At 39.8% G+C, this 576,716-nt stretch overlaps 5 protein-coding genes across 6 annotated transcripts; 2 read left to right on the top strand and 3 right to left on the bottom strand.

The window, feature by feature from the left end:
- Nucleotides 1-33,417: 33,417 nt before the first annotated feature.
- MSC (musculin) lies at nucleotides 33,418-40,490 on the bottom strand. Its single transcript, XM_080380759.1, has 2 exons — nucleotides 35,250-40,490; nucleotides 33,418-34,501 (listed from the first exon to the last, which is right to left on the bottom strand). The coding sequence occupies exons 1-2, from the start codon at nucleotides 35,970-35,972 to the stop codon at nucleotides 34,415-34,417; spliced, it is 810 nt and encodes a 269-aa protein (XP_080236885.1). The 5' UTR covers nucleotides 35,973-40,490; the 3' UTR covers nucleotides 33,418-34,414.
- Nucleotides 40,491-129,988: 89,498 nt separating this feature from the next.
- TRPA1 (transient receptor potential cation channel subfamily A member 1) lies at nucleotides 129,989-202,627 on the bottom strand. The gene is made up of 27 exons (XM_080378503.1): nucleotides 166,971-202,627; nucleotides 164,134-164,296; nucleotides 162,683-162,858; nucleotides 160,773-160,880; nucleotides 159,887-159,995; nucleotides 159,386-159,531; nucleotides 157,743-157,879; nucleotides 155,520-155,568; nucleotides 151,604-151,703; nucleotides 150,598-150,698; nucleotides 149,150-149,319; nucleotides 148,888-149,052; nucleotides 147,457-147,571; nucleotides 145,969-146,135; nucleotides 144,983-145,076; nucleotides 144,300-144,359; nucleotides 142,802-142,900; nucleotides 141,890-141,960; nucleotides 141,273-141,420; nucleotides 138,416-138,505; nucleotides 138,039-138,208; nucleotides 135,803-135,932; nucleotides 135,491-135,673; nucleotides 134,512-134,580; nucleotides 132,922-133,032; nucleotides 132,295-132,392; nucleotides 129,989-130,362 (listed from the first exon to the last, which is right to left on the bottom strand). The coding sequence occupies exons 1-27, from the start codon at nucleotides 167,088-167,090 to the stop codon at nucleotides 130,131-130,133; spliced, it is 3,381 nt and encodes a 1,126-aa protein (XP_080234629.1). The 5' UTR covers nucleotides 167,091-202,627; the 3' UTR covers nucleotides 129,989-130,130.
- Nucleotides 202,628-265,548: 62,921 nt separating this feature from the next.
- Nucleotides 265,549-470,711, top strand: KCNB2 (potassium voltage-gated channel subfamily B member 2). 2 transcript variants are annotated; one of them, XM_080381416.1, is made up of 3 exons: nucleotides 265,549-266,481; nucleotides 281,628-282,304; nucleotides 459,805-470,711. In XM_080381416.1, exons 2-3 carry the CDS (start codon nucleotides 281,726-281,728, stop codon nucleotides 461,965-461,967), a joined length of 2,742 nt encoding a protein of 913 aa, XP_080237542.1. In that variant the 5' UTR covers nucleotides 265,549-266,481; nucleotides 281,628-281,725; the 3' UTR covers nucleotides 461,968-470,711. The 2 variants fall into 2 exon arrangements, with proteins under 2 accessions (XP_080237542.1, XP_080237543.1); XM_080381417.1 differs by having other exon boundaries at nucleotides 265,549-268,502.
- A 743-nt stretch (nucleotides 470,712-471,454) lies between these two features.
- On the top strand, nucleotides 471,455-507,740 carry TERF1 (telomeric repeat binding factor 1). The gene is made up of 10 exons (XM_080381448.1): nucleotides 471,455-482,265; nucleotides 485,639-485,734; nucleotides 487,827-487,957; nucleotides 488,565-488,651; nucleotides 489,945-490,094; nucleotides 494,095-494,201; nucleotides 495,259-495,324; nucleotides 495,407-495,450; nucleotides 496,535-496,599; nucleotides 506,332-507,740. Exons 1-10 carry the CDS (start codon nucleotides 482,085-482,087, stop codon nucleotides 506,488-506,490), a joined length of 1,086 nt encoding a protein of 361 aa, XP_080237574.1. The 5' UTR covers nucleotides 471,455-482,084; the 3' UTR covers nucleotides 506,491-507,740.
- A 989-nt stretch (nucleotides 507,741-508,729) lies between these two features.
- SBSPON (somatomedin B and thrombospondin type 1 domain containing) lies at nucleotides 508,730-519,827 on the bottom strand. The gene is made up of 5 exons (XM_080381447.1): nucleotides 519,032-519,827; nucleotides 511,440-511,634; nucleotides 510,803-510,893; nucleotides 509,787-509,963; nucleotides 508,730-509,091 (listed from the first exon to the last, which is right to left on the bottom strand). Exons 1-5 carry the CDS (start codon nucleotides 519,615-519,617, stop codon nucleotides 508,974-508,976), a joined length of 1,167 nt encoding a protein of 388 aa, XP_080237573.1. The 5' UTR covers nucleotides 519,618-519,827; the 3' UTR covers nucleotides 508,730-508,973.
- Nucleotides 519,828-576,716: the final 56,889 nt, after the last annotated feature.

Here is a 576,716-nt window from a genome sequence, read left to right as displayed (position 1 = left end):
ACGACTTTTTAGTGGCTTATGTTCCTTCCAACTTGTGCTGAAAAGCATGCAGTAAGCTGCTGAAAAATACTTCACCGTTTCCCAAGTAGCTGCAGGGATTTAGATAATCTAATGTTAATCAGGTGAGAAGGAAAAAAAATTCTGAGTACAAACTTAAGTAATAGAGGAAAAAATATTGAAGTGGTGGTTCTAAATATTGTAAGGGAGAAATAAGCACCCAATGCAGTTGTGACGGAAAAATCCTGATAATCAATAATTACATAAAATCACATTACTTGTGACTGGTTAGGTGCATAGAAGGAGATCCAAAAATAATACATTTCTAACCAGGCTAGTTCTCTATTTTTCATTTATGTAAGTACATTTGTGTATCTGTAACTTGGGGACATTAGCTATCTATTAATGAGTTCAGAGCTCTCTCCCAGCAGTTCCGTGAACAGGCTGAGGCTGCTCAGTGACAGTTTTGGCTTTCACCAAATGACTCCCGCTTGTGTCACAATTTCAACTGGAGATTCTTTCATCACATCAGACCAGAATACACCCCTGATGAGTATAACATAAAAATCAGCAGTTCACAGAATGGCCTGCCTTTCGTGCAGCAAGTATAAATATTACTGCTGGCAACTGGTGTAAACACAAGTGAAAATGCCTTCAGGTGTGCTCTACAGAAACCCTCAGAATATTTATTTAAATGTTGCTGTTTCCCTGTCAACTGACTTTTTCATTTGTATGTTTTAGCAAAGCCCATAAAATCTTACCACAGCGATCTGAAGACTTTGAATGAATGTTTAAATGTCCTTTTAGCAGTATTCACTCAGCTCTTATTTCAATATACCTGAAAACCTGACAGGATATACAAAAATGAGGTTCCATGTTGTTTATTACTTTCGCTTTTAAATACATCAGTTAAACTAACTCTTACACCCACCAGAACCTCACCTTTTAGATACCCTGCCAGGGTTTGATATTTTCAGTTTTTATAAGGTGAAAAGATTTTCTTAAAGCTTTCTGCAGCTGCAACATTTCTAAGCAAGTGTAAGAGCAAATGCACAAACACAGAAACTTTATGAGCCCCACAGTCCCTGGCTATGTAATTAAATGGAAATACTTCTGAGCTTCAGGAACACCTGTTGCACCCTCCTCAGATATTGCTGTTTCCACTAGTTTTCAAAATAGAAAGAGATGGTCAGTGGTCTCTGTGCCAAGTTTAACAAGGTCTCTGCATGCCAGGGCTAGATTTCGCACTCGTCTGGCAGTGCCATGTGCAGCCAGACCCCCCAGCAGCAAAGCCCCCAGCCCCTGCCACAGTGGAGGAGGACCAGGCTTCCCTGTGGCATGGGAGGAAGGAGCATGGTGGGGACAGGTCCTGCATACCCCCAAGATCTGTGACAGGGGGAAGAAGTCCCACACTGTGAGTTGTGCCAGGCGAGGCTGAATGACAGGGTAGTAAAGGAAGGAGAGATGAAAGTGCAGTCCAGTCCTACTGAAGGGTGAGGGCCTGGAAGGTGTGTAGCTCTGTTAGCATTGTTTGTGCTGTTATTTTTGACACTTCCTTTTGTAAGTAATTTTGCCAAATGAAACATTTGTGAGGGAAAAAGATGAAAGAGGTGTTAAAGGCAGTACCGATTGATGCCCGAGATAACACCATCACTCCTCCAAGTAGCCTAGTGGAATCTTCAACAGCCAGCCTGACACCGTTTAACATTTGTTGCCAGCCTTTCAAGCAGCATAGCACCCTTAATATTGCGTTGAGAACTCACTAATACTGAGAGAAGATTTGGACATGGGGATCACCAAGCTAAATTAACAGAAGGGAGAATCTTACTTCTTTATTTTTTCAGTAAACTTCTTCCTATCTCTTCCTCAGAAAGAATAAATGTAGTTGTTTTAAGGTGTACCACACATCCAGTCCAGTGGCTTATAAATACATGTTCAGGGTAGGCACAATACTGAAGATTTTCAGCAACAGTGTCCAAATTTCAAATGGCTTTTTTTGAGCATTCATAGCAATGTAGATGTAAAGGACATTATCTACCAGGCACTCCTTACCCACACACTGCTTTAGGCCATTATAGCTACAACAGTACAACTAATAGAATATTTTAATACAGAGAACACAATTTATTCTCCCCATGCCAAGTCATCTTTGCTCAGGCTTTCCTAGGAAATTTAGTTTGATATAGGCATCCAGTATTTCAGGCCAAACAATTAAAGATTTAGCAAAGAGAAGAAAACTGTGTCTTTTAGCAGAAAGTTTTACCTAATTTTAAATCAAGACAATATCATCAACCATAGCTTTACAAGCATTTGAAACAGGGACGCAGTATCACAATTCCTTGCCAAAAAAAAAAAAACCAAAAAACAACCAAAAAAAACCCAAAAATTTGGAAAGGTGGAAGAATTTATGTAGCAACACTATTTTTAAAGGAGATGTCCAAATAAGCAAGTATTACTTCAAACATACCAAGACCTGCATCATTCCGTAGATCATGAGATATTATTTCTGTTATGAATAATATTTGACATCTAGCAAAAGGACTGAAATTTCATTTCACATGAAAATAGAGCACAAATACAAGAAGGAACTATTATTAGCAAGCCCCCACAGCAATATTAAGAACAGCTTGGAAAGATCATCTAATTAATCTACATAGATATCACCTTCTGAAGAGCATACCTACCAAGAAAGTCGCTAGGGCATGGAGTAAGTCAGCTGATGAAGATTTACAGGAAACTCTTGTAATGATCCCAGGTGATTAATAAGCTAAGGAGATATTGCAGCTGCTTGATGTTTTCAGCTAACGCATTTGAGCCATGCAGTCACAGGTATCTGTTAAAGAGGACATGCCCAGCTCTGTATCACAGCAAATCCATATGTGTAGACCACTGCTTCATTCCTGTATTCAGCTATGTTGAAATTAATATCTACCATGGACATACAAGAAACTCTTCAGATCATGCTGCCTTGTCTTTTATATAAGCACTCAGCTGGTAGGATTAATTCAATGTGTTTACAATTAGCTGCATGTATAGAAACTCAGAACCAAGTATTTCTGTTAGAGCATGTCTAGAAAAAATGAAATGTGTTATTAAAAGATGATTATTTTTTCAATTTTCTGGTAATTTTTCAGGATTCTGGAATTCTGTGGCAAAGAAAAACTCCAAGGTTTCTATAAGATAGAACATTTTGTGCAACTTTTTCTATTGTTTTTTAGACTTTCTGTTCAGTTCCATTTTGTTTTACAAAATGAAAAATCAACATGGAAAAGGAATGTTTCTAGTTTCCATAATTCTGTGCAATTATGCAACAAACATCTTTTTTTTGATGCAACAACTGAATCTTCTTTCTTGACAACGTACTGCTTTGAGTTAGAATTAAAATTTTGAAGTCTTGAAATCCTTCCAAAAAATGACTTTTTTTTGTACACATACATTCAGATTATGTATCTATGTTATATATATGCATCTAAGATATATATATATATCTCGATTTAACAAATTGAAATTTAGGTTCTCCATCTTTGAGAGTTATGAGAAGAATGGTGCTTGCTTTCTGTCTCCTAGCCGGGGACCGACAAGTTCACCATTAAGCCTGTGTGTTAGCTATTCAGCTGTGAATCAATTCACCCTTGGTTCCTCAGGGAGGAACAAAAAGTCCTGTGCCCATTCAGACCTACACAGTACCTACTCAAAGTCTGTCCTGGAACTGTCACTGAGTGGGGAAGCTCCCCTTGCTACTCTTGTAGAGGTGAGGAGGCTGTGAGGAGGGAGCAGAAAAAGCAAGAGCAGCTGTATGATCAACAGAATTTGTGAGATGGGCGCAGAGATGATGTGAGCAATACTTCAGCCACCAGCACAGCATATGCCTCGCAATTTGATGTGGCTTTCACACTGCCCAGTCAGTCTACCCACACAGAATCTGAATATTTGGGCCAAACATTTTCAATGAGTGAGTGCTCAAATTCTGTGCACCTGCCTGAGGCTTCACTCAGCATACATAGGAGCCAGCACTGGGCAAATACAGCCCAGACCAACCTTCATGTGGTCAGTAGATGCTGCAGACCTCTGTTTGGCCCATGCAGAAGTCCCTATCCTTACAGAGAAAATATCTTTAAAAAATGTGAACTTGCTTGCTTTGTCACAGTTTTGATATAAATTGAAATTGCTACAAGCCAAGCACATTCTGAGCTGGAATTTCAGCACCTCACTTATCTCAAGCAAAATGTAATACTGGCAGTTAAAAAACAAACATCTGCCAATTCAAATAGACTGTAGAAATAATGTTCTGAAACACAAACACCTTCTGACAGTTTAGGGAGTCTGGGCAGAGCTGGTAGCTACAACTACAGCTGAGCTGCCCAGTGCCTACCATTATAAGATGCTGTTTTAAGTTGTTTATAAAACATTGCCAAGCTTTAAGTGTTTGGGCTGAATTTTCCCAGACAAGGTATCTATCTCAGGCTGACTTATTTTGGAAAGTTTCATTAAAATGGTTCAATCATTTCCAAATCATTTAAAGAAAAGTGCAATGTTAGGCTCCTGCTAAAATATAAATAAACTGTACAATAGCTTTTCTGAGAAGTTCTAAGATACTCGTGCTTTGGAAAGGGAACTCCGGAACAGCCTCAGCATCCAGGACATGCCTTTTGCTGGTCATATAAAAATCTAGGTACATTTTGCCAGGACATAAATTTCTTAAAAATGTTAGTTTGTTTTGTATTCTGTAGATGCTTGCTCAAGACTAGTAGCTGAACTCCCGTGAGATCGTACTTTCACAGAGCACAATCCCACATGCATCTCCTCCTCCAGCACCGCTGTGGCAAACTGCATGGGGAGGCAGTTTCACCTATAACTTAGAGCTCTGGTTAAGTCAGGGTGTAGAGCTCAAAGCCAACATTTTATAATCAGTCTGAAGGTGGGCAGCCACTAAGTTTCTGTCCCACTAAGAGGTTCGCACCAACCTCACTGGCCTTAAATGAAGAAAACATACAGGACAGCCAACTGTATGAGATTCAATAGCTCTTAGTGCCGGGTCCTGCCCTTGGGTCACACCAACCCCACGCAGCGCTACAGGCTGGGGCAGAGCGGCTGGGAAGCTGCCCAGAGGAAAAGGACCTCGGGGTGCTGGTCGACAGCCGGCTGAACGTGAGCCAGCAGTGTGCCCAGGTGGCCAGGAAGGCCAACAGCCCCCTGGCTTGTGTCAGAAACCGTGTGGCCAGCAGGACCAGGGCAGTGACCGTCCCCCTGCACTGGGCACTGGTGAGGCCGCCCCTCGAATGCCGTGTTCAGGTTTGGGCCCCTCACTGCAGGAGGGACATTGAGGGGCTGGAGCGTGTCCAGAGACGGGCAGCGAAGCTGGTGGAGGGGCTGGAGCACAAGGCTTATGAGGAGCGGCTGGGGGAGCTGGGGGTGTTTAGCCTGGAGAAAAGGAGGCTGAGGGGGGACTTTATCGCTTTCTACAACTACCCGAAATGAGACTGTAGTGAGGTGGGTGTTGGTCTCTTCTACCAAGTAAGAAGTGATAGGATGAAAGGAAACTACCTCAGATTGCACCAGGGGAGATTTAGGTTGGGTATTAGGAAAAAACTCTTCACCAAAAGGGTTATCAATCATTGTAACAGGCTGCCCAGGGAAGAGATTGAGTCGCCATCCCTGGAGGTATTTAAAAGACGTGTAGATGTGGTGTTTAGGGACATGGTTTAGTGGTGGACTTGGCAGTGCTGGGTTAACAGTTGGACTTGATGATCTTAAAGTTCTTTCCCAACCTAAATGGTTCTATGATTCTATGATCCACAAGCATTTGAATCAGATCCACTGTCAGCTGGTCTCTGTTAGGGAAAGACTACCCAGAGATACGCAGATGAAGCCAGGTGCCTGCCTAACACAGTGTTAGCTAAACAGATATCATCACTAGGGAACGGGGGTGGATTAGCACAGTGCTGTGCCTGAAGTACTCAACCCAGCATCTCTGTAGGTCATATTGGCATGGACCCAGGAAGCTGCTAATGTTAAAGCAGCTATATGGTTCCCAAGTCAGAGGCTGCTCCTATGTGGCCAACTTGAAGCTTGAACAGAGGAATTCAAGAGTACTTTCATGCAGCCATATGTACCTATCTTTCACATTGTCTCCACACCCTGCACTGTGGGTGAGCATGGAAGTGACCTGGACACAGCTCTGTAAGGATGTTTAGTGACCTAGAAGCTGAAAGAGTCTTTAGCCAATACCATTGAAACAGAAGTAGTTCAGGTTAATTGTACTGCACTCTGAAGGAGGTTTTTCAGGTTAATTGTACTGCACTCTGAAGGAGATATTTTAAGTCATTCACCAGAAGCTGTTGTTTTCATAGCAGCAATGAAGAAAATAATCTTTCCTCATTTGAAGGTTGAACTTGATGGAATATTTTGATCTTTCCTAAATGATTTGTGCTTGTTTGGCCTGTGATATTCTTCTTTTATTGAAGCATCAATGCAATTCAGAGCTTTTCAGTATGCAAAAATGTTTCAATTCAGCCACAATTTATTAGGTCTGGATCAGATCTGCCTGGATTAGGTTCTGTGATTTACTATACTGGTACAAAATTAGACATTTCTTAGAGTTTCCTGCCAGTTTTAAAATGAATTACTATGAAATTGCTCTCCAGTTTTATTTCAAAAAAAGATGAGTGACACTATTGAAATACCGTCTCGCACAGTGTGTGAGAAAGGTTTTACTTCTGTGGTATCTTCTCTCTGTAAATCATAAAGAACCTCTATAAGATCATAAAGTTCTCTTTATAAATATCCTATAAGGCAGAAAAATGTAATCACTATTCCTTTCTTACAGGAATAATATTCCTGGACTTCTTTGAAGATTCATGCACAGGCAATAGGAGGTCTTACCTGTTGGTTGCCACTGCTGTCATCACACCACCATTCACCTGAAAAATGTAAATATAGTGATTTAAAAGACAGGAGAAATGTGAATTTATTGTGCACATCACAGCTCTGCTGTAATGGTAGTTCTCTAGTAAAAGTGTGAGATTACTTTGATGTATCATGGCACAACATGACAGGCAGTAATTTATGTCAAATGGCATTAGATGTAAGAGGTCAAAGGTAAAATTTTGTCTCTGCAGTCTGTTTTGCTATTTAATTAATACCTGCTAGACGAGACAGGTAGGACTTGCAATGGCATGGCAGTGTTCTGGTCTTGTATAAAGCCAGAAATAAAATGGGTTTTGGGATTGGTTGTCACATTACCTGGACCAGTGTTTAAAGCAGTTGTTCAGAGGCATCACTTGCTTTAGCATCCACTGACATAAGTAAATCACACACTGTAGTGTGCTGAGCCTCATTTACTTGAGTTCATACAATTACAGATTTTTTTTGGTACCGATTGCTGGTTTGAAGCTGGCATTCTTAGGGGGAAGAATCAGAGAGGTAAAAAGAAGATAAAAAGATCAGCTAACTGGCTCACTGGCTCACAACTGAATGGAGAGCTAGGCATAAGAGCACAGAGACATCTCTGTATGTTAGTTTTTCTCTAGTGAGCTGAAGAGCCAGAGATGTGTAGAAGGAATGGAACTTCTTTGAAGGTCATTCCAAAGAAAACCAATACAGGAGAGAAGACTCTCAGTTTCTCTTTCTTAGGGGGATCCTCTGCAAAATCCTACATGGATGTAAGCAGACTGGGAAAAGGTGGAAACATTCTCCTGCTTAAAGAAGAGAAAAGCTTCAGAGGACATGCCTATAATACAGTCTCTGTACTGCAAATGGCTGAGGAGAACAGGGTACATGCGGGATTCACATGAACTTCTGGGATCAACAGGTTCTGGGAAGCTTTTGCCAGCATCTTAGAAAGGAAACCTGACTGTGGTGCAGGGGCACCACTTACTCTGAACTGCTTTGTGTTCTGCAGCTGGAGCCCAAGCCAAGTCTTTGAAAACAGAACTGCAAACTTTTTAAAAATTCAGCGTCAGCTTTATAAGGAACTTTGGAGGGCTTGTGCAGATTCGGACCCTATCATATGAAAGGCAGTTTATCCCTGGAGAAGGCACCAAGTGGCTGGCTTTTTTAGCCTGACATTTCCCTCCAGTACAGTGTCTTTTGAGAGGCTGCATACAACTACTACTCTCTCAAAGAGGATTGCAAGGTTAGCACTTGCTTAGTCTACCCAGAGTCTACCCCGACATGACTACCAACACAGTCAACCTCTGCTGCTTCTGCTCCAAGTTAGGTACCAAATACTCAGGACATTCTTTCAACAGATGAACTGGCATTTTCCTGGATATAGGAGAATGGTGGGAAAGTCACTGCAACTTTAAAGACATTGTTTTTCCTTAACCATTGTAAGTCAGACACACAGTGTCATGTTGGGAACCCACAATAAAGACACAGGAAGGACAAGCTTTTCCTTAGGTGCAGTATGTGTAGGATCATGGGTTTGTTCATTTTGCTCTTATTGGTCTGATCAACATTTTGAAATCATCTTCAGCTGCAATTTTCAACAGGCATTAAAAGGTACTTTTATAGTGTGTAATTTTGAAAATATTTGAGGTATGTGCTTATTTGAAGCAGTTGCTTTAGCCTTCCCCCACTCATCAGTGCTTAAGCACATGTTTGGAGTTCAATAGCTTCATGCTAAGCACAGGTTTCAGTGCATTTGTGGAACTGAAGCCTTTAAGCTTAAAATTTGTCTGATATGCAAGTAGTATAGATATATCAAAGAAAACTGCAATGAGTGCACAGGATAAGTATCAATTTGAAACCCAGATTTTAAAGTTATTGATTAAAAAGAAAAAAGTGAAGTCATTTCTTAAAAGTTAGGCACAGTAATGTCAAGAGAGAGCTATAAAATATCAAGTTCCTAGTAGCTGACCCTTTTACTTTCCATGACTACGTTGGCAGGGAAAAAAAAAAAAAAAAAAAAAAAGAAATACACTGGCGTATTTCTTTTGAGCAACAAGAAACAAGTTCCATCCCACAGAGCCCAAATTCACTGGTGAGGGACTGACAAACTGAAAGAGCCAACACTAACCAGAAAGTGCACGCAGTCTTGTGATAAACAGTTTCATAAGTGACCGAATGGGTAAATTATTTATCCAAATTTTAGTATCCCATGTCCTTAGAAAAGCATTTTATTTTACAGAAAGAAAACAAAAGTAACTATCTTAATAAAACTGTTGTGCATATAGAAAATAAGTTCACATTCAAAAAAAGAGTGCTATATGTCGGCTTAAGTAAAATGTAATCTTATACGACTTCTATATACAACTTCTAATCTATACCTCTACATATTTTTTGTACTATATATAATATATATAGAATACATAGAATATGTATTATATTCTATATATTATATACATACACACTTCTATATACCTCTTCTAATGCTGAATGCTAATAATGTGTAAGAGTTTATTAGAATACTAATTATTAATAGTGAGAAGAAAAAGAGAAGGAAAACCAGAATGTATGAAGACATTATAGAAAATAAACAGAAAGAAGAAAAATTTTCTCTAAATGATATGCTATCATATGAAAAGTTACTAATGAGCATTCAGTATTTCAGAATTTCCTGCTTTTAATACAGCTGATTTCTCAATCCAAATGTGATTAGACTACTTCATGTTGTTTTCCCTTTCTTTCAGAAATAAAAAAACCAACACACAAGATCTGACCAATTAGGTTTGTAGAGCTTGTAAATTGCTTGAGAATCTGAGTTACTCAAAAACCTCATGACTAATGTTTCTGACTGAAAACTGTTCATTATCAGAAAATTAAGCAATCCATGCACTTCTCATTTTGTCCACATTCAGTATATCCCCACATTTTCTTACCAGTTGCGCTAATCTTTACCAAATCAGCTATTTTGTCTCACAAAATATTTTCAAGACATAATTGTAGCATCTTTGTCTAGTTTTGGTTTTCTGCTCTTTTTTGTTTGTTTTTTTTTTTTGTAGAAACAGATCAATTAACGTCCATTTAATTATTATTTGATTCTCAGAAAACACAATTATTAATTCCATTACTTATTGCTAGCTTTCAGCAGTCATATTTCATGGTAAGTACATGTTTTTTCCCTGAATATCAGCCAATGATCTGGTATATCTTCCCTGATCTATACATGGTATATTTTCTAATTGCCATTATTACATTAGATTTTACTTCTGTCCTAAATTTGTAGTTTCAGTACAGTGGAGTCTAAATTAGAAAGTGAAGTTGCAACAGCAAGAAAAAAGTAATTCGGACATGTGAAATGTCAAAATTATAGCTGCTTCTTGCAGAGCAGATGACTTGTTACAGGTTCTCATGGTTTCTCTTGCAGCAGTAGCTAAAAGAGTCCATGACAGAAAATAGATGAATAGGAATGATTTTTTTACTGATCCTTTTTATTTTAGTGATTAGGTAAGGATTTTCCAAAATGAGTGAAGCCATTGTTTACTTGCCCTTATATTTCTGGTGTTTTTTTTGTTTTGTTTTGTTTTTTTTTTAATTTGATTGGGGTGGGGGAGGGTGTTAGTAAAGGTTGGGGAGAGAAGCAGTGATCAGGATGAAAATGCATAGCTTTCAAAAACAGGAAAACAATCTGCTCATATATAAACACAGTGGGTCCTTTCCTTAAGAATAAAGAGACAATAAAACAAACAAAACAAAGAAATTGTTATTCGTCTATGAGAATGCCACCCACTAAGTCAACCAAACTGCTCTCCCCAGCATAGATCTGACTCTGACAATCTGGCCCTGTGTCAAAAGGATAACCTTAGTAAAAAAATCTAAACTCTATCCTCCACGGTGCATGAACATATACAAACCAGCTATTTACAGATGTTCGAGGAAGTCAGTGACAATGTCCTGAAAAGGTACGTTTTAAGTCTTGCCAGGTGGAATTTCTAAAGAGCTACTCAGACAAATTCTTAAGAGCAGTCAGAGCTTGTCTGCACCACCCAAGTGGCATCTGTGGTCACAAATCAGCCACATATTGCTGGTCAGGAGCCCTCTGCCACTAAAAAAGACCCCTTCCCTGCATATCCATATCCCTGCCAGGTAACCGTTCCCCTTCCAACAACATGCAGCTGGGTCAGTGCTGCCATAGAGCCATTTTGCTCAGTCACAAGTAGCTGTTTGTAACATCGACTAGTCTTAGGCCTAGGACTGACCTTCATAAAGTCCTGGCTGTCTGATCTCCTCCCCTCACTTGGGCAACTGTAAAGCAGAGCACTGCTTGATGCAGAAGACACTGTCACCCACTGTGCTTTCATTATCTCTCTGTCAGAGGTGGCTGTAAAGGATAACTCCCGGTCACATCAGTCTTACCCAGAAGCAGAATTTCCAGAGGGGTAAAAAGAGGAGGCAACCCCCCCCCCCCCTCCTGTATCAAGGAAGTTTTCAAGTCATGGGACTGGATGGCAAGGCAACCCATTTCATAATATTAAAAAATTGTTGACACAAACTTTTGGAACCTTTTTTTCCAGTGCTCCAAGGTCTCTATTAATTTGATTCAAGATTACTTGATCATTTTTTTTTCGGGATTGGTACAAGCATATTAAAAATCAACCCAAACAATTTGAGGGGGAGGGTACAAAGTACAACTAGGAAAGTTAGATTACCATGAGGTTGAAATTTAGCTTTAAAGACTGAGCAGTACTCATATGCCATTTTAAAAACAGGCGACTACATGAGGCTGGACAGTTCTGGGGTAATTCTGCTGAGCAAAATAGTTATGCTGTACCAGTATATTTGCAAATAACAGGGATCAACTCTCAATTTTACAGAGACTTACACAGCTCCATCCAATTCACAAACCTACCTGAGTGCTTAAATTTTCAATACATATTGTGTATTACTAAGTAGAGAGTACTGAGAGCAGGTACAGTTTCTTGTCCTCTTTTTCCCTCTAGATCCTGGAGGGTATTCCACATTGGGCTTTATTGTGACATGCAACGGCAAAAATTAGGTAGAAGCAAGGCAGCCAAGCCCTGGCAATATTGACTATTGATCCAGCTGTACAGAGTCAGATTACTTGCAAAACAACCCTTCAATTTTTCACTCCAGTGACGCTGCAGGGCAGTTGCTTTTAGGATCATTACCCTTGTCTGTAAAGTAGAGGAATGTGAGAATGTGTTTGAGCAAATTCTGAACCCATTTGAACTTTGTGGGTTTGAAACTTAGTCTTAGAGTCATGTCATTGCTTTCCATGAACACATCACCTCCACAGCTAACCAGGACATTCACACCAAGACTGTGGTTTAGCTGATCCATAAATCATCCATAAATCACCATAATGCTGTAATGAGTGTACTGAGAAATACCCAAGTTGCCAACACCTTATCACATATGAGAGTTGCTTTAAGATAGGAAAATCCAGATGACACATGCTTCCTTATTATACTAATTGGCAAAGAAATTAATGTCACTGATGTGCTAGCAAGGGATGCCAGAACCCTGTCTCTTTAGCAAGGCAGCTCTGCAGTGAAGCATATAGGCACTTATGCAGTGTTTGGTGTAGCAGGAGCTTTAAGCTTAGGGGCAGAAGCTGAAGAGAAAATGGCCTTAGGCCAACCACTGTACAACTTGTCTGCACTCATGAGTTTCCCTTTCATTTTTGTGTCCCACAATATTCTAAACAAGGAAGACAAGTCTCATGTTAGGGGAATTTTAAAGGTAAGAGTGGCCTTAATCCATGAAAACTGCAAGGCCCAAGTAGCAGGAGTCTGGGCAGGCCAGACGTGCGGTAATGACAAGAATCATGAGCAAGGAAAATTGTAGGGAGATTTGTGTTGATGAAAGTTAGGTAAGGAAGATTTTTCTACAAATATTTTTTCTTCTTTTTTTTTTCCATATTTATTTTCTGTTAACTTAGCCTCTGCAATGAAACAGTCCTTTCCTCTTGCTCTTTAAAGATAATAATCAGATGTATCATGTTTTTTTGAGGATTAGTGCCATCTCTGAGAACACAGCCTCCCATATCTCTGCAAACCAGATCACCCAAGTCTGGTTTTCATTGGACATTTAATTTTAGGAGGTTTTTTGGAAAGGACATCAACAAAGAAGGGACACTTCTGAAACAGATAACTTTAAATAAAGAAATAAATACTATTAAATATATTGAAATAAAAATGAAATGGATAGAGTTGAGGGGGCATAGCAATGCATTGTAAAAGGAACTGACAGACAAAAACATAGCTCATACACAAGTCTAGGGAGGATACTTGATGCAAATGAAACTTGAACAAGATCTCAGTTTGAGCAGGCACCTGGGCTTATGACAGAAAGCCGGACTTGATTCTAGACTGAGCCAGCTTAGCTTCCGAAGAATGTAACAAAAAAGACTAAATAAAGAAAATCAAAAAGAAAGGAAAAAGGGAGAAAAAAAATAAGAATGACAAAAGAAAGCAAGATTCAGGAATGGAGAAAGTCCATCTCGAGAGTAAATAGCCCTCAAAATCAAAAAAGGAAAATATTTAAATTGTCTTCCCAGTCTCAGGTATACTGAACATATGGAATGTTCTCAGATGAACGAGTGGCTGTCAAGATACAAACTCTGGCTCAAGAAATTGTTGTTTTAGACCAGTGCCTGCTGGAAGGTGGCAAGGTATGTCAGACAATGATCCCTCTATGTTCACCCGATTTGTTATATTCCTTCTCCAAGCATTTGCTATTAACCACTCTCAGAGACAGATTACCAGACAGTGCAGACCTTCAGTCTGACCCTGCACTGCACCTCTTAGCTTTTAAGACCAAAAAGTGATGCAGGAAATAAACCCAAGCAGCAAGGATTTAAACACAAGTGGCCATAGTGTCTAGATATTTGAATCTATTAAGAAGTGTGTGATCAAAAGCCAAATCCCTGCTGAGGAACCAAAATTGATGAGATCAGTCCAGACATAGAGCTCTGATTCAGCTCGGCTTTCACACTACAAGTTGTAAAGTAATTTATCACTGAAGAAACCCACATATTTGTACCACATTAGCAGAAATTTCCCATGAATAAAACAAAGGATTTTATTTTGTAACTTTCCTTCAAACATAAGAAGTCTCAGAGTAGTCTCCCGTCCCCCATAAAATGAAGAACAAAGATTAATTTTCAATTTAAGCAGTAATTTTTACAGTCAAGCGTAACAAATAAGGTAACAGATTTTCCAGATGTCCAGAGCTCCAGAGGCACCATTACCAGGACTGGGCTGCCCTCTTTTGTACAGAGGGAGATTTACACTGGATCTGGTGTTGCAGAGTTAAAATACGAGAGGCCACTGTGCTCTGTTACAGGAGGGGAGGTATAAAATGACCATTCTTACTTTCAGAACTAATCAAATTAGGATTATTAGTGTTATTATGTAAAGCTGATTCTGTTAGCAATTAATATATTCGTGACGTTTTTAAAAAAATATTTCATTTCAGGCATTTAATCTCTGCAGGTTCACCAGGCACACACGGTTCCCTCCTTGCAGAGTCCTTTGTGCTTCTACTTTAAAGGGAGACTGGAAGATCTAAACTTCAAGTGCCTCAGCTGTCCTTTCTTCAGCCTTGCTTCACTCCCTCCATACAATCCCATAGCCAGCCATGACTCCTGTTAGAAACCTGCAGAATCCTAACTGCTTCTGTGCTGTGCAAAGTAACAGAACACTCCATAAATCGAGGGATTTGCTCCTTCTGCAACATTTTGCTTTTACTTGCTGCACAATAGCAAATCAGGGGAAAAAACCAGTAAAGTTGTCTGTTTAGGCCATTAAATTTTTTAATTCTTCCTGAGAAATAAAGCAAAATTAACTTTTTTCTTTCTTAGGTCAGATGAGATGTTCCTTTCTATGGTGATTTCCTAGACTTAGTCTCTCTGTTCTTTAAATTTTGTCATAAAGGTAAAATTTTCCCACCCAGTTGGAGATACTGAACAAACAGGGTATACTAAGACTTTTCTGTTACTAGTGATAATTTCTCTAGCTCTTGACTAGCTTTATGTTGGAAAAGGAGAATTCTTAGGGATCATACCTAACAGCCTTTCCTCTGTGTAAGCATATGATCTGTTATGACCACTGTGTTTTATACTTCCTCTTCAGTTGACTAATTTTCATTAGTCTCCTGGCTATTGACTCAAGGTGCTCTTATCATCCTTAATTTCATCCTAAAAGCTGGTAGATTGACTGAATGGGATTTCAGGTATTGTCAAAACTTAAAATGGCAGCTCCTTAGCTAAGAAGTACCTAGAACAAGCTAATAAATCTCCTATTCCAAAGCTAGGCTTAGTGCTACTGAATGAAGACCAGAAATATGAGATGTATAATAGAATCAACTAGTACAAATCCTCTGGTTACCTCAGACAAGAACGGGAGGTCCTGTTTGGATTTCTTTTTGCTATGATGCCCAGCACAATGGAGTGAGGCACAGGGACAGAAGGTATTCATACATGAGACACAGGTAGGTAGAGCAGCTGAGCTACAGCATAGGCAGTGAACTGAACCTTGACTTCACACCCCTAAAGGCCTGGCCAGCATGGCTGTGGAAACTTGGTGGTAATAGGTCATTAGCGGACTACCTCCCACCTTGAACCAGGGGAGCCAGAGAGGAACTGTTGAATCACAGTTCCCTCCTTGGTCTTCTAAGGCAGAAAATGCAGTCTAAATCTAGACCTACGTTGGGAAAATATGAATAAAACAGCAAAAACTGCAGTGACTTGAGCCTTCTCACTGGGAAAACAGTTCCATACACACACAGCCCTTCATTTTCCCCAACAACCGTGTCAATTAATGTTCTATACGGCTAAGCATTTGCCTTAACCACACTGCTTGTAATTAGCAGTGTCTATTAATACTAGGCATCTGAGACCTGCAGGGTTTGAGCAAAAAGTGCCAGGGCTCGAGTGTTTATGAGCAGTTCATATACAGCAGGAAATTCCTTGTTTTTCTTGAACAGTTGCCCTGTCTCTACTTGCCAAAAACTGCATGGTGAATAGTCATTACCCAATTTAATAGAGATGTGGGATAAAATTTCTGCTACCTGGTTTTACACATAGGCTGTGGTTAGAGGGGAAAACAGAGAAAAGTCTCACTGCTTACATGTTGGTATGTAATTGAAGTGAAAGCAAGAAGTTCAAGTAAATCACTCTGTGTCTACTGTTGTAAAGTAAGCTTTTCAATTCTTTGCAGTGCTTTGGATTAGGATAGATGGGAACAAATCCTGCAGATCCTACCATCATCAATTTTTATAGCAATTCAAATGCTACTTCTAACAAGAATTTTGCCTTTCACATATATATTTAATATTGATTACTAGTAGGGATTTTTTTCCCCCGATAGTTTCATTTTGCAACACAAAACATTAAAACAGAAGAGATTTGTCTCCTATCTTTCTTTGTGTTGTATCTCTAAAAAATGTCTTCCAGATCTTCTTCTCTGCATTTATGATAATTTTGAAGTGTTGGGTTTTATTCAAGATGAGAATGAGTTGATTCTAATTCACCACGAAAAAATAACTCCAACACTGTGCTGTTTACCCCTATGCTCTACTCACAGGACCACAGAAAACTTCTGAAGACAGGCATTACCGTTGTGCTACCAATTTGGTATACGATCATGCTGTTTGTTCTTGCATAGTTCCAAGTCTGTATTTTGAGTTTATTTACAGCTTTGCTCAACAGACTGGAAATTATGTGAGTTAGCTAAACTCAATGCACAAGGCTCAGGGCAATTTACTACATAGCACAATCTCCTTCAGAAAGAACAGTAGAAACTGAAAGGAAAGTTTTCTGAAGAGTGAGATAGTCTATCTCCAACTTCATTTTATAAAACTCAGCCATTCATCAAAAGATCTATCTAAATGGTACAGATAAAGCCTATATGGAAAAAGGATTTGCTATAGTCTTTTTTTTATTTTTTTTTATTTCTCTTTACCTTACATCTGAGTATTTGGAGTCAGTTCATTTTGATTATTTTAAATGCTATCATTCTTTGCATGTAGAAATCCAGGGACAGTTGTATTTCCCCCTCAAGCTTGAACAGCACTTATGCTAAGTGTTTTCCAGTGTGACAATAGAACTTGAGAGGTTTTTGGTTGTAACAGGACAGAAGGAATGAAAGGCACAGATTTGGTAGAGCGCTAAGGAATATGCAGTCCCCTCATTAATTAGTATCACTTACATACATGCCACTCTTGCAGAAGAAATATAGGAATATAGTTTTTTTCCTGTTTCAAAGAGCACCAACCACAAACAGAGGCAGAAATCCATTTCAAGTTGGTAGTGTTGACTTCTAGAGCAATTATAGCAAACCCAGAAAACGTGAAAAGTGATTTAAGAGCCTCAACGTATAAACGTGCAGAACAAAAATACATTAGGCTTCTTCCACAGAATAGCTCAATATTACAGCAAGGATATTCGCATTCACAGAACACCAAAAAAAGAGGGGAGAAAAGGCAAAGAAAAAAGAAAATAAAAAAAGAGAAAGAAAGAAGGAAAGAAAGAGCAGGGAGGAAGGGAGGGAAAGAGGGGAGGAGGGAGGAAATTTGCTTGACACATTGCGGAAGTAAAAAAATTTCAGACACCACAACATGTTGATGAAAATTCTGTGTGCTCACTACTTAGAAGGGAAAACTAACCCTATTTTCCTGTATCTATGCAGTAAACAATTGTGCATAACACTTCTTTTTTCTGCTAAAAGAAACAAACAGCAATATACTAGGTCTAGGAAGAAATTACTCAGGCACAGATTACTTGTATTCGTTGGTGGTTTAGAGGTGGTCTCCTCTATGGATGTCTTCTTCCCTGCCCAAACAGGTATTAATTATCTACCTAAAGGCAGATCACAATGAAGATTTGATAGCCATGAGGGCAATTGGTCACTGGTGCAGCTTCTCCTGCATTGTATGAGAATGTATGAGAAAGACTGGATTTTTATCACTGAGGAGAGCAGGAGAAAGTAGAAGATGGATCAGTATCAAATTTGTGTCTGTTATTCCTGGCAGGCCGTAGAGGGCTCTGCGGATCAGTGCCTGAGGGTAAGTGGGTTGAGGATTAGTAAAATAGCTGGGAAGGGACAAAAGAAGGACTTACTTTTTTCCATACACCCTGGTAGTATGTAAAAAGTAAAACCACACTTTTAACCTCTGGTTCCTTCCTTTCAATCTATTTTTTCCACCTACAAAGTTCCTGGAAAGCATATAGTCATAGGTGAAGGAGAGGCCTTGTGAGAGAGAGGAAAATAAATAAATAAATAAATACATAAGTAACGTAATCCAGGTCTATTGAAAAAAGGTGAACCCAGAAGTCAGGGCTGGATGACTTGGCATAATGTACCTATTTTTGATAGCTGCTGCAACAATTGCAAAGGTAGTTGTGGATTTGTCATCTCTTGCTGTAGTCGGATGGGGACCAATTCCTTTCTGGAAGAAAGGCTTAGTCAGACTACTCTCTGTGGAAATGGAAGTAGGCAAGAGCCTACGACTCATGCAGTCAGGTGAAGATGCTAGTGTGCCTTTTTCAAGTGTAAACTGTTTAATGGTGAAAGAAATGGCAAGAAAACCCAGACCTAGTCTAACTAGATCTAACTACAGACTGGAAAGACGGTGTTTACCCATGAGTTTGGAGAGTGAAATTGCTTTTCCCTTTGAGATTTTCCTCCTCCCTGAGCTTAAACTAATGCTAAAGGGAAAGGAAATGATTACAGAGGTAAAGCAAAATATTCAGAAGTTTCTTAAGCTAGCAGAAGTAAAAAATAGAAACTACAAGCAGAAATATTGTGAAATGTCAGAGTGTATATAAAAACCAAAGGTTTAAGCTTAGAAACAAACAAAACTGATAATAAAAGGCACAGGTAGCTGGCTGCAACAGCTTTTCACTCCAGCTATAACAACAAGTAATTTCCATCTTAACTTCTCTATGGCATACAAAAATATTGCAGACTTTCTTCTCTGTGAAGCCACTATCGCAATTAAAAGTCACTTGAATTTCTAGCAAAGACAATACGGATAAAATTGCATCCTTCTCCCTGAAGGTGGATTTTGATGTACATTAGCAGGTGTTCTGATAAACCTAAATTTTCATAACTCTAATTCATCAAATAAAGAGAAGGCTCAGATATCAGAATAGTACTACAAGGACAACAAACTCTTAGCCTTTAAATTTCTGTAACTCATAGAATCTTTTGTTCTTGAAGTTGCTTTATAAGAGGATAGAAGCCATAGGGAAATAAATCTAGCTGTCTGACTATGGATTAAGACCTGGAATGTGCAAACAAAGGAATTTTTTATGTCTTTGAACACTTGAAAAGCCAAATTCCCCCAGATGTCAACCTCTGGGCAGCTGAACACTTCATCTACCTTTTTTTTGTTTTTTTTACTTCTGTGTAATATATTTCTAACATGTTCTTTCATACATGCCAAATAGAGGGGTAAAATGTTTGTACATATGCCTTATTTGGAAACGAAATAATTGATCTTATTATATTATTATGTTTTATATATTGATAGATTATACATGATATAATTACAAACATAACATTGTGTAAATTTTGAGACGGATTTCACAAAAACAAGTGATTGGGATATCAGAAAAGTTTCATTACTTGTGTCTATTTTTAAGTACTTTTGATTCTGAAGCACTGAAAGGCTTTTTTTAAAGCCATTTTCCTCCCACCCTAAAATGAAATTAATTGCTTTCTCACTCCATTGCTGCACTTACCAAAATACGGGCCAGATAAAAAACACTGTACTGGTTCAGACTGGGAATTCAGTGCAGTGAATTAAAACAGAACATTGTACAGTGGGATTCAGTATGTTTTGGTAATATATGTAGACACCATTCATTTCTAGCCTCAGTATTTTAAGTATTTATTTCAAAAAGATGTTGCTTTGATTAGATAAAATCTGTTTTAAATTATTTTGGATGTTATCAATATATTCTTTCTCGCTCTTTGTTTTTCCTCTCCTGAATAATGGGATAATGAAATTTGGTATCAGCCAGTATTTTAAAACTCTAAAATAAGGGCTCTTGAACAAGTTTCACAAATAAAGCAAGCTGCAGTGTGCTGTGGTGTAAAACTGTTACTGGCATGAAATCAGGCAGAACAATATTATATCAAGCCATGAAGTGTGGCTTGTGTGAGTTGTGTGGTTTAGTCTAACAGAAAAAAACATAGTTCTTTTTACCCTAGATTTTCTAAATGACAAAATATGGGCATTGGAGTGTTCAGAACTAGCCCCTTACAAAGATTATCTTCTACTCCCTTTCTTTGCTTGAATTCTTCCAGACTTTACAAAATAAGAATCAAATGATTGTCTGGGCAAATTACTTCAACCTCCAGTTAGATTTCACATGCTCACATGCTGGTTGTACCATATTCCCCACACAGCTGAAATGCATCCTCTTGAAAGATATTTTTCATCATAACAAAATGTCAGAAAAATGCCTTCTCATTAAATGCCCTTTCACATGAATAGCAAACTACTGGACATAAAGGACTGATCCAAGTACTAATGAATGTGAAAAAATGTTACTGTTAAGCTTAAAAAGGTCATATAGGTACATTATGGTTCTAGTACAGTTTGATTTGAACACATTTGTCTACACAGGCTCATGCAGGTCCACATACCTGGCACATCAGCTGCCTGGAGTTGCTGACAGGCAATTTCACTGAGTGTCACCCTTTGACTCTAAGGAGAAGCTCATTAATGCATTCCTTCCTCCCACTGCCCCAGCAAACCAGAGGGAAGCTGGATCTCACACTTACACTATGGTTCTTGGATGTCCACCTCTCAGACAGGAGACACTTGATACTATCCACCATCACAGTGAGATCATTTTGTGCTACCACATTTTGGAGGTGTTGCAGCTTGGCAGTATCATGGCTTCTGACCTGCAAGGCATAAAAAGGTATTTGTAGGTTATGCCTGCAAGGCAAAAATAGGAAAGGTGCAGTGTAACTGAAGTCAAACTGCATACCTACAAAGTGTCAGCAAAAAAATTCACATTAGTGACAATGACTTGGACTTCCATATTAAATCTGAGTGTATGAGGGGGTTATTGCTTGTTGAAATCTGTCCTTTCAAAAATGCAAATGAACTTCAGCAAGTTCACCACTGTATATACCTGAAGTCAATTCCACTGCTTTCTTAAGGCCATTTTTGAGGGCCAGCAACAGGAGCACTGTTGAGTAAAATACAGCAAGTGCCCAAGGAGCAAAGAGGTAGCCTTTTCTGGCTCAAAGAATGAGAGACCAAGAGAAAAACAATGCCATATTATTTAACTAAAGGCATCTAAAACATATGCTGAAATTAGGAAGCAAACTAGGTGCCTTCTATACAGTGAGTCATGAAAAGTAGATCTGGCCGAAGGGGAAATCACTGGGCTTCAGTTTCTCTGAAAATGATCTTAGCTGCTATCTGAATTACATACCCAAAATTAGAAGGTGTGCATACTCCCTAAGGTCTTAGAAGTGAATATATTGCTTGGTGTCACTTTACCGGAAACTGGAAAACCACACTGTAAATTTACAATTTGTTGTTTAAACAGACTTTCTTTTTTCATAGAGGCATAAAAATTTCAGTGATGATTATTTTTTTTTTTTTAATTCTTACTGACTGAATGGGAATGAGAGGATCTGAAGCACAAAGGGCTTCTGAAATATTCTGGATTAATTTCTTGTAATTGTTTCATCACTTTGGTTATGCATAGGAACAAATTTATATTCTAAGAATCTACTGAGTCTAAGGCACTTCCAGCAGACACAGTTTTAGGATGTTCTGCTCTTGAAGACTCAGCTGAGATTCCACAGCTAATATTTTTAATATCATACTGAAAACTTTCTTGGCCTTTTTCTGCTTTCTTGGGTTAAAACTGAAAAGAATATTCAAATGAACATTTAATCCCACAGCAGGACTTATTACAGTGGCAGAATGATTGCTTCAGGCAAACTTTAATACCAACTAATAAAAAAATTAATAAAATTTAATAATAATAATATTAAAATATTTAAACATTTAATTTTATTAACTTTAATTTAGTTAAATATTTGATATTAAAATATTTAATAATAATAAAAAAATTCAATGATAATTTAATAAAAAATTGCTGTTGTGTTTAGCTGATGTATAGTCCTGAATTACAAAAATTTATTCTGGGATACAATGTGCTTTTACCCTGGGGTCCAATATATGGTAACACGGAACAGAGGTGGAGAGACTGGGAGTAAGAGGAACTCTGTGTCGGAGGCATGGGACTCTGCAGTGATACGTTGATTTGGAAGTAACTTACTCTGTTGCTTCCTAAGATGGAAGACTGGTCTTTTTCTACCCCCAGGAGTCCACCTAAGAAAACTGGAAACGAAATAATGATTCTGAATTTTCTCAGACACCCTTACTTATCAGCAGACCAAAGCTAACAAGACCTAATGAGGCAGATGAGAGAAGAGGGCTTTGTACATCCTGATTCACCTCCCAGTCAGAGCAACCCAGCTTTTCACCTCTGAGTCTTGCATAGATTATATGAAGTGGGCTTGCCTGAAGGGTCTCACTAACAGCTCTGTAAGGGCTGTTGCAATATAATTATGACAGTCAAGATTCAGCCCAAACTTATTGTCTACACACAAAATCTGTAACCCTGGGCAGATGTCCTCTTTTTGAAAGACTGTTTTCAACAAGAAAAAAGCTAGCCTCTAAGGCAAGATGAAAGGAGTTTGTTAATAAAGCTGTCACAGCCTTTCCACTTCATGCTTGGGGAACAAGTGTCAGAAGATCATAAGGAAAAACAAAACAATTCAGAGAGCCAGTCACCACCTCTCATCTGTATTTTATCTGTGCTCCCACTGTGGAAGGAACATTACAGGCTCCATACAGTCAAGCTACAGAAGTGGTTTATAGCATTTCTTTTGCCCAGGAAATTGCTCTCCAGCATCAGGGACACATTCCTAACAGGGTAGGATCTGACTTCAAGCAGATCAGGGCAGGTCATTCATCAGGGCAAGATGAATGATGAAGTGGGCCCTCCTTAAAGATGCTTGGTTGTTTAAATCTTAAAGAAATAAAGGCTAAGAAGGTAGAAGTTATTTTTCTCAGGAGCTGAACAAAATTGTTTCCGATACATTAGAGTTACTTTTTTCACACCAGTAAAAGTTTTCATGCTGATTCACTACTCCTAACATAAACTAGAAGAGCAGAAAGAGACAAAATCTGAATGTGTTAAATTCTTAGAATAAAACCGATCTCGCTGATGTCAAAAGGATTTTTAACATGAAATTTTCATCTAAGTTAGTATTTCATGACTGCATTTTTCAGTCGAGATAGATTTTAGTTTACCAGCTCAGAATTAAACTGGAAAGGTGAAGGTACAAGGAGACACCTCAAATTTCTGGGATGGTTACTTAGTAAGAAAGAACACAGAGACACAGTAATTCTAGGTATCCTTATAGTGCCATTTGTAGTCTTCCTGCAGGCTGGTACTGATCTGATACCAGTAGATTTTGCTAGCTGCAGTCACTATATCTCTGTTGAATCAGTCTCTGGATACAGCAGGAAGAAAACACTTCTATATTTTTTCTTGATCTGACACAGATCTTCTGGCTTAAGAAATGGTATGTTCCCTCCTCTATGTTCAGACTGTATCCCTTGTACTGTGCTTGGAGAGATAACAAACCACTACCTAGGATGAGCAGATGGGAGGTAGGATAAGTTGTAATAGGAAGAAGTTTTATTTCCTTAATTCCTGTGCAAGGATAAGCAGCTGTCAGGCAGGACAAGTAGCAATGGGACAAGTTTTATTTCTTTCATTCCTGTGCTTAAGGCAATAACGGGAAGAAATATGAAGTGTCTCATGCATCTGCTATGCTGGAAAGTTGCCAACTTCAAGTCTGCAGGAGTGGATGAGCCTTCACTCCTATCACCTGGGCACACAGCTGAAAACAGCCACGCTGTACAATGCAAGACTGCATTTGACTCCTGTCCCTCTGACCCCATGCACGTTCCCTGTGTTACTGCTGTCATGTCACTGCAGTTGTCCTGGCCCTGACTCTTTCTGAAGCCAACTTTCAAAAATTATTCCTCACTGGATGCTGTGATCATCTGAAATCAACTCAGCATCACTTACGCACCCTCAATACTTTATTTGGGTATAAAACTAGTATTTAGTAGTGAGTGTATAACACTGTGTTTATTCTGTCAAAAAGTTCAGAAAGTTATGCAAAGGGTTTGAATCAAGCAGGCCTTACTGAAGCCACAGAAAAATTTCTTTCTCTCTTACCTAAAGCAAAAAAGAAGAGAGATGAGAAGTAAAAGGGCCATTCAGTCTATGAAAATAGCACAGGCTGTCCTACTATGACTCTTTCAATAATTAGATATTTGATAATTTCTAATTATCAAAAGATAGTCATAGTAACAAAATATTGCCCCTGGTTTTTGGTTTTATTTTCTCCTAGAAGGTCTGAATGGCCTTTGGAGCCCAAGCCATACATGAACACCATTAGGCAAGTACGGCACACAGAAATTAAAAGATCTCTATTACGCAGCCCAGGGAACAAGAACACTCCCTGTCCCTCATTCTAACCGCTCTCTCTTTTCACACTGACCCCTTCATTCTAGATTACAAGGTCTCGTGGCTTAACAAATAAAACCAGCGATGTAAACAGACAAAAAGAACGTCTCGGGGAAGCCTGTGCTGGAAAAACACACCACGAGCAGGTGGCTGAGCCCAGGGTGAGGTTCTTCACCACAAGATGTCCCCAGCCCTGCCGGGGGAGACGCCAGACCTGCTCGGTCAAGGACCACTCCATGGCTCCAAAGCGGCCAGGGATGAGTTCTGAGGGGTGGCGCAGGTTTTGTACCCACCATGGTGGCTCCCAGGCAGCCGCCTGGCGCTGGGCAGGTCCACAAGGTCCAGCCTTGGCTCCTTCCCCTCCCATCTTCTTTTAATACTTTTGTTCTGGGTAAGGCCATAACCTTCCACATCAGGGAGGTGTTGCCTGCTGGCACGGTTCGTGCCACGCTATGTGAAGCAATGTGAACGCCTCCTTTGCGCTTCCTCCTGCCCCTATATTTTATCACCGCATTAGCGGGGAATCGAAACGTTTGGGGCCTACGGGGCCCCGAGAGCTGGCCCCCCAATGCCCCGCAACGGGGCACCGCTGCCCCGCGGGCAGCCCGGGCGCAGGCAGGCCCCTCAGCGGGGGTCCCCGCGCCGCCCCTCGGGCCTCGCCGCAGGCTCCACCTAAGCCACTCGCTGGCGGAAGGAGACGCCGTCGACGCCGTCGCCGCCGTCGCCACCGAGGAGCCCCTCACGCCGCTCCCAGCGCCGCTCCGGCCACCAGCCGCGCACCTCGGCGCGGCGGCCACCGGGTGGCGCCCGCGCCCCGCCTGCCGGGCGGCTGCCGTGAGGGGTAAGGCGGGGCTGCCCGCGGCGGCCATTACCCGCCGGCAGCCCGGCCTGTCCGCCGCCGCCCGCAGCGTTCCTGGTGGCGGGTGGAGTTCACGGCGGAGGAGGAAGGGGGCAGCAAGGCCCCGGGAGCCGGTGTCGTCGCGTCTTGGAAGGCAGCGGGCCGGTGGGAGCCGGCAGCCGGGCGAGGGCCCGGCGGGAGCGGGCAGCTGGCGGCCGGCACTGCGGGGCCGGGGGGTGGGGGGGTGAGGGGCGCTTTTGGAAGATTTTGGGCTGGGTCAGGTACTACTAAAGCTTTGGGAAGGGGTGCCCGCTCCGTACAGAGGGTTCCTGGTATTTTACATTGATACGTATTTATTAAATAAAGTAATGCTTAGGAGTGAGCGAACAAGCATAACTAGGTACGCTCACACACCCACACCCCTAGTACTCTCTAGGCATATTTAAACATTTTCACCTGAAAAGATGGAGTACATTCATCCCACCCTGACATCCTTTTCCTCTCCCTGCAAGAGGCCAGACCCGTCTTGACCCTTTTGGCAGCATCTGCAGCCCTTTGTCGATGCTGTTTTTGACTGGAATGGCTCCCTCTTGCTCACCTCTCCCAGCCAGCTGCCAGTTCCTCACCAGGAGTCACCTCAGAAGAGGCAGTGTGCAGCAGAGCGAAGGCGTGTGTCTGGCTGGTGGAGAGGAGCGCGTGTGCCAGCCAGAGGTGCGGGGGGCCACCCGGGGCCTCTCCCTGTCTCCCAAGCCCAACACGATCACTCAGGGTCAGATGCACACCAGAGGATCTTTTGTGGGATTGCAAAAGTTTGGGAACTGTATGTTTCTTGGTCTGTAGGTATCTGAAGCAGCTGCTCTCAGGAAACCTCTGTAACCCATAAGTCGTTATTTTTTTTTTTAAATGTTGAAGAAAAAACTTTTTTTGGCTTTATAATCATGATGGTGTAAAGGCATATCCGAGAAGTGAAAAAGTAGGTTTTATTTTATATTTATTACTTGAGACATACACTGAAAAACTGAAAGACGAAATTGGGGTTGTTGCGTTGCTTTAATGCCTCATGTACAATGACATTTTAGTGTTAAACTGTGGTCAGAAAAAAACAATCTACCTTCTTTCAATCCACTGCTAGACTTGCCACTGTCTTGCACGCTGAGACATTTATTACAAGAGGGCTGGACATAAAACCGTAAATCGCTTACCTATTTAGCTTCAGCCGTAGGATCTACAGATTAATGTCAGGATTTTCATTCATTTTGCTCCTGATGTTAGTTAACATCCTAATTAGATGTAAGGCTTCTCTGTGCTAGATAGATAAAATAAAGCAAAACATGGTCTCTGCCTGGAAGAGCTTACAGACTAATATAAACCAAATATAAAATGCAGCAGACTGCAAACTGGAGAACTTAGTTGATATACAGAGGTTATGTCTAAACTACTAAATAGCATAAAGGGCTGTTCTTTCGTACCAAGACTGTACTCTGGCTTTAAGGCCAACTGTCCTGGGCTAACTTGTATCCATACTGCTTATGTCTGTGCACTCCCAGTCTCCAGAATAAGATGACTTAATGTAAACTGTATATTGTGAACGATCCCAGCCTGTTGCTGACTCGCAAGCTGTGTCTTGGCATTGTTTGTGAGAGTGGCCCATATGAAAACCACAGATTGTGCAGGGACCTCTCCAACAATGTCATGGTATAAACACGGAAGCTGCAGTGCCCAGGAATGCTCCCTGACACCATTTTTTTCCACTTGTGCCATCACCACTGGACAAGTTTAGCGTAGGGTAAGGTACACATCATAAAATGAGTATGTGAATATTGTGTTTCAACTCAGAATGAGCCTAATTTCAGCCCACTTGCACAGGGAGTGTGGGAGTGGAGATTCTGAAATGTCAGTCAAGTCCTTGGCATCCATTCCAAAACTTGAAGTGGTGGTCAAAGTGATGAGAATTTTGGCAATACCGGTGGTGTTCATTTATGGTAGCTACTTCTCTCTTACAAACTAAGGATATCCCATACAGTATGTACAGTTTATGGAGGAAACTGGTGTGTTTTTACTTATAGTGAGGGAAGGCATAAAGCATAAGTGGGTTTATCTGCACAGCTGTTCCATCTACATCAGAGCTACATCTAGCCTAGAAGGGGGATTTTTTTTTTCTTATTTGTGAACAAAGGTGTTTATGACATAATTTACGTAACAAGTTCAGTGGGAAATACATAAAGTGGAAAAGAAATCTGAAATTCTTGCTCCCTGAGATAAAGGAACTGTTCTGGGCTGTATCATATGATGGGCAAACACCTCAAACCAGGTTACTATGAGAAGTAGATTGGTAGCAGATCCTGTGGTTATGAGTGTTTTGTTATGATTAATAGCTTGAGAAATAATCTTCAAAGCACATGTATGACACACAGTTACTCCTTAGCCAGTATAAGACACCTCGGGCCCTTCTTTCAAGAGAGTTTTCAGTTCATGCTTCAGGAATGTCACTGACATGCCATTAAACTTGTAATCTGAGTATCTTTACAGACAGCTGAATTTTATATATATATATCTATGTATTAGCTGATACTGTAATTTTTAACGGATGGGGACAAATTTACTCTTGAGGGGGTTATTCCTTATTATTGTCTACCTGTACATTTTGGTCTGTTAGCTTCTGTCTCTGGTTACTTTTATGCACAGGACTTTACCAGTATGGCAGTTTTGCTTTATTCCTGGGGCCCTACAGAAAATTGTTCAATTTTCTCTTTATTTTCTTTCCCTGTTTTTCCTACGTCAAAATACCATCTACTCTGTCCTTCCCCCAAACCCACAATTTTTCCTCTCTTTCCTATGAAACACAGCAAGAATTTGGCACAACCCAAATGGAAGTGATGTGTGTTCTTCCTGTGTTGATATCTGACTGTGATTCTGGGGTTGGGTAGCCCCAGAGATCTTCCTGCATACAGAGGGGTGGCCTTGTTTAACTGCCACATTTCTACAGACCTATCCTAATGAGGCCTTGCAAATTTCAAGCATACCCATATGTAGCATGAAAATGTCACACCCAGGAATATAGTAAGTTTCCTCAGGACTTCAAATCACCTTCCTAGTAAATAGCAATGTATATCTCCTTATTTTGCCCCCTTTGAAGGTTATTGATGTCCCACTGGGCCCAGAGTTGGAGGATGAAAAGTGGTTTCCAGGATGGACACAACCAGCCTGATCTAAAAGCGACTAGAGCAAGTGATGCAAGGTACTCTGCTGCTTGGAGTGAGGACCACAGATTGCTGCCTGGAGCACATGGCGTTAGTACATGTATTCAGTATCTCCCACAAAGGGCTGCAGACCATATGTGTGTCAGAGTGCAAAGAAAAAGATTTCACATTAACCATCTTTCCAAGATCTCTATTCTAGACAGTGGAAAACATTTCATGCACATATATTTATTTTGAGGGTGGGATGAGACACTTCTACAGAAGAAATGAGTGAGATTTGGTTTGGTTTGTATCTCTTCTGGAAGTTCATCTGCTTGCTTTCTCTGAACATTGACCTACTGCACTCCTCTTCAACCATATTAATAGGGCACGAGGGACTTCCCTGAAGAAGTGCATCACAGGACAGTTGCAATCTTTCAGTTTTGTGTTGCAAAAGACTTTTGATTCGGTTTGGTCCCATTTTCCTCTATCTGACATGCCATCTTGATGATACTAAGAGCATGAACTAATTTAAATTCCATAGTACTTATATTCAAGGAATACAACAGTTCCTTGTGCTGTTACAATCTCAATTTTCTGTGAACATTCACGCCTATGTTTACTTATCTTTTACTGACTATGGGATTTACAGTGCCAATGATGTTGCTTCTGCCATCGCAGCAACTTGGAATTAAAATTAAAAAGTGATCCATTTGTGTTCAGGATTACCAACCATTTATCTTAATCTTGCTGTTCCTGTGAAGATTCCTGTAAATTAAAGCTGCTGTCGTCTGTCCCCTTCATGCATGCTGCGCTTGCTACATGTGCCTTTGTAAACTCTTAGGAAATGATGCAATCCTTTGCTATTCTTGTGACTTCTTGTCCCAGATGCTGAGCAGTCTGTTTGCTTGGGGTTGGGGTTGTATCTGAGTATATATTCTGACTTACAGCTCTACCTGCTTTGTTGTCATAGAGCACTTTTTGAATTCTTTTTAACCCTGGAAATTTGAATTCTTTTTAACAATTTCACCAGCACGAGCAGATTGGGTGATGTCCTTTGCCTGCTAAATTCCAATCACATCATCAAGGTTAATTATAGTCCTGAGTGTCACCACATGTTTCTAGTCCCAGACCCCATCAGACTGCCAATACCGCAACATTACGGGAATAATTCTTCAGCCCTACATCAGCCACAAGATTTTCTCAGTTTTTGCCTGTCTTGTTGGATAGATCCTATATGAATATTTTCAGTTGTCTTAACTTCTCTAGGAATTTTAACACTAGTGAGATTCTTATGTGCTGCATTTCCATATAAGGCACTTCTAAAGTTATTTTTTACTAATTACAAAATTTTCAGAGCCAAGGAAGAGACTGAGACCTGTTTCTCCTTAGTACTTGAACCTTAACCAGGCTGTACCATGGGAACCCAAGTCTCTGCATAATGTAGCGACTGATCCCAATGCACTCTTGTCAGAATATATTAAAAATATTCAGGTATTTAGGATTTGGAAGGTAGCTCAGAATCCATCCTCTGTGCCCTGCAGAAAGTATCTGTGTACACAACTTTCAGCTGGAGTGTGATAAACACTGTCCAGTGGTGGAACCTAATTCTTAGGTATAATTGCCATGAGCCTGGGTGAGAATGCCACACCAATTGAAAATTTGCTGTTATATAGAATTAGCTACTTGTGGAGAAGTGACTATTCTCCCACAGAATGCACAGCTTTCTGTGTTGTTTCATTCAAATAATTTATTTATTATTTGCTTACACGGTTAGTATAAGCTTGTGTTCGTGGGTAGCTGTCCCACTCCTTCCTTCTTTTTATCTTACTTGGCTCATATAATGTCCAGTCATTTAAACCTAGCTTAATCCCTCCCAACATTACATAGTTAACAAAAACATTAGCTACTTAATGGAATCACACAGCTGGTCACCTTACGGTCCTCCTAGAGACAATGGAGAGGGACACAGTAACTTTCAGACAGTTATTGAGATCTTAAATTAATTTCTTCAACTCCTTCTTTCATCTGGGAGACCCCTATGGCAACTGTACATCTTACATAGTCACCTTTACTTAGCTGAGAAACTTGAATTTTTATGCAGAATCCATAGCATATCTGAGAGTTCTTTAAACAGTATGCGTATAAAGTCGCTAAATGGGAAAGGTATGGCTTAGTTATTCCTTATATGTAAACTATGGAGGCTTTGCTCAGATCAGAATTGTTAACATTTTCAATATGAGAATGTATTTTCCTTGTGTAAGTAAACACATGTATTGGAAAGGAATGTTTTCATGATGGAAACATGAGTTTTCTGGCTAATAATCTGCTCTATCAAAGTCCCACATAAAATAGAGACAAAACAAAGTTCTACACAACATTTATATAAGTCTAGAGTAATAAAAATACTTTCTGGAGACAAGTGTTCCTCTTTATGTATGGACTGCCTGCCAGGAAAGTCAATGCAGGTATTTTGCCTTTAAGATTTTACATGAAGTAGGTCTCAGCTGAATATGGGTTGCAGATGAAACATCTTTAGCAAGATTTGTATACCTTTATGGGATCAAGATGGGTTCACGTTGTACCTTGTGCCAAGGAACAAAGATGTCATTAATGTAACAAAAATATCATCAAGCATATACTTGCCAAATCTAATAAAAGTGTATGTATTTCTTACCTTCAATGCTTGTGGACTCTATAAATGTAGGGTAGTTTTTCATTTTAAGTCTCCCTTTCACCCAGCTCTGTAACTCATACCCAAACAAAACACTCAGGCTTTAAAAATTAAATCAATTTACTCTATCAGGTTGTCAAAAACTAAATAAAAAAAAAAGGACCAAAACATAGTATCTTCCTATGGAATCTGTTAATGCTTAGATACAGCATTTTAGAATGTTTTGATCACCTCATTCATATAAAGCACTGATCTGAATTTCATCTGTTTGTGAGATTAAAAAAAGGGTTCAGCACTGTGTGCATGTATTTTTGGTGTGCTTTATAGGTGAGAAGTGCCAGAATAGATGACCTACCTGGCACTCCCCTGGCAAGACAGCAGCCTTCATCTCAGGACAAACTCACAAGGGGCCTGTTCAATTGTCTGAACTTTTTTCTAATCACATTATGCCTCTTACAGAGAGAGAAGAAGAAAGATTAATTTACGTATTTTAAATAGTATTTATGAACCCAAGGATTAAAATTAATTATTTGAAATATCAGATCCTTGTTAGAGAAATCCAAACGTACCTAATTGCCACACTAATACATGTATCAATGTATAGAGGTATTTAAAAAAAGAATTGAGTTTTATACAATATTACTTATATAAAAGCTGTAATTTTCTCTCCAGATATTGATCTGAAATGTCACTTTGGCCATTGTGTACTTCCACTCTAAGACTACTGATAATCTGTTGAGGCACCATCATCATATGGATGTGTCTGTTACAGTAACAAATACACTAAGTGCATTCATTATTTTATGAAGAAAGTATTTGTATATATTATGTAGCCACAAGAAAAAAAAATTGAGAGCATGTAGTATGGTGCGTGGACGAAAGCAATGCTATGTTTTTCTTCATGTCACATTCCTCACCCTTAATTTTGACCTACTGTATTCACATAATATAACCACTTCATATTCGGGAATTTACCCTTAACATTTTTTTCCATCATTTCATGTGGACCTTTCTGTACTGTTTAAAGTTCTCCATGCTTTCCTTGCTTTTCCAGTCTCCTAGAGTTGTTAAGCAATTACAGCTGGGATCAAGGCCAAAACCAGCTATGTATCACAACTGAGATTATCTCAAGTGGCACCTTAGTTAAATTGCTGAATAACTTTTCTCTAGGGTTCAGATAAACATTGGCTGTTTTTTCTTATACCTTATGCCTTCCTAAAGGTCCTTCCTTTTTGATTTACTGTTTATATTCTTTTCTTTTTATAAAGCTTCCTGGAGAAGGTCAGTTAAGAGTCCCACCTCAGTTACATAACTACAAATTAGGATAGCTCCTTTCCTTCACGGCCTTTCTCTGCATAAAACCGTAAGATATGTTATGGTCTCTGTACAGCTTGTCCTCAAATCACTGAAAGTAAAAATTTCAGCAGATCCTGGGCTGAGACTTCATTTTATATTGCAGTGGCTCTGGACTATTTTACACTTCAGAAGAAGAAAAGCAATTTTCTGAAGTTCATCTACTTGAAGGATACTACCAATAGTCATTCTTGGGCTTCTATGCAGTATTTCAAAACAGAAATCCATGATGTAGGATGACCTGACAAGAAACCAGGTTAAAATGGTTCTTGTTAAGCAAATGTTTCTTCCTCTTGGCACCTTACATGAGGAAGAGGAGGCTTTTCCTTCTCTAAATCAATCCAGTCTTCTCCCTTACTGTGAGTTAACTGCTGGTAACATACTTTGAGACAAAAAAATATCTTATCTCAGGTGTTTTAATCTTAAAATAGGAAAAGTCTGCTCCCAACTAGGAAAACTCAGCTGCATAAATATTCCCACTGCATAAATATAAGTGAAAGCAAAACTGACTACACATAGAAATGCAAAATGACAAAGAACAGCAAAAGGAGCTATTACACTATCTTTTGTACTACGAGGCAGAACAAATTACTGACATCCATTTCTTAATCTACTTTTATTTATTTTCCTGATTCATAGAGGAGGTTATGACAGTGAATTCTATAAATTATGTTAAAATGTGGTTTCCCCTGCTGATTGATACAGTACTGAACTTCACATGAATCACTTGGGGTGAAAGTGTTCTTATCTGACTCTGTCTGGAGATGTATCTGCTTTCAAGAGATGAGGAAGATAACTGTGTTTACAAAAGCAGGTTTCAAGAACATGTATTACAAAGATGTTTCTATACTGATGGAGCCACACACTGTCACAGTACCAGTAAGTAATTGTAACCAAGTTTTTAATGTAATTTATAAAAAAATAGAGTTATTTACATTTGCAACTTATTTGATGGCATCTTCTTTTATTACAGTATTTGAATCAGTGAAGAAATGTCACTAGAACTCATTTGAGGGTAAACTTGACAACAGTAAGCATGACAGTACAGGAAAAATGTTTAAAACATTGTGAATTCTCATTATTTTGCAGCATCACACAAACTCGTTCCTTACAGCACATGCACCCTGGCCATATGGTAAGCAGAACTCCCTTCCAGGTTAAGGCACAGAAGCTCTGCCACATTTCTAGGGACAGTTCCACATTCTTACATGTGGCACTTCAAGGCAAAACCAAAGGAATTAGTTTAATTCTAACGGACAGTAGCCTAAATACAGAATGTAGCCATTTACACATTTTTTAAGAAAACCCTGATTAAAAAGACAAAAAAAAAAAAGTATGACTATACTTATTGCATAGTTGCAGTAAACCAGATCCATGAATATGAAAGCCATCAAAATATATTATAAATCTATCTGAGTTTCAAAGCTACTCTAAAATACTGCTTTGCTTTAGAATACAAATAACACTGTTTTGGGGTTAGTTTGTAGAGTTGTATTTTGGTCCATGCAGTTAATTCTATATCATTATATCCCTCTTCCGTTAGTTAAAAGCCTCAGAACAACAGGTCCTCAGACAGTGGTAAGAATGATGAAGCCAAAGAAGGGCCTATCCAAATCTCAGACTTCAGCTGCTGCAGTCAGTTCATAAAACCTCTTAACTTCAACCGCCTCCCATCTTTACTGCTTTAAATAAACTGCCCTTAGAACTCTAAGGGAAAAGAATGACAGGGGACGTGGATTTAACACTGTTGGAGATGGGGGGTTGTCCCCATCTTCTAGTCTCAAGCTGATAAATCACAGCTCTTAAAAATATCCAGCCCATTAAAAAAAAAGAATAAAAAAAGTCAAGAACATAAAAAAAGCCACCCCAATTTACTTTGACTATGCGGTAGTTCCACATAATCTGCTGGCAGTAGAAACTTCTTTGGTGTCAGAGTCAGGTCTTCCTGAAACCACAAATGGCCAAGTCTGCAAGCAAAAAAAGGTATTTCATATTATAAAGAAAGTTTACCCTGCTATGAAACTGGAGCTTTATTACTGATAGATGTCTTAACTCTGGTTCAGTTGCAAACACGTCATCGTGTTTTAGTCCCTGCGGGAAGCACAGAGCTGAGTTCCACTAACAAATATTTTCATTACGTTTTTCAGTGTAATTAAATGCTCCACAATAGGGCTGCAATGGTCAGCGGCAAATCGTTCTCATCAAATATGCAACATCTATCTTGCTTTACAACTGTTTGTATTATTTTATAGATACAAAGCATACAAACTATTCAAAAACAAGCACTCTGCGCTACATAAGTAACTTTTTTACCCCTGTGGCAATCATCGGGCATTCAGTTTTGTACCGACGACCTAACGACGGCTCGCTTGCGCTCCAAGCCCGCCCGCAGAGCCAACTGCTCCTTCTTCGGACACCAGGCTTGCCTAATGCCCGAGGAATTTACTTCTTTAGGGTCCCGCACGCCGGCTCCCCAGCCCAGACACACCCGCCACCACGGCAGGCCGAAGCCGCCTCTCGGGTCGCCCCCGGAGCGAGGATTTACTGGGGATTTACGAAGCGGGCAGGGCCGCCCCGCGGCCATCGTGAGGGCGGGCACGGCTGGAGCGCCGCCAGCCTCGCCGGTGCGGTGCGCCGGGGCTCCCCCGTGACCCCCGCCGGCGCCCCTCGCCGCGCATCCCGAAGGCGCCGGGGCCGCGCCGCGCCGCACCGTACCAGGTTGACGGGGTGGACGTAGCCGTTCTCGTAGCGGTCCTCCTGCAGGAGCTGCCGGAGGTGGGCGATGTAGCTGGACGCCAGGCGCAGCGTGTCCAGCTTGGAGAGCTTGGTGTCGGGCGGCACCCAGGGCAGGCTCGTCTTCAGCCGGGAGAACGCTTTGCTCAGCACCCGCATCCGCGCCCGCTCCCGCGCGTTGGCCGCGTTGCGCTGGGACTGCTTGCCCTCGGGCGGCGGCCCCCGCGGCCCCGGCACCGCCTTCTTGCCCCCGGGGCCGCCGCCCCGCGCCCGCTTCCTCTTGCAGCCGCTGCCCGCCGGTCCCGTCGCGCAGCTGCCCTCGCCGTCCTCCTCCTCCTCCTCCTCTTCCTCCTCCTCCTCCTCCTCCGCCGCCGAAGAGTTGTCCCCCGAGGGGTAGAGCTCGCCGCGGGGCTGGCGCTTGGCCGGCGGCGGCGGGTAGTCCAGCTGCAGCGCCCGCAGGTCCATCTCGGGCAGCTCCTCCGCCTCGCTCCCGGAGCCCGTGGACATGGCCCCGGGAGGGAGGCCGGGAGGCGGGCAGCGGGGCAGGCGGGAGGGGGCGGACGGCCGAGGCGGGCCGGCGAGTCGGCCCAGCGCGGGGCGGCCCCGCCGCGGAGAGTCCGTGCCGGCGCGGGGGCGCGGGGGGGCGCGGAGGGGGGATGCGCCCCTTGACAGCGCTATATATCGGGTGTCCGCGGCGCAAACCATCTGCCGGGCGAAGGGGCGGGGTGGGGGCGCGGAGGAGGGGGTCGGTCCCGGCTGAGCCCCGCGCCGGGGGCGGTACCTCTCCGCGCTGCCCGGCGCAGCGCTGCGCCCCGGCCCGCGGCCCGCGGCGGGGCTGGCGCGGCGGGGCTGGTGCGGTGGGGCGCGGAGCCAGGCCCACAGACCCGCGTGGGGGCGGGCACGCGGGGATGTCTCCAGGTGTTTGTGTGCTCCTGGGAATAACGCCGCCGGGCGAACGAGCGCTTTCCCTCCGGGACAGATCCCTCTCCCCGCCCCGGAGGACGGAAAATACCCGCGGGGCGGATCCCGCAAGTGCTTTCGTGGGGAGGGGGCAGCGCTCCCCGGCCCTAAGGCGGCAGCGGCTGGGCTAAGGCTCGGCGCCCCTCGGGGCTCTGCCCCCAGCCCACCTGGGTGCGCTCTCCCCGTTGGCTTTCCTTCGGGGTCGGCGGATTTTTCCACGGCGCCCAGCCCCGCTCCCCGCAGCCGAGCGGGGCGGCAGGACGGGGCCACACCAGGCTGCGGGTCAGGCCCCCGCCCGCCGGGGTCTTCCGCCCGCTGCGGGTGTGCGGACCCGGTGCCGCTCCGCCGGGGCGGGCGGGGGCAGCAGGAGACGCGGCGCTCGGGGTGGGGGGTGCGATGTGTGGGGAGAGGTGCGAAAAGCCTCTGGAAACGCGCGGATTGTGGTCTGGCGGTGTCAGTAAGCTGGGGTGAAGCTACAGACAGTAGCGAGTGCTTCTCCTTCCTCAGAGCAATTAATTAAAAGCCCGTTAACTGGGCTGCGTACAGCCCTGGATCACAAAGCGAATTAAATGAGACAGCTTTTCCAGGCATTCACGTTTTTGTTTTTTTTTGTTTTTTTTGTTTTTTTTTTTTAATTAATAAAAGCCGCGGTACGCCTTTCAGAGAGTCCACGGGAGAGTGGGGGACCCAGCATCCACTGGAAATGCTGATATGCAAGTTCAACAGGGGTAAAAATAAATAAATGAATAAATACAAATCGACCAACAACTTGTATCCCTCCCATCCCTCAAAATATCCTTCCTTTCCAAGATGAATAACTGGCGTTTCGTTCCTCACTGGCCTTCACGGCCCTGCCTGGATACCGTTAAACAGAATAAAAATTCAGTTCGCAGAAAGGAATCTAATGACTACAACAGGTGGAAAGATCTCGTCCCGCAGGTTTTGCTCCTGGTTTTTCCCTTCCATTTCCCTCCCGGCCGAGTGGAACCTTCCCGGCTGCTGCCGCACAACTTTCCTGGCACCGCCGGCCGCCTTTTCGCCCAGCGCTTTGCACTTCACTCCCCGCCAAGCCCGTGGTCTTCCTGAGGGCTGCTTGACGCTGTACAAACCTCGGCTTCACCCGCTGGGGCTAGAACCACATCAGAGCCGGGTTTGGCAGCAACCCTTCCAAGTGAAACTTGACATTTCTTGAACCACCGAAACAGGCAGTGGATCTTGCAACTGGATCTCTTGAACTTGGTTTGACACTACGATGCGCTGGCTGGTCCCACTCGCTGCACGGTGAAAGGGCAGCGCGCCGGACTTTGGGGTTGCTCTGCCTTCCCAATTAGCCTACATTATCCGTACAAACATATATATATATCTGTAAAGATACTGCAGGGGAAGAGATATAGGTTTACTTTTTCCCCCCATCTGGGTTGTTTATACAGGTGCGGGCTGAACGCTTTCGCTCCTAAAGATTAATGGGGAAAAGTGCTGAATTTCTTTAAACAAAGACGAAAACGGTACCCGGTCTTAAAAGCCACAATGGCAAATCTCACCTTTCGCGCCTACCTCTGCCTTGGCGGATTAAAGGCGACACATAATGGATACTTCGCCTCATTTTATGGAGGGATTGGGGGCCGGGGGAATAGCTAAATTCTCAGGTCGTCTTTGCCTGCATCTTGGTTAGGAAAGAAAATAGAAAATGCAACAGAGTATATCAGGAGTGAACCTCAGGGGTTACTTCGGATATACACACAACGAAACCGAGCAGACCTGTCTCCTCTCACATCTATCAAATCGCTGATTTCTGCGACCCTGACAAAGATATCATTTTCAGGATAAAGTCTTTGATGGGGCTAGGGCATTACATCATGCTTCCATTTGTCACGACTTTGACCCTTTATGCTGTGTGCTGAGTAGGAAAAATGTCCTTGGCATAGCAGGGCAGCATTTTACACCCGTTATCAGGTGCAGTCCCTTTCCCTTTTCTCCGTTAGAAGGTAAACCCACCATCCGATCTATGCCCAGACTCCGAGCCAGCATCCTCCCCTGTGTCAGGGTCCATCCCCGCACACTGTGTGCGGTTCCGGGGCAGCCTGGGTCTGCAAATCCTAGCGTGTGTGGAGAGGGAAAGGAGCATCAGCTAAACCAGCTCCTGCGTGGGAAGAAGCTACATGAGGGCCTTCCTTCCCCAGGGAGCACTGCCTCTGCCTCCACTGTGGGCCCCGAGGCCACAAAAAGCAGCTTTTCTCTGCCGATTGAAGATCTCTGATCTGGGGAGGCGGGCTGGGGCAGAGTGTTTTTTCTCACAATTTTGCAGAATAAATTTAACCAACCAACCCAAGGAAAGAGGAGTCCACGAAAACCAGATTTCTTCCTTATCTTTGCAGCAGATCAGGGTGTTTCGTGCTGCACCTGAGGACCGGCGAGGGCACGGCATCCCCGCGGGCGGAGGACAGGGCATCCCCGCGGCGGGTGCAAGGCAGAGCTTCCCCGCCGCGGGCGGAGAGCGGAGCATCCCGGCGGCGGGTGGAGGGCAGAGCATCCCCTCGCAGGCCGGGCTGCGCCGGGCCCGGGAGCCGCCGCACCCGCGTCAAAGCGCGGCGCTGGCAACTCGACAGGGATTTGGGATGAGGCAGAGGGGGTATAACCCTTTTTGTTTTCTTCCTAAAGTTTCGCAATATATTATAGCAAAAAAACCCCAACAAACCCAAAACAAAACCAAACCAAAAGAGAAACAAATATCCAGAGGCTAGGTCTGTAAAACGCAGGTTATCTACGAGGATGGGAGGGGGAAGTGCTAAAAGCCCCATGGCGTTCGCATTCATCCTCTGGGGTGTCGGCAGCGACAAAGCAGGGTGGAGGAGGGAGATGATGTGTTCTCGATAAAGTGCTTCAAATAAGGCTTTTCTTTGGTATTTGTCCTTTCCTCGAACTCAGCAGGATTACTGAGTCACTTCTCTCCGACCTAAAGTTCGCTTACACTTTTTCGGAAAGACCTCAGTGTAAAAAGGGAGGGTTTTGGTGTTTTGTTTTGCTTTGTTTTGTTTTTGTTTGTTTGCTTGGTTTGGTTTAGTTTGGTTTGGTTTTTTTTCTTTCCATTTTCTCGCGGTGCTAAGAAAGGCAGGATGTCTGAAGGGGAGGAGGACAGCGTCTGGCAAACGTCTCAGCCTTGATCTCTCCACAAGCGTCTACAACGCTCATCCAGGCGGCGTGAAAGGCATGCAGGGCTTCTGCCACCGAGGGATGCTAGACATTGCTGGTCCTGTGGGAGAAGCAGGTGGATGAATTATAACCCTTGTTAAATGCCACCTAGAGCAAATACGCCTCTGCATGGCTCAGACCCTCCCCGGTAAAGGCACCTAGTGAAGGCAGAAGCGTGCGGTGTTCCTCATTGCCCCGTCAGTCCTGCCCTCCCCGCTAAAAACGCCTGTACCAGGACCGCTGCTTGCTCCAGCCCGTGCCGTGGGTGCCCTGTCCCTAGCCGGAGGTCTGGCACGGGTCGAGGCACCACTAAAGGGTGCCCTTCCTAGCGACACACTTCCTAAGGTGACAGCACTGTGGTGCCCATGTCCCGGTCCCCTGGCAGCCACCTATCTGCGGATGTTCCGTGTGAGGTAGCCCAGCTCCCCTGGGACTGGGGGGTGTCCTGAAAGCATCGCGGGGGAGCGCAGGAATGGCCAGCCCGAGCAGTTAACTGGAAACGAGTGTGTGTCTATGGGTAACCTGGAGGGGGGCTTGCCAGAAAGGTGGCTTTCTACAATATAAAAAAATTAAAAACTGCTCAGTGGGTCAAGCCATGTCAAATAAAGCAAACAGGGGATAAATGAACCCCTGGAAGTAAAAAAAGAAAAGAAGTATGTACTAGAATTTATTTGGCCAGCGAGTGCGAACCTTCCCATCAAAGGACGTGCTCGATGATTCACTTGGTGAAGGGACTAGAAACAAGGGGTTAAAACCGTCCCTGCCCCCGGCCCCCGGGACCAGTCCGCGGGTCCGGGGCTGCCCCGCTCCGCCACCCGGGGCCTGCGGGGGGGTCCCCCGGCGCGGGGCCGGCGGCGCGATCGCTGCCCCCGGGGGCAGCTCGGCGGGGCTGTTCCCGGCCCGGCGGAGGAGACCCTCGGCTCCAGCGGGGAAGGGCACCCGCTCCGCCGGGGGGTGCTGGGCACCGAGCGGGGGGCGAGCTGCCGGGGGTGTTCTGCGGGCGGCCGCCGGGCTGGTTATGCTGCCTGGATGTGGGGAGAGTTCGTGCTCCTCGCTTAGCAGCCCTGCGCATAAGCGGGGAGATGCTCTAAAATAACAATAACAATAAAAACCCAAAATCCCCAGGTTTGTCCTTCGAGTCGCTCGTTTCCTCAAAGGGGATCCCGCCCAGCAGCATACGGCGAGAATATCTTTCCCAAGGGAAGAAATCGCTCCCAGTTATTTACTCCTTCTCCCCGACGTAACCTCAACGAGACATTATCAGCTGTAAAGGATCGCTCTTTTACCCGGAGTCCAGCCAGCAGTGAGCTTCGCTCAGGTATCCCCAACTTTCAGCAGGGTTTCCCCTGTGGAATAGCCAGGCAAACTCTCTAAATACCTCCTGGCGCCAGAAGAAAGTTCTCATGTAATAGATACCCGCTGGTGTGAGAACACGGATTCCGCTCACTTTGTCAATCAGCCCGGGTGGGGGGGTTTGAGGACGGGGAGACGGGGATTTCTTTTAATTAAAAAAAAGAGAAAATTAATTAAAATAAGAGAAAAGTATTATTCACTAATTCTGTTTTTTGAATGATGCCTGGACATGAGCTATTGGTCTAAAAGGACCAGACTTAATGGTGCTGTTTAAAGCGCAGTTTATTTCTTCTCTTGGAGTAAATTAGCTGGAATAACAAGCAAATATCAGGCAAGAGGAAATACTGTGTTAGTATCCTCCTTGTGTTTCACTCTAAGAGGGAAGCCCACTAGAGCAAGACGGAAGAGATGGGGAGAGATAACACCACTACAGCACTTCATTATACTCGAACGCTCCAGCACACATGCTCACTTTGGCTGAGCTACAGCAGAGCAGACGGACGAGTGCAACTTCCCTAGGAACCACTAGTGAAATCAACTGGGGCTCTCAGATGCGGGCACACAGCCGGTGAGACAGCTTCGTGGTCAGCGGGGCGAAAATCACTGCCCAGAGCTGTCCAGGGTCAAAGAAACCTCCGGCACTCTGGCATCGTCTCACTACCTACATTGAGGGAAGGCTGCAAAGGGCACGCAACACATGCAGACTGCAGTCACAGCAACATCACGTTCAGTTGTCTGGTGAAATTATTCCTCATTTTCCTGTAGGGAACAGATTTTCTATGGAGACACATAGGCAGCCTCCTGAACATCAGACAGGTCAGCATCTTGCAAAGCTTTACCTCAATAGCGCTTAGTCTCTACCAAGTGCAGCCTGTGTCGGAATAGATACACTTTCTCTTGTAAGAGAGAGCATTGCTCTGGCTGTGCTCTGTTCCTTTTCACAGAATATTGGGTATCTGGGTGTAATACTCACTTTTCCAGCTATTTGAATTGGTAGACCTATAATGCAGCTAGATTTTAAATTGATAAAGTGACAAGTGGCCACTTCCCCCCCTATTGGGTTAATTCTGGGTATGAGACGTATGACACGACATGGTTCTGACAATGATTTTTAGAAGTAATAGACACGGTTCTTCTTGCATGCGATCTTGACATATATAGATAGGTCTGTATTTAAACAGGAAGAGCTTGAAGTGTTAGATTAAGAATTCAACTATGATATTTTAACACCAGTTCTCCCACTTTCTGATTGCTTGTGTCTGCATCCTACGTAATATTAAACCAGAAATTTTGTTCTTTTTACAGTACTTCTAAAAAGTGCTCCTACATCTGAAAACACTTCATTACTGTAGTAGTGCTTTAAAGTTTAAGTAGCTAAAATGTTCATCTGCAAGGCTGCTTCCTGCCATGATCTTACAGTATTCTCTTTGCAGATACTTCTTGATGGCTGAGGTTGAATTCTTTTGCAAGTTATTTTCTGTGGTCTGTTTTCCTTTTTTGTTTTGTGATTGTGGCCATATTCATGTACATGGATTTTTTTAATTTTATTTTTTTTTCCTAGTGCTTAGGACAATGAATAAGACCTCAAAAAGACAAAAGACAATGGATGTCTGGAGCCATACATTACGAACAGCAGTGAAATAAGCTTTTGTAGACATAGCTGCCATATTCACAACTCAAATGGTGAACTTTTAGAGAGGGGTTCTGTCTTTCATTCCTATATTCAGGACCAAAGTTCATTTTTAGAAAAAGCTATTCAGGTTTCAGATGACGGTGATCAGACTTATAGGAGACATTGCCCAGATGATTTAATCCTGCAGAATATCTCTATTAACAGAATATCAACTCTAAACCAATGACACTGGGAACTGGAGATCTCTTTCTACCCTCCAAAGATGTTTAAACTTTGACTTTTTTCTTTGATCGTTTATTGTTCATAGTAGGCCCAGGTGAGGTCAGACTTTTGTCCTTTACCTTTCCTTACTTTACCATTTGAATTATGTTAGTAGCTACTTATCAAACCACCATCACAGAAGACACTTTTCTTTCTTCCTTTCATGGTAGATTTCTGTGAGTCAGCGCTTGGAAAATAAAAGGCATCTGGATTTATCTACTTTTTGCTAAACAAAATGGCTATTCTGTCAATACTAGCATTCTTGGCAAGGATGAAACCATTCTGTTAAAGGAAATCTGTACACATCATACAAGAACCTTTTTAGAATTATTCCTTAAAATTAAACAGTGCAGTTAATGTAATCATGCAAAAATGGGAGGCATACCTTGTATTTTGCATGGATGCCTGTGAAAAGAAAAATGACATTACTGAGCAAGTTCATCAACTAGCATAAACAATTATAAAGCCATCAACTGATCTGACACAGTGATGCAAGTTGAAAATCTGATTCACATCTAGGTCTTTTCCTGTGACTGCTGGGTTGAAATAGGAAATCTGGCACAAAAAGAGTGCTTGACTAAGGACCTCTTGATGCAACTGAAAATTTACACTGGTGGATTCTACAGTCCCTCTGAGAGTGAGACTACCATGGTCCTCTCTCAAGGATGTATGTCTATGTGAAACCTGGGTTTAAGGACACTTAGAAATTCTCTCACAGGAGTACCTAGCATAACTTAGATGGTTATTGGTGTATAAAGCAGTGTGCATTAAATAACATCTCTTTAGAAACAAGCACAGAATGAGATACGTGTTCTATGGGTAAGTAAACTTCTCATAATTGATCTTATTATTCTTTCACTGGGGAAAAAAAGACAAAGATTACTTCAGAAAATACCCAGGGCCTTTTCAAAAGTGGTGTTGTCCACTTCGAGATGGAATTGGATCTTCATAGTAGGTACTGCAAAATTCCTTTAAGTTCTAATTACCGCATTTTTGCTTCTCACTAGCTGGCCATTTCTGAGGAGAGATTATCAAGAACCAATACAATGGTTTTCTGGCCTTATTATCCAATCTTGTATGCACTTGCAGTAGGATACTGTGCTTTAAGACATGACTGTTGATTTGTTCACCTTAATTGGCTTAAAAAGTGCAAATGCAACCTGCTCATAATTGATAGTTAAAGTACATTTTACTTGTTGACTTACCTTACAAGGTTGACTTACCTTGACTATTATTACTTGCAGTTCTCCTCTTACATCTTCCTTAGGCTGCAGTTGTGCTGCCTCACCACAAGGCAGCTGGCTCGACATTGCGCTGCCCATGACAGGTCAGGATCCCATGGTGCCATGATGTAATGGATGCCAAAAAGAGTAAACTGCTGTTCTGTTTTAATGAATCAGGATCATATTTTATGTTACAATGTCAAATGGAGAACATTGCCTTAGATGCTGCTAGTGCTCTGCTGCAAGTAGAGCAAGGTGACAAGGGGCAGGACAATAGTGATGTTGTGATTGACAAGGCAGGAGTTAGTGCAAGCCACTCAACTGGAAATAAGGCTTCCAGCAGATTGTTATGGTTGGTTTGGAAAGTGTTAATTCTTTTTGGTCTATGTACATGTAGACTGAATGCATACATCTATTCTATTCAAACAAAGCAATGAAGCGGTCACCAGAAATTAAACTAACTGGTTGTATAGGATGAAATGTAGCTGATGTATCTATTCAAGAGCATGATGCTCTCTTCTCATTTGTACATTCATTGCCTCAGATTTCAAAGCAAAATCAGCAATGTAACACTTCCTTTACAATTAAATTACAAGAGCTTTGCAAGAAGTTACTCACATACTAGAACAATTATGTTTATCTTTGTATTTTTCTTAAAGTCTCTGGAACTGCTGAACACACACTATTCAACAGACACTCCTAATATAACCTGATCCAAATTATGAGGTTGTCTGAAATGGATTAATTTCCCACTTCAACCTAATACCAATGGAGAGACAGCAAATTGTTTGCCCCGTCCCAATCCAAGGTTTAGAAATCTCAGGGATCTGAGGTTCCACACACGCTGACCATTAAGTCTAACAACTTAATTAACAGCTTTAACTGCATCTGGAGATAAATCAAAGAAGATGAGAAGATTCTTTAATTTATGGACATCAGTGTAAGTTTCTTTTTTTTTTTTTCATTTTGGCATAAAAATGTTACTAACAAATCTTACATTCAAGTAAACTTTGAACAGAAGACAGGAATGAGATCTGTTAAGCATTTGCCCTCTGCTTCTTAAAATTAAGTTATGCTATCCAACCTACCACCTTCAAGAAGCTGTCCTCTGACAAGTCTGCTTTTATTATGTTCTGGTTTAAGGTCTCTAAAGCAAAATGATTAAGATAGTTTGGACCTGAGATAAACACATTAATCTTCGTAATATTGGCTGAATAAGGAAAGGTGAACTGGTGAGCTGATACTCTTTCCCACAAAACCAGAAAGGTTTAAAATAACAAAGTGTTTAAAACATAGAAATTATCTAACCTTGAAGCAGGGAAAGTCATATTCTGAATGTCTTCCTCATCAAGTTTATTTGGCCTAGAAGTAACGTGTTCATTGTTCTTGGAGAAATTCCATGGTTGCTTAATGAGCAAGAGTCAAAGGCTATTACACAAGATTACGTACAAAAGCTTCTGACTTTTTGAGAATTCTCCTATTTTAATGTGCACATTATGTCTAGCAGCTTATAAAAAGGCTTTGAAAACAGAAAGAACTGCCTAAAAATGTGACTTAGTGCTTTGGCTGGAGCTGTCCTGATCTTATTGCTGTGCATTCTGCTTTTGTGAGCACTTGATGTACAGACCCAGTATAAAATAAGGGCTGCCTTATTTGGCTGCTATTTGTGAAAATGAAAGAGTTAGGTGAAAGATGAGTAACTCCAGGTCTATGGGGAACTGATCGGGCATGGATACAGCAGATAGTTCATTGCTCAGCTTGGGGGAATGATCACCAGGTTCAGTGAGTTCATCAGATTTCCAGACTTGTAGTAGAATGTGGGTAATAAAAAAGCTACAGGTTCATAAATCAGGCCTTCAAGCACTGAACATTTTGTGAGTGAAAAATGTGCTTTTAAAAAACCTGTGACATCACTATCAGGTAAAAAAAATCAGACTCTTGTGTTCCAGCCAAGCAGAAAGGAACAAACAGACCAACCAACAGACCTCTGAAGATGTAACCATTGTAGTCAACACTGTTATTTATCATATTGTGGAAAGACAAACTAAATGCTTAACTTGCTTACCTGAAAGAGCATGTCAGAAGGCAATAGCAAGGGTATATCTATGATGTCTCAGATCACTTTAGGAAGAAAAGCTTCACAGTAGTATCCTGTGAAGCATTAATCCTAAATAGAGACTGGATTTACAAAGCAAATGCTGCAGACATTTATGTAGTCTCAAAAGATTGTTATTAGTGTTTTGAAACCTCATAAAATTATTAAATGAATTTAATGACAGAAAGGGAAGAACTTGGGTATATTACGTATTAATTTGCAACAAATATATCAATTGTACATTAATGTTGATTGGTGCTTGCAGCCTCATCGTATGTAGAAACATTGAAAGGCAGGTCCAAACATTCCATCTGATGCCTAAAAGATTTTTTAAATCAAAAGTACCTGAAAGACTTTGCAAGCTAAGATTCAGCTGGTGCCAGACTAAGAGGCAGGTGAAGATAGATGATGAGCACAATAACCATTCTTATGCATCCCTGCAATAAGTAGTAGTCACTTGTGGTAATGATGGGTAAGTTTTCCAGTGAATAAATACACATTAAACGAGAACTATCCGAAGAGATATTTCACTTCAAGAATATGTAAATAACATACTCTTTGGTTTTATGCTACATCAAAAAAAATAATTATAGTTGCATCTGTCTGGAGCAAATCCAACAGAAGTGAGAAGAATAAGGTCATGTCCAAGATCCACAAGGTCAAACCTTCACATGATTTTTTGTAAATCGCTGTGGTTTTAGAATGATAGGATGATTCAAGGGGGCATGTTCTGCCATTCTTTACCTCAAAATTAACACTTACGTGAGATACATAGCTAATGCCTCTATTAGCTATGTGTAGCATCTGATGTAGATAAATCAGCACAAAACTTGTTTAGCGTGCATTTATCTCAAATAATTTCAGCCATCTGAAGGTTTGTTATCACAACTCAGCAAATTGGGAGTGAGTGGCAAGAGTTATAAGGTGACTTTTGACCAAGTCAAAAGGTGACTTTTAAAATTTGTTATGTAAATGCCAAAATGTGGGGGACATTCATATTGAAATACTGCAGTGAAATCCATTTCTTTCACTGTGTTCTTTAGATGAATAAGATGTTGAAGCCTGAGCAGAAACAGAGATCATGCCTGAACAGGAAAGGAAATAAGATTAGAAAGATCTTTCTTTTTAGGAGAACTTAGGCTTTCAGCAGAAGCAAAGATTAGCAAGAGCTTAGGCCTTGTACCAGAAACCTTTATGATGTGTCCTTTGTGTCTCTAGAACCCTATCATGAACAGCAAAACTGCAGTAGAGCATGATATATAAACAGAAAGACATAAATTTGACTTTTATGCTTCTTTTGGTTCCTCTCCTCACCCTTGCTATGCTGAATAATTTTATCTGAACAAAAGAGTGTTGACTGCTCTTTCCAAGCAGCCGTGGTGCTCATCTTCATTCATAATATCCTTTTTTAAGATAAATTCAGGAAGGATAAAGTATTCAGGAATAGGATAACAGATTCCCCACTGCACCCTGCCCTGCCTCAAGTCTTGCTTTTTGGGCACATCAAAAATGAATTTAAGAAGAATAATTATACTGAGTCCTAAGGTCCATTCAGTCCAGTCCTGTCTTAGCAGCTAAAAGTGTCTGGAAGAGTATGTAAAGGGCAAGGGAAGGGTGACGTTCCTCAGAAAACTCTCTCAACAGCCAATAATTTGAGTTTCAGTAATTTTCTGAACCAGACATTTAGTTAGTAAATGTAATGGACCTTGATAGATTTTTCTTCCATGAGTTGACTTTGGAATCCATGTGCATTTTTACCATCCCAGTATTCTGCAGCAAAGCCTAATTAAATGCATAGGATGACGAATCACTGTCATTAATTTAAGAGCAGAGTAAGGGTGGATTAAGAAACTTATAGGAGACTCAGGCTACTGCAGAACACATTAAATCATATATGCAGACTGTGTTGTCTGCATTGGTCATAGGTAGTAAATCCTGTGTGCTATATTTCCTATGGATATGCATTCCAGTTTGGTAGAACTGGTGCAATGGATTTGTCACCTCAAGCCCTGTACAGAAGACATACTGACAGCTGATTGTTGAGTCCTCATTCAACTGTGATCTGAGGCAGAAGTCATAGAACCATAGAATTACTTGGATTGGAAAAGACCTTTAAGACCATCAAGCCCAACCACTAACCCAGCACTGCCAAGTCCAACACTAAACCATGTCCCTAAGTGCCACATCTACACATCTTTAAATACCTCCAGGGATGGCGACTCAATCTCTTCCCTGGGCAGCCTGTTACAATGATTGATAACCCTTTTGGTGAAGAGTTTTTTCCTAATACCCAACTTAAATCTCCCCTGGTGCAATCTGAGGTAGTTTCCTTTCATCCTATCACTTCTTACTTGGTAGAAGAGACCAACACCCACCTCACTACAGTCTCATTTCGGGTAGTTGTAGAAAGCGATAAAGTCCCCCCTCAGCCTCCTTTTCTCCAGGCTAAACACCCCCAGCTCCCCCAGCCGCTCCTCATAAGCCTTGTGCTCCAGCCCCTCCACCAGCTTCGCTGCCCGTCTCTGGACACGCTCCAGCCCCTCAATGTCCCTCCTGCAGTGAGGGGCCCAAACCTGAACACGGCATTCGAGGGGCGGCCTCACCAGTGCCCAGTGCAGGGGGACGGTCACTGCCCTGGTCCTGCTGGCCACACGGTTTCTGACACAAGCCAGGGGGCTGTTGGCCTTCCTGGCCACCTGGGCACACTGCTGGCTCACGTTCAGCCGGCTGTCGACCAGCACCCCCAGGGCCTTTTCCTCTGGGCAGCTTCCCAGCCGCTCTGCCCCAGCCTGTAGCGCTGCGTGGGGTTGGTGTGACCCAAGGGCAGGACCCGGCACTGAGCCTTGTTGAACCTCACACACTCGGCCTCGGCCCATCGGTCCAGCCTGTCCAGATCCCTCTGCAGAGCCTCCTGCCCTCAAGCAGATCAGCACTCCCACCCAGCTTGGTGTTGTCTGCAAACTGACTGAAGGTGCACTCAGTCCCCTCATCCAGATCATTGATAAAGAAATCGAACAAAACTGGCTCCAGTACTGAGCCCTGAGGAACACCACCTGTGACTGGCCACCAGCTGGATCTAACTCTGTTCACCACTGCTGTTTGGGCTCAGCCATCCAGCCATTTTTTTACTCATAGAAGAGTGCACTCATCCAAGCCATGAGCAGCCAGTTTCTCCAGGAGAATGCTGTGGGAATTGGTGTCAAAGGCTTTAGTAAAGTCTAGGTAGACAACATCCACAGCCTGTCCCTCAGTCACTGAGCCACCTTGTCATAGAAAGGAGATCAGGTGAGTCAAGCAGGACCTGGCTTTCATAAACCCATGCTGGCTGGGCTGATTACCTGGTTGTCCTGTGGGTTATAATCCCTTAGCTTTAACAGCAAATTTTGCAGCATACGTTTTGTGCCATCTGAAAAGCAAGAGACAACAGCACTGTGTGCCTAGCTTGGCATTATGATTACCGCTGCTTCTGGATTTCCCCACCTTTTCAAGGACACAATGCATTGCAAACAAATTCCAAAGTCACACTACAATCAAAGACAATAGCTCAGAACAGAATTTCAGGATCACCAACAGTTTGGATAGTTTTCCTGTAGTGGCTTTATCGTAGGAAATTACTTCATAAGCTGTTTTAAAAAATATATTATCCCTAAACAGTTTATGTCTTAGTTCTGAAAATGCATTGAAAACATATGCTTACATTTGCATTATCCTTTTTGCCATTTTAACTTGTATCAGCCAAGAAGTTTCTGTATAAATTGAAGATTCCACCCTTCACCACTGAAATGTTTTCTCATCTTCCGTTTTACTATTGCAAACAGGACTGCAGTCTTCAGATTATCAAGCAATCCTTTATTTTACTCTTTTTGTCACCATGGACTGACCACTTGTTTCTCAGTAAGAGGTTTCAACAATTTAGTGTATCACTTTTCTCCTCCTGAAGACACCTATAATTGAAGTGTCTTCACAGTCAATTTATTGTTATCAATCAAACACTAAAAAGTTTGGGGTGCTTTTTTTTGTTATTAAAAAAGGTTTATTAAATCAAGAGAAAAAGTAAACACTTCTACTTCGTTGTCTAGGTAGCCTGTGGGTTTATAGAGAAGGTCAGGAAAAAAAGCCGATTTTTAAATCAAGTACTATTTTGTCCAGCGGGAACATCTGAGCTTCCTTTTACTAATCTTTTATGATACGTACAAATCCTTATTCATTCACCCAGTTAATACAATTTTCTTGTAAAAAATTATCAACCACAAGTATTTTATAAAATGTATGTCTCTTTTGCATAGGCTATCAAGGGATGTCAGAACCAAAAAATCTTCCAGCTACCCTCTTTCAAACCTGTATTTTTCATATGCAAGTAAGCTAGCAATAAACACACTTCTGGAGACTCATCTAGAAACAAGGCAAGTAGTTACTGTTCTTCGTTCTGGCCCTAAGTTCATTCTGAACACCTTCAGCCACTCCGTGAGCTTGGCAAGCTCTGGTGCTGTCTGAGAGGCCCTGGCTGCTTGGCTGCCTTTTTGCTCAGTGTTGCCATCAACACGTCTGTCCCTGCAGGTAGGTGGAGGTTTTCATTCAGTGTCTGAGCTTTGCAATTCAGGGATCACACACTGAGATCCAAATGCTTTAGTGTGCATGGAGAATCATTTACATGCTGGGTTTTTTTCCCTGTTTTGCAACTAATTCTCTTCTCCCTATCATGTCAAAATGCTTTTTTTTTAGGGAGAGAAAAGAACAGCTGTTTTCTAATATTCAGTAGCTAATGCTTTGTGTTGCGAGACCCAGTGAAGTTCCTGAACACAACTTTTCAAGGTGAAGCCCACGGATTTTACATTGTTCCCTTTTATGGGATGCTCTGGACCTGGAGGCAGAGATAATTCCATTACCCAAAGTAAAACTGCCGACACCCTAATCTGGAAGATGACCACACGGAACAAAGGAAAAAAAACAACCAGAAAGTAGATGCTCTTCTTGCAGCTTGCTTTACTGCAGTCAAATCTCCATCAAAGGTGTGTACAGGAAAGTTTTTTTGATCCAAAGGAAAAATTTTAGTAGCTTCAGAAATATCAATTAATTCTTGAGCAAAAGCGTTCTGGGTGGCAGTGGTAAATTTGCAGACCTCTACAGTCCTCTCAAAAAATTTTTTTAAAAAGATGAAGGAGATTTCCATGGCAATCCAGGAAAGAAGGAATGAAAGGGGCAGGAAATGTGCCAAGGAACCTTCCGTGCTGTCACTGGAGACATTATACAGTTGAACCTGCTTTTTATAGTCATCTTTCACGGAATCCTGAAAAGTAGTACATGGGTCTCATTCAGACGGAGAGATCAGATTTCAGAAACCACCATTACAGGGTGCTACTCAGTGAGTGGTGCAAAGTGCTGTTAATTTCAGGCCTTTTTATTTATTCAGGATTTTTTGATAAGAATAATTTACAAGAAGAAATTACCAGTGTAAATTAAACCAGAAGCAAATAATCTTTGATACTGAGCTACTACTAGAAATGAAAGTATATTTCTGGAGATGGGGAGGGAGATACTTATGGAGAAGATAGTGTCTAATACTGCCTTCTTCTGCAGTTAATTTCTGTAGCACTGATGTATGCACTTTTCTTAGGAAAAGCTTACTCTCAGAAATCTGTTTGGACATCCTGGAGTCCATAAAATTTGCATCCAATCAAATGGATCAACCAAACATTGAATGCTAACATTAGACGAGTATAGGCATATATTTATAGGCATGTAGTTCATAATTTAGTGTGCAGAGGATGGGGAAGCAAAGATTTGTTACTATCATTAGACAGTAAAAGCTTCAATGTTAAATCACACAGGCTTCTTGAAAGAGTGACCAGACTTGTAGGGTGACTTGAATAAGCACATTTCTATTACTTGTCAGGATAAAAATTAATGGAATATTCTCCTAAGAGTTTCAACTACAGAAAGGACCTGAACAGTGTAGTCCTCTATCTCCACCCACTTTATCTCTTTTCTTTTGATGATCAACACATTTACTGAAGGCACAAAATAAGTATGATTTATATAGGTCTACCGAACATACAGTTAGTGGGCTGCTAATAACTAGCTATCCCTTAAAATCTACAATCTATATTCTGGAAGAAATTAATAAATTCAACCAGATATAACTTTATGAAATTGATTGTGTTGAATCTGAAATACAAAATGCAGAAAACAATGATTAAACAGCTGTTAAATACATTTGTGTTTGTGTGGTCTAAACAAATGCAGAACTTGAGTCAATATTTCTCTTCACCTCTGTCAGTCTCATAAGACGAATTTTCCTCCAGTTATTTCAAAATTAAAAAATGATTTGTTGGATTGGAAAAATTTACATTTTACTTGGCTTGGCCATGTAACCGTGGTTAAAACAAATGGCTTGCCAAAAATCAATTTCCTGTGTCAAGTCCAGCCAGTATGGACACCAAAAACAGTTCCTGAGGAAATCCAAGCAGTAGCTGCTGCGTTTGTACAGGACTCTGATGGATCCTCAGGGTGAGTAATGTCTCTGAACTTGATGCAGCTTTTCTTGTGAAGATGGGCTTCCTTTTTTGCAACATACCTTTGCACTGAACTTGGCTGAGAAGAAAGCTTTCTAAACTCACTCTTTTTTAACTGAATTTTTTACATATGCATCTCTGTTTGTCAGTGTGGTTTCACGAGCTGGTTTGGACCCCAACAGTAGACTTATACTTCAAAATATTTTGTCATTACCAAAGATTTGTGGTGATGCATGCAACCCTTTTCAACACACAGCGTCATCTCTTAGTCAAAATAAAATAGTACAGAGTACTGAATTAAAATGGCAAGCCAAAGCTTAAAAAGCCTGTACTGTTTTTCTTCTCTCAGTTAAATAAACCCTTGTCTCTTTCCTGGCTTCACCAAACTATCCTGGATCACACTGCCCCAGCTGATGGAAGAACAAGAAACTTGAACAGTCTGGTTTGTTTTCTTAACTGGTGTCTCATATCCAAATTCAAACAGGACAAGTTTAGTGGTCATAGAAATAACATCCATAATGCTTTTGTGGCCAGTTGTCACTAAGGGTACATGTTGCACTGGACATGCACTACATTTCCAAAGCAGTTCTTGTAACAAGTGCTTATTTTTGCTAATCCATTCATGTAAATTCTAAAATATCTGTTTAAACTATACTCAGCCAACTTCATTGTTCAATGAAGTTGCTGTGTATTGGGGAGCATCCTGAACCTTCTCTAAAGACTGTATTGTCTGTTCAACAGCAAATCCAGAACCGTGGTCTCAAATGTAGCTAAAAGCATCTTAAATATCTTGTTATATCCAGGCTTGAGTGCTTGCATGACCTTCCTCATTGTCTGCATTCAGACAATTTGCAGGCTGTCCAGCTGACAGCCATATGAACATGGGACAGATTTGGGAGCACACCGACCTCCCATTTTCACTTGTGACTCCTCCCTCAGAGTGGTACAGAAATAGTTTCTCAGCCTGGTATCATTGCTTTTTAATTATTATATTTTCTTGTATTCTACCAGAGATTATTGTTGCTTGGTTGTTTTTTTTCCCCAATTTGAGCAAATACTTGACTATTTTTCCTGTAATCTTGGTCAGACCCTCAATGGTACCTGCATCTTTCAAGAGTCAAACAATCATCCCTGGGGTTGTGTTTCTCCACATTCAAATGTGTCCATATTCCCGTTTCTGTATTTTATATATTACTCTCCCTGATTCTCATCTGGAGACAATCTAGACCTGTCCAGACTAGCCAAATAGACTCTATGCCAACAGGTGGCTATTTGGGAACACTATTAATTTTCATTCCTACACTAAAAAAAATAGCTAGAGAATTTCAAATTCTCAATTATGCAGACATCACTGGCTTTTTAGATGATACCTTAGGAAGGTGACAAGAAGCCTTTGTAATTTTTGTCAGTCTGTTTTCAGTCTGTTGCACGCCTTCTGCTGCTGTTGTGATTGCTCTCATCCTGTCTGGCACACACACAGACTGTTCACATTCATTGATTTACAGCACCCATAGCGATGGTTTAAATAATACTGGCAGTTACTCAATGCAATATCAAACTTCTTTGCATGCACTGTTATTTCCACAAAAGACAAGCTTATTGAGGTGTTGAACAGTAGTGTGTAAATGCATCATCTACAGTGGTGTTGTGTTGATCTTCCACAGATAATTGTGAACTTTTTCAGCATTTTATCCTCAGGACCTACCTATGGTTCTGTCTTTTTCATGAATAATCTGAAGGAAAGCTCACAAACTGAGCATTACTAAGCAACACCGGAACTCTGACAGGAGTCATGCTTGGTAGGCAAATGGCACCATATTCCAAATTACAGTGCACTATTTATGATGGAGATGAAAGAGATCCACTTAGGTTCCATGACTGATTGACAGCTGACAGTCAGCTGTGGGAAAGGTTTATTGAATTGTATAGGCAAAAGCATCCTCCCTGATAGGACACTTTATTGTCTCTGACATTGCCTCTGTTTCTTGAGGATTTCTGTATAAATTCTGAATTTCTAGTAGAGATTGTGTCAGCTACATTGTATGCTGATCTTTTATTGCAATGTATCTTTGGCAAGAAGCCTTTGGTTGTTTATGGTGTCTTGTGTTGCTGTCAGGACTATACATACATCTACTGCAACATTACCACTCTCAAACTCATATACAATGTGTTACTGATATTCACCATGTAACCATTACATGACTTTTCCTTAAGGAATATATAGTTTCCTCTGGGACAAAAGACAGCAACAAAGGTTGATAGGCAGTTTAAAATGTAATGATCATATGATTCAGAACAGTAATAAAAATATAGTCCTGAAGTTCTTTGGCTTGAAAGTATCCTTTATTGGTTTCAGGAGACACCTTGTCTTGGGGATGAGATTATGTATAGTTGAATATCTATTAGTCAATTAAAGGGACAGAGCTTTGTTGTTGGTACAAAGTATTTTATCTGATTAGTGCAGGTATAATCAAGAAACATAGTCTTTCCCTTCTTGAGGGAATATTTTTGCTGAGTTACTTGCACACCAGGAGAATAACTCTTTCTTTTATTCTTAGTTTATGATTTGTCTTGCTTGTTTGATTCTTGACAGCTTTTGTGATACGTGATCAACTGCACGTGGCACTTACCCACACTGTTCTCCTGGCTTGGTCTTTGATAAAGTTAAAAATCTTTGCAATTATTCCTCTAACCTCTGTGACAACTGCTAGCTTTTTCCATCTGTGCATTAACTGTTTCTTAGTTGGATACAATTGTTTTCTCAGCAAAGGGACCACCCTCATAGATCTTTTTACGCTTCAGAAGTCGGTGTTGACGTATCATTTACCGAACAGTGTCTTAGAAAGTGCTGCTTAGAGACAGTGCAGTTTGTTTTGATGCACTGTTCACTGTAGCCTGCTGATGCTTTAATCTCACCTATTATAATGTGAAGTTGGTGCTTTAACACACTTTCTCAGCTTCCTTTTCTTAAGACTGAGACAGTGAGGTAAAAGAAGAGAAGCTTCTATTACAGCAGCTGCTGCTGACTGCTCTGTGCTGGGAGTGTCGGACTAAGGCTGGTACAGACCAGCAGTGCTACTGCCAGTAGGCAAATATCAAACAGAGTTTTCTCCTCCTTTATTTATCTCTCTCTCTCTTTTTTTTTTTTTTTTTTTCCTTACAGTGGTAAAATTTGGCAGTAGTAGCAGGCATACAGTCTGGTGAGGACTTTCTGTCTGGTGACTCTTTCAGTCATTAATAGAAAATTGTCCATGATAGCATAACTAGACCTTTTAAAGGAACCTTCAGACATCATCTAGTCTAACCTCTGTGCTCAGAGAAGAGTCACCAAGAGCCAGTTGCTCAGTGTGTATCCAGTCAGGTTTTAAATACCTTCAAGGTCAGAGACTCCACAACCACTCAGGGCAACTTGTTCCTGTTGGCTACCCTCACAGTACAAAAGATATTCTTATATTTAAATGGAATTTCATGCATTTCTTTTGGTGCCCATTGACTCTTATCCTGCTACTGGACACCACTGAGAAGAGTTTGGCTCTGTCTTCTTTACCCATTTCCTGATCAGGTATTTCTACAAAATGGTAAGATGCCCCTGAGCCTTCTCTTCCCCAGGCTGAACAGTCCCAGGTCTCTCAGCTTCTCCTCATACAACAGACCCTTAATCATCTTCTTGACCAGTGCTGGACTGACTCCAGTACATCATGTACCAGAAAGTCCAGAACCAGTCCCAACACTCCAGGTGTGGCTTCACCAGTGCTGGGTAGAGGGGATGGATAGAGCTGCTGGCGAGGCTTTTCCTAATGCAGCCCAGATGCCATTGGCTTTCTTTGCTGCAAGAGTCTATTGCTGGCTTAAGGTTACCTTGGTGTCCACCAGAACCCCCAGGTCCTTTTCTGCCAAGGTGTTTTCCAGCCAGATGGCCCAAGCCTGTACTGGTGCACAGGGCTATTATCCCTGCCACAGGCAAAACAGTCTCACTGCAGTGAATATTTTTTTAATTTATTTTATTGCTAATTAACACAAACTTCTAATCATTGATTTGGTATTGAGAAAAAAGAAGACATAAAGAATGAAACAAACTGCTGAGTAAACACCTGTTCTGCCACTTCCTTGCTTCAATGTCCCCTGTGTTCACCGCAGGCTGGGGCTGTTTGTGTAATGGTTTTGATTTGGCACTGTGCTTATTGTTCTTTTCTGCTCTGCTTTGCTCTCTGCTGGATTCCCCCCAGCCCACCCCCCACCCCCCGCACCTTGTTCTTAGTGTCCCTGCCCCAGCATGGGTGGCTTATGGCTGCAGTCCCTCAGGGGTGTCCCTGCCCTGGTGCGGGTGGTCTGTGGCTACAGCCCCTCAGTGTTGCATGTATGTGACCCTCACCCCCACCCTTGTGGCTGCCTCTTTCCTAAATCTGCTGAGAGGCTCTGTGGGCTCCTCCAACTGCCCAAAGTTCTGATGCACACCAGGGTGCTCACATAACGCCAGAGCCACTGGGAGCTGGCTGTGGTCGGCACAAGGCACTCCATGGCCTCCTCCCGCACTGGTCACCTCCACAGCTTCCTGCTGCCCGCACCCTGCTGCTCGTGGCCACGGTTTTGCACTCTCAGCTCCCTCTGAATGGCAGTGCGGCCCTCTGGTGCATAAACCTCTCCTCCCAGTTCCTAGAGGGTGTGCTTCATCTGGTCTTCAGGGTCATTAATGAAGATGTTAAGCAGGACTGACCCCAGTGTCAGATCCTGATGGACACCACTAGTGACTGGCCTCAGCTGGAGTAAATTTTGCTGATCACAGTCCTTTGAACGTGGCAGTTCAGCTAGTTTTCAGTTCACCTCACTGTCCATTTATATAGGTTGTTTGTGTGGACAGCAGGCTCAGAAATCTGGCTAAAAGACATGTAGTGCTCTCCCCTTATTCGTTAGACCAGTAGTCTCATTGTAGAAGGCTATTGAGTTCATCAAGCATGATTTTCCCTTCAGAAATTATTACTCCTAATCATCCTTTTGTGCTTAATATGTTTGGAAATGGTTTTCAGGATTATTTGCTCCACCACCCCTGCAGGAACAAAGTGAGGCTGACTGGTCTGTAGCTCCCCAGATCCTCCTTGTTGCCCTTCTGAAGATATGGGTGACATTTACTTTCCTCCAGTCCACAGGAACCTCTTCTGATCACCACAACTTTTCAAAGGTAATAGAGAGTGGCCTTGTGGTGACATCAGCTGTGTCCCTCAGCACGCATGGGTGCATCTTATCAGATCCCATCAACCTGTGGATGTTCAGTTTATTGAAATGTTCCTTAACCTGAATGTCCTTCCCAGAGGGTAAGTCTTCTTTGTTGCAGACTCTCACACTGATCTCAGGGGCTTGGGATTTCTGAAAACCAGTCTTACCAGTAAAGGCCAAGGTGAAGGTGGCATTGGGTACATAGACCTTTTGAATGCCTTTGTTACCAAGTCTTCTGACTTAGTTAGGGTCCACATTTCTTCCTTTGGTTTCTGATGTACCCACCAAAGCCATTCTTGTTGCCCTTCATTTCCCTTGCCAGATTCAACTCTAGGCGGGCTTTTGCTTTTTTAGCCCCATCCCTGCATGCTCGGACAGTGTCTCTACATTCCTCCTGGGTCACCTGTCCCCTTCTTCCACTTGTATGTTTCTTCTTTACGCCTAAGTCCCTGTTATACTGTTATGGTGACCCTGGCTAAACACAGATGAACATTGAAGAAGAACGGTTTTTAAATATGTTTCCTCCATGCCTGGTTTTCTGTAATCTCTTAATATTTAGGGGGAAAAAAAATCTCAAGGAAGATTATGTTTCATCTCCTTTAATGAAAACTGTTACACAGAACTGGTAGGTCCTTTGCTTCCTTGCTTACATCCATGAAAACCAATCAAGAATATTTGTAATTTTATCAAATTCAGCACTAAGGGGAAAAAAAAAAGAACATTCAGCTGCAGGCCAATTATTCTGCAATGGTAAACCATCTCAGAATAGGGTACATCAAAGCACTCATGGGACTTATTAATACACCAGTTTGGACTGTATTTCCAATTTTTAATACCTATTCTTATGCAAGAAGGACAGAAACTCAAATGACAGGAAAGGCCATCTCAAAGGGCCCAATTTCTTCTCTGTGTAATGAATTCTAATGAAGCCAGAAAACAAGGCTGCCTTTATGGAGAAATAGGAAAGGACATAAAAGTAGATATTACTTTAGAACTACAGGGAAAAACTTGGAAGATGGCCAAGGCCTTTTCTGTTTGTGTAACCATTAAGGAAAATTTATTGATTGTATCTCTTGAGACCTAAATTAAGGAAAACATTAAAAAAGAGAGTCCATAAATGCTGGAGATCATCTGATATAGTAGATATACATACAGTAGGAATGGCCTGGAATACCAGTAATTTACAAGACAATGAAAAGCAGAAGTTTTAAGATACTTAGCTCCAGGATCTGTCAGTCAGGGCAACCTGTTGAGTTACATACACTATGGACCTATTGATTAAAAACTACTGCTAGCAGCTTGGGGAATGATAACTTGGCAAAAGAAAAGAGTAGGTTATCCTGTTGTAGTTGAATAAAATATATATTTGTTAAATGGAGAAAACTTTATCTCAGACTTGCTCCTAACAAAGCTCCCACATGTGAAACTTGAAGAAAATAATGATGAAAGATTGACCAAACATACAGGGATCTTTCTAGGTTAATACAGTTTATTAACTGTCATATGGGAAATTCTTTTATATTAATGAAGATATTACTATAGGTGCAATATAAATGGGTATGATATTAGTTTTATCAGTGGTGCTGTGTGGTACAAAGCCTGACTAAGTGTGACCTGTAACTTTAGTACCATTAGCTTCCAGATTTCACTAGTAAAAGATGTTTTCATGCCAGTATCACTTCATTCTCTGGTAAAACATGAATTGTTTAGTTGATGTTTAGCTCTTCAATGCATCTGATCTGTGTACTATAAACAGCTGGAAGCATTGAACATTAGTAAAGAGTATTAATGAGCTCAATTAAACCTCAAATCATGCATGATTTTCACTGAGCCTCCATATGTGCTGGATTTCCACACAAACCCACTTAATTAAAATGATTTCTGCACTGATACCTTGTTATGCAGGCAAATTAACATACATGCACTTTTTGATGTCTTGTCACAGAGGTCACATGCAAAGAGGGAATCCAATGTTTGTGTGGATAAACACACTCATGTATTTTGAGCAACCTCTTACAGAAATAGCTAGGATAATATAACAAAGTTAGTAGTAAGCCCTATATCGAATTTTATTCTGCAGTGCAGCTGTTTAATAGATTTATAATGATGGACCTGATTTTTCACCCTACTTTAAGTTTATCCTATGGAAACTCCACTAATTTAAATAGTGCCAGAAGAAAACTTGGCAGAATGTGTTTTTCTGTGCAACCAGCTCTTTCTCATACAACTATATGTGTTTTCCAGCATTGCTTACAGCCTAGAAGTTATGTTCAGATTATGAAAATCAGCAATAAAACTTCATTCTGTATCATACCCAACACTTCTGAGTGCATGAAAGTAGCAGTGAGAGCTGGTGGGAGAAACGAGAAGAGTCAAAAGGTCATTTTGCAGTCAAAATCTATTATCATCATAATTTAATTTACCAAATAAATTTTAAAAAAATCAAATAATGTAGAAAGAAAATACTAATGTGATTGGGCATCTGTAATACTTCCTATTCTGCACTTGACTTTTCCACCATCTAGTGTTTACTCTGAGGATATGTTATTGATGCTGCTGGAAGCAGAGGCATTACCTAAGTTCAATATACTGAACATTCTCCAAAGCTGATGCGAAAAATAAATACCAGATAATAACCTTAACATTTTTCTTTCAGGATGTTATGGATCCTGACTCTACTGACAGTGATTAAACATTCTGAGAGATTGATCTGAGACATGTTGGGAAACCCCAGATACTGAGAACATACACCTGTCTGCCAGATGTGTGTTACGGCACAAGGGTGAGGAAGGAAGACTACTGTGACAGTTAAGCTTCAGGTTTTATTTTCAGACTTGAAAATGTGAATTACAGTGAGTGCATGGATTTGATTCTTCATAAAATGAACTTCTCTTCAGCAAGTTTCTCTTACTTTTGTTCCTTGGTTAATGCATATGTACGTACACAAACAAACTTACTTCATTCAGTGCAGCATCCCTAACAAATGAGGCACACAAATCGGAATATTAAAAGAGCTGCAATAAGTTTGAACACTTGGTGTTATAAAGAAAACTTTCTTATTGCAGCTCCAGTGCAGTAAAGGTTAGAGCAGAAATACCAGAATTTTGTTCATGGTGTGAGATCTCGTAAGTGGGAAAGGCCTCATAACAAAATTCACCCACTATACAGTACAAGATGATCACTTTAAAAAATGTCCTACAAAGACTTCATGGAGTCCAGTTGGCCTGGGCACCCCACTCTTAGTCGTTGCATTGGAAAGTGATTTTCTAAACAGAAAATTCAAGAATATTTGCGCTGCATATTTTGAAGCCTTACCTGTATCACACATTTTGTGTGAAGATTCATCTGCCCATGGCCAAAGGTATGTGAGTGCCTGTGAGTTACAAATATGGTTTCTCACAAAGATCCTGTGTGGTGTGCCAAACAAACTAAGCTCCTTCTCACAAGTAGATCTAATGGTCCCCCTGAAAAACATACGTAAATTGTTGCAAAAAGCATGTTATCTGGGAGTCCAGGAGGACACAAATATTACAGCAACAACTCCAATCAGCTGTTTTTAAATCTTTTTCCTCTGATGCTGCTTGAATGCTTGCATATGGTCAGACCGTATAAGTGCTCTCCTGGGTCAGACCCAGTCACTGGAGTAAGTTGCTCTAGCTCAGTAGTTTTTCTGTGACTGTATGAAAGTGGATTTCCAGAGACGGGTGTAATATCAGGATGATCATGTACAAAATGTCATGTTTTTCAACTGCCTAATGCACTGCAGAGCAAACACTGGCCAAAAGCTTTGACTGAGCGGAAGAGAACAACAGCTGACCATTTCTTCTGACCTGCAGTCACGGTGAGATTAAAAACCCAGAAAAAAGCCATTAACGTATGCTTCAGTCACCTTCAGGATTTAGGGAGGGTGGGCCCCTGCTGCCTGGGCACTGTCAGGCAGGTCGCTTGCCTCTCATGGAGAAAGCCATATGCTAAATGTGAAATGAAGCAGTCTGTGTCCTCTCTAAGTTGCATAGTTAGCTTACGGATGTGGCCAATAAACATAAACAGATGCATTTATTGCTAATGCTTAAATTGTTCTTGACTAGCCAATTTTGACAATTTTTTTCTTTCTTCTTATCTGAGAACAGGTATACAGGAAAGGAAAGACAAAACTGGGAAAGCAAGGTGTGTTTTGAACTAGATTAGCAGAGATGTTTTAGTTAATGTACAAACAGTCCATGATCAGGGCTAGAACATCCCTTTTAGCTTAAAAAAGGACAATGAATTGTGCCTCAGAGCTGAGTCAAGCAACTCAGTGTTCAATGGAGGAGGAATTCCAGAAACTTTTAAAATTCTCTGGGGTATTTCATATCCCTATAAAGAGCCCCATCTCATATATGGTGGTGAGGAGACATTGTTTTTTCAACCTTTGACACTGCAGGAGTACCAGGCCTTCCAAAGTTACCAAAGAGAGAAAGTGTGTTCAAATGCAGTTTGAAGGCTTGGTAAAGAAACAGATCTCTGGGACATGGGGAGAGAAGAAGAGAGTAATAGTGTATGAATAAGTTAATGCTTGAGAGCTAATTCTGTAAAGTAGCAGGGCTCAGGGAAATTTTTTAGGAGGGCTGGTTGTACCAGGTGCAGGCAGAAGCTCAGGAAGTAGAAAAGGAAGAGCAAAAACCACTGGATAAAGGAACAAATTGAAGACTTTGGAAGAACAGGAGTTGTTTAAGGAAGGATCTGTGAATTAGGAAGAAAATACGTTATGTTATTTTCAGCTTTTTCTGGGGCATAATAAACCTTGCCTTGCATTTAGATTACTTATTTAATCCTAAAACAGATGACTGAAATAAGCAAGCTGACTGACACTTTAACAGGCCTTACTTCTCTTCATTGACTCTACAAAGAGCTGATGGTGACTACATGGATATAGTGGGTGACTGCAGCGGTGACTACACTACAGACTTCTAACTTTCTGGAGAGATGAGTAACGCCCCATGTTTTATGCACTAAACTCAGGCTGAACGCTATCTAACCTAGAAAGGACTGCAAAACCTGCCAGACAAAGGATCAACCTTCCCTTCAACAGGACAACAGACATTTCAGAAAAAGACTCACTAGCTCTGGCAAGAGGAAAATATCAAGTCAGGCAATGTCCTGAGTCACTGGTTATCTCCCGCAGGAGGAAGAGGAGGAAAGAGGGAAGGAGACAGTCTGTAGCTTCCTCTCTCTCACAGCTTTCCAGGGGAAACCTGGGAATTCAGCTTCTAAGTCACAGCCACATGCTGCTCTCCTGCAGACGGGATGAGATTTGGAACAGAATGGCTTGAGTCACTCGTTGAAATTGGCCCAAGTGCCAACTCCCCATGTCTGATGAAAGCAAATAGCATTCAAACTAGGATGCAGGATGTAGCCACACGTTTCTTTATCCATGACAGGTTGTTATGCACTTGTGGCTTTAATATTCTCTGCTAGCTTCAGTCCTGATACAGACTGAGTCCCTTAGCCTCCCTTTGGAAGACAAAAAAAATAAAAAAATGTTTAAATTAATTCCAGCCATATCCACACGTCATCTTGATGTGCAGTTTCAGAGTTTAGGCTACAAAAGTATGTCAAAGACACTGTGTGTTCCAGCTCCCCAAGACTCCCTTAGGCCCAGGGCTGCTAAGTACTTTCGTCTCTTCGCATTCTAGATGCAGCACAGAGGTTGTAAATGCAACGGTGTGGGTTGGAAATTAGAGCTTTGCCTCAACTAGGACAACAAAGTCACCATAATGAACAGCAATTTCACATTTCTATAGAGTAGGAATGTATTTGCAGCAGCCTAGCAGATGGGAGAATCTATCCAGAAGCAAAGTTAACACTCCCAAAGTGAAAAAAAAAAAAAAAAAAAAAAAAAAAAAGAAGCTAGTAAGATGGTTCTGTGGTCATTAATGTGGCAAAGACAACAAATAGGAAAGCACTCTACATTAGACTGTACAAAATAATTCGATGTAATTGTACCATCCCAGCCCCACTGCTAAGGCGATTAAAGTTCTGAAAGTATTACAGCTTTCTCCATTTCCTCTGACATAAGTGAAGGGTTATGATCAGGTACAGGATAGAACAAATAAATTTTATGCAAAAAATCCATAAAAATTACTCTCAGTCTGTTTCTCATATAGTGCTTATAATGCCACTGGTATATATAAAAGTTGTCCTGAGTTCGTCAGGAAACCAGTCATATTGAAATGATTAAAGCAAGCCAGGGGGAGAATTATCTGAGAAATCCATAGTATTTTATGGATGAACTGGCATATATAGTATTTACCATATCATAACTCATACAAGTCTTACTTACTATCTTAATGAGTGACAATAGCATATCTGGAAAACATCTGCCCTGGAAAAGGACACATCAACTACTCTGGCTGCTTGAAAAATGTAGATATAGTATTACTCTATTTCAGCCATGCATATCATATGTGGTATGAAATGTCATCAGTGGTAAAAGAATAAGGAGTACATGTTTCATTTCTAAATGCCCCAGACTAGACTCTGATGTCCTTTCTCAGGATGAGTACCCCTTACTCCCTGAGTAGTCTAATGGAAAAAGGGATACATGTTTTCTACTCTGCAGGAGTTCAGGTTACTCTATGAATTAAATCCCAGCAGGGCTAACATAATTTTCCAGTAAGTTACTAAAAATGTATTTTGCACTAAAATATAACTGCTTTTCATGTTCTTCTGAAGAGGCTGGCATTAGGAAAAGAAGAGAAAAGCTTAAAGAAGGTGTTTCTTTGCAAATTTTAAAGAAATCACTTAGGTCACCATGGGCATTTATATAGCTGCTCTTTTTTCCCTTTCAACTGTCATGCCTGTTTTGGCTGGCATGATTACAGTATATTCCTAATCCCTAGAACAGCATTTTTCCCATCAGAACCAGCAGCAGCTGCAGCTTGAGCATGTTTATCAACACACCCACCTGTGTTTTTGTCATGGACCGCCAATGATGCCGTAACTCCTGTTCTTTCCACTATGTAGGTGTTTTTAGTGTCTTTCCAAAGAAATGGATTTTGGGAGCTGAGATATTTCCCACTTGATATAGTATTTTACTAACCTGAACTTTGCTTTAATGGAAAAACTCCAGAATGATCAGACCTATGGCAATTTCAAGAGGTAGCAAATACATCCTGCCAGTTTTAAGGAAAAGTAGTGTCCAGTCCTCAACAATTTAAAAAACAACTATTTTCTAGAATCAGCAGCAGGTTTTTGCTGCTACTGTGGACACTGCCCCCTTTTTTTACATAAACTGTTAAAATACTGAACCCAAGACTGTGTTGTGGTTTACTTTCTGGCTCAGGATGCAGATAGAGTAATGGGAAAAAGTTAGCTTTGTGGGCATCTTGAATGTTTGCAATAATTCTCTTTCTTCAGTAGTTATGCTTTGTCATTAAAGAGTGTGAACATTTTCATTCTTATTAACAGAGTGATCTTTAGCCAAGGAATTACCTAATAGAACAGCTGGGACACTTTGAACCGAACTGTGAACTTATTTTAGGTTCACAACTCAGAAACTTTGCCTTGGCTTAGCTTTTTCTTTTATTTTCTTTTTTTTTTTTATTATTTATTTTTTTCTTCTTTTTTTCTTCTTCCTTTTTTTTTTTTAATAAATAAAGTAAAGTTCTAATACATTTTTCACCAGTGTCTGTGCTCATCAGGTCTTCTTATACTAACTAAACTAAGGAACGTAAGGTGGAGATAAAGATCTGTGGTGCTAGTGCTCATTTAAACTGGAGTTCCAGTTTATTTCGTTCACCAGATATGAGTTTTCATGACTATCCCACATGCCTTTAAACGATATTTTTCATCTCCTTACAAAGGTCTGTTCTTAGATAGAAAACACTGTGGTCTAAACTAGAAATGTGAGAAGACTTATATTTATTATCTTGTTAGTTCCAGAAGAGGAATCTACCAGCACTTACAGAAGACTAAGCAGAGTTTAATGGTAGTTTATAGGCTCTGTCTCTTAGCAGAACCATGTTCTGTTTACAACTGTTTCCAAGACGTGCAGGTGCATTGTGAGAAAATGAGCCACTACTGAAGTCATATTATAGACACTTAGTTACAAGTGTTTCAGTCACATAGCAAAAAATTAACAATGCTGCATTTGTTTTCTTTTTAATATTTCTCATATTTCTTAGTCTCATTCCAAAGGAATGCATTCTAATCCAAGGACACATTCTCATACATTCATTAATCCTGCTGCTCTAAAATGTTTCACATGAAAACTCAAAATCAGATGGCTTTATGCGTTCCAACTGGGCTTTTGTAAAACAGGGTCATCCTTGAACTTGTCATCTGCTGATGTATTAAATTCCAGATTTCACTCAATTACATGATCTTAAGAATGTGGCAAGTTGCCATTTCTTTCTCAACTTTGAACAAATGTTATTGCATCTAACTGTTTAATTTCAGGAATCCCTCAATTATAAATGACCCTTAACAGGAAGCTGTATGTCTTTAGAAATTTACCTAAGAAAGGAATGTAAATGTTACTTATTGCCTGCATACTGTTAAGAATAAGAGACTTTTTTTTTCATCCCGAGTCTAGGAAACATGATTTAACAAATGAATGTTTACTTCAGATCTGTATGCAGAGTTTGTTTTTCCTTACATTAGAAGACAGTATTATGACACCTGATACATTCCCTTTGCAGAAATATTTATTGATCATTAAGATGATCCATTTCTTGAAGTTAGCAAAAAATGATCTAAAATGGGGAAAAGTTTGCAATAAACAAATATTTCAAATAAAAAAACCACTTAAATTAAAACTAAGCTTGCTATGTTAAAACCAGTTGCTTCAGATAAAACCTTAACTCTGTTCTAAAATAACTACACACAATAAACTCCTTCCTGAATAATATATTTTTGTTTTTCTGAACCAACTTTCTGAGATATTCTCCATGTCTTTGCTTCTGTAGCAGCACTCAAAACCTAAGTTCACTGGATTTTTTTTGACCAAGTTCACTGGACATATCTTATTGCAACCTAACAGCTTCACAGAATCTGTAATAATTATGCTATAATTAATGAAAAAAAAATTTAACATAACCGTAGACTTCAGCTGTCTGATGGCACCCAGAATACTACTAGCCAGGAAGGATGGATGCTTATTAGAGCAGAGTTTTACGTTTTACCCAAGAGGTTTTAGACAAGGAAATCTGCATTTTAAGCTTCAACTTCTATGCAAAAGTGATAAATTATCTTTCAACATATATTGCATAGCTGCCCTTTCTCTCAGTTGGACTTTCTGTTGAAACAAAATGCTCTGGACACGTGCATGATGTTGGACAAGGCCACGCAGGACTGTGACTGGGCTCCTTCTCTGGACAGGAAGGGTGACAGTGGTGTTCAAAGGGTGGTGGGTGGGCTGCAGGGTGGGCACCCTCCTGGCTGGCTGTGGAGGGAAGGGAGCAGGGCTGGGTAAGAGGTTGCAGGAGGAATCGGGAAGAGAAGGGAGCAGGGCTGGGGCTTGAATAGCTGAGGGTGGAGTGAGAGGTGGGAGAGGGCAGCTGGTGAGAAGGACAAACCTCTCCCAAAAAAGGGAGACCAAGAGAAATGAACAGCTGCTGCAGCCGCAGGGAGCCCGGGAAACAGTAGCTGGGAAAAGACTGACTTGAAACGGGACCTACAGGAGCTAAGCCAGGAACAGCTGAGAGACTGCGGGAAGGAAGGGCGGGCTTCTGGGATCTCCCTGCGGCAGGTAAAGGGCAGCCCAGGCAGCCAGCCGCCTGCAAACCCTGTCAGGTGGTAGCAGAAAACAACTTCTGAGTGAATAAGCCATGGAAAAAATGCATGAGGCTTTTATGTTAGGGGCTTGTGAAGGGGGGAACGGGCTCCTGGACAGTCAGAAGTTGGACTCTACTCCTGTGTATAAAATAAGGAGGCTGGGAATGGTTTGGATTTTCTGTGGGGAAAAGCAGACGTCTGCACTTGGCACTTTGGCTGTCACAGGTGGAGAGAACATGGGAGGAGAGATCTGGGCTGTCACTTAGCATGGACCTGCTGGAGACACCAGACCCCTGTCAGATCATCAGCATATAAATAATTCACATGTTTGTGCAAGGTCAACAAATTGTGACTTTATTGCAGGGAATTAAACCTGCCCAGGAAAATGCTCTGGCTGTAAGGCCAGCTAACAGAGAGTAGCCTGTGTTCATGCTGTTAAACACTCTCATCATCCAAACGAGGCCAGTCTCATGCAGCCGCCTACCTGGAAGTGTCCGTGACCTACACCTTCCCCCAGGTGATGCCAGGGAGTTGTCTGGGGAATGCTTGGACCATTCCTGAAACCAGTCTAGTGCTTTAACCATATCATCTGTTGAGTTTGAGTCCTCGGGAAGATTTTCTGAAGCTATTAATTTACTAGAATATTTAATTCACTAAAATAAACATAGCCTAAGGGCTTTTTCCAACCAAGATGATGGAATGGAATGGTTCAGCCACACTGTGTCCTAAGAAGTAGCTTTGGATTGATTGAGGATACTTGTTCAATAACTGTGGCTTTACACTCACTTCAGTCATACCAGATTTGTATCAGTGACCATATTTTCAGAAGCACATGCAGGTTATTTTCTTCTTTTCCAGCATCAGTAATGAAAGAAGGAAAAGTTGGGGTTTTGTTTTGAGTTGTTGAACAGAATAAAAATAATTTCAGATATTTCAAGTTATGTAGACTCATGGCTCTTTTTTTTGTAATGGCCTGTTCTGTCCCTTACCTTGACTAGTTTTGTTATGGTCCTTCCAGAGAGTTACAGAAGACTGGGGTTGTAGTGGATTCATTTTGCCGGTATCATCTACCTCTCTATCTCCATCATGCTTGACTGACTAGAGCTACAGTAGTAGAACAAACTACCCCATCCTGGGTGAATTTAGGCAAGAGTCAGCTGAATTGGATGAGAACTAAAATCTAAACAATGTAGTGTTAACATCAGTGGGAGAAGAAGGTAAATCAGCACTACTCCAGGATGACTGCAGTCACCACTGATATACAGTTTGGGGTGGTTAGGGTACCGCAGAAAGCCCAGGTATGAACTGTCCCCATGGCACACCTCTGTCTGATGTTGACAAGCTTCTCCAAAGTGGCTACCACAATTCTCCACACAGCTTTGTCTGCAGGTTTAGGTTGTTGTCAGGCTCTCTAATTACAGTATTGTGCTCAGAATGGTTTAGAATATTGTAGCCTGTTTGGCAAATGGGGTGTTGCGGCTGTACTAGACTCTGGCTGTTATTGATAACTTTGGCTTCTCTAAAGCACCAAAGTGGAACTAGGATTTTAATTCAGAAATTCCCACATCACCTCATTTGAAAGTGGTGTCTCTCCTGATGACGCAGGCTTATGAAACTGAAGGTCTTAAGAGGGAGCTGCTGCTAGAATGTTTGCTGTGAGACTGTCCTGGTTTCAGCTGGGATAGAGTTATTTTCTTCTTAGTAGCTAGTACAGAACTTGCTGTGTTTTGGCTCTGATGTCAGAACAACGTTGATAGGACACTGATGTTTTTAGTTGTTGCTGGGTGACGTTTATACTAAATTAAGGACTTTTCAGTTCCTTGAGCCCTGCCAGCCAGAGGGCTGGGGGGCACGGGACTTTGGAAGGGGACACAGCCAGGACAGGTGACCCAAGCTAGCCAAGGAGGTATTCCGTACCATATGACGTCATGCTGGGTATATCAACTGGGGGAAGAAGAAGGAAGGGGTGCTGGGGGGCATCCAGCATTATGGTGTTTGTCTTCCCAAGTAACCGTTACACGTGATGGAGCCCTGCTTCCCTGGGGATGGCTGAGCACCTGCCTGCCCATGGGAAGTGGTGAATGAATCCCTTGCTTTGCTTTGCTTGCATGCACAGCTTTTGCTTTACCTATTAAATTGCTCTTATCTCAACCCTTGAGTTTTACATTCCTTTCCGATTCTCCTCCTCATCCCTCTGGGTGAGGGGGAGTGACCAAGTGGCTGTGTGGTGCTGGGTCACTGGCTGGGGTTAAATCACAACAGAGGCATCTTCCATTTTGGTAATTCTTCTTGCTAGCCTTTAAGTTCAATGTGAGTCCTATTGTTCACATCGCTTATGAAAGCTGATAAGAAGAGCATGGACTAAACCGATTTTTTTTAAAACTTAATGCTGAGCTAACATCCAATTTCAAATTTAGAGTTTTGAGCTGGCATCCCATGTGAATGACTAAATTCAGGTAGTTCTTCTAATAAGTATATAAATAAAAAATAATAGCCCTCAAACTTCAAGGAATCAAGAGGTTTGCCTAGAAGGAGCAAAATTTAGAGGAGTTAACATGAGTAATTAGCATAGATGAAAATTTTACAGTATATGTAACATGCATATTTTGCCAACTGTACGGTACCTGGGTGTATACAGGATTGTGCTTCCCTGATTGCCTGAACTGGCACAGCACAGGAAAGGCTGTGGGTTTTGGGGCGTGAATGCTGGGCTTGCTTTGACTGGAGAGTAGCAAAGAAAATAGGATTTTTTTTGCATCTACATTTCAGATGAAAATGACACCAGGGCACTGATCAAGAAGCTAAGCAGAGCTCTCTGCATCTCTGTTAGTGTCTGTATTTCTGCAGAGATATTTAGGAATTTCTTGGCGAGCCAGATACAGAGCAAAATTCAGACATAAGCACAAAAACTTTGTTAAAGAAGCCTTTTAAAATAAAGCACTAATCCAGGAACAAATATTATGTAAGTGAATATTTTTGAAAATACTCCACCCTAGAGTCAGCCATGTATTTTTTTTATGGGCTGAAAGTTCGTGAAGTTATAGAACCTGGTAAAAGGGGAGTTTTTAAATGCTTCAAACACTGGAAAAGGTATGGATCACTTTCCTTTAACAAATCTGTAATTTATAGTAAACTGTTCCCTAATCACTCACATATTCACCACAGCTGGTTTAGTTAGTCTCTCATTCATAAGAAAGCAGTATCATGGATGGTAGCAGGAAATACAAGGGATTTACGAAGAACTGGTTACAGAAGAGGTTAAGTGCAAAATCTAATTAAAAATACTTGTTTAGTCTCTGTAACAGTGGATTTCTTTTGAGGAATACCGGATGTGACAATAATTACTGACATAAATATATATTGCTAGTTTGTCTTTACTGTGACATATAAGCATAATGCTTTTATTCATATGAATATTTTACTTTATAGTCACTATCTAAATTCTAGAAGAATTTCCATGGATAGATTTTCCCTCCTAGGTTGATTATTTGAAAGACCTTAGGAAGATCAAGGTTTCAAACCAAAAAGGCCACTGACTTCCTAGGTGAAAGTGAATAAACTGCTTGAAAAAGAATGTTTTAACAACCCTGATGTAGGGCTTTTTTTTTTTTTTTTTTCTATTTAAAGGGCCAGCTCACATGTTCCTGTTATAATGAAAAACAATTAAGTCCACATCATAGCCGATAAATATAGGATTTGTAGAAACTTTTGGTAGATATTTTGGTTTCAGAATTTTAAGCTTTTGTTAAAAAAAGCCTAGGTCACATTCAGAGTAGTCATCTAGTACATTGCTGTGAGATGCTGCTGGAGATTAGATGTTTGGTTATGTATATGATCCTAATTCACTTTGTATACAAGTGACTTTTGAAGAGGCACAACTCTGTAATGTGCCTCTGTCATTTGTCAAGGACACTTTGCCAAGAACACAAAGTTGTTAAATATCCCACAACAAATCAAAAATTTTCTAAAACAATGATGGGATGTGAAGTTTCCAGAGCTGAGTTGTAAACCAATGGGAAGCTATGCCTGGGCATGAGAAAAGGACCAGGAAAAACACAGATTAATTAATTTCCACTCTGATCCAAAGGTTTTTGTAACTACAGTCAGTAGCAGACTCTCTGTAGGCTTCCATGGGCCCATGCTAATTACCTAAAGTGAGTTATTTTCTTTAGTAAGCTTCCCTGTGGCTTTTGGCAGGTCTTTGCAAGCCATGTGGCCATAATAAAATTCTTTCCAGTGATGCCAAAACTAACGATATTCGCTTTTTCTATTTTTTGAAATGTATACATGTGCAATGAGAAAGAAAAAATCCCAGCAGGGAATGTTCAAACAGCACACAAAACCATATAAGGCTGGAGTTTGCAGGCTTTTATCAGCCAAAATGGGGGTTTTATCTTGGGGTTTTCAGTCCCTCAAGAACCTCAGAATCAGGCCTCAAGAACTTTCTGCATAGTTGCACAAATGCAATAAAAGAAAAAAGGTTAATGCATATTTTAGATACATACAATTACACTGTTGCTTTCTTCTTTCTTAGGAGAAAAGATGCAAATGTTTTGAGTCACATCATTCTAATTCTTCATCTCTCTCCTTAGTTCTTCATCATTTTCACAAGGAAAAAGAAGAAAGGCCTGATTTTCTGCTGGGTATGGGTAAATAGACATATTGTGCTCCTAGATTTGAAAAGGAGATGAGGGGATGGGATGAGAGAGTGAGGAATCATGGGCTATTTAATTTTTCTCTTAGTTTTGTATTTGAATAATTCTTGTGTGTTGCATTCCTGACTTCTTTTTCCTTTGGCTTATTGCACCATTTTATTTTTCTCTGTGCATTTTGTTTACTTTAGTGATGTAAGCATCAAGCCCTAAGAATAGTTTTATTTATGCTTTACTTATTAAGGTCAGTGTAACTCAGCTCATCATGTAGTTTGGCCTTGTACAATACAGAGGTATAGTTCAGTGACTGAGAAATAAGTTTTAATCCCAGAAAATGCACATATGTATTAAGAAAATGCACATTTGTATTAAAATTAACTGTCATTATTTTTTCAACAACAAATGGTTCTTGTTTTCACCCTAAAGCAGAAAATAAGAAGTGATGTTAAAGGAAAGGCAAGTCTTTTTATCAAATACAGTTTCGGTGGTTCTTGTACCCTGTTCTGTGCAGGACTTTTATATACTCATTCTACTGTTTGAGTATGTCCTGCTAATGCAGTGCGATCCAACCTTGGCAGGTGAGGAGACATTGAATTTATACAGATTTAAGCAAAAATAAAAGATTCTGAAGATAATTTTCCTGTATCAGTTCCCTTATTTTTCCATAACATTAAATAGGTGAAGGGGAAGTCTTCTCGGATGGTCTAGGATCAGTGCACGGATAAATAGTAGAGCTTATCATTTGTTTTCTTGTTGATCTGCTAAACTTAGACGCAACTAAACTGAAGTCCCTGCCACAAAAGTGTTCACCCATTGCTGTGTGAATCACCCTCAAACTGTTTCTTGCCCACATCTGATCTTTGAGGTTGTCTTTGATAGCAGCAAGCTTAATGGTAGCAAATGCATTTATACAAACTCCTGACATCTCTAACGACTAATGAGAGAAAATTTAATAGGAGGGGTATTTTCTTCCTTATTTCTGTTTGCTTTTATTGTCATCTTTTAAGATTTAATGACCTAATCCTTATCCCTTGGCCTGACAAAGAGTTTTCCAAAGGATGTACACTGGTATTAGCATTAACACAATTTATATATTAGCAACTGTACAATAATATCAAGCAGAATTCATCAGCCATCCATAAATGCCCATCAATGTCACAGTATCTACCTGTTACATTGTATGAAGATAACAAAATATTGTGAAAAAGAGTAACAAAAAAAAGGTGCTTCAGTGACCGTTTGAATTAAAATGTAGTAACTACACTAATATATGCAGTGGAAAAGTACCAGCTGGCACCTGGACTGACAATAAAAAGTCACTAAAAAAGGGAGTTTTCCGTTGTGTGCAAGATTTGAATAATGATATTTTGCTTATGATGGAAATAAAAAAATCTATCCATTTCCCACAGAACTGAAACTTCGTAGACTATGTTGTTCTTAAATCAGTGAATATGGTATTTTGTTACCTGGTAATTCACTCCAGGCCATGCCATTACTGAATATCCATTTTATTTCTACTGCTGCAAGGGGAACTGGCAAAACTTGGAGTTGAGGGTAACTGGATGCAGGGACCCATGTGTTACACCGTGGTGAGCGGCTCAGAAAACCCCAGCCCCAGGCGGGACCACGCAAGGCTCTGTCGCTCCTGCAGCAGCTCTGCAGCAGAGTGCCTGCACATGGCACGGTGTGCCCACCCTGGACCTGCAGCGCCTGAGTCCCAGCATCACTAGCCCTGGGACAATCTTCTTGGATCACCCAGGGCTGCACATCTGCCTGGAAATGCAGTGTCTGCCTGGGTGAGGACCAGCAGGCTTCTAGCAGCCTGTCCTGGAGCCGCAGAGCCGGGCTTTAGGATGTTGCTGTCTTTGGGGAAGTTTACCAAGAGCTCCAGTCAGCAGTTATCTCTGACTTGGCCTTATACAAACTGGTCCCTCATGGTTCACATCTATGGCTCTAGGTGGGCCTGACCACTTTTTACACAGGAGAAAATTAATCTTCATCTGTCCTGGGGAGCCTGGACTTAACGGCAAGAAACAGAAAAAGAATCAGAATGAAACAGCATTTTAGCCAAAACCAGCAGAAACGAGGCAAAACAAGCTAACCCAATGTCTTGACATGCACAAGAAAGCTTGCAGCATTTGAAGATAAGGGAAAGCTTCCAGATGATGGGAAGGCGAAATGAGAAACTGTATAGAATGGAGAGTGCATCGGGGCCAAGGAAGGTTGAAGGTAAATCAAGCTGAACTTCTGCATCTTGGCTCAAGATGACAGTAGGTCCATGAATCTTCCAATGTTCAAAAGGAAGATTTCAGCAAATTACTAAGAGGTGAAAGAAAGAGACTGAAGAGCGTGCAAAGAGGACATGGAGGAGAGTCACTACACACAACAGGCTCTGATAGTCAGTAGAGTCTTGGGGATGACTGATGAGAGAAACAAGTCCTGGTACCAGCAAGGGAGTCAGCACATAATTAGCTGGGCTTTCCTCGTGTGATTTGATTTGCATTGCTGTCTATTTAATAGTTGTCAGTGGATTTGCAGTCAGAGTCAGAGCCAGTCTGGGATGGGGGTGAAAGAGAAAGTAGAAGATCATAGGGGAACAAGCTGGCCAAGACCCAAGTAAGAAGTTATGGAGCAGGGAATGACAGACAAAGAGGGGAAGAGTCAGTGAGAGAAGAAACCAGAGGGAAGATTCCTTCAACAAGAGCTAGAGGTATCAGATAACAAAAATAAATTGTAAGGAAACCGGGTGGATGATGTCACTGACTTACATATTCTTCAGGCTACTAGCTATTGGAAAGAAGTACCTCAGGGAAAAATCTCCTGGAAATCATTTTCCTGTTTCAAAGAGAATTCACAGAGGTACAAAAATACCTACAAAGGTCTGGTTATGCATATGAAAAAAGTGGAATGCACTGCATGAATTAGATGCTCCCAATTCCACTGGGAACACAGTGGGATGATGGCAGACCAGGGCCCAGATTTAGCAAAGGAATAAGTAAAAGTTTGAGAGCTTTGTAGAAAAAGTAACTGAAATCATGTAAGAGGAGCTTCTGCCAGGAAGTGGTGAACATGATCAACCATCTCTGAAGTCAGGATGGGCTTATATTTGAATACCTCATTTGAGTGGTTCCTTCTTAAATTTTCCTTCACCATGCAACAACCTTAAGAATAACAATATTTTCTCAATTAAATACTGAACCTGTCATTAAAGTGTAAGAAGGAAAATATCCAACAGTGCACAAACTCTTGTGCTGAGTCCATTTCAAATCTCCATAAGCATTAGAATAGTTATTGAACAGTCACTACATCAGTCAGTTTTTGAAGGACCTTAATAAGACTATATATAAACTAATATGCTGTTCTTCATATCAGATCTAATGAGAGCAACTTTGCACGTAACTTACTGATTTTTTTTTAAATTTATGTCCGTAGCATAAACCCCTCAGCATTTAAGCAAAGATTTCCTGTTTGTTGATGTACTACATTGCTAAAAAAAGAAAGTTGTGGGTTTTTTTTTTTTGGCAGAGATAAACATAAAGCAGGAACACAAAAATGGTTATCTTGCTTTTACACAGACCTAAATCTCATATAAAGCAAAGCATATTTGTTCCCTGACCAGCATGTTGTATATCAAATTTCTGTTCAAGTAATCTTTTAAGGGTGAATTATGCACTTTGAAAATGGGAACCAACTTTCATTACAATCAAAGAATGAAGGAGGTAAATGTTAAAAGAAAGAAACCGCACCTCCCTGTTCAAAGTGCAGTGCTGTATGATCTGTGCTGCGACTGCAGAACGCAGAGGTGTAATGCAGAGGTGTAACACCTTCTGACAGAAGTACGCTACACTTGGGAGACTGCAAGAGCAAACTCCTTTTCAACAAGTTCCCTCAGGTTTTTATATTTGCTGTTTAGCAATCCTTGTTTTCTAAAATCATCTTTGGAGTAATTAAGTCTCAAATTCTGTGAAGGGACACCTGTTAATCCTGGAAGAGCTCATCTTCTTAGGTCACTACAGGTGAAGGAAAAGTTTCTGTCAAATACTTAAAATTAGAAAGGCTGAATAAAAAAATGATTTAGTGCAAAATCATGAAAGATGCCTAAACATTTAACATAGTATATCACATAGGTCTTAAGCTGTGACTTAAAATGGGTAAATGTAAAAATTGTGTTTGGAATGAGATTCTATTCATACATTTAATAAAATTATTTGGCAGAAAATATAAAATACTTATTGAAAGAGGCTGAAGATGTATATGGGAAGCATCTTTTTTTTTTTCCCAAAAGATAATCTTGTTCATACAATAATTAAGGCTACAACCTATGAAATTAAAGGAATGAGGCAAGCAAGAGATCAAACCAGGTGATAACACTGGGTCTTTCTGAAATTACGGTTTTTAATCAAAGAATCTCTGAAATCCAGTCTTTCAGATAGCAGTCCAGACATGAACAACAGCAGATGAGAAAATGAAGTTAGAATTTCCTTTTAGATACAACTCTAAATATGCTTGAGAAAATGCTGGTTATATTCTGTTGTCTAAAATACACTTCTCTAAATGCTAGGGTCTTAATTTGCCTCTTTTGAACTAGACAGGTTTTATTCTTGACAACTTAGACACAAGATCATAAATTAACTATAACATATGTCATCATCCAGATTAACTTGTGGGTTCCTTGTTTGAACCGGTTTTGAGTTGACCACAAATCTAAACCCTGTTGGAATTCTTCTGAAGCATGTTTTACAGAAATGGAAAATCCTGTCAAACAGCAGTGCACATGCATGCTATATTGTCTAACCATTGTCAAGATGAGGAGCAGGTAAAAAGAGGACTTTAAAAAAAAAAAAGAATAAAAATGTTTGAGAACAAAAGGAAGAAGTCATATATTTTGCACTAGCCATAACTCTATAAAAATCTTTCTAATCACAACTGAAGCCTTTGCAATGCAGACATATACAGCACCTTCCTTTTGTTATGTGGTGTAGAGAAACTGGCACTTCTTGAGCTCAGCCAGCACTGGTGCCTAAGCTGTTTTAATCATCTACTTTAGTCTGAAGTAAACTGTTCCTTGCAAGTGCCAGCCATAGAATTATAGAACAATGGAATATCCTCAGTTCAAAGGCACTCATAAGGATCGTCCAGTCCAACTCCTGACTCTATACAGGGCAACCTAATTGTTAAAGCTTATATATAAGAGTGTTGTCAAACACTGGCAGGCTTGGGGCCATGAGCACTTCCCTGGTGAGCCTGTTCCAGTACTTGACCACCCTCTCCGTGAAGAACTTTTTCCTGTTATCCAACCTGAACTTCTCCTGGAGCAACTTTAAGCCATTCCTGTAAGTCCCATCACCGGACACCAGAGCAGAGATCAGACCTCCCTCTCTGTTCCCCTTCATGAGAAAGTTGTAGACAGCAATGAGGTCACCCCTAAGTCTTTCTCTAAGCTGAACAATATCCTCATCCACTACTCATAAGTCATGCTCTCTAGTTCTTTCACATTTGCTGCCCTTCTTCAGACATTAGAATATTTTAATATCCTTATATTGTGAAGCCCCAAACTACAGACAGTACTCAAGGTGAGGCCACACCAATGCTGACTATAGCAGAACAATCACTGCTTTTGACCTGTCTCTCAGGGTTGATCATAATGGAAGTCTAGGACACTGCTTAGATGAAGGCATCTGCCCTGTAGACACCTCCATTGGGAGAGATGAATCCTGCCTTTACAGTTCAACTCAAAAAATAAGTGTAGTAAGGTTGGACTCCTAAAGAGGGCATCCACAGCCCAGCGTTCAAAGTGAATGCCCCTGGACTGGACCACACTTCCATTTGAAAGTGAGGATGGCCACTGCTCACACCTCTTGTCTGACTGCTGCTTTGAAAAATTCATTCAAGTACGTCTGTGGGACTCCCCTGCATATGGACAAGATTACTCAGGTGGGCAAGAAAAAATTGCTTGCAGAGGGCAAGATTGCAAAACCATAGGCCTGAAGTAGCTGAATCATTAGGGATCAGAATTAATTTCCTCCTTTTACATAATGACTACAGAAGAAACCAAATAAAGCATGGAGACCTGGGCTGTCTCAGTGGTGACATGCACAACAGTCAGGCTCATCCTAGCTGAGTCAAACTCCTCCTAGTTACAGCGAAGAGTAATGAATGGATATGCATATGTATGATACACTTATAATTTTCAACAACTGTTTTAAAGTCTTAAGTGGCATTTAAGTGGCAGAGGAATAAAATGATGTATTAAGTAAAGGCTTTGTTAGCTGGCATAATTCCCAGAATGTACTATGGAAAAATTTATTATTTATTAGTAGGTGATATTTTTTTAAACATTTGTGTACGTTTTCTCACAGCCTCTGAATAAAGAGAAGGCCAAACTATTGCAAAAAGGGGGTATTAATTTAAAATTTCACCTTAAAGTAAAGGTGTATGGCTTATGCTGTCACATAAGATTTTACTTTTGACAAACCAGTGTGTCTGGATTTGTTCAGAGAGCAAAGAAGTCCTGTGCATTTCTGAGAGCTAAGTAATTACTAAAAGACTAACAAAATAATCTCAAAATAGCTGACAGGTTTTAGGAGAGCTAACTGAGATCCAGCGATCTTGAGGCTGAAAGGGATTGTTGTGATCACCTAGATTTGTGGCCCTACGCACCACATAAGGAGGTGTTATCAAAAGATGCCCATGTAATAAAGTAAAAATAAAAGTATTACATTAAAGTCTTCCATTGTAATGAACTTTGTTGAAATAAAGGCACCAGTTCAAAGGATTTCATTCTGCCAGGTAAGTGTAGACAGAAAGCAATATATGAATCAGAAATGCTTCCACATATAGATATCTGGGAAAGCATTTATCTCACCTGCATGTTCTCCCTCAAGGCTTGTCTCTATGAAGGGCTCTGTCACAGTAGGTGTTAAAGAGAAGTTGAACATAAGAACTGAATTGGGAAGAGTCTACCTTTATGGTAGTAAGTGTTGTCCTCAGGCCCCTGGAAATGAACCATAGCCATTCCCTTGACTAGATTAGCAAAAATTGCTTGCTCCAGCTTCTGCTGAAAGTTCATGTCTGTACAAAATACAAAAAAATACGCTAATAAAATCAACCATCCCAATAACTCTACACATACCCTCTTATTACCATGCAATATCTAAGTGCTTTTTGGCAGATGATGAACGAGCTTTTGACATGCTTTAAAAATAAGCCTGCTTCACAAATGAGAAAAATAAGAACCCAGATACAATTTACTGAGATTTAAAGGCTGTGTCTGAAGTGTATTCTGGGATGAGAGTCCTCCTCCACATATTCCTGGGCTACTGCCCAAACATAACAGAAGTTTTTCTCTTCTCTTTCCTTTCCTTTTTTTGACATGATAGCACCAGTCAAGAAGGGACTCTATCAAGTATGTTTCTTCAAGTTCCTCTTCGGAAAGTTGTTTCTAGTTCCAAAGCACCAGACCCCTATTCTGAGAAAATAAAGAAAGAAGTCAAAGGAGTTTAAAACCTGCTAGGATTAATTTTTCTCTGATAAATTTGTCTTTATATTTCCATTGGTACATTTGGTTACATCATAAGATACTTAGGAGAAAAATCATGTCTTTTTCTCAGCCTTGCACTGGACTGAGTGTATCATTTGAGCTGAATGAATAAAAGAACACGGCTTAGTTAACATTTCATCTAACTCCAATTTCTAAGGCTGTTACGCACCCATTATACTTCCTTCTTCTCTTCTTCCAATACCAAATACATTGCCTTCTATTTCTGGCAGGAGATAGTTTATCCATATCTTGACCCTCAATCTGCAGCATCAAATCACATAGGTTTAAATATTAAAACATATAACCAAAAACAGTCTATGCTTTTTATGTTGTGACACTACATCCATGCTTAAGAACTCTATTCGGTTCATCTACATATGCAGAAATACCTAAATTACGCCTCTATTGTATATACTGTGCACAAAGACCTAATTCCCTTGCCCAGTCCTTGGATAGAATCAGGCTTTGAACCTCCTTCCAGTCCAGGCTTTCTGAACCAGCACTGTTAACCTGTTCTTTAATTAAACCAGCGTCTACCTTTCTTGAACTAAACCACTAAACAGTTGTTTAGCCTTTTACAAAGTTCCTACAAATCAGACTAAATAAGACTATGCACTTATTACATTTAATTATCTCAATTTCCTTTGCTTGCTTGCTAGCTTGCACATTTTACTCTGTTGTCTGTAGAAGAACATGGTTACAGTCACCTTGCCTGTCACGCATCTAATACTGCATGAGTGACTAATGGTTCCTGAACAAGAGGCTGGGAAACTGCTTTTGGTTTCTGATTAGAAATTTCTGAGGAGGTATTATACTTCCTTCCCACAAAAATAACCATTAATGAAACTTAATAAATCTAAAAACACAGATTCTTGCAAATTCACTGTGACACACCACAGGTAAAACCACACTTTTGCAGCTCCAAGCTGATGTACACCACGTGCTTGAAGCTGTTATTCTTTTCTGTACTGTGTCATGCTCTGCTTCATTTGCCTACGGATAACTGGGACACCGAGGAGCATGCAGACATTCAAATACATACCCCCTGGAGTGGAGAATCTGGGAGCGCTTCTAGTCTCAGGTGGGTCTGGTTTCATACTTGTGCACTGGAATGAGACTCTGAGGTACCCTCAAGGTCAGGTGGTCTGCAAGCTGTGTAGGAACAATGATGCACTCCAGCAAATCCCCTGTCTAAAAGATCAGGGAACCAATATCCCAGAAGGTAGCATACTGCATACCTGGAGGCCAGTCTTTCAGCCTAAACAATTTTTGGATGGACTGTAAGGAAAACCATTTTTGCGTGGCTTTTATTTTTTCTTCTGCAGATGCTTTCCTTGTCTTCTCCTTTTCCCAGAGAAGACTTGCATGCACACCTGTGGTTCTTGGTTTTGATGAAGTTCAAAAGGGTACTGGTGATTTATGAATGACAAAATTTTTATGAAGGTAAATTGGGAAGTTTTTTCCTAGCAATTTTCCCTAGTGCATTGCATTGTAAACTAATGCCATGGAAAGGTTGGTGCCAGCAGAACAAGAATATGTGGATGTTAAAATTAAGAAAAACCCATCATCGGATACAGAAATTCTGTGCTAACAGCTGATGGCTGAACACTACTCGTGAAGCTTCACTGCTGCAACTGGTTGCACTCAAGCAGACCCTGGACACAGTCAGATGAAAGCTTGAACTTAGAAGGTCTTTTCAAAAAAGATCTCTGCAGGTCACGCGTCTACATTCCTTACAACTTCTTGTGTATTACATAGCTTAGATTTCTTTTGTGGTCATTCTGCATAGTAGGGTTGTTTTATTTACACTGATCTTTTAAATCACCTGAACAAGTCAACCTGTCTATTAGGTGCAAAGAATGAAGTGATGTTATTTCAGAGGGGGGTAAGGAAAAGAAGTGCTGAACAAAGTTTCACATGTCTTCAGTCATTTTGCAAAAATACACTGATTTGCTGCCAAGGCAGGCTGACTTTTAGCACTGCTTTGGTGTCCTCCAGAAGATTCTACAGCCTGTGACTGTCAAGGTAAACTGTTGCTTTTTAAGTTTTATATTTGTGACGCATTGTTCAATAAACCTTAAAGTAAAAAACTGGAAATGAAAATAGCTAAGATTTCTGAACTGGCCAGCTGTTCCATGTGAGTGCCTTATGTATAACCTAGAGACCTAGGACAACTGCTGAATGGGTAGTTGGCACGGGGTTGAAAAACTAAGACCAAGAAACTATGAGCTTTGTCTTACCACTTCGCTTTAAAAATGATCACCCTTTACATGACTGAGAAGTTTTTGTTTTATTAGGCATTCAACTTTTAGCAGTATGCATGTATTTTAAAAACATTCTAGCAAGATCCGGGTCATGGATATTACAGGTCTGGTAGGGTCCCACTGCATTTGTTGGGATCAAAAGAGTTCAGCACTTTGCATGCTTGTATCAAAAAAACATTAAGAACAAAACTGTTCAAATTTGTTTGTTGATTCACTCTATGCATAGACTACTCTCAGCTATCAAAAAAGGTTTTCGTTGCATTGCAGATACAACTGACTACCCATAAAAAAATAATATTAAACATCCAGTCCATGTAAATACTCTTAAAACTAAGCTGCTACATTCCAAACTGATCTCTTTATTCTGATTCCTTCCAGCTTTAACTGGGAATTCTTTGGACTGCCAAATGCAGTGATAAAAGTATATTTACTTTACAACATTTTACTATTGAAACTAGAACCAGGTAAAATTTCAGCATAATTCCTTGAGCCAAACCAAGTTCATTCCCTCCCCCCCCAAAAAAAAGTAAGAATAAAATTAGCCAATAAAGCCAGAATAAAATTGCTACTTTGAATGGTGAACAACAGGTAAAGGAGTGCAAATAAGTTAATAGTCTTCTTTCTGAGATATAAGGTATAAGCCGTGTCAGTATGTTTTCATAAGATTAGTGCATACCTGTTGGAATTGAAGTATAAACAGCTTCTGAAGATATAATGGATTTTCTTCATACACAATTTCCATGGATTGTACCTCCATTCATCAACAGTGTAAAATTATCTTCTCTACCACACTTTGTTTGATAATTTCTTATATCAATCTGGTTAAAATAAATAACCAGAGATCAGGATCTCCACTTTGGTTTAATTTTTTATGCTTATATTTGTAAAACTACAGTCCTCCAGGATTAGGATGGGAATTATTTGAGCAAGATGAGTTTCTAGAGCAGAGCGTCTGTACAAAACCCCTTTCAAATAGAGGAGAATTTTATATTTTGAGCTGACTAACAGAATACTTCCTCTTCCCTAATACATCTCGATATTTTTTTCTTACCACAGGATAATTCTGTGGAAGCAAAAGACATGTTGGTAAAGGGCTCAAGTTTCTGACTTACACGATGAGCAAATGCTTCTCAGACTTGCCTGCAAGGATATTTACTGTGAAATCACTGGAGCGCAACACAGCATGACTAACATCGTGTCCTTTAAAAAGTGTTTACAGTAGCCAAACATTTACTTTCGAGTATAGAACTATTAATTTAGGACTCTTACTAGTGCTAAAGGAATGAGGGCAAGAAGTAATGTGGGAGAAGTTTATTGTGACTCTGTTCACGAGGGCCAAACTTGAAGGTGCAGAGTTCTTCCTGCACTGCTAAATCAAAGTTAAAGCTTGAAATGCAAGACCTCTTCTCTCCTCCATCCTTTGCCAGTTACTGTCCCTTTCTCCCAGCAAAGGCAGATGACTGTTACTTCAGTCAAAAGTCCCTCAGACAAGATCTGTTTCAGCTACATTAGCAAGAGTCAGCATAATCTGACTCATGGCAAATCCTCCCCCCCCCCCCCCGCCAACTCATCTTTAGGTATAATGATTGCACTTATCAGTTTTGAAAGAGAGCATTCTTCTTCCCCATGCTCTGAAGATTTTTCTGTTTGGGCTGGGATCCTACTTAAAGCCATCCTCTGGAAAAGATACCCTTCAGCTGATTCCCAGAGCTCACATGCTGTTTTCTGACAGACAAGCCCACCTTTCCTGTCCCCTTCAGCAGACGAGATGCCTTTTAAACAAAAGGTTAAAAACTGACTCCCAAATGGATGAATTAGGAAGATCATATTTGTAGCAGTTATCTTCAAGTGACTGAAAAATGTCTTCCCCAGGACAGTTACTAGAAATCCGAGCAGCCTGGCAGAGGTTGCAGCTGTTGTACTCTCAGTTATTTCCCATCTTATCTCCCTGGTTTTAACTGTGTGGCTGCAGCAAAATCGAGCCTGAGTAATAATAGGATGTACACTGGGAGCACCCAACTCCTTGTGTTGAGTGTGAGGGGAACCAGAGCTCCTGTAAACCTCCCAACAGCCTGGGATATGGCTAAGGAGGGAGGAGAGCACTTAGGGAAGATTATGACTCTTTCCCTGACCCCTCTGTTTACACCAGCTTGCAATCCCCCGCCCCCCCCCCCCCCCCCCATCATTCAGCTCACTCCTGATTGGGTGAACTCTTGTTAGGAGAAAAATAATGACACCCATGTGCCTGCACATCCCGATGGCTCTCTGTACACCTATCTTCAGGCAACGACTGTTAAATACCTGTCTGTGAAGCCCCTATAATGGTTTGCTTTTCCTTTATGAATAAGGCTGTATCACAGTGTTTTTTAACTGCTCAGTCAAAATGAGTAAGGTCAGGGCTTTTTTTCATTTGAAAGTTATGTTTTCAAATGATAATTTTCTGCTTCCTTTTTGGTTTAATGATCTTAATTTATTCCTGTGCAAGTTTATCTAACTGTTTTCTTAAGTATCTGTTACATTTGAGATTTGAAATACAAGCTTTTAATTGCATATGTTTATATTTGAAATGTTCATGTAGGCATAAAAAAAATGCTTGAGGCTTAATTAACTCCATTATAAGGAAAACACACTTTCAGACATAAATAGACTTGAGCTGTGTGCACAGCCAAATCTCTTTTTCCCTGTATAGAAATTCCACATTATAAAAAGCTCAGATGTTTTGTCTAGGCCAACTTTTCCTGCAGGATTTTCAAGGAAATGAGTATCCTTTAGTTGCATGAGGTATGTCTCCACAGTGTAACACTGAGGAGCTCGATATAGAAGAGGGCAGCGTCAGTGATACCCATCATAAGTGCTCATTAGTCCATTGACAAATACAGCGTACTAGCTGGAGAGAGGTGCATTGATGAAAGTGGCTACATTGCTCTGATAACCCTAATCAGCTCTGACTTGGGTTCCTATTCCTGGATACACATACGCACATGCACATACATACACTCATACACACATATATACATATATGTATATATATATATATATGCATATGTACATTTAAGTTACAATTCCGTTAATATATTTAAAGTTAAAACAAAATTTATCATTGCTGGAACTGAAATCAACCTTCTTTTACTATGACAAAAACTTTATTCCACTAAAAGCATTACATTTCCTTTAGATATAGTCTTTACTGTAAAGCAATCCTTGCATAACCATTTACATAGTTAAAACGAAGTAAAAGCAGTTATTGTAATAAAGTTTATTCTGAATTTTAATCCAAATTTGTAAAATTGTAAATGCTGAAATGGTTTTACAAATGCTCAGCAAACTTTCATGCATGTAGTTAAACATTAAAAAACTCCAAACCCACCTCTACTGTAAATCAGTGCCTGAACTCATTTACCCTGCTGCTAGCCACTTTGTCATCCTTCAGTGGAACATTTTCAATATCAGCTATATACTTCTTGCAACAGATAATCTAATTAAGATGTATAACATAGCAGCCAGCACCATATCATTGGTCTATGTAAATATATATCCTCATTTCCAGGAGTGCTGAGATCTCATCATGATTCTAATAGGATCATTTTTTATATTAAATTATATTAGTTTTATATTATCTCCTATGTCATTGTTTAAGTGCTGCGTTCCCTGGCGCGGCAATGTGCTTGTAGTTTGCTGCTGGTTCCCTGGAGAATCAGTTTGAACTAAATGTGAGCACTGCAGTTCTGACAGGATACACTTATCAGTAAAAATATTCAATGGATGGTACAAGAAGAACTGATTTATCTTAACTAAGATTTTGGTTATCTGTGTGAAGATTCTTAAATGTAAAAAAAAAACCCTGTTTCCACAATACTTAAACTGTGTACTTTGCTTCTAATTCACATCTGAATCAGTTGATTTTGTCAACCAGCTCTGTACAGCAGCCAGTAAATTAGCAAGGGCAAATCTGGTTCAGATGACTCATTTTTGGAAGTTTCATCCAAAATTTTTATAAGAAAGACAAAATCACCAGCTGAAATGTAGTCAAAGCTGAAGATTTAAATAATGAAAGTTGGGAACAAGCTTGGATGTAAGTAAAGACAAGCCTTCCTGGGAAAAGCAAACTGTTTCTGAAATGGCCAGATGAATGTAAAGAACCAACAAAATGCAGGCTTATAGCTTAGAGCTTGTAGTGGAAAACAAGCTAGTGTTTTGCATGGATAGGGAGGGGAAGAACATAATGTGAATTCAAGCAATTCTTTTCCAGCTGGGAGATAACTAGAAACTCACTAGGATGAAGTACCTCGTAAAACAAAACCTTTAAAAAGTCAATTCTTATGTGAGATTTCCAGTCCAGGGACCAAGATGAGAATTTATTGTGAACCCATCCATCTGGTGCAGAAATGAAGCGAGTGTGTGACAGTTCTGCTGCTGAGCAGATTATATTTTGGCTGACCGACATCATGGTAATGAGAAATTTCTGAAGATCCAATGGGTACTTATATCAACTGGCAAAAAAAACCTTGGCAATGGAATGGATCTGTTAGGCCTTTGGATTCACCCTTCAAATTCAATGTCCAAAAAAAAAAATTGAGCTTGATCTTTCACAGCTGTCTAGCAGCTGAGTTTTTGGTTTAGGCAGAATATAGTCAAGATAAGCTACTAAAGCTTGGTATGGTCACTGTTCTCCTGTGGGGAAGACCACAAAGTCATTGTGGGTTATAAGGATGGCTCATAACTCTGATTTTGCCTGTTTAAGCTCCCTAGCAGATTAAAATTGCTGGGCTTATCAGCAGGTGCATTTCCTAATATTTCTATCTAAAAATGGTATAGTCTGTTTTCATACCACTCATGATGAATACAGTGCATTATAAGAATCATGATGGATTATCCTCGCTGAATACAAAGTAAATTTCCCTGAGCTTATTCACATTGATTAGATCTGGTGTTAAATTAAAAGACCCAAGTCTCACACATGCGAGTTTTTACTGAAGACATTCTCTAACATTAATCCTATCTGCCCAGTCCCATGCAGGTTTAATTTCTGATTTTAAGGGGTTTAGTTTCCATTTCCTCATTTGCACCAGCAGCAACGAGCTCCACTCATTATTTTAATACCAGGACGCCTCGTGCTAGCAGACACTGCATTCTCACTGTCCCGGTGTGAATTCTGTCATCATTATTTCACTGCCACTCACAACTGCTTTGAAAAGACACTGGTCAAGAACAAGGTTGACATCTACCAACTCTGAGGTAACCCATACGAATCTCCCTACCCCAGTGGCACTAAGCAGCTATGTAATGGCAACATACTAACTGGAGCCCTGTATTGAACAACTTCCACTTTGTAGCCATGCTACTAATCACACACTATCAAAATAAGGTTCCTTTTTTGTGCTGAAATACAGGCAGTGAAGTTATTACATGAATTAGAATAAGTAAAATTTGTCTCAGATCGAAGATAATGTGAAATCTTTTATCATGTCTAATTCTTTCACTGTCAAAGAGATTTTCTGTAGTGTAGGTTAACCTGGTGCAAATGGTTAGCCATAAACCAGCAAGAGTAGACAGTGGGAAATATTTCATATTTCAATATCAGGAAAATATTTCAATGATTCAAAGCAAGAAATTCAAAAGCAGAAAACAAGTGCCCATTTTTAACCCTGGCTTGATTGTTCGCCCTGGGAAAATCGGAAAAAACTCCCATGGCCATCTCCAGACCTCAGTTCCAGAGATGTACGTGGATGGCTCCAGTACCAGGGAGGCGACCTACTGTGACTCTGCTGAGGCTTCTGTACTACATACTTCTGTACTACAGTGATTAAAACTGAAATCTGCCCCATATTTAAGCAAATATGGATTCTACCAGTGGCCAAAAGCCACATGACGCTGAAATAGTGGAAACAAATATGACTTTTTTCTTATTTGCTGATGTGAAAATCCATTCTTATAGTCTCTTCTGCTGTAATAGTTATTGTTCTACCTTGCTTTATTGCTAACAATTCTAAAATATGTGTACATAAAATTAACCATCAATAAAATAATAAAATACTGTCAAAGGGTAGCAACCATTGGTTTTAGCTAGCAGCTCACACCCTACATATACATGTGTATTAGACTGATGATTTGACAGAGTAAACCTATCCATATCAACACATAAGTAATTTAATACATGTATTTGTGGCTATCAAAAGCACTTTTTAATGACACACTAAAAAAGTCTTGGTTGAAAGGAAAAGAGGAATCCAAACTCTCAAAAGAAGCAATTATATGAAAATTTGTATTGTAAATGCTTAATAAGCCATTTTAACCTCACAGGGAATCTCATTGCACTGCTCTGACTCGTAAACACTCAGCAAACACAGGATATGATACAGAGCTTCATCTCACCAAGTGGCTTCCAGTATGTGTCTGGAATTTTTCCCCCCTCAATCATTATATGTGTTTTTAGTAGTAAGAAACCAATATTTTAAAGGGAAGGAACACAAAAACTATGTTTTACTGCAATGAACAATTAGAAATTCCAAACAATTTGGCTCATCAATCAAAACATTCACTTTTTTTAAAAAAAAAGAAAGACCCATGTCTAGCTAAATAGTCTTTTCACCTGGGGCTCATTAGTGCTGCAATTATTTCTCTCTCCTGTTTCTAACTAATGCACTGCTGGGAGTCCAGGCCAGGTGCTCCTTTCAGTGCTGTCTGCTCCCAGCAACTCTATCTGAGAACTCCATGTCTACTCACACCAGGCTAATGTAACCTTTGGCTCTGCCCTGTTAAATTAGAGCACCCTCCACCTCCACATTAGCAAATGGAATAATTAAAAAGTAGCAAGTCAGCAATGCTTGGGTGCCTCAGTTACATTTTGAAAGGGTTTATGCTTTTTTTTTTCTTGGGAACTGGTCGCATCAACAGGTTAGGGATTTCTAAAGGGCATATTAGAAAAGTGAATAACAATTTCCTTTTTTTTTTCCAGTGGTAGGCTGGTTTTATTTTACCATTATTTACCATTTACATGATGTGGTAATTAAAAGTGGACCAATTCTCATCCTTTAGCCCATTAGCATGAATCTGGAGTAGTACTATTTGATCGAAACTGCAAAGAACTGTATGGGCTTTAAAGTAATTAGCAAACATACCAGGAAATAGAGGACTACTGTTGTACGTATCATCAGTGGATCTGATGCAACTCTTAGTCTAGGAACATTGTTTGATTTGTTAATTTATGCATATAATTTCAAATAGAGAGCACATAATAATTTTTAAAAGATCTATTGTTTTCCAGTCCATTACTTTTTGATTTAGAGATAAATGTCTATTGATTTCTGAATGTCAGTCAAATAAGAAATATAGTTTATGATTGTTCCTGGTGCTGCCTTCACAGTAGAAAAATTCTGAGGGACCACTGAAAGCAGGTGGTGTGTTTTTGAGAAGGGTCCCATCGAGCATTTGCAGGCTGGGAGCTCCATACATAATTTCTTGGAGTATCCACTAGTGTATTGTATCATAAAGTGATGTTGTGGTTAAAACTGGTGTACATCAACATTGCAGCTACAAGTTTAATTCTAGATGTTCCTTCATGTTTCACTTTCCACCAGTGCATGAAGGTGCTCCAAACTGCTTGGGGCTTAGAACAAAAACTTGTGTCAGATTGGAATTTGTCATTGGGAGCTGCACAAATAGTCACACAAACAGTTGGACAGACTACTGAGTGTATGAGCCATATCGTCTACTTTAAGACTTAAAATGGGCAGGAAATTAGGTAAAGAGAGAGAACCCTGGCAAATACTAATGCAGGCTGACCCAGTATCTTACCTTCTCATTAGTCCTGCTGCTTTCCATGCCCAGTCCAAAGAGCTGGACCTAGAGCTCTGTTTAAAATCTCTACGTACATATGCCATGGAATTGTAGGATGCTTTGAACAAATTTTAATGGGAAAAACATTATTAGGAAAAGATTCACCTTTACCTATTATTTTCTGAACTGAATTATGCTGTAGAAAGTAACTTACATTTACGTTCTTGTTGCAGTCATCTGGGATTTCATGAAAAAATTGACAACAGTGCTTCCTTATATAAGGATTCAGGATCAGGATCATGACATACCGGTTAAAACACAGACATCTTTCAGTCTGTGCCCCTTTAGAAAAGAGCTAACTTTGTTTCAGTATTGTCTTTTTTCCCAATATTATGTTAAAATACACCAAATAAAAGTCCAATGAACTCTGATGAAATGTTTTATAAGAGTGGTGTTAAAACTGTTACCTAGAAGAACATAAAATAGTATTCATTTTGAGATTATGAATCAGTTTTCAGAAAGAAGGAGACATACTTTCACAGGTGTAAGCAAACATCAAACTTCAGATCTACTATTGTCATTAGAAAGTTCAGATTATTGGCTTGGTAACTGTGCATGACAGTCCTCTACATTGCCATGTCTTCTGTATTTGGTCTACCTGATAAGAGATATTGCAAAACTTATCATAATTATTGGAATATGGAATTCAAAATATTATTGTGGATCCCTAGAAAAGGAAGAAAAATAGAGACACTTAAGGTATCTCGACTTGTATGTTTGATTTTAGATGCCAATACATGATTTTATAGATATATAGATATAATTACCATGATCCAGCCCCCCAAACGAAACTGGTAGAGGCAATATAAGGGGTACAGGCAATAATTTATAAATGAAAACTCAACGCAGAATATTAGGTTTAATAGTAAAAATGACCAAGAGTTGCATGTCTGAGTGCAGCTTTAAATCCAGCTGTGAATCTAAATGGGGCAGAAAATTTCACTTCAGGATACTATCAAGTCAAAATCACCTGAGTACCAAAATCCTTTTAGCTTGGGGTAGTTCAGATCCAGATCTGGATTCCAGCTTTACAGTCAGAGCTCCTCACTTGATTTAAGTCTTGATTTCCTTAGCTTTCGTGGATTTAAATTTAATAACATACTTCCCATTCTTTCATCAAAGCAAATGTATTAGTGTGTTTCTTTACCTTTTAATCTGACTAGGACTAAGCAAACACACAAGAAACACTTTTGAAAGGGTTGCTCTAGATTTAATTGTTAATTTAATCACAGTGTTGCTCATTTTGTCTTCAGCGTGTCTAGCAGGCCTCAGTCGTAAGGTATACCACTTGTTATACAATGATCCTGCAAGTGATTTATGGAACTCAGCATGTATTTTATTTAAGCGGAAAATCACAGCAGGGACAGATTTCATGCCTGTATGTGGCCCTCTCTTAGCTCACCTACTTGCTGCCTCACAATAAATGACACATGTGCAACTCAAATAATTTCTCTGCTTTTACAAAATATTTGTAGTATTTATGCGCAGGCAAATGAGACCCCTGGGTACACTTTGGAGTTTGTGTTTGTAAATTTGCGAAATTTCATCTCAGGTGACTGTCATAAAAAACACAACAAAATTTATATTGAAAATTGTCTTAATGAAACATGCAAGAATGAACAAACAAAAAAGCTGTTGAAAAAACCTGATGGTATTTGATGCATTAGAAATCACAACTGCAAATCGTTAGCATTTTTAACCAGACATTTTCCTGTGCAGCAGAGCTGAAAATGGACATTAATATTCAAAAACATGCCAAAAGCTAGTAGACTTGAACTCCTGCCATACTGAGGTTATTAAAGTTTAATATGTAGGGAAAGTACTGAGAAGGACTGAAATTACATGGCTGTGCATGGCCAGAGACTTTTCTTGTGCTGAGCAGAACTAGCACTAGTCCCTTTCAATCAGTGGGACTAATTGACCGAGTAAAGTGATCCCCAAGATGGATACTGGTACCTGCAGATGACAAAAAGTCAAACACAGGGAGATTAGAGGCCCCTGGGGACTGTGGAAAGATGCTGACTAGCTGTTGGATTTTTAAACTATTTTTCCGGAGAAGGTCTGAAGGACATGAAGAAGGTGAACTTCATTGCCTCTTGATGTGGAGTGACAACACACAGCAGCCTCTCTGCCCAAGGTACTGTCAAAATGGCAGGTGCAACTGGTCCTGAATAAGAAACATAGCTAGTGAGGTAGGAAGGGGAGAAAGGCCTCTTTGCTGCGTATACAGTGCCATGAAGAAATAGGAGGCTGGGCTGTACTCCTCGTGTTTGCCCAGCATGGAGGCCATTGCAGCTGCTCCTGCTCTGGCACTGTGAAGACAGCATCAAGCAGCGAAGTGAGCCTGAAGACCCTCCTGTCAAGGCTAGACACGGCCCACTGTGTGGACAGGTAAGTTTTGCAGTGGTAGTCAGCTGCAAGCATGCTGATGGGACCCATAGTGATGGCCGTGGATGACCCAGTGTGGGCCCAAAAGATTCCTCAAGATCAGCAGGAGCAAGATGAAATGAGCTTGGTGAATTAGTCAAGCCAGGCATGAGAAATGCCTATCTTTACCCAGTTACACTACTATAAAATAGAAATATGTCCCAATTTACAGCGGTCCAAGTGAAAGTAGAAGCTGTTCCAACATAACAGAAGCAGATGATAATGTGAAAAGTGGAGTAACCCTGAAATGTGTCAACCATCCCCATGCTTACACCGTAGTAACTGAAACAATAACTGACAGTTATCATAAAGCTCCAGCAAAGGGCAGAGGAAATGATAATGCTCTGTTCCTGTCAGCATTTCATCACTGCTGTGCACATGTTCTGGGAAAGCTCTGCAAAACCTGTACCTGTTCTATTCACTCACTGCACAGGCATGCCTTGGAGCAGTGTAAGAATGCTGTAAGAAAAGGAATACTAACCAGAACAGAAATTAAGCTGGGCTTGACAGCTGCAAGGGAAGTGCAGTGCTGGCAAGATTGATAAGGTGCTTTCTGGAAGAAGATTTTTTAAGTACTTGTCCAGGAATTCATGATACTCAAAGGACTGAATAAATAATATGAGAGAAATTAAAAGAGCAATGTTCTTCTCTCTTTAGTGCTTCCCAAGGCGTTGTGTATTCTCTCTGGTTTTTGATGGTAGAAACTGGAGGACAGCCCATTTCTAGAGTGCTATTGAGGCTTCATATAAAATAGAAATCCCTCATATGCTATAGATACAAACAAAATGTATGCATTATAGGATAAGAATTGTTGTGCAAATCATTCTGTTCATCTCAGCTAAATTAATCCTCCAGCTATAAACCAAATCACATCCTGTAAGGTAGGAAAGTAGCAGGTGGGGGAATGGCTTTCTGCTGGAGTAAATTTGTGCAGCAATTTCTGCGAAGTGGGGCTAAGACTTTAGGGGAATGCAGATTTCTGTCTTTCAAAGCACATGTGTAGGCAAGGCATCTGATTTAAATGAAACATTGCATGTAAACTCAGGGTGGGTGGACTAAATTAGCTTTCAGAAATCTCATTTCCATTTGTAGAATCATAGAACCGTTTAGGTTGGAACAGACCTTTAAGATCACCAAGTCCATCCGCATGTAAGGAATATTTTGAGTTAATAATAAAAATTCTGTTTTCCCATAAACTGCTTATCTTGGACATCTCTGTTTTCCTCCTCGTTCCCAGAAGAATGTCTGGAAATAGGCTGTAGGACTGAAGGTGCTGATTCATTGGTGCTATAGGGTCATGATTCTCACAGGATGGATACTGGGATTCTAAAACCTTTGCTCATGGTGGTAAATAGGACCACACTTGAAGTAAATTGCTGCTCAGCATGGGTAGGCATGCCCAGTTTGGTTGGGGCCAGCAGGAGCATGATGTGGTGGCAGAAAGTAAGACTGGGAAGACTGCTCACCCTCTCCAAGCAGCAAGGGGAGTCTGAGACTCACACAGTCGCAGTAGCTGTCACAGAAGATCACAAATGCATACCCCACAAGACGAGTTTCCTACTGCTGCAATGGCTGGTATTTCTGGGGCCTCATTCCTTCCAGTCATCTTCCTGGCCTGCATGCAAGTGCCAGAAGCACCTTGTCTGGATGGCAATATTTCCAAGAATGTTGTTAGAGTACACTAGCTCATTAGACCCAAGGATTCACAGGTATTTTGTTTCCAAGCTGCCTCCACACTGTAATATTGAAAAGCAGTCTGCAGATTTTGTATCATTTCCGATTTATCTCTATCAGCAATCATGCATATTTGTATTTAACATAGAGTTCCTGCCATGGATGTATTAGGCAGAGGAAGAAATGGTAAAGTAGGATTCCCTCAGATGGTTAATGTTAACATTTTCAATATGATCATTATTTGTCTTATACATACCAAACCCATCAAGTTTACAAAACTGCTGCTATATTTTATAGAGTGTAAGAATATATAAATATCTTAAAAATATGGGATTTCAAAAGGTCTGGTGAGAGCTAGGACCAAAGATGTCTCGGTTAATTTCCATGATTTTTTTTCTTCTGAATGGCTTAGGCATTTTTGAGCTTCACAAACAAATTTTAAGATCAAGAGGAGCTGATCTTGAGAAGTTATAGCTCTGTTAGCATAAGGATTTAAGCTGGTGTGGGAAATAGATGTGGACAATCAAGCCAAAATTCCTCCATGACACAGGAAGTTTAGAAGTTTGCCCGCTTCTTATCAGAATCTGTTCAAAATTTAATTTGCATTATAATCATGGTTACTGTAATATTTCACAGAGGCTAAAATACTTGAATAACAGAAACATCAGATAAAATGAAATTGCTTCAGAGATTTTTTTAATTATTTGTAAGTTCTTTGATCTTTTAGATTTGTAAGCTAACAGAAATGAGCACTGTCCCTCTCTTTGCTTTGTTTATGCAGCTAGATTTATCTTTCAGTGAAGTAAGGTAAATGTTTCTCTGTTTTTAGTTGAGTACTGATTTTTCCTTTAAAAAGATTCAATCTGTCCTTACCAATTATTAGCAACATCTTGAAATGAGGTTCTGCTAATTAATCAAAAACTTCTTGTGAGCTCAGACAAGCCAACCCCAACTGACCTTGAAAGTATATGAAAGTACAGAAGTAAATCCAAGAATTTCTTGGCCAAGGAAAACATCTTTATTCTTTTAATAGGCATGGAGGAAAAGACTGCTTAGTGCAAAGAACTCCATACAGCTAAGCTCTTTTACAGTTTTAGATGGAGCAAATGAAGCCTTGAAAAAGGAGCATTTTTAACAGTATCCAGGCCCTCACTGAAGTCAGTGGTAAAATTTCCTTCTACTTAAAAAAAAGCAGAAGATCTACCAGAGCAGGACAGATATCAAAGTCCCATTTTAATTGTGCTGTTGTCATTACAAGTGTTTTTCATGCCAGGATGAAATTCTGGGAATTTACAAAGGCAGGCTGTAGTCTATAGTTTAGTATTGGCATCCTGCATGCCGTTATAATGGGAAGAATGTCTCGCTTTTCCACTCACCTCATGTTATTTCTTGCAAAAGAAGTAGACCATCTTTGCAGATAAAAATTCACCTCTTTTTTCTGGATGAACATAAAGCAAAACACCAGCAAAGCCCTGCTTAAATCTAGGAGAATGGCTGTGCTGGGCAGAGCACTGTGGTGGAACTCAAGCAGTTTCAACTTCTCCAATAGGGCGCGTGAATACCAGCCTGTAAGGAAGCATGTTTACAAGATAGTCAAAGTTACTGATTAAAAATAACAGCCGAGATTTTTAAAAAAATAATCTGGGTTGTTAACAGTTGATTTTACCTTAAGCAGACTGGAGAAGACATTCAAGAGCTTTCAAAAATTCAAATCTTTAGCTAAAGTGGTCTCAAAACCATGATAGAAACCTCTTAGGAAACTATTACTATCTTGTCATCAAAACTTCAAGGTAAGGAAGAGCAGCGTACAGTGGAGTTCAACTTTCTTTCCATTGTGCTCCGTCAACAGCCTAGTCTAAGGACATTTATACAGCTGTCCTGATGCAGCAACCCATTCTTGATACACCCTCAGTTTAATTCAGAGAATACTCAGCAATTCATCTCATTTAGTCTTTCAAAGAGATGTTTACTAGCTACTCAGGAGGGTCCTCTGGCACCCAAATGCCTTTACTGAGCCAGATTAACCCTTTATGTCTAGCAAGTAACTTTCTGCTTACAACATCCATGGCCTTTGGCAGGTCAGTGTGAAGCAGCTTGGCACTATTCAAGAGAAACAGCAAAACTGCCTCATATCATGCATTTGCTTTGATTTGAGGTGCAGTCCTCCCGTCAGCCAGAACTGAGAAAAGTAATGATTCAGAAAATTTGCACACTGTGTGAGAAGGAGAAAGATCTTATGGGATGAACTGTGTCCTACTGATCAAGGTGGGTCAGCATCCAGAAGAGCTGTTATGCACGGATGCTTGGTCTACCATCTCTTCACAAAGAATAAATAACGAGCTACTTGTTGATGTTCACAGCTTGGGGCTAAGTTTTGTCTTGGAGTTTGCAGATGCAAGGTTGCAAACAAGAGTACAAGCTTCACATCGTCCAGGTCCTCACTGCGTGATGAGAGGACCTGGCTCTCAGCAAGAGTCACCATTCCCTTTCCGACATGCTGGATTGGACAGTGCTTATCTGTGGAGCAAATGGGCAAGATCAGGAAAGAAACTGTATACACCTGTCCCAGATTTCACACACGTGGGTTGACTCCTACTATGAGGCTTTCTATCCCCTTTTAATTTTCTGTAAGTATTTTCTCAAGGAAGCAGCACATGCATTCCTTACCCAGAGCTATCTATGGCCATGACCGAACTTCTAATTTTCAAACCACTGCAAGTCATTCCAGTATAAAAACAAATTTTCCATAAAGGCATTCACTTTACAATGACATTTTTTTTTGGTGCTTGAAAAAAGAAGTGAGCCACTTTCTTTCAAACTTGAAAAAAATGCATTTGCCAACTGAGAATATACAAGAAATACTTAATTTGTGTAGGTTTTTGGCTTTTTTTTTTTCTTTTTCTCTTTCTTTTTGAAGATAGAACCACTGGAGACTCCACACATATTTAACAAAGTGTTCCATAGGTCCATGCTCACCATAATTTTTTCCACCCTCACTGTATCAACGCCTAAAACCAGCAAACATGACTTTGCAAAGGATGCATATTGTTATTGAAAATACATTTCTGAACAATTTTTTTTTAAGCCTCATTTTTATATAGAAGTTGGCTGACTAGGCTTGAAAGTACTGCCTGTTTAAAAATTAGTTACTGTTATGCAGTCATGTGGTTTCCTCAGCCTTAATTTAGAATATCTATCCCCAGAGAATACAGGACCCTAAATTTAATAAACTAAGGCTGTTTGTTTCCCTGAGGAATCTGCTCCACAGATACGGCAGCAACGGTGCACTAAAATGGCAGCAGTGTCACAAGTTCGTTTGTATGTCAGACTTTGTCTGGAACACAGGACAGCAGTGAGCCGTTGCACGTATGCCCAGAGTATTGTTACAGTCAGGGTACAGCAGCACTATGCTCACAACAGAAATGTAGATAAAAATATACTTCTAATTTAGTTATAAAATGACACAGATGTTCATTAAATAATTACTTAAATAACTGAATATTTTAAACCAAGCTTTTCAGTTTCAATGTTTCTCCTCAAAAAGCCCTTCTAAGATGCTATACCCACAGTGGCATTAATCCGCCATTGCCAACTCCACAACAATTAGAAATCTTTTGCCACAATTTTTAGCCTTCTTTTCTTTTTCATTTCTGATACGGATTAAAGTCTGCAGTCACAACTCTGATAGTTTGAAGACATTTGATCCTACAGTATTAATCCATTATTTGCTTTGTTTACCCAAGGGAAAATTAAGTGCTGCGGCTCAGAACAGTGAGATCTGTAATACACTGATGCCTTTGGTGATCTCTGGCAGATGTTAGTCTTTGGGAAAAAATTAAAAGCTGCAGCGCTAACTTGGGAAGCCAGTTTTGAAAACTGCCTGCCTTTGCAGGTGCACGTGAAATTATTTGTCATGAAAACTATACAAAGGTGAGAACGTTTCTGATGAAATGATGATTCAATGTTATTTTAGTTAACAAGTATCTTTTTCAGTATGGAAAACACGTCTTTTGTTCTCCTCATTCTCATCCTCCTTGGGTAACCCAGGGAGACACATGTAGAGATATGCAGTTTGCTTGCTTTACGGAATGTACTTTTTTGAAGAGAACCACAGAGAATTTCTTGCCTCTCAGATTTAGAAAATGCAGGTTTCTTTAGTAAGGAGTAGGACATGTACCCTGACACCCAGCTACTCTATAGCAGTGTACATGCTTGCCTTAAGAATTGCTAAGCCATAAGAATGTCCTATTCTACACCTATACAGGGGTATGTCTAAAAAAAACACACAATAAATTTCGGACATACCTTTAATACTTATTCATATAAAAAGGCATGTCTAATACTAATACATACTAATGTTGCAAGTATATAATATTTCTTTCTTGCAATTATTTGTCAGTAGTAGAGAAGTGTTTTACATTATTACTGTTTAATCTGAATATAAAACTGGAGAGATATGAGACAGAAACCTGAAACCCCTCAGTACTATATCAAACACAAAACTCCACCACAGGAGTAAATTAAAAGTCTCATTTTGTAACTTCTGCTAGACAGTGCTAGCTCCTCAACGGTCTGCAGGTTAAAGTCCATGAGAATCTAAATCCAAGTTGCCCTACAGGAGCTTGGCAGTGCCTGTGGCATGCTCTTTTAGGTTGATTCATTGAATAATACAGAACATCGACCCCAGAAAGCTGTTCTCATATACTTGGTTAGGTGGCAACATGATATATTAATGCCTTGAATCATTACAGCAGAAGACCAGAATAAGCATAAAGGACACGTTAAAATGTAAAGCCTTGACCTAGTCACATTTAACATAGGAGAGCTGTTCTCTGGTATTAAGTTATGTGATCAAAATCCTATTAAAAAGATTGAAGTGATTTATACAGCATTGAGCAAAAGATCCCTAGAAATGTTATTATGGAATATTTGTTTCCAAAAAACCAGGGAAGGGTAGAGAACCAAACCTCTCACTCTTACTTACACTGAATATAAGTGTTACATGAACAGTCCCCGTGAATTTGAAAGAGTACTTGAACAAAGAATTTCTGTTAATAGAGGAAGAGATATTTTTGTGGGTTTTTTGCTGACATTTTAAAAATATGTAGCTGCTTATAGGAAAGCCTATGAATAAATCTACACACTAAGAAACTCCATGAGAAAATGAGATCAGAGCTTGACAAGTAGCTTTCATCACAAACATATCAGGAACGGGAAACCCATCTTTTAAGAATGATATATATAAGACTTGAGGCAAGGACAGAAAAAGGTTTCATTTTTTAAGCTGAAAATGTAACCTGAGTATTAAAGTCCAGATCTATAGCTGAAATAAATTAATCCATCTTCCCCAGAATCAATAGAACTATGTTAGCTGAAAGCCAACAGCTTGGTATGGACAAAAGTGGCTGTAGCAAGAAAATCAGGACGGCAAAAAGCCTGGTTGTTCATATACATGCTTAAAATTCTCAGTATTCTGTCCATTAGTAGGAATGAACAACTACTTTTAAGAAAACACAGCTTTGCTCCCAAATACACAACTCAGACTAGGTTTAGTTAGCCAAGCAGACACTTGAAAGCGTTTCTTCTGTACAAAGTATTGTGATTGCTTTCACATATGGCAAAGACAATTATGCATCTCACCGGTAGGGTAGATTATAAATGTGATCCATGAACAATGACTAGTATTTCAGTGGATAGCAGCTGCATTTCTGCAAGGAATGTTACAGCAACTTGTGGCTAAAAAGCAACCCCCCCAAAAAAAAAAAAAAAAAAAGCCAGTCAGGTAAAACAGAAAATGTAAGTTCTCAATCCTGAGAAAGGGAAGAGTTGGCCTTAAGTTAGCTGCTCAGCTTGCTGTACTGAGCCCTATTCAAATATGCAAGAATGATTGATTTAAGAGAGTATGCAAAACTTCCCTCTCTCAGTAAGGGTACAGTTACTATTGAAACATGTGTGCCTTGTTTTAAACAATCTCCATGAAAGAAGGGCACAAAATGCTTATTTGGGCTAAAATTATTTCACAGATTATGGAATTTACTGTGTCTTATTTATAAAAGTGGCTACCATCACAGATGTGAACTGTACAAACGGACAGAACTGATTGATTACTCCATAGATAAACTCATTTCACACATAATCAAGAAAAATTAACATTTGAAATATGGGAATAAGTACAGAATCAATTCAGTTTCAAGCATAATAATAAAGTTGTTCTAGATGCATAAGAAATGCAGTTAAAAGGGTGTCCCGAGTAAAAAGGAAAGTGGTTTGTTATGAACACATTATTTTATTCTTAGCTTTTTGTTTTCCTTCTACTATCGGACAGGTCATCCTACATTAGCAATATACTGTTGCTACTCTACTAAGGATTGGCCCTGGCAAATGAAGTTCAAGACAGTATGTGAGCACAATAAGAGAACAGTCTGCTGGTCTCTTTCTTCAGAGTAGCATCTGAAGAATAATATAGTTGTCTGTGGCATAAATGCCAGCAAGAAGAGCCAGTAGACTTGCATACAGTAACATCTGGTTTGGAGCATGGTCTACGTTTTAACCAATGTTAAAAAGATGGTAAGTTCTTTTTAAACCTTTTGCTCAATTTAAAATTAAATTTGAAATTCAACATCCTGACTCCATTGAAGTCAAGGGAGTTTAGCCATCAACCTTCAACTTCTATGAATTAAGATTTCTACAGCAGCCTCCATATAAGGTTTTACTATTGGGCATTTACATGGTGGTAGTGTTGAGCAGAAATCAGAACCACTTGGTGCTTTACCTGCTATGCAAAACCATAGTGAGAGACCATCCCAGCCCTGGAGATCGGCAGTCTCTGTCTGTTATCATCTACCTGGGCAAAGCAGACTGAGGTCAGAGCTGTAACAGAGGCAGGAGAGTGATTTGCTGAAGATAATGCAATACAGACAAATATCCTCTATGCCATTTCGTTTCCATGGCTCTTATGTTGTTTTGCCTTGCATTTGAGTTTGCCCCCAAAACACGCTCTTTAAGCTATATCCAGAAGAAGTAGATATTATCTGACAAAGAGCTAATAAACAGTAGTGAGCTTTAGAATGTTTCTTGTGCATTTTATTTTCTCTGTGATGTTCTACAGGACCAAGTTCATCTGCAGTTGTGGGATGGAAAGAGACAACAAAACAAAACAAAACTCCCCAAATTTAATACCTCCCAAAGGCTCCCACAGGCTTCACTGCTAGTTAAACTCGCCTAACTTGGTCTGCCTACTAAACAAGATTTATGTTTTTTGTTGTTTGAAAATTCTATGAGCAGTGAATGTAATTTCCTCTCCTTATAAGTGATGTTTATAAAAGGGTTGTTCGCCTGGGCTCCCAGGTACTAGAACCCTCTTAAAACCTCATATGCACTCTCCACAGTGAGTGTCTCTGACCAGACATCTGAAGGGTGGGACTCTCACCACTAAATTGAGGAAAGCAGGGGGGATCTCTTTCTGTGCTTCTTCCCAAGTTCCCCCCAGACTCTTTAACCACTGCATCAAGCCCTCCACCAGCAAAGAAATTCAACTGCTCTTTGATGTAGACTTTATTGCATTTTTTTTAAAAAAGGAACCCTTTCCCTGAACCAACAACAGAATTGCTTTTTGCCCCAGCTTGGTACTGTGCCTGTCTTTACTCGTTGCCATTCTCTGAGAGGTACGTTACCTTCAAATAGATTATGGGTTAAGCATGACTCCACGACCAGCCTTACTCAATCACCTAGCAATCCCGTCTTCTGAACTGTAGCCGATCACATCACTACTTCATCTATTTCGCCAGATTGTGGTGTGGGTCTCAGAAGCAAACTGCTGCACCTCACACCTTGCTCTGGCTGCAGCGTGTGAGCTGCATTGCATTGGGCCCCTGACGGGCTCCGTAAAACCTTTTTTGCCGAAAATTGCATTCTCTTCCCCCACTAGCTGCATGTGCACCAGTTTTTAAACCTGGAGATCTTGTTTGGATGAGCCTCAGAGGAGCTTTAGAAATTTACCCTCACCTTGTCCTGCAGATGGAAAAATAGGCCAACACAGGAAAAAAATCTCACAAGCATGACGGGTTTCTGTTAGTCTGTCAAACACATGCAGAGGTACCCAGCTATGGGTTAACTCCTGGACAGTGATCAGTGTGGGATTGTACTGGTGATGTAGAGTTAAAAGTCCTGAGATTTCTTTGAAGCATAGCCTAGCCCTGTGATTGCTAAGTTAGGTCAGATGAGTAGTCTCCTAAGCTCTGCCTATCCATCATGTTGAACAGATCGTTAATGTTCCTAGGAAGGTCGCTGTTTTTAAAATACCAGTTAAAAAATCAGCTAAAGAAGACAGTCATTACTAAAAAACTGATGTGGTAGGTGATCTGGTCTAAGTGTTCCTGAAGGATAATTAGCTAGTCAGAGTATGTAAAAAATACTCTAAGACTTTGGCTTATGCACAAGGAGAAGACTCACAGGGAGGAAGGAGACTGCTCAGTACGCACATGAGTAGGACAACCCCAGGGACAAGATACTGACAACAAGAGCACAACTAATGCTCAGTCGTGAAACCCCATGGGCTGCTTTTACACATTTTTCTGTTCAGTATTGCTCTTTGGCTCAAAGTGTTTTGGGAGATTACCTGAAAATTGTAAAGTTTAAGCAGTTTATCTGGTGCTGATTCCAGAGCAAAATAAGAGCTCACTTTGTCTCTGTGGCTGTGAAAGTAAAAACCTTCTTCAGGACAATGGAAGGAAGAATACCTTAATTGTCTGTCTATCATTAGTGCTGTAAGCACAGATCTGACCAATTCCCCGCCATGAGAAGGGTGGTGTTCTTTGAAGAAAGTGATGGCAGAAACAGTCAAGTGGGAAATTATGCTACACCATCCTCCCATATTTTTTTTCCTGCAGTGTTTGCACACTGTTTGCTGGACTGTTCACAGCCCTAAACTATATTCAATGTTTGTTTTCTGGGCAAAAAAACCCTTGACTAAAGATATTCCTGTGTGTGGTCTGAAGCTGGTTATCATGAAGTCAATCAGTCACACCTTTGTACACCTTCTCTGTATGTCTGTGGGGTATGGGAAGAGTTATTTTTATACAAAACAACCATATTTCCCTGTACCTCTAATAAACACAAACCATGTCTCATATTTTCTTCACAGGCACAGGCAAACCACCATTCCCTGCAGCACTGTGCAAATTGTAGACTGTGCGCTGGAAACTTTGGCATTTACTGGCTTTAGTGAAACCAAGCTGTATATCTTTTCAAGTTTCTGTGTGTCATATTTTCTCCATTTTTCAGCTAACCCCTTTGCTCAAACAGTAAAATCATGACAAATGTATGGAGAGCAATGCCCATGAAGTTTGGCTCTTCTGTAGGGACAAGTGTTTTTGGGGTGAGGGTCTGAGAGAACTATCTGAGGGAAATACTGCACGTAAAAGACTCACAGGATCTCAGAAAATGTTTTTAAGAAAACCTGCAGATATTCTCAAGGGTCTCTTACAAATGACTAAAGAGGTGCTGCCTTCACTGAGTTTGTAGAGCACTTGACTTCAATCTCTGTCTCAAACACAAGGTGAAAAGTCCTATGATGTTTGCTGCTACCCACATCTAATTTGAACCATTTAGCAAGGCCTCCAGTTCATTGTTTTAAAATCATACATCTTAAAACTGCACAGCTGTTCACCTCTGATTGCCAGCTAGATAACAGCTATAAAATACAAACCATAAGACAAATATTTCTGCAGATTTGCTAAGTTATAGCCATCCAAAAATATTCCCTCTGCTGCCCAATATGCAAACACCCTTTCTACTGTTAGGTTTTATGACTGCCGAGGATGGAAGTTGTAAAGAATGTGATACCATTGTGCTATACCATAAACTGCTATTTCACTAGATTCCCCAATTTCTTTGGGGAAATCTAGCGCAAAAAAGCAATTTATGTGGAAAAAACCTAATTTATTAGAAATACCTTTCTTCTCGGATACAGTCAAGTACATTACCATAAATATGTTTTACAAATACGGTGCTCAGAGTACAGACCACCCCTATTACTGCCTGTGCATTGAAACCTGGGGTTTGTCTGCACAATACTGCTTCTTCAGTTCTAACAGTTCTGCATTAATATGGTGTGAAAAACCTATATATAGAATGCTTTTGTTAAAATCAGATTATACTAATTCTATATGAAGTGCTTTAATGAAAAATGTTTAATGGCTGAAATACTATAAGACTGCAGTTAGAGTGCAGGTGCAAAAATGATATTCTACACTCCCTGGAGAGCAAACTTGTACATACTGTGAAATATCAATTAAAGTTTATAGTTGCCTGTACTGGTTAAATGTCTTTTTCATGGGAAATTTTCATCTTCTCTTATGAAGCAATCACTCGGGTTAAAATGTGTACTGAATTATGTGGGCATTTTGAGTTATTAAGGAATAGATTTGTTTTACAAGCAAGCTGTAGGCATTCTTTGCAATTTTTATGAGGTCATCTACATGACTTTTAAATGGCAGTCTTGGCCAACCTCGATTCTCAGATCAGTTCATTAATTCACACAGCTGTCTCTAAAAACTGCAAGAATAATATATATTGAAGTCTGGAAGAAAGAAGTGGATTTCAAGGCTGTATTTCAATCAAGGGGCCTGTTGACATCGTAAACTACCAGAGGACAGCCTAAGCTGTTTCATGAACAGCAGTAAGCTTGTGATTGAAATACAGCCTGCTTAATGATTTCTTTTAGAATATATGGAGAAAGGATGCAAAATTTCATTATCAAGTGATCACACCTCCCAGAAAGTGTTCTCTGGGACACACACAACATTCAGTGTTGGCAGAGGTCACTCCAATAAAATTTTATAATCTGTCGTATATGCTACGGTAGTCAGCCTGCCCACAACTTCAGGATCTGAATGGGGAAGACCTGGATTTAATTTTTTACTCTGCCACACCTCCTGGGTGATTTTGGACAGGTGTCAGATCTCCCTGTAATTCTGTTCCACATTTTTATATTTCTGAATAGTGCATCTTCTTTTTTCCTTTCTAACCCATCTTTTTTCTATCTTATCTTGTTAAGTTAAAGAAGTTTTGTCCCAAGATCTGTCTGCCAGCAGGTGTTTGTACCATAGTTAATGCAACCTACTGAGACCTCAAGGTCTTCCTGAAGAGCAAATAAAATCTTAAATATACTGATAAAGTAAAAAAACCGTTAGGGGAGTGTTTAAGAGAATGCAGCCTGGGCTAACAAATGTGGATCAAAACTTTCTAACAAGACTGTGCTGTCCGTATTTTTAATATGCCTCTCCACATTCTGGTAGAGAGCAGAAGTTGAAATCTAAGAAATATTTGCAACTAAGCAAATATTTCTTGGGTGCATAGCGGAAAAGGGCCAGTCCTCACAGAGCTTCACTCAGAATGGGATGACTCAGACAATGAGGATCCACCCCAAGATTTTCTCTTTTCACCTTGACTGCAAGCAGAAAGTGGCACAAACTAAGTACAGAGCTAATAGCTGTGATACATTTATACTTGGTTTTATTTTTCTCTTTTTCGTTTTTAAGAAAATTTCACTGAATTCTTCTTTTCTGAATGTGTTTGAAATGAAAGCAGTCATCCCGCAGTACTGGTACCAGGCTTAAGATATTTCCTTTCTTTGATTTTTGGGTGAATCCAAGCTGGGAGCTGTCAGGAGCTAGAGCTGTTTTGCAGCCTTCATGGGCAAGGTGGGTGATCAGAGACACCTTTCAGCTCAGAGAACCTGCTGTAACCTCTGTTCTAGCTGCCAGCCTCAGTAGGCAGCTCAAATCCAGAACGTGCCCACTCTCAGGATGCTGCAGTATCAGTGAGATCTTTGAAGGTCTACAGTGGGAAATATGGTTAAACCAGCCCCAACAGGACCTTGCACTCATGCTGGCATATCCATTTGCTAAGTAAATATTAGGATTTCAGTCCTTGGGGTTTCTCTCTTTAAAGCCTTTCAGAGAAGTCTTTTAGTAAGAATTACAGTTTTTGCCATAGCAGATCTTCCTATAGTCATAATTTAATATAAAAACATAAACACCAATGAAGTTTGCTTAACACTACAATATTTGGAGCCTAGAAAGGATTTCATTACATTTACGTCTAAATGATCTATTGTTGTTCAGAGAAGCCTTTTAATGAAACTCTGGACCAGCAGGCAGGCCTGCAGCAGAGAGGCTTAAGCAGGAGGAGATGACAGGCAGCGTGTGCTCTCTAGGCTTCCTCCATAGCAGATCCAGGAGCAGTTTCTCCCAAAGTGGCTGCCACAGCTATGCATTGTCATTACTGATAATTGTCCATCATCCTACTCAGCCTGACCCAGGACAAAACATGAGAGTAGGAGACCAATGCGGCCCAGCCTGTGGTGGGAATTAAGCTTTCCCTGTCAGCTGGTGAGAATCATAATGAAGGTTATGGTCAGCAAGCTGCTGGAGCATCGTGGAAGTGCAATAAAAATATCTGGAAGAGGCACTGTCAAACAAGCAGTGCGCGTGAGAACCTGGAAAATAAATTGTGGAAAATGGCTACTGATCAAACTTAAAAGACTTTGAGAAAAGAAACAGAATGACTAGGGTCCTTCATTTAAAATATGATGCAGTTTAATACAAATGAAGGTGGAACATGAGGGATGCTAACCAAAGAGAGTGGAATTACTATCCTAAGCCTCCAGGGTATGACTTTATTAACTAGCATGAAGAGAAACACTGGAAAAAGATAGCTGGGACTGTATTACCACATCCTGTAAGGAAGTCTCTGTGCACATTACAATCTATAGAGAGCCCATAAATGACATTATAACAGTGGAAATTGCCCAAGATCAGATATAGCCTGCTTTTTGACTTGCAGCAAGGAGAAATAGCATAAACCGTCAACACTCACTAAAGAAAGGCCTGAAAAAAATGCAGGATATGTGCTCTGAAGAATATGGAAACTGCTTTACCTCCATTTTAGCTGGAGCTCATTGTATGTCAGGGGCTGGGAGGAGTAGAGCATCGTGCTACAGCACTGCAGGACCTCGGGAAAGCTGTGAGGTGGTGGTTTGCTGCAGCCGGCACTCTTCCCTCCTGCTGCCTGTGCGATACCTAGCAAAATCCAGAACTTCATAATTTGAATACCAGCTACCTACTGAGATTACATCATCTGAAGAATGCCTGTTTGTGCCTTTTTATCCTTCTCTTTATTAGTTAATTCTGTGTTTGCTGAGTGTCTCCTGTACCATCTCAGTGCCATCAGTAATAGATGATATATGCAATATGTGGGCAGCCAGAGTCCTTTACTTGGCTTTACCTCCCAGACATCTTATTTACAGTATCTTTAGTTCACTGGTGAACAACACCATGCTTTCTCATGGTCCTGCTTGCCAGCTAGGAGGCAAGAGGCAAGCCTTCAACGCCTGTGTATCACCCCATGTACACAAAGCAAATTTACAAAGGCCTTTCAAGTACTTATTTACAGTCTATACATCTGCTCTCAAACATTGACCTTTAAAATTGTATCTTTCATCCTCAAGTCTGCACAGGAGCTCATGACAAGTATGTGTGTCTAGAGTGCCCTTAAAATATCTTTGGAAGTGTCTGGAAAGAGCTATAGGCTCCGGTTGTGCCTCCTGGAAACCTCATTACGGTTCCTGACTCATTCAGGGCAAGCAGGCAGGACCTCCATCATCACGTAGAAGGTGAAGAAAGCTGGATGGGACATGAGCGATGACATTCCACACACTACCCAACCTGTGCCTTGCGAGGATAAATGGTTTCCCCTTCCAGGACAAATCCCTTTTTCATTTTAAACCAGAATTGCTGCCATTGAACACATTGCAAAAATAACCCTCAGACCCTGGGTACAGGGCTTCCTTACTCCTTGACAGTGCTGTCATTTTGTGGAAAAGCAATCACACAGGTCATAAAATATCTTGTGCTGTAGCAAGTCGTTTGTAACTGTGCAATGGGGAAGGCTGTGACAACACACGTGCATCCCCAGACACCCTTGGAAAAGACTAACTCTTGCTTCTCATGCTTCTCTACATTTTCTGCTGGGAAAGTGGCTGATCTGTGAAAAGACAATAAAGATGTGATACGATTCAATCTTTAGGTTTTTACCTCCATAGCTACTTTGTGCTCCTAAGGCCCCAAGTAACAGTGTCTGTGGCTAGTGGTACAGTTACTTTCACTTCGTGCTCTTTGCTATATTTGGCTGATAAAGGCCATTAAAAGGAAAGAATAACATGGCTGCCGAGTATTGCTTAGCTTGCCCACGCATTAATTGTTCACATTTAACGATACCGTTGTTGTATAACTCTGCCATATAATGTTCAATCGTCTGGCCTGATATCTGGCTTCTTGGACAGAAAATACACCTTTCCAAAGCCACTGTCTTCCATGGATCATGATAGCCTTGTATGACTGGAGTGATTTCACCGCACAGTTAGTTTGCTTTCCCTTTACTTGTCCCAAAGGAATTTATTGTAAGTCCCCTGCACCTTTGAGCTGGCCACATCTAGCAGTTGAGAAGACGGTACCATTTCCAGCATGTTTTTTTAAGCACCATTTGCTTCCAGGAACATTTGAAAGTATTAAAGTCACCTGTTCCAGTTTTCTGCCAGTTTTCTTCCAAACTCAGACTGCTTCAGTTATTCCATTTTTCCCACTTATGTACTTTATTTCTAACACTGTGTAAAAAAGACATGGCACAGGAGTTTTGGCAAGGATCCTCAGGGCTTTTCCTCCTTAGGTCATTTCCAGGACGTAGTCACATGAGACTAGCAACGATTTTAAAAGATTGACCCCTGCTGCGGGCATGAATTGGCTGCAGCAAGTGCCATGCTTCACAGATGCTTTTGCCCCTCTCTCCTACTTAACAGGGTTTCAGGCCATGGGGTGAAGCAGACGGTCCTTAGCTGTCCTAACTGCTCCTACGTGACCTCCTCCTCTTCTGCTGCCTAGAAATGAGCAGGAAAAGCAAAGGGCAAACACATTTTTTTGCAACAGTTGTTCTAGTCTGCAGCTGTGTTTAATTAATTACTTGGGTAACTGAGATGGATAGAAGAGCTTTTGAAAGCTGTTGAGAAGAGAGCTGTCTGCAAGCTAATTATACTGTTATAATAATCCCTTGGCATTCCTCAGACTTTTCATCCTCTGACTGAAAAATAGTATAGCAAAATATCCAAGGATCCCTCACAGTTTTGAATGACCAGCAGGGAAGAGCAGTAAAGCAAAACAGGATCCAGTTAGGAACAGTTAAAAGTCTTTCAGCTTGCTCACAGACAAATCATAAAAGATCACATCCCAGGAAAATACACAGAGGATTTTCAGAATGTTTGCCCTCCTTCACCCAAAATATTTATTTAAGTTTGCTTTTTTGTGCTTTAGGTAGCTGACATGATTAATTTTAATGAAAATACTTAATACTTATCAGAACCACTTGGGAAAGTTCCTTGTAATAAGCAGCACTGCCAAGATGGAAAACCGACCAGAATGTCATGTAGCATTTTTGCTCATTTTAGGAAGAAAAATATATATGTGAATACTGAAATACTAATACCACAGAACCAAATGAAAGATTTTTCAAGGACTTTGTAGAATGTGTTTTGGTTTTTTTTGCCAGAACAAACTTTTATAGGCAAACACCCCAGGTTACTTTTTTACAGGTTATTTCATCTGAGAAAGGAGATGGGGGGTGGGGGTCGGCAGAAAGAAAATGCTAAGTACCTGGCGAACTGGGAAATCTGTAATGACAACAGATCAAGTTGGGTGGTTCTTTCATAAAATGCTTTTATGTTAGTAAGAAGATGTTTTTATTTTAGTGTATTTAGCTCCACATAAGCCTCAGTGATCTTTCAGTGCATACGTCAGTCCTCAGTGCAGCTACTGATTATAAACACACAATGCACTAAAAAGGTATACATCTTGTGCAAACGTATCTGAAAAGAAAAAGCACATATGCAAATTGAGTAAAATCAGTGCCAGCCGATGCTTAATGATACTCATCAGAGCCACTTCTACTAAAGGTCTTCTGTTTGCTGACCTTCCAAAGACTGACTCAGCCAAAGAAATGTGGAAGGAGATGACATTTGGTTAACTCTAAGCTATATCTTGGTTTAAACACCACGATTTTTAATCTTGCTACACATGAAAGCATGTTAGCTCAGCATGTTCTCCAGAGTATGGCAGGTCTAAATATTAATGGAAGTATTAATTCAAATGTTAAGGCACAACAGTAAAATTATTAGAAATAACACCTCAGCTGCTGTGTCTCCAAGCATGGAAGTTATTCTAGAGTAACAAAACCAAAAACGACAACTCCATAATGCAGTCACACAGTGCTGGTTTGAATGGACATGTCCAAAGCTCTTGCATTTTCAGCTGTCATGTGGATAGTTCTGCTAATATTGCAGATGAAACAGACTTTTTCAGTAGTGACACATATTTTCAGAGCTGGGTACGCAGCAGCTACTACTTTGTTAATGTGCCAGTAGCAGACACTGTAGGTAGACAGTTAAAAAATATCTCAGTCTTGTGGAACGAGTCCATGTATGGGCAGGCAGAAAGGAGCCGTTAGTGTCATGCACTGACAGCCACCGCAGAGACAACCTGGAGATTTTATTTAGCTGCTGACTGCAGAGACTTTTCTGCAGTACTTAAGGGTTCTGCATATCTAGCAAAGACAACATTTTTCCAAGCTAAAGTTATGCCTGATGCTTTCATTTAAGACATGTCCAAAAGGAAGTATCCCAACACCCAGCATCATCAAAAAAGTCCTTAAAGCAGCTGTTGCAATGCAACAACTTCAAAATCGGCTTGGCTATTTTCTCATGTCCTGATAAACCTCGTTGAGAGGGAGGATGAGCTTGACAGTATTTCTTCCTCCTCTCTGCCCCTCGGCTTTCTTGCATAGACACAGGACACTGGGGTTTGGGGGTTTCTCAGCAAGCACTACCAGCACCTGAAGCCCTAGAAGTGTAGTTGCATCCCACCAGAATCAAGTGTGCTCACAGCCCACGTCCGTGGTGTCCTCTGAAGGTGACTTACAACTGTCTTCTGAAGTGCCATGATGGAGGTATCCCCTGCCTGGACAGACGTGGATTTCAGAGCTGCTTTCCACCTCTTGATCCTTTCTGGATGGTGCAAAACGGGATGGAGTATGGGAGGGAAATGCTAAATGTGCACTGGGTGATGCCTTGTTTCTTTCTCTGATGTTCCTTCTGGAATTATAATTCCTCGGTTTATAGCCTGACAGCTCAACCCTCTCAAATGAAAATTCACTTGCAAAGTCAGCACCTGGAATTAAATACTCATCGTGAAAACAGAAGCCTGGGTCTCAGATGGGACTGGGTCTCAGTCCTCTATGGGGAGGTGACCAGCTTTGTCTAGCTTGTCTGTCAGGAAGGAAACTTGTCTCCAGTCAAGCTAAGTTGTGCTCACAATTCAACTGTAACAATATGGCTTCAGGTTTTGTGTCATCTCTTTTAGACTAGCTCTTCCAGAGTTTTCAGAAGCCTGCATCTTTGCAGTTCCCAGTTAGCACAGGTATGTTCAGGCAACACAGACATGCACATAACAGAAACTTTCCTTATGGTTTCTTGCTAACATTATTTGTTGGTTTGTTAGTTTGTTTTTCAATTAAGGGTTCAATTAGTCCTACCGAGCACTTGAAAGATTGGGTTCCCATTTAAAGGGGAATAAAGCCTGGCCTCTTGATTTGTACTGTCTTCCATAGTCAACTGAATATGAAATAAAAAATGCCACCACAATCAAGTGCAGAGTATGATCGCAGCATTAATATGAGCAAGCAGGGCACCCAGTCCCATTTTGAGGTAAAACAATGTGTAATTTCCATTTGAGATTTCCACTGCTAGTTCCAGCTGAAGTCAAACAACCACTGTTTCAGAGATTTTTCACAGCATGTGTCATGATACGTGGACTCTCCCTGGAAAAACCTGTGCCAGTCCTACCATGCCTCTGGCTTGCAGTGGTGAATGAACCAGATAAAGGGGAATCAGGACGTAGTACATGGTCTCTCTCCCACCTGGTCCTGAGATAACTCCTCCAAAATATAAAATTATGAATTGACCACTGAAATAGACAATGCAGCAAATATCAATGCATAAAATGTATTTCCTTTAACAGCTCCACCAATGCTAATCACACTTGACATTTATTAATGAGCTGTATATAATACAGTAAGGCTTTGTTGATTTGGTATGTAACAGGGGGATTTCAGTTTTTCTATCTTAGTGGCATAGTTCACGGATCACTTGGCTTTCCATTACTGTTTGCACAGCACTCCTGGTGCAGCAATGAGTGCTTACACGGTAAGTTGATATTTGGGTAACATTTGTAGTATGAGCTAGCTTTTTTGCTAAAAGCAAAAATTTCAGATGGAAACCAGGGTAGGATTCAGCAGCATGTGACCAGTTAGCCTGCCACAGCTCAGGGGCTGCCACCGGATGGTCCCTGTCCTGTATTATACATCCACCATGTGGAGGATTTGCTGCATGGTGGTGGTAATCGCCTCTGCAATTAGGCAATGCTATTTCAATGTGTGTGATGTTATGTAAATTGTCTGTGCTTGTTGCAGATATCAGTTGTAGAAAAACTGAAACTTGTTGCAGCTACAGTGTAGCATTGATATTAATCTCAGGTATTTGAAATGATTTTTAAAGGCAGTCACTCCGTACTTCATATCTTACATATAGCAATGATTTAATGTCAAGGAAGTGTAATTTATTCTAATCAAATTTTTTTTGGAAATGAAACTTAGATTCTAATGGGACTTCATAGACTACACACATTTCAGGACTTGAACCATAGATTTTTGAGCTGGAACTGAACAATGAAAAATCCTACAGTGCTATTAGCTCATTTTCTCTTTAATTATTGCCAAAATAAAACTGCTTATTGAAATGCATTCCCAAGGGCTATGTCTAATATATTTTTAAGTGACTCATATTATGGGACTCCTGGCATTATCCATCAGAGAATATTCCCAAATCTAATCAACCGATTAATACATTTTTCCTGCTATTTGAACAAAATTTGCTGCCCTTAAATATTTTCTTTGAAATCCCACTTCAGTTCAAGATTTATATACATTATAGTAACAAAACAAAAAATATTCCTTATAATAATTTTTATATACATAGGTTATTGTAGTAGTTGTGTCCTCCATTCAAAAAAATGTGATCCAAATTTCAGACATACCCTGACGAACAGTGGCACCCTTGCGGCATGGAGAATGGCAAGGAGATTGGCATCCTGTCAAAGCCAGGATGCTTGAGGGTGAAATGAAGAACAAGTGAGAGGTCCACTAGCCCAGTGAAATACATCTGATCGCCTGTGCAAAATCTCTTCATCTTCAAACTCCTTCTAGATTCCCCTCCCCTGCAAGGTCAGGAACTCAGAGGAGCAATTTATAAACTCACAGCTCATATTCTGGTTGCAGTTCCAGAACTGACACAAAATTAAATCAGTCTTGAGTGCAGTAGGATACAAAAATTACCTTCCCGGTCTACCAAATCCTTCAAGACTTCTAATAAATCTCCTGGCAGCAGCATTCCAGTGCCGGTTGCCTATCTTCCTTGCCTTACAAAAAGACCTTGAAATGGAAACAGAATGGTTTTCTTTGAAGTCATATTTCATAGCACAGACATGCACAGAAGCAGCTGACTTAAGTGGTTTCCCCCTCTTGTTCAAAGTATTTTCTGAAAAGTTTTAAATGGGACTTTTTACTTAATCCTCAGAACTCCTAATTGCTGGGGCCACACCACATGTGCAAGCAGGAGCTGTTGTCAACAAGGGCTCCTTTTAAAAAAAGGATAAAGGCAAAACTCTTTAAAAATATGCTGTCTAGCAGAAACATTGTTAGGCTTCATCTAATTGCATTCCTCCCCTGAAAATTATAGCACTCCTCCCTAAATAATATTAAACTTAGGCAAATACATTCACTTCAGCTTAGAATTGGCACTGAGTGCAGATGAAATACATCCTTGTGCAATTATTAAATTGAGCAAGGCATAATTATCTCTAGTAAGATTCTCCAGGCTTCAGTAGAGATATACTGAAGCTGAAGCCTTCTCTGTTAGAGCAGCCCTTGCACTTACACCTCATGGGGCAGCAGGAACAAGTCTCAAGGCTGGCTCGGGTCACTCCAGAGCCTGTTTCGCTGGCACAGGCTGCCTGTGCTATTGCTGAGCTGCACTCTCCTGGGAAAGAAAAGGCTCGGTGTGTTAACTTATTCCTCTTTCTCGAGAGCTCCTGGAGCTGGGGCAGGGACGCAACCCTCATGGTTGTCAAATTGAGGGGCCCAGGAGATGGGACCGTTGCCCAGGGATGATGCTAGCCGGGCGAGGAGCAGCTCCCAGTGGGATCAGAGGTGATCTCCTCTGCTTCCCCCAGCAGAAAGCAGGCAGCTGCCCTTGCCTGGGTGGCCATGGGGACAACGAAGGTTCTCAGAGCCACTGTGAAGGTCATCTGACCATTTCATAAAGGGCTGATGTTGTCTCTTTGGCATCAGACTCTCTGTCGCTTGAATCAGCTTAAATACTACACAGTGGACAGGGGCACCAGCCCTGGCAGCTCCCAGACTTAGGTCCTGATGCTGATCCTGGCTTTATCCTGGGGCCTACCTCTGTCTGAGGGACAGAGCCCTCTGAACCTGTCTGTGTGCAAGCGGGCTCCAAGGGGAACGCCCACGTGAGTGACCCATGAAGACTTCATTTTGGTTTAGGCTGCTTAAAGTGTTATTGGAAAATTTTGTAAGGCAGCTCAAGTGAGTGAAAATTATTTGCTTAGGATGAATGTAACCACCAGTGCATTACTTCACATAATCTAAACAGAGTTTCAGGCACACTTCATCTATCATTCCCTGAAAGAGAGAGGCTGAGTTAATGCTCTCTGACAAATATTATGTTTCTCAGGCAGCCCTGGTGCTGTCTTCCACATTTCCTGACCCACTTTGATTAGATATATAAACAGCAGGAGTAAAACACAGGTTGGGTTTTGCTGTTGGAAATGCAAGATAAGGTTACCATAAAGGCTCATCAACACCCCAGCACTCTGTGCGAGACACCAAGCGCTCGGGAGATCGGAGATTCCTTCTCAGTGCTGTAAGATGAGTCACTTGGTTAATAACTATGATTTATAACAGCATTTTAATAGCTCCCTGGGATTTCTAGTGAAGGCAGGAGAGGGCAGGGTGTCACACCTCGGGACAGTTGCCTGCAGGGCTGGGGGGAGGAGAAAGCAGGGCCTACGTCCAGTGGTGAGTGAGCCTGGGAGCGTGGCTGGAGCAGTCAGAAGCCCTGGGGGGTGGCCAGGAAGGCATGTAAGGCACAGCCACCGATGGGCTCCTGAGAGTGGGTTTGCCAACGCTGGCACTGTCCTCTGAATCTAACATTAATGTCAAGGACAGGGCTTGGAGCTGGTAATGAAGGAGGAGAGCTCTATCCCCTCCATCTTGCCTTTTCTACAAAAAAAAGTGTGTGACTAGTGAGCTTCTTGGCTCTACAGCCTCTGTAGTGGGTGATCGAGTGGGTTAAATTTGCCTTAAAAGCACCCAAAGCCTCAAATGTATTTATTAATTAGCTTTAAGTGGGACCATAGCCACATCTCTGGGCATGTGTACAAAAAAGTAATCAGAAAGAAACTGGAACACTTCTTTCCAAACATGGAAACCTCCCACATCCATCAAACTGCGATTTCCCTAAAGTCAGTCCTCACTGCTCCCTTTCCCAGAAAGGAGCATTACAGAGCAACTTGGAAGTCAGCAAGCAGTGTACAAGGCACACATCTTCACTGCATTACTAATCCAAAGGGCTCAGAGGTTAACTGAGAGCTGGCAGAAACAACAAAACAGAGTTTTCTCTATCTGGTTTCCCTGATACAAACTTGCTAAAACATTGGCTGGAGGAGAAAAAGCTGAAGATGGCACTCCAGAGGCTTCTGCTCTATCTTCAGATCTCCAGTCATTTGTTTGAGCAGGAGAGTACAAACTGAGCAACTTCACCTTCCCCAGGCTGCCCAGAGAGGCAAGCACAGCTCTGCCTCCTGGAGCTGTGGTGACATTTGGGTCTGAGACATGGTCACCCATGCGGATGGACAACTTAGGGGCACCCAGATAAACCTGCAGCTAGAGCTGGGTGGGCACGATACACCTCCCTATGACATAGTGCAGGTTTTAAAAATATATTTCACAGGGCAGATCAAGACAATAAATTAAAAATCTCAATCCAAAATAAAACCCATTAAGCTGATGATTAAAAACTGTATAACTAAACCAGTGTTATATTTAATTTTGATACCTAATCTAAATCATTGATATATTTTCAGTATTTGTCTTGTATTCTTTTTTTACAAAACCCTCACATTTCAAAATTAAAATAAATCAAACTTAATGGTTAGCCCCTTCTGATTTCAAACAAACAAATAAAACCCAAGATGTTTTCACAATTTATCAATATTTTTGAAATGCTGATTATCTTGTGAGTGATTTATATCTTGATGATTCAGTGTTTTCTGATGAAAAACCTCTTTCTGTAAAAAAATATTTTAAATAATCTAAGGAGCATGGGCTGATGTTTCCTAGCTTGTACCAAGCAATTAGAAGCAATGGCCTCCTGAAGATTCCATGAAGCAGTGTCTACAAAGCTGTCTGCCTCTTGGGTGCTAAAGAAATGGAAAACTGTATTTTTTTAAGCATTATTTCTTTTAAGAAAAAAAAACAGAAGAATGATGATTGCTATCTAAAACCTTCATTCAGGCTGCTAAATTGTTACCTGTTATAATTAAGCACACGATATATCTCCTGATCAATTGAAACCTAGATTTTTATTTTTTGTACTAGGAAGTAAGAGTCTATTTCTACTGTCTTCTCTAGCAGATATCCAATTTACGTTTCTACTGAATGCTGAGATGGGGAAAAGAGCATCCCCAGGTCAGTGGTATTGTCTTACATGTGTTGTAGTAGAAGGGTCTTTTATCCTATTTGGTGAAATCCGTATATAAAGAGAGAAAACTTCTTTTTTTGAATGGGAAAAGGAGAAACATAGTAATCCAAAAGACTGTCGCTGCTAGGAAATAAAAAATAGCCATGGTTGTGAGCCACAGCAACAGAGGAATGTTCCAGTTGGTTTTATCTGCCCCTGGCAATTTCCACACCAAAGCGGTGTGGGTGGGGAAGCTGGGGATGGGCAGTTCAGGCTTTGCCCAGTCAGGCACCACCTCAGCAGCCAAATTAGCATAAATTTATGAAAGAGAGGGAAATTTATTAAGGGTCAGTTTCCACAGCTAGCAAAGGCCCTCTGGCATGTTACAGGCTGATGCTACAGGGCTGGGAGAAGAGCTGGCAGTGTCACTAACTCGGCATCCACGGTCAACTGGCTGCTTACCCTGCCCTGCTGTGCCCACAGGAGGGTAAACTGGCTTCCCTGGAGCCTCCTTTAACCTTCTGCAGATGAACATAGATGCCTGAGGGTCCCTGCAAGCACAGGGAGGCTCTGTGCTGGGTATCACTGCTCCGAGGCTGCAGAGGCAGCAGCCTGGAGCTTTAGGGAGGGTCAGAATATCAGAAAAAGGAATTTAGGGGAATCTTAGTCTGCATTGATAACTGAATTGATTCAGGAGTTAAGAACAGGCTACTGTTTTCTGTCCTTCCATCCTTCTGGATTGGGACTTGCTTTCCTTTAGCGCGCCCATCCTATTGACTGTGCCTGAATCGTCTTCAGGTTGCTGCCTACGCTGAGCCACACCTGGAAGCTGACTTCAAGCTCTCTGAAGTAAAAATGGAGCTTTCCTTTGCTGTCAATGATCTGTGGGACTTGCTGCCATGGTCATTACAATGCTGTCACTTCTATGCAGTTATTAATTAGCCTAACTGCAAAATGTGAGGGGGGATGAAGAATCACTGGCATGTTTGAGGGCAGCTATGCTGTTGCTCCGCTCCCATACGTGTGAGCTGTGCTGCAAGTGCTGCCCAGTGCCAACACGCAGCATTACAGAAAGGGCATTCGCAAGGCTCTGCAACTCTGAAAGCCTCTCAGGAAACATCATATGGCTCCGATTTGGGAAAGACCACACACGTTACTTGTGCCACCTGCTACATGTTTCTTGCCAGTCACTTCTTTGTTTTGCTTTGCTGGTTCTGGTGTAGAAGGTGATCTTGAAAAAATCTTATTTTGATAACAATACCGCAGTAATACATTTTCTTCTCCTTATAATCATCCCGAGGGTTTATTGCAGGAAGAGCACAGGCCACTGAACCAGTGAAAGCCAAACTGTTGGTAAAAGTTCAGTTTCTGCAGCAGGTTAGAAGTTTCCCAGCAGATCAGGCAGCCACTTGGGCCAACACCACTTCTGGAGGTTATTTTTGTTCTGAAATATATAACTCATGCTGCAGCACCTGTTGTTTGGTTTTCCTGGCTGCTGCTCTGCCAAGTACACCCCACAAATGGAGCCGGGAAAGTCAGGGGGGTGTCCTCTGCAGCACTGGTTGTGCTTCACAGCCCTGTGTCTTCTGTTCATGCTGGACAACCCGCTTGCTGCTGCTGCACACCAGAGAGTGCTCAGGGTGGTCAGCAATGCCCACGTACCACTGCAGGTGTCCTGGGAATATCTTGTGCCATGTCACCACTGACAAAAAATGAGAAAATCTCCCAGCCTCCCCCAGAAGGAGCCCAACCCACTTAAATTATGAATAGCAGGGTGTTAACATAAAATGGATGCCACTAATGACAACACTAATGCTGCCACAACTTAGGTTGCTTTGTATCTTTCTTCCCTGGGATAACGATCTTGCTGATAGAAACCAAGAAACAAGTGCTGTGCTAGCATGGAGGTCCTGGCAGTAAGCAGAAATTTGCTGTATTTTGAACAGCAAGGGACCGTATACTCTACTCTTGCTTTGAAAGAGGTACAGGTTTACTGATCCTTTATCTAAGAATGTGTTTGGTGGGGGATTGTGTAGCACAGGGCAAAACATCACTGGCAGTTCTCCTCTGGACGTGTTCAGACATCCCACACATGCTCTGAAATCTGGCATAGTTTACTGGCAGGTTTGTACGAACTTCTCAAGCATTTCCAAAATTTTATCAGGCTGGGAATGCCATACCTGAACTAAGGTGCAACCACCCATGTGTGTCCTCAGACAGGGACCAGGATCGTCACCCGCAGTCAGTATGCTCTTCAAGCATGTTCTAATCTCCTAGGCAATGCGAAGGGTAGATGTGACAGGAAAATAGGGAAAACTCATTGCAAAACCCACCCCTAATAACTGAAAAATGGAGTATCTGAAGTAAACTGCCCTACAGCTATCTCATTCCATTTGATTAGAACAGTAGAGCAGCAGTATATCCTGCTCTGTGGGGATGCAGGTGAACAGCTGGACCTGGAGAGCATGGGACAGGGCTCGGAGCAGGTTGCCTGGGCTGGGTAAGGGCTTGGGTCCCATCACAGCAGTGTGGCATTCAGTGCAAATGAACAAGAATTACCTTCTGCAGGTGAGATTCCTGAAGGAATGATCACCTCAGAGGAACTGAGATCTCATGGAAACCAATAGCGGATTTATCACTGGGGCCACAATAAGCAGAAGTATCCATTCCTTCTTTTTATCTGCTGCTGTCTAATGCCACGCTGTTTAAATGCGTACATTGAGGCAGACCAGGAGTTTGAATGATGTAGATCAGGGGTCCTCGAACTTTTTAACCAGGGGGCCGGCGCGTAGATGCAGTGGCAGGCAGTCATCTGTGGCTGCTTGGTTTCCCCCCCAGCAGGGGGTGGGGGTGGGGGGGGAGGAGGCAGGGGGGGTCTGTAAATACCGGGGGCCAGACTGAGGACCCTGGGAGACTGTATCCAGCCCGCAGGCTGTAGTTTGAGGACCCCTGATGTAAAGGAATGAAGCTGGGCTAATTAGCATTGATAATATGCAGCTGTGGGCTGGCTTCAGGGGCTGCGGGTTGGTCGATGTAGATAAGGGGCAGGTGTGGCTGGTTCTGTTAAGAGGTTGAGAGCCAATGAAGAGGGAGCAGCCCAGGAAGAAGTAGAGAGAAGAGGGAACATGTGCCCTAGGTAAGGAAAGAGAAGGCGGCAGAGGGACTGGCAAGGGGAGTATGTTGGTATGAGATGGTAAAATAGACCTTGTTGCAGCCTAATAGTTTGATTGTGCTGCAACAGAATGACACAAAAGGGTTGCAGGTGCTGAATCTAAGAATGACCAGCGCTGCTTTAATTTTGCTTTAGTCTCACTGAAGCATTTCACCTCTCATAACCTTATTTAGATAAACTATAAAATAAACCAAAGCTTAAGTCATGTTTATTTTTATTTTCTTGAACCTCTCTTTTTTTCTTTCTAGGTAGAGGTTTTAACTATTTTGAAGGCCTAAGAGGAAAGAAATCCATAGGCCTAGAAATATTTTATTACTTGATTTCATAATTGGAGAGTAAGCTCTTTAGTAATCATTGCATCTTTTTTTAAAGGCTATTTTGTAAAATAGGACTTTAGGCATTAAAAAGCAGACTTATACGTCAGAAAAGATGTATGCTGGAGCTAGGATTCTGTTGTTTAACTCTAGAGTCCTTAATACATGTTTTATGATTTCCTCGGGAATAATTTGTGCATTGTCGTGTTTATTCAGATAAGTGGATGATGCTTTTATGACTCTGCTGGAAAACAGGCAAAGCTCCCCAGTGACTCGCAGTCCTTGCTGTAGACTATTGGCTCCACCCTTAATTCCTCCAGCATCCCTTGGATTTTCTTTCACCAGTCAAATTTAAGCAGCTCTACAGCATGGATAACTTTGCTGCCCCAGACTCTGAGAACACAAATGCTCTCTAAGCTAACTTCTCTATAGCACCTTTCAAGTTGTCTCCCCTCCTCTTAAGTTCGGCCATAATTGCTTACAGCCCCCAGGCTGGGTCAGATATGCTTTATATTTGCACCTCCTCCTCCTCAGCTTGCACTCATTGCTCCACACTGATCTTCTTAGCCTCTTAGTTCATGTCTATGGGTTATACAGGTAAGAAAATAGTTACTTTAACAGTGCATATTTACTTGCTCATGCTTTCCCGAGAAACCCAGCTTGTGTACCTCAGGGGAAGCAGCTTTTGCAGTTTTGCAGTTTTTGTGTTTTGGGCAGGAAGGGATAATCAGGGGTGGCAGTCTATGTACCACCATATGCCTGACTTCTCCCTGTGGTGACATCCATCATACAGCTGATCTCAGGCAAAGAAGACATCATAGATCATCTCAGCTGTTGTGAAGGCAGATGGGAAAGCAATGATTTGGTTTGGTATAAGGTAGGAATAGGCACTGGGAACCACCAGGTCATAGGAGGCTTCCCAGCTTGAGCCCACAGTTGATGCTGTGGCTTGGAGGCAGCAGAGGTATATTCTGGCAGTCACCTTCACTTCTAAGGATCCTTTTATAGTGCTTAGCAATGTATATTTCTGCCTTATCTTCCTGTAACAAGTTTTTATGAGAAACACTTTCTTTTGCTTCTCCAGCTGTTTTTCCTTGGTTGTAGCAGCCTGACTTTTGGATTGTCCTCAGTCCTTCCATAAGACCCTGCCTGCCTGCTGGACAGAAGGCTGAAAGTTCAGGCTTCTGGTTGTGGTCATCTGTTTCATCTGATGTAACTGTAACATGTATTTTCACACCCCCGCCCCCCATACTTATTTGCTTATGTTACGGAATAACAGAGACCTTTTCAAAGCAAAGTATCACTTATTTGAGTCAGATGAAGGAATGAAGAGAATTGTGAAATCTTTTGGTCAGTTTTATATATATCAATAAAGAAACATGAAATAACTGAGGGTTTTTTTACATGCTGTAACTAGCAAGGGAAAAAATTATAATGAAATGAAATTAGTCCAGCTCTATTAATCATGGAAGTTTGGGTTGAAGTTAAAGGCTGAAGTAATGCAGAACTCCCTAGATTTTCCTTTGTGTGTGAAACTCGTTCACAAAGCAGTACACGTTTTAGAAGACTACCAGCTAGCTTAAGGGAGAACAGCCAGTGCACACACTTACACCAGGTATGGCTTTGAAACGCTAACCCTAGGTCTCCTCAAAGCCAAATGAGATAAGCACGCTCAAGGCATCCTACAAATGTACTAGAGTCATCTGAGATTTGAGCTGTCAGTTTTTCTTTTGCTGCTTATTGACCAGTACCCAGCTACATCCTTACATGAGGAAGCATCTTTCCCAGGTGGGCCGTTCGAGTGCCAGAGCCCAGCCTGTCCTGCACAGCTCCGGGCAGACGTGCCCCTCCGCCCACTGACTGCCTCTGCCTGGGGATGGTGGGCGTACCACAGCCGTGCACTGATTGCCACTCTCACAAATGGGAAATAACCTGCCATCTACTTTTTATATACAATATCCATAACGATATATTGTATATATGATACATATACTAAATAAAATATGTATGTAATATTTATATATGTGGGGTAAAAATAAAGACTGTTTCATTATAAGCATGTGGAGTATTATTACTGTCAGATGGTCAGATAAAAATGTATGCATACAATAGCCTACATTTTTGTTTATCCTGAAGAAGTTGCCTTTGTTTCCTCCAGACAGTGAGCTAGTTTGCTTTCATCTGCATGAAGCAGAGAGGCAACTTCTTAAAAGCTGAGTGCTTGTGCAGTGTCAGAGCAAGGATCCAGCCCTTAGGCAACTCTGTCAATGTGCTGCCTCTGCTGAATAGAGCAGTATCGCTCTGAGGACAAATTTGCTTTTAGCTATCCATTTTGTCCAAGAGCATTTTAGAAACACTGATGTTCTGTGGGCAAGGACTGACAAAGCCATCTCCTGGCCAGACATCAGACAAAAGCACCAGCATAGTCCTTAACTTGACAATAAACAAAATGAGGGCTCACAGTGCATAAAACACTTTTGCAGACTGTCAAGGCCACAGGCAAACCTCAGTACATTTCTATTTCTACACTAGAAGTTAAATTTCCTATCAACAATTAGCAACTCTATTACAAGTCCCTGTGCTGGAGAGCGATGGATGCAGGTTATTACTGCTCTGCTTTTGGTAGAGGCTGACCACGATGATAACGAGCCCAGCTTTGGGCCAATAGCAGGATGAAGGAACATCATTCTCACATTTGATCTTTTTCTCCTCTAAGTGATACACGTCCCATGTGCCTTAATAAATGTGAAAAATAAGCCTAAGCTGAGCTATAAGCATGCTGTTTTTTGACTAGAATAAATAATTCTTTGGTTCCTCTTCATCACCCTCCCAAGAAGATCTGTCTTGAACATGCAAACACAGCATTTATCTTGAAGTTATTTATTTTTACAGAAGGATTTTTGCACGTAGATTCTACCTGTAACACCCTGGATGCTGTACTTCAGCACTGACGTAGACCAGAGGAGATGCTGACATTTCCCAGAAGCAAAGCTGTTTCCCTCCTGCTCCTGTTACTACAGTGGCACGGTCATAGTAAGGATCTGAAATACATATATTCCTGTCACACCATGGATACGTGGAAACAGGATCCCATTGGAGAAAACGGGGGTTCTAGATGGTAAGTACTGCTTCCCAGCTTTTATCTCAAATACAATTTTTATATATATATATATATATATATATATATATATATGTTTAAAACTGTTACCTACAGACACCTTGCTCTCAGGACAACAAAATAAAGGTGGTGGTGCCTTCACTGAGTGCTCTAATCAAGCTGAACACATTAATCCAACTCTGTCTTTTCCCTCTATCTTTGAATTCCTTCATTTCTGATGACTTTGTTATTGGTAATCCTTGCTTGCTTCATTTTTTTTCAGATTGGGTACTTGAAGGACTTACCCAGCTGTGCTTAGAATTTTTGTTCTTGTAGCTTTGCAGAAGCCTGGTGTGCACTGAAGACAGCTGGAAGTGGCAGCAGATGCAGTGGGGGAAGAGGCTTAACACATGCTGCGGGGCTCAGAGCAATGAGTGCTTCTGAAGGAGCCCTACTGTTGTGTTCAAGCTGGGTTTGGAGGCTGATGGGTGCTAATGCAAACTGGTGTCTCTGAGTCTCAAATGCCCCATCCACTTTTTACGCAAACTATTTCAGCCTAGGGAAGTGCAGCTGCCCTTGCCTCGAGAATCCCTTCCCCTTGTTAGCTATCATACCTCAGTTCTCCTTGCATGCAAGACATGGGCACCACCTTCAAACTGAATGAGGCAGACCAAATCCTTTGAAATATACACGCTCTTTTCCTCACAACACAGTAATGGTGTCAGTGGTAACTTTTAACCATGATTACCTTCAGCCATTTAATGCAACTATAGTTATAGCACAGACTAAAAAAATATGCCAATAAATGTTAAAAGTCGAATTAATGGGAAGTGAGCCAGCTGAAGTGATGAGAAATGATTCTGAAGCCCATTATGGCTACCTGTCACTGCATCACTTCCATGGTGCCTTGCTGAGTCATTCCCATGGACACTGCCAGCTCCAGGGGTTATCGTCACGACTAAGTTGAGAAGCATGCTTCCTGGTTTTAAAAGTTTATATGATCTTAACTCTCCCTGTCCAAGATCTCACATGGCTGAATGCATCTGAATTTGACATTCCTGTGAGCCCCACTGTTGTACACAGGCTGGGGCAGCTCTGTCTTGGGGCTTTCGGTTCTTTTTAGTGTGATCACACTAACCTGGTTACTCCCAGTTTCTGTCCTTTCATTTTTCTCCAAGTTACTGGCGTGCTTAAATTTTCTCAGTCCCGTTTCCTGTTGCTGATTGATTTTAGACCACAGTCACATCTCTGGATAAATAAATATTAACAACACCATTACTCATTTCTGAAATTAATAGCTTTAAAGTTTGCTCTGCTTTCTAAGCTGTGATTCCCAATCATGAAACAACAGAAAATGCGTTGCTTCTCATCACTTGCATTAGTTCCCACTTAGATTTCTAAACCAAGTGTTACCATTGCTGAGACTTCTCCCTGCCTGACCTACTTCTTCAAGTGTCTGAAGCATCTTCTCATGATTCCTGTGACACTGCCCTGTTGCATTTCTATAAGGATGCCAACATCATTACCTAACAGCTTTAGATATGCTTGAGTGGCGGGTGCACAGACTAACTCATGGACAAGCTCACATGGAGCTCTCTTGCACTTCATGTGCCAGTACTGATTCACACCTTGGCACCACCCAGTATCTTTTTACTGCTCAGAAAACACTGCTTTTAAGCAGTACTTTTGCTTTCGGTATCAGAGGTTTTCTCAAATCCTGTGCCATCCTTGACAGCTCCTCAAATAATTTCAAAAGGAAAGCTCCCAAAACTCTTCTGCTGTCCAAAAGTCTAGGACAAGGTTTGCTACACTCCTATACTTCATCCGTTCATTATTGATAACATGGGCCTAATTCCTGCCCACAGTGAGACCCCTTCTATGGGACAGTCAGCGCAAAGATACTTTACAGCTGGTGTGTACTGTGTTGCTGCCTAAATGATTACTTACACTGACTGGGTGGGGTGAAAGAGAGTAACCTAAGGGAAAATCTGGGTCTGGTTTCTTCTTTTGGGTCCTCCAATATGAATTAAAGGTGTTTTCTCACCTCCTTTTCTTCTCCTCACTACACACTCTGCTTATGGGCATTTCACCTTGCAAAAACAAAAACCTAAGCAGTTAGGAAGTCCACCACTTCATTCATACAGATTTCTCTTCTTTCTCAATACATGCAGCCCCTCCAAGGATTATAAATCCTTCCTGTTGGTTTTGGCAGGGAATTTCTCCTCTACCCATCCTCTATAATCCAACTTTCCATGGAGCAGGTACTGTCTGGACCTCTGAAGGGACTTTTTGGTGTGAAACGTTTTTCAAAGCCACATCTTCAGTACATTACATAAGAAAATGTATTATAGATAAGAAAATGGTATTATACATCAAAGTAAGGAGAATGCAAGGTGGGGGTTTCGGAGACAAAATGTGAGTAAAAAAAATCATGGAGGCTTACTTACAGGGTGGCTTTGGCTTTGTTCCAGCAGCATAAGATCATATAAAGAACAGAAACGGGCACACTAGACAGCTTGAAGCAAATTATTTTCTACCTGCTGGGTTTTCTATCCCTAAAATAGTCTAACTCAAGTCCACTTCAAATTTGGACACTCCAGGTTTTCTCCTAAGTCTGCATTTTATTGCTCAAGCTGATTTAATTCACTTAGGCAAAGTATTGTGCTAGTCAGTCATTCTCAACAAGAGTCTGATGCATTCACTACAAAGCCAGGGACCTGGAAGTTTTGTTTCAGCAAAGGATTGCCAACTTGTTTCAGACTGCCAAATCATACAGTAATGGCATTTCTCATCCCAAATTGTGACCTTCCTGTGTGTCACACAGGTGAGGCACAAATCAACCCCTGCAGCAAGAACTCTTGGGGATGCCTTGGTTCTGGTGGAAGGAGATGGTGCTGTTGCCTGACCCATGCTGCTGTTTGCTTTGAGGAGAAAACATGGCCAGAGCTGCTGAGCAGCAGGAAATGAGCTGGAATATTTATACTTGCTATCAGAAATATTTGATATACAGCCTTGAGAGAGAGATGGTGAACCACGTATGCCTGCAGAACTGTCCATACCCTGAATGAAGACCAGGTGGTATTTCCATACAGATTAAAGGGAAGTGGGTGATGAGGGCTGGATACATATATACGCTCCTTACAGTTTGAAGATGCTATATTCACCACCCAAGAATCACTTTCAGTTGCATTTATCCATGTTAACTCCTATGTGTGAATTTTAAAATTCACAGGATGACACTTTCAGTTAATGTGCATGGCTGTATCTAACAGGACTGCTTGTAGAGATTGCTGAAATGGCCCTGTATCTTCGCTTCAGTCTACATAATTCTTTTCAAACATAACTGCAATTTGTGTTCCAATTGGTACTATATATATTAGCTTTATTAAGCGCTATACTTCTTGTACTTAGATGCTATTAGATATCTCTATCACATGGCAATTAAATACCCTTAGTCTATTGATTTCCATAGGAAGTTAAATAACTAATTCAATGTTGTAATATTAACTAGTTATAAAATACCTTCTCTGTCTTTCCACATACAAATTGTTGACCAAAATCAGGTTTTCTTTGTATATTAATTAACATACAGGTGGTTTGTTTTCTATCCACTGTTATTTCTCTATCTGCTGAGAACTGCTCCTTCGTGAAGCTGAAAAGCCAAGTTCTAACTTTGCATCTTTACCTTAAACTGCAGCAAACACCTTTTTTAAATTTCTGTGTTTTCTTCTAGGAATCAACCAATTTTAGTTCTGTGTAGCACCGTGAGAGTCCTGCTCTTCAGGCACCCAAGGATGGCTGAATTAACAGGTGCTCTTCATATCCCAACCACCATAAACTTTTCTCCTACCCTTGTATAGTCCTACTGCCATCACAATGGAAATGGCCACTTCTCTGCCAATCTGTCCCTGTGGCCACGGTAGCCTGAGAATGCGTGCCAAATCCAGGAGCAACTACCTAAAACAATGTATTGATAGAAACTGGTATCTATTCAACCACCTATTTGAGTGCAAACTACCCAGCAAACAATGCATATTTGGCATTTTTTTTTTGTTAAATCCTTAAATGTGTTTACCTTTATAAATGGTATTATGACACACCGTGGAGTTTGTTAGAAGCATTTGCATTGCCAAATTCAATTCTGTATGTGCTGATGTGCACTGGCTTCTTAATCATGTGCCAATACTGGATTTAGACCCACATTGGATGTTCAAACCGTCCAGTCGCAATAATTTGTGGAAGAGCAGTTTTTAAGAATTCTAATAGGCTGTGAACTTTCTACGGCTAAGTCACAGAAAATAAAATAAAACCAAACCATGCAGGCAAACTATGCAATGGCATTAGGGTTTGCTTTGGATGTGTATGTGGGAAAGGTGGATGTAGTCATCCATATCTTCTACCATAATGACAGCTGCTAAGTGGATGAAAGAAGCAAAGCCGGGGGGGGGGGGAAGGAAAATATTTCTCAAACTGTAAGTTAAATGCTCAGAAAAGCTGAAAGGCTGCTGTGTGTGAATGTCTCAGAGTTCAGTTTAAAGAGGCTTGAAAGGCTCAAACTTTAAAACAAAATGTTGACTACTTTGCTTCTGCCGTAACTGTACAACTGGTCCTCTTAGCTTAAAACTGAAGCCCAATATAGGCCCAAATTACGTATTCAAAAATGCTATCACTCACTGCCATCTAGTGTTAATGGTACAGATTGTCAGGAATTTAAAATTTTCTGCCTTTAAGAATTAAAAAGAAAACCTATGTTTTTTTGTGTTTGGCCTCATCCTGAGAAGCTGGACGTTCCTGTGTCCACTGACAGAGGGAGCTGCAGATGCACAGTGGCTCAGAAAACCCAGAGAGTTTATTCACAGGAATAGACCTGAGTTTAGAGGCCACACTGCAATTTCAACGACTACAACTACCTTCAATTTTACTTTCCTGATTCTGACTCTGCTTACTGGTTCCCTCCCTGTTTCACTGTGTCACACCAGGCTTGGCCCTGCAGCAGAACCCACGGCTGCTCCTGCTGCAGCCTGCGGGGCAGGTACAGCATGCTTCGCAGCACAGGCTCCTCACCCCCTCCTCGCCAAGAGAAATCTGGGTGCACTGTTATGCTGCACTCTACGCAATGCATTTCTTTCCATCTGGGTACTGAGAGTGATGGTCCACACCAAATCCCACAGCACAGCTGGGACGTGATCCAAAGGCAGACTGGAGCACCCAGAACCACATTTATGGACACAGTCACACAGCAGTGCATATAGCCATGCCCCCAGTTTGCTGTTTGAATGGAGTGGCCAAGTGCTTATTTTCTGTCTCAAACTATGACTTAACTAAACGATTACAGTCACACTTAAATAAAAAATGCCTATGCATATTCTGGGAGGCAAACCTGGAACAGAGCTTGTGTTTTAACAGCAAACATCTTCAGTTACAACTAGTGTGGATTTATGCCACGGGATTCAAAGGAATCAGTGAATCTCGCTAGCAAAGAGAAACAAACTCCAAATCCACCATTTGAAAGGGAGCAACTGTTCACCTTAGTAAGCGTGGTAGAAGAGGCAACACCAGGGATAACCTCCTCCCTTCTGTATTTTACCAGGCAAGGATTTAAAGTCTCAAAGCTGGGATAAAGCAGTGGGTGAGAAAGCATTTTCCCCACTGAACAGTGTGTCTGTCATCCATGGCAATTTTAAGGCACAAGTCACTAATTTACGGTGTCTCTTCCTATGTTTTCTGAAGATTGGAGAAGTTCTGCATAGGGTGAATTACCTTCTGGTGGCTAACTTTTAAATAAACAGGAATCATAATCGTTCTTTACATGAAGAATTAATGAATATAAAGTTCTTAAAGAAAACGTCTGAATTCAAAAGCAGATCAAAAAGTGTTACAATCACATATAGTCATAACTAGTTTATTAGCACTGGTTTTGAAACAAATATACTCAGGTACTTAAACACAGTTTAATTAACGTTTATTTCTACACTTGATATGTTACTGTATATTACATAATGCACTGAATATCCAGTAAATAAACAATAAAACCAAAGTGCAGATTAAAGTAGCAAGGTCAGGTTTAGATTATCAGGAAGGCCAAAATCACATTAGCAGTGTAAGAACAGCAAGCTGCAAATGACTAATATTTAACATGTCGTTCTATCGTTGCTATATGCATGCTAATACAAATGACCCCTCTGAGAATATATATAGTTATCTACAAAAGAAAACAGTCCTTTCCTTACATTACAATTTCATGATCTTCTCATTCCTTACCTTTCAGGCCTGATCCTGCAGTCCTTACTCAGCAAAACTTCCAACTCAATCTGTCAGGTAAGTTTCTTACTTTTTCTTTAAGCTACATAAAGCCCATTGGCTCTCTCAAAACATCTGAATGCTAAACGATTAGAGTTTGGACTTCTAAAAATGCAGAAATTCTAAAAATATTCATAACAGAAAATAATGTAATTAAGTACAGACCTAAGTGCATTAGGGTCAAATCCAGGAACAGGTCTAGGCAGAAGCCTTTGGAACTCTCAGGACAGCAGGGTTGGCATCTGGTGAGTTAGGCACTTTCCTGATTAGCCAGCCACTTTTAGGATCGTAGTTTTGGATGTAGACATCTTCAGTCTCCTTATATAATGTTTTGAGCACCTGCATCCTCTTTTTGGATCTGGCTTTTTTTCATACTTGAATACATGATGTATCACATTAACATTATGCACAGACAATAACAGAAGTGGCTCTAAAGTAAAACAAAATGATAGCATAACATGATATCATAGGCATGTCTAGAATAAGCTATTGTTCTTTTCTGTGCTTGAGTTAGGCACATTTGTTTTAACAGCTTTTAACACTGTATCCCATTTACTATTCTTGTGCTCCAACTGCCTTTTCCTAAACTTGTGCTGAAATAAATCATTGCTGTCTTCATCCTCAGCCTCTGACACTATCTCCATTTTCTGGATAATCAGTTTAATGAGGTCATGTTGCTTTTCCAACAGTGTTGATATATCTTTGAGCCTAAAAAAAAAAAACAAAAAAGAAAAAAACATGCATACAGCAGGCTTTGTCATTTGGTTTCAAAAGACATATTAGTCGTTAAAATCATAGATGCAAAAGACCTGACAGTCCCCAACTTCAGCCTTCTGCTAACAAAGAATATTATCTGGAGTACATTTCATTTTTCAAGGTGCTGTACTTCTCCAGGTTTCAGGAAACAGGATTAAAGAACAAATTCTTGGTTCTTGAGAAAAGTAACTTATTACATACTTAAGGTCAGAGCAACTTTACTCTCAAAATAAAATTCTGAACAGTTCTATCAAAAGGTTTTCCTATTGACTGAAGTAGTCTGGCAAAGAAAAAGGGCCAAATTTGCAATGGCAATTAAGCACCCACAAACACTTTGTGAACTTCACAACTACTTTAACCGCATATGAGAGATACTGATGAGGCACTTACTGATCTCCTTTAAAGTGCTATCCAAAGTGCAATTGATACACATAAAGAGTTAACAGCAGCATGCACACAGAACACAGTATCTGTTATCTTTTAAGAAACAATGAAAGAAACGGGAAATGTGTCTAAAAACTCTCTTGACAAAACTATCAAACAGGCTTTTTGAAAATCTACTTTTAAGAATGTCTAGACTCAGAAAACTACAGCATGAAATACACATTGTGACTGAAAAGGTTCTCTGTAAAGAACAGTTTGGGGTTGCATTAGATGTAGTTGCTCCCCCACCCCCCCTTTTTTTTTTTGTAGAAAAATGTAAATAAGCCTTAAAATAGATGGAAAACACAAGAATTAAGTGTGCAGCAATTAAAAGCAAAAAAAAAAAAAAAAGAAAACATCCCACCCCAAATTAAAAAACGAAAACCATATACACTCATCACAGACTTCCACTAGGCTTCAGTAGGAACTGAATGCTGTTTTGAACTGCGACAATTAAAAATGTTCTGGCAACAAGTAAAACAAAGTTGTCAGCCAGTATTTTCAGAGCAGTAAATGTAACTTCCCATAGTGAAACAGCCATAAGTTATTCTATTCCAAGCAATTTTATTATGACGGTTTTCTTCCCTCTCTGTATGGGGGGAAAAAAATAATAATAATAATAAAAAAAAGAGTATGTTCTATGCTGGTTCCTGATATATGCTGTAGTATGGATTTGAAGAAAGACTTGTTAAATTCCACTGTTTGCCTACATCTGTAGGGTGTATTCTCATCCCCCTTCAACTCTTGCCGAGTCCTTCATGCAAAAAAGTACTTAATCAGAATCTGTGAAGGGAAACAAAAATTTCATAGACTCAAAAAAAAAAAAAAAAAAAAGAGAGAAAGAAAAAAAAATAGAAAGAGCAGAGGACAGTGAGACAGAATGAGAAAGAAGAGATTTTCCTAGCCGTACATTTACAGAAGGCTTTCCTGAAACCATTCTTACAGATCTATTGGTAAGATGAATAAGAAAAATACTTCCAAGGCTTTGGGAAACAGATTATTTGTTCAAGGGAGAACCAGGACACCAAATCATTTTTAGGGAAACAATCTGAAGCAGGTTTACCATTGGACAAGAGGAAAGGCAGTTACAGATTGTGTGTATTTGCAAACCAATTAGAATTACATCAACTGTGAGTTTGAAACAACCCTTGAAAACTTCCAAACACAAATCTCTAATTCTGAAATGAAAACACCTTTTCCCCATTACTTCAGTTTGCTTTAATAAGCAAACAAGCCTGTCCTCTTTGCTATGGGAAATATAAAAATATTTCTCTACCTCACAAGTATTTTGAAGGTAAATACGTTACAGAATATAAAATATTGTTACCATAGTGAGGGAGCTTACTGAAGGACCCTAGATATATTGAATTTTACTTTTTAGGTACAGTATGGAGCTACAGAAGTATATTTGTAATATTGGTTCTACTTATTTTTATAGCAGTAAAATAACACAACAAATACCTGTATTTCTGCTTCAGAACTTCCAGTTCTAATGTTGTATCAGTGCTCTGTGCATCTGTGGTAGAGTCCTCACACCCAAAACAATACTGGAACACGCTCTAAAAAACACATGGAACCAACTGAAATCAGATATTGTAGTCTGACAATAAATTAAAAATACCAAATAAGTGAATGATAACAGTATCCACACAGTGTTAAAGTTGAAAAGGCTTTCTGTTATGAAGTTATTTTTTGTATAATAAATATTTGTTTTGCAAAATTTGTTTAATCAGAAAATTAACTCTACCAAAACCAGCTGAAATGAAAAGTAAACAAACCAAAGAAGAAATGCCAAAAGGGAATAATTCTTTCTGTCTGAATAACTTTTGTAGCTTGTCTCACTCGATATAAGTCACAGATCACTAAGAGCTACAAGAATTCAAACACTAATTATATCTGAATAAGTTAGGCTGTGATCCAACTGATTTATCATTTTCACTTAAGACAGTCAAGGTCTAATCACAATTCCACTGATTTCAGTTTAATGATTGAGTCTTATTAATGCAATGTTCCTAGCAATCTCCGTACAAAGTAAGTTGATCGTATCACATTTTAGTAAGAATTCTTCAGTCTGATTCACCATCTTACCATAAACCCACAGTATCTTGGCCTGTTGGGATATACAGTGATTGATTCCTGGTCCACCCGACTTAAGAACCAAAATGGTAGCTTCTTCTCTAAATTGGTGTGAAGATTTACCTAAACATAGTTTTACATTTAGAATAACAGAGATTATCTTAAGATAAAGACGCATTATCTTGTGAAAATAACTATCATGTCATTATATTCAAATCACTATTGCTAGATGTCAAGTCTTAAGAGGATATCTACGCTGCAAACAATGGTATAATAATTGAAGCCAGACAGACACTAAAACCATCTAGTCATAGTAGCACTGAGTATCTTAGCAAAATTAGTTACTTTACGTAGATGTACTTTCATAACTAAAATGGTTCCAAAATGAATTAGCTCTTGTGTAATGGCTTGAATATGTCCTTAGTACACTGTAGGCTGCGGTACAGAATTACAGGGCAGAAATATTCAAAAGACAGAATACTTATCATAGCCACGGGTTTTCAGACCAAATAATAATGGCAGAGTGATCTTTTGCTCTTTAATTGTGCTATATCCTTTTACTAGACAGAGTCTAGTATAGATTAAGCTGCCAGTGGAATGCCTGGGGAGAAAAGTTTTTCCTTGGGTAGAAACAAATATGTTATATATGAGTGCCTTTTCAGGTGATGCTAACTTTCCAGTCATTCTCAAATTCCTACAGAAATACTGAGCATATGTATCAAAAAGAACAGAATGTGCAGTATAAGCCTATTGCAGACAATCATAATCCTGCCAAACATACAGAATTTTACATGCTTAATAAAGATCGCACAGTACTGTCTGAAGCTGCAAGTCAACATCCTTCCTGAGCTTTCTGTTGGCAAAGAAATACCTAAACAGGTGGAAGGCATTAATTGCTACAAGAACTGCCCTTATACCTCTGCTTTAGTCATTTTTACCTTTAGGAAAAGAAATACCTCTTCGGAGGAAATGTTACTCTAAAAGAAAATTCTTCAAATACACTTGAACTATGCAAGTATAGCACACAATTTAAAGTTATGTGACTACCAGAAGTTATTTCTGAGGTGTTCTTGTGCTTGGTTATTCTGTCTGTGCACACCTCTTTATGACCAGCCACTAGGTAGGCTCATTTAGAAATATGACATTAAGTTTCTTAGTTATACCTGGTATTGCATAGCATCTCCTCAGCACACAGACCAGCATAAGCCTTCAGTATACTGCAATGAATTTGGTGTCCTTTTGATTTCTGTGTACCTTAACCTTTCAACTGCTTGCATCAATTCTCTCCTTAAAAGACAACTATCCAATTTTGAATGCTGCATTTACACATTTTGAGATTCTGTTGTTGGAATAACTCAGAATTCATTGAACCGACTGTTCAGAAGTTCCTTAAAAATGCATTTGCTTATACGTTTCCTTTACAATGGCTCATGTGACTGAAAATGAGATTCAGAATAGGATGCCCATGTTCACCAGTTTGCTTTACAGAGATGCTAAGATATTATTTAGGAATGTTGATGATAAATCAGATAATTATCGAAATGGTGTTATAACAACGATACCTACTTCCTATAGTTGGTGCTTCTATGGCATGTTACTTACCTGCATTGCAATCCTTTTGAGTGCAGCATATTTTTGTACTTCAGCTATGTCTCCAACAGCCAAACCAATCTAAAAATACCAGGAAAACATTATTTTTTCGTAGTCTGTAATTTCAATTGTATTTCTTATTCACATTTAAATCCAAAATTACTCTGAAGTTAAATTTATTTTGTTTCACTTTGAAAACATACCCCTTTTGTGCATATTTGGAAAATCCATACCAAGAAATGTAGTAAGCTTTTTTAATGCCAACTATCTGTAAACCAGTAAGGCACCAAAGAGCTACTTCAAAGACCTGTCAAGAATAACGTCCCTTCTTTTTGATTCTTCATTGCTGATGTTACATTAAAAAATTTGACCTCTTGATTATGTATGATCATGGTAGCAATAAATAACTTTAAAAACCTGAATTGATTATTTTTTATCGCTCAGCTCATATAAAAATTTGATTTCCTAAAAAAAATTGATGTTCAACGTAATATGGCTGAAGATGTATTACACATTTTCCCCCTTTTCTGATTCTTTCTGTTCAGGTCAGGCTCATTAGTTTTAACGCTGTTAGTTGTTGACTGCTATTTTGCACACAATGAAGATCTAGGCTTTGGCTTTTTCTTCAAAAAAATATGTTGTTAGTGCTAGGTTATGACAGAAAAGGGTTGAACAAAAATCATTGTTCCCCAATTTTCTTTATAAAGAACTCATAATAATACACTGAAGCTCCAATTCAAATTCCATCACAGTTACTACCCAAACATATGCAAGATAATGCTACAAGAGTTAACTCTGGGAAAATACTCAGAACAGTAAACTAGAGGGAAAATGAGTCCAGGGAAAGGCATATTTTTTGTATGTTACTGAAAACACCAATTTGTTAAATAACAAAGGAATGTCACGAATCACCACTGAAGTAATTCTATATGCTAAAATTGTATAGACCTGTGCTTAACAACTTTTGTGTATTAATAAGTAGTTTACTTACTAGCAAGTTCATAAGAAGGATTGGAATAAGCAAGGTAAATATAATGAGAACAGTGTAACTCAGGAATGGATATGGCAATTCACTGCTTAGTAATGGGTCAAGGAATGCATCATGGTAATTAATGTCTCCCAGCATCATCGCAAATGTCTTCATTACAGAAAGCAGAGGTGTACTATATGTTTGCTGCAAAAACAAGAAATAGCAAAATCAAGAAAAAAAACACCTGATTAAACTTGCAAATAACCTCTTGAGATTCTTTAGTCAAAAATATTATTTATAATGATAAAAAATTAACTATGCCATTCAACTAACCTGTGAACCCAAAAGGACAAAGAAACTCAGTCCAAAGGCCAGTATCAGGAAAAAGAAAACGACAGCAATCCGAATCAAAGTTCTCAAAATTTCCCAGAACATCACAACATAGATGCCATAGTTTTCAAATCTAGGCAATAAGTAAACAAAAAAGATATAGAATTGTTTAGGTTGGAAAAAACCTTTAAGATCAGTGACTCCAGCCGCTAACCTAGCACTGCCAAGTCCACCACTAAACCATTAAATACTGGTTAGAGTCCCTTAAAGTATTTATGTAAGCCAATAAATAATTGTAATTTTCATGTGTGAATAGATATTTTGCCTCTCTGAGACAGTACAAACATGTTGTATTTTCAGATCCAAAATAATGCAAGTGGTCTTATTTACAGCAAGCCTAAACTACATAATCTTGTATTTTAATGCACCAGAGAAGTACTTCTTCAAGATATTATTTGTCATGGACGACTTTTACCCTTGCTGTAGCCATAGACAGTACAATACTGTACAACTGTTGCACTGGGAATAACAACATCAGGAAATTATCCCAATTTTTTCCTACTTTTTGAAGCAAATTAGCAACCAGAAAAAAGGAAAACTGGCACCATGATCCACCTAGCAGCCACCTGCTTGATTTAAAAATATTTTGCTTTTTATGACACTACAAAGCATGGAAAAGAAGCAAACAAAAAGGAACACGCTTTTTAGGAAGAGAAGCAGCATAATTTTAAGACATCTGTGTTTCCAGCAACAGTCTGTCATGTGGCAAGCCTCTCCCGTTCTTGGCTTACACAAAAACTAGATCTTAGAACATGAGTTGTAATAAAGCAGATTAAGCTACTTGAACAAACCTGGAACTTGGAAATTTATGTCCTCTGCCAGGTTCATGGACCACATGACTGTTCTGTGCTACAACAGTAGCAACTAAGAAAATCCCTTGAAAGGATTTTCCTCCTGAAATATTATGTGCAAAGCTAAAAAGATCAAGCTGGAAGCAGAGCAAACCTGATCATCTCCTTACTAGGCATGCACTAGGCAAAACTTTATTGAAGTCAAGAGAGCTACAAGTTGCTTTGAGAAGAGACAACCTGAATGAGTTAGGAAAATGATGTGTAGAGTTCTGCTGCTATACAAATGAAAAATATTGAGGCCAGGGAAGCATTTCATCTAGCAGAATAAGGAAGGTTGGGCAATCATGGATTTACTTGTTACTGTTTTGGTTCAACCCCCATTTTGGCCACAGCACACAGCAGAGAGGACACACCCCTTCATTAGTCATCTGACGTCAGACGCATGTAGGACAAGGCTTGCCAGCAGGCAGTACCATAAAGATACTTTGACATTAACTCCGTTTACAAAACTTGGTCCTTAAACATCCCAACTACAGTAAAATGACCCTGAAATTAATCAGCAAATGCCACATTTGTTTGTCTGCGAGACCTCATGGGGGTGATTAATGCATATATACAAGAAGAATCAAAAGAGTTTGTATGTAGTGTTATCACATACTGTCATCCTTGTTTTCTGAACAGCTCCAAATCATCACCTTTTTTGCTGATCTGCCACACCTCATCTTTGTGCAAGGCCGTCCTGCTCAGGCAAAAATGTTTTTTTTATTAAAGTACTACACCCACACTATTTTTACTTCACCCAGCTCTCCTGCGGTCCATAACTCTTAGACGCTATTGTATCAGTGACAGCATTAAGCTCATTAATGGCAATAAATAGACCTAATGTCAACTATAGAAATAATTTCATCCATTGTAATTCTTTTTACAGGACACTATGGTGTAGAAAAGTGGGGTGTGCCATTTAATCTATAAAATAATAAATTTACCTTCTCCCAGGTATTACTTATAAAAATAGATTTCCCTTTGCCTCTTGTAATTCATGACCTTTTTTAAAAAGTGAAAACCTATACAGTATAATGAAATACATTTTAAAAAGAGGTATGTGGTGTCTTTGCTTAGTTAACATTAAATAAAATCTTGTTATTTCTTTATTTGTCATAAAATATGTTGTGATTCTCTACATGAAAAACACTGAAAACTACTTTACAGTTCATTAGGTTAAAAAATCCATACGGTCCATAAAAATCCAAACCTGGAAACTTCTATAGCTTGAACAAAATAAAAATAAAAAATAGGGCTGTCACACTTGATCAGTCAGAGTTTAGGATATATAAAATATCTGAAAATATTTTAAGTATTTTACTGTGAAGCATGTAAATAACTTTTACCGTTGAAGGTAAAGCAAGAAGTTCATCCAAGACAAGTATACAGCAATTGCTCCACATTCCCACTGCAAATGAGCTGGTGTATTAATAAATAAAGAAGACACAAAAATGATGCTTGTAGTATAAATTGTCCAGTCCAGTAGATTGGAGTAATCCAACAAGTATTTCAGTTTCTAGGATTTAAGAGAGATAGATACATATTTACAAGTTATGCATCATTAAAGGACTGAATTGAATACACTATTTAAATTCTCCTCTCACTTTCAATCTTGTATAAATTGCTATTTCCCTTTTAATTAGGGAAAATCAGATTTATTTCAATATCACACAAGCTGCTATGCAAGCACACTGTCTGATTAATGTCATTTCTCTGTATTTACCTGCTGAATCAGCTGAAATATTTCTTTGCAGATTCCCAGTAAACTCATAATTAAAACTAAACACATACACACCCTTGTGAAGTATGAGTTCTGAAACAAAAATCAGAGCACAAAACAAATTAGAAATTATTGAATGAATGTTTATTTCAGCTCTACCTACTACATACACATTATATTGCCAAGAAAATCTCTTAGCTTGCTTCATATAATCTTACCACTATCTAAATTGTTTTACTAATTCTTATTGTGAAATTCATGCCATGTATATTGTGTTCACATAATTCAAACAAACTATGAAAGGATGAGCATTCCCATGATAAACAGTTGCTGTGCAGCTTCCTTACTACTACTATTTCGAGTCTGGGAACTGAAATGCAGTATCTATGCCACATTTTCAGTATGTTTTGTCACTGGATGCACATAAAGACAAATTCTGTTGTCCATAACTTCACCATTGTATCGCACTAACTGGAATGGAAACAGAGGTCTTTGGAAAAACTGGAAGTCCTGGCATCCTTATGTGGGTGCTCCTTCTGATGCCTCCCTTTACAATCAATATAGCTAGACAACTTTGTTGTGAAAAGCCTTCTATTGGCACAGATAGAAATAGTGAATTTGATCTTTAATAAATGATTTGTAGAGCTAATTCCCCACCTGAGGTGTTCATTAACTCATAGGCAGGCCATAGGCAAGTTCATGGCACTCAGTTTTCAGTGGTACTGCCATACACATCAACATCTGCCTATTGCAATGTCCCTCTTTCACCTGGGTTAAGAGTATAGCACCACGTTCTGTAACACTGTGCTCCCTATAGAGCTGGCATTCCCCATCCATTCCCATTACTGGGTCATCAGGACACAGTTTCCTCCAGTGCATGTCATCACAGGCACTGCTGTTGCTCTAGTCTCTCAGGCAGCACCTTCACAGCTCCTGTTTGGTGCACTGCTGCTCTACCAGCTGGCATCATTCCTCACTGGAAGACAGGACTCCCTCTTCCAGCTATGCTTCTTCCAGCCAGTTTCTGATGATTCAAGGACCTGGGTCAGTCTGAGTTATTCCCCTGTCTGCTACATGCAGCTCCTGTCATTCTCCTGTCTTCCACCAAGAAGATATGTGAGTTAGTGGAGCATAAATTCTTCCAGTTCTGCTAGCTGTTCTGGCTTCTGCATGTTTTGAGGATCCCACATGTACCGGGCTGGGCCGGGTATGCCATTCTCCAGATCTTTTCAGATGTCCAGATATCCTCACACACCTTTTATATCCCTTGAGTTTATTTTATTTCATAGTTCTACTAGCATATCCTTTTTGAGTTCCTATTTCAATTTCATGTTTTTTCTCTCCCAAAAGAACTGTAAAAATTTTTTTTGCCTCTTTTTTTTTTTTTATTGTGAAAATCTTTGGTTTTAGTAATAAAATCACTTATTAGAAATGGATCATTTGAAAAATTCGCCACACAACAGAATCTTGTCTCCATTATGTTACCGTTTCAGGGCTAATGACACAGGTGTATCTTCTCAGAATATATGACTTCATGTCATGGAGACAGAGCTCTGTGACTCTCCTGCCCTTCACACAGGCACAGGAGTGTAACACTATGCATGAGCTGTACTCACAGGTTCAATACACAGCAGAACTTGCAGTTCCCTCTCTGGAAGCCTAGTACAATGTTCAACTTAGGGACAACACAGCCTTCTTCAAAGACAGAATACTGCTCAGTGTTAACTATGGGAAGGAAACACTTACAAAAAGGACGTCCATCAGTCACACCAGTGTTTCTTTTCTAAAGCCTCATTGTCCTGTAGCAGTGGACCTGGCAAGTCTAATTTCTTTGGTTCACTATGGTATCCTAATTATTCCAGTTTCAGCCTTTGAAAAAAAGTTTGAGCTTTGTCTCTTAACAGCCCCAAAGTATCTATGGAGGACAGCTTTACCTTGAGACAGGGTTCATCCCTGCTTGCTTTCCTTACGGCCCCAACTAAAGCATTATTTCCATTCAACGCATATCATGAGAGATCATTACTCATAAATTACTAGAGTAGCCCCACACTTATCACAGCTGTATCTAAGAGACAAATATTCAAGTCACTATGATGCATATATACTTTGCTACCTAATCAAGATTTCCATTTGAAGATGTAATTCCAAAATGGGGATGTATCATTCACATCTTAGCACAACACAATTTTATCTATTATTTTTCTTTTAAGTTTATAAACAGGTATTATAGGAAACACCAAATATGCTTAAAACCTTTCCACAGAGTTTTCCATCTATATATGAGTGAATTATGCTGCTACATTTTTCACTACTGTTGTACATGAGGTACCTATATACAGACTGACAAAAATTGTTCTGTCTTAGCATCATAGTCCATGAGCTTAGTAAAGAAATACTGGCCCTGCAAGGGAAAGTAATACCTAATATGGGCAAAGAAAGATATATTTGAATACCCGAAATCACTTTATTGACTACTCTTTCTATGCCAAATTTTGTATGTGCAAGATCATTTATTTTGGTTGCAAAGTAAAAGGACACAAAAAGCTAAAGAATCTACTGTTTTCTGTCTTCTCGTAATTAAATACATGTTAATCCTTTTTTCTTCAACATTAAAGAAATATCCACTTCAGAGGAGAAATTGAAGTAACCATGTCCCAGATGTAAAAGTTTCAGAAAAGACTAAAAATAAGAAATAAGAACTGAAAATTATCTACAGAAGTTGCTGCTGAATGTTTAAAAGCATGTAATTCTATTCCTTAGAGTTGCTAAATCATAAATAATTCTATAAATTATTCAAATAACCATACATCTTTGCTATAAAAAATCTGTATGTATTGTAAGTAGTAAGAAAACTCAGTACCTCATATTCTAGTGGTCTTGCTTCATAGATCTCTGTTCCATTCAAAGGTCTTCCTGGCTGTATGTGAGTGACCAGAAGAGTCAGTGGGATGAGACCGAGAGAATATATGCCTAAATTCATTAGATGTGCTCGAAATCCATAGGCCATCCTTGAAAGCGAGAACGTTAAAGTTACAACACTGTACAAATGCAGAAAGCATGCATTCAAATGTAACAGCCAACAATGTTTTCAAGATGAGGAGATAAACATTTCTTAAAATGTCCTTTTGTGATTAATGTGTTCATCGAGCTTTATGTGGACAAAAGTATATCGGCCCTTCTGAAATACTGTTCCTTCTCTTTTTAACTTGGCAATCCTATTATATATTTTTGCAATAAAGCAGAAACAAAGATAGTGGTTGTCTTTCCTGTAAATATCAAAGAATCTTTACTAAATGCTAAGCCACATTTTATATGATAATCAGCATATTCTAAACATGCTTATGAGAGGTTGTATGGAAAAGACATTTGCTTCAGTCAAAACTATACATATATACATCTTAGTGAACAACTCTCAGGCACAACAGACTTCATTCTGACATGCAATATTATACTTTATGTATATTAAAATACACCTACCATTTCATAAGCAAATATTCTTTACACACGGGATGACTGAGTAGCTCCATACGATTGTGGCGTACCATGGCCTATGAAACAAGAAAGCAGAACAACAAAACTTATCTCATGTAGGTAAGTAAAGTGCTTACAAAACTGGCTAGGCCACCTTATTTAATTGAGTATTAGTGTAATGAAAAGTAAAATGTAAGATACTGAAAAGTTCTGTTCATGCACTCTGGCCCAAAGCTATTACTATCTTGACTTCCCTGCCTGCTGAGGCATTCAGCTTCCCTCCTGCTGCTCTGTTAGTCTATTTTAAGCTTTAAAAAATTATACGGACTATTCCAACTATATCTATAAGATGACCGAGTTTTTCTAGTTACATTTAACACGAAAATATTTATTAATTATTAGACAGTATACCAATGTCTAATTGACAACAGGAAGCCCAAAGAGTAATCAAATAAAGCCAGAAAGTATTTTCTGTAAACATTTTCTGACAAAGACTGAGGGAACAGACTGGCAATGTGAAAGAAAGCAAACTTTGTTTTAGGTCCAGAACGTATCTTGCAACTAGCACACAAATTTTTTTTTTGTTTTGCCAGGTTTTTCAATGTCTTACATTCCAGTGCAAGGTCACTACAATGACTGGAGTATGGTTTGCTTTGATGTATTACCTGCACATACAACATTTTCTCTTGAAATATTCATAGTTTTTTAAATAAACTAGGAATTTTTACCTAAACCTAAAAGAAATGTTATTTATTGCTTACACTACAAGAACTTTGGTTCATATTTCATTCCAATATACTTTAAATACGCAGAGTTATGGGATTTGGAGAAGAAATACTATGATGAAAAATTCAAACTTTTGATTTTATCTAAAGCAAGACAGCATGGAATGATGTCAGAGTGAAATGAAGAACTCACATTTAAAGTGGTAAGTGGTTCATAGAAAATGTCTTCACCTTCCTTTAGTTTCTTGTTAAGTGTCAGGGGACACTGAAGATACCTGAAGTTATATTCAATCTGAATAATAAACATACACCAGCATTTAAATGTGATGAAACAGATAATCTAAAACTGAGATAATGTTCTTAATTTTAAAAAAGTTATCCTTTAGAGACAAAAAAGCATATTGTGTCAAAGTAATTAGAACATTGATGTATACTGGTAGTTGGTTACTCTGCCAGTGAACATAATGCCATCAAGATACACATTTGTGACTGTAAGATAATTAAATAAATAGTCATTTTGAATTGTAAAATAAAAAGTACACATTTCTTCTTCAAATAGTACAGTTTAAAAAGGTCATTCTCGTAACTGTAATTTGTTTTAATGTTGACTGAAGAAAAGCTTGTATTTAAAAGTTATGTGGCTTTGATAACACAATATAAAGAAAAGGTACAGTAGCAGAAAATTTGCAATTTTTCTGTTAATGGTATAGACACAATCCAATGTAAGAATTGATAAGGTTGTTTTCAGTATGATTTCAAAGGTAACATAACTGTAGAACATTCATGCCTGCCTCCTTAGCATTATGAAAGCAATCTACTGCCTGAGATTTGGGACAAGAATTTACAAAAAGGAAACGTGTTGGACTCTGAATTATTGATGACAATTGTACTACATATGATAGACGTGTTTTTTAATGCATAAATAGATACATCTTCTAACACTGTTATTTTAAAATATCCATATCTGATACCCAGCTTGAATGCAGGAATTAGCACAGCAAAGATAAATCTATAGATTGCTCAAGTTTAATGTTACACTTTTTAAAATGCATAAACATGAAGATTACAGAAACTGAACTTCACAGCTGTTTACAGCCCAAAGGATAAAATAAGATCGGTCACCTGTGTTTTCTGTTAAGAGCTGATATTCATCTACAAGTGTATCTTATCCATATGAACTTGATGTATACATTAAAGTATACATATTGTGTACTTCCCAAACTTTCAAGTCAAAAATGTGTTCACTTCAGTGTCACAGAGGCAATAAAGAGAATTAAATCAGTAGCTTTGCTGAGAAGAAAAAAAAAAAGAGACTAATAATTGAAGATTGCTAGTACCTATCTGATGCAGTGATTTTTAAAAGTCATTTTAATACCGAGGAGTTTCTTGCCAAATATATATTAAAAGCATAGATTCAAATACAGTTATTGGTGAATAACTACTGAATTATTAATAAAATCAAGTTCAAATATTGGCTGATTTCAATTTACCAGCTATAGAACTATAATTGCAACTATAGAAAGTTTTTAAGAGGTATTGGAATTTAGCCCACTATTAGTACCTGTAAGCCAAACTGATGATTTTCTAAGTTAATTATTATGCAAATAATGTACCACTGCTAACTTATAGCCAGGCATATTGTGAAATATTCCATCCTAAGACTGTAAAATGTAAATTTTTCATCCACTTACATAGAAGTCTCGACTTGTCTTTTCCTCTGAAGACTCAATTATGCAGTTGTCCAAAACCAGCTTTGCAGATGGAACAGAAAAGTGAATTAAGGAGATATACATAGCATTTATCAAAAGAATACGTTTGTACCTGAAGAAAATGACCTTCAAATACAGCAGTCTTCTAACAGAAGTGATGATTCAGTCAGATTTTATGGTGTATGCTTTGAAGACATAAAACTCTAGAGTTTACATGTAGGAGGTAAATAATGAAACTGTAGTTTACAAGGCTAGTTCACAAGCACAAAACATGAAGTGCTTATGAAAATATACATACCAAGTCACTTGCTGGTTTAATAAAAAGCATTTCTGTACCATCATTTAACAGTTAGCCCAGAAGGTGAAAATATCTGACAGTTTTGAACCCAATTGTCTTCTGACTTTCATTACTTTTCTACTCCTTTTTATACTCATAGTTCCATTGACCTCGGGAAGCTAAGAACTTTTATAATAATACTGAATCAAACCACCCATACTGAAACTATCACTAAAATACAGTTAAATCAATTTGTGAATTTATATTGTTTCTAGTTTATAATAATACATATTAGTGACGAAAACGTTGGGAAAACAATGGCAAATGATACAACATAACTAAGGGTTTTTTTGTGCAGTCATTTCTTTCAGACGTGCAGAAAACTTACTTTAAATGAATCAGGAAGATACTCAACCATTTCCAGCAAAGGACACTTATTAGCACTAGAATAGTGAGAGAATGTCACAACAGCTTCTTCCCACCTGCAAAAATGAGTTAAGATAATGGAAGATGAATTAGTTGCTTCTCTTTTAAATTAACTACTTTTAGATTATTTGAAATTTATTAAAGATATGACCTTGCACATTGCAGTATGTAACAACTTTACATACATTAATTGGAAAATCAGCTGTTTGGGGAGTAATTGAGTAACATTCTGGATGCTTCTCTATAGAACGATTCATGTTTAATTCTGTTATAAATTAAACAGTGATATTTCAACTATGCTAAGACCTACCTAAAAAAATATGAAATTCAACCAAATCTGGAATCTTGGGTTATAAGATTAGGTGAGTAATAATTAAATACAGTAGAATACTGGCAATGTTCTTGCAACTCTTACCAAGAAATGTGATCATTGGGCGATGGTGCAACAGTTTTATTCCTGAAGTAGGCCTTCAATATATTGTTATTAAAAAATATTCCAAATTGCAGTTGAACTGCCACATTTTTAAATATTTGCAACATTTATACCAACAACTTTAAATTAAATCTCTTGAATGGTATCAGATGTATTCACATTTTGATTAAAATTCTGTAGGTACTGAAGCATTATGTAGAAGGCCAAAATGATGTATGTAAGAAGAGGGAAGACATGAGAAGGATTACTTATTTCTAATGGCTTCTACATGTTTTTTTTTAACAGAATCTGAATACTCAATCTAATATTGAAAACAAAATGCCATATATGTCCATTACAATTATGCCATTTTTTTCTATTTGCTTTCACTAGAACACAACAAAATCTCTGGAATTTTAAAATATGCACGCAGTCTTACTTATTAAACTACAAGTTTTAAGAACTTGATCTCAGGTCAAAAACAAACCAAAACACAATGGAAAATAAATTCAAAAAGCATATTTTATGTACTGTACCTTTTGTGCAATATGACAGCAGACACTACGTCTTTTCTCCTGTTGTGTATTGCTTCATGGAAAAAAGAAGCTACTGCTTTGTTGAACAGAATTTTTGCACCATAGTCAAGAAGTAACCTTACTGCTTTTGCATGTCCTTCTCTTGCAGCCAGGTGTAAAGCTGTGTTCTGCAAAGAAAGTAATACACAATGCATCCATAAAAATAATTAAAAAAAAAGAAAAGTACAACATATTTCAGCATATGTGTATGTATATATAAATAAATATATATACACATATTTCCCACATTGAAAAGTCACGTTATTCTCAGTTGCAAGTCCTGAATACTTTTGCTAGCAATGTTAAAAAGTAGAATATTGTCACAGAGTTTCTGATAGAGATTATAGACAAGTTCTTTATCCTATGCCTACAGCTACAGTAGTGCTAATTCTGAAGAGGAAAGTCAGCTGCAGGCAAGAAAAGACAATTCATTAATATATTTTAGTTTTGTGACTAACAAACTGCAAGTCACAAATAGGTAAAAATGATAGTATCTACAGATACAGAACACCTGCGTTGTTTGATATACAGGAAAAGAAGCATCCAATTATATCCAGATGTGCTCATACAAACAAATCTGCAAGAAAATCTGCAGGCACAGTTCTATAAGAGGAACATTTTTTTTTCTTCAGTAATTTCATAAAGGTAAGGCAATGAGTCGTTTAGGAATCAAGTCACACTGAAACTGACTTTTGAAAGCCTTCCCAACTCACCTAGATTTTTCTGAGGGAAATTAAGAACTAAGCATTGGTTTCTCATTAATTCCAGGCAAGATTTGTTCCTAATCTAATAATTCTAAATTTTTTCAACACCAGTTCTCAGAGAACTTAGCAACATGTTCTGTGTTGCAAACTGAATAGTTCTTCAGAATGACCACCTCTATGTTTTCTGATGTGGAACTGTTATGCAGGTTCATGCAAGAGGTCTCTGATCCAAGAAACAAGATTCTGTCTTGACCCAACAGACACTGCATTTGTCCAAACTTCAGAGCAAGACAGGAGCTCTGTCTGTTGGACATCACTGTGCAGAACGGGTGGATTTCAAACAATATGTTAATGAGCTATAGTTGATACTGTTTTTTTTTAAATCTGTATAAGCTCCTTAAATTTAAATTAACAATGTTTGTACTACATTGTTAAAATACTCTTGTATTGTAAAGGAGGCAAGAGGGACATGTCTAACATACTCGGTATTTTATGTTTTCTATTAGGCTATTTGCCTTTTTTTTTGGTCTCCCACTTATAAGAATTGTATAACAATTTCAGTAATCATATATTAATCTAAGCAATAAACTTTAACAGTGGTGAAACATAAAGACTTTAAATCTGCCACAAGAAATGAAATATTACATAAGTAATGCACAGTGGAAAACTACTAATAGCATACCATCGACGTTTGGTCTAGAAGTAATAACAGGCAAGAAACAAATAATGATATGTGAATACATACCCCTTCTTCATCCACTCTGTCAGTACACTTCACATTAGTATCCAGAATGATCTGCATTGTGCGAGTGTATCCTCCGAAGGCAGCATGGTGCAGGGCTGTCCAGCCTTTATAATCACTTGCATGTAGCAGCATAAAATTAGTAATTATAAATGGAAACATTTTTGTAATTTTAAAGTAAATGTAAATGCCTTCTCATTTGATTCAAACCTCTTTTTCATGGGCATGACTACTGCAGAGATGTCCATGCCTTCTGTCAACATTTATGTGATTATCAATGCATTATTTGGAAGTAAAAGGTTCAACTCAACAACAGTATTTGGGTCCCCCTCTCTTTTCTTCTCTCTATTTCTGTATATATCTGGATTGAACCCATTTTCTTATATGTTCCTTGAAAATAACACAATTGCTTGTAATAGTCTGTCACAAATACTTGGCAACAGATGTGGAAGAGATCATGGCCGTATTACAGATTATTGCATTTAAAGACAGTGAATATACAAAATATTATTAACACACAAATCTATTCCTATAAATATTACTTCATCTTAGTATAATGAAACTCAGTAAGTCTTTTATTGCATAGAACCTACCAGGATATTTCTTTAAAACATGTCTGCTTTCAGTCTAAATTAAGCCTAAATACATGCACATAGGCTTGTGTACTCATATATATATACTTTTATATATATCTGTATGTATATTATTCTCTCTAGCCTTGCTAGGTGTACTAGTCCAGCTAAGGACACTGGAAATAAAGGATTTGACAGTCCATTTAGTGGGTCCTCCACAGTCACAAATAACGAACATATGACAGGTCTTGCTAAAGGATCTCCTTGGAATGCTTATGCCTCTAGCTCCAAGGTGTAGCTGCAGTGGACTTGGAAGCACAGGACTTGAAAGTTAAAGTTCCAGACTGTACCTTGGAGACAGGACTGTCAACTTTTGCTAGCTTTGGCTTCTGGTGTTACTAGTGTGAGCCTGGAAGCTTTTGCGGAGCTGCCAATGATCTGAGAATCTTTGACCTGAAAGCAGGACTTAGAATGCAATGCAAGTTGCCTGTGAACCACCAATCCCAAGAACCCCTATCCGAGCCTGTCAGTGAAGCTGAAATGATTATAATATTTCCAAAACACTATCTTTTCCATCAAAAAGTTCAGTATTCTTAGTTGAATTTAAAGAAACCTCAGTTTCCCCAGCATTAGAAGCCTTGCTTTACAGCGAGGCATGATTCTATGTTGTCAGGTTGAAGCAATGTACAATCAGCGTAGTTTTACAAATCTTTTTCAATACAATCTTATATTGTGTATTTCTATTTGTATATATTAATATATTAAATATTTTCATATATCATATTAACTTCCCATCAGATGGACATAAAATGTAGGGTGGTAATTCTTTTTTGCCTTAATGAATGGAAATCTGTGTACTTACCACAGAAAAAGGGCCCCTCTTTTCAGAAGAAACTGAACTACCTTCTCATGACCATTTTGGGCTGCCAAATGAAGGGGAGTCATTCCCTTCTTGTCACCTTCATTCAAAAGTCTTGTGTCTTTCATATCTCTTATAAGCCGTTGGCAGGTATTGATACGCCCATAGCTGTGAAAGATAAACATAGAAATTAATGTAAAAAAACCCAAAACAAAACAGATGGAAAAAATGGCATTGATTCCATTGTCTCAACTACACTACTAACCTGGCAGCAAAGTGTAATGGTGACTTCTTGTCCCTGCTCTTAGAATAGATGGAAACGTTGAGGCTGAGTAAATTATTTACAGACAGAGCCACACCTTGTCTGCATGCATAATGCAGTGGAGTGCATCCTTCATTATCTTCATCCACAACAAGATTTTTAATATGTTCCATCTGTTACCCCCCAAAAAACCCCAAAAGCACAGAATTACATTTGTATCACTAATGATCCACAGCTTCTAATAGGTTGTAACAATAGCATTAATACTTTAAAGTGGTATCTAATAATAAGAAATAAACTTTAGGAAAAGTAAATTTAGCAACAATGAAAATTTAACGTCTGCTGATTTGTGGGTGACCAATTTTGAAAATAACTACTCTTTGAAAAACACAGCAGTTTGCCAGTCTGCACCCTTGCTGCAATCCAACCACAGTAAAAGTATAATACAGGAGATTCTTCTCTGCTGCCATTCAACCGTAATACTGATTGCTGTCAGCAGAAGGCTTGTACAGAACATAAGGGTCGTCTATAGTCTGTACTCCGTAGCAAAACTTCTGGCTGTCAAAAATCATCGGTTCACTGGCTTACAGTGTAATTTTATTTCCCCCATTTCTCCTTCTCATCTTCATTTCTCTGTTTTTCATCTGCACCTTGTCTAACACTATCCTATGTATAGCCCTTCTTAAAGCAACTTAAAATCTCCTCCCCGGTCTACTCCACTCCTTTGTCTGAATTATGAGCATGATTAATAATTAGAAAGTCAATGCAGACAACTGAGGCTTATCACTCTGGTTTAAAACTGATTCTCTACATCTGCTGAAAAGAGAGGTTAAACCCGTTCTGCATTACTAATCAAAGTTGTTTACAGATTTCAGCAGATGTAAGATAAGTTATACTTGATTCACATTTAAAAGGTTGTTTCTGGAGGCTAGCAAATTTAATGCTTTCAAGCGAGCTTGGGCTCTAGCAGTATGAGTGCTTCACCTTAGCATAGCCAAATACAAATCCATGTTTGAAATCCTTTTTAAAACTAAATCCAAGACTTCACTACTGTCCACAAGAAACTCCTGCAGAATATGCTGTAAGCTCTTTAAGTCCTAGAGCTTGACTGTGTATGAGCACATTCCCCAGCTTTACTGCATGCAAGCTAGGAAAATAGAAGTGAAAAGTTCTATATTTTATTGCCTACCTCTTGAGCTATTCAATCCCCCAACAGCAAAATAATTTATGGGATTATGTTATTCCTTTGCCTGGCAATAAGAAAACTGTATTATTGGCTTTGAAATGTTTTAATGAGAGATATGTACCTCTTCAAACTATTATCTGTGACATGGGGCACCTTAACAAGTACCACAAACTTTACAAACGCTCCAAAGTAAAATGGTAGCTGTTTTTTTCTTCACATTTTCTAGTAAGGATAACAGAAAGACATAAATCAATGCTTACTGTACCTGCAGAAATTTCTCATTCAGATGCTGTAATCCTCCAGGTTGCAATACCGTCAAATGCAAGAAATTCCGACCAAGATGATCTTTTAATGACACATTTGCTCCTAGATAAATATGGAAATAAACACCAGCAACTTCAAAACTGCTGGCCCCTGACACTAACTGATGATGTTCAAGACAAAGGAACAAATGTGTTTATAAATCTATAAAATAACAAATATTATTTCAAGTCAACATTATAATATACAATTTTACTTACAAAAAGTCCTCTACTGACACTCAGATTTCATCGTTATCTCATGTGTGTATGCATATTGTATTTCAATGCAGCACTAAGATTTATGGGTGGCCCTTATATTCAGACATACTGAGCACCCACAAATCAAGAGGTAATTTATATATATGCAGATGATTACTTCTTCCACTGTTTAAAAGTTGTAATCTTTTTACAGCTTTGAAACTTATTAAAGGTCTTATTAACACAATCAGTTATATTACTACCAACAAGAGGTAATATCATAACAATAACTAGCTTGCATCAAAAGCGTAGCGATTGAAAAATACAGCTCGAAACATTTTCAAGGGGAGTGTGATTATACAAAACCACAGGTAATGTTTGAAATATGGGCTTTAACAGTTAAAATTTGACTGCTGGTACAAAACATGACTCTGTATAAGTGGTATATTTATTCCACAGTTCTGCTACTTTGTGAACTGCCAAGGAATGCAGGGATGGTGTGCCAGGGCCACCTCTACCTTGACAAGCATGACAAGATGGCATACACATTTTTCTACAGCCTGCTCATTCTGTATTAAAAAGGGTGAAATCATCACACTAATTCCTTCTTTATCTCAGGGGATACCAGCACTGTGCAGCTGTTTAGTTCAGCTGCTCCTGGACTGCATGCTGAAGTAATGAATTGAAAATGAGAGGAAAGTGAGACACAGAGTTTTAACATGTATGAACCTTGCCTAAAGGAAGTATATCATATGTGTAATTCCTTTTTACCTTTTGAAAGCAGTAAATTCACAATTTTCCACGATGCACAGGAAGTGGCCAACAGAAGCGGGGATCGACCTTCTATGTCAACACTATCAATATTAGCACCCTGAAATAAAGAATTTCAAGTTTATCATAAATAATGAATAAATGAAATTTAAAAATAATGCTGCCCTTTATAGGCATAGCAGAATTACAGGCATTCTTAGTAACTACAGATGCTCCAGATAAGTAAATCCAATAAACACATTAAATCTCTATATAAAAATACTATGTTTTAAAACCATCAGCCACAGCTCAGTCATCTATATATATAAATTTAGATTACAAATTAGTGGCCTAGTTCTAAGTATACTGAACTCACGACTCATGATCTTTGTTAGGGTACCTTTCCATGCATTTAAATACTGAAATATAGAATTCTAACTTAAAAATACTGGGATTGAAGTTCTGAACAAATACAAAAATTGAAGCCCTTCGGAATGATGGGGTCTTATCTATCAAAAATAACTAAAACAAGACCCTTCTGAATCTCTGTGGTATATGAACACTGTTCAAGAAGGCATCCAAAGATTAGTATAGTTTGATCTGTATAGCTTGATTTATTTACATTTTCTATTCTTCACCATAAGCTATATAAGCCAAGTTAATTTTGACTCCAAAGTAAGTCTGTCAACAGTGGACACATTTTTATTCTTCAAACTCAAGGTTTTTGGTATGACCTTTCTCCTTAGGGGAAGCACAAGGACTGGAATAAGTTATTCTGGCAAAAGCCCAGTTTTGCTGTTTTGTCTGTTTTTGCACGAGATGCATATTGCCAGGACAGTATGGTCACTATGGTCACAGTATCACTATGATAATATCAGCAAAATACTATGAGCATAAACACATTTATCTAAAAAATCCTGCCAACAAGGCAGTATGAAAATACAAATAAATGAACCAATGAGGTGTATGTATTTTTATGATGGTTTAGGTATAATTTTTCTAGATATTTAGTTGCAAAGAACACAGTACACACAAAAATCTATTTTATTTCAGGTAATATCCAAAGATCATTGAAAAAAAATAATAAAATCAATAGGAGTTTTTCCATTAACTTGAATTGTCTTTGGGTCCAGTCCTAATTCAAGAGAGAATTAATCACCATCATGAGCAATGTTTACTTTCTAGGATGGTAAAACCTGTAATGTAGTAATAAGAAACATTTAATAAATGTACGATGATTACTTTACCACAGAGAACAGGAAGCTTCCAATGTGTGCTGATGAAATGTAACACATGCAGGACCTTTTCCCCAATTACCTTTCTACGAGGTAAGACAACCTCTTAAAAATGCTCTTATTCACCAAAGAAACAGAGACCTTTTTCATCCAAGTGGCTCATTCATTTCAGTGAGTGCAGGGCAGCAATTTCCAGTTAATAACACAATCTTTAATTGCCTTTCCTCCAGTTAACATCATTGTTCAGCCTTCAGCAAAATTAATTCAGCTGCATTCACCATTAGTTATCACAACCAGGAGTAACTTATATATTGTCACATATATTTACCACATTCACAATCCAGCTGAATTAAGAGTTTGTAAATCTAGTTTCTGACCTGTGTTTACTTTTCAATTTATACATTAGTACATTAATATATATGAATAAAACATATATTAATATAAACCCAATGCTGTTATGTAGGAAAAATATAAAAATAAATATGCAATTTTAATAAATATCAATTAGAATTTATACCAGTTTAGTCCTTCAATTTTCTTTTTAGTGAAGACAAAAGAAGAAAAAGAGGAAACACAAAGTCCAAAAAAAGGAAGCAAGAAAATGTGTAAAATAACTGCTTATTTACTTTTGATATACACATTTCAATAAAATTAATGAAGTAAACTCCGGAAGCATCAGATGCTTCAATGCTAAATTGTCCAGTACACAAGAAAAAAACCCCAAACACTAAGATATGCAGGGAAAATGCTAACACACGAGCTAAACTATGAGAACCTCCTGATTTTCATGTCTTTATTTTCCTTTATAGTTGTCTACATAACTTGTAAATACAATTACACCATTTGCATGCACAAACCAAATACTGTGCACCTAATTATAAATAGCCACTTTAATATTATTCTTAAAGTCGTTGTGCTTAAAATGCTTACTTTGCAAACCAGTTTGTAAGTAGCATTTCTTCGAAGCTAGAAAATTTTGTAATGTTTAGAATTTACGTATATTGATCTAGGTTTCTGTCTTCTCCCTTTTCTTAAGACTTCAGTCTTCAGTTATGGCAAGCCATAGCTGTACATCTCACCAAAAAAAGAACATGTACTCATTGCCATGTTATGTTGAGACCAAATGCAAAATTATGAAAACCTCTGCAAGAAACATACGTAGATTTTGCTTCTGTTTTTTGTGCAGCACATTGACCTACAATTCACAAAAAATTGGTGTAATTTAAATTTAAATAGCATACATAGTGTTCCTGGAGAATTCTGCTTAGCACAGATCATCTTACTTTTTCTGTCTAGAAGAGCTAGATGCAACACTAGATCTATTTACAATGGCTTTCATTTGCAGACACAAAAAGTACCAAAAATAAGATAACAGAAGTAATCATTGTAAGTTAATGTGCATGAAATGTGGATATTTAATGTATAAAATAAATAAATGTTCTTTGTTAAAAGCAGAAACCCATTCCGAACTGGAATTTGCTGTTCCTTTTGAGCAGTAGCATTGCTCCACCTTTTCTTTTTCACTCTTGTGTACACCACAGCATAGGCGATACCTAGTGAGTCCAAGAGAGCACGCAGTGCAGGTTGTATGTGCCACATCTCATTAACCCCAGCTGGCATATTTTGGTCCATTCCCAGACAGGGCAAATGAAAAAGTCCTAAAGCTTAAAAACTGACATACTCTATATGGAAAGCTAAACAAACCCTCAGCATAGGTTCTGTGGAAGAGGCCAAAATAGTCTAAATGGCACTCAAGGAATACAAGTTCGTACTTAGAAAATGCAGTGTTAAAAGACATTTCTTCTAATATTTTGTGCACACAAGCCTCCACATGCAAAAACTTGTGCCTGTTATTTCTAACAAAACAAGTTGTTTTGTTAGACAAGTTTAAGCAGTCAAACCTCACTGTTGCACATATGAATTAAAAATAAGGACAACATCTAGTTTTGACTAAATTCAGTCCCCATAACAGAGTTTCTGAGAGAAGCAAAACTGTATGTAAAAGAGAATTTTTCTTGATATAATTATCATGAAATAAAGTAACAAACCTAAACATATATAAAATGAAAAAGAAGTCTGATGACTTCTGAAAATTTCCTCAACCAAATGCAGCATATAATGAGTATTTGAGCCTTGTTTAATTGGTATAAATGGACACTTGGATCATAGCCAGTAGCATTCCTGGTTACATTTCTTCTCTTTCTCCCTCTTAATTATTCAGTGAAGAAATATAACCAAACTACATACAGTAAAAAATACTTCTAGATCATGCACAAACTTCAATATATGTCTATGTGACCCCAGAACAATCATGCATACATACTTTAAAGAAAGGAATTTTTTTTTCGAAAAATCAGATCAAATTCAATGCATGTTTAGCATTTATTTCTTATTTCATATCCTAAAAGTGAGGATGACTAAACCAGTTCACTATATTTGGTAAAAGATGTTTATGAAACTTTTCTGAGTAAGCAAAATGGAAATAAATTGCAAGTTTTCATCCTCTGTAACTGTGGAACACTATCATGGAGCCATAACTACTGTTGCACTGTAACTGTCAATAATGCATTATGAAATGTATATAAATCTATCTAAATAATCTATACCTGAGAACACATTCTCCTTTATTAATAACTCTATGCAGACCTGTAATAATAGATAGCAATATTCTTTATAAACATGTTGCTTGATTAAATATTTACCATTGAAATCAAATACTCTGCCAGTTCATAATGATCAAACAATGCTGTCCTGTGGGGAAAAATGCAAAAAATACAGTAACGTTAGAAAGGACAATGAAGTTTCAAGCCAAAGGGTAGCATTCTCCTCCATTAGCTGCATTTTCTAATATTTTCCAATAAATACTTAATATAAAAAGACAGAAAGATACCTTTATTACATAATTGATTTTAATAAATGGTTTTGATTTTTGTCATGGAATTTTCTTTTTAAACTAAGTTCAGTTCAATTAATACATTGAAAATTCACTGCAGGAAGCAAAGACCTTACTGGTAGGTCAACAGGCATTTTACCACTGATTTTTAACAGAATCAGTCATTTCATATTTCAGATCTTTTGCTGTATCACACAAGGTCAATATAGAATTCCATAAACTTCAGACTCTGTTTGTTCCAGGTAAACCTAATGTCTCAAAAACATTTCACTAATTTGATATTAAAAAAATAACTTGCTATATATTTTGTGTAATAATGCTAAAGTGGGGTTTAAATGACAATGTCTAAACATGTATCCTGACTGTGGCAGGCAATTCTACTTGAAAAAATATAATACACTGATCAAAACTGTGGTGACATTTATTAATTTACTAAAAATATTTTACATCTGTCTATACACATGAAAAATTATCAAGGTTTATTCTACATTAAGACACTGAAATACAGGAAAAAATTGTGAAAGCAGCAAGCACAGCAAAACTATATAACATATATAGCTAATACATGCAGTCTAAATGTTTTCAGAAGTCAGACCTCTGTTAAATATTTTGACTCAATGAGCAACACAGAAGGACAGTTCCAAGGTTGCACTGTATCTCAAAGATAACAGTTCCCTTAGCATTATAAGAGGTAATAACACTGGGTGTACTATAATTAGAACTGATTACTCAAAAGACATGTTTTAAAAATCATGTCATGGTTCCAAATAATTAAAGATACCTCCATTATCTACAGTAGACCCCTCCAGCCAGGCACAAATATTGAATGCTTCACACACGCTCAAAATAAATTCCAAGGTGGCTGAGGAGAAAGTGAAGTCATTTTATAAAACATTTAGATGGAAACATGGCAGTAGGAACGTGAAAGGATCAAGTCCTGCCTATGCTTCACTGCTCCTTCACTTCTCAACAAGTTGATGTCACTATTCAGTTTATTTATGTTCTGAGAGATCTGGGTCATTTTCTACCTCTCTGATGGTTCTTGATAATATTTCTTTCCTGTTTCACAAACACAGGGATTAAAAGTGTCATTCTCTTACCAAGCTTTTTCCAAGGGCAATCTTTTTCATGGATATGACAGCCAGTCATCTATTAAGTAGTATGTTGTGTCTGCACAATTTTCTTTGGCATTCTGTCATCGCTTTGTCTTCAATCGTGTTCTATCATGGTAGCATTTCCATGTATACCCAAACCTTATCTTAAGTTTACAATACAGTCCCCTTGTAATTTCTTAAATTATCTTTGAATCATCTCCCCTGCCTCTGACTTTCTACTAATTATTTTATATTGTAATACACTTAAATGCAGTGAGACACATCTTTCTTGTAAAAATGTATAGATGGGGAAATCCACTATCTTCCATGGAGCTGGTAGCCAGCCCATCTAAGTGTCTTTCTGCCACAGAAGACTGAGGAAACTTCTCCACAGTCTAGTACTCTGGTTTCAAATGGAGTGTGAAAGACTAGAAGCCTAGAGGATTATTACATACACAAACACCATCTACAATTTTGTAGTCATAAGGAAGCGTACCAACATCTATTTGTTGGTAAGTATAAGGTAATTTTTTGAGGAAAAAAGAAAATATTTTTAAAGAATGTATATTTTTCACTCATTTCTGGAGAACATAATCCTATTAGATGAGGGCATTTGTTCCACAACCTCAGAGTCTGTTAACAATCCATAAACTTGTTCACCTACTATGCTGGAGGGAATTTTCAATACTGTTAGTGAGCATCCCTTGGCATGGTTCCAAGATAACTGGAACTCTTGATTTTGGGAGCAGCACAAAAACGTTTAGCATTCTGACCAAATTACTGACTTTATCACTAAAACCATCCCCCATCCCATGAAGTTGTTTCAACCCATATGGGTGTTCCAAAGTATACTATATAAAGTATAATTTGGTGCTGACAATAACTGAGAATATCATAGCTCATAATTTACAGTGAAATCTGGCAGAGCAGCCTCCTACCTGTGAAGCAATGTTTCCTTATTCCCATCTACAGCATCAATAATGGATTCCTCACCAGCATAGGATGACATCATTAATTTCACAATCTCAGTTGCTCCTTGAGTGGCAGCAAAATGAAGTGCTGTGCACTTTTCATTCTGTAAATGGGAAAATGAAACAACATTTAAATATTTAAACCCCAACAACCTAACCTCCAACCTCATAAACATACTAGTGAACTAGCCGGGATTCATCATTCTTAAATGCCTACATTTCTATGTAAGTAATGAAACTTTAGTCTTTAACTATAGTGGAACTCTAAAGAGATCTTAAAAACCAGAAAAGACTACAGAGATAGTTTTAAAGGATTACTACAAAGCTTCTTACTGTTTTACACCAAGTCTCTAAGATATGAGATAATTACACTCTTAGCAATCTTTGTAGTTGGATTAATAAACAGACACAGAGAGCACCCTTTAATATAAGAGATGAAGCAAAGGAAAACTACAGAAAATCATACATAGATCAATACAAACGAATAGCAAACAAATGTGCCCTTATAATACAGAAAATGTATTATTCTAAAATGTTTTTGACTTCCTTGAAAGGGATCTTCCTTAGAAGTAATTCTTCAATAAAATTTTCTGCAGGTTAAAAATAACTTGTTTTAATATGTTATTAAACTATTATACGCTAGACAGTCATAAAATTACTAAGCAATAAAGTATTAGAACAATATTTGCCAGAACATGATTTAGCTAGATGGGACAAACTAACTTTGATACATGCCTGAGGCTTTTGACTTTCTCCTTTTTAGAACAGGAACATTTCAGTGAATGCGTTGGAATGGGCTTTTCCACAATGCCATAAGCATTCTCAAAAGTAGAGTCTTACCCATCACAAAATCAGCAGCATAAATCATCTCATTCAAAAGCTGCATGTTCAAAGAATCAAACCAATAAAAGGCGGCTAAACCATGTTTATCTTTGCTCTCATGAGTTGATTTCAGCCTTGCAAACAATTTGATTAATGACAGATATCTGCAGAAATGTTTATTCATCATGAAGCTGGGCACAGGCCCTTACACCAACAGTATCACAGTAGCAGCAGTAGTATCATGAATTTGTGCTTGCTTACAAAGAAGGTATTATAAAGGCCAAGGCAAGGCTAGGGATAAACAAGAATGATGAGAAAGGGTCAGACTGAAGATTCCACTTCTCGGAAGAGACGATAGCAGTTGCATAGTAAAGGGTTTCTAAAGAAGGCCGCACCATTCTGCAGAGTGCTCTCCCAGGCTCTGTTTATGACTCAAGGACTTCCTCAGCCAGAGGGGGTATCATTGTATGTAGTAGTTGAGAACCAATTTTTCTTCTACGGATCTGCCCAAATGTACTTTGAAATTTATTTTGAATTAATTTGAATTCAAATAAAAATTGGAAATGTATTTTCATATCCACAACATCCTATGCAAGTTGTGTAAAGAAACCTGGCATTTTGCCTGATTTGAACATGAGACTTTTTTTTTCATTTGCTGCTCCCTTGGTTTTGCATTGGAAGAGACCATGAGCACTGATTATCTGTTCAACTTTTTTTTCATACCGTTCAGAGATTTAGAAACACCTCAGTTTTACCAAAATTACATTTTGCTCCACTCTGAGTTTTACCTGTTTTAGATCAATTTGGGCTCCGAATTCGATGCACATTTTAATCATTTCAAGGTCTCCACTTTGAACCGCCAAATGAAGTGGACTGCACTTTCCATTATTGGTAAAATTGATGTGGGTTTTAGCAGAGTGACCCAATTCTTCACCTAAGACATGAAAATAAATGGATTTTTTTAAAGTGAGAATGAGATAACAGAAGATACAAAGGCTTTCAAAACAAGTATATTAACTGTGGAATAATATTCTCCTTCCTCAAAATACAAACCTTTCACATCTATCATTAAACAATGGGTGGACACGCATTTAGGAAAGCAGTTAGGCTGCAATCATACAAAAGTTATGAGCATGAATTACCCATAGGAATAATTGCATTAACTTCTTGTAAGTACAATCACAGTTATAAGTCCTTGTTTTCACAGTTCTTTGAGAATTAAAGCAGAAAATAGATAATGTTATTATAAACAATAAATCCTACTGAGTGTTTGGGAACAACGTATTTACCTTTTTTTAAAAGAATTTCCATACACGTCTTTGCACCTGAAAAGGCAGCTGCATGGATAGGCATACATCCTGTTTTGTTTGGTTTACATATTTTCCCTCCGTTTTCAATCTGGAAAATATCTGGATATAGCTTAATGACATACAGAAAATTCTGAATAATGAACATGCTATTACACAGAATCACAGAATGGTCAGGGCTGGAAGGGACCTCTGGAGATCATATAGGCCAGGGGTCCTCAAACTACAGCCCGTGGGCTGGATATGGGCCCCCAGGGTCCTCAATCTGGCCCCCGGTATTTACAGAATCCCCCACCCCCCACCCCCCGCCGGGGGCTGGGGGTGGAAACCAAGCAGCCGCAGATGACTGCCTGCCACTGCATCCGCGCGCCAGCCCCCTGGTTAAAAAGTTTGAGGACCCCTGGTCTAGGCCAACCCCCTGCTAAACATGTTCACCTAGAGCAGGTTGCACGGGATCATGTCCAGGCGGGTTTTGAATGTCTCCAGAGAAAGAGACTCCACAGCCTCCCTGGGCAGCAGACACAGTCTCCTGGGTACCAGTCTCCTTTTTTTTAAATGCCGTATATGCATTGTGAAGTTTATACACAAACATCTTTTACATGTTATATCCATACATCTATAAATACATGTGCTTCATCTTGTGTTCTCATGACTTTCAAAATCAGTTTAAAATTTTTGTAAGTTTGCCGCTCCGATATATTAATATATGCTCCCAAAAGGTTGTTTCTTAGTAATCTATGCAAAGCAACTTGAATACCAGATCCATGACTAAGCGTCCTCCATTGAACAAAAACAGAACACAGGAACAGAATAACACTGCATCAAGGTAAACAAATGACATTAAAAACTGATGGATAATTATACCTACCAGAAGTGTCAGTGCTTCAGGATTATCCTTGTAACATGCAACAATTATAGGTGTGTTCCCTGCTTCACCTTCCAAATTAACATCTGTACTGCTATGCTGTACTAAAATCTAAATGGTTAAGAAAACATTCAGTCAGCCATAAGCCAAACACAACAATGAAGGCCTATTCCGTTACTTTTGTTGTTTATCACCCATAGCACTCTTGCAACTTGCTCTTTTCGCGTGCCAACAGCCCGCAACACACAGGCAGAGGAGTGGGAGAATGTGGAAAAATGCAGGTAAGAACAGAAAAGCAAAGTAAAATTCTTTACAGCAGACAGCTGGGTAACTAGATTAAACACTGTATATAGCTGCACAGCAGCTGAAAGTTTTATTTAACAATTTTCCCAATACTGGGACAAAAACCTTTTCTGTAGCAAAGTGCAGATGGGGATTTTTAACCAAAGTTTGTTATAATGTCTTGTAATGTTCTGTATTCCCTGGAAAGTGGCAATGTTGTAGATCCTGCTCGATTAGGCACCTATTGGACAGATATAAAATACCAAGGGAAACAAGAAAATTAAAACAGGGACCCTTCCAATCCTGAACTCCTGCTTCAGTCCCTATGTTAACAGTTAACGCTGAGCTATCAGTATCACCAAGTACCTCTATGACTGCTTCCAGCATTTTTTGAGAAGCGAAGGATCTAGAAATGATCATGATTGTACTGCACCCCATATTTATTCCTCTACCTACATATTTATTTAATTGTCATTCAGTAATTCCAAAGAATTTTGCTGTACTGGAGGGACTGGCACATTTCAATCACTCTCAGGCAATTTGACAATAGAAACCAAAAGGAGAATTAGCTTGAATACACAATGGGAGGGGGGTAGGAGGGGGAATGAGAGTACGCATTTAGTCAAGAGCAGAGCTGTAAAATAACTCAAACCCAGAACTTGACACAAAGGCCATTTAAAAAACCCCATTGTATTTCAGATTTTTCTGTTCTTAATTCATAATAAAATCAGATTTTGTAAAAGACGTGAGGACAGTGAAATATTTCATCATTGAAAATTTCTAAAGGATTTTAAGTCTTGAACAGAGGAATATGGTTTTCTTTTGGGTTTTTTTGTTTTTTGATGAAGTAATAAAAAAGACAACTTTAAAGGGAGAAGCAAGTGATACAGTTTTAAGATTGCATTCACCTTGTAAATTCAAAATCTTTACAAATTCTAAAATTCTATCCAAATGCTGCATATGAAGAAAACATTCTCATTGCACTTGGACAAATGATGAAAAAATTATGGTGCTTAAAATCTCAGTGCTGTTGCTATTTTACAAGGTTCAAAATGGACACCTTAGTAATTTCTTCACAATATATTTTTGTGATTTTTAATTGCAGCTTTAGTTCTGCTATTATTCAAATTATTATTAAAATCTTGGTTTTAAGAACTGTGTTTTCTGACTAATTTTAATCTGGTTTTCATTAAAAAAATGCCATATGAAACTAGAAAATGTTGATACTTCTATGACTCCCTATACAATTTAAAAAAAAATAAAATCATAACATAAACATTTGAAATGACACGTGCCTACATGAAATTTTAGTGTTAAAAGAGCCTTTTTTTCTTTTGAAAAAGAACATTCTGAACTTTTAAAATTCAGAAACTAAAAGAATTCTCCATGAAATGTAACAACTACTATCATTACATAAATATCAGTATTTATATAAATCAGTAGGTTATTTTTGACTTGCTGTGCTAAGAAGACACAAACATTTCTATAAGCATCCTATGTTACACAACCTACTCTCTAAACAAAGCACACAGGGGAGATACAGCATGTATAAACAAGGTCTTGGCATTCCGCACGCAGCTGCTGTTGAGCTACTTATTAAGTCTGTAGATTTCTGAGGACTTTAGACTTACCTTAACAATTTCATTATGCAGGGACTGCACTGCCATGTGCAAAGGTGCCATCATATTGGAGTTCAGAATGTTTGGATTGGCTCCCCTGCTAAGAAGCAAACTAACACTTTCAACCTGGTTTTTCTTTGTGGCCCAGTGCAGTGGGGTATTTCCAGAAGAATCCATCACATTTAGTACTAGGCCCAAAGAGAGAAAACAAAAACAAAACCAAAGCAAAATCATCACATGTTCTGATTGTACTGGGAAAAAAAAAAAAAAAAAGTGTCCTCAATGGAGGTTTAGGTCTGTGCTACTGCATTTCTTTGAAGAAAAAAAAGGAAAGATTCCATGTCACACAGTGCATTGTCTTATCTTGATCAAATATTGTGCTGAATACGCAGTATTAGTTAGAGAGATGGGAGGAGTGAAACATCTGTTTCTTGCACATTATTTTTCTCCCACCAAGGGTTACTTGATTTCTCTTTCCTTGTCTCTTCTCTTTCCTATCTTACTCAACTTTGCGGCTATTGCTTTAGAGGATGCACAAAACAAGTGCATGTGAATAACTAAAATAAGAGATACTGAATAAGTGCTTGTAAATTGTAAGATCAAAGACCCTATCTATTCTGATTCACTTGAGAACACAGAAGTCAATCCATTCATGCCCAGTGATAAAAATGGTCTATTGTACACATATATTCTGAGATTCAAAATTTCAAATAAACTTAAACAAATATTCTAAAGAATCAAGACAAAAGTTATATACTGAAAAGAAAAATAAATTTCAGCCAGAGTAGTCTAAAATTAGATTGGCCATCACTGGGTGAAAAAATGAGCTTTTCAGGGCTATTGTATGTTTGCTCAGTAGCTCACAGTCTATCAGTGGAGTACTATGTAGTTCACAACGCTTACTAATAGCTACTAAACAACACTTTACACAGAAAGTTTTTCCATCATTGAAGGCCCCCATATTCTCCTATGTACCACTTCTTCCCTAAACTTTTTTAGATGGCCTATCTCATCAAATGTTTACTCTTCCCCGCTACTAATTAAGTTATACATTGTTACAATGACATCTTCAATGACAAGCATAAGAAGCCAAATTAATTCTCTTTTTTAAATTTCCTGTATTAGAAATGTAACAAAAGACACATAACATAAATAAGGAAGACAAAAAGTCAGCCTACTTGTACTTCACTGAAGTTTTCTTTTTTATTTCTGAGGACTGTAAACCTGAGTCCCAACAAAATAAGATATATTGATTCACTGCATTAGAGAGAAAACAGTCCTAACAAAGAGGGCAACCCAAACCACACCTGAGACACTGCAAACTGTGGCAGACAGTCTGAATTCTATTTAAAACTGTAAATGTAGATAACAAATACCAGTTCTGCTTCAGTTGAGTAACAAACATTTAGATTATTGAACATTTTTATTCTATTAAATAAGATATTTCATAAAATGTGTCTTACCTTCACAGGAAGAATCGTCTATGATCAGCTGCATTAATTCTATTTGACCTCCTTCCGCAGCGTGATGCAGTGGGGTGGCATTTAATTCATCCACTTTGGTAAGCCCAGAACGATTCTTCTTAATGAAGCTCCTTAGCCTACAGGCGCTTCCATCTGAAATCACCTATTTTGGACACAAATTTTTTTTATTTTCTCATTCTCTTAATAGGCAAAATGTTAGCAATGCTATAATGTGTTACTGTGGGCATGTTACCACTCAATAATTCTCTCCCAACTGTTTCGTTGCATACAGAAGTACACAAATCCTGATCAAATTGAGTTAACAGTCAAACTCAGATCGATTTAATTGGTTGTAAAATCAGACCCAGATGAGAAACAGTGCAGAATTAACAAAAATGGAAATTATCTTGAATACATTATTTTGTCTTCTGTTGTACATCCAAGATCCTCCCTCCACCATGGAAAATCTCAAAAAAGCAAATTCATCACTTACTGTTTTATACCCTCTACAGCTTTGGCCATGCCAGATACATTCAACAGAGAGGAAAAAATAAGAATCTAGACAAATGCCTTTTCTAGATCTTTCTACAGAGAATGGTATTATGCCCTATGCTCTCAAGTTCAGCTGTTGGGTTTCTGTGATGTTCTTTATGTCAGAGCAACCAATAAATTCTTTAATTTAATCAGTATCCTAAAAGCATCCCATAGGCTACTATCTCAGACTGAAACAACCCAGCATCTTCATAGCACAGTACAATAAAACCCCCTCTGACAGCTCAGCCCACTTATACCTTGATACCTCCCTGGTACTGTGCTTTGCAACTGAAGCCCACTATGGCAACATTGCTGATACTTTATGATGTTCTCCAAATATTTTTGTTAAGAGTGTTTCAAAATCCATAGTTGTATATGAAGAAAAGTGATAGACAAAAATGATTGCAGTAGAAGGGGCAATAATTTAAAACCAAGTTATTAAAAAGTTAACAGGGAATAAAAAAGAAGAACAATTCCACAACATTAAAAAAAAAAAAAGAAAAGAAAAATGCATATCAAAAATAATGCAAACTTTCCCAATGATGTGTAAGCAAGCAAAGGGTAAAAAAATGCAAATCCTCTTAAAATCACTGTTCCTTCTCAGCTGCAAAAGAAAAGGAAAACTTTGCTCTCCAGGATCGCCTGAGCCACAACGACTCAACTATTGTTGCTGTCAAGAAGGAAATACACATTACCGGCAGACCATTCATACTCTTAAGCACGTGTTTAACTTAACTTCAGCTTAGCCACACTGACCTCAAAGAGGTTACTTCTGTCAATAACGTTGCAAATGCGTTTAAAGATTTAGAAGACTGGGGCCAGTACAGGAGTAACATCTGCTTCAAAAGTGCAATCAGAAAAAGGTAATTTCCATTGTGGAAAGGGTACTTAACTTTCAACTGTCACAAAAATAAGAGGTCAATTACATACACAAATATCTATACATTTTATACACATCAAAAAGCTATTTAAGAAAACCTTATTACAACGCCCAGTATCTTCTATTCCTTCTAATATTCTAACTTATTTTAATTTTAATGAATTTTAAATCTTTCTATTGATTTAGACCACATTTTACCACTCATTACATTGGAATTTTTCATCAGTAAGACCAAATGTGGCATGATGATAATTTCTGTCAAAAATATGATTTTTCAGCCAATAATGCAGTGTTTCATTAATAAAATGGGAAAGGAAGAAATCAGTTGGGTCTTCTCAGTACTTTGGTTGGTTGGTTCAAAACAGCAAAGCAAGTTATTTTAAACAACAAGCAGCTGCTTTGCCCTTCACCTGAACAGCTCCGGTGGCAGATCACCCACCACAGTGACAAGCTGTACTATGCTGAAGAGGTGCTGCTCAGGACTATAGCTAGCACACAGAAAACAAGGCTGGAAATGACCTCAAGAGGTCTTTAACCTCATTCACATACTTTGCCAAATTCTTTTAGCCTGCTCTTACAAATCTCCTAAGTTACCCAAGTCATTCACCCTATAAGCAACCTCTTCCTTCGTTTGATATGTCTTACTCTTAGAAAAGGCTTCCCTGACACTTGGTCTGGGTCTCCCTAGCTGCAATACACATGCACAGCTTCTTGTTCTGTTCTCTGTGCAAAAGAGAAGGTGTTAGATCCTTCCTGGCAGCAATTTCGCATTTGTAGGTTGGTGCTGCTGGTTCCCTTTGCCTTCATTACAGTCCCAGCGCTTCTAAACCTTCCAGACGTTTTTGCTAGACGGTCTGCTGATTCTCATCATAACTTCTGGACCTCCCTCTAAGAGTGGGACCTTTTCTGGGGAGCCATGCCCGGGGGGGATGTGAGCCCACGGCAGCTGCCTGCTACCCACCACCCACCCCTGCGACCCTGCGTCCTCCTTCGCCAGCTCCCCTCCCGCATCCCCACTCGCCCCGGCTCGGACTTGGCCACACAACGCCGCACTGTCCTGTGCCTTCACACCCCATGGCCAGGGAGGCTCCCAGCCCCTCTCCCACCCCTCAGCTCTTCCCTCACGGCTCCCTTGACGAGTGAGGGGAAAGGGTCTCCTGGAGCAAAGGGTGTCCGGGACACAAACAGTGCCAAGCCCGCACAGCTGCCTCCAATCCCGACCTCGCCCCCACCCACCGCACCCTCCACCTTCACCCTCCGCACCCTCCACCTTCACCCTCCGCGTCCCAGCGCCCTCTCAGCGCCTGCCAGCCGTGGGCAACGTCTCGTCCCACGCCGGCCTCGGTGTTTCGGGCAGCTGGGCTGCCCCGCGGCTGCCCCCTCACTCACACCCGCCACCCGCTCCGCGCCCCGCCGCACGCACCTTGAAGACATCCTGCGAGGCGACGGAGGCGGCATCCGCCTCGCAGACGACGCCCTGGTAGGAGCTGGAGGCGGCCGCCTTCTCCCGTGACTGGCAGAGCCGCAGCAGCGAGCGCTTCATGGCGCCCACCCGCCCGGCTCCGAGCAGCGCCCGCCCCGCCCGCTCCGGAGACCTGCGAGGCGAGAGACCGAGTGACGGCCCGTGCCGAGGCCGCGCCCGGCTACCCCGCGAAGCGGCGGCAGGAGGCGGGGAAAGCGGGCGGGTGCGCTCCCGCCGCGGACCCCGGCAGGCAGAGCTGCGCTCCGCCGCGGCGGGCACCCCGCCGACGGGCAGGTCCGGGCGGTCCCCCGCAGGGGCCGCCGCCTGGACCCGCGCTGGGTGGGCGCTGGGCGGCCGCCCCCGCAGCCGGGTGGGAAGCCGCGGCGGCCACCGCTGACGGAGTTAACGGCCACCGCTGGGTTTTAGGGGGTATGTGGCAGTGACGGAGGTCCCTGGAGGTGCGCGCATCTGTACGTGCAGAGCTGCAGGGCGGAGAGCACAATGTGCAAATATGAAAGTAAATAAAGGCAGAGCGCAGCCGGAGGAGCGAAGCCGGGCTCTCGGCGCAGCCCGCGCGGAGAGGGGCCGGGGCGGCCGGGCAGCGCCGCTGCCGCCGTCTGCGGGGCCGAGGGGGCGGCCTGCACCCGCCTCCCGGCTTTAACACGGTTAGTCGAGTTTCCTTTTCGGTATTTCCTTTATAGTCACAACATTTTCTTGTACGATTTTTTTACCAGCGAGTTTGGAGCAGCGCAGGAAAGCGATGGGAGGAGTACAGAAAGGGAGCAGCTCGAAGCGTTTCGATGGGTTAATTGCGAAAGCGACTTTAACTGAGTCATTCTTCTCAAACGGAATTCCACAGGTGTAATTCTGAGAACTAACGGTTTACTTAAGGCGATAGGACGAGCCCTACCGGCGGTCGGGCAGGGCTCGGGCGGAGCGGCGGGGGCTCACGGGTGGCAGCTGCCGGCGCCCTCACGGTTTATGGCAGCGGCAGCTTCGGGGGTGCCGCAGCCAGGTGTCCGGCCAGCGCAGCCTGTTCACAGCCGTCATCGGCAACTCTCCACGGATTCGTTTTGAACTCTTTTATGCTGTCCGTGCCGCAACATTCTGTGGCACTAAGTGCCGTAATTTCATTATGTGTTTGTGAAAAATGCTTTCTTTTACCACTAGCTTCCCTTGCTGCTCCCTAGTGTTTTTATTTTGAGAAATGGAGAGTTGTTCTCTATTTTTTTAAAAACCTTGTTAATGCTCATGATTTCGCAAATTTCTGCCAGCTATTTGCTCACTAATCAGGCTTCATTCGTATGGTTTTTCTTCTTAGGGATGCCATTTTGTATCTCTGAACAACCTCATCCTGCTACTCTGCATCATTTCCATGTTCCTTTTGAAATGGGATGGCAAGACCTACAGGCTGAAGTCAAGGTATATTCGAGCAATAGTACCAACTGTTTATTCAATTTTTTCTTCATTCCTCACCTAAGTGCTCACAAAGGCATTCGATTTTTTTGAATGCCACTGGGCTAAGTTCCCTGAGAAACACCACAATCCCTTTTCTAAGTGGAGATAGTATAAAAAAATAGCACTTGTGCTATCCTCACTGGTATGAGGATAATTAGGGTTATATTTCCTCTGTGTACCCACCTAGCATTTATCAGCATTTAATTTCATCTGACGTTTCATTACTGTATCACCAAACCTTGTGGGATCTCCCACAACCATCTACGTTTTTGGTCATTCTGAAAAATTCAATAATGCCTTCCGTATCACCAGAATGTCTTTGCACCGTTGATCCCAACACTGGCTTTAAGGGGTCCTTGCCCTGAGAAAGTTTATTCCTATTCCATTTTTTTTTTAAACCCTTAACCCAGATTCAGAAAAACCTTCCTGCCTGTCTTAGACAGTTTATTTTCGTTAAGAGACTGAGGAAGGACCTTGTTGAAGAACTTTCCTAAATGCACTTACCACTGGTATTTGTACCTTTACACTTGCTGATTCCTTCAGAGTTTCACTGGCATGTGTAACACCAGACTTCTCTCTACAAATGGTGTGTTTGTTGTTTTGATCGTGGAGCTTTTAACTCCAGAATCATTTATAGTAAGTTGCTTAAGGTACACAACCTTAATTAAGTAGTCTTAAGATCATAAGACTAAATAGTCCTAAGACTAACTGGGTGGTTTTAAGTGCTTGATGTAGAGCTTTGGTCCTATCATTTATCAGGCAACATTAACAAATGGAACAAAAAAAGTTTCTTCAGCCCACATTCTGCCATAGCCCATAGATATTGCATATATTCAACAGCAGTACATTTTAGTGTTATGTCATCATTAATCGTGACCAAAAGAAACACGGTCATTTATGCTATAGCAAGAAAGCTGCACTCAAGATAGTCATTAGTGCCTGCAGAGATTCTATTTATGTGATTTGGGATTAAGTCACAGGAGGAGCCCTTGTATTTCTAAAGCCTTTACCTTGTACTTCGACTAGGAGCAGCCTCAATGAGATTGTTCACCTTCCCATGGTGAGGTCCCTTTGAATTCTCTGTATGACCTTAACTTTTCTGTTGCTCATAGTACTCATTGTGAGAAATTAAGCTCAACAAATAACAGTCTAGATATCATATAAAGAAAATAAATGCTATTTTCTGCAAGAATCATTACTGGGAAATGGAGGTATTGCTGAATCATTAGTAAGCACTAGTAAATCTGTCATCCATTTTTTTCTTAATATCCCCTAAATTGCAGTCAGAGTAATGCTATGAAACAACAGAAGTCATGATCCTCAAACAGCCATGGTTTTACTTATTTTCTTCAATCAGATAATACTGCCCCCTTCTTTTAAAATTTCTCTTAGTTTTCAGTCTTCTATTAAATGTTCAGAAGAATGTTCAGAGCATGACAAATAATACAAAGGTTTTCCATTCCCAGGAGGAATCAAATGGAATTTTAAGTGGGCTGACCACAGCTTTTATTTCTGCATAATGATTTGACATAAGGAACTAATTCACATAAGTAATCAGTGTAACCTTTCTTGCAGCTGTTTTTCCCAAGAGTGGATTAAAACACTTTTATACCATTTTATTTCAAACATGATCTTGCTAATGGTAGAATAGTGAATCCATTAGTACAAGCAAAATTCACTAAAGGTAATCATAAAGCAGCATTTCATTAAAAATATGTTTGTTTAATGATTAAATTGTATATAACATAAATATGCACCATTCCTGTCTTGCAGCCTTAGTAACACAGTACTGCAATTTTGTTAATTTTGAAGGCCTAGGAACTGTAAATTCAAGCAAATACCAGTAATGAAAAGGATGGACTGTGTGTTTTTTGGTTTGGAAGTGATTTATTTAGGAAGTATTATACAAATTATGATGTGTAAAGTTATACTGAGGATTTTGTATTGTCAGCTTAATACAGTAAGCCAGATGAATTCATCATACTATTTCAGATATTGATTACAGTCATCCAAAAATTAATCCAAGCTACTGCCTAAACGAGCAAGCATGTAGTGTCTCCTACAAGTTTTCAGAAACATGTTGTACTTGCCATGGAGAAAAATGCTACTGTCTTTTTAAACCAGCAGAGTGAATTTAACTTACATTTTACACTTATGTCTAATGGATTTTTCATTGCTTTTTTTCTTCTTGAGATTTTGCTGTAGCGAGGAACATGCTGCTATGCTCAACAGAAGGATTTAAGTTATTGACAGATTTATTACATGCCTTATTTAAAAAAAAAACAAAACAAAAGAGTACTTAACAATAATTCAGTCCACTACACTGCAGTCTGTTTTTTTCTAATGATTATCAGATATGAAATATCTTACAGATTTTGAGTCCTACTTTTAATGCTTTGTACAAGAAGAAATTTAAATAGATGCCCATAGAGTACAAGTTATGCTTTGAAAGTACTTTAAATTGATGTTATGGTTAATATCAATTGTAATAAGCCAGGAAGATGACACTCCATGAGAACACTCTTTGTAAGGATACTTCCCAAGGTTCTCAGTACATCCCAGCAATTATCAGCAGTGACTATTGGCTTCAAGTTAACTCCAACAAAAGGTTTTAAGTATACAAACTGGATCTAGAAAAGGTTTAAGTGTATGGTAGCAAAACTGAATGCAATCCCTGTCCCTGTGAGAGTTGGATGCTTCAGAGTGGAGTGTGTACAGGGAAGGGGTGACTTAGGTACCCATTCCAGACAGTAGTGCTTCTGTGAATCTGGGAGCAAAACCATGTCTTGCCAACTATCTTTTAAACAAGCAGAGGGCCTCTTACATGCCAGGCATTATATGCCTTCTTCAAATTAAAGAGGCTAAAACATAATCTGTCTACTTCTTAATAAGAGCAATCATGGCCACCAAATGGCAGCTTGCTTTCTGGTAGTGATGCTCTCTCCTTCTGTTGAAGCTGTGCCAATGTACAGCCAGAGACTGTCAGGATCAAAGTTCTGAAGTCTGGTTCCCTTCCACACTGGAAAACTTACCTTCTTGTGCCTGCCTCCAGGACTGGTTTTGTGGTTTTACAATCAGCTACCACTGACCAAACCCAGCAACCATCTGTGAAGCAGGGACCTCACCTCAATCCTGGGCTTCCCGTAACTACGGAATTTAGGAAAAGCTGAATTATCAGGCTTCAGAGACTTTCTGGTCCATAAAGTCCAATCAGACTGAGGCATAGTATATATGCATTACACTGCTTATTATGGACAAGTTTATTTCAGTTCTGGATATTGTGAAGTTATACCTCCAGCTGTACCAACTCTAAAAATCTGGACAATCTTAGTAATGAAATACATAGAACCATTGCATGGTTCGGGTTGGAAGGGACCTTTAAAGGACATTTAATCTAATTCCCTTGCAATCAGCTAGACCAGGCTGAAGATACAGGCACCTTGGGATATTTATACATGTAAGAATTAGGCAAGATTTTGCTTTAAGCAAGACACTCCTAGATCCTACCTGCAGTCTAATTCAGGCACTTTCTTGCTGACTGGTAATACATTCAGAAGGCATTATTTCTTAGTGCTACTGGGTCTTTCCTCATCAGCTGTGTATTCTGCGTTGCCATTGCTGTCCTAACATGGATCCACAGATTTCTCCTACACAGTCTATATGCTGCCATGCCTGTCAGGGAACAACACCCTCACTGCAACAGTAATTTTTATTCGTTGGTCTGCCTGCTTAGAAAACCATTCTCTCTTCTGGACACTCTATCCAGCAAAATCTGTCCTCTGTAAAGACATCCTGGACGCACAACTCCTACACTCTCTTCTCTGAAAAGCTGGAAAGAGCCTTCGATGGCTTTTGTTCTTTTGGAGTTACAGTCTAGTCTCACTGGTGATTATTGATATTGACCTGTTATTGGCAAACGTCTTTATAGGTGGAAGGTCTTAAAAATGACCATAGGAAGGAAAATGTCAGAATGTGTCCTAGTAATTCATAACACTCTAGGAATATAATGGCCTTGACCATATACAGTTAACATAAAAGCAAAATAAGTAGGAATACTTCCTTATTACAACTGCATTAACTGCTTGCTTTATCATTCTGTTGAATGTTTCCATGCGTCCATTATTTCCTGATGAAAACACACAGTAAATTTTGAGCTTACCATCTTGGAGTTTTCCTATTGTGTAGGATGTCTGATATACTTTTTCTAGATATAAAGATGTTTTCCAAAAGAAATGTCATCATTAAGGGATTAAGATAGCAATGGAGAGATGTTACAAATTACTAGCAGAGTGTGAATCTTCCCATACTTAGTCATGATTGTAGAAAATAACTCTTATATCTAAGATGATTTGGGCCGGAAAGTGCTTGAAATAAGAATGAAATAGAAAAGTCTCAGCTTGGAGGGGGAGTGGTGCAGGGAACCCAAATCAACAGAGGAAAATGAAATAGATGTTAATATGACAAAAATAGGTAAAATAGTGGAAAAATGCATGTCAGCATTTTCATGAGGGGACCTGATACTGTTTTCCTCAAAGAGTGCTATGTGCATCTCACTGCTAAAGCAGTGCTCAAACTTTTTCATTGTCATAGTTGTTTTGGGGAACCACTGATGGAAAAGAACATGGATGTTTCCCCTGTCACCAGTTTGCAAGCACAGAAAATGAAGGGTGGAGGAGATAATAGTGTGCATTATTTCCAACTGTCTTCACAGCGTCATTTCAAACTTATTTTTATGACTGTATCTCTAGCCTTTCTACTATCCCCTCTCGTGCCTGTATTTCTCCCTTAGCTTCTCTGTTTATATTTCAAGGCAGCTTAACTATCTTTCTTCTCTTTCCCTGACGTTATTTCCTTATTGTACATATTATCCAGCCAACATTTGTCTTCTCTTTAGCTTATGCAGACTATACTTTCATTTCTTGAACTCAGAGGATTCACTTAACCGTCTAATTCTTCTACGTACAAGCATTTCCATCATTTCTGACATCTAGAGAGAGACATGGATCCTACCTTTCAGGTTAACCTGAATCTCTTGTATAAGTAACTGGGAATAAATAATTGAATCTATATTGCAGAAGTGGTCAACACCAGAAGTCTTCATTAAATGCTTTCTATGGATCATCACAGACTGGTATAACTGCAACAAAATGTCAATTTTTCAAAATAGAATGCAGTTCCTCTTGTCTATGTCAGATTACAACTCAGGTTTACACTTCTTTCAAATATCAATAATTTATTTTGCAAGATGTCTATATCAGTTTTATTTCTTCTCAATGAATTGCCCATGCAATTGCACTGGAATTGTGAAGCAGAAATTTCAGTATATTGAACTGTTTCTATCAGGTTAGGAAAAAAAAAAAGACATTCAAAATTAGAATTATTAAAATGTATGTTCTATAGTGCAAATGAACTAGATATATTTTATTTAAAATGAAAGAAAACTTTATGTTGAAATGGTTACATATATAATTGAGTAAAAATGCTGTCTACATACCTGAATTCATAAAATACAGAAATATATAGTTTATTTTTAAATTAGTCAGTTTAAACACAGATAATTCAGGAAAGAAGAAAAAGGCCAAAATATCGTGATGGAATTACTTCAAGCACAGTATAGTATGTTTTAGCTAGTCTTTTACTGACTCTTTACTTGATTTCCCCAAGTCCTGGACATTCCTGTCCTAACTGAAGGATGGTGGTCATATAAAATTCATTCAGACACTGTGTTTCATTGACTAAGGTTAAGTTTTGTATGCTTATTAAATGGAACAGATACAGGTTATTTGTTTGAAGTATATTTTATATTTTATATTTAGGAGATAAAAAATTGTGAATGAGACCCTCAGTAATAACAGTCCATTTTAGTCTAAGCATTTATAACCAAATATTTCATTTTTATAAACATTACTGAGAAATATAGTTAACATCTACCAATAAGGTAGGTGCAATACTTCAAATGTTTTTATATATAGATCTGCTGGGGAAAATAAATGTTGTCTGGTGGCCAAAAGAAAAACTAGTTTGTAAGAAATGTAAAGTCATACTGAACATGGAAGGTTGACATATTATTTGTATATTACTTTCTATTTTCCTGCTTGAAAAAAGTAGATTTTATTAAAATTCACTAAGATATGTATCATACAGTTATTCAATTAGCTGTAATTATGCCAAATTTACATTTAGATATGAATTCCAAATATTCTACCTTGTATTTTTAACACAGAAATCTCCCTAAAAGCAAAAGAAAAATAGGCCCAACAAAAATTTCAGCGACAGAGTCTGAGCTACAGGAAAACTATATTACGCTTACCATTCAAGAAGTTTGCAGGTGATTTCTCTCTGAAGCAACACATATATAAAGAACACAAAGATATGACTATTTGAATCCTTATCTGGTGCTTATATCAGTCAGTTCTTGTGACGTGTGAAGCCACCAGTTGCGTCATCTGGTGGCTTGCTCCATGTAGACATGCTTATTTAAAAGAGGTAGGGATGCATTGCTCAGTGTGGGAGGAGCATCAATATTCATAAAGTTATCCTTGAAGCTTTCTTTTTTTAATACATCTAATCCAACCCCATCCATTTTCATTTCGGACTGCAAATGTACCTTCCGTACCAGAAGATTTTTTCTAATACAATATCTTAGAGTAGTTTCAGTTTTGTTAGGTAGTCACTGGAGGGTACTTGTTTACCTATTTGCAATGAACTAATTGCTTTTAATGGAAAATCTAAACATCACCAAAGAGGAATACTGTCTACTTATGAAGATTCACTTCACTAATAAATGTTTCAAAAATTAGAATTGCTATACAAAAAGTAGTGGTCTGTGATCAATACCTAATGCAACATGGGGCAGTGGGAGGGTTGCATGTGCTTTCTCTTTGAAATATAAATCATGCTTTGTTTTCTGCGCTTTATTTTTGAAGTGCCACAAAATTGCTCAGTTCATTTAAACTAATTCTCAAATGACTCCTTGGCCCCATCTGCATTAGACTGAAAGTCAGACTACACAGTTCTCTGATGCTGAGCAGTTACTGTGGCCAGCATTTTGATACAGAACGTTTATTTGTGCTAGCACGTATCAACCAAATTGTCTTATCACATGTACTAAAATACCTAATAGTGCAATCTGGGGAAATTGACTCATATACTGAAGGTATTGATCACAGCCCACTACTTTTTATATGGCAGTTCTCATTTTTGGAACATTTATTAGTGAAGTGAATCTTCATAAGTGTACAGTATGCATCTGGCGCCCTGGGATGGGTCTCCCTGTGCTTTGAGGCTTCTGGTGGCTGCACCGGACCAGGGTGTCTGGGCATCTGGAAGAGGCAGAAATCCCAACTCTGCCAAAATTGACTGCAGTTTTTCCCTTAAGGGGGAAAATATTACAAAGAGTAAGGAATAATCTTTTTTCCCCCAACTTCTTTCTTTTCATTTTCCAAATACAACCCCCCCAGCATTAAGATAACCTTTCTACGTTAATTTCTACATTTTATTACTACAAGGCCAAGTGCAAGGTCCTGCACCTGGAATGGGGCAACCCTCAGTGTCAATACAGGCTGAGTGGAGAATGGATTGAGAGCAGCCCTGAGGAGAAGGACTTAGGGGTTACAGAGTACAAAAAGCTCAACATGGCCCAGCAACGTGTGCTTGCAGCCCAGAAAGCCAACAGAATCCTGGGCTGCATCAAAACACTTGTGACCTGCAGGTCAAGGGAGCTGATTCTCCCCCTGTACTCTGCTCATGTGAGACCCCAGCTGCAGCAGTGCGTTCAGTTCTGGAGCACCCAACATAAAAAAGACATGGACCTGTTGAAGAGAGTCCAGCAGTGGGTCACAAAATGATCAGAGAGATGGAACACCTCTCCTATGAATACAGCTTGACAGTATTTGGGTTGTTCAGCCTGGAGAAGAGAAGGCTCTGTGGGGACCTTATTGCAGCCAGCCTTCCGGTACCTAAAGGAAGCCTACAAGAAAGCTGGAGAGGGGCTTTTTGCAAGGGCATGTAGTGATAGGACAAGAAGTAATGGCTTTAAACTGCCAAAGGGTAGATTTAGATTAGCTGTAAGGAAGAAATTGTTCACTATGAGGGTTATGAGGCACTGGAACAGTTTGCCCAGAGAAGCTGTGGATGCCCCATCCTTGGAAGTGCTCAAGGCCAGGCTGAATGGGGCTTTGAGCAACCTGGTCTAGTAGAAGGTGTCCCTGCCCATGGCAGGGGGGTTGGAACTAGATGATCTTTATGGTCCCTTCCAACCCAAAACATTCTATGAGTCTGTGACATACTTCAAGCAGTATCACAAATTTAAGTTCTGGGTCCTTTCATCTTCTTGTTTCAAAATCTATGAGCCTTACTGATTTTCAAACAAGGGATTTGGTTTGTGGTTCAAAGAGGCACATCTCGAAGCTTTTCTATCACCCTGATCGTATAGAATCTGGACAGCACCAAAATATTTAGAACAAAATACTTATTCTAAATTTATATACAGTGTTATCTAACTATATTTTTGGATTAAAAAAAATCTAGTAAATTCTCCTAAATTGGTATTTGACAAGGACAGAGTTTCTGATTCTGAAGTTTATCTTTCCCCAGCCTGCTGAAACCCACCAAGTGTTGTAACTCAGCCATGATAGCTCTGTTCATGACTGGATAGCTTACTGACTCAAGGAGGCAGACAGATAACAGCTTTCTGACCTTGCAACAATCAAACAACTTGGACATTTCTCCCTACAGAAGTTGTCTAGCCTCACTACATAATTCTGTTTATCTGTCTTTTTGGATATGAAGTCTCTATCTCAGTAAATAGAAAGTAGATGCATGCACAAAAATAGTCTAAGTGATAGTTGAAGCTTTACATCACAACAAGATTATTTTTAAAGAGTATGGAACCCGAGAAAGTGGTCTTGATAGATTTTGTGGATTTTCCAGTGCTGCTGTACAGAGCTTGAAGCATGAAATATGTTTCATTCACAGAATTGTTACAGCAGATAACTAGACAACACAGTGCAGTGGTTCATTAATATGGAGATGATTGGAATTTTGTGGATATTGAACAATTGTTCTCAGCCAGAAAACCTAATTTCCTCAAAATCAGAACTTCAAATCACTATAACATTTTTTGTGGGGAAAGTTCAAAATGAATGGTTTCTAAAAAGGGATTTTCACTAAATCTGGTCATCTTATAACCTGAGTGGTCACACCATGTCATTCATCAGGTGAACAAATTTTACCTTAAAGCCAGTTAAGTTTCTTGCTTTTATTGCTTCTGCTAAAAGGCTTCTCCAGTACCTTGCTGCTTTTGTAGTTAGCAATGTTTCTGCAATTTCCAAACAAAATTTATTCATGATCTAGGAATCACCATTTTCTCTTGGTTAATATTGTTTTCTGTTTTAAGCTATTATTCCTTCACCATCGTATCTGTCTCTGATTTACTTTGAAGAAGACAATGGTAGCCCTTTGTAGCTTTGATTTTTTCAGACTGAGCAAACCAAACTATTCTTTCATCTTCTTCTCCAAAACCCTAACAGCCTCTTGCGATGTGTTCCTGCTTGTTCTTACCATTTCAAAATTAGCAATTTGTAGGCTTTATATTCTGTGAATATTAAAACAGGCAGCTACACAAACAACAGTACTCTGAAGAATTCCAGGTATACATTAGGACTTAATATCAGAACATTTAATGGGACTAATGAATTCATTGTAACCCTTTCTGTTGCCCTGAGAGTGAAGTCATGCTTTTGACTACTCATAGACTAGCAGTCTTCCAAAGACGTCTCCCTTTCTCTTTTCCTGATGGTTAGATTGCATTTTTTTTTTCATATCCCTTCAGGGGTAGGGATTTAGAAATCCAGCATGTGAGATGAGAATCACTGGGACCCATGCTTCAAGGATATTTAGGTCCCTAATTCCTAGATACCCCTCTTAAGGAAAAAGCAAAGAAAAGAAGTGATGAATATGATGAACGAAGACCTCCAGGATGCAACTGTGTTAGTCAGAGGAGTGCCTAGGCTACATACAGTGTGGAAATAAACTTTGCAGCATCTTTAGTAGACTTGGTCATGTAAACTTTTAAAGTATTATTTAACATTTAAAAGTCATTAAGTGGTACATTGAAAATAGGCCCTGATCAAATGAGTGGGAATTAGTGCTTAAATACTCTGTCCATCAATCATTTATCCATTTTTAAGAATTCAGTTTCTAATACTCGCACTAAAGGATTAGGAATGCTACCCTTGAAAGTTTATTTTTCTGTTGCAGAAGCAATACAAGTCAGAGGGAGTTTGCAGAGGAAGCAGCAGTGCTCCATAAGTCGTGTGGTTCATAGTGTCCGTAAGCTGGTTCATAATATATACAGAGAAAAGCAGAAAAGTATAGCAAAGTGCACTGTATCAGAGAAAAAAGATGAGATGGTATTACAGAATCAAAAGCAGCAGGGAAAGCAAGGAGAATGAGTTAAAAAAAAAAAAAAAAGATAAATGCAAAGGTATTTTGGTGAAAATACCTTTCACAGACTGAAGAAAGTGTGAAGGACTAGCAGTGGTAAAGTCAAAGTACAGATTTTAGATATCACATCTAGTGGTACAGAGCTGAGATTAGTTAAAAAAAAATTAAAAGTAAATTTAAAAGTATTAATAGAAAGGTAGGAGAAGAGACTTTTAGATGGCATCTTCATATGGTGGTACTGTGAGGAAGGGAGAGTAAAGAGTAGTTGAGAAACTATAAAAGACTATTTAAGTGTTTTCTTTCTTGAAGGCAAGTTATGCTTTAATGAGATTCATTATAAACTGAAGATGACAAAGCATATGCATAGTTCCTGGATAATGTCAAAACAGGTACTCAGCACTGTGAAAGGTGAAATCATTTGGTAGGTTCACAATTAGAAGATTTTAAACAGAAATACTGTCCAAATACATCCAGTTGAATATACCCTGGATAATTTGTTGATTTTTCTTCAACATTTTCTCTACCTGATGACTCCATGACTCCATTTATGTTCACTGGCACAGAGATACTGCACTAGATTTCAAAACAAGAAGCAAAATTAATGTAGCTAAGATAATGTAGACTATATATCTAAAGATAAAAACTGTATTAAGTTCAAGCTTAGTGTTTGCACTGTGCTATCTTTGCAATGAATGTGTGGCTTTCATGAAAGGGCTTTTTTTTTCCCTATATAATTTCATTATCACTTTTAAAAATTACTTTTTAAAATTAAATGATAAATGTTAATGTCACATTGCAAACAATGCGTTACACCTTTGCTTCTTGGATAGATATTTATTTTTACTTAGTGAAAATTCTGATAACTATGGATATAGCTGACTTCCAATGGGATGACAGTGTGAAGAATATTATCTAGTACATTTAAGGCATTAGTATGTAATTTAAAGAATTTCAACAATTTGACAGAACTACTTCAATACAAATAATTGTGAATTACCTCATCTATTCTTGTCAAACCAGTATATATCTTTCAAACAAATTAAAAACCCTTCATTTCTTCTTGGCTGTGATTTCTGATGTGTATTAGAAGAATGTCAAAATTGTTCCAGTAATACACTGCACCAGTCTTTGAGTTACTGGTTGAACACCAAGAGCACACTTTGCAACTGCCCTGGGAAACAGGGATGGCATCCATGCACTCCTTTCCTAGCACAGGATTCTCGAATGTTTGGTACATAAAAGCTTTGTCCGCTGTATTTTTGCAATTTCAGCAACCCAAAAAGGTATATCAGGATGCCTTAAAAGGAAAATGTGTCCCTTTGATTTCAAAACTAAAGAGACTAAAGCAACGAAGACTCATTCCTCAATCCTGTAATTGTCTTAGTACTTAACAAATAGTTGATTTTTTTCTAATATTCTATATTCAGTGCTAAACAAGTATGAGCCATTCTGAATTTCTCTTCCTCTTAGGTCTAACCAGCTTGTATGATTTTCCTGAATATATTATATTGAGTCTTAGAGAGATTCTGTGTTTATACTCAGGAATTAAAAGTACTAATCAACATATTTTATGTGGTCTTCTTTACAAATGTGCTCAGTTTGATATAAGAACATACAGGAACATATGTCAAAATATATGTATGCATTAATCTGGATGAAATATGACGTGGAAACAACTTCAGAAAAGCTTCAGTTATGCTTTATCGTAAGACAAAGGAGTTGATGTTTCCAATCTTGTTAGTCGTTATATTTGCCATTATAAAAAACTGTAGAATTTATGGGAATGCGTATAATGGGAAAAAACACGTATTAAGATTGATTAATTATTTAATGAATATTTATTAAAACTCTGTAGATTTTGCCAACAGTCACTGTTTAGTTCGTAGAAAAACTAGCAGGTCCTGTTACAGTGCATGCTAGTAGTCACTGTCACTGAATTGACACTGGATTTTTAGATAAAATAGTTTACTGAAATAACTGTGAATAATCTTTTTCATTTATTTAGAAACTCCATGGAATGACATGTGAATTGCACAAATCTAGAAGGGAATTAAGTTTCTGTCTTCCGCAAGTTCACAAGCAACCCCAATTTATATTAATAACTCCAGATATTTCTACAATGTTAAGAAAAAATAGCTGAAATCTTATGTCAGGGAAGAAAGGGTGGAAGGAAAGTGGGGGAAGAAGAGCTGGAAGGCCAAGGGAGAGGGAGACAGGCAGAAGGCAGGAAGGAGGGGGAGGCAGGCAGGGAGTAAGGAAAGGAGTATTCTTGGCCATTACTGCTTCTACACTTTCTCTTCCTCTTTGGGAAGAAAACAAATTTATTTGTATGTTCATACCATTTTTTTATAAACAGTCCAACTGGATTGACCTTTTGCGGTATTTTTGCATCCATGACAGTAGCCAATTTACTTTATTTCCTATTAGGACATTTCAAAGATCCCCACAGCAGTAAATACTCCATTAAAATGTGGTTCATAACTCTCTTAGACCCTCTGAAATGATTTACCCTTTTACAACAAAGTCAGCTTTGTCCACTGCATTAAATTTCCAATTGTGTGTTTGGAGCGGCCATAGTGATTGCACTACTTAAATAGAGCTACAAAAAGGATGACGGCCTTATGCCAATCAATTAGGTTGCATAGGAAGTCACAAGATAGCAGTATGCTTACATCTGGTAACAGGCGATACCACATCCGTTAATATGACTCATTCTGTTTATTGAGAGTCATAAGCCATTCGAAAAATAATTGTTTCCCTAAAAATATTGTTAAAACTATGCCAAGATAATCAGTCACTCCAGCTGAAAATAACTTGCAATGAAAAATGAAAATGCAACTAAGAGCTGCCTAAAAATTAGGCATGTGTTAGAAAGATTTGTAAGATGTATGTGTTTAAAACAGTCTTGGATATACAAGCAGGAAGTCTGAAAATGTTGCAAGCCTTTCAACTGGGTTGTAGTAACTGAGACATCAGATGATGGAAAAAGCTCTAAGACTTCTCCGTGAGTGCTAGCTAGATCATACCTTGCCTGTGGCAGAAACTGACTAAAAGAGTTGAAATGGTCTTTGCAGCTGCCACCTCCATATACATTAGCCTAGGCTGGATAAGGATCTCTGGGGTTTAAATATTTACACTGGACCCCTTTTTTGTGTTTATAATGTTAGTAGAAATTTATTACATGGATTGTGTGAGGATTGTAAATATTAGCTTGGATATTAATAGCGTTCTTGCAAACATGGTGAACTGTGGCTTTGTTTACTTCTGTATTCAGGCTAAATTAAAATATATATTGTTGGAAACAACACAAGAAGCAGATCAGACCTGATGAAGCGTTCAGTGTATACACACACTTTGTTTCTGCATTTCTTTAATGACAGAACAGAAAACCTAACGTGCAATTGCACAAAGCCATCAGTGTGCTTATGGCACTTATATTGAACTGATTTAAACCAGTTATCAACTTTGGGGCAACAAAGCTGATGAACCTGAGTTCAGTGGAATGTTTTATTAGTTAGTGAAAGCAGCATAGTCATTATAGATGATGCTTATGGTCTCCACAAACTAAAGCAAAAAGGGGAAATAGAGCTAGGTAATTTGAAAGAAATAGGAGAAGTAACAGAAGAAAATAATCTCTATTATGCAGTCCAGTTTCAAGAGTAAAACCTTGGCTGTTGTGAAATAACCACTTAGAAAGAACAGTTTCCTCATAGAACTCCTTGAAAATAGGACCAGGTAGCCCACCTACCAAGTGAATCTAATAAATTCTCTCTCAGTACCCTTTGCCCTAGCAAATGGGCTCAGTCTTTCCATTTTAAATTCATTCAAAACATCTTGATTTTGTGCAATATGATATCAATACATGCATTCTGGGGTTGTTTCTTGTTCAGAAAAGAACAAAGATGGATCTGTCAGAATTGGTGACTGAAATTCTCACCCAGTAATGAGAACTATATTAAGTATAGCTGGCTAAGAAAAAATCATCTTGACATATGTGTGTTGACCAGAGATGAAAATGGGTCAAGATTTAGCATCCAAAGCAAAATAGTTATACATATGCAATTACAAGTTTAAATGTAGCTACATATTTTTGCTTTTAAAAATGGGGCCAAGATGTATAGTATACATCTGTATATATCTGACAGTACTGAGCTCCAAACTGCGTGATAAGATCTAAGCTATTTCTAAAGTTCTCCAAAAGGCAGAAGAAGAAAACCTCAAGAAGATAAGGGAAATACACAATCCAGATAGAAGAGGCTTCAGTTTTGTAAGAAAAAAGCAGCAGAAAACTGCTAGTAGCTGAAACACTGCAATGATTTGATAGCCCAACAGCTGACCAAAGCCTGTGGCTACAAAAAGGACAGTTGAGAAATGTCACCATTAATTGTGTTGCTGCATGTTTGGGAAGATGGCAGCGCACTATGTCAGAAAAAGAATCAAGGTAAAATGAGGTAGTTATATGCTGAATTATGGATCGATTGGGTCAGGCTACTGACGAGTAGATGCTTGAGCAGAGGGGGACATGAGGATGGACAATACAAGTACAATATGTGATTCAATGTCAGCAATATTCAATTCTAGTGTAACCAGATTCAACAAGAATTGCTCTTTGTTCATCAGTAGCATACAGATGTTACAATCACATCCCTGGCCTGATGCACAATCTTGTTTCATCTGCCTTATAATCCAGGTCACAGTAAGATATAAGCAGTAGTAGGAGCAAAGGGAGAACACAGCTAACCTGTGTATTTGTGGGTAGTGCCAAATCCATTTTAAGTGTAGTCATTTTGCTGTCCTCTGCCATAGCAGTATCCTCAGTTTCTAGTTTAGAAATGTATCTTTTAAAAAATAAAATCATATATATCTTTAATATTTTTTTTAAAATGACTGATTAAAAATCTCAGATGTAACATGCAATGCCTCACCCAGTTCGTTTAGTACGTGTGGCATAGTAGTGGAAAATAGTCAAGGTTTTACTGGCTTATTCTATCAAAATTGTTTATTGTTTTTTTATTCTATTTTTTTTTCTAATGAAAACTGTTATATTTTTGTTTTCAAGGTAAAACCATAACACATTTTTCCACAGTGCATTACATGGTTGGTTTAGGCTTATGAAACTGAAAGTCTTGTTGCAGGTTTACAACTTTTCTGTGGGCTCATGTCACTATATCCTGGACAGCACATTGAAACCTGGAGTCTTCTAAGCATCAGAACTTTAAACAGGTGACTGAAGATGGCAAAACTGATCTGCTGATTTGGACACATGCCTGTCATTGAACTTAGGGTCAGTCTTCTGTTATTCCAGAGATTCCCTAGAGTGATGAACAGAAGTCATTCAGAGCCTCCAAGCTGTGAAGGCTTTTAAGATTGTCATCATTTTCTCTGGCTAATCTGTGTGTGTGTGTGTGTATATATATATATGTATATATATATATATACAGTTTTATATATACACACACACACACACTTTTAAAATATATATATATTTATAATACTTGTACAGTATAACATTGGCATATTGCAAGATCCTCAAGATACCTGGACCTGAAATATTTAACCCCAGGGGAGTTTTAAACATCTCTCACCTGATTGACATCCTCAGCTGGCTGGTCTTACTGCGTGTTAAGTACACACACAAACACACACACTTCTTCAGTGTGTATGTTGTGACTCTTGGCTACACAACACTTTTGGTTGGTGGTCTTAGGATCAGGAATATTGTCTCCCTCGGGTACATAAGTCCATCAAATAGGCGGAGAGCTAGTTTTGCCAAAAATAATTGGTTTCAGAAGATTCTGAAAATGTTTCTGTTATTTCCCATTCTTTTAATTGTGCCATGCTGGTGTGACAGTCAATTGCCATTGCCTGCATGAGAAACTTGTAGGGATCCATTAAAATCCATGGCATCTCCTGAGAGATTTTTTCAGTTGCTATATGTTCCCGTCTCTAACTTAAGTACACAACAGAAGTCTATGCATGTTGTAGCCTCAGAGATGTATTGTTGTCAGATAATAGAACATAAATTGTGGGTGTGTGTAGAACTAGCAGCACTCCAGCCACTTGAAAATGGCACATAGCATGTCATGGAGCCCAGAACAGTGGCTGCTGGCATCACTGGTGGTGCTTGTTGCTGCCACCAGAGACTGATGCTCAGGTTAGGAAACCTTTATGTAACTAAGTTTCAGGCCAGAAAGGACAGTTAGAGACATCACACGTTTGTTTGCATAAAAATAGAACTGTACCACCTCTGCATTTAGGCCACTCTGCCCAAGGGAGTGGAGATCAGAATCACCTAGTCATGCAAATGAAAGGTGTGATATAGATATGATAAGGAGATCCTCAGGGGATAAAAATAGTCATAAATCAGCTGAAATAGGATCAGAGATCTTGCCTGTGCTGTTGTAATATATTGTCTTTTTATTCTTCTCCAGAGGTTTGTGCCCTTTGTGCCCTTTTACATATTAGTAGTATCATAGAATGTTTTGGGTTAGAAGGGACCTTTAAAGATCATCTGATTCTAAACCCCACCGCCATGGGCAAGGACATCTTTCACTAGATCAGGTTACATAAAGCCTTGTCCAAGCTGACCTTCAACACTTCCAATGACCTCACCTACTTGTTGCAGTGTTTCACCACCTGCATTGTAAAGAATTTCCTCCTTATATCCAGTCTAAATCTACCTTCTTCCAGTTTATAGCCATTACTCCTTGTCCTGTCACTACAGGCCTTGGTGAAAAGTCTCTCTCCATCTTTCTTATAAGCTCTCTTATAGGGGTGGATCAAAGGCCTTAACAGCAGTCTAGGTAGATGACATCCATGACTCATCACTTGTCCACTGACGCAGTCACTCCACCGTAGAAGGCCACTATATTAGTCAAGCATGATTTGCCTTTGGTGAAGCCACGTTGGCTGTTGCTAATCACCTCCCTGTCTCCTGCATGTTTCACCATGTCTTTCAGGAGGATCTGTTCCATGACCTTACCAGGCACTGAGATAGGGCTGACTAGTGGGTAGTTCCCAGGGTCCTCCTTTTTGCTCTTGTTAAAAATGGGTGTGACATTTCCCTTGCTGTGGTCACTGGGGACTTTGGCTGACAGACATGCCTTTTCAAATATTATTGAGAATGGCTTGGCAACTACATCAACTGATTCCCTCAGGACTCTGGGATGCATCTTATCAGGTCCCATGGACTTATGTATGCTCAGGTTCATCAGATGGTCTCAGACCCGATCTTCTCAATGGGAGGAATGCCATTGCCCTCATCCCTGTCTTGAAGTTGAAAAACATAGGAAGAGAGATTACTACTGAAAACTGAGGCAAAAAAGTTGTTGAGTTCCTCAGCCTTCTCCATGTTGGTTGTCACCAGTTGTGTCTTATTTATCATTTTCTTCAATCTTCATTTTCTGGCCAATGTACTTGTAGAAACCTTTATTACTCTTCTCATCCCTTGCCAAATTCAGCTTGTGACTGACAAACGACAAAAGGTTTGAAGACCAACTCCATGAAAATGCTTTGCAGCTAATGTAATGCTGGCTTCAAAGTGAAGTCACTGGAGTTAGGAATGGACTTAGGTTCCTACTATTAGGTAGAGCTAGGTCTTTGTCTCATACATTATTCAGTCAACATAATAAAGAATAAACCACAGGACTGTAGCTATTTACTTTTTTTATCACTTTTATGTCTTGCCTGGAAAAACATTTGAAGATTCAGCATTAGTAGATTTAAAACACATTCCTACTGCCTTTTTTCTTACTGACTTTTACTGCCTTTTCTTCTAGGCTTTTCATTCTGCATTTCAAAGTAGTTGAGAATTTAGTTTTATGTTACAATGGTTTTTCCCACTAGGTAGTCTAAGTAATTTTAGCAATTAAAATGCTGATTCTGAGGTATTGATGTAGGCAAATGTAACATTCATTATCCCTTCCGCAGTAACTTGAAAGTAGCTGTGACCATTAAATCTTGTTTTACTGAAAACTGCCTAGGACACCATGGTTTGTCATCTTTTGTGTATGTTCTATGATTTAGAAGGGAATGTCCTTTTCCAGTGCTATCGATCCTGGCATTACTGAGAGCGAGCTCATGCAGATTTTGCATGTAAAAATACCACACATGATTTGCAACTAGGATGAACAGGTACTTGTGCAAGCTGCTGGTGCACTTAGATAATGATAATGAACAACTGATTATTAAGGCAACTGAAAATGTTTTAGTTGCAGTGACTATGAAATCATGAAGGCCCCCAATTACCAGCATCACAAAACCGGTTTGTTATGATTTGGGTAGAAAATACATGTGTTTTTTTATGGAGTCCTATGAGAAATATCATGTAAGTTATGTAAGTCCTCCTTTTTTTCCTCATACATTCTGAGAAGGTGGTTTAGGGGTTTTTTTCCTCTCAATTTGACCCACTGATGTAAAGCAAAAAAGTAGCAAATCTATCCAATAATGGTTTGGTGTTCAACATTATGACCCAGGTTCAACAAAGTGCAAAACTAAACAGTGTTAGGTAAGTTGGAGAACTGGGGTAGAAACCGCAATCAAAATTGATGGAAGATATGTATTGGGCTAGCAATATGTAAGTACTCAATGCATGGCACTAGCAATATGTAAGTACATTCATAATGTTGTGAAAACAGAACGGTTTGCCACTGGTACAGGTGCTTTCCAGTGCTGTTAGAACTTCCTGGACAGTTGGTTTTGTTACAATTGCATATTGATGCTGCTTTTGGGCCAGAACCTCTGGTAAAGCTGACATGCCACCCCTTACCGTTAGATGCACCCATCTAACAGATAAGCTTTAGGTCTTGTACATTCCACAGCATCTAACACAGACCAGTTTGTTTCCTACATTTTGCTGTCTCTGCAGCACTGCTGACACAAGAGCTCTATCATACAGATAGCCAACCGGCTGCGAATTCCATCGGTATGAGGAGCTCTAAACCATCACACCCTGACCATCTCCACGGTGGGAAAGGTGCTATGCTATTGGAGTTGCAGGCACTTGAGCAGCCTGCAGGTGACTGTTTTTGTAACCACTGCTCCTTAAAGATAAAGATAAGCCTCAGTCTGGCAACTGCTTGTTCTGTGATCTAAGAATACATGTATTCAAAAGTCAATACTCTGAGAAAATCTGCATTGGGAAACCCAAAAGCAGTAAGGATAAGGTAGAACACTTTGGTCCTGCACCTTTCATTCAGCAAGTAAACCACATTTCAGATACTTCGGTTTCTTGAATCTCCATCATGTCAGTGTTGTAATCTGGGAAATAATCAATCTGAGTGTAGAGAGCACTCCCACTTGGAATCAGTCTGAGTGTAGAGAACATTCCCACAATGGAAAATATCCTGGTTTGATCTTCAAAAAATAAAATCAGATTTTGTGATTATAAACAAAGAGTTTTCTGGATTTCTTTTCTTTTTTTCTTTCTTTTTTTTTTTTTTTTTTAAATAAGAAATGTAGAGGGAAAAATTGATTAAAATGTTTTCTATTGTAAGATTGAAATTGGGTTTAAATTGCCTCTTTACAAAAATTGTTACTACTGTTTTTCTCCATTTGAAATTGGAAAAAAATAATCTACTTAAATAATTACTGAACTAGAAAAACATGTCTGAAGTAGCTGAATCCATCGTTCTATTGTAGATGACGTGCGAAAGAACTTAGGAAATAGCACTGTTTCCAAACCAAAGGGACCAGGAGTGATCAAATGTATAGGGAAAATGATGACTCTGTTATCAGCACAAGTGGAAGCAGGAGAGAGGTTCACCCCAGAAATTACAGCAGTGGAAGGCTGCTATCTTCTGCCCGTGATGGGGAGTTGTATTCATGTTTGACTGATATCTAATTAAAAATTTTTATCGATTATTTCAAATATCATAGCGAAGTCAGGAGCTGTTATTCTCCCTGTAGGTATTACAGATTGCCTGTCAGAGAGCAGAGATGTCAACTTGTATAAAGCCATGGAAGAAAAAAGTGCTTCCCCCCAGAGTTAGCTCTCAGTCCAGTGCTCAGACAACTAAGCTATTCTTTTATCAAATCAATTTACTTTTTTTTTTTAACCTATCTATAAAAAACAAACAAGAGACAACACTTGTTTGAGAGTCAGTATCTAAGTTAGAAAAATAAGTCATTGCTGTACACATCTGGTTGCATGTTTTCTGTCTTCTCGTATTTATGCTTCAAAATATCTGTTTAAATACAGTGAGGCTGTAATATTTACATTAGTGCCAGGTGTGAGATTCACTAATGGGTTATGGTGGAATAAGAAAAACACTAAATGTTCCTGTGCTCCTTTGATTGCATGTTGTTTTGACATAGCCCATTTGCAAGAGGCTGACCTACTGCTTCATACACATTGGAGCGGGGGCGAGGCAGAGCTTACGTTAACAGAGGCAGGAACACAGTAAGAAGATGCCACCCTTTAATCTAGCTTCCTGTTTAGTTGTTAAATCTCCTTCCATGTTTTCACCTCCATAGGCCTACACTCTGAACAGTACTTTTTTGCAGACCTATGTATGCATTCCAGTACTGCAAAAATATCCATGTTAAGTACACAGACAGTAAAATGCAAGTATGGAACAACATTTCCATCCAGATGGAACATCCATACAAGATCTGTCAAACCTTTAGACACAATTTATACTGCTTTCAGTGGAAAAAAAAAAAGCAGAATTATGTCTCCTGTGGTTCATTTACTGTAATATCCAAGGAATGGAGCTGCTATGGCACAGTAAATCTGAGTTCATAGTATCCATACCTTTCTTTCCCCCCTCCTCCTTATTGTACAGTGGAAGACTGAATGCTTTCAAACTGAAGAGAGGAGAGATGGAAAACAGAATGTCAAGAAAGACATCATAAAGTATTACTAAGGAGAAAGTTATGAGGTAAGAGATGCTACCTGTATAAAATCTGTTTCACTGATTCACAGGGTATGCATGTTCCTGCTCAGCCCACGCAGAGGTAGCCAGAGGCAACCCACCAGCTCTCAGTGAACCTGCATGAGTGGGATGTACTGCCCCAGGTAAGAAAGCCCACCAGCAGGCCAGTATGGTAGTGTGGATCTGGGTGCATGCCTCGGTAGCTGGCCCTCACAGTACAAATCAGCTCTAAGTTGATGCAATTACTGCTTTCTTCTTTTGTCCTGTAGAATCTTTCTCAGAAATCCAGATTAAACCTCAGGCCTTTTTATTTGTGTCCATAGCTGCTCTTGCCACCAGAGGCTCCACAAAACTACAGTACAGTTTTATTGACAGACTGTGATTTTATGAAAGATGCTGAGAAGGAAAGTATATTTTGAACCACAAATTTAGTCTATAGTTGTATCTAGATAAAACAGATTATAACCTTGAACCTAAAAGACTTTAATATCTCTAATGTTTTAGTTTTTATAACATCCACCTTTTTAAACATGTCTGACTTCCAAAAGGCTTAAGCAGAATGACTTTCTGTAGCTTGATGTCAGTGGATTACCTACAGTAGGATTTGATCACAGCAAGGTTCACAATGTACCAAATGCGCAAAGGTAAGGAGTTGCCAAAACTGAAGACCAATAGATGAAGTTCCTCAGTGCAAATACATTTTCTAGCAGAACAACTTCTCTGTGGTTCCTTAAGAACTGGGAAGAACAGATACTTCCTACCAGCTTCCCATTTCTTTTGACCTCAGTAACTACAGTGACCAGCCTTCTTTCTTTTTTTTTTTTTTTTTTTTTAATTTAGATTTAGGAAGTGCCTTAAACTTTGTGTTCTATTGGTCTCAAGCATCAGAATTTCTAGGATAAATGACCTCCTGTCACTTGGTTAAAATTCAGCAGGACCTTTATAAAAGTTCACTAAAAGTATCTTAGACTTTCTGAAGAGATCAGCTTCTTGTTGATTCATACATTGCTGTTAATATTTTTAATCTATACTCAATAACATGACAGGAAAATTGTTCTGCAGAGTAAAAGTCAAAGAGGGCAATATCAATGTTCCTCGTACCTTCCCACTGGAGTTACAAAGCGGATTTTCCATATAATATATGTGGGGACTAAGCCCTGTTACTAGCATTTCTTCTGACGGAGAGGAGGCAAGGGTGTTGTGAAAATTTGCTAATGTTTTAAGTACTATTCGAAATTTTCCAGCATATCCTGTAGTCTACCAGTTAAGCTTCTCCTAGAGAATTAGAAGGAATTGGTTCAGATCCAATCAAGAACAATACTGCAAGTTTAGGAATCTCATATTCTGGGTAAAAGACCTAAATACTGAGTCACGGAAAAAGGGACACAGTCACTCCAGCTGCGAACATTTTATGCAGGCCTGGCATTATTAAACATGCTCCAAGGACATGTACCAGATCGAGCCTATGTAACAAAAACTAGGTAGATAAAGCTTAGCTTAAATAATCTTCTGCAACACTTGGGCTCTTTTTCTTTTAGTGTAATTTTTTGCTATAAGTCCTAGGCTCTTCCAGAATTAAACAGCAGGTTTTTAGGATATAAATTTTGGGCTGAAGAGCTGAAACTAACATTTTAGCATTTAGGTCTTTAGTGGGTTGACACACTTTAGACTTAAAACTTCAGAGTGAAATTGAATATTAATAAAACATAAAATACACATATTACACTTCTGTCCCTTTTAAAATGTTGTTAAAGTGCTTCAGCTGCATGACCAGAAGCATTTGCATTCTCTTCTGGAAGGGCTTCAACAAAGAGTCCAGAGAATACTTGAATCCTAACTGCCCTCTGGTTTAGCAGGTTGGCACACTTGTGAAGTGTGAAATATGGCTCTGGACATCTTATGCACTAAGGACTAAATGCAAGATTTCCACTTCCTGCATGGGTGAGCTAATCTGAAAAGCTACTAATTAAAAAGCAGTATACATACGTTACAAGTTACAGAGATGCTGCTTCAAATGAAATGGGATGTGACAGCAACATTTTCTAAGGAACCCAAGGTAGCAAGCATTGAGAATAGCCCAAGCTCGCCTCCTGGACTGGGTCAGCCACAGCAGATAGGCAGACAGATGTTTAAACCAACTCTTCTAAGAAAGTTTGTGTTAGAGACAAGGCTGAGCACTTCAGAGCATGACAACGCGACAGCTATTTTGAGCATGTGTATGAGCAAAAGTCCTGCCAGGCACATACATACCTGTGAGATTTTGAGGATCTTTCTCTTGGGACACAGGATGCACTTAAGTGCCTAAACCCTTTAGTTTATTGACCATCTTCTATTCTGCCAACAGAAAATATTTTGTGGACTTTATAGTACATTTCTTTCTAAACATTTCTCCTTTCCCACTCAAAAAGGAACCATTTACTGAAGTAGTTTAATATTGTCATGAAAGTCAGGAAGACACTTCTAATTGTGGCTGAAACCATCAACCTAAGCTATGAAACAAAACCTCAGTTCTCTAAGGCAATAGTGGTATTAGTTGCTTTTAGTGTGCAAGTTTGAAATGTCTGTCTTAAAGCTTTTATTGACAGTCAACTCCTTATAAAGCAGAATAGTTGCTGTATTACAGAACTTTGCTTCAATTTTAAAATGCTTTAAAATGAAAGATATTGAAAATGTCTAGCTCTCTCTAGCACTAATCAACAAAAACAAACAACATTATTGACCACTTAGAAAGGTAATTCTTACCACAAGCAACAACAACATCCTTATGGCAAAAAAGATGGAATTTAAGGGGCAGTTATGTGCTGAATGGGCTCTTTTCCCCCTCCTCTGTATAAGAAATGGGGTCTGAACTTTTGTGTACAGAACAGAAAATTTAGAGACTTAGTAGGTAGAATCCTTGCTTTGCTCAGTGGCAAAACATACTTATTCTGCAAATAATTAGGGTCAAGGCAAGGGCTAATTTTCATAAATGAAATGTAATATAATGAATAAATGAAAAGAAAAATATAACATAAAATGAAATATAATGCATTTATGTTCTATTTGACCTCACTGAAAGATGACAATAATATTAATTTGTGACTTTAAAAGTTTCTTTAATATGGAAAGATATGATAGGGAGATCCTATATTTAGTTTTCTGTTGTAGTTCATTACTGAATAGTGTTATCTGGCAACTATCATTATAACAAAGAAGACATGACATTGCCTTTTAGTATACTGGGATTTTTATGTGGTTGGTTGCCTCTCGGTTCTTAAGGTGTGATTCAGCAGTGTTAGTGTGGGGCATGTTGAACAAAATATCTGCCTAATGTTTTTTTTCATTCATACTAGCTTTGTAGCCTTAAATATCCTACCAGTATACTCAGTCTGTTGTCCATGAGCCAATGTCATATTTTTGTCTGTCTTTTGCATTATGTCCTGCACCCAGCTCCATCTCATTCATTGTTCTGAAAGAATTTTAATGGTATTTACTTATGGTTTTCTTCTCTTAATAACTTTTTTTTTTTAATTTCTCATAATATAACTTTTATCATTCATAATAAGGAGAAAATGTGAAATGCTAAAAAACCTTGACAAGAAAACCTTTACAAGAATTAACAGCATCCTTATTCAAATCCCTTTTCTGCCTATCTCTTTGGATCAGTCTGCATACACACTGTCCAGTTTGTAGCAGGATACAACTTTAAAATATTCATAGAAAATATACACAGAGAATAAACTCACAAATAATTCAGTCAGTTTCAATATTTATTTGTTCAAAAGCTAAAGAAACTCAGAAGCGTAACTTTTTCCATTCATGCCCACAGTGCCTTCAAAGTACTCTAAGATATCTCTACCTGCATTCACTATTTTGCTTTCGACTCAGTTTCTTTTCCTAGTACTTTGTAAACACATCTGCCCAGCAGAAAAAGGAAATGTCCAGCAGTTCATTTCAAATATTTCTAACAAATGTTCAGGAAAATGTGACTCACATTCGCTATTGGTCTAGCCTGGACTTGAATGAAATACCTTTTGGCAGTGAGAAGTATCTTGTCTTTCTACTGAAGAGCTTTAAGGATTTAAGAACAAAGTAACAGAGACCTGACTGCCAGATAGGAGGCATACGCTTTCCTATTACTTTTCTATTACAAGAATGAGTATATTATTGAAAAGATATCCTAACTAGTTATCAAACAATTCCCAGACACAGAGCAGTTAACTGCCAGTATGACCCAGCACAAGCCTACTAGTTTAAACTGTATTTTGTATAAGGGAACTTGGCTCTTTATGTTTCATTCCTAGTCCTCAGAACAGGTATTTAACTATATAACCAATACGTCTTCTTTCTGCAGAAAAATGCAAGTGCCATTCAAGGAGCATCATTATCCAGCTGCAGGATTTAGACTCAGATTCTGTTTTCAGCTGGGTTTCCAAAAGTACAGTCAGCTCAAACATAGCTCAGGTCTGGCATCGGAAGTGTTAAGCAGCATTAACTCCTGACATTTTCCAGCATTCTACTAGAAAAAAAGCCTTTTTACACACTTGCCCTCTGCCTGTTAATCCAAAAAACAAAGAATAAGAATTTCAAAGTAAAGATCACATCACTGATGTTTCGTAAGTTCAGAGAATTGTAAAAATAAAACACAGCATATATTTCTAATGTTATTATTTGAAAATTTTTACTCATTAAAACTATTATACAGCCCAAATCTACAATTTCTGCACATGGTGGATATACATGACATGTTCCTGTATCATGCTTACATTCAAATTATGCTCATTTATATACCAGTAGGGTTACTACACTAAGAAATGTGACTTTTTTTGCCAAAGAGAGAAACAACCATAAAAAAATATTGAATTTCTTTGGCTGCTTGATGGTCTTTTCCTATTATTCTGCTCTTTTTTGTTTAGCCAAACAATGATGGTGAGAAACAGCAATAATGCTTTGCTAAAGTTATAGGACAATACTTAAAGGCATTAGCCTTGATTTGTTTTTAAAATAAGTATTTTCAAGGATGCAAACTCACCAATATACTCAAATATTCTATCTACATAGATATACATATCCCAAATACCAATCTATACAGGTTTAATTACTTTCAGGACTCCTTTTGTTCAAAGCAGCGCATGAACTTCCAAATGAATTTTAGCCTGTTGTGAGTGAGCTAAGAGAGTGAGATTTAGACATGCTGTGTGAGCCTAGCAAGACAAAGACAAAACCATACAGACCCATGAAATAAAATAAGTTTTTTCTTTGCTGGAATATTTTTAAGTAAACTAAGAAGAAGGGACATACAGCCCATTTGCCTTTGCAGAAAGCCTTTAATTAAGCCCATTAAAATATGCATTCACTGTATTCAAATGAATTTTGCCTATCAGTTTTCAGGACTCAGTGCATGGAACATTCAAACCACTCTGCACTGAAGGCACACTTTAATTAAGTAAAAATATTTATTGAGCTTTTTCCTTCTTAAGGCCTGAAGAAATTGATTGAGACGCACAGGACAATACTTAGGAAGTATGTCAGAGAGTTTGTTTTTGCTGCGCCTTGGAGTAACATAAATCACAGCTGGGTCCTAATGAACTGGAGCCTAAGTAAGAATGCCACTTCCTCACGGATGCCTTAAGCGTCTCTGCTTTTTTCTTATCTCCCTTTAGCTTTCCTTTTTTTTGCAACCTCAGGTGCTACTGTTGCAAGCCATCCTTCTAGCATCAGTACTCTAAACAATTTTATTTCAGAACTTTGGCAGAACTCATGCTTCCTAAAGACTACTTCAAGACTTGCTTATAAAAGCAATGAAATATCACCCAAGTCAATTTTATTTCTGTCTGTGGAACAGTAATTTTACAATTTCCCTGTGAATACAGTACATTGCAACAAATCCAAAGGAGATAATGTTTTGTGGATGTTTTCCTTGTGATCACAGTTTGATTCCTGGAATTGCCAGTTGCTCAAAACTGTCAGCCACAGTTTACATGATATATCCTGTTTCAGCAAGCAGTGGATAATCACCAAGAAATAATACTCCCTCCTCCTTTAAATGAAAATACTGTAACTTAAATTTGGGGCATACAGGCTTTACTAAAAATCCAGAACTAGTAGATCAGGAAAGTTGTATAATGCTACTTGGCAGCTTGAGTAGATCACTGCAGATGTATCCTTCTTATAATGGTTTATGTTATAATATATTATTTATTCCACTCCAACCCTAGTTAACCATCAGAAAAGAAGAAAACACTGCAAACAATGCATTAATAGAGCAATAGCAATGTGTTTGTACTTCTCTTTTCCTTAGTAGTGGAGTAGCACACTCTCGCTTGAATAAGTATAGTGAGAGCTACTTTTCTTTCTGTTAAAACAACGGTTTTCTCAGATACCTCCATAGTTTTGTACCATCTAGTTTGGTGTCAGCCACCTCCTGCCCTGCCATCCAACCTGAGTGCTGCTGCGAAGGATTCCAGACGATCCTGGTGCATGGAGAAAGAGCCGGGAGGGTGGATGCAGTCACCAGCACCAGCAGGGAGCGAGGAGTGGGAGCCAAGAAGGCTGGAGGGATACTGCCAGAGGGACACAGTGCCCTACACGGGGGTGATTGGGTGCTGAAGGTTTAAGATGCAACCCCAGGAGTATCTTGGGACTGAAAGGCAAAGGGAACTGTGCCAAATAGCAATAGAGAATGCTGACATTTTTTGCAGAAAGAAATTGTTTTAAATCATCATTTTGCAATATTTTAAAAAAATAAAATAATGTTTATAAGCCCCACCTCCTGGATTTTAAGGGGGAGGCCCTGACCCTGCGGGGCAGCCCACGGAGCAGCCCATGGGGCAGAATGACGCCACCTCCAGAGTCCCCACCACCAATGCTGTTTTCATGGCAAGGCTGCCCAGAGCCAGCAGTTAAGCAACTTCCAAGAAAGCTGTCACAAAACGGTACACTCTCTTGAAGTGTTTCCCTGTCAATGAACGAACTGATGTTTCTTGAGAAATCTTGTTTCACTGGAAATTTTTTGCTGATTTTATTTCCAAACTGACATTATTTGCTGAAAGTAGATCTGTGGGGTTTGGATGTTCAGCTTCTTAGCTACCACATCATGGGTAAATGATTGAGTGATGAGGAAAACAAACCCTTCTGTCTCTTATGCACATCTTTTACACATTTGGAAGAATCTCCATTTTTTCTTTCTCAATGCGCATTCATCTTCCTAAGATACGGAAGCATCTAAGGTTTGTAGTAACACAATGAATTTCATTGACAGGTTACCAAGAGACTCTGGATTCTATGCAAACAAACAGTTCTGGCTTTAAATGACAGATGCAGGAGCATAGCTCAGACTCCCTGTAGTTCTGAATATTACCTATAGACACAGGTCAGACGATACAGAAATAATTTGTACCCTGAGTTCACTGCATGGATGGGGCAGCATTACCCTTCCTCCTCACCCAGCAGGCCCTGGCGGTACCCTGGATACTCCCCACCCCTTATAACTGTGCACCTTCTCTTTTTTTGGTGAAGGCACCAGTCCTGCTGGGGTGCTTGGCATAATAGCCAGGTCTTGCTTGCCTCTCCTTCTCCCTGCTTTGGATGTCTTGAAATCCACAAGCAGCAATAAACCAGGCAGAAAAAAAAGCAGAAGCAGGGGAGATACTTAAAGTACCTGAAATAATGACAAAGCTGGTTCTTGAAACACAAAACAACAATTTATCATGCAAAATGAGAATATTTATTGCAAAGAACAAATTTATTGCAAAAAAAGAAATCCTCCACAGATATAGGAACACAAAATCTTTGTTTTCAGTTTTTAACATAAAGAAAGGGGATGTTCTTTTCCACATCACCACCAGCCCCTGCCTCCATTGCTTCGTCATGGCTGTTCCCACATATGCAGCTGCTATGTAACAGCCCAGGACCACATTTTTTCCAACATCCCTAGCACAGGTTTTCACTTGACCTGGCATAATGTTGTCCTTGAGAAAGACAGTAGCAACTTCACATCTTTTTCCAAAGCCAAGCTTATGCTTTGCATGCTGATTTCTAAAATTCTCTTCTAAAGTTCATCCTTTGCTTTATTTCTGACTTCTGTCAATTCCACATGTATGAACGCAGCTAAGTGCAGTTCCCAATATTTGATTTCTGAGCTTTGCAAGCTTTGGTGGTGTTTGATCAGCTGGCTCTGGGACAAGAAAGTTCATATCATTTATAGTGGTTATCTTATCTGGGCTTACACAAGTTTGCACAGACATTATCTGTACCATCTTTGTCCTCACCTAAATGGTATGTTACATTCAACACCTCTGCTAAGCAATTTTCTATTGGACTGAATAATCATCTTTTAGAAAAATTTATTTATTTGGGTTTACTACCTTTTAGCTACTGGTTCTTTCCTAATTGTTCTACTCTACATATGGAGAAGGGTTAGCTATTTCAGACTGCTTAATTTATATAGATTAGTACGGAGATTTCTGTTACAAAAGTATGGAATAACAAATGGTGGTGTCTACATATGAGGATCAAAGATTGCAATCACTTCCACAGGTTTCATAGACTTTTGCAGGAGCCATGGATTTTTTAGATTTAAGTTGCCCTCTCCTCTTTATTTCTATAATTTCTAGATGTATAGTATACTGTATACAAGATATATACTATGTTCTCAAGTACATATATGGCAAGTGAAATTCTGTAAATGACTCAAAGTTTCAAAAAGACATTAGAAAGTTGATCTTTTGCAGCTTGGCGATGGTCTCAAGATCCTGTGGTAATTGAGTCCCTTTGTGGAAACATTTGTTCTGAAACTGCACAAATTGTCAGTTTAGTATTCCCAAGACGTTTTCAGAACCCTCCTTGGAGAGCCTATTTTCTAAATTAGTAGGAATGAATATAAAATATGGATTTTCCTGGTTTTATCTATCTTTTCAGTATGACATTTGGATTGACTTCAAATGTTAAGGAATTAATAAGCCTGTTTAATGTAGGAAGGTTGTGCTTTTCTTTAATGGACAAAAAAGAAAGCAGATTTCCCTTCTTCAAGTCATTTATGCCCTTGTTAATTTAAAAAGTCAATGAATGTTCTGTTCATTTAACAAACTTGCTGAAGTACATGCATGAAAGGATCATTCATATTTTAAAAAGGAATTAAATCACTGCCTTTCACTGAATATGGAAATAACAAGCAGAACCATTTTGCACAATTCTTAAAATATTTGGAAAACTAGTTTTTACCAGTCTTGCACCCCAAAGTTGGTATGAGATTTGAGTCTGTGACAAAATTTAATACTAGTAATTAAGAAATAAAGGGAGAAAAGGAGTGTGGAGGAAATGACATCTAAAAATAAGATTCCAAATCTAAAGAACATGTCTCCAAAGAAGGTTTACATTCAGAAGAAAGCTATGAAGCTTCATGCCCTTTATTATGAATTTAACTCAAAAATAGACAAGATCTGTAAGAACTTTTAGTACAAGCAAGCACTTTTTCAGCTCCTTGAAGGTTACCTGCCCCCCCCTCCCCCAACACTCCCTCAACACACAGCTATATTAATTGGTCATAAGCCTGGCATCATTACATCTCTAGACCATCACAGGTGCAGCTGCAGTCTTCTATCCCTGAAACTAGTTATGTATTCATTGCTGTGATTTGACTCAATTTTTATTTAGTCATAAATCTGCTCTATTACTTTCTCAAACATTTTTGCTGAACAGTAGCAGGAAAATCAGGATTACATTTTTAGTCATCCAGATGATGGCAGCATTTTCACAATTTAGTTATACAGTAGGAGACTATTATTGACACAAAGTATTTCCTGGTTAATTACCTATTATCAAAAGCTTAGAGACTTTGTCTTTCTTTTTCTCTAATCTTCAGTTGTTCTTGTGCTACCCCTTCCTTTCCTTGTACTACTTTACTGAACAAAAAGATCTTAAGATCTTAGTGGTATTTCCTGAGTTACTGTGAAGTGCTTACTGCAGTGCCTTTCAGCCAGTGTCACCTCACTGATGTCAATTTGTGAAACAAATATTCCAGAGAAAATATAGCCTGGCTGGGCACAGATGCACAGGGAAAGGGAAGGTGATGGGGGACTGTCCTGCCAGCCTCCAGCCATCACTCTGCCCCTGGAAAAGCTCAGAAAGCGCAGAAGACAGGATCTCCATGGCATAGGGGGTCCTGCCCTGCAGCACCGGAGGCAATGGGCCAGATGCAAACCCAGAGTACCAGGGTATCTGAAATAGCCTCTTTCCTCTGTGGAAAGCTTTGACTGCCTATGCCCAGGATCAGCCCTGGTATATGGGACTGTGGATCAGCCATGGAAGGAAGAGCCTTGGCTGGTCTCTCCCCACCATGGTCGCGAGCTGCATTTAAGGAGAGGGCTTATACCTTTGATCTTACCCCACAGCCCTTTGATCTTGCCCCATGTATCATGGATCTGTGCTCCACCATGGTCCTGCTGTCACCTCGACCTGCCCCATCACTAAGGACCTGGCAGGGATCCCCAGACCCATCACCAGACCTGCCCTTCTGTCCTGGTTGGGCACAGGGGGACGGTGCCTGCTCAGCATCCTGCCAGCCTGGCTGTCACCCACAGCCCCCAGCTCACCTCCCTGACATCTGCTGTCATAAGTGAAGTCTTTAAGAAAAATTAAGCACCCGTGGGTGAATCCCTCTCTTGACAGGATGAAGAAGCTCAGGCTGGGCTGACATCTGAGTACAAGCAAGCTCTGGAAAGCAGGCACTTCTCCACCCCATCTGCCCATGGGCTCAGCCCAGGGAACCTCCCTGGAGCCCATGCAGCTGTGGAGAGGCAGGGGAAGGCAGGGCCTGCCCTTTATCAACCACCGCAGGAGGCAGAGCAGCAATCAGAGGAGGGACGGGGACCCAGCTCCCTCTCACCATCACTGCCAGAGATGAGTGTCCTGGTTGCAAAGCGCAGTGAGCCTTGAGCTCTGTGCTCCCCTCTGGGTAAGGATCACCTGGGAGGATGGGCAATGGCTCTCCTGTCCTCCACCACTTACCAAATATGTCCCTCTGCTAGATGCTGAAGGAACTCAACAGAAAGTTGGAAACAGCTATTAGCCACATGTTGAGAAGGGAAATGAATCCACATTTTCTGTAACAACTCTTTCAGGTAGTGAGGAGGAGAGGGAAAAGGAGGAGATGGAAGTCTGGAACTTCATTAGTAGCCAGGCTATATGCTCACTTGATGTCAGGGCAAATTTGGTTAAAGCTAACGGAGCCATAAAATGTGTGGCTTATTCAGCTGCTCTGATAACACTAGGTATGTTCCTCTTTTTGAGATCAGCACCCTTTACATGAGCTGGGAACACCTGGATATTCCCATGTGTTGTGGGGTAACAGGCCCTGTGCATGAAGTTCAAAACTAAATCCAGCTGTATATGGTGATTATTGTCTTCTGTCATGCTATTCCATTACTAATTTATAAATGTTAATTGAAATAATAGAATAATAATCCACAGCATGAAATGAATATATATACTTGCATAATACAGTTTTATTGTTGCATGATGGCAACTCATCCTTCTCTACAGGAAAGAAACTCTGCAGCGTAGGGATCTCCTATTAACAAGTTTCCTTTCCTGAAGCACACAGTATTAACCATTGCCAAAGGCAGAATATTTGAATAATAAATAGTGGCACAGCATTTCCCCTATCCCTGTATCTGAGCTATGACTCTCCTATGGGGCAGAGAAGCTCAGGTCACTTCCCATCCACCTGCTACTGGTCATGCACATCTCTACCTTGTTTAATTGGTTCATGGATCCACTCCCGTGTAGCAGCCCATTTCCTACCAGTGACATGAGAGCTAAATCTGCTTTTTATCTGGTACCATGACTGCAGGCTTAAATAATTCAATACCCTTATTGCCTGACTTGACTACACTTTTCATACAGATTTCTCAATGTAATCATCCTCCATAGATCCTGGATTCAAACTTAACACTCACACTAAAACCTCCACAAATAAAACCAAAGCGTTGCAAGTACTTTAGATTAATTTAAACCATTTAATTACAATGAACATTACCAAAGTTACAACTAATCCTATCTAAATGAGGACACTGTTATTTACTTGTCTTAGAAGCCTACCTTTAACTTGCTACTGTTTTATTTGTTTGTTTAAATGAGTGAAAAGTTGTCATGAAGAATATATCTTGCTCATTATTGTCTCTCATTATTGTGGCATGGCCGCATCTTGTACTCTTCCATAATACGCGCTGCTCCCTTCTTTCCAGCAGGGTGGAGATGAGGCTTGCTGGCAGCAGGCAGTGTTGCATGAGGTGGGACAGGAACTCTGCCAGGGCTTGGGACAGCCTTTACAGATGCCCTTCAGAGAATTTAAGCTTGTTTTCTTTTTAACACAAACTTTCAATCAAAAAGAAATACCTCTTTGTTCAGCTATGAAACCACTCCAGTTAGAGATTAATACCCAAAATTAAATTTATTTTCAGGTGAGGATATTATCTTTATAGCCAATTTGTCATATAAGCAATGGCATGTTACAAACTAATGGCAGAGCTGGTCACTGACTCACAGTCTGGGTACTTTCAGAGGAACCCCAGCCATGCCATGACAGGGGTGGGGAAATGCAGGTCATATTTCACCCAAAATAGTTTGTGTGTGTGTTTGGAGGAATGAAGAGGAAAAAAGAAAATGAGAACAGAAGCCCTGACTGCAGGTACTTCCCAGTGGCAGCCCAACTTCTCCACTCCTCCTTTGCTTCTTTCATAAGGCACGAGCTTGGGGAAAACCCCGCTGGCAGCAGCGTGCCCATGGCAGGGAATGGGGCTGGGTGAGGCCATGGGGCTGCTGCGAGTGGGCAGTGAGGCTGGCAGTGGCGGTGGTGGCAGCCACAGCTGGGATGGGTCTCCCTGTGTTCTGAGGCTGCTAGTGTCTGGCATCTGGAAGAGGCAGAAAACCCAGAATCAACTGTGATTTTTCGCTTAAGGGGGAAAATATTTTTTAAAAGTAAGGAATTATCTTCTTTTCCACCATCCACTTCTTTCTTTTCATTTTCCACATTAAAAAAAACAAACAAACAAACAAACACGTTGATAACCTTTCTACAATCACAGCCATCTCTAGCACATGCTGTTTTAAAACTGCTCAAAATGACACATACTATATACAAACATTTATGTGACAGGGATACAAATGGCCTTTGCTGCCATGACTGTTTTTCAGCTGTGAATTCACTCCATTTCATGTTTTAGACAGGACCATTGACATCCAGGCAGGCAAAAGTGAGGCAGAGCAGCATGACAATTTGGGGATCTGCGTTTGACCTCTACCAGGACATAATGAGAGGACTATTTTAAAGATTCTTGCTTAGTAGAATAAGATGAGATACTCCAAGAAAAGAAGCAAGGGCTAAGAAGCTGAGATATGACATAGACACAAGTTTAATGAGTGTTTACAGCTGACCTTACACAGTGAAGTACATGGAATTTTAATCACTCACACACCCAAAGAGCCAGTTGTAGGTTTTTCCATATGCAGTATTTACAATGCTCATAACTATGTTGCTGAGTAATATTAGGTTTCTGTGCCAGAATCAACAGCAGACTTCTTTTTCATCTGCTGCCAACTGAATGCTTAGCAACTGATAGAACAGTTTATCATCCATAAATAAAGATGTGATATATATAAGAATTTGTGAACTATCAGTCAGTATTTTTTTCATTTATGCATTTTGGACGTTTGTTATCTCCTGGGTGATCTTAATACTGCTGGGTTTTCTTTGATCTATTTCCAAAATAAAGAATACTACAAACAAGCTTACGGTATTTCTACAAGAAATATGGCCATGAAAATTAGCCTTGCAACATCATCTCCTTGTCTTGTTTCTGAATTTACAGTTCTTGGTTATTTGAAATCATAAAAACATTGTTGTGTTTATATGTACTTGTCCAGAAGAATAGAAACTTCTGAGATTTTCCAGTTTTCAAGTATTCAACAAAACAGATGTGCTTATTACAAATAACTTCAATAGAAATCATCAGCAAAGAAATGAGTGGGAACAGAAACAGCAATGCATGCAATGGTCTTTCCAGGTTTTAAATCTGTGGGGGAGTATTGTGGAGAAGTGTACAATAGCATCACTGATCAGTTTATTGAGATCCTGATTCTTATCCTTACCCATGTTACTCATTTTCTTTAACTACAGTGACATTCTAGCATAAATATCTGTCAGACAAATGCTGACATTTGTATATGAAACTTGCACCGTGGCTGTGATCCTTAGGCACATGCTATATTTCAAAAATACAAATAAGACTTGTGAGAAGATGAGACCAAACAAGTTCTCCATTGTTTGGCTTCATATTTTCACAGCTGTATGTGCTCCTTTTTCAAAATCGAAATGGGAACTAGCTCCTTGCCAAGTGTGGAGTTTCTCCATTCAGAGTCTGTAGTCCTTTCGAAATATAAAATAAAGTCTGAGATTGCAAGCACAAGCAATACGACTTAGCTTTATGCTGCTTCCTGGTGCATGTTGCAGAAGCAAAGAGGTGGTGGAGGTCTGTTTGAACCCAGTGACTGGAACAGCTTCACAGAACGAGCAACGGTGACAGCGCAGACATCTTGTATGCCATGTGTAGCTTCTGCAGGCGGGTGTGCCAACACAAATGCTTCCTGCCATTGATGTGCAACCACTGGGTGCTGCTTTCAGAAGGTGGTGTGCCTGAAAGGTGGCCATGAGACCTCGTGGAGCTCTTCCAGTGGTGGGCTGTCCACAATCAATGGCGTAGTGACAACTAACCCTGCATGAAATTTATCATGTTACTTTTGTTAGGTACTGTGAGAAAAGTTGCTTTCCCTTAAGTATAAAGGTATATTTTTTCAGCTACAAGGATATGCTGGCCAAATGCCTGTCAGTTAGGTGCTTTCTCTGAATGCCTGACTTTTTAGAAATTGAGAATTCATTCAATATACTCTCATTTATTATACAATTGTCCAGCTGAGTCAACAAAACAACCCCAACAATTACTCTCTATGAAATCAAAAGTAGCCAAATACTCCTCTAAGGCAAACTGAGGACTCTGAGGAAGACAAATTAAGTTGTTCTGACAGTAGTAAATTTTTACATCTTTTACTGACATTTGAAAATCAAATAGCCCTCTCTTTTTTCTTCCTTTCCTGCAAGAAATGCATTTCTTTAAAAACAACAGGAAAAAGGAAGAACAGACCAAAGTCATATCAGTAATTTAAACTAATTTCTAAATCAAAACAGATGGCAAAAGAGACTGGAACAGCTGACTCATCAGCTGAGCTGTATTTAAAAGAGGAAAGCCAGAGCAGGGATCATCAGATTATCTCCCAAGAAAGTCTGCATCTGTCTGGAAGAATATTTGCAATATGATAGAACCTGCCTTCCAAAAAAAAAAAAAAAAAACCCACCACCCACAAAAAAACCCCAACCCACCAACTTCCCTCCCAAAAGCCAAACAACATTTGTTTTCCTGATGGAGATGATCCATTGCAATCTGTCAGTTTTCCATATATATTAGGTTTTTCAACTCAAAGAGAGACATTCTAAAATTAAGAAATCTTTGAAATTAAAAACAAGGCCCTGATCTCCCTCCAACAAATAGAGCTGTAGAAGCTGTCTTTTTCAAGAACTCAGTCAGAAAAACGTCTAATGGCTTTCACGGAGTTTTGCCAACTTCAGGACTTCAATGATGACCTGGTTGTTACTACATTTGGTAATAATATTTATGTTTAATACCTAATTTTACTATAGGTATGCCAGAGCATATTACATTGTAAAACATTTAAATTATAGCAAGCTTGAGTTAGTCCTGCAGACTTGTTTTGGATGACTCAGTATGAATTGTGGCTTTTTTTATGGCAACTCTTTTCTTTATAGTAATTCTTTAACTGGCATTCTCAGTTAAGCTTTATATTGAAGTTGGGGTGGTTTGGGTTGGGTTTTTTTTGCTGTGCACATAGAAACATGCAGACCTATGTAACAGGCTAGCTGTCAGGAGAGTTCATGCCAAGTTATTGCAGAGTAATTGTAACACTGGATGTTAGGCTTGGTTCTCCATTGTACTCCATGTTCTAGAGGCACTACCATCATGAAAGATGTCAGGTAGTTATTTTCTCCTAGCATACATGAGTATGAAGGCTCCTGGACAGTGAAAAATTGGCCTGTGTTTGGGTTATACCCTGTTATCTATTTGTTCTTTGAATACCTAGGAAATATTATATAATAGCACCACGCCAGCAAGCCTCCAGTGATCGACCTGGTTGCAAGCTAAGTTTTTTGTCTTTGATAAAAAAAGAAGTCATGTTTCACCTGTCTGATAAATTTCTATAATGGAATGACTGGCCTGGTAAATGAGGAGACAGCAGTGGATATTGTCTACCTAGACTTCAGTAAGGCCTTTGACACTGCCTCCCATAAGATCCTCATAGAGAAGATGTTGGTGTATGGGTTGGATAATAGTGAGGTGGACTAAAAACTGTCTGAATGACTGTGCCCAGAGGGTGGTGACCACTGGAACAAGGTTAGCTGGAGGCCAGTAACTACTGGTGTATCCCAGGGTGTCACTACTGGTTCCAGTCCCATTTAATATCTTCTTTAATGGTCTGGTTGATGGGACAAAGAACACCCTCAGGAAGTGTGCTGATGACAGAGAATGGGGAGAAGTGGTTTATATGCCAGAGCATCATGCTGCCATCCAGAGGGACCTCAACAGACTGAAGAAACGGGATGACAGGAACCTCATGAAGTTCAACAAAGAGAAGTGCAAAGTTCTGCACCTGGGAAGGAACAACTCTTGGCACCAGTACAGACTGGTGATCACCCATCTGGAAAGCAGCTTGGCAGAAAAGGACCTGGGGGTCCTGGTGGACACCAAATTGAACATGAGCCAGCTATGTGCCCTTGCAGCAAAGGAAAGGCCAATGGTATCCTGGGCTGCATTAGGTAAAGTATTGCCAGCAGGTTAAGGGAGGTGATTTTTCCCCTCTACTGAGCACTGGTGAGGCTATGTCTGGAGTGCTGGTTCCAGTTCTGGGCTCCCCAGTAGAAGACAGAGATGGACATACTAAAGAGAGCCCAGCAAAGGACCACTAAAATGATGAAGGGACTGGAGCATCTCTCCTATAAGGAAAGGCTGAGAGAGCTGGGTCTGTTCAGCCTGGAGAAGAGAAGGCTCAGAAGGATCTTGTCAATGTGTAGAAACACCTTAAAAGAGGTTTCAAAGAGGATGGAGCCAGGCTTTCTCCAGTGGCTGTCCAGTGACAGGACCAGAGGCAACAGGCACAAATTGAAACACAGGATGATCCGTCTGAACATCAGGAAACACTTATTCACTGTGAGGATGACCAAGCAGTGACAAAGGTTGCCAGGGAGGCTGTGGAGTCTCTATGGAGATACTCAAAAGCCACCGAGACATGGTTCTGGGCAACTGGCTATAGGCAAATCAGGGAGGTTGTACCAGATGACTTCCAAAGGTTCCTTCCAACCTCAGCCATTCTGTGATTCAGATCTTTCCTTTTCTAGAGCCTTTTATAGACAGGCATTAGAAATTCTGACATGGTAAAATAAAGCTTAAGAATTCCAAAGAAACTGCTCCCATATTGCATTGGTCTATCTACTACTGTTACTGCTTGTATCAAGATTTTTGTTATTCTTACAGTAGGGAACTGTATAATGTGTATTTCTAATTATATGCAATACAAATGCCTATTACAGTTTTTAAATGTCTACATAAATAAATTAAGACAGTTTGTGTCAATTTTATTCTCTTTCACACATGTACGAGGTGTGTTTACCGTATTTGACCAATATAGGTTGATTGGAAAAACATATTGAGCCATGCTACATAGATTCTGTGCATCAAGGGGTAATGTAAAGGCCTCACAAAACTAGTCTTTGTTTTGCATAATCCTTTGGGATTTTCACCCAAAAAAACCTTGGGTGAAAGATTCTGGATTGTTTGGAACTTCTTGTACCTATTTAATTTCTGAGGCCATGTGACAATATGAAAAAATTCATATCACATCTTCAAACATAGGGGACTATTTAATTGTAGTAGTAGCAGTATGCGTTCCTATTTTAGCCTTTTGTCCCATATTGCAGCCTTGTCTGATTAACCAGTACAACTAGATGGTAGCCAAAACACTTTTTACTTTTTCTCCCAAGTGCTGCACAATCCCTCTACCTCTCTTTATCCCTGTTTCCAGCAGGCACATTCTGGATGACAGCCTGGCAGATGCATTTCACCAGTTCCATGCCCGCTACAGTCAACATCTTTCTTCTGACTACTTCTGAAATTCAGCTTTTAATTTCAATTCTGTCTTTTTAAAACTCTTATTTCCAGCCTGTTCAGCCTCTACTGAGCACAGTTAATGTTCAGTGGCTCTCCAGAGAATCTACACTACTTCTCAGTAATCAAGCACAAAGTGCTACCTGGACCTATGCATCTTATCTCACCACTCTTGACTGGAGATTTTTTTGTTAGTGTAGGTGTTAGGTACATAGATAGTACCTATGTACTTCCAGTAATATGCCTGATCTTGCTAAGAGTAATGCAAATCTGCATTTAGCCATGTGACAAAGCATACCTTGTTCATTAAAGGTCTCATTCTCTGCACTGATGCTCTGGGATGACAGACAGGAGGAGGCAGTTCTTTTGACTCTGTAGGTATTCTTAACTGCACAAAAAAATCTTGCCATTCTTTGCAGATGATTACTTTTTTCTTGTTAAAATAGCCTGATTATTTATCAGCTGAGCTGCCTAATTTATCTTTTTCATTAATGTCACCTTTCAATGCATTCCTTCCATTGTCCAGTTTCATTGCTTTGTAAATTAAAATAAAAAGTAAATAGAAATTAGTATTTACTAATGTACCATTCAACACAAGACTGTGCCTACTGGTTTTCTAAAATGCAAACATAAATGGAAGTGGTTTTGTTATCTAGATAAACGTCTGTTCCGCTTTGAATCCTGCTAAATTCATTACCTCAGTTCTGTCTTGCAGATAGTTGATTCTTCATTGAGAATGGACTTAGGGACTTTTAAGGTCTTCTGCTTTCTATAATTCTGTATCCTCTGGCAGTGAATCACTTGGGTTTGATTATGCACCTGGTTTATCTGCTTTTTTTTTTTTTTTTTCATTTTAAATATGCTATTGTTGACTTGGAAAATCCATTTTTATTGAATAGGACAAAATTAATCAGAATTAGCTGGTCATCGTTCTCCACAACATTGCCTTTTCAATACGTGTTTTCAATATATATCATTCCCTTATTTGCTATATTATACCAGTCTATTCTCTGATCAGATATTTAATTTCTACATCTCCTGTTGCACTCATTAGCTGTCAAAATGTTCTGTATTATAAGCCATATTTTATAATACAAGTTAGGAAGGAAAGTAAAGATTAATGTAACTATAAGCCACTATACATAAAAGTATGTGTAGAGGACTGGGTTAGGCTTCCCGCCTGTGGTGGGTTGACCCTGGCTGGATGCCAGGTGCCCCCAAAGCCGCTCTGTCACTCCCCTCCTCAGCTGGACAGGGGACAGAAAGTACAACAAAAGGCTCCTGGGTCGAGAGAAGGACAGGGAGATCCCTCAGCTATTACTGTCATGGGCAAAACAGACTGAACTCGGGGAAATTAGTTTAATTTGTTAGCAATCAAATCAGAAAATGAAAAATAAAACCAAATGTTAAACACACCTTCCCCCCACCCCTCCCTTCTTCCCAGGTGCAACTTCCCTCCCGATTTCTCCCCCTCCTCCCCACCAGCAGCGCAGGGGGACGGGGAATGGGGGTTACGGTCAGTCCCTCACACGTCTCTGCTGCTCCTTCCTCCTCAGGGGGAGGCTCCTCACACTCCCCCCTGCTCCAGTGTGGGGTCCCTCCCATGGGAGACAGTCCTCCACAAACTTCTCCAACCTGAGTCCTTCCCATGGGCTGCAGTTCTTCACACACTGCTCCAGCGTGGGTCCCTTCCACAGGGTTGTAGTCCTTCAGGCACAGACTGCTCCAGCGTGGGTCCTGTTACAAGCCCAGCCAGCAGACCTGCTCCAGCCTGGGCTCCTCTCTCCATGGGGCCACAGGCCCTGCCAGCACCCTGCTCCAGCGCCGGCTTCCCACAGGTCACAGCCTCCACTGGGCATCCACCTGCTCTGGTGTGGGGTCCTCCACGGACTGCAAGTGGAGATCTGCCCCACCATGGACCTCCATGGGCTGCAGGACAGCCTGCCTCACCGTGGGCTTCACCATGGGCTGCAGGGGAACCTCTGCTCTGGCCCTGGAGCCCCCCCTGCCTCCTTCTGCACTGACCTGGGTGTCTGCAGGGTCATTTCTCTCACATGTTCTCACTCATCTTGCTGGCTGCAGGCTGTTGCATGTTTTTTTCCTCATTTCTTAAATATGTTATCCCAGAGATGGTACCGCTGTCACTGACAGGCTCAACCTTGGCCAGCAGTGGGTCCATCTTGGCACTGGCTGGCACTGGCTCCACCAGACACAGGGGAAACTTCTAGCAGTTTCTCATAGGAGGCAGAGGTGTAGCCCCTCAGCTACCAAAACCTTGTCACACAAACTCAATGCACCACCTTATAAAGTTGTGTGAGATCAGAAATTCAGTCTGTGCTCATTGGAACTGGTAGTTTTTTTCATGTGCAGATACATGCCTCTTACCAATGCAGATCTGGCAGATCTGCCAGTGCTTCTCTGAGCTTATGGCCAACCTACACAGCAGACTCAAAAGGCATTTCATGTTAACATCCTGTTGTATCTTAAAGATGGACATAGCCCTGGCATGACATGGGTACTGTGGTAAGCCGAGATGAATGGGAAAGCAAAGAGTTCCAACATGCTTTACTTCAGGCTTGGTTCTTCTTCAGAGCACGTATCATTTAATGAATAGCATGTGTGTATGTATGTACACATATATATGGACAGATGGATACATAGATAAAAAAATGTACTCAGTCCTGATGAATTTGAACTATCCTATAAAAATATACCAAATTATAACCCTTAAGAAGTGAGGGATAGTCTTAATGCTCCAGGTGTTACAGGTTACATAAGTGCATTTCATACTGGAAAAAAATTTCTATACAAAACCTAAGTCCTGGAATACATCTGCCTATTCCTTGCTTCAGGATTTTAAGCATGCATCTCACTGTTCCATTATTTAATTCACTTGATTTACTGATGAGAAAATAACGGGCTCTTCTGAAACATTATGAAGAGTGTGCTCTTGTATTTTGCTTTTTCTCTTGAGTCAGTGCTCAGAAGGCAGCATTTGTATGATCTCAGGATGTGACAATGCTGAGTCACTTATATACTGTCCAGCTAGCCCAGCCAGGACTTCCTGAAGTAATTCTCATGCTAAGAGCAGAATAAACTTGAGTTTACAGAAACAAAAGAGTTTTTGCTAAAATTTGCTTAGATGCAAAATTAAATTAGTTACCCCTCCACTTGGACCAATTAATTTCATTTGCCAGCAAAAAGCAGGATGACTTTTGGAGCTGTCTGCAGAGAAAAAAACATCTTAGGCTTAGTACCTGTTCTTGGGAAGTCATTAGGCCTTGTAAGTCGGTTTCTTCATGTTGGAAATCTGATTCTAAGAGTCAAACCTAGTCAATCTGCCAGATACTAGAAACTACAACTACAAACCTGATTTTCTTATTCAAACTAGACAATACACATCAAATACTCAAAAAATCTATTTTCAAGCACTCTACAGATCAATGCAGTTAATTGCCAAAAGATATTTTTTTTCTGCATTGAATGTGTTAGTCCTCATTTTAAGAACACAAAAATGGCTAAGTATTAAACGAAATATTACTGTCTGAATTAGTTATCCGGCCTTCAGCAAATACAAGTATTCAGCTTTTTAAAATAATCTTCAGCTCTTTTATTGTATCACTAGAAAAATCATTAGAGTTAGAGGTACATCATTTTCCTTTGGTTTTCTTCATGTCATTCTTTGTCAAGCTACATATAATTAAGAAATTTTAAGTTGGGTCTGTGTAGTGCTTACATAAAGTCTAAAGCTGGATTATACTAAGAACTTCTTTATTTTTTCCTTTAAGTCTCATCTCTTGTAAGTTTGCCTGCTCCCAGTTACATCTGTATCAAAATCTCAGCAGTCGTCACCGTGCTGTATTTTGGGGTAAATGTGGAAATAATGAAAGAGATGCCTTACCACTGAATGGTATGAATATACCTCACAAGTAATTTCACTGGTGAGCTGGAAAACAATCAACAAAATTGACAAGCAGACAGGCCTTTCTGTTGCTTTTCAAAGGAGCTTTTATAATCTGAGAGTATCAATCTCTTCACCTCTGTAGTGAGTAAAGCTCTTCTGCAAGTAAAATTATGTAAGAGAATACAAATAAGTGATGAGGATGTGGTCCTTTAGGAAGCATGGTTTGTGAACAGAATGAGAAATACAGGATACTGGAAATAAGAGTCAGATTAATAGTAAGGAACAAGTATCAGTAGAAAAACAAAAACTTGTCAAAACCATAAATGGCATCAGCATTGCTTAGCAGAATTCAGATGCTGAACAAAACACTGATAGTTCAGGAAAATCATTGACTAACTTAGAGTGCTGGGTAAAAAAATTTACCTGTAAGATTCACTTGCATATATATTGTGCTTGGCCAAGAAAGTAAAACTTAGAGTAAATAAATGGCATTTTCTCTAACAACAGCAGATATTTATAATCACTGTGGCTGGAGTGCAAAAATTTCACTTTCCTCAAACCACTCAGTATCAAAGTTGCAAAAAAAAGTTACTGCACAAGTTCTGTTTGCATTTTAAATCTACCTTTCTTAATTTTGCTTGATACAGTAACTTCAATTCTTTTGGTTTATCAAACCATCACGGAGTGAAATGCCTCCTTAAACCACTTGATGGCAACAAAGCAATTCAGATATTAAAGGAGTTTCAAAGACTTTTTTGATATACAAGGTCTACCTGTTCAAACAATTAAAAAATCTAAACTAACATACAAGCACTTTAAAAAGCCTGAATCACAGTTTTTGCCTTTTAGTTGTGTCATTAGATTTCTTTGACTACTATTTCAACTCAAAAACAAAGACTGATAAAAAAGAATAATTATCAACTTCAAAGCCACTTCCTACAAGGCTCTGTGTCAGACATGCAAAACAATGCACACCCCAAGCAGTGAGCTTTCTATTTACACCGGAGAAATGCACTAGAAGCTGTTTGCTCCATTTTCCAGCAGTAGCAGCTGCAACAAGACAAGGATGGGAATCGCTCAGTAGCTGGCAGGGCACTACAAGGAGAATCACAGATTAACACATCCACCTTTGCTCCACTCTGCACATGACAGTCTGGGTACTAAATCAGCTGCTGTTTCCCGGATTAGCTAGGGCTGACAAGGGAAGAGGCTGTGGCACAGGGGTCTGCTGGTAGCAGCACTTAGCCTGGAGAAATGGAGAGGAAACTGCAGATGAGAGATTTATTGCCTCTCTGTGCATAAGAAACCAAATACAGAAGTGCAGTATTCTCTGAAAAAAACCCTTGCACTTGTCTCCCATTTCAAATCTATACCCAAACTGCATTAAAGCAATCTTCAAATTAGTGAAGTGACACATACATCATGAGGGAAGAAAATATAACTCTTCTTGAGCCTTATATAAATAAAATCCATATCAAATGCAGATTTAGCTATGTTTATAGATTAATTTATTAAGTGATGAATGACAACCAAGGTCAGCTAAAAATAATATGACTCAAGTGTAGGATAGGTGGCTTGCCCAATTTGAAATGTTTCTTTTTCACAAAGAGTATTTCTCCTTTTAAACTGCAGTTTTACTATGTTACTCTGTAGGGCTGCAGGCTTCATATACTCAGTACCCCCCGGTAACTACATCTTCTGCTATGCAGATGTATCTGTATATCCTTTCTCCATAGGGCAACAGTGCTCACCATATTTCTAATGTGTTTAGAAACACCGTGATAGTTTTTATTGTATTTTTTTAATTTGTTGTGTGTTTTTTATAAATACATCTAATCTCTATAAATATATACCATAAATCTCTAATACAAAAGGACTCAAGAACATCCTGACATCAGTATGCTGGAAATCTCACTGAGGTGGAATATTTGCTTGATTGACTGGGCAGTTTTTGGTGTAATTAAAAGTCTGAGGAGGTCCTGAAGGCAAGGGTCCTGTACAGCCTATTCATCCATACGGTGACCTCTTAAAATATATAGCTACCCTATATTATATGAAGAGCTACATCAGCCTGCAGATGTCCCCTCTGCCAGGAAAGGCAGGAACTCTTTTATCAGCCCCTCATCTCCCCTCTGTAGCTGGTATCAGCTTAAACTTGTCCTTGGGGTGAAACCTAGTGTCTTTATATGTTTATATGTCTCCTTTATATTTGCCAAGGAGAGCCCATGGTTTCTGTCCCATATAGGCCTATTTCACAGCCTGAATGATTCACTCTGAAACTCAGTTTCATCGCTTTTTACCATCCCTGCTGACCATCCTTGGTGTGGCTGCTGTTCTTTGCAGCCCTTTCTCCCCATTCTGTAAATCAACCTTGAAGGCAGAGCCTGCACAGCTTTTATATTCCTATAAAAGCCTCTTTAAATAACTTTTATTATTATACAGATTAGCTTTAGTATTTCATTAACTAATCTAAAGGCACTGATTCAATCATCACCAGCCAAAACAGGCTGAAAATAATAGAGATTCAGGAGTTATTATTGCTGATATAATGATACATCTGCAAATTATAGGTGCTGAATTAGAAATTGTCTAGCTAAGTACTGTAAACAAAAGACTGAAGAACAGCAAACTTTTCATGCATGAGCATGTAAGACAAAGATAATCTGTTTCATTTAAGAAATTGAGCCAGTGAGGCTGTCATTACCACTACTCCCAAAAAAATAATGTCCTCCTGAGATCAGATGGCAGCAGAGCTGGAATGGCAGCCAACACTGGTGTAACTCCTGGGTTGTCTCTGGTGCTCTTATTGGCAATTGGAGTCAACCAGTCCAAATGCCTATGCAAGGGCTAGTTCAGTTCCTTGTTATTCAGTGTGCCACCTTTCAGAGAGCGGCAGCTGTTAGCACCTGCCTGCCAGGTAGATAGACATCAGTGCTTATCAAGTGTGCTAACTTTTTGAGTGATGGCACTTTTATAGTTGATATTTATCCTGTGACTTTGGCATACACCAGACTATCTAAGAGGTACGTGAGCATTTAGAAAGGCTCTAGTCTTGAACTTAGAGACAGCAAAAGGTTCTTCCTTAGGGACCAGCTAGGAAAAAAGGAACTGCATGTGGTTGGCAGTGGCTATGCCAAAAAATGCACTTCTGTTGCTCAGCATAGATCAGATGAGGGCAGTTTAAGGAATAGAATAAAATAGAATAGAGTATATTTACCATTAAAAATGACAATTTCCCCTGCAAAACTGAAATTAGAAATACTTAAGGCAGAAGGGACTGAAACCTTATTATCCTTCCTGGTCTAAGCTACAAAGAAATTTCTTTCTATTTTGCCTGTATGAATCTGCCCCTTCTAGGTGTCCAGCATCCAAGATGCAACAAGAATTTCATAAACACATTGCTTTTACCTCCATGTTGTGACTCTAAGAACTGGAGTTACCTGTGTCCTGATGAGTGCTCCAATAGGCCATCATGCCAAAGGCTGCCACCACTGATATCTGACAGAGCCCAGCAAATTCACCTTAAACACCAGACTGATTGGTACATTACCAAGAGCTTTGGAGTGCCTTGGTCAGCTTAGCACCTAGCACCTTTATGGGACTTGAATGAGTCTGGAGGAATTTCCAGGAAATTCAGAAATATTCTTTGAGGATACAGATGTTGAATTTTTTACTATATATGGCCCTTCAAGCGTGCATGTTAGTATGTGAGGAACTTTTCTTCTCCACTCAACACAAAGCATCTCTCTCCCCTGACAAGCTTTAAGCTTGTACTTCCTACCCTAAGTTTGCTGGAAGTTAAGAGCTTAGAATCAGCCAGCTACTATGGCTGAGCTGACACTCGATAGCTTGGTAAACCAAATCAAGTTGATTGTGTATTTGAGCCTGGAGGATTGTCCTACATAAAGGCAGTGTTACTTTTCTGATGTTATTTTTCTGACGTGCGTTGTGTTGTTAAATGGTGTGAGGCTCAGTACACTGAAAATTCTGAGAGTCTCAATGGTTAGTTCATGTGAAGGGTAGAGAGGTAAGGAAAATGTGCAAGGTAACAAAGAATCAAATAAATTTCTGTTAAATCAATTAGGCCAGTTTAGACATATCTGAATCTATCTCCACTTTTCTTCTTGCTGGTATCATTTTAACTGTGCATATTTTCAAACCTCCTTGACCACAGAAGAGGCTGCATTTTAGATGTCTCCATCTTTCAAGTAATTTGTTAAACAACTAGGATTTTCTCATGGTGACTTCTTTTTTATTATTTTTTTATTTATTTAAAGAAACAGCTCACATAACTTGTCTTATATTTTATCTCTCCCCCCCAAAACCCAAACATTAAAAAAATTGTTTAACATGTTGCTAGTTCCCAAATTAGCAAGGAACTTCAGCCCATTTCAGTAAAGTAGACAGAGCATTCTAGGTATATAACATAGCAGTCACACTGCTATGGGTATGCACTGCACGCTGGGTTTTGAATGTCTTTATTTTGGCTGTTACTATCTCTCATATAAGATGCCTCCCACTAAGTCATACTTCGACTTTCTCAGAGTTGCTGTGCTGATAGCAAATATAGCACTCAGACATAGTGAACAAATCTTATATTTGTTACTGTTCTTTCGTTTCATTTAGATGCATTCATATTAGTGAAGGAGATGGTACCAAACTGAAATACTAGGTATGTAATTGCACTCTACGCTCAAAGCATTCCTAAGGCAAAAATAATATTAGCAGATCAATAGTTTCCATTTTCTTTCAAAACGTAATGCCCTACCTAAATTAGCTTTTCTGTCCCTCATTGCGTTGCAGAAATAAGAATGTGTTTTGCTCTTTCTGCAGCTCTGCTCTATATTTGAACTGGATTAATTAAAATTTTAAATCCCTTATTTCCAACCTTCCTCTGTCAGAAGCTCATCTAATTCTTCTCACACAGCTGCAAAACAGCGGACATTAGAACTGAAGCTAAAACAAATGTGGCAGCATTGCACAGTTAGGAGCAACCAGAGACTGCTTTGACTCCAGCATGTTCATACAGATTAATTACAAAGAAAAATGTATTGGATAGGATATTTATCTAGTTTCAGGCATCAGCATCCTTAGACTGTAGGTAAAATAGGATCACTAAGGAAATGTCTCTAAAAACCCCTCAGCAAAAAGATAATGTAATTTACTCTCCTGACACTCATTTATACTCAGTAATAAGGTTTGTTGCTATGATTACTGCTAGGCCAAAGTTTACGTGGCTCTGTGCTTTTCCTGCACAGACCTGACTGTGTTTTCACAATTTACTTGGTTGGTAACAACGACCAAAGTGTTGCAAAGAAAGGCAAAATAGAGGCCAAGAGGCAAAGTCAAGCTTGACCAGCAGATTTCAAAAACCATCTGAAGTCACATTGCCACCTGGTTATCAACAGAGATGAAGAGGCAAAAACAAAGTGAGATTTGCTGTAAATTCTAAAAGGAAAGAAAACCTGTTAGTGGATCAAGACTTGTTTGAGCTGTGGTCGGAAGAAGGAAATTGCAATTTATTTTTTTGATATGGATTTGCAACTGCAGAAATAGTCTTTCAAAGCAAATTGGAAACTGAGGATGGTACAGAGTTACCAAAGAGCTGCAAGAGCAACTGTCACAGAGGCTGAGATGAGTCTCAGGTCATCCTATTCAGAGCTCCTGAAAGCCATAGTGAGTCCGGTTAAAAGTTAGTATATGTGCATCTAGTTTTAAGGTATGGTTTTAAAATTTTTTCATACAAGCTTATTTTTTGATTGAAAAAAGCCATGGTGATTTCAAGATCTCTATCTTCAGAGATAGAAGGTGAAAGTCACGTAATAGTAAACATGGATAACTGGTTAGAGCTAGCCTGACACACCGGGTAAGCAACATATCATAACATATGGCAAACTCACAGAAAGTATGTCTGTACTCCTATAAACCTTTCTTAGTGTAAATCCTTCATTGGGTGGGGATAATTCTTAATGTGATAAAAGCATCTAAACCTTTGAAGGTCAAAACATTTCTAACAGAGATGTTGGGACCATCCAGAGAAGGCAGTTGCTATGATGTGTATAGGTCAGCACGTTTTAATTCTGCCTTAACTGTGTCTTTATGAACACAAAAATAGCTGTGTTCCCACTTTCCTCGAGTTCCTCTTGGTGTTTATGCAGGGGGGGGTGGGACCGGAGGGAGAAGGCACAGCTTTAAGGATGAACAGCACTGAAGGTCATAGAGCAAGTAAAAGTAAGTTGGATGAGATCTCATGTTCAGAACATGTTTGGTTTTGATTTTCTTGTGAGGGACTTTTAAGGTCCCGGTATATCAAACCCAGTCATATCTCCTTTTTCCCGTATCTGGAAAAAGTCAAGTACCCACTACTGAAGTTTGGGAGGTCTCTTCTGTTCACTTTCTCATTCTAGTTTTCTGACTAGAAAAGCAGGTTGTAACTGCTCTCAGGTTTTGAATAAAGTGAGTTGAAGCTATGATGCCTTTACTAATGTAAAGCCAATGTGCAGTACAACCCCATGATGCACCATATCCCAGTGTCATTGATTTCCTCTCTCACACAGGCCAGGTTACGCTTGCAGGCAACACTGCAGCTACCTGGGGAATGTGGATGGGAGGGGCAGGAAAGGAACTAAAGAACCACCACAATGTTGGTGGTATTATTCGTGTAGAAGTGTAACTCCAGGGCAGTTCTTGAGCAATTGCTCCTTATTTTTTCCATATCCTCAGATGTCCTTCCAGGAACTTTTCCTGCAGATGCTCGCAGAAGGAGCAGAGCACCCTGCACTGTGCTGCTTCCGGGGCAGTCCTCCATCGCATGAGGGCTGGGTGGTCACTTGCATGGGGAACCATTAACAGGCTTTTAACACCACCATCTCACACTCCTTTGCTCAATAGTTTTCAACATAGTGGTGAGTAAAAGAAATCCTAATTTTGTTTTAAGGTTTGAAAGAAATAATACATCAATTCTCTCTTGCATTCTCCTTTTGACAGGGATTGCTAAAGAGTAGCACAAATTCGGCAGTGTTTCATGCTCGGCAGTCTCACACATTTTAATTGAGGGGAAAGGATTGCCACTAAGCAAAATGAAATTGTTTGTAAATACACGGCCCAAGTGCATGGCAGAATTGATTAGGGGAAGAGGAACAGTAGCAGCCAAAAGAACCCAGTGGAAGTCTGTAAAAAGCCTGGTGAAAAGCAGATTGGCTGCATCTGTGGAGACAAACAAGAGGCTAAGGAGCCTTTTATCCTTCCTTTTAATGAAAAACTTTGTCAGGGTACAATTAGCCTTGGCTGGAAGGTGTAACTAATTAACTGTTCAGAGACTCAAAAAATTTTTACAGAAATAAAATGGAAACTGATTCTCACAATCTCTGGAAACAGGAACTTTGCCTACAGTTTTTCCAGAAGGCTTTTCAGCCTTGACAAAACTGTGATTGCATACTTTGAATCTAGAGTTTGAAAAGACAAAACCTACAATAAAAATAAGAGCTCATTACAGGTTTGTAATAGAGCAGTAGAACTGTCCTAGCATGGTCCAAAGTGATCTGTTTATATCTGCTGACCAGCAATTTACTTTTGCTTCCTAACCTCATACAGTTGCACCTCCAAAAGGCATCTTAGACATCTGACCTGAGGCTTTTGTTTCAGTGGCTAAATACTTACAACATTTCTAGTGGTAAGTAATTTCAAAGTCCTGCCAGGGATCTATATTGGAACATATTTCTTCTGTAGTTATACGCTTTCATCCGGAAGTATTATCCGTTCAGTGGTGTCTGATATCATCCGGAGATACCTGCCAGCAATTTCAGAACTCATAAGCTGTTGTTTGTGTGCTTGCATATGCCAGAAACTATTCCCTAATGGCCTTTGTGGTGTCTCTGGCTCTTCAAACTTTCTGGGGTAAAATTTGCTATGGAAAGGGTTTGAGCTGGGATTTCTTTGGGATGATCGGCTGATTGGTGATGGTGTTGCATTTTCATTCTTTAGTTGGTTGTACATTTCCTGTTAGAGTGAAAAGGGATTTTCTTGCAAAAGAATAAAGTTTTGACAGTGCTGTTTGTAGATAGTCCAGATACACTGACCCATTTGAAAATCAACTCAGAGGTTAGAAATGCCTCACTTCTGCCTTTGTCCCCCACACACTGCTCTGTCCATGATTTTCTCACCTGCATATGGTGGTGTGTCCTGTGCTGTCACATGGCAATGAAAATGTCCGAGGTGTTTGTAGAAGGAAACTTGGTCCTTAACGTATTAGTTTCATTACTAATCATTACCCCTGAAATCCAGCTAAGACTGAAGGAAGAGCATTGGGAAGAGAAAGCACACTGAATAAGGCTGAATGAAGTCCAGGTGAACCCAAATGAAGCTCCAAAAGCCTCATGTTACGGCCCTGTGTTTGCCAGACTCAGCAACTCCCTAACGTGTGCCACATGAGAAACACACAGCAAGCAGTGCAATGTGCCAAAGAAACCATTAATACCTTCCTATTAATCACTCAAGAAGAGGTCTTTAGACAAAATCCCAATTATTCAAATGCCCTATCACATTAGGTAACATACTGTAGTGTAACAGCGATGTACAGAGAAACTTGTCTCTTGTGTGTTCTTTTACAGCTACAATTGAATCACTGAGGGAAGCAGGTATCTAACATATCTTCATTTAAATGTGTTACAGTTAGTACCTCATTTGTCTTGTTCCTTTACTGAAGTACCTCAGATGATTGTTTCCAGTGAAGTCAGAAAAAAGAACAGTGTGAAAGGACATTTTAAGGGATGAGAATGACACATTTGACACAAGGGGTAATTATTTGAGTCTTTTTCTGCTGTTTAGAAATCAACATTTGCAATTCTCAGACTTCAGCCACTGAAAATATAGTGAATATTTCAGAAAACTTTTACTGGTATTCCCACGCGCAACAACACCTCAGGTTTTGCAATCAGGTTGGACTCCACATACTTAAAGTAACATCTCTTGAAAGGAGTACCTAAATTACTGGCAATGGAGAGCCTGGCAAGGGAGGGAGACAAGTATTTCTGCAGGGCAGTCAGACGTGAAGACCAGAGCGGCCTTCTGCAGGTGATAGTTCCTCTCCACTGATCCTACATAAAGCACAAAGCTATATTGCTGCTGAACTTAATGTTTCAAGGACATACCTAACTTGAGATGGGGTATGCCACATTTTATTTGTGTAGATTATGCAGAAGAGTTCATGTTCACCTGATTCACAGACGCACAGTTACATTTTCTCTGTTACCAGTGCATGAGCTAGTATCACAGATGGGCCACCATAGCAGTAGGACAAAGCGGACATTGGGGGGCTTAAAGAGAGTAGGTGAGCACAGGTATGTCTTTCAGACTTCAGAAACAGTGTGAAGTGTCACATAGCTTAAAGTCACAGTCCCATGTAGTCATCTTGGCTTGATATCAATACTCAGATGAGATCCAGGTATTTTACAGTCATGCTCACCAATTTTGGAGCACACTTGCTACAGGAAAATATTTTGTTCCTGTAGTCTTTTCCTATTCCCTTAGAAATATGTGTCCACAGTTAACAACCATACACCATGAGCTAAATAGCATCCTGTGCTCTGAGGACTCAGTAATCTTAAAAAATGGATTTACACTGGCCAGTGTTTAGGTACCTTCCCAAATGCCATAAAGACATTTGCAAAACATCTAATTGAACCACACCTGTGCTGAGATTAAAAAACCCCAAGCAAGCAAGCAACCAACAAACCAAAAAAAAAAAAAAGCCCCAAAGCTGAGACACCAAACATATTTCTAAAATATTTTTAGAATTTGAACATCTAAAATGATAAATGATGGCCTTGTCATCCAGATGATCTTTTACGTTTAATTAATTTCATAAAATGGTACAAAACTGAGATAGAAACAATTCAGGATACTTGCAAATTAACACTGGAAGGTAAACCACCCCCACCACCCCCACCTTCTCCATATATCAAACTCCTAACAAAAATGGGATGTTTTCTTTCAGATTACTTCACACAGAAATTTCTGTACTCAGAAAGCAAAACACCCTCACCATACCTCTTGGCCCTGAAATGTAGAACAAGCAGAACTGTGGGATACTGAACCAATGAGAGAAGAGCAACATAAAAAGAAAAACCTTTTATTTATTAACTGTACAAAGAGTTTTCTTTCCAGACTTCCCCCAAGTTAAGCAGTTGAGTCATGTGCAGATGGTTCAGCAGTGACACATTTACAGCTGCATCCATCTCTCACACAAAGGTACTTCCACTTATGTTTCTCACCTAGCCACCACCAGCAGCAAGGATGGTGTGTGTGGGAGGGAATCCCACAGGGATGTCCAAGACAGGAATAGAGAGAGCGAAACAGACTAGTTTTTCTGGACCAATTTGTGACAGTTCAGAGCTGCAGCCTGAACAACTGCTGTCACTTCCCTCCTGCCATGACTTTGAATCACTAACGCATTTCTAAGGCTTGGGTTTTACAATGCCTTGTGCATGCATTTCTTTAACTGATACCATTTCACTTTCCCAGACCCTTTGCACGGGTTCTCAGATCAGCTAGGAGCACAAAGCTTTTGCTGTCATTTAGGCTCTGACAGACAGTTCCCAAGTGGAAGTCAATAACCTAATAACATTAGAAATTTAATCCACAGCCTTTTAAGTCTGGTTCAGCTGGAAGTACAGAGCCTGTTCTAGTGGGATCTGCAGGTGTCTAATGTACTGGTTTGCCCCAGCAGTTACTTGGCTTGCACATGTGCAGCCCTTCAGATCCATGAGAACAGTGGTAGGTACTACTTACACCATAGGTGTAGAAAATGAAAACAGTAGGAAAGTCTTTCCCAGAAGAACACACAATTACCCTGAGAAATGGCCAGAGGTGTATGTTGATACAAAAAGAGAAAAGCTATTCTTTATTTCAAATTTGTTGCATAACATCTAAATATTTTTACTAGTAGCTGCCTCCTGGTTGGAAAAATTATTATGATTATTTGCATGCAAAAATAGAAAATAAGATATGGCGTTTCACTTGCCCCCTGCTAGCTAGAGCTGCTTGGGCCATCCAGGTTCACACAGAGCTGCAGTCACACTGAACCTCACGGTGCACTGAAAGTAAGGAACTATTGACCAGAATAAAGGGGGGCAAAATGAAAACTATGAAGTGATAAATTTAATCAGAGGGGCTAATTTTGCTCCTACAAGTTTTTTGCTAAATTATTCTGTACACTTTCTCTTTCCCTAAATATAGGTTGGAGACAAGTTATCCATCACTCTCATTCATTTACTTCTCTTGAAAGGGCCTCTATAGCACCTCAGCTTCCTTCCCAAGCACCTTACCCCAGGATAATATATAATAGCTGTTGGGTGGTTTATTATTATTTTCTTATGTTGCTCTTGCTTTTCCCTTCTTGTATCTTCAGTCACACCTTGCGGAGCAGCAGGGCTCGCTGCTCAGGAGGGACAGTTTTCCATGGCAAGCACAGATTACATAGTTTATTGGGAACAGAGTACTCACTGGTAGACTCAAATGCCTTTCTCAAAAACTGAAAGCACATAAGAGCACGAAGATAGAACTTTAAAAACATGATTCAGAGCATCAAACTGGATGCACATCAATTATTTAAGTCAATTAAAATAATAGGACTCAAACACTAACAACAGAAAAGAAAGGATGTCTTAAAATACTTCCAAACTTATTTCCTTCCTTCTATTTTTGTCCCACTGAACTATATTTATCTGTAATACAGGAGGTTCATTCTTTCATTTGGTTATTTAAGAAGGACAAAAAGATTTCCACCTTGATAATATATCAGCTCAAAAAGAGCAATACATCATCTTTTATAGAAGGTCAAATAGAATACTTGAAAATTTACCAAATCAATACTGAAGATCAAAAGTCTGCTTTCAGACAATAGAATAGAAAGCCCTTTCATAATACAAAAAACCTGAAATACTATGTTCCACTCTTGTTTTTTGAGTGAATTTTTCTTTGGTCCTGTTACATTGAGAATAGTCCCTGGCCTACAAGTGGACTGAACATCTATGCAGAAAGGCTGAACAACAGGCAGCCTAAACTGTGTGAATAAACTGAGCCTCATGTACTAGACTTATCTATGGCAAGAATGCATCTAATCTGTCTAGCCATCATGTAACATCACGTATGTTCAAAATACAATGATTACATCCATTTAAATTTAGTACATTTGGAAATAGATATGTAGTTAGCTAGACCACAGTCCAGTTGTCATCTTGGATAGGAAGTTATGAATCATTTTCCCATTTGGCTTTAAGAAATACAATCCCTTTTACACAGACACTGTGTGAGGGTCAAATATATTTCAGAGAACGGTTTGAAAAATAGAGAACGATAGAACATCTTTCTCTCTGTTTCAGACAAATGGTATATTAATTTTGCTTTCATATATATTTTTTCTTTTTAAAAAGCCCAAGTAAACCCCCTGATTTGTTTTCAAAAACCATAAAAAGATTTTGGTTTGGAAGCTGAAATGTGCCTCCAAGCACTGAGGAAGTACAGAGTGAGCCTTTGTAATATAAATGATCTCTTAAGAATCTGAGTTCTGTGCCAGAGCTCAAAATAGTTATTACCCAAAGCAGGAACATTTTCTTCCCCAAACAGGAGCACTGAAAGAAAGAAAAGGACTCACACCCAACCTATGCATGTTATCATACACTGGTTGAGTTGATAAAGTGAAAAGCCTATTTCTATATTTTTTTTTACTTCTACTGCACTGATATCCAAAGGACTTGAGAAAACAAATATAGGAACTGAAGATGGAAAGAGAAGAACTCTCAGCACACCACTCCTTTGTATGCTTTGACTATGGAATCTCAAAAGGACTGTTTCTTATTGAAAAGGAACTGCTGTAGTTATCGTGTGATGTAGATTTCCCAGAAAATACAAGAGGTGAGAACAAACAGAACGATGAGAATAGCACAAGTTGTAATTTCTCTCCTCAATGTGCAATCACATTAACAATTGAACTTTTCTAGAGAAGATGAGGAATAAAACCTTGAAACACTGAAAGCCTGAACTAGCGTTTTTAAGTAATGGCATATAATTAATTTTAACCTTGTCACCACACCAAGATCTGTGCTGTTTGTTGTGCAAGTGTGTGAGATTTGCTACTGAGCAGTACGTAATACTGTATTAGTGAAAGGAAGGAATGAAGATCTGGTGTTTATTACCCATATTCTTTTTGCTGAAATCTGGTATTGAAGCAACTGGTGTTCTTTCCACTTTTGCCTAAGACATTTATCTGTTCATCTATATTGATCTTTCAGACTGCAATCCTATTTTAATAAAGATTCAAGTATTAACCTCATGGAAATCCAGGGCTTAAAAGATTCCAGCGTTCTGCACAGTGACAATACCCACTTATAGACACATCATCTAATTTGATTCAGAAGAGAAAATACTGATTTTGCATGAGTGTAAAATATATATTTTCTACCATTAAAAGGTAAATAGATGCTGGATGGGAAGAGCTGGGAAACAGAAGCCTTTAAAACAATAATATAATACACTACACTGTGCTATCCCACACCATAACATTTTTCCTTAGAAAAATTATAACCAAAACCCAGGAAAAGTTAGTACTTGGAACAGAAAAAACAGGTCAATATGTATTTTCACAGCATACCCAGTGAGATGAGATGAGTATATTCAATAGTGAAACTGTAATGGGTCTCTAGTTACAATGAAAATGTTCCAGTGGCCAACTCCTATTACCCTCCCCAGGGTTTCCAATCACTAACAGGAACTGGGCCAGGTAGTATCACATGGTGATCCTGTGAGCCAGCTGTCATTGAAGAATAGCCTGACCCTAATGTCACCCAGGTTTTCTAAAACAGGGAGATTAAAAAGAGAAATAGTAGATTTCTGTGACCGCTCTTCAGTGAGGTAAAAGGAAATAAACTTTGGAAGAAAACCCTCTCCCTCTCCATAAAGGAGACTACCTTTTGAGCTATTTCAATATTGAGTTTGTAAAAAAAAAAAGACTGCAGCTGATTCTAGCAGCTTAAGGGAAAATTATAACTCTCTGGGAACATCACCCTCCCTACCCCATAGCTGTATCCAACTTCCCTAACCCTAGAGGGCATGTGGCACCTTAACATGGGATATGTTTGGACAGGAGTTATGCCAGGGGCAGAGGATGCCCTGATGAGGGATGCTGATGAGGGATTAAATCCCTCTCGGAAGCCAGGCTGGTGTGCTGTGTGCCACAGGCAGGGCTTAGAGCAGTGTAGCCACCTCTGCATGAGCGCAGCTGAGCAGCACAGCCATGGCACGGGAGTTCCACTTGGACCACTTGCAAGCTGCACCAACACAAGAACTACAGATAGGCTATCCTTGCAGCAGATCTGCGCCTGTTGCCCATTCCAGAAAATAGGTTAGGAATTTATGTAAACTATAGTCCAAAAGTGAGCTGAGGTGAGTCACTGTGACTCACAGAGCCGACAGCAGCTACAGCCCCAAGCAGTAGCTGTGATTTCTGCAATTCTGTGGATGTCACAACCCTAAAAATCCTGTCAAGCTATTGTTATGATCCTGTTTAGTAGCATCTGGGCTAGGTGATTTACATTTTCAGCCTTATTCATTGTGTGTCAAGTCTGGTAAAAGTAAAAGCAACTGAAAACAGTTACGTTGGGAAACATCATCTGGAGCTAGGACAAGTCAGACCTCAGCCAGGCTTTTGACACTGTCTGCCACAGCATCCCCACAGGTGAGCTCGGGCAGTGTGGGTCAGGTGCGTGGGCAGTGCGGTGGGCTGAGAACTGGCTGATGGCAGAGCCCAGGGGCTGTGATCAGCAGCGCCGAGCCTGGCTGGAGGCCCCCCAGGGTCAGTGCTGGGCCCAGTCCTGTTCAGCTCACTCATCTGTGACCTGGGTGAGGGGACCAAGTGCACCCTCAGCGCGTTGCTGATGGTACAGAGCTGGGAGGAGCGGCTGACGCACCAGCAGGCTGCGCTGCCATTCAGCGAGACCTGGGCAGGCTGGAGGGCTGGGTGGAGAAGAACCTGATGGAGTTCAACAAAGGCAAGTGTAGGGTCCTGCACCTGGGGAGGAACAGCCCCACGTACCAGCACGGGCTGGGGGCTGACCTGGACCTGCTGGAAGGCAGCTCTGTGGGGAAGGGCCTGGGAGTGCGGGGGGACAGCAGGCTGGCCATGAGCCAGCAGGGTGCCCTGGTGGCCAAGGAGGCCAGTGGGATCCTGGGGGAGGAGCATGGCCAGCAAGTGGAGGGAGGTGATCCTCCCCTTCTGCCCTGGTGAGGCTGCATCTGGAGTGCTGTGTCCAGTTCTGGGCTCCCCAGTATAAGAGAGACAGAGAACTACTGGAGGAGGTCCAGCAGAGGGGTACAGAGATGATTAGGGGACTGGATCATCTCCTTTATGAGGAAAGGCTGAGAGAGCTGGGCCTGTTTAGCCTGCAGAAGAGAAGGCTGAGAGGAGATATCCTCAATGTCTACAGATATCTTAAGGGCCAAGTGCCAAGAGGACAGGGCCAGGCTCTTTTTGGTAGTGCCAAGTGACTGGAGAAGGGGCAACGGGCACAAACTGCAGCACAGGAAGTTCCATCAGAATGTGAGGAAAAATGTCTTTACTTTGAGGATGACAGAGCACAGGCACAGGCTGCCCAGGGAGGCTGTGGAGTCTCATCCTCTGGAGACATTCAAAACCCACCTGGATGCGACTCTGTGTAACCTGCTCAGATGAACCTGCTTTAGCAGGAGGTTGGACTAGATGGTCTCCAGAGGTCCCTTCCAACCCTGACCATTCTGTGATTTTGTGATTTGAATCTGGCATTTGGCAAGAAGTACTTCTACAGGCAGCTCCTTATATTTTAACTCAGATACATTTTAAAGTCTGCAGGCCTAGATACAGGAGATAAACCATGCTTTCCAGTGCGTCCAGGAAGGTAACCAACTCAGGCTCCAGCAAAACAAGGAATTGCTACTGTTCCCTTGGTACAGTGAGGGGAGTAGCACAGTAGTTAGAAGCTGAAAAATAGCAGAGGAGTCTTTAAAAAGCACCAAACCCTTCTGAAGCATGAAAGTGTTGAATAATTAGTTTTCTTTCCAAAGTAAGGGTAACACCCTTCTCTTTGGTCTTGTTGTCTGAAATTGTTGGTTTTCCTATGGTAAGGAAACTAAAGTCTCAAAGACAAAACCTGTCTGTTGGCAAAATGTTGTGTCAGTCAGAAATGTAGCCCTCCTGCTTTGGGCAAATACAAGACATTCAAGCCTCTACAAAAACACCCATCAATAGCTGCAAGCTTAATGCTGCTATGCACAGTGAGCAGTCTTGCATGGAAACAGTACTGACTGCTCATGTGTGTCGAGGTGGATAAATTGGAAGGAACAGTAGCTGGATCAAGCAGGTAGGTATTTTTCTGCTTTAGTCCCCATGGATTCATAGTCCCCATGTTCTGTTCCAAGAGCAGATGCAAAATTGTGAGGAACTGCCATTTCCAACCACAATCTTTGAACAGCCGTTTTCCAAACAGGTCTGACATTTTTCGTAAATTATCAGTCATAAAGCATGTTTATAAATCCCAGCACTGTCCAGTGCCATTTTCATATGATTCTCTTGTGACCTACCTGAGCATTAGGGTCCCCAGCAGCTGGCAATAGAAGGAACTGACTTAGGCAACTCTCAAGCATGTCAGAAAGTTACACATATTCATCACTTTCAAGGTAATGGTCTGGCACCTGCCAGTCCCAGTTTTAGGCAGATGAAGTTTAGAAGCTACAGAAGAGGATAACCAATCTCCACTCACATTTTCTCTCAAGAATAGGTCCTCCTTGAGCTTCTTTCCCTTTTTCTCTGCAATCTTCAATGCTTTCCTTTTTTTCATTCCATTATGAATCCTTCCCCCGCCGCCCCCCGCCCCCCCCCCCCCCCCCCCCGCCCTTTCTCTATATACATCTTTCTAACTCAGGTTCATCAAAAAAAGAGCATGAAGTACATATGTGTGGTCATGTGCATGCACAGAAGTGGGGCAGCAAGAGGGGACAGGGGGTTAGTCAGGGACTTCCAGACTCACTTTTAAAATTTTTACTTTGTTCAAATTATGGCAGCCAAGAGGCTCTCTGATAACCATGTCCCTCATACATAATTAAACAGATGTGCTAATGACATTTTTAAGTAACAGCAATTGACATTTTTCCCACTTTGGAATCTGACAGACAAGTCTGGACTTCATTAACCTTTTGCAGTTTAATAGTGGCTTTGTGATTTAGGAGAGCTGATAAAAAGGCAAGATTCTCCTTCTTTCCACATAAATTCTGCAGGCCAAAATAAGTTGAACAATAAATCCAGATAGACAGCTTTGTGTGGTCAGGTATAGGTGAAGAGATATTCTCATTAAGCTTCATTAAAGTGACCCAGAAAAAGCAGGTTAGGTCATTTATAACAGAGTACCAAAATATTTCTGTTAGGTGACCTTTGAAGAACATGAAGTATGAGGAGTAAAAGTTTTGAGAAAAAAATGGAATTCCTCTGTGAATTAATGCATCACAAAGCAAAAATTCAGTTTGAACAAAACAGATTCCTTCTATAAATGTAATTTCCAAATATATTATTTACAGGAGACTTGATGACTGGCTTTTTGGGGCAAGATGTGGCAAGGTGCAGAGCATTTCCTAGGGCAGACCAGTGCTGAGTGCCCACTGGCATTGCAGAATATGCCATTCAAGAGCAGAGCCGGGCAGGCTTTTGGGATTTGCTCTCAGCCTTACGCAGTGAGCAGGGCTGTCAAGCACCACAGTGTTTGTTGGCTCACCAAAGAAGGCTGACAGGCCCTGCAACCCTCTGTCACTGCCTAGTGTATCAGGGACTGTAAATACTTTTTTCCTTTGTTTTGTGTGCAGCTGTCTTTCTCACCAGAACGTTTCATAGGCTGAGATGAATGGGAGAGCTACCTTTGGAGTACAGAAGAATGTGTATCTCCTGTTCACAGCCTATTGGCCATGCAACACACATGTACTGAGTTGCTTTCCTGCTGGAGAAAACTCCTGATATCTAAATAATTCCCTTTTGGCACCCAAGGCTTGGACAGAGCTTAGACATCTCATAACAATGTCCATTTCACAGAAATTCCTGGTTTGCACACAGGTCTTCTGTAAAAAAGAGTTAAGTACACATCTTTTGCATGTGAATGTTGATGATCACCTATAAAGCAACATGGACGAGTAGTTTGGGAACACACAAATCTGACAGTGGGTTTAATTCTACCACCCCCTTTTTTAATGTTGCTCCATTTGTTCAGATTGTCAGAGCTCTGAACTGTCCATTAAAAAGACAGAAGTGTATTGAGACAGCATTTCTATATTGCTTTCTTGTCACCTCTTTCTTTTGGGCAGTTTTCACAGTTCTCTTAGTTACATTGTTGATTTTATTTAAGTTACTGCATTCTTCAGGCTGTGAAACTGAGTACCTTCATTTCTAATATATAAATAAAAAAAAAAAAGAAAAATGATTGACCAGAGCCCTTTCTCTAGTCTCCCCTAACTCCAAATCAAGCCTTGTAAATTAAACAAGAAGATGCGATCCAGCCCATTTTTTCTTGTAAGGTATTTATTATACCTATTCGGGCCAAACACAAACCAATTAAAAACTGGCAATGGAAGGACTCTACCTGCAGTTTCCATTTGTGTAATATTAGTGTTTTTCCTTCCATCAACTATGAAAACATGTTTGAAAGCAGATGCTGTAATATAATAGATCAGAACTGTGCAACCAGAGCTCAGCGCGGAAAAAAATGTAAGAAAAGGATTTTGTTAAATAAAGCCACATTAATTGTTAGGGTTTGTATTATCAAAGGGCCCTAAGGGAGGTACTTTCAATGAGAGTGTAGCACCTGGCTTACTGCTTTGAAATTCCTTGACTAAATGAGTAACACAATCAGCTCTATATGCAAGGGGAAGGTCTGTACAGGCTGGATTGCAGTGCTTTCTGCACTGCAGTAATATTTCTCATTTCCTTCTGAATTCATCAGTGTTGTGCTGGGTAAATTTGGTGGCCTTGTCTGAAATCGAATACGCTATAATTTATATAAGCTTCCTAACTCTACAGTTGCTCATAATATAGTAGATGCCCATTTTTCTGTGTAATTCCTTACTCCTCACCTGATTCTGTTAACATATACCATTCATTACAGGACAATAAACCTGATTTGATTTACTTGGCACTTTCAGCTGAACTCTTTCCTACCCAGAAGAGATGCCTGTCTGAGAGAGATGTTTACTACCCAGCATTTGAGGGGTTTATTTAAAACTGATGTAGAAATGATCTCCAGGGGCGTGCCACATCCCCAGATCAGTTACTGGCGGTGCTTCAGATGTGTCTCCTACCAGAGATTCCAGTCTTTTTTGGGAGTGGGACATAAAGTACTAGTTCTTAGACACTTCCTGACCATGTGCAAATTATTTCTACTATCACGTAAGTCACATTTTCTAATGAGAAACCCAAAGTGCCTTTTGTGTGGAACAGGTTGCACTTTAAAAAAAAAATCATTGTTTCTCTACCCTATTAGCAAGTTGTTGATGGATGATCGCTGTCTCCAGTGTATCTATAGCTACAGCTCCTTATAAGAAGTATCCTCATACTTCTCTCTATGACTTCTTTAGCTCCTAGCTTTACAGTTATCAATTGCTTTCAAATGGTTCCCTTCTTCTTTGCTTTGTGCTTTACAGCTGTATCTTTCCCTGCTTCACTATAGCAACTGTTTAACTTAAACCTACTCATGCCATTCCTGTTTAGCTTCTGTTCCATTCAGAAAGTTCTTTAATTTTCTTACTATTTTTTATCAATTATTTTTTATATACAGATACAGATGAAAGAAGGCTGGGGGCTCACAGGATAAAGTATCCAGAAAGAACTTGAGGGAGGTAGTAGAAGTTCCTCCCTAAAGAAAAGGGGGGAAATTGCACGGCCTCTGGAAGGCTGTAGGCATTGGCATTGAATATTAGTTTTCCCCTTTTATTTGGAAACATATCGATGACTCCCTTATACCCTGGGCAGATGGCCATTTTACCCCCATAATCTGTGGACACTTCCAGCAGGATGACTAATGTTGGATGCACAAGCGAAACATCTCTTCTTTCCCATTAGATTGCTATCAGTCTTAGAATAAGGCTATTAAACTAAGGAGTTAAAGAAAAAAATCTGGGACTTGTACAGACTTTTTTAGGGTTCTTATACTGACTGCATTTCTAGCAACCTAGCACCAGAAGCATTAATTCATCCCTGAAGGTTTATGTGTTTCTTTCCTGAACATGTGATTTGCAGCCCGACTAACAAGGAGCTGCTGTATTTTATGCTGTAGCTAGAAAATTATGCTGCATCCTATAAAGAAGACAAATGCTTAACGTGTTTGCCATGCTAGGCATGAAGAACACAAAAAGCTTTGCATATGTTTGTACTCTGAGGGGAAACAGAGATTTTTCAAGTCTTAATATCTACAAAATGTGTTTCTTCTTCCAGAACAACATCCTTAGACATAGCATCCATTTTCAGGATGTGCCTCTGGAAAAGACAGGGAAAACAGCCCAACACTTTTATATCTATACTTAGTTCCTCTAGTGTATTTCATGCAAGTCTAGCTGATCTTCTGTTCTAGCAACATGAGATACTGAAAATATATTATTGTCCATAAATGTCAGCCAACTGAAATTTCTTTTATCAGCTAAAGTTTCCATGAATTGCTTTAAATGCTGGAACGGCTGCGAAAGTGGTCTGTTAGTGACTTTCATACAGCATAAAACTATTCAGCAGCTTGTTCATGAGTGTGATATGTTTCACTCTTTGCAGAACCAATTATATTTGATATGTGAGGCAGTCAGGTAGGCAGTTGTCTGCATTTCTCTGGCTGTTTTCTTGGGGATGAACTTAGAACATACTCCATCAGTTCTGAATCTAAGAATCTTTAACACAATGCATGCTTTATCACTTTTATCACTATAAAATTCAAATGGCTTTCACATTTAGAGCATCACAATCACAAGATGATATAAAATATGCTATTAGGCTGAAAATTTGTATAGAATAATCTTCTCTGTCTTCTTTATCACTACTTTGAGTAACTTTTCTTCTTCATGCATAATTTTTTTCCTTTTTTTCACAAACCCTGAAGAGAAATTCCAGAAAAACTGCAGGCAAAATATCTTAAGAGCTAAAACAGCCTTGTTAGTGGTGGTGTTCAAATAAACAGCTGTGACATATTATACCTGACTTTGATCATGATGGCTATCTACAGAAGTTGGAAAACACTGAAGAAGAGGTTGCACTGACAGGAGCCCTGTCTAAGCTCTCTGCAATGTGAGACTGTGTATCAATGTGGTCTGGTGCATAGAACGGCTGTGGCACAGAAAAGAGCTTTTCCTATGGCCATGATGGTTGTTTCTCCCATGTCCAGAAAGGTATAATAGCAACAGCAGACTTGAGAGGGAAGTACAAAGAATGGTCACGGGTACAGTATAATTTCCATGTGAGGAATGACTAAATAAGCTAAATCTCCTCAGTCTGGAGAACAAGGATATGAAGGAGGTGTGTAAAATGGCAGGGAAGAGAAGAGGACTCCATTGTTCACTGTCTGCTCCAGCACAAGAGCCTGCTGACCTCAAGTGGTGCTAGGAGGAGGCAGGTCCCTAATGAACGGGAGACTGTTCTTCACACAAAGTAAGCTGTGGATCTCCTTGTTCCTGGAAACTGAAAGTGGTTAAAGTTTACGCAGGTCTACAGGCAAATTCTTGGTAAAGGATTCCACTGAGGGCTCTGAATATACAAAATGCACATCTTCCTAATGGAAATCTTTATGCTGCTGAGAGCTGGAGTCTGGGAGAGTACTTGCAGAAATGTACTGTCCTGTTTTCTCCAGGCACCCACTTTAGTCCAATGTCAAAATGGCTGCTGGGCTTCACGACCCATAGAAACATTTAATACGTTGGGGATTTTTTCCCCTATGCTAATCCCCTTATGATGGGATGTACCTAGAACCAGTTCAGAGGGAAAAATATGTTCATATTTTACAAATCTTAGGTAAAAAAACCTGGGAGAAGGCACAATGTTTGTTTCCACATCTAACAATGTTTTTCTTTTTTAGTCCTGCTAAGGCACTGTCCAGTCCCCATCTGAACTCGCAAGTTATTCTTACACATGAAATATATTTGATGTTACTAGGTCAGGCTCTGTATTCAGGTGCTTTCAATTGTCTTTCTGCCCTTGCTATAAAGAAAGAGGGGGAAATATTGCAGCCTGAATTGGGTCTGTCTGTTACATTACAAAAAAAGATACTAACTACACGTATGCACCTATAGCATTTGAAAGTATCACCTTGAGATTGTGGGAGATTTACAGTTTTGCCTTTTACTACTGTCTGCCCTTTCAGGAGGTAGAAATCAAACAATACCTGCAGTTTCAAAATGATTAAAACCAGAATATTAATTGTAGCAATAACAACAAAATCATCAGTGGGTACATTTTTGAATGTACTAATTATATTTTCAGCTTAGACAATCTGTATTATATACACTACCATTTTGTTTCTAAGAATACCCTGATGTTTTCAAGCTAGGTTTTGGAAGGTTGCTCTAGAGGTTTTGTGACAGCCACATATGATGCTTCTGAAAGCTTTTATATTTCTGTAGTTTTAAGTATTTTCCTTTTTTTTGATAACTTTTGAATTGTTATCTGGATAGCAGGGGTTTTAAGGATCTGCTACGTGTTAACAGCATCACACCTTAAAAATATACATAGTTGCAGCTAAAGCCTTTCCTGGAATAGTGTTACTGGCATTTCCGTTCTTCACAAAAGCATTGAGGATTCAGAATTTTTTCCTTTGTACAGCACATGTAAGGTGAAGAATCCAAAGCAAGTATGTTGTATTAGTATTCCTGTTCATTTTGTAACATACAGCAGGCATTTATCTTGGCACATCCTTGTTACAAATGATAGGTAATTCATTAACACTTTGGTCTTATATGAACAAGCTGCTGTACAGATCATCCCGAAGAAATAAAATGCTGTAGCAATTGATCTAGTTGAATGGACCAGTAAAGGCCAATTTCCTTCGAATGTTTTATAATTAATTTCAAACCTTGTAACTGGTCATAACATCATTTCAGCATGAAGACAACTGCCAATGAAGGCATCATATTATGGTCTTTATAAATAGAGCTGAATCCTAGTTGATTTTCCCCTTTAGACTCTGTTTCCTTTCCCCCTCCCTTTTTGCTATCATTCAAGTGCCTGGAATCACTATAAATCACATCATGAAAAAAGCCTTCTTCTGAGAATAATAAAGCTGTTTCGAAGTCGAAATGCTTTGAAGTAAGACCAAGGAAAATTATTGTTATTTCTGATATTGTTAGGGAAATCTCAGCTACTGTCTGCTGTAATGGAAAGAATCACTGTTATTTGGAATACTTGTTCAAAATTCAGCTCTATATAAAAAGTAAACATCACTATATTTAAGGACAAATTCATCTTTAAGCTAAGCCACTAAACTAAATGGATTTATAGTAGGAAAGAATATGGCCCATTAGGTCAAATTCAGTTTTGGATTACACCAATGGAAATTGGAACAATCCCAGTGACTGCAAAAAATAGTAAATTAAAGGTGTAAAAGAAAGTCAGTGTATCCCTCTACAGTTACAAGATTTTTAATTACATGATTTATGACATGACAACATAATGAAAATATAATCTCATGGTAGCAAAAAAATTCAGGCCTTATTAAAAAAAATAGAAAATCTGCAATATTAATAGACCTATACACTTTCCACACGTGGAGAAGGGTTTTCACTGTTTAGCAAGGCATAATTCATGTTGGGAAAATCCTTGAAAACGCAGAAAAAAAGAGCTGAATCAAAGCTAGAAGAAGGAAATCTTCATAAGAAAAGATTTTGTTGCAGACATAAAATTTTGAACATTATTTATTATATTGTTTGCTTCCTTTTCACTCAATATTTCTGTAGAAAACAGGGACTGTCTATCCAAGTAGCTTTGTATCAACTGGTGGTGCTCTGATACCAAAAAGAACTAGGATACTGTGGATATGGGCATGACACCTATGTTTTTTAAAGTACAAAAAAGTATAATTTGATAAAACTTACTACTTTTCTTACTGCTTTTATCCCTGTTAAAGTTATTATGTCATACAGACTAGATGCACAATATGTAGTGCATTGCTTTCTTCACAGGATATAGCAATTAAGGGAATTCAGATCTCAAAGGCTGTTGACTATGTTCTCTGTTGCAGACCAGAGTTTTCTCCTACACCTCTGCTTTCACTCTGCTATCAACAAAACTTCAAAACGCTCTTTATAAAACAAGGACAGCTGCTCATCATCCTGGGACTGCCAACTTTGTTTGCCACAACTAGCTGTTCTGTCCTTGAAGCTCTTCCTCCTTGTGCTCCATCAGATCCCATGTCTGTGCACTCCTGTCTAGGTAACAGCCATCTGCTGTCCCAGCAAGTGGTCCCAGGATCCCTTATCTGCTTCTGTTCTTTATCTCTTGCTGGCCTTAGCCACATATTCAAAATCAGCTGAAACCTCTGTGATGACAACTCAGAAGAAAGTGGGGTTTTTTTGGTGTGGTGGTTTTTTTAGTTTTTTTTTAGTTTAGTTTTAAGAAGTATTATCTCTTCAAATAACTTGGTCAGTCAGACTGAAATTACCTGAAATTACCTAAAACCCCCTAAAACAGATGCCCAGTGACAGTTCACTGGTTTCTTTAACCTGCCCAGAATACAGCCCAAATATCTTTGGTTCTTAAAAATATAGAAGATCCTGTTGTTTAGCTTGGTGTTTTCTGCAGCCCGTTTCCTCCCCTCCCATTTGTCTAGAATGATGGGTAGTCTTCAGTGTGGACCAAAAACATCAGTCAAATCTGCTGTCTTTTCTTACAGTATTTCGCAATAACACCCCTTTGTTAGAGGACAATTCAAAAGCTTTAACAAATTGCAAAGAATATTGCCATGTTCAGACACAATAACCTTTTTATAAATGTATATTTTTCTAACATTCAATTAAAATGTCATGTACTTTTGTGCATTTCCTCTTCCATTACTGGTGATGTTAACCACAGAGCTATATTAAGTTCCCCTTTGTTTAATCAGGTCATTCATCTTCATCAACTATTTTAGTATTCAAGAACCTGGAAGTGTTCGAGATATCACTATATTAATAAACACATTAGAGTTCTATAGTATTTGCTTGCTAAAATCTGAAAGGTACTTTGTAAACAGTAATGAGTTTCTAAGTCTGCCAAAATCCCAGTGGTCTGTTGAGTTTACTCCTATTTAATACACAGATTTAAAAGGTTAAAGGCTTGTCCTAAAGTCAAATATTCACTTTCAGTGCCAGCACTCAACACCAGCTTTCCTGATTTATGGCCATCTGGAGTCTTTTAAGAATTTTCCAATGTAATGTTACAGTTCATTGTTGTGCATCCAGTTGAGATCAATTGTGGGAGAATCTCTGAGTGCTCAGAAGCTTGAGGCTCCACTAAAAGTATTCATAAGGGGTCTTTTTAGATCTATAAACCAATTCACACCAGGTCAGGACCTGACACCAGTTCCATATTCAAACTGATGTGAACTTTCCAAACTTCAGACTGAGCTGGACTCGGTTATCCAGTCCTCTAGGACTGAAGTTGGCAGAAATATCAGTATTATAATCAATTTTGTTTTTTGTTTTTTGTTTTTTGGTTTTTTTTTTGTGGAGTGGTAGCAGCTTTGGGCCTTTGGCAATTGAAGTGTATACAGATTTTGTGGCAAAACAGCAACGGACAGGAGATCGTACCTATCATGGCATACCTAGGCAGCATATCCACAAAAGAAAAGAGACTGCATTGTTTGTAAATTCTCCATGAGGTAACCCTGATTTTGAGGGTACTCGGAAAGCATCCTGGAACATGGGGAATAATATTTTCTTTAAGAATATTGTAAGGATATTTTCTTTATGAGCTTTTAGCTAATATCACGACATCATGTTTAAGGATGTTATTGTGGCCACATCAAAGCCAAAGACAGACATGAGTCTTCTTGCAGAGTCTCTTCTAACTTGAAATGAAGCTCAGTTATATTTTCATGCTGATGCAGACCTACTGGCATAATACAGTGCAAAAATGGTCTCTTGCGCATATTGTTTGTCTGAACACATAGTCCTATACACCCTGGAGAATATATATATATGAGAATGACGGCTTCTCTGTGTGTACACTGCAGAGTTGTTCTGTGGGAGGACTGCAGCCCCTTGCCTGGGATTTCCAGGTGCCCGACAGGGCACTGCCCACTGCAGTACAGGGGGCGTTTGCTACTAGAAGCGGTGGTTCAATCTGGAGGTGGATGAATCCCCGTGTAGGTAAAGCATAGTGTTTCATGTCCCCGAAATCGTGCAGTATGAATCAGCTTATCTTCATTGAAGGGAACCCAACCAGCAATTCCTTGGTAAGGTCCTGTAACAGAAACTTAGTAGCAAAATGAAAACAGAGCTGCAAATGAATAATCTTTATAGAGACATAAGAGAGTGTGTCAAAAAATGTTCTCAGTTTCATGGTATTCTATAACTGGAGATACGCTAATTAGCCTGAATTCTAGATTATTTTCACACCTTCCAAAAACCTGCTGAAATGTTATTTTCTGTCCAGCTGTTCCACTCCACTTTGCAACTTAGACTAACCAAACGACTATGTGACCATTTAGAAATGTCATAATCTTAATTTACAAGCACAAGCACATGCACATACACACACACATTTTTATTTGGAGAGGTTTAACAGTAGACCATGTATTGAATCACAGAAATATACTCAGTTGTGCCTCACGTTTTAAATATTCCACAAACAAATTTCAATTAGTACTTTGTAAGGGTGGTCTTAATTGTGTGTGTAAAGTTATTTTTCTTACTGAAAAAGCAATAAGAAATAACAAACAACAAGATATGCACATGCGGTCAGGGACTGGGAAGTACCACAATCGTCCAGAATTCCAGAATCAAAGTCTTTGAAGTCTCATCTCGGAAATTGTATGGAATTTAACTTGTCTGACCTGGAAAGAGAAAAGGTCTGTGTTAACTTTGCCAGAACTTGAGTCTATAGTTGTAGGGAGTTCAAACCTGTTAACACTCTTAACTTACATTTCAGCATTACTTTCACATAAAGTCATTATTCATACAGCTTTAAATATGTTTTTATTTCAATATAGCTTGAAAATAAAATATTGTCTCCTTCCCAAATTGTCCCATAGAGCTGTTCTGAAGTATTAAAATGACCTTTTTAAATGGATTATTTATTCATTCTGTTCCTTGTCTTATTTGTTCACATTTAATTTCAGTATTAATAATGCAGTCCACTGCACAATTTCATTTTAATGGAGATTTTTTTCAAATGTCATATTTAATACTTTGTTATAGCCTTAGGAGACAGCTCCCATTTTCCTTTATGTCATACATAAAGGTCTGGTTTTGTCCAATATTGTCTAGACTTGTCTTTCTAATATCATGCTTATAATAAATATTCATGTAAAATATGCAATTTCTGTATGTTAAAAGTGGTTGGCTTGTTTTCTACAAGTTGAAAAGTAACCCAGGATGGCAGCTGTAGGGATCACAGCCTGATTTAAATCCTGTTCTTATGAATTTAAGTGAAGCTGCATATCACACCCTAGAGAAACAGAACCTGAGTATCTGACACTACTGCTGTGTTTCCAAATACTAATTTTTCTGTAGTGTGACTGGAATCTGATCAGGTGGAATCAAGCGGAATCTGCTCAAAAGAACTAAAACTACAAGGTGGTTGTGGGATACTCAGCAAAACCAACCTCCAAAACTCTGTGAACTGCCTAGTTTGGATTCTCACCCATGTGTCACCATTAAACCAATAGCAACGAAATGTGTCCTGAATATCAGCGTTCCCTAAAGCTCTTCAGAAAGAAGAATGAAATAGGGTAGAGCAGAGTAGAGCAGAGCAGAGTAGAACAGAAGAGAACAGAAGAGAACAGAACATTTTAGTTTGAAGGGACATACAATGATCATCTAGTCCAGCTGCCTGACCACTTCAGGGCTGACCAAAAGTTAAACCATGTTATTAAGGGCACTGTCCAAATGCCTTTTAAACACTGACAGGCTTGGGGCATCGACCCTAGGAAGCTTGTTCCAGTGTTTCACCATCCTCTTGGTATAGAAATGCTTCCTAATGTCCACTCTGAACTTCCCCTGGTGCAGCTTTGAACCACTGAACTGTTCAGTGGCCTGAGACCTCCTCACCACTGCCTGAAGGCCCACCTACGTCCCGGTTGCACCAAGGATCACAGACATACACAGGAGCTTCATCACCCCAATAGCTATCCTAAGAGCTGAACTGGTGCTGCTCACCAGCTGGCTCCTATTTGCAGGCTTGCTTTTTCAATAGTGAAAAACAAATTGTTGAAAACAATGTTTTGATTTTACTGTAGGGGAAATTCTGGTCTAATTTAGAAGCACATAATGAATGCTAATCCAGCCCAAAAAGCAGCTTTGCAGCAAAACTGGAATAGGCTTACATTCAAATGACTCGTTCTAACTTTTCAGGGCTGCTGAAGCAAAATGGTTCCTTAGTGAGTGGCTGTGACATCACTCCTATGATTTTATAGCACTGGATTTATAGTATTTATCATATCTGTCATCTATAGCATGGAACTTTATGGTATTGAATTTGAATATAAGGTAACTGCCCTTGTACAAGGATTTATTCAGGATTCTGATGATACAAAACTTCCAAGTTATTTTTTTTCAGACTGGCTATCATAGGACAACAGCCTTTGAATTGTTTTGCAAAACACGACAGCAACAGGAACAATAACAAAATTGTTTCCAAAACTGGTGAGTTAACTATGTGGCTTTTATGCTTAACCTGGTTTCAACCATTCTTCATAATTCATGTCTCTATACATACCTGGGCAAGTTTAATTTAAATTAAAAAAAAACAACTTTGTTTATTTTTGTAGAGTGTTAACTGAACTACGTATGATTCAGACAAACACATGACAATGTCATGAAAATAATGATCAATAGTGAGTCTTCTGCGAGGATTTCCACTACTGGGCATTTTTCTAACATTTCTAAAATGTCCAATATTACTTATCTGAGAATAAAAGAAAAAAAAAGTATTATTCTGTTAGGAACAGTATTTACTGAAAATTATTTCTGTTGGATTACGCGCAAATAAACTGACTAGTTCATTAAGAAATCAGATATTCATACTGAAATAACACTGAATATATGACAACGTTGCTTCATATATGTTAGAGCTAAAACTTCCTGAAATTGGGTGAACACTATTAGCATTGATCAGTCAGGAAAGAAACCTAGCATTGTTTAAAAATATACAGTTTAGAAAACTTCTTAACAACAAATTAGTAAAATGTGTTTGTTACTTTAAACCATCAATGTAATACAGCGAACTATATAGTGTTATCTAGTTATGTAAAATTTAATGTCCCAAACTCAGCAGTATTTCTAGCAACATAAAATTAAAGGTAATTGCCACAGTAGGTGACGTTGGATCTAATCTGAAAATTGCGGTGTCCAGCGGAAGTATTTAATATGGACAGACAGGACATAATTAACTCTCTCACAGTTTCCTCTGATCGTTGTTTCCAAATGTGACAGTCCAGGTATATAAATACAGATGAGCCAGCAAAATTATTAACCCACACTCAGGAGCAACTCTCTAACAATGTTTGTTGAAGTCTTTTAAAAAGACTAGAAGAGTACTTTTGCCCTTTAAAAAAATCACATTGCTAAACTGTTCTTTTCATAATTATATACTAATCGATCATGACCCTTATATAAAAACATAGACCTGTGCGGACAGCCACAAAAATCAAAAGGAAATGCATTTTAAGAGAATAAGAATATGCAGTGTTTTATCAATATGCAAAGCTGTTCCCCTCCGACCCAGTCTATGAAGCTCTGAGTTTCTGTAAGAGGCTGGGTTAACTCAAAGGCTCAGGCTCCGTTACCTGAGAGGCACATTGTCACAAAGTGAAAATGAGTGTGAAATGGTAGAATTTTATATGTGTATAAATAAAAATGGGCACAATTGCTTTAGGTGGTCCCAGGTGAAGAATTAGAACTTCGTGTTGCTACCAACTGAACCAGGAAAATACTCATGCTATCAATATGCTATTCCACAGTCATTTGGAGTGGGTTATCCTGGTTAGTGTCAAAGAGAGAGTAACAAAGTCTTGGTACCATTGATCTGTTTTAAACTGCAAATCTCATGTCCTGCCACATTACCAAAGCATTTACCAAAGTAAGTGAAGATTTACTTACCAAAGTAAGTAATTCAGGTTTACTTTTGAAAAATATATGTAGTAGGCTGTCTGTCCTTTCCAGTACTATTTTTGCATGCTTATATCTCAACTGTTTTAATACTATATGTTCCCCCATAAAAATCTACGCTTGAAATCATCTTGGTATCCAAGCCATTAAGAGGAGTAAATATATCATTAGGAGTGAGGTATAGGTAGATACAGAGGCAGTGGAGGATGCTGTAATCTGCTCATGGGCATGCCACAGTCAGAATTTATTCTAAGACAATCTATCAGACCATTTGATAAATACTGTTACAACTAGGCTATAGAACCTGAGGGGTGTATGCATCTAAACCACTTTATTTTTCTTAATATTTGCTTTTGTAACTGGCTATTCTTGCTGCTTGTGTAACCATCTACTACATTTTTTAAGCTTGCCAAGCCTTTGCCTTCAGTACTGCTTTAGCTGTTATTTAGAAATGTAGGCTGTAGAAAGGATAAAATAAAATTATGTATGAGCCTAAGTCTCATGTGCCAGAGTGCATGGAAGGAAATACTCAACTAATAAATTTCCATAAATGATTGTGTGTGTTAACATGCTCAAGCCTTTAAAACTGCTGTGCCTGAGAAGTTAAAATTACAGAGATAACCCAAAGAAAATGTTATGTTTAGTTTTCAGCATTCTTACAGACTTCTGGAAACTATGATTAGTGGTGGACAGAAGCACTGACCCAGGGTAATTATTTCTCCTGTGTGTCTCATTTATCCACAAGGCAATAGAAACACACAAGAAAGTGATTCTTTTGGCAATCAGACGTTCATGATTTTTAATATTGCACATCGCGTTCACTGCTGAAAAGAAAAGAATCAGATGGATATTCAGAAATGAACCACAACAGCAATTGTCTGAAAAGTTGGTAAATAATTCCTGTGCAAATACCGTCTGCCTTCTCCTCAACTGCTGTGCGCTTGATGCCATAAACTTCCAGCACACATCTCATTAGAGCTCAGGACTGGCTAGGATTTCTCATCACCTCAACTGAAATACAGCTCACAGAGGAAGCAGCCAGCCTTCAGCTCTCGCTGTGGTCTGTAACAAAGTGACTTCTCTAGTTTCTGACTTCAGGAGACTACCAGTAATTTTTAATAGCAGCAACCTGGCATTAAACAAAAATTAGACATGTAGCTCTCTCTTTTGGCCAGATCATTCAGATTCTTTGGTTCCTACTTTTTGTCCTTGAGTATGTGCGATACGTACACGCACCCGTACACATGCATGTAGGCATGCACCCAACTCTGCTAACGCTTGAAATCTGTTAGATTCTTTTCCCTTTATAGTTAGACATTAAAAACTGTATCTCGTGAACTTCTCACAGAAGGTACTCAACCTTTCAGAAGGCAGGACGGTATGTATATATGATAATAATGGCAAGCCTGGCTTTATTTAACCAGAATATATTTTAAAAATAAAATTCTGTATGTTGGTTTCTGCTGATTTTTTTACTCCCTTCATTTCCCCTCACTTTAGATCATTAAAATTAAGTAAATTATTTTAACTCTGTGCAGTCATTTTAACTTGCCGGCTGGCATCTCCATAATGCTTGGTTGCAACCATTGCAGAAAAGATTTTCTTCAGAGTCGCGTTATTTGGTAAGAATATCTTTTTGTTTATGTATGTAAGTATATGTGTATACATAAGATACATACACATTCACAATGTATATATGCACACACATGTGCTTATGTATATATAAATACAAAACATTTAAACTTACATATACATGAATGTGTATATTTCTGTATGTGCATCAATGTTTTCATTTATAAAATCTCAGTGTTGAGTGATTTCAGTTGGTGGTGTCCACTGGTCAAAGGAATGAGCTATTTTTCCAATGGATTAGCAAGCTTTAAAGAGGCTGTAAGTGGTAGATCCATTTCAAGCTTTCGAGTATTCCACTGTCTATAACATGAGTTGTAGTGAAAGACAGACTGAGATGAGAAAGTGAGGTAATTCACGTGCCATTTTGCAACATCATACAGTATTTTCCTTTTTTGGCTTGTTTTTAAGGACAGGCAGGCATTCCCTGTCAATCTCATGCAAATAACTCCAATGCATACATACATGAGCAATAATCTTGCTATTTTTGTCACTTGAGTAATGCCTTCAGTGTAACTGAGAACTGAAGTGGAGATGACACATTGCTAGAAACAAATCCCTATGGCCAAGGGCTCCAGTGGAAGTTCCGTGTCTGGTGTCCTCATTAACAACAATATTAAGTAAATCCATTCATTTAACATGCAGTGACAAAAACACCCCCCTATGCTAAGATCAGAGCGAATCTATAGAAGGATTAAATAAACCACGGTGGAGCTGTAACACAGTTTCCTTAAATAACAAAGGGAACATGTTTATAAACTGCTGTGCCACATGCACATAAATCTTCCCTGTACAGTTACCAGGTCAAGACCTCTGCCTACAGATTCCAGACAAAAAAGGCTTTGCAAATATTCTCTGCTTATTATTGCAAGCATCTGTAGGACTGCCATCACAGTATTAGCCAAACATATCTAGCATAAAAAAAATTGGTGCTAATCTTCCAAATACCGGGGAAAAATCAACACCTATTTTTCCATTCTGACTGGTTCTTATATACCTTTCCAACAGCAGACTGCCTCTTTTGGCAGGCCCATGATTAGGACCTCCCTTCTAAAACCGAAAAACAGAGAGCATTTCCTGCAGTACAGGGCTTGATGCAGACACAAACTTGATTTCAAGTGCTTCAATATTATCAAGCATGTACTTAGAAAGGCATTTAGTCTATCACTTGGGTCCCTGAGGTGCCAGCGAGGCCTAAATACAAGAAAATCTGGTGGTGGAACCAGTAACTCACATGCCTAAGAGAGGACCTTTGAACACCAGTGGCAGGGTGGTCTGGACAACAGTGCTCCAAGAGTCTGGGGAGGCTGGACAGGGAGCACGGGGTGACAGCAGCGCTGCAGAAGTGGTCTGAGGGATTTGCTTTTGCAAACTGCAGCCCTGCAGCCTCTCCCTCCCTACAAAATCTCTCTGGAAATGAGCAGTTTAGCAGTATGGAACCCATTCCCAGGTTGGAGCTGTAGCTCAGTCAGCAGTGCAGGGCCAGATGGCACGAGCCCCATGCCTCTTTGGTGAATGCCTATTGCTTTTCTGAGGAAGGATGTAAGCACGTAGTTAAGTACTTTCCAGAAATTTGGGTATGATTAGATTTCAGATACTGAATAATTTATTTCTCATCTTTGCATGTAAACATTCTTAAAAGCTTTTTGATTAGTTATTTGGGATATATTTAATAAATGGGCTGGACTGACAAATCTGGAAAATAACTGAATAACAGATAGATATGGATCTTAACGAAGTAAGCTGCTCCAACTGTGGTTTGAACAAGCACAAACTGTGCTCCCATGGTCTTATGAGACAAGCAGAAAGCATCCATTGTGAAGAAGCATTTCCCTGGGGAATGGGCACTGTTTTTTATTTCATGCTTTGGCCTTTTTCTAATTATCACTAATTGTACTAGTGATCTGATGTAGTGCCTTCTCTGCTAACAACTGGAATTCATTCTTCCTTCTGAAGCCTGAAGTTTCATAGATGAAATCAGAGTATTGCTAAGCTGGCTAATTGCAGCATGTTCCCCAGTAACAAAGATCATTTGAAATCTACCGTAGATCCTGGGACAGGCTGGATTCTGCAGCTCCTGTGAAAGTGCAGTCTATACTGCTCTGTACACATTTACAAAATGAACTGTGAGAGTCCAGAACTGTATGTCACTTCTGTAAAGGTACGGCAGACTGTCTGGCACTTGTCGTTTTTCTTTCCTTCACCTAGGCCTTTGACACTTCTACTCCCAGTGTTAGTCTAAAATGATGCAACATAAGGCATCAGCCAAGAATAGCTTCAGAAAACCAGCCATTTTTGGAAGCTATTTTAAGATTGCTTTGCAAACCCAAACACTTCAAAGGCAGCATAAACTGTGGTTGTCCTGTATATCACAGGGAAAAAAAAACACCATACACCGATGCCTCCCTAAATAGAAATATTTTTATGATGCTCCAGTATTTTAGTTCCTATCTGCATCATTTTGGTTTCTACTTATTTTGTAGGCTATTTTGACAATCCTTTTAAAAACATTTTAAAGCAAAAGTTTCCTTTTTAAAAATTGTTGTTTCTTCCTGTTTTCATGGAAAACAATCTGTTTGGATACTATGATCATAACTCAAGCTTTTACTTTAGCTTTAGAACATGACCCCTGGTGAATCCCTGTGTGACAGAGCATTCAGGTTGCCTCCCCCAACCAAAAGAAATGCCTTGTGTTTTTGAGATGGTGAATTTCCAGCAAGTCAGGTTTGCCTATTATTTTTGAGGGAAGGCCAGGAGAAAGAAACGAATCTTTAAACCCACTGAAAAAAAAAAATAAACCCTGATCTCTCTAAGAAATAGTTCTCTGTTTTGGCCACAAAGCAGAAGGAGTGTTGCCAGTCACTCAGGAACCTGGTACTGTGACCAGTTTTTCCTGTGATGCTGCAGTTCACTTTGCCCAGCTTGTTTTTTTGAACAAATTTGGTACATTTTCTTCCCTATTTGTGGGAAATTCTCTCCCTCATGGACAGACAAAAGTGACATTTCCAGCAGCTTCTTATACCAGAGACTATGAATGTCTTCTGCCTTCACAGGAGATGTAAAAAATAGGAAAGTCCTGTTTTCTTCTCCCATGAAATGATACTAGGTCATGATGATCTCTTCTTTCAATGTGGCAAAATCCATGGTGACCATCTCTATATCTGCTAGTAGCTGATCTGGCATATGTTCACTTGCTGTTGTCACTTCCCTCTCCAACATACCATCCATTTGGTTACCAGGTAACACGCATTGCTAGGCATTTGCATTAAGCATCGATGCTTGTCATGTTTTTTAAACTGGGTTTTTAAAAATAACCAAGGTTAAAATAGGACTGTGTTATGGCTAGGAATCTTCAGATTCATTCTAGTGACTTGTCAGGATATCAGCAGTATAAAATCTATCTGTTGACAAAAATATTACTGTTTAATAAGCATCCAGCCAAATCCCTGTGGATGTGGCTGATTCTGATGTTGATAGAAACAATTTGATATAGTGCCACATGACAACATAAGGCATTATTCTCCCCTTCACTTGAAAAAAATAAGGGGCCAAATTTAAGTCTGGTTTTAGCAAGTGAAAATCTGAAGTTATTGGAATAGATTTTGTGTATTTTACAAATGCATTCTGTCCATTAGCAAAAAAATATTAATCGCTTCCCACAAAGGAAGTAGAGTACATCAAGTTCTCTCCCAAAATGTGACCTACAATGCCATGACTGCTAGAGACAACTGGAAATTTTCATTGACAATTTTAGCAAAAAACTTCTCTTCTGAACATCACCTTTCACAATTTGGTGTGGAAAATTATGACTTCTGGACAAAGCGAGAAAATCAACAAAGCAATGAAAACCCATACTGCTGAGACTTCATACGCCTGTTTTGCTGGAAAGCAGGGAAACGCAGCCCCTGTGATGCACTGTGAAAGATAATTCACTTGAGTAGTTCAGTGAGATGGGAGGTTGGAGACATTCTGTGGGAAGTGAAGTTCATCTAGGGAGACCTTTTGCTAGGACTGAGAGTATAGGTATGAAACTGGAACTTTCATATGGCTTTGTAGTAACATTTTCAAAATTAGGCATTTTGTGTCCATATCAAAAGACTTTGAAATAAAATAATAATAAAAAAGATATTGCCTCCAAAAAAATGTTCTTACATATATTTGAGTTCATAGCTTCTTTATAATGCAGAAAATTTACCATGTCTTCTAATGTATGTCTTATTTTTGGTACAACTATCTTACTGATTTTGAAGGAAGACAACAAAAAATGGGTTTTTTTTGGCTGAGCTTTATGAGGGCCACAGATGAACTGATTTCTTGTAATTCCAGAGAACATTGCTAAGCTCTGCTCACTAATCAGGATACTAGGAATTTTTATTATTATATGAATTGTTAGTCAATGCAGAATTGTACCTCCTAAAACCTCTAATGTTTCAGTCTTAACTTCTGAGATATGGCATTAAATAAAACACACTCAGAAGCATAATGCTTCATAAAATACTTCTGCTTCTTACATTTGTGTCTTAGATTATATTTTCATTTTGATATTCAAATATGTTAGTTCTCAGTCTCTTAATTTTTCTTCTGGGATTTTATTCTATATCATAAAGAATTAGCCATCTTTCAGATATGTTGATCATGAGCACTTCTATTGTTTCTTGTTCCAGTGCCAACTTGAGGCATTTTTATAGAAGCAAGATATGAGTTTTTTCCTTCCTTCCAAAGTAATATTTGCATCTTACAGATAATAATTTGGAGTGTCAGATTATTCACTCAGTGTTAATAGATATATTTGCAATGACTTCAGCACAAACCAGATAAAGGCTAGAAAAATATGAACTACAATGAGTGGTTGATGATGGTTTTCTACTGCCATGGTATCTGGTGATGATGAAATTATTCGGTAAGAGTTCATTTTCATATTTGGTCCCTGGCTGCGCCTCAAAATGCTTCTTACGTTGCAGTATGTGTGTGTTAAAATAAGGAAACTATTTATGGAAGTGACAATCATGAAAAGAAAAAGCAGGTGTAAATAAATTATTCTTTAAACTTGTGGCCTGCTCGAGTAACAATAGGATGGAACTATTTGTTACTAATCACAATGTGTGTGTGTGTACATGGCAAGGAGATGAGCACTCACTAAGGAAAATAGTTAAAATGCAGACAGGTAGTCATCTTGAGAGAAATTCCTCCAAAGCTGGGAATGCCCTTGTATCGCTTATATGTAACCTGCAGGGTCCAGTCCTGAGAAATTATTCTGAATGGGCAGTGTGATGACATTTTCATTCTGTGGTTTCATTGATGCCCTCTCTTCAGTTGCATATGGAAAACAGAGTGGTGGTTATTCCAGTTCACGAGCCACTCAGGGGAATGTCAGAATTTGCTGGGTCTTAATTACTGTGCTGCTTCCTTACAGATTGCTCTTGTTATTGGCTCATTTAGATTGTAGTATCTCCCATGGCACTCCTTGTACTTTGCTGTTAGCAAGCACCAGAGATGGTGTGTCAAAGCTAGGTGCTAGGAAACAGCATGTGTCTCCAGACAAATATTTCTGTTCAAACATTTGCATTTCCAGCTTGCAAAGGAAATCAAGTATTTTGAAGACCTCTAAGACCTTCCTTAACAAACCGCTCTTCAGATGATACTAACAAATAGCAATATTTATCGTTGGTGAGCTATTCAAATGAGATGATGAGAAAGAGCTATAAGACTGCAAACAAAAATATGACATTATTTGACCACTGTCCTAGATATGGAGCATCCCTAGAAATTACCAGTATTGTCACAGTGTTAATGATACCATCAGACAAGTTTGGTGCTTGACACTTGTATGAATGTGTAAGGGACAGTTCTGTTTTCTAAACAACTTCAGATGTATGTAAACAAGGGAATCCTGTGTGTAGCTTATTTCTCCCACTGAATTTGAGGCTAATTTTATCTGCCACAGATTTCAGCTAATAGAAGATCTGGACCCTCCATGAAGTATTAACAGGCAAAAAAAGAAAGTTCCTACTTAGAACAATTTAAATTCAGTGACTGTAAAGAGATAATTTAGTGTCTTTCATGTACAAAGATGACATATTTCCTTTGATTTGTGATATGTTTTTTCCCCAAAGGATTACAAATTCCATAAAGAAGCAGAGTTGCATTTAATAGTAGTATTATCCCGAGGGAAGTAAATTGCTTCTGAAGGCTACGAGTAAAGCCTCAAAACAGTATTATTTATGAAATGAATGAACAGTTACCAAAAGATATGCACATGCCGGCCTTTTTTGGTGTACGGAATTTGCACACCTGACTTGCAAAACCAGACATATAAAAAGCATTATGACTGAATTCAGTATTCAGGTGTTACTGTGCTGCCATTCTACAATCTCTGCTTTCAGCCAGAAGTATATATTAGAAACACATTAAATAACACAGAAGGGTCTGATATGATTACCACAGAAGTCATGGCAAAGTTACATTTGTACCATCTGTAAAACCTGGGGTGGGAAAAATCCCTTCTGGCTTGTTTGGAAGATTGTGAGAACATTATTAGAGGGGCTGTTATGGGTGGTATATCTGTTGTAGGTTGCCAGCTTGCCAAAATGTTCCCAAGACATAAGCACAGCCAGTAGATGGATGGTGATGGCCAGATGGGGAGAAATGCAGGATGTCTATGCAAAGTCCTCAAATCCCAAACTGAATTTAAATCTGACTTTCGTGACAAGAACAGGGGAGGAAAGTTGGTGATAATACAGCCTGTCAACCATCAGATAAATCCCCCAAGACACACAACAGGGCAGTTGGCACTTTGCTGGCATGTGCATGAAGGGAATCGGACCCTGAATATTTGGCTTCTTATTGACCCGGTCAAGATTTACTACAAGAAGAAACTTTGTGTAAAGGGGTGTTTAAATGAGGTTTGCAAGATCAGGGCCCTGATCATATATTAATTTATGTGTGTATTTTTATAAATGTAGGTTCAGAAAAACTCTTACGGTTTGAGAGGTACCAAATAGTAACACATTTACTTGTTTGTCTTGGTGTAATAGTTGATTGAAAAAACACTCTGATGGCTCTCATGTTTAGAGCCATCAGTGGTTAGGTTTCTGCAAAGCTTTAAAAAACAATAGAAGACCCCACAGATCAGAATTACTCTAGATATTTTAAAGTAAACATCCATCCAATTTTAAATATGATATACTTTCTTGAATAAAAAATGGATATGGATCACCAAGAAATTGTCCCTTTGCATCTGTGTCTTCCCAGAAGGCTTTGATCACTGCATGATATCATGAAACATTAATGTCACTATGGCATGAGTTGAGGACAATGTTTCTCTTGAGCTTAGTTACTGTTACCAGCAAGTTTTGCAATTTCAACAGTGATTCCTAGTATAGTGTCACAAGGGTATGTTTGATGTCTTGACTTAATGGGTAGCTTCAATCGATGTTGTGCCATGTTTCACTAAAAAACAAGTCATTCACTTGATGTACTGAATTTTATTACAGGGACAACAGTCCAATAATCTGTCTCTTAGAATCTAAAACCACTGTTTCCCTAGACATTACCTCTTTCCTTTGGAAAGGAGCAAATAATCACTGCAACTAGGAAAAAGTATAACTTACGAAACATTTGAAGTTCATCTTCCTGTTTTCAAAGGAAAAAAGGGAAATATCCATGGCAAAATATATCCTAGGAGGATATGTCATGGTGGGGGTTTTTTTGACCCACAGAATCTGATTTGGAGGCGTGCACCAATAATTCCAACTAATTCATGATGTGATAGGAGTAACACAATAATTATCTTGCATTTTGATCTCCTTATGTCTTAGACTAAGGAAGCATTGTGAGTGCTATAAAGTGAAACCAAAAGGAACTTCTCCCACACTTAGGAGAAAATGAGCCATGAGTATAGATGTACACCACACCAGCCTCTGCAAATTCAGCTGACTGACTGCAATCTGATTTCAGATTTTTAAAATGAAAGAGAGAAAAAATGTGTACAACTGTTCCCATGAAACTGCAGTAAAATGGTTAAAACCACACAGCAAAGTCTAAGCTTTAGGCCTGCAACAATGGCCAAGGCATTAAAACAAGACACAAATATATCAAGAAGGGCACGTGCAACAGGTTCTGCCTTAGGTAAAGTGGAAAGACATTACCCCATGCCAAATCAAGCCAAAAAACCAACAAAAGGCTCCCCATGGATACATAAATGCCTGACTACTGTTAACGTACGTGAATGGGATGAGGGGATGCTTCCTCTGAGTGTGAGTGGGAAAAAAGGGAATTTTTGTGATGCTTGGAGGATTATTTTGGTAACTTTTTTTTTTTGTTTCAAAGAAAGGCTAATTTCCTCCTAAACTCTGAGAAGTGGATATAAAGGATGATGGTGGAAATGGTTCATTAATAACCTTGAACTCTTAGATTGTTTGACTAATGAAGCTGACATCTTTATCTGTATCTGCCATTTCATAGACTGCACCTATATCTACATGTAGATCTCACATGTAAGGGCACAGTACTCACAGTGGAATTAATCAAATTATTCTGCTTTCAGGCCAGAAAGATTAATTCCACAAATTAAACTCTCCGTAATTAAGCCTTTTTTCCATGTTGTGGTATTGTCCATCCATTCTTCAGCTAATTGAGTGAAATAGTAGGGACCAAGATGCAGGTCTTGAAGAGGTCCAAAAGTCATAAGTGGTGCTAGCATAGGTCTTTCCTGAACACCAAAGGAATTTAAAAGCACCTGTAACAGGCACACTTTAGGGCATACTTACAAAACATGTAGAAGGATCACAGGCCTGATTCAATTCCTTCCTGTGACACCAAAACATTTCATGTATTACAAACCATATCACCCATCATAAATTCATATTCATATGTCTCAACTGGTTCATATGTCATTAAAAAAATCCAGAAGACAGGTTTCAAGTGGGCGCTTTCTTCTAATCAACTATTTACAAAACTTTGTTTGTGTAGATGCTCACCTAAACATATTGAGCTCCTTTCCCAGTCATGTCCAAGGAGTGCACTGCACAACTCCAGGAAAAGCAAACGCATGCGTGAGCATGCCAGCATGAATTTTAGCAGCTGAAACCTCCATGCTTCCAGTCTCTACGTTAGTTGCTAAGGCATACAAACATTTATGTAGCTCATCAGAAGCTTCAAGACACCTGTGACTCATCATGCTACACACATGTTCTCTGTCCTTCGATGATGTGTCTAACACCTGTCACAGTGCCCTAAGAGCCAGCATGACTGCCTTCCCTCGCTGGAAGCTGTCCCTGTGCTGTGCCTACCTCTTACCACTTGCAGAGTGGCTTTGAGCTGGTAGCACAGCATGATGCAACTCAAGCAGAGCACAGCCAATGGCTCAGGCCCCAGCTAACAAATTTTTGCACTCATTTGCTGTCACGTTGAACTAACGTACTGGTACAGTTCAGTAGACTGATAACGTAATAAGCAAGCTCAAAAGTCATAATGTATGCATTCTAGGAGAGCCAGATTGTGCAGAATTGCTTCTCTAAATATAGAAAAGCATAACCTTATTCTGTAGGTTGAAGTCCAGTAATTAGATAAGCCAACTCAAGAAGTCTACAGAACTGAGCATACCAAGAACATATCTACTACTGCAGTACAAGGAGGCTTTTTCTGTAGGAAGGCAGATGCATATGTGCAACCATTAAACTTTAAAGAACTTGAGAAAAGATGTACATCCTTAATAATTGGATACTAATGAATATCTGCCAATATAGCATATTCAAAAAATTTTCTTGATTTAATATATGGTTATTATGACACTCTTGAAAACTTAGAGAACCATTAATCATGATGGTGAACTTTAAGTACATTTAATTAAGGTATTCATTTGTTTCAGTTTATATGCTCTGTCCTGTCCATATAGTTCTCAGTTATAGGTACTTTTCTTTCTAAGAATAAAACAGTTTAGCCAAGAAATCTTTCAGGAAAATGATGTTTTCATCATGTTTAAAACATTTAATTTGAAAACTTGCATTAAAAGGAAGGCAGGCAATACTGCTTTGTATTTAGGACTTCAGTCATGGTCTAATAAATAGTTTGATAGCTCCAATCTAACTAGCCCTGGTGGAAGCCTCAGTTACAGCTCAGACAGTAGCTGTGGTGCCTAAGCAGCAGCATATTATGCTGAGGACATTCTTGTTCACTGAAAATCAATTTAAATACCATCACTTAAACTGTGATTCAGTAAGATTTTACCTTTGAGTCTCATATTTATCCTGAAGCAGGGACATAGTGTGGAACCAAACCATAGTGTGGTATATTAAATATCAGAGCTGTGCCCTGTACTGAAAGCTGTCCAGCCGTACTAATGCACCTCAGCACTGTGGCTACAGGGACCTGAGTACCTTCACTGTGATATGTAGATATACTCCTAGTGGAAATGAGACCGTCTGTGCAGTAAGAGAAAGCAAACCGGTGCAGCCCCATCTCAGGTGAACGCAAGTGCTGTGAGGAGTGGAGGGATGTGAATGTTCCCTCATGCTGGACCCAGTCCTTACAATAGCCCAATCCCAGATGTCTTGCAGCTCTCAGTGCCAAATCCCTGCACACCAGCCAAATTAGACATGTAACTGCTCTTCTAGAGACAACCGGCTACACTTCTGCTTTGTAGCAGAAAGAAAAGCATGAGTGGCATTCAGCAGGTTTTTTTTTACTTAGGGATAATGTAGCAAACAGCAATTCTTCAAACACCAGAACCAATCAATCCCAAGTTCCTAAAGATCTCTGCCTGATGGTTAGTACTGACTCCAAAAAGTAATGTTCATGAAAAGTCTTTTCTGTAACTTGGATATTTATAAAGGCTTTGCTGGGGTGAATTCTCCAGTGCCTAATAGCTCACACTGCAGCTTTTTCCATAGTTACAGATTTTTTTTTTCCACTACCTGATGAAAACCACAAGATTTTCTTGTAAAATTGGAACCAACTGCTGCCTTAGGGTTTTTCACTCACTACAGGATTATTTTGCTAAAAGGAGCTAAATAGAATAATGCAGATCTGCATTACTCTGAGTGAACCTGCTTAAAATATTCAGATGGTGAGAACCATTAGATATTTTCAATAGTAATAACTGAAAGAGATAAAGTATTTTCTGGGAAGCATTCTCCTTATAAAGAGGTTCAAATGCTGCTCTTAGTCATACTAAATAACCAAGAAATGAGAGGAGAAAAGGACTGTGTACTTATTGAGGCATCCAACCAGAAGTCCAGTGTTGTAGACTTTGACTTTGACTAATTCACCTGTTCCACAAGCATGGAGTTTAAAATTGTTTCTGATGTACAGAATTAGAAACAGATCTTATTGCTCTGCTTTGGTCTGCTTGGGTTTATTCTTTGTTTCAGAGAAAGTCAGTCTCTTATGTGAAAGAAGAAAGAGGTGAAAGTACTTTCCTACCTCAGAATTAATGAAAATTATCAATTCATCTTCAGTTTATAAAGTGGATGGTTTTGTCTTTAACTGATGGCAGGAATTCCTTTGAATAGTTTTAGAATAGGTATTAGGAAGAATTCCCACCACCTGTGAGGGTGGTGAGACACTGGAACAGGTTGCCCAGAGAGGCTGTGGATGCCCCATCCCTGGAAGTGTTCAAGGCCAGGTTGGATGGGGCTTTGAGCAACCTGGTCTAGTGGAAGGTGTCCCTGCCCATGGCAGGCAGGGTGGAACTATATGATCTTTAAGGTCCCTTCCAACCCAAACCTTTGTATGACTCTATGAATAATGGTCCAATTCTCTAAATATTTAACTCTTTGAGAGACAGAAATGTCCATTTGAGAATTTATGCTGGGTGGTCATCCTGAATACCCTGACTTGATTGCACGAGTTCATGACCTAATGATTTCTTCCTTGGAAGGTCACAGCCATTCATCAGTCTGAAGATCATGAATATCCAGTTGGCACTACCCATAGCAAAACCCATCTATTGACAGAATCTCATGTTTGCCTGCAAAATTAAAGATTCAAGTCCAAGAGCCTGTTCTAATAGATTAGCCACACTTCATGTAACACACCCTGCATTAATATCTGATTGAGAACAAAAGAGACAGTGTATTCACTATGACATTCAGGAAAGAATGATGATGGAAAAACAGAGGAAAAGAGCTATATCCCCCCATGGCTTGCTTTTGTCTCTCTGCAACAAGTTCTGTGGGCAGATCAAGCTAGCTGTGACTTGTCATAAGTCTCCTCCTTCTCCACTGTCATGGTCTCCTGCCTCAAAAGGACACAGGCTTTTAGCCTTCTCTGTCGTGATGAGCTGAATTACTAGCATAGTCTTCTTATTCAGGTCTTCAATCCAGACCAAATGCAAATGTACCATTTTCTGTACCACAGGGTTTCTCTGCCTCACAATTTGCTTTGGCAGCAATGGTGTGGTATGTTTGGTACTCTTATGAACCTGGTCCTCACTCTCATAACCAGTGTGTACAACAGTTGGAGACAAAGCTAGCTATGTCCGACATTAACTGCATGCTCATTACCAATGCAACACAGTACATCTAATTTAAATTTAAAGTAAATTTATGTGTCCTTTTAGCAAAAGGTTTGCTAGAATCATTCAAGGAATGCTTTGAACTCATGATACAGCTTATTTTCACAGATGATTTCTCAATTAAAATCATAATGATATTGGAGGTGAGTTCCCAATGGTATGAATGTAGAGCAAAGGCAAGAGGATTGCTGCTTCATAGCTACAGTATGCCCTGTACGTTTCTACTAGCACGTGTGACATCTAAGTACTATGATTTATTATTGAAGGGTCAAAAACACAGTAGCGCAGACTGCTGTATTTGCATTTGCAACAGTTATTATTTTACATAGATATTATACTGGAAGAAAACATGCATTTGCCAAAATATAGGAAAAGGCCATGAACGTGCCTGTCATGCACATTAATCTGTCATGCATAAATTAAAGCGATTCCATGATGTCAGCTACAGCTGTCTGGGCACACGTCAATACAATGGGGAGTTTTTGATGAAAATTAGGGGATAGAAAATTGAAGGCTGGAAAATCAGGGCAATGGCAACAGTTGGAATGCCAGTCTATTCAATGAGCAAAACCAGAACATCAAAATGATGGACAGAGAAGTGGCAGAAAGCAGGGTGTTATGGTGCAGGGATCATGTTGCTATCCTGAGTCTTTGGCAGGTTTGAGAACTGCCTAGTGAGGGAGCGAAATTATCTCATGAGACCCACAATGCATCGTGATAGTCCCAGAACGCTACACAAATAGCAAATACGAATAATGAACATTTAAAGCAAGAACTGTGCACTAGGCAAACTATTCATAAACTGGGATATTTGTCTAAGTCATTTGCAAGTAAATTCAATTAATAAGCAAATTAATAATAATCACACAAGTCTATTTGTGTGTAAGCCACTAGCAAAGTACGGGGCCTGATTACCTGCCACCTACACCTTCAGCAGTCATCTCCATCCATGCAAAATGAATGTAATAATTTTCAAATCAGATTTTGTAGGATTTCTCACTTTCTTCAAAGTCACTTTGCAGCGATACAAGCAAGTATTCAGATGGCAGTGAGCAAGAGGGTCCACTGAACACTTCTGCCTGCTCAGCATTGCATATGACAGCTCTGCCTGGCTTCCTAGGGAAAAATCTATGCCTTTGCCTTTCAGGTCCATTTTCTCTCTACAATCTCTTCCCCATTGCCTCTAAATCCATTAGCCCATTTCAAAACATCTTATCAACTTACATGAAAAATAGTGACAGGAGAGGAGAAGAACCCACATTAGTGTCTTTGCTGAGGCTGCAATACACCTTTACTGTTATTCACTTAATTTAGTGGAAACACTGGCCTTTCAGTGCAGAGTTCAGAATCACCCACAGCATATGTTACTAGCAACTAGGAATGGCACACAATAGATGGAGGATTCTGAGTGTACCTGTGCGAGATAAGGAGTATTTCAGGAGTGTGAAGGGGCAGAGCTTGTGGGAATAAATTTCAAGTACAATTGAAGGTAATTAAAGATCACCAAAACATGAAGCAAGAGCCACCCCAAACCCAACTTGTTTAACCTAGAGTCAGAATATGAAATTCCACGACTCTGCTTCCAGTCCTAATCAGCTTCCACATTTAAGTCACCATGTTAATTCGTACTCCTCAACATGGTGTGTTTCATTGTGGTATCTGTGCAGGGCTTTTTTGCATTCTTCCACTGATTTGCAAAGGAATTACATAAGTGATTTAAGAATAAGAGGGGTTTTTAGTTGTTTTTGTTGGTTTGGTTTTGTTGTTTTTTGGGTTTTTTAAATGAGAACAAAGATAAATATGTTCCATCCAAAGTAGGAAAATGTGAATATGTAAATGTACACCTCTAAGGTGGAGTTTCTTAAAAATAATGTCATTTATCCTACGCTACAGGAATTTTAAAAACAGCTAAAGTAAGTATAACACTGTCTAATGAAATATTTCAGAAGACATTATGGCATGTAAGCTGCCAATTGAGATTTGATATACTGCAGGGAAACCTGAGGACTTGACATGTAATTTTTAAAAAGTTAGATTTCTTTGACTTAAATAGTGCCCCACGGTATTAATCAAACCTCACAGAGCCAGCATCTTCAGCTATGCAGAATCTAAAGCACAGCCAGAACACATGCTTGCACAATAAGAATCTCTAAAACTGCATCACTCAGGAAATTATTTCGGAGTCAGCCCCTTACTGGCTGTTATTTCTGAAGCTAGTTATGACTATAGGGCTGCTTGAAATGTTCCTGCAAAGCCAATGTGTTGGTATCAAGATGCTCATTTAAATTTATCTTTGGTTTGGTGAACATTTATGATCCCAGAGCCAAGCTCCAAACCAACTCTACTTCCTCGCCGGCTGCCTTGGAACTGGGAACCTTGTTGTTCTTCAAGGACCACCTCATTCAAAGGTCATCTAACCTGCTCAGGACCACGCCTCAAGCAGTCTGCTTGGTAGGTCTCTGGAGTCCCTTGTGTTAGGGCTGACCCCCATATACTGGTCAACATTCAGATGTCTCTGAGGCAGGACCATGGAAACCTGGGAACCATCCACCTGATCAGGGCTTTCCTCCAGTTTTGCAGTAGCAAGGCAGAAGGCAGTGACAGCCCTCACTCCATCTTGGCCTTGAAGCCTGGAAAAAACTTCCATGGGCTCACTGTGCCAGTGTATGGGCAAGCCACAGCCTCCACCACCAAATTCATCTGCAGCTTACCAGTGGAGCTGGCATTTTTGTTAGTTGAGCTGCTACCACGCTGGTTGGAAAAAGCAAGAGTTCTCATGAACAGGGAACTTCTCAGAGAGCTTTAAGGAAAAATATGGTTATTTCCCCCCAAAAAAGTTTACAAATTGAAACCATTACCTGGTAAGAACTTCATTATTATTGTCTTCAAGGAGGTTCCACTTGGGCTAAGTGCCCCATTTACACATGACGGCATAACTCTCTTCCAGTCATTACAAAGGATAAAAAGGCGGTAGGGAATTGTTGAGGGTGAAGGCTAAAGAAAAAAGCAATTAAGTTAACTTATTACTCTATCAGATTTGTATACAATCCCATAGGAAAAAAAAAAGAAAAATATCTACATAAACCCTGAAAAATAGCTGAAAGTAATTTGTGGAGATTTTTAGCCTGCTGCTTATTTTGTGCTGCAAGTCAGGAACAGAACTATGCTCTATGTAATGTTATTCACAGCTAGAGAAACATGGGCTTAATATTGGGTGAGGGTCTGCTGGTGATACCAAGGCATTTCATTAAAAAAAGTTAATGTCCACAGGTTTTCTACATCTCAGTCTTGAGATTTACTTTATGGGGCACAAATTGAAAATGAAAAATAATGATGGGAATGAGAGCTCCAAGGCCTAACACTTTACTTGCAAATACAGTTAAGTTTTAAACTAATTATCCACATTTAATTTAGCATATTTATCAGAAGCACAAGTTTATCAGATGTGTCGACAACAGCTTCAGCGTAATCTCTGGGAAGCTTACTGCCTGGTTCCTGTCACAGCATCAGCACAGGGCTCCGCTGTCTGTGCACAGCTCAGCGCCCAGGTACCTGCAGAAGTCCCCTGCTCAGGGAAAGCCTCAAACTGTGTTTCAGGAAAATTAATGTCCCTGTAGTTCCCCCAAGAGCCCATTTACAAGACATGGAGGCAGCTCTCCTCCGATGCCAGGCCCTATCTCTCTGCTCAGAGTCTCTATCCTCTTCGACCTGGCTGCAGGGGAGGAGCAAGGGGATTGCCCTTATAATTAGAAGCTTCATACCTCTCACAACTAATCACAGTCTGATCCTCCTCTCTCTGCAATTGGCTTGTTCCCATTGCAAAATCCTCTGCTCCTGGATGTTTTATTCTCCCTAGCTAATAAAGAGATGCATTTAGATGGTAATTCTGAGTGGCTGCTGAACATCTCTCCTTCCAGTCCTTGCTGTTTTTCCTTCAGCTTCAACCTGCTCAGAAAATGCCTTCTGCTTGTGCCTAAAATATTGTGACAGATTACTTTTAATTAATATATCATTAATCATATTTGACATAGAGCAGAAATAATATGAAGTAAAAAGCCTTTAAAATTCTTACTCCCATTTCACCCAACTGGGGAAAGGCAAACAAATTGCCGCCTGCTACATAAACCCTAGGCAGGTACCACAAACCTTCAAAGGAGCTTGGAAAGGACATCTGTAACAGCCCTCCCAGGAATGGGGAGCCCAGCTTGCATGGCTCTGCCTCCGCAGGGATGGAGGAGAAGGCAGTGCTCTCAACCCTACCTGCCTGCTCACTGCTGCGCACCGCAGCAGCGAGCAACTGTGGAAGAGCCAGTGGCTGCTCCCAAAGACATGAAAACTATCTCCTCACAGATGGTATTTAGGGAAACACATTTTTTCATTGTAGACCTTGCAGAGTTCAAAGCTAGAAGGCAAATATCTGATTGCCTAGACAGCCTCATGTGAAGTATACCTTTGGCTATAAGCATCCCCTGGCTCCCCCTATATAATATAATCAGGAAATGCCAAGTCTTTACAGTGATGGTATTGGGTTTTATTTGACTTCTTTGTTGTTATAAACTTGGCCCAAGCTACTGCAACTTCCAGAAAACAATAGTAGAACAAATTTAAACCTGGTGTACACTCTACCTGGGACTCATGAGCAAAGCTGAATCATTTCTCAGGTAGTGACCTGGCATAGGGCCAAAAGAAGGGATCTCAGTTTAGAGGTCTGTGAATAACATTGACAACATTTTAATTGACAGAGAGGATTAACATTCAGCTCACACTTTAAAAAAAACCCAACCCTATGAAGATTCTGCTACAAAATATGATTTTATCTTTTTAATCAAAATGTAAGGTAAAGTAACCCATTACAGGAGGTTAAAAACAGACTTGAGGTTGTGGAAATCATCATCCTCCTACGTTACACAAAGGAGAGTCTTATATCCAAATGTTGCAGGCTGGAGGTCCAGGAGCCATTCAGCAGGCATTCTGTCTGCTTGACATAAAACCCAGCCAGTAAATCTTACCTATTTGATTTCTACATATGGGGAGATGCCCAAATTTGAATAAAATCAGTTTGTACAACTGTGATTCAACTGTATTAATATTTATATGCCTTTGTGTAGTTCACGTTTGTTTTCTGTCTGTGGTATGTTGTGTCTACAATTGATTTTAGCCCTGAGAGCAATTATTATTTTTTTGTGCACATTTGTTCAGAATTTAAAAAAAATAATAAATTTCCACCCAGACAAGAAAGGAACAATGAATCAATTTTTAAAAAGCGCCAAAAAAACCCACCTCCAAACCCATCCAAGTTGTAGCTAATTTGACAATGGCATCTTGCCCATGATCTGTCCTTCCTGGCTATGCTCTTGCTCAGCTCCACTGCTGGTTTTGTGATACCCAGCTCTGTAAGTTTCCACTTACTGCACTAGAGAGGAAAAATGATGCCACTATTGCCCCTGTGTGCAGCAGCACATCATTTCTAGATATGTCTACAAGATAGCCCTTATATGCTAGTGAGACTGCTGTGCCACTGCACCCTGTGGAAGAGCTGAAGAGCCCTCCAGGAGCCCCTTGAGAACCAAAGACTTGGAGAAAGTGTTGTTGGAGTCTGATCCGTGGCAAGAGGAATAGAAAACATATTATTCTTAGCTGGAGAAATCTATAGAAGGAACCCAAATCATGAAAAGGAGGAAATAACCCCCCAGCAAAATCACTCATTAGGAAACATGGAAAACTATTCCATGAATCAGGAAGTCCCTAATCCAGACCAGACTTGGTCTGAACTGTGGTGAGCTATGCTGTTGCCAGATGTTATTTCCAATGTGATTTATTTTAAGAGAATATTAGACTTGGCCAAGAAGCTGCCTATGGTTGACATGTTTTTATCTGGAGGTCTTGGGTGATAGAAAGAGCACTGTGATGGGGTTTGCTCTTTTCCTAGAACAGAACCGTCTTCTTTTTTCCATTTGTTGGACTCACCACTGGGAAATTACAATACATTTCCAGACCACCTGACAGTACATTTTGGTAGTGCAATAACTAAGATGATTACACTCAGGAAAATTATCAACTATTAATTTAGACAGGCCAACTTTGATGCTGATGACAGCAGTACTCCTGTTGCTGGCGCTTATTGCAGTATCTGCTCCTACAAGTAAGGAAGAGCCATTAAGCCAGCCTGTAAGAGGATCGTTCGCTTCTCCACTGGCGAGTGTCTCTAGTGTTGCTGGGGCAGGAACTGAATGCCCTGGGCTGAGCTGCAGTGGGGTCCTGGGTCATGGACAGGGATTAGGGGAGCCCCCAGGGGAGGGGGCAGGGCCAGCAGCCCTGGTAGTGCCTTCAGGGCCTGACATACACAAATCCATTCTTCTTTCTTCAAAAGGAAGCAAATGTGTGGGTCACATGATTTCACTTGTGTCATCAAGATGGTCAGCAGCGGAGAAGACAATTATTTCTTGTAACAGTTAGATTATGATTTTGAATGATCCTCCTGCTGCATATGAAGATTTAACTATACTTTTCCAAATGTCTGCCCATCTTCCTCCATCCACGCTCTCTCCTCTCAGTCCAGGGAGGCGTTTGGGAAGCTTGATTCACAGGCACCTAGTGGGCTCATCTATGCAAACCAAGCATGAAGTGAGAAGGAAGAGGTCCAGTTTGTTTACAAGGTTGGTCTTGATGAAAGATGCTCTGAAGAACATTGCTGTAATGAAGAAGCAAAATCCTGCAACAGAAAGCTTGGTAGGAAAGAGTTTTCACTTTCATCAAGTTGTTATTTTCTTCCTTTTATCTGACCAACTGAAACAAAACTCCTCTGAAGGAAATCTCTCCCACACAGTCTGCAAGACAATGGTCATCATCATGGCCATACATCTTGTACAATTTTTCTGGTAAACAGAGGAAACACAAAGGCTTCCCTTCAATTTCCAGATACACTGGTGTAAGAGCAAACGATGAGTGTCCGTAAACAGAAAAGCCTCAAGCCTAGAAAAGAAGCCAGACAAGGATAGCTAGCATTTGTTTATGAAGGAAAATTGAATAATGTAGATCCAGTGGCATAAACATGTATCTAGGTATGATAATATACCTGTATGTTCAAAAATTCTTTCCCAGAATACAGTTATTTTTACTGTGGACTCACTATCTGACTAAAGAAATTTTTATTTCTGAATAATTCCTCCCTTTTGAAAGCAGCTCAGTTGCTTATTCTGGAACAGTGTCTACACAGCATGGACACTGGCATAGCTGGAGAACTGTGGGAACTTGCCTACTGACTGCTCTTTCTGACAGTTTTCCCAATAATCAAGTCCCATTAGCATCTGGATGTGCACATATGAGACAGAAATAAGAGAGTCTGCCTTTATCAAAAATACCGAAAACCCAAATATTAAAATCTCACAAAACCATAATCTGCTTCTACAGAACACTCACAGCCTTCAAAACCACTCACTGCATCATGAAAAGCAGTAGAGGAGCACTGGAGCTCCTGAGAGCCTATTATTGCATGAGCATCTGAATGATAAACTCTTGGTTTCCTACAGCTCTGTCTCATGGGATTTACCGTCTGCAATGGCTAAGAAGACACAAACTCCAGCTGAACTCCTCTCACTGAGGTGACATAAACGTGCAGGTTTTGAGGTATGTGACAACACACAACAACACACAAACTCCTAAATCCACCCGTGTCATGCTCTGGGCGCAAAGGTATATGTAGCAAGCCTCTTCACACAACTGCCTTCTTTTTCTTAAACTTGTAGGAATTTAATTGTCTTTGAGAGTTTTGCCCACCTCTCACATTTAGCTGAAACTGATCAGTGGGTTCCAAAATTAGTAATGACACACACAGACACATGCACGCACATGGGTGGAACTTACGGAATACAGAGATACCTACATTCAAATGGGAAGTAGCTGAGGAAAGGAATGGGTTGCTGTGAACTTCATTTATCATATATAACATATGGAAGAGAATTTCCCTGACTGACCTTAAGGGTAGACTAGGCTGATTAGCACAGGCACAGATGTTTATGTCACAGATGTCGATTTCAAAGTGAATTCTCCTGGGAATCAGTACCACTTAGGATTTCCGCTACTGTAGTATCTTATCAGAAAACTTTGGAAGGTAGGCTGGGAGAAGATGGTTGAACTTTTTTAAAAATCACACATCTGTATGTTCCCAAGCCAGTGGGCAAGGAAGTACATAAAATGGGGGGAAATTAATGCAGTATGTGAGCATTCAAAATTTAACCTAATTTTTATTTGATTGTAATTGAAATCATGGTGGCGATACTCCCCAATCTGATTCCTGGATGGCTTTCAAAATGATTTGGAGGTTTTTGAATATTTGTTAAAAAAGGGGGGGGGGGGGAGGGGGAAGCTGATAAATGTTGTGCTGGAAAGCCTTCAACCCAGCAGCGAAATGTGCAACACTGAAGGCAGAATCTCAGAGCTATAAAATGAGATGAAGCCCGAGCAACACAATGCAGAGGGCAAAGCTACAAAGGACCTGTTAGGAAGCCTGAGAAAGGACAGCTTGAAAAGAAGAACAGCTTTCTAATCCCATACCTAAAATATAGAGGGGCATCACTGAATGAGGGAGTGAGAGTTCCTCCCGTTACCAGGAATGATCAAGGACTTCCCATTAAAAAGCAATAAAGAGGAACTAGTAAACTCTGTGGGAGGGAGGAAGCGGCAGCAGGAGCAGCAGCAGTCTCAGTCACCACCTGCTACCCCAAGACCCGATGACAGGAGTGTGAGTCCTCACCCTGTGCGGGGTCCCGGCCGCCCAGCCAGCGCACTCGGCAGCCCCCGGCAGGACAGCGGGGCTGTGGGGCTGCGGGGCGGGCTGTGGGGCTGCGGAGCTGCGGGGCTGCGGGGCTGTCAGCCGGGCCCCAGGAACACCCCTGGGTCGGGTGTGCGTGTGCCCAGCACGGGCTGGGGAAGGCGGCAGGGAAAGAGGGGCGGGATGGTGGTGTGGCTGTATCACTGACCGGGAGAAGGTGGGGGGTGGGTAGGTGTGTGGGAGGGGGTAGCATATGAAAGTTTGTGTGTGTGTGTGTGTGTGTGTGAGCGCCCACACATTCCCCGTCTGGGAGGGAAGCGTGTGGGGCGCTCTGAGGGGGTGTGCTCATTCCCTGTATGGGAGCCTTAGTATGGGTGCGCTCCAGTCTGAGAGGGGGATCCCCTGCCCTGGTGGGGGTGTAGTGTGGGGGGGGGTGTGTGTATGTGTGCATCCCCCGCCTGGGGGTGTGTGTGTGTGTGTGTGTGTGTGTGGTAGTGTAGCTTGTGTGTGTGCATGCATGTGCGTCAGTGTGTGAGTGCATCCCCTGCCTGTGGCATTGATACAGTGTCTGTATATGTACGTGTGTGTGTGCATCCCCTGCCTGAGCTGGGGTGCGGGCTGTGTGTATACATCCCCCGGCTGGCTTAACGCGGGGTAGGGGTGTGTGTGCCCCCCCCGCCTCTCCCACCCCCCCCCACCCGCCTGGGGGGCAGTACGGGGTGCCTGCGGGTGCGAGCATCCCCTGCCCGGCCGGGGGAGCGAGGAGCAGGCGCGGGCGCGCGCAGCCGGGGAGGGGGCGGCGCGGGGGGGCAGGGGGCGCCCCGCGTGCCCCGGCCGGGAGCGACCGTGTCCCCCCGCCCCGCCGCCGCCGCCGCCGCCGCGCACAGCCGCAGACACGGGCGGCCGCGCCGGCAGCCGGGGATTACAGCGGGGCGAGGGCAGCACGGGCTCGGCTTTTATCCGACCCCCCCACACCCCCCCGCTACCCCAGCCGCTCGCCACGCCGCTCGCTCGGCGGCTTTTCATCTCCGGGGGCAGGAAGGAGATGTCTTTGCCGTGGTTTTTCCACCCCCAGTCCTCTCCGTGCCGGGGGGGGCGGTGATGTGGAGCCGGGAATGTAGAGGAAAACCCTCCCCGGGAGGGAGCGACCAAAACAAACCTCTCGCCGTGGCTCCGGCGGCCGCGCAGCGCCCGGGGAAGCCCGAGCAGCCCCTGCCAGCGCCGGGGAATCCCTCCTCCAGCCCCCGGCGGTGCCCCGGGCGCCCGCGGAGCAAGGTAAGCGGGCGGGCATCGCTCCTCCGCCGAGGGCTGCCTTCTGGTTTTATTTGTGGGTTTTTGTTAGGTACCGAGTCTTCCACGCCTCTCGCACTGACGGGAGTTGCAAGGGAGGCGAAAGCTGCCGCTGCCCCCGGCGGGCTGCGGGGCGCCCGGGCCGGCGGGACGCGGCTCTCCCGCGGGGAGCCCCGGGGGTGCGGGCGGGGGGCGCCGGGGGAGCGGGGCACGCTCGGCGGGGCTGGACCCCCGCAGGGTTTCTCCCCGCCTGCCTGGATCAGTCTGAGGGAGAATAATGCAGCCCTCACGCTGGAGCGCTTTGGAAGCCGCGGCTTGTATTTTTGTTCCTCCAGAGCTTCTAAAGGGAGGGGGGTGGGTGACATTTCGTAGTATTCTACCTCCTGCCGCGGATGAGCTTTAAAGATAAAGGCTCGTCATTTGTGTCCGATGCTCTAATAGCGCTTGTGGGGAACCTGATGATACAAAAGCTCGGCGTTCTCGGTAGATAGCTGTCATTTCGATTACCCCAATGAAAAAAACCCTCTATCAAAGAAGAAAATCTGTAGCATTGTGCTAGTCTGAAATACACGGGCATGTATGCTTTCTGTAGATATGTAGCATGCTGCCAGTCCCCTGGGTTTCCGAACCCGTGTTTTTATAAGCAGGCATGCTCGCTGCATGCTTTCTACAAACCCTTCAGTGTGTTTCCTGTATGAGAATTTCACTACCCGAGTGAAGGTGGACCTTTGTTTATACCCTATGTATGTACTGTCCACATTTATAGTTTGTCTTGGACTTTATTCAACTCAAGTTACATAATGATTAAGATATAAATAAACAGTATATTTGCAGTTTCTTGAACATTTTAATTCATTGCAGATGAGACCGTCTCTAGCATCACCGCCAAAATTGTCACTTCTGAAATGTTTGTATAAAAAGGGAAGTGTCAGTAGCATCAGGTGGAGGCAACATTCCTTAGCAAATACACAGTCATCAGACCTTGCTATTAAAAGGACACCTAAGCAAAGGATTTCAGTGACCCCATCCTGTAGCTCTGAGGAGCTGCCAGGACTGGTTTAGAAGAGGAAGAACAGCAACGAGGCTGGACAGGAGAGCCTGTCTGGTGAGGTTTTGCTTTAAAAACACTTGGAGTTCAAGTTTGCTCAGTTGGCAAATCACATCCAAGTTAGTGCAGAGCTAGCACCGGGCATTAGGGGCTAGGCAAGGTCTGAGAAATGAAATGGCCTACCAAGCCTGGGGCACGATTGTCCTCCCAGGGAGTTTTACTAGAAACTTTCAGGAGAGCAGGATCAGGCAGTACATGCCTCCTGTGAGATTGGTTTAATCTGTGACCACCTGAGATGTACTAGCAAAGCTTTGGAATTCTTTCCCAGGGAGATGAGATACAGTACACCAAAAAAAAGTTTGTTGCTGGTTCTTAGCACTGCTGTCATTTCCATTCAAACTACAACTGATAAACCACCTCTTTGCTCAGCCTTATTGGAACTTGCAGCTGCCTTCTGTTTTTTTTTTATTTTATTTTTTTTTAATTTTTATTTTAAAATGATGCTTCCACAGGCAGCTCTCACAACAGCGTCCAAATTGCTCTCGCCTCCTTTCTCAGCTGGACGCTGTCACTGGGGCTCAGCAGGTTGGCCTCGTTCAGACATATGCAGACAGTAAAAACAAAAACATCTTCAGCTTGAGATGAGGGAGAAGTGCTGTTGGGAGCAGCATGCTTCAGTCTGAGCAATTCCGTTGGCTTCAGTGTTTTGAAATGTCCCGTTGCCGTAACAATGCCATATCATATGTATTTATTTATTCATGCTCAGCTTTTTTTTTTTCTAAGTGCAAGTTAATTGGCAAATTCTGGCTTGCCACTCAAGGCAAGGCGAGGAGTTGAGATTCACAATAGCTTTCTTGCCAACATTTGAGATTTTGCCAAACGGCTTGCTACTGTGACTTTTAGAAGAAAATCTTGGTCTAACGTGACTTCCTTCAGCTTCATGGCACTACATGCACAGGTAAAATATTTTTCATGGCACTACCATATTTAAAGCTACCTTACTGGAGGACATTTCAGTCAGTGTTTTACTCCGTATGTTGTTCTTATATAAACAGCACATTGGGGAAGGGCTGTTGGGTTGTGTGTCTGTGTGAGTGTCTATGGAATACGTAGTCTTACTGAATGGGAGATGAGGTATCTGCTGAAGGGGGCAGTGACTGGGAGCATGACAGTGCTGTGGGATCCCACTGCAGACCCCTTTGAAGGTGTCTGCTCTTCCAGAGTACAGACCTGCTGCTCCTGACAGGCAGACACCAGGAGGGAAAGCTGGGAGCCAGAAAGGGAAGCTCTTAAAGTTACGAGCCACTCCAGCTTCATCAGAGTAGACACACATGCATTCTAAAACTGTATTGTTTGAATGTTTTCAGGCGTCATTTCTATTAACTCATCATGTCATTGCATAATACTTTCTGACCCAGCAACAGTTAAATAATGATCGCCTCTGAAAGGACTTTCCCTTTTTCTATAGTATTGCTCTAGGAAATTTTTTCATTTTTAGAAATAAGTTTTTTTACCTAATAGGTGTCTGAATATTATAAATTTGGATGCACGATAAAAACAAGCTTCTGTTTACTTTGTTGAGTTGTACTATTTCTACTCTTATTAGGATATGAGCACCCTAAGAGAAAATATTTTTGATTTCTCATGAGTGACTGGCATCTTTCTCTTATGGTTATTGCTGAGGTAGTGGCACTGGGTATTTAATTTCTTGGATTTTGTAATAAATCTTTGAGACATGTTTTAACACACAACTTAGCAGGTCGAAATGAGTGTTCTCTTCCTAATGATAATCTTAACTGTAAATCAAAATAAACTTTCTGATTTTTAATTGCAGAAATCTCTAAGACTTACAACAGTGTTCTGTGGGATACTGTGAAAATAAATTGCTTGGGACATTATAGACTAGATTTTTTCCTATTGTAAATGTAGATTTTTCTGTAATCCCATAGCTTTCTATGTTTATTTGTCTATAACTCTGGCTATATGGAAAGGATTTGGAAAGAATTTAATTCTTTTTAATTCTTTCTTGACTACTATGCAATTTTAGATATCTATTGCATGCTATAATAGATTGCTTAGTGATGCTCAGTGCATATATATTAAATCATATGATTAAATATAAAAATCGAACAGAGAAGCTGAACAACTCAATTTTTTATTGACTAGAACATGGACGTTTCTTATCTTGGTTAGCTATAGGTATAAAGACAGTCTCAGTATAACTTCCCAGACCACTAAACACCATAAAAGCCTTAGATATAATATGCATCAGTCAAGATATTTTAAATCTATTAAGCTTAAAACTGTCTGTATTCTCCATTAAAGCTGGAAGGACTGTGAAGACTATTCTGCTTTTCGTCCTTCCCAATGCTCGTTACAGCACATGCAGGAACTTCAGTGCAAGTCGACATTGGCATCCTCCTGAAGTTTCATTTGTTTCCTGTGCAGTACATCCCTTTCTTCCAAGGCTAGAGGGCTGGAGTAAACTGAGTAGTTTTTAGACTGAGGAGCTACTTTTTTCAGCAGTGTGAAAGTATGATGATGTTAACTGCATACTCAGTAAATAACAAATATTATTTTGAACTTACTTGTTCATGGATTATGGTGACCGCATGAGCAATATGGAAACAGTAATGGAAGAGTCTTAGGCCACTAAAATCAGTGGTTTTTTTAATTTATTTTTTCTAATGCAGGAAATCTATATTTAGCCGTAATGGTAGATCAGCTGTGACTTAGGTATCTGGCTTCTATATGGCCCTATTCCTCCTCCGGATGACTATAAAGAGTAGTCAGTAGCATCACTGCTGGCAGCAGCAACAGAGTCAGAACAACAATCTATTAGCTAATAAATAATATATGTCACGCTGGCATAATGCAGCTCTGAATATTTAGGAGTAGGTTGTGATAAGCAGCAATTGTAGTCTTTACAAGGAACAATGGCAATCTACCAATTTACGCTCATAATACCATGACAGAGGCACGGTGGTACGCTGTGAGAATGCACAAGCGTAGATACAGTCCAAGCCCAGATGGAGGGACCGAGCAGCTCTCTTATCACAGCACTGGCACATGATACAGGAGAAGGCTCTACGCTGGTCAGTGCTTCTCCCAGGGAAGTCATGCTTGCCATTGCAGGGTATTCTTCGTGCTGCCATCGTATTTGGGTATTAGCTCGTTAGGAAAATAAACATCAGCCCTTTAGGTAAAACCATGTAACAAGGAAATGAATGCAAAGCTGTGCTGATAATTAACTGAACAAAGCTCTCAAACGTAATCTTCTTTGATGACACTGGAGATGAGCTTCTCCCCCTTGTTGCCTAACAAGTTAAGAAATAGAAATCAATTATGGCAGTAGAGTCCAAATACAGAATAAATTTGCCTCAGAGCATTAATAAGACATCTCAAGGCAGTTCATAAAATATTTTTGCACAGTACCTCATCAATAGTTAACTTTCAGAAAATTAGCTGCATTTTAAATATATATAGAGAAAAATTACAACCAAACTCAACAACTCAAAATGAGGCCATAATGCTGCTAAGGGGTTTTTACTTGTGTCTTTTGCCCTTTTGAAGTGTGAGGCTTTGGTTTACCTACAAGGTTCATGATCTTATCTCAGCTGGATGTGCTCTCAGATGACTGAATAATCCTGCTGTAATTTATGACCATAAGTTCAGTGTAATTTTGCATATACCAGAGAGATCCTGAGACAGTTTGAGCAGAAAGTGCTGGCAGGCTGCAGCAGCTAGAAGAATCCCACTAATGTATTTAAGCAGACTCAAAACAGTGAACTGGCCTAATTAGCCTTGAAATCAGAAAGCTATGAATGACACTATTGTACGTGCTCTTCCAGTAGCTGCTGAGATTAACAGCACACGTAGTTGATCTACCTTGACAGTAGTGCCATCTAGAAGGTCTTGCCTTCTAGATATTTCCATTTTATGCTTTCTTCGTTCTCATTATTGCTGACATAGAGTGAACTTCTTAACTGTGCAGGCCTCATGCTTGAATTTATATTCAGGACTAGCCTGTCTACCGATAGTCACTTTAGTCTCTATCTAGGCATGTCATTGAAGTAGCGTTAGCAGTGCTGGGTATCTTCTGCTACCCTTGAACTAAAGAAGGAGTAAGAATGTTTGGCTGATCCAACATGTTTACAGATCATCTAGTAGGAGCAGAATTACTTTTTCTGCAGTAGTCTTGTGGCTAGGGTACTCACTGGGAAAATCAAGCTTTTAGGCCTTTCTTAGATTAACATGATATAAACAACTATTTCACCTCTTGTAATTCAAGATTCTGCCCAGACAAAGGACTACTCATCTATCCATTCCCGTTTCCTTTCGAGTGCAGGCTGCCTCATTCTTGCTTAGTAGGAACAGGGAGGGTGGTCTCCATCCCTGCGCCCGTCCTGGGAATTACTTGCAGCAGCGGTAGCCTACAAAATATAAACCACAGGTTTGAGTCACCAGAGATGAACATAGTCCCTGGGTGAAAGTATAATAACCAGGTAATTACATCAGTAGGTTGCTACCACCACCTCAAGGTGTATTTTGAAAAGAGTGGGCCTTGTGCAGTTCTTCTGAAGGACTGTTACGTGCCTCTCATAGAAGGAGATTTCCAGGCTTGGACTATCATGTGGGTGAGTTGTGTTCCTTTTGATCCTGGTTATGCACTGGGTCTGGGTGGGAGTTCAGAATATCTTCTTTCTGACCACGAAGTATTGTGTTGATCCTGCCTTAGAGGTTCCCACACACTTCTTTGAGCTTGAGTCTTGCATGTTTAATATTAGAAACCCTGAACTAATGGCTCTGATGAAGCACATTTTTTAAGAGGATGCTGTGGCTTTTAAAAATAGATTTTAGCTTCACAGAGCTAAACAAATTAATTTACAGTGTCAGTTTTTAAAAAGTTTCCTTTTAGCCTGTCTTGATTTCAGAATTACAGCAACAGTAGCACGAGGTTGTGCATGGTAGATAGTCCTCACTTTCTTCTTTTGCCAGGTCAATTTGAGGGTCAATAATATCAATACTATGGTATCAGCTGCCTTTAAGCTTGACATTCGGCTTTCCAAAACTTATGCTGTCTCCACTCGTGGTAGGACTAAAAGCATGAAAATGAACTGCAGCTTCTCTCTACAGTGTTAAACTGGAGTTCCTAAGGACAGCTCTCCCTTCCCCAGTCCCCAAGCCGGCAGTACCTTTGTGCAGTATGTGGAACCAAAACACTTTAGATAAGGTCAGGAATCAAAGTTTTCGGCTTTCTGGGTGACTGCTTCTCTCCGATGGGCAAAATAAGATGACAGGTTGTCATAGGCTCTGAGCAATTTTTAATAGTATTTTGGGGTCTTTTTCAAGGCATTCCATAGTTTAAGACATCAAAACGTTGAAGGGATGGATTCCCCAGAATCAAGCCTAGAGCAAAATGTGTCTTAATTTTTAATGGAAAAAGCTTTTTGTGAATACTCGTTGATGCTGTGACCTTGGGGACATTCCCAGCTATGTACAAAGAACTGAGTCACCCAAAAATCATGGCCTTGATTCATTCCTTCCAGCTTCAGTGCTTCTGTGAAGCACCAGAGATAGGGAACGTAGGCTGTACTCCTGCTGGGTAGAGTTACTGGGTTGAAGCAAGCATCTCTTGAATAAATCTGCCTGACATAGGCTGAAATCTTTGGCCACGTCTCTTCCTATCTGTTGTCCAGGTACGTCTAAGCCTGCCCTTCCCCCTGACTGGATCAGGGAACGGTCCTGTCAGAAGTGGTTCCAAATGAAATTTTTGACAGAGGCAGAAATTGAACCCAAATGTTTTAATCTCAAAGAAGTAACTTAAGAATACAACCATGCTTTCCTTAATTGTAGATCAAGGATGGTGGCGTTGCATGTTTAGCCTTTATTAGAAAACTCAAAACGTTACACTGGGATTCTGGACAAGTGCCACAGCCAGAGTTTTGGATGCAGTTTCACTCAAAAAGAGATAAAATCTGACCCTTCTCAATGTGCCTCGTTGCTTCAGACATCATTCTCTATGTATATAGGATAATACTATATTTTGTGCAATATTTCCCTGCCTAGAAACCTAGAATCATCACTCAGTAATACACTGTGCAATCTTTTCTTCAGGAGAACAAAAAGACATCTGTGAAGTTCTTCAGTGCTTTCAGCTAGTTGGCAGCACTGGTATTGGTAGGGAGCAGTGGAAGATCAAAGGGTTATAGAAGATACCACATTTAAAATAGCCCTAAAACTAATTGTTTTAGGACAACTGGTTGCAATAGTGCCCCCTCCAAAGAACAAATGATGTATTGACAGTCTCTTCCATCATCTTAATGCACTGCAATGCAATTAGGAAAAAAAATCCTGTAACAGATGAATAAATTGCAATTCAAAGCTCCAATTTATTAATATTAATGTATTTACTATTATTACTGTATCCTGTATATGTAGTATCTGTATATTCTCAAATAATTATATGGAAGCATTAATCAAAACTGTAGATCCAGAGTGCTAGTTGCGATATATAGTCTGATTTAGCCCTGAAATGAGGATCTTATATAATCACATTTCTGTAATATCTGATTGTTTTAAATTAAAGAAAATGATCTGCCATTTGGCCTTGTACTTCTCTGTGACAGCTCATCCCCTCTGAAATTTCCAGGGAAGGCTAAATACACAGTGAAAACCAGTATCTTTGGCAAAAGCAGTAACTCAGCCCTTAGCAACCAATTGTAAACATAAATAGTAAAGTGCAGACACCACAGACAATTACATCCTAAACAAGAGATGCTTAAACCTGGGCTGCAATGGAAGTGTAACTGTTTTTGTAAACCGAGCAGGAATGCATCGGGATTGTTTTGTAAGTATCATATAGCCACGCTTGTCACAAGCACTAACAGCAGAGCATTGCTAATAAGGAAAGCCAGAGAAGCAGAGCTGGTCTGGAATAAAGGCTGATGGCGATCTTGATTCAGCACTGGGATGGATGGCAAAGCCATGTTCATCGCTCTCTTGAGACCTCAGTGCAGTCTGATGGGGTGCTCCAAACCCAGCTCTCAGCTGCAGAGTTATGGTGAGGTCCAACTGAAAAAAGCCACTTGAGTCCTAAATTCCATATGAGTCTTGGGGTAAAATTACACTGAACACTGTCAAGAGCATTCAGCCTTTTGGTGTGTTATCCACATCACCTGTAGTGGAGCCTCGGGCCCACTGACAAGGCTTTACCTTGAGTAAGAGCTCCAGTAAGTAATTGCAAATGCTACTAGGGCAGTCAAAAAATGCAGATAGGCCAAAACTGTCAAGCTTGTGTGACTACAAGATTTTACAAATGTTTTATCAGTTATACTCTCCCTCTTTTTCTGTCTTCTGTCTCCGTACCTATTTCTTTCTGACTTTTCTTATCCAAGGCTCTCAGGGAATACATACAGCCTCTGAGTCTGCTGCTCCTTGGTGAAGTTCATCTCATCCATCTAAAAGACACGTCTGTACTCAAGATGGTGAGAAGAGGGATTTAGCAGATAGACTGATTTAGTCGATTTGAAAAGTTCATTTATAAAAGGCCCCATCTCTTTCAAGTGTTTTCTGCAGATCTCTGAGTCTTTGTGCGGCCAACGTTTAAATTTTCACATACCAGGAATAAATCATCTGTAAGGTCTGTGATGAAATAGACATAATCAGCGTTTTAGACCAGTTAGCCATAGTCACGCCCTAAGAGCTGGTTTTGTGGGATATATTCTCAAAGAAAGATCTGACTTTCCAGAGACCAACCTGTTCACAGCTGTAGGCAGAGCTCTCAAGGTTACAGGTGTGATTCGGTCTTTGGTCATGGAAAGACCCAGCTGTCTTACAGTGCCTGTCACCCACCAGCAATGGCTCTGACCACAGCTGTGGTCTGGTGTGGGCCAGCCATAGATCATGGGGAAGCTGTGTCACAGGCGAGACAGGCTCAGGCTACATCTTTGCCCCTTCAGGCCATGTAGCTTCAAGTGGTTTCAGCCACTTGGCTCTGAGGACTTGAGCCCAGGTGCTATCACCGGTAGTTTGGACAATCAAAGCTCAGCTATTTCTCTCCTGTGCATGCATGCATGTGTTCCTGCATATAGATATGAATCTGAGACATACACACGATGCTCAGGAATACTTTGACATGTTTCCTGACACTTCCTGCGTTCAGGTTGCCAATCCTTAACTGTATGAGATGTGACTTCTGTGAAGGTGGGAAATGGAAATAAGGAACACCTCATCTGGGCAGGATGTTTTTATTCAGTTTTAGCTATCATCTCAGCCATTTTTTAAAAACTGAAATGAAGGAAAAATGCTATTAATAAAGGTCCCACAGCCCACCATTAAGAAACTGCAGGTCTTCATATTTTGAAACAAAGAACAGACATTGGATAGCTAAGATGTAGTAGCAGAGATATTACAGCAAAGCAGAGGCTGGAAAAAGCACAATAATACAATCAAGTAAGTTGGGACTTAAAGCTCCAGAAATTTGTTTAGTCGGTAGAAATGTACTAGTTTGTCACAACTAACTTGCTCTATCTTTTCTTGACCAACTTGCTGTACCCCAGGTTATTAAGCTCCAAGAGTCAGACGCTGAGATGGGCACAGGCTCTAAGGCTTTTTAGATTCATAGAATCACAGAATGTTTCCAGTTGCAAGGGACCCATAAGGATTATTGAGTCCAACTCCCTGTTCCTCGCAAGACTATAAAACCCTAAAAACTAATCCCTGTGACTAAGATCGTTGTCTGGACTCTTCCTGAACTCTGACAAGTCTGATGTCGTAACCACTTCCCTGGGCAGCCTGTTCTAGTGACCAGCCACCTTCTCAGTGAAGAACCTTTTCCTAATGTCCAGTCTGAACTTCTCTTGATGTTACGCTTACAAAAAACTAAAGGCAGTTTTTCCAGAAAGTGTTACATATCTGCATTAAATACAGACTGCAGGTCGGATTTTTGCTACACTTTAATAAGTCATTTTTAATAGCCAAACTAGTCAATGCAACAGTTATCTCCCCAGATTTTTCTGGAGGTCAGGAAGTGTTTTTGCTTGGGAAAAAGAAAAAATATTGGTATTAGATTTTCCAGACCTAAAAAAAAAACCCACATGGAATGGGACCACCCAAATTATTTGTTTAATAATTCCAAAATATCTCATTTTGATCCAGAGCTTTCTTAAACTTATTTTTTTTAAAATAAACGTTAGTACATTTAGAACCAGAAATCTAGTTTAAAAAATATTGAAGGCAGACTTTCAACAAATTCTGAAAACTTCTTGCGTTTGTTTCCAAACCAAGGAAACTAATTGATACAATCTTTCCTTGCAAACTTAATGAGTTTTGACAAAAGGACATCTTCTGACAAAGATGGTAAAAATTTGTCTCTTAGAAGTCAGAAGAAAGCAGATTTGTTCCCCTTTCCTAGGGGCCTTATGATACAGCCTTTTCTTACATGCTACATACTTTTTTCCTCACAGTGCCCTAAATGCACAGAAAGGATGTGTTTCAACAGTGGTGTGCTTATGTAGTGTAGCATCTCCACCTTCTTTGGTGTAATTTGTATGGCAAAAGTTGGGAGGGGAGTTTAGGACTAAGGATGCAAAAGTAGCTTTGATGTGAATCTTTGGAACGAAGTCTTGCACGTGCAGTCCATGGAAGAGGCCAGCTGACACGGTGACCACTGTGCATGCAGTTAAACTCACCTAGGCTCCAAAGCAGATGGCTACAGACAAGCCACTTATTAGGACCAGACCTTGAAGCATGCTGACTCTCAAGCCATCCCTGCAAATTGTTTAGGAGAGTCCTAGCTGTGCCGTGCCAGGCGATGCTCCGGCAATGTGACGGCACAGGTAACTGAGTTCCTTTGCCTGAGGGTTTAATCTGCACATGTAGGCATGCCCATCAAATGTGATAAAAATGCTAAGGAATCTGTAAAAAACAGCTATGTCAATTTGAGCAGCCAGAATTATTGCATACTTCAGGCATCTATGATCTTAATTCCTCCATTATGAAGCACTGGTAATAATGGCCTCCTAGTGATGTTGAGAAGGGAAACTCAGGGGTACCCTGGAAGCACTCAGGATAGTGGGAGCTCCCTGGGGGATATTCGTCACTGTGCGTAGTGTTGGGTTTGCAGTAAGACATGCTAAATAACATCAGAGAGCAAATACTGAATGAGAAAGATGAAAAGAAATAGTAGATAATTACCCGTTCACTTAAAGCAGAAGGGATTGGTGTGGGGGATCACACCATTAAAAGCTGTACGCATATGGTACAGGGGAATACACTTAACCTTCTTTCTTGCTTTCCCTAGCTTTTTGAGTAGTAGCCTTTACAATTTTAAGTTTTGTTTAATGCAAAGAATTGGCTCTGATTTTGGAAGGTTTGATATTGCAGGCATTTTCCTACAAAGCAGTTTTATTATTGCAAGGAAAGAATAAGGGGTGTGTCTGGAGTTGCTCTTAAATGTCTCTGGTTAGAATTTGTGTCTTTCTCTACCAATTGCTAAGCAGAGCTGGTGAGCAGCAGGCTGGCTTTGCTGGCCAGCAGAGGGGCAGTCTCATTTCTCACTAGCGCAAGCTGGACAAAGTGCATGGTGGAATTGCACACAGCCAAAAGGTTAAGGCAACAGACTAAACTGAAAAATATTTCAAGCTGCCTCGGGACAAAAATTGCAGTGTCCTGAGTTAGTTGCAGTAGCCAAAGTCCAGAAAGGTTATTTATTGAATTGCAAAGGTAAACTCACTTGCACAATTTTGTTGTATTGAAATATCTGGTGATTTTGTGTAAAATTTTTTATGTGGATTATAAAGTTAAAAATATTATGTAGTTAAAATAGAGGCTATTGATTACATTTTTGTTAGAGGCACAAGCTAAGCAGGCTCTGTAGTCCAGGCTTGGGGAAAATCTGCACAGGAAGAAATTTTAAAAACTTACTGGCAACAGACAAAAGAAGGTGTGAAGAAAGGCACTTAGGAAGCAAACTAGAAGAATATTTTAAGTCATGTAATCTGCTGCTTTTATGTATTTCAATGAAAAAAGCTCTGAAAAAAAGGCAAAAATAGCCCTCACACTTCAGCATTCTTCATTTGGGAAAATGCTTTTTATTTTTGATCTTTTCAGAGTACTATATGTTGTGAATGCTGGTTCATCCCTTGGTACATATGTACATACGTAGCACCTTGGATCCAGTCTTCTCAATAAATGTAGCGGTGTTTCACTGCTGACTTCAGTATGACCACAGTTAACCAGAATTTTTAAAGCCTTTTAGAAAAGCCATGTTTCCTCAACTAGGGAGATGCAACCAATAATTACACTGACAAATCAGAAAATGTTTTATCAGCTTTAGACTGGTCTTGGTGACACTATAATTTTGCATTGTTTAACAAATCTGTGTGATAAGTACACTGCATAAGAGCTAAAACAATGCATAGCCTTGCATATATTTAGTTTTTGTAATCAGAAAAGCAAATGAGGATATGGCTAACCTAAGATTATTCAGGTCAACTGCTTGATTCCTACTGTGTTTTACTTGGTATTGCTAATATTAGGGTACACATATTAATTAAAAAAAAAGAAGAAATCTCTGAGATTCAATCGTGAATAAACTAACGAACCTCTGTAGAAATTGTATGAAGGCTTGGCTGATTTTATGGAGCACGACAGAACCTCTCTATGAATTTCTTAAATTCTTGTGTTTCGTTATGTAAGACATCCTTTACAGGAGAAACATCATTGTGCATTAAAGCCTAAAAGGATTTTTTTTTCAAAAAAGGTTGTAAATACTTCCTCTGTGGAGAAATACCCTTTCATAACCGCTGGGTGTTTTAGGTGGTTGCCTTTAATGTCAGGAGACTGATAAATGCATCACAGACCAGTAGGAGATGATTACGTGAAGAAACCTTGGAAAGACTTGAGTCCCTCCTTCTCAAAGCCCCCCAGTGAGGAGTGCAATAAGGAGGAGGGTAAAACCAGAGGAAAAGTCAGTCTAAGGTGAAGAAGAAAAAAAGCAAAACACAAACCAAACACAACAGAAAGCAATATGCATTATGTAAACCTACTGATGTCAGGGCTTTCATTGTGATATGACATTTATCTTTGTAAGTGAAGTTATCAGATTATTGTTTTCATGAATGAAGGTACATGTTACAGGCTTAAACCCTTGCGTAAATAGGCACAGAGGTGCTGTGGGTTGCACTGGGAGATCAGGAGGGAGCTTCACAGTGCAGTGCTGGAGGCAGGATAGGAAGAGGCAGAGTAATGTGGCCCTTGTGTTTTTGAAGTAGGTTCAGCTTGACAGTGAAACTGCTAACATGGTGATGTTTCAGGCTGTTGCCATCATGGGGGTTAACAAGACAGTGAGTTATGCACTCAACTGAAAATAAAAATAAATAAATAAAAAAAAAGAAATTCTGTAAATGTAAATATTACTTTGATGGGTAATTTTCCTTTTCCCTTATGTTTTTAGACATGGAAGTCTAGTAATACCTGCATCATACATGGCTGAGCCTTATTATTGCTTTATCTGTTGTTGGAGAAACTTTTAAAGTTTAGATATAATGGGATCTAGTAATTTTAATTTTATACTAGCAACATATTTAACACTGGCTTAATTGTGTCATCTGACATGCTGAAATAATTCTTTAGTTTTTCTTAATGCTTTTAGGAAAGGATTATTCTAGATCCTCACTGTTCTGTTCAGGATCTGGTCTTTGTGATCTCCTAATTCCCTTTCAAATTTCTGCCTTTTTTTATGGTGAGTTTGTGCCTATTTGTTCTTATGCTATTATGGTCCATCAGTACAAATAGTTCTCCCTCCTCGGTGTTTGCCCCTGATGTATTTATAGGTAACAATCCCTCCCATCACAACCTTCATGCTTACTCTGCAAAGAGGATCAAATTCTTGTTCACAGCAAATGCTTTGTTAAAGCTGGAGTTATTTTGCTTCAAGGAAAAAGACCAGACTGCCAAACTGTTGATTTGCAGGGAGTGGGAAAAGGAGATGTCAGCTTTGGGAAGTTCCTAAGGAGGACTTTCCTACTTCAGAAGAGGAGCTTCTCTAAACATTCTTAATATTCTTTTTCCCTTTGGGACACGATGTCATTGCTAGGTTATTATTTAAGCATTGTGTCAGATAACGGACCGTAGCAGAGGTGGTGTGTGGGATCCCTTCCTGTTTGATACTGGTATTCCAGATTTGGTGACGAACAGCTGCACTTTGGAGTTCACTGAAGTGCTAGGCACGGGGAGTGAGAATGCACTTGTGGATTATTAAAACTGAGATTGCTGATTGCTGTCATGCAATCGTGGCTCTGCAGCAACTGAACAGGTGAACAAGTGGAGCAAAGAAGAGCCTTTCTGAGGAGCTAGGGAACAATATGCACAGTCCTTGCCTATACAACAGGTATTACTGGTCAGCTGGCTGCTGAAGCGTTAGGATTCTTTTGACTTGTTTGTAAAGGATTCAGCACTGTCTGGTGCTAGGAAATTTGACTTGTCAAGATGGCAATTGAATTGCTTGGTGAGTAACATCTGGGCATGAAATAATACAGCAAATCAGGATGTGAGCTGAGAGAAGGAGGGATGCAGTTTGTTTTTGCAGGATATGCTCTAACGGTTTTGTTCAGTTTCAGTAACTCCAAAATTTGAATTTTGCAATAAAAGGGAAGCTAGCCTCTATCTCACTTTTTCCTTAGAGATGTCCCTAAAATCTTTCCTTTAGGATACCTCACAAATTAATTAGTAAGTAATCAAATTAAGCTAACATGGCTGCATCAGAAACTGGTTCAAAAACCACCAAACAGTACAACAAAACCTCAAGTCCTCTGTACAGACTTTCACAGTTGATTTTCGTGAAAGCAGAAATTCGAAATTCGAGTGTGTTTTTTCTTTGCTTAAACATAACGCTCTTAGCTGTTCCAGTTGTTCCAGTGGTTCTGTATACTACCACAAAAGAGTCTCATTATAGAGAGAGCAAATTACCATCATTAAATTTTCATCTGCATATGAAAGCGTGGAAGGAGAGAGACAGAGAGAGATTGGGGAATATATTGTACATTGCAATATTCTAATTTTTTGTCTTTTTTAACTTCAGGAATGGAGCTGTCTGTCTGAAGAGAACTCTGCCCAAATATTTGTAGTCTCCAAGCTCACTCTCCTGAAGACTGGTGTTACAACTGAATCTTTTTCAGAATGGCTGAGAAGGCTACACCAGGGATCAACAAAAAATCTTCAAGGTCTACCCTTTCCCTGCCTCCAGAACCAGTGGAGATCATTAGGAGCAAAGCCTGCTCACGGAGAGTTAAAATAAATGTTGGTGGGCTCAACCATGAAGTGCTGTGGAGGACTTTGGACAGACTTCCAAGGACACGATTAGGAAAGCTCAGAGACTGCAATACTCATGAATCCCTGCTAGAAGTATGTGATGACTATAATCTAAATGAAAATGAATATTTTTTTGATCGACACCCAGGGGCTTTCACTTCCATTTTGAATTTCTACAGGACAGGGAAACTACATATGATGGAAGAAATGTGTGCTCTTTCTTTTGGTCAGGAGCTTGATTACTGGGGGATTGATGAGATATATTTAGAATCTTGCTGCCAGGCAAGATACCATCAAAAGAAAGAGCAGATGAATGAGGAGCTGAGGAGAGAGGCAGAGACATTGCGAGAGAGAGAAGGGGAAGAGTTTGATAATACCTGCTGCCCAGAGAAAAGGAAGAAGCTCTGGGACTTGCTGGAGAAACCCAACTCATCTGTGGCAGCAAAGGTAGGATAAACAGTAGACTGAATGCAAAGACAGTAGAAAATGGTTTCACGACTCATGTATTTGACATGCAGGAATCAACAACTTATATTAAAACGTTCAGAGAAAAGAAGAATAAAAAAATCTGTGTATCATGAAGTGAATACACCCAAATCTGTCCTAGAACCCACTGAATTCAGCAGAAGGCATCCTGTTGACTTCAGTTGATTTTAGGCAACTGCTACACTTCACTTGTGTTGTATATAATAGAAACATGTGTGTGATTGTTAATGGACTTCGTAGTAAATGCTTCCATGAAAGTACAGCCAGAGAACACTACCTACTTTTTTTCATTAGAAAAGCATTTGTTTATGAAAAACATATGTTTCAGTGTTGCTGCTTGTCCTATGACAGGCATTGCAGAGGTGTGGTGTCAGTGTCTCATTAGGTGTGCCGGATAGGTTATCAAAGAGTAGTGCCAACAGCCATACTCTGGCATGGTTTTACATTGGGCAAGGACTGTAGTATGTTTTCTCTAATACTACATTTTTGTGGTCAAGAATTAGAGTGTTTTGTATATGAAGTATTAAAATACTGAAGTATATATACATACACACATATATATATTTGCATGTATACATCTATATGTATATAAAGAAGTGTATATTCCATACATGCATATACACACACACACACATAAATATATATATATGTAAAATTTGTATATATTCCAGCAGAAATGAGGAAACATTCAGCTGAAGCCTTTTTCCAGTACTGCTGTCTTCAAACAGGCAAGCTGGGAAGAGTCTCACTGATACAGTGGAAGTGTTTACCCTTCTTAGGGAAGCGGGATTGCACATACAGATGTTGGTAGTGTTATTGAAAAGAAAGATCTTCTTGCTTTGTGAGGAACTTCATTGTTCTATTTGTGACGTGAGGTACTATTTAATGGGAGGCAAGTTGTGGAAGCTTGTCTCCAGTTTGAACCACTCAAATCAAAAATGTTTGGTGTTTAGATGTTCATCTTAAGCTTAACTGTGAGTTTATTTTCTTCTGTTGATTTTTTATTGGATGCAACACTGTTGCCCTAAGGTGAGTATTACAATATGATGGTGGAATACACAACACCCAGAATCCTGGCAATGATTTTTCTTGCAATATCAACTTCTTACTATTGAAGTGCAACATACAATATTTTTTTTTTAGTTTAGTTTTTCATTGTGGGCTGCGTACTGTTTAAGCAAGGACTTACTTTTACAAAAAAAAATATTTATTGTGCCAGAATATAAGGCTCATAACTGGAATAAAAGCATATGGGAGAAAAAAGAGGGTATTCAGAATATTTTAGAAAACTATATGAATACATTTTCTGCTTCTGAGATACATATTCTGGGCCATATGTTCCTCTCCAGGAGAAAGAGCAGAGGGGAAGCAGATGGGCATAAGTTGTGCCAAAAAGGGTTCAGGGAGGCTGTGTTACACACCGCAATCCCTTGGTACAGGCAAGCATCCATCAGCCTCCCCCCCCCCCGGCACTTTTGTGACACAGCTGCTGCACAGCCTGCAGGAGTCAGGACCAGCTTCTCAGTCCTGCATGGCCTGAAACATCACTAATGTGGTCTGTAACAGACCTCTTTTCCTCGTGGACACAAGCGTGAGGATCTCCTTGTGGAGCCATGCGGCTGGGACATACTGTACATGAGCTGGGAGATCGCCCAGCCACAGGCACTGCCTCAGTACATCCCACACTGTACTCCGCAGGCAGGTTTGAGGGGAGAGAAAACCCGAGTTTGTTTGTGGACTCTTACAGCTTTTTCTGTTTGTTTGTTTGTTTGTTTGTGGGTCTTTTTTAACAGAAAATTTTCTATAGCGCTTGAGATACATGCTTAATTAGTGTTTTGCTAAGACTAGGTAGGAGTCAACATAGTAATATGGACTGGATGAATAGCACAAAACTAAAATACTCTGGTTTAGGTTCTTTCCTTGTGACTCGCGTTCATTCTTTTGCTTGGTGGTTAAATGCAGAAATGTGGGATGGTTAAACTTGCATGAGTGCTTGCCATTGACTGAAATCTTCTCACGACTTAGCAGCACCCCATCACGGATTTGCTTAAAAGGAGTTAGGGCAACTGAGCTTTTGAGAAAATCCCCCTTTGGCCACTCCGGCCAGATTTCCCCTCAAGTTTGCAAATTAAAGCCACTATTTCTTTCATTTCCCCAGATGTCTAAATATTTATTTTTACCTTTTTATTTCCCTTTTCCCTCATCTCCTGGTTTGATTGCATGTTGTGGTTTCTATGCTTTCTTGCTAAAGGGAGTTTCATATTGCACTTGTATCTGTGTTGCAATGGTTTTATTTCAGTTGCCTTCTGTCTATATTAATGCCATTTGATGTGGTTTCTGTGATTTTAGCGGCTGGAAATCCCTGTAATATATGCACTCTGTTAATCTTTCTAGTGACCCTCAGTCTGTAGATATATATATCTGAGCCAAAATTATAGTCAGATATACCCATGGCATCTCAAAGACAGCTGTAGAAATGGCTGAATGACATAAAGGAGAGTAAAAACTGTCGCAGCACGTTCAGACTTGGGGAACATAAGCAAACAACCAGAGCTGCATGTAAAACAAGATAAGCTGGAATCGGTTGGATGTACTTCCACACAGTCTGGAGCCATCACAGACTGTGTTAGGCTCTGTGGCAAGATTTTATATGAGGTGTTTGGATAACGTAACTTTCAGATTTCTCATCTTCTGGTCCATTATGTGTTAAGTTGCTGGTTTGTCCTGAAACAAGAGGCACAACCATCTTATTTTCTCTGTAGGAGCAGAAAGAAGGGTGGGATTTCAAGAGCAGAAAGTTGGGAACCAGATAAGGAAATACTACTGTGAAGCCTCAAATTCAAGTATTTTCTCCCTTTTGAAATATTTTCTCCCTATTTTCTGTAGAAAGACATGCAACCACGTCAATTTGCATAGCCATCCTACAGATGCCTGTTCAATCATTCAGATCGTGTCTTGTGCCCAAGCAGTTGACAGGAACAGCTTGCTTTTTAATCCCTTTCACGTAAAATATTAGGAATGCGAGATAAACACTCAGGTGTGGTTTTGATATGTGGCTGTGTCTTGCCACTTCTTGATTCTGCTAAGATCCCTTCTGGGTCTGATCCAAAGCTTACTGAATTAAGGGGAAGTCTCGCTTTGGATCAGGCATCTCAGGACAAATCCTGCTCCTTTCGAGGTGAACAAAGGTTTGCCATTGACTTCACTTACAGCAAGGTGAGACACAGAAGGTGACAGCGTATGAGCAGCAGGTATTTTATAGGGTCTTTGACAATAAATAGGAGAGACCAAGACGCATATGTGGCAAGAAATGAGAATTATGGCTAGCTAGTGAAAAAGGAACATCATAGGTCAAGTACTGTTGCACAATACAGGCACACTTTGTGAGTTTTTTTAACTTTAGTGAGTGCTGGCATGTACCTCATCTCAGTCACCAATGAATATTTTCAAGGCACAGAAGTTCTTGCTTAGCCCTCATGCCAGCAAAGCTCTCTGTGAATTCAGTAGAGGTTTTAAATGAGGAATACAGGATTTGCCTCCATTTTCCTGTGTTCTCATTATAAGCTTTTAAGTAGGATTAAGACAAAGATGTCCTGAAGTTCAGCCATTTCAGACATGCACAGTGATATGAAATGAGAAGCAGTGCTAGGATTTAGGAAGAGCGGGAATTTTGTGTATTCTACATTCCAGAGAAGTCCCAAAGCCTGGTCCCCAAGCCACAGAGTTTTGTGAGAATCTGGCAATCTTTGATTCAAAGTAACATCTGAGTTTTTAGACCGGGCATTTATTTATGCATATTGCATAACCAGTGTTTTGTGAACACTACATTTGAAAAATGTTACCTTACTAATGTATAGCAAAGCAAAACCAAAACAGAAATGTAGTTTGAAACTTTACGGCCAAGAAGTCTGAAGCAGAACAGACCTTCTCCAGAGAGGGTTGATGGTACATCCATTTCTCTCCAGAAGTCTTTGTCTTTTGCCTTGGAGTTTTTGGCCAGGAAGTTAGAAACAGTCACCATTTGGTCTTCTGACTACAGCTGCTGGACCTGTAACAGCCTTCTTAGAGCAGCAGCAGCTCTGACCAATGTATCAGCCATATGAAAGTCTTCAACAGACATGAGCATGAGCATTCATGCCAGTGGATGTAAATTGACTGCAGCTGGAGTGCTTAAGTGCTTACAGGGGGTAAGCACTTAACTGTGATATTAAGGACGAACCTAGTGGAGCTGATGCCTTTTTAACTCTATCTGTGTTACACTGTTCTGTGCAGTGCACTTAAAATCAGAGGACCCTTACTTTAGAGTGACTGTGAGTCCAGTGAAACCATAAATTTTCTTTCAAAGTGTTAATGTGTGGGCTCTTCCTTTTATTCTTGGTTATAGAATCTCACAGCCTGGACTTCTCTCACATTTGTTTCATATCGATGAAACTCATTTTGATTAAATCCTAAATAAATACAGAATGTTTCTGGTGCAGATGATCTACTATAAATCTAGAGTGAAGGGTCAGAAATAAGTGGAATATCTAGGAGAAATGGAGACCCTATGACTACCTGAAGATACCTGATACTGACTCAATCACCTTCCATGTACAGAAGTATTTTAAGTACCTGACAGTAATGTTACCAATAGATAGCACTCAGATTTTGCATTTGGTATTTTACATCACAGGTTGGCCTTTGAGTACAACTAGAGACTAATTGATTTGGATTGATTCTACAGGTCTGTCTTATGCAAGTCATTCTTTCTTGCATGTATATTTTCTTCAAGCTCAGCGTGATTCTTAACTGATCCAGTATGAAAGGTAGTATAAATAAGTTAAGTCATTAAAAAATTACTGGTCAGTCACACACGGTCCTTGATTTTTTTGTATAACCCCTGTTGATGTACATACACAGAAAAGTAAATTATTGGCCTTTGTGGCTCCGCAGCATGGGGTTTACCTTCTTGAAAGTTATGTGAAACCTGATGGAGTTGAAGTGTTCTCTGTCAGTTTTATATGTTTCACTGCATGGCTCGTTTGTCCTTATTTTTTTTTGTTGATTTTTTTTTCCTTGGGGTTTGTTTTTTGGTTTGGGTTTTGTGTGTGGTGTTTTTTTGTTTTTGTTGGGGTTTTTTTCTTTGCATTGCTGACTGTAACATGAGTATTCCTCCTTTGTAGAAAGCACGCTAATTTATCAGATGGTATAATTATCCCATGACTGGAAGTCTTGAGGAGTTTGTGTGCTGCACTCAATAACTCAGCACCTAAGTGAAAAAAAACCTTGGGGGGGTGGGGTGGGGGTGGGGGGCAGAGAAAAAAGAAATAAAGAGCATGAAAGAGGACTTTCAGGCTACTGATATTTTTTTAGCTACCAGGTGTATTACGGCTCGGCTTGCTACAATGACTTGCCAAGAGAGGGCACACCTATTAAACTTCAGGGGCCTGATTCTTATTTTCCATCTTTCATATGTAATTCACAGTGAGTCTTATGCCTATTTAGGCTTTGTAGAGCATCTTAAGTGTGGTCTTGGGGCAAGTTCAAATTAGTAGGGTCGTTATGCATGACTTCAGAACAGAGCTGAGTGTGATATAAGACATTTCAGTATTCCTTTGCAAGTCCTTATAAATTATCTCCTCGTTGTCACACAGTGTTCATGTAGGGGCAAACCCTAAGTAACGGTACACTGCTGGTTCCTTTTGGGTTGAAGATCACATCATATACACTCAGAGGACTTCAGGAAAACTTTGAGCTGGTAGATTGTATTGCAAAGAAGAGCTGTCAAACATAAGAGAAGTGTCTGTCAACAGCTGAATGTTTGCACTAAGAATATCAAAGTGTTCAAGTGAAAAAATACTTTTTGTTATGTTTACCTCCTTTCTTATGTTATATGAAAAAACATTTTTCTTGCTTATGTCCTCTTCTCAGTTTAGGTTTACATGTTTTGTGTCATTCTGATTTTGTTAACACTTATTCCTACAAAAGCTTATAGTTTATGTGCTTTCCCATCTAACTGTAGACCAAGGATGAAAAAATGACAGAAAATTAACTGTTTCTTTTTTAAAGCATAAGGAATGGCTTTTATACTTTAATTCCCACAGGTTTTTGTATTGTATGTAGTATATGTCAGAGCATTGATTCATAGAATCATTCAGGATAGAAAACACCTTTAAGATGATGAAGTCCAACCACTAACCCAGCACTGCCTAGTCTACCACTAAACCATGTCCCAAAGCACCACATCTTCACTTCTTTTAAATACCTCCAGGGATGGAGACTCAACCTCTTCCCTGGGAAGCCTGTTCCAGTGCTTGACAGCCCTTTTGGTGAAGAAATTTTTCCCAATATCCAGTCTAAACCTCCCCTGGTACAACTTGAAGCCATTTGCTCTTGTCCTATCTCTTGTTACTGGGGTGAAGAGACCGACACCCACCTCACTGCGACCTCCTTTCAGGTAGTTGTAGAGAGTGATAAGGTCTCCCCATGACAATATTCATTGAAGACAAATGGTGTTTTCTAGCAGATGCATGGCTTGAACTTCTGTTTGGCCTATGGTTTCAACTTTTTTTGGGGGGGGGACACGCTTGTTATGAGCCTTTATCTGACTGTTCTACCAGCAATGTTATAGTTTGTATTGTCACTGCCAATACTTTAAAGACATTTATCTGATGAAACTAAGTTATGCTCAATCACAGAGGGTACTCACTAGTAATAAATGTGTATCTTCATCTCACCATCATTGCTGCCCAGGGCACTTACTGTTACTCTTTGCTTTTAAGGTGAAGTTATGTTTTGTGCCAAATGATAAAGTCAGTCAATGTGAATGTAAGACAAAGAGATTATTTTTGATCCTAGTCATTCATATTTAATAACCAAAGTGTTTTAATGTCTTGAAATATAAGTGAATGTATTGTTTTTTTCAATAGATATTATATCAAGGAACACAGTAGACTGGCAGTAGCTAATTGATTTTGTTTTAAGAGCTTGTATATGCTCACTGTTGAGTTGGTCATTAAAAGATTATTTACCTTCTTTATACTTCTTATGTGAAGTATCATGTAACTCATGATTCAGCATTTTTGGTCAGCCTAAGTATCATGGGAACACAGCTACCATCTGATCTGTCTTGCTCCAGAGGTGTTTAATGCCTCTGTTACATATGGGCTCCCTCCGACCCTGAGATCTTATCTGTGGTGTGCTGAAAAGTCTTGCTGTAAACTTACTAAAAGAACTTATGGAAAACTACTATTGGAATAAAGTGAGTAAAGCGTCCTTTGAACTGACCTGTTTATTATTGACACTTAATTCTCAGTAAATCAGATGCTGGAATTGGAAGCAGTGCCAGGGGCAAAGATGCAGTGACTCATATTCAGGCAGTCTATCGCTGGCTTCAAGCACTGGCACCAGGGAATATCCACATTCATTGTGTGAACAGAGGGAAGGAATCTTTCTTCCCTGGATCTGTGAGAAGGTGCTTCACTGACTGGTTTTATGGATACAGTAAGGAAAATTAAAGAGGATTCATAATGAGTCATGTTAAAGGGGGGAAAAAAGGCAAGAATAATTATTTTAAAAATTGGGGAAATCTGTTCTCCGTATTTAGAAATAAGATCTAATGGTAACATTTTGCAAAATAAAGTTTTATAGTAATGACTAGAGTGTACTTGCACTTGTGACACCAGACACCATTCACAGAATCACACAGTAGCTCTTGCACATAGAAGCCTGCTAGGATTTAGAATATACGAGATTACAGTGAATTACCAGCAGGTACAATCTGCGTGAGAACAGCTATCCTTTGCCATAATGGACAGAGAGCATTATTCAAATTTACCCCAGCCCCATGTATCCTTCTTAAGTTAAGAGAGCAATTTAACTCTATGATAACTGCTTTTTTTACCACTGCTCATATCCCTTTTTTTATAGCTGTTACCATAAATTGAGTATAGCCTACCATCAATAACATACACGTTTTAAAATATGTGCTGTAGTATTTCTGGTTAGGATGGTAATGTTTTGTGCATTACGGCATGCCTCTCAGTATCGTCAGAGGCATCTCGTGAGCTGGATTTTCAGCTGTGACATGTCACTTAAGCTGTGTCATGCCTGAGGGGACGGACCGGGGTGTTGTGCCTGTCCCTTCACTCAGGGGCAGATCACATGTCCTAACGATGTTGCGCTTCCGTTCTGTGTTTTCATAAGCAGCTGCCAGTGCATGGTCTTGTCCCATGTCGGATAGTTGGAAATAATCAGATGTCAGGGAGATACAGTAATAAATTAAATGTTGTGAAGGTGATGTTATTATGTAGACCAAATCTGTTGGACGTAAGGGGCTGCATTTACTGTCTGGATGAACAAGCTTCGTCTTGCTTTTGTAAAGCTCAGAGTATAATGAATCTATATGATAATCTGAAAACTGGCCTTTCTGTTTGAGTCTGATTTTGTTGCAAGATGTAGAAGAGCAAAAAACTGCTCCCAAGTGACCAGGAAGACAAAATGATTTCTGCATGTTGTTTATTTAGTAAAAAACCCATGGTATTTATCATGACATATGGCAGACTCATGAGCTTTCTATTTAATGAAGATATGTGAATATTTGATGCATAGCACTGAACCCCATGTCCTTTGAGGGAATATTGAAAACAAGCATGTGACGCTGGCACAGCTGTTTCAAAGTGACTTTGAGATCAAAAAAGCATCCCAGTAGAGGCTTTTTATGAAGCCACCACAGTCCACTCTTTATATGCCTTGGTGACTCTCTTTTTGGGGAGGCATGCAATAAGGCCAGGTTTTCAGGTGGGATAAGTAAGTGTATTTCTGTTTCAGTGTATTTCATTTGCACTGTTTGGGACCCAGACAGCAGCCCTACATTTGACACTGTCGGGTTAACTGTACAGTATCCTTTCCATATGCATGTTATGGCATTGTGACTGAATGAATACCTGTACTCCACATACCATACCTGAGACAGGTCATCTAGTGGGTTTGAGCAACAATGGAAAGAGGCAAGTTGTCTTTGAAAAGTACACTTAGGCACTGTAACCATTAAGTCTGCATAATAACAAACTTGCCCTTATTTTCAAAAAGTGTGTTTCAGGTTGTTGGATCTTTTAGTCATGCATATCCTATGTGTAAGTGTATGTAATATTGACAGCTGAGTCTTTTTTTTCTAACTCACAATATTGCACAGTGAGAAGATACGTGAGATGGTGGAAGCAATCAGAGCAGTAGTTTTCTCTCGGTACTCAAGCACCTCCAAACTACCTGAGTCGTATTTGCTAAATTTTCAAGTCATCTTGTAGCTACTTACAAATATTCATACAGGATTTCTTCTAAAATTGAGGAGCCAGAACATGGGATGCAAACCTAAAGTCTCAGGAAATTTTGATCTAAATGACAAGGTGAACTTCTGAGGTCGGGTGAACCATACATGATCTCCAAGGCTCAAGTTCATTCCTTGCTGAGAACCTTTTATGCCTGCTGCTTGTGGGAAATGGTGTTGTGTTCCTCTAAGCTCCTGCCTAAAAACTGGCACTTCACTGGACTAGTATTAAACCCTTCTAGGATTATCTAAGCTTTGCTGTTCTAGCCTCTAAAAGCCAAGTTGAATAGAAGTGCAACAGGACCGAGTTCTTCACAAAAAAAGCTCGTAAAGGGATATCTTTTTTCTTTGACGCAGTAATGAGCTTCACTGCAGAACGCTGTGGCACATTTGTTACCCAGAGTTCAGTGTCTTCACTCATCTTTCATTAGGTCCCTCCAGATGCAACCACAAGGGTTAGACTTTGCTTTAAATAGCTCAGGGATGGCACACGCCAGAGCAATCTCAAGGACAGCCAAGTTGCAGTGACAGTTTCGGGTGTCGCTGGCCACTTGCAGAATGCCCCATTGGATGGGGTGGCTGCTGGCATGCTTTGGAACAGTCCAGCTTACCTTGATTTAATGTTTCGTAGAGATGGTAATTTTGGTGAACTGCTGAGAGGGTCCCGTTTTTTGTACTTCTTCAGTCAACCAGGTTTGTGACAGACAACAATGGTGTAAAGTTTTGTTGACAAACTCACATTCACAAGGTTTCTTCCCATGCACTGTAATCACCTTTTGGATTGCTTACTGAAGGCTCCTTGGCTGATCCTTTTTTCTGCTTTAGTGAAGCGTCTACCATTATGTTTGGCTTTGCGGGAGGCTTTTCTGGAGAACAGTGGCTATTGCTAAGTTAGAGTAGTTAAGGTAGTTGTTTTAGGGACTGCAAGAGATCATCTGATAGTGTTACAGCCTTCTGAGAACTGGGAACTCATTTCCATTTCTATTATTCTCACAACACCTTTATATTTTCATCTATTATCTGTTTAAATTTTGATATAAATTCTTTGTGGAGTTAAATGCCGTTTGAAAAAACCTGTTCCAAAAGTACCTTGGTCTGTGCTGTGTGGCTGTATGCATGCAAATATGTTTTGTGAGATGACAGCACAGAAAAAACTTGGCTAGTGGCCCCGAATTCTGTTGAAACACTAACATTGACTTCAAAGCGCTTTAGACTCTTCCTACATGCATTTAGCACAAAAAGGCAAAACTTGTAATATGAAAGGAGTACCTAGGTATGAGGGCAATCCCATCTGGCTGAACCCTACAGCCTTTTTTAGAATTGAAGCAGGAGGGACAAACAACTAAAACGTAATTCAGAGCTGAGCCTGTAAATTCAGGATGTGTCTGATTAGAAGTCTGTTTGGTACTTGGCAGCCCTTCAGGCCAGCATGGTAGGGTTTAGTATCTGTGCTGGTGATCCATAAGGAAATTGCAGGAATGGCAAGCACTTGCAATACTGTGGCAGGATAACTAGCCATTTCTGCATCTCCCACTCAGATGGCTGGAAACCCACTCAAAGCTCTGGGGATGGGTAGGCCATGCTCATGAATCCAAAATGACTAAAAGCCTGGAGTCATTTTGAGATGCTTCTACTGTTTTCCCCTGTGTCCTGGCAGAACACTTAATAACCATGCATGCTGAGCACTGGTGGCTTCACATGCCTTGCCTTTGGTCCATGAGCTGCATGTGGCCAACTTTTTTTTTTCATCTTACGATTCAAGATTTTCTATGTCGTTTTGGAGTTTTACCTAACAGCAGGTCTGTGCAGTGCAATTTGCTGTGTTTGATGGTGTTGAGTTGAGGTCCGGAGTGGCACCAGGGCCATGAAAGCACTGGTTTATCAAGAGATAAACCATGATTTTAAAGGTCCTGTGAATCAGCTTGGTGAGCAGCTTGTGTGTTGAGAAGAAAGAGAATGCGTCTCCAGACAGCATTAAAAGTCTAGGTTGGTGTTCTGTTGCTTTAAAAAATGATACGCGAAGGCTTGAAGTTGAAGACACAAGTAGAGTGCGGTTTCATGCTAAAGTGAAGTTCATTATAAAACATAATATAATCTGAGAAAAGGCTCAGTTATTTTTGACAAGAAATAGAATAAAATTTCCCTACACTTCTACTGTTTATTCTGTCAAAGGTCAATAAATGATACGGGAAACAAAGCTGAACCAAGCTGACCAGTTTCAGAAGGTATACAAGCTAACTGCTGTGAACTGAATGCCAAGTAATAGAGTTTCTCTGGGTCTTTAAAACATTTTTAAGTTGACTTAAAAGTGGATTTTTCAAAATACTAAAACAAAGGAAAAAAAGAGCCACTTTGTAAGTTCATTTATAAGGACACTGGAGCGGCCTGTTAGGAAATTACAGGGAGCGGTGTAAATGCTTGCCCTTTCTCTTCATGTGTCAGTTAATAGGCATAGTGGCTGGGGATGGATTAGATGCAGAAAAAGTCCCCCTGTCCCCTTAGCTGAATATTAGGACATCCTAGTGAGCATTCAGAAATGAAGCATTTTTGCCAGAAATATTTTCATTCCTCAGCTCTGGTGGTGGATGTCTGTCCTGGTCCCATTTTAGCCTTATGCACTGAGTTTCCTGCTTGTCCTCATGACTGTATTTTCATAAGAGGAGGTGGGTGCACTGTGACAAATGAGCTGAGAAATCTCACCTATAGAGGAAAATGAACATGTCAAGTTCTGAAAAAACAGTAGATAGGAACAGAAGAATGAAGAGAAAGAGAGAAAGAAAGAAGATACTTTTAACAGAGAACAACTTTTTTTTTAGCTAAAAAAAATCCATAGCAAATTTCAACAGCCCAAAGTCTGCACCAATGGTCAAATCATTTCCATTTGTTATGGTCCTGTTTGGCTATTTGTAAAGTGGGAAAATTCAGCCCAGTAGCACAGACGTACAGATAGGGGCAATTTCTTAATTGTTAGTTTCATTTAGTTTCTTCTGGTAAATACTGTATCTGATAGGTACTTTCGCTAGCCAACATTTGACCCTCAGGTCAATCTTTATACATGCTGCAGTGAACTTGATATTAGTTTACTGTAATCTGAATTTTAGGTTGATATATTCTGCTGCCTAATGGTGAGGATGGTGTTCACAGATTTCATTCTAAACTACATATGGGAAATTAACCCAAAATGCTTTGCTGCTGCATAGTGAAATGGTGAATAATTCCTTTTAGCTTTTCAGTAGCTTCTTCAGTCTGTTGAATTCAGAAAGAATCAATGCAGTTTGTTACGTACTTTTCTGTGTAGTTTTGGATTAAATAAGTGTGTTGAAGAGAGAGTTTTTTAATTAGAGTAGCTAACGGAGATGAGAGATCTTGGACTGAAGGATAATCCGCTTGATGAGTGTATTATAGAGAGAATAGATGAGGGTTAGATGTGCTTTTTCGGAAACATTCTTAGTACTTGTTAACACCACCAGTGATGGAATGGTGGGACAAGTTATTACAATATTGTGTCACTGATGTTAGTAATGCCTGTATGGAGAATAGGTTCTTCTGAAATACTTCTCTTTTCTTTTCTGAAAGCAAATTAATTTCCTCTGAAGAGAATGGTGTGTCTGGCTCACATCTGCCCTCCCCTCTCAGACTGATTTCTGTCATTACTTCAAAATAAGATTTTTAGTTGAAATTTATATGAATTTATATGAAATTGAAAGCATAAGCCTAATCTTAGAAATATCCATTATTGCACTGAATCCCCCTGATAATGTGTCCGGTCTGATACATTTCAGCAATACCACATTCACGTTAATGTAACTTCAGCATTTAAAACTCCAGCATCATCTGTTTCCTCCCTAATTTGATTTATAAACAACCCCTGGCCCTTACGTAAGCCTGTGTTCCTGAGCGGGGGGCTGTGTGTCACAGAAGTGGCTGAGGGCAGATGCCAGCAGGGTTTCACTGCTGCCAGTCTTCCATTGAGGCGTCCTCTGCCAGGGCTGCTCTGGAAAGGCAGGGTGCAGCTGCAAAGGGCGCTGTGCGGGCACAGATGTCTTCTACTTGTGAAGTCAAGCTGAAAGTTGCAGTGCAAGCTGCAGGAGAGCCCGCGCCAGTCGCTGCAGACAGGAGGCACGACTGCAAATCTGCTGGGTGCCTTTGCCCCTTCCCTCTTTAAAAGGCGAGATGGGAAGAAAACCTTCAAAAGCTCTGGACCTTTCCCTGTATTCCAGTTATGTGAAAAGGAGTGTTGTCCCTCGGGAACAAGGCTGCTCGGGAGTGATCCTGTCAGGAGGAGCAATGCTTCAGAGGCATAGGCTGATGGGGGATCCCTGTGGCAGACCAGTCTGCCTACAGGAGTACCCATGGTAATTGATGTTTGAACCGGGCAACGATGGATGGAGGAAGCATTTCTTTCCCGCAGTTCCTCCACTATTCTGCCATAGGCAAATAGCACTTACGGGCACAGAAATGACACTGAACCTGCACAGAGGTACACAGGTAAAACTCCAAAGAAGAATAGAGGTTTTTTATCGGGATTTCCCCTCTTCATTTCCCATGCCTGTATAAACACAGTGTTCTTTTCCCTATTGGACATGCATGAAGACTTCAACTAGATGGGAGTCAAGCAAAAACCCGCAGTGCTGCCTTTCTGTTTTCTTAGTCTATATAGAACAATCTCACAATATTTTTAATATTTTTGCTAAAATGTTTATGTATTAATATTACCATAACTGTTGTTTTACAACTTCTCTAAAGTGAAAGCTTCTCTCGGGTAGAGGGTTGTTCACCAAAGTCTCTTGAGGTGTTTATAGCAGAAAGGCAAACACCCCTGACTCTGGTGTGCACTGCCGTAACATTGATCTAGCATGTAAGAAAAAAAGAAGATATGTTTTTCAGTGGATGAAAAGCCCTGATAAATTTATACAAGGATGTCAAATACTTTGGCATTCACTGTTTGGTGAGTTGTCACAGATAAGGTAGATTTCCTAGGCTTAAGGGTGCTATTTTGAAACACAGTTGCTGTTAAAGGAGATTTTCAGTACTCTAAGAAAATGGGAGTGAGATAATAGATCGAAATGAAGACATAAAACATGGAGCCAGGTTGTGTTTGAACAGGAAATGCAGTCTTTTCTTCCCATTCCATGCCAAATCTGTAGTTGCAGTTGTGCCGGTGAATGCTGTTTCTTTGGCACAATAGCATGTATCTTCAGCATAGTCCTTTGACTATAGATAATGCTCCAGGCTAACAGGCTTGGTGATGGCGAGAGCTGAGCCTCTGCCCATCAGCTGGCGTTGCATGCAGCCTCACTGCAGAAGGGCACCGGGCAAGCTGAGGGCTGTGCACCAGGGCTTGCTTCTGGGGCAGCTGAGCTGCAGCATGCTTTGGAGACAGCCTGCCATGGGGACAGAGGAGGGTGTCAGTGCTCTGGCTAGTTGGGACGTGTCAAAGGAAGGAAGGAAACCTGTATCAGCAGCAAGCTGTGTGTTGGCTGGAATAATCCATACAATTTAGGTAACTATGTTTGCATCCTGTATAACAACCTAATATTTGAGCTGTAGTGCTGACATCATTTCATATGGTAAGGGTTCTAGAAAAATGGAATAGGCAGTCTAAGTCACCACATCATTTCCCTAATGCTAGAAGAGATCAGCAGTAAAGAAGACCAAGGACAAGGTAGGGAGTAAAAGAAAAGTAGTCACCAACTATCTAAACGTGCTGAAGTCCTAGTACATATTGGGCTTCTGGCACTTCAAATCCATGGCAATATTACTCAATTCTTCTTAAAAACCCTTGACTCAATATTTCACATAAATTTTTGTTTCTATTGTCAGACTTTTTGGTCAAAAAGAGATAGTAGTGGCCATATGATTTCAAACTAAGGTTCTCCACTTTGCCACGTCTTTTAATTCACAGCAAAGAACTTGAGCACAGTGCCAGCCAGCTGCTGAAAGAAGAGGTCTGACAAGTAACCTGCTTGTGAGTGAGATTATTCCTTCTGTGAAAGCAAAGCGGTGTTTTCTCCAACTGCATAGGACAGAATTTTAAACTAAGCAGGGGCCAGCTGTTCCATCATGTTTACTGACAGCTTGTGTATATGTATTAGGCATGTGCATATAAAACTTACCATGCAAAGTGAGGCGCTTTGCAGCTGTGCTAGATCACATAAGCATGTCACCACACCAGCCCCAAACCAAGGTACTCCAGAGAGGGATATACCTTGTGCTTGAGAAAAAATTAATATGATAATTGTCAGCTTTTTTTTTTGTTGTGTAAATCACTCCTAGTAAAGATTTAGTGTCACAAGCTCACCTCAGGGTGAAAACACATCTATTAAAAAAAGCATGAACTTTTTATAGTATTTGGGGAGTAAAGTTAATGAGCCTTGCTTACAAATTAAATGCAGACAAGTAGGTGTATGTTCTCATCTGTCCCTAATGTCATTGTTTCAGTACTGAGTGCCTTGTAATATTGAGTGATTTGAGATTTACAGTTGCCCGACAGAGCAGAGAAGCCCTGTTGTACAAACGTAGACCTGAGGTACACTGCAGCTACTTTAAGGTCACACAAAGGTCAGGACAAAGCAGGAAGCTGGATCCAAATTTTTCATATCCCACTCAGCCCACTACATCTGGACCATCTTTTCTTTCTGTGGAAATCTGGTCTTACATTACTTTAGACTTAAGGCAGGCAGAGTTTATCCTCTCTTATTAATTAATGTTCTCATTTAATAATGCTGGCAGAGATTTTCAAGCTTACAAGGCTAAGGGACTCAAATGTCTTGTTTCTATTCCTTTTAATGGGAAAAAAGACATTTTAGCCAATATATTGTGGGTGTAATGCTGTACTTGTCAGTTGATCCCAGAGACTCTTGACATGTTTACTTCAGTGCTATTGTTTAAAAGAAAATGTATAGATTACACTATACTTACAGAATTTAACTGCTACTTATCATAGTAATCATTTGCTTTTGATCAGATGTCTACAGTGTAGCTCGAAAAATGAATTAATATTTGAAGTCAGTAAAAAAGACTTTGTGCGTGGGAAAACAAAAAGAAGTGGTAAGAGTGGAGATAAAAGGGTAGTAAAGTCTTCAGAAACATCCAGATTTTATTTTAGATATTTATCTATAGACATTGATTCTTAATTCCATCCTGGTCTTTTGGCTTGAAGATTCCTTTTGTTTGCTAAGCAGATGTAAAGCATCTCCTCTGAGATCTGACACTACAACCTGCCTACTCTTCCAGTGTAATTTGAACAAGTTGGGTTTATAATTGGTGCAGTTGGCTTCCTCTGGATACTGACATGGTTTGCAGGGCAAAAATTCCTAAGGTAATTCCAACTAGGCTACCCCAGAACCAGCAGCTGGATTGCTGTATCACCCTTTGGTGCTGCCCTCATATTAATTCACCTTGATAAGAGGCAAAGTTTTTTAATTTGGATGCAGGGCCATGCTGACAGCCTCAGTGTTGGTGTGCGTTGTGGACGGACTGGCATACTCAGTGATACTTGTTTTCAGCATGAAGTTCCATCATATCAGATATGCGTCTTCCAAATTTTTTAACATTGTAAAAGAGAAGAAACAAAGTTTACAGCAGTTGGACAAGGAAAGGGCTAAGGCTTTTGCATACTGAGTCAAGCCAACAATGTTGACATTCAGAACAGTAAATAATTTGTCAGACCTATCCTACAACTGCCATCTGGACAGGACATTTATTTCCTTTCCACCGTGACTTGCAGTCACAGTTTATCTTCATTACAGTGGTGCTGCAGCAGGCAGCAGAGAATACCTGTGTACCCTGCACCCATCTCAGAGACCTTGTAGGCTGAGTAGGTGATGGGCAGGAGGGAGGAAAAACAAGTGGGTGCATCAAGTGGAGTTGAGCAGAGACATGGTTACAGTAGTACGTGCTGTTGGAGCATGTCAGCTGGGCTTTTGGAGGTTCAATAGCACCTGAAGTTTTCTTAGATGGTACTTATAAATCATCTGTGAATGGAGTTAACTGTTCTTACTTTTTGCCTTGTTCCAATTTCTCACTCTTGCATGACTCAGAAAAAGGCTGAGCTGGGCATTCTGAAAACCAGAATTCATGCAGTAGGTAAGCTTAAGTAGTCTTCACCTAATATTGCATTTAGTCATTTCTCTATATCACAAAGCAGTGAACTGAAGACATCATAGATTTTTTTTTCAAGCAAAGACTGGGGAAGATATGGCAGGTGAAGAAGCACACAAAATTAGGGTGATCATCCGCTAGAGAGAAAGTAAAAAACCCCTCTCTCCTTAATTAAAAACAAGACAAAGATCAAGAAAAAAAACCAGTGCTAGCAAAGTCCTAATTAAGCAAGATATGTAAAAATAGACAGAGCAATATATATTAAGATGCTATGTAAATCATATAACTCTAAAATATATAAGGCACATGGAGTGAAATTTTATTGGAGGATATCAGCCAATTAAGTGTTTCAGAGCCTTGATGGAAGGAAACCCATCAACCCGTAATACCCAGCTGCAACATTTGTATGAATGGCAGAGTGAGTCCCACATTGGAGGAAAGCTCCTGTACATTAGGAATGAACAGTTCACACTATCGGGAGGAGCCCAGAATCCTGCAGCTGTCCTACCTGCTGCTTCATCTGGGTGAGGACAGGGATTGTGAAAAGGAAGGAAATCAAAGTGGCTGCAAAGGCAAAAACCACATGATAAGGTATGATACAAAGAGCAGATGCTTAGACTCCTTAAATGTATGTTTCAAATGATAATCATAGAAAAGCTATTAAAAAAGAACATATGGTTTGGAAATTTGTCATTTAAAAATCAGAAATAAAAAGGACCCACTAGAGAAACACTTAATTCCAAAATAAAAGATTCCACGAAGTGGAAGAAATTTACTGGAATCCACTTCAAAGGAGTGAATGTGATAGGGGAAAAAAAAACCAACCCAAACTGGTGCAATTGCATTAGCCCTTACCCTTATTAAAATAAAATTATCCTACAAGCTGGCATGGTAAAACAGCTAATCAAAGAGTTTTACTGCATATAAGCAAGCTTTCAGAAAGTGGAACTCATGTCCAAAGAAAACAGAGGGCATAAGCACAAGAAACCGTTTCTCAAGTGCTGCTATAGGCAGTGAGACAGGTTTAACCTCCCGCTCTGGAAGTCCCCAGCCACGGATTGCTGAGGTTGGGAGTATGTACCGAGGAAAATATCCCCCTGAGGTCTTTGCTTTTATACTCCTTCCCTGGCGCTGGGCACATAAGTGTGATAAAGACCAAGGTGAGCTGTTGCTCAGCCCTGGCACTGACATTTTCACTTACGTTCTTATGGGAAAGCTCATCCTCCTTTTTCATGTACCACTGCAGCAGTGGTGTGCTGGGAGTTTTCTGACATTGCTGAGCATGTTTGGGATATTTCAAGGTCAAATGGCCCCTGAGCTGGGTTTTGTGTTTGTTTGCTTGTTTCTGGTTAACAGTGCTATTTTGGTTGCTTGAGTTTATTTAGTCAGTCTGTGTCCTTGTGCTGTTCATACCCAAACAGTTGATCAAACAAGGTGCAATTGTAGGGTTTTTTGTCACTCTGCAACCTGAAGGAGAAGCCGTTACCCTGCAGAGCTCAGAGATGAAATTAATTAGCAGAAATGTAGTTTTGAAAAGACACCAAAGGGAAATGTCAAGAAAACCCCCAATTCACAGCAGCTCCCCTTGCTGCCAGTGACAAAACACAGCTGGGGCCCACTCCCAGCAATGCAGCAGACCATGCTCCCTGACAGCTGGCTAGCATCTCCGTTACATCATTGGATCTACACAAGATAACCGTTGGTTTTCTTTGGTAAAGCCAGGTTTTGATCTTTTGAGTCTGTTGTGGTTTTGGTTTGGGTTTTTTTTTTGTTGTTTTGGGTTTTTTTGTTTTGTTTTTTGTGGTTTGAAAGCATTTAGCTACTAGGCTTTCTCAGGGTCATAAAATGTTTGCACTAAGAAATAAAGGAGAATCTTTTTCTTCTTTGGAATGCTAGTGTGAGTCATTGATAAATAGCAAAGAAATGAGCCCTCATTAATCATAACAGTCCTTGTGGAAAGCAAATGCTGAGCAGGTGCGTGATAGGGAGTGTCATTGTCAGGTCTGCTTTCAGGCACGGCTGATGTGGAAGCCTTCCTTGTCGTACTGTAAAGTAGTGCTTGTTCTGTCCTACAAATGCTGATTTCATTAGGGGTTAGCTAAAAATCAAGATTCATTTGGAAGACAGTTACGCCTTTTGCTTCCATCCCTGCAGTTTCTCAGATGGGTAATAGCTGACACCCATAGAGAACAAGTTCAAGACTGGAGAGAGTATTACAGTTCAGTAATGTCCCCCCTCACTCCCTGTACCAGGAGATACAGCCCTCATTTTTCAAAATAATTTCATCAGTAAAATTTGTATTTTTTGTACTGGATTTAGAATATAATAAATCCTGTAGGTAGAAATCTGACAACGTTTGAAATACTGTAAGTGGAGCTCATATTTTCTGTATTTGGAGTCTTGCATTTCAAATTTTCTTTCTTGCTACTGATTTCATAAGAATTCTGTTCCAGGAGTCTACAGATACTGAAATATGGCAGTTGTTAGAGGACTTCATTATATACTCAGCTAGTGAAGCAAAGGCAGTATGTGATTAGGAAATCTGCTAAAGAAAAATAATCTCTCAGTTGTTTGTCCTTTAGAATCAAATGTCTTTGGAGCAAATTTTAGTCCCTGTGTAGAGATTTTTAGAAGGGTTAGTAAGGGAATATTTATTACCCAGCAGACTGAAGTATTTTAGTGCAATGAAATGAATCAGAAGTCAAGGTATCAATCTAAAACATAAAAGAACAGGGTTTTTTCTATATCTTACAGCATTTAAGAAATGTCACTTGAGACAATATATGGGGGTTTGGTTCTTCTAACAATAGGAAATAAGGTGATCTGTGTGAGGGAAAATGATACGGTGTCTGGCTCTTTAGTCTAACAACTTGTGCACGCAGAAGGGGAATCAAAAGAACATTTCAAGTGTCAGCTGGTCATGTGTTAGGGAGTGATCCCAATTCACCAGTATTTTACAATCTCACAATGCCTAGAGACATTGTATAAAGCCAGAAAAACCCTCAATGAGATCTTACGTATAATTTTCAGGAGACAAAAGAACTACAGAAGGCATGAGAGATTTCCTGCAGCGAGCCCAGAAGCAGAGCAGTAGCACGGTCTCAGCTCTGCAGCAGTGCTGCTGGGGTGGGTGACCTGACCAACACCTCCAGCTGCATCTCACCAGTGGCCCCCGAGCCCCAGCTCAGCAGGGAAGCCACAGCCCTGCCCTGACATGAGCCCTGTGTTCCCATCAGGTCCAGCTCTCAAACCATGACATCTGCCTTTTTATACATATGTACATATATGATTGTGCTTGTTTGTATATATACATGTTTATATTCAGATATAATGCATGTAGCAGTTTCCAGCACTTATCTTATGGAGAGGAAGAGAAAACAAGCAATTCCTTCAGAAACATTTTTGACATAAATCCTAAGATGTCTCACTTTGTAGTATTTCTCCTTATGTGCTTGGTAGCTGAACTCTTGTTACTCCAGCTTTTCCAGTTGCTGCTCAAATAGCAGTCTGTGAAAGGAGTGTTTCTTCCAAGGTTTTTTTTTTCACTTGTAAAAAAGAGTGAAGAATGGAAGAATAAGAGGTGAACGATCTAAACTCACCCTGCTTGAACTGTTTTACATTAATTGAATTTTACTTAGGTAATCATTTATCTAATATTTATCTAATTCTTATCTAATCATTTAGGCACTGAGCTTTAATTTTTAGACATTCCATGCATTTTAGAAAACGTTGGCTTCGTTGGATTACCCTGCAACATTGCTAAATACAAAATCTGCAGCAGCCTAAGATTTAATTCAGCCCTTCTTTATGTTGGTAGGAGACCTGTTACTTGGAGCTGAACTGGCTCTCCAGATCCAGTCCTGCTGCAGGAGAGCTAAGGATTCATCCCTTCTGCCTCCAGCACCCAAAGCGAGGTGCCCGAGTCAGGAGTCAGTCTCTAGCTCTGTCCCATAGCCAGGGAAAACAGGAGCTCAGCAGGGCTTAAGGTAGCCTTAGCTCACACATCCCTCTCCGCTGACTGCCAGAGGAGCTCAAGGCTCAAGCAGGCGTCTTGGTTCAGCAGTATGGAACTCGGGCAGAGCACCTTCATGGCACGGGTAAGGGCTTGTCTTCCAGTGCTGCATCGCCGAATGCAGCACTCAAAAGCTTGACAGCGGCAGAGGTAGGAGGAAGGGAAGGCAAAACAGGTTTTGGTGTCCTGCTCCACGTTCGCCGTATCAGTTCAAGAGACCTCTCCATTTTCTCATCCTGTAAGACAGCAAGGTCAGTTGTCTGCATAGATTCTCCTGTCCTCTTCTGTTTGGATAGAAGCTGCAGCTTTTCCAAAATACTGGTAGGAAAGAGCTGGATTTGGCACAAAGCCTTGAGGATTCTTTGCAATCATCTTCAGTTTGTGCTGAAATAAATGGGAGTTAAATTTGTCTCAGTGGATAACCATCATCTGAGGGGCTACAACGTTTTACTTAAGTGCACAGCAGCAAAGTGTTTTCCCTAAAAACTTACGTGGGTATTGGAAGACAGCAAAAGAAATATTTATGACTTGTTTTTGGTGTTTTTTTTTTTTTTAATTTTAAACTGTCCTTAGCTTCTGAAGAAAAAGTTTGCAGCTACTCACACAAAGGGATGCTCCTTCCCAAGAGCTGCTCCATTGCATTATACCAAAAAAGCAATAAATTTGGTCACATGCATACAACATACCACTTCTTAGAAACTGTTGTAGTCAGTCTCCTTGAAACCATGACAGTTAATATTAAAACTCATTACCACATTGTCTACAGAATAAATAGTGTATACCTTGTTCTTTTCATCACATCATGTTATTTGTGGATTATATTTTATACATACTATCTGATCTGAACTTAAGCAAGTACCTAACTGCAAGTCATCTCTTTAAAATTCAGCATTTGAGTACAGTGATTGGTTTGGTGAAACAGAGATGTGATACAGCACTTTTTTGTCTTGTCATCCACCTTCTGTAAAATAAGCAAACAGTGAGCAACCTTTTTTCTAGATCCTCGAAAACTCACTCAAATCAGATGGTTCTGTTGGTAGCTTCATATAGATGTGGTAGACTGTAATTCATCTGCCTTTAAGGCAACTAAGTCAAAACATGCTGAATTCTAAACAGGAGAATAGTGCTGTTAAATGGTCATTATAGGCACAGAATCAGAAAATAAGTCAAAACATTTTATCACACTATTGCGAAAATTGGAACAGATTCAGAGACATTGTGACAATTTGATAATGTACATGTTATGCCTAAGGGAAAAAATGCCGAAATGCATCTTCACATATATGAATGGTCTCTGGTAAGACTGGTGACATTAGTCTGGTCATTTTTGCAGTTCTTCATTTGTAATATCCAAGCTTTGTGTCATGTGATCAGCTTAGGAAATGCATCTGCCCTACCCTGAAGTAGCTAGCTGGATATTTTTATACATCAAAGCATGGACTGGCAATGGAAAAGAAGAAAATACTGTTTTCTTCTCATCAGTTACTACTCAGATGTTACATCGCATATACACCACGTAAGGAACCTACCTGCACAATGTTGTTGCTGATTATGGCTGTTCTCAAAGCTCCTTGTCACAGTTGATGCAGCACTTTACATACTTCAAGAGTACAGCCAGGTCCTCCATCCCCTCAGGCGGTTGAGTTAATTCAATAATGCAGAATCTGAAATTAAACTGCTATATTTAATTAATTTTTTTTGGTTCAGTTTTGTTTTGTCTGAGTATGCTACTAGCTGTTGCAGCATTGTTGGGAAGGGAGCAGAAGCTTTTGGCATTGGCCATCTGAGAGTTTGCTGACAGAAATAATAAGGTAGCTCAGAGCCTGCTGAAATGCTGGTGGGATAGTCAGCAAATCACTTTTGACTGCTTTGAGCTGGAGCCAAGTGTTTCATATTTACATCATATTCATCTGTGGAGAATTAATCTGGTACTCCAGAAGGGTGGAAACTGCTTAGGAATCTGTTACACTGGGTCCCAAACTGCCAATGCTGTGGATGTCACGCTTCCAGGAATAAAAGCGTATGTGCTCATTTTTAATTGAGTCTCCAAATACGTCTTCTGCTGTGAGAATAATTTGCTAGTCTGCATAAACTTTTCTGTTACTGTTTCTGTTGAGCAATGCAGGGACATACAGTGTTCTATATTTTTCTCTAGTGAATCACATTTCTATAACTTTGTTTTATTAGCCATGAGTTAGTTCAGATCAGATGTAGTCTCAGGACTTAACACATGATGTGTATTGAACTGGCAGTGTAAGGCACATGGAAGAAACGGTTCTACTCCAACTAGAAAACCTTGGTCTGCTTCTCATGTTCACATCTAACCTGAAAAATAATACTGTGCTAAGGGAAACGGAAGAACAGTAGGCAAAGATCAAATGACATCTGACAAGGAAAGAATGACAATTGGTTTGACAGCAGAAGAATCCCAGGAATTGTATCTTCTTCTAATTCTGGATAAAACTTACAAATTACTATGTTTTGCAAGTTGTCTTATTCATGGCTGTTCTGACTAGATAAGGACTGGCCACTGAACTCAGCTGCATGTTCTGACCTTGCACCAGCTCCAGGGTGAAAGATGGGTCCAAGGCATTGAGTCACCGAATCAGAGAAACACTGCACATTGTGGACCAACATCCCCATTGTGGCTGAAAACGGTTCAGCTAGATTTTGACTTGAACGGAAATGGAGCCAATTCAAGTCTAAACTGTTAAATGGGAGGAAATTAGAACTTTTTGCCAAGGTTTTGTGCAATAAAAACTAATTGGCCCTAGAGGGCTTGCCTTGTTAATTTTACTGAAAAGTCATTGTCATGAGCTTTATATACACCTGTTTACCCGTGCACAAACGTGAACACACATGACTGTAGATGTGTCCAGAAATGATGCACAATCGTTGTCTTGACTACTTAGTTAATAATTTCATGGAAAAACAAAACCACTGTATTTGGTCTACTCTGGCTTTACATTGACTGAAATATGATGGAGAAATAACATAGACTAAGGAGAAACTAGGGCTTTACTAATCCAAAATTTGCCTCATAATGGAGTCTTGCTGTATTCCGGATTTTAGATGAATGGTTTCTGTTTATATGCTGTCTGGAGTAACAGTTGCTTTTCCTTTTGTAAGTTGTGACCCAGCCTCTCAGGAATTTCTGAAAACTTTGTTACATTCATTAAACACTCTCTTAAGAATTTAGCACAGAAGTTTGAGGAAATTAAAAGAGCAGGTAGTTTTTTATTTGTGTCATGATTCAAATCATCATGCTTATGATAGATCTGGAACGTAGGCTATCAGGTTTACAGATAGACAGATGTGTCAGGTAAGTGAGAAAGTAATTTGATTTTTCAGGTTGGTGGGAAGTAGGCAGCTGAAGGAAATGGCAGTTTTCCGTTACGTTTTAATATTGCCTTGCACCCATTTTTATAACATGAGCCTACCGTAAGAGCTTGGTTCTGGAAAGACACAGGGCAGCTGAGTGCAGTGAGGTAGGATCCAAACAAAACAACACTGACACTGGGTTTGGATTAGATATTTACTTCCTGCCTCTGGATTTACAGGCTATTGTAGGAAGCAGAGATAGTTCACAATATGCTGCAATATGCAAAGATACCATGGAAAGACAGGTCTGAGGGCTAGAACTGAAAATTGTCATCATCTGACAAATCCACAGAACTAATTTACTGAGAACTGGTGTGATTTACAGCAGCATGAGAGCTGCTGTTGCTTCCCCCCCTCCCCGCCCCCCTACAATTTGCTGATGGTAGACTGCAAAGGCTCTGAGCTCTGAGCTTGCTTTTAAAGACAAATGTCAACACAGTGAAGCAGAAGTTGTCAACAGAAAGTCAGTAAAATCAGAAAACCTATCAGGAGTTGTTACACCTGGCAGTGTTTTGTTACCTATTAAGTAGCTGGCCACCTGAAAGGATGACTAGCAGGAGCTAAATCAGCTCCCACTTGGAGCTGCAGCATGCAGTGTAAACTGGAGTGCTGGGGCTTACCACTGCAGCGTGTCTCTTAGCCCATCAGTGACGTCTGGTAAGCATGGTCACACGTCTGTGTCAGCTAATACTATTACAGGACTCCGGAGTGGCTAAACAGCAGGCTGGCAGATACATTATATACCCATATGGTACGCTTGGTTACTTGCCCTTCCTCTCCCCTCCACTTTTGCTTTCCAGCACCAATGCTTTAAGTTCATTAGAAAATGAGTCAAATGCGAAGACCTGAATTTCCGAGGCTGTCACATTTATTCAGAATAGTCCTCATCCTTTCCCTGTGTATGCAGAGATTATAGGTTTAAACTCCCACACCATTCCTGGGATAATGACATAAACTCAAAGCATAAATGTGGACTATCTAATTTTAGTCAGGTGGAAGTAAATTTTCCTGCATAAATGCAGCATGTCATCTTTCTTTGAGGAGAAAACAAAACAATTAAATACACTGCTCACATTAACCTCTTCGCTAAAGGAGAACATCAGCTGCTACTTACAGAAGTGTTGTATTTTTTTTCTTTAGCTTGTTTCTTTTCACAAGTATGAACTGGTGGTAATAGATTATACATGCAGAGCAAAGGTATGTCCAGGCAGAAGGGCTGAAAAAACATATTTCTTGTATTTCCCCCCCCGTCCCATTCAATCCTGACCACATATGCTGAATTAATACTTGGCAATGGGCAATGGTAGAGCATTGACTTTGCTACCACCTTAACACAAATATTTATTATGATTAATTTTTCTTCACTTGAGAAAGGGCAACAAGAGAGGATGGGGACACAACAGCTCTCAGCAAATCCTGCTGTAATCGCCTTTCCCATTAAAAAAGAAGTGGCAGTCTAAATCAAGGCAAACACATTTTGTATTCATCACAGCAAATTTTATCCCAGGTATAAGTATGCAAAACCACCAAGAATTATGCCTGAGAAATATGTGTAGCTGTGTTGCCTGGGCTCAGATTCTGTACATTATTGTGCTATAATTGCTTTGGAGTAGTTTTATGAATGTGGGACTTTAAACAAGAACTATATAACTAAAAGTGATAGCCTGGTGTTTGCCTTCATACCTTACAGTACTGACATCACTTATCTGCTCACAGAATGGAATGAGAAAGAAGTAAAATCTGGTCCTTTATGTATAAAAGAATGAAAAAGATGTTTAAAACAGATTGTGTAATTGTCTTTGAAAAGGGATCCTTTCTTAGTCCAACTGAAGGATTATGATGTATTTTAGAGAGATTTTGGGGTACAGTGAATATCTGGCAGCTAAGGTGATTTCCTTGCTGAATTAAGCTGAGCGGAGGACTCAGAAGACATGAACACTCTAAGTGGCTGTAATCTGCTTTGATGGGTTTAGAAAGTCAACAGACAAAAATAATACAAGGGGTCATTAAACCGCAGTGTGCAAGGTTTGGTGTCATCAAGATGTCTGATGCCATGTGCTGGATGTCCTGAAGTATTCACTGAACCTAGGTCATGAAACCCCAGGCAGGATATTGACAACAGAGCAAAGCTTGTAAGATCTGTGTGGAGAGGCTTAGACACACTATGAGATTATGTTTGTCAGTTGAAAGAGCAATGTCAAAGCCCACATGGGCATAATTAAACATTTTGAAGCAATATAGTAATTTCACAGACTCTCAGAATGTAATATTGAATATTGTGTTGGCTTCTTTGTCCTACAGAATAGTTCTAAGACAGTTCCAGAATACCGTGAAACTCTGTGCTTGAAACTGAACTGGCAACTTTCTTGGAGAAGAAAGTTTCTGCAGATTTTTACCCTGTCAGTCCTTTCAAATGCGTAAAATAAATGCAAATAGACTATCACAAAGAACATCAAATTTTGGTGATGATTGTCAAATGAATGATTTTCTCCCGTGGGTAAGCGCCTCAGGATCAGTGGAGGATGATTTGGTTCTGAACTTGTCGACTATGATCTAGTTTACTAGGAAGATGTTTGTAACTGCGTTTTGACGCAAGCTGTGTGTAGGAAAGGCACAGCCTTCGCTTCTGCACTGTTCTCAGTCACAGAACGAGCAGCAAGCAGAACCAGCACCTCCCTATGGCACAGCGCAGACGGCTGGCTGTTTGAGGGGCTGGGGGAAGATGCCAGCTCAACAGAAGTTTCATGTTTATACTCCAGGGCTCTATATTACATAGTTATAAAACAGGACATGTTAAGATCACAGAAAGGCACAGTTCTTCACACAAAGAAGACATGTAGCTTTTTCCTGTATTACAGAAGAGTGTGAATGGGGAAAAGACAAAATAAAGAAGTGAAGGCCCAGGGCTAAAACCAGTTCTGCCACAGTCTGACCCTGTGAAGGTCAGAACCAGACAGATCATTACAGAATGTTCTATTAACCACACTAGGTTTTATTTTTGTGTGTTTTGGTAGCCACCCATCAGCTGGAAATTAAAATGCTTTTCTGTTTCTGTAAAAGCATGTTTTCTGTACAGGTTACTCATCAGTTATGAGGAGCTCAGAGACTTGCATGACAAAAGCCACGTGAGTAGGTAATAAGCAGATAAACCACACCATATTACAAGGAGAAGGAGCAGGTGGCTGAGTTTCTTTCTGTTCCTGTCATCTTGTCTGCTTGCTTGAGATTAGTTATATGACCACATTTTGTTCATTGTAGAGACTTCTTCCATTGTTCATCTATGTGTGCATTGAACAAGTGGGCATAATAGAACGAAAAGTATATATAAAAAGAAACAAACAGGTACAGTGAAACTAATCACAAACTTGGGCAGAACAAAATAATTCAGAAATGTTATAGGAGGAAGGCAGGAAGATTAGCAAGACTAACACAGTTTTTGAGTAAATTTTAAACTAGGAGGTGAATCTTAAATTGTGTATTTCCTTCTCAAGCTCCATTTGTGCACAACACAGAGGTTTTCCCCTCTTTGCATGATTATCCATACAGCATGGCAGCCCTGATGGAAGTCAATGGAAATCTCTAAGTAAGGACTTCAAGGTATTTTTTGATACATTGCAATAAATCACTCTCCTTTTTATAAGCTTTAATGAAACTATAAATTTATTGAGACCTCCTTGCAACAGAGACAAAACCTGTGATACTAACATAATTCTCAGGTCCATTCCTTTTATTTATAGAAAGATGATATCTGAGGGCCTAGACCTGGTGCTCCGAAGAACTGCTGGCCTAAGGAGACTCATCCCAGAATGGAAAGAAACCTGCCCTTTCTTTCCATCACTGCAGTGGGGTGAGCCACTCGACCGTAGTGTCATTCCCAGTGACCTCTGGTTGCGTGTGACACTTTGGAAGCTGGTGGCAGGCACCGTGATTTTAGAAATGTTCTCCTAGCGTTTCTCAGTTGCTCAGGGAGGTGTCTTAGGAAGCAGGCTGGCCTGTGATCAGGGAAACACATTTCTTCCAGACTCATCCAGAGCTGCCTTTTACTTCCTTGGCGCTTGGTCAGTTACCATTGCTTTGTGGGCATGAGGATATACAGAAGGCAAGAGGAGTGTGATGAATTTAGGATCTTTACATAAATCTATCGAATCCGGTCACATGTGGAATACATTTTGATAGGACCGTGCAGGCATTAACTGCTCCAGGAAAATATTTGCCTTCATATTTGCATCTCTGAGAAATACACTGGAAATGAAAAATCATTCCTTTCTGTGACCTTAACTGTATGATCCAAGTCCACCACCAGGAAACAGAGGTTTTAGTAGCTAAATTTTGCTCTTGACATTCATATGTTTCAGGTAGAAATTCTGCCTGCAAAGAGATGCCTGTCTTCTCTAAATTAAGCAGTATTTCAGGCTTCTAGAGCACTTGCTCACAAGCACCACAGATTTTATGCGAGTTAGTTTTTGTTTACCCGCTGTAAATGACAGATTAGCATTTAAATGCTTTTGTCGCAGTTATATCTGTTTTGGATGTCAAACCAAACAAGCCATTATGTCTTCCTCAAAATAACACTTGCTGTTGTTCACAATGATTTCCTGCCATTTTCCGCACTCTACAGGGACAGCTGAGCAGGGAACATTTCACAGTACATATTGAAATTTAAAGTTCTTCTGAAATATATCATTCATGGCAAAATAAGTCTAGCACACACTCAGAAAGCAGTTGCATTCACTGAGGACTCATGGAGACATACTCTGAGTAGCAGGGATCTGTCAGTAGAGTTTTTCCCTATTTTTCCTCTTTCACCGTGTTTTCCTTTTTATCCTGTCTCCTGATGCTTCACTTTTTCCCATCTTTCCTCAGGTTGTATTATCCTCCTCCAGCCCAGTTTCTTGTCTTCCCTCCAGCATTGCAAGTCCTCCTCTCTTTCTCTTTATCCAAGAGTTTCCATACCCTTTTGGGTTTTCCTCCCAACCCTGTGCTCAGTTGGATTTCTTCTTTCCATAACTTCTTTGTCATTTATATCTTTGTATTGGGTCTGCCTGAGCCCCATAGCAGCCCTCATAGTGCTGTGCTTGTACTGGATAACACACCAGTGTTTTGGCTGCTGCTGAGCAGTGTTTGCCCAGCTTCAAGGCTGCCTCTCCAACCTTCCCCCTCACCAGTAGGCTAGGAGTGGGGATCTTGTCGGGGGACATAGCTGGGACAGCTGACCCTAAGTGAACAATGGGATATTCCATACCATATGACATCTGCTCAGATATAAAAGCTAAGAGAAAGAAGGAGGAGGGTGGGGACATTCATTATTTATGATGTTTGTCTTCTGGAGCAACTGCTACGGGTACTGAAGCCCTGCTTCCTAGGAAGTACTTGAACATTGCCTGCTGATGAGAAGTAGAGAGTAACATCTTTTGTTTTCCATTGCTTCTGCACATGCTACTTTTGCTATTGTTTCATTAAACTGCTTTTATCTTGACCCACAAGTTTTTTTGCCATCTTATTTTCTCCTCCAGCCCGGGTTCTGCTGAGGAGGGGAGTGGTAGAGTGGCTGGGTAGGCACCCGGCGTCCAGCCAAGGTCTACCCTCCACAATCTTGTACCCTGACTGTCTAATTTCTTTTCCTCCTGTCTCTACAGCATCTCTATCACATTGATAGACTCAGTCGGAGATTATCCAGTCTTCTGGTTTCTAGACTTTCCCCTGGTTCAGGAGAAAGATTGGGTTGGCAGTTTGAGGATGACAGGAGTCCGTAGAAGGATCCATACGTGACCTGTCCGTGTCATGAAGGTACATGAACAGTCTGACCTTGATGGCTGTCTTTATGTGCAAGAGACAATCTCACAGATTTCAAGGAGTACCTTGTACTCAGCACAAGTAATTCCTGGTGATTTTTACTTTTACATGAGGGAAGTTGCTGTCTCATCATGCAGCCATTTCTCTGAAAACATCCTACAATTTTAAAACAACTACATGACATTTTTAATCAGTTCACAGCACTTTAGAACTAACCTCCAGCAGGAGTTTGAGAAATACTTGCTTAAAAAGAGCATGTGGTGGAGATGTGCATTTGAAATTGCAAACAGCAGCACTGTGAAAGCAGTCTGCAGTACCTCCTCACAAGGACCCGTGTAAGATCTGTGTGCAGTTCTGGTCCCTGTGGGTGTGTTGGCCTTCTGATAGTATGTGTGTCTGAAGGAACCATAAAAACATCTAAGTGACATCAGAGTTGAAACTCCTCCAGCTGTAGCTTGATTTGGCACCAAGGAAGGGAGTGCTGTGCATTTCTTGTGTCTTTTTGTCTTCAGAAAGACCTTTCAGAGTCAGAATCAGACTTCTTAAATGCAGAGTATTAGATTAGTATGATATACAAACATCAGATTTTAGGCAGGTTAGAGATTCAAATATGATTTCAAGCCCATGTTTAAATGCAGTTGCCCCCATTTGTTAGTACGTGCTATCCAGTTGCTCAGTGCAAAGCCCCAGTCTCTCAAGCACCACCACAGGTGTGTTGAGCTGCTTCAGGTCTTTCCCAAACTGAGCCCAAATCTGCCTTTCCCAGCAGGCTGCTGTAGCAGGGAGCGTACAGTGGGCGGTCTCTGTGTCGTGTGTCACCACTGCATCCCCTGGGCAGAGTCTGTGCCCCGTGCAGTGGGTTCAGCCTCACCACCCTGGGCAACCCTGCTGTGAGCTGGGTGTGGGTCAGCCCCCCGTGAGCCAGTGGCTGCTGCAGCGCACCTGAATGAGCCAACACCAGCCCGCAGGTGGGAAGGAGGATGCCACGTAAAACAGTAATGCCAACACCAGCCCACTCATGGCACAACACATTCGGCACTCTGCCTTGATGGGCTAAAAACGGTTCTGGTGACTGCGACTTCCCTCTGAAGGAGTGGTGGGCACACGCATCACCCTGCCACAGGATTTCCCCATTCCCTCACCATCCCTTGTCTCACCGAGTAAAAGTGCATTCTCATTGAAATCTGTCATGTTTTTCAGAGCGAGGCGTTTCAAACCCTGCTGGTGGTGATGGAAAGTGGACAAATCCAGCTGATCTGTGACTCCCACCCTACCAGCTAGTAACAGCCCACCCAGCAGCTGTGTATGTGCAGTAGTCCCAAAAGCAAGCCCAGAAAAGAGCCTGCTTTGCAAAAATGAATGCACAAGATGCCAAGGTCTGGCTTTGCTAAACAACATACAGGTCTGTCTGCCTGTGAAACCGATGAAAGGTGGTGCAGTCACATCTTTGGCATTCAGGTCATAATCCTAAAAGAGGGCAAAAATTTAAATTCAAGCATGCAATCTGAAATACCGATACAGCCCCTGTAATACTGGCCATCTGTATCACGAAAGTGTATCACCCTTGCTGTCCCAAGGCATAAATACTCTGCAAACTTTTCCTGACCCTTTCTTTGACTTACTATTTGGCCATAGGAAATTGTTCACACACCCCCCCCCATGACTTAGTTTCCTTGTTGGAAAGCATTTGCTGTTAAATTGCCCACTTCCCTACCTACTTGGTCTCTGAGATTTACTTCTAGGCTTGCACTCTTACAACTTGGGCTGCTCACAATAAACTAAGGGAAGAGGAGTCAGCTGTGATTTTATTCCCAGGTGCCAAGTGGCTGATGCCACAATGGAACATTGCAAGTACCCAAGCTTAAGAACCTGAGATAAAAGATGCTGGAAAGGATGTTGTTAGGTTTGATGCAGGGCCGGATGGTGTAGCCCTGTTGCCACACACTGGCTCTTACTCACACAAGTGATTTTACTGAAGTCACTGCACTATTTATATGAGTGTGTGCTTACCAATGTCAGCAGTGAGCGATCTGAGCCTTAGTGCTTTCCAGGGCTTCCCAGCTGCCTCTGGGATGAAGGGAGGCACAGAGATTTCCTGAGGCTTGATGAGCTTTTTCTCTGGGCTGTTAATTGCCTGCTTTGCCCCTGATTTCCAGGCACATCATGTTCCCAAAGGGGTTTGATTTGTTTCTGTTGGTGAAGCCTGTTAGATTTCCACTTTGGTTTTATCATAGGGTACCCAGCTGTCTCAGTGGTCTGCAAAAAAGAGGGTTTGCCCTGTTTCAAAATACTGTAATCTGTTTAAGCCTCATATTATAACCAAAATATGTAAAAACATGCTCTGAGCCTGACAGCCTTTCAGCTGTGACCTATGTGCAGGTTTTCAGGAAGAAATTTAAGTTGCCTTTTGGCTTTGAAGAAACAGTAATGGGTTCTTGCTCTTAAGTAGATGCATTACTGTCTGCTTCATATGTAAATAAATTCTTGATATAAAAGGTCACACTATGAAGTCATTAGACTTGAAAAAATTGAAAATTAGAAGCTTTGGGGAAAATAATACTTGCTGAGGAGATATCTTAGCCAAAATAGAAAAAAAATTATCATCATTGCTTGTGTGTTGCCAGCTCTTGCCTAACCTCACAATTCTTGAATTTGTGTGGTGCCTGAAGCACTGCAGAGTCTTCAAAGGTTGTGGTACAGTGACAGACACAGCCTGTCAGGTATATATACTTTATTAGAGATTAGAAAAAACCCTGGTAAAATATTCAATACCTTTTCTCTTGAGAGAGAGGCAGTATGAAAAAAATGTATATTCATAAAAATGTGTGTATCTAGACATGTGTATTTAATGTATAAATCCATATATTATACATTTTAAAATATTTATAAATTTACAATGGATAAATATTTAATGTAGAACTACATTTATGTCTTTATTGAGGAAAAAAACACATCCAGCATGCACACAGATAGAAAACCTCATCATTTCTGCTTTGGGATTGATGAAGCAAACAGAGACCACTTATTTTAGGGGCAAAAGTGGAAATTTGCTGCCTAGGATGCCCAGAACATTGACATTTCAGAAAGCGCCTGGCCCAGGAAGCCCATGAACTTGCCAGCAGCTCCCCTATTCATTCTGAGGTGCCTCCCTGGGACACTCTGCATGGGCAGGGATGCTGCACCAGTATGACCCCTGGGAGTTTTTCTTACTTAGGGAGTTTCCTTGGTAAGATGACTTACATTATGTTATAAACCTAATGCACTGGCACAGATAAATCTGAGTGCTGTTAGCTGGCTGTGCATGTCTTCTCCCCTTCCTGCCTTTTGGGAGGTGCCTAACTCGCTGTTCCAGGGGGGTGGCCTGGACCCCAATCCCCAGCACTGTCAGTCACCCTACTGGGGCAAGAAAGATGGATTTCAGGAACTGCAGTACCCAGCTGAAGGCACTTCAGTGCACGCTGAGGCCACCCAGCCCCCTTCTGCCAGTGGGTTTTCTATATGCGTGTCCTTCAGAGACTTCTAGGTGGGGGTGAAGCTCCATCCTCAGCAGCAAAGTGACACTGATATTACAGTCAAATTAAGTTTGTAAGTTTTAAATATAATCCACACAAAAGGAGATTTTAGAGTTTGCAACCAGCTAGTAAATAATGCAGTAAAAGGGAAAGATGTGTTTTAGGACAGTAATTGCATAATGCCCATAAAAAATTTGCAGTTTTCAGCATTTCTAAGTGCCACATACTTCTCTAGTCATAACTAAAATGTCTCTTCAGTAACTATCAACTCAATTCTCTTGCTAAACTAAAGCTCTCTCAAGTCTTCAGAAATCTTCTCTGTCTCCCTTAGCCTTTTTCCAGCCTGCCTTGCAAATGTGTGTCTTTATACGCGACAGATGACTGCAGCTCAATTTGGAAGGATATTTTCTATTAAGGAAAACAAATATAAATTTTAAAAGGTCTGCAACCTGAGTACATTTTTAAACCTAACCAAACCAAATACATATATATATGTGTATATAACTAATCTCCCAGTTTCTGCTGAAATTATATGTGACCCCTGTAAGATAAATGTGTAAAACTGGCCTTTTTGCAGATTCATGAAAACCATTTAAAAGCTGAATTAAAACAGGCAATATATATAAAAAAAATTGGACTGTACTAGAGTATTGTTTTGAAATTCGTTAGTAATAAAAGTTTGAATTGCAACATGCAGCTATTCATCATCTTGTCATTATTCAAGGTTCATGATATCAGAGTCCAGAGGCACAGGGATGTTAGGACGTTAGATTTATTTGGGCTCCATTTAGATGTATTTTAAGGCAGGCATGGAAGCAATTAGTGTTGCAAAAGCAGTGAGCTATCACTAGCCAGTATTTTAACCAGCTGGGGAGCGGGCAGTTTTGTGGGGACTGATTCCAGCCAGCCTAGATTGGAAGAGTGAAGGGTATTTCTTCCTCACCTGCAGGCCAGGGTGGGGAGGTGAGAGCAGCGAGGTGCGAGTGACAGCAGCTCTGTCTGAAAGTCAGGAGCTGGGCCACTGCAAAAGTATTTTTTTTTCCCTCTTCATGGCCCAAGGGAGCTGTGTGGGATCACCCCACATCTACAGGGTGTTTGGCAGCTCATGGAGGCTAAATATTTTGACCTTCCTCCTGCCATCTCTGAGCATCTTGTCAAAGCCTTGGTATTATAAAGATTGAAACACTCTCCTCCAAGCTTATACAGACAGAGCTAAAAAATGTGACCTAGTCTCCATGGACAGTATCTCATGGAGTGTAGCATCTTCTGATGTCGTCTCACCAGATATTTGAAAAAGTGCAGTCACATTTTTGGATAGTCCCCTTTACTACCGCGAGACATATATGCAACATATGCAACAGGAGAGTCTAAAAGGACCCAAATATTCAAGTAATAGAGGGGGAAAAGCATAAGGGGGAGAAAGTAATTGATAAAACTTCTATATTACAATTATTTGCACTCACTGTAATTCTTTACATCTAGCCATATTACATCATTCATTAATGAAACTTTACAGTGACCAAAGTGCTATAGTATCATCAGAGCTAGTTGAAACTGTTGAAAGAAAAAAGGGGAAATGCAAAATGCCAGAGATCTTTCAGACTTTATTTTTAGTAGTTCTTCAGTAAAAATGTATTTTAAGTAGCTGTTCATCTTCTAATACAGCTCTCAGACTCAATGGAAGTAAGGAATTTTGTAAATTCTGTACAAAAGAAGAATTATGGAAATGCCACAAAATTCTGCAAAATCTGCTAAAAAGTTTGAGAATTGCATAATATGGCAGATTATGAAAACAGAAAACCAGACTAACCTGTTTCCTGCAGTTTTAAGAAAAGCAGCGTCAGTTTCCAAACTGCTTAATATTCTAGGGAAAATAACAAAATCCTTTCAATATCTCATTTATATTTTCATGGTCTCACTGCCATTTTTCTGAGTGTAGAACTCCTACCTACTATCTAAAAATCAATGGCTGGTTTTGGATGACCCTTTAACGTCAATTTCAGCTGCTCTGTATTTTTAACTGGAAAGGAAACTCAATATTTATGACCTTTCGAATTATTTTTTTTTCTTTAAATAAAATCTCACTATGGACCCAGGAGATGAGAGTTGTCAGGGAAAAAAAGAATAATCAAGTAGTACAGAAGTGTGTGAAGGGGAAGGTAAAAAAAAAGAAGGGTAGTGTCCTTTTCTTCCCGCTTAGCACATCTCATGCTCTTCTTTTCAGAAGACAGGATCCTATCACATTTGAAAAGTTGAAGGAATTCTGCTCGTTGCCACCTTGCCCAGCAAGGCAGTTTATGTATCACATCCTTAATGCAAACATTGGCATTGGCTTGATTCTGAATTTGATACCAGGTTTGTCTGAGGGTCTTCTCTTTGAACACAAGCCCAGCCTTACAAAAGGAGTAGTTGCGGGATGTACTGGCACCATACGAGAGGTGAGACATGAGTCCATATTTTCAGTTAGCCCTACATGTGGCACATATGGGCCCGACATGTCACGTACTCCACATTTCCCAGTGCCTTAGGCAGTGCAGTATAGCTGGCATCAGACAGACAGGTGGATTCCTTACCTGGCAGCTCCAATGCTGTGGATTTCGCAGCACAAGGGAAATAGGAGTACTGTGTGCATCCCTGGAGCCACACACTGACCTTGCTGCAATGCTGAAGCAGAGGCTCATGTCGGTGAGTACCATTCTCCATCGCCCAGTCAGACCTGCACCCTGAGAAACCCAGCATGCATGGCACAAAATCTGACCAAAAGCTTCCTCAAGCCCTGTGTCAAGATTTCCCTTGACTCTGGTGGAATTTGCATCAAATCTATTGGTCTCCTGTGAGCTTATGCTAACATTGCATTTTATTGCCTCTAATAACCAAGAAGTAATATGACTGAATCTGCAATGGAGCTCTGTTCTTGGTGACTGCTGTATTTCACCAAATATACATGAGTGGCAGTCCTCCAAGTATATATAAAGACCTTAATTTTCTTCTAGAAACTTTCCAGGTTTTTCTTGCAATACATCAGGACAGACAAAACTATTTCAAGTCAGTCACTTTACCTTGTCTTAGTGTAAACAGCAGTAACAGATGCTGTAAAGGAAAGACACGGTCCCTGGGCTGAAGTAAAAAATAAGTAAATAAAGTCCTGATTTCCACACATTGTTTTAAAATACAAAGCTGTAGACCTAGCTTTTCAGCTAAATAGGGAGACAATAGTAAGACTGGTTACTATGATTATATTGTAGTCATAATTGCTGCAAATGCAAATGACCAGTTAGATGTATAAATGGCCATTTGATAATTCAGCTATTATTACTGTATATGAAATTGCAGCCATTATATAAAATTACATATAAATTTCTCCTAGTTGAGCATTTAATCCCACACATGGTCTCGGCTAATATTTCTCTATGTGAAACATTTTTTACTTAAAAACATTTAACTTTACCTTTAAACGATTGGCATTGTTTGCTGAGGTGATGCTTTTGAAAAATGTACATTGCATCGCATATTACCAGGCTGGAGTGGTGGGTTGTTCTCTTGCAGTTACAGAAGCAGCAATCTGCTCTGGGCACGGAACTGCCTCTCACAACGAAAGTGTTTTGGGAAGTACAGCCAGCTAGCTGTAATCCACATGCAGATCCAGGGAGCTCCTGTGTATTGCACTTTCAAGGAATGAACCAAAGAATCTGTAGGTTCATGAGGGGATTTCAGGGAAATCCAGAAGCTGTGCTCCATACAGAGTGGCATGTCTTCACAGCTGATTTCAGACCCTATGATACTCAATGTGAAAAGCTCAGAAAAAAAATGATGGTTAGAAACTCTGCTGTATTTTTTAAGGGATTTTCTAGCTGACATGTTTGTGGAAAGAAACTTAATGGTCCAAAAATAAAAAAAAGGTGGCTAATCCGTTTTCTTTAAACCATGTTATAATTTTATTTTCAAACCCATCTTACATTCTCTGGGAGGGCTTGAGGTTGACTTGCAAGTTGATTTAATTAACTGGAAAAAAAAAAAAAAGTGTCTGCTCTACACCCAGATCTGGGCAGGAGAATATGATACTAGTGATACTAGACGTGTTTAAGTTCTGGTATGCGTCTTGCATCCCATATTCTGAGCGGGCCATGCCTGCTCCTTTAGGTACATTTCTTTTTCTACCAAGATAGGCTTGACCCTGGAATTATACCCATAGTGTTTGTACAATTCTTACACCAGTCTTGTTTTGAGTAACTCTCAGCAAATGGAAAGTTTCCGGGGTGAAGAGGTGTAGCTCTGTACAGCTTCCCAAACAGAACCTGGGGGACATCAGTTAAAATTTCCCGTGGGAGTAATGGGAAGCATACACAGAAGGAAATGAAACAAGTGTGATTTAAGATCTGCTTAATTTTTTTGAGTCATTCTTCTCCCATTAGTCATTTTAGAAGAAGTTTGAAAGGTTTGTTTGAAACTTGAATTCCTCTCTAATATTACCTCACGTAGAGGAATGAAGCTGGGTTAATTAACATTGATAATATACAGCTGTGGGCTGGCTTCAGGGGCTGCGGGTTGGTCGATGTAGATAAGGGGCAGGTGTGGCTGGTTCTGTTAAGAGGTTGAGAGCCAATGAAGAGGGAGCAGCCGAGGAACAGGAGAGAAAGCATATGTCCTGGATGAGGTGAGACGAGGAGAAGGCAGCAGAGGGACTGTATGAAGAGTGTATTGGTATGAGATGGTAAAAGACCTTGTTGCAGCCTGATAGTTTGGAGAGTGCTGTGACAACCTTATGTTTTACTTTCTCCAGGTTGAAGCTGACCTTGGTGGGCTGGGGTAACCCTCTTGTTTCTCATGACAATGTGATGATAATACAGGATTAGCTTGAAGTCCTTGGCTCACTCATTTACTGTAAACCTTTCAGCCCAGGTTCCAGTGGCAGCATCTTGGCTTATGTTTTGTGGCACACAAGACTAGCACAACTTTGAGAAATGTGGTCCTTGGAGAAAGGCAGGTGTCCCTGCTTTTGCCTCCTGCTGAGCTGGGAGCTCCTCTAGACTGGAAAGTTACTGCCTCTTACAGCTGTTGGGCCAAGGGGGGACCTCCTGGGCATTCAGGGGGCCCTCATAGCTCTCAAAGCCTCCTGAGTTTCTCAGCTCTACTTTACACACGATGTTAGATGGTTACAGTCACTTGGCTTGTCATACGTTTTGCGTCTGTATATCCTGTGTCAGGACTAGGTGTCAAATGCTACCCCTTGTGAGGTATTTTTACCAATCGATATCGTAAGCTGACTTTTCTCAAGAAGCATTTCCCTCCTCCCATCATTCAAGCCTGACATGCTACCTCTACTGACTTTACCTCCAGTTTCTTCTTTGGAATGGAAGCCTTCAGAAATGCCATACTGGGGCATCCATTTTCTTCTTTCCTTTTCACTAAATGGATCTTACTATGAATTTACAAACATGGAGAAAGAGATATGCATTTACGCTGAGCCTGTTTTACCTGTCATCTGTCTGATAAGGCAGCCTCACAGGGCATGGAAACGTAGCTTATGGTAATGCTATAGGAATCCTTAATGCTGCCATAGTGGCAGAAGGTGGTGAGAATTAGACCTGTTTTGTTCAGATTGTGATCTTGTTGAACTGAACTTCTGAGCATTGTTTCTCATTTCAGTGGTTTCCATGCTTGGAAAAACCATTTCTGATTATAAACCACCTAAAGCTTATTATTGTTCTGAAAAGCACTTGCAGTTTTTCGTGAATAAATTTGTATAATATTAGTTCAGAGTGATTTGCATGACAAAAAAATAATTTTATACAGTAAATTGTTTGTAGAAAAGCCACAGTGAAGAGAGCTGATTAGTGACATTAAATTAAATAGCTCTTCCTTCCCTGTTTCTTGCCAATAATAAGCTCCAGCTTATTGGAATATTTATTAATTAAAACGTAAATATTCCCTGACTGATCCTATTAATAATATTTTGGATATAAGATACAGCAAATCTAAAACTGGTAACATAATGGAAAATTATGAATGAATTCATAATTGCAAACATTTTTCTTTTAAAATTATTACCGTTACAGTCAAAGATATAATTGAAAGAGCCACTACTTCACAGACACTCAATATGAATATATAGGAGTCTTCTCGTAGGTTATGTTACTATATTATTTGACTATGTGTGTCTGCAACACATCTGCAACTGAAAGGTAGCTTTGCGGGACGCAATACTGCACTGAAGTACCATAATCATCAGGTAAAAGTATATTTTTGATCTGAAATACTGCTTAAGGGAACGAAAAAAGGTAGATTACTTTATGGACCTTAGATTTCCTAGGACTGAAACAGGTTAAATGCAAGCCCAGGCCAACTTTAAATTAACTAGTTCAGGAAATGCAAGGAGCGAAGAAGCAGCAAGTCCGTGCTCAAATTCTCAGTACTCAAGTTTCATCCAGCTTCTTCAGTGGGTTTTGCCTGTTTTGTGCCCAGTGACAGGACCAGAGGCAATGGGCACAGGAGGTTCCTTCTAAACATCAGGAAACACTTTTTCACTGTGAGGGTGACCAAGCACTGGCACAGGTTTTCCAGAGAGGTGTCGAGTCTCCGTCCTTTGAGATATTCAAAAGCCACCTGGACACAGTGCTGGGCAACTGGCTTTAGGTGACCCTGCTTGAGCAGGGGGTTGGACCAGACGACCTCCAGAGGTCCCTTCCCACCTCAACTATTCTGTGATTCTGCGTTTCTGTGCTTTGCAGCCTGGGATGATTTTTGTGCTGCTCCAGTGATTCTGCAAAAGCCAATTCAGTTTTGTCCCCACTACTTAACAGGGACTGCAGAGTATCCATAGTGGGAATTTCTAGATATCTCAATGGATCTTCTTAGATCTTGGTCTGTACAGTCAGGACTAAAGGGAACTATGTGTTTCTTCACTCTATCACATAGCAGGAAGAAAAAAGATGGTGGGCTCTTTGGCTCCTTTCCTACCTCTTTACTGATAGCTCATTAGATTGGAAAGGATTTCCCCATAAAACAGGGTCATCGGATCCTAGACCCTATGGAGCTTAGTAAAAGACCTTGAAATCAGTCTTTAAGAGGCTTTGGATCCAGCTCACAGAGTAGGAGAGGCAGATATATCTGTGGGGCTGAGACGGCGTGTTCCACGCTGAGGGTGGAGAAAAGGGAGAGAGGGAGAAGGGGTGGAATTATTGTCTGCATTTATGATTGCTTTTCCCTTTTCATGAAGAATGTCTCTCATGTGATTCTTTCTGTTTTTCTCTTGTAGATATCCTCTTGCAGTTCCCCACTCTCCAGCCAGCCAGTTAGGTCCCTGGGGATCAGGGTTTCTCATAAATAGCCCACATCTTGAATAACTCTTCCTTATCTTGTTCTCAGCAAAGGCTTCTTCTAGTTATCTTAATTTGCTTTTGCTGAGTGGGTCTTTATTTTACTTTTCTTCCTCCTTGATGCTGTGAATGGTCTCACAGAGACAAGCAGAAATGGATGCCAATAGTGTAAGAAACTCCTCCAGAGATATTGAGACACCAGAAATAAGAGAGATCTGTAATGAAAGTTCCCGAACACCAGCCAGATGGGAATTTTGAATTATCTGACCTAGAAGATAGTGGGAGATTGTGATTGTATTAATACCTTTCTTTATTAATAGGAAGATCTACATGCTCTGAAGCACAAGAGGACACATCAACCTATCTTACCTGCTTTGATCCCTGTGCAGTAGGGAGAATTTATGGGTCAGTTTGGTTTGACTCTGCACTGCTGCAATACACCAATGATTTTTACCTCCCTGTTCTTTTCATCCAGATGGGCTGTTGTTCTGTGCACAGAGATGATCATGCATGACAGAAGTAGAGCTGCATGTGGGAACCTGTTGCGGTACAAAGTCCGCTGGTACTACTTTTGTTGCTTTAGCCAGCTGTGTTGCTGCCAGTCGCTTTGCATCATAACATGCTGTGTTCAAAGATGAGAGGAGTTTTCCTGTGGTCTTTCCCTGCACAGAGACTAACGTTATAGTTAGGGATGAACTACTTCACATTTTCTGATGTGTGTCTCCATGCTTGAGTATGCAGACAGTTAAAGTAAGTAACAGATCCAGCAACTTAAGAAGATATGTGAATTATATGATATTATTTCATGAGTTTGCACTTAAAACTATTCCTTTGCCTGTTAAATATATTCACTTTTCCGTTAATTTTGTCAGGTTCCAGGCACTGTACTTCATTGTCAGAGAGCACTTCCCAGGACCAGCCTCCCTTCATCATTTTTTGAAATGTGTAGCAATCGATACTTGGAGCTTAGTAAAAGCCAGTTCCATTCGTGGACTAACACTAAAAATAAAACCTTGGAATTATTTGTCATTCTTCTTGAAGTCACATTTTGTGTGATCTGTCTTTCTTGTTGGTTCTCAAAGAGTGGATTTTGTTTTGCCTAAGATTCTCTGAATGCAAACTGGCAGAATCTTTTATCAAGTGGTGTTTTCTGTTATTACTTGAATTAGCACTTAAAGTAGAAAACCTCACTTTAAAGTAAATGGCATTTCTCAAGCATGATAAAGCCTTTATTTCCATTTTAAGAGCAGCTATTTAAATCACTTTTTGTCTGACGGCTGATAAATATGTCTGGCTTGATTCTGTAGAAAAGCAGAGGTGTTCTGAAATGGTGCCGCTTGGGAAGCGTAGAATTCAGCCATGCTGCACAGGAGCCTCAGTGTAAACCATTTTAACATCCCACCCTTCCAGGTTTTTTCTGTGACACCCACGCATTTTGCACAGATGGAGGGATGTGACAGATCATGGAATTAAGAAACCAGAAGCTTTTTTGTTAAATTTTTAATGCACTCCTCCCACACTTCCATAGTTACTTGATTTACAGTTTAATTCAAAATGAATTAACTACCAGTCTTTACTAGCAAGCATCTGTTAATAGCATGTGCTAGCTTCCAGCCACACGTCTGATTCTTTAATATTTCTTCTATTATTCCTTAAACAGGCAGGCCTACAGCAAGCAGTATTTATTAACAGAACACCATATTTTCTGGGCATTACTGTAGAGGAAGGCGAGGCTTTGGACAGCAATACTGACATTTCTTTACATCACTAATAGCACCATCTTTACTTGCAATCATCACTGTTTCCTAATAAGCAAGAAGGAACGCTTACTGGGAGAACATCTTTGCTTATTTTGTGAAATGCCTAGAATAGTAAGTACTACCATAAAAAATAGGATAAAACAGATAAAAATAGAATTAAAGTACAGTATGGTCAGCTGTTTATAACTGGTAGATAACTATGAGCCACATGTGAGGTATGCAGACCAAGAACTCCATCTCCTGTCTACCTATATCTGCCTTGCCCCACACAAGAAGGGGGCTTAGAAGCATCTCTGGTTACTTCTGTCACACTAAACCAATACACCTTCAGTCACTTCTTGCAGAAAGTAACATACTGATGCTATAAGTAACAGTATTCATGTAGTGCTTTTAACAAAAAAGCATGATTTCCTGACCCAACTGTCACCTCCACTTAAGGACTTCCTTGGGCTTTTAGTACCACCTGCTGTTTCTCTCCTCTACCCCAGCTGTGGAGATTCCCTACCAGCAGGAGCTGGGGCAGGAAGGGCTTGGCCAAGTGGCTTGGTCAGATTCCTCCCAGGACTTTGGAAAACAAGCATCAGTAGCTGCATTATTTTATTGTAGGGAAGAGCCTTTGTAATTCATTTCTGGAGATTAAATTCTTGGTTATTAATGCATTTTTCTGTGTTGATCCTTGTCTTCTAGAATTAGCTAACTGGTCATTTAAAAGCATGTAAGATGCATTCATTTTGCAAAGTAAACCAGAAGTATCTGCTTGTTCGAGTTTTCTAGTTTCTGTTTCTCAATGGTAGGGACATGAAGCACATATTTGAGATACTGAGATAGGTACTTGCTTTATGGAGATGCTCCTTATTTTCTGAAATACAAAATGACATTTAGTCACTCTTTGTCTCGTATACCTTTAATTTCCTGAGTTCTTTGCAACTTATTTCTGAGGCCATTTTCAGACATATATGTTCAGAGTAATGGCTTTGAAGTAAAAATACTCCTGCTTCTCATTTACACAGATATACTTGAGATTACAGACTTGTAAAGAAGTATTTCTGTTTTGCACGGTTTAAAACTAAAGGCAAGATCATTTTTCCTTGTAGAAACCCCTGTAAGTAATTTCTGGGAGAATTACAAAGCATATGCTCTTCTGATCTGTGAGCCTAAAGGGTTCACTGCTGCCCCAAAAGTAAAGGCTTCAGTCATACAAAATCATGGACCTACCAAATAAGTCATACAAAACTTTATTTCTCTGGTTTTTCTTCTGCTGGAAATTTTTCTGGTGGTCCCTGTTGCTTAACTTTAGGTAATACTTCAGCTGGTTCCATGGGAAGGCCGGACTAGACTTTCCTTCATGGTGTCGTGAATCCTAATTCCTCACAACATATTTTGTTCCTTTCTCTCAGGGGGACTAAGCTAAGATATGAGGTGGCACAGGAATTCAACAAGCACGAGACAGATGCTGACAGGCAGGGCAGGATGTAGCTGCGACAGAAAGAGAAAAAGGATTTAGAGGTGCCAGCCTGGAAGAGCAGTACTGATGTGTGTCTAATCCAAGCAGGCTGCTCCTTTATTAGTGATTCTCTGAATTTCTACAGGACGCCTGATACCTCTGTGTCCAACTCATTGCAGTGAATGTGACAGCACAGTTAAGAGGTATTAGATAATTTATCAGCAAGTAAAGTAGCTTGGTTGCGTTTAATCTGTACAGAAATTAGAAGCCTATTTTGAGAACAGTTTCCATGCTGCAGCATGGAATATTAGCAAGACAAATTGAGCAAAGTGCCACTTTATCATCCGGGTAGGTGTAATCCCCTAGTTTTGCATCTGCCATAGCAGAGGGCTACCTTGCTTTGTGTGTCTGTCGTATGTTGAGGCAGAGGAGGAGCAGAAGGATTTTGTGCTCACGGTTTATCTCATGACAGCAGTAACTCTGTCTCAAGGGTCAGCTGGGCTTTTCAGTTAATAGCAGCCAGTGCCTAAACTTTGAGCCTTTTCAATTTATTTGAGCCTTGTAGAACTGTCTCCCCACGAGGTATTCAACATTAAGTAGTGCAAGGCAGAGGGAATGAAATGCCCCTGCATGAGGCTTTGGTGCAGGATGGTGCCCTTGGGGCTCCCTGTGCTGCAGGAGCACACAGGTCCTTCTGGGGAAGGGACTCAACTCACAGTGTCTGCACAGCCTCCTGAGGCTACAGAGAAAGGGCTCGTACCTTAGCTTTGACCTCCCCATGGTAAGAGTCAAATATTATGCATTTCTGCTTTCCACTCAGTCTGGATCCTGCTGTGAATTCACCTTTCCTTCAAGTTGGGAAAATCAGATTACATGAGCTCCCACATATTAAGTGAGTTTTCATCTCCCTCTTCCCCTTGTGTTTGCCAAGGCTAATGTTGTTCCTTGTCAGGAAGTTTTATCTGGCTCTTACTCTAAATGTTTCCTTTCTTAGCTGCATGCTATGATTTCTAGTGTCACTCCAGGAAAATTCATCTTGAGAGTCATGTATTTATGAAGTACTACAGGGTTCCCCACTCAGCCTGCTTTTAGCCAGCTACATGTGTAACTCCTGGTCTCTCCTCGTGAGTCAGCACTTCCCACCGCTCCTCTTCAAATGTCCCTCCACTGAACTGAGTATTTCTGACAGTGAGCAAAGCTCAGTGTCACCTTGCTGGGACAGTCATGTTAGGGGGTTACATAAATGGAACACCACGGGGAGCACCAGGCCACCTCCTTTCTCCTACTGTGATTCCTGATGCACCCTCCAACACAGTTTTGCTGCAATTTTGCATTGCAAAATCGTATCTGAGCTACCGCCTATGGCATTTGCAGGCCCCTTGGCATTCCTGCCTCTCTGGCTTTTTCTCCTGCTGGATGTTAGGGGCGTTCTAAAGAGAGAAGACCTGCCAGCATAGCTAAGGAGAATGCAGAGTCCACCGTGTGGAGGTTCATGGCAGGGTGTAGCATCCTGGTCGTGTACCGTGCATGCTGGTGGCAGAGCTGCTGCAGAAACCCCTCACACAGTCTAGTGTGCAGCACAGCTGCACCAGTTACTCCAGCGTGACTTTCCGTGGGAACTGGTTTTCTGGAATAAAAGTGACTTGACTTGAGAGTAAAGAAACTATTTTTATTCCAGAGTAGAATGACTGCAGAAGAGATGTATCCTGGTAGTTTTACCAGTGTAATTGTTCTGTACAGCTGTATGGGCAACTTTTCACATGTAGACAAGCCTCAAAGTATATTCCTATTCATGTGTGGCTCTGCATTTTCCCAGAGCAAATCATAATTCACCATCAATCTATTCACGTTTCTAATCTTTATAGACCCTTTCTGCGTTAATTTATTGTCAACACTTGGATACTCAACTCCTCTCTGTTTTGCATTATGTGTAGATTTCATTACTCTAAGTATTTCCTTCCTTTAATGGAAATACTTAGCAACAATTACATCTTACTCAGATTCCTGCGATCCTCAGTAGACACATTCTCACTACTTGATACGTTGTCATTCATCATCACCTTTTGTTTGTTTTCAGCCAGTTTTCAATCCTCCTGATAATGTTTATATCCAGGGTACTTTGTATTAATTAGGAAAGTAAGACTCAATTTGAGAGACTTCAAGATGAATCACTAAAATTCAAATAGTGTCTGTCATGCTCCCTTCATTCATTACTTTTACTAATCTACCTGACAAAGTCTGCACAAGACTTCTTCATAATTGCATACTGCACCTTTCTTAAGGTTTCATCATCCGCTAAATACTTTTTTTTTCCCCTTGTAAAGTTACTTCTATTAGCGTACAATCAGTTGATCTAATCTTAAGTAGCACAAAGAGTCATTTCTCAGGTAACGCTTGCTTCAACCAGTGTAATCCAGTATAATCCCATCTGACAGTCTGTGCCTTAAAGGAGCGTGCTGCAGCATTCAGCCTCAGATGCGTAAGGTGGGAAGGAGTGCCTTAAATTGGCACCCCTGCTGAATGGGGATGCCTTTACCATTAGATTTCTTACGGAATCTCAATTGCTTGTCACCGTTAAGGCAAATGAAGTGCTGAAAGGATGCCTGTGAAATTGTCTTAGGGTCAGCCTTCTGTTCTGTTCAACATCCACTGATCCCTGATCTTCAGTAAGGAAAAGCTACGAATGTTATTTCTACATTAGCACAGTGAAACTGAAAATCTGGGAAAGGTGGTTTTTAATGCCATTTTCCTGAAGAAGGATTTTGTATTCATGCAAAACATTGGTATTAACTTGGTTGTGCTTAACTAGCCTGGGAATGGAAGTTACTTTATTTTCAAAAGAGCAAGGCAGAATGAAGCAGAAATCTTAGGACTCGGGTATCTATCTCCTTCTGGATGAAGGAGTACATAAAGAATTTGTTGCCTCATATTCAGTGGCCCACTGTAAATGGTAATTTTTTTCTAAAATAGGGATGAAATGCCATTTGGGGGCACTAATTGTAGAGGAGCCTAGATAACTAACTGCCTGCTCTTCAGAGGACTCATATTATGTGAAATAGATTGGCATAATTTTTCCCCAGCTCCGTCTCCTTCAGCTGCTTGTGGCATCGTAGACCTGGGACCCATTACCAAGGAAAAATACAGGCAATCTCAAGACACAAGGTTTGTTTCTAGATAAATTCGCCTAATTTGACAGTGCCACTATTCACAGTGTGGTTAAAAGTATTCTGAAACTAGATCTGAAATATAGGTTATGTATATTTTCTTTACAGGTGATGAACACAAAGTTGCAGCATTAGGTAGGAGACAGTCTGTGAAAGCATTTGCATTTTTTTAAAAGTCATTGCTAGAAATACCAATTTCAGCCTTTTACAGCCTGGCACCTAACCCTTCCCTCGTTTTTTGACTGTTCCTTCTGAGTGATCTACCCTCAGCAGTCAAGGAGTACTTCTCATGAAGTGGATATTAATGGATACTAAACTACTATAGGAGTCTATAGGATTACATTTCATAGTTACATAAAAATTAAACTGAGCGTGATTACTGGCACTACGGTAAATGCCAGAAGACATAACAGTCATTCGCTGCCTCGAATACATTTTCTGTTGGTGTACAGAAAATTAGGAATGTAAGTAATTTAAGTGATTGTTAATGGAATTTGTGTATCTAATTAATTCTTCAGGGTGTATGCTATGGGAAATTGATTTGTGTCATAGATTGGTGTGTTCATCAGGTGTTTGAGTGACATTGTGGTTAATGCTGGGTTTTTAACATACCAGTCTGTACAGAAATTTGCAGGAGCAATGATTACCTTTGCAGAGGAGCTTACTTGGAAGGATGTGGTTTATAGCCATAGCCACTATATAACAGAGCACCCAGAATCGAGAAGCCTGGCTCCAGGCATCTTCTTTCTCCATAGTACCCTCCAGGAGTGGGGACAGTGTGTTTTGAGGGGACAGAAAGAAGCAGTTCATTGTATCATAGTTGATGTTGTAGCTTGTTTCATTTTTACACTCAGTGCTTGAAATAAGCTGCTGAACCTACTCTGTTAATGCAAACAGAGAAGTAGAGGCTGAAGCGGTTAGTTATGTTATTCAGCTTGTCTCCCAGCTCTCATTTCACTTTCCAAAACACCTATAGTTTTCTGCAGTATGAAATTATTGATAGATGTGTGATAAGAAAAGTCTCACGGTGTCATTAACGCTCTCAGATAAGATGTAGTTTCCATCCACTCTAGCTTGGTGTCCTACAGGGTATCTTACTGCCCTCCTGCTAGTAATGACTACTCTCTTCAGTTCAGGGGGAATTGGTCTACAGACAGTTAGTTATGTCCATGGGTGCCTTCTAGTTGACCTCCGTGAAGGCTGAACTGGGTCCCAGTTGCCAAAGTGTCCTAGGGAACATCTCCTGATACCTCTTTCCAGGTTGCTGGTAATGAAAATATGCTCCACAACAGTCTTGCTTTTCTAAAAGGCTAGTGCTGATTTTGTACACAGAGATCTATTCCCATATTAGTCTGAGTGAGGCAAAATCTCAGGAGGCCAAGAAGCGTCTCAGGTCTCTTTTGTGAAAAAGTGTGTTCCTGATAGCCTTGGCTGCATGAGCATTGCCTGTGTCTGTCAGCTTTAAACTGCACTGAATGAGCAGTTCCAAGGGAGGCTCTGTCAGATCAAAATTGATGCTTTCATCCTGATACAGGCTTAATATTGATAGTGTATTATTTTTTCTTCAGGTTTTTATTTCAAGTTGGCCATGTAATTGCTCCAAGAGTCATCTTGTCAGTACTCTGAGAAAGAGACGTGATTTCTGCCGACTGCAGTTATGTGAGGGACAGAGTGGTAAAAAAGATCAGACTTTTATTGTCCAAAAAGAGTAGCAACACATAGATTTTTTCGTGGTTTTGTGCTTAAAGTTAAAATTTCAGAATCAGATGTTCCACAATCTCTGATTTTGCACCTAAAAATATTGGATATGTGTCCCCAGCTACCTTAGAGTACTTGCAGATCCCATCAAAGGGGATTCAGTGTAAGACCTACCTTGCAATGGTACTGACAAATAGTTTTCCCATTCATTTTCAATAACAATTCCTGGAAATCCACCAAATCTAATACCATCTGAGTGTAGACAATGTGGAGTAGGAGATTATTCACAAGAAGGATTCCCCTCTGCCTTTCCAAAGGTTACAAGAGGCTTCCCAGAATCCAGTAACAAGCAATATCTATACTGGAGTACAAGAAAGCCACAGCCTCAGTATGCCAAAGCAAAACAGCATGAAGGATCATGTTTTTCTCCAGTGTGCTGTTTCACAAGGGTATTTATTTTTCCCACCAGACTGTCGCATGAGGAAAGGTTTTCAATATGCGATAGTGGGTGCACAGGCCAACCCCACTGCTCACAGCCCTTGCTGCTCCCAATATTGCCACCAGTCACAGCCAGTGGTTCAGGCAGGCTGAAACGTGAGTTACATCAGCATCGTATATTCAGCATGTGCTTCTGGCATCGTTGTTGTAAGGATGCCCTCAACCTAGCTGGCACGGGGAAGCATAATCATTGCTGAATTGCGTAAGGCACAAAGGTAGGTACCAGGCACAAGAGCGCACTGAATAAGGAAAACCAGCCTGCCCATCTTTGCCGAGAAGGTTTTCTGATGGTGCTAGTGACTTAGATAAGCAAAAGTACTTTTTTAATAATAATAAAAAAAAGAATCATGATAATCTCATTTCATAATTAAAACCACTCAAGAAATGCATTCATTTTCCATTTCTCCAAAGGAAAAATTTGTGTTAGTACTTCAAAGTGTGAGAATCTTCATTAAAGAATCTCTCTTTATGTGCAGGTCTTGGTTTAATTATGTCTAACAGAACTCGGGATCTGCTACTGAAATAAATACTTCACAAAGAGCAGATGAAGCAGTGCAAGCTACTGAATCATGTGGAGTGCAAGGGATCACATTTCTGAGAATGAAAGGACAGGTTTTTGGTGTGGCACTGACAAAAGTTGTCATAAACTGAACTTTTTGACCTCTCCTTCCCAGAACATCTTCCTCATGGAAGTGCAGGCATCTTAGCTATTCTACAGTTATTTTTTTGTCAGTCTGCTTCCAGTAAATGCACACAAGAAAGCAGTGAAAAATCAGAGAGATTGAGTGCAACGTTTGTAGCTAGTTTGATTCTTTTAAATGGGCTGACAGTTTTGCTGTGGGAAGGAAATTATTTCAAATTTATCAAAGAATCTGAAAACAAGTTTGAAATCTCTTTAATTTTCCTTTTCTTATTTTTCCTTGGTTTGTTGGTTGTTTTCTTTTGGGATTTTTTTGTTAATGAAGCTCCCATTCCAATCTGACATGACATTTTCAATCCTTGGATTAGAAACAAATGAGACAAAATAGGTGTGCGTAGGCTTTTTTCCTTGCTGTAAGATAAAAGTCAGTAGCCACCTTGCCCAGTTGGTGTGTGCATGCGTCAGCAGAGGCATCACATGCTGGGGCTGTTTCACAAATGACTTAGACACAGAAATAGCAGGCAGGTCACTGAAGGACTTCACCAGTGGCAGATCACTTAATCAGACTTTACAAGTCTGCTGCTGAACCAATCCCTCCCCTACAGCACTAGTGGTGCCTGCCTCTGCAGACACAGTCTTGGGGCTGGTTTATCCAAAGATTGAGCAACTCAGCCAACATATAACAAAGATTACCAGCGTGGAGGAGAAACGTTGTAGATTATGAGGCTTTGGAACTTGCACAGCTGTGATGTGCGTGCCTTTCCATAATTCCTATCTCCTCTTTGGTTTTGGTGTGTTTCATTATTATTTTTCCCATGCAATCGAGAAACAGTTCAAGGTATTCCTTAGAAAAGTCTAAGCATAAAGAGACATGTCTTATTTACTTCACTGGGGAAGCTCATTACGATAGGAAATGCCATGGGAAAATAGACTGGATGCTTGAATAATCCACAGGGTTATCCATAGTTTGACTACTGGTATTTATCCTACCAGAGGCTTAAGAAATCTTGTTCTTGTAAAATACAGTTGAAAATCAGACAGACTGTTTGCTGCAATGTTGCACTTCAAAAAGTAATGTGGCAATGTACAGTTGTGCCATAGCTGGTTGTGCATGTGACATTTTATTCAGGATGGTGCACACATATATGACTGTAGCGGTGTGAAAATATCCACGTGCATTTGAAAATGCTCTGCATACAGTAACACCAAGAAAATTGGCAGTGGTTTCATTTTGGTCAGGCCAATAAAATGCAATAAGTACAGGAGAAGGAACAATTGGATTCACATGGATTGAGAAGTTTGTTTGCAGTGAGTTATTATTTTATGCAATAATGTTCTATTAGCTGCATTACTTTTCACATACATAATTTATATTTTTTGCATAGTAAATGTATTTCATTCCTGGATGATCTCCCACTTTTGTGATAAGTGGTATCCTAGCTAACATTGGGTTCTGGAGACTCCAGAGCCATTAGTCTTAGTCTTTGCAGCTGCCCAATAAAGAAACAGGGTTTTTTTGCCAGAGGCTCAATACATTTGTATCTAAAGCTATAGAAAACTCAAATCCACCATGTTCTAGAGCACAGAGGGAAAATAATGCCCAGTGATGAATGGGCCACATCCAGATCTCCTGCTGCATGAGGAGTAGTTCCACAGATAGACCTTTTTTAACTCATCTCTTGCTTATGCACTTGGTAAATCAGAAATAACTGCACTGATGTACAGTTTGAAGAGACAGTTGGACAAATCAAGGGCAATTTCTCAAGTTCTGAACCAGAATGAAATGCATAAAGAAAACAACTTATTTCTGAACAAAAAGTAAGAACAAGCAAATGAATGAAAGCGGCAGTATTGCACTGTTTTTTTATTCTTTCAAAGCAGTTAATACTGGTGATATATCATCAAAAATTATTCAATTATACATTTCTATAATTTGATACATTTTATAATTTATGCGTAATTTATCATTATACATAATTTGATTATATTTTGATATAATAGGAAAGTCCACATAGAATAATTGGGCTTGGATGGATTTGGAATGAAACAGTTTGACCTCATCCATATATTCTGATCCATTTAATGATAAAAAGTAGGAATGATGCAAAGCAGCCAACGTGTTATTTGCATTGACATAAACCTGAAAATTCATCACTGAAAATGAATTTTATAATAAATACTATGCTTTTTTGGACCCATCCAAGTAAATGCCCTTGTATTCCTTATCAATAAACAATGTTGCAATTTACTTTGCTAATGATAACTAGGGGATATAAAATACTAGCAAACTCATGTTCAAGATTCATTCAGAAAAACCCTAAAAAAAGCAAACCTCTTTTGTTTTCTTCAGTAGCATTAACAATGTATTTACTTTTTACAAGAAATCCTTCTTTATCAAAGGATGCTCATGGAATTGAAAACCAAACCAAAACAGTGTACATATATTTATGATGATGTTTAAAATTACATGAAAGGTAATTTGTCCAAGCTTTGATCTTGCATAGATATGTTTAGTCATTCAATTAAGGAGAAGCAGCAATGTCTTGTGAGAGATGCCTGACTACAGCTGAGCCCCTGCCCTGCTACCGGTCCCTATGATGTTTGGGGGGGTTGTCCTTGAACATTGCACTTACGCTAGTAAAAACCCTAACAGATACAGAATTTAGTCTCCAAAGGTATGCTTTCACCTGTGTAAATTGGCTCTGTATTATACTATACAACTAATTGTGACACAGAAGCACTTCTATGATGCATGGGAGCAGTCACACAGGCTGAATGGCTAACTTCAGCTAAGCAATATTTGGACCCCATACTTTGCAAGCTATCCCTCACACAGCCCAATAGTATTAATCTGGGCGGTTTGCTGGGGGACCTTTAGAGTCTTTAACTTAGCAGCCAATCTTAAATGCCAACTTTTCCCAAAATACCAAAGCAAAGCATTTCACAGTAGAAGTAGTATACTGAATTTTCATTAATGAGGGCATCTACCATCTGTTTGTTGTCCCTCATTAAGCTGTCCTGAATTGAAACAGCCATAATAAGAAATCTGAAGGATGCCAAGTCATACAAATACTTATGTTAGCTAGGGCAAAGGGCTCGGTTCTGGCTTTGCTGTGAGTCCTGTTCGTAAGGCAGGGCGTTGGATCTTTACCACATATGCAGCACTCACAGTTTGTTTCCAACTTGCTCAATGTTCAGTGGGTGGCCTGGCTTAGGGGCGTGCTCAGGACCAGTTTTATACTGAGGGCAATGATGCTGTGCATCCATGTGTGATGAGCCTGGAAGCAGCTATAGGTCTTCCTCCTGTGGGTGATGAGGGTGGGGGGAAGACATGTGCTAGTCTGCTCTGCCTGGTGCGGAGCCTAACCATTCTGTCAGTCACGAGGTAGCAACAACCGTTGAGTTAATATTAGGAGCAGTTTTCTGTGGAATGCCGCTGAAGTGTAAAATACAATGCCTCTTGCCTGCCAGTGCAGCTTTGCTTATTTCTCATCATGAGGGTTCTTGGCAAATGGATTTACTGACGAACATTCACTGAACTTTTAAGTCTTAAGCCAATATTGGAGAGCATCATCAGATAACGAAATTCATATATTGACTTTTCTCATTGTGAATGCAATTCTACATTATGTCCATCTGGCCAGAGATCAGGAACCTATCACACCTTTATCCAGGTAAAATCATACACATGCAGAAAAGCTAACCCTTGCAATGAACTGCTTCAGATTAGCCTCAGCTCAAGAATTATTTTGCAAAACTGACTATCAATCACTTCTAATAATGAAAACAATTGAAAAATAGCAATTTGTTTAGGACAGACAAAAGAAGGTATTTTTCTGAAGTACATTTTTTGTGTACATAGCACTCGAGTGCTGTCTGTAAACACAAGGCTACAAATTTTATTCATTACAGTTCATTTCATTTTCTTCTTGTAATTATTGTTTGACAATTACTTTATTAAGGGACATGGAATTTCACACTTAGTTAAACACCACTTAACCCCCTGACACGATCTGCATGTATCCTATTAAGTGAAATTTTTGCTAATACTATCCCAGTTAAGCAGTTGTCATTACCATTCACTATCATTAAGCTAAACAGGTTCTCTGGGATGTATCCTAATAAGGCGCCATCCTGATTACGCACATCCTGATTAAGAGAAGTGTGTGCTATTACACTTGTCTGTTGTGCGAGGAAAGGACCTTATATTTCAGAATGTGTCTGACCTTACTTAATGTTAAATGCAAGGCATTCTTGGAGCTGGTGAAACTTTGCTGTGTGGCAGCCCTTATTTTGTGTCTTTATTACATGAATTTGTTGCTGGAATTAGGTTTTCCTAAAAACCACATGGCACGCTTCATTTTGAGTTTAGCCCCCAGCTGAACAAGTGAATTTTCCTTCTGGACGGAGACCATATTCTTAATGAAACCTTGAAAATTTACCCATACCCTTAACTGATTAATTGTGATCTAAATATTGTTAGTTGGTTGTAACTGGTTACGGGACTTAATTTCCGCATTGTTAATGGACTAGCCGATAGGAATGATGCTGTTCAATGGCAGTTGTATAAGGTCTCTATTAGATCTTTCCAGTCAAGAATTAGTGTCAGTATGTATGTTTGTTTGTGGTATGTAGCAAAGCAATAACTTCTTAATTGCACCTTCCAAATTAAACTCTGAAACGAAAAGCTGTGCAGTTATCTTTTCAGGTTGGGTGTCTGTTCTTTTCCTAGTCTGAGATGATAGAATAAAGCCCTGTGTAATCTAAGGAAACACCTGAAACAGGTCTGTGTACACAGTGCACTCTGTTAACTATCTTGGTGCAGATTTTATTTGGCCAGAAGCCGATTACAAGCACTTCACCCTGAACACCTCACAGTGTATGGGTGCACGCAAATGGATGCATGTAACTGGCATCCTGATAAAAAAAAAGTGCTAGGATCCTTAGAAATAACTGCAGTCAGTGCCATTTGCTTCACTACCTGCAGGCAGAGAGATGACACAACTTACTTCTCTCCATGGCAGGTTCCTCTGAAACTGCTGCCTTTGAGTGCGTATGTGGCATAAACCCCAGACTCGGCTCATACACCTTCCCTGGCCCCATAAAGCAACGGAATGCTGTGCTTCAAGTCATTTTTACAAGGCTTTATCACTGTGTGCACAGCTTGGCTGCAAATTGCTTATTTCAAGCAAGTCATGAAATAAAAAGCGGCTGTACTGAGAGTGCTAAATGCCAGAGTTGACTTTGCCTTTGTGCCTTAGAGCCATGTGTGCTTGAGAGCGCAAGATGCAGCATGTTTCCCAAACTTAAACACAAACCTCTTCTGGCGTGCATGTGCATGACCACCTGGTTTAGCAGAGGTTCACCCCACACCAGGAGAGGGGCGTAAAGCCACTTGCAGCTACTGTTTTAGATGTCTGTTCTTGGTCCTCTGCTCTGGAATTACTGACACTTGAACTACTGCCAGCAACTAAAGGTAATTAGCAGTTCCCTGGTCAGTGGGAATACCTGAAGCCAGTAATGTCTGCAGGTTTTTAGTCCTGCTGCAGGAACAGGGCTGTTGGCTGAAGAGACACTGAATGTGTAGCTGGGGGCCTGATGGCACCTGGTCTGATGGCTGGTTGCTGCTGAAAGGAGCAGTCCCAGTCCTGTGACATTCTTTCCCTCCTCTTCCTATCCCAGCCATACAATCCTGCTTTTTCTATTATAGGCCTCATCAGACCTTAAAGAGAGCCAATTCAACTACCCAGCCTGGAAGAAAGCTATTAATTTTCTTTTGCCCTGTTATTCTAGTTTCCTCCAGAAATAATGAATGAAATTGGCTTACAGGGAGGTCAAGTGAGCACCAGGCCTTGTAAGGAGAAACAGCAGAAGTTTGCAATCAGGAGCAGAAGAGGTGGGAAAAGAGCGCACTGAGATTCTGGTTTTGTGGTAGCAAACTGTTAGATCAGCCTATCTGGCACATCTCTGTCTTGGGAACTGCAGAAATACAGACTGACAGTATCTATCTCCTTCCCTTGGGAAGCACGATCATATTCAGAAATGGAGCTGAAGAGTATTTTGCTATCCCCTTGCTGCAAGGATAGGTTGACTTAAATACTTCAAATAAATTACCTGTTGTTGTGGAAAACAGTGGGTGGGAGCAATATTTCATCTTTTGTCCCAGGTGAGCCATTAATTCCTGCCTTGCAGAAACTTTTGAGAATTCAGTATTGCTTACAAAAGTCACTGGGTCATCTTTGGTGACTCTCCTCCAAAACAGCATGTTGCTTGGTCGTTAGTTTGCTTGCAGTGGATAACTTTTTCCAGCTTCTAATTAGAGCAGTCGTTTAATTGGTGAGTTTTTTCCCCAGTCACCACATGCCAACTAAAAAGGGTTTGTTCCTGTACAGTAGTCAGGTGGATATATGCTAATTAAACTCCCATCATGGTATAACTTACTCAGTATTTCATATGAGACTGGTTACTGTACTTTCTAATCTATGTATGGTTCAGTGAGAAACATTTCCCTCTGCAACTTATTGTCAATAGTTTTTCTTCTGAGAATCTGGCTTTCTCTGTAGGAAGCAAGAACCCATACGTGTCCAACAGGTGAAAGTGAAAATGGTTCTTGTTGCCTATTGCAAGCAGACTGGAAACTCTGCAAGTGCTTTCAGTTATCCAGCAGTGTGGCTGGATAAACCTTTGTGAGTTTCCCTTGGGGGTCTGGATGAAGAGAACTTGAGGAGGAGATGCCCATGCATTGGCCTACAGGACAGAGCCTCTCAGCATCTGTTTCAAGGGATCATGCACTGTGGAATAAGTTAGAGGAGCACCATCAGCTCTTGATGCCTCTGAACATCGAGCCTCCATGCAGTAAGCAGGCATCCTGGCAGGAGTGTAGACCCCTTTTGCCCCCAGCATGGTCTCCCTGGGCCAGCAGCTGTTGGTGGGTTGGGACACTCAGTTCCACTTTAGGTGCGTGTACGCCCAGGAGAATGGAGGTGCTGATTGCTGTGCTGCCAGGGTAGGAGTTTCAGATGCTGCAAGTTTGGAGTGGGACCAAATAAGTGTTGCTAACTCATGCAACTTGACCCGGTGAGTTAAAAATCCTCTGAGGGTGTTACAGCCTCCTTTCCTGTAGCACCAGTTCTTTGTTCCACCCATTTCATCCCACCCTCAGGCTGCAGCAGCATCCCAGATTTTCAAGTGCTCTGCATCCTAATGCTGTGTGGCAAGCTGATACATTTCCATTGCTGAACCTAATAAAAACAGTGGTTGTCATGGTTTACTAGCAAAACTTTTGTGCTAACTCAGAATCATGGCAAAGTGCCCAAATAGCCTACGCTCTGCATTCTGTACAGTCTCAGAGTAGTTATCGGTAATTGCATCTCCACCCCCTCCCTATTACATACACTCCATGTGCCATCCAATTCTTCACATTTATTATTCAGGGCATTTTTTGTTGGAGATTATTGCATTTAACTTATCAAGAAAAAGGACAGTCAGTGGCTTTAAAATACAGTGTTTTCTCTTGTTTATGTGATCTTTCTGCAACCCTGCTTTGTAATACTGTTTCCTGAAATTAATTGCTACTTCCCCATTCGGTGGGGGCTTCCAAAAGGTTAGCTGATGTTAAAATGTCATATTCATAGCCTGATCTTATTGCCAAATATGTGGACAGATAGCTTTCAACTTCATATGTACCTGAGCTCTGGTTATGTGACAGAAAAACACAGCAATAAAATGCAATTCTATTTATATAACAAATCAGATTATTTTGCCTTGCAGACAAGCACTATATGGGAAACCATATGTGACCTTTGTGTAAAAATGAATATCTGCTTCCATCACTTTAGAGTATTTATGACAGTAGGCTAGCAGAAGCAGTTGGGGAGCAAGATCTCGTGATTCACAGTGGTCATTCTGAAATCCAAACCAAAAATGTTAGACTGATGTTTACTCTGAGTCAAGAAACTCCTCTCTGCTTTGAAACGTTTCTTTTCCTTCTTCTAGAGTTCACATCTGCAATAGCTTATGGCTGGGGCTTTTTTATAATTCTCATTCAGCCTCTGATTGAGAGGATCATAACTTAATGCATAGCAAACACATCTGCTTAGGAACAACTTAGCGAAAAAGAAGTTCTCCAGAATTTACATTTCACTTCCAGGGAAGTCAGAATACTAAAGCAGTGAATGTGAAGGGGAATTGTAGACTGAGGGATTTACTATCCGGTACTAACATTTCTCCTTAATCCCCTGCTGTTAAAGATTCCTTAACCTTGCAATCCATAGCACCTTTGTGCCAGCTGAAGTCAATGAAGATAGCTCTGAGCTGCACAAGCCAGTGGTATAAACCCAGAAACCACATGGTCATTTGGCAGCCGCATAAAAACTGCAACTGTACAATGATTTGGCAGAAGGCACAAATGCTGCTGACGTACAAACCTGACTGGATACTCTGTTGTCCAGTTAGAAATATCTGTGTTAGAATGCATTGAGTCAAGTGGGTATCTGCATCTCCACAGAACTGATCTGTTAATTTAATCTGATATGCTAAATTATTAAAATGACCCTAGAGAAAGTGATATTCAAGGCTAGTCGCATGCATAGACTGGGCAGAAAAAGAGTGCTTGGGATAAAAACCTGTGACGGGTTTGTTAGTGTTTTGATCCCAGGAAACAAACCATGAAATTTAGGTCTTCATTTTGTTAAGTACAGTTGAAACACGTAAGAACAGACTGTCTCTCACCTCAAACAGCTGATAACATGTAAGTATCCACGTCTTAGGTTGATGAAGTTTTGATGGGTAGTTTCTGTAAAGTCAGTGGTATTTAAAGTACCACAATTTACTCTTCTAAATAAAATCTCACAATATGATACAAAATAGATAAAGCAGAGAACAAGTAGGAAAAGATAAATATACATGACCTCTTTTCACAGATGGGAAACTGAGTCACTGAACAATTGCAGAACTTCTAATGATGATCCACGAGGTCTGAAGCCTCTCAAGTCCTCCAAGAAGATTACCTCTATGCCAGATGCTGTGGCTGTCCATTTTAAGGAGGCTGGGTACCTAGCTTAGCCTACTGTGTATTCTACAAAACTTTGTCTTATCCTAAAACTTCTGAGCTCCAAAAGAGTTCTGTTCCTGATGTCAGTATGGGGTTGGTGGAGAGAGTGAGACATGGGGAAAAGCAATCCAAAACATCCCCATTTTGACCAGAGAATTATTTGGAGCTCACCAGTAGGAAACCCTGAACACCAGCATCAGTCATGGAGCTGGAGCTTGTGTGTCTGAGTCAGGGCTGCTTCTTTGTGAAGGAGCTGGAGTCCAAGACTAAATCCTAAGGAGAGGGCTCTGTGCATGCTTTCTGGGGAAAGAAAAAAAAAAAAAGAATTTGTTTCCTGGGTTTTAAAAAAAAAATATCTTAGGACATGAGTCTTTAAATTGTAGCCCAGCATTTTCAGTAGTTGTGGAGTCAGAGACTTAGGTCTTGTGTCCTCTTGAGAAAGAGCAAAGAGCATCACGTCCATGTCAGCCCTTTGGCTGCACCTCCAGCCCACAGGCAGGTGGACTATGGGGCAGGAGACATGGGTCTGAGCACTTTGTGCATGAGAAAGTATTGTCAGTGTTGAGTGATACCTTCAGGGAGGCTGAGAGGCACTGGTGTGTGTTGCTTCTGTACATCACCTCATGCCTGCACTGCTGCAAGGATCACTCAGAAAGAGGGAGCACTGGGTATGTGTAAGAAGGGAGGGTGCCTAGCAAGTACAGTTTCCTGCAAAGCCCATGAAACAGAAATATATACATTGCCATTTTGGATTTTGATAACTGAAATCTGTCTAAATCCTGTTTACGACACTTGTGTTCTTCTCAAGGCTCCTGGCTTTCTGTGGCTATGGCAGCTATGAGGGGTGTGAGCTGGTACCAAACTGAATCCCTCCTCTTGCTAATACCAGTGGGAACTTCCACAAAAAATGGGCTAAAAATCCACCTTTAAAATCTTCCTTTATTTTAATTTTCCATGACATGAGCAAAACTAAGGCAAATATTAATTTTATTCTGCACTATGGTTCTATGGGGAGTATAAGTGGCTGGCAAGATCTAAGCAGTGTGTTTCTGGATTCTCCTTCCTTTCACTGCATTCACTATTAGCTTTATAACCATGTCTTTACTGTGATGGCATTTTATATTAAACGAAGCTTTTGGGTTATAAATTAGATTTAGCTAGTAAAAGCCATGTCATGTCTTTTATTGCATTTTTCATTTGTTGTTATTATTTTATGAGACTTCAGGCTGTGTACAGGCTTCCAGCAACTGTGGATCTCCCCGTTACACTCACACACATCCAGTGCTGTTAGGAGGGTGAGTAGGAATAGGAACAAATTATGATCTGTGTGGAAGCTACAGGTAAATTCAGAAGGTCTCAGATCTTATAATTAAATTAAAAACCCTGGAGAAGAAGTCAGTCTGGGGCTGCTTTTTATGGTAATTCCAAAGCAAAATTGCAGTCACAGGAAGCAGGATTACCCCTGCTTTTTGCAAGTTAGCTAATACACTTTCTGTTAAAAGCAACCACTGAACTGAATAAAAACAGAACAATTGCAGCCACCTCTGTGGTGGCTGTTTACCTCTCAGCCAAACGTAGCCCCAAACCTAAACCTCTGTTGGTAGCAATCCTCTAAGCAGAGAGCACTCAGAATCTATCTGCATCTACCAGTTCTTCCTGCAGCCCATCTGTTTCAGACAGGTAGGGCCGTAATAACAGATAGTGACAGTCAATACCCAGCTTGTTTATTCATACTTCCAGTTTTCTTGGAGCAGACAAACCCCTGCTGAAGAAGACAGCAAAATAGTTGTGAAGACTGCTTCTGTAACAGTCCCTCAGGGTGTTAGATTCCAACAGGCAAGGCTTTTATCCTTAAGGAAGTCATGTCACGAACACACTGCCATACCAGCTGTGTGATGGAGACCTTCATATATTGTCCCGCTGCATGTGATCACACAGAGCTCCTGGGCAAACCACAGAAGGGTTCTTAATTGCAAAGAAACCATGCACAACAGAGCAGAGAAAGGTGTGGACAGAACTTCAGCCCAGCAACTACAGAGAAATCCAGAATTAAATGATAAATTTAACACACAGTTATTCAGCAAAGTTACATGGAAATATGTATCACGTATGGATTTCTATCATGTACTTAGACATGTTCTAGTCTGGTCTTAACATTTCTTAGTAGCATGGGTCTATCATATACATCTGTGGCATACAGAGAACCCGGATAAGTGCTCCACTGTGATCCTTCAGAATAAATATGCTGCCTCTGGGCATTAGAGCAGCTGGAGGAAGGTTGTGCATGAGAAAAAAAAAAAAGGCAGAATCATTTTTTTGGGCCTCCTCCATCCAAGGCAGCTGCACACTGAGAACACTGAGGAAATGTAAAGGCAGTATGTATGGGGCTGTACACATTAGCTATGCTCACACCTAATGGCAGATGTGAGAGTGAAAGAAAGCAACTGAGGCTTCTCTGATTTGTGAGTGAGCTCTCACCTGTACTGCAGAGATCTCCAAAGCTGGTGTGAACACAGACACCAGTACATATGGCTTTTGAAGAGGGGTTTTGTTTTCTTCCGCTTCCTATAGACACAGCACTTCTTTTTAATGGATACATCCAGGTATCTTTCTCTTTTTAATTTGCTAGGATGGCTTAAGGCCAAATTATTTATTTATTTTTGTGAGTTATTTCTGATCAACAGACATCAAATGGAAAACAAGACGATATTGTATGCATTGTCAGAGCTTGTTAGATCATGGCTGTGTTGCCAGTATACTGGGGCAATGTTCATAGGGCCATTTTGTTGGCTGTAAGATGTAATTTTCTACTGAGTGTTTCCATCCTGAGAGTTTTTGGTGCCTAAAAATGCAGCAAGTAGTAGCAAAAGAGCAAGCAGCAAATCTCACTGTCACCTTGCCAGCCAAGGTCTATCTTTGTCATATCTAGACTTATTTCTTTCTGTATATATTAAAAGTAAATAGTTCTGAAGCTCAAAGTGCATGATATCAGAGTAAAAGATAAAAGACATGAGTTTACAGCGCTGTAGTGGAGATTCTTTGTCTTTTTCAAGCAATTATAAATGGCAGATGTCATTTTGGCATAAAATATAAGGCTTCTTGGCTGCCAAGACAACTTGTTTGTTAATCCTGCAATCATTCAAGTTGACAGTTTTGCTTAATAATACTTGAAGTAAACCTTTGGAGAGTAAGTATGTAGTGTAGATGTCAACATGTATTTTCCAATGTGTTGATTTTGCTGGCAGACTGGAGAGCTCTGGTGTTCTAAGGGTTAAATAACTGTTCATCAGTTTATATTTTCCTTGAGATAACCATTTCATAAATTAATTACTGAATTTAAGTTCTTTAGAATCAAAAATTTCAAAACCATCAATTTCTTGTAGGCTTGTACAAGTGCACCAGCCTATCACCACCCATAATAGAACAGTCATATAGTATTATTTATGTTCCTGTAAGGAGAAAGCTTTTGCAAGGCTATTTTTAGGACTTAGTGAAGTCAACACTGATTCAGGAAACCTGAATAAAGCTTTATGTATGTGTATGTAGGTGCTATTTACATATATACAGGCTATTTCTGTACATGCATTAGAAACCTGTATTTTAGCCTGCTCAGTCGGTATATTCTGTCTCCATTGTGCTTGTAATTTTCTGCAGTCAAAAATAGGAGGTCAAACAAAAGGCATTATGTAGGCTTTGAAACTTCCATATACATTGATCTGACATGAAAAGAATTTAGCTTTTGTTCTTCCTGTTTTTCCAGTTTAGGCAAAAGTGTTACCCTTTATTATTAGGCAGACATTGGAAGAAGAGTAAGAAAAGCTTATTACCTGAAACCTACCTTTTCTTTGCAAAAGGATTGTTCATGATAGAATTCTGGTATTTCAGTCTCTGAACACAGACATTCACGTAGCATCAATCAGATGCCATAGATGCTAATATTTCTTTTAACATAAAAGTTTTAAGCAGTTCTTTACTATTTAACCTCAGATTACATAACCGAAACAAAATTGTTAGTAATTCTCATTCATTTTCATAAAGTTGTGGAGGTCTCATGCAATTTATAAGAACAATGCAAATTTTATTCTTACATTGCCATTTAAACTCCAGTCTTAACTGAGTTAGCGCTGTGTTACATTTCTTCTAAAGGCACCAACAGCAGAAGGAAATCTGATGACTGTGGGTACAATTGCAACGCCATACAGTTTAGAATCATGTCAGGGAAATGATTGCACAGCTACCCCCGTTTTAATGCAACTTCATCGCCAGTTAAATGTTTACTTGTTTGTTCTGTTGTGCATCAAATATTCTTCACAATCTTTAGTCATGAGCTCTTAAAAATCCTCTTCCATATTATTTTTCCCAAAGCCATTATTACTTGTTTGCTGTTACCATTTTTTGAATATTCATGTAACAAGAAGTATTTTTACTGATTATATTGAGAATACTTACATTAAAAAATTGCAGAATTAGATCCTGAGATCCAAGCCTGCAAGCATGTGACCACACAGTCCATTCTGATCCTGAGAGCAGACTCATTAAATATTTTTCTTCTGTGGAAGTGGTTGGAAGACAAATAACTTTGTATTAGGCCAAGCTAGTCCTATTTACTCTTTTAGATTTTCCCTTATAAAATGATCCCTACAGATCTTTGAATTGTTTTGTAATTGAAATCCACAATAATTAGGTGAAGGCCTTCAGGGGAGACTGTATGCCTGCCTTAATCTGAAATTGGTTTTGCCTTATAATTGTAATTAGATTTATTCTCTAATTTAACTGGAATCTATCCTCTAATTTAACTGGAGTGACAAAGTGGTGCAGAAAACACATGTGCAGAGATGGAAACCAGTGTAACAAATCAGGATAAAACCTCTTCTGATTCATCGAGGTCTGGTTCCCAAATCAATGGAATCCAAATAAAAGATGTCCAAGGACTTCTGGGGCCCTCTGGTCAGATTAATATACATGTTTTAATGTCACTGCAGTGACTGGATGCAATTCCTCTTTTTGTATAAAATGAAGCTGGGTTTGGACATTGCATACCCAGCTGAAGTATTTCTTCCCAAATAAGACATGAATTAGATTGTCTGGCACCTAAATAGGAGCAATAAATGTTAACTTGGCCCTTGGCTATTTTGATTCACTGAGAAATTTGCTTCTAATATATTTTTCATTTGAAATCTTACCTTTAATGTAGAAATGTGTCTAAACTGTATATGCTGATATACTCAAGAATGAGATTTAATAAGAGGAACTTAAGGATATATTTCATAGAATCATAGAATCGTTCAGGTTGGAAAAGACCTTTAAGATCATCAAATCCAACCCAGCACTGCCAAGTCCATCACTAAACCATGTCCCTAAGTGCCACATCTACCCAACTTCTAAATACCTCCAGGGATGGTGACTCAACCACTTCCCTGGGCAGCCTGTTCCAGGGCTTGACAGCCCTTTTGGTGAAGAAATTTTTCCCCAATATCCAATCTAAACCTCCCCTGGTAGAGTTGAGGCCATTTCCTCTCATCCTATCACTTCTTACTTGGGAGAAAAGACTGACACCCACCTCACTACAGCTGCCTTTCAGGTAGTTGTAGAGAGAAATAAGGTCCCCTCTGAGCCCCCTTTTCTCCAGGCTAAACACCCCCAGCTCCCCCAGCCGCTCCTCGTAACACTTGTGCTCCAGCCCCTCCACCAGCTTCGCTGCCCGTCTCTGGACACGCTCCAGCCCCTCAATGTCCCTCCTGCAGTGAGGGGCCCAAACCTGAACATGGCATTCGAGGGGTGGCCTCACCAGTGCCCAGTGCAGGGGGACGGTCACTGCCCTGGTCCTGCTGGCCACACGGTTTCTGACACAAGCCAGGGGGCTGTTGGCCTTTTTGGCCTTAGGGTAGGTTGGTGGGATGATCTCTGAAAGTTAAGTGTGAGACAATAAAAATGTTCATATAACAATCCAGACTTCCAAACCCATCGTTCAGAGACAGGTGAATATGTATGTTTGCCATGCCACTAGCTCTCTTGCTGAACCAACCAGTCAGGGACTGGTTGGTTCCCAGCCACCCAGTCTTCACAGGACTATCTCAAGTCACAGGACTGAGGAGCAGTCCCATACTGACTTGTGTTACCAGTTGTGTTATGGACTGTGTCCCCTGACATAATCCAGCTCCTGGGCTGTTTCTAGATGTAACTTAAAAAACATAATAATGCAAATTCAAAACACATAAAGCTAGAGAATGATAAGTGAGTAGAGCTAAAAAGAAGAGTAGTACAATTGATATTATGTTCTGGAGATACTCAGACCCCAGCTGGATGTGGTCAAGCACAATCTTCTTTATCTGACCTTGCTTTGAGCAGGAAGGTGTCATTGAACATGATCTCAGGAGGTCCCTGTCAACCTCAGTGGTTCTGTGATTCTGTGGGAAGAAATAAAATACCTGTTCAACCCAAATTTAGGAAATATTTCTAAGGCAGACAGAAGAGGCTCTAACCTTCATACAGAAACCCCTCTGCATTGTAGCAGCATTTTTTAAACTCATAATAATTGTAAGAAAAAAATGAGGAGGCTTTAAATGAAATTGAGGTAAGAATTAGTCAAGAAGACCTAGACTTGTCTCATTCACACAGCATGTTCAAATCCTTTCTGGTTTAAGGTATCACTTTTTAGTATACAGAAGGATATATTTTAATTCCCCTTGTTTTGTGAGAAAATTAGGCCATCTTTCCTTTCCTTTGAGTAAGTTAACACTCTGGTATCTGGTAGTATGATCTCTGGGCATGTCACTGTAGTCTGATTTTTGTTTACTTTGTGCTGCTCTTGCTGGCATTGACTGTATAAAAGAAACAGTGTGGAAAATTGAGTGGTGCAAAATCAAACCTGCAATTTAAGTTCCAATTGAACTTAACCGATTCTGCCACTACACAAACATTTCTTGGTGAAAAAATACATAGAAAACAATCTCAGTCTCTCACACCTGTCCTCAGCTGGCAAAAACAAACAATAACTTTCCTCATCCTTCCCTTCTTGCTGTGATTTGGAGTTCAGCTATTTCAAATGATGAAGCTTTTCAAATGTTGCAGCTGTTGTTTTCATACATCTTGATTTGCTTATCAGCTCCTTCATTCCTAGTGGTTGTGCATCCAAAGCAGCACTATCAATGTCCTATCAGTCCTGTCAATGTCCTCCACTCTTTTTATTCCTATTCACATATCTGGGTTTTCATCTTTTCCTTCTTGGCTCTGAAACACCTTTTGACAGTTTTTCTATGCATAACATTAATCCAATCCATTTATTTCCTAGACTAGGCATAATCACAGCAAGCTCAAAGCCATTATCTTCCAATTTGTATCCCAGTCTCAGATCTGAACACTGAACATGTTAATGAAGTAGTCAATAGATAAGGCAAATGAGAGGCTGTTCTGTGCAGCTCAGTCTTCTGATGTCAGTGCTTTACAAGGACGTCCTCATCTTTCATGCAGACTCCTGTGCAGCCGTTGGCGTGGGGATGCGTAAGCCCCGTGGCGTGGATCAGTGCTGTGCAGCCTGTTCCGGCTGGGTCCCCCTGGCTGGCGGGTGTCTCAGGCGGAGAGGCAGGGCCTATATGTGGCCAAATGTGTACTTGTGCCCAGATATGCTGCAGTTCAGGACAAAAATCACTCTATCGCAGCTTTCTTTTTGGTGACCATCTCCTTTTTTTAATGCCAAAGTAGGCCACATTAATGAAATACTTAAACACAAGTTTTTAAAAAGCAAAATGAGTGACAAACCCCCTTCACTTAAGCACAAATGTGTATAATGAGTTCATAAACCATAAGAAAATAAGTCTTGAAGGTAATCAACTGCTAACAGCCTTCAGGGATAGTATTACTAGTGTTTGCACAAACTTTGTTTCACGTAGCCCAACAAACAGCTCTCTTCCTGTTCTCGCTAGTTTTCACAAAGATGAATCTGAACTAATGATTTCATCTGTCCTGTAAAACTGTCACTTTAGCGGTTATAAGTGTCACTCATCCAGGGTGCTTGTGTCAGAGGTGATGGACAGACGTGAAAAGAAAACAAACACATCTGAAGGAAAGGTCTCCCTGGTAAATAGATATGGACTAGTATGAAGAGGAGATAAACCACATTTCATCCCAGCAAGCATTGCTGGTTGGCAGACCAAGCCACCTTCTTCCAGATCATCTCACTATTACAAAAGGGGGTGGGGTGGGGGGTGGCACAGAAGAAACAGTAGTAACACCAGAAGGCTGGTTATTATCTGTAGCAACAGATTAAATGAGACAAGTGTACCTAGCTCAGCCACATGAGGAGGAAAATCAGTATAAGCCCCATACTGGGGCTGTGATCAGAGAGCTTCTGCTGGACAGAGAGGGGCAGTGCTGGAGACTCCTGACCACCTCCACACCACCAGCAAGCAGCTCGGTGTCTACGAGAGTCCACTGCAGTGATAAAGGTATGTGGCATACTCTGAAATCCAAAGCAATTGAGGGATGACTTAATTTACTGTATCCTACCAGGCAGCCTTACAGCAGAACTTCACCAAGCAGAAAAGCCTTGGTTGTTCCCAAAACCCAGGGTAGGAGTCCTGGCGCTTTTAGTGTTGTAGGAAATGTCAGTTAAGATCATTATTTGTGAGTGATTCAGTTTGTTTTGTTTATACCAATATGAAAGATGTCCCAAAAAGCCTGTGTCCTGTTCTTAATGGCAAAAAGCTTTCAGTGAATTACAACATTTTTCTTCTCAGCTCCATTTTTGGTGCAGTGTTTTCATTGTATGCTTGAAAAATAAAATTTGTTTAAATAGAGGCAGAAGTTCTAGGGATACATAATGTCTTGCATCAGACCAGATGATGGTAGCTGGAAAAAAATAGACATGCTTGAGGGCACAGAAATCCTTCATTGCTATGGCACTGCTATTACTAATGTGTTTTCAAAGAAAAAAACTAAAATTATGAAAAAAAAGGTAATTACTTTTCTAGTAAATTTTCCCCAAACGGCTCATAGAACAAATAGCCCAGCAACAAAATTTGAACTCAGGCATCATGTTAGACAATAAAATTTTCTTTTCTTTAATGAATAGTTAAGAGACGATGAAAAAGAAAAATATAAAGAACACCGTTGCTGCCATAAGCCAGGCTTGCCTGCAGGACAGCAAGAACTTCTGAGTGCATTTGGGACTGACTTGCTGCTTCCACATACTCTGTATCCTGTTTTGGGAAGAGTATGTGACAGGCTTCAAGGTGAACTACTGTCCCACTTGTGGCTGTCTTTCTTGAATTCCATTTGTACTGTCCATCGTAGGGCTGGGGTTTTTATGTTTATTAATGTGGTGAGTACAGTCAGTGAGCTGATAAGAGAAAGAGAAAGGTGATCCAAACAGTAGGGGTTAATATGCCTGAATAGGTAGAAGAAGAGAGCACAATTTATGATAAGCACTGGTCCTTTTTTATCCTGGATTATGATGAATGAGGTTTGTATAGCGATATTTGAAGAAGTACAATGAGGTTACTTAACAGGTGTTAATCTTTGAGTCATGGAGTAATAAAGTAGAAGAGACATGAACAAAGTGTTTGGTGAGTCCTCTGGGCACAGAACCAAATACACCTGCTTTGCTTCTGACAAACTTCTGATCTTTCTTTAGACACCTTCAGTGATGGCGTCTTCACAGCCCTCCCAGGCAATCTGTTCTGAATTTCCTACGTGCTTCTTGCTGAAATTGAAGGCTGTTACATCTTGTTGTCTCCACAGTAGACGTGGAGAGCTGATTGCAGCAGACCTTTTTCACTAATCTGACACAAATCACATCCTGTCGTCCCTCAGCCTTCTTTCAGATTGAGCAACTAATACATGTTTTCTCATAGGTCCTGTTTATTTAGACACCTAATCATTTGCATTGCTCCCTTCTGGCACTCCAAACTGGACACAGAAGAAGTACTGAATGAGGGTGTGGGAGATTGCAGCCTCCACAGAGCTGAGTGTAATGGAGAGGTTTTGGAGAGTTCAGTGCAAAGATGCAGGATGAAGGTGCCCCTTTGGAAGCAGAATGAATGTGTTAGGTGTCATTGGCTCTACGTGCATCAGAAGCATATATGTGAAAGGATTAGTAGTGGGTGGGGAAGGGCTACGAGACTCCAAGCAGGTTGTTTCATGTGTTGGAGAAGGGAGTGACAGAATGGCTGTGAAGAGCAGATTATAATCATACTCGAAGTGCTAAGAAAACCACGTCTTTGCAGTAGAGCTTGTGATGTCTACCAGAAAAGGAAAGACTTGCGAGGTCAAAAAGGCAAAAAAATACATGTGATATTGAGATATGAGATGATGAAGTCATAAAATAAAGATTTATATGTATGGATTAAGAAGCATCAATGAATGCAGAACTAAACCAAGGAGTAGCTTAGAAAAAATTGAGCAAATACTTCTTGTCTGGGTTGCCTAAAGGCAATCGCACTGCTTATTTGTCTTTTTCTGCATCCTTCTCTCTGTCAGTCTCATTATCCTCACTCTCACTGCAAAGAAGTTCTGAACAAATTTCCCAAGGAAATAGTAGTCCCTGGAAGTTTATGAAAATCAGTAACTCGATGAAGAGGCCGAAGAGACTGGCCCCAGGGGAGTATCCCTTGATACCAGTTTTGGCTGTTTTTTAGCAGCAGACTGGGGGGTGGTAGAGCGGGATGTGGTAGAACCATAGCTGCTGTGGATGGGATTTGCCTTTAATCTGAGAGATTGGATAGATCCATCTCTTCGAATGGACTGCCCCATGATCTGGGCATGCCTGTCTGCCCATTGCTTGCAGAGGGAGCGTGCATGACTGGTTCGGGCCAGATCCCTATCTTTCAGCAAAGGTCAGGTGAGACAGGTCCAGCTGGGACTCCCACGAGGCATGACAGGGGAACAAGAGCAGGGGGAGCAGGTGGCTGTAAGGTGGCTGAGTGGCCTTGCGGTGGGAAAGGGGGGCAAAAAGGCTGGAACTGGAAGAAAGCAGAGAATAAAAGCAGCCAGGGAAAGTGAAGACAGCATGGAGGACAGCTGAAGGAAAAGCATTTAGTTCTGGTGACCCGGAGAGGAGCTGCAGGCTGAAACAGGCCCTGTTACAGAGAAGAAACCCTCAGAAACTTACATTATTTCTCCCCAGGTCTTCTCACTGGTGACCAGTTTCCCAGAATGACTTCTCCAGTTCAGACTTTCTACCTGCTGAGATTTGTTTACAAACAATGTGGTACAGTATTTACAGTGCTTCTGAATTACACTTAACTGATGTTTCTTCCATACCACTGCATGCTGGTAGCAGCAGTGCCAAATTCTGTAAAAGGCTTGCTAGCTAGCACAATTGAGCTGCCACCCACACTGGAAAGCCTCCAAACATTTCAGTAAACATGGGGAGGTGTTGGCAGTCCTTTTAAAAGAAGCCTCAAAATGATTTCTTGCTTCTGTAAGGAGACAGTGTACCCAATATGTACACAAATATATATTATGTATGAGGGGAGTCCAAACAGTGCGACCAGCTCTGACTGTTGAACTTAGAGTTGCATTTCTGATTTTAGGAGAAGGGTCTTGCTATTCATTAATGAAACCCTTGGGAGCTCTGAACTAAAAGGCTTCCTACTAGGACTGGGAACATCAGTTTGGAAGAAGAGTCAGACTGGATGCAAGCCAGTTCTTCAGCTATATTCTGTATTTAAAAGGGCCTGCTTCCCATTTCCTGACTGCTTATTAATGTTTTGCCTGTATTGACATCCACTGAATGACACTTATTTGGATTTTTGTTGGACCTAACAGAAGCTCCAGGTCATGAAAGCAGAAGCTGTAGCATCTGAGCCAAAGGATCTAGAGCAAGTTCATACAGACCTTGAGACAGAGCGCTTTCTAGGGATGACGGTCTCAGGAAAGTTTGAAGCCCTGTTAGACACCCTCAGAGCTCAAAAGGATAAAAAAGAAATCCACAGCACTGGGTGAAGATTGAGTAGTTAGGGCCTTGTTGAAAACAAGCGTTTGAAAAGTGACAAGTTAAATTTCTTTATCTATTTGCATATATAGACCTTCAGCCTCAGTAGGCCAAAACCAACTAATAGGTATGTTGAAAGGTGAAATTTGAAGAAGCTGCAATGGAGACAGGGAGCACTGGATGCTGCCACAGGATTTCTGAAGAACACGGGGGTCCTGCTCTAACACCTGCTTTGCCCACATTAGTTACTTTCATGTCAGTGGGCTCACTGCTGTGAGTAAAAAGATCAGAATCTGGCCCTGAGTATCTTATTCCAGCACTTTTAATTGCCCATCTTTAATAATTTTTAAATCAGTCACATCGAGAGAAATGAAACATACTTCCTGAGTGGAAGCATATTTTTTTTACTGCGCTAAAGACAAGTCACAATTGACAGGAAATGATTAAATAATGTTAAGTCATTACAGGACCCTAGTGGAATAATTCTGGCATTAAGCTCTGGAAGGCTTAGAATATATATTCTTGGAAAACAGCAGGATCTTTGCATTTTGAAGAAGAAAATGGCCACTTTTATAAAATTCAGTTCATGTTTTGGAGGAGAAAATTGTTCTGAAAAAGTAGTCAGCCTGGGATTGTTAGCATAATGTGTTATAACATGTAACATCTTCTAATGTTTTTCTAAGAGAGGATGACAAATCTCTCATAGTACTAGGCTAATAACTCATGAAGAATTCCAAAATGCAATATGCACAAATAATCAGTCTACTCCTAAAATGTCTAGCTAGCTCCTCGCAGAAAAACCCAATCTGTTATTGTGACAGTCGATTTGGAATGGGTGATAGTAGTTGTTTACCAAAAAAAAAAAAAAAAAAAAAAAAGAACCCAAAACCATAAACCCACCTCAGATTCAGATTGTGCTTATTTAATGAGCTCCCCATCTGGATTCCTCTTGATTTGTAGAAGTTGAGCTTATTTCAGAATTTGCAGCTTAGTGTGGGAGGCTAGCTGAAATCCTCTGTAAAAGCCCGTTAATTTTACTTGAAGTACATGAGGAACATTCCTCTTTCTGACAGCATCAGTCACACACAAGGCAGCAAAAGGCACTCAGAGGAAGCTGTCCTGCTGCGCTGCTCATCAGGGCAAATGAGTGCTGTTCAGCCAGGTTGGAAGAATCATGGCTGTTTCAGCTGGCTAAAGATCAAACATTGTAATGAAGAGGCTAAATACAGGTGTGAAAGGGTTTGTAACCCTGAGTGGAAACTATCAATGTCTGTTTCAAACTGGATGAGTGCAGGGATTCAGATCTCCGTGTCTCTGGTGGCAATACAGAACAGCGTAGGAAGGTTGAACCACAAAGACTGGTTGAAAGGAAACCTTCCCTTACACATCCCTCAGCATTCTGGTGACAGGTTGTCATGACAGTACCAGAGCCACAGAGTGCAGGAGGGTTTCTTCTGAGATACATGATTGAATGCCATTGCAGATATAACACTGGTACTAGTCCCAGAAAAAAAAAAAAGTAATAGAAAGCAGACCATCCTAACGCATGGGTTTATTCCTTCCCTCACTTTTTTGCCTTTTTCTACACTGTATATTTAGAACAGTTTTAAACTTGACCTGCCATTTCCTCCAAGGAGGCACTGAACAAGCTGTCTGAAGAGGTGTTGTCAGTGTGAAACAAGCCTGTCTGAGAACTGAGTGTGATATTTGCTTGTGTAAACTGGAAAGCAGTGCTATAGTGATCACTTGATTTCTGTTACAATCAGGCAGTGCGGTTGTTTTTTGAAGTTTTTTCAGTTCACTAAAATTTAACCTTACAAAACATCTAATTAAAAGATTCTGTGTGTTTTCAACATTTTAGGACTGATCTGCATGTGGCTTTCATGCCTAGTATTGCTAAATAACATCCTCTAACATAGACTACTTATGTTTTATGTCACCGGTGATATAATCATTCCGTTGGATCCATGTCTTTAATGCTGACCTTTGTGGACAGTATGAGATTACTGCAGTATAGGTCGTTGCATTCAACCTGTGCTAACTACATGGATAATCTCAAAAAATAGTGTACAGTTTTAGAATCAAATTAACTTTATAGGTATTCCTTTACCTCCCCTTTTCCTTCCTACATCCATTTGCTCTATTACTCTGATGGGTTGTACCCGTTCTTATGTTTTGCTATGAACTTACGTAAAGATAACAGTGCAAATGTGATGTCTGAAACCGCTCTAAGCTTCTGCTAAGCTCCCCAGTGTGTTCAGTTTTCTTTCCTTTTATTAAAAAACAAAGCTGTCTGAATGCAGGAAGCAATTTCATTCTGTGGTGATTACATTGTACTTACTGGCAAACTATAGTCCTGCACCAGTGTATCCCAACTCACAGAGTTTGGAATTTGGTCCAAAACTCCCAGTGCTCAGACTTCCCCAGTCATGTTGTTTTAAGTCTTTCTTCCTTTTGTTCATTTTTAAACTATTTGTTATAAACTATTCGTTATACACATGCCTGGGAACATGCCCAATTCAGAGTCTTTTGACATGAATTCCTGTATACATGACACATCTTCATCAGGGCTAGCAGCCCTGTGAAGAGCCTCATGCAGTGGATTTTTGGGATAAAAACCAGTGGTCTTCAAAGGTCATGTTATCTGTGGAACTGGGACAAATTGAAATGGATTTGGGGGAAGGGATGTCTTTCCAGTGGATACTAGATTCTTTTTCTCAATTATTATTTCACATTGGATGCTCTCCAGGTGAGCCATTCAATGTTGAGGGAGATCTGAGGTGGAAGCCTGACTTCCATTGGTAGTCTCATTGACTATCCCATATGTGTCATTTTGTTGTTAACATTAGTGATAAAGAAGCACCCTAGATGAAACCTCAGCTCCCCAGACAAAGCCTGCAGGATAGCTTTTTGCAAAGAAAAATTGTGTGGCAGTTGAATGAGAGGCTTTTGTTTTGAAACACCTGGTACTCGGCCATGGCACAGTCACGCAGCTGCCTTTGACCTCTGACTGTCACACTCTCTAAGCCCTAAGTAGCCCCTGACACTTCAGGTTTGCGTGCAAAACCTGGCAGCACCTCGGTGCATGAAGTACAGCAAGTTCTGCCTGTGCTGCCCCTGAACGGTGCTGCTGCCAGCTGGAGCCTGGCAGTGCTCTCCTGCGCTGATACAATAGTAGGTACGCCTCCAAATCCCGTGATTAAATATGGTGGTTGTTCAGAAATAACTCTAGTTATTGTCCCTATCTATAACCTGGTACTTGTTTTGCAAAGCAGTGGAAAGTGCTGTGTGAGGAAGTGATGTGAGCTCCTTCGGCACACTCTAGGATGGAAGAAATGGATTCTTGGCTGTGAAACCTTCTCCTGGCACTGTTAGAAATAAAAGCTTAGATTACTCTTAATGTAGCTTTTCCAGAGCTTGCGGAAAAAAGCTGTCTTGCTGGAAAATATCACATTAATCCTCTTCTCAGCTCCTAGCTTGTGCTGTGGCCAGTAATCTTTCTCATTATTTACTCACAGCCAGATGGACGTTGCCCATCCCCTACTTTTATTTGTAGCTGAATAACAAGGAGTTTCTCTCAGATGCCCACATTATTAACTAGTCTCTAACTATTGTCAACTTGCCATCAGCATGAAAAAGTCCTGCTTTCGAATCTATTAAAAGACCATCTTTTCCCTGGGAAGCGAGGGAGAGGCAGTAGAAGAGTGTGTTTATTTCCCTGTAACTTGCAGTCATGCTTTTTCTGCATATCCAGAAGAGTGAACTTACAGCACAGGTGTACTCACATAAGACTGGCTTTCCTGCATCAAGTCACTTCTTGTACTGCAAACTCTTTTGGAAAAAATGAGCTTATCAATATGAAATGGGTACTTCTCATACTCCGGTCCATCTCATCCCATCATTAATGGTTCTCTTCCCATCCAGTCTTGGAGTCAAACTGCAGAGTTCTGACTCAGGCAAAATTTCTTGTTGTTTCTATTATTTATTAATGATAATAAAATAATAATGCATCATTATTTATGTATCGGCTGATTTGTATTTAGAGCATGACTATGAATCTGCAAGTCTCTTAAATGCAGAATAAGAAAAGGTACAGGCCCTGCTAAGTTTTGTATCCTAAATCAAATGTATTTAGTCCCTTCCTAAAGAATAGAGGGAAAGAGATGAGTCAGCAAGCTGTTAGAAGATTGCTTAACTGGAGAAAGTTTGAATAATTTCTTTTAATTTTATCCTTGTAGAAAAAGCCCCCAAAGCATGTTTCTTGGGAGTGTTAAAAAATAATAAAATTAGAATTTTCTTTTTTTAATACACGGTATGTTATATTAAAAAAGTCAGAGAAAATTAAGACTAACAAATTGTTTTCTTTATAATACTAATTTAAGGAGAAGGGTGCTTTGCCTCATAGCTCTATCACTAAGTTTATGTCAGGGTGGAGAGCAAGAAGTCTCATTAATAGTACCGGTTTCAGGGTTGCCTGGATAATCTTACTGTCGTTCATCTAGGATTTCCGTGTTTACATTGTAATGTTCCATATCTGCCCTCCTCAGAGGATACAAATAATGGTGTATCATTTATTTTCTCTCCCCTGTTGAATGGTTTTCCTACATTTTTCATTTAGGAAAAAGTTTTAATCTTCGGTCCACACCTGCTGATGTTTATTTTGTTTACTGCCACCAGTGACAGCATGTTCTACATCACATTTCCAGTGAGCTCCAACAACATTGTAGCCCTGTTTCTGAAACAGCTTTTGTTTCTGGGTAAAAAATGGATCAGTCTTTATTTCTTGGTTAATGCCCAGTAAAAGGTCCTTTCAGTACTTCATCGGAATCATTGTTCTTCATGGTGAGTCCTGGATCAGGTATGTGTGAGTTCTTAGAAAAAGGACATCTACCTTTAGTCACTATTTCTCAATTTGATTTTTTTTCCTGTCATCATGAACTGTTATTATCTCACCTTTTATCATCTCTTCTTTATGAACCTACAGAGTGGCTTATCTTAATGTTTTTTTAAGCATTAACTTTCAGAAAATAGCTTTGCTAGTATAAAGCATTTGAGCATTCAGTTGTATGATGCATGGCCCATATGTCATATGAGCACTGTCTAGACCTCACTGACCAGAGAAGCGACAGGCCCGTTGAGGACTGAAACTGAATCTGACTCTCTTCCTTGCTGTTGTGGTTTGCTTTCTATTCTCTGAACAGCTTGGGTTTTCTGGTTGCTTCTTTCTAGCCAGTAGTAACTCTATACCAGATGTCTTCTTTCTGCCATGACATTAAGCAGCTGCTGTGCTCTTCTTCATAGCTATGCAATAGATCTGATCAATGTCAAGCACACAATGATTGAGAGAGAACAGGCTTCTTAATCATGATACTCTGTATGGATTGTTTAAAGACAAAAATATTTTTTTAGTAAATAATATAGTCAAATAAAGAAAACTAACCCCATGATCTGTATACCTCTAATAGCAATTGTAGAATTATGCTAACAAACAATTCTGTCCAATGAGTCATGTATGTTTTCCTAAAATCACCATTTAAATCTGCTTCCTGTAAGCAAAAACTTAGAAAACTAGCTTCGGTGCTAAATTTAGCATCACTGAGGCTTCTCTTTGTGAGAAGCCAGGTTATGCTTTTCACAGTTTCTTCAGCCAAGAAGCTGAAGGGCAAGGCTGTAACGGAGTCCCACTGGCAAAATCCTGGGCATCATTGCTCATTTGTCTCATCTGAGGAAAGAAACCTCAAAGTGCTGCAGTGCCTCCCCCATGCGTCATCTCTTTGGGAGGGAAATAATTAAGCTGAGAAATTAGACCAAAATAAGATTCCCTTAAGCATAATTTAACCCCAAGCTGTTGCCAGGAATGTGACAAGGAAATGGTAAGCATAGGCTGATATATATTTTTAATTCTTCTTCAAATGTCTTCTAATCTTGTGAAGAAAGTAGCTATTCACCATTTGTTCCTGCTTTTTTATACTCTAGAGATTCTTCCATTTTTTGTTCTTTCCACCCTTTCATTTGCAGTAGCAGCACTGGCTAATCAAGATGCCGTTCTCAGGATTGCTGCATCTCAGCATAGCCCTTGTAGCTTATGGTGAACTCAAGCTCACAAAAGCATCAATGCACAAGGCCAGTCTCTGTTGCCATGTGGCCTTAGTGTTGGTTTATTAGCTTTAAGTATGGGCTTAAACTCCTCTGACACCAACATGACACAAACACATGTTGAAATGCTTTGCTAGATTGGAGCAGCCAGCTGAACTGGGTCCTGTTTACAGACGGTTGGAACAGACTGTGCCTGGCTATTGAGCCTCACAGAAGAGGGTATGCACAGACGTAAATCCATCTGCAAAATTTGGAGGATGATTAAACATTGTCTCCCCATAATGAGCCAGCCTTGTATTTAATGATCGTGGTGGTGAAAACAAATGTAACACACCATTTCGTCTGTTAATTTTGCACAGCTCATTGGAATTGATTTTATGACCCTGTCATGTCTGACCAAAAAAATGATGCCCAAAATGCAAATTTATGACTAAAAATGTGAGTATGGCTGATGCAAAGAAGTAATTGATGAAAAAAAGGTTTTAGGGGTTATGGGTTCTACAATGGAATCCAAAGAGGAAAGATAGCATATGGCACCTGAAACGTATTTTATGTTATGGGTTGCTTAAAGGCACATGTTTCCTCTTTGTGAGAGAAAGTTGGCTGGTGTCTCTCCTGAACTTCAAGGTTTTTATTATTATTCCTAATTACGCTATTTATCTGATGACCTAATCAAACAGAAAAAGTAAATCATACTTCTGACTTTTAGCAAAGTCATAAAATGCCTGACTGTGTCCTTGAATTTAATATTTCCTAATTGCCAGTTGTTCCCCAAAATAATTATGTTGTAGATTTATTTTTATAGCCTGAAGTTCTGTTCTAGGACAATTTCACCTCTTGAATTTGATGTAGATGTTTTAGGAGGATTTTTTAAGAAGGATGGTTACTGTCAAATTATAAAAGATTTCATATGCTACAGTGGAGCATTTTATTTTCTGATGCAACCCTGAGAAATCAGAGAAGTTATAGAACAGATTAACTTGATTTAGGACGTTTGAATACTAACATACTGGAGTATCCGGGATTACTTTGTTTCTTTGACTATCTGGAAAAAGAATGTTATAAATAACATTAGCAGTGTATACTGGGTAACTGCATTTCTCCAGATGGCAGTATCCATGGGCCCTGAAAGTAGCCTTGAGTAAAAGAGGTGTTATAAGCCTCTGTCCTTTTCACAGATCACATACATTAAATGCAACACTGAAGTTTTTATAGATGTACTCATTTATTCAGTAATTTGGGTGGCTTTCTAAAGCTCCTAACAATGCTCTGCTTTGTTTTGATAAGTTGTTTTATGATATCTAGGAACCATCTTATTTTTTCCTTACAGGAGACTCTCTGATATGTCTTCAGATAGCAAAGTATTTTCTCTGTTCAATTCAGAAGTAGCTGGCTCCTTCTCCTGGGCCTAGGGCTTGGGTAATATTTAGTAACTCATTAAATTATATGACCTAAATACTTTAATCAGTTATCTGGCTTAGATTTGTGTCGTGAAACACCAGCTCGTACCACAGGTATTGGCCAGAGGGAACTAAATACCCTATGGCAAAGCTAGAAGCTGGTCTCTGGTCTTGCTGTGGCCATGAAGGGCTGAGCCCCAGCAGTGGGAGGGCGGGCAGGTGGGGACGGCTGTGCTGGCTGGCTTTGGCAACCAGCAGCCACATGGGTGGCACGTCCCACCTGGCAGCCCTGCTGGCCCTTGCTGCTCAACCTGGAGACACCCAGAATGGCATGACAAAAGGTGGCTGAGGGACTCGCGTGGTCATCACCTTCCAACAGCATATAGCATCTTTTCAGACAACTTTCGTAAAAAATGAACCTTTCCACTGATTTTAGCGGTACTTGCACTAGACCCAAAAATCTGTACGCTTGCTTCTGTTGCTTCAGAAAAGATTCAGCTGGCAAATCTACCCCAGGAAGAGCTTAAGCAAGCCACTGTCCCCAAACTGTAATCTGCCTCCATGCCATGATGAAACAGACAAGTGTGTGTTGCTCTCAGCCAGAAGAAAGGCAGGCAACATTTCCTCAAGGTATCTACTTGCACAGAAGGGAGCTAGATCTATTTGTCTTGTTGTCCTTTGGGACACACCAGGACAATTTCTGAGGGAAATTACTGAGGCTAGTTTTGATCCTGGTAGCATTAGGTAATATTTAAAAAATCCCCAACAACCAAACTATTGCAATGGAGCAAGTGAAATGATCACTTCTGAATTATTTAAAATGGTGCATTTGCTAGTGAGCTTCACGAGAAATGAGCAACTACAGGAGGCGCCCAAAGCTTTGCTGGAAAAACATTAAGCCCAAGATAATACAATGTGACAGGGCATTCCTTTAAACCAATGGCAAGTACCATGTACTGCTGAAATAGCAATACCTCATAATATTTATACAGATTACTTTAAATGGCCTCTGCCGATTTTGTTTAGGTTTATACTGATCTAGGCTGCAGCTGTTCCATGTTTAATCCCGTGCAAGAATAACTGGAACTTTCAGAGAGTGGAAAAGTATTGAATAAACTGCTTAATTTCAACCATTTCTGTGTTCTTACAGAATTTGTCATTGTCTTTCCTTCCATCTACCTAAGCAAGAATGGTTACTGGTTGTTGAATATTTTTGTCTCGTAATAAGCAATTATGTTTTTCTGGCTGATGCTGTACTTCCTGCTATATAATTTACTAATTTTGTTTTTTACAACAATTTTTTTTTCTTTTTGGTGGATAACCTTGGAAAGAGTTTGTTTTATCTAGTATAAAAAGAATACTAATCTGAGGCATGGAATCTGAAATGAAACCTTATGGGCTTCATATGCATAGTCAGGATCCAGGTCTCTAATTAGTAACACTTTACAAGCATATATAAATGTTAGCCCAAGAGGTGGGGAGAACCCTGCGATGTGCAGGATTGCCATGTGTATTTATATAATTCAAAAAAGCACAGGCCCCAATATAATAAAACTAGTAGTAGTGAGAATAAAAATGTTCAGAGATGACAGAATAAGCAGTGGAGTTCAAAGTGCAGTGTTTCTTGGTTCTAGCTGATTACTGCTCTTGAAAGCTCCTTTTAATTTGGAAGGGAAAACCAAAAGGATTAGGGATTCAAGTTTGAACAAAAGACCTCTGGTTCATAAATTTCTGCAAAGATCAGGGTGGAATTGCTCAGGTACCTTGAGACTGTAAGTCCTGACCCAAAGTTAGCCATTTTTTCTGCCGGATATTTTTATTCCAGGCTAACGTGCAAACGTGCTGACAATCTTCATACTGTAACTGATGTTAGCTTGTGGGCTTGTTCTGAGTACTTTGGCATCAGAAATAAGTTTGAGTAACTGTTAATCTGCTAGATCAGTCTGTGTGTGCTGCAAGACAGCCATCAATTTCATTCTTATGCAGAAGTACTTTCCACTCAGCCTTGTGATCCTAAGCATTTCAGTATATCTTTGCACGTTAAGGTACAGGATGAAAAGAACAGCAGAATGTAGCAGGAGATAATGATAGTCAATATTATCCTAATATCACAAACAGGGGAGGCACAGTAAAGCACTTGCATAAGATCTGGACCACCGCTCACCTGAAGCGACTTTCAGCAAACCATTTCGCTTTCTGGTCCCAGGTATTCCCAGTGGAACATGAGCGGTGATGATGACATGCTTTGTGAAATAGTTTAAGAGCCACTGGTGAAAAGTGCACTCTAAAATGTAGAATAGCACTTTCAATATATGACACTGCAGAAGACATGGGCAGATTATGCCTGTCTTTCCTAGGATCCAAGTTGCTTCAGACTTGAGGGTCTTTCTTTGCTTCTGCTAAAACCACATTTTGAAATATGATACTAGGTGTCCCATGTACGTATTCACGTTTGTGAAATATTTTCATTCACATCCTCATCCTTAACATTATACAAAATAAAATTACATTCCTTCAACATTATTTCCAACCATCTATTTTCTGTTTCCTCTCCTCCTTTAAAAGCTCAGGCTCTGTTCTGCAAGAAATTCATTCTAGAGCTCTGGGTACTCAACCAGTCCCTTACACACACACACAGAATAGATGAGAGGAACATCAGTAGCGGCTGGGAGTGCATATTTCCTCAGTGTGGTCTCGTCAGAGATCTCCTCCTGAGGTTTACAGCTCATGGCTCTTAAACATCAAAAAGATGGCATGAGAAAGGAGAGGCTAGTGAGGTTGGGATCTGAGCAGACAAAGGCTCATTTAGGGATTGCATTGTACTGGAGACTATTCCAAATGGGATATTGAAATTTGGGTTCCTCCTTGGCAAAGAATATATGACGTGGGATTCTAAGGTCCCTTCCTCATTTAATTTTAATTGAAACACATCTGGAGGCAAATGCTGAAATAAAAGCGTAGCTAAAACACCCTTGAGAGCAGTGAAAGGGAGCTTGACCAACTCACTCCCCTGCTGATGGTGCTCCCAGGATAAACAAGACTTGCCATAATGTCATCCTTTATTAAAGCCTAACATGAGTCCAGTCATGTGCAGGCACAGAGAGTGGGCATAAGTGACCACGTGTGCACGCTTCAAATAAGTAGAGAATATCAAGAATGCGTCATTGTACCAGGATCATTCAAACCCATCGGATTTTATTACACACGTAGACAGAGCATTAAGGTCAAATCTTCTTCATGGGAATAATTCAAGGGTTTGGGTAAGTATCATATTCTTTAGTCTCTGCAATCTGAAAGAACAAATAAAAAAGCAACTAAAGGGATTACAAAAAAATCACACTGGCCTCTATTCTAAAGCACATTTGGCAGGATATGTATTAGTATTCAAAACTGCAGTAACAATTCCTATACTTATCTAGCAAACTATTTCGCTTGACTAAATCAATGGATAAAATTGATTAATTGCCAAAGCTGCTAAGTTTAGCACAAGCCACATTTTATTTCCTCTTTTTTGAGTATATCCTATGACTAAAAGCGGATTTTCTAAATCCTACACTGAGATTAATCATGTGTTGTGTTCAAAGACAAAACAGAGCCCTGAAATTACAGATTTGGGGGAAAAAAGTGTCCTGTGTTCATTCATTAAATCTTATGCGATTTTATATTAGAAACGGTCCACAACTAAGTCAGTCTTGCTTTCATCGTAAGTAAAGGTGCTTTCTTCAACCGCATGTGAAAAGTTTACATAAGTGTTTTCACCTCCAGGAAGACATGCCTGAATCTAAACCAAGTTCCATCTAATAACACATGTTGACTGAGCTTTCAGGAGTCTGAACAGAAAAGCCTACAGATTAAATGCCTCATGCAAAGTCATATAATATTGGTCAAATAGTACACATATGCTATTTACACATGGAACTGTTCAGGCTTGTGATATTTTGGGGTACAGATTATTATTATTTTTTATCTTTTTTTTTTGTCAAAGCCTTTTTCATTATGTTGTCTTTTCTCTCAATTTTCAGGAGTTATCTCTGGCTCTCTCAGTCCCATGGATTCAGTGAGCCACGCATCTTACAGAGTGATACTAAAGCTCCTGAGAAAGAGAGAGTTTTTTTTCTGTTCGTATCATCCTCCTTTTATTCTTCCCTGTTACCCATATTCTAATCATTCTATTCGTATTTGGTCTTCATCTTCCCATCCCTCCAAAGCAGTGTTAGATACTTTTTCATATTGAAGCAACTGGAAAGTAAATGTGATTTTTTTACCTATTGCTGTGAACAGTCTTCCCTGCTTACAAAACAAAATGGAAATAGACAGTGAGTGGCAGAATCTGGTGCAAGTACTGTCTTTTTTGAAGTAGTTGTATCTTTAATTTCTATTTGTGAACACATTATATACTGTGTTACAAAAACATGAAATTGTGTAAAGTGCACGCAGAGTCACACATACACATTTTTACCTCTTTAAACAGGATGGCTAGAGATCACTTTCATATATAAACCTGCATACATACACACAGCTAAACATGTATATGTGTTAAATCATTTCAGTCTTCATAAGGCTGTGAGTAGTACAGGCTGAATGATTTTCCAATACGGTGCCAGATGTGATCCAGTAACACTTTAACCAGCATTAATATATACGTTCGGAATGCAATACAACACAGCAACAAAAAGTTAATGTAATTGAATGTAATATACAGAGATGGGGGGCAGATTCTGATTTTTAATCCCCAGAAGACACAGGTTTAGTATCTTCAGGAATACACAGTTTTCTGGACCACAGACGACACTGTAACACGGCCACTCCTCCCAAGAGCCTGCTGACCACATCAGCTATTCTGGGCTGGTAGGAAAGAGTCCAAATCCTCTTCTTCCTTTGGCGCATCCTCAGATCGATGCTTTCCTGGTGTTTTCCCAGACAGCCAGTTGTGTTGTTTTTTGAGTTTCTTCTCAGTGGTAAACAACCATAGGAGGAGGGGATTATACCAGGGAATTGAGGTTCTCATTGTTATCAGCACTTACCTCCACCAGGGAGATGTTATATGAAACTTTACTCAAAAATTTCTGTCCCATCTTCCCCAGCTGATGAGAATGTTCTAATTAAACACAACTTATTATAGTAGCTGTAGTGAGTCTGTCAGCCTGAAACTAGCAGGTAGAAGGAGAACCATATTTCTGTTGTAAACTTCTGCAAAATCTAAGACAATAAATAAATGTTGAGATAAAAGGATTAAAAGCAATGTGATTAATGACTGGAATTTGGTATGGTTGTTCCTGGTGTCTGTCTTTTATTGATGGAGAACATCATACATAACAAGTTAACTAAATTAATTGTCCCGTTTTCTTTATTGTCTTGGAACCACAAAGGAGACCAAAGCAAAACTAAAATAAAATACTTCTTAAACAGTAAACAAGAATTATTTGTATTTAAAAGATATTAGTAAAAACAGTTCTGTAAGAAATGATGGTGCATCTCAAAACTAGAAATATTCTTGTTTCCAGGAATAAAAACAACAGAACGACTCATTTTGTCTGAAATAGCTTTTCTTAGTGCATAACTTCCTGAAAAATGATGCTGCTTTTCTTTTCTCTAGGTATAATCATCCTTCAAGTGTGTGTCAGACTTGTTTATTTTCCTATTTCCTCCTATTGCTTTAGCTCTATATCAGACAGCTATGTTGGCATGATGGTAAGGTTTCAAACTTATAGTTGAAGATCATTGCAAGTTTCTTTTTTCTTTTTTTTTTAATATAAGTAGTTAAATTAAATAGGAGGGCTAGAAAAAGGATAAAACTCAATCTCCGAGTACATTAATAATTCTGTAGAGTTATACAAATGTCATGCTGAAGCCTACGAGAGATTTGGCTCAGAGAAGACTTTTAAGACCCAAGAGTTATTTAATGTGTGGTAGCTCATGTTTGGAGATGAGTAACAGAAAAAATTATCTTTGTATCAAAAAAAGAATCCAAATAAATTATTTAGTCATGAATGAAGAAAAAAGCCAACTGAGCAAGTTGATAGGGACCCAAAGAGTCCTGTTGGCTGCCATGTTTGATTATATCTCAGATAAATACATTATTCAAAAGTCTGTGAAGGTCACAAGCAAATCATAGCTCATCCGCTCCCAGTAGAATTAAAGAGATCAGGAAGAAGAATCTCAGGGAAAGGTAAGATTTTGGAAACCACCCCCTTTGGTTTCATCAGCCACAGGTATGCAAGGGGCAGCATTGCATCACCTTGCCCTGAGAGTCTCAAACATCTTTGCAGCCACAGAAGCCAAGCAGGTGCTCCCCTGCAGACAGCCCCGGGGATCCCAGGCGCCTTTCCCAGGGACTGGCAGTGTGAGCGGCGTGTGCCCCTGGGGACCAGCACTGGGTAGCCCCATGGGATGATGGAGGAGCCAAGTGGGGACTGCTTCTTCCTTTTGCAGTTGTGGCCGTGTGGCGTGGTTCATTAGCCTCATAGCAATTACCATCCACTGTTTGATGGCACAGTGCTTCTGCTCAGGTTGGTGAATGTGACAGGGCAGCTTTTGCTTTGGAGCAGGTCTGGTGTGAATTCCTGCCTCTTCCCTTACTGCGTGGCACTTCTCAGTATCCCGCCCAAAAGCGGAGGGTGCAAATAACCCCACAAAGAGGAACGCCCCATCACACAGTACTGCGGTTTGAACCTGTCAGAGCTGCATGTGCAGAGCCTGCTTGGGCTGAGTGTTGTAGGTATCCTGCAATGTGCTTTTGTACTAACTGACAGCAGCCTTGATGACAGCAAAATGGAAATGCTTTCTGCAGCATACACTCAATATTTGTGTGAACCTGACCCCAGCCTTTTGTTCTAGAGTTTCTTTCACCCTACTCAAAGCAACAGAATAAAAAAGAAAGAGCAAGTAGTACACACCAGAAACCGATGGACATATAAGCAAGTTTGGTATGAGATGTGCTGTGCTGATAGAAATTTGGAGGTGTTGTATGTCATGATGACATGCTGCTATAAAACACTCAGTGGTGCAGCAAAGACCGTTCGTATCGTTAACATTTACAGGTTCATATCATTAACACTTACAGGCTTATTAAGGAGAATCCTTACTCCTCTGCCACTCTGCATCACAGATGTTATAAAAGGGAGTGTTTGCTTGCTTCATTATTAAAGCAAACAAGAATTTTTGCATTCATAGCCTGTTCCATAATCTTCTTACATAGATGTAAACAGGTTTGTACATCTTGATACATGTATATAGATGTCCCGCTGATGTATAATATCATATATAGCATATATAATACTTTGCAAAATAGGTGCAAAGTTTACACTGTAGTACTATTAAATGCATAATATTTTTAGATAGGTTGCTTATGTATTTGTAATTCTTCCTAATTACAGGAAAGTAAAACACTGCAATGCTAAAAATTTGTATAAAATATGATTAGATTAGTTGCATAAACTAATGACAAGATGTTATTTTTATATAGCTGTAGTGTAGAGGTTTTTCAAGAAACAATACTAATAAATGCAGTTCAGCTGGTTAGAAAGGTGGACAGGAGGGGTTTTTTTGTAGGAGCAACTGAGTGATCAGAAGAAAGGATTTTGCTCACATGGCCTGACCACCTTCCTGCTGTCTGTAGCAGAAGGCTATCCAAGAGCAGTGGTTTTGCCAGGTCTCAGGCAGCCTGCAGAGTACGGGCTGCAAGCCCACAGCTGGAGCGGGCAGCCAGCTGCTGTGCTGAGTGAGAGCTGAGCTCCAGCTCCAGACAGTACTTACGATATCTGGGAGAAACACCATCCTGCATCTCCCATCTTTAATCTCAGCAGCATCAAATTTGGCGTTCGATTTACCAAGGGAAAGGAATATTTGCACCCCTTGCCCTTAGCACCACAGGGCACCCTGTGGCTTACAGCCTGCCAAGGGTGCTGAGCACCCTCTTCCCCATCCACATCTGTACCGCAGCTCTTCCCTGGGATCTGTGCAGCGGACAGTCTGGAGGCTATCTGGGAAGATATCCTTAAGCCCATCCTTCCTGCTGGATCTAGCTGAAATTGGCCCCACAGTTGAGAGGCCAAGAATTACCATGGAAACTCTTGCAGCAAACTCCTGTGTCAAGGCAAAAATTTCAGTGTTAGTTAACAGAGATTTTAAAAGATGCCGATTCAAAGAACAGCACACTTTGTTCCCATTCTGAGGTCACTTAGCTAATCTGCCCACTAAATCTGTGTGCTGCACGTGTTGCTATCTGCTGACCTTAAAAGTTCTTGAAAACAGATGGATCTGAAAGAAGTCCAGAAATGATATAAAATATTCTCAGCAGTGACCCCTGACTATGTGATAGCTATGAAGAAGAGGTGACCCTGGCAGTGTTTTTGCTCTTGAAGTTAATGTAAGATATGCCCGTGTAAGAACAGTTCTTGAGCAGGAACCTCATGACTGTATGTTGCCAACTCCAAGAGTCTGTTCGTCCTGTAATAGCAGTGTGATCACCAGAAATGTGCCATGTAGAGGCCAGCTTACTGGCCTGATGCTGCATAGGTCTGTGTTCTTCACACTTCCCCTGGCTTAGGGTGCAAGCTTGGATGTGTCACTTCATTGCTTTGTGTCACTGCTTCTGCCCACTGTCTCTTTCTTGCCTGTATGCATCACAGGCTCTTCTACCTGCCCCTTGTTTTATTTGTCCATATAGACAACCTGTGAACATAACCTTTGCCATCTTCCATTTTGTCCAATCCGTTTTTTTAAGAACACTCAATTCTTTCCTCCAATGTGATATTTTGATTCTTACCTAATGGACATTGCCTCCTATTTTGGTGTAATCAGCAATATTAATTAGCGCACTACTACAACTTGTGCTAAATTTATTAATAATAATTTTACAAGGTGTCTTGTTTTTAATCTGTGGATCATTCTTGTGTCTCCTCATTTTATAATTTTTTTCCAGACATATTGCTTATAAACACTTTGGCAGTGTTAGTGCAACATGTTTTCACATGAATAATTTAGTAGCTGTAATAAACCACTATCATCCTGGATATGCTGTATATACTGGGTGCTGATTAGTATGGAGAAACTTAGGCAGAAAACAGCACTGTGCCAATGAATTTAACATAGGAAATATTTCACATGCAAAATGTGTTCAGTTTTCACAAAAATATGAATAAGTACACGCTGCTTATTTTTTAATGACTCCTTGTAAAGTATTGTTCCTGCACAACAGTATAGCAAAACAAGATTTAAATTTACAAGTAATACAAATAGAAAAATTTCCACATGGTTTCATACAGCTCAAAATCTACATGGACTTGGATCAAATTTACCAAGCACTGTCAGCTGCAGACGTGTTTAGGCTGTTGAGGAGGAGACGTATCTTGACAGAGGGGCAGATAATGTCCCTTCTGCTTTTTTCAGTGTTTAGTGATTTAATGTTGTCAAGCATGACATGGGAGAGCTGTTTTCAGGGCTGTCTGCATTAATTTGAACTATGATTCTCTCACCTCAACAGAGTGCCTTAACCATCAGGGTAAAAAAAAAATCCCGATATGTGTTTCCTCGATACTTACAGCTCTGAAACATTTTTAGAAATACTAAAACATCAGATGTCAAGAGCAAGAGTATGGCATAGCACAGTGGCTAGCTCATTTTGCAGGAGATGCAAACTGAAACACCTTCAGGCAGAGCTGGGACTGGAGCCTGAAGTTCAGGTCCCAGAAGTGTCCCCATCACTGGCCTTAGGTGCAGCTCATCCTTCATTCCATTTTGTTTCTTTTATGTCTGCCACAAGAGGAAATGTTTTGTTTTGGATTAAAGAGATGCTCTGGTGCAAAAACTGATGGTAAGAAAATTGTTTTGTTTTTCTTTGGCAGAACAAAATAGGGGGAAGAAATGTTCACTTTGTTCTAACTGGACGAAAGAAAAAACAATTGTTTTTTAATTGACACTTTTAATCCTTATGTAGAACATTGGTATTAATGGGACAGTTGAGCTCGTGTTTGTGCTGCTGCTGCCTAACATGGAGCAGAGAAGATCTCTTCCCCCTTTTACAGAGTGAATACCTTGAGAAAGAAAACAGTAGAGCGACAGCTGCTGCCGCCATGCAAGTGCTCTGTCCCCTTTGTGGGAGGCAGGGAAAGGCCAAAGCACAGGTAAAAGAGCTAAACAGGAGGCTGAGCACTGGGGCAAATTACTTGTGCAAAGCTGATTTAAGCCACTGCCTTCCAGCAGTGAGCAGCGAGGCGCAGCCGGGGCTGCAGGGGGCTGGTGGCCTGGCAGCATGGCGGCTCCCCTGAGCCCCCCGCCAGCCCAGCACAGCCCCAGCACAGCCCCCACCAGCCCCCACCAGCCCCAGCACAGCCCCAGCACAGCCCCGGCCAGCTCCTGCCTGTTGCGTAGCATGAGCAACCTGCTGTCGCGCACGGGTGCCGGTGCTTGCTGGAATGCAGGAAAACGGCCGGGCTCCGTTCGCATCTCCTTGGAAAGTCAGTAGCCAGAGCTGCTGCAAGTCGGCTGCTGCTCCAGCCATGTTAACTCTGTGCCTTTCAGGATAGCTTTTTGAGAGAGAAAGAAGCTGAGGAAAACCCTTGGCTGCCAAAGTGCAACCATTCAGCTTGTCAAAGCTGTCCCCGGCTCCAGGACTGTACGAGCATGTGATATGAGTTACTGCTTTTGACTTCCCTTGATTTCCTAAAGGCCCATTTCACGGAAAGGTCGCCGGGCAGGGTTTCAGCTCTTCGCCTGACTGTCACTTTGCAGCATTTATTATGAGGCTCAGTTGATGAGAGGTTTACTTTGCATGATCAATCTCTTCAACTTTGATGGGACTACTCATCAAGGATGTATGCTTTAATAAGAGTAAGAGTAGAACAACCTTGCCCCTAGAGACTATGTAAAAGAAAATACGCTAATTAAATGTATGCAGGAGGCCACATTTCATATAAATGCTGAAGGGATTGTATTTATTAGGAGGGCTACTGTTTTGATTGCCTGGTTAAAAAAAATGCCAACAGGCTAACATTGTTGGGCCTTGAAAAATGATCTTTTCTTCTTGCTGTCTGTCTGGAATTAAAATGATGCCCACTTCTGTTTAAACTCTAAAAATACTGGTTCCCAGCGAAGAAATCAAGTAAGATATTGTGCCCTTAGTAAAAAACAAATGTGCAAAATGAGAAAAACTCCACCACTGCAGAGACTCCTCAAAAATTAATTACCAGAGTGACAGAGGAGGGTATTTCCATTCCATTTGATGCTTTTAATTGCAGTTCTTATGAATGGTCTCATACCTGAGTTGCAGCACAGAGCAAGTTATTTTTAGCAGCTGTAGCCCAAAGCTACTGTTGCTACTCTACAGTGGCATATCCATAGATACACTTTCCATCCTGTGGTTTCAGGCTCAGTAGGTAAATTAAATGTATTACCTGATACCACATCTTTAGTAGCAATTAACAAATGTTAGACAAATATTAACTGAAAGGAGCCAGGAGGAAGATAAGTTCAGCAAAAGAAATTGCCTCCTCATGTTCAAAGCCTCTGTAGGTCCATAAAACCCAGAAAGAAAAGGTTTGTTTTTTTAAAGGTGGTATAGAGGAAAGCTCTTTGAGATTTACCTTTCTGATAAATACACACAAACCCCCCACCATTATTATTTATTTATTGTTAAAGAAAAAGGAGGTTTTGCTATTTGTAAATGAAGGTTGAATTTTGTGTAGAAAAAAAATATGTTTCTGCTTGCTTTGGGGATGTTTATTTTTTCAGTGCAAAGCAGTTGGTTGATAAAATACTCTGCTGTAGTGAGTTAGCTTCTCTGTTACAGGGTGCATTTTCATTAGGGCAAACAATGGAGGCTGCTGGGTGGATTGCAATGAGCAGCTTTACATCGAAGGACAGGCTGCATTTATCTGAAGGCAATTCATGGGTTTATAATGGACAGCAGGGTCTTTCTTTGCTAAGAACCTTCCTGTCAATAGTTCTATGATTCATAGCCAAATTATAGTTGCTTCCTATTATCATGGCCATTGTAATAGCAAGGTTCACAAAAGGCTCTCATCAAATGTTAAGTGGCACTAGTGGGCTTGCACCCACTTTTTTGCACTTATTAGAAGCAGATTAAATAAATAAGAAGTCACATTTTTGATCCTTGTAAGGATTTCTTGTGAAAGATTAAGTTCAAAGCACGATGTTTGGAATCACTCATGTTTTTCTCTCAGTTAACAAATGAGATACACTAGAAAATCCATCCAATCAAGGATAAAAATCTTACAGGTGTGCAGTTACAGATAAGCAGTTAAAAACATCTGAAGATTTCTGATTAATACATTAAAAGTATTTTGAGATCCTTCAATGCAAATTGTTCTATACTTTGTGCCTGGTAACATCATGATGGTGCTAATAGCTGATAATCCAGACCCCAGTCTCCATCGCAGGGATAGCTTTGGAATGAATCAAAATGAGTACATGTAAAATTATACTCAAAATAGTAGTAAATATTACCTCATAGTAGCATGGAAGACCACATCAGGTTTGAGATTCCTTTATGTTATGAATCCACAGATAGAAAAAAATACAGACTGTGCCCAGTGTTGAATAGTTTCGGTTTAATTAACCCACTGTTTTTTCAGGTTAATTTGTGTAGTTTCTGGGGCAACCTAACATGTGACTAATAACCATCCCCATAAGTTATTTGTCCAAGTCGTACTTTAATTAAAAGCGAGCTCTGTTTGCCTTGCAATACACAGAGGGCATGTATGATAGTGCAGCCTGACTCTTTGCTCAGTAGGTTGGGAGAAGCTTTAATCTTCTAGTCTACTCAGAGGTAAATTGGATTAATATATAGATATATATTCTAGGAGTGGATGATTTTAAAGTCCAGAGGTTTAAGCCTTTTTTAATTGAACTCATGCTGGAGGAAAGTGAGCAAATTGAAATTTCTCAAACCTCCCATTTTTTTCACTGTGATCTACCCTGAAGAGCATAGACTTTAGACTCAACAGGGGGGTTATGAGATGAGAAGAATAGCATTTAATTCTGGTTTCAGTCACATGAATGCTCTGAAAAGTGGTTTGCTCCTTTCTAAACTGCTTGGTAGGCCAAGGACACTCTTATAGCACAAGGACGAGATGAGAGAACCCAGCATCCCACTAGAGACTTGCTGAATTGCTTCAGAAGGAGAATTCATTTCAGGCACTGATTCATCCTGGCACTTGATCACGGAGTTTTGCAGCAGCTTCAGACAAATGTGTAAACTGATGCTCTGGTCCAAACAGTCTCCTGCAGAAGATGCATATGGTAGTTTCCAGCTTGCGCTTGTCCCCTGCATTGGGATGGAGTGCCCTTCTGAGCTGCTTCAGTGGAAGGACACAGAGAGCCAAAGAAGTCCACAGTGAAATGCAAATTCCTGCACTGCCTGAAACACAGTTGTGCTGGATGCCCATGCTAGTACAAGACCTGCTCTAGATATACCAGAAGGAAAACACCTGAGTTTCTGTAGAGGGAAAAAAACAACAACTTGGTGGCTTCTGGGAGAGCACTATTGATTCTCCTTATGAATAAAAATAAACATGATTCATAAATTATTTATTTGAACTACCCAAACTGAATAAAGTGTCCTGGTTTTAAATCTTGCTACCTAGTAATGAATGAGTAGAGGCAAGTTTGTACATCCACTATTGTAGCCATATGTTGTCTAAGAGCTACATAAGGTGTCTTAGTGTGTGAAAGGGCATGTCAGAGACACCCTCTCAGTGTTCAGAAACAGTTAAATTTTTACCTTTTGGAGGAAACCATTGGGAAGCTCAGGAGGATCTCAGGTGAAGTTCAAGTACTTCACAAATTATGTACTGGCCTCTGCTAAACACTTCAGTTTGCCTCTCCTTCAAGACATTTTGATGGAGACATTTTGATGTGTTATTGATTCTGTCCATATTCTGAAAACTGGCAGAGTGATGCTGACATCTGCTTTCCAAAGGGTTGCAGTTCTGCATGATGATTAAACAATGGGTGAGCATTACCGATAAAAACAGTCAAGGTGCCTGACAGACAAGAGATAAATAAAAATAAATATATCTCATATTGCCTGATGAAGTTGGCACCAATTCAGAATTAATAGGGACATAAAATTACTTTCTCTTATCTGGCATGTAGGCTGTTTAAGTAGATTCATTTCCAAGATAGAGATGTAGAAAAGTCAAGTTCTACATTGCTTAAAGTCAGATTTTTCTTGTTCTTACTATCAGCAACATGAGACTGTAGCGCTGCATGGTAAGCAACCATATAAGGGTGGGTTTTTTTTCACAATCCTTTTTTTAATAGGAAAAATATTTTTGCAGTCTTTCAGTACAAATAGATAAAGAAGATGCAGAGTCAGAAAGGAAAGGAGTTCAGTTTTTCACAAAAAGATGCTGTGAATGAGAAAGACTCACAAGCAAGCAAAGAAAGACTGAATGACAGGGATGGCAAAAAAGCACACACAAATAGTTACGGTACCGTAGGGGCACAGGGTAGAATGGGAATACCTGGATGCCAGGTGGAGCCTGACAAGATAAGAAAAGAAAGTAGAAGCTCATTTTTACACTTGGAGCCACAGACAGAGAGGCATGGGAATATTTGCAATCTCAGAAAAAAGAAAAAAAAAAAGGAACCTAATGCAGGTAGGTTCCCAGCTAGGTTTGATACCCAAAGCTCACTGTTCATCAGTGGGAAGAGAAATAGTCCTGCTCTTCATGGCCCTCGTGAGAGCCCTGCCTTTATCCCTTGTCTGCATAAAAATACTGATCAACATGAGCTGATCTAAAAGCGGTAAATGCTGTGTACTGTGTATTTAAATCAACTCTAATACAGCCAAGACTCTCTAGTGTTACTGCAGTTGATCTTTACATCTGCAACAGCCATTAGCCTGTCATGTTGAACAATCTGGCCTGCCTAACATCCAGAAAATTGTAAATCCTTATGCAAAGAGCTCAGGCAGCCAATATTACCAAAAGTGGTGCCCTCCCTTTCAGAGTAGAAGGATTGGCAGCTGTGACTTTGGATTGGTTTTAGGTCGCTGTGGCTAGTCATCACGAATGCTCCCCAACCTACAGTATCAAGGCAACACCATTAAAATGAAGTGGCCTTAATGCTGGAATGACACAAACCTTCTCTTTGTTCAGTGTAGATGAGATAACTGCAAATGGTACCTTCTTACCTGTACACATTTCCTCCATCAGCAGTGACAGCTTTTAAAGGCAAGCTGGGTGTTCTGGGGCAAGATCTGGAGCCAGCATGCATTAGCAGGAAATACTCCCTTTTGAGGCTGTTTTGCATCAAGACCCTTTCATTAAAATTCATCCTATGACATTCATGCAAGTGCAACTCATAATACACAGAATATTATCTGCACACCACCAACTATGTTTGGACTAGAACATTAGAGTATCTCACTGAAAAGTTAAAGTGTCCATCCCTGGACAGATTTCATATAGAAATATGGCCTTAATAACGCACACTGGACTAGCAGTTGCAGGAGAATGGATATGATTTCATCATTCTTGTTATAGAGTCCTGTTGAAATCCTGGAAGTGTAGAAACTGCTGGCTATTGACTTCAGTGAGGTTTGGAGCCTACCTATCAGTGATCCAGGGGAGAGACTCTTTGGGATCAGAGAAACCATGCATGCACACACACTGAAACACAGGAGCTCCCTCTGAACATCAGGAAACACTTTTTCACTGTGAGGGTGACTGAGCGCTGGCACATGTTGCCCAAGGTGGTGGTGGAGTGTCTATCCTTGAAGATGCTCAGAACTCATCTGGACACAGTCCTGGGCAACCAGCTGTAGGTGACCCTGCTTGAGCAGGTGGTTGGACCAGGTGACCTCCAGAGGTCCCATCCACTTCTGTAACTCTGTGATTCAGATACCACCTAGAGGGAGCTGAGGCATCAGAATCTGGCCTTCAGGGTTTTTTTATGTAGAGGAAAACCATCCCATCTCTTAAAATGTCCTATCAAAAGGTACTTGTAATGAAATAAATGGAAAATAAAATAGGGTTGAAATAAGCAATTTTGTCAACAACATTTAGAATGTAACACTTTGCACTCTTAATACAATTTCCACAGCTCCCTGGAAATACCTGGTTTGACTGAATTGATTATTCTTCAGAGATAATGGAATCTTTGATTTCAGGCACCATTTGAATTATACATCAGTGTGTTTTTTTTAATCTGGTCCAAAAAAAATGCATCAAAAGCAATTGCATTTTTTCTTTTTAGGAACAATCTGGTACTTCTATCTTCAAAGCTGTTATTTACATATCAACAGCTTTGCTCAGTTCCTCTGTTCTTTGGCCAAGTGTGAGATTCCAATGAAAACCAGAGAAAGGGGTGGCGACTCAATGGAGTCAGATCAAAAGAGGCAGAAAAGGAGTAAACGGGACTATTAGGAGGAATAAACAATAATGGTAAAAAGAGCACAATTGCATATTTTTGTGTTTAATTTAATTTCATGTTTCTTTGTTAACTGTAAAATCTTGTCAGAAGTTTGAAAATTATTTTTTTTCCCTCTAACCAACTTAGTCCTCTTCCATTTGGCAAATACACCATTGAGTTTATTTCCCCCTCCCATATGCTGAACAGTAATAAAATAAATATATCTGTTAATGTTTTTTTGTGGTGTAACAACTTTTCCTGTATGCTCTTCTCATAAAGAGCTTTTGTTACCCCATGATGGCATCATGGGTAATAGCAGCTTGTCTAGTAAACTCCTAATGAAGTAAAAATTAAGTGTGTCATGATTTACTGTCAGCCAGTCATGTACCAGAGTAGAATTTGGCTGTGCCTTGGTATCATTTTAAAGATGTTGAACCAGGTTCAGATACGAATTAAGATAAAAGAAAGAAGAAAAAAACCACTAAAAAGTGGAAGACAGAGATTTAAAGAAGAGGATGGAGGCACACCCATTTTTTTGAATGATGTGGCATCAGACACCAGTGCACAGTGCTACTACTTCCATGCCATAACAAAGTGCCCCTTTCCACACGTAGTGGCTAAATTTCTTAAGACACTTGATGTATTTAGAAGCAAACCTTACTTGGAAATGAAGCAAATTAAGAAATGGTAGCATTGAGACAGAAAGCTCTAGCTGAGCAAGGAAAAAGGGAAGGAGGGTGACAAATCAAAGTGGAAGACTTAACAAAAGAGAACAGTGATGGTAAGGTCATACTTTCCTCAGGTCCAGTCTGTGCATGTACTCACACATTGGTCAGGTGTACTAGCCAGTACTTAGTGGCAACATAGTTTACCTAATGCAAGGGTAGGCTGAGTAGTAAGGATGCTACATCATACTTACTCCAGGTGGGATATTAGACATGAAAAAGGACTGAGGGAAATGTGTTGTCTTTGGGGAAAATAAAAGTGTTTTAAAGTTCTGTGTGCATCTCACTGACTGATGGCTGGGGCAGATGTGAGCTATTCTCTACTTCTTAGGCAAGCTTACAAAGGGATGTTATAGTGGTGTCTCTGGACACAGGAGCTGGCAGTTATGATCTTGAGGTCTTTTTCTCCCCCCTTATGCTTTCTCATTCCTTACAGTTGTGAAAGGACTAGCTATCACCCAGGTTCCTTGTTCTTCTGTGTCTTTCAAAGCTGTTTGCAAAAGAGGGTAAGCACTTTTACACAAGACGTGCAATATCCAAGTCTGTTCTGTGAAGCAGAGCAGTCAGAAAGAGAATATGAACTATGGGTACAAGGATTATTTCAGTTATCACTAAAATGCAGCTGTCTCTGAGGCTGGGTACAGTTTTGAAATAATAGGCACAACCACTGTACAATGTGTCAGGATAAGGAGAGAGTACGTTGCTCCTCTGAAAAGAGAACTTCATATTGAGATGAATGTAATTACTCAAATGGACGTCAGCCAGGGCACCTGGGCTCACTCACTGTAGCAAACCCTAATTCCTACACAGGAGTTGAGGAGAAATGTTCTGTGGCACTATATAAATTCTCAGAATTGTTTGTATAGTTAATATTTTTATCTTCACTTTCAAAATTACACTTGCTTTTATGTCTAGCATCTAATGATCAAAGAGAAGTTTCTCTGAAACTTTGTCAGAACTCTGCAGCAAATTGAACTGAGACACCAAATGACAAAGACATTAATCCTTTTACTTCAGATATTTCAACACTGGAAAATACAATGGATCACATACTCAAGAGGTGTACGTTGATCAAAAAGTATCAGTTTGGTGAATGTTGATTTTTACCAGCTGAGGATCCAGTCCAGTAATCTGAAGCATGTCAAATTGATGACAAAATCCTGGTTCCTTCTTCTCACAGCTTGGACAGACGAATCTCAGTCCCACAGAGACTGGGCACATGCATTGGAATGGGTGGGCCAAAATGTTCCTGGTTATCCTCCACACTGGCTAAAAAGGAGCCAACAGTAGACCTGGAGCCAGTTTAAAGCAACGTTGTGCCTGGTAGTACTTTACTGAGAAGCTAGTAAGCGTCCTTGGGAAGGGTCCGCAGGGCACCTCCCATGGTGAACATATTCTGCCACAAAAATACCAGGTCTTGACCTTCTGAATAAACAGTGGCACCCTGTGCTTTACCCATGGCTATTCTCTTTCAGTGCCAGAAGGACCTTCTAAATGGACAGGATTGTTTCAGCTGAAAAAACTGAGTGTTCTTAATGGATAGGTGATTGTGGAGATACCTGACAGCACTGCCCCAACTGAGGAATAACGTCAAGCCACAGCTCTGAAGCAGTTCTTCTGTCACATGAAGTTTCGGTACTTGTGTGCTGAAGTCCATAATTCTGGGGCTTCATTTTCAAGGCTGATTATCATGATCCATTGCCAATAAATTTAGATAGATGGCTAAGCCTCTGAAGCCTGGGGGTTTAAAATCAAGCAAAAGAGATAGCTTTCTTCAGATGTGGACTTAAGTGTGACTGCAGTTCAGCCTGCTACGTAGCAAAGGGAAGGTGAAAAGTAGATAAGTTTGTGGGTTTTTTTGTGAGAGTCACAAAACTCAAAGTAGCTGATTATTAGAGGATATAGAACATCTCATCCACTACAGTGATATGTGAGGCAAAGCACAGGACATCAACTCTTGTAAAAAATCTCAGTCCTGAAAGTCAATTGAATGCCTTTTTGAGGAAGAAGAGGCTGTGTTAGCCAGGGCAGCATTATCACTAATGCACTCATTTCCTCCATAATTGAAGTCATTAAAGTACAGATATTTGGACATGTACTGGAGCATCAGATTACATTTTTAGCCTTTTACCAGTTTTCCCTTTATGTTCTTTCTTAGGATCAATCTGCAGCAATTGGCTTAGAGTAAAATACCCTGCTTGTGGCTTGCCCCCTGCACAGACCCTGTAAGCAGTATTCTGCTTTCATTGTATTTGCTAATACTGTCCTAAGACTGAGTATCTAAATGGGAAGAAAATTAAAACAACAAGCTGAGAGGAAGCTCTATCACATTTAGTAAGGCAGGCAGTACTGGGCTTTGATAACTTTGTGAGAAAGGACTTTGACCTCTGCTGAGGTTTAATCAAGTTTCTAACTTTTCTACATTTCATCAGCAGGTATTTAGAACTATGCTTTGTAGATGAATCATATTACAAATTTCTGATAGCGATATGTACATAAGCAGTTGTATGTCTTGTCACTGTATTAAAAATAAGTGTCTCAATGTTTCCAAACTAGAGGATATTAGATGACACCAGTCTTTGTATAGGTATGTGATATTTGGATGTACTTTTCTGGCATATTATAATGAAGTGAGACTACTACCTAGCCCTGAAAACTAAGGAAAATCAATGAACCTAAATCAAACCAATTCATTAAATTGGATGAGTTAATGCATTTCTTGTAGATGATGACAATAAATCAATTCCCATATAGCATGTTGTGTTTTCACTTCAGTAGTGTTTATCACACAGGTGGATGCATGTAGCAGCAAACTGAATTCAGATTGTGATGGCCAGAAGAAGATGTCAGTCACACTAGCCTCAGCCTCCCAAATTTCATTTACAATTTGTAGAGTTCCTCCACTTTTAAACCTGTGTATATGAAATACAATGGTCTCTGGTCTTCAGATTAGTTCTTCTTTATCCATCTTTGACCCACTTCTGATGTCAGTACTTATTCATTATATTTTCACTATTTTTATTTGGATTAACTTGATTTACAGGAAAGGAAAATGGAAAATATAAGAAAAGAATGTTTTGTGGAGATGGGTTGACTCACATTGAGGTTAATCTCTGTAATTTTACTGACACCAGTCAGTATACTCCCAAATATATTTTGGTAAAATGCATGCATTTACTTTTCTTTTAATACACAGAGCTTTCTATTTGGAAATAATAAAAACCTGATCTCAATATATTTAGCCTAACCAGTATTATAGAACCTAACTACATGTTTTTCTATAGGTATTAATGAGGATTTAACAATTCAGACTGGGGGTATAACATTATGTACCCTGTACTGCCTTCCATCTTAACTATAGCTTCTCTTGAGTGCTATTGATTCTTTGCGTTTTAAAGAAGGTTTCAAGGGCACAACAAAGTTCAAGTAGGAAACTGTTCAAGGAAGGCCAGATGAGAATGTGATTTCAACAAGTTCTTGTCAAAAAAAATATCTAATATTTAAAGTAAACATTTTTTAATGTTCTCAACCAATCATCTCATTATCTCTGCTGACTCTGAGTTATCCAGCATGATATAGGCAACTATCCAAAGGCGTTCATATTATTATTATTTCAGTGTATTTGGATTCAAAATTTTGTTGCAAAGAAAGCATCAGATAAATATGAGGTATCCAGTCTGGAATGCCTCCTGCTAACAATAAAGAAAATCTGTTGCTTGCAGGTTGATAGCATTGTTCTTATGTAAGGTTTTGTGCTTACCAGCTATAGGAACAGCGAAGTCGCAAACCTTGTGCTGGTGTCTCATGTTTTCAGCTGCCTTTGGGATCAGTTAGTCATATCAACTGGGTAGTTTGCATCTTACAGGGACATTTTCTTCAGTTTTTCCTTAGTGAGCTTAGTACCAGTCTAAATATGTGTGAGATCCTCTCTCTGTAATGACTGAACAAACTCAAAGGCATTGCATAGCCATGATTTGGAGGAAAATCTCCGTGTCCAGATACAAATTTTAAACCCTTGGTTCACCTCTGCCATTAGTATTCTGTGAAAGAAATACGAGATTCAGCCCACCCCACTTCAGAAAGCTAAAAAAATGTTCTAAGCCAGATGTCTGTGGTCTCTTGATAGTCAGCAGCAAGAGATGGGAGACTCTGGAGGTTCATGGACCCAGTCACACAACAGGTGTCTCAAAGAGGTGCCCCTCCCCTCTGACTGTAAGCATCACCTTGAGGATAGTACCATCTGCCTAACTTCAGACCGCTGACGTTAGGTAGGATGAATCCCTCCCTTCATGTTTAAGATGTTTCTCACACGGCTTGAGAAAAGATGGGTAAATTAGATCTGCTAAAGAGAGCTGTCCAGTGACAGCTGGAACAATAATTTGTGAGTCCCGGTCCGACATGCAGATGACTAGGCTGTGCTCCTTGTCATTGCATGAGAAAGCTTTCTTTTTCTAATGGATTTACTTCCTGAAGATCATGGTACACTGGAAAGACTGGTTTGCATTTCTTATCTGTGAAAATTAATTTAAATGGGACTTGTCAGGATTTACCATATAGATTTTATGCCTCTTAAGATGCTCATCTCAATAAAATATATGGCAATCAAAGATGGCTCATGTAAGATACAGGGTAATTAGACGTTTATATAACTCACCATCGTACAAACCAAATCAGTTTCTATATAAATGTCTAGACGCCACATTAGTGTTTTGCCCAGCTGGCCCAAGAATATGTAACTGGGAAAGATAACAGGATCCCTGCTTTCCAAAGTCCTTGTTAGCACTTGCCACACTCCCCACTGTCATTTGTATTTTGGCAGATAAACACCAAGTGTGCAGGTCCCAAATATTCCAATCTGTCTGCTAAAGATAGCTCATAAGAGGTTATATTTCCATAAGTCACATCGAAATCAGTGTTTGTTTGTTCAGAGTGTGGACCTCAGGGAGATTTCATATGTCCCTCAGGACTGTGTAAAATTAAGGCCTACTCTATTTACAACATCGTCATTTCAAGTATTTTACCGACTGGTTCATAGTATACTTAACAGAAGACTGCTTGATGGGTAAGATAATGTGTTCTTAGACTGAAATAGTATTTCATGATGTAAATGGAGTGTCATGCAGTTTGGACCAAAAGCTTTAGTTCCAAACTATCAAATCCTTGCTTTAAGCAGCCATCCCATTAAGGGCTGCCATGCTAGGCCTGTCATACACTGTGGAATACCTTACAAAGTTTATCATGGGGAAAGGAAGGTACTAGCTGAGGAGTACATACACGTGGGTGTCCAGATCCAGCCTGGAGGGCTTTTCTGCGTGGCACAGCACTAACAGCTTCACCCAGGCCAGGATCAGATACCTATATTAAGAGGTCTCTTTACTTCTGCCTCTTAACATCATCTATCAGCATGAAAGCAGTGGCTTGACATGGTTAGCATTGACCAGACCCTTACCTTAAACCACTGGCACTGCCGTGGATACTGTGGCATTAAAGGTAAAAATTTCCTCAGATCTAGTTCTTGTTCACTAAGGCAATGTAACAATGGTGTTTTTTTCTTGTTGTAGTTCAGTGTCCAGATCAAAACCAAACACCAGGCAGATCAATATGACAGACATTCCAGATCTTCTCAGACAGAGTTATTGGTTCCGTTAATTTCCAGCTGAAGAAAACAAGTATTTCAACCAAAAAGAGGGCATCTGCTTTCTTGTGCTTGCCATAAAAGCCTATGGGAAAATAAGCCGGACTCACAGGAGTCCAAAAGAAAAAAGTACTGCTTTTACCCAAGACCCCATAATAATGGTCCTTGCTTAGGATGATGGAAACTATAGTTCTGTCCTATACTCTCACTCAAGCCTGATTTATGTCACCTCTTATTGTCCATCTAGTAAGCAGCATTTTCCCTAATTTATTCTCCTCAAGAACAGGTTTTCAGTTTCATCGCATAGTATTTTTTTCAGTGGCAAAAAAAAAAAAAAAAAGAGAGAACAAAGCACAGGAAAATAATCTGAGACATGGTAAATATTAACAAAATGTGATTGCAGCTCAGGGAAGGTTTAGCTGTACATCTGGAGTTTTTCTTTGCAAATTCTATGCGTGCCTGGCATTTTTAGAACAGGGATCTATCTTCATGTGTTCTGTTGTGAATAATGAAAATTCATATGAAATAGTTTTTTAAATGCTTCTAAGGTTCAGAAGAAATGGTGGTACCTTTCAATCTCTGTATGTAATGTCTATATCTGGCTTTTTGGGGTTCACAGGTCAGAAATACACTATATCAGAGTATCTTAGTTCTACTGGTGATTTGAAACTTGAATCTGGATCCAGATTCTGTTGCTCAGTCCCTTCTCTGTTCTTCTCTACAGATACTTAGGGAATAAAAAAGTTGGCTTATTGCACTGTTGCTGCCCACACATCTTATTCCTATTTTGGAAGGCTTCCTAAATTCATTCCACAGGCAAAACTCCCACTTAAGTTATTTGTTTGCTTGTGCTGAGACCAAAATACAAATCAGAGAACAGAACTGCCCATCGCTGTAAATATATCACTTATTGGCTTGCTGGAACTGTTTTCACTCACTCCTTGAGCAAAGTCCAGACAGATCTGAAAATTCTGGGAGCTTTTACAAGTTACAAGTCAAAGCCCTCTTGAATATTTAATGACCACATAAGAATAACCAGTACTGCCAAGGGCCATCAGTTTTCTAGATTGAAGGGAGTTTTGGGAGAAAAAGAAAATATTTATAGTGAAAGGGAAATGAACTAATCAGAACTTTAGCCTTCAGCTGTCAGCACCAGAATACAATGTCAATTGAAACAAGAGTTGCCTTTGACGAACCACACCTGCCCTCGTCAGCCCCGTTTGCAGAGCCTTACACACAGATCTTTGCAGGAACAGAACAATGCTCACCAGCACAGTTCATTAGCTGTGAAAGCTGTTGCATTGATTTCAGAATAAAATGCAGCAGCAGAAAAATAGCAATACTTCGGTATCTTTGCTCTTGACTATACAAGGCTTGGTATCGATTTACTTCCAGAGCAATATTCATCTCATAGGGTAAAAGAAGTTCATTTACCTGGTAAGTCTAATAAGCCACCAGTGTATTTAGGAAAAACACAATGTTCTCAGATATTGCAGAAAATTAGCTAGGCTTCAGTACCAAGGCTGTGATTGTGATTCTTGAGCTTGTAATTTGATTTATGCTGTTAAGACTAGGGAAGTATGAGGCTCAGGAAATAGTGCTATTAATGCTTTGTGAGACACAGGGATCCAGGCTGGCAGCAGTCTTCAACTGCTCAAAGTTATTTGAAACAGAAAAAGATAACTTCTGTGTTATACTGAGTTTATATTAGAAAGTTTTAAAAAAAAATATTTTGCTTTTTAAATAGTGAAATTTCTGGATGTGACTGGTAAACTGCAACTGCTTAACATCATCATAAATTTTGGGGTGAATATTTCAGTTCAGATGCTCTGAACTAATGAATCCAGCCAGGTAAGGCTTGCTTCTGCATATATTGGCAGTCATAGGTAGAAGCTAAAGATGCATGTCAAAATAGATGTATGAACCACACATCCTTTGTTTAGTGCAGATGATTGCCACTTTGTTCCCCTCCTGTATGCACTGTGAACTATGTAAGAGAATGAGGTGCTATATTAATTGTATTTATTACAAGATTTAGAATCTATTGTTTGAATTATTTTTATTTGATACCTTTTAATGAAAGACAGTTTTGTAGCTTTTCTCAAACTAGTCCTGCCAAATTCACGGTCTTTGGAAGGGGATCTCTTGGACTGTCCTAAGGAAGTGTTACTCTGTCTTGCTATTTACTCAAATGGAGTATTAAGTATGATTAAGAACACTGCTGTTTGTGTATCACTGCTTCCATCACTTCGAAAGCTGAGGTGTGTGGTGGATGGGGCAGCAGGCTGCTAGAGGACGTAGGATACTCTTATTATAGTTAAGATGACTCTGGTCCAAGGAAGTAGGATTTTTTCTTTAGTTCCTGCTGCTTCCTATGCCTTAGTGAGCAAGTCACACAAACCAGAGTTTGCACAGTCTTTAATTGTGGGTTTCTCACATATAGTGCCTGGCCTGAGAGCAGCACAGAAAAATATGGGTAATGCCAGGCACAACTGAACTTAGGAGCACTGTTCTCAGAATATATCAACCACTGTACAAATGTTGCCTGTGCTGAAAAGTAGTCCTAGGGCATCTCAAAATGAGAGCTTAAAACTAGTAGGCACTCTTAACTTTAACCTCTGTTTGCCTTAGTACCGTATCTGTAAAATGTTGCCGATGCCTATCCTTTCATCTCACAGGTCAAGAAAACATTTAAATAAAATTTGCAAATCACCTGATGATTCTGTATGTACCACAGAACAGCCCAGGAGTGTATCTATTATATTCAGGAGAGAGCTTCTCTACTGAAGTGTACACAATGTATTGAGCAAGGAGAAAACAGAACATTAAGTGCTATTTAATGCATGCACTGCATAAGATAGGAGGCATATGGAAAAAAATCGTATGTGCTCAAGTCATTAAAAACTATTCCAATGCTTGAGGGGGAAGGGTAAATAAGGACAAATGTTGAATAGAAACCAGTAATTCTAGTATTTCTTAAGCTCTCAGTGCTTGATATCTTTAAATTTCATTAAATTCTTTCAATGAAGCAAGGAGTGAGAGTGTGCAGTCATGATTACTTTCCATATTTCATGTTGCCTATCCTGCCCCATATTCCTTGCTGACACATCATGCTGGGATATTACCAGCTCTCCCACTTTCAGGTAAGGTAGTTGTATTGTAGCTTGGGTGGAGGTTACCAGTAATTAACCACAGACAGTACTTCTGCTCATTCACTAGGCCATGTTCTCTCTGCCTGCACCCAATTAACCTTCCCCCATGAGTCCAGAAAGCAGAGTGGAAACTCTATTATAATTCTTGGGTCATTAAAAAATCCCATGACATATTTTGTAAAAGTAATTTTGTTAGTCCCTGTGTCCTGGCCAAATCCCAATTTTGTTTAATTACTTGAATTACCTGAGAACGGGACAAATGTATTCATTGTATATTTTACTTAAAATAGCATGGAACACACTGAAGAACATATTCAGGAAAATATTCAAGAGTGATTCAGCTATGTCTCTAAGCTGGGCATATAATGGCAAGAAGTTTTCAAAAATATTGTAGAATTAGTCAAAAAAGTTATCTGATAGTAATAAATTGGCTTTTCTGCATCCCGTCTATGAAATTCCATCTGGAGTTAATATTTTTCATTCCTTCTCTAACCAGTGCTGCTCTGTTGGTCACATTGTTCAAAATAAGTATGCTTGTCTTCATTACTCCTGGAAAGATTTCAGTCCCAGGAAAAGTGATACTCATATGGGAGTCTTATCAAGGAAAATTTTCTTGCCTTTATTCTCCTTTATTCGATGAGCAATCTTAATAATTACACGTTAATTCTTTGCTATTTGTGTAACTCCGTGCATCTCAGTAGCTCAAGAAGCTTTAAAGACTTACCAACTTTAAGCAGTGCGTTGATTAGAAACTGAGCTGTTGACCTTTCCAAATCCCATAGAAGGCCTTCCTTTCCCGAGCATGATCTGTGGGTGAGCTTGGACAAACCGTTCATTTCTGTACAGAGAAGAGTTCCAGGTCAAGGACTGCAAAGAAGAACGCATTTGCAGTATGCAATTAGGAATTTTATTGATTTTACAAAACCAGAAAATCCACTACTTATTCATAGTGCTTTCTATTGGCATTTTATCAGTTAACCACTTGGAGATATATAGACATTTATATAATTCTTTTCTAACATAACATTTGCCAGCATTGGGTAGACAATGCACTGTGTTATTCCATTTTTATGTTTTTACAGATATACTAGCAGACCCATTTTATAAATGAGGAAAAAATAAATAAAATATTGATCCAGGCTATTACTTCATATGCTCTTGTATATTCTTTCAGCTAGCAATCACAAAATGAGTTCTTCATCTCATTTGCTTATGGTGATGGTAGACATAAATTACTGGAATTGACCAGTCTAAAATGAGTTTTGTGGAAGTCACTGTTCTGTATAATTGCAGTGTTCTATGTAATGATGTATTTACTAGCGGTGCTTGACTAAGAGTAATAGTGCTTTTTCTTCACCAAATGTCTATATAGTAGCATAGTAACACTCAAAGGCACTTTTTCTTCTTATTTAACAAAGATTGCCTTTATCTTGAGCAATAGAATTTTAAATGTGTTATCCTTATGTAAATGTTAGCCAATATAGCATTTTTACCTCAATGTCTTTTCCACTGCATAGTTATTTTTTTTAAGGGCCTGAGGTTTAGGCTGCCTGACATAATTTTCAATGATAGTACAAAATCATTTTCAGTTTGATAAGGATTGTGATATGAAAATTAAAACATACCATATCTTTCATGGAGTCTTTGTCATTGTTCTTGCTTGGTTTTGGAACTAAAAAAAAATAACTTAAATGCTGTTCTCTCTGAGTGGAAACTATACTTTATTAGGTGCCGTTTTGTCAAACTAGGATTAATTTTTATTTCTTTCTACTTAAGAGTAAAAGAAATGGCACTTCATTTTGCATGGATGTACATAAAATACAGCCGTGAGTTTACGCAGAAAACTCCAATGGTCATCAGTGTACATCATCAGGTTGTGTTCAGAAATGTCCCCCAAAATTGCTATGAACAGGAACAATGTCCTTCCTTAGGATTTGAGCATTAGAACTCCACAGAAGTTATATCTGACCAGAAGTGGGGCTCAGACATCAAAATTGCCATATGGATTCCTTGGAAAGTGAGGTGTGGTGGGTATGGACAACATCCTCTCTGTGATTGTAAAGCAGCCGCTTCACAAGAGACTGTGTAAACAGGGGTAGTGAATGTACCACCGTCATGCAGTTTGCAAAGATATTTAACATCTTTGCGAGCAGGATTTCATTAAGGTTTTCCCTTCTGTCAGCATTTAAATGTTTCTGGATTTTTTCAAACCCAATGTGCCTACCAGCTTCATTAGTAGTTGTTTCTGGTTGTTACTTAGTGCAGCTTGTTCAGTGGGGAGCTCCCCCGACCTGCTGGCATAGAGTATTCAGCCACAAACTTCAGCTGCTTTTGGAGACTAAACTGAGACAAATGCCCTAAGCCCCAGTGAGCGATCACACAGTAAAAGTCTGTTTCTAAGGTGTGATTGTCTCATTTCTGCTTTTGCCTCTGTCCATTCCTATATGTAGATGTGACAAGTCCAGCCACTGTTTTCCCCCATTTTCCTGTAGCCTGCTGTCCTGGTGACAGCTGCCCTAGTATCTACATTCAGGAACTGATTTTTATGTCACTTTGGGAGTCTAGTCACTAAGTCAATGACATTAGTGGTTTAAGAAAGGAAGTAGAGAGTGAGGTCTACAGTTACTGAAATGAAAACTTCCTCATCAGGCCAAAACTGAGACTCTGGAAACCTTAATTCAGATTTCTGCAAACTCAAATTGCATTTAACTGACAAATTGCCAAGGCACATCTGACCTGTGTGAGAGCCTCTTCCAAGAGCTAAATGAAAAATGCATTCTTGTAAATATCATTGAAGTTGTTCTCAGGTTCTCCTCATACTCTGAGCCATTAGCCCCTTCCAGAAAATGGTTTTCAGATCCTCTTTCCTTCCCTCCTGCAGACATAATGGATTTTCAGCCTCCAAAGATGTTATGAGCTGTCTTTATAAATCTCTTTAAAATAACTTGGCAAGTCATAACATGAAATTTCATACAGTTGAAGAAAAATATGCCAGACCATCTTGTATTAAAAGAATATGGGACTAAACGTGAATGAAGGCTATGTTGCACCTCTGGCTGTTTTCTTTACGTATGGTGTACACAGGGTGAAGTGTCTAAATAAATACGCTAATACTTACTTCTTACCAGCAGTAAATATATCGAGATTTACAGTCTCTAAAATGGAAGGTGCTAGCAAGTCAAGCCATTAACGATACATGCCAAAGAAGCCTTCAGTCCTGATCCAGAGAGTTCCCTTCATGCTACAGTACAGACCTGTGCAAGATTTATTTGTATAAGAGCTTTTTGCCTGTAGACTGGCCGTATTCCTTATACTGTGCTCTTCATGTGAAAGGGAGCTGAGAGCTGTTCCCCTGAAATGAGATAAACCAGGTAAGAGTTTAGAAAGGTGGATATTCCTTCCAAACCAGAATTCAAAGATGCTCCATGCTGGGTTGTAATCAAATATAGTTTAGGCAAGGCAGAAAATAGAATATGACATTTTTCTTTTTTCTGGTTTTATTAACACAACACTAAGTAATGTGACAAGAACTGCAAATTCCCCTTGCTAGAACTGCGATTGTGATGTGTGTGTCTATTTACATGTCCAAACATACATGGACACCCAAGAGCCCATTTCTGTATAATTTACTGCAGCTCAGAATAATTTAACCAAAACTCTTATATTTTCCTGAGGAGGCTTACTGATCCTAACCCGGTGATTACCTTACCAATTTGTAATTTAGTTTTTCCATTTTGCATGTATCTGTCTGATAACTTTGCACACAGAAGGATGATCCTGATCTTGTTATGTAGATGCAAGTGAGGAAGTTGACATCCATGGCCCCTGTGGACTAGTTGGAAGATGCGGAAGAAAGGATTAACATTTTCTAGCAAAAAATCTTAATTTCTCATGACTGGAAGCTTATTTTCATTAAAAGCTGTTAGGAAAATTAATTACAGCCTTTCAGATTTAACTGGAAATGTGGTGTCCCCTCCTTATTAGCACATGAGCTACAGGCTCAGCATCATTCTCTCTCTCTCTCTCTGATAACTTACACTTTAGATTGATTTGCAATTATTTAGCCAAAATTAGGCAGCTTCAAGAATAAAGACTGAGGACTCCTCATTGCATATACTACACATCCAGTCTGATGGCTAGAGTCCTGTCGAGACAAATAAATTCCATTTACCGAGCTGAATCAATCAGACAAGATTTGAGCAGGAGGCTCCCATCTGCCTGGGAAATGCCGTGCTCATTGTTGGAGAGCTTGAGATACAGAGTACAGTGGCACTGTGCATGGTTTGCGTAGCTGCATCCTCCTTGGTGTTTGAAAGGCAATTGGATCTTGTTATGAGAATAGTTCAGAATTTCTTTACTTTCCTTACTTTCAAGAAAGTGCTCCAAAATCATTACAATTCTCCAATATTCTTCTCAATTTACCAAAGAAAACACATTGGAAAATGATTGTCCACATCAACTCAAATGAAAATTTTCAGTTGTGTTTATTTTTGTTCAGCTGTGAGTTTTTGACTCACACAGGCCTAGTTTCCATGGGTAACTAAGGATACTTCATGCCAAGAGCTCCTAAATATGAGATACCATTTTAGCCCTGAAGAGTTGTGTAAGTTCCTGCTTTTCATTGTTTCGTGCCCTGCCACTTTTTTTCTCAGGCAGTAAAGCTTTCCAGCAGCAGCCATAACTTTGGTACTATAGCCTTACAAAATGATTGATAGCTTTTACTCTTCCCTTCAGCTAGATTAGCTGCAGAAGAAGACATCCCACATGATACCTCCACAACTGCTTATTCAGCCTGCTAGCTGAACTAACACTGCCAGGATGAGAGTTAATTCTCTGGAGAACTTCAGGGGAGACATACAGTGGTATAACTTGGTGATTTTTTTTTTCTTGCAACACATTGTTTGCTTTATGAATTACCCCTCTTAAATACAGGGGAGAATTTTAGCAGAATCCGTGGAGATGAGACATGGATGGTGGCACAGCAAGGAACTCTTGCTTTAGATGAATGCTCGCATTTGTAGTGGGGTTTTGGCTGCTTTGAAGCAAATCCTTTTATCACTTCCATTTAGTATGTTCTGGTTTAATTAGGAAAACAATTTTGGACTTTTAATTTCTTTGGAGGAAGCTGAATTGGAAAATCCCCTCCAAGTGTGCTCATCAATGCATGCCAGCTCTGAGGGGAGAGTCCAAAACAATGACTGGACTTGAACAGCTTTGAGCCCCAGCATGGTGAAGACTTTCAGCCTCAGGAGCCAGACACACTCTGCTTCAAAGTAAATTCCTTCAGCTACATCTGACAAAGATGTAGGAACCTGAGCAGCAAGTCTTTTGATCTGATGATCTGTTCCTGTCATACCAAATTATTTGCTAAAGAGATATGAACACTGTGTTTATTTGGAGATGAGATATTGACTAGCTATAAATCCACTTTTAAGCAAACTGTTAGGTCAGTAAGTATTAGCTGAATAAAAGGTTTTGATCAAAGGCAGACGAGGTCCCTCCTGTTCAAAAGCTTGACGGACTTCCAGAAGAAATAGGATCTTCAATTGCAAACTTGTCATGAGAAAAGTGTTTCATAACTTGATTGCACTGTTCAGTGATGCCTGTTACAGTTTCATATGTTTTCTTTATTATCTTTCTGATTGTGCAGTTTTCCCATAGCTGAACAATGCATTTCCCGTCTTCTATATTTGAAGTTAATTAACTCTTCCTCCACTAAAGAAAAACTATTACTTTCAGCATTTCTTCCACAGTTTGCTAAGTGTGACAACACTTCCTCAGTGCTCATCCAGTGCTGTGCTGGATTTACCTGATATACAGCTACACTGACTCATTGTAATGATACCCTGTCATTTCATTTCCTGTCGGTCGATGTCCATGTTAATTTTTCCAGAGTTTATATCTGTATAGTTGCTCGTGTTATCCACTGCCATTTTAGAATGAATATTAGCACAACAGTAACTCTTTTCCAGTCTTTGGCTATCTCTAAAATTGCAACAGTTAGGCTTATATCTCTCAGACAACTCTACAAGTCTCCTAGGTGCAAGTTTTTCAGGGCTGCAGCCTGAAAAATACTTATCCCCTGTAAATGCTGTTTGATATCCTTTTTGAAAGTGCTAGAAATTACTTCATCATGCTCTTACAATATTTAATTCTTGTGAAAACAGAACAAAATATGTTAAACACTTCTTTCTGTGACATAGCATTATACACCATCTACGCAGAAATGTATCCATGCCAGTCCTAAATTTCTTCTATTTCTCTTCTGGATTTTTCATCAGTTACCTATACTTTTTTCCCCCATATATTATAATAACCTCCTCTATCAACCTCCTGATATTTGTGGTATAGCGACTGAGGGGTTTATGCCTTGCTTATTATTTCTAAATGTTCTATTCCAACTCTTGCCTTCATTTTGACACTGAATTTGGGTGTGCTTTCAGCCAGAATTGTCCTTTTCTAGACCTTAAGGTTTCCTTTAGGTTAAGTCTGATCCTCAAGCACTCAGCATCTAGCATTACAAAGTTTTTATTACAATCCAATTCATCAGCAAAAAAAATATCATTGAAAGTATAAGGTTTAATACTTTGCCCGTTGCATTGTGATATTCTGCTAAACACCATGTTCTCTGTATGCAATTAAAGTTAATTTCTGAAAAGTCAGAAGCAAGGAATGATGCTTTTTTTTTTTTTTTTGCTTACCTATTGAATTCCTATATTTACTAATCTGTGATTAGAAAAAGTGGATGTGTAATTTTTTTTTTGTAGGTTTTAGTTTGTTGAAAAATCAGTTGAAAAGAGCAGTGTTTGAATAAACCACATCTCAGCCTTTTATAAAAATGTCCTTTTTCAGACAATTCCTCCCTGCTATTCAAAAAGGTAGAAAATCTATCAAAACTTCATTGAGTCAAGACATTACTCTAATAATGAAAATCATTGCCATGAAGTGTATGTTCTGAATATCACTTACAGCTACAAAACAGGTCTTACTTGCATCAACAAGAGTATTGCTTGGCCTTGTCCCTTTCTACAACTGATTCGTTGCTCTAGAAGGCAACCAGAAATATCACCAATAAAACATGAACAAAGTAGAGGGGAACATGTAATTGGGAAGGACAGACTGAGTGGGACCGCTAGCTACACTGATACAATGCCTGGCACCTGGCTGCATAGTATCCTTTATCCTATCAGAATACAATTCACCCAGGTTTTCCCTGAGCTCCTCCAGTATCTGTCCCAAGCTGCCTCCAGGAAATTAAGTAGTCAATGAAACCTGCCTTTGCATCAGCCTTCACAGTTTTGTTGTGAGCCCAGTGGTTTGAAGGAGAACAGATGTGCAAGCTCATTAATATCTGTTAGCCGTAGCAGCTGTCATGCACTTCATATGGTGCAACATATTCCCTTGAAGTCTAGCATATGCAATAGAAAACACACAGCGAACATCAGTATTTTAAGGAGCCAAGTTTTTTTTTTTTCATTTTTCATTTTTCTTTTTTCATTTCTCGATACCTTCATTTCTCAATACTTCTGTCATATGTGTCAGTGGTCTAAAGTATGAATTTAGCTAGTGTTTTTAAAGCTGGTTGTATGTTGACAAACAGAGTGGCAACTATTTTCACTTGAATAATAAGAACATAATCACTAGAATTCACAGCTGTGTGACAGACGCAAATGTAAATCAGAGGCAGGAAAAAACAAAATATCTATTACAGTTGATAATCTTCAGATATCTTCTCTGTAATCATCTAATCATTCACAATACAACAACTGTCTTCCTAAATCAAAGTTAAATGAATCCTGATGCAATTAATGTAAAAGTCACCAAAGATTTTTATTAATCAAGTCCCAGATCCCTCACTTAATACCTCAAGAAAACCTAAAAGCAGTTTCAAAATAGCCTTGACTATGCATTTCCAAGGGTATTCCTGACCAAATTTGTTGCTTGCAGTTACAGCGGTTAGCTCCAGTCATGCCAGAGACTGACATAGCTAAATATTCAGATTATTAAAAATGTCAATCTGAGAGAAGTAAACCCAAAGAAAGTATTTAAGCTTTGAAACTAGACAACTGAATAGCGTTAAGCCTAAATGGGTAAGTATAGTAAATGCATATATTTTTAATGTTCACCTTCCACTAGTGAGTTTTTGCATTTTTTTAAGCCTAGCATAAAGAAAGTTATTGAAATGATAAATAAGATGAAATGGAGCAGGAAATGCAGACTTTAACACAATTTCTCCTAATTGAAGTAGGTTTTCCCCGAGGGAGGACAGCACCATTTAATCAGATTTTTCCTGACATTACATTTTACAAGACTGGGGTTTTATGTAGATTCATGTCATGAATAACAAATGTGCTGTTTTGTCCTTGTATTTCCACAAAATGTGAAAAATCTTATACTAGAGCTTATCTAATTCAGCCATTTTCAGCTACGTTAATATCTTACCTAAAAACTGTTTAAAGTGTAGCGGTTTATGCAGGATTTCTGTAATGAAAGAACCTTCTCCTTCCTGTGCTCCTCCTGCGAGAGATTACTTATAAGACAAGGAATGAGGGTTTAAAGGAGTCTGAGAGATTTGTTAGGTACCAAGAGGCAAAAAATGTAGGCAAGTTTGAATGAGGTTATTTTAGGATTGGTCTTAATGTGCCTGTAAGTTACTGGTCTGCACATCATTATGTTTTTCTGAAGCCAACTGCCACATGGCCTCATTGAAGACCTCAGTGTACCACAGCCTCTTTTACGATGTTTTGTGCTGACCATTCTGCAGGGCTGTGAAGCGAGGTGGGCAGAAGCTGGAGGTGGTGGTGGTGCAGGCTGGCTTTCTCACCCACAGCAGCGGTGCAGCCAGCCCTGTCTCTACAGAACACTTTGACCATGTGCACTTTACCCTTGGCCTCCTTCCAGCTTTCTGATCATGTTCCCAAAATCCTGCGATAATCACTCCTTGTGAAAACATGTTTTAGCATTCAAAAATAATAAGAAAAACCCTCATCCATTTTCTGCCAAAAATTTGCAAGTTCCAGCTCTCCATAAGCAAGGGTAGGTTTAGCAGAGGAGAGCTAAGCTGTTCACACTGTATTCCTTCTCTCTCACTGCATCATTAGCTCTGCGAATGCAGCATGGGCTCCCAGTCAAGTAACAGGCTCTGCCTGAGCTTGTAGCCCAGCAGCCCAACTCTTCAGCTAAAATGGTCTGCTAGATCCAGCTAGCTAAATGTGTGCCCCACTCATCTGGTAGAGGACACAGTCACTTCGACTGGCTTGTCTGCTTGCAGTGTCTCTTGGCAGTAGCTGTGTAGCCTTCTTGCTACTGAGCCCTTGTTCCTCATCCTTCCCCCAGGCCACCCACTTCTGCTCCTTGATCATTGCCCTGGCTCCTCCTGGGGGCAGGACAACCAGGCCTTACCTCCTCCTGCCTTTCTGGACGCTGGACCGGTGCATCCCTCAGCATCTTCATCTTTCAGCTCTGGCTCATGTTGTGTTTGACACCTGTGTCTGGTTTCTGTGTCTGATGGCTCACAGGCTGGAAGCAACCCGCTGACAAGCTGTGCAGCTCAAAGAGCAAATCTCCTTCATGGTGCTGTTGCTCTCAGCTCCTAGGGCAGACGTGGCTAGTGCTGCTGAAGATGGATTCAGAGGACTCGTGTACTGACATTTTACAAAGGATGTCTTTGGCTAATCTCTGGCATGTTCCTGTGATGCTCACAGCAGCATTTTCATTCATTCTGGCAGGGTCAGTGGTCAAAACAGGTTGAGACAGTGTTGTCCCCTCTGTCTATAGCAAGCAGGATAGGATACAGGCACATAGATTGCAACAGAACAGGGGCAGCTACTACTTCGTAAAATACTGACATATACCAGGCAGTATTATGCTGAGAAGGGATCACTTCATTACTTTACTATAATAAGTTCCTACTAAATAGCTTTCAAATCAGGTTCACTGTATTGGATTCTGTTGTAGAAAAGGAAGGGAACTGAAACTCCACTTAAAAACTTGTTCTTTTTTCCCCCAAATGCAAATAAGAGCACTACTGGCAGAAACAAATACCAGAACGTGCTGTAGTTCTATCTGCCATCTCTAACACTCAACATCAGAGATGAGACCTGAAAGCTGCATTTTATTTTAAGCCAGTTCAATAGGCTATGGCAGTTCCTAATCTCACAGCACAGAGTTGCTCTTCTTGTCGTAAGGTTTTCTCTGTTATAAGCCAAACTGGACAGAAGTAGCACCCAAGGAGGGTGCACCCGACAGATTTGCGGGGTTTAGCTCTTTGAGGGCACTGCTGAGCAGCAGCACCTACTGCCTGTCGTGGCTCAGCCTGCCTCCCAATCCGCTCCTCCCAGTCCACATGTTTTTATAGACTGGATGCACTCCAAAATCCAAGGATTAAGCTGTTTTCCACGCATGACAGGTTAACCAGAGGGCACCAGCTCATATGAATCTTGATTTGTTTGATTTCCATATGTCTTAGTACTAAAGTCGTACTTAGGATATTCACTTCGGGAAGAAGCGAGGGAAATCCATGGCTGCAGAAATAATCTCGGAAAAGATAAGTCACTGTACAGGGTGAGAGATTTATTTTAAACAGTACAGAAACTGTACAATTTGCTCCTTGTACAAATGTTTTCTGCCTTTCCTGTCGCACCTGGATACTTTACAGGGATATTCCTGAGAACCACAAGGAGCACGCTGAGTGCTGTTGTCCTTTTCTGAAAACCGGTGGCGGCAGCAGCAGTGGCTGAGAAGCTGCTGCCACGTGGCCTTCAGGAGCTGGTCCCACTCCCACTCTGTATGGAAGCACTGGGCAAGGAGCAGTGGGGGGAAGGCATTCTACCTTACCAAAAGCACTTTGCCTTTGGGCATTGCATTTAGTTCTTCATGTGTAACGTGGTGGCAGCAGGTGCTCAGAGCCTCACAAAACCCAGGCTTGTTCACTGAACAGCTGCTGTGGTATGCTTCTGTCTGCCTTAAAGGTCCCTCACTTTTAACCTCCTCTGACACCTTGTTACTGGGAACTCTAGCTATGGGTTGCATGGGCAAAGTTTCATCCCAATTATACTAATGGTAAGGGGAAAGGAGTAGAGCTAGGGAAATTAACTGTGGTTTTAAGCCACGTGGATTATGTTACTGTAGGCAAAGAAACAGTAACTGAATCTAATGAAAAGAGGAGGATATTAATTATAGATGAATCAGAAAAGAAAAGGCAGTGATGGAAGGTAAATATGATTTAGGTGTGCCTGAGTTTGCCTGTCTTGACTGTCACCTACACTGTTTTTGTTCCCTTCTAAGGAATCAGACAGGCAGCTGGTGATGTATCTGAAAAGTGTTTTTAGTGTTATTTCTCTGTTTTGTGAGAGAAGCCAGTGGGCACAGACATAAAATTGATATACAGTGCAAATATGTAATTTACAGTGTTTATATGAATTATCGCAGTATATCACTTTGAACAAAGACATTATCTTAGCAGTAGTCAAAGAATTATTCATACCACAAAATCACTTGAGTTTCTGAAAGAAGAAATCACAACCAATTGTGAACCAGTGCTTGTCATATGGGATAATCCTGTGCTTTCCACCCCCCTGCTCTGCTAAGCTCGTACAGGTTTCAAGGGCCTCAGCTGTGGCCAGGTGGGTGCAGCCCCATGGTGCCAGGGCAGGCAGTGGCTGCAGGGATCGTCAGCAGCTCCTGAATGCTCGGCCAGCCCCATGCAGTGCTACCACCGCTCCTCCAACCCTCAGAGCCATACAAACCCTATAGCCTGCAGATCTAGCGTCGGCATGATGAAAGGCTACCAAAGTGAGGGGAGTTACACCAGAAAACCTCCTAGCAGCCTTGGAAATGTGGCAGCAGTCACATCATGAACTGAAGGTGAATGCCATTCCCCCTGTGGCCCACCAATCAAAGATGCTTTGACTATAGCTAAATTTTTAAGGTGTTGACTTTGGTTGCCAAGGGATTATATGCTAGGTTTCTAACAGGCGTCAAGCCACAAAGCTCTGCTGACCTACACAGACCTTTTCTGGAGTTATATCCATTAAGGATTCCCTTCCCCAACAAGAACATTGGATTTAATACTCAGCTGTAAGGCAGCTTTCTCTGTAGCTTGCTCTGAAGTCTCTTTTTGAGTTGCTGAGAAAGTCAACAACTCTGAACTTTGCTTTAAAACCTTACCTTTTTGATAGAACTTCTATACTTGCACAAAATAGCTGGTTTTCATAGTCCATAGTTATCAGAGTGCCTGTTACACTGCCAATTAGACTTCTGCATTACTGAGTTAAGAGGATCTCTGTTGCTTCCTAGGATGCCATCACTCAAGATGTAGGAGCTCATTTCTACCAAAATTCAACAGATAAATTATTTCCCAATAACCAGAGATGGAGTTAATTCCATGCTTGGATAGGATATAGCCCAGAACACGCATTTGAACTTACATTCCCCTGACCCAGTGATATTGTTGTTTGCCTGGCATGAGTTTAATTCTTTGTATGAAGATTTTAAAACTCTGTGGTACAACTACTTGACTGTTGGTTTCCAATGTCCCAGGCGAATGCCTTGGCTGTGGCATTATAGAACGTGTTTCCTGCAATAGCATCTGTTGGAGCTATTCCATGTTTAAATAATTGAGTAGTTACTAAGGCACAGCAAGAGATACCAAGTCTGTAATCTAGCAGTCAGGAATCCCAACTGAGCTGCTAAAATAGAAGTCTTTGGCAAAAATTGGGAGCTGAAGGAAGTCCAGGTGGGTTATCTTCCATTTTAGAAGAGAATCCTAACTTCTTATGATATCCTGAGATTTGGACTTTCACTGGAAAGGTCTTAGTTTCAACCCAGATGGAACAGGAAAAATGTAAAATCAGAAAGTTTTAAAAGCTTGTAAAATTGTTTTCCACCATGCTGTAGGAATAATTGTAATCAAATTATAAGGAGAGAATCCATGTCAATGCTGTATATGTTTTATTTGAAAGAAAGAATTGGTGGCTGCTTCACTGTTTTGGCAGGATCAGGCCAGAAGTTTGTGAATTGCTGCCACTTTCCTGCTTCGAGCTGGCCTTTTGGTGTACATGATGCAGACAACGATCTAGTCCTTAAAACACTGCCTTAGCTGTGGTCATGCTCCTGCAGTATGCTTCAGGTAGACATTTTGGCACTTAGCTATCATTCAGGTCACCTCCTAGAAGATGCACAACAGAATGAGGACCAGGGATTGCCAGCGCAGTGATGGAGTCATCTTTAATAGAGCCAGTTCAATAACTAAATCAAAATAACATTCCTTTTCTTAATTTAGTGCTGCCTACTAATAATTTGCCCATTAACTAGGAATGCAGAGTAATAGGCAATGTGCTGCTCTGCATGTTAATAAGATTTCCAACTTTACAAACTGTTTTCTAGTACTGTTTCAAAGTGTATCAGCAGTTTCCTCACAGTAACTACCATTACACAAGTATGTACCTCTCTTAAAAATTGAGAGAGTCTTGAACTCCCCGTGGTTGGTAACTGACAGGATTTAGTCCCAGAACTAACCTTGATGAACAGCATTAAAGTTAGTAGCTATGTAAATGAAGATAAGACTTCAGCTTGTCTGCAGAGCAGCAGCAATCACCAGTATCTGTGAAGACAGCTTCTTCAAACTCACATAGAAAAACAGTTATTCTAGCCAGGACTCATCCTGCTGCACACAGAAAACGTAGTCATCTGAGGCTAAATCATTAGTGCAGTAACTATGAAGTACAAAAGCTGAGAGATTAAATGCTTGGAAACTGATAAGACAGATATGAATTCCAATGCAATGCAAAACCGGAAAGTACAATGTCAAACAAACCAAAGGTTTAGTGCTGGGGGTTTAGCTTCTGCTTTTACCAAATAAAAAACCTAGAAACAGAGGGGGATAAAAAGTGTCTGGTATTGACTTCACATTTATTGGAACTTGCCCTCAACCTGACTTGTTTTTAAAATAATTATTTCTGTATAAAACCGTAGATTTTAAAAGAAATAAAATGGATTTTCCTTTCTTGTTTTCAAAAACAAAATTCCACCTGCTGAGAGCTTGCCATTTTCAGTGGGGAAAAAAAGGAAACAAAAATTTTAAGAAAGTTGAATTAAAATATGAGTTATTTCAATAACCACAGTGTTTATTACACTGTTGTGAAAAAAAAAAGCAGTAGAAAAAATGTCTGCACCACTGTCCCCCACATGACCTCTAGCACATCAGTGCAATCTGGTTGCAATTGCTCCTGCAGCCAGAAGCATCAGAAGTGTGAGAAAGGTAGCCAGAGCCTAGTGTCCCTGCTTGCTCCACAGAGGACATGTCAAGTGAGATGCTTACATAGCTCTGGGCACTAACAGGCACCAGCTGGGTGGTCGGTGCTGTGAGGGTGTACTTTGCAGCTTTTTGGAGTTACAGCTGAAGTTACAAGTAAATTTCTACCAGCACTCTGGGAGGGATGCTTCATTGAGGCATAAAAAAGGCTTCCCAGACAAGCTGGTGTTGGCTACAGGTCCCTCTTATCCATAGCTTCCTGGTTATCTAGAATTTTAAACTGTTACAATTGTCAGAAGGAGGAGTAGTGGAAGTTGTATGTCTGTCTGGATCAGTCATGTAAGCTAGATAGGATTTGACAATTTTCGGAAAGATTAAATTTAGCTATATCAAGTTAAAACACAAAACCACAACAAAAACAAGTCATTTTCAAGTATTTTGCTTCTTCAGGTCCTTTGAAAATTTCCTGTGGAGAGGGGTTATTCATCTGGTCCCAGTTAGTTTAGATATTTGCTGATCTTTTTTTTAAAAATTGCATGCCATGCTATTTAAACAGCAACCTTTAAGCTGTTTAAAGGAGGAGAGTGCAAAGCACTGGATTAATCTGCTTACAACCCATATGGCCAGATGTTCCAAGGACTGTGGAGGAGCACAGGTCACAGTTAACCCGCATTCAAATGGCTTTCTCAGCAAGAGGGCTTTATTCCACTTGATGAATCAAACTGGATGGCATTTTTATCTTTGCAATTGATTTCAATATTCCACTGTCAGGAAGAAAAGCCAAAATGCAGCGTGCTGCTCATGGGCACATCCTTGAGAGGAGGGGGAGCTGTCCTGTAAATTATTACACTGCTGAAAGTCAGGAGGATCTAGGCAAGAATGCAGATTGTAATCAAAAGGTGAAGGGTAAAATAAATTTCTGCTTCTCTGTGGCAGAACTGGCTATACAAAATCGAATTTTCTAATCTAATGAAAGAAGGCAGAATGGTGATGGCTGAGGAGGTTTGTTATTATAAATTAAAATGAGGACCTTTACAAGCTGATAAATAGAGCATAATGAATAACATTATTAAGCATCAGCTAATTTATGAATGCTGTTAAGCTTTTACCCCAGCCAATTCTTGAGATACCCTTTCCTTTTTAACAGATTTGACCCATTGTGTATTGTTTTACAAAGCCACCTTCTTGTCAAGTGGCATCTCTGCTTTTTGTATAATCTTATTTGTGTTATTATTCACAGGCCTAGTCAAAATATTGACTACAGTCTTCTGTAGTATAGAACAAATGGCCTTGCTCTTTCTGTGATTTTTAAAAAAAAAATTATGTTAGGGATAGAAACAGACTATAGAAACTAGTATGTCATTAATATAAAGATGGTATAATACTAATACTCCTGATGGAGCCTTTTAAAAGGATTCAAAAATCAATGCAAAGTTGTAATTTCTCAACTTACTGGACTTCACAGCATCCAGTATAAAACAGACCAACATATGAGTTTGCTGTTGCAGGAATATGGTGATTTCCAAGACACCCAGAGGAACAGAGATGACACCCGTGCAGCAGCTCTGGCTGTTTGCACAAGTTAGGTGATACTGGCATTTCATGTGCAAAATTGCTTTTGTGGCTCAGATTGTCTGCATTGAAAAAGAAATGCTTTAAGTGCAGGGTAAAACCACTGCATGTACCACTCATCATTGCAAGGTCCATAATAAATGGCCTTAATGTATTGTTATAAAGTTAGTGGGGTTTATGAGGACTGCTGATAATTCCTGTGGTGGCTGATTGGGTTCAAAAGGTTGGTGAGTAAGCAGTCAGCTATGGCCAAAGGGATGGAGTGGAGGTGAAAGGACAGCTAGCAAACATTTAATCAATGTTAGAAATCAATAAAGAGTTAATTCTCAATTTCTTTTATGTAGCCTGGGTAGGTACCCTACTGCTCATTTTAAGCTACTTGAGAAACTTCCATTCAAAATTTTAAACTCTCTTTTTAAGTGCTTGAACGGGCATTGGCAAATTTCTGACAAATTGGCAATGAGCAGTGGTGTTGTCTAAGGATAAAAATGCTTGGCAGGGAAGTGGAGAAAAATCACAGCAAAGGCAGCCTGTGATCACTAGATAACAGGGCTGTGTGCAAACAGACTAACAGCAACTTTTGGAAACCAGGATCAAGAAAGCCAAGACATTGGGAAGAGTTTGAACCATTTAATCCGGAATGGGTATGTTGTGGTTTAAGTCCAGCCAGCAACTAAGAACCACACAGCCGCTTGCTTGCTCTCCCCACCCTGGGGGTTGGGGAGAAGGTTTGGGAAAAGGGTAAAACGTGTGGGTTGAGATAAGAGTGATTTAATAATTGAAATAAAATACAATAAAAAATAGAAAAACAAACACAAAAATACAACCACCACCACCACAATTGTAATGAAAAGGAGAGAGAGAGAGAGAGAGAGGAATAAAACTCTAAAGGAAAAAAACCCCTACAAATGATGCACGATACAATTGCTCACCATGTGCTGACCAATGCCTGAGTGATTGGCTGCCCCTGGCCAACTACTCCCAGTTTATGTACTGAGTGTGACATTCTGTGCTATGGAATATCCCTTCGGCTAGTTTGGGTCACCTGTCCTGGCTGTGTCCCCTCCCCATTTCTTGTGCCCCTCCAGCCCGCTTGCTGGCAGGGCCTAAGAAACTATGAAGTCCTTGACTTATTATAAACATTATTTAGCAACAACTAAAAACATCAGTGGGTTATCAAAATTGTTTTCATACTAAGTCCAAAATACAGCATGGTACCAGCTACTGAGAAGAAAATTAACACTATCCCATCTGTAACAGGACAGGGGTTTGTGATAATGAACCAAGACAAAGGCATTTCTAAACTTTAAGATAATTTACTGGAAGATACACAGTTAGGATTAAATGTTTTCTCTGATTTTCTTCAATATACTATGAAATATAAAATAGTGATGTCATGCAAAATTTCCATAGAAAAAGAGTACTTATTGCCATGTAATTTTTATGTACTGTATCTATTGCTGAAGCTAATTAGGACATTTTAAACAGAACATTTTTCCATTAAAAAATACAGATTTAACAAAAAAATCAAAGAACTCAAATGAACTTTTTAACTTTTTAGTACTGGAAAGATTTTCTATTTCAAAATGAATTTATAATTTTTTTAAACTTTACCAAATATATTATAAAGTTAAGAAGTAGAAATAAAAGCAAAATGGTTTAATTCTGTCTAAAAAAAAACCATTTCAAATGATACTGCTGTATTTATCAACATGCAATTAGAAAATCACTATACATTAGTCAAGGGTATAATTAGTAGTTCGACCTTGCCATTGCTGAAATTGATAGATTTTTAAAATTGACTTTATCAGCAAATACTCTCTGGAAACAAGGAATTTCAGTGATACAAACCATGTGTAATCAGGATGCACACAGCATTTTCAAAATGAAAGATGTAATGAATCTCTTGAAATGACAATAAAATGCTCCTGATTTCCAAAGGAAGCAAATATGGATACAATACCATCATAGTCAGGGTATCATAACATGTGTAAAATTGACTGAACTAATTAAAAAAATACTGTCATAGTGAGGCAAATCAAAATTTGACTTTAGTGTCCATGTTTCTGTCTTATGCTTAACAAAATACATCTTTCTGTATACATGTTCTTTTTTCCCTTCTGAAAAAAAATGCACTAAATGTTTGTGATTAGGTCTAAAATCAAAAGTCAAGTAAAATGAAACATTTGGGGTTTTATATAGCTGCAATTCCAGTTTTAACCTGAAATTAATTTGTAACATATTATATTCAAATGCAGGACAAAACACTTAAGAAATTATAGGCTCTTGTAGCACTTTACATGGTTACCAAAATATCCCTTGTCACTGGATATATGTCTTCTCTTTCATGTGAGGTAATTACAACAAGATTCAAATCTCTTCTCTAATGGTGTTCCTGTAAGTGCAGGGAGTGAGTACAGAGTGGTAAACTGTACTGTACCTAATGTGCACTTTTCATGATGTAAACAACATTTACTGGAACATTTCTAAGACTGCAGCAAGTGAACTTAGTCATTAAAAACTCGTTATCGACACAATTTACAGTATTTTGCACTCAGTGGTACAACATTTGCTATTTGTATTATGTTGCTAAGTGACATATACATGACATCATTCATTGCAACAGCTGACCCAAATGAATAATTGACCCCTGTTCCAAAAAAAATTATTTTCCCCCTTTTGTTCATTTATTCTCTTCATGATCCTTCAGCCATGAACCAGTGTCTGAGATGAGAAAATAATGAAACATTGAACAAATCCTTTGGAAGTAGTAAGAATAGTGGAAAAATTGATCAGATCTTGGCAATACCAGGAAAAATGTCAATACTGCCTTTGATTTTTAATGTTTCATTATTTTTTTGTTCTTAACCATTGTCATTAAAATATGATGTATTACTAAATGATCTTGTATAACCACAGGATAAACAAATATCAAGAAATGGTGATCATCATTAGGCAAATACTTTTCAGTTATAGCAGTTCTTAGAGGCTGAAAAGAAACTTATATCAAGTCATCTGAAGAAAGCATTTTTTCACTCAGCAGCTTATCCTTTTTTTCACGCTGTGTTGGTTGTTCTAGTAGAAGATACTACCTCTCCATGCAAACCTCGTGCCATGTATCTTTAGACTGTCACAGCTGCAGTAGCATCACTGCTCTGTCATGTAATACTTAATGTTTTCATGCCTTTAATACCCCAGAATAAACAGTCCCAAGACAAAAAGTTATTTAGTGGTGTGGAACTGGCGGCTGGAGGTGTGGGGGGTGTGTGTGTTCCTTTTTTGCTAGCAATCTAGAGCATTTACTGGGCAAAAGAGTATCTGGGCTCAATGGTTGGAGGCACCACTCCTTCCTTAATTTTTTCTTCCCAGCAGGCAGGGCTGCTTCCTTTGAAAGCTCATTGTCTGACACTTCTATTTTGTCTGCCTAAAAGAAAATGTGAGAAAGTTACTGCTGCTAGAAGCAAATGGGAGATTGGGCTGGGAGGTTTAGGCTTTGGATGAAATCATGCAAAGCCCAAGTGATCTTTGGAGGAACCAGATGTGAAGTTTGTAATTAAAGCCTAGAAACCCCTATAAGCACTGGCAATATGCTGCCACCCTGCCCAAAGACACCCTGTTTTTCCAGGCTTGCTTTTTGCTTTGCAGGGCAGTGATTTGTTGGTTGACAGGGTGGGGGCTTTTGAGGTTCTGTAGGTATAAGGTGTCTTCTCTGCGGACATCACAGACATATGTTGATCCAGCTAAAACTCATTCAGCCAGGGTTCCCATGCATTTCTGTGGACAAAGGGCTGATGCATTGGCACCAGAGTCCTTTCTTATAAAAAATTATAAAAACTAAGAATATCTGGGTTTTGAGCAGGTGTGTTAACAAATATATGAATTGCATCCCCGAACTGCTTGTCGTAGTTTAGACAAAGCAAAACCCCGTTGCTGCTGAAGCTACTTCCACAAAATGTTTTCAGAGAACAATGCTAGGACAAATTTCTACCTCCAGGATATAACAGGTTTTGCTGTATTTTCAATTGTACAGTTGGTGGAGATGTAGTTTTCATAGCAGCCATGTGGACTGAACTTCTCTTGTCCTGCCACAGGTCTTTATGAGACAAACTAAAGGAAAATATCTGTAATTTTCTGATTCTTTACTGCACCTAAGATCACCAGGACCCCTTCTTAAATCAACGATATGACTTGAAATAATCAAGACTGATTATGGTTGCTTACCAGCATTGGCTAGTGGCACCTACAGACCGGTTCAGATGGCTGTGATATAAAGACATATTGAAAAATTAGTTACAAGAAAACACATAGCAAGAATTGTTACTTGTTACAATGGAAGAAGTAAAACCAACCTATTTTCTCAAAACAAGTGATTAATGGGATACAGATGGCACAGCTCCGTAACTACCTTTTAGTAAAGATTGATTACTATACTCTGGTTGTTGTATAGATTGATATAACAGGACCCTGTTATTATCAGTTCAAAATGCATGTTGCTATCATCATTCCTATACCTCATTTTGCCACTATTGCTACTAAGAATATTTGAAGTAAATTGCATTAAAAATTGTAATGATATTTAAATTAAAACTTAAAACCAGCATTAGAAAGTTGAAGGAAGACAGGTTCAACAATGTGTTAGGTCACAGGGCAGAAGCATGTATTCTTAATGGAATACAGCGTTCTTATGTCACATGGTTGGGCTCCTTTTGAACACTTCAGATCCCCGCAGCTGCTGAGAAGAATTGGATAGGGATTCACATAAAACAGAGAAATTAATATGGTAAAGCTCAAACCATTCACAAAGCGGTAGTTGGAGGCTGACTTCAAACGTTCAGCTGAGCTCCATTCCTGAATTAGGTAGTCAGTTGTTGCATTGTCCCAAACCTCCTACTTTCTCTACCTTGCCTTATTTCTCCAGAACACATTCTCTCAGGCACTCGCTTCCCACACGTTTTCTGCCTACAGACAAAGCTTCCCTGTTTCTGAAGGTGTGCTAGCTCTCATCTGTGAATGGACAGATTTTAATATGAAGTTGGAAATCTACTGGATTTATAGACTCTTCACTAGATCTTGACTTCATTCCACAGCTATATCTGTCAAGCCCCATCACAGAAGTACTTGAGAGAGTGCTTTCTATTCATCATGCACTTTAGCCCATCACTGACAAAAGAAGAGAAAAACTCAGTTTCTTATTGAAGCATAGAGAACACGTATTCCTAGTGTAGCTTGGGCAAAATGCCACTGGCTATGTTATTAGAGTAGAGAATTTAGATCAAACTGAATTGCTATGTTTGCATTGAGGTTATGACTGATGAACCACTATTATGTCCTGCAAATTTCATATAATATTACTCAGAAGGATACAAAGCACTGTATATTATGGGGAAGATAATGATTATGAAGTAAAAAAAAAAGGTTTTGCATGCTAATGCAGTTCCACCTAAACTGTTCTCTGTAACTTCTGGTAAATTTGTAGAAAAAAAATGAAGAAAAGCACTTAGTGACACTACTTCTACCTTCTGTCTCACAAAAAAAATATCTTTTTAAAAGAAAGGGGAATTTGTAATTTACTTATGGTGATGAGAAATACAAATTTCTATAAACTGGATCATAACTCAAAACTGAGTTCTAGACCAGGATTTTGAATAGTCTGTCTAGTTCTTCAGATTTGGTCATTTTCAAAACTCCAGCTCTACATCTGGGTTTTAATAACTCTAAAATAATGATTCAATTTGTCACTTGACCCACCCCTATTCAGAAGGAAAAATGCTTTTGAACTTCATTATTAGATTATCTTACTTACAGAAAACTATAGAAACAGGTACATCTGTGTGGTGTACAGGCTTATCCAGCAGGGATAATGATTTAAAGTTTAAATAGGGCAATAGGTAAATATGGGAAAAGTAATAGTAACAAAAATAATTGTTCTTGATCTTGATTTCTTTATTCTTTTCTCTGCTGTTTCTACTAATAAAATGCTAGTATAAGATAATATATTTTCTATAATTTTACATATAGTGTACATATAAAACATAAAGAAAATATTAATCAAACTATGCAACAGGATAGTGTATGGGAGTTGGGGTTACACTTCTGTGTGTACTGTAATCACCGTGGGAGTCTAGGAGAGCACCTGGGACCCCAGGATGCACTCCTGTATACACATACAGCATTAAACATGTTCTTGGTATTGCTTGCCTGTCCCTCCCCAGCAAATAAGAGACTATTTTCTAGATTTTATCCATATGTTCACCAGAGTAACATTTGCTCTCCTGTGCTCCTCTATACTCTGTCTTAATGATTTCATGGAGGGGGTATCAAAATACCACTAGCTGACCAAGTTGTGGGTCTGTGCTTTGCAGGCATCTGAGCTAGCATTCATGCTACTAGCTGGGGAGTCATGCCTTTGCTCTCTCTAGACTACTGTGAACAAACTCTGCACGGGTAAGGAGTGAAAGCCTGCCAGCAGCAGTCCCATATATTGTTTGTTATCCAGAAAGCATCGAGGCAAAGCTGCTAATGCTTGCTGTTATTACTACCATAAATTCTCTGTGAAGATGGGTCAGATTATTGAAAAAAGGGCAGTGCAGGGAGCATGACCCAGTCCAGCCTGCGTCCCTCCCTGGGACCAAAGGGTGAGAAGCCCTGTGCTACCCTTGGTTAGGAACAGTGAACAGTGGGTTGGAGGTGAGATTTGTTGGATTCTTTTCTCTGTTACAGAAACCAGCATCCAGGAGAGAATGTTGCTTATGTAGAATCAGTCTGAGGACACGTGGTCACCGACTCATTACTTCAGCAGTCCATGTCCTTTCATAAGACCGTGGTCTTACCACCCTGCCACCAGATTACATGAAAAGAGAACTAAACTTACCCGAAATTGATTAAGTTCTCAAGTCTGCCTTCTTAGCATTAGACTTTCTTCCTAAAACTAAGAAGTAAAGGGGAATATTGTTTTCCACAGGCATGCTGTGTGTTCTGCAAATGTGATCCTGTCACCTCTTCGGGAGCAGCACATGATAGGTGTAACAAAAACAGTCTGTTATTTTTTTGTCTAGGCAATGACCTTTCCGTAAGGCAGAGGTTTGGGCATCTTCTTTTTCCCACCCTGTCAGAAACAGCATGTATACCTTCTCTAAATATGTCTCTTTGGAAAGTGAGACATAATTTCTTGGGAATAGATATTTTAAGCTAATAAGTGAAGCAATTCTGTTTAAATTATTATTTAAAATGATAAATTATTATTTAAAATTATTTCTAATTTTGAAACCTGGTGATGACTGCTGTTTAATCACTTAAACATGTATCAGCAAGATCCCTTTGTTATGCTATGCCTATTAAAAGATGTTTATTGCTTATTGTACTAGAAAGCTAATGACTCAGAAATTTAAAATGATGGTGCTGTAGAGATTGCATTTGTTTTCCATTTTCATTAATATCATATTACAAAGAGAAACACGTAGCTTTTGTCTTTCCTCTGTAACATATAACAACCCTTTCCCTTTATGGTACGTCACCATAAAAATATTGCATAACTCCTCATCATAGCCACATCAAATGCAGGTTGTGAATCTAAGCAGCCAGGTTGTAAACCATAGAATGATTTTACACTAAAGAATTTACATATATTAAATCCATGATTCATACTGCTCCCAGCAGAAAGTCCCATTCACTACACCAGGTCAGGAAAGAGTAATACCTCACACTGTCAGAGCCTCAGGAATTGCTATATTTAGGTCCCTAAAATATAGAATGCTGCTATTATCATGAACTTTACTATCATCAACATTATGATTAATACTAAAAGTTAAAAGTGCTAAAGAATTTAACTTACTCATCAAGAAGAGTTTTCCTAGCTCCAGCAACTGGATATATGAGCACAAACTTCTCTACATAACAACCTGTTTCAATGACATTGCATTTATGATATAATTATAATACTAGAGCCTTTGCAAAAGGGAATTTATTCGCCTCTCACCAAGGCATTTCTTAGGCCTAACTCATCAGGATGTAGAACAGGGATTATTCTGTGCTTTGTGCTGCAAACTCCTTTTCTGACTGCAGAATCTTCGAGCAGATGTGATTTTATCACTACATGCTCATAGCACCTAACACCACAGGACCCGGTCCCGTCAGAGGCCCTGAGGCGTTTTCACAAAACAAAATGGCTCATCAGTCATGCTGTATATCAGGGTCTATGTATCTTACTTCTAACTATATTTCTATATTTCTTACTTCAGCTCTGTGTGTTCCTGGTACACTTGACAAAATCAAACAGAAACTTTTTCACTGTCATGCGGGAGTTACAGGGAGATGACCTTTATTCTTGTGGGGTATGATTCTGGGCCAAAACCTCTGTAGGGTCTGGCAGTAACCTTGCCAGAGCTTTGTCCACATCATTATGTAATTGCCAGGAGCATAACAAAAAAATGTCTTTTCGTTTAGGCAATATTTATCAGCTGGGGCTTGGTGACCACCCCAGGCTCTAACAACTATGAGCAATTCATGTTTAATCATCAGCATTACACAGTATGAAAACACATTTTATTTTTAAAGTTAACTTTACCCTGTTCTGAGGAGAGGGCAGTGTCCTACGAAAGCATGTCCTGATGTGTTCCCACAGCCCTGATGTTTGTGTCCCACTGTCAGAATACCTTTTAGATCAGGGGTCCTTAAACTACGGCCCATGGGCTTGATACGGCCCCCCAGGGTCCTCAATCCGTCCCCCAGTATTTACAGAACCCCCCCACACCCCCCCGCCACAGGTTGGGGGTGGAAACCAAGCAGCCGCAGATGACTGCCTGCCACTTCATCCGCGCGCCGGCCCCCTGGTTAAAAAGTTTGAGGACCCCTGTTTTAGATGAAAAGTTAAAGGATTTATCTCTTAAATCCAGGCCCATGTAAGAAACAGAGTGTCTTTAATCCAGAAATACCATCTCTGGACCTGCAGGGTATCTGGCATATAAAACACTGAGGCCAGTTTGTGGGATGCACTGGGACAGAGGAACATTTCCTGGGGTTCCCCAGGCCACCCAAATTATGATGCTTTCAGCATTAGATATCTGCAAGAAAGTATAGCCCTACTGCTGTCTTCTGCCTGGGATAGAGGAAGAGCAATGGGGGCCCTGAGCAGCATGAAGCTATCGGTGCTCTCAGCACAGAGCTCTTCTTGACAGTAAAGGGTTCCTCGGGTTAACTGTTTTGATCATTGGAAAGGACACGGTATGGTTCTAGATGTCTGCCTTTGAAAATATTCAAATGCTGATTCGTGAAAAGCTTTTAAGATCTTCAAGTTCTTAGAGCTTTCTATTAACATTAAATGCACAGGTCTATAAAAATATAAGAAGTCCACACAGAAGGGCTGTGGAAGGATGGAAGGCTCCTGGTGGGTACCATGGGGTGATCAGTGCAGTCTAAGACACAGCCTGTGCCTAGCTGCACCCTGATGGGCAGGGTCTCCAACAAGCAGATGCAACGGGTCTGCCCATCACAGGCTGATCCCGTGTAGCAGGGTGGGCACAGCCTCTTGTCCTAAGCTTAGTCCAAGAATGATGAAGAGTCAATACACCAGAGAGTGCCACTGAGAGATATGCCATGTGTACACTTCACCTGGACACCAGCCTCTGAAAATTTACATTCAACTCATATCCAGAGGGCTCCGACTCCACTCTTCTCTGTCCCCCTCAATTTTAATTTTCTTTATACAGGAACATTAAATAGTTTTAACCAAAGTTTTAGTGTTCTCCTGAGACCATGGATGCACAGGGAGTTTTGTGAGAAACTGAATTTTATTTCTTGCCTCAGTTAGATGACATGGAGTAATGGTACAAAAGTTTGATATTCCAGTAACAACTGCAGCGACTATCCACTGGGACTATTATGTGTTCAACCATTTCAAGAATGAGGAGTTCCCAAATAAACAGCATACAAAGGTGTTGATTCACTCTGTCATCATTTCAGTTATTAATAATGGTTTAGAGGTTCTTGTCAGGCCATGGCAAGGGTGACAGGACAGGGCCTGGCAGCTCATCCGATCCCAGCCCAGCCCGGAGCAGGGCAGCTGGGGGCCACCGAGGGCAGCCCCATCCCCAGCCATCAGGCAACTCCCTGGGGATGGTCCATGGACCAGGCTGGGCCATGGGCCCACAGGTGGGCCTGGCTCTATGGAACCCATGGTGGGCTTGTGGGGAGCTGCAGCTGAGGGCCCCAGGAGGCTGACATGGGGTCCTGAGCCCTGGGCAGTGTGGAAGGAGCCCCGGGGGGCTGGAATGGTGTCCTGGGCCGTGGTCAGGGTGGGGGTCTTGGGGAGGCTGAGCAGGGCCAGGCAGGGCTGGCAGTGCCTCCTGGCCTTCGCAGTTTTATTCAGCCTGTTTGATAAGGAAGGAAGTATGAAACCAGCAGAATCTAAAGTAAGCAGAGAAGTTTCACTGTGAAACTTAAGGTGCAAGGAGCCAAAAGCATTTCTTTAGCAGTCCTAGAAGTTAAGAAGTCTGTACCAAATCGCAATTTGCACACGCAGGAATACCAAGCAGTCACACCTCTGTGAATGTGCAAGGGAAAATACAGTGTATGCATTCCCTTCTAGGTCTGCCTAAAACCTACCTCTGTGTTGTTGCCTTAGTAGGAGATGGTTTGGATTTTTCTGTGAATAAATTGTCTGTCAAGAGCCCATCTATGAAACTGTAAGAAACCAGACAAGATGTTGGTACACACATAAAAAAATAATGATGCAAGCCTGAGTTGCCTTGGGCATCATGATGGCGTTTACACCTAGGGAGAAGGGATGTAAGATAATGCTTTTACCACCAGAGTTTCAGAAGCAGATTTCTCTCTTTGTTAGGCTTTAAAATGACTGCAGATGCAGGGCACTTGCCATTTTGGACCATATTTGTTTTGGCTGATATGAAACTAGACACCTCTGCTGTAACCCAGTCTTGAGGCGAAGAGCTAGAGAGGAAAAGCTTTCATTTCCTATACAACTACACCTTAACGTATGGGCTTGTGCAGAACAAACAAGTGACAAAAATTTTCAGAGAATTCCCAGCAGAACATTTCCCATAGAGCAATTCTGAAATCCGTTTCATGGGCATGGACTGGGTTTGTCAAAATATTTGACAGAAAAACATCTGAAATTTTTCATTCCGTTTTATTTTTATCATTTTGCTTTGACTCGGATCCTGCCTGTTCCTTTTGACTCATCATACCTGTCTCTTAAACAGCCCATAATATTAGTATCACCTGAGTGCTTTGCAGAGGAAATCAATGTCACCGTAGTATTACATACAAGGTGATGGGAAAGAGAAAATGAGACCACCTGAGAGTTTAAAGTTTTGAAACAAAAGCCTGGGATGTTTCATTTAAAAAGTCAGATCAAGCACTTTGATTCAGATTCTGGGCAGTATGAAATGCTAGCATCTCAGCATGCCCCACAGGATGCAACTCAACCCTCCCATATCTCTCCAAGACCAGAAAAGCATAGTCCAGCCATTTCTTATATCCTTAGAGCAGCTAACTGTCACTGTGTCATGGCATGGTTTGCAGTGAAAAATATTCCATGCTGAAGTCCTGAACCTGGGTCTTTTTCTCTCTAACAAATGGCAGAGCTGTCAAGCTTCCAGCCTGGGTTTATTTTATCAACATTTCCAATTTCCCTTTCAGTCAAAATAAGACTGTGGGACCATCTGAGCGGATAATTATGTAACTGTGAAAGTTCAGAGCATGCTGAACAAAACAAAATATGCTTTCCCTTATTTATGCACACTAAACATATTGTCAAGGTTTTAAAGCAGTCAGTCCAAAATTTTCACAGAACATTGCAGTTTCCCAAGCAGCCTGTTAGTGGAAGAATTGCACAAAAATGCTATCTTCTCTGTAAATGCTTATCAGAGGAAAGACTTTGCTGAATACTTCCAGTGCCTAATTAATTGCAAACATCTGAAAAATTACTTTTCATACTCCAGTATTGCCAACCGAAGCATTCTGAAATCACTGGTGAGCTTCCCATAATTATAACAATTTAAAAATAATTATGGATCCGAGGAATCTGTTTTGGATCCTTTTGCTTGCATTCTTTTCACAGAGAGGACTCCATTCAGCTGCCTAAATATAGATATCTAGTATCATTTGAGATGCCTTGAGTATCTGCATGAGTCTCGCAGATGTGCCATTGGACAACTGAAGACCTGCGCCCTTCTAGAGCAGTAGCTGGAGGCCAGTCAGGGTCCTGTAGGGCATCCAAAATGACACTAGATGCCTGTGTTTAGGTCACTGAATCATGCTCTGTCTGTCACATTTCCAAGCTGTTCATTGTAACCGTGAAGGCTAAAAGCCAGTGAAAACTGGCACTTGCATATTATTTGACTGGCATCAAAAGCTGCATCTACATTTAATATCTTGAGACGTTTGATAATCCCACCTGTTCAAAACAACAGTTTCAAGACTGCTAGGCCCAAAAGCTGACCTCTCTGGAAAGCTTTCTGTAACTATTCTTGTGCCATATCCATCACACACTTGCTTCTAAATTCTTGGGTTTAAATGGGAGAACAGTCTTACTGATGTGTTTCTGAATCAGGATTTAAATGTAAATGGGATTCAAATGCAGCCCTGCCAAGATCTTTTTCTGAACCTGCATTTGAAACGTTGATTGCTTGTATGTTTCATGCTCAAGATCCTCCTCTTCTGACTTTCAGAACTGCCAAGGTCTCTTAACTGCAAGGGCAAGATGAAACTGCTTGTACCTCTGTAAATCCTTGGGTTTTATGGGAGATTGAGGATCCCCTTCTATACTTTCAGGTTCTAAAATACTGTACTGTATGGATACCTCTGCCTTCAAAATGTCAGCCTTTCAGATGAGTCTTGGCTTTTGCAGTTTTCATTCAATTCTGTTTCAATCTTTGTAAAAGATGCAAGAAAATCCACGGTGAGTTTACAAACTCATTGATCTACGTCTTCTGTTAGCCCTCTGGAATTCTGCTGAAATGAGTATGCCCAGGGTGGAGATATTCTGGGGATTTCTCCATTATGTCTTGACGATCTTTCACGTGAAGAAAAATAAAATAAAAAATCAGTTCTTGCTTTGCAAATTTTCCTTATAGCTGACTTCCAGTCCCAGAACATTTTATAGTGGGAGGAGCACAGGAGAGTGATGAAAGGGATTCAAGATCATTATTCTCCATTTCTAGTTGTTTGTTCTGATAATTACATCTTAATCACTCTCATGCTTAAACCAAAACTGAAATGAGTGTTTAGTCAATGACCAGTTCTGTACTGTATTTTTTTCCTTGATGACTTTTGCAATATTCTGAATGTTATGCCCTGCTACATGGCAGAATCTAGCTCGTGTTTACTAGCCAAGAGGCCAGTAAACATCCTTGAACTTCATTCATAACTGGAGCATACTTCTCAGCTGAGCCTGTTACAGAGCTCCTGTTGGCTTCAACACATCCTGTTCAGCACATAGATAGTGCACTAAAAAATTTTCTTCCAAATTCCAGCCACCCAGCCAACCTCTGGCTCATAAAAAAAATGGTAATTTTAAATATATTTAAATGTATTTAAATAAAAAAAACCTATATTATACTGACATAATTAGGCTCAGAGAAGAGGAAGCCTTATTGTTTCTTATCAAGCAGCTAATATAAGATGGCATAGTCTTATCCTCAGTATAGCTGATGATAATCATTATTAATGTAGCAAAATTAGCCTCATTTTAAACACTCAAGGGCTTTGCCTTCATTAAAGAGGTAAGATAATAGTGACAGAAGTTATATTCCTTAAAGGATGTTTGGGGGTAATCTTTTTAAGGGTAAAATGTACCACTTATTCAGCTTAAGGCCCTCAGTCACAAGACTCTAATGAACTAACATTAGCACTTCCATAAGCAATATTCTCTTTTATTTCTGGAGAACTTTGAGAGCGGATATAAATTTTCCACTAAGCCAAGCAAGTTAGAAATGTAAATACCAATATAGTCACTTGGACTTTGTGAATTTATTTTTTTTTTATTTAGTAGCTGTAGATTTTTCAATTTTGTGTTTGAAAATATTACAGTAAAAAAAGTTATCTTGAATGAAAGAAGTGTTCTGTTCGACTTCAAAAGATGCACCTCATTGTATATTTTTATTATTTTAAAGGGTAACTTCCAAATACCAAATGAAAGCATTTTGTTAGAAAATGTCAGAAAGAAAAGTTTTCAAGAAATGAAAACTGAAATTTTTACAAAACCAGAGCAACTGAACATTTCAGCAGTTCTGTTGCTGTATTTATTGGAAAATAAGAAAACTGGCAAAGGTATTTAGGCACAGAAGGGTATAGAAAAATGCTTTGTGGTGTTTAAAAAAATGTGTGAACAAGTTATGTCTCCTACTCACAATTGTAATAGATACCTTTGAAAATCAGATATTCATCTGCTATTTTCTGCTTCTTTGTGCATCTGCATCCAGGTTCACTTAGTCTACCCCAACAGTAAGATGAAGAAGCTTTAAAAAAATGAAATAAATATTTGTTTCCACAATGCATTAGAGATAATCTGAGTATGAATCCCACAGACTCTGAAGAGATCAAATGAAATAGGTCTTTTTGATCATGTTTTACTAATGCATTATTTTGTGGTGGAGCAGATACCGAAGAGAAACACCTTTACCTTGATATTTTAGAAATCATATTAACCAGGGAAAAATATACTTAAGGTCTGTCTTTAAGGATTTGGGCAATCCCTTCATCTTTCACTTGGCCCTCATGGGATGCTTCACAATGGGTGCTGTTTTTTAATGTTGGCACTTGATTAGTGCAGCCCTCCTAATCTCACAGTATTTTGTAAGAGAAAGAACAGATTTGAAGCTTAAGGGTTTCAGTAGTTACCAAATGAAAGTAATGCTGGACATATAACAAAACAGGACAGAGACCTCCATCTGCCTGCCCTTTCTATGGCTCTGTTTTCCAAGAGGATCTTACATATTTATTATGTTAAACACTGGGAATTAGACCTCATAACTAATGTGAAGCCTTGATAATTCCCTTTAAATAACAAGTGACAAAAATGCTTAGGGTGAATCACTTATTTTTATCTAGAAATAGTCTTGGTAGCTGAAAAACATCAGGCAAAAATGCGTCTCTCTCCCGGTGTTCCCTCCCCAGAAAAATTTCACTTCAATATCAACACTAATACTAATTGCCTTTCACCCCTGGGCTTTTAAATGAATCATAATCTCTGGTAATGGAACAGATTGTTTGAATACGTCTGGTGCCCCAGCAGCTGGTGCTAGCAGGGATGCTTGGGGAATTTCCTGGGGAGACTCCAGCATGGGTGAGGGGACCAGAATTGAGCGGAGAAGGCGCCAGCACAGCCCCCAGAGCAGGTTGTGCTGGGCAGAAATGTGCCCAGGCAATGTGGCTGCAGCTGCTCCTTGGTGTTCCTGTGGCTTGTTGGCCCTACCAGCCCTCTGCAAAAACACCAAAGAGCAGAACAGGCCCAGACGAATGCGACTCTGAAATGATAAGTTCAGTTACCTGAGGAAAAGTTCTTGGCAGCTCAGTTTTGCTGCCATTAATCAAAGCAAAGAATTGGCTACTACAGTAGAAAACATGTATGTGCTAAAATTGCAAGGGGGATCATGAGAGACACTTTATCATCAGAAATAATTATTTTCCAGCAACTTCATAGTTCATTCTTTTGCCTCACGTAACTGGTTGCCATGTTTTTCCAGCATCTTAGGCAAGAAACCAAAATACTGAAAAGTTATGCTTATGAAGTATTTCTACTGCTTTCATTTCCCCTCAGTTCTGCTGCTACGTTTTGGAAAGCCTAGGACTGAAAAGTTTGTTAAACCTGGTTAAAGTTAGCCAGAATGGATTTAAATCTGCCACAGTCTTACCTGCCATAACTAGACTCTCATCTCATGCATCCTGAAGGTATAATGCAAGCTTATTGAAGTCTAGGGAAAAACTTTTGTCTTGTATACGGTTGAACTTTAATTTAAAATGTGAGACTATCAGAAGAGAGGCTGTTCTTCCATTAAAGTCACCCTGTAAACTTTTAACTATCAGATTTTTATTATAATTTCATGGAAGCAGGCACTTGAAATAAAGATTTTACAGGATCCTTGTCATTTGACTCATTTAACCTCTGAAGAATCACAAGTTCCTTCAAAGAAGTTGCTTCATGGATTGGCATAATTTTCTCTCTTACCTCATTCGTTCTTCAGTACCTGTTGCTCTAAGGTGATAAATTCTTGTTGGGAAATATTCATCACTTTAGATTTCATCTGTCCAGTCTTCAGAGATGCAGTGTAATACCATAGATCTTCCTAAATGGTGAGATACTGGTCTTTTCCTAAAAAATGCTGAGTACCTTTCTACACAGTCATATATAAGTGAATTTATGATCTGCAGTAAATCTTACATGTATTCACTATCATTTCTCTATTGGTAATAATAGAATCAGTTTCTAAGTGTGCGCTGGCTAAAGCCAAAGATCACCTTACATGCCCTCACAGCAAAGAGGACCAAAGCACAAGGTTAAAAAGCTAAAAGCTAAAAGCTCAAACCTACAGATGAGCAGCTCCCAGCCCCTGGCCCTGCTGTTGGATGACCGTGCAGAAGCTGGGGTTTTGGGAGAAATTCTAGCAGTAGCTCAGGAGAGGGATAGTTGCCATCTCCTTGATTATCAAGACTGGTCCCCTTGTAAGTACTATGGAAAAGAGTAACTTCATTTGTCAAACAATTTTTTGTTTGCCTGTAACACTAGACTAGCAATCTGCCTTGCCCTAGCAACAAAACACATTCAAGGTTAAGATGGAATTGCTCACTGTTCAGAGCCATCGAGCACTTTGTTATAGAAAACAGGCTATGCATTATGAAAGAAACAAGACATTTTTAATAGAATTGTGTAACCAGAAATGGCAAAAAACTGCCTACTTGTTCTGGGTAACTGGTACTGAAAAACAGCGGACAGATACAGGTGATATCTGCATCTGAGTATGGTTCAAGGGCACTTCTCTTCATTCCTCATATTCCATGCTCTGTGCAGTCAAATGATTCTTGCATCAATTAAAAGAAAGGCTAATGAATGGAGAAAGCACACAATCATAGAAATACAGGGAAGCTATTTAAAAATATTTGCCTCAGCCCCTTCCTTCACTCTTTCTCTTCTCTCCCTCACCTCCTCCTCCATCCCGATAACTTTGCATGTTATTTTCTTCCAAGGGTTTTACATCTTAACCTCCTCTGTGTTGGCTCTCTGTAGGTTTTCAGACTGTGTTTATCATTGTATTGAAATACATTATTATCTTGCATTAAGCGCTGTATCTAATGTCTGACAGACAGTGTTTGTTCTCCTACCCTTTCCCCAGAGACAGAAGTGAGTACTTGAGAGTTTTGTTTTGAAAACTCATATACATTAACTAGGAGACAATTTTATAACCCATATGAGAAGACAAGGTAAAAGAAATGTGATTTTTATTTCAGATTGGAGGTGTGCAATACTCTCATTTAAATGCCTGAAAAGTGCCAGCCCTATTCTCTGTAGAGATGAGCTTCAGCCGTATTATTCCTCTCCACCTGAGGAGAAGAGTTGTCAGCTTGGTCTACATCCTTGTGCTTAAGTCAACTTCTGAATTCTCAATTTCAGTGAGGAGATGCCTTGAAGGTGAAGACCGTGACCTTCACTTGGTTCGGCATTGTACAGGGAACAATGTAAAGCACAGCAGCCAGACTTGACTCATTCGTAGTGGCCGTGATGCTGAGGACAACATGCCTCTGCACCCTGCTTTAGCTGGCATCCTTCAGGGCTAAAGCTTGTTATGGAGGTATAAGGCATCTCCATAGTCAGGAACTGGGGGGAATGAAGGCTTGTAAGCCGAAGGTGGACTGTAAATCATAAGCATGGCACTTAGGTCTGTTCAAAAACTTGCACTGATTTAATTGAACACTTTGTTGGATTAAGCCTGAAGCATATCAAAGTATGCTTTTCCTCACAGGTTTTCACTGTTTTAAGTAAAGGGATTTTAAAAAACACTCTTAAATTTAACCAATGAAAGTTTGTTTTTACAGGAGGATGCATCTGCCATGCCACTAACATATTCATTGTTTTTAAAGTTCCCTCTGCCTTCCCCTTAAGGCTTTGATTTCCACATTGCATTTAGTATTTTCTTTCCTTGTCATATTTCTCTGCTGCATCACCAGCAGACTGAATCTTGAGTATTCATTAGTTTCCAGTATGCCAAGCTAATGGCATACATATTTCATCATCTAATAGAGTGCAAAACAATTCCATTGTTCTGTTTTTCTGTATTTTTACTGCTTTTCAGTTAAGAAATAGGGATCAGCTCATAAAAGACAAAACTAAATTAAAATCTTATCCATCTTAGTTCAAGTTTTACGTTGCTCTAATTGCTGTACTAAAAACCAAGCGCAGCATGCCAATGTTATGAAAAGTCTATAATGTCTCAACTAACCGCTGTTTCTTTTCTTTATCATGGGCAATTATGTCAAATATCCCAGATGGATACAAAAGACTACGTGTCAGAGGAACAAAGGAGCACCAAACTCTTTTCGCAACTATTTTCATTATCATATTTTTTCCATCATGCCTTTTGTTCCCTTTTGTTTGAAATTAAATATTTCTTGTGCTTATTACCCTAGGCATACAGCTCCAATCTTATTCATAATTTCATAATTTAGAAATTGTATGTCCTCTCATTTTCATGTTGTTTAACTGTATTTGAAGAGTTTGGATTAGTTCTATCAATCCTCTTTATAAAGCTAAGTATGAAAATTGGGTACTATAAAACCTTCACATCATGTGAGTATTAACTCCTCTTCCTCAATATGACAGTTGACACAAATATTTTGACCCAGTTACCATTCTGATCATATTATGAATTGCCCAGTTAAATAGTTTATGGCAGCTTTTTAGTGGGTAAGTAGAGCAGTATGGTGTTACTTTAGATGGCTCTGCTTTTCCATGAGAATGTGTTCTTTAACAAGCTAAAAGAGGATCTTGCTCACTTCCTTTTAGCCACAGGGTAGGTTGGTGGATATTTATCTGAAGAAATTTCTTAAGCTTATCTTAAGTGAGCCCTTTAGATACAAGAAGATAGGATCTGTGACTGTCATATTTAACTCCAAGGTCGGTGGGTTTCTTCCAAAGCTGAGAAGCAAAAGAATCAGAAATTAGAAAGGGGAAGGGCCCCCAAGATGCTGCTAGACTGAGTGTGAGAATTCTCTTTGACCCTGCTAGGATGTGTTGGCCTCTCCGTTTAGATATGTGGGGACAAAGTACATTTATCTTCCTAACAATAGGACATGAGTTAGAAATCTGAGGTACTGTTGCAGATGGAGTGATGCACTTGTAAGAGAGAAGTAGCAATATGTTTATTGGTATAAAATAGCAATTTAACAAAGTTTGATAGGAAATGTGGCAGTGGTTTAACAAGATCTGATGGCAAGGTACACTTGATTATTTACTGAACATAAAATTTAATGCACAGAGAAAAGTGTCAGGGAAACCCTCCCATTGACTCATGGGGTTCAGAAAAGACCCCCTTGCATTCTAAACTCCTTCTCAGAGGGGAGTTCAGGTACGGCTAGATCCAGACTTAAGACTTGGTCAATGGTTTATATCTAAAGGTTTATATGTGCGCAATCAGCCATTTCTACCACTTAGCTAAGATTTCAAAGTTTAACATCACTTAGGGAGAATCCGTTGCTGCAAGGAATATCTCAGCCTCGAGGAGTAACCTTGAGAGGCGTCCCTACTCAAGGGGACATCCTGTCATGCAGCCTGATGCCATGCAGGAGACCTCAATGGGCTCTGCTCTGTCCTCTTTTTATGGAGTAAGTTAATTGACTCATAGTCATATTTGCATACCGACTACAGAAGTTAATTTCTTTCAGATTTGGCTTGAGTCAGACCTTGACCAGCACTGTTAGGTGGGCACATTGTTCAAATTAGCCCTTAGCTATCATGTCATTATCTGTCTCCCCCACCATCCACTTTGAGTCTGATACAGCCATCACAACCAGATGCATCCATTTGACAGCCCCAGGTGGTTATCACTTGAGGATTGTCAGGGAAAAAAAGGTCAGGATGGAGGTGGCAGTGGAGGGGAGCACTGCCACAGGTACTGCAGGCCTCAAGGACTTTGCCTTTTCGTCCGTTTCCATCTGTGTGGCTGCTAGTCTCAGGAAGAGGTGAGGAGGAGGAAGGATACATAGTAAGTACCCCAGGAAGAAAAGATGCAGACAAGCTAAGCTGGTTGTTTTCAAGTAATCTCTACTCATATTTTGCAATATAAACTAATCAGAGAACTTAAGAACATGTATAGCTGAGGGGGTGTATAAGGGCCCTTTGTGCTCCTCACCTTAAAAATATTTGATTGGTGAACAGTTTTATTAATTAGTCCTTTCAGCTCTTCTAAGATATAGATAAAAGAGTGGTCTGCACTCTGTGCTTTGCATAGTAGGAAACAGAGAGATTGGGTGGCTTGCTGAAAAACTGAGAGGTAATACCAGAGGGGAACAGAATAATACTTAGAGACTTTGGTTGGTGGCATTTATGAGATGAGCATAGTTAATCTCTCATTCTGAGCTCACACCACTAGAAAACATTTCTCTTTCATTCTGTGGTAACTGTTAGCTTGCCTCACTAGGCTGGCAGGCATCTCTTCTAAGAAATTCGACGTGGTGCCGGTTTATATATAACCGATACCGCTGTTTGGAAAAGACTGCTGGGCTGTTTCTCAGCATGCACTGCAGCGGTACTCAGGCTCTTCACATAATAGCACTTTGTCCAGTCACTTGTGTGCCTGGGCTAAAGCATATGAGCTGAAAGAGAGATGATGTCTTTATAAATAACAAATTACATTTTACTTTGGTATTCAAGAGTGAAGCAAGCTGGGACAACAAACCTTCTTCAGTTTCATAGACTTTGGTTTATCAGTGTCTTCCATATGAACTCAGACACATCCCCCCCTTCAGCATCCTGCCTTTTAGCAGTGTTTGGAAAGTAGCAGTCTTAAAACTTTGCCAAGTCTTGTGCAGTGTCTCTAAACAGTGTGCCAGAGACAGAGAGCTCAAGTGCCAGATTCCTCTTTGTACCTCTTGACTTTAGGGAGCCTTTGAGCTCTCTGTAAGCATTTCCTTTACTTCTAGACAATAGGCCATAACACAGCAATGCACTTGGGTTCATTTTTATTTTATTAATTTTTATTACTACATTAAGGTTATATGAAGAACTGTTCAGTACCTGCTGTAGTTTTAGGACTTCTTTTTAAAAGTCCTTTTATAAGTCATATTAAAGCATTTATTAAAGGGCTTTAAAGGTAATGAGTAACTAAGTTTAGATAGAAAATCAGAAGTGATGTCTTCTGAAAAATTTGGAAGGAATTAAAATGGTCCTTGTAATTAGTAACTAAATGGAGAGAGGTCAAGAACCTTGCAAAATTGTAACTGTTTATCAAAATGTATTTTCAAGGAGGCAGAATGAACTTTTCCAGTATTCGAATGGTTAAAAATTCTTGAGCAAAAATTCTTTCAAATTTGGCTTGAGTTGGACCTTGACCAGCACTGTTAGGTGCCTTTCCCTATGGGAAGAACATTGTCACATTTACTTCAGCTCAGTTATTGCTGTAGGGATTAAGTTATTTGTAATGCAGAAAGTGCTCTTGCTAGAATAATTAGCTTTTCAGGGAACATAGCTTACATCTTTTTGGAGCCTATGTAATTGAACTGAGGAAATAGGTTCATCACTACTGCTGCTATTTCATTACTGAGTAATCATTTGTACATAAACACACCACTCCGGAGAATGATTGTCAGTGGTCAGATACGTTAGTCTGGCCTCTCATTTACATTACAGCATGTTTAGCAGCATACTTTTTAAGACGGGCAAATAAATGCAGCAGAATTTTTGATTCTTTGTGTTGCTAAGAGGTTGGTTCAGTTCAGAAAATCAGAGCTATAACAAACAACCCCAAACCATTTCATCAGCCTTCTAAACAGGAGGCACTTAAGCAGAGGGATTATGACAAGGTGCACACATTTTCTGCTTTATAGGGTTTGTATACCCGAGGAGATGCCTCTTGTTAGAATAAAGAAAAACTACCTGGCAGCTCCGGATCACAGACTACAACTCAGCTGCGGGATGCAAAAGTACTGTCCTGCCCTCAGGTTTGGGTGTGCATCCTAGCTACAGCCTGAGCACATACCAGGATGAGACCAAGGTGCCCACAGCCTTCCCTCCCCCTGCATCACAGGTCCCCTATGCCTTGGTTTCTGCCAGAAGAAAAATTCCAGCAGGGCTCTTGGTCATGGCTGGCAGAAAGGCAGGACAGCAGGGCACATTGCAACACTCCCATCCTGGTCTTGCTGATCTTAAGCTTTGGTCTGCTTAGTTCCTTTAGAGGCAGCTTAGTGTAGCAGTTCACACAGGGTCATTCTGCCCATGTGCAGTCTCTCCAAGGAGATTTTGAAAAGGAAGGGAACGCAGTGAAAGAGTTTAAGTACCTCCAGGTAGTTTTTTAAGCAGTGTATTTTTAAAGTCATTTGGGACTTCAGTGACTAATGCAGGTGGGTTTTTTATGGCTCTGGCCGTGTGCTCTAGTTCAGCACTAATGTGCACTCCTATACAGTACAATTGGGTAGAACTCCTGAATTCATTTCACTTCAGAAAAATCCTTACATTCCACTGATTCAAGAGAGGCTTATGCACCTCCCTCACATGTACTCAAGTGTATTTCTGAATTGGTACCCCATTAGCAGTGAAGCACAATAACAAAGATTAATTTAGAAACAAACGACAAATAACACTTCCAGAGATAGCTACAAACCTAGGCTTATGGTCTGCTACAACTTTGGAGGGTGTAAGTACTTTGAAAAGGCTGAAAGGGGAATTTGCACTTTGTTTAGAACCTTTATTCATACACTGAGGTCTTTTACCTAAAGGATCTTCCTTTCTTTGCCTGTAATATTGAATGTCTATTGTGAGCCAAATATTACACAAAATAGAATTTAGGATTTCTGATCCTTAGAACCCTTAATTTTGTGTAAAATAGTCAACTTCACTGAATACAAAACTTCCAACTTCGTTGTATACTGAAAAATATACATGGACATGGGAAGTTACAATGAGTAAGAATCTTATTTCCATTACAAGATGCATAATTTTGGAAAGGTTTGATTTTGCTGTTCTTCAGTATAGTGTCAAGGCTTCAGATACCTTCTTCATACAATTGGCGATTCTCTTTTAAGAATCTCTTTTGACTTTCTTTTGAGAAAGACAGAGGGTAATCATGCTGGGTTTAGTAAGTGGCTACTCAGCTATCTGTCCTGTGGCAACTGAGGGGTCAACTTTCACCAGAAGTTCTGCTGCACCTGACTCAGATTCATTCATCCCACTGAAAGTTTCCCACTTCCCTAATGATCCTCTTACAGTGCTTTCTGACCTTGAAGAATACCTGCCCACCATGGAGCAAAAAGGCAGTTGGTAACAGGGTCTAATAAGAGGAGACAGAGTCAGTTAAAAACACTTCTTTCAAAGAAACTGGCACGGAAGACACTTTCCTATGACACGCCTGAAAGGAAAATCACAAGCACATAATCTTTTCTAAGAGATAAGGAAACAGCAGAAAACTGCTGGGGTTAGAAACAAGGTTTCACATATTTTTTAAAACTAATGTGGTACCATGATTTAGCTAGAGAAGCAAATCTGATTACACAAGGTAGCTGAGAATCTGTTATACCCACTAAGTAAATGAAAGCTGTGCATTCTTACAATAGCGTATTTCCCACCACCTTCACTAAATAATTGCCAGAAATCAACTTATGTGCATAACTAGCCCAGAGCTTTCAATTGCACGTTGGAAGCGAAGAGGAAACTCACTAATGAACCAGCTCACACAATCTTGCATGATTTTTTTTTTTTCTTTCAAGCAATTAGCTCTGTTCATTCTCTGCTCCGCTGAATAGTAGTACCTGCAATGGAAAACTGAGGAGGTGGATCATAAGGCTGTTAAAGGAACCTTACTAAACAAGCAGATTAAAACTCTCAATTTCTTTTTAGATACGTGAACAGCAAAAAGCTTCTATATTAAAATGTTGGACACAGGATCTGATTACTTGCTCAAGTGAGAGTAATTGACGGAAGGGTACCAACTTTGACCATTTTGCACAAGAATGAATTGCTATACACTTGTTAACAACGAATTTAAACTGAAAATTAGAAGAATGTTTCTACTGGAGCTGTGATGCTCAGAAATATCCTCCCAGCAGGAGCAGTGGGAACAAAGAACATGACCTGGTGTAGGTGGAACCTGATAACCTCATGAACCATGGTCCCTTTTGTAGGTGTAGCAGGTGATCATGCTGTGAGATTTTGGAGGTGTTTCAGTTCTGTAGCTGAGGTTGCTTCATCCCTATGAAAGCCCACTCAAATCTGTCAGCCACTTCTCAATGACTTAAATGCTATCTGGATGAGACTCTGAAGTTTGTTTTCCTCCTTCCTCCACTTCTGTTTCACTAGCTTCTATTTTAAGACAGAAATAAATGGAGTAGTGTGGCAGTCCTTTGCAGAAACACATGAATAACCCTTTTACTCATTAAAATAACAAGCTGGTCTTCACAATATTCTGCCTAAAGGGAAAGTTGTGTCCAAAACCATCTTTCCTGAGATTTCAGGTCCAACAGGTCTACAAAAATGCAGAGTCAGCAGTAAGTGCACACCTTCTACTGTGCAAGAGGAGAATATGGGTTGGCTGGGATGGTCTTCCTCAGCAATCTTACCTTGCCTGTTAGTAGGTTATGGATAACAGCATTAACAGAGTCCCTGAGCCAGCATGGGGTTGGATTATGGATTGCTGGGAAAGGGTTCTGCAGTGGCTGGTTATGTGACAGAGCAAAGTGAGCATTTGTAAAGCATGTGGGAGAATGGAGGAAAGGGGGAAGTGAGGAAAGCAAAGACAAGAGAGAGGTAGCAACTCTTCCTTATGTGTCAGGTGGAGACAGCAGTAGAGCTGAGGGGGGCAGGAAAAGGTAACAAGACCCCAGAAGAGGGAAAAAAGAGTGACTGATTCCCAGTGGACTGAGAAAGCAAATAGCAGGGCTTGCCTGGCATGATGGGCACAGCAGAGCATCCCAGATGTATGGCTGAAGAAGGGAGGAAACTATATGGGAAGCCACATAATTCAGCAGGAGCAGTTTAACAGGGTGCTGTGCCAGCTCACCAGTACTTTCAGGGTCTGGTTTCTACTCTGAACCGAGGATAAACTGTGCTTTTGGATCCCTGACCTCATCCTGCAGCAGCTGCCCTCACTTGGCACTGGCCAGGAGGAAGAGGTATGAGTAGATGAAGGCCCCACACAGCCCAGGAAGATCAACTCTTTTAAGAGAAGAAACTGCAACCTTACTGCTTTCAGAGGTAGCCACAAAACTATTTACTCTGGTGAGTGGAAGCTCCTCATCATTTATTTTCACAAACAGGCCTGCAGATTAAATGGTTGATTTCTGCTGCATCCTGTAAAGACGTAACAAGAGCTTTTTCCTGTTAGTGATTGGGAAGTACTTAAGCACTGTTAGGATGGAATACAAAAGATAAAATAGAAAGGACTTTCTCTGCTGCAGTTTTCGTCCTTAAAGCAGCAGTGTTTAGCTTCATGAAATTGTTATTACATTACGTCTAAGCACAGTGGGAAGATGGTAGCAGTACTTTTCTGGGTGCTTGAAACCCAGTCCCGGGTCCTGATCCCTGTCAATGTCCAAAAGCTGTCCATCAGTTGTGTCGGTTCTGCCCTGACATAAAGAATAACAGAGACCAGATCTGGGGAGAGAGAGCAGCAGGAAGCCTGGAAAAAGAACACCGTATTTTCTTCAAGTCAAAACTTATGAAATATATATACATACACATACCGGGCAATTTTATGTGAGTTCATCCTCTTGTATGATAAGGAATGATTGACTAGAAATTTACAGGTTATCGATTAGTACAAAAGTCCCATTTTCAGTTGGAAAACCAATGTAACTTGCTGATTTACAGATAATGTCTTAGATTCAAGCTTGTCCAGGCATATATTTCAGCAACATAACTTGATTTTTGAATAATATATTAAGCAAACCCCCAAGTACCTAAATAGAATGACAGGACTCAGAAGTAAGAGTAAAAAAATGCAATTTATTGGCAAAGATCACATGGCATTTTCTTAGCTGTTGGAATAGAAAAAGATCAGACTGGATGCCTGCCAGCCCTAGAAGTGTGGAAAATTAGATGCCATTTTGCCCACAAATCAATACAGTAAGTGGGAAATCTCAGGTCCCCCAAACTGTCTGCAAATCTAGCTGCTAATTGACTCAATTAATCTCTGATCCTGTTTCCACAAAATTATATGCTTAGAATAAGGAGAGACTGGCAGTGTTGTGGATGATTAGAGAATATTGATTTAATGAGCCTTGCTCAGCCATGAGTAGTTAACTAACTGTTAATCTTCCTTCAGAAGGAAAGGGACAGGCTCTGCACTTACAGAGAGGGGAAGAAAAAATTTTGGCAACAAAGAAGGCTTTTAAAGAACTGCTAAAAAAATGTGTTTAGATGCACTGATGATTATTATAACTATTATCCATCTGTGGCATGTGCTAACATTCCGTCACTAGAATCTACCTTTATTCCTTATGCAGGCCATGAATTCTGCACAGATTTGTCTTGTGAAGGTATTAATGCTACCTGACTCTTTTCTCAATACTTTATACTCCAAATACAAGATGTCTCAATGGAGGATACTCTGAGCAACAGTTCAGTTGACAAAATGTAAAATTAGGTACAACATAAAGAATTGTTGCTGCATATACAAACTGTGAAACAAAGGTGCAGATGAAGATGAGGATGAGGATATTACACGTTTGTTTGGAAATGAACTATACACTAAAAGTGGATTGGGGTTGTGTCTGCTTTCTACATACACAGACAAACCCTGGCATCTTACTGTATTTACCTACGGAGGTACAGAGGACACAGAGGAAACTACTACAGGAAGGCAAAGGACAGTTAAGGGTAATTGTAATAGGATTTCTATATATAGTATGGATGTGAAGCCACTTTTAGCACTTACTCATTCTTTCCTGGTACAGGATGACAAACTGTCTGATGTTTCTTCAACAGCATTTTAGGACAGAACCACTTTGTTAGATTATTAGTTTATTAAATGCCATGGGTTAGGTACTAGGCCATTATGACAAACACAGATCATAGATACAAGGCTGAATTTTAAAAGTTCAAGAAACAGAGCCAAAAAGAATAGAGGTAGAGGTAGAGCCAGAGAGGTAAACCAAGATTTCTGTACAGATAGTTGGGTTTTTTTCTACTACTCAAACCTGGAAATTAAGTATTTATGTATTTGCTCTCAACTGCTTAAAATATAACCTTCCACAAAGCTTATCCAGGTTACAGCCTGATCATTGGCTGTTAACCACAATGAATACCTAAGGGCAGATTATGATTTTAGAAGATTTATCATGCAGAGTTTCTGCTGTGCACCAGCTAGGGACTAGGTGATTTTTAATAATCATTTGTATAGCTCTAGGAATATGCATGGAGTTTTCCAAGACAAATGAAAAGGTCTACTGCAGATCTGAAGAGGCTAAAATTGTAATGAGGTGTAGCACCTTAAACCCACGATAAAGCACAGGAGAACAGAGCACAAGAGGACAAGAGTTTCACTGGTGTTAGTGCAGAGTATATATAGCTTACTGACTACTTTTTTGTACAAACACGTATGAAAATGCATCAGCTAATGTGCTCGTGAATACTAGTCAGCATTGGAGGGAATCATCAAAAGACATGAAGGATGGGAATTTGTCTTATTATATTACAGAGGATGATGGCTCTGATTCTGTAAGATGTTACAAACAACTTATCAGTTTGGCAGCTAACTCCTTGCTGCAGCTGTGCTTAGTGCAAGCCTGGAGGAAATGAAGTCTGATCCCAGCAAATGTACATGCTATTGAATGGCAAAGATACTCTGTGAAACTGAGTGTCTTGCAGTGGCTGTGCATGTCTATCCTTTCCATGACACTATTTCAGGATTCTTAATATTACATTCTTGATTTGTGCTTTTGAATAGCAAACTATGTGACATAGGAAGATCCGTTTGATTTGTGTGAGCTGTCAAAATAGAATATGCTTCTATCAGTTACACATAAATCACACAAAATGCCTCTTTGGTGTGAGTAGTAATATGCCATTCCAGTTTCTCTCATCTGTGTTGTCATGTTTTTAACCAGCTAAGCTTTAGTTCCAGACCTTCACAAGACCATGGGGTTGCATTAAACACCACCTGTCACTCTGCACAGGTCTTCTTGCAGAGCGGGTAGCTGCCATTGCAGGGTGCAAGCTGTGCACGTGCTCTGAAATACAGAGAGGGCTGATCATCAGCAAAGGCATAAGGATAAGGTCCCATTCAGGACTGCTCATTTTGGCTTGTAATCACAACTGACAACAGAACTTTTAAAAAGTATCAAATATTTATGGTCTGCTCTTGCTCCTGAGCGCATCAGTAGTCTCACCACCCCACACACATATATGCTGTCCCTTGCACACTGTTCACTGGCTACCCAACGTCACTTTCTTCCCATTCCCTTCTTCTTTTCCTATCTGTGTTCTTTTATGATGGCCTGATGTGACATATTATGGACTTGTATTTTCCAGAGACATTGAGCCATGTGGAGCTCTCATTTAACCAAAACTACAAATTATTTTACAAATTATTATACGGGACCAAGTTTTACTTCAGTTAATATCCATAGCCTCTGTGCTGCAGCCTCCAGTGTTGCTGAGAGCAGAACCTATGTCTGTGTGTCTGTATGTTAACAGCCTTACACAGCCGTATTCAAATTTTTAATGCTAGCCAATAAGGTTTTCTAAGCATGTGTCTTTTGGCAAATGTTAACAAGGTGCTTCAAATAGCAGTGCAAATAGCTGTCCAGCCTATGAGGAGGCTTTCTGATTAATTAGAGAGTTTCCCATTCAACTCAGAGGAGAAAATCTCATAGGATTCATGTGACCCCTCAGCTTAAACTCCACTTTCTTGCAGAAAATCCATTGCAAAAAAAAATCTGTATTCCCATGGGAACTGACCTCTGAAGTATATTGTCTCATGACACAGTTGTCTTTCATATCTGAGATGTACTATAGTATGAGGCATGAAAGTATGAGACATCTCCTGTTCTTGCAAGAAGCAACCAAGAGGAGAAGGGTGAGAGTGTTTTCACTGAAAGGTGAGGGTGCTTTCTCTGGGGTATGTGAAACAGTCAGAACCAGGGAGGATGAATGACAACTGGGACAAACCTATCTTCAGAAGTTCTTATTGCTTTGATGGGATTTCTCTACCACATGCCCTAATGAAGTCTGGAAATAGATGTGAGCATAACAATGTGGATTTCAAAGTGAAGCATAGCATTATATTTTGTAAAGATAATTTTTTAATGTTTTTGACTGCCAAATTTTGTCACTAAGAATTTGCTTTTAAACAATCAAACCTAACATACATATACAATAATTACAAATTAAATCTGCAACTGAAGGTGGAAAGATTTTTCCTTTTGAAGCTGTATTTATTGCTTTGGGAAGGCATTGGATTGATGGATCTTGAAGTGCTCTGTTTATTCATACATGGAACAAGTGACAGTCTTCCCTTCATTGCAGTTTTCTTCATTGTCTCAAAAAGAGCAGCTCTGCAAATCTACTTACAGCAATGATAAATATTTAAGACACAAGGTCAGAAATATACTGTAATTTGTCTGGTGACAATGTTCTATTCCGGTAACTTCATATCTTTCATGTCAGATGATTGACGACCTTGGGGCTTTAGGTATGCGCTGTAGAGTGACAGTTCTATAATGTAAATATATTCAAAGGCTCAGAAAATGAAGAGTAAGCTCCAGCCAATGGCAAGCAAGCTCATTTCTAAGTCCATATGCTATGGGGAAATATCATACTGCACCAATGACAGTTCAGAAATGTCAGTTATTTATTTTTCTAAGCAGAAGTTGGTAAAAGGAGCTGTTTAATGGCTACAGTAGTAAACAAGAAGCTTTTAGCCCTGCTTCAAACACCGGGTACTTCAATCAAGCCCCCAGTTTTTCTGTATCTCAAAGAAAAAGAGTGTATTGTTCTAAAAGATCCCATCTCTCTGCCCCAGCGTCACTATTCCTATTTTTTTCTCTTTTGAGCCTCATCTGTTCCCAGCTCATGCTTGTCTCTGCCCTTCAGCAAACACAGTCAATGCCTCTGCTCATCCCAGTCTGTGTTAATAACTGCTACCTGCTGGCATTAACCACTGTTGTGGATAGCAGGACTGAAAGGGAGAAGCTTTCTGTGACTGTGCAGAAGCCTAGCACCTGATTCCTTCCTTTGGTGCCTACCCACTCAGACAGCCCTGCTGCGCAAGCACTGTGAGCACGGTTCCCCCAGACCCCTGCCACAGGTCTGCATACTGGAAAAGTCTGCATTCAGTTAATTTCCTTGTGACTTTCCAAGTATCCTTTTGGATATGGCCTCTACCATATTTTTGAGGCTTGCCTATCAGTGATTTATTTCTACCATATCAACAAAACTTCTGGAAAATGAGCATGCAAAGTCTATTTTGTTATGATAGGACTTCATTCTCTTGTTTAAACTTAGAAAAACTCAAAACAAATGTCTGGGAAATATTTTTTGGTAAATAGACTTTTCATTGTTTTATATAATATATTCTCCTTATCACTTTTACTGTGAGAGAAAGGTGTCTGTAAGAAAAAGAAAAATGTTAGCAATCAACCTAGTACAGCATGAAAAAGGCTGTATGAGAATCTCAGGAAATTTCAAACAGTAGATATTTCCTGACTAGTCTTTTTTATTATAATTGCATTTCATTCTTATTTTCATTCTGGCCATTCTCAGTTCCAGGAAACCCTTTCAATAGTTATTCATCTTATCTGCTAAATTGTTTCATTCCAAAGCATGTTTGAATTTATTATCTGTATTACCACTTGACACACGAAAAAAGAAATGGTGGTGTTCAGATACAATTTATAGTTATGATAATTTTGCTGTGGCTTTTTACTTTCTGTGCTAAAATTAATTTCTGCTGTATCTAGCAAGTCAGAAGGTGTGACTTTCAGTACTTTGTGGTAACAAGATGTTCTTCTACATGGAACATAAAACTGGTCTTCTTTCAGCAGCAAAATAAAACAGAAAATTATGGTATCTGCTTTCTACCTGTTGTATTATTTATTTATGAGCCACTCTCCTCCTTTTATCTGTTCGTTGAGGGAAAGCAGTAGAAGTTATTGTTGCATATATAGATATTGCTGGTTTTAATCTAGTTAGTTCAGAACTAATAGCATTGAAGATGTGGTAACATAGGATTAGGTTTACCAAAGAACTAACCCTTCAAAGTTGCTGTATATCCGGCGGTTGCTAGCCTCACATCTCAGATCCAATGCTTTGGAGTTCTACATGTAAATCACAGCTAGTAGGGAAAAGTGAGGCTTTTCTGACTGATGGCTATAAAACATGAGCCTAGAACTCAAATATATAAAAAAAATCATTTCTAAACCATCCACTACTAGTGAAAAATTGTGCAATTGACATTAGCAGCATTGAAGCTGCAGCCTGAGCAAGCACAGAGCGTCTTTACTGATAAGATCAGCCATCAGTAATCTGAGATCTCTGAGAACCCTGGGAAAGTCTGGAGCAAGAAGTACTTACCCTTGGTGAAGAATCCAGTTGAGGAACATTTAAACAAACTGGACATACACAAGTCAATGGGACCTGGTGGGATGAAACCACAAGTGCTGAGGGAGCCAGGTGGTGTCACCACAAGCCCACTCTCAATTGTCTTTGAAAAGCTCTGGTGATCTGGAGAGGTTCCTGAGGACTGGAAGAAAACAAACATCACTCATATCTTCAAGAAGGGCAAGAAGGAGAAAATACAGACTGCTCAGCCTCACCTCAGTCCGTGGGAAGCTCACAGAGCAAATAATCTTGGCAGCTCTTTCCAACTATATTAAAGACATGAAGGTGACTGAGAGAAGGATTTACAAAGGGGAAGTCACGCTTAACTAACCTGATAGCTTTCTACAATGACATGACTGTCTTGGTGGATGTGAGGAGATTAGTGGCTTTTGACACTGTCTGCTGTAATGGCCTTGCTGACAAACTGATAAAATACAAGCTAGGTGGGTGGGCAGTCAGGTAGACTGAAAACTAGCTGAACTGCCAGGCTCAAGGGTTCTAATCAGCAGTGCAAAGTCCAGCAGGAGGCTAGTCACAAGTGGTGTACCCCAGGGGTCGATACTGGGCACAATACTGTTTGACATCTTCATTAATGACCTGGGTGATGTGAAGGAGCACACCCTCAGCAGGTTTGTGGATAATAAAAAATTCAGAGGAATGTTTTATAAACCAAAAGGTTGTGCTGCCATTCAAAGCAACCTTGACAGACTGGAGAAATGAGCCAACAGAAACCTCATGAAGTTCAATAAAAGAAAAACGCAAATACGTGCCCCTGGGGAGGAACAACCCCAGGCATCAGGACATGCTGGGGGCCAACTCTCTAGAAAGCAGCTTTGCAGAAAAGGAACCTGGGGTCTTTGTGTACACCAAGTTGAACACAAGCCAGTGATGTACCTTTACAGCACAGAAGGCCAAGAGCATCTGGACTGTGTTAGGCCAAGTGTTGCCAGCGGGTCACGGGAGGTGATTCTTCCCCTCTACTTGGCACTGGTGAGGCCGCACCTGGAGTCACATACCCAGTTCTGGGCGCCCCAGTGCGAAAGAGACACAGAGAGACTGGAGTGAGTCCTCCAAAGAGCCACAAAGATGACTGAAGGATTAACACATCTGTAATACAAGGAGAGGCTGAGACCTAGGGCTGTTCAGCCTGGAGAAGAGAAGGTTCAGGGGAAATCTTATCGATGTGAATAAATACTAGTTAAACAGGGCATTCCCTTTAAAATAAGAAAAAATGTTTTCCTGTAAGAGTGGTCAAACACTGAAACAAGTTGCTTAGGGAGGTTATGGAGTCTCTGTCCTTGGAGACAGTCAAAACCTGACTTGACACAGCCTTGAGCAACATGTTGTAGACCATGACCTGCTTTGAGGGTGGGGTGGTGGGGGTGCTGGACTAGATGATATCCAGAGATCCTTTCCAACACTAGCAATTCTCTGACTGTAAAATCCTGGTTCTGACATAGGTTGGTGAGTTTTGTTTTCAGCTTTGTTTTGGGAAGGATGCAATAGTAGAAGCCATTGCACATATCTAGCCTGAGGACGCCCCATGGAATAATATGAAATTCCGTTGCAATTAGAAAAAAAACTGTACTCTTCCCATACAAATTATATACAAGCTAAGAGAAGGTTAATATGCTATGCTTATTATTTAACCTTAATTTTTTATAGATCATATGCAAATTAGAAATTATATGAAGTATTAGGAAATGTCATGAACATCAGAATTCAGATTCATTCTACCTAAACTTCACACACTTAATTTTTATGAACTCATTTAAAGTGTTGTCACAAAGGCATCTCCCTAAATTCAGTGTAGGGGGAAGACAGGCACTCTTCCTTTTGTGCCTGTGGTGGCACCTCCACACCTGAGCATGTGCAAGCGCCCCAGAAGGCGGTATGCTGGACATACTGAGCCAGCCTTGTCTTCAGAGATTTGGGTATTACTTTGCTGTGCATTGAAACACATCACTGTTGTGATGAGCTGTTAAACACTTGTGCTGAGATTCATCCACCTGAGGCAAAGTGATAGTTAAATTGGGAAGGTAGAACTTGGCCATTCCAACAGATTATTTGGATTACAAGTGTCCATATAGTGATGTAGAACTCCTAGAAGTATACTAGGTTTTATTCCAGGTACCTAAGGCTCAATTCTTAGTTCCCAATGGAAAGAGTCAGAAATGTACTGTTTGATATTTGTTTAGAAAAGCTTTCCCTTCTAAACTAATATCTTCACATTTTTAGTGGATATCTGAGAGATTTTGTTTCTTAAAAATATCTTCTTTTTTTCCCCATTAAAACAGAATAAAAGGCATGGAGAATACATTTATTTCGTTTTCATTTCACTCAAAATTTTCCTCAGAACATGCTTACCCGTCTGTTCTAGTGATCAATATTTATCATATATAATGAACATTAAAGCACTGGTGAAGTACGGATAACTGTTCTAATATACAAGTCAGTCTTGAGACCCTTTTATTTTGCTTTTTCTGAAGAAAATGTCTAGTGTAAGGTCTAGTAATAATTTTATCTTTTTCCTCTTTCTCTTGATTTTGTTAATGCTTGACCTTTCTAAATGGGTATAAATCACAGTAGAATACTAGATTAAAAACATTTCTTTATAACTGAAGTTGGAGCTGAACTATGTTAGAAGATCTCTATTCTATCTTCCTCACAAAGAGACCTGTTGAAATGAGATCAGGTTGGTGAAGCGAATCAGGAAATACTGTGAATTATTTTGGAAAAACACAACAGAACCCTGAGGCAGGGGGTTCCAGGTTTTTCATCATACCACATGAACAAAGAATCAACCTGTATGCATCTGTTATACAATTTGAAATGCTCAGAGCCTGTGGATTGTTAACACGGAACATACGTGTTTTCATTGTCATCTTTGAGCTTTTCTTTCTTGCCCTTCTCCCATATGTGGGATTCTCACAAATATCAGTGGGGGCTGAGAACATTGACATAATGGGAAGTGCAAGTCTCGGGCAAAGCAGTACGTAGTAAAAAAGAAAGGAACCATATATGGCACAATGCAGAAAATATATGTAACAAAACTGTATTTTCCAGGAGAGTGCTTCCAGCCCAGTTTGAATGTCTCCTAACTGTATGCTCTTAATTACTTTAAAAAGCACTAGCAATCTAAATTAAGCTCCAGGAATATGATGTTTGACTTAGGCTTTGAGAGCTGACATAAATTCATTAAATCTTCCAAACCAATCCGCTTTGTTACTTTTGGCACATCTGCAAATTTTTGTATAATAAAACATTGCATAAAGGGCTTAGTAAATTGCATTTAGCACCATGCCAATGATGTAGCCCACAACTCTAAATGCTCCTAAATTAAGCCTTTGTCTTTCAGATTTGAAGATGTTTAACAGGGATCTCTCTCTGTGTAAGTGTACATACGTATATGCGTGTGTATATGTGCATTATATACATGAATGATGCCAGGTGCTGCATTTGAAATTTAAGTGAAGATAAGTTTTACTTGTTCTTTACTTTATTTGTTCTGTACTTTACTTCAAAACCAATACAAAATGAAATGGAGAAAAAACACAATCTCATATATTTCAGGTTTTGGAAATAATGTTAGAGTCATGTTGGAAGGATCCTTACGAGGAGAGCAAAAAGAATTCATCCCACTGCATAGAACATAAATGAGTTAGAAATGTATTTTCACCATCTGCTGCTCTCATGAAATCTAGGGATTTGTAAAAGGCAGTTTTGTATGAGTAAATCTGAGATTTGGTGACTTTGCTGCAGAGTCTATAATCTTGAGACAATGTTCTACTGTTTTAGATGTATATTTTGTACGTTTTTTTATTACTCTAAGTATCTAAAAGACTGAGAGAGGTAAGTAGTCTGAGCGGCTATTTTTGTCCTCCTCCATGTACACTACATGGTTATATGAACAGCTGCGGAGATCTGGAATGACATCTTTCTAAGAGAGAGCTGAAATGGTAATTGCAGGTAGTCACAGCCAATACTCCAGTCTCTTGCTTGTGATTCAAATGTTCCCTATCACTGCAAAATATTATCACTTACAGTTGTAAGCAGATGTCTTTTAAAATTAAGCTCACACTGGGGGAATTATTTTACTCTGTTACGAGAGGCTACCACAAAATCTGCTATGAGAAGTAGCTTGTTATATGTGAAGTTCCTGATTCTACACTGCATAGCCTCCTGCACGTGTCCCCGGGAGATGCTGCCCATTGTTCTGAGCTGCAATAGTTTTATCTGTTACAAAATACAAAGGCTTCCAGAAGTCCCCAACTTTATTCTTCTCATGTACCATCTCTATGGTAATGCTGGAAGCAACAGCAGCAGTCCTCCGTCACATTTCTGCCCAGAAGGAAGCTGTTGGTTTCCTAGGCATTATTTATGCATCTTTCAGGGCAGTTGAGTGTTACACTGTTTAAGAACCCCTGGACCAAGCAAAGTCATTATACCTACTTCTATTCATAGACTAAGCATAATGTTTTTATTGTTGCTTTCTTCATAACCAAGCAGCATATGCTTGCATCCAAGAACCGTTTTTAAAGTAGGATAATCAAACCTAAAAATGTGCTAAATGGAAACTGATACAAGTAATGCATGAACTCAAACTTCTGATCTAACCAGGACCTCTGATGGTCTAGAGCTGGTTTTATTCTTACCATGAAGTTTTGATTCTTACAGCCAGTTATCCCTGCTCCACAGCTACTCGGGAGCCCTTCCTGCTCCAAGTGAGTGTTAACTTCCACATCTGTGGAAGTTTAGAAGGAAGAAGCTTCTTCAGTGAAGGGCCTGAGATGCAACCTTCCCTAGACCTTGAAGTAGCACAGGCATATTTCATGGACTATAACGCAGCCCAGATCACTTGGGATTTGGTGACTGTTCCAGAGAGAAACTAGCAGAGGAAATCCGCTTAAGTGGCCATTAATATTTAATAAACTTTATTCAAATGACATCTGTCAACCAGACGAGCTTCCTGGGCATCTGTTGTTCCCTTGGTTGGCATTCAGTTTGCTTTATGTATCTGAGATATGGATCAGATACCAATACTCTTGGTTCACTCTCCAACACTTATAAATAACCATGCATGCAAGCAATTGCTTAAGCTTTCAGCAGTAGCATACGTGACCCTGTAGAGATTTGACCTCATGTCTATCAACATATCAGCTGTTCTCATATGTTTCAACTCAGTATTCTGTAGATCAGCTGTAAAAGCCATTAATAAGGCATTTGTATTGAAAGGATCCAGAAGTTCCGTTCCTGATTGCGTTAAGGTCACTAAGGTTTCTGCTTTTGTGGGTGCTGTAGTTAAGATAGATAACCACACACAGATACATGCACATACAGATTATGTTTTCATGTAAGTTTCTGAAAGGGGAAGCTTATAAATTGGTAAACAGGAATTTTAATGAACTTAACAAAATGTAGTGAAAAGGTGGTCCAGTGAGAATAACTAATAATGTCAGTCTTTCAGCTTGGCAGGCTAGTGGGGAGCAGAGGAAAAGGATGATACTTTTCTTATTTCCACTTTGTTAATAGGCTTTTTGTCAAATGGGATATTTACAGCTTCTTTCTGCCATGGAAGATGTATAGAATAGATACTTTATTCATGTTTTTATGTTTTTGGCAGAACTTCTGCAGACAAGTGCCTTTCAGCAGGGAAGAGAAGGAAAAGCCAATGATTTGTTGGAAATATTATCTGTATTTATTAGAGATGTGGGAGAAAGTGAACAAAAATAGTGTAAGCCACCCAACCAATTAACTACATAAACTCCAGACCTCTAGACCAGTTTACCCATCTCAAGTCTTGCCCCCATCTTTGAGGACTGTATTTATTTCACTGCGAGGAAATGAAAATTATTACTATTAATGTGATAACCCAGTTCTCATTTAATCTAAGGGCACTTTTTATGGTTCTTGCTGTTGCAAAAAGGTCTTACATATATAAATCATATGTAAAACCAATGATCCTTGAAAATAATAAATTGTATTTTTTAACCAGGTAAAGAGCACTTACTGCTACACAGTTCCCAGAATTCATGAAGGCCCTCATTTCCTCTAAAGGCACTCATATAAAACCATACAAAGCACATAATCTGTGGTACTAAGCTTTGATCAGTAAAGATAGCATCCCATCTTCCTATCTTTCCACTTTATTTTTCCAGTTCGTTCAGCATCAAGTTTAATCTAGATTCAGAAAGGAGTGTGCCCATTGTCTGTAAAGAGCCCACTTCAAAGTGAATCACATTCTTCCAGCAATGCAATGTAAATAGCAGTAAATAATGCATTATAAAGAAAACAAGCTATCCAATGCTACAAAATCATGTCATGCAAACCAGTACTTTGGAGAAGTAGCACAGCTGTGGTTTATGCTAACTGTTGGTCCAGCGTGGTATCATTTCCAGAGCTATTTAAAAAATGATACTAAGAATAACAGTGCAGGTTCTTAGACTGTGGCCAGCACACCCCTGAGCGCCTGTGTGGCAGGACATGAACAATAACCCCCGTCTTCCATTCCTGCATAAGAAAGAGAGCCAGCAAGATGCTGTGATTTAAATGGGAAATGACCTCTGAGAGTTTATTGAATGCCAAACATAATGAATACATCCTCATAAGACCAATGTAAAGGTGGCAGCTACTATACAGTAGTTTCCATGTAGAAGTTTTATACAATAGGAAATGTATAGCTAGGAAAAGTGAGGCTATAGACATGATATTCCCCAGCCTTTCCCAGGAGCTCTTTGCATTTGATTCTCTTGAAAATTAAACAGCTTGCATCTAGAAAGGTCAAATGGTTTTCAATTTCAGGAAAACTGTAAGTTTTGATAACTCACAGGTCATCAAAACTTAAAGCAATAGTTATGCAGAACAACAAATTCCTTTCATAAGTTTATTCCCATGAGACATCTGACATGTTTAATAAAAAATAGAAAATATTGGCATTTTATATAAGGTATCTATGCCTATATTTTTGCTGCTTCTTTTTTAAATTGCAACGTCTAAACACTTTTTGAAGAAAAAAGTGAGTGATAACTGTTTAACCAGGTATCTCACTGGAAAAAATTAATTCAGTCACTGAATTCAAAATTGTACTGCTGCAATCATAATACTACCAAATCAATGTTTAAAGTTTGTTGTGTTTTTTTTAAGATTTTACTTTAAAGCAATGGGGCTTTTACAGCTAGGATTACTCTGGTGATCAGATTTTGAAACATATCTTGACGTATAAATTGTTGATCAGAAAAGTATATATTATGCTGGTAATCTTACAGCCACACAAATATATTCTTTCTTTAGCTATTTGGTCAATTTCAGCATTGTCAGCCAGCAAAAGACATATTAATTTATGTTTAAATTAAATACATAAAAAGTTATTTATATAATAAAATTTATAGAGTTTATATCTATATAATATAATTTATACAATTATTATCAGAGCAGTATTCCACATGCATTAATAGGTCTTATCTACCTCTAACTTTTATGCTTCGGTGCATCTAAATAACTTGAAATTTACTACCTCCTGAAAAAAAAACCCAGTAATTACTGTACAGAGTGCAGAAGGAGAAAACTTAACACTTAAAGATTCACCCTTAAACCAGCTCTTGATCTGGTTTAAGATACATCACAATGAGATAGGATTTTGATCCCTGATACCTGCTTTACATGGGCCTTTGGCTCATGAAGTTAGTGAAGATATTCCAGCTGAGTTCTGTGGATCTGGATAAGGATTTGTGCATTGCAGAAAATCTATTAAACCAGGTATAGTAAATACATCCACAGCAGGCACAGCATGTTGCAATTTAATCTCTTGTCACCAGTGGGCCAAAGCTTACGTTGCTTAAGTGTTAATATGCTAATTCCAGCTTCTGGTACCAAGAGGTTAATATGATGCCTCTGCTTTAGCAGTTATCACAAAGACTGACTTACACATTAATGGAAAATTGATGAAACTCTTTAGCAATTGTAACACCCTCTGGAAAAAATATACAATTCATTCCTAAACTAAATCTGATAAGCAAATAATTTAAGTCATTTGTCAAACTCAAAAGCAACTGGGAACTCCAAAATAAATATTGCTTTTCTTTCCAGCTACAGAGTTAGAAACTAAATGAATTTTAATAAAAGAATGATGCTTTGTAATGGAGAGAGAACTGCAGCTTTTTCTGTTTGACGGGGTATTGCAGAGGAGACATATTTTCCTCTGATGTAAAAAAAAAACCAAAACAACCTAACCCCTTTCATTCCAGCTTCCAGATTTGGTGTGCAGCTAATGACCCTACTAACATTGCTGATGTTTAACACTTTCAACGTGATTTTATTCACATGTATTCATGTTAACGATGATGTTCCTCATATTGAAAGACTAAGCTGAAGGATCAGGCAATGAAAGTGCATCTGTTACTCTCTTTACTGGCACCATTTTACTGTTTGGATCTCTGATTTCCACTGAGAGATTTGGAAACCATATTCCTCTTTTATGATTTCACATGCCTTTAGGGGAGTTTCTTACCCAAATCGTGCTGCTCTGAAACAAGCCTCCTGCTGATACAGATCCATAGAAATCGCTTTTTATCTTGTTGAGTTACATACAGCATGCTTCTGCCAACAGATGTGTTAAATATGCACATAACATCGCACAGTTGCTATATGAGTGCTTTCATAAATCAGATTTGGTGTCACATTCTAGCAGTAATATGTACATTTGAAAACATGTTCACGACAGTGATGAAAATGTCTGTCCTGGCTCAGTCCAAGCACGTAGACAAGTCACTTAACAGTCCTTCCCATTTTGGAAGTGCCAGTAGGGCCACCTACAGCAAAAGGGCCCCAAGCAGAGGCAGAGGTGACGGGCAAATCTGTTCTAAACATCCTTGTTCCTGCTTTTAGATTTAGATGTTTTGTTCATATTGCTTTCCTGGAGGATACTATCAAGCATATTGGTTTCATCTGAGGGAGGTGACTACCTGCCTCTGGAAAGAGCCTGGAAGTGAACCAAGATTTGGTAACGAAGAAGGGACCTAATTGAGCATAAATGTATCCACAAATGGTGATGTTAGGGCTGATGGAGGACAGTATATTTTCCTCAGTTGCTGTGAGTTAATATAGTCCCATATTTCTAAATAATCCCAGTCTCATGTCAAACTAGATTCCTTTTGAAATGTTATCATTAAGACAAAAGATCAGATATTATAGTTTCTGTTATGGGTAAATAGAAACAGGACCTCAAAGACAAGGAGTGTTTTCTTAGATGCTGAACAATTCAGTTCAAAACTCCAGATACCAAATTTTGAAAAGCACCTCAAATATTCCTATGCTTTGACTCCTTAATCTCCACATCATATGCATTTCTGCATCTTGTATGACAGCAAAAACAGTATCTCCAGTTATTTGCTTTCAGACTAACATTAACTTTTCTGTCATAATGTCGAATGTATTGTACTAAAGGCAACAAATCACCTCCATCCCACTTCTTATCCTTCAAAGGAGCATGGAACAGTTATAGGAGCATGCACTTCTATGACTACTAAGACATACAATTTTGCAAAAAAAACCCAAATCACAGCCACAGTGCCATTGCCATGTTTCTGTTAATAGCAGTGAAATACATAACATCAGCTAGCTTATAGGTATAGTAAGACAGGTATTTTCCCATTAAAATGTGTTTCTCATTAGATTATTTACAGAAAAATAATTGGGCACAAAGAACCCAGAGTAAAACAGAAGCAATTAGAATCAATAATAAATAGATCAATAATAAATAATTCTTCTGAAAGAACATAGCTGTATGTTTAAATCTCAGATAAACTATACTTAACAGTATATAGTAACATTATATATATTCCTTATGCACAGTGGTTCCAGTTTATTCTAAGTGTAACTGACTGGTGCCTAAATTATACTGTCTTCTTTACATACTGCCATGATTCTGTGTAAACTACTAGCAGTCGTGGGTTTTTTATGTATGTTCCACAGGAAAAGATTTTTTCAAATATATTTGTTCTGTTTTGATTAGCACTTCTGCAAATGTTTGTCTTCATGACTTTCTTGTGTAGCACTGTCCCTTATCATAAAGATTGTGCAGAATAATCACATTGCCCTTACAGCAAATTTTTGGTTTTCTGGTGGTGGTGGGTTTTTGTATGTAGCTTTCTGGAAGTAGAAGTAGATGTAATCAGTGTGTAGATAGAAGCAGTTGTAATTACCACAAAGCCTCCATTCCAAGTCTTTACCATAAATTGCCAGATGCTGGCAGTTAAAAGAAAAAAAACCCATGCATTATGAAATTGTCAACTATGAAAGATACTTCCTGAAGCATAGCCAGAGTATAATGTATTTGTTCCATGTTCACAGGTTCTTTGAAGATTAACTGCATTGTCCATAACCTTGCTGCAAATAGTTGCTGTTCACACCTGACATTTATTTTCAGGTTTATTTCTTGTCTTAAGCTTAACTGAGCTATGGAGACGGCTCTATAGCTGCAGTCATGGAAACCTCTGGGGTTTCTGTGGCCTGGCCATCAGTTTGACAATCAGGAAGACTCAACTATTTGATCCTTCTTTTGCAACTGTTCTACACTGATTTTCCCTTCTACAATCAATTCCTCATTGTCCATACATTTGGGGAACAGCTGTGTCTAATAATAAGTCATTTCAGGGTAAGGCCTGATATTTCCTTCTACTACTTCATGCTGGGCTTGACTCCTAGAAATGGCCACCCTTTGAGGATGTGGAATCAGTGACACAGGATTAATGGTTCTTAGAGACTGGCTGTCCATGCCTCTCATCACAGTGCATTTGGAGCATAAACATGGACTATAAAGTAGCTCACCTATGGCTCCACTTAACAGTAGGAGAAATGGCCACAGTGCGTGGAAGTGTGAACATGTAGGGGAACTTTAGAACATGTATTTGTCCTTGATGTCGTGTTGCCTCCAACTGGAGAAGTTTCCAGCACAGACTTGGGTCTCAATGGCAAAAAAAGTAAAGCCCCAGCATACCACTTTAGCTCATGTGGGCACAGCTGTCATCAAAACTAGGCAACATTTTTCTTCTCTAACATAATATGCTTATGCAGTTTAATTAGTATGAGTCACAACCACAAATCCTAACAGTTTCTGTAGGGATTTCTACCAAGGGAACACCCGGCCAGGATGGAACAACCTGCAAACAAAAAGCTCTGATGCAGTTCAGGGCTCAGTGCAGATCCAGTCTAGAGCTTTTTCTCTCAGATGAACGAAACTGGGATCTCAAATACAAAGATACCCAGGAAAACAGAGCCAAAAACCAAGGTCCTGATATTAAAGGTATGGACTACTGCCATAGCACAAGGGTAAAACCTAAAAAAAAATAATAGAAACCTATCACATTTTTAGACAATTACTAAACAAAAGAAGGTATACTTTCTGAAATTATATATCTTGATTTTAGAATAACTATATATATATATCCCCAATATGATGAGGAAAACACAAATGTCTGAATAGAATTGTATCACATTGATATTTTCAGTTTGGCATTAATGCTTCAAATCATCTGCATTAATGCTTTTGATGGCTATAGACACAGAAATAATATTATCTTACACATTCATGAAGCAGAGAAGACAATTCATCTATCATAACTTGGAAATTCCTGAGGCATTGTTTAGAAACTGAATATGCCATACTGTTCTGTAAGCTGCTTCCAAGCCTTACTATACCATAAAGAAAGCTGTACAAAATTTATTACATTTTTAGATGAATGTCCATAGAATCTCACCATTTCCTCTTTTGTCCTCTTAAAATCCTATAGGATATTTCCAGAAGGATGATTTTCAAAGTTGCTTAGCAGCCAGAGCTCTCACTAAGACTTCCAGCGGCTTAGGTTGGTCAGAAATCAGCAGGGTATGCCAAGAGCATTAAGTCAGCATTTTTACATTCACGTATATTCATTCCATGGGAAACAAACATTTTTTCACTAAATATGTGTTGTGACAATAGGAATATTGTGTCCTTGTCAACAACTGCATGATAAAACAGAGACATCTACTGGTTAAAATACAAAACAGGAAAAATATCAAAACCTCTTCTGTGGAATGCTAGACTTGTCAGCTTCCTTCCTTTGCTTCCTCACTCCGCTGCTGAGGTCCAAAACCTGCTCTTCTTTAAACAGTCATCCTTCTTCTCTTGGTGATCAGCACATTCCCAATAAAGCTGACCAAAATATTCAAACTCCACTTGTGTACTCTGGTTAAACACAACAGCTAATTTCCCTTTGATTACCTAAGAACAAAACCAGACCCTGTGACACAGGTAGGTCATGAGCGTTTGAAGCCTAACAGACATTTATATGTGACCAGACAAAACCAGTCTTCTATTATACATAGAATATTCAGTGAATATTTAGCCATTCTTCTGGCCAACCCACAGCGTAGGACAAAACAAACATTCCTTGAACACTTGGGCGCCTGCCCAAGTTATTGGTGCTAAAAGTGGAGTCTGAATTAGAGCCCTAAATTGAAAGGTTCACATAACCGACAGGCATTTTCCGATCTAGTATGGTGTCAGTCTGAGCATGCAGCAGCATGAGCAGTACCTTTTAACAATATTTTAATAACATATATTTTGTGCATCAGGTCTTTATTCAATTACAATGTGACCTCTGTAAATGTGATGTGAGGACATTTATGTATTTTTTTGAAGAACATTGGTACTCTGTGGATGTGTTACAGAACACATCACATCTTAATAAGGGCTTGAAACTGGAGTATTGCAGGTGAAGTTTCAGAACTAATTCTGGAGGGATGGCTAAGATAAGGAAAATTTTCTAACCCAAATTCTGGATCTGAATTCTGCTGCTCAGCATCCAACCCAGCCAAAGAACTGTTCTCAATCTAATGCCTACCTCTCCAAATTTTGGCCGTGTAGCCACATGTAGTGGGTTTGCACGGCAAGGTTTTGGTAGCAGGGGAGCTACAGGGGTGGCTTCTACAAGAAGCTGCTAGAAGCTTCCAGCTCCAAGATGGACCCACCGGTGGCCAAGGCTGAGCCCATCATTAGTAGCACCTCTGGGATAGCATATTTAAGAAGGGGGGGCGGGGAAAGTAACCTGCACAACAAAATTGCAGTGGAAGAGAGGAGTGAGAACATGTGAGAGAAGCGACCCTGCAGGCACCCAGGTCAGTGCAGAAGGAGGCAGGAGGGGCTCCAGGGCCGGAGCAGAGGTTCCCCTGCAGCCCATGGGGAGGCAGGCTGTGCCCTGCAGCCCATGGAGGGGCAGATCTCTGCCTGCAGTCCGTGGAGGACCCCACACCCCAGCAGGTGGATGCCCAAAGGGGGCTGTGGCCCATGGGAAGCCCGCGCTGGGGCAGGTTTGCTGGCAGGACTGGCAGACCCATGGGGTACATGTCTGTTAGTTCATGAAGAACTGCAGCCCATACGAAGGACTTCCATTGGAGAAGTTCATGTCGAAATTTCTTCTGTGGGAGGGACCCCACACTGGAGCAGGTGAAGAGTGCAAGGAGGAAGGAGCAGCAGAGACAGCGTGTGAGGGACTGACCGTAACCCCCATTCCCCGTCCCCCTGCGCTGATGGTGGGAGGAAGGAGAGAACTTGGGAATTAAGTTAAGCCTGAGAAGAAGGCGGGGTGGGAGGAAGGTGATTTTGATTTTTAGTTCTCATTATCCTACTCTGATTTGATTCATAATAAATTAATTTCCCCAAGTGGAGTCTGTTTTGCCTGTGACTAATTGCCGAGTGATCTCCCTGTCCTTATCTCAACCCAGGAGCCTTTCATTATGTTTTTTCTTCCCTATCTGGTTGAGAAGGGGAGTGATAGAGCAGCTTTGGTGGCACCTGGCATCCAGCCAAGGTCAACCCACCACACCACAGCAGGAGGTTCTGTGCTGCAACAACTGCATTGTTTTGCTGTCTTTGATTATTTTTTTAGAACTGGTCTAAACAGGGCTCCACTCCACTTCAGTCCACAGCGTACGCACAGCCCATGCAGGCTACCTTTTACTTTACATTCACAGAATATTTTGGCTTCACTAACTATTAATTTTCTTCTCAAGTTGCCAGCTTTATTTCTTAGTAACATGTCTTCATGATACTGAAACTGGTGGGAAATATCTATATCAAATCTACATCTAACCAAATAAATTTTCTTTACTGATTGGATTAAGCCTAGAATCTTATTTAAACTACTGCATTATTTTTTTTCATCCCCTAGAATTAACTTCCCCTAACACTGTATTTAACTTCTAGGGGTTTATTTAAGAAAAGAGATTCTAAAATTTTTTAAGAGAAAAAATACTTTAAAATACAGTAGGAGATGGAACAATTAAACAATTCCTTCTTTCATAGAGAAGTTATGAATGGTTTATAAAGTAATCATTATATTATTTGGTGACTGTGCTCTCTGTATGTTTTGGTAGGATTGTTGTGTACTTAGAACAGTTAAACTTACTGTAAACAAAATTAAAGCACATTAAATATCTTCTTAATAAAGCATATTGAAAAGAGAATATTAATTATGGGGAATTGAATATTTAATGATTTATAACAAGATAGGCATACAATAATAATATTATCTATCAGGACTTGACTCAAGTTTAATCAGTAATCTTTTTTAGATATATAGTAAATTTTATTAATTAAAGGAGTTGAAAACCCCACAGAGAATGAAGTACTTTGCCATCTGTACATTTTCCATTCACAACATAATTTCTGCCACTGGGATAGGATTAATTCCCTCCAGGAAATGCAAAAACCTGAAGGCTGATAAAAAAGGTCTCTCTGTCTTCTTCAGCTTGATCTTTTTTTTTTTTCCCCCCTCTCCCCCCCCTTCCCCCATTAGGTCCATAGCCCACATGCTTATGGACATAGTCTTTGAAACATGAAATTAGTAACTAGTAAATCAATGTCTGCTAGAATCTGTTAGCATCCTAAAACACATGATATATGAAAGGTTCATATATTTCTGTTGAAGCTACAGTTAATATTTTAAATGTCATGCATGTGATCTGGTAATGAAAAAAATTATCATATTACATACATTTCCAGCAGAGGTCTGAATCAGGTAGTAAAAATGTTTGTAAAAAATTAGTTATAATATGCAGGCCTTTATCTGCACATGACTGTACTGCAAAAGAGGAAACAACACACCAGATTCATTTCCTAACAATTTTTCTGATTCCACAAGTGTGGAAAATATTGGCATAAGCTTTATGTAAACCTATAGATCAATGTAGATGTTTCATATAGAGCTGCAGTTCTGAAATATATATAGAAACAGACATGATGCCAAGATAGAAAAATTATTTTAGAAGTATGAGTAAAGATTATGTCTGCATCTTGTGCCTGTCATAATTCCAAATAAGGCTGACTAGCAAATCTCTTTGAGATAACAGCAGTGTTCAGGTGGGATGTCATCTTTACTCATAGTATCGTATCACTAGAAGACAGTTTCAGTCAATGGTGAAAAGATGATAGAATGAGAATAGCTTAAGCAAAAACCTTAATATGGTTACCAGCAAACTGGACTCAAGTGCGCAGTCCTAGTTAATAATTGGAGTTTTCAGCTGTAAACAAATGCCATTAAAACTAAATGCCAAATACAAACAGCGAGACCAAGAAATATAATTTCCAATTTCCACAGCATTTCTTTTTTAGATCAGTTCCATCCAGCTTTCTGTTTTAAGTTGAATGTTAATATCAAACTTTGTAGCATCAGAATAAATCTGTACATCAGGTCTGTTGATTTCCCCTATTATATCCAGCAGCATATACTAAAACTTCTGAGCTAAATAATTGTGTGGTTTTTTATTTTTCATTACTCCTGCTTGTTTTGCTCCACCACGATTTGCCACATGCTTTTAATTACTTATTTAACAAGAAGCACTAAAAAGAAATCTCTCACCTCTGGTGAGATTCCAGCCTGTTTCAATGGTATTTTGTCAGAGAAACAAATACTGTGCCAGTATTATCTTTAATTTTCCTGTACTATCTTTATAAATGGTATACTTGCCATACCTTCGTGCATTTAAGGTGGTAGGATAAAAGGGTTTTACAGCAGACGTGGGTGCATCAGGACAGCACACCACAGGGTTCGCATTCAGAACCCAGGGGACACACGACAGAGCGCCCTGGCGAGGGTGGGGGGGTGGTGGTTCCACTTGTTTTTTTTGGAAATGAAACACCTGGTAATGAAGCCAATGTTCTGTGCATGCAAGGAGTGCAGAACAGATCCTGCATATGGTCTGCCATGCAAAAGAGTTGGCAACTGCAAGCTCTTTTCGTGACTCGGATGAAAATTTTGAAGATTCTAGTTCATTCATTCATCTGAGTTATAATAACAATAATCGGCTTTTACTACCCAGAAATTACACAACTAGTACAAAACACAACCTAAATATAAACACGCCAGCCAGGATCACCTAAAGGTTTAGAAAACTTCTGAATAAGGACAGGCAGGGACTTTATTAAAGACGTCTTACTCAGTTTTAATAACTTTAGCTGACTATTCTTGCACACATGGGAAAACTGTTTAATCTAAAAATATTTATCGAGGTCAAAAGCTCTGCAGACACAAAACTATTTTGTAAATAAAGTCTTAAACACAAAATTAACTTCAAGAGTCATGTTAATCTGTAATGGGGAGTTAAATTTCTCCCATTCTTATACAGCAAAGAAAGCTTTCGTTAGTTTTATTTTCACTGTAACCTACATTAAATGATCTAATTGATTAAACTAGTTACACTGTAATTTCAAGCAGGTACTAGCTTCATTTCTGTCAATAATATAACGGACAAATTCATGGGCTTATCCAATTTCTAGAAAAAAAAGAAAAAAAAAGCAATTCACTTACACTGACTCTGGGCCTGCCATTTCTTCTACATAAGTCCTCGTGGGTAGTTTGCTATTTATTGTGAAATGTCTCCAGATGAGATAGCCTTTTGCTGCCCAACAAAAAAAATAGAACTGACTTGATATGGATTTTAATATTAACAAGCCCAAAGTAATGCTCATCAGCTTTCTGCTAAATAAACAGTAATTAGGGCTGGCTCTGTTAATGCCAAAATACATATGCTTCTTCCCAAACTGTAAAGACTGCCTTCATCTGTGACCACTTAAGATCTCCCATCTTTACCACTCTAACAAATACCCTCAGTATTATCCTCAACTTTTGCTCATGATCACAGCAGGTTTCTGCAGGGCTGTGCTGCAGATCCACCTAGCCGTCACACATTGCCTGTTATGCCTAGCCCAACTTCTCTGGTCTCCAAGATCTGTTACTACTTTTTGGTCACAATGTTTAGTAAATACATCCTGCAGATTTGAGCAGTGTTGTACTTCATTTTCTACTATGTAGCTAACGTGCCACTAGTGTTCAATAGACTTTAATGGCCCCTATGTTCCCTTTCATAAAGGCTCAGTCCACTTTCCCAGGGTTCTCATTTTCCCATATTACCCACTGGAATTGCCTTATACAAAACCACCTCCATATTCAGCCATGAACAAATGTTCAAACCCACATTATACTATACCCTGATGCTGAAATTCTAGGTGGTAAAAACCCTAAGGTCATCCTTCCCTAAAGCAATAAGCAAGTCATTAAGTAAATGTAGTTTGCCCACCACAGCATGCAGGAGGGATGTCACAGCACTATCAAAGCTAGCTGGCTGCAACAAGCTTTCACCATCCCATACCAGGTTAACTTCAATAAGTAGCTCCCACACCTTGCCCTAGCACAGCCACCAACCCCCCCCCAAGGTTTCAACAGTTCATCTACTGTCTGTGCTGTTTCTTCATCCTCTGCAGGCCAGTCCACCCTGCTTCTTGCCTCTACTTGTGTCTGGATTCTCTCTTCATCCAGGCTTCTCTTTCAGCCAGCCTCTCCTCATCCAGCCCCCCTTCTTCTCCCAGGGGCTTTCCTTGTCTCTCTTGCATCCAAAGCTCACGCTGGCTGGCTGGCTGGCTGGCTCACTTGCTCACTCTCCTCCCTCTACTTCTTCCAGGTCTCTTTTCACCTAGTGCCCCTCTTCTATCCCCTTAGAGCTATTTAGCTACTTAGCAGGCACCAGCCACAGCTGCACATTATCCATGTCAGGCAACCCACCGCCCCTGAAGCCAGCCCTCAGCTGTATATTAATAATGTTAATTAACATTCCTCTACAATCGAGGGATATTACTGTTATTCTAATAGCATAAATACAAAACCCAGTAATTTACCTGTAACAGAATGCAGGAGAGATGTATTTTGTTATTGTTAATTTAAACCAGAAATACACCAGGCTGCTCTCAAAGAACATGGGATCCTTTCCTGAGCAGATTTATCCCCTCTGAGAGTCTTGGTCTTCTAAGGCAAATATTAGTCTGTGGAATGGGAAGGCCAGCACAAAGTGGAAGAGAGATAGGTATGGAAATGCTTTGTGAAAAAACTGGAGTTCGCACAGGTCTCTCAAGCAGGAAGCATATCAGCTACACAGAAAGGCTTTATGACTGAACTTCTGAAGTGAAGGATGTGCTAAGACAGCAGTGGATTCTCAGGTCAGGTAAACATAGTGGAGCCAGTTTCAAAATACCTTGCTTAGATATAGCTGTGCTTGAAGAAGTTTGAGTGAGCTAGTGGTAAAATCCCAGCTTTAACTACCTGTTATTAACCTTCCTGCTAGACTTATCATTATGATCATGCTGATGTTGTCACTGTTAGTCTCCCACACATACTGGAATGTGTATGCAGCAAACTATCACCTCCCTTGAGCCTCCTCAGACACAGACCTGAAGGATGCCACGTTACAGAAGTAAAGGCGGTTCCATGGACCACCTACCCTCAGCTTCACTATGTTGGCTCCCAGTCTGGGTGATCTTGATAGGACAGCACATCCCCGGACAAATGACACTTGAGAAATGACTACTTATGTAGAGTCACCACTGAACTTCGTGGACCCATGAATAAACATCTAAAAGTACATGAACTCAATAGCTTAATGGGACCTTGGGTCTGTGAAGCTGAACTAAAGACATAGCAGCGGCTGCTCATCTACTGATGAACTAGTAGCCACTTCTCATATCTAAAGGTATGATAGGAAGTGTTTATGAAGCTGGTCATGAAATCTATAGTTAAAACCTCCTAAAAGAGCATTTCTAGGCTAAGCTTTTAAGGTGACAGTCATCCCAGTGCAAAGTAACAGAAAGAAAAGAGTGTGCATCACTTAGCCAAGATAAATACAACACCAACAGCTTAACCTTCATATATGGAGGTTAGTGTCAGGCTTAATGAATATCCCTGAAAGATCAATGAAGAACATTCAAATTGAGTCCTTAAAAAATATTAATAATAATGATCTAGGAAAGAGTGGAAAAGAAAGGTCAGAATTCTAAATAATGTCATCAAGGAAGGAGATCAAGAGTAGCAGTGAGAAACTGTTCTGTGATTACACATGCTGTCAGAGCCATTATCAGATGTGTTCCTGAAAGGGCAACTGTGACAGAGCTGTAAGCTGAACTAAATTTATGTTATTCTGTTAAATTATTTCCCTCTTTTCCATCTTATTTTTCAAAAATTAAGCACTGTATTCTGTGTGGAGCTGTTAGACCTGTGCCGTAAGTCTGCAATCAGGTTATTCTAGAGGGTTAAAAAGAGATGAAAGGCGTACTCAGAAAGGGTAGATGTGCATAAGCAGTGGCAGTTTTCCACTTGTAATGATGGTTTGCAGGCCCTGTAAGACAACTACAAAGGATGTCTGTTTTAAGACTTTATGACAGAATGATATAAACTTCTTTCTTACTATATCATGAAATTCTGTCTTCACTCTTGCCAAGTACTGACTCAGCTCAAATAATGACAAAGCAGAAGCTGAGGTCAGAGTATCTGACCGGACTGGAGGCTGGTGTCTTATTTCTTAGTAATAATTTTAGGATAATTTTAAATTGGCATTGAGGTCTAATTTTAGTAACTAGCAATGATTTTTTTCCATGACACTAAGACAAGGACTATTGCAAACATATACAATACATCTATTATTTAATTTTCAGTGTTGGAACTATTAAGATTCTAGCATTCCAGATGGCTAGAATTGGCATGCTTAAGGTTTGCCATAACTCCATTGCGCTCCAGTTTGGACCAAATCCAAGTAGAGTTTGTCCCTATTTGTCTCCTTTTTCATGTCTCCTGGTTAAGGACCTTGTGTTAATAAAGAGCATTAGCCAGTAAGGGTTGTTTGCTACTGTTATCAGTAGCAAAGTGTCTCGGCTTTGTTGAACTTTTTCAGTGTGGCCTGCTGAAACCTCAGATTCAAAGCAACAGACTTCTGATTCTGCCACACTGTTCATGGTGTGAGCTGTGACACACCAGTACACATTTTGAGTGCAGAATTGCCAGCAGGCAGGTGTGACCTGAATACAGACCTCTCTGCAGAGCAGCACAATGTAGAATCGTAGGCCAGAAGCATGAGGTCATGCTTGTAACTGGGAAGTCCCAGGGACACAATTAAGGAAGACAATGAAGCAACCAGGGACACAGATGCTGTCTCACGACCTTGTTGTGCAGTGTCTAGCACAGAACAGCAGTGGTAGCTGCTGAAAGCAGTGCCGTGGTGCTGCACTGGTAAGTGCTATTATTAGCTGGCAAAATATCCTTGTACTTATCCAGTTTGTAGAAACATAAAGATGTGCTTCTCCTTTGCATTGCTGAAGGAAAGTATAATGACCGCTTCCCCTAAGTAGCTACACTGATGTCCTGACTACTCTTGAAATTCCTCATATGATAATGCTTATAGTTGGAAGGCAGCTCAGTTTGTAGTGTTGTCTTTGCTGCTCCAATGAGCATCCCATTTGGATAGTCCCAGGTGTCAAGAACAGGACACAGATTTAGGAAGATGTACAAGACAGTGCTCCTACTGAGCAAAACTCTGTACCATTCAGTTGCAAACTCAATATCAGAGCAGAAATGTAAGAATATATAACAGTCTTATAAATTTCAATGCCTGTGGAGGCTAGAGATTTGAAAAGTAATGAGACTATATTGCTGTTTGTTATTTAAATGGGCTAGATCCTACCTTAGATCCTAACCTGGAACAAAAACTAAGGAGATATCATTGCTAATGCAATTACAGATTGAAACCTATATAAATCAAATATACTTCACTGGCTGTAAGATACGGCTCACCTGAACCTTCCCTATCAGCTATACTTCAGTAAGAACCTAATGTATACTTTTTCTCTGCATTATATAACAGTAACACCAGCATGTCAGTTATGTCAGAAGCCTTTTCACAATGGCAGTTGTTGCAGAACTGCAAGGAGCAATTTGAAGACTATTCCATTACACCTCTATTTTCTGCCTCAGTTGTATGCTCAATCTATGTAGAAGTCCTCACAGTGCTGGCAATAATGAGTGACGAGCTGCGTGCACAGGAAACAAAAAAGCCAGTTTTTAGTGGCAATTTAATACTGGGAAACCACTACTTTTTCAGGAGATTGCTACCAGTCCTTGCCCCTCCAAAAATCAGAAACAACAGTGTCTGGAGCAGCCAGTTAAGACTGCATCATTAACTCAAGGGATATTTTACTATTCACTGCATCAGCAACAGATTCAAAAGTCTCATACTGAGCCCATGAGAAAGCAATTTAAATATGTCCATTCTTTTAGAAACATTTTGCAATCTATAAGGAAATATTTTTAATGTTTAGTAAGAGTTGGATTTTTATGTGTTTTTGTAGAACCACAGCTAAATAACATAGGCACCCGGAATCTGTCATTTAAAAGGAGTATTGTTAATATCCTGAAATGCAGATTTAAAATAGTATGTCAAGAATTATATAGCCAAACTGTGGTCATAGATCGATGATCTGGAGTATGCAAAATTTTCCAGGCAATTCAGTCCAGAGTACAGTTCCAGAAACATGCCCAGAACACAAGTACTTTTGCTAAGATTCAAGTCAGCAGTGGGGTTTTTACCCTTCTTTATCACATAGCTATCCTAGCATGTTACAGGCCTTTCTTATAAACTCTGTGCTTCTGTTAATTTAAGCTACATCTGGTCTATGAGGATTTGTCAGCATACTACTATCTGCGAAGTGTTCTTTATGTAGACTCAGAATAGGGAGTATCTTTTTTTTCTTCTTTTTCTCATAGTTTCTTTTGTTCTTCCTAGTGATCCCCTGCCATTCTTTGCCTAATGAGTTGTAAAATCTAATCAATTGCAATAATTAAAACATACTGTTTGTGGAATGATGCACGACTTTAATTACACTACAAAGTCCCAGACAAACAAAACACAGAGATTCTTACATTAGAAGAAACTTCGCTTTGCTGTAAACTTTTTCCACCAAGAACAGACTCATGCTTATAGATGACATCTATAAAACACTACAAATTCCAGACTTGCTATTCTGTGTATTTTATTAAAATGGCTGACAGAGTTCAGGCTTGCATGTTATCAGCATATGAATGAATGGCTGGAACAGATAGATGGCTGTTGTCAGTAAAACACCCTGGGTGGCAATTCTAAACAGGAAAGGTTTGTATTCCAGACCTATAAAATGCATGGAGATTTAGCACTGTTATGCAGTGTAAGAAAGGGTGTTATACATTGACTCACATCTTTTCCAGGATCTTTTCTATGCTGGTGAACATTTAGGCATAAAATAAATTCCCTATGACAGACTGAAACACCAGTGTTTCCTAATTAAAAACAGTTTGATGACAATTGGGCAGGTATGTTCTCATTATTTTCTTTTTTAAGAACAATGCATGTCAAGTAATTGGGTCCTTGTATTATACAGCTTTTTCCTATGCTGTTATTTACATTCTGATGCTGGCCCCAGTGTGGAAGCTGTCAGTTTGACAGGAACTGCAAGCTCACCATTCAGACCTGTGCCATGTTTATTTGTTCTTTGAATCCTGAAAGTATAATTATGTTATTGAGTATTTTAGAGAACTCAAGCATGCATTAGTTATTACACAGTGATTTCAGTGAAGTAGGGAACCTAGTATACCTTATTTGAGCTTCAAACTTTTTCACAGTGAAATGTGATACAAGCAACTTTCACAGTTTGAAAGGTAGTTATTGCTCTCCAGTGGTGTTGCCTTTTGTCTGCCTCTGTCCTAGCTACAGGACATCACAAATGTCATTGATCAGTCCTGCCTAGGCATGCAGTGTTATTGCCTTCATTCTTTACTAAGATTGGTTTCTTTTGCTGTTGTGGGTAGCAGAATTTTTAAAGGGGTGTATAGCCCTCCTAAATAGGACAAATTAACGAGCATATGTTTTCTGAGTGGGCTGTGTGAAAGATGAAGGTAGGTGGTCCACAACTCACTTGGCAGGAGAAATGAATGGATCTTATTCCTCCAATAAATATGGCTAAACAACAACAACAAACAAACAACAAAAAATGCAGAATCAGCACTGGTGGAGAGTGATACAAATATGTTCGTAATACTTCAAAATATGAAAGGTGCTACCTGTTCTGTACTATTATTAGCTGAAAAAGGCCAAAGATAGCGCATAAGTACAACATGATGTCAAATACGAACCCTCACACAATGAGCAATTTCAGTTTGTGTTTAGAGAGCTGAATTTGTGCTAGAACAGGCTTACTGCCGTTTTTCTCAAAGTTAGTGTGGTGGCCTTTCCATCCCTGGAGCCATCATCACCATCGTGACCAATCTCTCCCAATCTACTCATCACATCTGCATTCTGCTTAGTTGCATCTCACTCTTCTTGGGTATTACAGCCATTTTGTCAGACTTGGTGTGTCCTTGGAAGTACACCAAACATCACCAAATGGATTTAATAGTATCATTTCTGAGAAATGAGAGAAAATGCGTTTATGAATTAGCTTAAATTGAGCTTCAAAACAGAAAACAATTTTAGAATTTCTAATAGAAACCTGGGTTTTCTTAGGACTTCTAATCAAAACAATGTATTTTTTCCAAGTAAAGTTTTATAATATTTTTGCATCACTGTAACATTTCACACACTATCTCAAAACTGCCTATATTCTTTTGAGTATAAATAACTGAACTTTGTAGTAAAAGCATTAGGTTCTCTGATAGGTTCATTTCTTTTCCCCTAATACTGGTTCTATAAATGAGAATGACCAGCTATTCCAGGCAAAATGGAAGGCTGTGAGGTATGGAGGTGCCTTAACTTTGTAAAAATGAATGACAAAATATTTCAGAAAACTTACCTCTTAAGACAGAAATTGAAATAATATTTCTAGGAAGCATTCACCTACTTACACATTTTAATCATGATGAGAAACTGGGTTCACCTTCATACTACTGCATTTTGCTCTCAATCTAATTCAGGGCCAGTATCTTCAATTATTGTAGCACCTGAAATTTGTCTAGACATGACAATTCAGCAAGACAGCTCTCCTGAACAATGTTTCTTGTTTATTTTTCTAAACTTTGACTTTTGGCTTGTAAATTTACACATGGCTAGGAAGGTGTGCACTATGTAGTACTAAATTGACAGCTTTGCACACGGTAATTCCCAGGCACTTCTCCACACTGTGTGAAGTTTTACGTAATTACACTTAATGCAGAAAATCCATAACGTTCTGCACATTAGCAGGAACTTTATATCCTTCACTTGGTAACTTGCAATAATAAGTATCGTCTCCCATTGTAATTAAAAATCACAAGACCAGTCATGGCTTGCTTTCTGAAATGAATTGGCTTACTGCAGGCAGTAAAACCATCAGGTTTTGACTGTGTCTAAGATGATTCTAATGTTTTCTCTCTGTGCAAAAATCAAAACATTAGAACAAAATAATGAATGCAGCAGCCAAAGCAGCTTCCACCATTCTGAGTCTGACACATGCACGTTTGAAAGGATGTAAGCAAGCCCTGATAAATACACCTGTATCAGTCTAACCAAAACACTGTTTATTTTGTTTTACAGATTTTGGCCATAGTGTCCATTCTGTTCATCGTACTGTCCACTATTGCTTTGTCTCTTAACACACTACCAGAGCTTCAAGAAATAGATGAATTTGGGCAGCCAAACGACAACCCTCAGCTAGCACACGTTGAAGCTGTGTGTATTGCTTGGTTTACCATGGAGTACCTTTTGCGTTTTCTGTCCTCACCAAATAAGTGGAAGTTCTTCAAAGGCCCGTTAAATGTCATTGACTTACTGGCTATCTTGCCATACTATGTCACCATTTTCCTCACAGAGTCCAATAAAAGCGTCCTGCAGTTTCAAAATGTCAGACGTGTGGTTCAGATATTTCGTATTATGAGGATCCTAAGGATTCTTAAACTCGCCAGACATTCAACAGGCCTTCAGTCTTTAGGTTTTACACTCAGGCGGAGTTACAATGAATTGGGCTTGTTGATACTATTTTTAGCTATGGGAATAATGATATTTTCAAGTCTCGTATTCTTCGCTGAAAAGGATGAAGATGCTACAAAATTTACCAGTATCCCTGCATCATTCTGGTGGGCAACAATCACTATGACTACTGTAGGATACGGTGACATTTATCCTAAGACTTTACTAGGTAAAATAGTTGGAGGACTTTGCTGTATTGCTGGAGTGCTGGTCATAGCCCTGCCCATACCAATTATTGTGAACAATTTCTCAGAGTTTTATAAAGAGCAGAAAAGACAGGAGAAGGCAATTAAGAGGAGAGAAGCACTTGAGAGAGCTAAAAGAAATGGCAGTATTGTCTCCATGAACCTGAAAGATGCCTTTGCTCGCAGCATGGAAATGATAGATGTAGCAGTAGATTCAGGTAAGCCTGGAGAAACAGTCAATCCAAAGGAGACACCTGATGACAACCACCTCTCCCCAAGCCGGTGGAAATGGGCCAGAAGGACAATATCTGAAACAAGTTCAAACAAATCTTATGAGAACAAATACCAAGAAGTTAGTCAACAAGACTCCCACGAGCAATTAAACAATGCTGCAGCATCCTCCAGCCCACAGCACCTCAGTGCCCAAAAACTGGAGATGTTGTATAATGAAATTACTAAAACTCAGTCTCAGCCTAATCTTAATGCTGGTTATCAAGACCAGTCAGCAAAGCCACCTGTGTACGAAGAAGAAATAGAAATGGAAGAAGTTGGAGGTCAGAGAGACTCATTGCCAGCTGGACCTATGGACATCATAACGGACATAAGAAGCACATCCAGTATCGACAGTTTTGCCAGTTGTGCGACTGACTTCACGGAAACGGAGAGGTCTCCCCTTTCTCTGTTTCCTGGCTCTCATTTGCAAATGAGATTTCAAGCTGATGCTGTTAACCTGGAAGACAACCAAAGAGTAAGGAGTTCTCAGTTTATACCATTCACGAAAGACCAAATATTTTCTCCAACCGATGTCACCTTTGACTATAATCCAATCAACAGAGCTGTTACTAGTGATGGCAGTGGGTCCCAAACTGTTTTGCATGGTCATTTGCATTTTGACGCTTCCATGGAAAGCCCCAAAAGTTCCCTGAAAGGTAGCAACCCATTAAAATCTAGATCCCTTAAAGTTAATTTTAAAGACAATAGAGGTGGTGCTCCACAAACTCCACCGAGCACTGCAAGGCCACTGCCAGTAACAGCAGGAGCAGACTTCACACAGGGCACCCCTCAGCACATCAGCACCATTCTCCTAGAAGAAAATTCACCCCAAAGCGAACGACCCTTACTTGGTGCTGACGCATCAGCGCTTTGTCAGGGACCTGCTAAAAAGTCTTCCCCTCTCTTTCCCAAACAAAAGATTTTCACTTTCCCTTCAAGAGAGAGGAGGAGCTTCACTGAAATAGACACTGGAGAAGAAGAAGAGTTTATGGAGTTACATGGTATAAAACATGAAAAGCAGCAGGATATCAAGACAAATTGCTGTGGGGATAAACACAGTGATGGCAACCATTTAACAGAGGAGCCACAGGTCAGCTCTTCACCCAAAAGCATGAGCCACAACTGTACTCAAGACATTTACCATGCTGTGGGTGAGGTAAAGCAAGACAGTAACCAAGAAGGTCACAAAATGGAAAACCATTTATTTGCCCCAGAAATTCATTCAAGTCCTGGAGAAACTGGTTACTGTCCCACACGTGAAACTAGCATGTGACTAGTTTCAAAAGCAATAAAAATACCTTTTCTTAAAACACAGTTAGTAATGCCTATGAACTAAAACATGAAAAGCCTCAAAAAAGTGCATAAAATGTTATTTTTGCATGGCATGAAGAGTTGTTTAGTTTAAATACTGTTTAATTTAAAAAAAAAAGACTGCTTTTTGTAACAAACTGAAAAAATGGGAAAAAAATGACTCAAGAGCAGTAAATAAAATAAAGAGAGCTCTGTTAGGAGCCAGTGTTCTGCAACATCTGACATTTTTGATCCTTTCACTTACAATTGTAGACAGATTTTGAACTCTTTTAACTTTTTTTTTTCTTGGTTACAATGAATTTTAGAATTTGCACATGAAAGGGTGAAATGTCAATGCATGCATTCATAAAGATGTGAAACAAGGTGCTTTGAGCTTGCAAAATGCATATATTTGTAAATAGTTTGGGGTTGGGGGAAAGCTACTGTTAACAAGGATTTATGGAAAAAGCATTTCCTGGGACACAGGTACTTCCTTCACAGCGTGCTGCCTGGAGGTTTTGTACAGACTTATGTTGCAAAATTGCAACTTCTACTTAAAGCATCTCACATATCTTGCTTTCTGTTAAAAAGCTCATGAGTATATTAATTAAGGACTATAGTATTTTAGTTTATCTGTGCTGTAAATCATGATTTTTTATCTGCATAACTTTAGTTATTGCATTTGTCAGTTTAATTAATGATCCTGTGAGGAAAAGCAAAGATTTAATGACCAGATCTTGAAGCATTTGATATTTTTATAGAAAACTGCCAACATTTCACAACAAAGAAAAAAAATGTTCCATTTTAAAATAAAAACCCAGAGTTATTTCTGTGGCAATAAATAGTGCCAAATGGCTATATAGACACATCCTAAACTTCTCAATTGCTTAGAATATTTATTTTAACTTGGTATTAAAAGAATATTACCCACATTCTTTGTTTCCTTTGCTTTAACAATATTTGCTTCTACATGATCTTTGAGCTCTCTTTCCAATTTTCTTCACATGGGTGCCCATACTTCAATAACGGCAATGTTGTTGAAGCTGTTATGGTGTAAGGACACGAGAGACAAGCTTTGTAGGGGGAAGTACTACCTTTTATTATCACAAATCATATAGCTGGAAAAAGCAGGCTTCAAGTACATGTGATTTGGCCCAGGTCCTCCATGCCCCAAAGCTTGTCTGTATCTTTCAGTTCAATCATTTGGACTGACAGAAGGTATCACCTGACTCACCGACTTTGCCCCAACTCATCCTCCCACAGCTGTTCCAAAACGGAGTACAGGCTTTCCCCTATAACTAAATAAAGGGAAATGTCAATCATTCCATCGACAACTGCCAAAGCATCTTTGGTTTCTCTGATATGCTCCAGCTTTGTAGAAGAAAGATGCTGAACTAAAGCCTTCGTTACAAAGTATCAGTCTAAACACTGTCTGAAAAAAGCTATCATTTTTTTATCCAGCAACAATAGCTTCCTATTCCGTAACATAAAAAACCCCTATAGATTAATTCCCTAAATCATGAAAAGTTTATTCAATCCATTAATCCAAATCATAAGCAAAGGTATGCATGCAGCTACACAGGCATGTCCTACAAAATGTTCTTTTTTCTTTTAGGAAAACAGAATGCAGATATTTTTTTCCGTGCTGTGATTTCTGCTGAAATTGGGATACTCCCTTAAAACAGTTTTATAAGAGCAGCAGTCCAGCCTCAAAGCTAATAGCAAGAGGGTCCAGCGCTTAAAAATCTGAGGAGGCATTTAGAAATTGTAGCATCCGTTCCCTGCTGCTCCATGGGCTTGTTGCTGGAGATGGGACTTCTCACTGCCCCATACACAGCAGGGAGCAAATGCTTCTTCCAGGTCAGTGTTGCAACAGCAAGCATTGCGAAGACACTGAGACAGCAAGAACAGAAGCCTTAAAAGCACTTTAGACCAACCAAAGCGTGGTGTGTATCAGCAAGCTTGTACTTTCAATAGTGGACCCAGGTTAATTTTTACTTATGTGTCATTTTCTGTCATTTAAATGTCAATTAAAAATCAGGCATCTAATGCCTTTCATGTAAAAAAGCAAGCATTTTTTCTGCAGCATTGCCCTCTGCTTGAAATGGCTGGGCTGATGCCACAGACCTCACTTGAGCCTGGCTCATAGAAAAGAGGCAAGTTTGAAAAGCTCAAAAATATGGGTTCTGGTGGCTGGGCCAAATACAAGCACAGCACAATCCTTTGTTTTTGTTTTTGTATTTAAAAAGGTTTTCTGTATTTCCATAAGTTTTCTGATTTCTATAACAAGGTAATGTTGAGGTGTCTCATCAGTCATTTGAAAAACTGGAATATAACATTATTCTTTCCAAACAATGTCTGGTCATTAATTCTCAAAATAAATATGGATATTTTTTTTGTCCTTAGTTGCAGTTCATTGCAACTTGTTGCTGCATTCAGTTTTACCTATTTATATGGCATTCTGCTTAACATTTTTCAATCATGGTATGTCTCACTGTTCCAAAACTTAGCTCTTAGAGTATTTTATAGTCATTAATCTTCTATATTTATTTTTTAGTTCCTAGATATTTTCAGTGACTAAAACTTAATGCCAGTCAATTTTTATATGCCTAAAATGTTGGTCTGTATTTTCTATGTGCAGTTTTATGAAATCACATGGGCCTGTTCGATCTGCCTTTACATCCTAGTGAACTAATGAAGACCAAATTAAGTCCAAATGGGACCTGATCCCATGCTCCGGATCCACAGAAAAATCCCGTTCTAGATAATGATGTGGTTCTGGCAAGAATGAGGTCTGTGTCATGTTCCTTCTGTGTGCTTTTTCTCCCAGGTGAACCTTATGCTTTGGAAAAGCCCCCTCAGATCTGTGCCACTTGGTGGAAAGGGAGGGAACATATTGCAGGAGCAAAGATTTGATTCCTTAAGCTCTCCTGAGCTAAACGTTATACAAATCTGATTCCACCCAATTAAAATCACTAAAAATTCAATAGTGGTAAAATCAAGGCCTCAAATCCTTGTGCAGATGAATTTCCCCTGAAACCAATGGGACTCTGACGGAAAAAGGGACTGACGGAAATATAAATGAGGATGGCAAGAGTCTCTCCCTCTCGTGATGAAAACCAACAGGAGCTTTAACTGTATAAATCAGATGAGGAGACCAGGCCCTTACTGAGTGCAGTATTTTAAATTTTTTCAGAGGAGCACATTTATTTTTAAATTGTACAAGCAAAAGAAATGCAATTCTCTTTACTAACAGATGTATTTTTTTGAAATCTTGAAAGCAAAAGGATCAAGCTTTAGAAGTGCTTTTGGTATAATATCATTATATAATTTTGACTATGCTGAATATTATTTCCAGAAGCACAGGTTGAGATATTTGGTTTTCCCAGTCTTGACTGCATACATGGGATACACTCCTGAATGCCTAGCTCATGTGTAATTCCTGATTAAAACATTTCCTTCAGCAGTTGCATGACTGGACCTAGCTTTCATTCCAGTACAGCAGGTGTAAGAAGTGCAGTCCAGGATCACTTCATTCATCCTGAATTGCTATGTAGCAAATTATGCAAAATTACCTGAGTATATTTTTCTGGTTTTCTTAAACTTTAAAGCCATTTCAGACTTACTACCCATTCACCACAGTAAGGGGATGGTTGTTTTTAAGTTCTGGAGTCAGTCTCCAACAGTTGTGGAATTTCAAGACAATTTAAGGAGTGTTAGGATGAAGTGACTCCCCTGTGCACCTGAAAGGGGTCTGACTCTTTGTATCGCTGGAAAATAAGATTGTTCAGGGAGATAGCTTTGCAATCAATCTATTTTTTATATTTTATACTAACTGCAGGATCCTGAGTTGAAGTTTTAATTCCTTTTCAATGATGATACCAAATGTACACATTTAAAAGATGTTCACAGAATGATCGAACAATTTTTGAGTAAATAATCAGGTTAATCCAAATCTAGGGTGGGGGGAATAATATATCGCACAAACTGCAAAGGAAGTTCACACAGGAAAGCTGTTTACAACGAAAGCATATAACGTAAAGAATGTAACATGGTATAGGAAGTTATTGCACTACAGAATTTATATAAAATACACTTTTTTAAATAAAAACACAAAAGGCCTTTTAATGCTTCATTGTATAGAACATAGGAGCCTCTGTGCTAATGCACCAATCTAATGCACTGTGTCCTCACTTCAAAATTGGTCTCAAAATTCAAACATAAATGATGTTAGAGAGGTGATATCTGATCTAACACTAGAGCAACTGACTTGAAGAGCTTTTTAGCACAATATTATGTAAACAAATGTGCATACAGAAAATTGTATTTTTGCCTATAATGTACATAAATCAAAATGACCATTGGCTTCTTCAGTCTTTTTCTAACAGGTAACACCTGGCAACACATTCCTTGAAGAACAACTAGTTATTTTAAACATAGGTCTTTTTCTTCTATATGTAGACTAAACTTCTGTTTCCTTAGATCTGTTTGAAAAAATGTTTACCCTGAATTATTTAATTAATTCCTTCAACCTCATCTCTCAACCTCAGTCCAGTACAAAAGCCAGTTGTCTTCTTCAGGCCCTATTGCAAATACAGTCAGCCTGGTAAAAATGTCCAGGGCCTACCTGACTGGGGATTTTTTCCATTCATATAATTTTTTAATCATTTGGATAGAAAACAAAGTTTAACATTTTGATCATGCAAAACATATTTTAAAAGCAAAAAAATGCAAGAAATGTGTTTTTTTTTCAAAGTAGCCAGCACAGATCAAGCAAGAAATGCAAATACAGCAAAGGGGGAAGAAAGACAGAAAACTGTAAGTAAACAAGGCATGTTTTAATATACTATATAAACAAGAAGTATAATAAAACATATATAAAATAGTCCTTGTTCACACTTAATGAAGTAAAAATGCCAGTAGCAGAAGATTTAATTCCAGTCCTACGCCAACTTAATTTTTATCCTAGAACCAATGGGTCTCTACTGAAGTTTCCAGTGATATTATTACCTACTCACCTGCTACATGAGCACCTGATCTGTAATCGTTTTTCAGAAGACTTCCCTGAAAAATAAGACACTGTGTGTTCTTATCTTTGTTGATCTTTGGATCCCTTCTCGTTGCCTTCCAAATACCAACTTTCTTTTCTTCTCAGGAGCAATTAGAAAGCAAGCCACCAAATGATAGGTGTGTCTTGTTTATCAGGAAAGCATTTTGGTAGCCCAGTGCAAATGTCCAGATGGATTCTATTGCATTTGAATCAAGGAGCAAGAACTGAGTGTCATTTCTCTGTTATTGTTGCAGCTGTACCATCTCACAGCTTCATGTGTTTTCTAGTTTTAAAATGCTCAGCTCCTCCAGGGTCCACCTCAACCTGCAAGATGTTTCGGTGCATTTGTTCAGTGCTTTTGCAAAACGCTTTTGTAAAAGCAGTTGACTGCTAAATGTTAAGAGAGCTATCAGAATAAGTGCAAATATTTGTCTCTTGTCCAATACATTTTTATTATTTAGTGGTACTCAGTTTAAACTCCAGCTGAAATGCTTTTATATTCTAAAATAGATCAGGTGTTCTGGGAGCCAAATCCTTTGCAGCTACTCTATCCGTTTCCTTAATGAAGAAAGGTTAGGTCCCTGGCAGGCAGAGACAAAATTGTTTGCATTGTGTGATGGTTTCTTGTTCAGTAATAATACACCACGTGACATCTCCAGGCAGAGTAACATACTTGTCTTTGTATTTGTTCTGTTGCAGGTTTAAATAATATTTTTTGAAAATGTTGTGTTATGATATTTAAGAAGTATTACCCTTCAGTACAATGGAGATTTCTTCCAAAAGAGCAGTGATACCTTATAGTCCTATACTACTATGGATTACTGTTTAATTTTTGGACACCTAACACAGATCCAGATGGATCCGATTGTAGAACAAGGAAGTAGCACACAAATATTATTGCTCTTTTTAATCAAAAGTAGCCAAACAACATGCTATTAGCTAACACTTAATTCAAAAAGATAAGATTATCCTAATTATGTCTATGAACCAAACAGTATGGTGACATGTTGTTACATTAGACATGGTAGTCCTGTGGTTAATGTAAACCCTGAATCTAAAAGCAGTCTGGGTAACTAATTTCATTAGGGTGATTTTTTACCTCAAATGAGTATTTAAATACATACCTAACATCAGCAGGAGTAACATATACTTCTAAATCTGGAAGTCTATGGCTATATGTATGCTGGCACCTTAGTGGAAATTAGGAGAGCTCTCTTGACATGAATCTCTCAGCTGTCCCTGCTTCTCATGCTTTGGTTCACATCACGGAGAAATCCTGGACCATGCAAACTGGATTACTTTTAGATGAAGCTGAGCCAGAAAACTTGTTCCATGAGGGCACCTCCTGTGCTGCAACCAGTACGACTCACTATGGCCTCAGTACCAGAGTACAGCTAGTCCTAAATAGTACCCCTGATACACATAGTGTAAATGGTCAGCACAAACCATTTTCCTCAACAAATCAGCTTCTATGATGTTGTAGTACTTGCTAATGCAGATGTACACTATCTCCACCATGGGTTTTACCTCCAGTCCATGTAGTATTGGCTAAATCCCTTACTCATGCAAATTTTGCCACTGTGCTCAGTAGTACTGTGCAAAAAAAGCAATATATAGCCACAGATTAAATTGTCCCCAGTGTGTTCTCCAACTTAACCCACATGGAAGCATCTAAACAATAAATTCTTGATAACCCTTGGATAGTTGTTGTTTGCAGTTTGGACCACACTCTTAAATACTGCATATTTCTATAGTCAATTTACCTTAAAGTTGGTGTTACAGTTGATTAAGACAGTACAGACAGCACTAGATCAACTCTCACTTCAAAATCATTAAATCAGTGAAATGATTAAACTGACTGCAAGCAGCCCTATTTCACTTAACAGTAACTCTTAGTTTAAACTGGTATAAATAAAAGCAAATGGCTGTGCAAATGGCTAAACAGTGTTGGAGGATCAGAAGCCCAGCTTTGAGTATTTTGTGCTGATTTACCATGTCTAGATATCTTTCCATTTGGTTCATCAGTTGAAATTTATTTAAATTTTGTGTGTGTGTGCACACGCTAGTAGGGTTTTGATTGTATGCTTAGTTGCTCTGATATCTAGGACATATCTTGTAAAAGGTAATGCAAGAAACAAAAAGCCTATTCCTTATGTTACTTTTTCTAACGATTTCCAGATGAAGGACATATGTCTTACACTGATATTTTTGCTCTAAGTTTTGCTCAGATAGCACCTCTCAGTGGAGGTTCAGAAAATGAAACATTTATGCTTGTTCTTGAAGTCCTTAAGCAGAACGCCAATGGGAATTCTGCCTGAAACTGAAGGATGGAGCAATATATTATAGCTTTAGGCAAAAGAACAGTTTCTAACACATATTACAAAATGAAAAAAAGAAAAAAACACTGTTGGGGACAATCATGGGTACTTCTGCTAGGATGCAGAGTTCTGGATTTATACCTCTAAATTTTCAAAGAGTTATGCAGAGTTTTACCTATATAACGCTTTCAAAAGTCAAAGGAGCCATGCTGATAAGCTGAAACATGGAGGGATTAGTGTACAAAGAACCTGAGTTGAATACATAGCCTATTGCTTTAAGATCACTGTAAATATCAACTAAAAATATGTACTAATTCATGTTTATAAGTTATTACTGTGTTAGTTTCATAGATACGGTAGCATGACTATTATTAGTTTTATTGAGTTTGATGAACTTTACTTTGTATTCCTCTGTGAATGCTCTGAATGCTGCAAACAAAAAAAGCACAACCGTATTTTTTCAAGTTCTCTTGGCGCAATAGCAGTGTCTTCACTATTGTTCAATTTTACAGGATTAGCAACATTCATCATAAATTGCTATATTAATATCTTTCTTTAAAAGAACTGTCACTAGGAGATAAAAGCATATGTGATAAGTCTCGTCTAATCTCATTCATCTGCCTTTACAAAATGCCCCAGACATTTTGTGGGAGAATATGCTGCTTTTGCTTCATGTGTTGTTTGTATTTGGGGGTGGGGCAGGGGAATAATAGGGCATTTTGCAATGGTAATTGCATCAATCATGCTTTTTTTCATTATTATTGTATTTGTTAGAAACATTTTGATTTAATTTCTTTTTGTAGATAAGAATGTTTGACAATAGCTTTATTTTATCTGCTAACCATCTGATTCCATTAGACAAATAACTTCTCACATTTAGTGGTATTCGTATCAGTGTCTCCATATCAGCTGCATTTTAACTTCCTAAAAGAGGAAATGTGATTATTATTTTTGTCGTATTAGATTTTGGTGATCAACTAAATATTTCTGCACCAATCTACATATTAATATGCACGTTGTAGTCTGTACAATTGTTCAACATCAAAATATCTGTTTAATTTATGTCAAATGTCTGTAAAATAAATGCATTGTTCTCCATTTCAGTCTGATAGAATAAGCAGGATAGTAAATAAATGTGTAAATGAACCATCTGTGTCTCATTTCAGTTCTCTGCATGAAACCACTTTACATTGAACATTGCACATATACCAAAACAATAATCCATAGTGTCTTTAGATTTCATTACTTGACAATATTATACAGGGATCCCTGGCAGACAATGTGTACAGAAATAGATCATTTGGCTATGCAAATAAAGTCAGAAACCATTATTTAAAAAAAAAAAAAAACAAAACCAAACCCAAACAGTGCTTTAAGCCTTTTCTTTTTTTTTCACTCTCTGTCCAGCATTACTGCGAATTACTACTCACACTGTCATAGATACAAGACTTCAAATGGCTTTACAAGGGTGAGTAAACATTATTGCCTGCAGTATGGAAAGCAGAAGCATGGAAAGATTTAGCAGCCTTTTTTTGCATAGTTAAGCCTAGGTACCTCAGCCTAATATTCAGAGGTGGTGGATAAATCAATTTCTTGTTCAACTTACTAGTCATCAACAACCTAGCTTGGACCCCAGCACCTTTTTGCCTAAAGTGGACCAATATTTTTATAAAAAACTGAGAGAGAAAATGTAAGTTGGAGTAGTTACTTTTCTCCTTCAAGATGAGTCATGGAAATAACTATTTTTACAGGCGAAGTTTTGCTGCAAATGCAACTACAATAGAGCATCTTTAACATTCAGAAAATAGGGAATACAATTTCCACATCTTCAAAACAGGAAAATATTCTTAAATGTCTACATCTGAACAGTATTACAATGAAACAAAAATGGAGGACCAAGCTCGGCCCTTTGGTGAGCATGCTGATTTGGTTACTATGAGAGAGCTTAGAGGCACACTTTAGCATCACAAACCCACTGTGCTTATCTCAAGAAAGTCCACTGCATTGCAGAACCTCTCCCCTTTCAGCTTTTAATCTAGAGGTTCCCTCTCTGAATGTGTAGCACTGTACATAAAACCATGCCACCTAAAACACATTCCCAACCTCCTCTTTCCTTAAAATCAAAACCCACATCCTTATTGCTTCTGTCAGTCTCTTCTTGGCATTGATCTGAATAACTCCATTTGAAAGGAAGGATTTTGAGGTCTATATGTTATTCAATAACCAAGCAATCAGCAGCCCACACATCTATCCATGGTATCCAAAAGTATCTCCAAAACCGCAGTTCTAGGTTCACATTCCAGCTGCCCTACAGTACCATCCTGCAAGACCTGGGCCTTGTCTAAGTCCCCTGACCCTGCAAATTTTGACTGCACAGAAAGGAGACTAAGCCATGCAGGAGAAAGAGTGGGAGCATTTTCCAATAATTGCTGAGTCTGGACAGTCACCAGACCAAGATACACCACTGTAGTTCAGACACAGCTAAAAATCTCTTTGATCATGCCATGAGATTATGAGATCTTTCTGTTCTAGCTATTTCATCCTTTCCCATCTTCTCCTCTCCCTCTATTCTTTCATCTGGGGCTTATTTCAAAACACTAAGGCATCCAACCACAAAAGTATCTAGAACCCTGGCATCAAATCGCAGCTCCACAGCAGCCTAAGGAAGGAATGGACTTGATGCTAGCAAGAAAATAAAATACAGAAAATCTCCACTATTTTATTTGTGCAATCTGACCTGCAGATAAACACAAATGCAGCTAGAAAGAAGGCACACTATTTTATGCAAAGCTGCAAATGTGATATGTGGTTGGAATTAGGTCCTAAAGAAAGAAATATTTGTGGTAGACAAGGAAAAGAGCAGGTCACAGAGATCATACTGACAAAGTACTGAGATGCCAGTAGGTTAGCGTAAAAGTACTACCCTCTATTCAGAGGAAACCTTGAAGCATTTCTAATACCAATATTAGGAAAGCAAACAATCTAAATAGTCAGGATATCATTATGTTAAACCTTAATTTACTGTATAGGCTTAAATCATGTTTCTGCTGACTCTAAATACAAATTTTCACTGAGTGTAGAAAAAAACTAAATGAAAAGTTGAGTACAATTTGTTCAGACCATTTTTTGGTCTCTAGAAACCCATGCCCATTCTTCTATCTTAAAGAGAGAAACTGGAGAGGAAAAAATAGACTATATTGTGTGATATAGTGGGTTGGGTGTTTTTTAAAGGTTTCAGAATACCTCACAGGCCACAGGCCTTAACTGCCTGCATAAGCAAATGGTGAAAGTGTCCACAAAAAAATTCATTAATTATCTGTCATGACAGCAGGCCAGTTTCAGGCCCTGGTCTTCAGAAAAGAGTCTGCTTACTTAACTCTCTGAACTGTAGCTTTCTCCAAATGAAATATCAACTTTTAAGATATTCATGGAGCTGACTCATTTTTAGACTGTCAGCCAATAAACTCCCCCAGTAAAATAAATTACCTTTCAAACAGCACTTGTAGTACTTACACATTTTCATCCAAGCACTGAAATACCAGCAGGCTTAAATCTATGGGCACCACAGAATCCACAACTGAAATTAACTTCATAAATGGACACTGAATTTTCAAATCAGTTTTATGTAAGCAAGCAGGCACCTTTCAATATTTCAGCACCATTTTCTCCTCAGTCATACCTTGAAATGATACCAGAATTGAAAATGTAAAGTTACTTTCTCCTCATCAGTTCATGATGAAAACACTAATCAAAATCATAACTGCATCTTGCAAGAAATACAGAGATTTTGACTTTCATTTTTGTTCTGCACTAGAATGAAAAATGGGAATTTTTGACATTGTCACTGAAAGCCCACAGACTGGGCATCAAAGGCTATCCTCAATTATGTCCTTCCTTCAAGGGCCTACCAGGCTCTTGGCTGGGGGTGGAAGGGACTGAGTCTGTTCTTCTGTCCTCATGAATTACCCAAGGGAACATGGCCCTCACCTCGGTCCTCTAACTAGAAACCTGCAGCGTGGTGCCTCAGCCGGAGGGACGCACAGCCTGACCTCCAGCACAGATCTGGCATTTGGGCATTTTCCAATGCTTGCTTTTAAAACCAGACTGAATTCTAATCAGTCCTCTCAAAGCCATAATCTATAGATAACCAACATTATACAAGAAGCCCTGATCAACCTGAAACCCAACCATAATGACTCGTTATCTAGGAAAACTGTACCTGCCTTATCCACACCAGGACTTTTTCTATTTTGTCATTATGTGTTAATAAAATACTACTACTAATCAGGGCACTATGAGCCAATGAAGATTGAGAACATGCTTTAACAGAAATTTTGAGTACCTAAATGGTTCAAAATTGAGCTCTACATGTCCAAAACTCTTCAGCTTTTGAGGGAAAAGTACTGCACAAACAAGAAGTCTACATATTCCCCATGAAAATATAAACTATTTGCATTATTGGCTCACGGTAATTGATTTTTCAGAGAATTTTCATTGTTTATAGACACCCAAAGTTACTGATGCTTGATAAAGTGAAAAATAGACACTGTTAATCAGATGATGAGAAAAAAATCTGCAGATTTGTTAGCCAACAGCACCAGAGGGCCCACAGGGAACAAGAGTTTACTCAAAGCTCTTAACTTGGTTTAAAACTACAAAAACTGACTGTCTTAATGAGGATTTTATCTGGTATTAGTTTCTACAGGTGAACTAAGTTAAATGCATATTTTCTTCTCCCTAATGAAGACACAACCACAAGGAGCAAGGCCAGAGAGACAAAAGTATTTGTTAATCACCAATGTGCATTCAAATGCTTTAATCTCTATTTTAAGAAGCATTTAATCATGTTGAACTACTATAACTATGAAATACATCTTACTTGCAGAAAGATGAACCAAACATGAACAGCGCCAAAATTAATACATTTTTCCATTATAATAAATAAGCATTATTTGTTATTTCTCACTCTTCATCCTCAATTTTTCTACAGATTATCATCCTTCCCACATTGGAAACCAGCACAGCAACAGTTTACCGCTAATCTCTACTAAATTGCCATTTAGCTATTCCTAACACAAAAAAATCAGGTTGAGTTCTGTTATCACTCATTGTTATCTAAACTACTAATGAAACTATTGTTTTACTTCACAGAAGAAATCTGTTTTTATTTTTGCTCTTATGTTACAGCTTTCAGATGGTAATTTACAGGTATTCTTCATGATCTCTTCCCATGTCAATTTGTTTCTACTATGGCAAGAGACGAGCTGTTGACTGAAGTATCAGTAAAGTACCCATATCCATGCTATTAAAGTTTAAAAAGCTTCTTAAGAGATTATTACAACTTAATGCATTCATTAAGGAAAAGGGTTCAAAGTGAACTTTACTCCAATTAGACTCTGGATAATCTACAGTGAAAAGAGCCACTGTAAATGCCTCAACTGCAGGAAATGTTTCAACCTTATTAAACACTAAGGCATCCAACCACAAAACCCAGATCCATAAAGAAGTACAGTTCATTACCTCAGCCACTCAAGGAACTGCCTGTATTTACCACTTCTTCAATTTCAATCTTTTACTGCTGTTGGTTTAAACATGTACCATTCTTTAGAAAGGAAATGTGTCTTCAGTTCTCCAATCCCTCACCAGGATGCTACATGATAGAAACATCTTGTATTTGTGACTCATCTTCCAGTGGCAAGTCTGATGACCATTTGAGCAAGATCACACAGTTCTCACAGCTCTAATTAAGTTATATACCAGGACACCATTTCCCATGCATACAGAAAAATTGAAGTGTTAACACCTGCGCATCACTGTAATTGCTATGAGGCTTATATACCTGGCAGTAAATTACATCATACATAGACTAGAAAAATTTCATTCTGGTATGAAATGTTACATCTCCAAAACAAGAAGTTTCTTATGACAGCAACAGTTGAACTTTTGCTTTAATTATTACCCACTCTTGCTTGCCTGACACCCCTTCTCATCAGGACCATATAAGCAAGCCCTGTTTGATCAATTCAAGCAAGTTCCACAAGTATGTTTACCTTGTAAGGACTGGAGTAAAACTCTTAACTTTTCTACAAAATATTTCAAAACTAAATCAAAAGTTACCTACATTTCTTGGGGAGGACAAAATAAGATTCCCAGTAATCAAAAGAAATAAAGAGCTTAAAAAAATTATCAATTCTATGGTGTTAAATACTAACAGAAAAAAGTAGCTACTGTTTTTCATGTCTAAGCCCTCATCCTCATCCACGAAAACGAAAAAAGAAAAAACAAATTTAAAGAGGCACCACTGCATAAATATGCAGCTACCTCTGCTTTCTGTGAGAAAGGTTTCACCTCAGTATTTCCCCACAGTTAACAATGAAAGTGATTTTTGGATAATCAGCATGTCTTGTTCTCCTTGGAACTTGTAATCGTGACTTCTGCAGAACTAAATCACATGGACTGTCAGCAATGTATCCAGAACTCTGAATGAATAAAATTGCAATTCCAGGAGTCTATTAATCTTGCAAATTAATTTGACATTCATTGTGGTATGTCTGATCAGGGCAAACTACTTCGCTATTGTGCATATGTTCAGAAGTACTGCCTGTCACAATAGCTATTTGAAACAGTGTTAGAAATCTAAGGAAGTCTAGCAACACCCCACTTTTAAACAACAGTGAATGATTCCCCTTTCATTAGGAAGCTTGGGTTGATAATATCACCAGATTCAGTTTCACCCACTCAGCTGAATCTCAGATTTTCTGGGTTTCTGGTATAAACTACAGTGCATCTTCTCTGTCACTTTTGAAGAGAATACAGGTAGGTATGTCTCTTATTTGTTTCCACAATATTTAAAGTTGTTGCAAGTCCATTCTCTTTCTCCCAGTCTGCTAAACACATGCAACGTTCAGCCAACATTTAGCTGGTCAGCAGAGCCAGAGATTTGTATTTCCAGGACCTTATTTTCACACTGGGAACATTTTCAAAGCTGTTGGTTCCTAGTGCCTGGCACACTAAGCAAAGTAAATAAACACATAAATAAAATATTACATCTAAACAAGCAAAGTTTCTGAGAGGTCCCTAACAACCATTTCACGGAAATACAGTTATCTGAGCTGAAATTGTGTATCTTAGGGATAATTCCGTAGAAAATGGTGCCAAATGTCAGTCATTACTCAGTATACCAGAGATATCAGTATCTGACCAGTAACTCAGGGATACATTCTGCATATCTTTATCAGGAAATCTTCATTTACATAAAATGTAATCCATAAAGATCATTCAAATTAATTAAAAGGTAAACAGCATGGATTTTTTAAATTGATCTAAATGCCTTGATCTTAGCCAAGGAGAATTCCATATAACTTCATCAGGAGTTTGGCATATGGGCTGTAAAAGCACGGTTAAAACAAGAGACATCTAGTAAAGTCAAAATGTGAGAAGTATACATTTCTGGTAGCAAGATGGACTATGGTCAGTGCTGTACACCACGCCAAGTTACCATTGCTCCTGCTAAAGGAAGTCTCATGCACTGGGGTAAAACATTGGTTTGACACTGAGTCACGCTAATGTGCCAATGGACATGGCACATGGCTGGTGATACATACTCAGCCACATGGTCTTTAACTCTATTTGAGTCTCCAATGTAGCTCTTTGGCTAGAGCAGAATAAAATACCTATCAATTCCTTTTCTGTGTGTGAATTAATCTCAGCAAAGGGGAGGAGACTGCTGAGTTCGTTCTATTGAATACTATAATACGTTTGTCTCTAAAACTGCAGTAGATCAACTAAGAATAATGCAACCTTTATTCTTTCATACATATATTAGCTTAATGAGCCATTAAAATGTCTAGTATTTAAAGCACACAATGAGATCTGTAGTTTAAGCTTCAGAAATCATCTAAATATCTTACAAGTGCTAACGGCATTCTCAACAGGAGAAATCTAGCCTTTCATGTATTTTTAAATTCCCCTATCATTCTATTTCATAGAATGCATTTATTTACACAGAAAGCAGGAGAAATGTGTAATACTGAATCAAGTAATCTAAATTAGGTGGCAAAAAAGGAACATTTATGTTGGATAATACCCTGCTCCCGATCAGGTCCCAGGAAATTCCATCCATTTTCTCTTACACTTTCTCCAGCTAATTAATCTGAAACTTCTTCCTTTCCCACTAGATCAGAGTTCCATAAGGAATCTGTCCCCTTGGAAGCAAGTACCAATCCACAAAGGGGCCATGTGCTTCTGCAGTGATCTCCTGATGTCCCAAACAAGCTCTTATACAGAAACATTGGCTGTAAACCTCACCATGGCAATTCCCCAGCATTCATGTGTCCTGTGACTGTAAACAAGGGAGTCATTGCCTCAGCCTTGCCACTTTTGCCTGCAAAGCCCAAACCATTTGAAACCACAGCAGCTGCATACCCAGAGGATCAAGGAAAGACAGAACATAGTTGCAGAGCTGTAACCATTTTCCTATTTTCTATCGCAGACCAACCTCATCCACTGTATTTTTCTCCTCTCAGAAACATACTGTGTCCAGTTGCTTCTGCATGTATGGCTCAGGAACACCACCTATAAATCCGTGAAATGTCCATACAGTATTATCCTTGCATAATCTTGGCATACTCATAAATAAAATCCTTTACCGAATGGAAAATTACAGTCAGTAATTTCTAGACAGATGTGGTTTTCCAAGAGCTGTTATTTTTGACAATATTCTACCAGAACACTGGTCTGATCCTTTAGTTCTATATATGATGAATAACTTCAGTAATATTCTTTTAACAGACCTTTTGAGGCTCCGTTGCTTCGATTTTTCCATCATGCTATACTGTGTAACTATTACCACTGGACTAATTTAATAAGGTATATTACAGTAGAGCAGCATTTTGGCTGATTAAATGTGTATCAAGAGTGTTAAACCATCTCTTTCACCTTTATTCTAAAGTAACTGCATATAATACTATATAACCACTATTACAACTAAATGTATCTTTCATGGTTGTGAGGTTTTGAATATACATCACTCTAAAGTCTACTCGTTCGATCAGTCTCACGGCTCAGTACTGCTAGTAAGATAAAAAAAAAAGAATCTATGCTATAACACTCAGAAGAAATAGAGTTTGTGAGCCAAGCAGCAGCTTTGACATGCAACAAAAGACTAGTACAACACGCCTGAAAAAGCTCAGCAGCTTTGAAAGTGTTCCTTTTAGGCAGAAAAGATGGTTAGTAAGTAACACCACAAAAACTTCTGTAAGGGACCTTGGAGTTTTCAGGGCACAGCTTCTTTTTTCCGCCTCACTAACTTACCTGATAAATATTTTTAATATTAACTATTAATTAATTGGATTATAGGATTCTTGATTCTGGTTGAGGCAAGATGAAAACAACAGGAAATCAATTCATGCAGAGATCTAAAGGAAGGCCTTCAGAGCAAGGAAACCACTGCATTTTGTATTATTTGTGGAAAAAACAACGGAGAATGTTTTGAGGGGACTCTAAAACTGCTGAAGTGCTAGAAAGTATTCCAGAATACTACATTTGCAGTAACGGTGCAAAATACTGATTAGTGAGGCAAACAGGAGTAAGAAATGCCGCTGGATCTCAGCATATGATCCAAGAAGTAAAAAAAAAACCCAAACCCCAATACTTAACCCAACACTGCTGCAGTTTATATACTTTGACCAACCTGTCAGGCCAGATGAATTCCAGCAGGGAATTCTGCCTGTTCAAAATAAAATTCAAGCTACCCATGTCCTACAGTCAATCTTTCTTTTCCCCGTATTTATTTCCTTATAAAAAACAGATAATAACTGTAAAGAAATGCATTTATGCAATGTTAATTGTTAATGCTCATTTTATAAAGAGGCAAAAGATGCACCCCCAGTAGGCACATGCACACAGAGCACATGTGTATGCCACATCCATACATAAATATTTACAGATACATACACAGCTGGCCACACAGATCAGACACACACCCAGAAAACTTAACATAAACACTGACAACAGTATCAACCTTCATCCTGTTCCCTTCTCTGACTGAGCAGGATGGAAGTCCACAGATATCAGACACACATGGACACAGAGCCCTTGCCCAGGAAAGAGTTAGAAACTAATTTAGTAAGACGATAGGACAGACTGCTCTGATCAGGCACAGACAAGCATAACCACTAGCCAATTTCACGCAACCTTTTTATATCTGTGCCCCTCTGTTTTCCCACACTTGTCCCTCCTCCGTATCACCTAATCCCTCCCTTTTGCTGCTTTTGATTTCTCCCCTACTAAGTCCTATAATGAGTCCTGCTCAATCTGAAAATGCTCTTCCCCTGCATGCCATCATGTGTTCCACTCCTTGACAGCACCTGAAAGGTGATCCTGAGAGATGCTCTGGAAGACTCATGGTGATGGGTTTCACACCTGGACACCCGTGACTGAGACTCTCCTGGGGCAGCCCTGGTAAGGGCCCAGATACTGTGTTCATTCCCGGGAGTCTGCAGTTTGGGCTCCTGCCTTCCGTTGTGTCCTGTACTCCTCCGGGCTTATGGAGATGGGCCTGTGATGGGCCTGGGCATATCCAGGCCACGGGATTATTTAGCCTCTCTCTCCCCCATCGTTGTCTCTTGGTGCTCCTTTGTGGGTACACAGACAAGTTGTTACACATAACAGCGCAGTCCCATAAAAAAACAGAAGGGCGCAGGCTGCAGGAAGGAGTTTGAAAATTACATTAAATTTGTACTTTTCTAGCTGAAAAGTTAATTGCAATAGAAACATCTTCACAAATGGTTTTCAGATTGAAGAGACAAACTAGTTTTTAAAATACTGTCCTCTGATGCTGCACACAAGGCAGGCAGAAATGTTGTACATAGTACTGTTGTAAGGTGCAGAGGTATCTTTGACTTTTTCCAGATCTTAGGGGTGGAGATAATCTAAATACAAAAATCCACCCATAAATAAAGATGGTAACTAAAGGAAAATCAGACGACATTCAAGTGTTTGTCACAGAATGTAGCGCAGAGATACTGCACTGGTTGGGGAGTATTCACTAAAGCTGAGAAGGTCATAGGGACTACTGTGGCTTCCCAAAGTACATTTTCAAGAAATTATCTTCTCTCCATTTGAACTACTGCAGTCAGATTCCTCTGAAGGTCCTCTGAAGAGGACCAGAAGAACATAGCTGCCAAAAAGCCAACAGTTTGCAGGTTTGCTCCTGCTGTTGTTTGATCATGGTAATTTTGAGCTTCGGCATACCTTCCTGTCACAGTTCTTACTACAAAACCCCCCAAATGCATGCTCAATTAGAGATTAATGCATAGTGATCTCTTTTTTTTATGTCTGGTTCATGTCAAACAATTTGAGAATTTTGTTTCCTGAGATTATCAGCAGCCTGATAAAGCTTGTCACAGTTTTGAGCTTGCCATTCTCCAGAAAAACTATCAAGCGATATGGCAAATAACAGCAAGTTTTCCCAGTCTAAAGAATCCATGTCCCTTGAAGTTGTTATTGTAGATACATGTGCAAACACACATCTGAAAGCTTACTGAAACATAAGCTTACTATTGCCAAACATTGTCTCTTTCAAGGTACAAATTTAAATCACATTTTCTATTAATAAAGACGTCCAAATAGAGGATTTTTTAAGTTATCTATTTTCTTCTCTCTTTGATCTCTATCTATGCCACAGCAAGACTGCTGCAGGTACATTTAACGTGACCACAGGAGTCAAAGGCAGCAAAGGCCTAGCAGTTCATTCATTCTGCTCTGATACCACACTCTTCATCCCAGGAGTAAAGCTCAAAGTAAAGACTTTCACCAGATGTACCACAAGTATGTCCCACCCTCCATGAATTCTCAGACAGAAATACTGTTCTGCCCTTCAGCGTTTGCCTCCTTGTATCTTCCTCCTTAGGCTTTAAATTTTAACATAAACACAGGATTGCCTTCTCTGATACATGCATTGCACACTCAACCAATTCAGCCCCTCTTCACACTCCATTCTGGGCTTCATTGCCAAGTCAAGGCTTCCACTTTTTGAGTTTCCAGGCTCAAACGTCCCCCCTCCTTCCTCCAGCAACCTTGTCTCTCCAAAACCCGCATGAACACACACTAACATGAACCCTTGTCACCACACACACCCCCACCACCAGTGTTTTGCACTTTATTCTCCCAGAAACTGTGGGGCCTGGCAGGTCTCAGGGCCACCTGCTCCAAGTGAGACGCTGCTTTAACTTTTCTGCGTCTGGCACCGAAAAGCATCTGTATTTGCACAGCGACACCGAAGTTTCTCAGGGTGCAGCAACAGCAGAGGAAAGCTCTCCAACCACCAGCAGCCAGCTAGAGCTTCCAGAACATTCCTGGCAGGGGAATGCCAGGCTCCTGATAGGGTGCCACGCGCTGCCTTCGCCGCGCCGCGCCGTTTAGTCAGCTGGAGGCAGAGGGCATGCCCTGCAGGGGGGTCCTGCAGGCCGAGGGGGCAGCAGGGAGGCCTACACTCCTCGGGCGGCCGCCCGCGGCCCCACGGCGTCACCCTCGGCCCCGGCCCGCGCCCCGCCCCTCCCCTTCCACCGAGGAGCGACCGGAGGGCCCCGCCCGCCCGGAGATGACGCCAGGGCCGGGAGGCGGTGGCGGCCGCGCTGAGTGGCTGCCGCGCCGCGCGGGGCGGGGCTGGGGCAGCGCGAGGCGGTCCGTTGGCGGGGCGGGGCCCGGCAGCCGTTGGCGCGAGGGTTGAAGATGGCGGGGGCGGCCGGGGCCTTTCCGGCAGCGGCGGACGGCGGCGGCTGCTCGGTCCCGCCGGCCGAGGTGGAAGCTGTGGTCGCGGACTGGGTGCTGGAGCTCGCCTGCTGCTGCCTGTGCCGGCACTTCGGGAAAGGGCGCGCGGCCGAGTTCCTGCGGTGGAAGAAGGTGGCGCAGGGTGAGGGGCGGCAGCCGTGGCTGGGGCTCCGAGGGAGCGGGCGCCTGTGGCTCTCAGGCGGCTGCGGCCGCTCTGAAGGCAGCGTGTCCCTGGAAAGCCTGCGGGGCAGCTGTCTTTAGGACGCTAAACAGCCTGCTAAAGCTCTAATGGTGCTTCTGTGCTTAGTTCTCGTTCCGTGTAAGCACATTCTGTATACGGGTGTAGCCTTCTAATGATGGCGGTCGCTAGCTTTTGAGGACTTCAGGAGATTCCTAGAATACGGGGTAGTTGTTGAGCTGATTTAATGGTATCAGCAACATCTGCATGTGCTGAAAATAAAAGAATGTAGTCTGAATTTTTGTTTATTTGTTTAATCCATCGGTGTTTGAGTTTAGCACGTGATGGTAGCTCTGCCATCTTACATCTACTGTAAGGTAATCGCAGTAGTGAAGAGTTTTCACGTTTGGTTGAATTAGACCAGGAAAGCAAACTGAACTGTTCCAAGAAAATAGTGGTTGCTGAGGAGTTGGGGTGAGGACTCTTAGATTATTAGGTGGAATACAGGCATTGGTGTTTATCTTCTTGATTCTGTGAAGCTTGAATGTATGGCGTGGTTGCCTGTATGCCATCAGCAGTTACTGAAGCTGAGGCCTCAGGTGCTGAGAATTCAAGGCTGCTGAAAAGTTGAAGAGGACATAGTGAAGAGATGAAAATGTGGTAAATACGCTGGGTTCCTAGAGTTTATATTCAGGGTTATAGTAGAAGACTAGAAGTATTTCAAGGAACTGTAGTCCAGCAGACAAAGTGGAAGGAAGTCTGGTGTCTGGCTTTTGAATTGAAAAATATGTTTTTAAAATGAGAAATACTTAAGAGTGAGATTAGTTAATAGCAAATGGCTAGGCCTTAGGTAATGAGGGTTTATGGTGGTTTTCTCTGTTAGAAATAATATTCCTGAAGATACTAGGTTAGGGCTTTTGGGTATTTTGTGTGTGTGTGTGTTCTTGATTCAAGCAAATGTGATAGTATGACATCTTCAAACTTCCGCAAAGATTGGAGTACAATGGCATGCCAAATGATTAGTAAGGAGATTGCTAAGAGAAGCTGTAAGAGGTAAGAAATCTAAAGATAGCATAATAAAGTATGTTGAATGGGGAGCTGCTAGATTCAATTATTAATGGTGCTTTTTGGTGTTTGGCCTTGGGACTGTGGCTCGGTGGGAGAATTGTACTGAAATTTCATGAGCACGTGGCTGGGAAGCAGAGACACTGTCAACACAGAAACAGATTGGAATATCTCCTGAGAAGAACAGGAAGACTTTTGAGTACCCTGTTAGTAGAAACAATTAATTAAACTGTACAGAATGCAAGGTTATGTGGCACTGGGAGCTAACAGCAAATTTGGAATTTGTTCCTGCTGTGTTCAGCAACATAGGAAAGAGTTTGGCATATCGGTACTGTAAGATAACAAAGTTGAAAGTGTGAAAGTCTATGGAAAAAGCTAAGCAGAGTCATGACTGCATTACGAAAGTGGATGTGAGGTGTTTTCCCTAGAAATACAGAACTATTATTCTTGCATATGTCACAGTGAGACCATACCGAAAGAATGATTGGCTGTCAACAGGAAGTTCAACTCAAACTGAAGCAAGTGCAGAAAGGTAGGAAGGTTAGGGAAACAAGATGAGCTATTTTATTAGGAGATAAATAATAGTTCTGTATAGCTCAGTATGCTGCCAAGTAGAAAGAGCTAGGTTACCCAGGATTAAGGATTTAATGACGGGTGCATCTCTTGTCTACCTTATCTTGCCTTGAGAGGATATTATGGTCTATATACCTGAACTAGCTTGTGTCAGTATCTACAATGCAAGGAACTGGAATTGTAGAATTTGTAATGAAAGGCTGAAATGATAATTACTTTTGAAGTGACCATAGGGAGGAAAGCAATTTATGATTGCGGGCACTATTAACAAATTAATAGAGAAAATACCTTAGGGGTGGCGAGGGAGAACAATCAGGGAAAGATTGCTAAGGCTACTTTCTTTCTGTTTGTGTTACTTGTGAGTAATTGCTGCTTAAGGACCTGGTGTTTTCACAGTAAACACTTCCAGGTTTCTTTTCCTTTGGAATAGGTCCAAAGGAGTTAAATTTGTGTCCTCAAGACTGCTCTATTGTCAAACCAAGCACAGTCCCTGCAATGCGTCCCTGCTCTGAATTAATGCACTAATGTAGGTACACCTTAAAAGAATGGAGAAAGCTGAAATGTCTCAAGCTACTTGCCTAGGATGACCCCTTCTAGTTCTAGCATTGAACTCATCCAAACTCTTTCTGAAATTGAACTCTCGTCTGCCATGGAAATGCATAAATTTGATTATAATGAGTAGCACTTTGCTGCTGTTCTAAGCAATGTTCTTTTTTTAGCTCCTGTAGGAATTGAAAGCTCTTGTCACCTGTCCTCACTGAAGCAGTTGTAAATACATTCTTCCAAGGCCAAATGGTAATATCCTGCTTGAAATTAGCTTAAATAATTATTTGGGGCTATTTAATTACTTTGTAATTTCATATTCATAGAAAAAGGTCATACACTAATAAGGAAGTAGGCAAAGTACTTCCAAGTTGTGTCATTGCGAAACTTGGGGGTCCCATGCTGTAGAATCCTGGTTTTTGCTAGGCTGACACAGAAGTGTGTGCATAAACACTTCCTAAACTAGGGTGTTGTCTGCAACTTAAGCAAGTCACTTGACACATTCTTCACATTTCAGTATATGTTTCTGTTATGCTGTGAAGATGAATTACTATACCCAGCACACTAAAATATGAAGTTCACAGTAACTAGTATGATGGAAATAATCTCATGATAGCTCTCATTCTAAAATATATAACAATTATTCCAACATTCCAACCTTATGAGGAAGATTTCACTTGTAGATTTACATTTCTGACTAAGCTCCCCCTGTAGCTTTTACTGCTTTTAGTGTCAGTTGCTGTAGCAGTTAGCGGTAACTGTTACCAGTCTGCAGGTAGCTGGTCTTTTGTGGGTATTCCACAGAAATGTTCTCTGGAGCAGACCCTTGACTTTCCTAGCAAACTACTGAGCAAAACAAAACACTTATGTATGTAAGATACTGTTGTCTTCTGATTTGATGAAAAGCCTGTGATGCATCTTACGCCTTCTAGGATACTGTTGCGAACTGCAAGAGGGATAGGTTTTTCTGGTCAAATTCTTAAGTATGATTTAAGTTCTTTTAATAACCTGCTAAATTTCTTATTCATTAGGAAACTGATGAAGCACAATTAGTCAATATTCTTTCATGTTAAAGTCTGATAACACAGTGTCTAGTATATTTCTAGCCACACTGTGGCAGTGCTGGAGCAAGACTGACTTAACTTTTCTTTTCCAGCTCTTATTAGTGACCTCTCCAAAATACCTCCACATCAGAAAAAAACAGTGTATCTTTGTCAGCTTTTGATAAGAATTGAAAAAGGACAAAGCCTTGGTAAGTACTCTGAATCTTTTTTTTTTTCCTACTTGTTTAAACAGATTTGCATGAAATTGCACAGAGGTGTGTTAGGTGTGCTTTTACTGTACATATGTAAGTAAAATGACTGAACTCTACATTTTGAATTGTCTTTTTCGTATGTGCCTGAGCTGTATGCAGGACCAGTGTTATTTTGTCCTCACAGACTGATCTGCTTTGAGTTTGAATGACTATACACTTCTTCTAGATCTTTTTTTTTTTTGTCGGAGTAGCATCAACAAAAGAAATATATTGGAAAAGACTGACCAGCTTTTAGCAATATTTTCAAGTTTAAAGCACAGAATGTGTGTTTATTTTCTTTCTGCATGTGTAACTAAAGTAGGACAGACAGTAGGAATAAGCATGTGGATGAAAAGGATGACTGCCCTTGTTGTTTACAGAATGCTGTAAGATTTTCAGCTGGCAGCAGGTCCTTGGGATTCTTATTCACTACCAAGTCTCCTGTTTGGCTGTAGTAACAACTTGCTGATTTTGTCAGCATTCAAGTTTCTGAAAGACTTAAATTTTTTGCTGCAAGTTTTCACTGCTTGATAAAACTCACTGGAGTTTAAAGACTTTAAAAGTAGTCTTGCTAGTGTGGAAGGGGAAAAAAAAAGTAGTCTATTCTAGACTAGCCACAAAGACTTGTTATTATAAAAATGAAACGTTGCTTATTGGGTAATAACGCTGCTCTTAATTTAGTTCAATCTTAGAATGATATTGTAATATTTAAAATAGTTCTTCATAAACAAATTATGAAACTTTTCCCATGTGTTGAAACTACATTATTAAAACTAGGGAATAAGACTTCAGTGTGTTTTTATCAATCAGTGTAGAGAATGACCTGTATGGTGAGGAAGATTGCATGTGCTTAGTAGGTATTATGTCAGATGTAGTTGCACAATGTACGTGGAAAGCTAATATATTGTATGGTAGCTTTCCTAATTCTTTTCCAATTATTAAAATATTTAATGTGTCCTGAGCCTTAAAACAGTAGGCTGTTTCAGATGCCAGCTCTTTAAGAATTAAAAACTTTGTTTTTACAATGTTAAAATAAACTTAATGTGAAGTGTCGTATTACTTGATTGAAATGGTAATTAAACACAGAAGTATATTTTTCATGTGTTTATAATACTATTTAATTTTCAGCGTTTGTCTTCTGCTGTAGCAGTTATCAAATGCTCTTTATTTTTTCAGTATTCCTTAAATTGTTTGTTCTATCTGAAAAATGCTTACTGTATTAAGGGATAAGAAGATATTGAGAGAGATTCTACTACGATGTCATATAAAATGAAGAAACAATTGCGGCTGTAGTTCAGTGAACATCTTGAGCTAAGGTGGCAGTGCCATGGGGAGAAAAATAGTCATGTACCTGCCAGCTCCTACTGTTCTGCTGCTGTGTTCACTTGTGTGGATGTGCGATGACCAGAGTGGCAAACTGTTTCTAGAACATTGAGGGGATGGTTGTTAGGCTGGGCTAGACTTCTGCCAGATCAGGTCACCGATCCAGCTTGCTGGGAGCTTGGGCAAACCTTGGTGTTGGCACAGCAATACAATCACATGGGAGATTGCTTCTGCTTTTTCAGCAGTGCTCCTGTGTTAAGCTGTTTGACTTTCCCTCTCAGTTTAACCATTTTGGATATAACAAAGTTAAGACATGGAAATTTAGAGAGAGACTGAAGGGGGAAAAAAACCTTAGGGTAGTGGTTATATTACAAATTTAAGTGTCAATGCCAAATATTTTGATATCTGATGACAGATTAATATAAAAGTATTATTAATACCAATCCAAATACATGATGCTAAACTTAGCACTATTGCAAGCGGTATTTTAAGCAAAGAATAATTAGTAGACACATAACTTCCCTTAAAAATGCAATGGTAATGTTAGCAAGAGTAGGAAGAACCAGTCTGAAGAGAAGGCAATTACTTCAGGTCTCTTAAAGAGAGAAGAGAGACTAAAAATATTAGATGAAAAAGGGATTGAAATTATGTATAGTATATATTGCTTTATTGTGTATAAATCATGTAATATATTGCACTTTAATTCTTTTTTTTTTTCCCCACTAAGAATGCCATTTTGAAAATGATCAAAGAATTTCACCTTTGGAATCTGCTCTGTCTTTCTGGACTTCACTTGAAAAGGAAGAAATTAAACTTGAAAAGCTTCATGAAGATATTCGTCACTTAATTCAAATTCAGGTCTGTGTGTCTTAATCAGAATGCTTCAGGATGCTGCTTATTCATTCTGCTAAAACAGGGCTCCTTCTTCAAAAAGACTGGGCTATTAGCAGGTTGAACTGAATTTTCTAAGTTTGTTGTGTTTGCAAGTACAGAGTAAACAGATCTGTAGAGGGGACCTTTTCCTATCCAAATTGGTTCCTGTTTGTCCCAGTTCAAAATTGTTTCAGAATCTGCCAATCTCAAAAAAAGAAAAAAATATGAATAGGGGTTGTTTTGCTTAAATAATTATTTTTATTAGAAAACTTAATTCAGAGACACATGTGTAAAAACATGTTGATAGCTATTTGGGACTGTGAAAAGTCTTTCAGGGAAAGATGAAAGTAGTATTTACAGCATGTTCCATACTTAGTAGATAGCAGTGAGGATCCATGTAAATGCCTGTTGGAGAGGTTTTAGGCCTTCATACGTGACTTCAGAACAAACTGTTTTAACTAGATAATTGTTAAGAACTGTTAAATATATAATCCTCTGGATTTTGGAAGTCTTACGAAACTGTAAAAGTGTGACTTTTTTTTTCTGTATCAGATGAAATGTATTTCAGTGTATCTTGTAATTGTATTTGTAGATTATAGCAGTCTATATGGAAAATGGGTATTTCAAGGAGGCTGCTGAAGTTCTTGGAAGACTATTTACAGACTCTGAATCAGATAAGGTAGTAACTTGCTTAACTTGCATTAAGCTCTCTCGTTTTCAGAGAAGAAGGGAATGAGTTTCCAAAGCTAGCAGTTGCTACCTGCATAGTTTTGTCCTAATTACAGCCTATGCAGTCACGTAGACACCTGTGGCATTGGTAAATACAAAAAGAAATTTGTGGCCAGGGTATTGATAGAAATAATGGATGATTTGGAGGAGTAAAATGCTTCTAGCAGCAGTTGTTCTTCACTGTGGGCAGCATCAGTCCAAACTTCATCCCTTTTCCTGCTTCATGTGAAGAGTGAGAAGTCAGTACAGAATCTGGGGATTTGCTATTGTTTTTTCAGAGTAAGTACAGTACAAACATGCTGGTAGAGACATCTTAAGTCCCTACTACTTTCTGCTGACTTTTTCTGAACCATTGCAGTATTTTTTGTTGCCTGTGATTAGTGTTCCATATACTGAAGCGTCATAGGGAAGGAAAGTTCAGTAGCATCTGTAGTATAGTGTATATTATTACGTCTCTCTCTGGAAAATATAACATAGGTGGGTCAGCCCACCTTCTGGTTTGGTGTTGATTGCATCATTCAGAAAGATGCAGGTTTAAGAGCATGTCTCTTTAACATCTGAATTTGCTGGGCTGGAGAAAAGAGCAAAAGAATGACTGCAGGCAAAAAGAAAAAAAAAAGGCAAAAATGTTGCCTCTGTCTTCCTCTGGTATATTAGGACACATGTCCTATGTAAACAGTAGCACATCTATAACTTCAGAGGTTTCAGATGTTTGGAAAGTGTAGGCTATGGTAATAGTATTTAATTCATAACTTCTGTGTACAAGTTATAGTCTTATTTAATTCTTGGGTATGTTCATTTCTAAGATACAGAGTGGCTGGTAGACAAAATGTAAAGTTGCAATTAGCAGTATCAGTTGTCCTTAATGCTACTGTACTAAGTAGTCCTTTTTCTGAACACTGTAAACCCCTTTCAGTGGCAGTCTTTTTGAGGCAGCGAATGCAAAAAGAGAATCCAGTAATGAGTAGCCTTTTCTAGGTGTTCTTCATCCCTTGACAACCCTGCTTTCAATGTTATTCATCAAGGGAATGAAAATTAAGATCTCTGGAAAGTTACACTTAACAGTTTACTGAGCGTATAAACTCCTGATAATATGCCTAGTGAACTTCATAATGCTTTCTAACTGTAGCATGAAGTTATGCAGGCATATTCAGGAAACACTATAATAATCATGTTTAGCTTTCTGTGTTGTCCTGTTTAGCAGGGTATGTTTTTGCATTGTGTAAAGCTGTGCTTTCCATAGCCTTTAAGGGTGAAGCTGGCAACTGTAATTAGAAGCAAGGATCCGTATGTTCCCCTTCTCCAAACCTTCAGTTACAGTCGTTTGATAAGTAGAATGAAGGATTACATTGAACTTTTCATGAAAGAAAAAGGACCTAACTTCTTAATACAGGTATGTCAAAACTGTTTTCAAAACAGGTACATGATGAGGTTAGATTTATACTTTCAGTGGAGTTGTTTAGGCAATATTCAGTTAATTGTGTTAAATTAAAAGGAAGCTTAATCTTCCTTTGGATTGTCTTATTAAAAATAACTGAATATTTGTTTAGGACAAAGTTAGTAGGAGTAAGACTACTCTAAAATATCTGTTGTAAATGTTTTTTCCCAACTGCTTTTTTCTTAACTATTTTTCTAATCAAAACATAACTTAAATAAGGTCTGCATTATTATATGTTTAAGAAAAGTGATTCTGATGTGAGACACGTTCATGTAACTATATATTTAATGCTTTTCTTGTTCAAGGCTTTGTGACTTCTGTCCTGGTTTTAGCTGGGGTAGAGTTAATTTTCTCAGTAGCTGATACAGTGCTGTGTTTTGGGTTTAGTATGAGAATAATGACGATAACATATTGATGTTTTAGTGGTTGCTAAGTAGTGCTTGCACTAAATCAAGTTCCCATGCTCTGCCAGTGAGGAGGTGCACAAGAAGCCAGGAGGGAACACAGCCAGGACAGCTGATCCAAACTAGCCAAAGGGATATTTCATGCCACAGAATGTCATGCTCAGTATATAAACTGGGGGGAGATGGCCGGGGCAACCAGTTGCTGCTTGGGGACTGGCTGGACATTGGTCAGTGGGTGGTGAGCAATTCTATTGTGCATCACTTGGTTTTCTTGGGTTTTATTCCTCTCTTTTTAATTACTATTATATTTTTTTATATTTTACTTAAACTGTTCTTATCTCAACCCACAGGTTTTACCTTTTTCCCATTCTACTCCCCATCCCACTGGGGAATGTGTGGTACTTAATTGCTTGTTGGGGTTGAATTATGACACTTCTCATACTAAAACTAAAAGATCAAGACCTATTAATCTGGCTAAAATCTTTAGGAATGTCAGAACTTAGGAGATGGAAAACTATTATTGATGTTTTCCTGTAAATATAAAAGATCCTTACAGTCTTGCTTAGAAGTGATTTAAAATTGGCAGGAACAACATTCCTCCTGCAGTACATCTTCAGGAGGATTGTAAAGAATTTCTCTTATGTTTACTTCCTATAAAAGAATATTGAATTACTGTATTACAAAAGCACAGACATCTAAAGGTAATAAGAAGCAAATTTTAAATAAACAAACCTGAAGTTCCTCGGGAGTTTTCGTTTTCTTACCAAAGAGACTAGAGAACTGATTAAATGCATTCAAGGTATAATACAAGCAATACCTTTTAATGGTTTCACTTGGCTGTCGGTTTTCAAGTTTATTTTTCAAAGCTATTTCTTTGAATGGAAGAGGAGATGGAGGTTTGGAGGTGCTGAAGGCCCAGAACTCCATACTAGTATACTTGGGCCCTCTGTGTTGCACCTGCACTGCCTGTACATCTGTGCTACTGTCTGTACCAATGCTGCAAATCTTACTTCTGAAATCTTTACTTGGACTGATTTACTCTGGGACATGGAGGAGACAATTCTATGAAGAGTTCCCACTTCTGCTGTGTAATGCACGTAACTGTTTCCTAGCAGTGTATCCTGTATTCTCTACAGAAAATCACTCTAGCTTTAACTGTTAATCTCTTCTCTTTCTATGGTTATACTTCTACATACAGCACCAGAAGAATACTTTGTGTTAGAAGGGACCTTTAAAGGTCATAGAGTTCAACCTCCTTGCAATGAGCAAGGGCATCAACTAGATCAGGTTGCTCAGAACCCTGTCCATCCTGACCTTGAAGGTTTCTGAGGATGGGGCATCTACTACTTCTCTGGGTAACCTGTTCCAGTGTATCACCACCCTCATCATAAAAAATTTCCTGCTTGTATCTAGTCTGAATCTACCCTTCTTTAGCTTTGAAACAGTTACCCCTTGTCTCTGTTGCAACAGGCTCTGCTAAAAAGTTTGGCCTATTTTTCTTATGGGCCCCCTTTAGGTACTAAAAGGCTGCAATAATGTCTCCCTGCCACCTTCTGCAGGCTGAACAAGCTCCACTCTCTCAAGCTTTTCTTCCAAGGAGAGGTATTCCATTCTTTTGATAGTTTTTATGGCCCTCTTCTGGCCCTCTTCCAACAGGTCTGTGGCTTTGCTGTGCTGAGGGCCCTAGAGCTGGATGCGGTACTCCAGGTGGCGTCTCATGAGAGCAGATTAGAGGGGCAGAATCACCTCCCTTGACCTGGCTAAACTTCTTTTGATGCAGCCCGCGATACAATTGGTCTTCTGGGCTGTGAATGCACATCGCTGGCTCATGTCTTGCTTTTCACCCACCATAAGGTGGTCTATGTTGCTAGACTGTTTTGTAAGTTGCTTTTTTCTAGGTTATTGTCAAGTGTGGAATCTACAAGGTTGTAGCTCATACAGTTGATGAAGCTCTTGTGCTTTAAGAAACTCTTACAGGTTAGCTGCCCGAAGAACAGTCTGCGGATAATGCATTACAAGGAAAAAGGACCTATACCAAGAAAGCATTGATCTGAATACTTTAATTTTTCTTTATAAATTTTATTTCTCTTTTAAAAAATAATTATCTTTAAGGACAAGTACAACTTGAAAGTTACGGTTAACTTTTAAAATACAATATAGTAGATTTAAACCTTTAACTAAATCCTTTCTACACTTTTGTCTGTATGAAAACATGTCCTTATTTTCACGTGTTTTGCTACCATCAACCACTGTAAATGAGCTGTTATTCTGAAAAATTACAGAGGAAAGATGTGGCTTTGTTAGCTATGAAATTTCTGACAGTGAAACATTTTATTCTGTGACTGGGAATATTCTGTGACCAGAATACCTTCGAGTATGATTGAAGGAGTGAAATGGAGAATATCTTTATGTTATCTGCCTCTGATAAATGTTGAGAGACTCCACAAGCTACTGTGAAGGACAGGTTAAGATTTCAGAAAGACTGAAACTTGGGTGGATGACAGAAAACTGACAGGAAGCAAAAGCAAGCCCTGAAAGAAATAGGTGAGAAGTGGGAGCAACTGACCAAGCAGAAAGAGAATTAATATTGGGCCTGTAGTGAATCTGTCAATTTAGAATAAATTTGATATTTGAGTGTTGCAAAACAGGTCTCTTCTTGGGATGTATAGACAGTGTTGGATGGAAGATGGTTGCCTCTTATGCCAATGATATGTTATGATAGTGCACAACCAGGTGGGGTTTTTTATGGTTTGGGCAGTAAGTATACCGTTAAGATGCCAGAGAAGAAAGTTTATAGCGAAGTGGCAAGTATGACCTCATGTGGACTAAGTGTTTTTTTGGGGGGTTGTTTTTCTTTCTGGTGTGGGAGGGTTGAAGGTCTTATTTATTATGGCAAGTAAGCGGGAGGAATCTAGGGAAAAGTACAAATCTTAAGATCTTCTGGACATTCAGTAAAGAATAAATAACTATTCCTCCTCTTGGGAGTGGAGGAGAAATAATCTTAGTTTGTTGCTAAAAGTTTAGGCAGGATGTTATAAAATTTTCTTGCTAATACGAGAGAAGTTACATTACAAACCTAAAGTCAGATTAGGTGTGTCCTTTGGAAGTGTTACAGGTATGCTTGATCCTGCCATGCACTACAGAACTAGATAAACTTATGAGGCCTGTCAGTTTCCAGTTTCTAATCTCATTATAAAAAACAGACTTTGGAGTACTTTGATAGTATTTGCAGTCTTGGTTAATCTCTGCACTGTTTCACACACCTATATGTTCACTTATTACGCAAGTATGAATTGTGCTTGTGTGTCCATACAAATATTGCTTATGGCTATGACTAATATTTCTCTTGAGTTAATTAGCTGATAAAGATCTTGATGGAGTTCAACATAACACACTAGAGTTGTTTTTAAACTACTTATTTTAATGGTAATACCTCTGAAGGGTCTGTGAAGTAAGCACTGTTGTTAGTCCTAGTAGAGAGTACACATATTAATCTTAATGTGAACTACTGGCTGGCTTTTACTTTAAAGTATCAATTCCATTTCTCACAGGCAGCCACAAAACAGGTAGAGTCTGAAGGATTGGGAGCACCAGCACTGGAAAACAAAACTGTGAATGTCAATGAAAATGACAGAAGGAATTTGGAAACAAAACAAAGGTTTGCATTAAGTATTAACTGCTGAGGGACATGCTTGGGTAGTAACTTGAAACTTGTAGAGCTAAGAGTAGATAGAAGGAAGGACGTTAAATTCCAGAATGCTGTCTAATAGAAAATTAACTACAAGCACATTCTCTAGTTTTTTAAGTTTTGGCTTTTCTGTGCATGTTACTTGTGGCAGTTATGTCAAATAGCTTGGCATTAAGTTTAAGTACTTGTTGAAGACATACATCTTTCAGTTTAAACTGAAAGCTGTCAGTCTTGTATAACAATAAAGACATAGAAATTCTTTGCTTTTTTTTCTTCATGCTTGATTGAGGTTCTTTTAGTGCTGCCTTCCTAATTTCAGGCTATAGGTTGCCTAGAGAAGAAAGACAATAAGGAAAATTTAATCTATTAGTTTTCTTTACAGCTAAACACAAGATTCTCTTAGTTGGTTTGCTTCACGATTCTGACAATGCAAACCCTTCAAAGAATTTCAACTTTTCTAAAAATTGCTGGGGGAGCTTGAAGCCCAGTTTCTTCCCTCCTCCCTTGACTTTTTTCAAAAATACTGATATTCTAGGTTTATCACCACTTTTTTTTCATGGAGAGTAAGTTGCAGTCTTTAGTTGGAATAGAGTTTGTATTCCTGCAGTTTTAGACATTGAATACTTGGCATTGTTTAGTTAAGGCAAATTGACTGATGTAGACAGGAAGACAAGTGATAAGATTATTGCTTTTTAGGACAGCCCCTGACACAATTACATCTGAGAGATATGATGAAAGACTTGATTAAAAATCCTGTGGAAATACTCCTAGATTGTGAAGAGGGTATGAAAAAAGTAGATGTGTAAAATACCTCATGTCTTCAACTTAAGTGTGTAATGTGTTGTGTATGTCTCCTACAGGTATAGGGAAGCAAGGTTAAGAGGGATAATGCATTGAAGCAGTTAGTGTTTGTATGCCACTATTTCTGTAGAGAAATCTTGGGATTTCCTTTCATTTAAATATGGTTGAATCACATAAATGGCAAGTTGCTGCCCAGGAATTTTTTTTGCCTTTTTGTTTTTTTAAGATCAATGAAAGAGGAGGAGAGTATTACAAATCCATCACCTGGAGATCTAAAACCCACCACAATAAGGTAAAAATGTTGTTGTTGCTTTTGGTCATAGACATTTAAGGAAGTTCTGTATGTATTTACTTCAGTACTGTGTTCTTTGCAGGCCTCGTTCACAATGGAAACGCAGCACAAACCGTGTTCTTCAAAGTGAGTATTAGCTTATTTTTACACTTCCAAAACAGTCATGTCAAACACTTCTCTATCCCACACCCCCTGCAATATTTGATCTTTGATTTGATATCTGCTATCTAGTGTGATTGGATTAATAGAAAAGTGATTGTGGTGAAAACCCTCCTAGTTGCATGTGTATTCATGCAGAAACCAGATTTGGTGGTTGCCACATTTAGGAAGATATGTGGTGGATTAAAGTTCTCTGGCAACTCATTTTGCAAAATAATTCACTATTTTCTGGTTTGTTTGGGGGTTTGTTTACTTGTTTGCTTTACTGGGATTTATGGTATTTTGTGCAAAAGAAAGCTGGTAGAGGAATACTGAAACTTGGTTTTTTTCTGATTTATGACCTAAATAACTTTGGAGGGAAGGAATTAAAGAGGTTGGCTGACTGGAAAAACAAATTGTAGTTTAAAATGCACAAAGATAGGATGTTTGTCCATCTTCCTGGTATTAGTTTTTAAGAATTTACAATATGGATTATATAATGGTTTTCAGAACCTACTTATAAGGATTAACACCCTTTTACTGCAGAGATGACATTATAGCTTCTGCATGTGGTTGTGTTGTACTTGGCAAGACAAATTCTTAAGGTGCCTTGAATGCGTGCCACAGTTAGAACCTGACATGTTCTGTGGAAGTGATGGAACCTGGATATAAAGTATCATAGCTCTGATTGCTAGTTTCCATTCTCGCTATGTAAATAAGAGCAGTATATATTGTATAAATGTTTTTACCAGCATGAAATAGCAATGTTTCATTATTATGTACTAATTTTTACCTGAAATATATTTAAAATATAATTCTTCTGTGAGATCTATTGCATAGAAAATATAGTGACTTTTTTGAACAGACTGATCTTTGAGTCCTTGGGCTAAGGTGAGATTCATGTGTGTGCATATATAAAAGCATATTCTTATATAAACAGATACTAAAATTTTCCCGTTATGTCAAAGCATATCAAAATAGTGTACGTTCTTGTGTCTAAATGGTAGAATGCAAAACTGCTGCCTTAATGTTGAGTCCTCATTGGTCTGGGTGTGTAACTATTCTCTTCTAGGCCTGGACAGCTCGCAAAATGTGGAAAAACGTGGAGATGCTTTGACTTATGTGCGAAGACGACAGGTTTGTACCCATTCTTTAATCTAAATGGTGATAAAATTAAGCTGCACTCTATATAATTTTTTTCCCCAGCTTCATTGGACTGTCCTCAAAATGCTTGGGTTTAAGATTCTCCACATTACCCAGGCTGTGCTACAGCTTCTGAAACTGTGTTAAGTTTCAATTCCTGTCTTTAAAGAAAAGGATTTTTTGTGCAGTCTCAAATATTGTTGCTAATGCTTATGAGACTTCAATTTGTTGAAATACAGTTACTAAAGCTTAGTTTGACTCTTCAAAACGTGGAAAGAAGAAAAAAAATCTTTCCACTCTGGATTGAAGAATTCAGGATGTCATCTGGTTGTGAGTTTTGAGCAAACATCAAAGACTTTGTTTTCCCACTTGGAAGGTTAAAGATTTAGTAATTTTATAATTCAATACTTTGCTTTTATGAGGTAAAAACGGATATTTACTTGGGAAACTACTCTAGTTTTTATAAACAAATTAAGGTCTTTTTATAATGCTACATTTCAAATAGTCCTTTGCATTCTCTTAATGGGTAAGCCTATTCCATTGAGTTCTTTAAAATAATTGTACTCTGTTCACTAATGCTAGAATTCCGTATTTGGGGGAAGTATAGAAGGATATGCCTTAATAGAAGGAAATCTGAAGCTGATTTGTTGTTGGGGTGAACTGTTAGAAACTTTTTTTGAGCACAGCCAATTTTCAGTTATGATAGAATGATAAACACTTCTGAATGAAATTACTGTTAAATAAGTGTCTTCCAACTGTTGAATTCCTGTTGAGAGTATGTCTTGGGAAGCAATATGGAATCTTTCTGTTTAGATAACAGTGCAAGTTACAACACTTTTGGTGTGAGCAGTTTCATTTTTCTGCTGTTCATTTTAACATGTCATTTTTCATATAACAGGGAAGGACAAACCTACTTATGTTTTTTCAGACTGACATTGAGGAGGGTTGTACTTATTCCTAATTCTTCAGGCATTTTTACTGAAGTTGAAGCACTGATTAAATCTTCAGTTACATGCTGTCCTCAAATTGATTGAGGTCCTAATGAGAGCTCATCTGTCCTTGGAGGTTAAGCAGGTTAAGCCCCCTGCTACATATAAGCAGTTTTTTCACTTTCTCACAAATCTCAGCAATAGTTAAATCACTGAGAACCTCCTTAAAAGCTGCAAATACAACCAGTGTCCCAAAAAAACCCAACCCCCCCAAAAAAAAACCCCACCAAAACCAACAAAAAAAACCACAAAAACACTAAAACAAAGCAAAAAAACCCCACCCAACACTTATTGGCTTTGCTTGTTGCCTTCAAAAACATAATGAATTACTTTATTCCAGCTTGTACTTGGATAGGTGGTACCTTGTCAGCCAGTTGCTGGTAAGCGTGCACACTTCCATCAATCTTTGTTTTCAACATCAGGATTTAAACCTATTGAACCATAACTGACAGAGATAATGACAGCTTTATATTCACATATTTTTATGTTGAGGTAGTGTGTTATGAGGTCAGCTTGCAAGCACTGTATCTAGGCCTAGGGCATGTGCACACATCTTGCTGGAAAAAATAATGTCATGTGCTTAAATCTGTTGTTACAGTTTAACTATAATTGAAATGTAAAGTCTAAATTTGTAGGAAAATATTCTGATAGTATAATGAAGAACTCATTGAAAATTTTATAAACTCTTGAAAGAAATTAAGATTCAGAGCTGTTTCTCGAAACACTTAAAAAAGTAGGCGTTTGCTGTCTGTGTGATAGTTAGGCCATACACCCTGCCAGTGAGACCTCTCAAATACTGTATAGAAAGCAATGATAATTGGCCTTTTAAACAATAAATCTGCTCCTCTGCTTAAAAATCTGGGTTATAAAATTGTCTGCATGCATGAAAGAATGCAGTGAATGTCAGAGCTGTTGACTTCTAGAACTTAATTTTCTGTGTAGTCCCTTTTTCAATGTTGGCATTGTTTGCTCTTGTTTTGTAAATGGCATTTCATTGCAATGGTTCAGTGCCTGTTTTCAGCCTTTCATTGCTGTGTTTTCAGTTAGCTGCGTACAACAATCTGCAGTGCTATTGAAAGGACGCGTACTTTATTTTCTCATCCCTAAATTAGAGAATGCAAGTGTCACAATTTAGAGAACTGTTTGTACTCAACTTTTGTATCTTTTATGTGTATGGCAAGTCCTGTGGGTTGTCTAAAATCTGACTGACAGTTTGCCTAAATTAAAGACACTGTGAAAGTCTGGGTTTTCAGAATTTAGTCAGACATGTATGGAAAAAAATTTCAATGTATTTAAACTTGGAGGAAAAAGAAGTCAGAGTAAAGTCCCAGAATGTACAACCAAAGAAAACAGATTACTAGAGCAGAACTGACTCTAAGGAATAACAAGATCTTTAGATATGTGAGGGTATGTCTACATAGTCTGTCTGGCAAACTCAAGCTTTCTCTGCCAGTGCTCTGAGCTAGCCAAATGTCACATTGCTCAGACTAGGTGGTTTTTTTATTATTTTTTTTAGTATGTTAGCTCAAGCATAGTTCTGCATTATGTCCAATATCTCAACCAGTCTTGGTAGCTTGTAACAATGCATTGCTATAGTCATCCCAGTGAGCACAGACAGTTTGTCAGGAGCAGGGAGCAAGTTACTGCTCTATACAGTTCCTCAGTGCAAGGAAAATGAGTCTGTCTGTGGTTTACCTGTGAGGCAGGCTCCTCACTTATATGTTAAACTGAAGAAATCTTATCTTTTGAAAAGCTCAGTATAAGCACTTTAAAAGCAAAACAAGCAAAAAAAAATCATTTTAACAGGAAATGTAACTAATCATTACAAGTAACAAGGGTTGGGATTGTCTGTCTTGGAAGTATTTGAATTATCTGTTGCTGTAGGTCAAACATAACTGTTACTTGAATAAAGATTTTATTTAAGAAATTTTTCTGGCATGCTCTGAAATGAGATTAACTAGATGGAGATTAATTCCAATGGAGTCTCTAGCCTTGTAATATTAGTTGGAAAAAAAATTCACTGCTAGTGTTGCGAACTATCTGTAGAACAGGAAATATTGGAAACGGAAGTATTTTTGATAAAGGGTAGACTACTCTAGAGTACTTTCAAGTTTCTGTTTAGAAACACAGCTGAACTACTACCACTCATAGTTCTTTCACTGCCTAGTGACGCTTATCAGTGACTGTAGTTTCTTGAAGAGGTACTGATAGTTCCATTAAGCTGGATTAAGCCCAGCTTTCAGACGTAAAGTTTGATCTTCCCATACCTCAGCTTCCACTTTGTGTAGATGCCACATTTTTGCTTGTTGCATAATAAACATTAAGCTTATCAAAATTATATTCTGGTATCAAAGCTCCTTCTTCCCTAGAGACAACCCCTGTCTTTCACCTCTGAGTGCTGCTGCCGCTTTTAGCAGCTTAAGTTCAAGGGAAGGGGGAGAACCATGCAGAATGGCACTCAAAATTGTTACCTGGCCTATCCCCAGTGCCTGAATTGTTCTTACTTTTAAGAGCAGAATCTTTTTAAAGATTCCCCAGAAGGGTTCTGCGTCATTAGGAAAGGAGAAAGTAATTTCTTTTTCTTACCTCCATGGATGCGGGATTTGTCTGAGCGTTCTTGGGCACATGGATCTCTTGTGCTGCTGACTGACTGGGTTGTCCTGCCCAGCCCCTGCCTTGTGCACAAGCAGGATGATACGCATTTGTCTAATGACAGCAGCCATGAGATTCATATTTCCACTGGGTACTTTATTTGCAGTTAAGTCATGTTTATTCCCCTGTAATTCATGGATTTCCTCTTTACCACTCAGTTCTACTAGTTGGCTTTATCAAGTTTAAATTTCTGTAAGTTGGGGCTATTCCTTTGCAACTGAATTTCCCTTTGTACCCAGTTCTTTACAACTTTGAAAGTTCCAGTTGTAAAGGTCAGCCATAGCCTGGTTCTCTTAGGTTCCCTTCTGCTTTATAGCCAACACCGTTTATCCATTTGATAGTTGGAGGTGATCTGTTGCTTACAGGAGATGTTGTACATATTCTGGTAAACCTCTCTTTTCATCCCACATAATACAAATTTGGATCACTACGCCTTCAGCTTCGGCCATTTATACCTCCTATTGCTTTTCTAATATTTATAAACATTATTAATTGGAACAACTAGACTGGAGAAAAAAAAGTAAGCCGAGGATTTATCAGCACAGTTGCCCTTTGGAAGCCTCCATAAGGTTCTATAAGTCTGGTTGCAAATTTATCATTATAGGCATGTTAGCAAAGGATTGGTTCCACAAAACATAAGGACTATATACATTTAATCCTGAGAATACTCACAACTCAACCAGATCCTGCTGGCTACAAGACTGTTAAGGGATGTTAGAAGTGACCATCTCCTCCAGCAGCTCCAGCCCAGCACCCCCTGTCTGGCTGCTGGAGCCCAGCCCAGCACCGCAGGTCCCTGCTCAGGCTGGTGGATGGGGCTGCTGCTTTACTGTTTGCAGGCTCACCCGGTAGTGCAGCTGAGCGCAAATCCCAGAGACAGAGGACCCTGACATAGCCAGTCACACTGGCCGCTGCCCTCAACAGCACCCACATGTGGTACCCATGTAAGACATAAACACAGGCAGCCAAATCTCCTCTTTGCTGTCTGGTAGAGGTGTAAGTTTGCTAGTGAATGTACACACGTGCCTCTCCAGGTTCACAGGCTCATGAATGTTTCCAGATGTGCAAGTATGGGCACAGCTCTTTTGGTGCCCAGTACCGTGCCCCCATCTCAGCCCTCACACTTGCTTCTTGGGTCCTTTACTTGCTGACTGGTTCAGCTGGGTGCACCAACCATGAACGTTCATGTGTTTGTCCCATGGGCACTCTGTGTTCCACTTGTACTCCAGTCTACGCTTGCAAGATCTCTCCCTTTCAGGCAAAAGATGAAATTTTCACTCATTCAAGGAGATGAAGGAACCCATGCCGCCTGGGTGTCAGCTTACTGTTGCTTCTGCCAGGCTGACCCTCCAACCTGATGATAACTAGAGACTCAAAGAAAAAGCTACAAAACACATAAGGGCTCCTTCTGGTCACATTCTCCATCCTGATCCCACTCTGCTGGTCAGGACTGTTAACAGCAGGTCCTGAGGAAGCTTGTACTGGAACTGGACACAGAGAATGGGAAGGGATAACTGACAATCCAGAACCAAACCTCTGACCCTTGCCTTTGCAGCTGTGTTAATGCCAATCCCTGTGAGGGTGGCTGCGTGTGATTTCAGCTGTGTCCTGAACCCAGCTTGTTCGTACCATGTTAATAGTTGAAACCCACCCAGACTTTTCTGACCAACCTCTCTTCAATATTACCAGATACCAGAAGTACCTTTACCAGACTTAAATTGACCAGACCAGAATTGTAATTACCTTTCTGTCTTTTAGCAGCAGAGGGGTGCTGGACTGACCTGTGTTAAAAGCTGGGATGCAGCCATCCGTGCACACCAGAGCAGCCTACAGATGACCCTTGGCTGAAGCCCCAGCAGGGATTTCAAAAGGTCCTTTCTAAGCAGCGGCAGGGAGCAGCCTGCAGGCCTCCAAGGTGAAGCGGACCATGTGAATCCCATTCACAGCACCAGATGCTGTCACAGAAATAACCTGAATTGCAATTTAGATCAGGTCAGAGCAGAAGCGGTTCATTGCTGTGGCTATAGGAGAGGACAGGGAGCAGTAGAGGGATGGCATTTCCTGATGTCTGTGAGCCTGTGTAGGAGACCAGCCTGGCCGAACAGAGAGCTTTGGCTGGAACTCAGGAAAAAAAGGACAGTTTATGGTCTTTGGAAGAAGGGGCAGGCAACTCGGGAGGCCTACCAGGATGTCATGAGGTTATGCAGGGAGAAAATTAGGAGGGCTGGAGCCCAACTAGAACTTAATTTGGCCATTGCCAAGAAAAAATATTTCTATAAATAAATAAGCAACAGAAGGAGGGCTAAGGAGAATCTCCATCCTTTATTGGATGTGGGGGGAAACACAGTGACAAAGGATGAGGAAAAGGATGAGGTACTTAATGCTTCTTTGCCCCAGTCTTTTGTAGTAAGACCACTTGTTCTCAGGGTACTCAGCCCCTGAGCTGGAAGACAGGGACAAGGAGAAGAATGGAGCCCCAGTAATCCAGGGGGAAATGGTCAGTGACCTACTACACCACTTAGACACAAGTCTATGGGGCTGGATGGGATCCAGCCGGTGGAAGTCCTCATCAAGCCACTTCCCATCATTTAGCAACAGAGCTGGCTTGCTGGGGAGGTCCCAGTTGACTGGAGGTTAGCCAGTGTGATGCCCATCTACAAGAAGGGCTGGAAGGAGCGTCCAAGGAACTACAGGTCTGTCAGCCTGACCTTGGTGCCGGGGAAGATTATGGAGCAGATCATCGTGAGTTCCATCACACAGCATGTAGAGGACAACCAGATCAGGCCCAGCCAGTGTGGGTTTATGAAAGGCAGATCCTGCTTGACTCACCTGATCTCTGTCTGTGACAAGGTGACCTGCTTAGTGCATAAGGCTGTGGACTTTGTCTACCTAGACATTACTAAAGCCTTTGACACCGTTCCCCACAACATTCTCCTGGAGAAACTGGCTGCTCATGATTGGATGGGTGTACTCTACACTGGGTAAGAAAGCTGGCTGGATGGCCAAGCCCAGAGAGTGGTGGTGACTGGAGTGACATCCAGCTGGAGGCCGGTCACAGGTGGTGTTCCCAGGGCCCAGTGTTGGGGCCAGTCCTGTTTAATATTTTTATCAATGATCTGGATGGGGGGATTGAGTGCACTCTCAACGAGTTTGCAGGTGACACCAAGCTGGGTGGGAGTGTTGATCTGCTTGAGGGCAGGAGGCTCTGCAGAGGGATCTGGACAGGCTGGACCGATGGGCCGAGGCCGAGTGTGTGAGGTTCAACAAGGCTCAGTGCCGGGTCCTGCCCTTGGGTCACACCAACCCCACGCAGCGCTACAGGCTGGGGCAGAGCGGCTGGGAAGCTGCCCAGAGGAAAAGGCCCTGGGGGTGCTGGTCGACAGCCGGCTGAACGTGAGCCAGCAGTGTGCCCAGGTGGCCAGGAAGGCCAACAGCCCCCTGGCTTGTGTCAGAAACCGTGTGGCCAGCAGGACCAGGGCAGTGACCGTCCCCCTGCACTGGGCACTGGTGAGGCCGCCCCTCGAATGCCGTGTTCAGGTTTGGGCCCCTCACTGCAGGAGGGACATTGAGGGGCTGGAGCGTGTCCAGAGACGGGCAGCGAAGCTGGTGGAGGGGCTGGAGCACAAGGCTTATGAGGGAACTGGGGGTGTTTAAGCTGGAGAAAAGAAGGTCAAGGGGAGACCTTATCGCTCTCTACAACTACCTGCAAGGTGACTGTACAAAGTGGTGTTGGTCTCTTCTCCCAAGTAACAACTAATGTAGGGCAAGAGGAAACGGCCTGAAGTTGCACCGGGGGAGGTTTACAATGGGTATTGGGGAAAAAATTCTTCACCAAAAGGGCTGTCAAGCACTGGAACAGGCTGCCCAGGGAAGTGGTTGTGTCACCGTCCCTGGAGGTATTTAAAAGGTGTGAAGATGTGGCACTTAGGGACATGGTTTAGTGTTGGAGTTGGCAATGCTGAGTTAGTCGTTGGACTCGATGATCTTAAAGATCTTTTCCTACCTAAATGATTCTAGGATTCTATGTGAACTCTGGCCAGCTGGGGCAGCTATGAAGTTCTTATAACTTGCAACCCGTTTTTCACCAAAACTGTGTCAGATAACCAGCATATAACAACAGTGAATGACATTTGTCAGACAAGGAAGCTCCAAACCGTACATCCTTTTACAAATAGTTCACTTTGACAGTTAAATCGTTCTGACCAGCAAGACCATTAGCTGCAAATGCTTCTTAACTAGTGAGGCTGGCAAAGGCCTATGAACGTGTTTTGTTCACACACAGTGAATATGAGTAATTGCAGTGCTTTTGATCACTTGCCTATGTAAATTTCATAGTGCTATTATGAACAAGAATGCCAATTTTTTTTGCTGTTTCAGAGCAACTCCAAAATAAGTAAAGCACAGTCAATGGTTAAATGCAGAGATAAGAAAGCTTCTGGGTTGGATTTTCAGCAGTCATTTGCTCATGACATCACATAAACATATGCAGATTTTGTAAAAGTCCGGTAACTAATGATTTTTTATATGGAATCTGCTGTATACCCATAGAAGTGCCAGCATGACACCAGTGAAAACTGACCATTTATCTCCTTTCATAACTTACTAATGGTCCAGGAGACGATCAAGAGCAGCAGGACATCTCCAGTGCAAGAAGCAGATAAAGAACACAGATAAATTAAATGGAGGAGCTGCACAATACAATTCTCTGTACATTTCAGTCTCACTAACATTTTAAAGTATACATTTTTTCTGTAAGTTAAGTCTTTACATTTCAGATTGTATGGAATAAATTTTGAAAGAACATGCTATCAAAACCCAGTTTGGAATAGAACTTGATACTTACTTTTTAGAAACCGTTTTCCTACACAATTGTTTCAACTGGGGGATCCTGTTGTGTGTTTGTATAGATGATATGCAGTTCAATTTGCCTAAGGAGGTATGCTGATCATATATCGGTATGATTAGTTGTGTATTAAGCAAGCAAGGATTTGAAGACATGTGTGGAAGATCAGATTCTAGCAGAATAAGTTCATTTAAAATAATTTCATACCAAAGTTGCCAATTGCTATTCCAGAGTGAAAAAATGGCTTTATGTAATGCACCTATATTAAAAATGCAGTGGTTAAAAATAGGCATGATAGCATGTATAGTATCTTTAGACTCTTGCTATATATATGCATATTTCTATAAGCTACAATAAAAGTTGATACTTCTACCTCACACTTTACTGTAAAGGTAAGATTTTTTTAATTAAGTATTCAGGTTTTTTAAAATTCAGTTCTCTTTCACTCTGTGTGCAGTCTTAAAATTGTTCGTTTTGAGGTATTTGTATCAAGATACAACTAAGGAATAGCTGGTACACTGGGGAACTTCATTGAAAGGGACTGCTTACAGATGTATAATTGCTAATAATCTGGTCTCCTTTTATGAGAGAAATGTCATCCCCTAAAAGGTTAAAAAGCTTGTAAGTCATGACAGTGAGACTTGAGAGGTGGGCTCAACAAATGGCCAAAAACAAATATGCAACTGTTACCTGAGGTTATGGCTGATGTCACTTTCAAATGCAATATATATCATTTTGCTTCCATCAGCATTTTAAGTATTGCAATTTGTTTTTTTTAAGAATACTGACATGCCTTTGTTGGTGGTAAATAGTATTTTGATTCTCAGTCCCTAGGTTAACGCATTACAAAATTCTTTCTTGTTTGTGATGCATACTAGTCAAGGTTTGTCTTGGGTCAATTAGCTAATAAAGTACAATTTTGGAAAGCGTGTTTTGAACGAAGCAAAACTTTGCCCTGTGTCTTTTTTCTTTGCTTTTCCTCCTGGTTCTCCTGGTTCTCCTTCCAGATGATGTCTGCTACTGTGTTGTAACACTTGACTTGGTAACCTTTGTTGTTGTATTTAGTGTCAAGTTATGGTGCTCAAAAGAAATCAAAATGACCCTACTGACCCTCAGACATCTGTGCTCTAATAACTGGTTAGCTGTATAAAAACTTGCTTTTATATTTGCTATAAGCTTAGCTCTAACGTTAATACTTTTCTTTGGTCATATATCTGGTATTTTTCTCTGTTCTTCCCCTAGCGATGGACTTCCGAAGAAGACTGGGAACTAAAGTCAGGAGTAAAGGAGTTTGGAGTGGGTAACTGGGCTAAAATTTTGGTCCATGGTAATTTCAAGAACCGAACGAGTGTCATGTTAAAAGACCGGTGGAGAACGCTGCGCAAGATTGAACAAGGGTAACTTGGACTACAGGAATCAACTCTTCTTGACCTTTCCCTACTTAAGGACTTAGTCTACCTTTTCAGAAAAGTAACATTTTAGTTTCAGAGTGTCCAGCAGTGTTGCTGTCCTAAAACATGAAACAGAATAGTAATGGGCATAAAATGCTTATGTAAGCTCACTTGCTTAAGTAATGATGACTTAAATGTAAAGCCTGGCCTTTTATCTACATGAGGTAGATGACCTAATTTCTGAAATGTTGAAAATATTTGGAGTGATTTCAGAAAAGCCAGTTATGTACATAGGCATATTAAATGACTGGCAATATGTTGCTAATACAGACTCAAGTGTTCTGTGTTTTTAAAGGGTTGTATTGTTAGTCAGATTGAGCTTTTTATCATTTTGCTTCCTGCCATATAACTCATTCTAATCTGATTTGCTTCACTTTGAAATTTTGGTCAGACTTGTCATCTCTGTCAGTAATTTATACCAAAAAGTATGTATGCATTGGTACTGCTAATTTTGCAAACTGATTATTTTTTTGCAATTAAAAATGTGATACTCTGTGTAATTTTATATTTCTAAGTAGTAAAGGTGCTGCTTTTTTTTGTAAAGAAGCTTAAGTTCTAGGTGGAAGGTTATTTTGAACTCATGTATGTTGGCATAAATAGCACTTTTTATCTTGCAGAAGAGATGGAAAACACATGGAAAGTAAGAGTATGGCACTAGCTCTTAATAGTTCTTTATTATCTTGTGTCTTCTAACTTGTCTTGAGAAGTGGCTTCTTCTAGACCAACAGAAAAGGGAAGGCTCAAAAACGAATGGCCAAAGTGGGGCTTATGAGTTTATACTGACACTGATAGCACAGCTCATGAGATGTTTCATCTATGGTCTCCACTGTCTTTGTCCAAACTAATAGCAAGCAAAGACACACTGTGATGAGAGGAACTATCAAGGTGTCAGTTGGTCACTGCAGATACCCTGCTCATGAGAGACTGTAACAGATGCTGATGGTACTGTGCTGTCTGTCTTGATTCACACTGTGTGGGAAAGAGTTCCACAACCTCAGAAAACACATACTTTGCACTGTCGTACTGGTGTGAATCTAGTGACTTGAACTAACATATCACAGCATTCTTTTAGAAGAGAAATCTCTTCAATTCAGATGTTTTCTGTACTTTTGTCCTTGAATGAGGTTTTTATTTCACAAGAACCTTAACATGGAAAAGCATCTGTCCAAACTAGTCATAATAAAATAAACCTTTCAGATATTTTTCTTGGCTACACAGGAAGAGATATATTCTTGAAGGCTGAAATGTTCAGGAAGTATTAAGATAATCTCTCTGCTTTCTGTTTTGGAGGCCTGCTTCCATTAAGATAAAAAGGTAAAGCACCGTTAGAAAGGTTTGTTTCACACTCTTATTGTGGACAAAACGTCAGCCAAATCACCTTCCTCACTCTTGTCACCAGATACTACGGTTTCTTCTTGCAGCTGCTAGGTTCTACAGAGATGCTGCATGCCTTAACAGTAAATTTTCTCAACCTTAAGGCATAATTTCTTTTTAGCAAACATTGTGAATTTCAGGGTTTTGATAAGATACAGGCTTTGTCCTTCAGCAAGAAATGCTAGAGCAGCTGTAAGCCAACAATTCAAAAAGTCCTAGCAGGTACCTGACAAGTGAGAAAGTGCAGTATGCAGCCTCTTTAATGCTATAACAATAATTCAGGGTAATAGGTAACAAAACAGGGATTTGAGCTCCCTGCATACAGTCTTGCCAGTGCTCTAATATTGTAAATTTCTATGTTAATCGTTGTTCACAAGCAGTTTTAACTAGTAATAAGTGATTTTTTTTAATGTTAGGCAAGGCTTTGGTCACAAAGTCTTGTTTAGGTTCATCTGCCATAAAGTTCACACTGTATTAAGTGACATGAAATTCTGAACAAGACTGATTCCTTTACAATGCTGACTAGCATACACCTTTTCATAAAAGTGGCTGAACATGAAAACTGCAATATAGAGGAAGAATACCACTTGTAATATAAACGGCTGTGTAGATGGTACTGGGAAGGAGCAAAGGATCAAAACTGAAATCTGGCTTTAGCTCTCAAACTTTCATTTTTATTCACCCTTGCTATTTAATGATGACAGTAACTATTCTCAGACTTGTGAATGTTTGGCCGATTCACTGCTGAGTAGGAGCAGTGCCTGTAGACAGAACTGTGGTCAATAAAGAATGAGAATTTTAGGAAAAGCAGCTACTACGGTTAGAAACATTAGCTCTTTTAATTACAAAAGAAAAACATGGATGCATGCTTCTAGTGTTCTAATACAAAGATCAGTCTTGGTGATTTGTTTTTAGGCAGAGTTTCCTGAAATGCTTCTTCCAGAGTTCTGACTCCTTTAGAGTTTGATTAGGCTCCAGAAAATGCAGCAGAAAGGTCTAGGTTTCTTGGCATTGGTGTTGACTTTCTTAATCTTTTTGTTTCAAAGGTCTTTCAGACTTTTATGTAAAAATAAAGCTATGCACAAGGGGACATGAACAGTGCTCCAGCTGCCGAATCTTCTTCCAGGTTCCTTGGCACTGAGAGTTGCCAACTGCTTCCCAGTGTAAGATTTTACCTCTGAAATGTGACAATAAGTGAGGAATTAAAATGCTGAAAACTGTACATTTCATATTAACTAGGCTGTGTTGTATAACCTGTCAGAAGATTGGATTTGCTTGATAGTGTAAGACTTTAATTAGCTCACCTAGCTCTTAAAATGCTTCCTGGAGCAAGCACTATATTCCTGAGTATAGTATACAGCGCGGTAGATTGAGTAGCTGGTTGTACAGGTATTAAGTAGTATGCATATTAAAAAATGTATAGATCAAATAAAAATGTCTTCCAAATATTAAATGTCTACTTTAAAAATTACTGTTCTAGAAACCAGGTGTGTAGGTTTGTGAAGCGTAATGATCCACCACTGTTAAACCTGAAATCAGATTTGGATTGTGGCAGGAAATACCGTTTTTAAGTGAAAGTGCCTGTAGCTGTGAAAAGACCTCTTGCACTACAAAAGTTGCATCATCCCTTCACAGTAGTAAATTAAGCATTCAAGGCACTGAACTCTTATATTGAAATTATTTACCAATTTTATCTAGGTTTTAAAAGCAGTTTCTGTGAGAACTGAAAGGGTCAGTCTTCTGAGCTGCACAAGGGATATGAGCTGTTTCAGTTTTAGGGTGTGGTAAATGCAGCTTTCAATGAGACTGAGTAGTCTTAACTTCTGTACCAGGTTTTGCTACAGAAGAGAACAGAAAAATGGATTTTTTTACCCATCTGCATTATGCCCATCTCCAGAACAACGATGCGTGTCTGTTTTCATAGCTGGAGGCTGGCAAGCTACACACACAGTGTGTCCTTCTCGTAGGTACTGCATCCATTGAGCGTATGGTCGATTCTCCAAAGCACAGTGGTGTGAAAGTGATTCAGTTTTAAATTCTACACAGTATCTGCTCAGAAAGAAAAACACTAAGTTGGTTATAATCCATAATGCATAAGCTAGGTATACATTTTAAATGTATGTATCATACGAGTGGTATTTGTGAAGTGCAAGTTAGACAACATCATTGCTAACAAGTCTGTTTCTGGCCCTAGCCTAATTAATGGATTCTTAAAAACATTACACAAACTATTTCTGATTCTGTGCCCCCTGTCCAGTGCTTTATGTATAATCTCACTTTCTGGTTGTGTTCTGTGTTTTTAATTTACATTGAAAACTAGATCTCAGTAGCCCGTATTTTTTCGTCTATGCTGCTAAAAAGAGAAAATGGAAAAGAGGCTTTAAGAATACCAGTGGGCTTTATTGTTCTGGGGAAAGTAGCATAGGGCAAAGTATTATGAGCATTACAGACCCAGTAATAGCCCAATTTAAACTTCATAACCATCTCTACTGGAAACCAAAAAAAATTTTTTACTGTTTGTGTCAATTAATTTACAAGAAAGGTTTCTTGAGACCGATCACGTTCAGCCTATTTTGTTTGTTCAGAGACCTACATCTAATTTCTCAGCCTTAACACTTACGGATACATTTGGCTTTGATTTAGCATTATTTACTGTTTGCTTTCAAAAGCAGCTATCCTCAGATTTGCCACGACCCAAATATCTAATTCAGTACAATTAGCAAGTAATAAAAAACAACATCTAGAACACACAAATGAACTGCAGGAGAGAAAAACAGCACAAGCTATAGCTTATTGTTTAATTATCGCAAATTTAATTACATTTTTCTCTGTAGCCAGCTATTTTCTATTGAACAAGATGACCCACATGCATATGATAAGTAGATTACCCAGCTGCTTCTTTATCTGAAGGCCAGAGAGAGGATGCTGCTCGTCTTTTTCTTTCTTTACCGTATTCAGAGGTAGTTATGAAAGCAGGGACTGAGGAAGAGAACAGTTGTGGTAAGGCAGCAAGACACCATTGAGTCCTATTTCAGTTACTGTAGGTGCATGGATGAATCAGGAGCTTGTGGATGGTGTTGCTGGCTGACTATTGAAAAACTGATAAAATGCTGGCAGCTTCATACCCCAAGCCCATTCCCCACAGCTAAGCTCTCTCCTTATTCAGCAGAAATCTGTCTGGAAATGCACACCATCTAGTCTGTGAGGAAACAGGATGTGCTGGAAGCCTACAAGGAGCTCTGTTTTGTGTTCCATACTGGATCTGTGTTCTAGCTTTGCACAGAGGGGCTTAAATCGAGAAACTGAAGGAATGCATGCAGCTTAGTGGTTTACTTAATCGAAATTAAGAAAAGCCTAATTAGGAAAAAAAAGATAAATAAAGAGCAATATGGCAATAGAAAGTAAGGTTTAAAATTGTGTTTTTAATCAGTTAGCTGCAGATAGATGCACTTTTTTCCATTCATTGACATCAGCAAAATTTACAAAGGCCATGATGGGCACAATATACAGATAAAGAGAGTTTACCATGTTCATGGCCGCAGTCTTCTCCCTGGTATGTCAAGTACTCCAAGCAGCCAGCCTTCTCTTCTAGAGCAGGGCATGGTTCCCCACCATTTTTAGGTTCCTGTTGTACGTAGCGCCTACGTACCCGCAGATCAGGTTTACATTGTTCTGCACAGCCACTCCAATGACTCCACTCCCCCACAATGCATGGAAGAGCTGCAAAGCAGTATTAAACATTACTAGCAGTCAAGACTTCTGTTTTATCCTAATTGCTCTCAAAAGCTTGCATAGTAAGACTGATTTTTTCTTTTTTACATGCTTTCATTTTCGTCTTCAAATTTAACATTCAAACATGTCTGCAGTGCTTGGCTCCCTGTTCATCTTTTGTCCAGAAAGAAACAGCTCTTCATGGAAACCTTTCACTACAGCTGTGGGGTTCTTCTGTACCATCTTCTGAAGCACATGGCATTAGCCCCGAAGGAGGCCAACTCATGGATTATCTAGACCAGTGAGTGGTCTGACCTACCTTGGCAGTTCCTACGCCACCAGATTTTGTTTAAACTCTGAACATAAAGTAGCAGAATTCAGGAAGCCTTTCAGCCCTCTTGATTCCCCTCAGATTGATTTCTAACCCCTTTTCCTCGACACTGAATGAAGTTGCACTGCCACATCTTTGTTGCCCTGTTTTAACACAGAGTATCCTGCACCATGGCCCTTGCTGCAGAGACAGTTTCTGGTGATAATTTCGGGTTTGTTTAGTGTCAGAACAATGCAGGGTTGTGTGTAGAGTTGTGTTTCTGTGTCTGTATGTTTACTGATGTACACAGAGCTTTACAACAATGCAGATATTTAAATGTGCTGAATGTGTGAAAATGTGATTTTAAGGCCCTCTTTTGCTCATTCCCCACCACAGAACAGTCCAATAGATATTTGCATTTTAGTTCTCGTGGGTCACAAACTTCCTCTGAACTTGACCAAAACATTATGGGGCAAGTGCCATTGTTTTGGATGTAAACTCAGTTATAGGAAACAGCATTTCCTCAGGCAGAGAGCAATCAGTAGTACAGCTACCATACACGTGTACCTCTCCTAACCCAGCCTAATAGTCAGAGGTACAAAGAAATCCTTTCACCTGTTAAATTCACATATATTAGGTGAGCTCACTGAAGGTCTCAGATGAAGAAAGAAAGAAAAATACTTTGTGTTCTGTGGTACTTTTCTGGCAACTGTTGAAAACTTTAGCCCAGTTTATGGCCTTTGACACTTTTTTTGATTACATAACACACAGTTTATTTAGAAAAGAACCTAAATCATCATATTATATAGCCAATGAGCCTTCATGTCATGTTTGCCACTTTTTGTAACCTTTCTAGGAGAGATGTAAATGGAAAACTAAGCATCTCTTAGTTTTGGTATTGTCTTGAAACTCAGAAATGCTCCGATCTATCATACCTGTTATCCACTAGCCGTTTCCTTGCTTATTTTATTCTCTGCAGTGCATCTAATAATGATGGCGTGCTCCTTGTAGTTCTCATTTACATTAAGTGTGACACACATTTTTCCAATCTGTAATTCTCCTTTCTCTTGCATTTCTCATTTGTATTCTGGCAAAACAGTAGCTCTGTGTCAACCTTGCTAATGGAAGTATGGACAATATGCGAGGTATCTTCCAGGTGGATACAAATAATCTGCTACAGAAGAAGAGGTTTTACAGCCTGATTCGCAGAATACAGAAGCAGGTGACGGACATATTATTCCTGACTAAGAAGCTACATACACAAGTCTTCACTTTATTTGCCCATTAACACACACACAGCCGTTTCACGTTTCCATGAAACAAACTCAAGTTTCCTTAGCCTCCAGGAACACCAAGCCCCAGATTTTGAAAACGGTGTGGCCTAACAATTTCACTTTTAGCAGTCAAAATGCATTCTACAGTACTTCAAAACTGTACTGAGCACTGACCCCTGAGGGGCTGGATGAGGATCATATCCAAGTGCTTACTGATGGAACAAACACAGCCTCTCCAGATAGGAATTTCAAGTCTACACAGGCTCAGCAGGCCGAGCCGTGAAAGAACAGGTAAGAAAAACATCTCACACATGGGCATCCATCAAGCAGAAGAATCATATGACAATAAGCAGTCATTTCCCTACATGAGTAGTCCTCAACTGTGGCCCACACAAGGACCTCTAATCTGACCAGTGGTTCATTTCCAGCAGCCACTTTTCCTGGAGGCCACCTGGTAGGTGCTTCAAGTTGGGCAGCTGCATCCCTCCAGGCCCCTTCCCCTTTCATCAGTGTGTGTGTCCAGAGGGAATGTCCTCTGCTAGGACACCAGCAGCGGTGCCAGCTTTCCCATGCATGCACATTATGCTGCTGGGCGAGCAAGGAATGGCCCTCTGCAGCTTTCCTTAACTGTGAAATAAGCAATCAAAACACTGCAGCGCTGTGTACTAGTCCACGCTGCTTCCCCTAACATCATTAGCTCCTTTCTGTCCTCTGATGGGCTTGCTTTTTCAATAAAGTTGTAATTAATGTCATGTAATTGAAATACTAGCACAGTGTCTTATAAAAGCCTAAAGGTGCCTATGTTAATGTTAAGGTTTCTTAGTGATATGGAAACTCCCCAATTCTTCAAAGACTTGTTTTAATTGCACATTACAAGCAGGCTGAAAATCTTTTTCTGTGTAGTGTGAATCACATTTTACTTTGCTTTTCCACTCCTTTATAAAGGCAAGTCTTCAACATGATACTTAGAGAATGGTGGAAAATATATGTTACAATCAATGGCTGGGCTTTCTGAAGTGTTTTGAGTCACACCTCTCATTATCTAGTTGAACAGAGATTTTTACTTTCCCATGTGTTCTGTTTCTCATTAGCTCGTAATGGAACATATCATATATTTTCAACCTTTTTTTCCCTGTATTTTCTGATTACAATTTTAATCCCCAAGAAGCTTTACAGCCTGACTACTAGTTACATACTTGTATTTGTGTTACAGGACAGTGATGGGACCAAACTAGTCTTTCAGGAAAATATTCCATGCCCTCTAGGATTCTGCCGGTACAAGACATTGGGAAGAGTAAAATGTGATAACCTCTTTGGTGTTTGTGACTCTTCTCATAAGGCACAGAATTTGATGTTTGCTCTGCCATTGCATCTCCAATTTTTTGGAGCACTACAGCCATTGTAAAGCAGATAAAACCCCCGACTGAGGCTCCTTGGCAGATGTCCTTACTGTACCATCACAGTTCCCCTCCTTTCCTCTCACTGTGCACCTGTCCTGACCAAACTTGCCCACTTCTGAGCGGTCCGACAGCACCAGGCTTACGAGTGGCTGAGGATGCTGCATCCCACACCCTAAGGAACTCCACTGAAACAGAACCACAGAGCAGCCCTGAGCATTGGGCCACCAGTTGTCCATCCTGCTTAACTGTTAGCATTCTCTGAAATTTTCTTCTATTTACTGATAAACACCTTTCCAGGAAGACCCTAGGTATAGTTTGTAAAACAGCACTGGAAAATTACACTGAAAAAGCGTATGGCTCCACGTGCAGATCCCTGATGCTGCACCACTAGGCACTGCTCTGACACATCGAGGTACCCCAGGGCACGAGACACAGTCTGTGGCTGTGAAGGCACCGCTCTAACGTGTTGCAGCCCAAACCCCAGACATTTGTTTTAAGCATTTTGAACTCGAAAAAAAGAAAAGCAGTGACAGTAAAAATGTCTTGGACCCTGTCATGGGATAGCCAGGACAAGTGCTAAATGTAGTATGGACCTCAGTCTTTGCCAGCTGGCTGCAGGTCCAGAAAACAGTCCTTGGCACCACTCTGTTTAATAGTAGAAACATAGACTTCAATGTCTGATCACACATCTTAGTTCTACCTAGAGTACCCAAAGGACAGTAAATGTCCTCTAGCCCTTTTTCCTTATCTGTTGGCTCCCTTCCTTGGCTGTATGAAGTAAGAATTTCCACATAATTTTAGTCCCATATTAGCACTTTGATACACAGATAACATCAGGTCTATCATCCCATTCTCCATGTAGAAAACTCCCAAAGGGACTGAGTAGCTGCACAACAAATGAAGTGATGGCTTCACATCTTACTAGAATTAAACCAAGGTGACAGTTAAATATTGGTCATCTGCAGCAATACATGGCAATTTTATGGTCATCAAGATTTAGAAAAAGAAGTATGAATTGCCTTAGTCATGTGGAATAATAAGAACATTGGATTGCTGGAATGGAATTTAGCCAGTGGGATAATAATGTCGCTTTTGCAGTCAGTACCCAGCAACTATTATGGGACAGTACATCAGTTTTGTGCCTCATTGGAAAGATGTTAACTTCCCCAGCATGACAGAGAATGGGTCCCAGGGCTGACATAAAAGGAATTGTGCCATTTCTTGAAATACAAAAAGAAGTATCAGGGATCCATAGCTACACTGTTACGGTCTCTGTCTATGTTACTATTGGTCCAGCTTAGTTAACACAATGATGGTAGAAATGATTCACTGAGAAAATGAGAAGGATGCAAGTCAAAGGAACCTGAAGGACAGGATTTGTGCTCAGATACTTACCAAAATGTGAAAGCTAATGAGACACTTAGAAGTTCAAAATTACACTGAAAAATTACATTGCTATCCTATGAAACACAGCTTGAGTGGTCAGGGTATTTTCTTTTTCTCCATTTACAGCACTGTGAATCATAAATGATCGGTTAGGTTTGGGGTTTTTTCTGAGTTACACTCTATTTAATTTTTTCCCATCTCTGGAAAAAAGAGGATTGTTGTATCTCTACTGAATCACTGCACAACATATTTTGTAATGTATAATGTATAAGGATCTATGGATTTTCTCAGACTAACAACTTTGACTCAAATGACAAACTCATTCCTTTTTCAGGCTTTTTCATTGTACAGTAGTTCCTATTTAAAATGCTCTCTATGTACAAATATTCTTTCTTCATTGTTAGAACTTCGAAGATACTTAATGTGAAAACCCTTGGACTTAGGTTTAGCAGCCCATGGACTTCTGCTGAGCCATCTATTTATAAAGTCCCAGACCTACTACGATTTTTAGGCATGACAGAATTTAACCCTGGCATTGGCAGCTTTAGGACACCCCTCCTTTCAGTGGTTTCTGTTATTTTGGAGTATTGGTTTTGCCTTATTCCTAACACATTTCTTGATTACATACACTTGAAGCACTCATACTTTTCCCAAATACTTCATCCTGTTAAATATTTGCAAAAGGATGAAATGTCATTTCAGCAGGTGCTGAAGTCATGAGTGGCAAACAGGCTGACAAACAAGCTGTAGCACAAGAACCACTGATCACCTTTCTTCACATTTCTGTTCTAAATTTGTGAACTCTACATTCAAAACTATTTCAGAGAGAACTATGCCAATAAACACCCTTGGTGTCATTAAACACTCAGAAAGAATTTAGAAACACTCAATGGTGAGACCTCAACATCCAACTGGAACAAAAATTACTTCAAAATTTCCAGCCACACTTGTCTAAAGTTGATGCAAACTCCCACTGGAACTATTTATATTCTGTTTATACAAGACATAACTTACTGGCTGCTTGTAATAGAAAGTATATATGATCATTTGCCTTCAAAAGAATGACTTCTTGTGATCAGTTTTGTAGGTTTTGGATGTATGATTCTAGGTTCACCTCCTCAGGCTGCCAAAATCCTGTCCCACCCATGCTACATTCATGCAAGACATCCTGCTCCCTTTGCTTGCGCTAGCAGCGGTGCTCACACAGCTGGGCAGTGAGGCAGTGCAGGGAGCCAACCAGCCGAAAATAGGAAACAGAGACAACAGGAGTAGTTTCCTGCGGGTTTAGCTCCCTGAACTGGGCCACCACAGACAGTCAAATTTCAGTCCTGGTGCAGGAGAGAGAAACGCGGGGAGACTTTGCCAAGACTCCATCTTTCTGCCTGGTTCTAGGGCACCCACTGTCCACACAAGGGTACAAGACAGTCATGCATTTTGAGGCGTCACCACTGTGCTTGAGACAAAAAATACCATCTTAAACACAATAAGGCATCATCAAGTGCCAGAAGTTATGGTAAGAGAAGTGTCTAAACTTTCTTTTCAAGCACAAGTTAGAGCTTCCTTTTGAAGAGCATAGGAATTTTTACCAGATTACAGCTCCGGTTTAATACTGACACTATGCACCTTTATTAGCTCTCTCCTACTATACTTGAATATTCAAAATCATTTGATTTACTGAAAAGACACAATATGCTGTGACTATGTGACAAGCAAGCATCTTGTCAGTTCTCTCCCTACTGATTTTCCTGAATGAAATATGAATATATTAAAAAAATGCTAATTTTAAAGATGCTACCTTCTGTCAGACCTTGTGGTGCATGTTTTTTTTCCCTTCTGTTATTCTGAAGAGATTATTGAGTGGTGAGAGAACTGACCGTGTTTCCTCTGGAGACCTGGGGTTCTCCTCTGCTGAGTCTGCACAGCTTTACGTCACCTAGGATGGGTCTGCACCACCTGACAGTCATACTCCCCCTTCCCAGCCCAGGCAGACGCAAGCCAACATGGGTCCCCAAGCTGTGTGGCTATGTCAGCACAGCACTGAGCCTGCTCAATGCACCCGAATTAGCAGGACTGTGCAGAGGAGACTCGTGCCGTTTTGGCTGCAGGCTGGCATGCGTCCAGCCAGCCGGGAAGAGACGTGAGGCTGGCTGAGTACCCCTGCTGCACCTGTAAAGCAAGGGCTGCCCCCCGCATCGCAGAGAGGAGGGAGGACAAATTGTGTAGACCACAAAGGGCAGAAATACCACGGAAAGTGGGGGTGTAAATACCTACAAGGCTGCTGGGTTCAGTTTGGTAGAACTGGGTCACTTTCCCCTCCTTGCCACTGCTCTGCAGAGAGCCAGGCCTTCCCTGCAGGCTGGCAGAGGACCCTCTCACTCACTCCCCTATGCTCACTTTGAAGTCCTTGCCTTCAGGGTGGATCCTTGCTGATTCCTGCCCCTAGAAATGAGAACAAAACCTTGCCCTGGGGATTTCCCCAATTATTTCATTGGTATTTGTTTGGCAAGACATAAGGAACCCGCTCAGAAACACGGACGGCACTAAATCCACCTCCCTGTTGTCTCTGTAATCCCACATCCCCACTGTAACCGATGTGAGTTTAGGATGAGTGTGAGTGAGCAGTACATAACATCACATTTTAGAGGGAAAATAACTTCAGACCGGCAAACGCCAGGCACTGCACTATGGCTGATCCAGAAACCCTGCGAACGCCTAGTGCGGGAAAGGTCTCCCTTCCCATGCCTGTGCCTGTTGCTGTGCTCACACAGCCCCAGCCTGGTCTCTGCTCCGGCCCTCGCCCCGCGGCTGGTGGTACCGGGGAGGGCTTCGCCCTTGCAGAGCCCCCTCACAGCTGAGACCTGACCGCACCCCCCACCTCCAACCCCCAGGGCAACCTTCAGCCCGCAAAGCAGCGGCAGGCAGCCCGCTAACTGCGCCTGGAGAAAGGGCCCGGGCTCCCGGGGGATCCCCGCTCGGCGCCCCCCGCCCCTCTCGGTGGGCTCCCCCCAGGGCCGGGGAGGGGGCGGACGCACCTACCCGGGCACGCCTGGCCGTGGTCGTGGCAGCAGTCCCCGGCCCGCCGGCATCCTCCGTCGCAGTAGCAGGTCCCGTAGCCCCCTCCCTCCCTCCATCCCTCGCTGACGCAGGCGGCGTCCCGGCCCTCGCAGCACTTCCCCGAGCAGCTGCCCCCGGCCCCGCTCCCGGCCCACAGCAGCCACAGCCACAGCGCTCCCGACAGCGCCGCGCCGCCCATCACCGTGCCGCCCATCACCGCGCCGCCCGCCACCGCGCCGCCCCGACGTGAGGATCCTGCCGCCGCTACGCGCTCCGGCCGGCACCGGCACCCGGTGGAGCGGGGCGGGATCGGCGGGCAGGGAGCGGGGGCGGGGGGGGGCGGCCGGCGCGGTCCTGCCCGGCCCTCCCGGCCCCACCGGGTCGGGTTGGGAGGCCCGGCCGCCCCCGCTCCCTGCCCCGGGGGGCCCGGGCAGCGGCCAGGCTGCCGCGGCAAAGCTTCGGGAGCGGGAGGTGGGGAGGGTGCGTGTCCCCAAGGGTGTCCTGCACGGCAGGGGATGTTCCCCACAAGATCTGCATGGCAGTGACCCACGGTGTCCCACACTGTCATATCCAGGGATGTCCCGCACAGCGATGTCCCACACAGCAATGTCGCACATCACGATGACCCTCACAGCAACATCCCGTACAGGGATGTCCTGCACTGCCACATCCCACACAGCCACGTCCCATGCAACCATGTCTCACACAGCCATACCCCACACAGTAACACCCCACGCGCAGGGACCCACAAAGTGGTGACCCGTGATGCCCCCCGCAGCAGTGCCCCCCCCCCCCCCCCCCCCGGTGATGTCCCTCCCACACAAGTCCTGCACAGCAGTGTCACACAGCCATGTCCTGCACAGTGGTGGCCTTCACAGAACTGATCTGCACGGCAGCGTCCCACCCAGCGGTGCCCTGCATAAGTGACCCATGCAGCTGCAAATGGCACAGCCGTACCCTGTGCATCAGTGACACACAGCGACCCGCACAGCTGTCCCAGAGTGTCCCTATCCACCTCCACGACAGCCTGGCGGGTGTGGGCAGCCTGGGGCCACCGGACACAATTTGTTGGTACAGGAGCTTTCTCATTTCAGGGCACATCCCACTCAGCCAAGAGCATTTGCGTGTGTTATGTTTTTCATTTTCTTTCTTTCTTTTTTTTTTTTTCTTTTCCCCTTTTAAAGCTCTGTTTCCAGAACAAACAAAAGAAGCTGTATTTGCAGGTGCACAAGGAAAGCAGGACGGATCCTCAAGTAACTTCCTAAACATGAAGATTTGGATTCCGGTTTCCAGTCATCTCCGGTCCTAAGAGGTTTTCAAGATTAATGGGACCTGATCATTGCAGCCAAAAACCAAATCCCAAAAGTAAGTAGTGAGGTGACTGCAAAAATATGTTAGCTTTGCACACTTCAATTTGCAGATAGTTAGCTACTAAGGCATGAGACATCTGGTCTCCCAAAGCTGCCTACAGATGGGAGGTAACAGTCTGTTATATTATCTGCTACGTTGTGGGTACTTGGACCCCCTGAGACAGCTCGGGCCAGCCAGAGTTTAATTTCTTCTAGCCATCACAATGTTGCTGTTAAAATGTTGTTTAAATCCTGGAGGACTGGGTCTGCACTGTTATCCAGTGTGCCACTAATGAACTCACTGGCACCTTGCCAGCCTAAAACTTGAACCAATGAATAGTGAACACTGGGGGAGTTCCTGCGGTGGGTGAGAGGAGAAAAAGACTTCCAGCCTGTCTTGGTGAAAGGTGGTGTGAGAGCAGAATGCCTCTTTACCTTTTCCTTTCCTTTATTGGGTTCTTGTGGTTCACCTGAAAGGCAAAATATTAGCCAATCCATGTAAAAACTACCTTTATATGTAGATAAATCATGTGTGGATGACTTGTGCTAAAGGGATAAGTCAGCAAAACTTGGACGAGTTTGGGACAAATTAGAGTGGCTTTGTCTTACTGGATATGTTTACAGAAAAACAAGAAACTATGTCTGCAATGGTCTAATAAAAGAAAACAGAATACAAATGAAAAATGTTAAAATTTCTACTAGATGCAGAAAAGCAGATTCTTCAGAGCAAGCAGAAAAAAGGGTCTTCATTAAAGGACAGAATAAGCTCACCCAGTTTGTTCCAGCAAATATTTTGGTTTTTCCCTTTTAGTTTAGTTCCTTGCTATTAGGACTAGCACTAGGTAACTTGTGAGTAAGAAGGACAAAGAAATACAGCGATGTGTTCTCAGGCAATGAAGCAGCATTCAAACTCTTGCAGGCAATTCCAGAAAAATAGGCAGTTTTCTTTCTAGTCTGACATGAGGTCGTCCACAGAAAGTAGGTGTTGCTCGTATGCTGCCGTCAGTTACCTTTTTGTCATGCAGATAACTTTACAAGGAAAAGCTGTTTGGGCAAGGCTGATATAAAAGGTATATGTAGGTAAGCTTAGGGAATGGGCCAAGCCCTTGCTCTGTCTTCCTCGTAAGCCACAGAGGGCCATTGAATGGAACAGAGGTCATCAGTCATCTGTTCCACACGTGCCCTCGGTGCTGAAATACTTCTTCTTAATTCCAGAGGTGAGGAGAAATCTCAGGACAGAGGACTGTAGTCCTCTCAAAAGCAGGTGTTGCTTCTGGCTCTGAGATTTTGAAAACTGTGGTCTAGCTCACGTTGCCAGCTATTTTTGTGTCTTTCTGCTATTTCTGCCCTATTTTAGTTTTAAGTACTCAAAACTCAAAATTCCAAACTAAAATATAACTGCAGTATTGTATGGTAAGAGAGGAAAAGAAATCAAGACTGTGAAACACATTTTTCAACTAATTTCTCCAACATGTAAATGGTTCCAATGAGCCTCATTCCATTGTTATTTCCAACTAAAGTGTCCCCATTGCCTTACATGGAGCTCTCCTTGGTTTATAATACCACAAAGACAAAACCGAGCCAAATGAGCTCCAACATTAAATTAGAAAGAGAACTAGCCTCTCTTATTTACCATGCTTACCAACTCTATTATTTACCATGGTTATTTATGCTCTCTCTATATAAAACATGTACAGCAGAGCCGAACGCTTACTCTCTGTCCACTCCTGCGGTGCATTGTCTACACATAGTATTTAGGCAGAAGACCAAAGCCACCTGCAACTGGGAAAGGCTTCAGTCTGGGAACAAAATATATGTTTGATAGTAAAATACCTCTCTTGTTTTTCCAAGTTTAACTTACAGCCACCATAATTTTGGGGACCTGATATAAGCTCAGCTTCAAAGACTTTTTCAAACACATTATCTGTCAGCCCGCAGCATTCCACATGTCCACACCTTCTCACAAGCAAACTCTCTGGAAGGTCCTAACTTGCACAAATAGAGTCCATTTTTCCTTTCTGCTAGGAGGTTAATCCAATGGCAACAAAATTAGAAGACTTCAAAGATCTTGCAGAACATTTATTTTGCTTTTAGACTTGTGTTTGCACTCTATTTAATTTACAGAAATACCCTTCTGAAATCAACCCGCTTACATTTTATATTGAGACAACACGGTGACTGATGTGGCTGCAAAGCTTACAGGCTGTTTCCATCCTGCTACACAGGATCACGCTTCCTGGGAGCACCACAGTCAACTACAGCTTGAGTTTGTCATAAAAGGCCCTTTTCCCCCTTATTCTGAAAAAGTCAACTTCCTCCTGATAAGAAATAATCCCTACTAAGGTGAATGACCACATCACAGTGTTTGCTAAAGCAGCTGACAGCTTTAAAGCAATACCAACATTTTATATGTAAGAAAAATGAGGTGTAATTTATCTTCACTAACAATCAGCCTGTATCAGAAAAACACAGTAGGTGATATGCAAAAGGTTTCTATAGTTTCATAGCCTGTGCTGTTAGACAGAAAGCACAATGCTATTTCAATGGCTAGCTTGAGCTGCTCTACATTGCGTCATTCACAAGCGAGCATGCCCAGTACCTGGCTATATTTGAGAGAGGTCATTTGCTGTGCAAACAGCCTTCCCCTTCCACCTGCTTTGTCCTGGCAGAGCTATCAGGTGCAACCCTGCTGGGGGAGACACATTGGCTTGCTGTGTCTCAATTACAACCATTGATTTTTGTTGGAGTTGGTAATGATGCATGAAATTGCTTGAATTCTAGAGGTTAGTGGGAATATAGCAGAGCTATCTATCAGGATAGTTTGGGCTGATTTTTAAAGGCCTTCACCCTCCCTGTATGTTACTGAAGAAATGTCTAAGTCCTAAGATGAATACCAAGCTGCTGTCAAGCTTCTATGCAGAAAATGTCGGGCAAATTTGCATACCCAACCTAAGCGGATCAGGGCTGGAAAACACCCTTCCCCTGGTTTTTCCTCCTGAGTGTCTCTTTTTACAGGTTCAGGGAGCTGAACTGAAATGAAGCACCTAAGCCAGCATGAGGAAGGTGAGGCAGCCCAGGGCAGGGCGTGCAGAGGGCAGCAGGACTGCTCCACCAGCAGCAATTAACGACATGACTGGCTCAGCTAGTGCACATGGTAGAACATTGCCCTTACTCATCAGGCCACAACTACATCTTTTGTCTCAGTAAACAGCCTATGGCTTAAGAATAATGGTATCGCTGTCGTAAGTACATTTTCTCATGTTAGTTCTTCTTTTATCTTAATTCTAAAAGTTATTATAATCTAGAAGTATGATCAGGATGTCATTCCAATTTTCGTTTGTCTTAGTGATGTCGAGAACAATGTTCCCCAGAAGTTGCTCACAAGGAAGCATGTTGAGTACCTGGCTGTGTTTGCAGAAGAGCATTTGCAGCATATCCAGTGATGCATAAAGCGATGAGTTTTCTAACTCCTGGTCCTGGGAAGTCAGCCTGTTATTCAGACAACCTGTCCTGGTTCTTCAGGCCAAATAGGACGTTCGTGCTTTCAAAGGCTTTGCTCAGATGTGAAGGCATTCTATTCATGATGTGAGGAACACAATTCACTTGACGACTGTTTGTTAGCTTTCTCCCTGCAGAGCTTAACAGGTAGGTTTACTTTTCAAATGCATATGATCAGCCAGAGTAAGAGGGGGTGGCAGTTTAACACATGCACTTTCCAAAACAGAACTGCCTTTTATAAAAGAAGCATCCCAGGATATTATTTCACACACTCCCCTGATTCTCCTGCTTTTGGTAGTTACAGACCCCTTCCTTTCTGTAATCGTGACTAAATCGATTACTTCCCTTCATGATGGAGGAATTATTATTACCATTTTAAAGACAGGAGAAAACGATACTGAGAGATTAGGGCCCCTATCCAGCAAAACACTTAAGCACTTGCATAACCCGAGGCACATAATAACCCCACTGTAGGACTGCTCACTTGTTCCAAGTTATGCAATCTCGGAGGATTTACTGAACCGGGGCCTCCTGGTGTGCCCGAGGGCTCCCTGAGATGCAACTCACTCACTCTCAGCTGTGCATGGCAGCCACCAGCCCCTGAGCCTTGCACAGCCTTGGAGTACCCACACTTTTCTGCCACATCTAGAGCAAACATTAGCGCTGATTTAGGCCCAGTCATCTCCTTTTTCATCACTGTATAAAGCCGAAGAGATGCATAGTTTATCCTCAAATTTATTACTTAAATTCACGCAAAAAGTGGCTAAGACTGTTTATTTCTCATGAGCTCCAGATCGGATTTGCCCTGCTGCTTTAAACTATAACCAAGATTAGCATAGTCCAAAACTCAATCTGTGTATTTCTTTCTCAGCTATCATGTTCAGTAGCAAATATTCAGCATCTTGGAGTTTGTGGATGATTCTGCGATGGTGCATTTTGCAGAGAAGAATGCAGCTCCCCCTCCTGCAGCTGGTGAGGGTGCTTTGCTAGCAGGAATAACCACTTTTTTTTGTCAATGTAGAAAGCAGGAATAATAATGAGTTTATGAAATTAGGGCACTGAACTGTTGAGAAAGAGAGTAATTTTTCTGATCATAATCCCACTTTTAAAAACCTCTGCCAATCTTTCCGCTGGTCTGATGAAAAGGTGGATTTTGCTGACTTGAATAATTTGAAAGTAAGTGATGATTCTGGTGTGCACTGGCTGGCTGAGGAAACTGTTTATATAATTCTGGGCTTGCTAATAACCCTCTTCATAGCTAGAAATGGTGCCAGGGAAGCTGCTGGCTATGTAAAAATGCCTCCCCATTTCCTTGCCTTTATTGTTTTCTGTCACAGCTTGGTTTTTTTTTAATTAGTACATGAACTATTTTTAGTGTCTGTAGACAAAAATGTATTGTTCAGGCTAAAATGGGGCCAGGTACCATGAAAATGTATTCAGGGAAAAAACATTTGGAGCCAGAGTTTGTCTTTGGCTAAATGCAGTGAAAGTTTGCGTGCTTAGTCCAATTAGTTACAGCCATGTCACTTCATGTAAGTGAGTGTAATTGTGTCAGCGTACAGGGCAGATTTTGGCTCTCAGGCTGCACAGAAATATTCTGAACCGCACACAGCTAACATCTGCAGCATCTAGAATATTCTGAATTATTTTGTTCATCCAAATTCCATGCATATCTTGCTGGTTAAGAGCAGAACTGTGAACAAAGCTTTTCAGTCAGATGATGGACTTAGGCAAATGTGGGTTTTGATAAGGCACCTCTTTGTGACTCATCTAAGGGACTCTAAGAGATCTTAGAGTCCCTGCATTGTAGGCAGACCGTATGCTACCAAGTTCTACCCAAGTGTTTACACACCCATGCGTGCACCATGCATATAAAGGTGCAGCGAGGTTTTGTGAACCCTAATTCAGTCTGAAGGAAATAGAAACAGTTTTCCCATGTGTAACAGTCTCAGCTGAGAGGCAAGACATGGGGCCTTGTCATATCAGTTTCCTGCAGAACTTCAAATCAAGCTTGGAGTCTTGAGCCTTTTCTTTATGGTTGCCCAAAGTCCAGTCCCACACTATAACTCTACTCTAGTCAGCCATTAAATTCCTCTAATCAACAAGGTCTCCATTACCAGGGAAGAGCTCATCTGTATGGAAGTAGCATCCATAATGGGAACCTGTGGAGGAATCCACCAGAAATTCAGAGCTCTCCCAAAGAACCAAGTGCCTTCTGTATGCCGGGTACTACCACATTCTTTAATCTTGCCTAAATAAAAAGAAGCATACATGTTCAGCAAAAAAGACCCCCAAAATCTACCAAGTCACTCCAATGTGCACACTTCCCTGTTAAAAACCAACCAACAACAAAACCAACCAACCAACCAAAAACAAAAAACCCAGATAAATATTGCTTATTTTGTTAAACACACCTGTGGAAGTTTATCCAATACTATGGTGACCAGAAAAGCAAGACATGCCAAGTTTAGGATCAGCCTTAGCTGCATATATGAAATTGGTCGTGATACTATTTACAGTAAAAGGAGCCAAGTATTTCAGAAAGTAACTCCAGTCATCTGTCATCCTTGCAATGCCAGCTTTTAACACTTCACCAGATAATTCTCATGCAGCAGCAGATGACTTACAGTTTAAACTAGCAGCCATTTTCAATCTTTTTCAGGTTATGGGTCCCTGAAATATTCCATTAGATGCACAGACCTCTGCATAAAACTCACAATATCTAGCATACAAAAATTTACTTTTCTTAATCATCTTAGAAGCAGCCCATAGAAGAGTCACACAGTTCACGAGCTGATGACCACCAAAGTGAAGAATTGCTTTCAGGAAGAAATCAGGCATTGCTTTAGAGACTGGAAAAAATGGAGAAGTCATCGGAGCCTACAGTAACCCAAACAGCCATGTTTTCACACGTGTTCAGCTGTGTTTTAAGCCTCCCACCCCTGGATCCTGCCAGTAGTGTAACTACCAAACCTGCTGTAATCCGCTAGTGACCTTTAGCCAGAGTGGGACAGGGCTGGATGACAAAGAGGAGGGGATGAACCCTGATGCTTGGCTTGATCGGAAGGTCTGTCTTAGGCCCACCATGGCCCACTCTGGTCTTCCAACACCTTGGGATCTGAGTACACTCTTCCACCTGCAAACGCCAGGGTCAGGACCTAAAAGTCCTCAGGAGATGTGTAGGTACCTCTGCAGGGCAGGGAAGCTCGGAAGTATGCAGTTAGTGCCGTTGTTATCACTTTCTTCTTGTGTTCAAATCTGTCTTGATAGCAATATTCTTTGACTAAGCTACCACAGAACCACAATACGTGCATGTGGTAGAAAATGAGCCTCATCACATAAAGCCAAGAAACCAATTAACCTTGCAGACTTATATCAACTGGAGGATCTAGTCTAGGGAGATCGTTCCACTGCCACCATGACCTTCAAGGCTTCTCTCAGAAGACTCTCTTCAGGTGCCCTCAGGACTGCATCACCCACCAAACATGACTTGCTTCTCCCTCCTACCACCTTCTCCACTCTGCTGCTTCTGCCTGCAGCGTGGCTGGGCACTGCCCAGTGCCCCTTTGCCCTCACTGCACCTGCAGCACGTGCGGGGTTTGGGACACATGGGGGCAGGCAGCCAGCTGAATTGGGAGAAATCTTCTGCAGAGACCCTGAATGGCTTATGACCTGGTACACTCTCACCTCCAGCTTTGAAGGCTCTCCTTGCAGAGGTAAGTGGCCTCTCCCAGACTCACAGAGGAGTACATGTAGAGGACCTGGGAGTGCGTTGATGTTTTTTTAGCACTTACCCCACTGGGAAGACTATTATGCACTTCTTTTGGGCTACCCATAACAGATACTTCCCTATTTATAGAAACACTAACTGGAAGTGCAGAGAGGAGCGGTGATCACAGAACTAAAAAGGCTCTCCTGCTGCAATGTAAATGTTCTCAGGTGCTTTGCAGTTTCACTTACAAAACCTGTGTATTGTTTTAAAAATTAATAATAGAAAATTTAAAGAAGAGGTCAATCCCCAGTCTCAGCTGGCATCGCTCCATGTGACTTATGTGAAAAAATGCTATTTCAGATGGACATCTGCCCTTCCATGTTTTGCCTAGTTCATGTAGTCAGAAATTTTTGGAGGGCTCTGCACTTCATAAAATGGCCCTGATTTCAGTTGAATTTCTTGATATTCTTCCTGCTGTGTAATACCTGCATTTCCTCTGCCTTTTTCAATAGGCGTTTTCAAATATTATTAAAGAGGTTTGGAGGAGCCTTCTTCCCAGATGGCAGCTGCAAGTAGTGAAGGAGTGAGAGTGACAACTGGGGTCAAGCAGTGAGAAATAATCTTTTCTTCTGAGGTGTTGAGTTTGCTCCAGTTCAGACTCTGTACCCAGGATAGATGCAACTCTTCTTATTGCTGCTTGAGTAGTACCTGGCTTGGTGTACATGCAGCCTGGACACGTCTTTGTTACCTAAAACAGAGATTACCCAGAGTTTACAGAATGTTCATAAGTATTGAACAGTGCAAAAGAGCACAAACAGTTTATGCAGCGTGAGACAAATTCTCTCCAACACAAATTTACTATTGTGCCCTTTTTAAAACTTTTGTTCTAAATAGCACACAACTGCAGATTGTAATTTGGATGTGAATGGGTGACACTTCATTTCCTTCAAGGATACTTCAGATGGGTTCTAAGATGGTAGTAACTAACTCCTAGACTCTCCCAGTACATTTGGTTTCCATTCCCACCCAGGTTTCCATGAGGCTTTGGGTAGGACAGATCATACTCCTGAATAACTACAAGGTATTTTGGGGCCATTTTAATGAGCTAAACCTTTAGATTACCCTTAAGAATCAATTAACAATTTACTACTGCCGCACGGTTGGAAGAAAGAGGCAATAAATGTGACTAGGCTTTACATTTTGTTGGGGTGGATGGATGGCAAAGGCAGATGCAGCCCTGAATGCAACAGGAGCCAGCTCAGCTTTGCCTGTAGCAAATGAAGTAGAACAACCATCTCGTCAGCCAGTGCCAACAAGTACAAGGGCCATTTCCCCCCAGGGAAACCCTCTTACCCGTGGGCCTCAATATCTCTGTGTTTAAATGTATGTGTGATAAGTGTAACCGCATAATATGAAAAAGAGAATTAATTTTAAGGCTACATTGTGTCTTGATTTGTTTATATCTTTCTCTCAAATGCCTTGTTTTGCTATCTAGCTTGAAGATGTGAGTACTTCAGCTGTATTTCTGTCTCTTTCTGGATTCCCATATTGGCTTAGTTACAAAGCAGAGGTCTCCAGTGCAGAAGATACCCGCAGTTAGGCCTCTTGGTCTGAAACATGTTTATCAATTCCTTGTGCAATTATCTGCACATTAATTTGATTGTAGACCAGCACAGCATGTCTACAAGTTTGATGTTGAAATTCTTTACCTTAGTTTTCTGTTCAGCTGAAGATATAACACATCCATAGAGAGCAAAACTAGATATATCACACTTAGTGTGTGGAGAAGCTTATATTTCAAAAATAAGAGCAATTACTTTTCACATGGGATCACATTCTGGTTTTATCCACAACTCATGAAACTCACAGAACCATCCTCCTGCTTCACTGAATGTATTACAATGCAGCATAGGCCATGAGCAATCCGACAGTGAACTAATTCAATCAAAGAATTAAAATTTGCAAGTTTTTATACACTTTAACTACAATAGCTCCAACAAGAGTATACTGGATAGACTCTTTGGTGTGACTTTCAAAGATCTTGAACACCTACGCTAATCAGGCCATCCATTCATAGCTATGCTTTCTGGCAGACAGCATCATTCCTGGAGAGATCTTTTTGTTCATCCAAGGCATTCAAAAATGCTGCAATCACTCATATGGAAAATTAAAATAAAAAAAAAAGGCCTACACCCATTTTGAATGCCTTCAGATTTATAGCATTAGGAAAAGATTTGACAGCATCAAGTGTTTAATCTGTAAAGGGATTACAGTTACCTTCACAGCATACACACATCATTAATACTAATGGGAACTGCACCTCCAAGGCTCACCCTAAAATGCTGGCTGTAAATAACATCCCAGTAGGATAATTAAAAGTCTGGCAGAAATTCAGCAAGTTCCACAAACATTTTCTGCCAGGATAAGAGGTCAGAGAATTTGGAATTGAAAAAAATAATCAGCAGTTTGCCTGAGGTGGGTAGTGCATCAGTTTTACAAACAAGCTCACACACAAAAGCTTTTTCCAACTTAGGTATAATTTTAGTTGGTATATTTTGTTCTATGTTTCTTAGCCTACTTGTTTTTCCCCTCATTTCTGTAATCCTACTTGACCTGAAGTTCAACGCTAGGCTATGTTTGCAATCATTATTGTATCAGGATTGCCAGTTCCCATTTTTATTTCTCCCATGCTAACTACTGGAAAAAGAATACCAAAACTGTTAGCAGAATTACATCTTTTTTTCTCTTTTATTTATTTCTGTTCAAGCTTAACAGAAATCCATGTTTCATCACTGGAGTGCAACTGCTGGAAAAGAGTATGTCTTCTTCCAAAATTAACTGTATCTTCTAGAATTATGGGGGCACCAATAAATAAGTACAACAAAACTGATCCATCTCATTTTCTTATTTTACAAAGACTGATAATGAAGGTGAAGCTAGGAATGAAATCAAAATAATCATCTAAAACCCCATGAGGACCGAACTACATTGTCAGAAGGCAATAGCTTAGAGCCTCTGGGCTTGTAATGTCCCAGAAGTTATCCGATTTTGAGTGGCAATGTTTGCCCAAGGGGCAAAGTAAGCCGTGGGAATGGTTTTCCTAATCCACAGAAGTTTTAAAGTTTCTAGGTAACATTATAGACCTTGACACATTCTCAGTTGATCTCAGATGTTCACACAGAGGCTCAGAGCTTATCCAGTAACCTTTGAATCTCCATCACTGACAGCAAGAGACTTCAGACTTAGTCTCCACCTTCTTTGTCTTGGCCTTGGAGAAAAAAAATCTCCCAGCATGTTCCTGTGTGTACATGTTTAAATGTGTGCACAAGATGAATGCCTTAGCACAGGATGTAAAATACTTCAAACAAAATAAACTTGATTATTTATGGGGAAAAGAAAACCTGTCTGGAAGCAATGCCACAGGCAGCAGCTGATTGTGCTGCAAAACACGAGGCTTTAAGCAGGTTTTTCTACAGATTTCTAGAGGAAAAAGCAGCTTCATAAAATGGAAATTTTCAGCCTGGCATGCATAAAAGAGCCTCTATCCTCTTCTGCAAACATTTAAGGAAAAAAAAGAATGTTTCTTTGTTGTGTTATTTGGTTTCTTGACCTCCTTACAAATCAACTCCTATCCTCTCTCAAAGTGTCTTGGTAAAACAAGTGGTGAACACTTCCCTTAATTGGGTGTTCATTTGTCTACAGAATAGGACTTATTGTAACAAAAAAAAAAGCAGCTTAATCACTTGCACAATTCCACTGAAATCAATGGACCCTCTCAGTTAGGAATTGGATCAAAAAAACCCACAAAAATGGAGTTCTACTTCTTTATACATCATCATATTTAGAAGTATACGATCAGTATGGCCCTGTAGAGCTCCAGCAGGGCTAAAACTGATGCCCCTGAATGAGCAGCATATGGCTCTGCAGTGCACACAGAGAAAACATAGCACAATGCAGCAGCAACTTCTGGTTGTGCCCTAAGGCAACAATGTAGGACAGATAGCATGTTTGTTAACAGGGGTGAATTATTACTGGTGGTAAAAACCAGGCAGGCAACAAGAATGCCTCAGGCCTATAAAGCTGCTGCTGCGACACAGTGTCAGGAATGAACCTCTACAACAACTGATGCTGTGTTGGAGAGCCTGAAGTCTGATCATAAGCAAGCGATACAGCACCCCAAAGCAATTTGGCAAGCCACATCACACTTTGGGTGGCTCTGCAGGATCACTAATTCCCAGTAGTTTCTCCAAGGCTAGGGAAGACACTGTAAATGGCTTTTTTCTGTCAGTCAACCCAAGCTTACAAAGGGTGTTATAAAGGCTGCAACTGGCTATGAAAACTCTTTACACAAGCCTCATCACAGGTGAGCTACAGCAGTGCTTGAATACCATCTTGACCTCAAGATGAAGTCGCCTCAAATAGATCATCACCTTCAAGCAAATAGAAGCAAAAACTAGCAGTGTTACTCTATTGCTCATGAATCCAGACATCATCCTCTAGCCCTGCACAGCACTAGCTACCACCCAGCATGTGACCTAAATGACCTCACAGCTTTGGAAGCCATCTTCTCTGTGTCTCTGATGCCACCTGCCCTCCAGCATTTGCCTAGCACACGTGCTGCCCCTCTTCTTTAGCTCTAATGCTTGGTGTAATCCCCCTTTTTCCTGAACTGTGTCTCTGGGAAAGAACAGACACATTCTTCACAGTGAGAGTGCTCAAGCACCAGAAATGGTTGTCCAAAGAGACTGTGGTATCACATCACCATCTTTGGTGATGCTCAAAATTAGACTGGAAAGACCTCAAGCAACCTGATGTAACTTGAAAGTTGGCCCTGCTTTGGGCTAGATCACCTTTGGATGTCCTGTTAGACTAATATTACTTTATAATTTTAAATACAGCTCTCCTTATCAAACTAACACAATATGTCTGCAGTGATAGGAACTGAGGAGTATCCCTATCACAGCTTGTGAAATATCTAGTGACCTTGACTGTATCCTCTGTTTCCAAGCCATCAAAACTCAGTCAAAGCAGTGGTGTTTATATGTTGCTTGGTATTGCACACTACACACTGAGTATTTACAGAGTAAATGGAGGTATTTGGACCTTGCTCACATTGTTCTGTTGGACTGTTCACTTTATGAAGAGGAACAGGCAAAACAGAGACAGGATCCTGCTGTACAGTAAAAAAAAGAACAGGAACTGTGGATGCCTAGTGAACAAGGAAAGGAAATATGGTCTAAGTATTAGCTTAGCAAAGGATTTGTCTTAGAAGGAATTTTAATTGCCTAATTAGTTATCAATTGCTTTCTGATGAGAAAAGAATAGCTGTTTTCCCAACATAATTCCTAACTGCTGTGTATTTGATTGCTCATATCAAACAGTTAGTTGTGTATCTGGACTTGACAAGTCACACACAGTAAACAGTTAATTTTGACTTCACTGTCCCAGTTTTGCTCCTTTGTGTGCTCCTTACTGTGGCAAAGTAAAAGACACAGCACTACCCATTAGGCATTTGCCCACACTAGTAGATCAATGTCCTTTCTGTTCCACGAGAGTTTCATCTTGTATTGTAGAAAATCATAATATTCCTCTTCCTTAATTCTTCAAGCACTGATTTTTTGCTTACTATCAAGGAAGGTAGTGGGGAATTTGCTTTGTGATATAGAAACTCTTAAAGCAACAGCTTAAGATTTTCAGTGAAGTGTATACAACTCTCTGCTACAGTAACAAAATCTTGTGCTGGTTGCTCATTCAGCCTGTTAATTTGATTCCTGATTGAAACCTTGTCTTTAATATAAAATGCATTTGATTTAGGCAGGTGGAAATAAAATAAAGCAAAGACTAAATTGAATGTCTTAAATATCTGTAGGTAGACATGAAAATTTAATGTTCTGCACTATGGCACCATCAATAAGCAAATGCTGAGCTAGATACTGTCTTAACTTGAAAACAGTTTTTATTACAATTGTATTCATTTTCACTACAATAGTACAAAGCAGTTTTAAAGAAGAAAAATTAATCCAGCCTTTGGGCTTTCTGGTTAGCACCTGGTGGAGTGATTTAAACCTGCAGAAATGAGTTAGAAAGCACTGCCAACAGAGAACCATCTGCTCTGTTTTTTTATGCCCAGTTTGCACAGGTTGGAAGGGTTTCCTAAAGTGCAAGGTGGTGGAAAGGCAGCACAATTAGAATCAGACAGACCTTGTTACTCAAGACAAACTTATAATGTCAAGGTCCAGTTTAATGAATAGCTTAAGCTTTTTGCAAGACCGTGCTTCTGCGGAAACAGTAGTCCTACTTTTCCACCACCACTGCATGCATATTTCTACTACCACCCATGTCTGATATTTGGGTATTTCAGATCAACAGAGAGCCAGGTCATCTTCAAGCTTCAGCTAAATGTTAACCTGTTTTCTTTTCTTTTCTTTTCTTTTCTTTTCTTTTCTTTTCTTTTCTTTTCTTTTCTTTTCTTTTCTTTTCTTTTCTTTTCTTTTCTTTTCTTTTCTTTTCTTTTCTTTTTTCTTTTCTTTTCCTTTCTTTTCTTTTCCTTTCTTTTCTTTTCTTTTCTTTCTTTTCTTTTCTTTTCTTTTCTTTTCTTTTCTTTTCTTTTCTTTTCTTTTCTTTTCTTTTCTTTTCTTTTCTTTTCTTTTCCTTTCTTTTCTTTTCCTTTCTTTTCTTTTCTTTTCTTTCTTTTTTTTTTTTTTTCCCATGGGCTGATTTTCAGGCAGCTGTGCAAGCAGATCCAACAATCCAACAGCACTGAGATGCATGATTGCCAGTGCTAATGAAAAAGAAGTGGTGGGTACACACAACCAGAGCACAGATGATTGCACAGGCATTTTTCATGTCAACATGACCATGCATTGGATGAAGACAGCACATGTAGAAAGGATATTGTGATGCTAAATAAGACTTGGCACTAGCATTTTCAATATTTTTAAAAAATATTGAGTATACAGCTTCATATGTTATTCATCATGGTGCCATATTTACTCTTAAACCTACACTTTTATGACTTATCTCATCCTGTTAGGTCTGTATCCCTTAGCCAATAAAACCGCTTTCTTTAATAAATTGCAAAAATTTAATTTAGTTTGCTAACTCAAACTTCTATTAAATATTTAATTTAGCTTGATAAATTCAGCTTCTCTTAAACATAAACAGAAACACAGCATTCAGCATAACTTTTGAATATTTCACAGCAAAGTCAGTAGCAGAAGTTCATAGAATCTCTTTGGTTGGAAAAGACCTTTAAGATCATCGAGTCCAACCACTAACCCAGCACTGCCAAGTCCACCACTAAACCATGTCCCTAAGTGCCACGTCTACACATCTTTTAAATACCTCCAGGGATGGTGACACAACCACTTCCCTGGGCAGCCTGTTCCAGTGCTTGACAGCCCTTTTGGTGAAGAATTTTTCTCAATATCCAATCTAAACCTCCCCTGGTACAGCTTCAGACCATTCCTATTACTTATTACTTAGAAGACACTGACACCACCCTCGCTGCAACCCCCTTTCAGGTAGTGGTAGAGAGCAACATGGTGTCCCCCAGAAGCCTCCTTTTCCCCAGGCTAAACACCCCCAGTTCCCTCATAAGCCTTGTGCTCCAGCCCCTCCACCAGCTTCGCTGCCCGTCTCTGGACACGCTCCAGCCCCTCAATGTCCCTCCTGCAGTGAGGGGCCCAAACCTGAACACGGCATTCGAGGGGCGGCCTCACCAGTGCCCAGTGCAGGGGGACGGTCACTGCCCTGGTCCTGCTGGCCACACGGTTTCTGACACAAGCCAGGGGGCTGTTGGCCTTCCTGGCCACCTGGGCACACTGCTGGCTCACGTTCAGCCGGCTGTCGACCAGCACCCCCAGGGCCTTTTCCTCTGGGCAGCTTCCCAGCCGCTCTGCCCCAGCCTGTAGCGCTGCGTGGGGTTGGTGTGACCCAAGGGCAGGACCCGGCACTGAGCCTTGTTGAACCTCACACACTCGGCCTCGGCCCATCGGTCCAGCCTGTCCAGATCCCTCTGCAGAGCCTCCTGCCCTCAAGCAGATCGACATTCCCACCCAGCTTGGTGTCACCTGCAAACTCGTTGAGAGTGCACTCAATCCCCCCATCCAGATCACTGATAACAATATTAAACAGGACTGGCCCCGACACTGGCCCCTGGGAACACCACCTGTGACCGGCCTCCAGCTGGATGTAACTCCACTCACCACCACTCTCTGGGCTCGACCATCCAGCCAGCTTTTTTACCCAGCATAGAGTACACCCATCCAAGCCACGAGCAGCCAGTTTCTCCAGGAGAATGTTGTGGGGAACGGTGTCAAAGGCTTTGGTAAAGTCTAGGTAGACAACATCCACAGCTTTTCCCTCATCCACTAAGCAGGTTGCCTTGTCATTGAAGGTAAGGAGGCAATAAGAAGAAGATTTCTCTATGTCGGCCAGCCTCTAAAGAGCTACAGGTTTATCAAGACCAAAGGTATCCAAATTTCAACCTGGTACCAAGTACCCTCTCTTCCCTTGAACAACCCCTTCAGTGAGCACACTGTTTTAACACTGGAGTCATCTAGGGATGGTTTTGCAATCTGACTTCATTGGGACTCTGAGTAGACATTTTACAAGATGCTTGTCTTTCATTTCAGAGAAAAAGCTCACTGGGAAGACTGTTTTCTGCTGGTTTATCACTTTTTGCACCAGAAATATGGTTTTGGCATTTTTTCTTTCAACTTCAATGGAAATGAACAACAAGTTTGACTGAGGTGTTTCCAGCTCTCACAATTTCATCACAAGTCTCACTACTTATGTTTTTTCTTAAAGCTTTAAGTTGCTGGCTGAGATAAAACTAAAACTTTTCTATGTCTTAATAATCTCTGCTTGCATTAAAATCAAAGCTTCTGTCTTTTTTACTTGTAGACAAAGTGTGAAGAATGTGAGACAATTACAGTTTGAGAGCTGAAAAGTCCCAAGTCAGATATCAGTAACCCACCTTTCTTTTTCTTCTTCGTGACTTTTCCTCCATTTCAAGGCTATGGGGATTATAGCCTTGTTTTCTTTAAGTTTGCGGTTGGCAGCACTGCAAATGTAGCAGGAAAAAACATACACATCTTTTATCAGTTTTCAGTGTGACCTATCAAATTGAAAAAAAAGTAGGACTGGGATTTGCAGAGTTTGGAGTCCAGACTCCAAGTTTGGACAGCTAATAAAAATGAAAGGAAGTGGTGCAGATGAATGAAATTGTTTTTGTATCAAGGGAAGCATGATTTTTAAGTAATACCCAAGTTGTTGATATTTTCAATTTATTTCAGCTTAATATTTTTTTAACCCTAGGTCATCAAAGTTGGTAATCTATAAGTACTACAAAGGAGTTTTTTGAAACTACCAGCTTTCCAAAAGTTAAATGTTGCTGTTTGTTCTGTCAAAGATACTTCATCTGATAGTACAATTTCCCTATTCAGTGAATCACTGGGAATATCATATGTAATGATGTAGATAAATAAAAGAAAAACCTACCCTACCTGTGGAAAATATAGCCATCGAAATGTTAACACTGGGGGGAAAAAATCCTTGGAAATTATTTTATCATATTATGATGTTAGCAGAGACAATGCACAGTTCATGTTCTCTTTAGCATTAACGTTTTTAAAACTGGACCATGTACAAAACAGGCATGAGGACAAGCCAGAAGTGAAAAACTGGTGTATTAAATGAACACAAAAGAAAAGTTAACAACATAGTTATGCAACCAAGCTAAAACTTACTAATCAAATGCAAATATTTATTTTTATATTTCTACAAAATAAAAATTGCTAGGAAAGAAGAATGCGTTCATGGTTCTGTATTATTTATTTAATTCATTGTCTCAGTCATAAATAGGAATCCTGACACATGTACCATCAGCCCAAAAGCAAACTGGTTTATGAAACTGAAGACATTCATTTAAATTAAAACCTGACAAATGTGATTCTGTTGGGATTTGAGATAATTAGCCTTTAAAAATCAAGAATTGAAACCGTGGGTGACTCAGTTTTCATTCTACCTGCTTTGTCATGCCATTGTTTCAATATATAAAAAAGTGATTTTTCAGATGAATCAAATGGCTTAGTTATCTCAGACAGAAAATAGCATAAACCAGCCCCATGGCCCCAGCATCTGCTTTTGCATTCTGCATTGTCCCCACCCCTTGACAATCTCAAAGTATCTTGAAATTACAGTATCAAGGCCTGATCCCACTGCCCAAGCCCACTGATAAAAACTCACAGTGTGCAATGGTGATCCACCATGTTGAAAACATAGTTTCAACTTGCAAGTCAGGGGTTATGGAGACTTTGGTCCAGAACCTACAAGGAATTTGTTCATTTGTAAATAAAACAGAGTGGGACTTCCAATCAATTGTAAACAAAGTCTGGAGGGGTAGCGATGGAGGGGAGCAACAGTAACACAGCTGGCTTCAGCCAGACTTTGCATTTGTCCCACTGGGGGCTTCTCCTGGCCTTGAGCTGAAGTCTGGGAGGGACCCTCAAGCAGTGAGGCTGCCGTGCCTCCCTGCTTGCAGACGTATTGTCACCCCAACCCCTAATCAGCCCACCCCCAGCTGGCAACAAGCCTCCTTCTCTGCCTCTCCCTCCTGCGTATGGCTTTGCCCTCTGCAGAGGTCCACCAGCACAGGGAAAGCAGTGAGCACATCCCCCTGGGGCTCTCCTACTGGTTCACTAGCTGGGATGTGTTTCTGTCCCTCTTTTGATGAGGGGAAATGGTCCCCAACCTTACCATCTTCCTTCCTCCATCGTCTTCCTTTGGTGAAACGTGCTGCAGAAGTGAGGAGGTACAGGAGCGTGTCTGGGCATTTTGTGTGAGGGAGACAGCTCTTGAGAAGATGGGAGATGGAGAAAGAAACCTTGTTCCTGTAGTATCTCAAAAAATAATTTCCCATTTGCAGGGCCTGAAACCTCTTCTTGTCCCTATCCCCACCTAAGCCTTATTATGACCGCCAGCCCAGAAACATCATGGACCTGCCTCAGCATCCCAACTCCACCTTCCCCTCATCTCACTGAACATCCTCTGTTCTTGTTCCCAAGCCTGGCTGTGCTTAACCAAGGCAAGCATTAGGTCAGCAAAGGAAAGGGCAGTGTCCTGCTGGGCCAGGATCGGCAGAACTCTCTCTGTGCTGACCAGGGGCCTTTTTTGGCCTTGTGTGTGGACAAAGCATTTCAGAACGTGTTCCCCTTTGGATTTTTATAACTTTCCTAAAGGGAATAAACTGAATTGGGACCCCTCCTACAGAAGGATCAATCAAATCTGCATATTTAAGCACTCTGGAAGTTGCAAAACTGGACCATGCACAGAAGAAAATTTTGCATGCTTTCCTAGGAAGCCAGTATCTCCCATTTCCACAGGCTAGTTATATCTCTGAGATGAATGGGATTTGTGCCCTGTCTTGCTGGGTGTGCAATACCATCCTGCCCAACACAGCCCGTACTTTATTTTTATTGAAGATCAAAATGGGATTTGTGTAAATAAACTATATCTCATTTAGCCTTCTTGGAACAGGTTCTCATGAAAGGAATAGAGGTTTTCATAACATTTACTTGGAATATTTATTTAAACTTTGGAGGCCTTTAGCACATACAGTTTTACTGTTAACATTTCCCAGATATTATCTGCAGATCACCTACGCTAATTTTATCGGTTCGCACCATATGTGGTATGATATTGGGGCTTTTACAGGCTGTTGCCCATTTTTATGTATTTTCCTCACTGGTAAAGTAAAGCCATCTTAGTTGTATGGTTGCCTCCACTGTAATGTTTGTTTTTTTTATTAATTGTTTTGTCCGTACAAGGAAATGTTGAAGGCTTTAACTCTGAGACCAAAAATAGAGGGAAGGAAAAAGGGTTGCCAAAGTTGTGACCCACTTTTTCCTTCATTTATATTGCAGTCCTCTTAAATACATGAGAAGAGCTATGCAGCTCTTTTGATTAAGCTCTATAAACCAGGTTCAGAAGGCTGTGGAGTTAACTCTAGACTTCCATTAGTATAAAGGAATTTGGAGCTGACAGTTCGTGTTGTATTTAACATATGCCCTTCATATGAAGAAAAAATCCAACATGATCCTTGCTCACAAAAAAAGAAATGGCATTCAAACAGGCTACAAATGAGATTCCAGACCACCTCTTGACATAATGTTTTTCTGTGCCAATAATGTTGCTTTTTCTCTGCTGGATAGCAATTAACATCTTTTCTTCAAACTTATTCTGGCATATTTTTTGTGCCAGAGTGTCCTGGACTCAGTTGATGATATGCATGAATGCTCTTAGCCCAGAGGCAAATATCTTCCAGCAATGGTGAATGGCTCCTTCAAGGATTAGAAATGGGCAAAACATTAGCACTGTTTGATTCTAGTGGTGCAGCAGATCTTTGGAAAGAAGTGCTTAGTTCAGCTAAGAGTGGGCTTAGCAATAGCCCACTTTCTTCTGTGCAGGTTCCTAGCAGGTTTTCCATAGCCTTACTCCTTCCCAGAGCAGCACAGGTGACCGATGTCTTCTTTCTCCTCAAGATATGTCCATTTCTGTATTGCTCTTCCAGCCACAGAACGCTCCCCCTAATATCTGAAAAATCAGTTTGGAAAGTTTACTAGAAAACTGTCAGAACAAATTTCTTAATTTAATGTTTGAAAATGACAAGGAATCACTGAGGATTTTCCAGCTGCAGTTCTGGACTAAGTTCTATGGGGTGGTCCTGCAGGACTTTGGCCAGGCTAAAGCTGACATGATCTCAAGACTATGGCCAAAGATGTTAGCAAAGAATTTCATTGTCATAAATTCTTGAACATCTTGCATTGACATTGCATTACATTTTAATTACTTTTTTTACATTGAAAAGTAGGAGCATATTTGTGCCAGTTTTGATTTGGAAATAAAAAGTAGGCAGAAGTCTCCTAAAAGTCTCAGAAAGAGATGTTAAATGTTGAAATGTGTTTGTCCAGCATTAGAGAGTAACAAAATAAGTGAGGAGAACATTTCTGACCACTTCATATTTGGTAACATGTGGCATGAGAACTTACAAGAAGTATTCATGCGGTCTCCTGTAAAAGTGAGTATTTTTCAAAGAAGCAAGACTTACACCCTGCCTCTCTGGCTTTCTTTTTTTATTTTTTCCCCCCATCAGTTTGACGAAGGGGTGGATTATTTTACATATATCTGAAAAGAGTAGAGACCTTAACTATGTTTGACAGACAGGCACAAAGCTTCAATACACTTAGTCCCTGTAAGTGTTAGGAAAACCAAGAGTATAGAAAGACCAAAGTAGTTCCCCTACCAAGAAAAAGCAATTTAACATAGCTGTGTTTCTACTTTATGGTGCAGCATCCATTTGACCAATGCACTCTGTGTGCATTTCAGTCAGAAAGCAGACAGGAAAGGAGCTGATTATACTGCAGTAAGGAGAGGGGACTGAGTAAATGAAGGCATGTAATGAACAAATCCATAGCAAACCAGACTTCATTTGTTCAGCTACTCATGAAATATTTTTTGTTTATAATATATTAGGGTATTTAATTGCACAGATATGTTTAATAATTTCTTTCTCATTTACTTGTTGAAGTGTGTTGAAGGATTCATACAGTGTAATAAAAATGCTGCAATACAATATTAACTGCCAAAATGCTTATGTGAAAAAGACCTCCCGGTTGGTTTCAGGCAAAGTATAGGTTATCCAGTAAAATGGTGCTTGAAAGTTAACCTGAAATGCAAAGTTTTTTTTAATGTCCAAGAAGAGTACACAACTAACTGATAAGCCAAAACCAGAATTACTGAGAGATGGATGAGTCTCTCAGCAGTCTGAAGTGAGAGGGAAGAGAACAAAGTCAGATACAAAAGGTATTGAAACGTGTTTGGATTTCTAATTATGTTGTTACTGTTCAAATAAACCTTTTTGAATGCCATCAAGCAAATATATATTTATGTCTTGTATTCAAAATTGCTTACAATTAAGCGAAACTTCTATTGGCTTTGGGTAGAGCAAGATTTGGTCTAGTTCACCAATGGACTTAAGCCTCTGAGTGCGGAACACTGCAAGCAATAAAAGATCAGAGCTACAGGAAGGAGTAGGAGGCCACAGTGATGTGTTGAGAGGAGGTTAAATGCTGCTAAACTGGGGCACCTTCATACCATTGTATTTCTTTTGTATTACATAGGAGTTCCTTGCTGTCCAAACACACAGCCATTTGGTTCACATTACATGAAGAATGCAGGTAAAGGATGGAGAGGAAACATGATTTGACAAAGTCACATAAGCTGAACAAGCTATGAGAATAGCATACTTTGTAAACAGATGTTGCCTTAAAAAGGATTTGGTTCAGAACTGGAGGTGCCAGGAGGGATGAGATTAGCCCCCAAGATCTCAAAGTTTGTTCATGTGGTAAATGATGGTCATCATTCCATTTTTTTCTCAGTCTTACAGAAATGCAACAGAAAGAATGTCTGCACAATTATTTGAGGACAGGCATGAGCTCACACTGCCTACCGACGAAGAATCATGTGGCTATGCTAGATGCATGCCTAAGCCAACACTAAAATGCCCTGTCTGTTAGCCAGGGTTCAGTGCCACAATGACAGCCATGAGTTCTATGTCTGATGAGAGGACAGGGAGAAAAGCTCCTATTTGCAAAATACTTTGTAGACACTGGTAGCTACAGGTAGCTATTGTCACAGTAAGAGACACAGACTCTCAGTTTTGGCATCCTTTCTCCAAATTACACCTCCAGGAATATAACCTAATATACATTCAATAATTTTCCAGTCAGATCACAAAATGCAAATGTGTCAGTCATTGGACATTGCCTTTTGGTGAAATGATTGTGGTTAGCATTTAGCAAAAATAAACCACTCAGATCAGGTCGCAATTTTTGTAGTTCCATAGGCAAAAGGCCTGAAAGTAACTGGAACAAAAAGAGTTTGGCCATGAAGAAGAGAGATGCATGCACAATGCCAAGTTACACAATTACCTTTGAATACAATAATGGTTGCCAACAGTTCGTAACCATAGTAGTCATTGCATCCTAATTAAGCAAGATCAATACAAGGGAAAGAGTGTCTTTTTAGCTGAAACTACTTGCTGGAGTAAATATATGCTCATTTAGTCTCTACAATTCACCAGCCTCAGCTGCCCAGTGTGCTGTCTGGTTGCTAACCAAGTCACTGGGGAGTGGAGCCAGATTGCTGTCCTGAGCACTTGGACGCTCCTTCCATTTTCATGTGGAGAACACACACAAGTGTCCTTTATCTTTCAGATTGCAGTGTCTGGTCTTTGAAGAATTACCCATCTTTTACTTCAGTGGCTTTTTCTTGATCTTATCAATGGCATTGCTTTTTCTTAATTCTATTAACAACATCAACCCTGTGTGAGACCAGCTGTCTCCTGAAGCTCTTCCTCTTATGCTGAGGGTTGGACCAGCTGGACCTTCACAAGACCGTTGCTCTTCAGCCAGATTCCAGAGACTGTAGCTCTTTAATACCACGCACAAACATTCTCCCTGCATTCTGAAGCACAGCTCACATACATTCTTGTTAACCTTATGGTGGTTCTAACAGGCCAAAAAATTCACAGGGAGCCACATTATTGCTTAGGCAAGAAATAATGATTGAGTAGTCAGGGAAGTTCCTTTGCTAGCATACTATTTCTCTACTGAGTATCTGTTCAGAATTTTTCCTTTACAACTACAGGTAGTCACAACTTCATTAACTCATGTTATACCATATAAAGTATCTGGATGTATGTTATATACACCGAGAAGAGGGAATAGTTTCTTTAAAAGCTGAAAATACATGAACACAATCCTGATGCTTTTGTAGGAGTTTTGCTGCACTCATCAATAGGAGGTGAGTTGGGCCCTAAGACCTAGAGTCATCCTTAGTTTTGAGTATTTCTCTACAGGTAGTTTATTGTAAGTTAATTCTTTGTGCATTTTCACCAGTTCTTTTTCTTTAGTTACTTCATGTGTGGGTTTGGTAGATACTGACTGTGGTTCCACAGTTTCTCTGAGGGTATATATCTCGGCTGGGTGGAGCTGCAGAGGTTGACTTTTAATAAGATTACATAGCATTTTTTGGTAAGAGTATACTTTTTATAAGATAATCCAGTCCAGTCCAAGGATTCTTCTGGCTGAGTAATTTAAACTGAAAAGCTTAGGGGAACAAGCCTTCCTTCTGCAAGGTATTTCCAGCAAGCAACCTGTATCCTCAGGAAATATGAACCAACACGGTACCGCAGAAGTCTGTGAGGTAATATACCAGCTGGGGACCTGTCCTGTAGTCTCTCAGTGTTGTTTGCGATATATAAAAAAAGTCTTGGAATGTATCTCTGCCACTTATTAAACAATGCAGAAGCAGCAGTAAACATAAAAGTACAGACACCATGAGGTCATCACAGCCCTTGAGCACTGGGAGGCACGAATTTCAGCCAAACGGTTTTGGTCCCTGAGAGAGTGATTACCTTATGATAATGGATCTCCCTCAGCCTAGCTTTTACAGGGGGATCATTTGTGCTTTGATGGTGAAAAATAAATAATAGCATTGGCGTTTTAGAGTGGCTAATCCTTTATTTGGACTCAAAATTTCATACAGTGAGCCTGGTATCCATTCAAGATACCATTCAAGAGCCTAATATCCATTCCAGTCCATCAGAGTGCACTCTCTGTTTAGTAATGCAGTCTGTGTTTAGAAAAAAATGTGATGCTTCTGACAGGTAGAGTTTTGTAGCAGGCACCAGATGGATATACTCACCCATCGCACTTTAGAGTCGCCTGGCAAGTAGGGCTGAGAAATTTAGGCAGGTCCTCACTGGGAACTAGGGCAAAGGAACTCCTTGTGTGACAGCTCTTCTGCTTCCATACAGACTCAGGGACAGACAGTATAAATTACTAAACTTCCCAAGCATCTTAAGGTTTGAGAATTTGCTTAGCCTGAGCCAATTCTAAAATCCAGTGTGGCTATATTGCTGCAGTGACTTCATTTTTTTATGAAACTGCTCTTGATCCTAGACACTCCCTGCAAACTTGACTTCCAGAGAAGTAAGAAAACAAAGATGTTCATGATAAAACACCTGTTTGTTGTTAATTTAGTAAAGACCTTTGGATCACAGCCTGGTATGATTTCTGTCTTTCTGGTTATCCTTACCGACTCCAGTAAATAATGGAGTTAAAAGTAATTTTTCAAGTGCCTTTCATCTCACCCTTTTGAATATAGTTCTGGTTCAAAAACTAAAAATAAAACAAAACAAAACCTTCCTTTCTGAGATTTTTGTCAGGTGGGACATAAGCCAGACACTAGGCCTTCAAGTCTTTAACTGACTGGTTCATGGTAGAATGGAGAGTGCTTGGGAAAATTTTTCTGTAATGTAGTAACAAAACTTAAGTGACCCCATCACATATTTTCCTTTATTCATTTTCCATTGATAAATAATAAACTCCTGAAATGTAATTTACAGACTGAGATCTAAGGTAGCAGTGAAGCAGGCAGAAATCCAAAGTCTCCAGAACAGTCGTCTAAGCAAAATCAACACACCTCACTGCCATTTATAAATTCAGTATTTGCTATCCTCTCCCTCCTTCTGGGATATAAAGATTCCTTGCTTGTAATTGCTAGTTTTAATTCACTGTCCGCTCCTAATTGTCTTCTGCTGAGGAATTAACTTCCCTCACATTCGTGACAGAAACACAGTCTCACTATTTGTAAGACTAACTGCTTGTCACTAGTTTCATATGCAATTTCACTATCCTCTTCCTCTCTTGTCATTCATTTGGGTCACATTTCAGAGAATATTAAGTATTTGTATTTGCAGTTATGCCAAAAGTGACATCACCTGTCATCAGGTATGTTTCGTATTCTCATTTGTAAGCATTAGTATTGTTCCAATTTTCAGAATCAGGTTCAATACCATTCAAAGATGATCTTGATTCAAAGTGTTTACTTATTCTTTTCCCTGTTACAATGAAACATATTTAATAAATGTATTTTAAAAGAACTGAAATGTTGATCAGTAAATATTTTCTGGCGTTCAGAATGCAGTTCTGAATTAATTCTTCCCAGAACATAATGCAAAAAGAAGTTTTACATCCAGGATTGTTGGAGTTTCTACCCAGGGCTGAGCTTACTTGAAGATCTAATTGGACAGAAACTTTCTAAAGACTAGGGCTAAAGAGATTATTTTGAGGGCAACAATTTATTCCACAAATTTCATCTCTTCTTTCTGAATATGGAGTCTGCACAAGTACCTGGCTTGTTTTCTTATTCTTTTAATTACACAGGCACTTTTATATCTGTTATTTGCTATAGGAATTATGACATTTGAATTGTGTCCTTTACATATCACTAGTCAGATAAATGCCCAAGTATTGCTCAGACTTCTGAACTTGTGAGCTTTTAAAACTACTGCAGTCAAAGTTCAAGGAAAGTGAGTTTTATTCTTGGGACAGTATTAAATCAGTAAAATGCTGCTGGTAGAGGAAAAGGCCAGGCAGTGCTGTAATGGCTTTTGATTGCCCTGGAGTTCCTCCAAAGGAGGCAGGCAAATTTTTATCTGAACGAACCATCAAGGGAAAGATGGAAAACCAAAATTATTCTTATAGAGAGTGAACTGTCCTAAAAAAATGGAACCACATATTGTTAGTTGGTTACTGCAGGAACATTCACCCTTCAAATTCCTAGGGAAAAGATACCCTAATTAAATGTAATTCAACGTTTGTTCTTTCTAAAGCAGCTACTAAGGAAGGCTATTCCCAAAAGAAGATAGCTTGTATTTCCTGTTTTGAACTGTTCAAAGTTCAAAACACTGGAAGAAAATGTTCATCAGCAGGTACTCATGCTAGCCAGCCGGGGGACCTTAGCAGGATGCCTAAAAGAAGAGGTGAATCTTTGAGTTCCAGCAGACTCAGGAAGAGGTACAGACCCTGTGGGGACCTGTCCTGTGCAAGAGTCTGGCTTAAGCAGTCTGAATCCCTGTAGGTCCTGCCTTTTTCCATTGGGCAAAGAAAGAGTGTAGTGAAATTAGCTGCCTAAAGGTTGGTAAGCATATGTTCCCTAGGGTTCTTGTTCATTCCAGAGTGAAGGTCTTTTTTCTGAGCTGGACCTTGGTCCGTAAAAGCCTGTATCATGATGACACAAGATTTTCACAGCTAGTCTAGCCCTCACTACAGTTTGTGTTGCTGTTCCAGTCCAGTTTTGGTGGGGTGGACACACATGATTGTGCACAGGTCTGTCAGGCTACACCTCTTGTTTCTGCATCCTGTGGTACAGAAACATCCTATTTTTACTACTAATGCTGCTGCCATTGCATTAGCTATAACTTTACCAAAATCTACTATAAAGAAGCATCCACAATGGGCCCAATATTACAAAAATTGTATAAGATAATGACCATAATCTGTACAAGGATTCGTCTTTTATATATATACATCAAGGGTTGTGCACTGTGGTAGGACCTTACAAATTCCAAAAAGTGTGAGAATTAAAATTACTTTCAACAAGTTTATAAAATGTAAATTTAATCATGGGCAATGAGTGGATTCCAGTTACTTCCCGCTCCTGCAACAGTAAGTGTTCATAATACGGTACTTCAGAGTCCCTGTGTGCAAGAAAAACGTTCCTAAGCCAAGGTGTATAATGAACTGCAGTCCTAGTTTGTCACACAGGTGAAAAATCCAAATGTGAAACACACGAGGCAAATAACATGGTATTTAAAACTCATTCTGAAGACAGGCGTTATCAATGATACTTTTAATGGTGTTCTGGTTCACTGGGAAGTCTCTGAAAGCACATACTGCTGGATTACCTTCTCTTGTGACAGCTCAGCTGTACTAGATCATATTTGGATCAGCTATGGGTCCAGATAACACCTAAAAGCCAAATGTCTAGATGAGAGGTTAGACTCACACCTAAGCATCGAAACTTCACTCCAAACTTTTGAGTCTGAGCCAAGCATGAGCTAAAAAAAATGAATTTGCCAGATTTTTTCCAGATCCAGCCCAAGGAAGTAGAAACTGCACAAGACCTGATAACCAGCAGGATTTTCTCCATTTGGATGCAGAAGTTTCATCCATCAATTAATCCTGGACTCACCATGGATTTGAGCTCTGAAAGATAACAAAACAAGGCTGGATTGTGTTTCCCTGACTTCCACATTTCAACATGCAATGAACTCCAATCCACAAAAATTGAAGCCAATTGATCTTCTTTGTGTCTGTATCTGAATTTTGCATCTAAACTCCCCAAAACAAAACTAAGCTTAGCTACCAGTCTGCCTGGGTTAATCTAAAAGCCCACAAAATCACATCTGGTTTCCCTCAGTCAGACCTCACTTCTATCTCCACTGACACTGCGCTGAAGCTTCGCTAAGCGGTAGCTGAGCCCTGGCCAGGGCTGGAAGGGCTCGGCTGCAGTTTCCACCCGATGGTGATTTATTTCTTTGCACCATCTGGTGGTTCTTTAGACCAAGTGCAACAGCAGCTCCCAGCGTTGCCTCCTCAAGCGTTGCAGCGGTGGTCGCAGCAGCTCACAGCCTACCTTGCAAATATCCTTGGGATGATGCAGAAGATACCACCAGTCACAGGAGCAATTAATAATCTAGAATGACACGAATCCCTCTGGTATGGCAGAAATCCTGCGTTTTGCTTCAGGTTGCTACTCCATCATCCTGATCATCAGCTTCTTCACCAAAGCATGTGGAGAGTAAAAAATGAAATCTGACAAAACTGTATTTATAAGAGGAAAAAGAATTCAGTCAAGGCTTAACAAGTGCTTTAATCAGGATATTCTATAAAGCCTGCCAGAGGTATGTGCCAACTAATAGCAACTTTTGACCCTGATTTTTGGCTTCAGCGACTCTTGGCACTCAAACAACATGCTGGCTCAGCACGCCAACAAAGCCGACCAATTGGACCAGATTGTATTTAAGTGTATTTGGAGGAGGACAGCAGTCATCATTAGATGATTAAAATATCTGAGGCTCAGAAGTGGTGTAACAAATGTATGTCAAACTCCATGACTATAAAGCGCAGATTATAGGTTAGCTTAAAGAATTGAGAAAAAAACCCAGAAAGTCATATATTTCCCCATGCGAACGTGTGACATTATAGCAATAGTGATGTCTTCACTCCCTGCTTATTAATTCTGGAGCTGGTGACTGTGGGGAAATGGTTTAAGGTCTCAGCTGTTGAAAACAGCAAATCCGAGTGGATCTGATTAAACAAGTTCGGCAAACCCAGCCAGAGGATGAATGCTGATCAGTTAAATCCTGGACTAACTCCACCAAGGCCAGTGGAGAAATTAGGAGCTAACAGAGTTCATTCATCCTAGAGTCATGTCCTTCTTGTACTTTATGTTATATGAAAAAACAAGATGCTTTGGAAAACCTTTGCTTTATGACTTATTTCTGCACACTCACAAGGTCTCTGGAGAGGTGGAAATGGGCCACAATAACTAATGGGACCCATCCTTGGAGAATATTCCCTGCGCAAAAGGCACAGCTCTCAGAACGGTGACATATGCTGGTGTCCCCGATACAAGAGCTGCCTCAGGGAAGGGAACAGTGAGACTAGTGAAGCTGTTGGATTGCTCTGGCTGTGATGGGGAGAAACAATACCCCCAGACAGCCTGAAGTTCAGAACAGGCTGAAAGTCACCCAGTTCTCTTTGTCCTCTGCTCTCTTCTCCATACTCTTCTCTCTTCTCGGTGAGCGAAGGCTTGCTTTCTTTCTCTCCCAGATCAACTACATTTTGGACTAGAGGCAAAACAATGTTTAAACTTTCCAGCATGGAAGGAAAATATCTATCTCCCAGTTTTGCCGGGTCATATCATTCCAGTATTAACGGCCAAGCCTATTCCCCACCTGGACATCTGTGAGAAGGACCTCACACTATCAGGTTGCTCTCTCATACAAAAGATTTTCCAGTCAGACACACCCTTTTTGAACTACATGGGATAGAGTAAAGGTTTTTCAGAAAGTATTTCCTCTTCTCCTGCTTCTGCCTCCAATAGCTGTAATATCATTGGCTTGCCAGCCAGTGAGCCCTGTTCTATGGAAAATGCTGCATGGATATAGCCTGCTGGCAGAAATAATGGAGCTGTTAAAAAAAAAACACAAGACATAGACTGGAGAACAGGTTTGTTTTTAAATAAAGACCTCAGTGGTAATAGGTGTTTCTGTCCAATCTATCAGATGTATCTCTATTCAATACTGATACTCTTACTGAACAAAAACTCCCATGAACTCACTTTCACGAAAAATGCAGAACACCCCACTATTCCTAAAATAGTAGCGAGTTTTTCTGGTTTTTTGAACCTTATAAAGACCTGTATCTATTTAGCCTTATTTTTAAAGTTGATCCAGCACACAGATGCAGGGCATTATATGCCATGAACTCATCTTTAAAACACCTTTGCTCACATTTATATTTGTGAGCAGTCAACTTTAAAAACAGATTCATTTATCAAGCTTGCACGTACATCTGAATCCAGGATAAGGGTTTGGCTCTAATGAGAACACAATTTCTGCTATAACAGTCCTGCCTACACTGGGAAGGACTTTATTTGATCTGTTATAAACTGATCAAGGTTTAATAATCATCTGAGAAAGTCTTGGTTCATAACTCATCTTTACAGCTATCTGATTTCTTTTGATTTGTTTGGGGTTTATCTTGGGTATGAGGCCCCTGAAACAATTTTATTTAAACTTCTCCACAAAACTATGAAAGTAAAATCTTCCGTGAAGCAATCCAGTTTCTCTGTTATCGTGATTAATCAGATTGTGATTCTCCAGCAAGGCCATCCCAAGGCCACAGCAATTAAGAAACCTGCATCCTTTTGTGGTTCCTGTTTTGTATTTATTTTTATATATTCTCAGTAACTACCTAGTCATTTCAGTTTAATCGCTGCAGTTCTGTAGTACCCTTCCCTCCACCTCCAAAAAGGAATTCTCCATGAACTTTTTGTCCCCATGCACTAATCTGTTTTTGTGACCTGAACAACATTTATTCCCTGATCATAAACGAAATCTGTATTTCATCACATTCATCACTGTTCCGTGCTACAGCCAAATAGCTGCACTCCTACAGCTTCAAATGATGGCACAGAAGAGAATTGTTAGATATGCACATTCCAGCTATCCCACATCTGCCAGGTCTGTTGTGGGCAAAAATGAGGAAACCAGAGCCAAGAAAACAACCCTGCTTTGTGTGTATGTTTTATTTTAAACCATTCTAAAGCCAAGAATGTGAAGATCAACCAAATGCTGACATGCTAGTAATATTTTGTTTTACACAGATCTATAAATATACTTATCACTGTTTAAACTAAGACTGAATATACTGTGGTCATAAGAAACACACATGTTCTAGAGGACAGATAGAAATAATTATATGAAACAAAGACTGGAAACACTTTCTTTTTCTGGGTGGAGTTAGATTTCCTATAAAACTTGATTGGGGGTAATCTTCCATTCCTTGTGCAGGTGAGCTTAATACGAGTTCTCTCTAGGATTGGGCCCAAACACAAATATATTTTTTACGCCTTTCGTTTTCAACTTCTCTGCAAACTTCTTTTATTCTGGAGCTGCTTCTAAGCCACGTATAGCTATGCAGAGCAAAACTATTATCAGTAAGTCCAAATTCTCTGTAAAGGAGTTCCTCTACTGGAAAAAATCTAGGCTTTTAAATAAACTAAAAAAAAAATATCAAAAGAAACACAAACTTGCCTCAGCTAGGGATCAGCTGTGATTAATCTAGTCTGCCCTGCTGTCTCTGACAAAGACCACAGCACCAGACACAGGGCTAGAAAGCTGGTGTGGAAGGATATAGCAGATTCAGGAAAAAAAGGATGAAAAAAGGTAGTAAGATACCCACTGTATGGACAGAACATACATACCGACTTTCTGAACTTTCCTTATGCTAAAGCTCAAGGAGAAGGAAGAGGCAGACTTCACTGACTTTGGTGAAGAGGAAGGGGAAAAAAGAAATACAGTAGTGATAATAAAGGGTTGTAAGGAGAGACTTCTCGTTCTTCTATCTTAGAACAGACAGGGTGGGTAGGGGTGGAGGTCAGTTCATGTAATGGGATGTGTCGGATCTCTAAACAAGTTGCACTGGATCTACTCCTAGCCAGGAAAAGAAATGCATTTACCTTCCTGCATCTGGGGAAGGAAATAGAGTAGGTCACTGGCAGACTGACAAGTGAGAGCAACCTCATCAGCAAAGCAGAAAATGTTACATGGCAACGAGATTTTTAGTGAGAGGAAGAATCAAAGGTGGAAGTTAAATTGCCGAAAATGGCCATAAACACTGAAATCCACTATGGAGCTTGGATTTCAAAAGTCAGCATTTAATCACAAAGCTATCAGGAAGGACCTCTTGGAAGGAAATTATGAAGGGGAAAAGAAATGTCAAATACTAGAAAAGACTAAAGAGTAAATTGCCTCATAAGGGAGAACATAAGAAGCTTACCTGTCTTTACTAATAAAATTACATTCACAAAATCATATGTGGTTTTTTGGGAAACACAAACAAATAAACTCACAAAGAATTTATTAAAATTGGGAAATTAAGATCCCACCAACGTCCAAATCTGTGAAATAGGCCAAATGAAAGCGAAATTTAAAAAACAAAACAAAGCAAAACAATAACTAGCTTTAGAATCTAGGATTGGATAAAAGGTTTCTTTTGATAAACTAAGGGTTAAAATATCTGACTCTTTAGGGATTAGGTAGAACTTGTGACTCGATTAGCAAAAGATTAAGCCATCTCTGTTGTGAGATCTGTACAATACATAACTGTTTATAGTACATTTGATAGAAAATAACTGATTGATGGATTGATTGAAATGGAGACTCAGGTTTGTTAAATGCTTCTTTGTTAGAGCTGTCATTATGCCAGCAAGTATCGGCTGAGATTTGCCAAATTTTAGAGGACTGCCAATCTCTATATCACTGACTGAGGAGCATTTCTGTTTCAGAAAAATAAAACACAATTTTCTGAGCTAGTGCCTGAGATGGCAGAGCGCTTCTAGACTGAAGAGATCTGAATCCAGAATGGTTCCTCTCAGCAAGTACCATACATCCTCCTGGGTGCGAGAACACCTTTGTGAGTCACTCTGGTGTAGCGTTAGTATCTCCTGGCTCTGAAACCAGACCTGCATTCATAATGCAGCAGAAGATGCATTTCAAAGCCCATCCCCTTCTTCATTCATGCCACTGCATGTGGCCAGTGCAAGTGGCTCGGCACATACATACTGCTCACAAGAGCAAGAAGCTGTGTGAGAGACAGAGAACCAAAAAGCTCCTCTCTGTTTGCTCTTCAGAAGAGGCAGTAGACCAAAAGAAAGCATCCAATTACCCAGATCTGACTTGTGTGCTGGCAGTCAGACCACACTGGTTTTGCATATGGTATATAAAATGAGCAAACATAAAAATGGGTATTGATGAAGTGTGATTTCATCCTTAAAATGCATCTGAATTCACTGCATCAGGCCAGACAAGTGCCAGAAATGTGAGGGAGCTGCAACAGTATCACATAATCTCTGCAATGAATAAACTTGGAGTGAAATAGACCTCACAGCATGAGTGTAGAGACTATGCCCATCCAGTGTGAGAAAGTCTCACAGTATAAGTAAGATTCAGAGATAATTCCTGAGAACTGCAGCATATGGGATACCTAAAGAAATTTCAGACCTGTGCAGAAGCTATTGTCACCACCACTTACTGGCAGTAGCATAGGAGTGTTGAGTTCAGCAGGTCATTGATAGCCAAGAGTAAGCCAATGACCAACCTGTGTGCTTATTTTCTGCACAATTAAACTGCTCAGTCCTTGGAAATTTGGCACCTTTGTATGGTTCTGTTTACTCACTTGGCCCTAGGAAAGATGTTGATTAGGAGGGAATGAGTAATTTTTTTCTTGCTTTGCTTTTTTTCCTCAAGAAAGGAGCAGAATAATCACTTTTTTTTCATAGTTTTCTGCCAACATTTTGAAAGATGGGCACACTATCAGACTGATAAATTTTCCTATGAATTCTAGAGGGCTGATCTGAACCAAATGTAAATGCTAAGCAGTGAAACTCTCATCTTTTTTGTGTTCCCTGTGGTTACAGAAATCATTAAGTTGAGTAGGGCTTGGACTGAGATCTGTAATATTTTTTGGGTGTTCATCAGAGATCACTAAGTAACTTGGAAACTATTTTTTTCTATCTTAGTAAACAAAAACAAAAATTAAGACCAAGTTTTTTTCTGTAATTCCAAAATGAAACATTTTCGCTTCCTTTGAGGTTTTCCCTTCCCTTGAGAGATATATTAGAACTTAAAAACTACCATTAGATTGACAGACTGGCATGTTGAAACTGGTGGGGTTATTACTGGTGCTTTATGTTCTCTGGAGCATGACTGCTATTCTTATTTGGTTCTCAGTTAAATGTTCATGTGGATAATTCCACTACAGTCTTCCAAGGAGAAGTTCAAATGCATCAGGATTTATGCTCCTTCTGATTCCTGAACTGTGTGATCTGTAGACAGTTTGTAAAACACCTGAAGTTTATAAAGTGCTTGGTGCTCCTGGGCATCTTATCTTTTTCATGTAACAGCACCTACCTCCTGTTTACTGAAATCTATATAGATTTAAACAAATTAAGCCTGGAATATACCATCATGACAGAGAATCTTAGAGGAGTTAACAAAAAAGTGCAAGCTAAGTCTCATTTTGTAATTAATAATTAAGGTACATAAGATTGCAAACTCATTACTCCCACTGGCAGGCTGCTTCTTACCAAAGCATTTTCACTGCAGTCAATGAAAGGTGCGTAAGTGATGACAAACACAAAAATGAGTCTGCAAGTCTTCAATACTTTGTGTACGCTACTGAGCCTTAAGTCAAATCTTCCCGTCATTTATTCAGGACAAACTAGATCCATTATATAGAGTATATGATGGTATATAGTTCAAACTATATACTATATAGTTTGATATAGTATCAAACTATATATACAAACTGTATAGAGTATGTAGTTCAAAAACTTGTCTTTTTTTTTTTTTTTTTTGGCTTTTTTGTTGTTTTGTTTAGTTTTAGGGGGTTTTGATTGTTTGTTTTTGCATCCTGTCAGGTTTTTAGGAAGAATCTGCAACTGTTTTGCTCAAGTTGTGAGTAGCTGAGGCACGTCTACAGCATATGTGGCTAACAATTGGGTAGCACATGTCAGTAAGTCAGGCCAGCATGGAACTGGCAGGGTAAACTGCCCTATTTTCAGTGGAAATAAATCTACTGCAACTCCCTTTGATGTCTCAAACCACCCGTGCACAAAAATTGTGCCAGAAATCTGACCTAACGTGTTACAATGTATATATCATGACACTGACTAATGTTGGCTACATCCGTAGTCACTACAGGAGGTTAAATTTCTTCCACAGTCAGCTTGCTTCACTTCGTATGTCTGGCCCTTCACTTGATAGTTGGCATTAATTGAACTACTGAAACTAAAAGAAAACGGAAAACGAGTATGTGAGCATCTCCACTTGCAAGCCACAGCAAAAGACATGGTGATTGCTCTCCCTCTTACCAGACCTGCAACAAGAAGAAGAGAGGCTGGCCAATGACATTTGCTCTGCTTGCACATGCTTCTTAAATTTTTTTTATACTGTACTATATACTTTGACTTTGGTAATACCTTATATAGTCCATAGGTGCAAGTGGCTTTCCCCCATAACTGATTCCCCACAACCCACCCAGCTCTCAGGGCTGTTCTGGGAAACACAGCACTGTAAGACGACTCTGACATCGGCTGTGACTTGATTGAGCCTTGCGTGTGATATATGCCTTTGAAAGGAACTGAGAATAAAATACATGTTGGAACAGAAACAACAAAGTAGCCACGTGGTTACATTTTCAGCACTCTTCAACCTGAAAAATCACTGTGATTTGCAGAACGTAGTGTTTAACTTCCTCATATGTGTAACAGGCCCCAGTTGTTTCATGTGTGCCGTTTCTCCCTACTGATCTCAGTAGTACGGAGGTACGGAAACCTTAATTTTAGTTGTTGTGTGTTGATAGTTCAACATGAACAAGCTGTGAACTCAGGCACAGATGTTTTATTAGCATTTTAAATGGGTGATGGGCAATCACAGGACATAATACAAGAATCATATTCTGTGGGACTTTAGTGTTAGAACGCTAGTGACACAGAAAGCTTCAATGTTCATTAGAGATTTCAGACTTCTCAAGCATCTAGAAATGTGCTTTATTCTGCCAAGTACTGATCTTTTGTAGAAAGCTGTTCAACACATTTCTAAAAGTTGAAAAAAGGCATGCTACCTCCTCCCTTAAGTCTTTGAGAGAGATAGCAAGTTGTCAGTGTATTATATTTCAGATGAATGAGGCTTTAACTGGTTTCTTACAGGTCTGGTAACAAAGACATCTTTCTTTACTAATGGAGATGTTGCTCTTCACCTCCCACATGCTATTGCTGCTGTTTCTTATAAATACAAACTATTGGACTTTATTTTAAAATATATCAAGCATCTAAGGCTCATGCTGCCTTCATGGGGAACTCAGAGTTCTCAGTACATCAGGTCCTCACTCATTAGTTCCCTACTTCGTTCTCACAGTAATGCAGACCTGTGCTTCCTTTCCATGAGATTTCCGTACCCTTTAATGTCTCACACTGAAGACTTTTTTCCTTCAGCTGAATACTAATAACATAGAGCTTTGCAAGACATTCTTTATTTCAGCAGTTAGCTACTACTTATTAGCTATTCAGCTGAAAGGTAGATGATAGGTATTATTACCCACAGTTTTAATAAAAGAAAACTTGTGACCTGTGGGCAAATGGGAAAAGGTTCCTCCTTCCTTTTATAAATCCTTCCATGAAATCTCATTCTTCCTACCAATAAGTATGTAAGGTTCCTCCTAAAATGGGATCTAGTTCTTTCTAACTGAAATTAGTTGCTAGATGAAGAAGCAGTAGGGAGAAGATTACAGTGATGTTTAGTGGGAAGACTACTGGAGCTGGCTAGAGAAGCTAGTAATTAGTGAAAATTAATCCAAACAATTACAGTGGGAGAAAATCTAAGAAGCTTGCAGGTTTAAAGCACATTGCAAACTGAAAACTGACATTAAAATCCTATAAACCTGTTATTTCCTTGCCTTTAAATAAATTTCCTAAATTATTTTTGGAAGTATCTTTGGAAAGAAATTATTTTCTTGCAATTTTTATGCCTAGTGCTTTTTCCAGCCTTCTTGAAAAGCCTGACTGACAAAACCATGGGGGTCCATGCACATTTGTTTAAGTGTATAATGTAACTGATACTGCTTATAGTACTATTTGTACAGTGAGACTGCAATTGGTGAGAATAGCATAAAGGCTGCTGAATGCACTTTTTATTTATGGAAAGAACTCTTATAAGATTCTTCGTAATAAGAATAAAAACGCCTTTATTTCAGACTTTCATACAACACCTACTTCTGTCATGCATCCAGTATTTATCTTACAGACCAGTATTCTGGATAGCTGTCCTGTTTGAATGCATAGGCCTCCCAGGGATAGCCTTGGATGGCTGAATCTGAATATCTGGGCAGTATCTCCAACAATTTTGCTTCTCTGTTTCATGACAGAGAATGCAGCTTTATTAGATTTTTTCCTTATTTAATGTGCTGGGTATGTGCATGGTTTGATGTGCAGCATAATATTTGTTTGGTTTTATTTCCCCTCTGTGACATATAAAATCTAATAAGCAAGTCTTTTTCTTTTGTTGCTATGGCAGAAAGATTCTTGAAACACTTAATGATAGAAAATAATTTAAAAAAAAATAAAAATGGAGTGGCATCTCACTTCTATTTTTGGCAAGTTTGTTCACATATGTGTTTACAAAGCCAGAGCTCTGAAATGCTCTAAGCTAAGAGTTCCACAGTGAAACCAAGCCAACCTCATAAAGTTCAGTAAGTCCAGAGTCTAAATTCTTATGCTAAATATATTATTGTTCAAAAGGAACTTGTAAGGATCATTTACTGGGAAGGCATGCCTTCCTAATAATTTCCAAATAAAGCATTACCTACTTGCCACAATGAGCCAGCACACAGGGACTGTGCTTTACAGGCCATAATTTCAACCCTGAAGTTGTTCAGTACCACAGAACCCCATTTATAAACTTTTCAAGAGATTTGCTTTTCCCACTCCATCTTAAGTTTGGATGTTTTTCCAAGTGTCACTGTTACAGAAATTTCTAGCAAGGTATATAGCGTTTACTGGTTTCAGGTTTCAGCAGGCTGTGGTATCAAATGAATAACACAGAGAATTACAAGATGATGTTTCTGTAAAAATGTGGCAAGGAATGATACCGCTTCAGTGGGATTTCCTGGTGTTTTAACTTAGATGATTGATTTTGGTTTGAATCTGTATCTGATATCTAAGTGGGGGAAGAGGGGAAAGCTTAAAACTTGCCATGGATTTAATGTTTTTATCTCTTCCTCTGTATATACAGTCTTTATCTTCCATTTTCTTGCTTCTTGATCTCATTTTCCATCTTTCCCAGTACCCCCAGAAACTCTCCCGCATTCTGTTCTAGCTTGACCATGTTTTATTCAGCCTAACCTCACAGCATGCTACATCCATCCTTTCGCACTGCCCCCAGAATGCACTCATGCACCATCCGACCCCTTTGGACCTGAAAATGTCAAGAGACAGCAGGTGTGCAAAAGAATGTACTGGGGGTGCAGAGAAAAGCTGTAGCAAGAGTAATTCCTCCTATCACAGCAGGGTGTTTCTGCTCTCTGTGCTTTCTGGTACTCTGGCTTCCTGCAGGATGCTCCCTGAGCTCTCTAGTTAAGGAAAAAATGAGCAGTAAAGCATGTGGGACCTTATCACAGTCACCTTATGCTAATATTACCTTTACATGGGGGAAAAGCGTTTGCCCTGTCTAACTGTAGGTACCAGATTTATGCTCCCCCACAGGCTTAGTGGCTTCCACAAGTCAGTCAACTCAATTAGATACTCAAAGTTCAATCCTGTAAGCAGCACCAAGGTAGTCGTATAACTTCCACTTGTTCCCACACACGTATTTTTGTAATATTTTTTTCCTCTTTAAGGAAATTGCCAGAGCAGTCATTAAGTGCTTGAGTAACTCATCTTTGATGAATGTGCTATCAGCAGAATGAACAGCTTCTCAGGCAAAAGCAAAATTGTGTGGAAGAAATTTTCTCAGCAAGTGTCCACCTTAAGTCAATAAAGTATGCCTGCCTGGGTAGCACAAAAATATATCAGAGAGCCAAGGGGTTTTTTACTGATGCAATTTTAAAGAGACAAGAAGACCCTGAAATATTGTGACAAGCAATTTTTAACCAATTACTTTTTTCATGGTATTGCTAGAAGAAACCAGACAGAATAATATACCATATTGGTATGTGTTTGTTGTTTTTTTGCAATCCTAGCTGCTGATGGAGTTGTGTAAGAGGTTTTTTACATGGACAGGATCTTTCAGCAGACAAATTCTTAGGTCAGGACTCAAGAAGGGGACAAGCAGAACTTGGTACCTCTTCCAAAGGGCCCTAGGAATTGATGATGCCAGGGAAAACTAATATCCTTTTTAATGTAAAAATAATTTTTACAGGTCAAAGGCATAACAAAGATCTTTATGTGAAAACATGGAATTTATAGTATTTTTTTGAAATATAATCTGAGGAAATGATGTAATTACATGTTATAATGAGAACCTGCTTTCTATTATTTCTCTCAAACTTTTCTCCATGTCCCAAGTGCAAGCAAAGCTGTTGCTATAGCATGCACAGCAAAGTTAAAAGGTAAGACAAGAACAGGCAGACATACACAAACCCCAATGTGTTTCACTAGGTTATGAATGAAGAGAGAGCAGTTGGAATTTCAAATCTCATTCTGGAATAGTTTGTGACAGTGGGCACATCATTTCATCTATATGTAAAGTGCTACAAGTCTCCTCAATATGTGAAAATATGGGGAACACAATGAAAAAAAGCAGATTAATGGGTCTGTTAAAAATGTATAAACTATCCTTTAATAATACTTACCAGGTCAACAGTGCTTATCAGCCCAAGGGTACCTCCAACAACACTCAGCCTTCACTTAGACATCGTTGCTCCAGACCCGGTTTCATCCCAGCATCCCACAACAGCTCTTGATCTTGGCTTGCAACTTCCATAAAGGAAAGTAAGAAAGCCCCATCAGGATCAAGCCCTTCATGGACTGTCCCCAAGCTGAGCCCAAACTCAAAGTGGGAATTTGTGAGGATCATCAGGCTAGTGTTATGGCTAGTGTAAGGGGTGGCACTCGGGAGGATGCTAGATACAGAAAGGACTGCTGGGTTAAGCTTGTAGGCTATGCAGATAGTGCAAAACAAACAAACAACACAAAACCCCAAAAGATTTAAGAGATTCAGTGATGGTCTTTCTTAATGTGAGAGGTTGCTGCCCGGCAGCACCTCACAAGCTGGAGTGAGATGGCTGGCAGAAGCAAGGGACCACAGAGGTAAGAGGCTGCTCCGCACAGCCCAAAACCCGCCCTGCCCTGATGTACCCGCCCTGCACCGGGGTCTCTCAGGACATGGCTCTTATTAGGTGAGGGAGTTTATTAGTAACGTCCTGCTGGCACCAACACTGACACCTCATGCCCACATCCAGCCATGCCCATGGCCGCCATGCCTCACCTGGCCTGCTCTGCAGCCCCAGCCCTGCCAGCAGCCATGAGGCACAGCGGCCGTGGTGGTGGGCAAGGCAGGCAGAGCGTGGGTGGCACATGGCTGCAGGAGGGCAGCAGCCTCGGCTGGAGGAGGCCGCTGGGGAGAAGGAGGCAGGGTGCCTGAGGCCACTGTGTACTCGGCCCTGCCTCTGCCTGTGGCAGCCCGAGCGGCCACTCAAAGCTTGGTTGCAGCACACGGAGAGTGGGGAAAAAAGGGTTTGGCCTAGAAAGCCTCATCTAAACATGTACATCGAAACCCGCAACACCTTAACATGAGCGTGAAATAGGAGTGACTGGAAGTCCAGCCCGTTACAGGAGCGTGAGACATGCCCATGGCGTACAGCACATTGCACAGCAACCTGGAGGGCCACATCAAGTGAGGAACATCGTCTGTGCCACCAGGGACCCAGGGCATTTGGGAAAGAAATCAGTTTGTAGTCGCTGGGAGCAGGATCATCAGGAAAACAAACCCTAAATCTGTCAACTGAGCATAGGAAAAGCTGGTGACGAGTTAACTTTTAAAACGAACTTGTATCTAAATTGTTTTAAATAATATTAACGCTAATGTCTTGTTTTATAATTAAAGGTGGTTTTCTAAATTTTGTCTTTATTGCCTTTTGCACTCCAGAGCCATATGCAAAACAAATTAAGCACCCAGGGTGCTTGATATCTTTCTGAAAGGTAAGTCTTTTCTTCTGGTGTGTAGTGTGAACAGCATGGAAAAAGTGGATTTTTAAAAAAGCCAAAGAGCATCTTGTTTTAAAAAAATTGTTTCCACTCGCATGAGACTGGCTGTATCTGTAGTAGATCTGGTTTCAGTGCATACAGGGATGAAGGCTGTGATGTGCTACAGCCAGACACCATGGTTTTCTGAGTTTATCAGGCTACTTGCTCTGCTACACAGCACTGTAGTGAGAAAGGCAGCTCTGTACTGCAAATCAGGGGAGGGCTGGATCAGCACTATTATCGTTTTGTGTCATGTTTTAGCGTTATTGCAGTGTGGACAAGAGAATTCTCCAAGTCTCATGCTGCCTGCGGTCTCCAGTCCAGGGGAATACAGAAGTGGGTTATTAAATTATTTCTCTTTCCAGGTTCTCTCTTCTTCCTGCAATCTCCTTTTCAAAAAGTGGTAACATAATTCTAGAGATTTAAAGAGGCTTTTATTGTGCTATTGTGATTTTTTTGCACTACATCCTTCAGGCTGAGGTTGTGGTTTTATGTTACAGTGAAAAGATGTGGCAGTAAGCTGTTGCCAAAATGAGGAGGCCCACTGTTTGCCCTCCATCTGCAGATTCTTGCTCTGGCTGTAGCAGCCAGTGCCCCCTATTTCACTCTCATCCAGTCTAGTGACCGTGTGGTTTCAGGATTAGTCTGTTTATGTGGCACATGACACAGGAAACAAATTCTGTTTCTTCTCTCACAAGCAAGGGTTTCTCTTAGACCAGTTCATCCCATGGCTGCAATTTTGCTAGATCCAAAAAAACGGTAGGGTCAGGTTGAGTGTTTTGGTTTTGTTCTTTTGTTCTTTCTCTCTCTATTTTTTTTTTTTTTTTAATACAGTGATAAAGCTGAATTGGTAAGGAGGCAGAACCTTTATTTTTTCCAGTTCTGTATGCGCACAGGTACCCATTTCCAGGGACATTCTCATATTAATGTAAAATCACAAATGGCATTTTTTCTGTTGAGGCATTTTTCAAAAATAAACAAGTAGGGAGCACAATGCATATTAAAACCTTGAGAAAGATGTTACCCCTGTTGCTGTCACCACTCTTGTCTCCTCTAACTTTCTTATCCCTCAAGAAACTAATGACAGAACTTTTCAAAGACTGTGATGAAATACATGTCTCATTAAAAGAATTAAGAACTCAGATTTCAGTATACCTCAGAAATCTGCACTCCTCATTGCTTTGCTTTGTGGATCCTTGGTTTTGCAATCGGTTCAGGCAGACGTGGAATTTAGAAAGCGGTCAGCCCTAATTGATCTGACTCATCTCTGGGTGGAAGGGCTCTGCGTTACTGTGTATATGGGTCAGAGGCAAAAGTTTCTGTAATATAGGCAATATGATAAAAATGCAAGACTCTTTCTATCAAAAGCAGCATGGACACTGCAGAGGGACAGAGCTGATCCAGGTGGTACCTGTAGTTCAGGCAGGCACATGTTGTTGACAAAGACACCTAACTTCTTCAAAAGTCCACCTCAAATACAAACATCATGACAGTCTTGGTAATGGAGACCAGATCTCTTTATAGCTGACAGAATCATTTGTTTGCATTCCACCAGATGATTCTGTTTCCCATCACTAAGAGCTTAAAGAATTTCTTGACATTATGAGTTTTTTAATAGCTTTTCTTTTTATTAACTTAAACAATTTTCCATTAACATGCCAGTGTCCTATTTGTTTAATGTCTGAGGGTGATGTAAAATCACCTTAATAGCTGCTGTATCACTATTTTCTGTGCTGGTCTATTCTTTCCCCAATATTTAGCTGGAGTAATACTGTCTTAAAGCATTCTGTGTTCTTGCTGGAACAGCATGTTGGCATTATAGTAAAAACAATATAAAGCACAGTAAGCCTCAGATAAGCTCTTACTCATAAAGAATACAAAACTGATATCCAGAAGGTTTCAGGACGTGTGACAGTATAAGAAGCTGGTTTTGAAGAAAAACTTGTTTTCTATATTATTTTACCTAGTTTTAAAAGGTTTTTTATCAGTCTCTGCTGAAACCACAAAGACCATTCTCTGCAAACTCCCATTTTCTTCTTGATTATTGTACAAGTGTCCCACCATTCTGAATCTTTTCTTCAATGTTTTTAATGACAATCTGTTCTGACAGGAAAGAACACTTCACCACTACAGCAAATTTGCATGGGTAGGGCTGTTGCGGTTCTAATTCAATGCAAACCATTCATACTCACGATGTATTCATAGCAATCATATATTCAATCATGCTTCCTTTTGATTTTTGGCATATATCTTATCCAGAGAGTACAGAGGTGTACAGAAAAGCAATGAGTTGTAGGAGGAAAACTTTATGCTTAAGTTCAATTTTTATTTTTCATTTAAAGTATGTCAAATACCCTCCTCGTCTGAGCAGTCAATACACATCATCAAATCAATTTTTATGTTTAGAAATGTAAAATCAGGTCACCCATCAATGTCAGTCTTGTGTAATTGTGATCCACAAATCATTTGACTTCTTGAAAAAATTTGTAACATTAGCCACTGGAAAAAAAATGAGCTGAATGGCTAGCAAGGCAAACAAACCTGGGGGGGGTTGGAGAACCTATTTGGGTGCCAGTTACTGACTGACATGCTTACTGTGGTGTGTTGTGAAACAGTTTCTGTCTGTGCACTGCATTTATTGGTACTATCATATATCATGGTTGGAGTAGATACACATATCCACTCTTTCATTTCATTTCAAGACATTAGGAAGCAAGTAAACAAGGATTTTCTGGGGGTGGATTTGGGGAAGAACAACTGATTCTTCACATACTTCCCACACCTTTTCCTTTTCTTTAGATTTTACTGACAGACATTGTTTTGGAAAAAAAAATCAGCACACTTGAAAGTAATCTAAGAAGAACTGAATTTTGAGAAGCCTTAGCCCAACATGTCTGCACATATGGGCAATATGGTATGTCCCTCTGAAAAAAAGCCTCAATACATTTAAGTATTTATACATATCTAAAATTTTTAATTATTATTTCATATTTGAAACAGATTGTTTTCATCTTGGGCCTCTAAAGAACAAAAAGCACTGCCAGGTCCTATTTCTGGTCACAGATATCTGACTGAGCAGACTGCATCAGGAAGGTCATTTGTGTGGTTTTCCTTTGAGAGTAGCTGCAGGAGTGCTTTGTTAAAGACACAAATGGCTAGAATTGTCATTTTATGAACTGGACTGTGGTTCACTTTTAAAGCTTACTTCATCGCAGTCTACACCTTCCTTAAGGGAGGCAGCAGAGAGGAAGGTGCTAATCTCCTCTCTCTGGTGATCACCTATCAGACATGAGGAAATGCAATGAAGCTGCATGAGGGGAAGTTCAGACTGAACATTAGAAAAAGGTTCTTCACTCGTTCTTCAGCTTCTGGTGGTTGGTCACTGGAACAGGCTCCCCAGGGAAGTGGTCAGGGCACCAAGCCCATGGACTTCAAGTAGTGCCTGGACGACACTCCAGGTCATACGGTTTAGTTATAGGTAGTCTTGCAAGAAGCAGGGAGTTGGATTCAGTGATCATTATACGTCCCTTCCAAGATATTCTACGATTCCTCCTGAGAATTTGCTGATGAGAACCAAGTGCTATTTTTTTCCAGGTGTACTTCTGCACATTAAGTAATTTCTCCTTACAAAGTAATTAGGCTCTGTGTGGGGTGGCTAATTGCCTACCTTGAACTGCAATGTCACTGTCTCCTCTGCTGAAGGCTGCCACACTCTGCCACCTGACTGCTCATTTGATCACTCTCTGACTACTTCCTGAGTGATCAAAAGAAGCCGGTTTAGCAGAAATCTACTGCTATATATTAATTTGGCTCACTTTTTGATGAAAATAGGGTAGGAAGTGATCACACAGCAACTGTGGTCAGAGGGGCAGGGCGCTTGACACAAAATTAATGGTAAAAGGCACTAGTAGCCTCCTGCACATTCTAGGACTTCAGCAGCTGAATTCAGAGGAGTGCTATTTTAAATTACTAATAAGTCTTACTTTTCCTGCTATTTGTAAAGTTTTTACGTAACTATGTTAAATTTGTAAGACCATTACATGAATGTTTTTCTCTCTAAATGCCTTTGATTTTAAATTTATAAAATAAGTTTAATAGGAATTAGTTGCTTAATACCCTTTAATATATCAAATGTCTTAGTTATTATCAGATGCTAATGTTCTGCATGTGTCTGTAAATATTCATTTTAAGCAGAATATATTTCAGCTTTTCATACGAGACAGAATGAGGAGAGTGTTGCAATATGTAATTTTACTCAGACTCCAGAGCTGTCAAGTCATTCCACCTCATACTTCAGATGAAAAAAGACTTGGTGCTCTGCAACCATTTCCAACATGGTATACTATATATGTTAGGATATATACACACACATGACAGTTTTTCACAGATAAAGTGCAGCATAATGATACTACTTTGCAATTTTTCACAACTCTTTACAGGTGTTTAATCCGTGTTCTCAGTTATTTGTATGTCCACAGGATAGCAAGCTAAATGTGTAGGTTATATTACTGTATTACACTTGAGTGATGTTTACAGAAGAATAGCACTTACAGTGTATACATAATTCTGAAAATATGTTTCTATTGAGTCACTGAAGAGATCAAAAAAGATTGCCTTTCTCTTCCAAAACAGAACAATTCCACGGTATGTTCAATGCACCAGTTTATAGTGTAAATTAATATTCAGTGTCACATGGTCCAGTGTTTTCATAAGATTGTCTCTTCATGGCACTGAACAGCACTACTATAACAATGGAAGCCACTGGCAGAGCTGCAGAATGCCAAAACCACACAGCTTGCTGCTGTATGTGTTAATAAGACTTTTTTCTTTTTATTAATACAGGCAGTTTACATAAGAGTGTTTTGCTGGAGTAGCATAGCCTACATAGTATACCCTTGCAGAACCAACCTGACAAATAAGTACAAGATAGACCTGGCCTTGGAACAAGCGATGCAGCATGCTCACCAGTTCTTCCACTTTTTCTTCAGAACCTTATGGAACAAATGTTTTCCCTTAATAAGCTGTACATAACTATGATGTAGTCGTGGGTTTGCATTATGCTGAATGAGTGATTTGTGTGAAAAATAAAGTTTCTATTTTGATAACAGAACATCTGTGGACATGTAGATCTGCCTATTCTTAGGACAGTTATCTTTCCTGATGCATTTCCTTTAGTTTTAGAGTGTTTTCTCATTTTTCTTCCACATCAGTTCCCTGACCCAATTCACTGCGCTCACTTCTGCCAGATCAGTGTGGAGGAGAGAGGGGGGCAAACAGCAGGGGTGAGGGCTGGATTGCAGAAGCCTTTTCAGCCAGCTTTGCTCCTTTCTTATTTTAACCTTATTATGCTTCACATTAAACTATTTATGCAAGCATCACTCAGTTCATTAACATGTAGATTCGGTTCATGTGAAGTACATAAGTAACTTGCTTTCTTGTACAAAACTTTTCCATAGTCATCACCCATCCAAAACTTTCTGGCTTGAAATCTAGTGCTTTGATTAGCAGACTAGAGGTCCCTTTATTTTAAACCATTTCTTGGATCAAACTGTAAAGAGAGGTTTTGTTTTTTAATTTGTTTTCCTTTCTGGCACTTGGCAGAAATATTCCCAGCTTTTTACAAACAGGTCAGATATATTTGTGCAATCCCATGTGTTCCAAGTAGCAGTGAACTAACTTCTCCAGTACCACCTATACCAACTTCACTGTTCAAAGAAATTCAGTTCCTTCCTCTACATGCTCACAGTAACGAGAAGCCACTGATGTACTCATAACATTTACCCAACAAAATCCGAATAGTTGAGCTCCAACCCTTCTCACCCTTTGTACTGATTCTACCAGAAGGGTTCACAGTTTAGATAATTTACAGGGAAACAACTGTTCAGTTATCTATTCATTAGATTTCTTTCAAGGCTGGGTTCATATTACCCATTCTGTTGAAACAGGACACACTAGCTTGCTATCCCTTTATACATTCCTTCCCGCATGTGTTTTTCAGGCCTGGTGCATGTGTTTGTTAGGCTTTCTTATGGTCTTCATAAAACCTTTTCTTTTTATGTGTTTGTTTTACACATTAGCTAATCTAATGTTGACTTCATCTTTGGTGTCTCAGTTTCCACTCACTGAAACAATAGAACAGTTTACACTTCAAAGCTGTTCTTTGTAGTTAATATAAGCTGTGGAATAACTGACAAGTGTGTGCCCATACAAGTCATCCATTCTGGGTTTGGTGGAAAGGAAATAATGGTGAAAAAGAGAATGACCACATGTTTTCTTCACAACAGCAGTTAAAGTAAAAACCTGGTCCTCTCATACCACTATTTCAGAAAGACTACTTTTCTTTGTGGGGGAAGTTGTATCTGTGATAGATCTGCAGGTGGGGAAAAAAGAATCCTTAAAGTTGAACACTGGGAGGACTGCAGGCATGTATGGTGCAGGTGAGAGATGGAAAACTGTAGGTAAGTAATTTGTAGTACGGCATATGGAGGAATAAACATTTTATTATATAGGAAGGGAATATTAGATATCAGGCCACTGCAGGAAAGTGGGTACCAGCTGCCAGAGAGAAATAGCAAATATCTTGAGTTTAATTCTCTAGACAGGCTCACTGGGGTCAGAGGAGCGCCAATTGATCTCCCATTTGCTGTGCTGTATATCTGCATCCTAAGAGTTGGAAAAACCTTGGAAAGGGTAAGGTGAGAAAAGAATCTGTATCAAATACAATAGAATTGCTGTGAGGAAAGATGAATTCCTACAAAAATAATTTTTTGTTATTGCCGTGGTGGTGCATTGTTTGCTAATACAAAACATACCATAGAAAATCCTGTCATCTTTGGTTTGGCTTTAACAGTCTGTTTAGCAATACAGAGATCACTGCAGTTTGCTGAGGTTTAATTTCCCAGCCTGGAATTTAACTAGGAAATTGGTTGCAACTTTATATAAGTGAGAAGCTATACTGACCATCATGCAAAAGCCTTCATCTTCTAAGTACTCCACCAGAAAAATAAAGGAAATAAGGCTTATCCCAACTAAGAAATTTGAAGCAACTATTTCTCATTTATGGCATGGATATACATTAATGAAGCAATTACCCACAAATGCTGGGGAGGTTTTTTAAACCATGGTAATTTGATTGGCACCAAGCTTAAGACTGGCTTACAGATTCAGCACATACTTGTGAGACATAGGAGTACAGGAGTGAAATCCCTTAACTAGACAGGAAGGAAACCAGGAACTCCTTACTTTGCCATGGGCACTGGAGGAAACACCCAAAGAGGCAGGCATCTCCGTTTGCATTGTATGTTTAAGTACGTATGATGTTATTACACAGTAAATTAATTCTAAAACTTCTGATTTTAATGCAACTACAGGTCCAAGGAAAAAAACCCAAATTTCTAGATTGTACTCACTTCCAGAAGAACACTGCCACAAACTTGATAAGAAAGATGTGTATGACATTTATGTTTTTAAGAGTCTCTCTTACTTTAATCAGCTCCTTATTTAAAACAGAACTCTACAATAATCATAATGACCATCAATTTGTGGTATAAGCTTTTTGACAGTTTCTTCTTTTTTGCTAATAGTTTCCCTCATTCTGATATATGTATTCATTTAAGGGATGTAAAATAAATTTATTCATTTAAGGGGTGATATTTTTAATATACTGAGGGGTTTCTTTGTATCGTCATTGAGCTTTTCCATTTTTCATAAGATTGAGTATATGAATACTCAAAATTATAGTCTGTATTAAAAAATACGTGGAAAAAGATAGTTGGTTTTGTGATTGTGATGGAAAGAAACTAAATGCAAGGTACAGTAACTGTGATGTAGGATATTTAGCACTCCATGTGCCTTCTAGTTGTATACATCACTTAATTTTCCACATTTTGCATATAAGGTGGGCAACACTTGAGAGAGTGTGTAGGTATTTGCATTAACATGCAAAATTATTGGTTACTGACTGCGATGCTTTAATAGGTCCACTGCTACACTATGTGAGGTAAGACAGCAATAGAGGTATACATGAATTTCTGAACAGAAAGAAGAAATTAAATACTAGCAAGAGCATGAAATGGTGCTTTTGGGATGTTGCATGATGTCCAAATAGCAGTCCTGCAAATTGTATGGGTAACAAGTGGCACTGACAGTATGTCTTATAGGGTAGTAGTGAATGTGACTGGTGGGTTGATTTGGCTGCATGCCAGGTGCCCACCAAGCTGCTCTATCTTCAGCTGCAGAGGGGTGGCTGTGGTGTGAGTAAGTAAGATAAAATAAGATGGAAAAAAACTTGTGGGTCAAGATAAAGGCAACTTAATAAAGCAAAAGCAAAGGCCACACTTGGAAACAAAGGAAAACAAAGAGTTTTATACTCTACTTCCCATCAGCAGGTGATGTTTGGCCACTTCCCGGGAAGCAGGGCTTCAGTACACATAGCAGTTGCTCTGGAAGACAAATATAATAAGGAATGCTCCCTGCCCTCCTCCTTTCTCTTAGCTTTTATTATTGAATGGATGTCATATGGTACGGAATATCCCTTTGGCCAGCCTGGGTCAGCTATCCTGGCTATGTCCCCTCCCAGGATCTTGCCCACCCCCAGCCTACTGGTGAGGAGGGAACGTTGAAGGGCCAGCCTTGATGCTGTGCCAGCGCTGCTCAGCAGTAGCCAGAACACTGGTGTGTTATCAACACCTTTCTAGCTACCAATACAAAGCACAGCACTGTGAGGGCTGCTATGGGGAAAATTAACTCCATCTCAGCCAGACCAAATACAGTGACACATGAATGAGAAATATCTCCAAATAAAACATAAACTGTTGGGGTTTTAAGTGCTTTGATGAAACAAGCTTTTCCAATGTGTTCACATTTGACTGCAAAGAAAGAGTGATAGGAGAGAAGGAAATAAATAGGCTTCAAACCTAACTCTCTTTTGTCTGCAGAAAACATTTTAACTAGATTTTCATAGAAGCACTTTTTTTCAAGGCATTTGCTTGTCCTGTGTCTTTCCCTCAAGGTTCTAGGGAGTTATTCTCCCATGTGAATATGATAAATTAGGTAGGCTGTCTCGTTCATGAAATACAGTTATCTCTGTCAGCTTTTCTGTAACTTCATTTTCCAATATTAAGGTTTAATTAGAAACCATAATATCAAACTTCAGCATTAGATTAGACATCCATTAAAGGAACAAAAGAAGGTTCCAGGTCATACTAATAAGAAATAACTGGTTTTGCAAAGTACTTCGTTCCGTATGATGTAACAAATAGTTCCTGGCTAGGGCTTTTCCTTTTACATAACTGCAATTACACAGATACTTCAAAAGAAGCCTTACCTGAATACCTGGGCAGGCTTTCTGGAGCGGCTTCATTACAGCGTGGAACTGTGTCTGAGGAAAGGAACCAAACAATCACAAAAGAAAAAGAAGAGAGAAATGTGGGCAAGCTGACAGGAAAGAAGTTGTTCAGAATGTTACTTCAGGAATTAAGAGTTTCTTGCCATTGAAATAAAAAAATTACCTTCCTTTGCAGTATTATAATAATTTTTCCTAAAAACTCTACCAATGTAAATACTTCATAAATATATTAATTTGGTAATACATATTTTTGTATTATGTAGACTTTGTGTTTTTATATCAACCTACATTTTGATGTGAAATGTATATTATATTTTATATCAATATATAATATATATTTATACAGACTTCTCTTTAGAGCAAATTATCTTGGGTATATCTGGTGGCCCTGGACATGCTTGTGTCCCACTGGGTCTGGACTTGCCCTAAACCTGTACCTTGATTCTCTGTTGTGTAATGAATGAGGCTCACTTAGTTCTCTTTCTCTCTGCCCCACAGTAACTTCCTCGGAAGGGAAACGCCAGGCTAATAGACGCTGCACCATATTCCAGCAGGTCTGCTCATGGCAGACAGAACTTCAGTCAAAGTTCCAGTTAGATGTCTTTAGGAAGTCTTAATTAACATAAAGAGTTTTTTGTCTGGTATCGATGAAAATCAGCTGTATCATAGTAGTTTCCTCATATAATTTTTTTAATCTTTCGCTTATAAATCTTTTAGCTAAACAGTTTTTTCATTAATTTCATTTCTGAATTTGAAATATCAGAGAAATTTTTTCCCTGCTCTTCCCCCCCAGCACTTTTTCTTCTTTAATTTTAAACTTCCACTGGGTGGCATAGTTCGTCCCATATAAAATCCAGTACATGTGATTCCACAGTAAACTTGGAGCTTTGAGCTCCACTACCTCTTGCACAACTACGGTTATCGCACTGGTGGCATAGATGGTAAGAGAATGCTCCCTCTATAGTATGTTCCTTCTGCCTATTTATGGCAGTCTGCAGATGGTCTGTGCCTTGAGTTTTTCAAGACTGTGCTGAGAAGAATAATTGCTAGGTAGGTTTCTTCTGTTTTCTTCTTTTATATCCCAGATCTCTGGGGAAAACAGCACAACTCAACTTTATATGGGTAAGACAGATTGTATTTATGAAGCTTTCTCTGGAGACGACAATATTAGTGAAAATGGAAACAATGAAATCTTGTGGGGCAAAATGTAAGAATTATACTGTACAAGGACCAGACAAGTATGAAGACATTTGACTCTAACAGAATCACAGATCACAGCTAGTTGCAGAATGCAACAAAAACCTTACAGCCATGCTGGAAGAATTCTTAGAATCTCAAATGAGAACCAGAGACTTTAATCATCCCCCATAAAAAGAATATTCACCAAAAAAACCCCAATCTAAATTCAACTAAGGGGCTAGCAAGAGTCTTCTGCCTTGAATTGTCTGTAGAACTTGAAAATAAATTCTGCAAATGTATCTGTCTCTTCATCAGTTACAGCAAGCAACCTTCTGTGCCTAAATCTAGCTTTTGTGAATATTCTTAACCTATGTATTAAGAATTTTCCCTAACTATATGCCTAACTTTCTACAAAGTAACTAGGCAATCTTTTTTGACATAAAGTTCATACTCGGGCACAAAAATGTTGGTGAGAAGGAACTGATATTTTGAAGTCCCCTGTTAGCATCTGCCAGTGCAGCATGCTGTCTGTCATAAGACACGTACTGTTCTAGCCCTTTTCAAAAGCTACCAATTGTCTAAAAGTTGTTTGAGTGTCAAATGTTTCTCTAAATTCATCAATGAAAACTACCAAAGTGATACTTGACATCATGCACAATCAGGCATCTGATACTTCCTGGTTTGCTTCCAGGTCTTTGGATGTCTCACTCGCCAAACTCTTTTATCACACAAAAAGGCAATTCCTGGCATGTAGTTTTCAAATGGCATCCATCATCTCATTTGTAATTATTATTGATGCTTTCTTTCTCCACACTTCCTGGTTAGTAGTAGCATGCTCTGTGCCAGCTCCCCCTCCTCCCCTCAGTGTTTCCAGCATTTTATCCAAGTCTATTGAAAGGCCAACAGCATAGTTCACCAAACCACGAATGTAAATATTCAGACTATGTAAAAAACAAACTAACAAACAAACAAAAACCAAAACCTCAAACCTCTTGTGACTTTTCTTTATTACATATAGCACTATTCTGTCTGAAAATCAGCAGGAACTGAGCTTTAATTTTATATATACTTCCCAATTGATACACCGTTTAGATTGTAGCTGCTTATGGTTCAAGATAGTATTTCAGATGACATGGGTAGAAAAACAACGAACTTTGTAAAATGTTAACCTTTGTTAAATGTTCACTATTTGTGGATAGTTACTTGGAAACTAAATTAGTACAAAAGTGTTGCACACTGATGATGTCAAATAACCATTTTATTGCCAGATGATTGGGTTGTGTCTTTGATCTGAAAACTTCTTAAGAAACATGCTCTCTAGTGACTTACTTCTTTACTGATCTCCCATAATTAAGCAGAAGATGCTGCAGGATTTGCAGAAAACCACCACAATATGCAAACCAACTCTGAAACTTGATAAAATGTAATAGTTGCCTTGAAAGTCATTCAGACCTTTAAGAACTGTCAAAGATTTCACGCTAAATTTAGCTGGTTTAAGAAGACAATGCTTTCATCTCCTTTAATACACAGTGCCAAATTGTGGGGAAAAAAATACACCAAGTTTCACTGTGTGAATACCAGTCTTTGGAGGGGAAAAACAATGAAGCTAGCTTCTGATTTCTGAAGAAGCCCGTAGGAGCTGCAGGTGCTCGGTATTTTTAAAATTCAGACAAGTCTATACAACAAATCAGTGGATGATAAACATTTTTATTTTTATGCTAAGCATTTTTATTGAATGAATGATTTAGAGATGTGGTGATGTTCATGAGGACAGTAAACAATGATTATATTATAGAACCCAGGAAGGAACATCGATGTGATACATAAAGGATATGAAAAGATAGTAAATTAGTCTAATTTTCATTCACATATTACAGTGACTAAAAGGCTAGAAGAAAGGATCACTCCCCAGAATACCTAGATTATTTTTAACACATTAGTAGAAAAGGAAATGCTTAATTTGTGGAACAGAGCTATGAAGGACATCCCAAATTTAGGCACAGGCTGAAATTTTAAAGTGGCTGGATAATGTGCTGACTGAAAAGGCCTGTAGCTAGATAATTTAATGTAGGGGAGATAAATTTTTGCTTCTCCCTGATGTACTAGATGTCAACTACTATCAAAAGAAGAAATTGTGGTGAATAGATCATTAAGTCTTGCCCAGCATGGAAGTTAGATTTTGCTTGTTAAATAGTTGTTCTATTGTAAAGTCAGAAAGCATATGTTTATTTCATTTAGGTCATCATCTATGGGTCGTGGAAGTTAATGGAACAAGTAAAACTGTAAATTAAGCTGATCGTACATAAATGATGCTGTGATACCTTGCCAACTGTTATATAAATGTCCACACAATCTGTTCTTTGAATGTCATTATTACGATGAAACATGCTCAGGAATCAGGCTATGAACCTGCTATCCTTCTCTGAGAGAGTATCTTCATGATTCAGCTGTTAAGGCTATGGTTTTTTTTTCTTTTTATGTATTTTTCTTTCCTCTTGCAATGTAGCTAAATGGAATACTTCTGGATGATTTTCAAAATTAGCCGTAGGAAACTTTTGCCAATAAAGGAAATTGACTGGCTAATCAGGCCTGGGTTTTATAATTTGAAAAACCTGTATTGTGTTGTTTTATTTTTTCATCAACTGCCTCAAGTATCTCAAGGTTTTCATGTGCTTTCAGCTGGTTTTGTTTCAAAGACAGTGAATCTTCCAAGTGGATAGGGTCATTCTTGAACATGTTGAATTTTATTTGTATCAGTCATTGACAAGATTTTATTTTCTACTTCCCCAGTTTGCTCTAAGTTTTCACATTGTAGTTTTGACATCTTGCCAATGTGTTGTGTAGGTAATGAACTCTATTCTCTTTTCCCAGAGTATTTCCTCAATAACTGTTCTGTCTAGTTAAGTTAAAAAGAGAAAACCACTTGTTTTGTGACAGTTCATCACAACTTTACCTGGTCAGGACTCTGTTTTCAGAGGCCTTACCAAAAATCTTGTTAGCTTGTACAATTGTAGTTGCAGAACATGTCTGTCTGATTCTGAGGACTTGAATAGAGTTGTTGAACTGGTGCTCAAACAGTCTTAAAATTGAAAGACACATTATTCTATCTTTCTTTTTTTCATAGGGAATTCTTTCTTTTATTTAACTGAGTTTAAATAACTCTTTCTGCCAGCTAAAATCCAAAACACCAATTGAAATATAGATAGTTGCATTTGGCTATGTTCCAGTCCAAATCAAATATATTCTGTTTAGTGTTTTCCACTAATGTTTCTTTGGGATTTGAATGTATGACTTTGCATGTCTCCACAGAATGAACCTTCGTAGACACAGAAAACTCTCAAATATGTAACCAATCGTTGAACACATGGCTCATAATATCATTTTCTGCAGCAATAAAAGGATGCTCCTTCTCATATATTTCATTCAGAGAGATAAAACTGCACTTTCATGTAGTTGATTTTTTTTTCCCCTCTGGCTTTTCCAAATTTCAGGTATTTACCTAGTCATCCTCACCCTCATCATGCTGTTCAACTGCAATATCCTGCAGTCTTCCCAGGAATTTGAACCATGGTAACATCATCTTATGGATACTGAGGACAGTCTCCTTCCTGAAAAACTTTCTTGCCATTTGACATGAGCATCTTTGGCAAACGGAGGTGCAGAAATCGTTTATCCTTAATGCTCCTCCTGATCCTCACTGTGTAAGTCTAAATCTGAATTAAGACAATCAGCCAGGATGTCAGCGCTCCCCCACTTCTGCACTCTCTTCAGCCAGCTAGACTGTTTTCTGCACTTGCGTGTCTTCACTTTGTTTGACAATGTTTGACAACAACAGTCCAGCAGTTGTGACATCTGTGGCAGAGCTCCCTGAAACAGGGAATGCAGCTGGTTGCACTTAATATTCTGTCCTGGGCTGGACTCTTCAGCTGTTTCTCTATGACAAAGAACAACTTTTTTCTAGGAATCCTTCCTAGGATTTCTAGAATACAAATATCCAGGTACTATTGTATAACTATCCTTAAACTATCTTTAAAATCCTGAATACTTGGGAATATGTTTATCTCTTTAGCTTGTTAGCTGAAATGATAACCTGGAAAGCTCTTCTTGTTGGTCCCATAGCTAAAAGCTCCAAAGCCTTTACCAAGGCCTGAACTAGAACTTTTTCTTGATCATTTCACCAGAACAAATTTAGTTTTGTTATTGTAAAAGCCTTTTCCATAATTATTTGGATTAGTCTTTGTAGAGTTTGGTTTCAATTTATAGATTGAATTTGATCCATAAAATGCTGGTTTTAATGCTGCAGGTTGGGTGGTTTGGCATAATTCAAAGCTGTTGGCTTTTTAATTTCAGTAGTTACCATTCTGTAACCATTATAGAAAATAAATGAAGGGGGGTGTGTGGGTGTGTGTATAGATAATTTAGTTGCTACCTTTCTTGCTGTAATCCAGAAAATTGTGGCGTATAATTCTGAACAGCTGGTTCTGAATATGCCACATTTTAAGTTGATTCAATTACCATTAAATAATACTGAAATAAATTACTTATCTCAAAGAAACTAAGCAATCTGATGCCTTACTTGGTAAACAGTCCTGAGTGTCTGAAATCTAGAATTAGATTCAGTCTTAAAATAAGTATTTAAGACTTCAACAGCATTTTTAATGATTTTAGTTTTAGAATATGCTCAGAACTGTCATGCTGATTCTTTTGTGTAAAAAACACTAGCTCTAGCCTCCTGCATAAGCGCTGTGGTATGTTTCTTCTGCTTTTTGCTAAACTAGGACAATCTAGAATTGATAGGCAATACATTAATATCCAAAAATAACTTTTCCTTGTCATTACATGGGCTTTTGCATTGCCCTGTATTAGTCAGATTTTTTTTTATGTTTCGAAAAGCTTAAAACTTCTTAACTGATAAAAATCAAGTTCACCCTATCAGTTTTCCTGAATCTGTCAGCTGCTTGAGCTGGATCATTCTGTTTTGAGTTACTCCTGACTAAATAACTGGCAACAACATTTAGATTTAGTTAGGTAAGTAAAAGTGAAAGTGCTTTAGAAAGTCACAAATACATTGCTGTTCAAAGTTCCATTTAAGACCCATGGGTTTTGTCACTAAAGAGAGAGCAGCATGTGTGAAACGAGGGA

The sequence above is a fragment of the Falco punctatus genome (genome assembly GCF_963210335.1).
Source record: "Falco punctatus genome assembly, chromosome: 3".
NCBI lineage: Eukaryota > Metazoa > Chordata > Aves > Falconiformes > Falconidae > Falco > Falco punctatus.
The sequence above is the reverse complement of the archived record's forward strand: the minus strand, read 5'-3'. Positions and strand labels throughout refer to the sequence as shown.

Bases quoted from the DNA above. Each gene is read 5' to 3' on its own strand.
- SBSPON (XM_080381447.1), bottom strand. From the start codon at position 519,617: ATGACAGTGTGGGACACCGTGGGTCACTGCCATGCAGATCTTGTGGGG. The intron at 511,635-519,031 runs GTAGGTGCGTCC...ACTGCTTTGCAG, and splicing joins CCACGGCCAGGCGTGCCCGG to CTCTTCCATGCATTGTGGGG. The intron at 509,092-509,786 runs GTAAAAAAATCC...GTCACATTTCAG, and splicing joins GATGGGCATAATGCAGATGG to AGGTAAAATCTTACACTGGG.
- KCNB2 (XM_080381416.1), top strand. From the start codon at position 281,726: ATGGCTGAGAAGGCTACACCAGGGATCAACAAAAAATCTTCAAGGTCT. The intron at 282,305-459,804 runs GTAGGATAAACA...TTTGTTTTACAG, and splicing joins ACTCATCTGTGGCAGCAAAG to ATTTTGGCCATAGTGTCCAT.
- TRPA1 (XM_080378503.1), bottom strand. From the start codon at position 167,090: ATGAAGCGCTCGCTGCTGCGGCTCTGCCAGTCACGGGAGAAGGCGGCC. The intron at 164,297-166,970 runs GTGCGTGCGGCG...TGTCCAAAATAG, and splicing joins CCTCGCAGGATGTCTTCAAG to GTGATTTCAGATGGAAGCGC. The intron at 147,572-148,887 runs GTAAGTACACAG...GCTACATGCAAG, and splicing joins AGAGGGGCCCTTTTTCTGTG to TGATTATAAAGGCTGGACAG.
- TERF1 (XM_080381448.1), top strand. From the start codon at position 482,085: ATGGCGGGGGCGGCCGGGGCCTTTCCGGCAGCGGCGGACGGCGGCGGC. The intron at 488,652-489,944 runs GTAGTAACTTGC...TGCTTTCCATAG, and splicing joins CAGACTCTGAATCAGATAAG to CCTTTAAGGGTGAAGCTGGC. The intron at 490,095-494,094 runs GTATGTCAAAAC...CATTTCTCACAG, and splicing joins GACCTAACTTCTTAATACAG to GCAGCCACAAAACAGGTAGA.
- MSC (XM_080380759.1), bottom strand. From the start codon at position 35,972: ATGGTTTGCGCCGCGGACACCCGATATATAGCGCTGTCAAGGGGCGCA. The intron at 34,502-35,249 runs GTACGGTGCGGC...TTTTGCTTGCAG, and splicing joins ACGTCCACCCCGTCAACCTG to ACTTGGCCATTTGTGGTTTC.